Raw genomic sequence first — 576716 nt, 5'->3', positions numbered from 1 at the left:
AGCAAAAATTGGCAAATCTTTAGGAGACATGAACAAAGCTTTTTTTTTTTCTTTTAAAGAAGCAAAAACTTAAAAAATAAACTTTCAGAAAGAATTAAATGCAAGAATGCCTACCAATTAGATATATACTCAGAGAGACATGTGCCAAGATAATAAAATAAATGTTCAAATTCTCAGCTATCCTAATCCAGCAGAGTACTAAAGTTAAATGTCCTTGTTTCACATGGATCTGAATGCAGAATAGAGCCCCAAAATTTTAATTACAACAGAAGCCTACCCAGAGTATATGGAATGTCCTTGGGAGCTTTCAATCACTCCAAAGGACTAACACAAAATTTAAAAATACCGTCACCCCTGCCTTGTCTGCCAGGGATATATCTGAAGACCAACAATTGATACCTGAACCGTCAGACAGGTCCAAACCCTATATATACTATGTTTTTCATATATACATACACACACATATACACACACACACACACACACACATCATACTATATGATAGGACTACATATGACCATATATGATCATATGACTAATGATACATATATGGTATGATATTTACTATGATAAAGTTTAACTTATAAATTAGGCACAGTAAGAGGTTAACAATAATAATCAATAACAAAATAGGACAATTATAACAATATACTGTAATGAAATTTTTATGAAGTGGTCTCTCTCTCAAAATACCACTGAACCGTACTCACCCTTCTTGGATGATGTGAGATGATAAAATGCCTGTCAGATGAGATGAAATGAGGTGAAGGACGCAGGCGTTGTCACGTAATGTTAGGTTACTATTGACTTTCAGACCATATGTCAGGAGGGGGCACACCTGCTTCCAGACCAAAGCTGACCATGGTAACTGAAAGCACGGAAAGTAAAACCCTCGGATAAGGAGGGACTAATGTATAAATCTGCCATAAAATTACCCATTAGAGGCTGACATATTTTAAATAAAATGAATGTGAATTCCACAACTGCACAGCAAGGTCATGGGACTGTAAATTATTCTGCAGTTCTCTGTGTCTTCCATTGGAGCCTTCTGGATTCTCCTAAAACTTTAACTTGACCTACATTAAGTTAACATATGCTAGGGACTCCTACCCCTACAGGAATATTGGTTTATTTAAGAGAAGACTAGATTCAACCCCAGGACGTGCCACTAAGTCCCTGGGAGGTGTTGGGTGAGTCGTTCAACTCCTCCAAGCACCAATTTCCTTTGTCTGCAGTAGAGACTAGACAAAATGATTTCTGAAGTCTCTTTAGCACACCATGAGTCACATTTTGTTCCTTTCTTTTTGGGAGGGGTGACATTTTTTGCTTTTCTTTTCCAAATACATCACTGTCCAAATTGAAAGCTGCAGAGTTTCATAAACCTTTCATAAAAATGTTATTCAGTCCCTCCAAATGTATTTTCTTCTTATCTCCCAGCTGTTCACACACAAAGATGATCAGAGAACCCACTCTCCATTATATTTTTTTTATGTATATACCACCTTAGTCCATAAAGGATTTGAATCTCTCTCATTTCATTAGCGTCTAAAAATTTCAAAATTCTCTTATACAAGGACTGTGCATAATCTTATTTTAAGACTAAATCCTTTTCCCAAAAAAATCATGCTTAAAAATGTTTACTTGGGCTTTTTCTCCATTAAAACAGGAAAGTGACATATGCATAAAGAAGGATGCTAAGTGAATATAGATTTGATACTGATGACTTGCAGCCAACTACCGCCCTTTCTCTCCTGGCTTGATGGCTAATCACCAAAATACATTCCAGAGCTGTTCTCTCTCCTCGTATACTTCATTTGAGAATGAATTAATTTCTGTTTCAAGTTGTCCCATCTGGGAAAACCTAGATCCCATCAACAACAGCTTGAGAATAGAATTGAGAGGAGCAGAAAGGCAAAAAAGAAGACTTAAAAATTAAAATGAGCTTTCTTCAGTCTAAGTCCAGAAAGGAAGCTTTGGCTTTCGATGGGCAGTCAAGCTATGCAAAGAAGATTCTGTTCTCTCTTGGTATTAAGTGAACCAAACACTCAAGTTAATGTTCAACATTAACAAATTAATAAATTAATTATTTAAAATTAATTAATTAATTAATTGATGTTCGACAACATTAATTAGTCTTTAGTGGAAGAGTACAACACCAAAACTCCACAGCAGACCTCTTTCCCCTGGCGCAACAAATCTTAACTGAATTGTTAGGCCCATTCTGTTCTGTCATGTCCCTAGCAGACCTGCCACAATTTAGCTGGAATTTTCTCAAAATAGATGGGAATTCTGTTTTGTAGAATTTTAAAAATGGGAAGACCCCAAGTTTTAATTATATAGGCATCTATATTTACACTGGCATCTATATTCTATATGAAATTTCTTCAGTTTATTCTATAATAACATCTTAAATGATGAAGATTGCAAAGTAAGATCTAGGAAGATGCTATCTGCAAGCCAGTCAGGTCCCAAACCAAAGCAGAACCCAAATGTCAAAATAAGTACCACTAATATGATTCATTCATTTATTCATAAGCAACATCTCTTTTCAACTACTCCAGGCACTGTGGGGGCTCCTACAACATTACAACCCCAGGGCAGAAAAGCGCTACTGGAGAAGTATAAAAAACAGTGCCCTATTGCCCCCACGAACCTCATTACAAAGATTCTGATGGCCTGGAAAATAGAGGTGGGGCCACATCTTCTCCAGCCTCTAACCAGGCTGGGCCAGAGCAGGCTTTATGACAGCTTTGACCCAATGACAGACAGGTGAGAACACTGGTATCCTCCTAGGGAGATGCAACATAGGTATATGGCTGCGTGGGGAGAAGCTGAGCTTACCTCCGGACAGAGAGGAGCTCTGGAGGGGGAGCCTTTTTCAGCTGTTTGACCCTGACCTACCAAGGAATCCAGAATTTGGGAGAAATGAGACACCACAGGGAAGCCGTTAGAAGAATGGAGAAGAACAGAAAGGTGGGAAGAAGTCCTACAAATGAAAGGAATCCTTCCTCATCCTAAATCAGGACAGGAGCTCAGGACTTCATTCCATCCAAGAAGCACAGAGAAGGTGAAACACAAACTCGAACTAAAAGAAAGAGGATTAAAGCTCTCTGAGGGCTAGGAAAAGAGAGAGGAGTATCCAAGTGAGCCCACATCCCAGAAAATTCTGTTTTGAACCACGGGAAGGAAGGCACATAGAAGAGAAAAATAGAACAGCTCAAGTTGCTGATGCGTGACCAAGAAATGAGACAGCCTGAGGAACGGATGACAGGAGCACATTTCCAAGCGTGGCAGTGATATAATGGAGCACACAGGCATACTCATCTCCAAAGACGAGAAAAGACTCAACTCATTGTGAAGCCAAGTTTTTAATTTAGAATTCACAAGTTGCTCTTGTTAAAAAAAAAAAAAAAACAAAAAAAAACCTCTGCCCCAGAGTTTCTTCTCTGGCCAGATCAGACATGTACTTCATAGACTTCCAGCAGAAGACTGGAGTGTCAACAGGTACTGAGGAGGGGCTCAGAAATCCAGTTCCTGGAACCTCCAAGTCTAGGAATCTCACACTCAAGAGAGGAAAATAAAAAGTTGGGAGTGAAACGACTCACCGGTTGGCTGTTTGGGTTGCAAACAGAAAGATGCTGAAGAGTTAGAAGAGCGCAGAGAAACCAGAAGCAGAAGTTGGGCAGAATTGACACTGGCAATGAAAGGCAAGCCTTCAAAATACCCCAAAGTCGTAGACTTAATGTTAGAGGAGCTGGATGCCCCCCAAAATCTGCAGTGCTCTGCTAGAGCCAGCAGACGGATCTATAATCATGTCGTCTAAGGAAGCTTACAACCACGGTCCTCACAGGATGGAATCCTCTCATGGATGCTAGCTTTGACTCAATTCCGTCCTTCCCTCGGTTTCCAGTAAAATCATCTGAAACCCTTGCAAAGTATATATTTTAAAAAGTTAAAAAGGGACTTTCATACAAGTGTCAAATGAACACATATCAAAGATGTCATTCAGTTTGTTAATTAACGAGGGAAACAATGAGATGGTAGAGCTCCTCCAAAGAGCATTTTCAGAATCTAGGTTCTCCTAAGTATTGGGTACTCCGTCAGAACTAGGTCACTGTGTTACATACAAAACAGGCTAACGACCAACAGAGCAACAAGCCAGACCTTTGAGGTTATCATTGCTATTGAACAGAAGTCATTTGCCAAATCTACATGTTAATATGTTACCTCACTAAATTTAGAAAGTGCATTTAATAGTAATAAGTGGTTTGAACAAAGTATATTCTCCTGCCTAAATACTCCTTGGGTATTAAAAGGACATATTACCCAACCTCTTACTTCCAAGTTTTAAATGATTTTTCTTAACTCCTTGATGCTTAATTTTGTAATAGAGCATGAGCAAATCTCATTAATCACAGAAGCTGGAGAACCTCCCCCACCTCACAGTTTTTAAAACTAGACTGTCCAAACAAAAGGTCGACCTTGGCCTTGACTGATTAGCAGAAAGAATGGTGTGTGAAGAAAGAAAAGACATTGAGATGGCAAAGGGAAACAGCTAAGCCCTGCTAACCTTGGCCATCTTCTGGCCTGCCGGACCTCACTGACCATGCCACACTGAAGTCTGGAGGTCAGAAGCGGAAATCACGCTCTCCTGTCTGAGCCAGACAGACTAAGCACAGTTGTCTCGAGATGGAACCTCCAGTGAGAAATCGAATGCACATTCTGCAGAAAGACTAGTCTTCGAGTATCATACAAAAGCCAGCTTCAAGGTTCTCTTGGAGAGAGCAGGTCGTTGAAACAGTTGGTGTTGCCCTCCAGGACACGCCTTTCCAAGAAGATGTGGTTGGTGCAACCAGCTCCACATGGAACCAGGAGTAGTTACCTCACCTAGAACCCACCCCAGAGAGAAGAACCCAGCATCTGACACCCCAAAACCAAAACCCGGCCCTCCTTTACCCTTCCCTTCCATGCCCTCTTTTTGCATAAGATTTTTTTTTTCAATTATTTTCCACCAAGGATGAGCAAAAGATCACAAAAAGCATTTTCACATGAAGGCAGAGCTGTACCCTAGGAACAGGGTAGACACAGGTGTGAAAGTAAGTGGCCAGGTCTAGAAAACCAGAGAATAAAACCAGATTGGTGTTTTGAATGAATTTTATGGACGTATTTGCCTGGTTTCTATCAGCTCTTGTGCTAGGTTGGATGAGTGGGGGTAGGAAAGATACTTTGTGGCCTCCTAAAAGTAAGAGCTGAAACTACAATGAGATACCATTTCACATCCACTATAATTTAAAATAATAATAATAATAACGGGAGCAGGGAATCATAACAAGTGTGAAGGAGGGTGTGGAGAAACTGAACCCTACTGAACCCTTCCCTATTGCTGATGGGAATATAAAATGGTGCAGCCACTGGCTGTTTCTAGAAAAGTTAAACATAGAATTGCTGTAGCCATTCCCCGCCTAGGCATAGACCCAAAAGAGATGAAAACAGGTACTAAAAGAAGTACTTGTACAGATTTGACCACAGCAGCACTATTCACAGTAGCCAAAAGGTGGAAACAAACCAAACACCCACGAACGGGTGAACAGAGTGACAAACGGCTGCACGCGCATGCGAGGGAATGGAGTTTTGTTCAACCGTAGAAAGGAATGGAACGTCGATGCCGGCCACAATGTGGACAAACCTTGGAAACGTTATGCTAAGCAGAAAAGGCCACACACGGAAGGTCACATATTGCCATAATTTCATTTACATGAACTATCGGGGAAAGGTAAATGCATAGCAATAGAAAGCAGACTGGTAGTCATCCGGGGCTGGGGGGAGAGGCTGGGGAATAACTAGTTAGGTGTGGCGGGGGTGGGGGTGGGGGGAGGACTGGGGACGGGGACTTATTTGGAGGCGATGAAAATGTTTTGGAATGAGATAAAGGTGGTGTTTTCACAACATGATAAGTGTACTAAATACTGAATTATACACTTGAAAAGAGCTAATCTTACAGTATTTTGAGTTTCATCTCGGTAAATGAAAAGGAACAGAAAAGAACAAGAGGCGCCTGGGTGGCTCAGTCCTTAAGCATCTATCTTCAGCTCAGGTCATGATCCCAGAGTCCTGGGATCGAGTCTGGGATTGAGCCCTGCATTGGGCTGTCTACTCAGCGGGGCACCTGCTTCTCTCTCTCCCACTCCCCCTGCTTGCGTTCCGTCTCTCTCTCTCTCTGTCAAATAAATAAATAAATAAATTCTTTTAAAAAAAAGAAAGAAAGAAAGAAAGAAAGAAAATAACAACAATGACAATAATAGTATTAAGTGGCAAACAGTAAAATCCAAGTTAATCCAATGGCCTTCAGAATGTGAAAATATGCAGAGTAAACTAGAGTTTGGGCAGAAGAGGGAGCAAGAAACACACAAACATACAGAATTTACGTGATGAGAAAAGATTCAGGAACTACACTGATGACGTCCCTCATCGTGTCACTGGTATTCTACTTGACTGATGATCTCCTCTACATATAGACGAGAATAAAAGAGAATAAAAAAACATAGAAATCCTTCAAACCCAAGAAAAAAATATTGAAGAGGCACGAAATTTGCAGCACAAAGAGCTGACCTGATAGATCATTCAGTCCAAACACCCTAACTTTGCAGATGGGAAGTCAAGACTCAGAGAGACCGACTCCCTTTCCCAAGGCTCATCGCAGAGCTGGGGCCAGCAGCAACTGGGGTGGCCTGGGGACTCTGCTTTCCATGACAGAAGCTCCCACTGAGTTCTCTGTGGTCTTATTTTTTTCTCTTGAATCACAGATCTAAAATGTTTCCAGGCCTGCAGCAAAGCAATGTCAGCCACCCCCTCCTCAGCTTTTCAGCATTCCCATCCCACGAAAATCAGGTTAAAATTAACATCTCTAGAGCAGCCTTCAGTGGAAAAGCCCCAAAGATGCAACCTAGCTTGTGTAAGAAATCAGCCCAGGAAGCGGGCACACTCTGCCTGGTTCCCGGGGATAGGGATGGGAAATGAAGACACTGTCGGCATCTGCAACGTACATGTCAACTAGGGTCACCTCGTCCTCTGAGGGTCAGACCAAAGAGCCTGAACTCCTATCCAGGTGCTGTCTTCTAGATCATTCCTTCCAGCCCTCACCTTCCATTCTAAAAGTCTGATGAGGGTGCCTGGTTGGCTCAGTGGGTTAAAGCCTCTGCTTTCGGCTCAGGTCGTGATCCCAGGGTCCTGGGATCGGGCCCCACATCGGGTTCTCTACTCGGTGGGGAGCCTGCTTCCTCCTCTCTCTCTGCCTAGTCTCTGACTACTTGTGATCTCTATCAAATAAATAAATTTAAAAAAAAAAATCTTTAAAAGGCTGATGAAGCAATTTTCCCAAACAAAGACCATTCTCTCCAAAGGCCAGCTGTCTAAATAACTTTTTTTTTTTTTACCCAACTACATGTATGTTTTGGGATTGGTGTATTCCCTCCCTTCCTTCCTTCCTCCCCGTGCCAGTTACCAATATGGGTTACTTCCTTGTGGGGCCTCCTCCAAGAGGAAGAGTGTGTAGTATACCCCGGATGGATAGTTTAGCACCAAGTTAAATGCAGGTAAGTAGCAGGAGCCGCCGGCAGGAAACCCAGAAGCTTCATACTCCAACAGGCCTACACCAACTGAAGGCAGCACCTAATACATTGCTATTTAATTTTGCTAAAAAGGGATCTTTGTCTTCATTATGTTTTCAAACTTTTGGTCCCTGTAACACAATTTACTTATTAAGTGTAGATTTTTTTTGGTGTTTTCGGAGCACCTAATACAGCACAGCATCATGTCAGAAAGGCTTCTCTCCCATAATTATTTAATTTCAAATAAAATTGGGATTAAGAATGTAGCACAGGGTGCCTGGGTGGCTCAGTTGGTTAAGTGTCTGCTTTCTGCTCAGGTCATGATCTCAGGTCCTGGTATTGAGTCTGCTTCTCCCTCTGCCCCTCCCCCTGCTTGTGCTCTCCCTCTTGCTCTCTCTGTCTTTCAAATTAATAAATAAAATCGTTAAAAAAAAAAAATAACGTAGGGCACCTGGGTGGCTCAGTGGGTTAAAGCCTCCGCCTTCAGCTCGGGTCATGATCTCAGGGTCCTAGGATCCAGCTCTGCATCGGGCTTTCTGCTCGGCGGGGAGCCTGCTTCCCTTCCTCTCTCTCTGCCTGCCTCTCCACCTACTTGTGATCTCTGTCAAATAAATAAATAAAATCTTTTAAAAATAATAAAAATTAAAATATTGTAGGCTCTGGAGTTAGAACAGTCATGTTCAGATTTTGGCTTCGATTATCCCCTGTGTGGTCTTTGGCTCTATGTTTAACCTCCCTTGTCCTCAGTTTGCCCAACTATAAAATGAACATAACAATAAGAACCTCCCTCTTAAAGCCATTATGAGAAAAAAAATGAAATAAAACATTTGAAGTACGTATGAGTTCCTGGCACATTCCAAGAGCTCAGTAAATGTTATCTATTGTTATCCTTCCCCAAAAGGGGCCCATTAATCACACTTAAATCGTGGAGAAGAACCTGTCCCTGCTCCTGTCCTGACCTGTCTGCGCTGAACTTTCGGAGGGTCAAGATGGATTCATGAGTTGTAAGGGTATGATCTACAGCCCTCTCCAGACCTTACTCCCTCTCCCACCTCCCAAAAATCCTCTGCTTGAATATCGCTACCAACAGGACACTCACCTCTTCCCCAGGCTTACCATGTCATTTTTGGATGACCCATGGCTTCCAGACACACCGGTCCTATCTCTCTCCCCCGGGTGACCAGCAAAAAGCCCCTCTTCCTTCTGCATGCTTAGCCTTTCAGACATATAAAGACACTATCGTATTTCCATATAAAGACACTATCGTATTTCCAAGCTGACTATCCCTATGTTCCTGAACTGTGACCTGATTTAAGGTCCCCTGGACAAGAAACTGTGCTTGTTAAAACCTCAGAACCACCCAGTACCTGCAAGGGCATCCATCCAGCTCCAGAAGGCCAGGCAGGAAAGAGGGATATAAAGGGACAAAGGGACCAGGCCTTCCCTTCATTCTTCCACCTGCTGATCCCCAACCCTGTTCCTCTGCACTTTTGAGAATCTTCAGAGACAGGAAATTGGCTTTTTTCAAACATTTCCTGAGTTGGATGAAACTGTCAGTGACCTTTCAATGGTGCCCTAATGAAGTAATTCATGCTTTCCACATCATTTTAGGAAAGGAGGAGAGAGAGGAAACGGTGTCCAGTGAGGGTTGTGTCAAGCTCAGTGCTATTTTCCATACACTGCATCATTTAAACAAACAGCAAGGATAATGGACATTCTAATTATAGTCCCATTTTAGAGATTAGGAAACTGAGACTCAGAAAGGTCTAGCAGCTTTCCCTCAATCACAGAGTGGCTGAGCCCAGATATGAGCTCAGGCCCCCCCCCTTGCGCTTTTCTCTGTGTGGGACGTTTCTTCCACGGTCATGTGCTCAGGGACTCAGCTAGTGCACAGCTACTTGCTCATACTGAGCCTGCAATCCACCAAGCTACCATAGTAATAAAGTACCCCCTGAGAATTAGGGCTCAGCAAAGTATAGTCTATGGGCCAAATCTCCCCACTGACTGCTTTTGTGAATTAAGCTTTATTGGGACATGGCCACTCCCATTGTTTTTCATCTTGTCTATGGCTGTTTACACACTTCAGTGGCCCCGTGGTTAAGGTACAGTGAATTCCTATTCTCTAATAATGTAACTTTACTTCTTTAGGACAAGTGGCTGACTCGTAACAACATATAACATGTAACAACATGGTACCTCTGTATTGGACATCATTAGATTACATCCCCATGGTTTCCTTCTTGAAGACATTTGTCAGTTTGTGACAGAAAAGACACAGGTGAGGTCTTTTAACGCCTCCAATTGACAAGATAGCAAAGCACAGCTTACCACTTTGGATTCCTGACACTCACACCAGTGGGGAGAAGCCCGGGAACCAGAAAGACCCAAGAGATCAATGCAAACGAGCGCAAAGGCTTCCGCAGGTGCACCCACAGCCTCTGGTCTCAACACCAAAATGTCTGCCAGGCAGTGAGAAAGCAATGGGTCTCCAAAGGACAAAGGAAATGGAAACTATTCCTGCATGAAAAGAACTATAAGGTCATTGGGGGTACCTGGGTGACTCAGTAGGTTGAACCTCAGACTCTTGATTTCAGTTCAGGTAATGATCTCAGGGTGGTGGGATCAAGCCCCACAGCAGGCTCCCTGCTTAGCAGAGAGAATCTGTTTGTCCCTCTTCCTCCCTCTCTGCCCCACCCCCTCCCAAGCATTTTCTCTCTCTCTCTCTCTCTAAAATAAATAAGTATTCTTTTAAAATAGGAAATACCATGAAAAATGGATGTCATTAGAGACGTCTAGTTGAATACCATCAATGATGGCGAACTCATTATCTTTCATTTTCAGACAGCACTGTCAGAAACCTACAACTCGAATTTAAATGAAGCCACACAAAACCATGCTGCCCCCTCTTCCCTGAGGTTATCCTTCCCAGCTCTCTCATTCACTGTTGACATATCCCCCTTAAATTTTTTCAGCTCCTAACCTAAAATCCCAAATGCTCCACATCATTTTTCACATGGCATGGATTTGATTTTCACTTCCCTGACCGTAGGAATCAATCAGGTCCTAGCAGGAAAGAGATGACACACTCAAAGTTAGTAATTCGAAAGTATGAAAGTAGTTACTTTCATAAAGGGTGCATTTACAAAAGTATGAAAAGAGCGTGGGGAGGCTACCAGGGACTCTGTAATTCCCCAGGGGCGTTCCCACGTTAGGTTGAAGGAATAAGGAAAGCAGTCAGCAGGGTCTAGAGACAGGGCAAGCTATGTAAAGAAGGTTGGCTGGCAGGAGCTGTGACATTGTTATAGATAGTACCCTCAGGGAAAGGAGCTGATGGAATAAATAACCCTTTCTCACACATCCTCTTAACTCTAATCTCCAGCCAGAGCTTTCCATTGACCAAATGCAATGGGAAGCTTGAGGGAAAGGTTGCTCATCAATGCAGTTTATACAAATTAGACCTCCTGGGGCACAGAACAGGGTGGTGAGTGGATCTGAGGGGCAAATGGAAAATATTCAGCACAGAGGACATGTCATGTCTTGCCTGCCTAGCGTGCATTCGCTTTTATTCCGGTAAGAGTACCTCTAGTTTTTTTCTGAGGAACCACTCCCCTGCCCACCCCACCATGTGATTTAAGGCGGGTTGATTGCACCTCTGACTCCAGGAGCCCTCCGGTGACTCAGGACTCAGGTCTGCCCCAGAGTCACAACCTTCTGATCACAGTGATTGGCTCAAAGATAAACATGTAACCCAGTCAGAGACAGTAAGAGGCAAGCTCTGTACTGCAGAAGAGGCATGTTCTTCTTTTCTAGGATTCCAGGACATTAGCCTGGAGCTTCCGGAAGCCATACTGCCCCCCCCCACCAAGGGAAGAGCCTGAATAAAAGGAAGGTCAATTCAGTGAAGAGCAGAGCCAAGGAATTACTAGACCCTGGGAACTTGTTCGAGTTCCTGGATCCAAAGGTGCCTGAAGTCTAGCCTATTCATGCCAGTCTGAACTGGCACAAAACCCTGCAGTGTAAAGAACAATGGTGGGACATCACCTTCTAGCTGGACAACGTAGGAAAAAGACTTAATTTTATGATCCTCAAGTCCCTTGACTTTAAAACAGAAAACTGTAAGGACACCTGGGTGGCTCAGTGGGTTAAGTGTCTGCCTTCACTCAGGTCATGATCCCAGAGTCCTGGGATTGAGTCTGACACTGGGCTCCTTGCTGAGTAGAGAGTTATATATATAAGTCCAAACAAAACAAAACAAAACAAAACAAAAACAAAAACAACAACAAAAAAAACCCACATAGGAAATTCTAATGCCCTCCCCGGCTTACTGTTAGCACCATATCTAAAGGTCCCTTGTAAGCTGTAAGGCATTGTACAAATGTCACAGATGCTTCTTCAGGTCACCCCCACCTTCAGATGCACCACCCCTCAGGACATCCGTAACACACTGTTCCATAGGCAGGAGCACACAACATTCTAAAATTACTTCCAAAGCTGAGTAATGACATACTGCATAGCAGCTGTCAAGTGCAGTGGCAATCTCAACCTTGCCAGATAGGGAAAAAAAAAAAAGAAAGAAAGAAAGAAAAGAAAAGAAATTGACAAAATTGGCTTCATTTTAGAGACAGACTGGAATCAGCAATGAAGAAACAGAATGAGAAAAATTCTGCTGAATTAAAAACTATGTCTGCAACAACGTCAGGACAGAGGGCGATCAGCTTCGGGCAAAACTACAGAGAGATGGCCCATGCCTCGTGGGGTGCGGTGATCCAAGCAGCAGGGGTCACAGCTGGACGGTAAAGGGGTCAAAACCAAAACCCACGGACCGACAAGATGGAGGGCTTCCCTGAGGACACAGAACTGTTGAAAGGAAAAGTCCTTACATTACAACCATGAAATACTGTGGGGGAAATAGAGGCCAAAAAGGCCAGCAGCAAATAGGGAAGTAAAACCCAGGCCAGAAAAACACAGATAGCAAAATCTGACAGCGGAAGCCGCCCCCGATGCTAAGTGGGGAATCCAAGAGCACTTCGCCGAATGGCTAAACCCCACGTGGAAATTTCAGAACTCGAATGGGAAAAATCCAAAGCACAGCTAGGAAAATGTCTTACCACAGAGGCAGAAGAGAAAAACATATGTGCAAATGCTTCACGGTGCTCGGAAGTACTCCTCGCCTCCCAGACACGAATCCCAGGCTCGCGTGAAGCGCTTGGCTCTCTGCTCGTCCTGTAACCCGACTCTACTGTAGACAAAAATCAAAGAGCAAAGGAAAAACTGACTTGAATCTCTAATCAATATGACACATGCACTATGTAGGTTACCAAGGGGCTAAACACTGAAGGAAGCGTTTGGTAAAGCCTAAAGGAAAACAAAATCTTTCTTGTCCGACTGAAGAAAAAAGTGCTCAGAAGAAATGCATTTCAAAAAAAAGATTTTCAGGATCTGCTATGAGCAAAGGACGGGGCTAAGTGCTATGGAGCACAGGAGATGAAAGCCACACAGTCTTCTCCTCCCCACCCCCGGCCAACTAAGAGTCCAGCTGGGAAGGACAATGGCAGCAGAAGAGAGAATGTAGAATGGGTGACTGCGGGACGCACACACCAGCACACACACTGGGGCCGGACAGCTGGTGTCTGCTCAAAGCAAATCACGGAAGACAACTCACAGGTGATGTCTTGCCCTCTTTCAGTGGAGAGAGGAAGTGACTAAATCAATCAGAAAGGAACTGTTGATGCCTTCTCCACCCTCCACCGCACCTCTCCCCCAAGCACAGCATCGGCACACCCTGCCACTTTCACCTGCAAACTGTACTGTGAGTCCGCCTTCTTCCTCAAACCCCACGGCTACTACCCTCCTTGGGCTGCTGTCACCCCTTGCCGGGACTACCCTGATGACCTGCTGATCCCCGTAATCAGTCCTCCATCCAGCGCCAGGCCAATGATTTCAAATGCAAACTGAATCAAAGCCCTTCCACAGCTGCCAAGACTAAAATGAAATATCAACTCCTCCAAGACCCTGTATCTTTCCGCCGCTGAGTGTGTCTCCGGGTCCATTTCATGCCAGACATTTTCATTCTCCAGCTCACTCAGCCTATTCTAACCTCACCAACCTTCACTCCGATCTGTAGATGCCCCACATTCTTTACTAATCAAAGATTTTCAGCATACCCTGTTCTGTGTCTGCGATGCTGTTCTTCCCAACTCTTCCCATAACTCTTACTTAGCTTTCAAGTCCCAATGTAAAAGTCACTTCCAAAGAAAAGTCTTCCTGAACTTCCAGTATAAATTAGGTCCCAGAGCATCCTATACTTTTCTTTATCCTAGTAGATAATTATACATTTATTCTGTGTTCATTTACTATCTGACCCCCCACAATACTAACAAGTGGGAAACCTTCCTGCTTGCTCCCCACAATACCCCCATCTCCTAGCACAGCTCCTGGCACCGAGCAGGGGATCAGAAAATGCTTGCTGCATGAAGGAATATACGTGGTATACCAAAGCAGAGCTCATGTCCTCTTTCTTCAAAGTGTTTCCAATCTCATAGACACAAAACAATAGGAAGCAGAATAAAATAGATGAAAATCATGTATAGAATAGATTATTTGCTAAGCCCATAAACCGTGCGTGGGCAGGCAGTGTAACTTACAAAATAGAAATACCAAATAAAGAAAAGGTATCCTTTTAGGGCTTTTCTATCTTCGGGGGAATTCCCATGGAGTCATTGGTAACCGCAATTCTCTACAAAGAGAGAACGGAGAATCAGGAAAAACGAAAAGAAACAACAAACCCACCCAACTGGTCCCCCTTGAAGACAAAAAGGGTGGGAAAGCATCACTACCCCACTTACAATAAGAAACAAGCTAGACAAACTGCAAATTAACTTTCACAAATCCTTCAGAAAGCTGAGGTCACAGAGCCAACAACTAACTCAAAATCTGAGGAAAGACAGGCATCCACAGGGAGCAAAGGATCCAGGCCTTTACTCAGCTGGGACAGATTTCTCAGACACCATATAAGGTATTGGGAAGAATTTAGCTAGAAATTTTTAATGAATTTCTAAAGGCTACATGTAATGGCTAAGGGCTGCAGTAATGGGAACTCCTTGTACTGTCTTTGCAACTCTTCTGTAAGTCTAATGCTATTTAAGAGAAAAACCAGTTTGGGACTCATGAGCACTGTTGAATGTGGACAGAGACAGACAAACAAAAACAAAAAAGAACCATCCCATGGGAGACTTCCCATTCCCAGGCATGCATGGGAGTCTCAAAAGAGACAATGCCCAGGGGCCTGGGTGGCTCAGTCAGTTAAGCCTCCAACTCTTAATTTTGGTTCAGGTCATGGTCTCAGGGTCGTGAGATCAAGCCCCACGTCAGACTCCTTTCTGGGCACGAAGGTTGCTTAGGATTCTCTCTCTCCCTGTCCATCTCCCCTCCCTTTCCTCCCCTCCACCCCGCCAAAAAAAGACAATGCCCGTGAACATGAACTTGCTCACAAAAAAAATGCGAAGAAAAAAAATTAAAATTCTAGCGACTAAATCCGTTCACAGATCCAAGTATAAGTTTTCATACCTGAAAAACTAGAAATGTTTATTTTGACCTTCTAGAAATCATAATGAAGTTCACTTCGTATGAATAAAAATAAATCCAGATGGAAGGTAGAAGATGCATAGCGCAGGGGGAACAAAAAGTCACAACAAGCGCTGGTAAATTTAAGTAAGAACTGACTATAAAAATAAGGAGGATGGGGGCAAAAATAAGGGGCATATGGGAACACTCAGAACGTTCTGCTCAATTTTGCTGTGAAAGTAAAACTGCCCTGAAAACCAAAGTTTATTTATTTAGGTAAATAAATAATGACGATAACTTTTTTTTTCCACTGGAAAACAAAATGGAAATAAAATACTAGATAAAAATAGCACGGAAGATGGGAAAGTTGCTCAAAGGCAGACAATGGGAGGAATATTTGAAGGAAGTTAAAGCATTCTAAAAACACTGGTCTTGTTCAAGAGGAAGAGAGACGTACTGATTTGCTCTCAACTTTGCTTAAAAATACATGATTAAGTAGTAACATTTTAAAAATCTGGTTGCAGTTCAAGATGGCAACAGAGGAGGATCCTGAACTCACCTGGTCCCACAGAAACACCAAATCTACAGCTGCATAAAGATGGACTTCCTGGGGCGGGAGGTGGGGGAGCGGTGAGTAACAAAACCAAAACCTAAACCCCGCCTGAGAACTCTTCTGCATCCAAGCCCTGGCAGAGGCTGGGACGGGGCCTGGTTCTGGACCCCATGCCAGGTCCAGAGAACCACAGTGAGGAGGGAACGCCAAACCGAGCTGCTCCTTGAGGAGGCAAGAGTTTAAACCCCATACCAGGGAACCCCCAGTTTTTAAGACCTGCACCTGAGAGAGGAGACCCTAAAACCCACGGGGCTCGTGTCCGCAGGCCCACAAGCCCCCAGAGAACCGGCGCGGCTCTTGGCAGGCCTCGCCCGCGGGGACTCACGCGCCCAGGGCGCAGCGCTGCAGCTGTTGGAGGGCCGCCCAGACGTCGTGCGGGAGAGGCTCCTTGGCTTGCCTCAGGCCTGCGGCCTGAGGACAGGCACCTGATCTGACACACATCTGGGGGTTTGCCAGGGTGCTCACTGGCCCCCGGAGCCTGGTGGGGCAGTCTCTAGGCTGGGGTCCTCTGCTTCAGCAATTGGCTGCCCCTCTTGGAGTTCCAAAGCACCAGAGCCCAGTCCCCCCTTCCCAGCCCAGCGGAATCTTTGCAGGGATCCGGCGCCCTTGTGCCCCTGGTTTCCGTCTGGCGTCCTGGGCTGTGCGGCTGCTGCGCCAAGGAGGCTCCTTGATCCCCTGACTTTGGCTGCGGCTCCCCATTGGCTGATGAAGAAGCCAAAGGGGCCATGGTCTCATTCAGCGATGCTTAGGGGCCGGGAGACTCAGCCACCTACTCCCCAGCGCGGGCTTCCAAACCTAAGTACAGTCTTTCTGTATTTGTTCATGTCAGTGAAAGGCCTGAAAATGGGAATTTTTTTTTTTTAATTTGTAATTCTTATCTTGGAGTTAATCCTAAATTTATTTCAAGGAAATAAACATGGGCATTTTTCAAGATTTTAGCTATAAAATATTCATGACATCTTAGAAGTAGAATTAAATATGAATTTTTCTCTTCTCTTGCTTATCTATGTGTTCTATAAAAACAAAAATTACTTTGAAATTTTTTTTAAGATTTTATTTATTTATTTGATGGAGAAAGAGAGCAAAAGCAGAGGGAGGATGTGGATGTGGGGCTCCTAAGGATGTGGGGCTCCTTCCCAGGACCCTGGGATCATGATCTGAGCAGAAGGCGGATGCTTAACAGACTGAACCAGGTGCCCCTATTTTGGGATTTTAAAAAGAGGTTTTAATATTGTATTATTATTACTTTTAAGTTTTTTTATGTTTTATTTAAATTCAATTAATTAATATATAACATATTGTAAGTTTCAGAGGCAGAGTTTAGTGATTCATCAGCTGCATATGACACCCAGGGCTCATTATATCAAGTGTCCTCCTTAATGCCCATCACCCAGTTACCCCATCTCTCCACCCTCTCCCCTCCAGCAACCTTCAGTTTGTTTCCTATAGTTAAGAGTCTGTCATGGTTTGCTTCCCTCTCTGTTTTCACCTTATTTTGTTTTTTCTTCGCTTACCTTATGTTCACCTGTTTTGTTGTTGTTGTTCTTGTTGTTTTAAAGATTTTATTCATTTATTTGACAGAGAGAGAGCATGAGAGAGGGAACACAAGCAAAGGGAGTGGGAGAGGGAGAAGCAACCTTTCCGCAGAGCAGGGAGCCTGATCTGAGGCTCGATCCCAAGACCCTGGGATCATGACCTGAGCCGGAGGCAGACACTTAATGACTGAGCCACCCACCCTATGTTCATCTGTTTTGTTTCTTAAATTCCACATATGAGTGAAATCATATAATTGTCTTTATCTGAATGAGTTATTTCACTTAGCATAATACTCTCTAGTTCCATCCATTTCATAACAATAGTAAGATTTCAATTTTTGATGGCTGAGTAATATTCCATTGTGTACATATATCACATCTTTATCCATTCATTAGTCTTGGGACAGCTAGGCTCTTTCCATATTTTGACTATTGTGGACATTGCTGTATAAACATTGGGATGCAGGTGACCCTTCTGATCACAGTGTTTGTATCTTTTGTTATATACCTAATAATACAATTGCTGAGTCATAGGGTAGTTCTATTTTTAATTTTTTGAGGAACCGCCATACTGTTTTCCAAAGTGGCTGCACCAGCTTACATTCCCACCAGCAGTGTAAGAGGGTTCCCCTTTCAGAAATTGTCTTAAGTCAAACCATGAGAGACTGTGGACTCTGAGAAACAAACTGAGGGTTTTGGAGAGGAGGGGTGTAGGGGGATGGGTGAGCCTGGTGGTGGGTATTAAGGAGGACACGTATTGCATGGAGCACTGAGTGTGGTACATAAACAATGAATCTTAGAAAACTGAAAAAATTAAATTAAATTTAAAAAAAGAAAGGGTCTTAAGTATTATTAACTATCCTCTCATGTTCTACCATTCTTTGACTCTACAGAAAGCAAATATTAGATTTTAGGTTATATTAAATCTCAAGCTAATACAAGCCTGTTGAAAATATTAGAGATTGACATTTTGAAAGCTATTGGGTGTTATAGTCAGTATTCTCTTACTGTCCTGTGTTGCTTACAATAAAGACAAGTCACTGACAATGTCCATCCTACCCTGACTGCTTTTTGACTCTCATCCCTCAAGTTTCAACCCCTTCAAGAAATGTTTCCTGGTCCAGGAGTCTGGTTTTTATGGCTGCCTTCTGGATCTCCACAGAATCCAATATACACCTGAATCTTTGCCCTTAACCATACTGGATGTGTTATCTTACCTGCTTCCTAATTAGACTAAAAGATCTCTGAGGGTTAGGGGCTAATTCTTTTTTTTTTTTTTTTAATGGTTTTATTTATTTATTTGTCAGAGAGAGAGAGCACAAGCATGGGGAGAGGCAGGCAAAGGGAGAAGCAGGCTCCCTATTGAGCAAGGAGCCTGATGTGGGATTTCCCAGGACCCTGGAATCATGACCTGAGCCGAAGGCAGATACTTAACCAACTGAGCCACCCAGGTGTCCCTAGAGGCTATTTCTTAAGAGACTTTTTATTCTCAGGTCCTAACACAGTATGTTTGTGAATGAAACACTCCTTAAGAATTAGCAGAAGGTAACTATTTCTTAATAAGATTCTACATTCTTCTAGCATATGGTTTTTACCCCCCACACCAAGTGGTTCTTCAAACACCAGCTGAGTGTTCTACAATTCAATTCAGTTCTGACGCCGTCTATGGAGACAGCTCAGATCGTACAGGTTAAGGGCTCAGTGCGGTAAGACCTCCCTCCTCCCCCACCTTCAGGGCCAGTTCAAGTCCAGCTTATCTGAGCTTCTGACAAACTAGCTATAGATTGGAGATTCATGACCCCTTCCTTGGGCTTAAATTGCTAGAGCAGCTCACAGAACTCAGAGAAATTTTTACTTACTAGATTACCAATTTATTATAACTGGATATAATTTAGGAACAGCCAAATGGAAGAGACTCATAGGGCGAGGTGTGGGGAAAGAATGCAGTTTCCATGCTCTCTCCAAGCACGCCACCGTCTACAAATCTATATTCACGAACCCAAAGCTTCCCAGACACCATCCTTTCAGGTTTTTATGAAGGCTTCATTGTGTAGGGCATGATTGATTAAATCATTGGCTATTGGTGATTGAACTCAATCACTTCCAGCCCTACCTTCTGGTCTGGAGGCTTTCAAGGCTAAAAGTTCTGACCTTCTTATCACAGGGTTGGCTTCTCTGGCAGAAGACTCTATCCTTAGAGGCATTCCAAACATCCCCTCATTAACATAGCAAAAGACACCTTTCTTCCTCTCAGCACAGGAAATTCCAAGGGTTTGAGAGGTCTCTGCAGGAACGAGGAAGACCAAATGAATATATTTCACGTTATAATTACCATTACCGTGAACAACATAAATTGAATGTTGTTAAGTCTTCATGGTCAAGTCTTTAAGGATCTTCTGAATTTCACATCATTTCTAAATGAATTTCGCCTAAATTAAGAGAGAGTTTATTGACATTTCCTGAGCACTCTGCCAATTCTAAGAATGTGTGTGTGCGGTCACCATGGTTTTTTACCTGACCCTAATATGGCTTAATATTGTTTGGAAAATTTTATCCATATCTGCCCTAGTTGCATTCATTGTGCTAAGAGAAATACCCTGCATGAATTCTCTGTTTCCAAAGTTAATTTGGCAAACATCTGTTACAAGAAAATGGTCCAGATGGTTTTTGACATGTAGTGATAATAAATAAGTGGTCCTTTTTACATATTGCATGGTGTTTGCTGTAGCTTTCTATTAAAGGGATGTGGTTTTTTTTTAAAGGGGGGGGAGGAATAAACCTCATGGCCACCCAAGGCACATGGAAACACATGTGACTCGTGTGTCTGAATGCCAGACCACTCTTTAGAGATTCAAATGGGGTCACATTGCCAGGAATATCTGACATGTTGCTGACCCATGACTCTTTCTGGTATGTCAATATCTCCTACCCCGTGCTATACTCATATTATCTTAATCTTGTCAACAACCCCACGTGGTCCTATTATCATCTCTATTTCTAAATGAATAGCCCAGGGTTATGAGTAAGGGGTAGAGCATGTGACACCAAGCCCGTGTTCCTAACAGCCACATGCTCTACACATCAGTGGTTTCTGGGCATCCCCTACCAAGCTGCATTCCCTGGGGACATGCTCCAGGGTGAAATTTATTGTCTAGACCTTCTTCATCTTCGAAGGAGACAGAGGCATCTTGCCTTCCTTCTGAAACCAAATGGCAGTCCCCTCCCGTCATGCAGAGGGGCACATTTATGCCCACCGAGCTCTCTGGCACAGGACAGCTGTCCCCTCCCAAGCCAGTGGCCCTCTTTACCATCCAAATGGCAGCTTATCCCACTATCTCACATAGCATCTTCAGAAACCCCATTTCTGCCCGAGATCCCTCTCTGCCAACAAGGGACCAGAAGACTAGATCTAAGATGTATCTTGCCCCTTTCCCCTCCCCGGAGAGGTATTTATCCGCCTTCTGCCAGAACCCACTAGTAACCTGATGACTGCACACCAGGCTGGGGTCAGAGCCAGTCAGGCACCAGGGTATCACCGGAAATGGAACCAGACAGAGAATTCTGTATTTACCGAAACTCTTTCTGAGAAGGGCAGTGTGTGGTTGAAGGAAATACGTTATTATGTGTTGTAGAGATGGTAAGATCCCACGAGGGTGTGTAAAGTGGTTGCTAAGCTGCCTGTTAGGGAAAGGATCTAGGTAGCCTCCGAGTGTGACTTGTGGAAGGTGAGCAAGTTTCAGGCCAGTGTGGACATGCTCTTGTAACGGTGAAGAGGCTGAGGGGGCTGTATCCCTCCCACAGAGGGTTTAACCTTTCCCCAAGTGAAGAGATCTTGAACAAATACTTAAAGACCACGAGTTTGAAAAGGCACCAACTTGAGATACAAGCCTGCCCTGTACAAGCCTGCCCTATAGTTTTTAGCAATATGGCCTGGACTGCTGCCGTAATTCCTACCTTCCATACAGCTCTTTCTAGAAACTGACTCAGCAGGGAGTCTGCTTCTCCCTCCCGCTCTGCCCCTGCCCCCTGCTCATGCTCTCTCTCAAATAAATAAATACAATCTTAAAATTAAAAAAAAAAAAAAAAAGGTGATAAGGGGCCAGGAGGACAAGCCTTGCAGCAGAAATATCTTGCATAAAGTGGAGATGTCAGAATGAAGCCCCACAGTCCAACTTTGGCCGGCAGGACAATCTAGCCCATCACCTGTTTTAATATAGCTGAGTTTTGAAACCTAAGAATGGCCTTTGCCTTTTTTTTTTTTTAAAGATTTTATTTATTTATTTGACAGAAAGAGAGATCACAAGTAGGCAGAGAGGCAGGCAGAGAAGGCGGGAAGGGGGAAGCAGGCTCCCTGCTGAGCAGAGAGCCCAATGCAGGACTCGATCCCAGGACCCTGAGATCATGACCTGAGCCGAAGGCAGAGGCTTAACCCACTGAGCCACCCAGGCGCCCAGCCTTCGCCTTTTTTAATGGTTGAGGTGGAGGGAGAAGATCACAAGGAGAATCCCATTTTGCGTCCAAGAAGTCTTACGAAATTCAAATTTTAGTGTCCAAAACTTTTAGTGTCCAGAAGCTTTATGGCTTATTTATTATTTCCATTCATTTCCACACCATCCGAGGTACAGCGGCAGAGTGGAGTACTGGCAAGACAGTGTGGCCCCCAAAACCTAAGATATTTATGATCTCATCCTTTATAGAAAAAACTGCCGAACCCCTGGGTCAGAGGAGAGGTTCCTCTTAAGCATGACACAGAGAGGAAGTGTTAGCAGCTCACAGGAGAGTATTAAAAAGAAGTATAAAAAAGTAGATTATTTCCTCAAGTTAAACTTACTCAATTTAAAGAAGAGCCCTTTATCCGAAGATGACATTCTTCTTGCTTTTTGCTGGAGCAAAAAGATGTCCTTTCTGTTACCCAATGAGAGTGAGTTCTGTTCCCAGTTTGGTTCTGTTTAATCTCTTCATCAATGCTGGTTGATATGCATGGAAGGAGCAATGTCTTCTCTCTATCTATCTCTCTCTCTCTGCTCAGGTCATGATCCCAGAATCCTGGGATGTAGCCCTGCACCGGGCTCCCTACTGGGTAGGAAGCCTCCTTCTCCCTCTCCCACTCCCCCTCTTTGTGTTCCCTCTCTCACTGTGTCTCTCTTTGTCAAATAAATAAATAAAATCTTTTTAAAAAATGAATTAAATAAATAAATAAAAATAAATCTTTTTTTGAAAAAGAAAAACAGATTTTTTAGTCCATTTTATTATTTTTTTAAAATTCTTTACAGATATTGTCTACACCTGGGGTACACTCTTTCCACTACCCCTTGCACAAGTACACCACTGTTTCACCTACTATTCCTTTTAGAAGACGTGTTTATCTGGTTGTGTGGGGATGTAGATGATGCCTTTTCATTGCTGCACACAATCTCATTGATCTCCTCTACCAATCTCCTCATTCATCTTCCCTCCACCTCCCCTTGCCCCCCCAGGAACCCATGCATGCATGTGTCCCTCCAGAAGCACCAGAAGCACTTTCTGCCCTCGGGCCTCTTGAACTTCTAGGCCTGTGTGTCTGGGCACAGTCCAGCCCCGCAGGCCATCGTCCTGGAGTTAAGGGTTGCTAGCCCTGCAGTACTCATGCCTAGAGAGAAAGGCCGGTTAAGACAGACCCCTTACTGCCTTGTGCTCATGGGATACACAGGGCCTCCAGGAAAGTCATGTCTCCCAGGTGGGCTTCCTGACTCATTTTATTTTGATGTTCAGTGTGACTCTGAACATTTTTATGTGTTCTTTGGTGAACATATGGGTGTATTTCTGCTGGATGAACACCTAAGAGTAGACCTCCTGGGTCATGGGGTATAAGATGGTTAGCTTTGATATGCTGCCAAAGAGCTTGCCAAATGGTTGTACCCATTTACCCTCCCGCCAGCAGAGCGTGAGCACCCCTGCTGTCCCACATCCTTGCCACCACTTGGCAAGAAACACTTGGTATTTCTGTCTTTTCATTTAGGCCATCCTGGAAAGTGTGTTTTATATATCCAAATTATGAAATACCAGGGAATACATAGATTACTGGGGATACCCATTTCTTCAGAAGGGATCCAAAGACAAAGGAAAAATATCAAATTCATACAGATACAAGAAAGCCTAAAAGATCAACTCTGTGTTAAGGGAACGTGGCCATGAGAAACAGGGAGACCTACGGAAATCAGTGATATTGATTTAACAAGTATTTACTGAAGACATGTTGTTACGTACAGAATTGTTCTCCATCTCCCCTCAGCCCCCATATTCCATGTGTTTAACATTCAGGCCCCAATATGGTTACACATCACTTCCTTAGGCATCAACAAGCTTCAGCCACCAAAACAAAACTAATGATAAAAAGGTAACAAAAGGGGGCACCTGAGTGGTTCAGGCGGTTAACGTCAGCCTTTGGCTCAGGGCATGATCCCAGGGTCCTGGGATTGAGCCCCTAGTCAGGCTCCCTGCTCACTGAGGAGTCTGCTTCTTTCCCTCTCCCTTTGCTCCTGATTGTGCTCTTTCACTCTCTCACTCTATTAAATAAATAAAAATAAAATCTTTAAAAAAATAAAGGGTAACAAAAGGGAATTATTCATGGAACTTAATTAAAACTTATAATAAAACTCATTATAATAATAATTAATAGTTGGCTTATAAAATAAGCCTTCCTTTCTGTAAAAGGTAGACCCCTCATCCCATCCTAATAAAAGTAAAAGGAAAGTGGTTTTTTAAAATATTTATTTATTTATTTATTTATTAGAGAGAGAGAGAGAGTGCACCTCCTGTGCACACAGAGGGAGAGGGAAAAACAGACTCCTTGCTGAGAGGGAGTCAAATTCGGGGTTGGTGGGGGGGGGGGGACTCCATCCCAGGACCCTGAGATCATGACTTGAGCTGAAGGCAGATGCTTAACTTAGCCACTCAGGTGCCTCTGGAAAATAGATGTTTTTTTCGGAAATGTTCATATGCCTCAAAATGTACCTACAAACAAAATTTCCGAATCATGAAAAGTAATATCTAATGCTAAGAAAGTTAGCTAAAAATTCTGCATTCCAAATATAAATGGATTTCCAAACAATTAAATTTTTTTAAAGAATCTAACAAAATTTGAAAATAAGTATATTAATTTCAGTGAAGAATGTTTCATCTTTGTAAAGCAAGAATTTGTGAGCAAAAACGATAAGAAAAAAGGTATATGAGAAAGAATGAATTTTAAATCTTTGAAGCAAAAAATAGAGTGACTAAAATTAAAAATACAATAATCAGGAAAACTTTAGCCCAGATACATTAAACAAAAAAAATGAATGAAATGGGAGATAACAGTAAAAAACTTCCCCAAAACACAGACCGACAAATATAAAAACATGAATGATGAAGGGCACCTGGGTGGCTCAGTCTGCTGAGCGTCTGCCTTCAGCTCAGGTCATGATCTCAGGGTCCTGGGATCAAGCACCATGTCAGGCTTCCTGATCAGCAGGGAATCTGCTTCTCCCTCTCTCTCAAACAAATAAATAAATAAAATACATCTCATATTAACAAATGAAATATTGTAAAATCACTAAAAGGAAGAACTAGAAGTTCAAGTAGCCACATAGATCCATCTTAACGTGGACCAATGTAAGCAAGTTGCAGGATGAAATGCATACTAAAATACCATTTCTATAACCTTGAAAAATACCTACAATATATTCTTCATAGATATGGACACATATGATAGCAGGTATTGCTATGGTCCGAATGTTTGTTCATCCTTCCCCCACCCCCGCCCCAGATTCAAATGCTGAAATCCCATCGCTCTATGGGTGGAAGGTAAATAGTTCATGAGGGCAGAGCCTTCATGAATGACATTAAAGCCTTTATACAAGGGGCTCAAGAGAGCTCCTTTGTGCCCTACCACCATGTTTGGATACAATGAGAAGTCTGTGACCCAGAACAGGGCCCTCCCTTGACCACGCTGGCACTCTGATCTCAGATTCTTAGCCTCCAGGAACTGTAAGTAGTAAATTTCTGTTGTTTAGAAGCCGCCCAGTCTGTGGCATTCTGTCAGAGCTGCCCAAATGGACCCGGGAAGGATTAAATACATATGGCATTGAAAACACCCTAGGCAAGGAGAGGAGTGGAATTCAGGACAAGGACACAGAGGATTTCAACTAAATTTGTAAGTTTCTGCATGTTTTTGTTTTTTTGTTTTTTTGGTTTTTTTGGGGTTTTTTTTGCATGTTTTAATCTGAGCAGAATTTAATATGTTAAAAGTGGTTTTCTCATTATCTTTGAAATTCAGCTAAGGCCCTACAGCCAAAAAGACTTCCTAGACACATTTCTAAAGAATTTTATTAAAAAATGATCAAGCTGGTCCTTCAGATCTTGGTCCCTGTTAGTTCTCTCCAGTGATTTTTTTTTATTTTTTTATTTTTTAAGATTTTATTTATTTATTTATTTATTTGACACACAGAGAGAGAGCGAGCACAAGCAAGGGGAATGGGAGAGGGAGAAGCAGACTTCCCGCCAAACAGAGAGCCCAATGTGGGGCTCCATCCAAGGACTCTGGGATCATGACCTAAGCCAAAGGCAGACGCTTAATGGCTGAGCCACCCAGGAGCCCCTTTCTCCATCCATTTTAAAAGAAGGCCATAGGAGCACCTGGGTAGCTCAGTGGGTTAAAACCTCTGCCGTCAGCTCGGGTCATGATCTCAGGGTCCTGGGATCAAGCCCTGCATTGGGCTCTCTGCTCGGCGGGGAGCCTGCTTCTCCCTCTCTCTCTCTGCCTGTCTCTCTGCCTGCTTGTGATCTCTCTCTGTCAAATAAATAAATAAAATCTTTAAAAATAATAATAATTTTTAAAAAATAAAAGAAGGCCATACATTCATTTTAATGGGATTTTGGGGGGTTTTGCCCCCTCCCATAATCAAATGTTTCTCACCTACTGCCAAGCCAAGAGAGAGGCTCCAGGCAAACCAGTCACAGGGACCAAGAGTGCCCAAAAGACAGTAAACTGCCATCTTGCCTCTGCTGGATATTTACAGAGCCCTAAAATTACAGGCCCTGGTACTACTTGGAGACCAAAGAAGAGCAGAAAGAGATCTAGGGAAAGACAAGAAGCATCCACAAGCATTTGTTGGCACCTATACCTGGGCTCTTCGTCCATCTGGAGAATTCCTAAAGCAGAAGACTGGCTGAAGCAGCACATTTACGGGGCAGGGACGGAGGGCCGACTAGATGGGTAGGCATTTGGTAGGAAAAAGCCACATGATGTCTTCCTGTTGACCAAAGGGACCTGTGGGGCGTAACGAGGCACAAGCCATCCTGAAGAGATCCTACCACCCAAGACCACTGCTTCCTGAGGCCAGGGCTCCCCAGCAGGAAGAGGCTGTGTAGGGTGAGGCCCCGAAGACAGAGCAAAGGTTGACAGGATTTTAAGAAGCCAACCAGAGAATGACTTAAAAACTTAAACAGTATGAAGCCCCATTCACAGGTTCTCTAAATAACCAACATCCTCACCTGAAGAACCTGTCTTTGGATGCTCGGGTTAAAGGAGGGAATGAGTATCATCTAAAATTAGCCAAAAGAGGACTATTACACTATCAGCTAAATATAAACCCCTGTTGCTCCACTTTAATCTACATACTGGACCCATTGCTAAAGCAATTAGAAAGCAAGAAAGAAGCAAAAAAAGTCAAGAAATTCTTGGAAGAACCCTGATATCTTTCTTCACAGAGTCAGCAGCAAGAAGAGGTAAAGACATGAGAATGGAACTGAAGTTGAGAGCACGAAGCTTTTTCATCTCTTGGCACAGCCCGGTGTGAGCCACGGGATCTACCAGAGATGTCAGTCACCGGGCGAGGAAGGGAGATTGAGCAGTGGTTGAAAGCCGCTGGGAAGAAGAAGTTCCTTCCCATTTATATCTCTCAGGGCTAAACTCACTTAGGAGGTAGTTACAAAAACGGGCCAAAATGTTTCTATTTACTGAAGCGTGAAGGTGGGTGTTATAGCCAGCCTTCAAGATGGTCCCAAAGACTGCTGCCTCCTGCTTTTCACACCCTGTGTAGTCCCCCACCGCATGGTACCAGACCCAGGCACACCAGTTTGAGTGACCAGTAACATACGGTAGAAGCAAAACATTACTTCTGAAACTAGGTTCTAAAAAAAAGACTATGGCTTCCCCCTCTCCCTCCCCACTTCTCTTTCTTCTTCCCTCCCGCCCCCTCTCTCCTTCAGGCTCCCTTCTCCTCTCTTGCTTTGGGGGAAGCAAGTCCTGTAAAGCCCACATGTCAAGAAACTGAGCCTCTAGCAGATAGCCAGCCAGAAACCAGAACCTGCCACCAAATGTGAGTTAGCTAGGAGGCTGTTCCCTCCACCCCGGTTGGCTTTGAGCCTCCTGAAGCCTGGAGGGAGACACTAGCCCAGAAGCACCCAGGGAAGCCACTCCCTGATTCCCAACCTTCAGACACTGTGAGATAATCCGTGTTTTGCTATTTAGTCTGCCTGCACTGAGGCGGTTAGTTAAATAGCCATGGATAACTAATACAGCGAGTACACCGAAATTTGATCTATTAGCTTGATGTTCTTCTGAACGTCTAAACTATCTCCCAGTGATTTAAATAGAGATCATGAAGATTTTTCCCATGTTCAGCATCTTGAAGCTAAAGTAAAGGGCTCTTTCAGGGGTGAGCGCAGGGTCTCGAACTCGGATGAACATCCTTATGGTCCCCTCAGAGCCTGCTCATGAAAGACACCGTGCTTGGGAAGTGAGAAGTGACATGAAAGGTGTTACTCCAAAATCCAGTTATTAAAATAGTCTACAGAACCTGTGGTCACTGGTAAAGGAATCAAGCCGCAGCACCTGGAAAGGCTAGATAATACAGAAGGAAGCAGAGGAAGAGGGACAAGCAACATTACTGCAGTGTTCCTTACTGACACTAGATGGTGATAAAGTTTTATTGTGCAATTAAATTTCAATTACACAGGTTGGCTAGGGTAGAAGTCCTTTAAAGAGCATCCCTTCAAGAAAGCTAAGCAAAACCTTTACCTCATTATTACTTGGTTAATACTGGTTTTGAATTATAATTTCTGGGTAGAAATCAAAACTGAGTTGCTTGCATTGATCCCTGACCTAAATCCATCTTTGGAAGGAGGAAGTTTAAATAAAGTAAATGTACTTATAAAAATGCACTTTACAAAAATTAATAGCAATTTTAATAACTGTACTATGAGCATGCATTCAGTTATTCCCAAGCAAATCTGAACGTTGGGATAATTTAGGCAGAGCTGAGTCATAGTTTGCTTTTGAAAGATCAATACCTCTAAATCAAACCAGGAAAGCCCTCCAATAATTATAGTAAGTTTTCATTCCTTTCCTTCAAAATATTTCCTGTTACAAGAGGTTGTCTGGCTTAATAATTAAAAGCACAGACCCTGGAACCAGATTGCATAGATTTAAACCCTAGTACCCCTTTGGATTGTATCTTAGTATCATTTTGTAAATGAGTTACAGAAAAAATAGTATATGTGAAACACTAAGAATAATACTTACAATTTTAAAATGCTGTTTAAATATAAACTATTATTATTCCACATGCGTTCCCTGTGTCTGAGGTACAAAGTGCTATGAAGGGCGCCTGTGTGACTCAAGCATCTGCATTCAACCCCATTCATGACCCCACTGTTCTGGGAGGCTCTCTGCTCAGCAGGGAGTCTCCTTCTCCCTCTGCCCCTCCACACACTAGTGCACTCTCTCTTTCTATCTCTCCCTCTCTCTTGCAAAAACAAATAAATAAAATCATTTAAAAGAAAGCGCAATGGAAATGTATAGCAAACACTGAAGTTTGAAATCCAGGTCAATTTCCCAACATTACACAATGAGCGGAGTCCAAGTCCAGGGATAAAAGAGACAAACATCGGGAATTGTACTTTACTATTGACAGAGGAGGTATGCTTCCAAAGAAGAGGCATAAACTAGGACTGGAACACAAAACTTGTAAATCTTGAGCCAATGTACCTTCCACTGCACCACAACAAATAATTCTTATTTATTGCCTGAAGGAACTCCTAAAAGACACGTCTTTGGCAATATTGGCTGCTAGTTCACTGACAGATGAAATTTTGAAATATTAACAAACACTTCCATCCATCTGCATTATTTTAGTTATCACCACCCTCTGCCTCATGGGATGTTCTGCCTTCCTTGGCTCAGAGATGGAGTGATACAGCAGAATCCAGGAAAAGAAAACTTCTTTTTTTCCCTATTTTCTTCTTCTCCTTCTTCTTTTTTAGATTTTTACCTTCACTCCAGCTAGCTCACATACAGTGTTACATTAGTTTCAGGTGTACAATAGAGTGACTTGGCCCATGCCGTGCTCCTCACCACGACAAGCACACTCCTTCAGACCCACCACCTATTCCACCCATCCCCCACCCCTTTCCACTCTGGTAACCAACAGTGAAAACCAAATATTTTTAAACCTTTGGTCCAGGTATTAAGGCAAAAAGATTTAGAAGGAAACCTGACATGTTAGAACAGAACTTCCCATACTGTTAATACTCAGAAAGATTCCTCTGATAAGGGGGACTAGGGAGATTTGAAAGGAAGGCAATGACACCAGTGGGCTCCAAAGAAGGGACTCTAGTCTCATCCCACTGATGTCCTAAGCTGAGCCCTCTGATTGAGGCTGGGGAGCGAAGGATAATGAAATGCCCAGATATATTTGGCGATTCTGGAGCAAAATATTCTGCCCCCTCTCTAGGTAGAATCTGGAAGCCAGAGGACTCGCTATTCCTGGGTCCAGCATATGCACAGAAGTAGATGGAAAATATGTATGCCGGATCCAAGCAGATGGTTCTGTGAGTCCCACAGAGCTCTCAAAGCCACAGACTGGGGTGGTGGCAGCAGAATGATGCCAGAAATGCAAGACAAGTACAGAAGCAGAGTTTCTCATGGTGCAGCTGGTAAGGAAGCATTAGAACATTCTTGACACAGAGAGAGCCACAGCCCTGAGAGCCAACAGCAAGAGGCTTGGCCATCAGAAGCCAGGGGGAGCACAGCAGGAACCACCCCAGAAAGTGGGTGTATCCTTTAAGATATTGACCCAGCTGCTTTCACAGAGACCAGAATAACAGAGCCTTAGCAAGATAGAACACTCATTTCTGTCCTATGCAAGTTCAAGTTAGTAGAGGTCCAGGGAGCTGGTTCTGCTCTGCTCTACCAGGCCAACCAGGAACCACTGCCCCCCCAGCCCCCGACCCGCCCAGGATATTACCCTTGTGCCCTTCAGAAATCAAGCTGGCTCATCATTGCCCTATCTTCATTCCAGACTTAGAGAGAAAGAAAAAGGAACATGGAAAGCTGAGGGTTAGCAGATGCTGCTTGAGGACATGACCCAGAAGTTGACACGTCGTTCCCGGTCACTACCCATGCATCAGCCAGCCCTTAGACACGTGTCCATACCTAGCTTTAGGAGACCCAGGAAATGCAGTCACTAGCTGGGCAGCCATGTACCCAGATTAAAATAAGGTGGTTTTTTACTAAAGAAAGAGAAAATGGGTATCTGTAGATAAGTGGTGATCTTTGCCACTGTTGGTATCTCATAAAAGCCAGGCAGGATATGTAGAGAGGACAATACTGAACACTGTCAAATGCCTCCATTCTGCATAAATCCATAAATACTTTGAATCTTAGATGCAACCCTGGGTAGGTAGGAGAGGCCTGAAAATTAACAAAATTAAGTTTCTTGCACTCCATGGAATGGAAACATAAAATAGAAATTAAATTCAACTATCAAAAAAATGAAAGATACATTTTAGTACACCTTAGTTTGTGGGCTGGCATTTATAAGCTACTCTTAATTCAGACTACTTAAATAGGCTTGAAAAAATAAGGCTGTAGTTCTCTACAAGACCTTGACAGATGCTGATTTTGCAATTATTGTGATATAGTTACAAATTAATAACAACGAAGACCTTGTTAGATATGGTTTTAAATCTTCAGTATTCTAAACAGTTCTGCCAAATTCATTTATTCTGTTTATCTCCAAATTCCTAAGCAGTTTATTCCCAAACTTCTTTCACAGATGGCTATGACAGGTGTGGGCATGTAATCTAGAACAGTCCGTGTGTAGACTGGCCAGTCCGTTTCAGATGGCTTTCAACAAAAGCTCTGCCCAAACTGATTATGATGATAAACAAGACAATAAGACTGTCCCTCTTGGACATCTGATCCAGAGGTAGATTGGAGAGAGTGTGATAGAACTAATTAGAGAAGCAAAGAAGTCACAGAATCAGGCTACCGTCTCAAGGTACCATCAGTTAAATAAACACGTGACGTGAGATAGAAATCACCATCCGTCCTTGAGCTGGAAACTCAAAAGCAACTGATCTGCTTCCCTACGTTTTCTCCTTTTTCTTGCAGGTGGGTTGGAGACATGGATCTAGTTCCCGCCCATGAAAGGTGAGAAGTGTCTTCTATCACTTCTGGGTCCAGGTCCTCAGACCCAGGGGGTGTCCTTCAGTTCTCCCATTCCTTGTGCAGTGACTTTGGAAGCCATGTGTTAATATGGGAACATCACAAGATGGAGGCGCTTGGAATCTGAGTGGAAGAAAACCTCTACTGACACCTCATTTTGTGTGGGCAAGAAATAAATATTTGCTGGGTAAAGCCCCTGAGATTTAGAGCTGGTCCATTATAGTAGCTAGTGGGTAGTTATCCAGACTAACAGTAACCAAATGTCTCAGTGTTGCCCATGCTATAGTTGTTCTAGCGCTAATAATTGCACAGTTGCAACTTACCGTTAAAAAGAACCAGTAAGTCTGGAGTAGTCCTATACAGCTGGGGTCTGTCCTGACCATGGCCGTGTCTATTCTGATTATGCCCTTGCTTTCTCATTTGGTAAACATCATATATCACACTGCTTATGGGGAAACCCTATCTCCTTGTGTCCTTTGATATGTACTGTGAGTACTTAACAATGTAACATGTATTTTTAAGTTATAAGCCAGAAACTGTAAATTAATGGATCAAATCCGAGAGACTTACTCTATACATGAGATAAAAAGAGGAAAAAGCTTAAATACAGGGAAAGAAAATGAGACCAACTTAGAAGAAAGAAGAAATAAAGTATTTATGTCTTGAGTTAGTAAGATCAAGAGGAAACAACTGAAAAGAGAAAATGGTTATATATCCATGGGAGAGGAAATGTATTTACATGTAGGTACCCTTTAGTTATTTTAGTCTGTAAAATCATGACATTCCAAGGAAAGATACCATTTCCTCTTGCTTCTTAGTAATTTACCTGTGCCTCTTTGTTATATGCCCATCACTTGAATACACTTTGAACAATTGTAATGTATTTCATATACATTCCTGAAGTTACAATTTGTGTTTCATACACTGGTAAAATAGGAAAAGAGGTCATCTAACCACTAACATGAATGTTTTAAAAGATTATATCCCATTTTCATTTGATTCTCTCTCAAGATAAAAAGATTGCCTTTAGCATGCAGGGAACAAAACCCTCAAATTGTTCTTGTCCTTTCTGGACTTATTGTTGCAATTATCATACTACCATAGAATACATAGGTATCCAAATAGTGCATATTACCTTAGATAAATCTTTAATATTTAATTATATATTAAAATGATATTTAATTTCATATGCTGAGAACATAAAAAGCTACCATTGTTACAGAATGGAAACTAGAATTCCGAAGTTTAAAAATGTATTCCGTTTATAACCTGCTTTCCCTACAAGACTAACAACATGAAATCAATTTTTTTAGCATTGACTTAGATAATAAAGTTATTTTTAACCAATAAAAGGACAGTTCCGTTAACTCCCAACCCAAGAGCTGATTGAGAACCTGAATGTGAGTAAAGCTATTTTCCTGAAACTCACCCTCCCATTGAATGCTTAACCAACTGAGCCACCCAGGTGCCCCTCCGTGGGCATTTCTGTATTCAAATACCTTTCGGGTCTATTGTACATTGCTGCAGCTTACCACATATTTTTAAATATAGTGATCCTCTGAACAGCTCTGTGAGATAGAGAAGACAAATTCTTATATTCATAAGGTCCATGAGCCTAGCATACTGTCTTCAAGTTGAATTCAGTCCATAGACCTGTATGTCTATTTTATGACATTCATAAACTTTTTTGGAGTTAGTTGCCAATATTTAAAAGTTTCAGACTTTCACACTTTAAAAAAAATTTTTTTTTAATTTAAAAAACTTGGGGCACCTGGCTGGCTCAACTGGTAGAGCAAGTGACTCTTGATCTCCGGGTTATAAATTCCAGCCCCACCTTGGGTGTAGAGATTACTTAAACCTATAATCTTAAAACAGAAACTAAAAGAGTCTTGCTGTCGCAGAGGCCCACATTCCCAAGTGGTAACAAGTGGCTTCAGCTGCAGTGGGTAGAGGCCGCCCCATTTTTGAGGGCTCTTTCTCTCCAATTCACTTCGATCCTCACTGCTATTAACCCCCCCAAGACGGATAACGGAATCGGTTGCCACTATCTTGTTTGGCAGGCCTCCTTCTCGCTAAGTGTCACCCGCCTGGCCTCTGGGGTGTGTGGGAAAAGGATTCAGCCAGGTCACCCCAGTCAGCCCAGGAACGGTGGGGGTATGCCGCTCAGAGCCGAGGTTAGTGGTGCTCGTTGGAAATGCACACAGCTGGATTTGGAGATAACTTACTAGGTTAAATATGGAAAAGAACTTCACACATCATCTCAAACTCCTCACTGTACAGAAGAGGAAACTGAGGTCCCAGGGGGCCCCGTGACTTGTGCCGTATCACACCGCGAATTCACAGAAAAGCCCAGCTCAGAGCCCAGGTCTTTTAACTTCGAACTGAATCCCCTGGAAAAACAGAAACAGGAGAAAAAAAAACAACTGCAGAGAAAGGAAGGAGAGTAGGGACGAGCTCTCCCTTCCCCCTCCCCCAGGCTGTGGCGAGCAGCCAACGGCAGCTCACTGCATATTTAATTTAAACCTTTGTCTGCCCTGGCAAGGACAAAGTACAATCTGTTTTATGTAAAAAGTCTTCCCTGAGGAAAGCCTCGGCCTCCAGCTGCGAAACTGATTGATGTTCCTGAAGCCCCCGGGAACCTCGGCTGGGATCCGAGGTTGTGGTTTCCAAAAAAAGAGTTTGTGAAAAGGGAAGCGCTGAAAACAAATTTTTTTTTCCTTCATTGTGTTTCTCTCAATCTGGGAGAACTACACTGCAACATGGGGGGGGAGGGCATGCAAATAAAGACTATATTTTTTTTTAAAGGAGCTTTCGGAGTTCCACAGGGGAGGGGCTCCGGAGGCAATCTGCTGGGGGAGGAAGACAGGAGATGTGTCTGGAAGCTTTATTTGCATAGCAAGCACTCTGCTTTACTTAGATCGCCCCTTCCAATCAATAAAGATAGCAAAATGTTCTAAAGATGCTTTAGCCACACTTGGCAGAAGACCCAAATACTTGTATTTCAAATACAAAGATGTTTTTATTTAAAATGGGTGTGAAATGTTCTAATAGAGATTAAAATCCATGTTATTTTGAGAGTTTTGTGATATTCCTGATACCCCGTTAAGGAGACCCGGATCTGGGGTGACGCTTCTGGCGACTCCAAGGCCAGTTTTGAAATCCAGTCCTTGAGTTGCCTCAGAGTGCTCCTGGACAAGGCAGGGTCAGGGCATCTCCTGCCAGGCTTCTGTTCCATCCCCAGAGATGTTGACACCAACTTGGGGCCCCACACGCAGACAGCACCGAAGGGCTCAGCCTCAGCGTGAGAAAAATCTACAACAGTTCTGAAGCTAAGATGAACCCAGAGGACCAGCCTTCTCCACTGGCCCTAAGTCTCCCCTGGAGCAGAGTGCGCGGCAGTCTGAGAGGCGAACAAGGGTTAGGATTCAAGGGCCTGCCTTCACCTTGTGGCTCCGTGGGGGGCTGAACTTCAGCTTTGAGCCAGAACAAAGCCACTGCCAGGTCAGGGCTAAGGAGCTGGGGCCGATCTTGGGATGGTGCCAGGACCCAGAAACCACTGCCATGAGCCACCAGCTGGCTCTGGTCCCAGGACCATGTGCAGCTGCCCAGCAGGCCAGACTGGGCCTGCAGACTGGCGCCGAGCCAACGGCCCCATTAGGCCTCCCGGGCTCGGCTCCCGTCAGGCTCACACCCAATGGCCCATGTACTTTGGCATCAGCGTGCCTCTAGGTGTATTCTGAGGTGGCTGAATAGACCTTCAGAAAAGCCGCGTGACCTGCTGGGTTCTTACGGTTCTGGACACGACCCCATTGTTCTAAAAATCCACAGAGGTCAAGATGGGGAGTGGGAACTCTCTGAAGCTTGTTGGCCTAAACAAAAGGAAAGAATCAACTACTTCCCTTAACTCTGCGTGCTCTGCGTACTCTGACAAGAACAACCCAGACACCACTGGCTGTGCAAATAGAAATCCCACCTCTTACTCCCGAGCCAGTGGAGGCAAATCAATGAATGGCCATATACACAGCTGTTTCTAGATGTGCTTCCCAGTGTCTTGAGCATTACGCTTTACCAAGAGCATTAATGGCAATGCAATCATATTGAGAAAAGGCTGAAAGGGGAGAAATTTTGATTAAAAAAAAAATTATAGTATTCCTTGTATATACTAGATCATTTTCTGTATCAGTGGCTATTCTCCAAAGCAACTGGTCCTACTGACCCCCTGGACACTCTGTTCCAAAAGATCAAGCTTCTTCTTCCCCTAATTTTGTTCCCTTCCAAACTCGTTAGGCCCTCTCCAGCTTGGGTCCAAATCCCACCGTCTTAACCAGCTGTATACCTAGTCCATCTTCACATTCTCCTCTCATCCGGGAGAATCCTGTACAATCTTTTGGTAAACTGTGGCCTTAGGCACGCTCTTTAATGAGAATAAAGGTCAGCATCCTACCATGTGGCCAGCAGGATCAGTCCTATGGAGAGTAGCCCAGTAGGGCTTGCTCTATAAAGACAAATAAGAAGAGATCTCTATGCTAGGGAAGCTTATAATCTAGGCGAGGCCATGGATATGCTGCTTAACAAGGTGATAAGTGGAAGCCAGCAGTGTGAACCAAGTGCTAGGGGATCAGAGGCAGCAGTGATTAATTATGCTGGGTGTGGGGATTAAAGATCTGGGACTGCTTCCCAGAGAGAGTAATGGTTGAGCTGAAACTTAAAGGATAAGCAGGCTTTGATCAGGAGGAAATTTAGTGGGCAGAGCGCTCAGCAAGATGCCTTCCGGGAAGAGCCATGGTGCAGAGACTTCCAGACGCTGAGAAGTGATGATGTACGAAATGTCAGGAGCGCGCAAGACCCTCCATCCGCTACAGCTGAAGTTTCTGGTATAATGTCAGCGTGACACAAGAGAGAACCAAGAGTTAGCTTAGGCCAGAGGATGACGACCTTGGAAAACAACTCCGTGGACGTTATCCTGAAGGCAGTGGTGAAGCAAGTGAAGGGTTATAAGCAACTGGCTGGGAAAAGAGTTTAGGTTTGTGTAGTGTGGGTGACAAGCAAAATTTTCTAGAAATGACTCTGGGAGGTCACTTGAGGCAGCCTGGGCAGGCCCACGGGAGCAGGGCCTTCCTCCTCTCCTAAGGGGGATGGACTCCGTCCAACTCAACTCAGCTTCCTCTATAGAACTGGAGCCTTCTTCTCCAACCCCTCAAGTCTCAAATCTCCAAAGCTGAAAAACCGGCTTTCCTGGACATTCTGGAAACATTTAACACTACTTAATGCCTGGTGCCCCCATATGTTTGTATCCCCACTGATGAGTTTTTCTCTCACTTTCCCTATATGGAAAGCAACAAGGAGATAGAACGTAAACCTTCCACATTCAGGTAGATGACTTTCCTTAGATCGATGAGAGGCTAAGATCACAGACTCCTGCTCTTCCTGCAGACACTTGCTTAGTACATTTCATCAATAAAATCTGTTTCTAAATCCATCTCATAGAGTGTTGTAAAATGCTTTCTGACCATGGGGGCTTTCCGACCACAGTGACTCATGAAGGTACGATCTCATTGCACCATAATGTGGTATCCTAGGAATGGAATAAGACATCTCCCACTGTCAGTTAAGACTCTGTTGTAATGGGGGTGCCTGGATGGCTTAGTCTGTTGGGTGATTTCTGCTCTTGATTTCTGCTCAGGTCATGATCTCAGAGTTATGAGATCAAGCCCCAGGTTGGGCTCTGCACTGAGCAGGGAGTCTGCTTGAGATTCTCCCTCCCTCTCCTGCCCACCCCCCCACCCAACACTGCTCATGCACATGCACACACACTCTCTTTCTAAAATAAATAAAATTTTAAAAAATATATTTTAAAAAGACTATGTTGTAACAGAGGATCTGACTGAAACGGCTTTAAAATTGAAGGGGATTCTTCATTCTCGTAACTGTTGGGTGGACATAGTTCATCGAGTATTTCAACAGTATTATCTGTGACCCATTTCTTTCTGCCTCTCTGCTCTGCCTTCTCTAGTGTCAGCCTCTGACTCCCTAACAGTTGTAGGAAGGCTACCTTTCATAATGAAGTCTCAAACATTCATATCCAGTGGCAAAGAGGGCTTCCACACCAGCATTCCAAGCCAGTGTCCTGAAATCCATCCTAATTAGATAAGCTCGTCTCACCTATCTATGCTCACATCAATCCATGTATTTATGTAACAAATATCTATTGATGTCTACTACCTGTTAGTAGTAGTTCTAAATCACTGTTTTAAACCACTGTTCTAAACCACTGTTTTAAAACACTGTTCTAAACCACTGTTCTAAATCCTGGGCCATTGAAATAACATTGAATGATTGTTTGGGTTATGCCAACTGGTACCCCCTGGCAGAACTGAGCATATGTTCACTTTCCTCCAACGTGCATGGACTATATAGGAGTGGAAGTAAAAGCTTGGATAAAGATGTCCGTGCTATTAGGAGAAGGGGAGGACAGGTGACCAAAAAACTCTTTACAGTCTTGCTACTGAAAGTGTGGTCCATGAAATGCCCTTATTGGCATTGCTTGGGAGTTTACTATAAATGCAGAATCTCAGGCAGTACCCCAGTTCTACTGGATCAGAATTTGCATTTTAAGAAGATCCCCAGGTGATCCATCTAAACATAAAACTTTGAGAAGCACTCATTTACAGGATAGATAAAAATGGGATGATTAGGCCAGTAAGGGAAAGAAGTTGGAGAACAAACCAGAGGGTCTATGTAACCAACACAAGTTGGGATGACTACCAGATCATACCAGTTCCCCCAGGGAGCTGACCCTCTGTCAAAGATGATTCATCCAAAGGGAGATATAACTGCCAAGGTGGGCCAATTAATTCTTCTAGGTCTTTGAAACATGAAACAGGAGAGATGGTTATAGAAGGCCATTGGAGAGAGTCGCAGGTTGATAGAACCCTGGCAGGTCCTAAAGTACCTAATCCAGGGACCCTCAAAATGCTCTGAGGCTTGGTTATTGGCAACCACTCTGGTTCATCCATCCCCTAAAATATCCCCTTTTAGCTTCAATTAGCCAAAAGGGTTTTTAGTGGTTGTCAGGGAAACAACCTTAACTTACATTGCTTTGACCTTCTCAGTCTAATCATCTACTGATGATGAGAGTATTTGGTCTGCCTAAGGGGAAGACCACATGTAATCCATTTCCCCACATAGTATCTAAGATGCATACACTGCTTTTTCTCCTCAGCTTCCAAACTTGACCTCCACCATAGGCCATGAACATGGAATTTCATTCACAATTGTCATATGCACAAAAAAAGATTTTTACAGAATTTTTTAAAAAATTCTACATATTCTAGGGGTGCCTGTGTGGTTCAGTTGATTAAGCGTCTGTCTTTGGCTCAGGTCATGATCCCAGGGTCCTGGGATCCAACCCCACATCGGGCTCCCTGCTCAGCAAGAAGTCTGCTCCTCCCTCTCCCTCTCTCCCTGCTTGTGTGCTCTCTCTGTCAAATAAATAAATAAATAAACGGTTTTAAAATTTTTATTTATTTATTTAACACAGAGGTCACAAGTAGGCAGAGAGGCAGGCAGAGAGAGAGGGGGAAGCAGGCTCCCCGACGAGCAGAGAGCCCGATGTGGGGCTCAATCCCTGGACCCTGAGATCATCACCTGAGCCGAAGGCAGAGGCTTTAACCCACTGAGCCACCCAGGCGCCCCTAAATAAATAAAATCTTTAAAAAAAACTTCTACATATTCTGAAATGCTCATGGGTTTCATAACAAATGTTGCATTTGGGGTTTACTTTCTGTGTATAAATTAATGTATCTTTCTAGAAAGATCGATCCATGTGTCTTCTTTAATCTCACCATCTATTGTTGATCTCACCATCTTTTTTTCAGATGCAGCTGCCTTTTATAAATATATCTACCAAATGATTGAATTGTTGTTATACCAATTTTTCCTCTTTTACATGCAAAATGTTTTCAATCAAAGGTTGGCTAATAGCTAGGCTGTTTGGAAATTAACAATCCTAATACATGGGAAAACAATATAGGCATTTAAAGCTTAATTACTCCTTCAGGCTCACTGTGAGAAAATCAAGGCTTTTTTTTTAATTAGTCTGATTCTGTATTCCTTGGAGTATTTCATCTTATGCTACAATATTCTCATTTTCTCCTTCTTCAAAAAAAAGAAAACAACTCTAATACAACAAAACAACGAGGAGGTCACATCTCACAAGGAACAAACATGACATCACATGGGGAAGTGAGTCACCATGCATCAGACTGGGAACTGAGTCAGGACTCAACTGACTCACATCTTTCTGGGCCAAGAACCAATTCTAGTTATATCATGCTGGAAAATGACTCATAGACTACCTTTATTAGGTCCCCTCGACATCAAATCAACTGCAAATTGGAGTAGGTCTTATGAAACTCAGGAGGCTCTGCTTGAGCCATTAGTTCTCTGTCTCTGTCAGTGCGCAGAGGATTTGCGTCTATGAAACTCCCGGGTTGTCTGCCGCAAGAACTCAGAAGCCGACATTCGCCAGTGGTGTGTTGCGCTTATCTGAGCTGACCACATCAAAACAAGAGTATGCATAAACTCTGTAGTCTCTGTGCAATACGCTCATTTGTCCTTAATCTATTGGTTGACTGAAAATCTATTATCTTTCACGTCTTTAAAAAAATATGTTTGCTATAGAAAATAATCTGCAAAGGCAACTAACTGTTCAATACTTTCGTCAATTGAAAGTCAAAGTTCAGCAATAGCTAATAGCACTCTTCTCTGCCTGAGAGTTACCTCTGCCATTAAACAGAGTGAAACAGAAAGATGCACTGATAAAGTATTCCAGTTAAAACCAGAAAGGGAGGGGCACCTGGGTGGCGCAGTTAAGCCACTGACCTTTGGTTTCACTTCCTGTGGTGACCTCATGGTCAGGAGGTCGAACCCCACAGTCGGGCTCAGCATGGAGTCCACTTGAGTGAGATTCTTTCTCTCTCCTTTTCCCTCTGCCCCTCCTGCTCCAGCTCGCTCTCTCTCTAAAAAAAATAAAATAATAATAAATAAATAAATCCTTTTAAAAAATTGGAAAAGGAGACAGGGAAAATTAGAGCTCCAAAATGATAAGATAATTTCCAAAGCATTTTCAATAAATACATTATGAGAAACTATAAATATTACTATCACCTGAAAGTCTAAAATGGATAATTGTTTTTAGCAGAATCCCCTAACTGGCTAATCTAGCCTTAAACATATAGAAATTCCACGTGCATAACCAGAAGTTCGGACGACCCTACTGCTACTCTCTCATGGGACAGTTGGGTAGGAGAGTACGTCAGCTGCTCCCTGAAGAGAGGACATTTAAAGTGCTCTCCAATCATCTACAGGTCCCCCACAGAGCCCACTAGTCCCTTTGGTCACAACCAGATTCATTTCTCATTACTTGCTTGATTCCTGATAAGCATTCGAGTTTGCAACCTCTGATGAGTAGATTACAAAATTTTTCTTACTGCTAGATAATAAAAAGAAATAAAAAAGGAAGGTAAATATTTAAAAACATATTCATATTGCAACTTGGCCAATCTTATTTTCAATTTTTCAATCAAATTTTTCTTTATTAAACATGTACCACGGATCCTGTTCGTGCAAGACAGTGGGCTGGATGCTTGACATTAAAATATACGCTACTGTCCTTGTCCTTGAATTGCTTGTGATGTAATTGGACAGGTCATAAAAGCATGTCCTTTATTCAAAATTCAACCTTAAAAAGCATTAACATGAGGCTCCAAGACTTTATATAATTTAAGCGAAACCACAGACACTAGAGCTTGCCTTTGTCCATTTAGGGGTCTCTACCCTCCAATTAAAAACATTGCAGTACTTAATATTTGAGTAGCCCTATGCTAAGGGATATGAGCTCCTGTAGGGCACAGTCTTTAACCACAAGACATTTATATTATATTAGGATTGCAAAGACATTAACCAAATAATTCAAATATCTGGCAACATGAGATGATACATAGGGCCGAGAAACCACCTTAGCACTCATAGAGATCACTTTCTGTGCGGGTGTGTGGAGAAGGCCCCATCCCACCTCTGAGGCTTGAGCAGCTCTTCTCCAGACATCATCCTTGACTTAATTATTCTAATCTTAAACCAAGGCTGTAAGCCAGCTGAAAAAGAATTGAGGTTTTCCCCAGAAAACCTACATAATTCTGACTAGTAACCACAGGGAAAGTTTAAGCAAGGAAGTAGTGGTGAGAGTGGGAGGAAGGAGAAAGAGAAATAGAAAGTCCCAAAGGGAAGCTCATTTAGGTCCTCCAAGAGCCACAGGCAGGCTCTGGATAACCTTCAGATTCTGTAGTCCCTGCCCACTTGGATTCATCAACTGTCAGTGAAGATTTTACCAGTAATGGAGGTCAAGAGGATTCAGTTAGAGTCAAATGGTGACCTTTGTTGGGGGGGGGGGTTCTGAGCCTATTCTCTCTATGATCCATTCTCCTCTCCCTTCCCCTCACGTCCCTCCTCTGCCATCCCTCTCTGACCTGTATTGTTGGTTAAGGGGAGCTGATTGCCACAGTTTGTTTTCCCTGAGCTTCCAGTGTTGCTGGCTGCCTTCTGCAATGGGCCAGCAAGAGGCACCAACATGAGATTGTGAAGGAGATGGGGGGAGGGGAGAAACACAAGGCCATAAGTCCCTCCATCTTGGGTGGCCTCTCAGATGACTGAATGGTCTCCTTTCTGGCTTTAGCTCCTATGGACAAGGCTGTCATATTTCCAGCCAAAGCTAGGTGACCCTGCCTCCTGTGTCCTTGCCTGTATGTAACTCAGCCCCCCGACCTCCCTCTCTGTTGATGAGCCCATTTCTCTCATCTTGTTCTTCACCTGCATAAACAGTTCCTATGTTGAATTTCTTCTCTTGAAAATACTTAGAGTGCTTTCTGATTTCCTTGCTCTCTCTCTCTTTCTCTCTCTCTATATATATTTATAAAATATTAAAATATATATACATATATGAAGAAACATCTATTTGATACATTAAAATGGTGACTTGCCAAGTAGTCCAGTTACAACATTCAAGAGTGGAGTACAATTGCTAAGTCCTTCCCACCCTCCATTTGCCACCCCCCACTATGTTGGAATTGCACAAATGACTATCCAAAGAGAAGGTCTATCTCCCTGAGCTTCAGGAACAACTGGGCCCCTAGCTGAGTAGGAGAAATTGTAACGTGAATCCATTGTCCTAAAATTGTGTCATAAGCACCCAAGTGCCCACAGTCACCATATCTTTGGCTCATCACCTACAAGAAACGAGCATTGTAATAGGCATGCAGTTCAGCCCACAAACTTGGGTGTGCCAAGAGCTCTTTGCAATTCTTGGGCTTATTTAAATAAAGAAGATTTAAAGAGGTAGTGAGAGGAGATAAAAGCAGAAATGTTTCTACTTTTTTTAAAAAGAGGAAGGCAGAGATGAAAATCAGAAAGAGAAGGGGTGAAAGGAGCTAGCTTGTGGGGTCTTGTGGTCTGAACAGCAGTGCACTCAATCATGGGGACAAGGACAGAGAGGGAATGAAACGTGTTAGGTCACCCTTGCGGCTTCACAATTGAGCCAAAATGCCCGCATTTTGGAAAAATACGTATTTCTCGACAAAAATTCAAAACTGCATTTCATAGTAAACAAAGAATGATATGCACATGGACTTCCTTCTTACAAATCAAAATATAAAGTTTTTCTTCTTTAATATAGAAACACATATATAGGGACATGTAGGTGGCTCAGGCTGTTAAGTGTCTGCCTTCCACTTAGGTCATGATCTCAGGGTCCTGGGACTGAGCCTGCTTCTCCCTCTGCCCCTCCCCCTGCTCATGTTCTCTCTCTCCCTCTCTCTCTCTTTCTCTCTCAAATAAATAAATAAAATCCTTAAAAAAATACAAAATAAACACATGTAATATATAGTAAAGGGTGGCTTACATACTAAATTTCTTTTATCTCTTAGACTACAATTTATGAACAATCATACAAAGGAAACACACGTGCAAAGCATGGGCATATATAAAATGTCGCCACATATTTAAAAATTATACCAGGTGAACAATTGTACAATCTATAAGTCGCTAAACCAAGTCTTTTATGTCCTACCTTCCAAAGCCTGGCTATTTTCTTTCTTTCTTTCTTTCTTTTTTTTTTTTTTAGAATACATACACAACCCCACCCCCATTTCTTGAGATACTTTTAAACAAATTCACTTTATTAATAGAAACCAGGCTCAGGTTTTTTTTTACATTCTACATTCACCTGCATTTTTCCATTAAAAATGTAATAAAAATGCAGGCACATGCTGCAAATACTAAATTAGAAAAACAGCTGTGCTTTTTACATTGTCCTGCCCTAGAAAAAAAACACCCAAGACAATCCCAGCAGCTGGCATCCTCTTCATGGTGTGCTGATTACCACAAGTAAATAAAGTCAGTAAATTACTGGCAGAGCACAGGAGGCCATGATGAGTCTAGGAAATCACCCTTTCATCAAACTCTCTGCACACTGTATATTGCCAAGGCAAAAAGCAAATAATGATGATCAATGGAGGATTAATATTTTAGTCAAAGAGGAATGGAGATGAATGCATACTATAAATTATTAACCAGGACTTGTACTCTATCCCCTTGGCACAGCGTGAACGGGGCTTCTGAAGAAACAGGATACGTATCTTCTACTTACCTAGCAATATTTTCTTCAACCAATGACTAATATTCATGAAGACGCACATTTCTGAGATATCCAAGAGGGAAATTTATACCTGAATTTCTCTACCTTTCTATAACAGAATGTAGGCAAAACATAAATATTTCTTTGTTGGTATTTTATAAATATAGATGTGTATTGTGTTATGTCTATAAATATTACTGTGCTGTGGCAGGAGAGCAGTCACTGGGCTGGGAAGCAAGATAGATCTGGTCTAGCTCTCCCTTGGCTGTGACCGGCCGGGACATGTAAACCCTCTCTTAGTCTCAGTTTTTCTTTTTGTATTTTTTAAATTTTATTTATTCATTTGTCAGAGAGAGAGAATGAGAGAGATGGAGAAGCCCAAGCAGCGGCAAGTAGCAGGCAGAGGGAGAGGGAGAAACAGTCTCCTCACCGAGCAGGGAGCCCGATGTGGGACTCCATTCCAGGACCCTGGGGTCATGACCTGAGTCAAAGGCAGATACTTAACTGACTGAGCCACACACATATCCCTGGGCCTCAGTTTTCTGAGCTGTAAAAGATAGGGTTGCGTGAGAGATGAACTTAGAGGCTCTTTTCAGCTTTAAAGTTCATCTAAGGGCTTCATAATAAGCAAATAGTAGGAAGAACTAGGAGCTGGTTGTAACCAGAGGCATAACATAAAAAGTAAAACAAATATAAAAATTTTTCAGTTATTTAAGCCAACCATATACACACTGGCCCAGGAGAAAATGTGTATGTATGTAGAAAATCGTATGCGCCTGCAATCATATGCACATATAAGTTGCACTTCCCTTGACTGAGAAAAAAAGTAATTGTCAACGACTAACTATACACTGAAATAAGGGAGTTGTATATCTGTGTATCAGTAGCATGCCATGAAGGTTGCACAAGAGATTATGAAATACTTAGCATTTAAAATTTAAGAAATAGCAATACTTGAAACACGGAGCAATCACAGACTTGTAATTTCCTGGATATGCAGTTCTACCAAACAAAGGCAAGGCAGCATTTACTATGTGCTGTAGTGACCCTGAAATGAAATGAGTGACTTGTTTGCTGAGAGCCCACCACAGAAGGGAGGGGAATCACTCTCAATAATATAAATTAGGCTGTGATGAGGACACTCATAGGAAAGTGTTCCGAAGCTAGAGAGAACAGAGCCAGGGCAGAAGGAGACCACAGAGAAAGAGATCCTTCTGATTCCTGTAAGATTTGTTTTTGCAAATTAAGAAGCCTCCACATCACAGCTGTGCACAGAAGTGGACGTCAGAGCTCAGAGATGTTTAGGGACCATTTAGTTTTACCCTCCCATTCTATAGACTGGAAAAGTTAAGGTCAGAAAGAGTATATACTTTGTCCTGTGGTAAGTGTTTGGCAGAGCCAGACTAGAAGCAAATTAAGTCTTCGAACTTCCAGTCAGGCTTGCTTTCCTTCACTGCCTCCCTTCTCTCTGTGTGGGTCCAAAACAAATTCTTCCCTGACTGACTTATGGCAATTGGTCCTCCTGGGATGAATAGAATGTACTGTTACCTCTCCCTCCCTGAGAAGTTCCTCCCAAGCCATAAAGTTTTTCCCAAGCTGACTAATGCTTTGGTTGGTCAGAATTGTTTTTCAGCCATCATTCTAAATATCATCTCCCAGCTGAGTGATCTGGGAACCAAGCTGTTCATCCCCACTGACTTTACCGTGTTAGTCCCAGAGTGGAAGAGCCAGCACGGCCTGTGTGATGTAGGTCAGTGACTCACAGACAAAGTATCACACGAGGGAACAGAAGCTCTCTGAAGGACTCAGGGTTTGATGTTCGATGAGCTATAAATGTCTCTGTGTCTCAGTTCTCTTATCTGTTTGTTACACAGGACAGATACTCATTGACGTTTCCAAGACTATGGAGATAGAAAACAATCCTTCATGTTTTTTAAAAATTCGACTTCAGAAATATAGATGTGACTCTTCAAGTAGGAAGCACAGCTTAAAAATGATCTAGTTCATTTCCTCATTTCACAAGAGAAAAAAAGGATCAGAAAAATTTCTCTTTGATATGAGCCCGCTAGATGGTTCTAGAGCTCAGGCTGTAAACTGGGCCTTTCCACATGCAATGCGGTGCCTTGGGCCTCAGCTGCATTGTTCACCTCTTTAAAGGGCTTCATAAATGTGACGCTTATAGAACATGGAAAACCCTGTATTCATACTGAGTCGTGGTAGACACAAGATGGCAGTCTCCTACACTAGCAAGACAGAGGTTCCCCCCACCCCCAACATACACCAAATTAATTGTGTTTCTCGTAAATTATGTGGTAGGCCTTACCATATAATTTCAGATACAGAGACGGATTGGGAGTCATCTCCTACAACCTAACAATTTGAGGTGATTAAGCTGGGTCATGATGAAGGAGGAAGCCAGAGGAGGAGGGGCTCACCATACTAAAAGAAGGCTTCATAAGACCGCAGTGCCGCAGATCATAGAGGGGACCCATCCCTCCCTCTCCCAGCAACCCCCTCCCTCACCCCGCACCTGCAACATGAGAAGTTGGTTGACCTCTCTCTCATCCACTTGGACACATATCACTCAAGCTCCAGATTACTTTCTGGCAATTTCATTCAGGCTCCTAATCATGGGACAAGGTCTGGATGAAAATGACAGGTATGGAGAGAAAGACCCAAAGCTTCAAGGCTCTAACTCTCCACTGGGACCAGTCATTACTTGGCACTTGCCCTGGGCTGTTGTCATCCAAAGCACTCAATTATATTATTCTTTGGAGGAATGAAGTCTTCTCTACTAGTCAAAATGGCTGAAAACAACACAACTGGAATGGATTCTAGAGGGAAAACACCCAGAGCTCTCGGTTGGGGTGGGAGGGAGAGGTGGGGAGGAGGTTTTAGTACAGGAGGGAGGTAAGGAAAGGGCTAGCTTTTCGGGCGAGTTTCTGTAAAGACGAGACTAGTACGGGATGGAAACACCTTGCAAGAGTTCAACTCTTTGCCCGTGCAAGGTTGGGCGCAGCGGCCAGAAATGCCTCTCAGACCAGTCTTTTCTGGACAAAACAACAGCAACCTTTCAAAATTAGAAAAGAAGGATTCTTCTCAAAGACAGGAATCATTCTACAGACTTGAAATCAGACCACACTGAAGCCCTGTCTACAAAAATAATGGTTTTTCCTGACATTTTAAATAGCACAATTTAACGGCTCAATGTTGCATTTGACATTTAAAAAGTCATCCATCTCCAAGAAGCTTATTGGCAGATCTTCTCAGTTCCCAGAATTAGCAAATGTAGTATGCTTGTGAACTCATTCTACAAGAGCCCAAAAGACTGTTTGAAAAGGAAGCCCGGAACACTGAGAACTGGCTGTTACCCACACTGAGCTCGCTCTGCCCCTTGCCTCTGGCCCTGCCAATCCCCTTCTGTACACCACTTGCCCTTTGTGTTCATCAGTCTCCCCATGACAAGAAGGAAGAAAAATCATAGGCTCAACCTAGTTCACTGTTGCAGTTAAGAAGGTGTCTGTACCAGAGAGGAGGCTGGGTGACTCAGTTGGTTGATCGTCCGACTCTTGGTTTTTGCTCAGGTCGTGATCTCAGGGTTCGTGAGATCGAATACTGCGTGGGGCTCTGCGCTGAGCTGAGCATGGAGCCTGCTTAGGATTCTCTCTTTCCCCCCTCCCTCTGCCCCTCCCCACTCACGTGCTTTCTTTCTCATAAATAAATAAATAAATAAATAAAACTTTAAAAAAGAAGATGGCTGTGGTAGATACACGGAAGAATTAAATTACTCAGGGTACACGGTGGGAAAGTAGGTATTCAAGAGCAAGATTGCCTCAGATGGAATTGGGGCTATTCTGCAGATTATAAGCTGCGTCACCTTGGGCACATTACTTAACCTCTCTGTGACTTGGTTTTCTTATTTCTGAAACAGGGATAGTTCCAGTACCTATCTCATTCAGTTGTTAAGATGGTCAAATGGATTAATATTTGTAAAGTCCTTAGAACTGGCAGAGAGGGGTCATATGATTGTTAGAAAATAATAAATAACATGTATATACTAACTCTTTCAGATAATTTGTGTAAAATTCTCACTGTATGTGACACAAGCCTAAGCCAATCAACATATCACATTTCTCCTGGTCTCTGTGACCTCTGTGGAAATATCACATGTGCTCCCTCAGAGCTAATAGGATGATAGGAGTCTACTTCTGGAGCTCCTGACTCTTTCCTATTGAACCTAAGAGGATAGAATCTGAGAAGATACTGAGTCTGGAGCTGTTGGTACCATCTCTCACATACGGAAGAGGAATCTGTCAGAGAACAATAGAGGAAATGGGTTCTGCTGACATTACTTGAGCTGTCAGATTGTGGGATGCTTGAAGCCAAACTTCCCTCTAAACTCTTTACTTGTAGTAAAGAGCCAGTAATTTTTCTTCTTTTCCTTAAGTTAGTTTAGGCTGGGTTTTTGGTTTTTTGGTTTTTTAAATCACTTGCAACTGAGATAGACCCAGCTGATACAACTCACAATATATCTCACGGCCCATAGTAGGTATCACGGCCAAAAAATTACAGCTTCACCAGCACTTAAAATGTCAAGTTCTGGTTTTGTAAGTTTAGTCAGGTCATTTAACTTTTCCTGGTCTCAGTTTCCTCATCTGAAAAATCCAGAAGTTGAGGTAAATTTTTTTATGGACCCTTCTAACTCAAAAATTTTATGACCATGACTGAAATTAAGGTCTTCTTGGCGGCCTTCAAGATTGCTCTTAAATTCATTCTTTCCATTCACTACAAAGCCAAGAAGAATAATTCCAAAAGAATGGTTTGTTTGTTTTTGGGTTGTTGGCATTTTGAGGTGGAAAGTAGAAGGAAGTGGAGAGTCAATCTAGTGATGACTTACATGAACTTTCAACAGCTTTGTTTTGTTTCATACATCCTAATTAGAATTACGCACCTACACTCATATAGGGAAGATGTGGATTAGGTTTAAAAAAAAAAACCACAAAAAACGTTTAAGAAAACCTCGAGAGTCCAGAAGCTCACAGAGAGTTATGGCCATTCTCTGAGAGAGATTATGTAACCATCACCTTCCATGATAGCCATTCCTTTTCCCGGAGGCCAACACATTCTTTGCTGTACCAGAATGATTGCCAGGATATGGAAGCATTTGTAGAAATGGGGAGGGAAGAGTAAAGAACTGGGATACTCAATGCAGAATATATATTACCAAATAAAAGGTCGTATGATAAAACAGTTAACAATTGCACTCAGTTATTCAGAACATAATAGGTATTTGGAAGAGGAGGAAAAAAAGGCCATTTCTGAGTAAATTAGGTAGCTGTCTCTTCATCCAAGAACTAAAGATCGTATGCATGATTCATAAGAAAGATCTTTAAACTATTCAACTTAATTTAATTTTATTTTTTAAAAGATTTTATTTATTTATTTGACATAGACACAGTGAGAAAGGGAACACAAGCACGGGGAGTGGGAGAGGAAGAAGCAGGCTTCCTGCTGAGCAGGGAGCCCGATGCAAGACTTCGATCCCAAGACCCTGGGTTCATGACATGAGCCAAAGGCAGCCACTTAACAACTGAGCCACCTAGGCACCCCTCAACTTAATTTTAGATGAAAGTCTAGTTAGTTGATGTCTTCATTTTCCAGGCCACCACAAATCAGCAACACTCGCTTAATAAGAGAGTGAGACTAGGTACTAGAAATGGACTCAACTGGCAACCAACAGAAAGAGAGGAGGCAGAAAAACTATAAAATGCCAACATAGGGGCGCCTGGGTAGCTCAGTCAGTTAAGCGTCTGCCTTCAGCTCAGGTCATGATCTCAGAGTCCTGGGATGGAGCCCTGCCTCAGGCCCTGCTCAGCAGGGAATCTGCTTCTGGTTCTCCCACTTCCCCCCTCTCTTCTTCCCCGCTCTCTCTCTTCTCACTCTCTCAAATAAATAAATGCAAACGTAACTTACAATGAGTCCCACAGCAGTCCAAGCTCATTCACTCTCACCTCAGTAGCACTTGCTGAAACACTGATTTTCATGGAACATACACAGAAATAGTGCTGACTATGTGACAAGTATTATTCTAAGTGTCCTGCAAATATTACCTCACTTAAGCTTTTATAATAACCCCATAAAGTATGAAGAAGTTGAATAACTTGCCCAAGGCCATACAGTTCATTATCAGCAGAACCAGGATTCAACCCAGGCAGCCTAGCCCCTGGGCCCCTTCGCTCAACCACCACACCACAGTGTTGCACCTGCCACTGTCAGACAGCAAGCTTCCTAACTACTCTTCACTATTCACGATGACCACTGGCAACAAATCCAGAGAAGATAATGCATACATTCTGAATAAGAAACCCAAGAAGTGAAAAATTCAGTGTAAAATATTTTTCTTCCAAAGTTATGTATGAATATTACTAGTATCATAACATTGTATAATCATATTTGGCCTTTCAAAATAAAAACTTGAGGTATCTGGGATGTTCATTAACCTGAAGGTCCTCATTCCCAATTAATGAGAGATAAGTAAAATAGGAATGTTATATCTCAAATTCCTTCCATTCTAAGCAACTATCATTACCTTGAGCTTCTGCATTGAAATTTACTTACTCTACAAAACCTTTAAACACCAAGGCAAAAACCTGTGGACAAAAAAGAGAAATCATTAAGTTGTGGTCACAGAAAAAGTTGGGGGATGCAAGCTCTATCTGGGAATGGAATTTATGATCATCAAAAGTTTTTTCTTGGGTAAAATATTAAATCTATCATGTATAGTAATATCATTTAAATACTTAGATTTGGGCTGTGGGAATGGAGAATATGATAAAGAATAAGAAATTTTGGTCCCTGATTATCTTTCTTTGTGGAACAAATGGCTTCTTGGAATTCTCTGGAATGTTTTTGTTCATTTTATCATATTTATACCACCTCTTTTATCCTACAATTAAATATCACTCTTAGGTCACTAATTGTAGAGTTGGCTTTATTCAGTGTCTTAGGAGTAGCTCTGTGTGTGCATGTGTGTGTGTGTGCACCAGAGAGAGGGGGGTGGGAAAAAGGAGAGAGTTTACATTGTGTGTGGCCAAAGCAAGAACTATTTACTTCTTTAAAAGAAATATCAATAATGTTCATGCCAAGACAGCAGCCAAAGGAAGAGGAAGCCCAGGACTGGCCATAGAAGCAAGCCAGAGAAAGTAGAGCCAAAAATAATCTGGCTGAAAAAAGGAAAAACGACAGAAACAATGAAGTTGGTGAGTGTCCAATGCTGAGAATATTTAACCTTTCATTATTATCACATATGGATTTCCTGTAAGTCTTTCAAGACCCAAACCTAACCCACATTCACACATGTGAATTGAGGACCTGAGTCTAATGTATAAATTCTGGCTGTTTCTTTAAATTCACCTTTCCTCATTTTATCAGTAATTTTGAAGTTATACGAGACGCTTTTTACTGCCTGTGTTTGCTAATTCAAATTTACGTTTCATACTTTCTCAGTCAGAGAAAGTATGGTGTCGATTCTTACAAGTCCCTAGTCTTTCGTAAGCAAGTGACTATTAACCGAATTGTGTATGTGCCCAGGGTTGAGTTAATCAGGACTTTTCTTTCACAGCACCCTGGAATCACTGGTCCACGCAAGGTTCCTCTTTCTACCATCACACCCCTTCCTTCTTCATCACCATGCCCAATCCCAGCCTGGACTGTGGCACGTGATGTATGTAACATATGTACACACCTATCTTTGTAATATCCAGTTATCCACTTCATTAATATCCACTTATCCACTTCATTAATATCCACTTACCTTTGTAAAACACATACTGTTATTTTGTGTTAAAAATAAATGTTTGTAATTTATGTAACTGGTATTATTCTGTAGAGGTGATTGTTCATATATGAACATATATATATGCATACATATATGTATGCACATATATTTTTTTACTTTATGCTATATTTTGAAGATTGATTTGCATGCAGTAAGTACATCTCGTTTAGTGCTTGTAATAGTTAAGTGATAGCCCATGGTAATCATGTTATCCAAGTTACTTACCTATTCTCCGTGCATGGCTCCCTAGGTAACTTCCAGAACTCTACCACTAAGAATAATGCCGGCATCAACATTTTCATACATCAGTCTTCTGTAAAAGCAACTTTTTAATCATAGACTGTTTCAGAGTTCTGATACTTTTATTTCATCGCCAAGGGTTGCAACTGAATGAGGTACACTGAAAGAGGTTAAGAATTTCGTACCCGAAGGAAAGAACTCCTCACATCGGAGAAAAGTAGTTAAGTAGCAAGAACAGGAGCGAAACTAGCTCTCCCCAACTCTCAGACTGCACCCTCTAACATGCTTATGTACCAGGTGTATAAGATACAACCTTTTAAAATCAAGTATTTTTCATCACCTGAATATTGAAAGTGGGTATTGAAGTGGCTTGTTCAGATAAATTCAGTACGTTATATCCTCGAAGTCATAAGTTCTGAATATGGGACTCTATCCCACTAACTGAAAAAAAAGGATAAAATCATGAGCTTCGAGGAGCTACACTGGTCCGTAACGGGCTACAGTTACGTAATGTCTTTAAAACTAAAACATTGGGAAATAACCCAAACTCTACCTCCGACCAGCTGTGTGGTTTGTTATTTTTGTGAAGGAAGCTTCCAAAGGGTTGTGAATCTGGTATCTTTGGGGGACAGATTCTGTGCTTCTGAGCTCCACTGCCGGGGAATGGCCTCATTTATCATTTTGCATCTTCTGCACTAGGCCCTCGACAGAGCACTTGAACACAGTCATTTTGGAATCGCTGGTGGGAGGCTGGAGGGGTAGAATACAAATAGCTCCATCTCCTCGGACAGCTTGCTCTACTTCCACGAGCTTCTGTTTCCTCATCTAAAAACAAGGGAGAGTCTGGCATGTAACAGACCATGAATAAAAGGTATCATTTTTCCTTACCCTTATTTTTTAAAGCCCATGTGTGCCACGACACTTTAAGACAAATGGGCTTTTGTTCTTTTAGAATGACATAAAAATGAGATATGCATGCCTTTATTCTCTGTATTATACTGTGTCTTACAATTAGTGAAACAGTACGCATGATGTGTGCTGAAGCGGATTTACCACAAAGCTGATGAAGCCACAAACACTGGCTGTTGCTGGGGGTGGCGGAATCTTCTTAGTGGGGAAGGGAAGGTAGACTGTGCTTGGAAACATCACTCTGTGTGTTTCTGTTAAGTCACCTCAAGAGATCTCCAAAGAGGGGCGCCTGGATGGCTCAGGTCATGATCTCGGGGTCCTGGGATCAAGTCCCGCATCAGGCTCTCTGCTCAGCAGGGAGCCTGCTTCCCTCTCTCTGCCTGCCTCTCTATCTACCTGTGATCTCTCTCTGTCGAATAAATAAATAAAATCTTAAAAAAAAAAATCTCCAAAGAAAGGGACTAGAATCACAAAAGCTTCAGTAATTTGTTTGATAGGTTTTCTATTCTAAATAAATATTCCCTTTTATACCTAATTTTATATTTGCAATTTTGTGTCCTTTAAACCCCCTCCCCCAAATTAAATGACTTTAGACTCCACAAAATCTGTATTTGCCCTTGAACGTATGAACAACATTGTAATTAAACAATTTGAGAAAAGCGCGTAGATAAATCTCAATTCACCTAGAAGAGCTTTCTGGAGCAGAACGGGTCCCCTAAGCTGACTCTTTGGACAAGTCCCTCTTTTGTCTGAACCTTACCTTTCTTACCTTAAAACATTTATCTTTGACTGGCTCTGTAAGATCCCTTCCAACTCAGATAATCCTGACTTGATACACGTCTTGCCATACTTCCAGTACTATTTTCTAACAAATCATATTTTGAAGGAAGTCCAAAATGAATTATCATTTTAAAAATTTTAAGGTTGCAGTACCAAGAACAATTACATCCTCCCTCCAACAAGTATTTATTTTGTAAATGTAAACAAATGAATGTAGATCTTAAAGAACACTCATTACAGCATGTCGCTATAGAACAAATTTGCTTTATAAGGGCAGGAATATTTCTTCTGGTGGTTCTAGTTCAAAATAACCAAGATAAAGCCACGCACTGATTTTCATTTATATCATTACTCAAAAATAATCCATTCTGAAAGAGGAAGAGGTATTTTTACAGTCCCAATGAGACCAAGTTGTTTTAGAAAAAATGAAATAGATGAGCCATTTATGAGAAATCGATGGTAGTTGTTCTCTTCTGAGCTTAGATTGACAAGATCCGAGAAGATTTTAAAAGGAAGGGAAAAAAATGATAGTCTAGTTTAGTCTTCAGACACAAGAGCAAAACTCAAGAGCTTGGAGTCATTCTTTCCTGGCGGTGAATACCACCACATATCGCTCTTTATGGGGCACAGGGGATCGGTTCTTGGAAATCTGGAAAGACAGTTCTGATGGAGTCAGAAGGATGGGGAGGAACCTCATGGAGCCAGTAGAATTCACATATTTTTAAGATGGAAAAGCTGAGGCCCAGACAGAAGCTTGACTTGCCTCAAATCAAAGATCCAGATACGGCAATACTGAGGCCACACCCTTGTGACCGCAAGTCTGTCTGGTGCAGTTTCTTCCTCACCAGCCTGGGTTTGCAGAATCATCTGAGCACTTTCGTACTTCAGTGCCCATCAGGGAGCTTATGATACAAAACATGGGGCAGTTTTTGCTCTGCTCAATATTAAATCTAACAGTAAATTTATAGTAATTAAGATAATGGGTATTGGTGGAAAGCTAGGCAGTGAACACTATGTGGAACACAGTGCGGTACCTCAAAATTAGGTTCACACACAAATGGAATCTTGATGCACAAAAGTGGTAGATTTGTAGAGAGTAACAATGGCCAATCAATCAAGATTGCTTGAACAAATGGTTACCCATATGGAAACAAAGCAGAACAAAACAAAACCTAGGTCACTGCTTCAAACTGTACACTCGCTCGCGCTCTCTCTCTGTCTCTCTCTCCCCCACCCCCGCCACACACGTTCCAGGTCTGTGAAATGTAAAAAAAAATAAAACTTTATAAAGTTTAGAAGAAAAATAAGAGAATGTGTTTATGACATTGGGATGGGGAAAGATTTCTTAAATCACAAAACACAAACCATAAAGGAAAATATTCGTTAATTCAACCACATTCTAAAAATGCATCAAAGGGATGCCTGGATAGCTCAGTCCATTATGTGTCTGCCTTTGGTTCAGGTCATGATCCCAGGGTCCTGGGATGGAGTCCTGCATCAGGCTCCTTGCTCAGCAGGGAGTCTGTTCGCCCTCGGTCTGCTGCTCCCTTGCTTGTGCTCCCTCTCTCTCTCTGACAAATAAATAATATTTAAAAAAAAATGCATATATACATAATATATATGTATATATAGTCATATGGTATATTTGTTTGTTAAAATTTATTGAACTATATCTTTAAAGATTTGTGTACTCTACACGTATCTCTTACATTTTAATTTTTTTAAGTTTACCAAAAGCAAGATACTGTAATAAAAGTGAAGAGGTAGGCCACACTCTGGGTAAAGATATTTAGAATACCTGTAATCAACAAAAGATTATTATCCAGAATATAGAAATTACTTCCACAAATCCAAGGGAAAAAGATGAATATTTAAACAGAAAAATGTGCAAAGGATGTGAATAGGCAAGTCATAGAATAGGAATCCAAAACGGCCAATGAACTTGAAAAGATGTTTAACCTCCCTGGTCACACGAAAATGAAAACCATAATGAAAAAACATTTTATACACATTTAATTAGCGAACTTCAATAAATCTGCCAAGACCAAGTATTGGTGAGAATGTAAAGCACCAGAAATTTTATACATTGCTGGTGGGAGCAAAACTTGGTAAAAAATTACTTAGAAAGTTTTGGAAATATATGTTAAGTCACACACAAATGCCACAATCCAGCAAATCTCTAAGCAAATACCAAAGAGAAATCCTTTAACACATTCCCTCAAAGACATGTACAAAAATATTCATACAAGCATTGTTTGTAATAACAAAATAGCAAACGACCTAAAAGTCCAAACGACACTAGAACAGATTAATAAATTATAGTATAGTCAAGCAATAGAATATAGGCTGTGAAAATGAATTAATTAGAGCCATATGTATCAACATGGATAAATTTCATTAAAATGATATATTAAATGGAAAAGAGGAATTTACAGAAGGATGTTTATAGTGTGACTCTGGGTCTTAGTCTGGCTTTATTTCATTGATTTTACCAAAACCCTTTGGGGAGATAGCAGGCTAAGCCAGGAGTGAGTCCTAAGAAACACTGGGCTCACCTAGTTAGGACACTTGGCAGGGCAGAGTATGGGCTAGATACAGGACATCAGGCAGGAATATGGTCTGTATTTGCTGCTTCTGATCTCACCTTGATTAGCATTTAGCTCTCAGGAGCAGGTCCAAGTAGAATGCATACACAGGGGGAACAAGTGTCCTCACATGGCCCATGCAGGAAGAGAAGAAATGGAGTTTTATCTGCACATGACCCAAGAAAGCAAAGTACAGATGAGCATAGAGCCAGACTCACCCAGCCATTTTTAGGTCGAAAAGATGATGACATACAGGCCTCTGAGTCACACTGTGCCAATCTGGACCATGATGTACAGTTGTCACTTGGGGAACTCCCTTCTTCATCATTTTGGGGAGTCCCTTCATCTTTTCCCTGAGTTGTGTATCCTGTTTTTTACATCCTATGTCTTCCTCTTTCTTCATTTGTTCCTTTATATCATCCCACAGCTTTCTTAGAAATTATTTTGGGGAGATAAATGTTTTGAGTCTGAAAATGTCTTGCCTTGATACTCTATTAATAGTTTGGCTGGATATGAAATTCCAGCTTACTCTGCCTTTGGCTCAGGTCATGATCCCAGGGTCCTGGGATCGAGCCCCACATTGGGCTCTCTGCTCCGCAGAGAGCCTGCTTCCTCCTCTCTCTCTGACTATTTGTGATCTCTGTCTGTCATATAGATAAACAAAATCTTTTAAAAAATAATAATAAAATTCTAGCTTAGAAGTCATTTCCTTCAGAATTTTGAAGGCATTCTCCCATGGTCTTCTAGCTTCCAGTGTTGCTGTTTCTTAGTTTGAATCTCTTTCAATCCGCTGTGCTGAGAATGCTTTGGGACCTTTCAGTTTGGAAAGCCCATACCTTTTGATTCTGGGAAGCATTCTTGTTGATGATTCTCTCTTTTCCATTTCCTCTCTGTTATTTATTTATTTATTTTTTAAATTCAGATTTTGGAATCTCTGTCCCTGGTTCTTTACTTGTCTCTTGTTCTCTGCTGGGGTGGCAGTGAGGGGCCTTGGGATCTGAGTGCTTCTTACCAATCAGTCTTCTTCAGGTAATCCCCTGCTTCCCCTCACTCAAACCCCCCTCCCGTCCCTCTCACTCCCCACCCTACCCCTAGCCTGGTGCTACCAATGTTGAGGTTTTTGTTTTTGTTTTTTTTTTTTTTAAAGATTTTATTTATTTATTTGACAGAGAGAAATCACAAGTAGGCAGAGAGGCAGGCAGAGAGAGAGGGGGAAGCAGGCTCCCTGCTGAGCAGAGAGCCTGATGCGGGACTCGATCCCAGGACTCTGAGATCATGACCTGAGCCGAAGGCAGCGGCTTAACCCACTGAGCCACCCAGGCGCCCCCAATGTTGAGGTTTTTCAGGACTGTGTGGTATAAACCTAAAAGATGGTTCTCATCTTTTTCCAATATCAGTTTAGGATTTGGCTTTCCCACTCACACATCTATTTTTAAGCTTCTCAAATGCTGTTGCTATGGATTCCCCTTGGCTGGGAAACAAAATACAAACTAAGCCTGGTCACAAAAAGAAGAGACCAACTAGGAAGTCTCTATTATGCGTGATTTGTAGGTAGGTTCTCACTGTTCAGTTTGCGGAGACAGTCATACTCTCCTTTTTGTTGTAAGTTTATGCCCTCAACTAAAAATTCGTCTCTGTGTAGCTTAAGTGGGAGTTCATCAGGGACTGAAATGATGTGTGTGTATCAAAGCCACCATCTTTACCCAGCAGTTCATATAATGATGTGACTACAATTTAATTCTGTGTATCTTTTATTTATCTTAAGTATCACATCATTGATGAAAGAAAAAGCCGAGATACTACCCTAGAGTCATGAAGTTTAAAGAAAGGTACCTCTTTGTACTTGGATATCTTGAAAATTCCATCTATGTTTGGACAGGGCTTACAGAGTTTAAGACTATCAAGTCCAAATCTCTCCCCCTTATTTTCAAGAGGAGCAAACAATACCATGATTTGATCATGAACATTAGCAGCAGAACTAAAATTATCAGTAAAATCTTCTGCTTAATGTATCCCAAGACCTCAGTCTAGTGTTTTTTCATGGTAAATTAAACTTCTTCCCCAAACATTCAGTTATTTTGTTTAGTGTTTTTCTACTGATAACATTCAAATGACTCAAACTTCTTATAGGTTCTACCCATCACACCATGCTCAACAAAAACTCAACTTATATACATTGTTTGAAGCAGTCAACCAACTGGATATTTTTATGTGAAAAATCTTTTCTTAAATAAGGGATAAAATGGGACAAACTTAATCAGTTTCTCATGGTGGTTAATCTGGACTAGCTCAGGCCTTCTCCTTCACATGATCACTTAACTAATGATATAGATATAGATATCAGTTTGCCCAGCCCTGGGTGTTTCACTTGGTTTGGGACACTAGATGTTAAGTCACACATTTTCATTATTCCTACAGATGTCTTTAATTTTATATTCAGACTTACATTTGCATTCTCATGGGTGATGTGTTGCAACACCCCCTCTGCCTTTCCACATCGCCTTGGGAACACAGCCATCTTGGGGATTCAGGAAGCACACACCCCAAAAAGGATTTAATTGTGAAAGTTCATTCCATTTAAGCAAAGCTAGTTCCCTAGCTTTTCTCCTTTGCAAACTAGTGTGCACGATGGCTTATAAGGTAATTATGCATTCATTTTAAGACTTCAAGAATTGAGGACTCAGATTTTTCAAAGCAAAGAAAATAATCAGATAGTTTTCATATCCCAGAGGGGTTTTTTTGGTTTTTTTTTTTTGGGGGGGTTGTTTGTTTGGTGCAAAAAGGTGGTTTTTGTTAAAGCACGGGGACAGGACCCATAGGCAGAAAAAGCTACAGCCGGGGTGGTGAGGGGTGGCCCACAATATACTTTCAAATTGGAAGGGGGTTAGGATAACATAAGTCTCTAAGGAATTTTGAAAGCAAGGTTTCCAGGACCTTATAATTCCATAAAAATGTCTGATAAACACACACACACACACACACACACACACACACACACTGAGCTACTGGGAAAATATTCTAAATAAATGAATCTTCCAGAATGTTTTCACTATTATCCTTTTTTCCCACAGAAAAAAATTGAAAAACACACTTACTTTCACTTCAAGAATCTGAGCAGAACTTGTAAATGCCTGAACAAAAAGCAGATAAGACAAGCAGAGGAAGACCGCACTCCTCAGACGCATTTTTAAACTTAACATCCGCAAACCTGTCTTCAAATACACCCCATTCTCTATTGATTGTGTTAATGGATCTTAAGTATTGGATAGTTTGAGGTTAAATATAATGCTAGAACCTGATACCAGAATGCCAGATGATTCACAGATCCTTGATTTGTGATTTTAAATGTGAGCATGAGGTAACATTTGGTGGGGCTTTATTTTTACCTGTGCCTAATGTGGTCCCGAATTACCTGCTGTGGTGAGCAGGGTGAATGGCTGGAGAGCAGCTGCCTGCCATTAAATTCATCTGCTTCTCAGAACCATGAGGACAAACAGAATGCTGCAAAACTCAGCCTTGTGCCTTCTGTTAGTTCAGTCTCACCTTTTCAGCCCAATGTCCCTAGTCTCCATCCTTTTCCTGGGAATGAACAATATTCCTTTCATGAGAGTCTTACGTACATTATGAAAGAAAAACAAAAACCAGGGAAAAAACAGATTTGTATCTCCACAGACTGTGTTCTCTCTTCTCTGGATCTCCAAGTTCCTGTGAGGGGTGAAACCAGAAATAATAACTAATAGTTACGAAGCATTTCCTGTATCCTAGACTCTTTACATAAGCTGTCTTATTTAATCTCTGCACACATTACAACATGGAGACCACTGTTATTCCCATTTTATACATAAGAAAAGTGACACTTCAAGAAATTAAGTAACTTTCCCAAGGTGACTCAGCCAGCAGCTGGTGAGCTAGGTTCAAATCCTGATAGGCTGAATCTAGAAACATAACGCTTAACATAACATAACATAACATAACGCATAACATAACGCTTGAAAAAGAATCACCTCATAGCAATTGCTAGAAGAGCGTCCCCAATATCAGCACCCTACTTTTCAGTAAACTATAAAAATGTTCCCTATGTCACTGCTGGGCACCATGTTGAGACCAATTTGGATGCTCTATGAAAGAATTATCTTGTGAGGGTGCCTGGGTGGCTCAGTTGGTTAAGCAATTGCTTTCAGCTCAGGTCATGATCCTGGAGTCCTGGGATGGAGCCCCGCATGGAGACCCGATTGGGGCTCCCTGCTTAGCAGGGAGCCTGCTTCTCCCTTGGACCCCTCCCCCCTCTCATGAGCTCTCTCTCAAATAAATAAATAAAATCTTAAAAAAAAATGGTCTTGTTAAAAATAACTTTAGTGCTAAATCATAATGAAAACATTTTAAATCAACTTGATTGAAGTATAATTTTTATATAATATATACCATTTTCTGTGTATAGGCTGATGGTTTTTGACACAGGTATAACCACATACCCTCACCCTAGTCAAAATATACAATATTTCCATCAACTCAGGAAATTCCCTTGTGCTCTTATGCAGTCAATTTCCTCAAACCCCCCACAGCCAGTCCCAAGAAACCACTGATCTACTTTTTACCATTATAGATTAGTTTTGACTGCACTTGTCTCTTCAGAGAAATGGAATCATATGGTATATACTCTTTTGCATCTAACTTCGTTAGTTTGGTTTTTTTTTCTTAAGATTTTTTATATATTTCAGAGAGAGAGAGAGAGAGATCACAAGTAGGCAGAAGCGTAGGCAGAGGGAGAGAGAGAAGCAGGCACTCTGCTGAGCAGGGAGCCCAAAGCCGGACTTGATCCCAGGACCCTGGGATCACAACCTGAGCGGAAGGCAGCCATTTAACCAACTGAGCTGCTCAGGCGTCTCTACTTTTTAATTTTTAATTTTTTTTTTAGGTAGGCTCCATGACCAGTGTGGAACCCAATTTGAGCCTTGAACTCATGACCCTGAGATCAAGACCTGAGCTGAGGTCAAGAAATGTACCCTTAACTGACTGATCCACCTAGATGCCCCTCGGTCTTTATGATTTCAGCCATTTTAGCATTTGAGAAGTGAGATCTGGTTATTTAAATTTACATTTTTCTGATGGCTAATAAAATAATAATGTTGAGCATCTTTTCTCATGCTAATTAGTCTAACATATGTTTTTTCTTTTTTTCTTTTCAATGTATACTGCAAACATAGCCAACACTAATATTTTCTTTATAAATTAAAGAAAACCAAAGGAACGCTACCCCTATATGTTGCATCTCTCTCTGGGAGAGGTTGCCCGTGATCTCCCCAGTTATAATCTGCTTTATGACACCTGGGATTCACATCTAGGTTTGCGCAGCAGCTGTGGCTTCCCATGTCTGAAGCCCTGGTATTCCAGTGCAAAGTGGACATCCCCCAAATATCTGAATGAAAATGAATCGAACTGATCTATTTTTTAGATGGAGCAGAAGCTGCACTGGGAGGTGGGCAGGATGGGACTCTTTTTTACCAAGGTTTATTTACAAATATCTGTCTGGTCAAAGCACCGTTTTTTGTTATGTATTCTACAGTCTCCCATTTCATTATTAGCTATTTAATGTCCTTACACACCATGATGACAAAAACTAATAGGCTATATTTGCCTCAAAATTAAATGTTACAATCTATTAACTTCTGATAGGTTAAAAGACGTTTTGCGTGAACTCTTCCTGGTAGCTTCTGTTGGTGCCATTTCACAAACCGTTTGACCTGTGAGTACTGCAGGAGGGACCAACGGGGAAAGGATGGTGGTTTACTCCACATCTAGCTTGGCCTTCTACACTCCCAGATACTCCGTGAGCTCACAGTGCTTCTGGCCTCTCAACATAGATCCCCTCTCTATCCAAACTCCTCAAACTAAAAGCCCATGTAGGAGATGAAATTTAAGGTGGCATATTAATACAAAAATCTTAACTATTATTTTTACCCATCATCCTTACCGGATAGTATTTATTTTCATTAGTAGCGCTAGCTCTCTTATCCCAAAGGAGTGAAGACTGAAATCCACAGGCCCTGGGGTAGGACAGAGTGATGAGGAGGGAAGTTTTTGGACCACCTTTTTCCATGCTTCTAGTATAATGTGAATGCCCTAGGACATGCTGTGTTCAAACTTTCCATATAAGCCCTTGATTTTAAAAACAGTCATCAGCCCTCTTGGGAAGCTACATATGAGCTTTGGTTTACTCCATGTGAGTATTTCAATAATCTAAAAAGAAGTGTGAAGGACAAAACCCCAGAGGTATTTGGTATCTCTGCCAAGGGGGGGCCAGTCATCATACCAAACCCCAACACTGCACAGAATTTCACGTCTTCTGCAATTTTCTTTCTTTTTTAAAAATTTTAAAAAAGATTTTGTTTATTTATTTGACAGAGGGAGACATAGCGAGAGAAGGAACACAAGCAGGGGGAGTGGAAGAGAAAGAAGCAGGCTTCCCGCTGAGCAAGGAGCATGATGCCGGGCTTGATCCCAGGACCCTGGGACCATCACCTGAGCCAAAAGCAGATGCTTAATGACTGAGCCACCCAGGTGCCCCACCATCTGCAATTTTTTAAACTAACTTAAAGCCAAAGTCCTTTTGAAACTGTTAAAGAAAATCTACATAAAACTTCTGCATAAAACAAAACATAATCCATAACTAATGTTTCTTTTACAAGTCTATTATTATGTCATAAAAGCATATTCTTACGCTAATGACAACAAAATCTACTACAAAGAATACTAGAGTGAGAATCAAGAAACTCAGAGGCCTTTGTCTTACCTCTGCTCTCACTAACTTTGAAACTCCAGACAAATCACTTATCCTCCATGTATGAAATTAGGATGTAATAAACATTTCTCCCTCCGGAGAATAATAGGAAGATAAATGACTGCAACAGTGCCTTGAGTTGCAACATAAATCTGAGGCATTATTATTTTTAGTACAGAAAGCTTAGAAATAAATACCATATTGTCCTAACATTTTTGTTATTTTAATTGGTCCAAATTATATGTTTTTTTGTGCGATTTTTATTTGGCTCTTTGTGCAAGAGATAGACAAAAAAGAACAAAGTCATGTGAAAACAGAGAAATAAGAAGAGGAAACAAATAAGACAACTTTGATTAACATATTATGCTAAAATTACTGTGAGAAATGAAAGGCGATTCTAAATTAGATAGCTACAAGACATGAAATCCCCTTCCTGAGCTATTTCAAACCAAAGCCCTGTGAGAGAAAATGAAGCTAAACAAAGAACACATGTCATGGTAAAAATGAAGTAACAGAAAGCTCAAAGAGCTAAACGGTCTCCATGATTAGAAATAAAGAAGGCATATTAGCGAGTAAGTAGATCCATCCCATTGTCAGGAAAGCATACAGATTTCCCTAAGGGTCAGGATGTTCTCTCTTGAGTCTTTTTCAGAGTAAGAGGCTAAGCACCAGAGGTTTCAGGTCCTTGATCTACATCTGAAATCTGGGCCTGCAGGTTTTTAGCCAAGGGATAACCCTGAACCTCCACAGCCAGTTTCGTCTTCTCTCCCTTCGGATAACAGCCTCTGAAAGCAAATAACATCTATCTTCAGATTTCTATCTAGTTGGTGAAAACCCATGTAGCACACTTGAGGATCATAAACAGCAGCTATTGCTTATTTTTATTTTTAAACATATAAGAAGATTCTGTATTCTTGGTCTGAAAAAGGTAAATGTTAAAAAGATACAAAAGTTAGTGAATTACATGGATTAAAAAAAAAAAAAAAAAAGACTCCATCCTTAACGTGCCAGGATAAGAGAGCTCTCTTGAAACTTGAGCGGGCACACACTTAGGACAAACAAAAGGAAGTTCTACATAAATGGGGGAATTCACACGCGGAAGGTCTCATCCCGCTTACCACAGAAAGAGTGTAATTTTCAGGTCCCTTGTCTGAACTTTCAGTTCCTTGAAGGCTGGATCTCAGTCACTGTTCTGTCCCTTCCCTCTCAGCACAGTGCCAGGCCCATGGAAGGTGCTTTGTAAATCTTAGTTCTCTCACACAGCCCTCGCTAGGCCCCCTTCCTCTCAGAGAGCGTGTGGTCTGTGACCCAGATGCATGGCAAGACTGTGCAATCACTTCAAGTTCCAAGAGCCATTGAAGAAGGAGAGGAACAAATAAGCAGCACATACTTCAGTTACTTCTGCTTTTTATTTGTTTTCTGTTTCCTTAACAATAATACTTCACCTCTCACTCCCTATGATATAGAAAATCTGGTAAGTAGCATTCCTGAGAGGACAAAAGGTACAATTTGGAGAAGGCACTTCAGACCTTCTTTGCTTAATTTCTGAAGACCATGAAAGTTGGTCTTTAGCTGATGTTGATCTGACGATGCTAACGCTACTCTTACCCCAAATAATTATCTCACATAATTTTCCTTTTTAATATTTTATTTATGTATTTATTTTTGAAAGAGTGCTTACGAGTAGGGGGGATGGACAGAGGGAGAAGCAGGCTCCCCACTGAGGTGGAACTCAATCCCAGGACCCTGGGATCATGGGCAGAGCCAAGGGCAGACTCTTAACCCGCTGAGCCACCCAGACAACCCTCAAATAATGTTCATAGTAGAGATATTATTCATAATTCCAACAGAAGAGCACAACAGAGCAAAGACTTAAATAATTGAGGGGAAATCTGAGTCAGTTAAAAACATAAAAAACAAACCTATACCTGTATAGCTCAGAATAACTCAAATATATATCATGCATGTATACATAGATGATGTGGGAAACAAATGCAGAAGGAAATGTAGCTGAAGTTAAATCTCTTTATAACCTACAGTCCACTGACAAATACTCAAGAGAGTCCGATTATCAACATTCCTCCAGGATCTTGAGTCTCCTTTAACATATGAAAATCCTTTTGGAACTTTCCTTATCTTGACTTCCCTCAACACTAAAGTATATCATCAGTTGCTCCTCACAATCCCAGGGCAGCAGCTCTTTCTGCCCACGGGTCCTGTCCCTGTGCTTTAATAAAGCCACCATTTTGCACCAAAGACATCTCAAGAATTCTTTTTTGGCTGTCAGCTCCAGACCCTACCAAACATCACCAAAATGTTCAAATACTATATCATATACGTGTGTGTGTGCGTGTGTATGTGTGCGCGCACGCACGCGCACATGCACATACACAGACAATCTGTAATCTACACTGAGAGTATAATGCCATGGACAGATAAAACCAACTCTCAGCAGAAGAAATAGAAAATTCTAAGCTAGAGGTTCTCAAAGAAGGGTCTCTGGGCCAGCAGCAGCAGCACCTGAGAACTTGCTAGAAATGCACATTCTCGGGGCGCCTGGGTGGCTGAGTGGGTTAAAGCCTCTGCTTTCGGCTCAGGTCATGATCTCAGGGTCCTGTGATCGAGCCCCGCATCGGGCTCTCTGCTCAGTAGGGAGCCTGCTTCTCCCTCTCTCTCTGCCTGCCTCTCTGCCTACTTGTGATTTCTGTCTGTCAAATAAATAAATAAAATCTTAAAAAAAAAGAAAGAAAGAAAAGAAACGCAGATTCTCAGACCCCATTCCAGACCTACTGATTCATAAACTTTGGCACAGGGACCCAACAATCTGTGCTTTAGCAAGCACTTGAATGATCAAATCTACAAGGGTGCACAATGTTCTATGTGAATGATATCTCATGTCAAACAAAAAGCAAGTCCTCCACGTGATTCTGATGCACCCCACAGCTTGGAAAATACTGCCCTGATCTGTACGTATAACTATCCTTATTTTACCAACGAGGGACCGTGAGCACATACATAACCGAGCTAATGGAGTCTGGGATAGGAGCCAGTCATTGTGACTGAACCCGATGTGCAGTGATGGAAGAAAAGAATCAAGTCAAGAACCAGAAAATTTCTGATTCCTAAGATGGATGCTTTTTTCACTGAGGGAGAAAAAAATTAGTTAAATCTTCTTAGGCTTCAGGGATTTTACTCTGTGATATGGGATAGTAATATTGTACTAACCTCAGAGAGCTTTGGATGAGAGAGATAATCAGATAATGTAGGTGATGATGATTTTTGGCCATAAAGAGTCATGACATTTGGTCATTATCATTTCTACAGTTTTTTGATCTCATGAGAAAACATACTCTCGCTTCCTAGTCCACATTTCTAGCCACAGGATATACATAAACTTTTAAACATGATCTACTTGTAATTTTGGTTTTTGCTATAATGCTTTTCCTCCAAGTTGCAAAATTACATGACTATAACTCTACTCAAATCAAAATTATTTTTTTAAGATTTTATTTATTTATTTGACAAAGAGAGAGATCACAAGTAGGCAGAGAGGCAGGCAGAGAGAGAGAGGGGGAAGCAGACTCCCCACTGAGCAGAGAGCTTGATGCGGGGCTGGATCCCAGGACCCTGAGATCACGACCCGAGCTGAAGGCAGTGGCTTAACCCACTGTGCCACCCAGGCGCCACTCAAATCAAAACTATTATGACATGTATTTTTGTATAAAGAAAAGAGATAGTACCATGTGATATTTTTCTAGAGGAAAAAAATCAAGTGACTTTAATTTCATAAACAATTTCTCAAAGATTAAATTGGTGCATATCTTATGCTTTTTAGCCCACATAAAAATAGCTTTCACAGTAAATTACCATTCTACGTTGATTTTATACAACTGGCATTTTTGCATGCTAAGTGACCTTTATATAATAATCTCATAAACTATGTGTTCACTTTTTTTTAAGTAACTTTAACTTTGTTATGAGGTATAATAATACCATGGTAAGTAGCTGGGAGGAGCACCTGTGTGGTTCAGAGGGTTAAGCGTCCTGCCTTTGGCTCAGGGCTTGATTTCAGGGTCCTGGGATTGAGCCCTAGGTAGGGCCCCCTGCTTGGTGGGGATCCTACTTCTCCTTCTCCTTCTGCCACCCCCCACCCACACCCTGCTTGTTTTGCTCTCTGTATCTCTGTGTCAAATAAGTAAATAAAATCTTTTTAAAAAAATAAGTGAAAAATGACAAAAATATATTCCAAAAATTTTTTTGAATTTGTATTCCTACCAATCAGCAATAGCTGCATTCTGGTTTTCATCTTTCCAGAATTTTTTATATGCATATAACACATTCATACACATTTTAACAAAATAGGAGGATCTGATTTGAACATTATCAGTATATTGTGAAAATATTTCCAGGTAATCATTTCTCCTTTACCAGTTCGAATGGCTCCGTTATATCTGATTGGATGGATGGACTCCCTAACCAATCACTTATTATTGGACATTTGGATTTTTCTACTTATTTCATTTTTATAACTGATGGTTCAATGAATACCACATACTGATTTAATTATCCTCTCAGAATACATTCTTAGAAGCAGAGTTCCTGGATCAAAGAGAAGCTTATTTTTAGGGCCTTTGATTTATATCCCAAATGGCCCTTCTAGAAAGATTGTACTTTTAGCCTCACCAGTAGTATGTATTTTCCAACATTCTTCCTTCTGGAACAAAAAAAAATCTTTTCTACTTGAACATGTCAGAATGATGTCAAAATATGTCAAAAATAATGTTTCATTGTTTTAATTTGCATGTATTGGATTGTTAATGAGCTATCTTTTCATATGAGTAGCAGACACTGCCAGGTCTTCTCATATCCTTCTGTATCCACTTCCATGGCTTCTGGTTGCTTCCTCCAATGCTGAGGGTATTTCTTTGGTTGTCTAGCAGGGGCAAGCTGTACAAGGCACCTAGGAAGGGCCAAGGAATTAATACCTTCAGGAACAACCTGAAGTTGAGAGATAAATACCCCAATTGCACCGCTAGGTGGGATAACTCTAGGGAATGTTTCACTCTCTCCCACAGTAGGGAGGGAGACCCTGGGCTAAGCCCCAGTGGCCCAGAGGAAATGGCTTGATGACTCACTCTGTTTGGGCTTCCTTGCCTTTCTTGTGTCCCTTCTCCACTTCCTAATCAGTGTTTTCTAGGATCATCTCCCAAATAAACTACATGAACTTCAACCTTTATCTCAGGGTCCTCTTCTGGGCTGGAGAACCCAAACCAAGACGATATGAGATTTGTTCCCTCCCTTTTCTTAGTGGATTACCTTATTATTCATGCATTTCCCATTTTCAAAGTGGGAAACTCCTATATCATATAGGAGTTAGAATTATCTATTTTAAGATTAATATCTTAATAGATGGAAGAAATATTTATGAGATATTTATGAAGGGCAACCTTAAGGGAAAACAAATCAGGAGATTAATAAACAATTATAGTCACCACCAAATTGTTTTAGTAAATAAGATTTACTAATTATTATTACTAGTAGTGATAACTATGTTATTAAAAGTTAATTACCTCTTTATGTCAGATGTGCCGTATTGAGCTAAGATTTTCTTGGAGATATAAATTATACTAAAATGTAGGAAAAGGGGGAAAACTAGCAAACTATGGTGAAGAGAAGAGTTTAGCCAAGATGTACTAAGTGTGTTAATTGAGTGCTACCAGAAAAACTACATTCAACCTTGTAAATATGATCAAAATAGATTGCCATCATCTTTAACAGGAGAATTAGGGCTCCATGAGAAGTCTGGTGAGACGGTTTAGACTGGAGAGACATTTTGGGTCAAAAGACATTTGCTAGTATCTAAAATCAACATGTTCTTAATTAAAATACCAATCTCCCAAGATGGCTCTGAAACAGTAAACAATGTTAAACTAAACTGGCTCAGAGCCCAGAAAGTCTGGGGAATTTAGGAGTGCATACAACTAGGCAAACAAAACAAAACAAAACCAAAAACTTTCAAAAGCAGAACTAACCATTTGTAATTGGGGGAAAAGGGCTGAGATGGAGGGGGTGTCAGTGCATAATACAAAAGAAAATTGTCAGTTTGTATCTTGCTCTGGGCTAGAAATCAGACACAACCACTCCAGCAAAACCTGTTTGGAGACCATTCTGCCAGCTGCACGATTTCAACTATGCCTTTGCAAAGGTAAAACAAGGACAGTCTAGTCAACCTAACTTGCCTTGTATGGACAACGAAAGTTTTCAGGGAGGACACATGAATGTAAATCCATAAGAGTCACACTCAAAAACCTCCTAAGGGCTATGACTGCCCTGAACTTTCATGTTAACCTCCAGAGGAGTTAAAAGAAAGAAAGAAAGAGAAAAAAGCGTGACTCTGTCATTTTAACAGATTTTATCAGGACAGTTTGTAATTTTTTTTTGAATTTATAAGATACACTAAGGCTTTGTGTCTATAGAGTAGCAAACGCTCCCAGAAGATATTTATTTATTTATTTATAAAAAAGGATTTCATTTATTTATTTGACAGAGAGAGACACAGGGAGAGAGGGTGTAGCAGGCCGCCCTCTGAGCAGAGAGCCCGATGAGGGCTCAAGCCCAGGACCCTGAGATCATGACCTCGGCAGAAGGCAGACTCTTAATGACTGAGGCACCCAGGTGCCCCCAAGAAGATATTTAGACAGCCAATTCTGTCCAGATTAAGAAAAGTGCAAATGAATGGCTGTTGGATCTCAAATCTGGATGTTTGACTTGTACTAAAAGAGAAAGGCCCAATAATCCATCAGCTCTGTGCTAGACAGATTCAAAGAACTCACAGGGTAATCGGTAAGGAGGAGATTCCCCTGAACATTTCTGCTTCAAACTAAATATTTATTTACTTAAACATGTATTAAGGGTTCTTCGAAACATTATCACTAAATAAAGACAAGGTATTACATTGCCAATGGACTGAATGCTCTGAGACAGCAGCCGTCAACTAAATAAGAAAGAACAGAGGTAGCCTTGGGTAAACGTCATTAAAACACAAGACAGCTTCAGGTTAGTTGGAATAGAATTGGTTTCTGTGACAACAAGCCACCCCCCAAATCTTGGTGGATTAACCCAACACAGGGTTATTTTCTCCTCATACTCCTTGCTCCCTGTGAATCAGCAAAAGCTCTTACACAAAGTCACTAAAGGACTCGGGCAGATTAAGTTTCTACCACCTTACAGCTGCGCCTTTAGTGACACAAGACCCAAAAGAGGTGATGGAAGGAAAGTGAGAGACTCGAGGATCCCACATTTGTCACTTCTGCTCCTTTTTCATTAGCCCGAAGTAATGTCATAGTTCCTCCTAACACAAGGGGGTGGAGAAGCTCTGTGTCAGTAGTGCCTGGAAGAGAACTGGATATTAGAGCAATTTCTACCACACACTCAATGACCTGGAACTTTGGCTGATGTCCTAATGTAGTGTAAGGACAGAAGCAAACGCTGAGAGGCAAAGCTAAGGACACATGACAAAAGGCTGAGTCACGGCTCAGAGGAGATTCGGAGAGCTGTAAGCCAAGAAGGAACGAAGCATCAAAATCCCGAGAATGTCTTTAAATGGCAAAAGCCAACCTGTCATAAAGCTCTTTCCATTGACTTTATTTTGACCCTGAGGAACAATTTTCTCAGGGCATCTTAATGTGTCACTTGATATCTGACATTACTCCATCTGCATTCTGAAAGCGGGTCTCTGCCTCTTCAGGAACAGAAAATGTCTGAGGGGCTTTACGGACACAGAGGTTCGTAGCACCCACCCAAAATCTTATAGATTTAAAGTCTCTGAAGACTGTAGGTCCAGCAATCTGCTTTAGAACAAGTATCTCTTTGGTAATTCTAATGCCTTCTAAACTTTGAGAATCTGTTTTAGATTTCTGCCAAGATCTAGAGCAGGTCTGAGATCTGGGTTGGGTTTGGGCTCTGGGAAAATACCTCCATTTATCCGAAGGATCAAGTCAAGTCTGCTCTGGTACCAGAGGCATTTGGTAAGGTCAAGACTGTTCATTTAGGTAAATGCGGGACTACTCTGGGTGAGGAAAATTTGAAAGCATGGAAAGTAGGTTGATTTTTTAGATTCTGCTGAATTTGCTTTGGGAAAGACTGGTTGAACACAGAGTAGCTTCAAGGATAACAGAATTTGTAGATGGGTTTGCCAATGGATTGACAATGGTGGGGATGCGGAAGAGCCTGGAGTTTCTGCTGAGGTTTTGGAAATGGTCAGGTGGAGGAGATGAATGAGGGCCTTGGGATTTTCCAGGCACGTGTTGCAAGTACTGCTCCTTAAAGAGGCTGTCCTGGGCAGGGAGGGGACAGACACCCAGTGAATCCTATGCTCTCTTTACTAATAATGGGAGGGGAGGAGTGCAAAGTTCTGTCATGGTTATTAGTAACTGAGGTAATAGAAAAAATATACATTGATCTCTGCTCCCAGCTTTTGGCAGAGATTCCTAAATCCCTTGGAATTTCCTGGGTGATAGCAATGTTCTTTGTTCTAAAGAGGTGACTCTTCGTGGGCTCCCAGATGGAGTGAACTAGTCCCCGGAAAGACCAAGTCATAATTAGAAGTTTAGAATTTTCCTCTTCACCTCCCCCTTCTCCCAAGAGGGGAGAGAGACTGAGAAAGGAGTTAATGATCTATCATGCCTACACGATGAAGACTTTGGGAGAGCTTCCAGGTGAACATGTAGATGAGATGGGAGAAGGACATAACCCATGACGGTGTGGAGAGTCTGCATCCACCCCTCTGCCCCTCCACCAAACTTGTCCTAAACCGTCTCTCCAGTCGCGACTGCCCTTTGCATCCCATATCATGTTCTTTTATAATAGGCTGGTAAACAGTAAGCAAACTGTTCCCATGGTTTTTGTGAGCTGCTCTAACATATTAACTGAATCTGAAGAGTGGGTCATGGGAACCTCCAATCTATAGCCAATTGGTCAGAAGCACAGGCAACAACATGGGCTTGCGACTGGCAGTCTAGTGGGACTGAGCCCTTCACTTGTGGGGTCTGATGCTATCTCCAGGTGGACAGTGTCATAACTGAGCTCAAGTGTAGGACACCCAGCTGGTGTTACGGAATTTCTTGCTGTGGGGAAAAACCCTACACATCTCTTGCCAGAAATGTGGTTAAGTATGGTCGTAGCATAAGGGTAAAGGAGAAGCACAGGATGAGGAAAGGGTTTTTTCCGACACAGAAACTTAAAGTTAGGAGAAAAATACATGCCAGGTAATTGTAAAATAGAGCTATTTACAGTTAACAGGAGGGAGTAGTGAAAGCAAAATGGACATACCAGAAAGTTTTAAAGCTTCCACAAACTATGATTAATGGTGAGCCATGGAATAAAATTCCCTGCTGCGAAGTTTGAGAGGAAATTTTGATATTTCCTCTCAAACAGAATACAACTAGGAACCTTGGGTTGACAAATAAGAATATGAAAAAAAGGATTATGATGTCTATGTATATGGAGGAGGGCACCTCCAAAATGTAAACTGTCTTATCTTCAAAAATTGTTTACTATCCCTGAGGGAATTATTTGGCTCAAATAGAAGTATCTGTTACCTGAAGAATGGACAAGCCCTCTGAAACTCTTTGAAGCTATGATCAGGAAATGAGCTCTCTTTGGAAGTACAGCATCATGGCCTGCATGATGTGTGGCCTAGGGTCAACGGAAGAGGTCTTGGAGTGGAGAAGTTCAGACCATTATGTAAGAAGAGACAAGGTACAGAGAGCACAGTGGCTCTTGGCAAATAAAATGAAAGGATGGTATACCAATACCTACAAACAATGTTATAATGTTGTGGTAATTAATATTAGGAGGTATTAATATGCACCCCCAGTGCTGAAGTACTGCTGAAGTACAATAAAGATTTCTCAGTGGCTTACCAAACTTCCTTCTCTCTTTCTTCTTTTTTTCTTTCTCTTTCTTTTTCTTTCTTTCTTCTTTCTCTTTTTTTTTCTGTTTTCCTTCCTCCCTTCCCTCCTTTCTTCCCTCCTTCCTTCCTTCCCTTGTTTCCTTCTGTTTCAGTTTTACTGAGGTATAGTTAACATGATTGTAAGATATTTAAGGTGTACGTCGTGGTGATTTGATGCAGTATGCATTGTGAAAAAATTCCCACCATCTAATTAAAAGATTTTTCTTTCTCACTTTCCTGTCCAATACAGATTGAGCAGCTCTCCTTAGAGGCTGTCCTCCTGACAGTGCCTGAGAGATCTGGGTTACTTCTGAATTATGGCTCTGCGATCCCTTGGGGGCTCCATGGACTCCTCTGCTTGATCATCACTCAGTATCTAGTAAGGAGAGAGCGCAGGGAAGATCTTTCAGGACTATAGAACATAAGACATCCAGGAGTTCTCCTGGATGTACAATATAAAGGGTCTGGGAGCATCTAGACAATCTTCGTCACACAATGCCTACTAATAACAGTCCATAATGTGCCTCTGTTTCAGTTAAAAATCATACAACTTCCTATAGTTGTTTAAGCACGTTTTACAGTGTAGATCCCAAAATATATTATTTTTATTATGTTAGCCACCATACAGTACTTCATTAGTTTTTTTGAAATATATTATTAAAAATTGCAAAAAATATTTGAATGTCATTATTGGAATGGCTGATGCTCACTAAAACTTTTAGAAATGAAGGACTCCCCAGTGGTGTGTGGATTGTTAAAAAAAAAAAAAAGACTATTCAAAGTTCAGAATGCTCCAATTTAGCAATTCCATCCTGGACTTTGGAGGGTAGCTAAGCCCTCATTCTTATAATATGCCTTGTGAGCCCATTTTTGAAAAGGGTATATGATAGAGAACAATGTGCGTTGTAAATTCCAAAACTTATTGATGAATTTCTAACACATCATTTATAAACCAAGATCCATTCTAATACTGTATCTTTCTGTATACTTATGGCAGACCCAGTCGAAAATCTGTTGACTGGTGACAGCTGGTTTTGAGCATTTCTGGGGTATCTCCTCTACATACATACAATTCCTCATTGCACTTTTTTCCATATTCTTACTTTCAACCCAAAATTTACAGCATATATTTTGTTTAAATATTAGCACCTCTTCTCAATATTCTAGAACAAGGAATTTCAACCTGTGGTTCCCCATTAATTTTTGTGAGTTGTGGAAGTTTCAAAACTTTCTGGTGGGTCCATCAGGCATTCAACTCCCTCCCTCCCTGTTTCTCTTCCTCCTAGAGAATATGTCATAGCCTGCTTTATAATTACCCTGCATGTGCCTTTCTCTTTGTTTAAAATTTTTTTCCAATAGCCATGACAACATTTTAAAGCTTACCCTAATGAAGGCTATCTAAATATGAAACAGATGAATAAGTATATATTGGGCAAAATAACTTACAGATATGACAAAGACAATTAGAGTAGGCCTATGTTTGTGGTTCAGAAAGCATCTCTAGCCAAATGCATGGGAGAGGAATTGTATGGATAAAAGAAAAAAATGTCTATACAGAAGGGTATTGTCTAGTTGTTACATAAGCAACTGAGAATTCTGGGATGACACCCAACCTCTTTGGCTGACAACATATCTTCAACTAGATGCCTGAAATTGGAAACAATTTCAGGTGCCAGGTGGGTAAAAAAGAAAGTTGATTGCGTCTACTTTACCATGTCATTTATTTCTGGGACAAGACAAACAAAATATACATGCATCAGCATCAAATGTTCATCGTGTTTCATGTGTTTGCAAAACTGTCTACGGATATTGGCATTAAAAACATCTCAAACTTTAAGCAAAAGCAGGCCTTTATGAAAGAAATTAATGTAAACCATAGATTAAAATCAGTGTGGAAATCATTATTACTATATTTCAAATAACTAACAGTAAGGAAAACTACAAAAAGAAAAAAAGAAGTTATTGAGACCCCCAACTGTGAGATCCAATATTAAAATAAAAAGCAGTTGGGCTATTTTAAGTCAATAGTAGTGTTACTTATAAAATTTTGGTCAGTAACAGCTTTTTGTATAATCTATCTTTTTGTCCTCTATGAAGGTTTTTTTAAATTTTATATTTGTTGGGGTGCCTGGGTGGCTCAGTCATTAGGCATCTGCCTTCAACTTGGGTCACTATCCCGGGATCCTGGGATCAAGCCCTGTGTTTGGCTCCCTGCTCAGCAGGGGAGTCTGCTTCTCTCTCTCCCTCTGCTCCCAGGCTGTGTTCCCTCTCTCACTGTATCTGTCTCTCTCTCTGTCAAATAAATAAATAACATCTTTTTAAAAAAATTTATATTTGTCATGTAATCCACTGTATTAATAGTTATTTAAAAGCTGATTAAAACAGACTCGTTTTATGCACCATCTCTATACAAACGGTGGAGCCCTCCTCAGCTGGAATTGCGGCCGATAAGTCATAGTGTAGACCTTGATCTCTGACCACTTTTGGAGAGTAACCAAATCAAGACAGAAAAATCTAATTTTGCCAAAGACCACATAGGAAGTTCTTGGCAAAGTTAGATGAGAAAACAGAGTTCATGAACTCCAAGGGTGGACATTTTTAACCACTGCTTTTGTTCCTTGTTTTGGGAACCCCTTTCCAAAAAAAAAAAAAAAAAAGGTAGAAAATCCTGGATTTTGCTTGCTTTTTTCCATAATCAGTTTAACAGAGTGGTGCAAAGAGCTCTGCACTAAGAGTCAGAGGCTTAGACTCTTTAAAAACAAAACAAAACAAAACAAAAACAACTTTTATATAATGGAATATTTAAATGAATCCTTTGACCATCACTTAGTTTTTGAGAATCTTAAACTCATAGTCATCTTATTTCACCTAAATCCCATTGAATTCCTTCCGCCCATATAATTTTGAAGCAAACCTAAGACATATCATTTAATCCATAAATAATTAACTATGTATCTCTAAAAGTTGTGTCTTAAAAAAATAACCACAGTATTGTTATCATATCTAAAATATTTGATAATAATAATTTAATACCATCAAACACACAGTATTCAAAATTCTAACTGTCTCAAAATACAATAATTTTTTTTAAAGATTTTATTTATATATTCAACAGAGAGAGAGAGATCACAGGTAGGCAGAGAGGCTGGCAAAGAGAGGGGGAAGCAGAATCCCCGCTGAGCAGAGAGCCCGATGCGGGGCTCGATCCCAGATCATGACCTGAGCTGAAGGCAGAGGCTTAACCCACTGAGCCACCCAGGCACCCCTATAATAATTTTTTTTAAAAGATTTTATTTATTTATTTGACAGACAGAGATCATAAGTAGGCAGAGGCAGGCAGAGAGAGAGGAGGAAGCAGGCTCCCCGCTGAGCAGAGAGCCCGATGTGGGGCCTGATCCCAGGACCCTGAGACCATGACCCGAGCCGAAGTAAAAGATTTTATGTATGTATTTGACAGAGAGAGAGCCAACACAAAGCAGATGCTTAACAACTGAGTCACCTGGGCGCCCCAAATACGTAATTTTTAGCAGTTTATTTGCATCAAGATCCAAATAAAGTCCACTTATTGTGATTTATTACATGTTAATTAAGTCTTTTTAAAAATGTCTAGGCTTTCCCTCCATCTCTTTTGTAACTTATTTGTAACTGATTTGTAACTTATTTGGGGAAGAAAGAAACCAGTTCATTTTTCCAGTAGACAGAGGTTGGATTTTGCTGACTGTAACCTGTGATTTATGTTTAACATGTTCTTTAATTTTCTGTTTTTAAATCAGTGGTTGAATCCAACAGGTTTGAAAAGATTCAGATGTGGTTGGCTTTGGTAAGAGTCTTTAATAAACGGGGTATGTTTCCTTCAGGAGTCACTGACGTCGTGTATCTTTTGTTTTACTATGTTAGCAGACATCGGTGTTCAATTGCATAATGAGGGTATTATAATTCTATTAGTCCTTTATTTTTCTTAGCCAGAATACGAAGAAAATTTCCCTCATTTACGATACAGCTCCCCAGAAGTACAGTTCATAAAGCAAAAGAAGGATCAATTCTTAATTCTTTTTATTATCAGTTTTCAAAATAGTGAATGGGCTACTAGTGTCCTACAATGATGACTAACTGGTTATTATTACTTGTTAGTGTCATTGTGAACTCATAGGAGTTCATAGTCCAGTGGAGGAAACAGATGTACACAGATAATTACAATTACTATAGTATTTTGTACTTAGTAAAAATAAGTAAATGCACCATAGGCATCTAGAGGTGGGAGTATCTAACCACTTTACTGGGTATGACAAAGGCCTCAGAAAAGGAGACAGTGCTTGAGTTGAACACTGAGAGATAAAGGCAAAGAAAATCAAGAATTTGGCCACCTCTGCTGATATTTCCACGCTTTTTGTCTTGTATAACTGAGAGAGTGGTGGAAAATAGATGAATTCACTAACTCAGGATATAAAAGGGATAAGCAGGAGGAGTCATGGGATGGGATGGATATAAGAATGTAATGAGAATTCAGTTTTATATGCTGAGTTTGTGACACCTTTGGGATATCCAGGTAGACATGTTTGGCAGACACCTAGAAATAATGGTCTAAATCTCAGGTAAACCTTACTTGTCTGGACAGGTCAATTTCAGATTCCCCAACACATAATACTAAAGTCCTACAAGTGGCATGGGCTCCCTTAGGAGGGCAGAAAAAGAAGAGAAGGCACAGAAGAATTTACCTCGGTATTTAAGGGATCTGCAGAGGAAGAGAAATCTACAAGGAATACTGAGAAGAAGCAGAGAAGCAGAAAATGGTATGAAAGCCAAAGGAGGGGAGAATTTCAGAATACACTGAGAGGTCTAGGAAAATACCAGCTGAAAGGTAGCCACTCATCAAAGCCTCATCAAAGGCTCATCAAAGACCCCATCAAAAACTGTTTCAGTTGGTTAGTGAGGACGGGAGCTACATTTCAGTGGACACAGACTGAATGAAAGACACTGAAATAGAGATAGAAGCAAAATTAATTTTTTTAAAAGTTGGCATGGTCTGACAGCATGAAAACACATTATTACAGTTTGTGTCCCATATGAAGCATAAAAATCAACCAACCAGTAAATATTAATCATAAGCTTATAACATGTAAGCCCTTGTGCCAAAGTACTACTAGTGTGAAAAAGGTATTCTTGACACAGCCCTTGCTATAAGGGAGACAATCCTGAAGGAGAAAGTATGCAAATGTATAAATGCATGTTTAAAAAGAAAGCTTTTCATGGGCGCCTGGGTGGCTCAGTGGGTTACAACCTCTGCCTTCAGCTCAGGTCATGATCCCAGGGTCCTGGGATTTCAGCCCCACATGGGGCTCTCTGCTCAGCGGGGAATCTGCTTCTCCCTCTCTCTCTGCCTGCTGCTCTGCCTACTTGTGATCTCTATCAAATAAATAAATAAAATCTTTAAAAAAAATAAAATAAAAAGAAATTTTTTCAGAAACCCTAAGAAATCAGATTAAATAGGCATTTTAAAAATATGTTGACCTTGATCAACTCTAAAACTGTACAAAAAGTGCACACATGAGTCTAAAAAAAAAAAAACCCAAGTAAAATGCATGCTGTTTAACAAGGAAATACAGGATAGGGGCACCTGGGTGGCTCAGTGGGGTAAGCCTCTGCCTTCTCCTCAGGTCATGATCTCAAGGTGCTGAGATTGAGCCCCGCATTGGACTCTCTGCTCAGCAGGGAGCCTGCTTCCCTCTCCCCCTCTGCCTGCCTCTCTGCCTACTTGTGATCTCTCTCTATCTCTGTGTCAAATAAATAAATAAAATCTTAAATAAATAAATAAATTTTTAAAAAGAAAATATAAAACAAACCTGATGTATAAAACAAAAACCATTCTATAAATTCGTAATATTTAGGAGTCTTTTGATTAGGAATACAGCACGGGGTTCTTGTGTTTATTCACTGAAAGATCAGGTTCAGTTTTTCTGACTATAGAAGGGATAATCACTTTATCTTACTTGCCACAGGTAGACTATGCATATGGATCCGGTACAGTGTCTACAATAAACACATTCGTTATTAACAGTCCAAGAAAGTCAGCAGTGGTTACTGAAATGCAACATTCTTTGCGGAGGCCCCTCCCCAGTGTTTTCTTCCCTGTCTATTGACTTGCAGTAAAGACTTTCCATATTTAACAAAAGGACCCTCATAGTTGCCTAAGTGGTTCTTCACCACCTTGCTTTCGATCAGCTTTCTGATTACAGCCTACTTCATATTTAAGTGGAGAAGGAAACTAACCATGAAAGTGACTTAGAGTTACAAGAGTGCTCCCTCCCAGCAGCAGAGTCTTGGCTTTTGCAGCACTTGGAAATCTAGGAACCAGGTCTCAACACAGGCAAATTTTTTGGCAACACAGAGACAAAAAATATGTGTCAACATAAAAGGAGTCACAGTTGGAGGGCACCACCTCTTTCCCTAAGAAGGAAATGTTTCCATTGACTTTTCATTCTATCCTCCTCAGTAGGGTTACGGATAAGAGGTCAAGGATGACAAGCTAGTGGAAGGGTCATCTGTAACACTGGGTCCATCTGTCTTTTCCTCTCCTTCCTCAGACTCCGTCCTGGCCTTGAGTTTTGTAGGGGAGACATAATGAACGCTGGGCAGTGCTCCCACTGAAAGGATTCTCCATGTGTTTTGGCAGGTGGTTCGCACCTCGAGGAAGGTTAGGGGAAGCTTTTCCCTGCTCCTTGTTCGCTAGAGAAAAGAGACTGGCTGATCCTGAGATTGGGTCGTACAGTACCGCGGTCTGACCAGACTGGGCCTCTTTGGTCCGCAGAGTGGACCCTGAATAAACCTTTCAAATATCTTAAAGCAAGGAACTCCAGGTTCATCTGCGTATTATATAATGACCTTCTTTCCTCTAGCGCCTGAGACCAGATGGCTAAGTAAATAAATAAATTACAACCAAGTCTGTTTCAATGTTATGACTGGAATTTGAGATAATTCCTTTAATCAGCCATCCAACGAGTTGAGTCTTCTTTGTGTCCTGACCTAGAAGCAGATATCTTTCACCATGACTTTCAGAGTCCTTTGGTGATAAGAGATTTTTCAGTATCAGTGAATATAAATTCAAGTTTTATTACTGAATTTTCTGGGGATGAGTTAAGGAAAACCTCTGGGTCCCATTTTCACTGTAGAAATAGTGCTGACCTTTAAGAACTGTTAAAGAATTGGGGAGCAAAATATAAAATTATATCATTGTTTTAGTCTTAAAACAGATTTCAAAAATAAGCCAACTTATTAGAATTCAAAAGAAAACCTCAAAACTCAAAATCCCAACCCACAACCTCTTTTTCAGACAGCCAGATGCTCATCTTCCTTTCACATTAAGAAATATCAAGTACTTAGACAGGGAGCTATTCTATGCCTATGAGAGTTTCAAAGATGACATAGCCATAAAAAAAACTATAATGGCTGACTTGAAAATGCTGATGGAAAAAAAATCCTATGGGCCCAAATCATACTATTAGAATAAGGAAATATTGTTTTTGTATTAACAATTGATGGTCCATTAAACCCCTGGATTACTGAATTAATTAGCTCTTAAGAACGTGGTTGAACAATAATCAGAAACCTTAGTGCAATACACAGTGATTTACTGTGTATCAGTTCTGTTAAACTCATAAGAGAGGGAGTATTTCAAAAATATCAACTTCGAGGCCCCACTCCAGAGATTCTGATATAATTGGTCTATGAGAGCTCTAAGATTATATTTTTTCAAAACTACTCCCAACCTCCCATCCCTGTCCAGGTGTTTGTAATGTACTATCAGATGAAAAGCTCCTGATCTAGGTTAGTTGTCTAGCTTTTTATGTTACTGAACTTTTTTTTTTTTTTAAGAGTTTATTTATTTGCCATAGAGAGAGAGCACACACAGGGAAAACAGCAGGCAGAGCGAGAAGTAGGCTCCCTGCTGAGCAAGGAGCCTGACTCGGAGCTGGACCCTAAGATCATGACCTGAGCCCAAGGCAGACACTTAACTGACTGAACCACCCAGGCATCTCTATAATACTGAACTTTTGTTTATAATTGATATAAGCAATAAAGAGTGACAGGTATACTTATAAAATATTTCTGTTATGGCTGCCTTGAGCGGCTTAGTCGGTTGCTGTTTAAAAGGAAATATAAAATAAACCTAATGCATAAAACAAAAACCATCCTATGAATCTGTATATTTAGGAGCCTTTTGCTTAGGAATATAGCACGAAGTCCTTGCATTTATTCATTAAAAGATCAGGTTCAGTTGGATATTAGTGTTCCTCATGTCACCTACTCTGTTCCCCAGACATGAGCTACAGGAGCATTTGGAGAATTAGGAGAAATAATATCTGTGAGTTTATTTAACACATCAGTTCCATTTATACTGTATTTTGGGGGGAAGAAGAATTAATTTAAAGAAAAGAAAAAAAACATTTTGATGCCCTTACCCATCAAAGAAACTGACTTTCTGCCAAATGAATGTGATCACAGGCCAAGGGTGAGCTTTCCAATCAGGAAACCAGAAAAGGACAAGATGACACCAGGTCGTTTTACAGACTTCGTATTTGATTTATAGCACTGTAGGAGATTTAAAAAGAAAAGAGACTGTACTAAAATGATGTCACCTACTTACGGAAAAACTAGATTTCAACACGCCTACAGTAACATCAAGGTTACAGCTGACAAAATATATTCCAGCCTTAGAAAAGAAAATTTATCATCTTCATTCTTTAATTACCTTGGTTTTTGCAATCAAAGATTGAAGCTGTTCTATTTCGTGTTTCTGAAAAAATTTCTGCAAATGGTTATAACTACCTATAATTTCATTTGAGGCAAATGAAGCTTTTGAATAAACAAGTGACTTTACTATATTCATTAATTCATTTAACAAACATTTATTGTAAGCTTACTAGGCACTGTGCTATGGAAAATAAGACAGTGTCTCAACTCTTACAGACATCACAAACTGGGAAGAAGAGGGGTGGGGTAGGAGGGACAATAAATAAGTCAAAAACCGAACAAAAGCACAGGTGATTTTTTTTTTAAGATTTTATTTACTTATTTGAGAGAGAGAGAGAGATTGCATGAGCAGGGAGAGGAGAAGAGGGAGAGGATAAGCAGACTCCACACTGAGCACGGAGCTGACACAGCATTCCATCCCACCACCCTGAGATCACGACCTACGCCGAAACCAAGAGCCAGACGTTCAACAGACTGAGCCACCCAGGTGCCCCAAACCACAGAGATTTTTTTTTTTTTTTTTAAGATTTTGTTTATTTATTTGAAAGACAGCACAGGCTGGGGGTAGGGACAGAGGGAGAAGGAGAAGTGCCCGCCCACCCTCTCCCACCCCGCCAGCAGGGAGCCCGGATGCGGAGCCAGGACTTGAGCTGAAGGCAGACACTTAACCAACTGCGCCACCCAGATGCCCCTAAACATAGAGAGTATTAATGAAGTACAATGAAGAAAGTAAACACAGACTATAAAGAAGAATAATGGCGAGGTCTTCTTTACATGGGGGATCAGGGGAGTCCTTGCTGAAAATGTTAACACCTGAGCCAAGACTTAAGTGATGAGAAGATAGTGCCATTGAAAGTCAGGGAAAGAGTCATTCATGCAGAAAGAACTATACAGGAAAAGGTCCTAATGCAGAAAAAAGTCTTTACTAACTGACAGAAGGGCAGTGACTGGCCCTCTTTAGAAGCAAGGGAGACAGTGGCATGTGGCTTGAGGAATCGTAAGGGAGTATCATTTTTAGGGCCTTTGGGCCATGCATGGTAAGGGACTTGAATTTTTATCCTGATGTCAAACATTAGAGGTGTTTAAGCAGAAGCTGGTACATTCTGATGTACGTTCAGTGTGTGTGTGTGTGCATTTGATTTTATCTTGTACTAAGAAAAATTCAAGTTTCCTACGATTAGTGTGAGGTATCAGAGAGATGTCAACATTGGTATGACTCAAATGTAAAAGAGATTTTCTTTTGGGCTTGATTTCATCCCTATTTGTGGAATTCCAAAGTCAGGCAGATGCAACAGTAGCGAAGAACAGAGATGTAACAAAGAGTGCCAATAGAATAATCTCAGAAAAAGACATCTGGACATAAGACTTTTCAGGTCTGGTCTGGACACTCAGGTCTAGACTGAGGTAACATCCTGAAAATTTGGTCCCATATAGCAAACCCACACGAGGGCTCAAAGCCTTTTAAAGTCAGTAACTTTTCAGGACTTTATTGGCATGGAAGAAAGTACAGTTATAGAGACATATCATCTCAAGGGTAGAAAGGAACCTAAAACAGTGTTTTTTCAAACACAAGATCACCCTGGGATCTTGTGAGAATGTTGTGATTACAGTGGGGCATGAAATTCTGCACTACTACAAAGCTCCCTGGGGGAATCCGTGAGCTCTGAGCAGAGAAGCAGCCTATTGCGTTCAGCCCCTTTCTCGGCCCCCAACCTGAGTTCCCTAGACTAAGCTGCGCGATTTCTTGTGGCTCTCACCTCAGGATCCTCCACTGTATCAAATATATATTGAGCATGTAGTTGGTGCTCAAAATATGTTCAATAACTGTCAGTGAGCGGGTGAGTGGATGAACGAACACCTCCAACCAGGATTTACCAGCCTCTGATGAAAACCTCCCAATCTCGGGATTATCAACGAAGGAAGCTTTTTTTTTTGATAGTTCTGGTCATTGGAAATTCCTTATCTGAACTGAGCCACCGTCTGTCTCTCTGTGACTGAGGCCATTGATCCTAGATCTGCCCTTTGAGGAGACACACATGGCCCCGCCTTCATTTTTGACATAAACAGGACTGGGTGTTGCTTCGTGATCAAGAAAAAAAAAATATTATTTAAAGTAAAGGGTCGTGGGGTGCCTGGGTGGCTCAGTGGGTTAAGCCTCTGCCTTAGGCTCAGGTCATGATCCCGGGGTCCTGGGATGGAGCCCCGCATTGGGCTCTCTGCTCAGCAGGGAGCCTGCTTCCCCCCACCTCTCTCTGCTTGACTCTCTGCCTACTTGTGATCTCTCTCTGTCAAATTAATACATAAAAAAATCTTAAAAAAAAAAGTAAAGGGTCGTGTTCTGAAAAGATACAGTAAACATTTTATTTTAACTTAAAATGTATGAATGTACATTCATTCATTCATCTTCTTTGTAGATGCAAGGCTGGGAAAATGGACCTTTTGATGATCTTTATCAGCTTAGGCTGTCTGTCAGCATAAACCACACCTATAATAACACAGCAAGCACACGGGAAACAGTGCTAGAAAGAGAAGTATGTGCATTGAGGCGGAGAAAGAAAAACCTGCCCAGGACCAATCGGCACTGATATAGTTCCTTCCTAGCAAAGGCATTGTGTTGGGTGAGGTAGTCAAAGAGGCCTGGAAACGGTGGCTGTGATCTCTCTTTACTTACACAGCAGCAGGCTGATTTATTATTACCTGCATCAAGAGAAGAAAGCATCTGTGGTGTTTTCAGACAGGTCCTTCCTATATCAGAAATACCAATAAAAATATAAAAATAATTCCCGGGGTGCCTGGGTGGCTCAGTGGGTTAAGCCTCTGCCTTCAGCTCAGGTCATGATCTCAGGGTCCTGAGACTGAGCCCCACAAAGGGCTCTCTGCTCTGCAGGGAGCCTGCTGCCCCACCCCCCTCTTCCTGCCTCTCTGCCTACTTGTGGTCTCTCTCTTTGTTAAATAAATAAATAAAATCTTTAAAAATAATAATAATAATTCCCAAGCTCCCCCAAAGCAGGACAGTATCAAGTATCTGGTTGTCAGTTTTCCTTTCATTTAATAAGACATTTCAAGATTTACCAATTAATGGAATGTTTGGACACTTCTTTGACCTTCATTTTTTTTAAAAGATTTTATTTATTTATTTGACAGAGATCACAAGTAGGCAGAGAGGCAGGCAGAGAGAGAGAGAGAGAGAGAGAGAGAGAGAGAGGAGGAAGCAGGCTCCCTGCTGAGCAGAGAGTCCGATGTGGGGCTCGATCCCAGGACCCTGGGATCATGACCTGAGCCGAAGGCAGAGGCCTAACCCACTTAGCCACCCAGGCGCCCCTTTGACCTTCATTTTGAGAAACAATTTCTATCTCTGTCTGATAAATGGATTTTTCATTTATTGTTACCTTTTCTTTAAAGTTACCTTTTCTAATAAATCAATTGGTTTTATCTTGTCTCTTTTCCTTGAATTTTTGGATCCTGCTTCCTTCTATAATTCTTCAAAGAGGTCATCTATTTGTTAACACTCAATTTAAAATTTAAAGACTGAGAAGAGTATTTGTTCTTAAAACATAATGACATATTTTATTTAATAGATAGCACCTAGCCCAAAATATTCATCCTCACATTAAGAATTGAACAATGTCGTATTTTTTCAGTACAGTGTGGTTTCACATTCATTACCTTGTTTAAGTCTCAAAGCTACCGTGGGAAGTCAGTGGTATCACCTCTGTCTTGAAAAGCAATGTGAAGCTCAGAGGTGGTCAGTGTCTGGTATCCAGGCCACCCAGGGGGAAAGTGTAGAGGGTTGAGAGGATGTAGTCTTTTGATTCTGTGGGCCTTCTTTTAAATCTTATAATTGTACCAACTAAGGCCAAAGAGCAATAAATGGGGCTTCTGCCATTTCACCCCAGGGCTCTGCGACGCTCTAACATATTGGCAGTTTCAAATAATGCTATTAATTTGAGCTAAAGACTTTCTTCCTCCTAAAAGTGTGTTAGGTTTCTGAGATGAAAATGAAATCAAATTATTTGGGAAGTCTTTTGTTTATTAGTTTGTTTTAAAATTCTATAATATATCTGGAAGTAGTTCTAGATAATATCCACAGTGTATTTTTTTTTAAGATTTTATTTATTTATTTGACAGAGAGAGGTCACAAGTAGGCAGAGAAGCAGGCAGAGAGAGAGGAGGAAGCAGGCTCCCTGCTGAGCAGAGAGCCTGATGAGGGACTTGATCCCAGGACCCTGAGATCATGACCTGAGCCGAAGGCAGCGGCTCAACACACTGAGCCACCCAGGTGCCCCCACAGTGTATTTTTTAAAAAGATTTTATTTATTTATTTGACAGAGTGAGAGCACAAGCAGGGAGAGCAGCAGAGGGAGAGGGAGAAGCAAGATCACCACCAAGCTGGGAACCCGATGCTGGGCTCGATCCCAGGACCCTGGGATCATGACCTGAGCCAAAGGCAGAGGCTTATCCCAGAGTCCTACCCAGGCAGCCCGATACTCACATTGTTTTGAAACTAGAGTTGAAAATCTCTATCTGATGTTGATTTAGCTGTGAGGACTGGCATCACTGAAGCATGGCATCATTATTGGTTTATGGTAAATAATCATCTCCTTACTGTGTTATAGCAGAGTACATATTAAAATTTAAAAGATTATTTAAAAAGTAAACTACATTGCACATTTTAACCTAGACCAATGAATAAATACAGATAGACCACAAACGTGGGAAAAAAGTATTTTCAACAGCCCTGAATCATACTCTGATTTGGATCAGTCCTTTGTAACAATTTTAATGACCTTTCTTAACATTCATGCTAGGAAATTCAAAATCCAAAGGGGAAAAATGTAAAAATAATCCTCCTAATCATTTAGTGTAAATTTGGTTTAAATTTATTCTACCCGAGGAGAGTTTCATTATTAATGTGGTCAAAAGAGCTGGTCCTAGCTTCAGACCTTTTCTGTTTATGAAGAACATTTCTCATATATTTATTTAGAAGAAAAATATAATTTCTAATTATATATGTGATACCTGAAGAGATAATTCAGCCATCAATATCTTTTTTTAACTCCAAATAAAGAGAAAAATGAGAAAGGCGTAAGAAGTTCATGTTTTACGAGAAACTTTTAGGTTCCTCTCTCAGTTACTTTACATGTTATTGTTTCCTTCAGGTGGTCTTGAGTTTTTCATGATGCAGATGACTTTCTTCTTGGTTGGGACAACCTTCTGGCTCCTCATGCCCCAAAACAATAAGCAGAAACATATATGCCAAATATTATTTTTTCAAGTGAGACCCATGTTTTAATGAATAATAAAGTGAGAGGAAAATAATCATACATAAGTGTTTAAAAAAGTCAATATTACTCACTTAAAATAGATTGTACCAAGGACAAATGTTCGGTTGAACAATTAACACTTATTGTAAGTGGTGTTGAATACCATAAAAAAGAAAACAGGGACATCAAAAGAAATGGCTATGGCTTTGGATTAAATCCACTGTAAAACGTATAGATTTTGACTTACATAAAAGACATGGTAAGGAACTTTCAGTTTTAGGCATTGATTTAAAAGATAGTTGAGGAGGTCACCTGGGTGCCTGGGTGGCTCAGTGCGTTAAGCCTCTGCCTTTGACTCAGGTCATGATCTCAGGGTCCTGGAATTGAGCTCCACATCGGGCTCTCTGCTCAGCAGGGGGTCCGCTTCCCCCCCCCCCCTGCTGCTCTGCCTACTTATGATCTCTCTATCAAATAAATAAATAAATAAAACCTTTTTAAAAAATAAAAAATAAAAGATAGTTGAGGTCCTATGGTGAAGGTAGTCATAATACTGTATTAGTGAAGAGGAGAGCTTGAAAACCAGAATTTTGGCTGAAAATCCAAACTGAGAGTCATCACTCAATTATACCCACAGTGACATGCCCCTAAATATTTTTTTAAAAAAAGACATAGTTTATGCTCGACTAAAGATTCACATCTATCATCATTTTCTTTTTTTTTTTTTTTTTTTTGGTCATACACACTCAGAACTCATCTTTCTTACTTCCAATGCTATATATTGATTCATACTCTTTCCCCTTACTGCACCAGTGGTTTCATATCACCTGGGAGGTTGAGGATTGACTTGTTTAAAAGGTTGATCTTAAAAATCATATCCATGGGTGTATTTTCATCATACACTGTTAACTGTAGGGTAAAAATAAATTATAATGGTTAGTGTAATGAATAAACTATAATTAAATCTACTTGAATTTTCTAAGATCACAGATTTGCACTACAGTAACCCTAACTAAACAGAATGAGTCTACAATGCCCATTTCCAAGTGTAAATGAGAGTAAATGAAGAAGGATGATGTGAATATTGGTGGCACTTTTTTTAGGGCTCTTTGGCTAAACTGAGAAGGAGGTGGACTCTTCTGGGATGCTCAAGCCTCAGGTGGTTGGTGATGTGGTGCTGTCTCCTGGCTTCCTGGACACCTACCACACTGCTTTTTGGAGGGAAAATGACAAGGGGAGAACTCCAAAAGTGAAAATGAAGCTCCCAGTAAGAAGACACTTGCTTCATTCAAGTAAAGGTGGCTTAGTTTAGGGTTGTGGTGGTTAATGATGGTGACAATGGTGGTAGAGATGGCAAAGAGTGAAAAATTTGGGATAGATTTTGGAGGATTAATAAACTGTACCCATGAATTAGATTTACAGGTTGAGGAAAAGGAGGAATCAAGGCTATTCTCTAGGTATTTACCTCAGCTGCTGGGTGGGTGGTGGGAGTGGATAATACTTGTTAAGATTGAGAGGAACAGTTAGCTTTGAGTATTAAAAAAGTGAAAATTAAGAGTTCTGTTTTAGACATGACCTACTTTAGATACTTATTAGCCATCCAGTTAGAGATGAGAGTTGGCTGGGAAGTCTGATATTTTGAGCATGTAGCCCTCTAAATAACCACTCAGATTCTTTGATATAAGATATTCCCATGGAATGATGATTCTGGGAGAACTGAGATATCAGGTAGGAGAGAAGAGTTTCCTTTTTTTTTTTTTTAATTTATTTTTTAAATTTATTTTTTCTTAGAAGAGTTTCTCACACGTGAGTGCTTAAAGTAGAGTTAACACAACTGATATTTCCCACTGCTGTCTGTGCTTACTTGCCTTTAAATCACACAATGCTTTAACAGTTGGCTTGGAATTTGAGGGTTGATCAACCTGGTTTCAGAGGGTAGAAGGCACCCAGTTGGACGACTCAACCCTCTCTGACTGATGTTCTGAGTTCTGTGTAAATATGCTTGGAGGGTTTGGATTTTCCATATCGAATCTCCTCTAGGTATCATGGCATTTCCCTTGGTCTGGAGGAAGACAAGAAGAGATGTCAGATCTCTTTCACTATACATTTGGTTTATGATTATTTGTTTACTTACTTACTTACTTACTTACTTACATTTTTAGTAGGCTCTGTACCCACACAGGGCTCAAACTCACAACCCCAAGATCAAGACTTGCATGTTCTATACCAACGGAGCCAGCCAAATGCCCTACAATTCATGATGCTCTAAATGACTGGAACTCACACATTAACCAACTCCTCCTCCTCCAAGATGGTCTGCTAAGAGCCTCACCTCCTTGTGTTTATGTCTTTGTGTGATCTCATCCAACATTTAATTAGGGCTGAGGGCTGCTCTGAGCTATCAGTACGTGAAGATGAGTAATTTCTAAGGCTGGGTCATAGAAGCATTGCAGCTTCTACCTTGTTCTCTTGGATTTCTCACTCTAGTGGAAGCCAGTTTTCATCTTCTAAGGACCCTCAGGTGGTCCTGGAGAGTTCACAAGGAAAGGATCTGAAGTTTCTCCCCAACAGGCAGCACCACTTCGCCAGTCACGTGAATGAGTGCCCTTCCCTAGGAGGTGGGTTCTCCAGCCTTGGTCAAACCTTCATAAGGCTGCAGCTGACACCTGACTATAACTCCTTTAAAAAAAAAAAAATTAGGGACGCCTGGGTGGCGCAGTTGGTTGGACGACTGCCTTCAGCTCAGGGCATGATCCTGGAGTCCCGGGATCGAGTCCCACATCAGGCTCCCAGCTCCATGGGGAGTCTGCTTCGCTCTCTGACCTTCTCCTCCCTTGTGCTCTCTCTCACTGTCTCTCTCTCTCAAATAAATTAAAAAAAAAAAAATTAATTAATTAATTAATCTTAAGGGTTTTTTTTTTTTTTTAAGATTTTTATTTATTTATTTGACAGACAGAGATCACAAGTAGGCAGAGAAGCAGGCAGAGAGAGAAGAGGAAGCAGGTTCCCCACTGAGCAGACAGCCTGATGCGGGGCTGGATTTCAAGACCCTAGTATCATGACCTGAGCTGTATTAGTGAAGAGGAGAGCTTGAAAGGCTTTAACCCACTGAGCTGAAGGCTTTAACCCACTGAGCCATCCAGGAGCCCCCTAACTATAACTTCTTGAGGTTATAACCAAGTCAGAGCCACCTGTCCAAGCTGCTCTAGAATTTCTGACCCAGGAAAATGAAAGATAATATTTGTTATTATTATTTTAAATTCTGGGGTGACTCAGTATTCAGTAATAGATAATATCCATCTTGTCCTTAAAAAGATGACATTGTTGTTATGAACAACCTTACGAATAGAACTTTCTATATTATGATGTTTAAAAACATGGAAAATAAATGCACCTGTGCGTTTTCCGAAAGAGAAACAATGACACAAGCAACTACAGACTTTTTAAAAAATTCTAAGCTCCACATGAAGGAACCAATAAAGCAGAAGTTGTGATCATTTGTGGATAAAGAAGCCAAATAATCTAAATTTAAACTGTGGTGTTTTAGGAACTCAGCCTACATGACAAAACACAAAAATATTTTGGATCTTTTGTTTTCATGTCACAAACAGTTCCAAAGTTCAGAGGAAGGAACTCTGGTGTTTCCTTTATACAAAGCAGACTGAGTGGTGCTATTTTATTTATCTGAGAATGGGAAGTTATGTGATTTTTGAATTCTGGGTATCAGTCAGAACTATTCACAGCAAATATCACCTAGGATGTAACTTCTAATCAAAACCCGCCAGAAAGTAAGGTTTTTTCCCCTCTTATTTTTGTTCTTTGGAAACTTGCCCACGTTTAAAAACAATCTGAACTAGTGGAATTTGTTAAATCACAAGTTCATTTTCTGTGCAAGTACCCCCAAAACTTAAAATGTTACCCTCTGGGCGCCTGGGTGGCTCAGTGGGTTAAGCCACTGCCTTCGGCTCAGGTCATGATCTCAGGGTCCTGGGATAGAGTCCCGCATAGGGGGTCTCTGCTCAGCAGGGAACCTGCTTCCTCCTCTTTCTCTCTGCCTACTTGTGATCTCTCTCTCTGTCAAATAAATAAATAAAATCTTAAAAAAAAAAAAAATGTTACCCTCTGCTGTTTTTAAGAGGTGAGAGTCCTTTCCCACCTCCAACGTAGTGTCTAAACAGCTAAATACTGACAATCCTGTACCATTTTCATCAGTTTCAAGTTAATTTGCATCCATAATTGCATTTGAATTTAAAACCACCCTGTAGGTGGGCATCTCATCCCCTTAAACAGATAAGAAAACTGAGGCACAGAAAGATGATTCACCAGCCTCATCTTGAAAATTTCTCAAGTTACTTTATTGCTGAGAAACTGGTGGGTTGGACTGTTTAGAACTGTCTTCCAGTCTTAAATTTCCTTTATTACACTCTATTTGGCCAGATCAAGTCAATGTGTGAGATACAAAAGCACAGCCGTGGAGTTAGGTGGCCTGGATCTTTGTTCGACAGTTTGTTGGCCTTGAACACTGGGAGGAATCATTGAAACTTTCCAAATCTCAGTAGCCTTGTCCATAAAAGGGAGCTAACAAGATTTATCTAATAGAATTATTTTGCAGGCCAAATGAAATGAAACATGTAAGTCACTTATTTGCACTGGAAACTTGATCTAGTTACTCGCCCTGGGTCCCAGGTTCCCAGGTTCCCAGGCATAAAACAGAGATCACAGCCGGAAGCAAGTGCACTTTTGGTAAAATACAGGGGATGCTGCGATGAGCCCTCCCAGTTTCCCTTCAGGACCGCAGCTGCCTGGAGCCTGTCAGCTCACAGTGCTCATCTAAGTCTCCCCAGAGAACTGCTTGCTGCTGAAAGCAGCTGCCTCATCCCCGGTCATGTCCCCTTCCCAGGAAGCATCTCATATCCAATGACTGTCAGTTCAGGACTATAAAGGACAGGGCCCCTTGCCTCAGTTGGGGGGGAAAGATGAAGGACTATCCTAACTCCAGAGCTCCTTGTGAGGTCGGCCAAGCCCCCTGTTAGGACACAGCAGTTCAACCTCTCTCTGGACCCAGTGCTGTTTCCTTCCACGCCCTCACAAAGACTGTTTCTGAGAGCAATCGCCCCCAGAAAATTCTTGCGTGCAAATTTCCATCTTAGAGTCTGTTTTCTGGGAACCCAACCATCGTGTAGTAACATGACGATAGTGAGATAACAGATAAGAAAGTGCTTTGAAAACTGTAAAGTTATCAGCAAAAGTGGATACCACTTACCATTGCAGAAGGATTATCTAGAAAGTACTGAACTGATGTGTTTTTTCATTCTTCCCATCAGTTGTGTTCCTCTGCGGCCATCTGATCACTGTGGCCCCAGAGAAAAGAAAGGACAAATTTCACCTTGTACATGAGTAGGATATGACACTAGGGTAACACCTTTCTGCCAAGAATGGAAAGTCTAGGGCAAGGTTAAGTTTCCAGAGAGGAGAGGAGAGATAAAAGGAAGGGTTAGGGAAAGGAGGTTGGAGGCTGCTATCCACAGTTTACCTCTCTTAAGGTAGGGACCGTGTAGGGAAGTGATAGAAACATCCAGAGAGGTTCAGGTGAGACGGGGGAACTTTCAACTGGTGGCTTTCTCTCCTGAGAAGGTGCACCACAGCAGGGACTCCATCAGCACTTCGAGGCTCGTGCAGTGGTAGAAAGAGCCTTGTTTCCCATGTTCTGCCTGGTGGAAAACAGGCAATGCAGAAACTTAGGCATGTCCTTCCCCTGCCCCGGGCAGGGAGAGGACAGGACATTGAGAATTTTGGCAGGCTGGCAGAAGCCCAGGATTGAGAAGAGAAGTGAACTCGGCAAGACTACCAAATCACGAAGGCCTGCTGAAAATATGACAGGCTGACTTCAGGGAGAAATCTGGATGAGATAAGGCCAGTCTGGAAGGTGGTTTGAAAATTGCACAATAGTCAGGGAGGTTGGGGAAAAAAAAAATCATCTGCCTGTTGCATTACAGAAATAAATGTTTTCCTTTAAAAAGCAATTATTAAAAGCATAAATTTTAAGTAAGAGTAAAGTGACATATGTGTTGGTTTGTGGTCCGCTTATGTTCTATGTTTTAAAGATATTACTTCTCATCCTATTTCTTTTTCTTTTTCTTTAGTTTTTAAAAAAGATTTTATTTATTTGAGAGAGAGAGAGATAGAAAGAGCAAGTGGTGTGGAAGGGTGGAGAGGCAGAGGGAGAAGCAGACTGCCCACTGAGCAGGGAGCCTGGCAGAAGCAGAGATGCCAAGATCATTACTGAGCTGAAGTCAGGCACTTAACTGATTGAGCCCCAGGTGCCCCACATCCTTTCCAGTTTTTAACAGCATTAATGCTTTGGCCTCGTTATGTTCTAGTATCTAATGTATTCTTTATTTGTAGCTTTGATAGCTTTCATTTTCTGGAAACTATCAAAATTTCACTATATGTTGTACCCTGTGGGAAGTTTAGAACCCATCATTACTGATAAAGAAGTTATGACTTATTGCCATTTTCATTGTAAAGCTCTAGTTTTGAATTGTTTATGCATAACTATTTGGGCTTAAAATTGATAGAATTTCAGATAGGCTTCATGAAGGCTGACTTAAATTCATTATGTACATCAGAATCTTGGTTTCTATAAGAGCATGGGGCAAAAATCTGTAATCTGCTTTTGTATTTAAAAACACTTAGTTTCTTTGGTATAAATTAAACTGGTGGCTTATATGAATCAGAGTGTTTTTTGAAAACTTAGCTTTCAGAAATAATTACTTATGTGGTTGAATCATTTAGATATAATTGGAACATTAGCTGAGAATGTGACGCTTTGCTTTCTATGACATATCCTCTAATTGAAAGCCTAAGAAAATAATGTAATGTGTAAAATGAAACATGGCCAATGTACAGATTTTTTCCTAATTTTATTAAGTAAAATAATTTGAGTGCTTATCTAATGAACCATAAGTGATTCTCTAATAAATCAACAGACACGAGATGTCTTTCATTTATAAATGTGTTAACATTTTCCCAAGGAATAAGGACTTCCAGCATAGTTCTCCAGCATCCAGAATTAGAACTATGCCTTTCTATGATCATTTGTGTGTAATAATATGTGTAACCTAAAATTTTTATCTGAAGTAAGTGGTGCTTCAAAATAATTTTGGGGAAAGTCAGGATGGTGTTGATTCTGTTCCTCTAACAAAAACCTTAATGGATGGGGTGCCTGGGTGGCTCGGTGGCTTAAACCTCTGCCTTCGGCTCAGGTCATGATCTCAGGGTCCTGGGATGGAGCCCTGCATGGGGCTCTCTGCTCAGCAGGGTGCCTGCTTCCTCCTCTCTCTCTCTCTCTGTCTGCCTCTCTGCCTACTTGTGATCTCTGTCAAACAAATAAATAAAATCTTTAAAAAAAAAAAACCTTAATGGAAAGGTTTTCATAATAATAATATGGATTTAATCTGATTTCATTGTTTTTTGAATGTTAGACTTTTAAAACTTAAATAATATACATGATCACAGTTTAGTGTCTTTATTGTTTTGTTTAGACATGCTGATGTAGTTTTAATAAGGCTTGATGGTTTTTAAAATTTTTTATGCTTTTTATTAACGTATAATGTATTATTAGCCCCAGGGGTACAGGTCTGTGAATCGCCAGGTTTACACACTTCATAGTACATACCTTCCCCAATGTCCAAAACTCCACCACCCTCTCCCTACTCCCTACCCCTGGCAACCCTCAGTTTGTTTTGTGAGATTAAGAGTTCCTTATGGTTTGTCTCCCTCCTGATCCCATCTTGTTTCATTTATTCTTTTCCTATCCCTCACACCCCCCACGTTAAGGCTTAATGATTTTTAAAGATCAACTTTCTCTGTGATTGTTTTCAAAATCTTGACCATGTGATTTTTTTTTTTTTAAACACACACCAATTTTATCAACTATTGTGCAAAGTTCATACTTGCCAGATTAGGGGGAAACAGTAATTTGTGATGCTAAGATGTCCGTGTATTGATAATAAAAAGTAAAAATATTATACTGGTATTTATAAAATCATAAAATAACTTCTTGCCAAGCCTTTAATGTAGGGCAAATTTGTATTTGGTTTTAGGCCATGATGTGGAAAGCAGCTAATTATAATTGCCTTAAATTATCTCTCCCACTGTAATAGAACAAAAGTTAATAGTTGAATTTATGATTTTTAGATTAAGTTATCTATTAAATTCATTATTAAGCTATTTTATTTAAAACAAAGCAGGGACATACAGTGAGAAGGGGTTATGTCTGCAGAGGGCTTTTTAAATGTGCTGTATTTCTGAAACATAAGCACATGATTTCTTTCTTTTTTTTTTTTTTTAAGATTTTATTTATTTATTTGACAGAGAGAGAACACAAGTAGGCAAGAGAGGCAGGCAGAGAGAGAGAGAGAGAGAGATGAGGAAGCAGGCTCCCCGCTGAGCAGAGAGCCCGATGCAGGGCTCCATCCCAGGACCCTGGAATCACGACCTGAGCTGAAGGCAGAGGCTTTAACCCACTGAGCCACCCAGGCCCCCAAGCACATGTTTTCAATGCACACTTGAATAACAATTAAGGAAATAAATGAAAAATTGTAGTAAAGAGCATGCTATCAAATTGAACCATTTGGGTGGTCTTGACATACTTTTGGTTGAATATAAACTTCTATGCAGTAATTCTTGAAGAATGATTTTTAATATGTGCATCAGAGAATTAGAAGAATGCATATACATGCATAGACTAACTATGGTCAGAAGCTACTCCAAATGTTAATAGGAGTTTTTGCCTCATGGCAATTGATTTTTATTTCCTTTTTAATATTTTTGCATTTTTCATATTTTGTATAGTGAGTGTATTAATATTTGATTCAGAAAAAGAACCAATAACTGCTAACAAAGAGCTTCAGAAGAATGACTATCTGATTCTACCGGTAAAATCTTTGGGGCACCTGGGTGGCTCAGTCAGTTAAGGGTCCGTCTTTGGCTCAATTCATGATCCCAGGTCCTGGGATGGAGCCCTCTCCCTCTGCCTGTCGTCCTGCCTACTTGTGCTCTTTCTCTATCTCTTTGTCTAATAAATAAATAAAATTGTCTAAAAAATTATCTTTAATAAGGAGACTGGAAACAACCACGGGGAGACCATGGAGCCCGACATGCTATGGTGTAAGTCTGGAATCTTAAGTCTGGAAGTTTAGGGAAAGTTAGTGAAGGATTGGCATCTGGCAAAGATCACTCTGGATACAGTGTGAAGAATGGATCAGAAGGAAGTAAATGAGAGGCACAACATCCACAAACCTGTGTCCTTTCTCAGATGCCCTAACTCCCCCCTTCCTCTCCCTCTGTAGGACAGAGCTTCACCTGTGCTCAGCTGCTGCTCTACTGTTGAGATCTGATGAAATAGCACATGTTGGGCATGGGATCTGCCTTCCTGGGAGCCACCAAGTGCCCAGATGATTCGAGCTGGAAGAAGTTCGGGGGCATTCATGGTAAACTTCACCAATGACAAATGGAGCTAGGAGAGAGGTCAGCAGATGCCCTCCTCCTCTCTTGTTGACCAGTCGGAGATGTAGTTTTTCCTGTGACCCTTCCAGAAAAGTCTCATGTCTGCTGAACGATTGTTGTGTCATTGCACAACAGTAACCATTGTGGTAACACAGGGTGCCTCACTGAGGTACGTCTTCCCTTGCCTCATCCCCCTTTCCTCTCCCTCTCACCATTCTGGGCTGATGCTCCTAAACAGAGTACCCCAAACTCTGCTCCCTCTAGTAGCTGGGCTTAGCCCGCCTTCACCAGCACCATGACTGGGAAGTGAGTGGAGCGGAGGACAAAAATACAAGCGATGTTTGAAGGTAGTATTGATACCAGTTTGGTGGCTGACCTCATATGTTGGGATCAAGGGACAAAAGTGTATTTGAGATGACTCCTAAGTTTTCAGCTTGGATAACCAAGTAGCCAGCACTAGGAAAATTCCTAGCACATATTAAACCCTTGGTCAATATTTATTGAAAGAAGCATGTTGAGGCGCCTGGATGGTTCTGTCATTAAGCATCTGCCTTTGGCTTGGGTCATGATACCAGGTCCCAGGGTCCCTGCTCAGTAGGGCGTCTGCTTCTCCCTTTCTGCCCTTCCCCCGGGTTATGTGTTTGCTCTCTCTCACTCTCTCTCTCAAAGAAATAAATAAAATCTGAAGAAGAAGAAGAAAAAGAAGGAGGAGGAGGAGGATGCTACCATAACTAAGGTAAAGACAAGAACAGGTATGTTTATTAATGTATTGTGTGTAGAATAATCTCAAGGAGATTTTACTAGACATTAGGAGAGGGTGTTTCTGATCCTTTTTTAAGAGGCCCTGATACAGATCTTATGAAAGAGTGATTTTGGCCCTGGGCAGAGCGGTGAAATGTTGAGCCCAGGGGAGTACTGACAGACTGTTCACAGTTCCAGGAAACTTTATTCTTGTTGAATCTGATGAGAGCCTGGTCTGTTCCAGAGAATACAGCAGAGTTTAATCCGTCTCCATTGTCCCCGATTCGCAGAGCAAACAGGCACAGTTAATATCATGCTAAGGCCCGAAACTCTGCTAGGAGCAGTTTTCATTTTCATGAAAACCACAGGAAAACAGAGCGAAAGAGATGTCCAGAGATTATTCCCCTGGTTCAGGGATGATTTGGCACTCGGGTTTAGGAAAAGCACTGACACTTACTGTTCCTCAGGACTAACACTCAACTACAAAATAACAATATTATATATAGAAAAGCTGGCCAAGGAGAACTTAAAGAACTGAGGAGTGAGGAAAATCTTTTGTTCAGCTAAAATAGAGAGGATGATCCCCTGAAGGTACAATTTCTTTTTTGGGAAGTTAGGGAAATTTTGGCCCAAATGGAATTTATGGCCAAGCTAAATGTTAGAGTATTGTGCTTGATGTTAAAACTAAAATCAGTAGTCTAAAAACATAATGAAAACTCCAGTGCCAATCACAGTAGAGCAGTATCTTACATTAAAGTCACTGAGAAGAGGAAAATCAAGTGCAGTCCAACATTTTAAATATGTTCTCTTAAGAAATACTCATACAGCGGTGCCTGGGTGACTCAGTCCGTTAAGTGTCTGCCTTTGGCTCAAGTCGTGATGCCAGGATCCTGGGATGGAGGAACATGTCAGGCTCCTTGCTCATCAGGGAGTCTGCTTCTCCCTCTCCTTCGCTCCTCCCTGCCGCTTGTGCTCTCTCTCTCTCAAATAAATAAATAAAATCTTAAAAAAAATGAAAAAATACTCATACATAACTTACTATGTTCCAAGCACTGCTCTAAGAACTTTGCAAATACAATTTATGTAATCATTATAACAATCTTAATACAGAGGCAGCATTATAGGCCCCTTTCCCAGATAAGGAAGCTGAGGCACTGAAAAGGTAAGTTGCCCAAGGTCACACACCAGCATGGGTGCATTGAGGATTCAAACTCACTTCCCACCTGCTTTGCAGGGCCCACGGTGTGCAGACAGTTAGCCTGTCCAAACACCTAGCACGGCACATTGATCTGACTAGGAAGATCACAGAGGAACTTGGAGGAGGTGAGAGGAGAGCCGATTCTCTCTCCCATCTCATGTTTACTTCAGTACCTACACTTACTGAATATAATGGTAAGCTAAGGGGCACCTGGGTGGTTCAGTGGGTTAAAGCCTCTGCCTTTGGCTCGGGTCATGATCCCAGAGTCCTGGGATCAAGCCCCAAATAGGGCTCTCTGCTTAGCAGGGAACCTGCTTCCTCCTCTCTTCCTCTCTGCCTGCCTCCCTGCCTGCTTGTGATCTCTGTCTGTCAAATAAATAAATAAATAAAATCTTAAAAAAAAAAAAAAAGGTAAGCTAATTACCCACACTATTTACATTGTTTTCTTTTTCCCACCCGGATCCAGTGAAGTTTAATTCACATATTTATAGGCATGTAGGATTGAACTCCATTCTTAGAGTCAAGATCCATCTTGGAGCCAGGAGACAGGAACAAGCTCATGAGATCAGGGTCATTCTAGGTGGAGACTTTTTATAGTCATCCATTCAACAATTAGTTTTCAGGGACCTTTTATAAGACAGGCACTGTTTGAGACTGGAGATGCTTTGTTGAACAAGATCAACCGAGTCCCTGCCCTCACAGAGCATACTTTCTAGAGGTGAGACAAAGAGTAATCAAGTAAACAGATCGACATTTAAGAGATTTGATAAAAAAAATATGAAAGGAAAAGAACCAGGGCAGTTGGTGAGGGAGTGACTATGGCTAGGTTGCATCTATACTAAAAATGATGATTCAGGGGTCCTCTCTTAGGTGACACTTGCCCAGAGACCTGAATGGATGAAGGGGAGTGTGAAAATCTGGGGTTGAAAAGAGGGGAAACAGCAAATGCAAAGACCCCTAAGGAGGAGTCTGCTTGACATTTTTTGAGGAACAGTGAGAAGGCTGGTATGACTAGAGAGGAATGAGCAAGGAAGAAAGTGACAGAGGATGAGATGAGAGAATTAGACAAGAGTCGAATCCTAGAGGCTGTCACTGGAAGTGTGGGTTTTATTCCAAATGTGATAGGAGACTGCTAGCGGACTTTGAACGAGAGACTGAGCACGTTTCATTTTTATTTTAAAAGGACTGCTGTGGCTGCCATATAGAGAATGAAATTTAGGGTAAAGGAGTGGTCACAGGGATCACAATTAGGAGGCTACGGCATTAGCCTTGCCAAGAAACAGTGATGCTTGGACTAGTTGGTAGAATAGGAAATTGTAAGAAGGGGCGGGGTTTCCCATGTATCTACATCCACAGTCATAACCACAGGTATAAGTTAGAGCATCTGACAGGAACGGTTGATGATAGATTGGATGTAGAGTGGGAGGGAGAAGAATCTAGGGTGATGGAAAGTGGGGGAGCTGCATTATTATGTGGAAAATATCTCAGGGAAGTTGATGACAGGAAATTGTATGAAACATTCTGAGGTAAAATGAGATTAGAGCTGTGGACATAAAGGTTATTGTTCTCCTTCTTTCTTGGGAGACTTTCTTGTTAACATGACAGGAGGCCCACAAAAGGGCACACTTTTCTCATCCAGTCAGAATCATGAATGCCCTCTGGTCCAGCCCATTCTGCTGGTAAGTCAGAGCAGTCATGGTCAAAGGAAGAAAATTTTACCTTGTTTGCTGCTGGTGGAAAAACTTACTGAAGGATGATCTGTATATATAGAATCTATGCTGTGGATATACTATAAATAGATATATTTGCTGTGGATATACCATAAATACCTATATATGTACCTCGTATATTTGTAATAATACCAGGGGTGCCTGACTGGCTCAGTTGGAAGAACATGCATGTGACTCTTGATCTTGAGGTTGTGAGTTCAAGCCCCATGTTGGGTGTAGAGATGACTTAAAAATAAAATCTTTCTTTTTTTTAAAAAAATTTTATTTATTTATTTGAAAGAGAGCATGAGCTGAAGGGAGGTGGGTGGCAAGCAGACTCCCTGCTGAGCAGGGAACCAGATATGGGGCTCGGTCCTAGGACCCTGGGATCATGACCTGAGCCCAAAGCAGACACCCAACTGACTGGGCCACTCAGGTGCTCCCAAATAAAATCTTTAAACAAATAAATGAGATATACCAGTGCATATGATATAAATATATCCATTGTGTGCATAAAAATGTTTGCAATTACCTGCAAAGTTATAGGTACTTTTCCTTGGTTTACAGTTCAGTACTGATCTGAGTTCCTTCATCGCCCTCCCTCATCACCCAGTAATGATCATTCTCAAGCCCAAAGCCTCTCAAAATCCCTTTCTTTTCCCTGCAGGCCCTGGCATACACAGAAAATACCACCTGGACACAGCAACCTTTAGAAACTAAAGAATGTTAGTGCAGGAAGGAAAAGGAAATCCAACCCCTTTACTTTACAGTGGAGGAAACTGAGCCTGAAGAATTAAGACTTAACTAAATTCCCACGGGATGCCCTGTGTTCATAACAGCCTTGACTTTTTCAGACTTATGCATTATGTGCATCTAAAATATTTCGAAAGATCCATATTTTCATTTGCTATGGAGGCTGCCCTAATCAGATTCTAGATTAGCAAAGGGAGAGGGGCTGTGAGGAAAAGGAAAAGGAGGGAAAAAAAGATGGGTTTTGCACACCCTTTCTTTATCCTGGTGAAATTTTCTCAAAGAAGAGTGGTCTTCTCTGGGAAAGGGTTTAATGTGAAACCCAAAAATCAAACTCATGTTATAAAAAAGTCACATTATAAAGGAAGCTTATGTATCATTATCATTATTTCATCTAATTTCCTCTTGGAGCTGTGACCAGAGGGTTGCAGGTTTTACCAGTTCAGCAGGTATAAAGGCTCATACTCTTTGAAGGAGGCTACCCTTTCCAACTGCCATTGCCATGACTTTTATTTTAGGCATACACAGAGGCTGCTCTCATGGATACTGATAATAACAATACTGAATTCTCCTTATGCACTGGGCTTTGTGTTAAGCATTTGATTGCACTAACCCTCAATCCTTACACCATCCGTGTGGTATAGGTATAGTTACATTTTAGAACGGGGAGACTGAGGCAGCAGGCTCTAAGAGGTAACTTGCCACAGGCCACAGAGGTAAGCAGCGGAAAAGCTATTTGGATACTGTACTCTGAGCACCTAAAAGACTGTATTCTTCTGATTGTTCTCAACGAAGCCTGGCAGTCTTTGGGGAGGTGACTCTAAAGCTTGTCCAGTTTCAGCTGGTGACTAAGGTGGGACCAGAGCCCATCCATGCGCTTTGCCCCTAAAGGGGGGGAGATTCTCCATACATTGAAGGCTGTGAATAGAGTTATTCTGGTGGAGAATAACGCGATGTCTGGGCTGTCAGATGAAACAGGACCAACATCTTTTAACATTTTCTTGTCGGCTGTGATTTTATTTTAGGGTATTTTCTCCCGTTGTGACACCCTTAGGATGAAAATCTAAGGACAAGTTGGATGAAGGAAAATGTTTAAGAACACGGTCTGCCTTCACCTTGGTTAAACAAATCGAACGGAAACAGTCTGTTCAGATCCGAGTCCCTTCAAAACAGCCCTTAATCCTTGAACACTGCTGCTCAGCTAGACGTCAAAACTCCAGCGCGCACACAAACGTTCACCGGGCGCGCCAGCCCGCGCCACGCAACCTTCTCCTGCAAGCTCAGGTTTCTGAGGCAGTCTAGACGCGTGTGTAGCTCCTTCTCTCTTGGTTCGGGACAGGAAGAAGGGAGAGGGGTCCGGGGCGCACGGCTCGCCGGCTCCGCCTTGTCTGGGATGACGCCCTTCGCGGTTCCGGAAGGTGCAGGGCAAGCGGGGGCGAGCTGCTGCTCGGGAGGAAACGCCCGAGTCTTCCAGCTGGAGCAGAGGGCTAGAAGGAGGGGGAACCCGGGCCTCGGTGCCCGCGGGATCAGCGTGCCCTCCCCCCACCCCCCGGAAAGGTGCCTTTCTGCCCCTCCCCCATCACCACCGCCTGGCGTTTTGGGCTGTAATATCCCACGCAGTGGGAGGACTCGGGAGCCCCGCCGGGGCCTTGTCTCAACTCCAGCACCCCAAGCGCCCAGTACCCCAAACCCCGTCCCCCGCACGTCTTCAGCCTACATTCACTATCTCAGCACCCCTGCCCTTATCCCCTGTTGTGGCTCTGGCACGCCCAACGGCCCCCGACCACAGCCCCAGCGCACATCCCCCCCCTCAAAAATCCCAACAGCCGGGCCAGCCGGCCCTTCCCGCGCCCTGGGGGCGTCTCCCGAGTCCCGACCCCTGCTGTTTGGGCCGCAAGGAGGAGCCGCAGCCGAGGAAGCCCGGCCCTTCGAGGTCTTAGACTCCCCGGCCCCTTGAACATCTGGGTGCGGGGGTTAGCGTTCCAGATGTGGCTCCTGGGCGGCCAGATGTGCGCGCTCCTCCGCCCGGGGCCGGGCGGCCGGGGAGTCTGAACCGACGCGTGGGAGGGGCTGGGAGTTTTCCCTCCGACCTGACTTAAAAGCCGCCGGAACCTCTCAGCCCTCCGGGCTTCCCGCCTTGGCCTCCAAGCGTTCTCGACGCACCGCCAAACGGAAAAAGTTTCCAACCCATCCCTGCTGCCCTCGGAGCTTCTCAAACCAGCAGGGAAAAACAGGGCCGCAGAGGATTCCCCAAAGAACAACCCTGTGTTTTGACCCAGCGGGCCTAGCTGTGGCCATGGGACTCCAGGTGCGCAGCCAGCAGCCCGCAGGTGTGGGAGAGAAGTTGCGGTGGGATTGCATCTGGGGCTTGCTCTAAAGGGCTCTTTGACCGGTTATGGATTCCATTTTTGAAGTTGGAGGTCGTCTTCCACCTGATACAAGCAGTTCAGGACGGGAGAAGAGCCAAGTGAACCCTGTGACTCAAACCCCTTGGAATGTGCCTGGAATAATAATGGGGACTTGAAAGGTTTTTACGGCCGGGGGTAGCTGGGGGAGCCGAGGCTCCTGCTCCCGCGGTTGGCGGCCAGCCGAGGGGGACAGCATTGCCTTGTGCAGTATGCTGCATCTGCTAACTGGACAAAAATAGGCAGAGCATCTGGTTTAAATCAACCCAAAAGCATTTCTATCAGCTTAACGCACCGTCTTATGGAACCGACAGAGCAGGACAAGCCAAGTATATTCCCGGTGCTCTTTTAACACTCCAGCGATAGCTGAACGCAATCACGTTTTACCGCTGGTATTTCTAAGTGTCCTAACGCGCAATTGTCGTTATTTTAATGTTGCGAATTAAACTTCCTTTTCTGAGGTTGCGTGTGGGCATGTGCTCAAGTATTTACACTTGCCAGTAACGTTCTGAATGTGTTGCCCTTTTTTTCTTTCTCTCTCAATTTATGTTGTTGATCGGGGAGACCCTCGGATAGTAAAAAGTATCCCAGGCCGACATCTGGGTTGTTTACACTACTAAATATATAGCCGCATTTCCCTCCTTAAACGCCCTACTCAGAATTCCAAAGGCAAGTTGGAACAAAAGGAAAATGTGTCTGAGTGTAAAGTAAGCATTTGTGCCAAGAATTACAGTCACAGGGTAAATAACCTTGTTTTCTCCTTCATCAGTGGCCGCTACCAAATCCCGTTCTTGGAAGGGGGCCAACAGTCTGTCTGGTGGAGGGTGCTGCTAATTAGAGAGAGCCCATAAACCTCCCTGTCAAAGAGGGCATATGACCTTCCCTTCAAGTCTAAACAATAAAGCTGGCCAACTGCAGACCGCGTTGGGCGCTGGCTGCAGCGCGGATTCCCTAAATAGGAACAGGATGAAGGCCAGGCTTGAGAGGTTACCATAGCTCTGCTCTCACACTTTGAGGAATCGGTCACTCTACTTCCCAGTATAACTTGTTTCAATTACTCTCCACAATCTATTTAGAGGAGAGCTGCTTTTGGAGAGAGCTCATTGTCTAATCTAAATGAGGAAGCAATTATTGCTTGCTGCAGTCTAATGGGCTTTGAGACTGTGGGGTCAAATAGCAACCAGATCTCATGTAACTGTACTTTGCGCTTTGGAAGATATATATCCTTTTAATGATACTTATCCTTGCTTTTCTGAGCCCCGTTTTCCCTATTAAGATTACAATATGAAGGGTCCCCCTTTCCCCCCCTTCATGCTCTGGTGTCTTTTCTAATTTGAGAATGTAAGTTATGGTAAGATAAAGATCACAACCTCGACTATACATCGGATAATATTAAATATTTAAAAAATATATTTTTTTTTGCCTTTTTATAGGCATCTTCTTGGAATATAGCAACAGAGAGTACCCCCAAGTCTTCCCTCCTTTGTCTCATTTACCTCCCTGGAAGCCCCCTGGCAAGCTTTCCTTTTATACAACATGTTGTGAACTATAAATAATACAGTCCCACTTCCCTAGAACATATGGAAACTGTCCCTTGCCATATATACGAACTATACTTGCTTTCAATTTAAAAGATTGAATAAAGTTCATCTCCTGTGTAAAAAGGCATTTGGCCTTTTTGTGTGTGTGTTTTATTGGTTAAAACCCAGTATGGAACAATGCATGAGAATTCTTGTGAACAGAGCCCATAAAAGGGTTTATAAGGTGTGGTGTGAAGGGAGGAAGCCACAGAGCAAGTGCTGGTGGGGAAGGAGAGGAAGGAAGGAAGGAAGGAAGGAAAGCACTTCCTGAGAGGATACTCCCATCGTTGAAGCTACATCCTCTCTTCAAATCTCTTCCTGTTTGTCTTAGCCAATAATTGATAGTAAATTATGTCTTTATTTTTCCTCTGCATTTGAAGAGCATCCTTTTCCTCTCCTGACTGAAGCTACTCTGAGTGAAATCTCTTAACATCACATCACTCAAAAACCTCAGTCCATTTAATCTTCTGAGAAATAATCCAAAATTTTTGTATAATACATGCTAAGAATCATTTCTGTGTGAGCTGTTTAAATGGTCTGGGATTGCCAAGACAACTGAGTGTAATGGAATTAACAAGAGTCTTAAGTCACAAATATTGTGGTTGGGTCCTAAGCTGGTCAATATTGAGTCCTGGGGGGCGTTTGTGTGGCTCAGTCAGTTGAGCGTCCAACTCTTTATTTCAGCTCAGGTCATGATCTCAGGCTCATGAGATTGAGCCCTGAATCGGGCTCCCTGCTCAGTGTGGAGTCTGCTTTAGATTCTCTCCTGCTCCCACCCCACTGCTGACATGTGTCCTCTTTCTCCCTCTCCCTAAAATGAATAAATAAAATCTTAAGAAAAAAAAAAAAAAAACAGAGTCCTGGTTTCTGCATCTGCAAAACATGGTGATACCTCTATCCAAAGTGTGAAAACAAACTGATATGCACGTTAGCTATCATGACTGAATGTAAGAGGCGTTAGAAGCCATACAAAGTAGTTTTCCTCTTCCAAACAAACCCCATGCTGCAACATTCCCTTTCTTGATAAGATAAACTCATCAAACCCAAGACTTGCAATTTCGACATTTAATTTTATACTTCAGGGTAAATATTTTCTTTTGGAATTTAGTTAAATTAGGAATACTGTGGTGGTTAATTTTATGTCAACCAAGTAGGCCACAGCATTCAGACATTTGGTCAATGGTTAGTCTAGATGTTACTGTGAAGGTATTTTAAAGATGAGATTAACATTTAGTTACTCAAGTAGATTTTTAAGAAAGTCTATTACCCTTTATAATGTGGGTAACCCTCATCCACTTAGCTGAAGGTCTTAAGAGGGAATTCACCTACAGTATACTTTGGAACAGAAACCTCAGCTCTTCCGTGGGTCTCCAGTAAGCAATCCTGGCCTACAGATTTGAAACTTGACGAAGTCCTCCCCTGCTTATCTTTCTCTACACACATGCACGCATGGAATCCATTGGTTCCATTTCTCTGGAGAACTCTAATACAGATAATACTTTTTTTTTTTTTTTTAAGGATTTTACTTATTTATTTGAAAGAGAGACAGTGAGAGAGAGCATGAGAAGGGAGAAAGTCAGAGGGAGAAGCAGACTCTCCATGGAGCAGGGAGCCTGATGTGGGACTCAATCCCAGGACTCTGGGATCATGACCTGAGCTGAAGGCAGTCACTTAACCAACTGAGCCACCCAGGTGCCCCAGATAATACTCTTGATTCTTGCTACTACCATGATCTGTTGGTAATACTCAAATTTAGAGTAACTGAAATTAGGTGTACCATTCTGAGGGGGGAAAATCTCTACCTTTTCTGATTATCCCCAATTCTTTCTCAGCACTTTGAAACAGCATCATGTCAAAACACATTATAATTCAGCCAGTTACTCTAACCTGCTCCATCGATTATTCTCACTCACCCCACCCACCCCGCCCCCAAATTTAGCATTAAAGAATGCTGGGAAGAGAAATATTTTTCTCCTAAGGCTGATGTGCAAGACCACCTGCCCCTTTTCTTCCCCTCCCTGCTTTCTTCACAATCTTTTTCTATTTCCCAAAGATACCGGTTGAAAAGATAAGACGCTGTGACAGTTCCATGGGATCAAGGTTGAGTCACTTGGAAAATTTGTAAGGTTACAAAAAATGTTGTAAGGTCTCAAGAAATTCTGCCCTAAATAAAGGTTATGCTGAGTATTCCAGGTGAGAGCTGAAGGGGAGGTGAGTTGAATAGTCAGATTCAGGATTTGGGCAAACCTCACTTTATTGTGCTTCACTTTTATTGGGCTTTGCAGATTCTACTTTTTTTTTTTTCTTTGACAAATTAAAGGTTGTGGTAAGTCTGCATTGAGCACTTGTACGGGCACCATTTTCCCAACAGCATTTGCTCAACTTTGTGTTTTTGTGCTACATTTTGGTGATTCTCACAATATTTTGAACCCTTCCAACGATATTTGTTTTGGAGACCTGTGGTCAGTGATGAATGACTAGCATTTTTAAGCAATATTTTTAAATAAAAGTCTGTGCATTTTTTTTTTTTTTTAGGCATAATGCTGGTGCACATTTAATGGACTACAGTAGAAGGTAAATTTATGTCTAACATTCATTTGCTTTGCTTTATTGCGATACTTGTTTCACTGTGGTGGTCTGGAACTAAACTGGTGATTTCCCGGCAGTCTGCCTGTATATTTCAGACAGAGTCAAAAGGGCTTAGGACTGTATTGGATGTAAGAAGTAAGGAAAAGAAGGGAACCAAGGATGAAAAACCAAACAAATAAGCAAACAAAAACCTGCTCTGAGAGAAACCAAATAAATTATTTGATAACCTACAAGAAATCCCAGCATAAATCATCCTCAAATAATTCAAACATTTGGTTTTTATAAAGCGAGAATTATTTCTCTTAAATTGTTATGCTACCCAACTTGGATCCAGGCGTTGTGCAAAAACATGGTAGTGCTGCTCCACACAGCAGGTACTCGAGGAGTATTTCTACATGAAAAAAATGGATGCTACTCTGATTTGCACACAATGCCAAAATACCATGTTTTCCTTTTTTTCCCTCCTCTTTTGCCTTTAATCTGGGATTGCCAGAAAAGCTAAGGCTAAACTTGGCGATTTTCCTGCTTTTGCAGAGCAGTCTTAGTATCCTGCACATATAGCCAATGATCAATCTTGTGCTTTAAAATTTCAGTTCAAAGCTTTATCTTATAAAAAGCAATTTAAAGAATACTACCAAACCCAGACCCCAATGAGTGTTTCAAGGCTAGAATATTGATGGGAGAGGTAAAAGGGGGGGAATGTTTTCCACGAACAATGGATTGGTCTCTGAGACATGATTTTTGTTCCATGAATCTCTTTCTTCAGAACAGTGAACCACTTAAAGGGAGAATAAAATACTGGGGAAAATGCTGCTGTTCATATATCCATTGTGTCTTTTTGAAAAAAAAAATTTTTAAAGATTTTATTTATTTACTTGACAGACAGAGATCACAAGTAGGCAGAGAAGCAGGCAGAGAGAGAGGAGGAAGCAAGCGCCCTGCTAAGCAGAGAGCCCGATGCGGGACTCAATCCCACGACCCTGAGATCATGACCTGAGCCAAAGGCAGTGGCTTAACCCACTGAGCCACCCAGGCGCCCTCTTTTTGAATTTTTATTTAAGTTTCTAACTTCTTTGGATCATCACAAGGATATACCTCCTAATAAAGATAAAAACATAACTCCATTTGGAAATACTTTAACACATTATATAGCATAATGAAGTAACACAAAAAAGAACCTTTTTAAACATAGGATTTCTCTCTAAAGCTTAAATGTGAGGCAGACAGACGTCTGACTTTAAAACAGATGGAACCCCAGAACATTTCCAGGATACATAAATCTGAATTTTGTGTTATATTTTATGTCTGAAACAGCTAACCAATACAAATTGATGGCTAGGGTTTCTGTATTAATTTTTTTTTTTGGTATCTTCCCATTCCAACAACCAAATTTAACAATTCAGTGTTTCTTTTGTAATTCTATGACCATTCCAGAATGTATATGATTTTTTTAATGATTTGCTCTGTGATTTAGAATCTTAAGCATGTGCAGGTTATCTATTATGTAACATGTAATATGTACATAATATTAGATACATAGTCCCTGATAAATAACATAAATTTATGGAACCCAACATAGGTACTCTGACACACAAAAAACCACACAAGTTGTCACTAATAAAATGAGTTTATTTTATATTAAAGTTTTCAAAAAACACATTTGTAAAATTATCCCCATACTAGGCCTGAAGAGAGCCTTTACAAAGAGTTTAAAAAATTACAAAACTGCTTTCTTTTAACTATGAAAGTACACAGATTTAAGAGGTGTTAGGAGAAAATGTTAATTCATGCTCAATTTTTAAAAAGTTAATATACAACAAATCTGTAGGATACTACTAGAAGATTAAATCTTAACCATTTAGAAGAAAAAGTTGTATTTTTCTTTCAGAAAGTTTTACTCTTAAATGATATTTACTAAGAAATATACACTGCATATCATAGAAACAATGATCTCAAAATTGCTTAATTGCTTTGGAAATGAATCAGCCTATAGGAACACGTAGGGAATTGCTTGTCAATACATATTAACTCCTTAATTTTAGTGACAAAAGAAAATCAAAATGAAAATTCAGTTCACTCCAATTAAACATACAAATTACTGATATTTAATAGAAGATAGCATTGGATTATTTTTAACAACACAAAAGTTCAAGTATTACAGAAGCTCAAACTATGTTATTTCAAAAAAGGAAATGAAAGAAGACATATTTATCTAACCAGTGTTTTACAGAAATTTGGAATATTTACATATTTTATAACACTGTAGGAATCTTTGGTGGTGACAGATGGATTCAATTCCCTGAAAACACTTTAATAATTTTGTTTCATCGATCTGTGTAGTCAAGTATTTATAATCAGTAATGCTGGCAGTTACCACTTTCTAGCCAAATCCACATACATATAGTGAATTGTGTGGAGGGAATCTTGTGTGGGACCTACGTGGGTTTACATAATTAATTACTTACCAATGACACGTACTTCTGGCTCGTTTTTTATCCCAGAAAAAAACACGGTAAACGAAAGAACAGATCAACTGTCACTTCCAAACAAACTCGGGATATAGTTAATATTAATGCACAAGTTGAATGAATATATAATAAGATAAAACACCGGGTACAATTTCTGCATAAATTTTAACAGCTACCATAATAGCGCCTTATATAGGCTTGTGCAGCATCTGATGCCCCTTCACCAAACGGTGGTGTTGGGGAAGCAAGGCACTGTGGTCGAGAGAGAAATTTACCTCTTTTAAAAGCAGTGGACTCAAGCAGAGAACCAAAAATGACCTGTTCCACTTTAAAAGAGACAAAGGTTTATAAGCTTCTCATAATAAGTTCCAAGGAAAGGGCATGCTAAAACACACACAAGAGAAAAGCAGCAAAATTTCAGAAATGTAAAAAAAGGAGAGAAAGGAAATGATGGAATAGCAAAGTGACATCCACTGCGTCTAAGGCTATAATAGGAACAGATCAGAGGAGGCACTATGTGGGGAGATGTGATGAAAAAGGACATGCATTACCCCTCTGCGACCTGTAGTGTCTTGTTTGTAGAAGTGTAGAGGGATAAATAATGTCTCTAATTTAGAACAGTACTTATGAATTTAGTTTAATTAAGGAATTGGTTTAATACTCAGTTCTGACTTAGAAAAGATAAAATGGAGCAGAGCAGCCCACACAGGTAATGTTTTCATGTAGAGTCACTTACATGACCTTGTCATGCAACTTGACATGACACTGCCTTTGGGCAGGAAAGACAAACATGGTGTAGCATTTGTATTAAGTCTGATACTAGGCAATATATGTAAAACTCTCTTCCAAGAGTTTATAATCCGAATTCCTAGCAATTTTGAACACGAGAATTTTTCTAGAAACCCAAAGGCTACAAATTAGTCAAGGTAAAGCAGATGAAGATATTCGTAGAATTAAACTTTTGGAGAAAAGAAGTTGAGCAAATTTTTTCTTGATGTTATATATCAAGAATGTGAGATAGTCCAGAAAATGTTTTAAGACTTGTATCAAGAGCAGTGTATTAATTAAACTAAGGTACTCTTAAATAAACATTCTGTTCTCTGCCAACACTCTGAGGAGGTCCTGAATATACACTGCCAGCTGGTTTCATTTCTTAAAAAGGTAGAAAAGTAAAAGATCTCACAAATCTCACTCATTGGTTTTTTCTTTTTGACAAACAGAACAGTCAAGTCAATTACCTGAATTAACTGTATGAATCTGACTACTGATCACTAAAACCACCACCAGAAATAGAGACTTCATAATGCATACTTTATCAATTCCACCTAAAAAAGCCTCTGCGTTCTGTAATTCAAAATCTCATGGATTAAAAAACATTTTTCTAATATCTATTCTAGTAGCTTCTAGTACGTAAGATTAACATCTATATTTTGCATTGGCACCTATCTTCAGGAAATGAACTCAGCCAGGAGATGGGAGATTTAAGTGATGCTAGTCAATATAGATTTATGAATCAGCAGCACATATCAGTGCTAGGCATGTGAGTGGACCAACTGCTGGATAACTTCAGGACCCTGTTTCACAAAAACTATTTTTAAATGCTGAAAATATAACCAGTGTTAACAAGAACATGCTGAGTTCAACTATGATGTATGGAAAACAGGCTGATGTTTAAAACAGTTTCTTACCTACAGAGGATTTACCTACAGAGGATTAGATAGTTAAAAATAGTTCAAGTTAACAATGAGTTGTATTTTCATATTATTAGAATCTAATGAACTTAAATGGAACCCACAGGGAAAGAGATGACAAAATTCAAGGCATAGATGTGACATGTCGGGATGTGACAAATAAAAATAAAGACAGTGTCAATAAAACTTAAAACATACAGTTGCAAATAAGTAAACAATTTTCAAGTGTGCAAATCTAGTCAGGAATAAAAGTGCTATGTGGAAACCTGGCTTTCAAATATCTGTTTCAAAAACTTTCAGTCAATGGTGGAAAAACCAGAAAGTATTAAAAAGTAAAAATTTAAAGAATACATAAAACACGTTGTATCTTACATTATGCCCTTGTCCTATCACTGCTGGATCAGAGGCCTATTTAATTGCTATCCTCATGTGATAGACAGAATATAAACGGAGGTAAACACAAATACAATAGCACAAAGGCTGATGTATCTTAAACCATAAAAGGACTCTTTTCAAGTATTCTGTGGGCTTGTGTTTCATCTTAAGATCCCAGGCACTCAGTGTCGTTGAGGACTTTGAAAACAGATAACACAATTTTCTATTACTTCTGAGATATATATACATACACATAAATAAGCTTTGCATAACTACCTTTAGTAGTCAGGACATGGGAGTAATGGTGAAAGAAATAAAAGCTATTTAAATTGATGAAAATAAACCCTATCACCACCACAATTTAAAGTATTATTTTAATGTGTAAATCCTGAATGAATAACGTTAGCAAAAAAGTCAATGTATTAGTGTAACTTGTCTTGGGATTCTTTAAGTGCAGATGACTAAAAATACACCTGTGGTCTCTTCTTCACTCTGTATTTTAGGGATCCATATCGCACCTGAAGAGAGAAATGTGTCGTGATTACAAATCAGATGATGACTTTCGAACTTCGGGAGAACTGAACATTTCAGGATCATAGTAATAATTGTTTAACTTTTCTAATAGGAAGAATCTGTTATCCTAGAAGTGTGCCTCTATACTCAGAAGACCTTGCTGCTGATGTCCTCAAAAATGGAGGGGACACTACGTTGTGTAGACGCTGTAGGCTATCATCAATGATAAGCAATAAAAACATTAACTGTTGTTAGTTCTGCTTTGCCTGGTCTGCCAATGGTTCACAATGATCGGAGGCCACAGACTGGATTCCTCCTCCACTTTCTGGACACAAAGACAATGTATTATTACGGATAAACTTCTAGCTCATCCCCATGCGCAGCTGGTTCAAAGCAGAAGTAGGTAGCTATTTTTGTTAGCTGCTCTCTTCACCTGTGTGTAGGGCTGGGATGACCACCCAGGACTCGCTCTGTGAGAATACCATTTTCTATTCACAGGGGAAGCAGGGATTGAGCATTTTGTAAATTTCCGGAGATCCTAATGTATACCGATCTGAACAGAGAATTTTCGATGTAACTGCCAATCTCCCCCTCTGTCCTTCCTTTATGGATCCTGAGTGTATCCTGTATGTATCCTGAGTGATAACGCAACAGGGAAAGCCTTTAAAAGGAATCATTAGGAAGACAGCTCTGTACCTGACTAACCTCTTTGCGGCCCTTCACGGTTTTCACGGATTTCATGCTTTGCGATCTTCGCAGCCCTTTGTGCGTTAACATCTCATCATCTGAATACGGCCGCTCCGCTTCTTCATCGGTTTTCTCGTCTCCGTCCTTCAGTGGAATTCCATAACCTAAACGAGTCGTCAAAACCATCATGTTTTGAGAGGACAATGCTCCGTCCGTCCATCCGTCCGAGTGCACGTCTTTGCCTGGTTTTAGTCGCCCCCTCACTCCCCTCCCTCTCTCATCTGGAAAGTATCCTTGCCCCATATCCTCAGTCTCTGCCCTGCGCACTATTCTAGATGAAGCTGATACAAGTTTCCCCCGACCATTCCCATTTTTACTATGCGCTTTTCAGAACAACTAGTTTTGAGTAGGTTAACACCTTGTTCGAAACTCAGAGGGTATAAGCAGGTATATGCTGAGACAGATCTCTTTATGAGCTCTAGACAATCTAAGCAATCTTGTGTTTTACCGAGTTTGTCATTTGTGCCTTTGACTTTCATGAGAAATGAAGGCCTCCTGCCCACCAAGTGTCAAAACTTTCATCGAGATTGTGAATGGGAGGGCAAATGTAAGGAGTCAAATAATACCCCAAGGGGCTGGAACCTGGGGCGAGATGTTCACTGGGGGCAGGTGATGGAGATGTTAAGCCAACACTGTTGCCGCTGCTGAGATACAACCCAGCTGGACAGGCTACAGTAATTGGAAACACCATGGGCTGTGATGACAGATGTTAGTCAAAGCAAACATGCCAAAGCGGGCATGCTAACCGGCTGCTCTGCATCGCTCCAGAAGACTGAACATTGGCCAACCCGCAAATATCCAGGTAGTCAGGCTGGTTATTGTCAGGAAGTCTGACAGCATTCCCGTGCTGGGATTCAGAGATCTGAAGCCTCGGTTCTCAAGCTCAGTAGAGTTTATTAGTATAGACTGATTAGCACACATGCGGAGTCATCTGGAGCACTTGCTAATACAAAGACTGCTGGGAGGAGGATGGGGCTGAGGATCTCTGTCTCCCACAAGCCCCCGGGGTGACGCTGATGCCACTCAGGGCCTGCATTCTTGAGAGCCACCGCCTGGATGGAGCAACACAGGGGCCCAAATCTATAGCAAGCAGAGTGCTAGCAAGATACACATCAGTCAGAAAGACAAGGGGGAGGTTAGGTTACAAGGCCCCATTAAGTTTCAAATTCTCCTTCACTAAGGATAAGGCGCATGAATATCTAAATCCTCAGGTGAAGGAAAAAAGGAGTTTTCCCAGGTTCAGGAGGGGCCAAGGGATGGACTCCTTGCACGTGAAGAGAAGACATAGTAAACGTTTATTTATCAGCTCTCTCAGGCCACGAATAACTTCAGACTCATGAAACAAACCATGAAGAGCTGTGAATAAGCTTCTTAGTCTCATAATAAGATACACACCTTTAATTGTACATTATACAAGTATAATTTTATGCCACCAGACTTCTGGGCTAAAAATTAGGAAGGATTTGCGAGTAGAATCAGTCATAATTTAGGTCACGATCTTTTGTTCTCCTGACTCAGTCCAGGGAATTGTGTTCTAGGTAGAAGGGAGAGCACCTGCTGGGGGCCATGGTGGGGTGTGGGGTGGGGGTCAGCTGTTTGCTGTTAAGGCCAGCATGGCCCTGGGAGGGACCGAGTCAGTGGTCCAGGCAGGAAGCTCATAATACAGTATTACCTGGGGAAAAAATGTACATACAGAAACAGGAAAAACAACAATGAAGCCATTAGAGCTCCTGACAGTGGGCTTTTAGGTGATGTAAAATTTTTTTTTAGTATTATTTTTATAATTGGGGAAAATAAGACAGAAAATTGTTTTTAGGTTGCCATTTCTAGATTCTTCTCTATTGCTATTGCTTCCACAATATTCCTGATCCCAGTAAAACTAAGGTAAAACACAGAATGAGGAATCAAGGAAAGAGAAAGGAAGCAACTGTGACCAGAAAGTTCTCTAAGGTCACAGATGAAGCATAAGACTATAGATCAACAAACATGACCCTTGTTATTTTGCCCCTCACTTTATGAATATGATTAGGAATTGGACCTTCATTCAAAAGAGGATTATATGTACAGCTTATCCTTTCTTTGTTTCCTAATTTCAGGTAACAAATCTCATTAGCTCCCTAATTATGGTTTCAGAGAAATTGATGGATTGATTCGCTGTTCCACAAATATTAAAAAAAAATTCTAGGGCAGTGCGGTAAATTATTGGGAAACGATCAAAAAGACACAACTGTCATTTTTTTTTTTTAAGATTTTATGTATTTATTTGACAGAGAGAAATCACAAGTAGATGGAGAGGCAGGCAGAGAGAGAGAGGGAAGCAGGCTCCCTGCTGAGCAGAGAGCCCGATGTGGGCCCGATCCCAGGACCCTGAGATCATGACCTGAGCCGAAGGCAGCGGCTTAACCCACTGAGCCACCCAGGCGCCCCACAACGGTCATTTTTTACCCAAAGAAACTTATAGTCCAATAGGGGAACCAGACTTGAATGAGCATTATTGCAACAGATGCTGTAAATCCAAGATAAGGATGAGGTACTATGCGAGCCCACAGTGAGATAATCAACTCAGCCTGGGGGCAGGGGCCATTCAGGGAGAGAGAGGACTTCTTGTAGGAGGTGGTAGCTAACCTCTGGAGGCTCATGATTCTGTGTAACTAGCACATGATGGAATGGGAGAACAAGGCAGGGGAGCTGCTGACTTTGGACCTCATCAGAGAGCAAATATGGGGGGCCACTGAAGCATTTCAAACAGAAGGATAACATGATGACATCTGGGGTCTTTCAAAGATTCTTTTTTTTTTTTTTTTTAAAGATTTTATTTATTTATTTGACAGACAGTGATTACAAGTAGGCAGAGAGGCAGTCAGAGAGAGGAGGAAGGAGGCTCCCTGCTAAGCAGAGAGTCCGATGTGGGGCTCCATCCCGGGACCCTGGGATCTGACTGGAGCCGAAGGCAGAGGCTTTAATCCACTGAGCCACCCAGGCGCCCCATCAAAGATTCTTTTTACACTTTGGGGAATGAATCAGAAGTAGATGAAAGCTGGAAGCAGGGAGGTTACTGCAGTATGGCAGGTCAGAAATGACGGGGTCCAAGGAGCAAAGAAAGAGACCGTAGCCAAACTGGGGCTCTATTAGAAGGAATTGACGGGGCGCCTGGGTGGCTCAGTGGGTTAAGCCGCTGCCTTCGGCTCAGGTCATGATCTCGGGGTCCTGGGATCGAGTCCCGCATCGGGCTCTCTGCTCGGCAGGGGCCTGCTTCCCTTCCCCTCTCTCTGCCTGCCTCTCTGCCTACTGTGATCTCTCTCTGTCGAATAAATAAATAAAATCTTAAAAAAAAAAAAAAAAAAGAAGATGGAATTGACAAGTTTAACTTAGCAATTTACTCAACCAAACCGTGCATCAAAAAGAGAGAGGTCAAGTCAAATACCTTCACTAAAATGGGCATCTTCTATTCCACTTAAAAACCTGGAAATGAGTATGAATGAACACTCTGCTGTGAGTGGTGGAAATGTTAATCAAAGTTGTCCACGCATTTAATAGTGTGGGGAGCAGCGGGGAGAGGCGAGACTATGAGGGAAGTCCAGATCTGGGTGCCATCCCACAGCAGGCACTCGGCGGGGCGGCGGAGTGCTTGATGGGACTGACAAGCCGGGGCAAAGTGAGGTTGCTGGTGCATTCAAAGTGTTTTTGATGATCACTAATCTACACTGGACAGGGTCCTCGCATGCAAGAGTAGTGACCAGGGACCCAAGGCTGTATGACCCTAGGCTCTGTCTCCACTTTAGGAAACTAAGCTGGTATTTCCACAGCTCCATCTGAGAGCTGGTATATTTTAAGATTCTTCCCCTTACGGTAATAATAAAAGCCAACATTAATCCAGTACTTAGCAATCCACTGCTTTAAGCGGGTTCTGCATATTAACCTAAGTGCAAAATCACAAAAAGTTTGACCCGGAAGGAGACCTATGTTAGAAGACGGGCGTACTCGACCACCTTTTAGCGGTGAGACCCAGGCCTCTCCAGGCCTTTGCTTTCTTGTACGGTAAGGAGGTGAAACAGATGAGAGCTGATGAATGTCAACTCTGACCCAATTGAGCTATCAGGAGCATTATGTTGAGGGGGCCTGTGAGCCAGAGTGGGAAAGTACCAAAGAAAGTACCCAAGTCCTTCAGCAACGGCTGCCACTGTGGGCACTAGAGCAGGGAGCAGGCAAGATACCTGTTTGCCGTCTTTGACTAAAGCAGTGCTAAGGTTGTTACCTGCTCAAATTACTGAATTCCTAGTTCCAGCCCAACTGTACCACAAAGTGTAGCCCTTTTATAAATGAGAAAGAGAACCTTGGACACCTCATTTCTGTCACTGACTATGTAGTTATTAGCCCCTGACAGGTATTTTAATCTCCTTCTGCTTCAGTTTAAATAACTAAAAAAAGGGGCACCTGGGTGGCTCAGTTGGTTGAGCTTCTGCCTTCTGCTCAGGCCATGATCTTGGGGTCCTGGAATCAAGCCCCATGTAGGGCTTCCTGCTCAGCAGGGAGCTTGCTTCTCCCTCTGCTACTACCCCTGTTTGTGCTCTCTTGCTCATACTCTCTCAAGTAAATGATTAGAATCTTTAAAAAATTATTTAAAAAATAAAGATTAGGGGCATCTGGATGGCTCAGCTGGTTAAGTGTCTATCCGCCTTCAGCTCAGATCATGATCCCAGGCTCCTGGGATAGAGCCCCACATAGGGGGAGTGGGGTTTGTTTGCTCAGTGGGGAGTCTGCTTCTACCTCTGCCCCTGCTGGTGCTCTGTAAAATGAATAAAATCTTTAAAAAAATAAAAATAAAAAAAAAGATGAAATACTTGAACTATGTAGTCATCTTAAGGAGTAAATAAATATGTAAAGCACTTAGAGCAAAACAAAAAATATGTGCTTTACTTCTTAATTTACTGCTAGTGAAATTGAATATTGGGCTGTTTTTAACTGATACGGACGCAGCAGTATCTTTGCAGATAGAATATTCCCACTTATTACAATGTGATCTTCTTTCAGGGAATGTGAACACCATGTTCAAGGTGTCCATTTTCTTACAAAGAAGCATTTGTGCTGTAGTGACAACATGCAAACTTAAATCACCATCAAAGTAGGACTTCTCTTGACCACTTAACCTCAAACCACTCAGAGCTGGCCACTATGAGTTTTCAAATTGGACTCAAATTTCCAGATATTTGAGTTTGCTTGTGGGAACAAGCAGAGCATCTGAGGTAAATGTATTGATCACATGAACCAGTACACAGACTTTGTAATGTAGATGCAATTACACCCTGAAAAAATTACTATTTTTTCTTGAGGAATTCTGTAAGTAAATGAATAAAAAAATAATTCATGACATAAGAAAAAAAAATGAGTATCAGGGCACCTGGGTGGTTCAGTTGGTGAAATGTCTGCTTTCAGCTCAGGTCATGATCCTGGGGTCCTGGGATCGAGCCTCATGTCAGGCTCCCTGCTCACCAAGGAATCTGCTTCTCTCTCTCTCTGCCTTTCCGCCTGCTCATGTGCTGTCTCTTTCTCAAATAAAATAGATAAAAATAGATAAAATCTTTTTAAAAAATAAGTATCTTAAATATTTTTCAAAAGGAAGAGTACTGTTCTTTCTCGTTTTGAAAATAGGTTGATTTAAAAAAAAAATCACTGAAGTCCCATACTCAGAACTGAACACTGTTGATATTTCAGCAATACCCTTCTAGACTCTTTCCTATGCATACACATTTGAAAAGTAATTCCAATATATTAATGCATTTAATCTATGCATTGTATCTCTACAGCACTTTGTTTTATTGTTATTATTTATTTCCCCACGATCTGGATGCTTTCATATCAGCAAGTATGGACTGAATGTATGAATTTTCATGGCTAATAAACCACACTTCTGCTTAACCATTTTTTTTAGGTATTTGGTTTGTTCCAGTATTTTGTTACTATAAACAAGGAGATGAACATTCTTAGACACACAACTTTGAACACTTGTCTGATTGTTTCTTTATGACATAAGTCCTAGAAGTTTCTTGCTGAGTTAAAGGGAATAAATTTTGATAGTTATTGCCAGATTGTCATCAAAAAGGATCATTCCACTTCAGCCTCATAAAAAGTGTTTAAGAGTGTTTGTTTCCCAACATGCTTGCTGTGGTGATTTTAAAACATGACCATAAATTCTGACACTTTTCTCCTCTTCCCTTAGATTTTTTTGGTTATTTTTTTAAGGTTATCTCCACGTCCAACATGGGGCTTGAACTCACGATCCCAAGATCAAGAGTCGAGTCCCACGTTCCTGAGCCAGCCAGATGCCCCTCCTCTTCCCCTGAGATCTCCAGGATGTGTGTATATACTTATCTCATAGAACTGCCCTTAAGCAGAAGTGCTGCTGCCTGATTCCTGCCACTTCTCTTGGGAAGATGGGCTCCGGGAGCTTTTAGCTGCCAGGCAGGAAGTGCCAAAACTCAGAGAGCACGTAAAGAGACGTAGAGAAGGAGAGGTGAGAGAGGCCCCACCTCTTTGAGCCATCCGCTGTGACTCTTCCCAGCTATCACATCAGATGTGTGGGTGACGAAGCCTTTGCCATTATGACTCCAGCGCTAGGTGCTGTTCCCTGTGCCTGCAGTAAGAGCAGGAACTGCCTCCCTGAGCCCAGTCGACCCCAGATTCAGGAGCAAAATAAAATGACTGTGACTTGTTTTTAAGGCCATTGTTTGTAGTTCGTTACACAGAAATAGAGAACTAGAATAGTTACCAACCCAGAACACTGCTTATTAAGAAAATCTTTTTGCCAATCTGGTGAGCAAAAATTACTATTATTACCATTTTAATTTACTGTTTCTTTGACTGTGAGGCTGAGTATCTTTTTCATGTAGTAATTGGTCAGCTGTATTCTTTGGTAGAATTAACAATAATTGGCTTGTAAGAATTCTTTGCATGGTTAAAATCTGAGCCCTTTGCCTGTATCAGATGAGAATATTTCTTCTAGTTTGTTTTTTTATGGCATGGAATATTTTTCCCTTCTATGTTATACATTTTTTTAATATAGAGAACAAACTCTCAAGCTTTTCCTTTTATGTCTTCTGGTATTGATGCCATGCTTAAGAAGTCTGGCACATTAGGACGCCTGGGTGACTCAGTCAGTTACGCATCTGCCTTCAGCTCAGGTCGTGACCCCAGGGTACTGGGATGGAGCCCCGATTTAAGCTCCCCACTCAGTCAGAAGCCTGCTTCTCCCTCTCCCGCTCCTCCCTTCAAGAGCTCTCTGTCAAATAAATACATTAAAAAAAAAAAAAAAGTCTGTCCTATCCTAAGGTATATAAATAGATACTCAGGAATGTCCCACTATATTATAGCTCAGTGGCTTATATTTTAGTCTTAATCTTTTAGGTATTTTGATGAAAGGCTTGAGGTAGAGGTGTAACTTCATTTCCTACTCCATCTCCTAAATCTAGCAATTATTCTGACACCACTTATTTATCTGGCTTTCCCCCACCCACCTGAAAGGCCATCATCCCCATTCGATAAACTTCCACGTATATCTGGATTGTGTTTACACAGACGATCTATAATTATCTTCTCTTCAACTATTCCTGTCCTGGAACCTTACTACGTTTTAAAAATATTTTCGAGAGAGAACGCTTTTGTTAAATTTCTTCCTTAGGGAAGAAAGAGCTCAGAATACATACCACTCTGTAGGAAGTTTGGAAGTTGGGCAAAGTAATGCATATTAAAATTTTAATTTAATAACTGGACAAGTCCCTTTTTTGTACTGCTACTACTTACTTCATCTCTCTCTAATCTTAAGTTATTTTAATTTCATGGCTTAAAATTTAACAGAAAAACTAAATAGGACCTTACTATCTTTTTTTTTTAAAAATTCAATTGATTTATTTATTTTCAGAAAAACAGTATTCATTATTTTTTCACCACACCCAGTGCTGCATGCAATCCGTGCCCTCTATAATACGCACCACCTGGTACCCCCAGCTCCCACCCCCCCGCCACTTCAAACCCTCAGATTGTTTTTCAGAGTCCATAGTCTCTCATGATTCACCTCCCCTTCCAATTTACCCCAACTCCCTTCTCCTCTCTAACACCCCTTGTCCTCCATGATACTTGTTATGCTCCACAAAGGGACCTTACTATCTTAAAATAGTTTTGTCACATCATCTTAAGTTTAATAGATGAATATCATAAAAAGAGCTATGGATTTTTATATTTATTACCTTGTTTTCATTTAAATATTAGAATATCATTCTTAGCCAATTCTAAAGTATAATTATTAACAAACTGCTGGCAAAGGGCTCAGGTAACTGGTCCAAGTGAAGCAAAATATATACAGTAGACCCTAGAATCAAAATCAGTAATTTTTAAATGTATATTAAGAAAATGCCTATATTGGAAACTACTTTTACATTGTTAATTTATTAAGGGTAATGGTTCAAAGTTCTATGGTTCTCATTCTTAAAGGTAAATAAATGGTCAATGCTTAATTACTAGCAGTCACCTACCTTCATCCACTCTAGAGAGAATTCAGAAGTAAGTTCACTATTTTTCTCTATAGGATGGAACTGTTATTGTATTTCTCAAATTGGGTTCAATATAAAGGACGATTTTTAACCTCTCTCAAAATAAAACCACTTAAAAAAACAAAAACAAAAACACAGGATAGCCTTGTACCTTATGGACTTTAACAATATAGAAATAAGAAATGTCATTAAAATCTTAATTTTCAGCTGAGTCTTGAACTACAACTTTATTACATTGTGGTAAAATGACTAAGGAGTGATGTCTTTTTTATTTAAGGGTATATTTCTAAGATAAGAATAATTTTTTTTTTTAGAAGATTTTATTTATTTATTTGACAGAGAAAGATCACAAGTAGGCAGAGAGGCAGGCAGAGAGAGAGAGAGAGGAGGAAGCAGGCTCCCTGCTGAGCAGAGAGCCCGATGCGGGACTCGATCCCGGGACCCCAAGATCATGACCTGAGCCGAAGGCAGCGGCTTAACCCACTGAGCCACCCAGGCGCCCTAAGATAAGAATAATTTGTTGAAGTTTTAGAACATATTGACTCTGCCATGCTCCTAATTTATATCAGAAATACCTACAAGTCAGTTCTTGAACAAGAATATGTCATTTCAATATCTTCCCCACTGCAGTAATCCTATTTACAAACTGAGTCACCCTCTGTCACCCACTTCAAACTTTTTATCTTGTGAGTCAATATCCTTATTTGTTCACGGCATTTACAGTAAAGAGTGTTTAACTATACAACTCCTTAGATGTCGCTACACAGTTTGAATTGAAAGACAGCTGATCACAGGTCTGAACTGGAGCCGGTGGTGGGGAGGTGTGAGCCATCACACAGAGGGCATCTAAAAACTCAGGGAGGCCCAAGAGGCTACTGTTCCTTTCTTAGTTGGATAATCTTTAGAGTCAACAAAAGGCAAGCCCCAACTTCATTCAGAGAAAATTGAAAGAGAACTCCAGTTAAGTGTAAATTCAGACATCGGCGTGAATCGTGTCTATTCAAATTCAGAGAGTTACCATGTATTATTTTCGTACCCACCTGGACTCAAAATTCCAATTGCGAAAGGAAGAATACGTCAAAACAAACAAAACAAAACAAACAAAGCGCACCTGCTGATTCACCAGAGACTGATTTACTTTTCTTTCTTGTTTCTTGTAGAGGTTGGAATGGTCTCTGTCCCACAGGCTCATCACCTTGGATAGCTGTTAGATCATGCATACTAAAACTTCGTAAACGTTCTGTTATTGCTCCTTGGCTCTATTTAACAGAGAAGTGATAGATCCGAGAAAAAACAACAACAACAAACACACACACACTTTAAAATATTTCATAGGCTAACATTTAAGTTTCTCCCAACACTTTATCATGAGGCTGATTTTATTATGAAACTTTCAGAAAAGGTGAAAGAACAGCACAGTGAACAGCCCTAGATTGTTTCTAGTTTGCTGTATTTTCTTCACCACGCATCTACCATCTATCTATCCATCAACCCATTTTTAAAATGCATTTCAAAGTAAGTTCTAGACATTGCATTCCCAAACATTTCAGCTTCATAATGTTTTAAATATTAAAAAAAAAAAAAAAAGTATGATGAGCTTACCCTTCTGAGTAGACAGCAACCATTATTTTGCTCTCTCCTAAAACTGGCCCTAGGGGACTTATGATTTACAAGTTTTTAAAGTAAAAGACATACTGTTTAACCTTTTCTTTTTAGATTTTATTTATTTATTTTATTTGAGAGAGAAAGCGCATTGGGGGGAGGGACAGAAAGAGAGAGAGGGGGAAAGAATCTCAAGCTGACTTCCTGCTGAGGGCAGAGCTGGTTACAAGCCTGAGATCGTGACCTGAGCCAAACCAAGAACTGGTAGGTTAATGGACTGACCCAACCAGGCAACCCAAAGACATACTCTTTTAAAGATAAGCTAAGTCAGGAGTGGTAATGACTCTACTTAGTATAAGGTTAAAAAAAAAAAATTAAAAGCCAAAGAATCTTGGATACAAAAATGATACTTAGTTAATGAATTTACTATCTGGCAAGGCATATCTACTACTATGCAATTTGACTTTAAGTCATTTTACTTATTTCTTCATTTAAAAGATTTTATTTCTTTATTTGAGAGAGAGAGAATAAATGGGGGAAGGGTAGAGGAAAAGGGAGAAGCAGTCCTGGTGAGCGTGGGCCCGGATTTGGCCAATCCTAGGACCTGGAGATCATGACCTGATGGAAGTCAGATGCTTAACTGACTGAGCCACCCAGGTGCCCGTGAGTTTAAGTCATTTGAAGCCTTAACAATATGATAGACACTGAGCGCATGCGGGTATTTAAATTTAAATTAACTAAAATTAAAAATTTAGTTCCGCAAGTACATATTCCAAATGCTCAATAGCTACATAGTGGCTGCTGTACTGGACAGCACAGACAGAGAGAACATCTCCATCACTGCAGAAAATTCAGTAATTTTTATCACTGCCCAAGGGACATTTCTGAACTTCACAGACCTAACTGCATTTCTTTCCAAAATATAAAGGGAAAAAAATAATTTCTAAATTTACCCACTTAAAAAATTTGCATAGCATACAGATGACTCATTTCTTATTTATAGCAGTTTTAAAAATATTCCTCTAAAGGTTTTTTTTACTCTTATTATTTCTTCTCACACGTATGAATTTATGATTGCCTCTACTTAGGACTGTACTGCAGAAACACTCATCCCTAATGGTACCTCTCTCAATTTCTAGATTTCAAAGTCTGAGGCACTAAGAACATTTGGACCTTATAGTATTTTACACTGAAAAAAGATCTTGATTCAGCTAATCTGAGCTAGTGATATCATATTATGTCAAAACCAAATGACATTTCTATACCCACTTAGGCCCTGTATTTGTACATTTTTAGATTGTGAAAATAAATTGTTAAATTAAAGGGTCTATAGTCTCAATAAAAATAATTGGGTTCCACATGTGTTTAAACATTCTTGTAATGGTTTAATCCATTATACTTTCTTCCTCTTTATCAGGTATCATTTTAAAGATATAACGGACAGAAGACATCAGAGATGCATGAGAAGGAAGTGACCAGTGCATGTCTGAAACAGACCTTGTTTTGTCAAAACGGTCAACAGTTCTTTTTTCCCACCTTGGTATTTCTGTGCCCTACTCCCAGCAATTCTTGACTTTTCACCTACTGCCAAATGATGACAACTGGCATACACATCTGTAGGGCCTGCTACCTGACTCAAGAGCCATTTCCAAGGTGGGCTGTGACTGCCAAACCCTCCCACTTATGAAGGAACATCTTAGAATGCAAATAAGTCAAATGGCCACTGAATCAGGCCAGCACTGATTCATCTACAAACTTTGGTTTCTTTAAGGAGTATGATCCACGAATTATTTAGCGCATACCTCACAAATGAACTCACACATTCTTGTCAGTTCTAGTGTTCTGCTGTGCAAATCCTGTCTTCAGAGGAGGAATTTCAGAAACCAAAGGAGAGTGACTAATTTTAGGCTTCTTCCATTCTCCTGGTGGACTGACTGGTATGTCACTGATAGTGTGCATATTATAAGTAAACTAAATGTTCTTCTGCTGTTTCTTCTTTTTTATTGCTCTCGACTGCTCAAGAGTTCTCCGCAGACACTGGACTGCAGAAGCAGAGGTTGGGCAGTGAACTGCAGGTATGGTCCTGGGTTCACATGGGAAGACCACACCATCCACCAGGGGTTTGCTTCAGGCTGATTAAAAGTGAACAGTGACCAACCCTGAGGTATCTGGATTTTAAAAGAGCTCTTGAGTAACCAACCCTATAACCCCAAGTATTACCAATATGCTCAAGGCTTCAAGGAAGGCCAAGTACTGTAAGGAAAAGCAAAAGGGGGCTGTGTACACTCTTCGAGGATTCCCAACATTTTCAACAGCCAGTACCGCCTCAGAAAATCGGGTTTTCCACTGTGTATTTTCTTATGGGCCCAGAATAGAATGAATGTGGGAAGAGAGAATTAATGCAGTATTGTGAACTTCAAAAACATTACATAAATCCTAAGTCTGTAACCACTTTAAAGTGACCAATGTGACCACTTTAAAGAAGTGTAATTATAAAATAATCATGCTTAAAGGCAGACCTATTCCCTCCAATTTTTATATCTTCAGTACAAAAAGCCCATTAACCAAGAAATTATGTTTAAAATAAAATGTTAAGTGGAAACCTTCCCCTTGACCTCAGAATTCTAAATCACATCCACAATACAGCTGCAAGTATGTAGTATGGCTTAAGCAGACAGGGAAAATATGCAAAACTGAAAACAGTAGGATATTGAGGCAGACGGGATGGGTGATTTTATTCTTTTTCTCAATAATTTTTTCAATATTACAAAATTAGAATTATAGATAGATAGTATAGTGAAGTTTTTGTTTGTTTTTTAAGATTTAAATACTGTTTATTATAAACTGGATGGGATCCTGATTTCTTTTCATTTCCTCCAATGCCTGGCTATAAGACAACTCTCCAAATGAACATTTTCTATTTTTACAGTGATGTTTTAACTGTAATGTTAACTGTAAGAATTTCTGATCTATTTCCTGCTCATTTCCCTTCTCTTACTCCCTTACTCCAATGATCAAAAGAAATACTGTTTCTCTATTTTGAGGGCACAAGTGGGGCATTATAGTTATTTGTCAGTAACAATGCTAGAATGTATGGAGGTTTTGTTTAAATTGATACTATTTTATTTATTTTCTTCCTATTTGGTTTAAATAACATTAAGCCAAAAGTATAAAACAGTGCAGAAAGGTTCTAGTTTGAAGAAGAAAAGGCATGTGGAAACGGCACTTTTGGAGGAAGGGAGTTCCCCATCTACAAGGTAAGTCGATATTCCAGATTTTAGATCCCATTCTCCATGGAATTATATGTACGCTGCTTATGCTAAAATTGATCCTAAAAATCGAAGAGAAAGCAACAGAAAGATTATGATGAGACCACAAGAATCAAAGTAATTAAGAACTATTTTGCAGAATATTTTACATTAAGACTGATCCTCACTAGCAGGAGTGTCCTAAAAGCCTTCAGGTGACTCAAAGTTCTCAGGGTTTGAATTTGGATAGGCCCAGAATATCCATTTAAAATGTTCCATTTAAGGGGCACCTGGGTTAAAGCCTCTGTCTTTGGCTCAGGTCATGATCTCAGGGTCTTGGGATGGAGCCCCACATCCAGCTCTCTGCTCAGCAGGGGGCCTGTTTCCTCCTCCCTCTCTGCCTGCCTCTCTGCCTACTTGTGATCTGTCTGTCAAATAGATAAACTAAAAAAAAAAAAAAAGTTCCATTTAAAATGGGGACACTAGGGACACCTGGGTGGCTCAGTCATTAAGTTGCTGCCTTCAGCTCAGGTCATGATCTCAGGGTCCTGGGATTGGGCCTGCACGGGCTCGCTCTCAGCGGGAAGCCTGCTTCTCCCTCTCCTACTCCCCCTGCTTGTGTTCCCTCTCCTGCTGTGTCTCTGTCAAATAAATAAATAAAATCTTAAAAAAAAAATGAAATAAAATGGAAACACTTGTAGGAGCTGACTGGGTCGGCCCTTGGCTTCAGCACATTCATGCTCTAGGAAGGATTCTTCAGCTGAGAAAAGGGGCCTCGTATGTAGGACTAATTCTAACTGTTACTCTCGAAGAATTCTGCCTTTGTTTAAATACTTCATTTCCTGGTGAAACACTATGTTAAAATTATTATATTTTGTGTTAAGTAAGGGGAATTTACCATGCTTATCAGCACCTTAGGACAAAACTTTCAACTGGGGCTCCTGGGTGGCTCTGAAGGTTAAGAGTCTGTCTTCGGTTCTGGTCATGATCTCAGGGTCCTGGGACTGAGCCCCAGGCGGAGCTCCCTGCTCAGGGGCAGTTGCAGTTTGCTTCTCCCTCTCCTCCCTGCTTGTGCTCTCTTGCTATCTTTTGTCTCTGTCTCTCTCTCTCAAATACATAAAATCTTTAAAAACAAAAAACTTCCAACCTATTCTCTTCATATTTTAAATTAAGAATTTAAAAACAGGGGTGCCTAGGTGGCTCAGTCTGTTAAGCCTCCAACTGCTGATTTTTGCTCAGGTCATGATCTCAGGGTTCTGGGATTTGGAGCCCCCAAGTCAGTCTCTGTGCTCAGTGGGGAGTCTACTTGAGAATTCCCCACCTCCATCCCCCTTACATGCTCTCTCTCTCTTAAATAAAAATAAATAAATCTTTAAAAAAGAAAGGAATTTAAAAACATAATCAGTAGTCTTTGTAATGTTACACTCTCCTGCAAAATAATTCTTACTATACTGTTCAATAATAAATAGCTATTAAGCTCTATTTCTTGTTGCTCTTTGACATATTACATTAAAATTTAGATAAGGTTAGTTCCAAGTTTTTAAGGACACCTCCTTTTCCCCTAAGGACATTTGACAATTAATCTGATTAAGTCTAGAATGGAACGGACTGCATTTGTATTAGGTGAATAATATATTTTAATGCCTTTTTTTTTTTTTAAGGATTTTATTTATTTATTTGACAGGGAGAGAGATCACAAGTAGGCAGAGAGGCAGGCTCCCTGCTGAGCAGAGAGCCAATGCGGGGCTCCATCCCAGGACCGTGAGATCATGACCTGAGCTGAAGGCAGAGGCTTAACCCACTGAGCCACCCAGGTGCCCCTATTTTAATGCTTTTAAGATTAAAGCAATATATATTTATCAAAGGACATTTGTAACAGAGGAAGATATGAAGAAGAAAATAAAATCATTTGTAACCCACCACACCAAAACTGTCTATACATATTCATATATCATTTTAAGATTTTTCTGACTAAAACTTTTTTTAAAGATCTTATTTATTCGACAGACAGAGATTACAAGTAGGCAGAGAGGCAGACAGAGAGAAAGGAGGAAGCAGGCTCTCTGCTGAGCAGAGTGTGGGGCTCGATCCCAGTACTCTGGGATCATGACCTGAGCTGAAGGCAGAGGCTATAACCCACTGAGCCACCTAGGTGCCCCTGACTCATACTTTCAGATCAAGCTTTCTCAGTCTCCGCATTATTGCTGTTTTGGGCTGGAAAATTGTTTGTTGTGGATCACAGGATATTTATGCAGCATTCCTGACTTCTACCCTCTAGATACAAATAGCAGCACCCCTCACTGTCAGCTGTGACAACCCAAAATGTCTCCAGACGTTGCCAAATGTTCTTCTGGGGGCAAAATTCCCTCCCACTGAGGACCAACCACTGTTTCAGAGGTCTAAGAGGATTTAGAAGTCAGGTTTCAGCTCTTTGATTTATAGGTGAGAAAATTAATACTTAGATCAGTGCAGACGGTCTGCCCAGAATCTCATGACTAATTAAATTAGGGTAGAATCGGGCTAGACAATGCAGATAACTAGACTATTAGTAAATTAAATATTCATTATAACATTCTGCTTCCCTAGATTGTAGGGAAAATAGTGTGACCTTTCTGTTGTCAGGACAAATGCTATTTTTTTTTTTTTTAAATGGATGATACAAAGCAGCTGAATATGCTAAATCCTCTTACAAACAGAAAGCCTTTAAAGCAGACAGCAAGATGTCAGGAGTATGACCTAATCAGCATCATTTATAGTTTATTAGATTTTAGCAATTTTACCTGTAAGACTCTAATTTCTGTGATAATTGATTTTTTTAAAACAATATCTGCTAAAGAGTTCACCAAGAAAAGGCTGCCAGAGAAAATTCAGAGATGGTTAATATGACTAGCAGTATTTTTCTTCCTCTGTCCTTTATCTGTGTTGCTCATCTGTAAAAAGCCACCTGCATTTCTCATGTGAAAGCTATGGAATGCTGAACGTCCTCAGCAAAGTCCTTGAAGGTCCTTCATATGTGTGTGCTTTGCTCAGCCAAAATAAACTTGTACACTGACCTTGCGAACAGATGCCTGGTAATGAGGTCATAGAACTGAGTAACATTTTCAGAAAATTGCTTTACAGTGTCATAAATGTTCTGATTAGATTCCTATTTTCATCTTTAACATGCTCAGGTGATTCAACCTGGGAATCCTAGGTAGGGCTATTACCCGTCTTTAAAGGTCACACCAAGAGTCCAATCATTTTTAGCCTGAAAGATATTTTTAACAAACTATAGGTTGTAAAAATCTTAAATTAATTCTCAAGGCTTACTATTGGCTTTCTTGAAGTTTCTCCTTAAACTTGACCTATTTCCTATTTCAGTTTCAATTTACTCTTTAGTCTGAAATGTCTGGTTCAGTGATTTCTTCCATCACCATGCCTTTCTTTGACATCTCCAGAGATGAAACTAATTTCACTTACATGAAAATAGGTACAGTCCAACTTGAGGCAAACAGTTTTAACATAATGCTACATTCAGCATATTTAATGATTATTTCTAATGAATAAAAGCCAGGATGGCTGAAGCCAACATTCACACTGGGATGGAGACAGCTACCTCACGCACAGTGATCTTGATAACAAAAGGACCACCACATCACAAACAAGAAGGGAAAGTTCCAAAATGAATTCAAATTATGGGACATGTGTCCGATTTGCAGTGGTAACTCAGATGGTTCTTATGTTCTCTATTTCCTGCCTTTGAAGTGGGGAGGTGGTTTTATGATGCTAAATATCTAGATAAAAACAAACAGTGAATCACAAAGAAGAAATGCTTGTATAGCCTTTCTAAAGGAAAGCATTTCTGTGAGCTAATGCTTATTTTAATAATGGGAGGGCAGGGGGAAAGCTCTTAGCCACTGCAGATGAGATAAAATTGTCAGTCAGTGAAAACAGACCCTCGGCGAGACAGCAGCCTGTGAGAGGAGGGACTGTGTCTGTCTTGCCCACGGCTGCACGCCCGGCACCTGCTGTATAGCAGGCACTGAACAAACCCATGCTGAACAAATACACAGGATGCCAAACACCGATCACAGCAAAGGATAAAATACAAATAAACGAGGAGACAATGAGGAGAAGATAATAAAGTGGGGATTTCTGATTCCCCACATAGAGGCTTTGGAAGTTATAACCATAAGTCCAAGTAAAATAAATATCCCATGAAATGGTCACAGTATGTAGAAAGGTGTCTCACAGAGTTCCGGGACTAGAAATGATACTTAGATGTTAAAGAGAGGAGGAAAAATGGGATTTCTATGCTTTTCTGTTTCCCAGAACAATGTTCTAAAAAGTCCACATTTTCTAAGCAGTGTTTCAAGTTGCAATTTAATTTTTAGTTGCTATGCCATAGAATCATATTAATGATGCTTTTAAATATGTAAAATTCAGAAAGCATCTTCTTGGGGGGCTGGTTTAAGACCTGTACCAGTTGACCCTTGAACAATGTGGTGGGTATGCGCATCAACTCACCGGGCAGTAAAAAAATCTGTGTCTAAGTTTTGACTCCCTTGAGATTTAACTAACAGCCTACGGTGACTCTAAGTCACACTGACAACAGTTGATTAACATGTACTTTGCAGGTTATATGTATTATATACTGTCCTTTTACAATAAAGTAAGCTAGAGAAAAGAAAATGTTACTGAGAAAATCTTATTAAGGAAGAGAAAATACATATACACAGTACTATACTGTATTTACTGAAGAAAACTGGTATATAATTGGATCCAACAAGTTGATAGTCTTGATTGTTCAAGGGTCAATGGCACTTCATTTGTGAAGTCAAATAAAGTTAAATTTTATAACAAAAGCAATAGGCTTTCTTGTTTTCCTGTCCATCTTCTTGCTGGCACCATTTAAAACCCTCTACTTTCCTATCTGGCAGGTGAGGGTTTTCTTTCTCTTCCATCTCCTCTCCTTCCCCCACCTTTCTGATAGAGCAAAATCACAGCTGTTCAACCTACAGTCTATATTCTCATGATTATGACGTGCATGCTGTTTGCTGCTGGGCCGAGTCATACTCCATTATTATATTTCCTTTCCTATATAACTTTCTTTTCCAGAGCTAACAATATCCCATTTTTAAGGATGCATTTTGATCAGTCGTCCTATGTCCTTGGTCTTAACATTGCCTCTAGCGCATTTTTCATGGTGTCTAGTGTGTCTTCTGGTTGACTGGTTGGAGCATGTGCTGACCAGTTTAAGTATCATTCCTGCAGGGGATTAACCTATTAGATACTCTCTCCCCGTACTTTTCCCTGAGACCCCTGTCCTGGCACCCTGAACCCATCACATCCCATCTTGGCCTGCTGTTGTCTGGACTCGCACATTCTGCATGTTCATCCTGGGAAAGAGTCCTGTCACCTTCCTTCTGTGTTGGACTCCCTGTCTCCTAGATCCTGTGGGTTTCCTTTTCCATGGATTAGTCCCTAATTTTGGAAGAGCACAGTACCCTGACAAAGAACACACACGAAGTCAATTTTGTGACTTTGCATGCTTCAAAAACAAAAAAAGAAGATTATTTATTTTCTAGGCTCACACATGACGGAGAGCTTGACTTATAGAATCTAATGGTGAAAATCATTATGATATCATGGATGGTATTACTCTTCAGTCTTCAAACTTTCATTGTAACTATTTAGAAATTTAATTGCCCTTCTGATTCTCGATCATCTGAATGTGACATACTTTTTATCTTTGGAATCCTTAAAATTTTTTTCCTTCTTTCTGGTGTTTTGGAATATTCCAGTGACCTTCCTCCCAGTCGGTCTTTTTTTTTTTTTCCATACATTGTGCTATGTACTCTGTTGGCCTTTTCAATCTAGAGGTTCATGTCCTTCAGTTTTGGGAAGTATCACTGCATTATTTCTTTGATAACCGCATCTGTGATCACTTGTAGAATTCCTAGTTGTTGAAAATTAGATCTCTTGGATGCTCTTTTTCAGTACATGTGGAAATCAAGCATGTATTTCCATTAAGCAAGAAATAAAAAGCAAATGAACTTTTAAAATGGAAAACAGTCCTTCAATGAGATGAAAATTTCACTATTTCAGTATCTGTTTATATCTATACTAATAAAAGAAAAAGCATTTAAAAGCCAAGTAATGGGCAAACTGTAATTTACCACAGTGCTGACAGTTAATAATCGTTAATAATACAGTTGTCTTATATGGCTAGGGCTGCAGAGTTAGTAAGTTTCTATTTAATTCTTAATGCAATACTTCTGGGATTATAATTTGAGTATAAATTTGATTTTTAAATCTGTTGATCATATTAATTGTACTTGAGCTAAAGATCACTCTGAAAAATTAAGGATCATTCTGGAAACCCCACTGAATATTTGACATCCCTTCACCATTGTTATTATATAGAATCACCACTTAATTAGAATATTTATTCCCACAGCATTGGTATTTTGGTTCAAGATACCCGAGTTGAAAAAGCCTAACTCAAAAGCTGGAATATTACTTAATCTCAATTAAACTTAATAGCAACAAACCCAAATTTTCACTGGAAAGAGAGGGACAGACGTTGTTATTAATGTTCAGTGGAGTCCTGCTATATTTTGGCAAGCACTATGCTTTTGTATATGCTCTCACAGATAGGTATGTTATCCCCATTTTATACATGAAGCAACCAGTGAACAAAGAGGTAAGTAAATCACCAACAGTTATTTAGAAAGTCACACTCAGCATTTTCTGGATCTGAAGCCCATTTTCTTTCCACATACTACACACCAAAATCAATTATGCTACGGTATTTAAAATAAATCACATAAAAAACTACATGCAAAGAAATCCAAACGCCATAATGCGAGTTTTCACAGAAGGCACACATTTGATAACTTCACTTGCAAAACATGACACATGACATTAGTAACTAGCTGAGTAAAATCTCAAGTTTTAAGAACAGAATTTTTCATGCCTTATTTTGAGTAATCAGTTACCTCAAATTGAGTGAAGTAGGGGTGCAGGAGTAAGCCAGAAATCCTATCAAGATATTGCCATCGAGGGGGAGGAGAGAGAGATAGACAGAAAGAGGGGGACACCAGACACAGGGAAAGAAAGAATTGTCATCTTTACTAGAGGTGATTTACTCAACCTTACTTTAAGATTATAAAGTAGGAAAATTATGACAAAATGACATCTTTAGGTATGCGTTTCTATATTAACTAGCTCTCATTTTGTGATCAATTAAGACTTCCAAAATACTGAGTAGTTACAAAAAACATGCATTAAAGTGTTTTTTAAATTATCCACTTGTTCTTTCCTGCATTACAAAAATAAGCAGAAAGCAAAATTCTGCCAAAATTTTATAATGATCTGGAATAAAGAGCCACCCGACTTTGTCCATTGGCTTTAATGTGACACTGAATAAAACACGTAAGTGAACAGTTACCTTCACGGCTGCAGTGACAGCAGCAGTGGCTGCGAAAGCCAACCCTTGGCGCCCGAAGTTGACCACTGTCTCATAGCCCCGCTCCTTGGCTTGTACAATATAGTCATCGATCTCCTGGGGAGAAACAAATAGACTCACAGATAGAAAGTTGGTGTGACAATAGTGTCAAGAAGCCAAAAACGAGGACCTTCCCCCGCCCATGAAATGACAGTTTCACTTGTTTTATAGCATAAACCATGCCATGATGTACATTTCTAACAAACGATTCGTAGAAATAATTTATGTATCTTACCCTTTCCTTGGAAGACAGAAGCGGATGAAGGAATTTTCTATATATTAAACTTGCTCCTTTGGTATAGGGAGAGAGCAGCCACACAACAAAGGCAATCTTAAGCTCATAGTACAGGGGGAACCTAACAAGAAAAAATTTGAAAAAAACTGCTGGTGAAACTAAACTACAAGGAGGAAATCACATATGCACACACTCACGAAGGCACACAAGATTTTTTTTTTTTAAAGATTTTATTTATTTATTTGACAGACAGAGATTATAAGTAGGCAGAGAGGCAGTCAGAGAGAGGAGGAAGCAGGCTCCCTGCTGAGCAGAGAGCCGGATGTGGGGCTCGATCCCAGGACCCTGGGATCATGACCTGAGCCGAAGGCAGAGGCTTTAACCCACTGAGCCACCCAGGTGCCCAGCACACAAGATTTTAAGAAAGTTCAATCACTGAGTTAAGTCTTCACATGTAAAAGTGAGCAATTGATGAAAGAACTATATTTGAACTGACTTAATTTCATAAACTATAAATGAGTTCTAACCAAAGAGGGTTAGATTCTCCTGCAGAGAACCAGCAACTTCTAGTACAAGATTCTTCTGTTGAAGAGACCATAGGCAAGATGCTAACGGACTGTAGTGGTCCAGAGGGAACATTAATAGCATCTACCCAGGGCAGTGAGGGGCACACCCAACCCTGCCACAGGCTGGTACCTGACATCTCTCTGCGCACCAGGACTCAGTTTTACATGCTCCAAGGGCACAAAGTTACGCCATGAACACATTTCCTTCTCTTTCTCAGAAGCCCCTGAGAACTTCCCTTCCAATCTCATTTGGCTGGAACTGCAGCGCTGGGCAGACAATCCTTCACTTGTAAGGGGAATGGAATTCCCATGTGGTAGACTGGGAATCAGCGTTATCACACCAACGCATGCCCCTTTCCATGTGACTTTGCAGTGCTCTCTCTCCCTGTAGGCTGAGTGTACTTCCTAGAGCAATGACTGTGGTGTAGGCATGTGACTTGCTTTGGCCAACTTCACATCAGTCTGACATATCACATGCATGCAAAAGCTTCAAATGCCCCTTGACTTCCTCGCCCTGGCATCTCCCAACCTCTTGCTTTGAATTTTTGCTGTCTGCCATGAGAACAGCTGCTTCTTCAGCCTTGGTCCTCAAACAAGAAGACACTTAAAACTGAGCTGAGCCCAGCAACGCTGCAGCCAACCTTCTGCCCTTAAATGGCTTGAGCAAGAAATATGTGTTTGTTCTTCTAACTCACTGTGGTTAAAAGGGTTGTCAACTGCCACAGCAAAAGTGAACTAATATACTGTAGGGGACTAGCATCCTTGGGCCAGGAACTATTAAGATATGTGACATCTGAACAAATCTGGGCTCTCCTGACAAGGCAGAGGGGTACAGGGCAGTAAGGAATGATTGCTGTGTAGTCAACAAAGGGTCTTTGCCTGGTGCAATTACAGAGGAGTTTCCGGACTTCCACTGTTCCTGGTAAACTTTTTCTACATCACTCAATTTTTACTAATGCATACATGCTACCTCTGCAATCAGGAAAAAAATGAGATCTTGAAAAAGAGAACCTCAAAATTTAAGAAGACCTAGCATAGTTTGAAATTGTTCTGCCCCTTAAAACCAAATAAAAACCCTCTCCCAAAACTCTACACCAAACACCGAACAGGTAAATGAATGAACTTTGGGTTAGAGGAAGGACTACTTAGGTTTCAAATCAGAAGAGAAAGATGGGTGCAGACACAGAGAAGTTCATGAATGAGGGCAACTTGTTAAGAACATTTAAGCCCGGTGACTTCTCTATTTTTTTCTAGCAATCCAACGTGACCTAATGTGCTATGAGAGTATGATGAGAAGAGCAAAGCCACAGGAAGACAGTTTAAGGAGAGAACAGCAAATGTTTGAAACAGAGGCAGGAGGGCATGGAGGTAGTGAGTAAAGGGAATGGGGAGGTTCAAACCGATACCTATATGGGCACCTGGCTGACGCTCTGGGGGGCTGCCTTTGGGAGCCCAGGTAAAGACACAAAGTATTAGGTTTAAAGATTTTAAAAGGAGGACCTCTTCAAGTGATGATAAGGTTTAGACAGAAATTCACCAGTGAAACATGGCACAAGGAGATTCAAGTTGTTCCACTTGGTATTACTTCTTGGTAAAATGTTAAATCCTTGAGGATATAAACATGCTTTAATTTTGTCTCAGCTATTTGGAACAGAGCAGCCAAGGAGCTGGTGGTGAGTGGGTGTCCACGTGCATGCTGACGTCATCCAGTCTGAATGTTTGTAGTTGAGAGTTTTAAGGATGGGGAGGGAGTGCTAGAACCAGATGCTGTGGGCTTCAAAGGGGGAGTCATTTAGGAAGTGATAAAGAAAAATAGCCTGAAGTCATCATGTGGAAAAAGGATAATGACAACCAAGTTTTTCTATTCCAAGATACGGGGACCTGTGTGGGATGTGGCAAAGAGCAACCAATGGGGAGAAGAATGAGCTGCCCTTATCATGAGGCGGGGCCTGTAAGTAAAGTAATGTTCTTACATGGAAGCCAGATGAAAATGAAATGCTGGATAATTAGGGAACTTCATCCAATTCACTTGGTTACCAGCAAGAGTAGGTAAGAACTTGGGACACCTGATAAGGAGTCTATAGTCTGGCCCTTTTCAGTGCTAGAACTTACCAAGCAACTGTTTGATCTGCTACTGTTTCAATCACAGTATACAGAGCAAACACAATCCAGTACATCATCCATCGGACCTGGAAATAATAAAAATGCTTATGAAATAACAGACTAAGATTATCTGCAACTCTCAATAATTACATATGTATTTTTAGATATACAGCAGGCTGGATCAGATGAAGAAGGTGATGGTTTAATTCTCAACAGGTTTATGTCTGTGTTCCTCATATCCTTACATCAACAGTCTTGGGACAGAAGATGAGAATCGAAGAATAACAAACCTCTAGTCCTGACACAATATAATGTAGGAATTTGAAAGAATCAGAACAATAGGTTAATTTTTCTTAAGTGGAGCAAAGTTCTTTAAAAGATCTTATTCTTATCTATATGCTTCTTCATGATGATGAGTAGCTATTTATTATATAGTAACAACATAATATATGATCATATTTTAATCTTTATTTGTCTTTTAAAGTTTGCATTCCTTAATTCTCAAAATATAGAAACTGTTGAGGAACCAAAGAACGATCCTGGGTCTGTTAAATTCATAAAGCTAGTGACCCAGTTTGAAAGTCAGTTAGTTATTCTTTTCCCTGAAGCCCCTTGTGCACCTGTAACCTCTCACACATCATTTCCTTCTTCTATCAACACTACAATGGTCATTGCAATAGAGTGAACATTTGCGTCCTTCCCCTCCAATTTGTATGTTGAAATCCTAACCCTAAATGTGTATTAGGAGGTGGGACATTTAAGAGGTGATAGGGCACGAGGGTGGAGCTTATCTCACAAATGGAGTTAGTGTTCTTCTAAAAGGGCCTCCAAAGAGATCTCTCTTCCCTTCCACCAAATACAGAGAAAATGGCCTTCTATGAACCAAGAAGTGGGTCTCACCAGACACCAGACTTGCCTTGATCTTGGACTTCTAGCCTCCAGAACAGTGAGCAATAAATTTCTGTTGTTTATAAGCCACCCAGTCTATGGTACTTTTGTTAGAGTCTGAATGGACGGAGACGGTAGTTCAGGACATTTTTCTACCTCTTGCCTGGAATATAGCATCCTAACCGGTCCCTGAGACTCCAGTGTCTTTCTGCATCAATCTTTTCATAGAATGCTACCAGATTAATTTTTCTTGAACTTACTTCCTCAACTATACTTTTCAAATTACCTGAGCATGGAGACCCTCTTATCACAGGCTGGATTTTCATTAAGGATTACAATCTCTGATCTTTGGCTCAATATTATAATAATGGCTAATACACAAAACCATGCCAACCATGGGCTAGGGGTACTGAGTGTATCACATATTAAATCATCCACTCTCCACAACAATACACAAGGAAGGAAACATAATTATTTCCACTGTAGATAAGGAAACAGTGACAGAGAGGTAAAATGACTTGTTCAAGGTCACTTAGCCAGAATTTGAATCCATTCTGCCTGACCCCGGATTTGGTGCTATTAATTATACTATGTAGAGAAAGAATATGTGAGGATTTGCTAAATGTGAGATCCAAGAATAATTGTTACTTCCTTTGTTTCTTATCCCAATGGGATGATAAAAAAAAAAATTAGGTCTCTATAAATAGCTAGAAAATTGACCTAACTATTTAGTTTTCCTATAGAAGTTTGTTTGGGTATTCCATAGACAATAGAAACTATAATTCAAGTGGCTTTTATGCTTTTCTCTTTACATGGACAATTCAATTAAAAACAGCCATGAATAACTTTTGAAGCAATGTATCATGAAATAGAAATAATACCAATTTGCTATAATTTATAAACTCCTGAAAGCTTAAAAAATTTGCCCAAAGCAAATAATAGAGTATATTATCTATATGAGAAATACAAGGCAACTGATTTACAATGATCATCTCAAATTTAAAAAGAACAGAATAGCCCAAATGTACTCTTTAGTAAGTTTTTTTTTGTACTTTTCATGAGTTCTCATAAATTGCTCACTGCTGCCAATTCCAAAGTTTTGTCCAAATATGGGGATTTTCTTCCAGGACTCACATCCTATGTGTATTTTTTCCCACCCCTCCCTTTTTAAAGGAAAGTGATATTCTTCCACGAGATCATTCACCCAGACTTCCAGCTCCAAACACGAACTCAGCACTTTTCCCTCTCGACTGTATCTAGAGGGTTAGCTTTCAATCTGACTGACTAAAGCCTCTCCCAAGAAAGAAATGAAGAAAAGAGACTGTAAGCAGAATAATGAGCTTTTCCACAGTTTGGAGGGATCTTAGAAGTGACACAACCCTTTACTGAGAAAAACTGAGAGACAGTCACAGAGAGAAGCGCTCCCACTGGGCCTTGCATTCCACCCATGGTGGGACTCTGGAGGAGATGCCAAGAACCCCGAGAGCTCCCTGGGCAGAGCTTGAAAACAAATAATACAGTAGACTCTTACTATCTTTTTTTTTTTTTTTTAAAGATTTTATTTATTTATTTGACAGAGATCACAAGTAGGCAGAGAGGCAGGCAGAAAGAGAGGGGGGAGCAGGCTTCCTGCTGAACAGAGAGCCCGATGTGGGGCTCGATCCCAGGACCCTGAGATCATGACCTGAGCCGAAGGCAGAGGCTTTAACCCACTGAGCCACCCAGGCACCCCAGACTCTTACTACCTTGAGGCCAAAATAAATAAGGTGAACAAGGCCAGTGAGCTAAGAGATGGCTGGAGGAGACTTCCCTGAGGTGAACACAACAGCTTCTCAGTGAAAGGGGGCGGCCTTCAGACCCCTCTTGTCAGTCCCTGTCCCTCTCCTTGTACTCAACACAGGGATTTCAGTGTGACTATCATCTTTGCCAGGAAGGTGGAGGTTTCAATTTGGTTGTCTGTCTCATAGAAAATTCAGGAAACTTTCAGAAAGGTAAAATTATTTAAGTCAGTGCTTGCTACTTTTCATTATTTCACCATTTCCCACCACTGTTACAGTCGTGAATTTGCAAATGGATAACAACGTCACAAGTAGTGTCACTTACTGGTTAGCAGAGTAGAGGAGAGGTAATGGAGACTGTACACAGAGTGACTGGTGATACCCTGAATGACTAGTTTTCCAGGGAATGAGCAGCTACATGTCCAGCAGATTTCAAGGGCTTATTCAGTTTCCGAATGAAGTTATTAAATTAATTTTAAACCTCACAAAATAAAAGTGCTTTAAGGAATGTTATGTTTACCTCTTTATTTATTTATTTTTTAAAGGATTTTATTTGTTTATTTGACACTGACAGAGAAAGAGAGAACACAATCAGGGATGGGGAAAAGGTTGATGCAAACTCCTCACTGAGGAGGGAGCCTAGTGCTGGACTCGATCCCAGGACCCTGGGGCCATGACCAGAGCCAAAGGCAGATGCTTAACCAACTGAGCCACTCAGGTGCCCCATGTTTATCTCTAGGTTGTGAGAGCATTTAGTAATGTCAAAAATTTAAAAAGGAGAAAAAGAAGGTGGCCATGCTATTGCCATTTTATTATTTTATTTTTTTTTAAAGATTTTTATTATTTATTTGAAAGAGAGAGAGCACAAGCCAGGAGAAAGGCAGAGAGAGAAGCAGGCTCCTCGCTGAGCAGGGAGCCTGATGCAGGGCCGATCCCAGGACCCTGAGATCACAACCTGAGCCGAAGGCAGACGCTTAACGACTAAGTCACCCAGGCGTCCCACTGCCATTTTAATTAATACACAACTGACTATCCAACTAGAGGGTATTCCTGGACATCTTCCTGGAGTACTGACAACAATTTTATATAAGCAAAACTCCACTATATAGGAATTTGTCTTTAATGAATAAATTCCTTCATAACTGTTCTTAAATTTAAGGACTTTTCTGGTTGTCTTTACCAGAAAAATGGACCTTAAATTATAACAGGCAGGCAATAATAATTAGATGAATGTAATGAGTATGTATTATTCGTGGGAGCGACCACAAAGAAAGTTAACCTTGAAAAGATATTGCTTTCTTTTTTCTATTAATGGATTTGGTTGGGATTTTATACCAAATGATTACTCAGCAAAGCTTTTATTAAAACTATACCTCAAGGCCACACAGCCAAGTGCTTAAGGTTTTGCTCCAAAGAAATAACAAGAAAGAAGTCAAGGTCAAAAGGGGAAAAAAGGGGCGCCCGGGTAGCTCAGTTGTTGAGCATCTGCCTTCAACTCAGGTCATGATTCCAGGGTCCTGGGATCGAGCCCTGCATTGGTCTCCCTGCTCAGCGGGAAGCCTGCTTTTCCCTCTCCCACTCCCCTGCTAGTGTTCCCTCTCTTGCTGTCAAATAAATAAATAAAATCTAAAAAAAAAAAAAAGGGAGGGGGGAGACCAAGTCACAAAACTATAGAAATATAATTAAAATGTGTGACGATTAAAGATAAAATATTCTTTTTTTTTTTTTAAAGATTTTATTTATTTATTTGACAGAGAGAGATCACAAGCAGGCAGAGAGGCAGGCAGAGAGAGAGAGGAAACCAGGCTCTCCACTCAGCGGAGAGCCCGATGCGGGACTCGATCCCAGGACTCTGGGATCATGACCTGAGCCAAAGGCAGCGGCTTAACCCCCTGAGCCACCCAGGTGCCCAAAGATAAAATATTCTTTAGGTCAAAAGAAAACATCAATAACAAAATGCAAAAAATAAAACCAAAAATTGGTAGGAAAATAATCACACTAATAATCTGTGAATGTATATAACCGAATATAATCACCTTTAAAATGTTACACAAATATAATTTAGTAACTTAACTGGTAACCTTAATAAATTACAACCTCCTTTTACATTGCGGGGATGGGGTACGTGGGGGAGGGGAGAGAGGAGAGGATACTGGCATCAACTTCATTTGTTAAAAAAATTTATGTTCTTGGGTAAAAAAATTGTGTTCTCAGGGAAGTGGAAACAAATAGTATATAGTATCTTTCTAGTTCAGAAACAATTAGCAAAATCAGCAAACCACTGTCTGGATATCGCCACACAAACGAGTAATAAGAAAGCTGTACCTAACTCTTTCTTTTTTTTTTTTTTTTTTAAAGATTTTTATTTATTTATTTGACAGAGAGAGATCACAAGCAGGCACAGAGGCAGGCAGAGAGAGAGAGAGAGAGAGAGAGAGGAGGAAGCAGGCTCCCCGCCGAGCAGAGAGCCTGATGCGGGACCTGAACCCAGGACCCTGAGATCATGACCTGAGCCGAAGGCAGCGGCTCAACCCACTGAGCCACCCAGGTGCCCCCTAACTCTTTCTTAATAAAGTCTCTCTTTGGTCCCAGGGAACTGAACTATCCAACAAGGTGAAGCTTATACCGATAAGCACTAAAATGGGCATACACACCCAACTTTGCTAAATCTTTCTTATCAAACATAATTTAGACAATTCTTAAGGACTCAGGGAGCATCATTACATATAACACTCACTGATACAATGACAGCTCACCCTACTTACTTTATGTTATGAGAATAGAAACATGAACAGGATAGCTTCTGTCCTCAAGGATTTAACATTTTACTGGGGAAAAATGAGTAAAAAACTGTGATTTAAAAAAAAAATGTTCTGCTGTTTTTACTACATTAGGTGTCCTAGCTTCCAGTGTGAGTCAAGAGCATAAGAATCTGAGAAAGCTTACTAAAGGGACTATTTATAAAGTTGTGAGCAAGGTTCAGGAAACCCAATGAAAGGAAATGGGTGCACCCTGGAGTTAGCAACAAAAGGAGCTGGCATTACCCCTAGATGTGAAGGGAGGGGGGAGGGAAGGGAAAAGTTTCCTGGAATCAGAAGAGGGCAGCTGCAGGGGAGAGCTGTAGCCTCAGGCAGACAGTCAGACAGTCAGACAGTCAGAGTCAACCCGTGGTGGCAGGGGAGGAAGGGAGGACGCTGGAGGACAACCCTCTGACCTCATGCTCATCCTGCCTTCTGATCTTCTGCAGAAGCCTCTCATGGGTCAAACCCAAAGGGAAGCCAGAGCTGATGCAGTCCTTATGAATCAGCCTCCCGGGCCATAAGCAAAGTGGAGAAATGTGGAGGGAAAATTCCACTGGAAGGGCCAATGAAAGGTCCGAGCACTACCTCGCCTGCCATCTCTTTGGTCCACCCGGAATGGAAGTCTTTTCTCACCACTTCCACAGATCCCTCCCCAGCCCAGATGACCACGATCTCCTGTCTGCATGATTCCAACAGCTTCCTAACCAATCACTCTGCTTTCCTGGGTCAATTCTGCATACAGCAGTCTGAGGCTCTCCTTAAAACGGAAGCCAAATCACATCATTCCTCTGCTCAAACTCCTCTCAGGGCTCCATCAGAATTCTTACCACGGCCTAGACAACCGTGTGGACCCAGCACCCACCACCTCTCTGGCCTCACCTGCTCCTCCTTGTTGCCCTGTTCTGCTCATCACCTTGACCCTTTTACTGCCCCTTGTGTATGCAGATATACTCCTGCCTCAGGACCTCTGTACAAGCTTTCCTTGTTCATTTATTTACTTTTTTTGGGGTCTGAAATGCTCTTCCCCCCCAAGTCATCCCTACGGATCACTTTCTCACTTGCTTCGGGTCTCTGCTCGAATATCTACCCGAGAGGTTTTTGAAAATATTGATGTCCTCTTAGCTCCCTTATCCTGACTCATTTTTCTCTTTAGAAACATATCACATATCTAGCAAATGTTTAACTTTAAAAAAAAATTTTTTTGGCCTTTCCCTAGTAGAACGTAAACGCCTAGAGGAGAAGACTTTTATTTTGTTCACTGCTGAATTCTCTGTGCCTGGCCTTGACCGTTGAGTTGCTGAATGAATATGGGCTGTGCGCAGCTCAGTGAGCTGCTCTCTTTAAGGACTGCAAAAAGCCAGACACTCGGGAGGAGATGTAGTGGGACGGGGGAGCATCAACCAGCCCTTTAAGAGATCTGGTTTTAAAAGCGGGGGGGGGGGGGGGGGGGAGAGGGAATAAAAAAACAGCATGAAGTAAAAAGAAAGCAGGTTTACACTCTCAAGGGTTGAAAATTCTACCAGCAAGATAAGAAGATCCAAACGAAGAGAAAGCAGGGATACTTAATGGAACAAGATGCCACATGAGAAAGACAAGAATAAGATTATGAAGAAGCGTGGGCTCGAGAAAGCAGGAGAGAGGCATGCTCCTCTGAGATGGAACCGGCTGTGTTGGGACAAGGCCAGAGCCAGGGACCTCGATCTTTACTCCAGAGGAGGAGGGCAGGTCATCCTTTCAGGCTGGGTGTGAGTGGGAAGGAGGGTGGGTTGGAGGACAGGAGTAAAGGTTTAGACAAGCTGTTCATCTGGATAGGAAAAGCAGCATCCCAGGCAGATGTTATATAGATTATGAGACAAAGGATGGCCTCAGCTGCTCGGGAGGTTAGATCCAGGAGGCTGCCCGTGCTCCAGGTTGAGGGCAGTGAAACAAGAGAGAGATGGGAGCTGACAGGCTGCTCTCTGTAAAGCAGCCCAACAGCAGAAGGGTGGCTGTGGAGCCCCCCCTTTGCAGGTGGGTGGGGCCATGCGTCCATTTCTCCCCAGCAGAATGGGAGGTGAGGCTTTTGAGAAGTGGGTATATCTCCCCCACAGGCTCTTCCTCCTTCCTGTGGCCTGGGAAGGCAGGGAGCAGGGCAATGCTGGAAGCCATGTACTGAAGGTGGGTAGAGTCCCAGTTCTTGAAGGATGGCATGAGGAGAATTTGTTGCCAAAATGAACACCTAACCTGGACTGTTAATATATGAGAGAGAAATACTTTTCTATATTGCTTCAGCTGTTGCATTTTTATTAGACACTATAATTACAGTAGCTTTGCCTACCCTAACATGAAAGGTTACGCTAGGGCAAGGCTGTGGTAGCAAAGGTTCCAGAATGAGGGAAGAAGCATCCGTCCCAGTGCCACCGGTTGCCATGCGTGGCACGGCTGGTGTCCTGATTGGTGGTGAAGGTGATACCATCAGAGTGATCTGAAAATGGAGAAGAGGACTACCATGTGAAGAAACTCTGGTTAAGACCCCTTCAGGGGACTCTCAGCAGATTTTGGAAGATAGGAAGCACTGATGTTCTCGTGCAGCAAATTGGGGAACGGCCAGAGAAACGCTATTTTAAACTATTTTTGTGTGATCTCTTGGCAAATGTGGTTCTATCTCTGTGAATGTGTTCATTCTCATCTGCACTGAAAGTCTGTATGGCTTCTTTGGCAATCCCCTTCTATTTTCATGAGGCCAATAAATCAGATAAGTGAGCTAGTTAGAAAGATGCATAAAGTTTTAAAGTGGGTATATTCTGAGTGGGAGGCCAAGATATCCAAAGTATAAAGTACAGAGAAGTCAGTGGGAATACTAATTGAAAAATGTTATTTGATGCTCACTTTGCTTTGTCTTGTTTCCCAAGAATATACCTGATGCCTCCTATGGTACCCGGAACAAAAGACATTCTCAAAGATATTTATTAAAAGAATTAAAGAAAAAAAAAAGAAATAACTAGGCTAACTTATATATAAGACTGTAATTTCCATTCTTCCTAATTATTTAATAATATACCTTTTTTGAAAGTAGTCACAATGAACTGGCAGTTATATTTAAATCTTGGAATGCAGGGCACTTGGGTGGCTCAATTGTTATGCGTCTGCCTTCGGCACAGGTCATTGTCTCAGGTTTCTGGGACTGAGTCCCACTTTGGGCACTCTGCTTGGTGAGCCTGCTTCTCCCTTTCCCTGCTGCTCCCCCTCCTGTGCTTGCTCTCTGTCAAATATATCAATAAAATCTTTAAAAAAGAAAAAATAAGTAAATCTTGGAATGCTTTATGTACTATATTTTTTGTGACTAGAGAAATATGAATATTTTAATTTAAAATACAACATTTATAAGTAAGATTCCTCAAACGGAATCTTAAAATCATTTAAATATCACAATGAATTTATATTCTAAGAAAATATACTTTTATAATTAAGCAAGTTCTTTTGGAGATTATGGACTCATCTGTGATACAAAACCATAGTATCTAGAATTACATTCTAGTTTCTATAGTGCATGGATCAGATTAGCTTATTTAACAAGCCAGCACCTGCTTTATTATTACTCAAAATCCGTAAGGCTTTTACAAAGCCTTAGCATTTCAGAAACCCAGACAGTCATGTGATGGTGTTCTTAGCTTTACTTTCTCAAAGGAATTAGAGGATATTTTAAGCCTGAGTGAATACTGTAAAATGAATATACCCATAGGCTAAATTTACTATCAAAAGACCATGCTCCATTTAATAGGTATGCATTTACCTACCCTTGATTGCAAAAGAAAAGTAGGCCTCATTTCACGATGTTTTAACATTTTTAAGAAAACAAGTTTTTATGATTTATACCCTTAGACAATGAAATTGATTGAAATCCTCAAACAAATAAAGCAAACAAAAAGTGAAGCAACCGTGAAACCATCCTTCTGATTCCATCACAGAAATTGAGAGCAATGCACAGGCCCCAAATATACAGGGGAATATCATGTTCTCATGGAAGGAAGCATGTTGCTATAGATTTATGAGTCATGGTAATAGCAGTAATGCCATATTAATTAAAAAATATTGGGGTGTTTGGGTGGGTCAGTTAAGCCCAGCTCAGGTCTTGATGTCAGGGTCATGAATGAGTTCAAGCCCTGTGTAGGACCCATGCTGGGTGTGGTGCCTATTGAAAGAAAAAATAATTTCTTTCCTTTTTTAAAAGATTTTATTTACCTATTTGACAGAGACACAGAGAGAGAGAGCACAAGCAGGGAGAGTGGAAGAGGGAGAAGCAAGGATCCCTGCTGAGCAGGGAGTGTGATGTAGGATTCAATACCAGGACCCAGAGAACCTAGCCAGTTACTTAACCAACTGAGTCACCCAGGTGCCCCCAGTTTTTTTTTTCTTAAATTGTATCTTTATAATTTATTCTGTGCTAGGACCAGTGTGATATTATAATAACAGTGATATTAACAGTAACATATGTTAAATGATCTCAGTGTATAATTACACTTGCATGATAAAAAGAAAAATTATGTGATATATTAATTTGATAGATATTACTCAGGGCCTTTTAGCAACAAAGCCCTTCTACATGAAATAGGCATAAACCTGATGTCAAGGTATTCCTACCACCAAGAAGCTTTCGTAGGAGGGATTAGTAAAAGAGGACATAAAAGAATAAGGTTTGGTGAAAACCAACAGAGTGTTTGCCCACCATGTAACTACTAATGTTTTATTAAATAGTATGTATTATTTATTCGCCTTGCAGGAATGAAGTTTCTTCACTTCCAAAGGAAAGCCTTCCCTAATTAACTCCCGCCCCTCTAAAGGTCATGTATAATCTCTGTGCACCATCCTTTCTTAGCAATGGTTTATATAACACCTATCCTTGCTGCTTAGTCTATAATAACCAACAGGGACAGAAACCATCCTGTCCACTATCATGTTGCCAGCACACAGCACCGTGGATCAGGTAAAGCAAGAGCAGAGGAAGACTTTTGCTTAATAGTTCCTTAATTTGGGGGGCTCAGTCTGTTAAGGGGCTGCCTTTGGCTCAGGCCATGATCCCAGGGTCCTCGGATCAAGCCCTGCATCAGGCTCCCCCGCTCAGCCAGGAGCCTGCTTCCTGAGCATGCCCCTGCCACCACCCCTGCACACACACTCTTGCTCTGTCTTAAATAAATAAATAAATAAATAAATAAATGATAGAAATTTAGTTTCTTAATTCTAAGGTCTGGATTGATGCAAGACTCAAACACATAACAAACAAGTAACTCCGAACTGCAAACAGCAGTTCATAACCTACAAAACAGTCTATTCTGTCAAAGCTGTTCTCAGACTTATCAGAGAATAAATAATTTTCCAACATTTCATAATTCCAGATTCTTTGAATCATAAAGCAATTAATGCTGGTCTTTAAGAAAAAATGAAAAATTACATATGCCTAGTGATTTCAATTATAACCACACTAAGTAAATCCAGATCAGAAAATGCTAAAATATGCTTCACAGGAAATTTTTTTTTTTTTGCTGAATCTAAAAAGAAATAAACACTGCTGAATTTCAGACCACCCAAAGAGAACTTTATTTTCTGACCATTATTATTCACTCAAGTCAATTCACCCAAAACATTCATTCTACACCACATTTCAGAGACAACAGAGACCTTCTTATATAGAATTCTTTAGCAATAGTATAGAGTTGAAAAGATTTCTCCCGTTTCATTAACATTATGCAATAATTTGGTTACTTCATAATGATTTTTCCCCACTAAAAACAAAAAGGAACAAAATGTGAGAAATCAATAGAAAAACTCCCTCTTTTATCCAACCCAGATGGCTCAGTTATGGGATTTTTCCCACAGCTGTGCCAAGTTAGAAGCATGCTTGAAAATAAGCTAGTTGAAGTTCAATCCAAAGTGAATAGACGCCATGGCTGAAAAGAGTTCTTTTTTAAAGAAAGGGACATGTGTTTGGGGTGAATACATGAGGCTAGAATTGATTTGGGCTTCCTCAACTTTGGGGTACTTCTTCCCCCACTGCCCCATTTAAGAATATCTTAACTTTGTACAGCTCCCCCAAACTCAGATGTCTGGGGATTATATTCTCAGATGGTGAAGCTGCTGCAAGATCCCAGGCATCACTGCCAAAGACCTCATGGATTAATTAGTCTGTAGGTATAATGGACTGTAAGTAGAAATGGAAGCCTCTGTCACCCTACTTCCTTGGTCTTCCCCAGTGACTGTGCATCACAGAAGCCCTGTGTATCTCATCCCTAACCTCAGCAGTCTGAGGAACTCGAGAGAAGGCAAAAGTGCAAACATATTTAAAAACTAGGTGATAATTAATTTAAAAGGGAGTGTTGGAAAGAAGATGTAAAAAGCAGGATCTGCTTATAGGAACTGTTCGCTGAAGCCGAATTCAGGAAGAATGACCTCTTCGTCCAAAATAACTCTCTCCACCTATACTGGCTGAGAATTCACAGTTCACTTTTTTATATTATTTAAGGTACTATTGATTTATTTGGGATAATAAATATTTGTGAGAAAAACAGTTCCCTTATAAAAGAACCACACAGAATTTCCTGGGAGGGGCCCAGGGAGAGTGAGAGAATCTCAAGCAGATACCTTGCTGAGTAAAGAGCCTGATAGGGGCTCAGATTCCACCAGGCTGAGATGGTGACCTAAGCCGAAACCTAGAGTCAGACGCTAAATCCACGGAGCCACCCAGCTACCCCTTAAATGTGCTTTTAACATTAAACTGTCACTCTACTTAAAAACAAATAAATGAATAAAAAATAAATGGGGGGGGCGCCTGGGTGGCTCAGTGGGTTAAAGCCTCTGCCTTCGGCTCAGGTCATGATCTGGGGGTTCTGGGATCGAGCCCCGCATCGGGCTCTCTCCTCAGCAGGGAGCCCGCCCCCCCCCCCCGCCGCCTGCCTCTCTGCCTGCTAGTGATCTCTGTCTGTCAAATAAATAAATAAAATCTTAAAAAAAAAAAAAAAAAAGGTCACTCTACCTTCTTCTTTCCCTAAGTGCTCCCAAAGTCTTGGCCCATCATGTTTCCCACGTAAAGTATTCTAAGGACTGGCATGGAGGTACCATCATTCCATCTACCTTCACACATGCAATCCCATCTTGCTATTTCCACAAATGAACTAACTGAGCTACTCCAGGATATGCTCCTTTGTCCAGGTGACAGACAAGACTGCAAGGGACACAGAACATGAAAAATGTCATTCTTTAGCTAAAATACACTCTTTTATAGGCAACTTGTAGTTTTATATTCTGGGCTCAATAGCATACTTTGAACCTACAATAATCATTCAAACAGTTAAGAACCAGCCTTTAAGCCACATGGGATAACACAGTGTTCTTGAGAAGCAAAGACTGGCAGGAAAAAATTCCAGGAAGAATAAATCTCTGTCGTGACTGAAAATGAACCTGGAATATCAAATTACTTCCCTTCAAAAGCATGTGCAATCAACCTCACCTAGAGAACTGAAGTTCGCATTTGGGTGAGTGGAGAGGGAAGAGTGACAGGTCACAAGACACTCGGGGGTAAGAAAGGGCTGGCTGAGTGCCAGGGTGCAGGACAGCCTGAAGGCCCTGGGTAAACACAGTCTGAGGAACAAAGAGGCAGGAGTAAGGTGCAGAAAGGTGAATGATTCTAGAGGGAAACTTTACTGATGGAGGAAATCCTGTGTATGGCCAGCCTCTCAACACTGGAACTAGGAGAAAGTCTAACTGAATATCTTTATCCCCATAATTGTATCATATGATTAATTGTGTTAAAGCATTATTTTTCTACAAGACGTTCCAAGTTGTTAATTAGTCTATTTACTTATAGATGTTTCTAAAACAAACTATTTGCTATTTGAGGTCCATCTGCATACAAAAACTTATATTTAAAAAGTACAATGTAGCAAAATGATTTACTTTTCACAATAACATAAGATACCTCTTAATTATTTTCACCTTGGCTGCAGATAAAAATTACTTGGGGATTAAAAAAAAAAAACATATTTAGGGGCTCCTGGGTGGCTCAGTCAGTTGAGTGTCCGACTCCTATTCTCTGCTCACGTCTTGATCCCAGGGTCATGAGTTCACACCCTGTATTGGGCTCCACACTGGGCATGGAGCCTACTTAAAATAGTAATAAAAAATATATAACATGATAAAACTAATGTGTTAGATCTTCATTTAAAAGAGGCCTATTGGAAGCCTTCGAAAATTAATATAATATTTAAAAATAAAACTACTCAACTCCATCGACCTTTATGATTTTCAAGATCTTTTGAAGATTTTTTTGCCCCGATTTTACCTACAGAATTTGTAACTGTGGTTTAAAAACAAAGGAATCAGTCTATATTTAATCTGATAGCCAAGACACACCTGTCAGAATGGCTAATATCAACAACACAAGAAACAAGTGTTGGTGAGGACATAGGCAAAGAGAAACCCTCTTGCACTATAGGTGAGAATGCAGACTGGTACAACCACTCTGGATGAGGTTCCTCAGAAAGTTAAAAATAGAACTACCCTGTGATCCAGCAATTGCACTACTAGGTATTTACCCACAGAATACAAAAACACTAAGTCTAGAGGAGACATGCACTTTGATATTTATAGCAACATTATCTACAATAGCTAAATTTTGGAAACAGTCCACGTGTCTATCAATTGATGAATGGATAAAGATCTGGTACATACATATACAATGGAGTATTACTCAGCCATCAAAAAGAATGACACCTTGCCATTTGCAATGACATGGACGGAGCGAGACAGTATTATGCTACGTGAAATCAGTCAGTCAAAGACAAACACCATATACTTTCACTCATAAGTGGAATTCAAGAAATAAAACAAATGAGCAAGGGAAAAAAAAAGAGAGAGAGGCAAACCAAGAAACAGACTTTGAGAGAACAAACTGAGGGTTGCTGGAGGGATTGTGGGTGGTGGGATGGGTGATATTGGTGATGGGGATAAAGGAGGGCACATGCGATGAGCACTGAGTGTTGTATGTAAGATTTGAATCACTACATTGTACACCTGAAACTACTACTACAGTGCATATTAACTGGAATTCAAATAAAAATTTTTTAAAAAATAAAAGATACCTATTGGAAATCTTTTTAAGTTAATACAATACTTTAAAATAAAACAATTCAACTCAATATACTTTTGTGACTTTTCAAGACCTTTTGAAGATTGTTTTCTCATTTGACCTGGAGTTTGGATATGTGGTTTAAAAAAAGAATCAGTATATTCTGATAGCCAAGAGACGGACAAAATTTCATATATTTGTATAATATAATTTTGGGGGTAATTTTTAAAAAGAATTTCATCTTTTTACATTTCTATTATATTTCTGAATATCTGTCATGAGCTTTTTTATTTTTTAAAGATTTATATGTTTATTTGAGAGAGAGAGACAGAGAGTAAGCTGTCTCCCCTCAGTGAGGGTGGTGGCAGTCAAGTGTTTTCGTTGCTGTAGCCTTTCTGATTTTCAGCTGTTCCATCACTGGGGATTGGGGTGGAGTGGCTAGGCCTCCCTCCAATTTACTCCTTAACAACATTTCCTTTAATGGAAACAACTGTTTCTGTCCCTATTTTCAAAAATCTATTTCCATTGGCACCACAATTGGTCAAATTCTTCTTAGATAATAGCAAAAACCCAAGTTAGCCTATTAGGTTTAAATGTTACTATGAGAATTTTTTTTTCTTTGTGTATGTTTTCCAAAGCATTTGCATTGGAAGCTAGAAAAGGACCAGATAGCTGTGCTTGGCCAGCTATATCTTAGTGTGAAAACTGGAGGCATGCTTTTGTTGACTTCATAAAGGTCAAGAAATACTGTAATTCACATTCTAAAATTTTAGAAGGAACTATGCTAGACATTCACTTAACACACCCCCCGATTATATAACCTTACTTAAATTTAACACTTGTTTTCTAAAGTGAGTTCATTGTAATGGCCATGAGATGATTATGAAGAAATTGGTTTTAGAAAATGTAAGGAAGCGTATAAGTCACTTAATTATAATAGCCGATTACTTTAGCAGTGAAAATACATACTGGTATGTAGTTAACATATAATACGTAAACGTGGCATACCAAAAATCAGGTTTATAATTGTAAGTAGATTTATTTCATTAAAGGATAACGAACTGTCCCAAGTGACTTTATTTAACTGTCCTAAGTGAAAATTGTGACTTTTATTATCGGTACTTGATTTACAAATCAAATAACCCAAGACAAGATGGACACGCATGTATTCACTGTATGTCAATTAAAATTAACTTTTAAAATGATTGTCAGAAATCTAAAAAATGATATCTATTACTACTTTTAACCTATCTTCTATGTAGACACATTTTAAAAGCCCATGTTAATGATAAAATAAGTCTTATTTGATATCGCAGTATATTTCAACCAGAAATATGCCATTCACAAAGTCAATTTGGGAATCTGGGTAAAGATGATAAACTGAATATACACATTTAATTGTATCCTTACCACAAATCTCATTAAAATAACAGTAAAAGTGATTTTTTAAAAGATACTGAGTCCAGAAAATATAGAAGAGAAGACAAGGTTGACATTTTTTGGAGCTAGGAAGGAAGCGGATGAGTAGCAACAGACTTAGGGGGCCTGAAAAAACTGAATATTAAGCTGAGAGTGGGAAAATTTGAGAAGCAATCCAACTTGACACTGCAGAGCTCCAGAAAGGCTCAAGAAATGGTGACATAATTCTTGGCTACTAAGGCAAAAGACAGGAAGAATGGCTGTTAAGTCTGCCTAAGGAGCAGGCAGGCCCCCAGATGCCCTCCCACTCTAGTGGTTTGGTGATGTGCCTCCTTCCTCCCAGAAGAACCTTGTGGCTGATTCTCTGGGAAGAGTGAGTCAGAGGAGCTCTGGATTTGCAAATCTCTGACACAGTTGAGAGAGGAATAAAGTTACAGTTTATAAATTAATAATTGAGAGCCCCCAACCATTATACTATCAACAGAATGCTATCAACCAAGTACCTTTCAGAATGATAGAATCTTCTCTGAAGAATCTGACTTGCATGAAAGAAAATACCAAAAGATACAGACAATTTGACAATTTGCCAAGGAAACAGTTTTTATGGTTTGGACTGTGTCTCCCTCAGATATGTTGAAGTCTGTTATGGACTGAACTGTGATTGCCCCAAATTCATATGTTAAAGTCATAAGCCCCAAGGTGACTGTATTTGGAAATGGGGCCTTTATGGAGGTTATTAAGATTAAATGAAGTCATAAGGGGGCCCTAATTTGATAGAACTCATGTCCTTAAAAGAAAGAGACACTCTTGTGTCTGTCACACCTGCACCTAGAAAAGGCCACATGAGGACACAAGGAGAAGGTGGCTGTCTACAAGCCAGGAAGATGTGTCATCAAAAACCAATCCTGATGGCACCTTAATCTTGGACTTTCAGCTTCCATAACTGTGAGAAAATAAATTTGTGTTGTTTAAGGTCCTCGGTGTGTGGTATTTTGTGATGGCAGCCTGATCTAACTAATACAAAGTTGTAACCCCCAGTACCTCAGAATGTGACATCATTTGGAAACAAGGTCACTGCAGATGTTATTAGTTAAGACAAGGTCACACTGGGGTATGGTGGGCGCCGAATCTCATGTGCCTGGTTCCTTGGAAGGAGCAGGGAAGCGACTCTGAGACACAGACACACGGGTAGATGACCATGTGAGGGCAGGTGCAGAGCATGAAGGGCTATAGCTAGAAGGTAAGGAGCACCAAGGATTGGCAACCATCAGACCCTGGAAACAGGCAAGAAAGGATTCTCCTCAACAGGTTTCAGAGGGAGTGTGGTTCTGTCCACATCTTGATTATGTCCTCTGCACCTCCAGAACCATGAGACATAAATTTGTTTGTTTGTTTTTAAAGCCATTCAGTTTGTGGTACTTCCTCTCAGGAGCTCTGGGAACAAATACAATTGCCTCATCAGATCACCCTACACTGAAAAGGACATTCAGGCCTCTTCACGGGCACAGGGTCTCCGGCCAGCTTGTGACTATCATACTCTAACATGAGCAGAGGACCAAGGACTATCCAACATTTGAGAAAAATCAAACATGACGGACAGGGGCTGAAACAAACAAACAGAATTCAAAGGAAAGATTATGCAGGAAGTAGACATCTAAAATACCATCATTCACAGATTCAGACAAAAGGGAAGCTATTTTAAACAACATAAGAATAGGACACTAGAGGAAAAGGAACATTCATTGAATGAAAAGCGCTCTTAGAAATTCAACACACAGGAGCAGGAATTAAAGATTAACTAAAGGGTTAGAAAATGAAATTGAGAAACCCATCATAAAATAGAACAAAAAGAAAAATTGACAGAAGATCAGATCAGAAACAAAAGATCAGAAAACTGCCTCTTAAACAGCCTGCTGGTAAGTAAATATAAGCATATGGCTTGACAAAACTAATTTTCAAAAAATTCCACCTTAATCAGAGGTTAACCTTTGTACTTCCCAAAAGAAAACCCTTGAATCAAATGAGTATTTTTAATCCAAAATATGAAAAGATGGGGCACCTGGGTGGCTCAGTCAGTAAATGATCCCAGGGTCATGATCCTAGGGTCCTGGTATCAAGCCCCACATCAGGATCCCTGCTCAGTGGGGAGTCTGCTTCTCCCTCTCCCTGACCCTCTCCCTGCTCATGCTGTCTCTCTCTCTCTCTCTTAAATAAATAAATAAATAAATAAATAAATAAATAAAATCTTTAAACAAAAATATGAAAAGATGCCTGGGGAATACTTCCTGGCAATATAAAAATGTATACTTCATTGTATTTTTTCCTCTCTATATCACCCTAAAACTAGCAAACAGCTTCACATTTTACCAGTTGAAAATAACTGTTAAGCTGGTATGTGGCATATTTGTTCATTTTCATATCACCCAAGTATCCAAGAAAAATTAGGTCACTTTCAAAACCAAGTCAATAGGGTTTTAGAGGGCTATTTCTAAGCCTTTTAAAAGAGTAGTTTCCCTGAGTTTTCAATGTTCTTTGTTCTTGCTCAGAGTAAATCTCGGGACCAAATGTCTGATTTTGATTTTTTAAGTGCTGTCAGCCAATCTTTTCATTGCCACGTTCTCCAACATTCTTAGAATAAGAACACGGTTTCCTAGAAAAGCTACAGCAATTACACACGACTTGGAAGTAAACACTCTATTTTCAAGTCACGAGATGGTATAAGCCTAAAAAAATTTGCAAAACCATACTAATTCTTCAGTAAGTTTACATTTCAATTACTGCAAGGCTGAAAGACTTTAAGTAGGCCATATCAGCCACACTATACAGGAAATTATATCCTAGGAAAGCTCTGTTTTAAAAATAGGCAAAGGAAGAAAGGAAGGTTGCCAAAATACACAGCACTTTCCATTTGTTTTGATTTGAGTACAGCATCTGTTTTATCAGGTGCAATCTACTATTTGCAGGCTTAAGGGGAATGGTAGTAGTTAGGGTGGAAAGAAGTAAATTAATCTAAAATGTTTGCTTTCTGAAAACAATTTTGAAGTAGATATCTGGAATTTAGGTAAGAACCAAATACCACAAAGAAACTGAGCTTTGGGGTAAGTCAGAATGGACTATATACTCCTTAATCCAGCAAAATCAAAGCTGAGAAACCAGACCACTCCATTTAAGAAATGTATGCTTTTCAACTCTACTTCCTTTCCTTATTCTTTCTTTCTTTCTTTTTTGTATTTTATTTATTCATTTGAGTGAGAGAGAGCATGAGTGGGGGGAGAGACAGAGGCAGAGGGTGAGGTAGACTCCCCACTGAGCCGGAAGCCAACATGGGGCTTGATCCCAAGACCTGGAGATCATGATCTGAGCCAAAGGCAAAAGCTCAGCCATCAGAGCCACCCAGGTGCCTCTTTCCTTTTCTTATTCTGAAAATTTATTCACTCATTCATTCAAAAAATACTGAGTACCTACTATAAATACCATGTCCTGTTTTAGGTAGGGAATGTAGCAGTTAACAAAACAACAAAACTCTGTGGAGCTGTCTCTTGGGGGAGGGGGACAAACACACATGCAAACAAATAATACAATATCAGATAATATGAAAGCCTATTAAAAATATAACAGGGAAATCTGAAGAAGGTTAACTTTGCTAAGAAACTACCATATACAAAACAAAGCAAATGTGGATGGGATCAGTAGACAGGAAAACAATGAGAACAGAGTTTTAGTAAAACTGTTAGATCAGAGTTTAAGTTTAGGCGAGACTCAGCAAGAAAATAATATTCAGACATTTCGTCAAAAGTAAATTTAGACTGGAAATACTTAAAGAACTGCCAATACTTTCAAAACCCAATTTCACCTTTAACCGTTTTGATCACAGTTGATCTAGATGCTTATGAGTTCTGTCCTAGTACTGGCTGGTTAAGCAGCCTCAGTGTCCTTCTTAAAAAAAAATGCCTGTATTTTTGTGGCCCTGGCAGGTCTACTTTGGAAGCAGGTCCACTGGCTGGCTGTGAAAATTGTTCCTACTTTTTCCTGAAGCTAGAATCCTCATTTACTTTTCTAAAGGTAGCATGGTAGCAGAGAAAGAATAAAACATTATGAACAAGATATCCAATCTGATACCATTCCTGCCTTAAAGATCTATGACCCTGGCCAAGTTAATAAAGATCTTGACCCCGGCCAAGTTAATTTACTTCTTTGAAACTGTAATACCGACATATTTCCCCACCTACTTTACTTATTGATTCAGAGTTGTCGTGAGGAACCAGTGAGATATAGTACACAGGATAATGTCTCCTTCCCCCAAAGGCGTCCAAGTCCTAATTTCTAAAACCTATGAATATGTTAGGTTATATGGTAAAAGAGAAGTCGGGTTGTAAATGGAATTCAGGCTGCCAACCAGGTGACCCTAAGATGGAGAGAGGATCTTGGTTTATTCAGGTGGACCCAATGTAATCACAAGCACCCTTATAAGTGGAAGAGGGAGGCAGAAGAGAGAACCAGAGGGATGGAAACATGAGAAGTCTCAGCTCAATGTTTCTGGCTTTGAAGATGATGACTAGAACCCTAAGTCAAGGATGCACATAGGCTGTCGAAGCTAAGAAAGTTAAGGGAACAGATTTTTCCTTAGAGCCTCCAGAAAGAGGACAGCCCTGTAGATTTATTTCGGATTTCTGATCTCTACGACAGTAAGAGAATACATTTGGGTTGGTTTAAGCCAGTAAATACATGGCAATTAGTTACAGTAGCAGTTAGAAACAATAATGTATAAACGTACTTTGAAAGTGGTAGGAAACTAAATAAATGCAAATGTTCTCATGTGACATCTCCGCTTGGCATCTCCGCTTGGTCTCGCTAGCAGCCCTGATGGCAGACAACCTGGTCGCTGGGTCTTCTGAGTTGTATCCGGGTCTTCTGAGTTGTATCGTATTTCCTAGTTAAAGGTAAATGCCCTGCCTTTCCTTTTCTGATGCCTGGCCATTTTTGCTTTTAGCTTTCATTTCGTTTGTGGAGAGGTGATTACCATGTAACTATCAAACCAACTGCCTTTCTACCTGCCTAGTTTCTCTTCAACTACTCCTTATTCTGATGTTCCCAAGAGCACATTAAGAGAACTTTTCGGAGTCACAATATCACAGCAAAATTACGCACAGATAGTTTCTACTCGGTTAATAAGGAGTTATTCTCTGAAAACTACAAGACGATAAGTGAAATATATACCCAACTACACACATGTATGCATACATACGTACATATATCAACATATATCCAGTTTTATAGTTTTTCCATCAGTTTGAGTAAGAATGTTACTGGATTCTCTTCCACAGGCTATCTTTAACTTGTGAGACAGTTAAAACTGCAGGGTTAGACCATTCTTATTAATCCCAAATTTATAGACGAATACAGTAATAAAAATTTGGGTATTAAGGAATTAGAACACACAAACCCATGTTTTTAAGTCTCTAAAAATCAACACTAACGAAATTAAACAGATGCATAGTAAGAAACAGATAAATATTTTATAATGGTTCTTAGGTCAGTTGCTAAATAACACCATTTTTTTTTGCTCTTTTAGCATTAACTTACACATGACAGGCCTATCTCTTTTTTCCCCACATTATTACACTTTCATATTCCTTACCATTATTCCCTTTTAATTTTAGGGCATGGTATTTGTGTGCCCACTGGTAATATCTTCGTATTACTACAGCATCTCATTTAAACTTCATTTTCAATTTGTACTTAATTCTTTTCCAAAAAAATCATCCAGATTTAGGGGGAAGATAGGAGAATACCACAACTACATAGCATACCAGTTTGTATATCCTGGGTTTAAAATGCTTTACAGGTGAAATAGGTGCAAAGTTGAGAAACTTCACCCTGTATTTCAACTGAAGTTAATGAGATTCAGGAAAAAAGACCTTTAATAACAGTATGAGAAACATTTCAAATAAGAAGGAATGCTATCAGCTAGTACAGCTGACCCCTGAACAACACAGGTTTGGACCATGCAGGTCCACTTACTCAAATTCTTTTTCAATAAATCTAGCACAGTCCTATAAATGTATTTTCTCTTCCCTATGATTTTTCTTAACCTCTTTTCTCTAGCTTGCTTTTTTTTTTTTTTTTTTTAAAAGAGCGGACCAGAGAATCCTAAGCAGGCTCCATGACCCTGAGATCACTACCTGAGCTGAAATCAAGAGTCTGAAGCCAAGCCAACCGAATCACCCAGATGCCCCTCTCCAGTTTACTTTTAATAAGTATTTAACATACGTGTGTTAGCTGACTGTCTACCTTATGGGTAAGGCTTCTTCAGTAGGCAATTCTTCAACAGTAGGCAATTAATAGCTAAGTTTTGGGGAGTTAAAAAATTATACTGAGACTTCCCACTGTGGGGGAACCCCTGTGTTGTTCAAGCATCAACTGTAGAGTCTGATTTAAGAAGAAAAAGGACTGCAGTTGTCAGTAGTGATAAGGTATTCGTGTATTTAAATCAATTAAAAAGTGACATAACAGCTATGAAAAAAAGGAAAAAAGTTTGGGGTGAGAAAGAATTATGTTCTCAGTCTACCTATAAATTCACAGGCTAAAAAACAGTCCACCCACCTTCTTAAACTGGAACTTAGACAAAAAGAATAAGAGAGCCCATTAACCACCTGGAATTCCTACACTTACTTAAATGCCAACTGACAGTGAACTTATTTTTGAAAGTCCACTTTAGAATTGTATTCAACATCAGTTTATGAAGTTAATGAAGTTAGTCTTTTAATTTATGTAACATTTTTATCCAAAACATTATCCCAGCTATTTCTAAAATAATGATTTTTCTATCTTGTATATCATAGATTCATTAAGCTAAACTTAATCACTCATAAATCTATACTTACATATTCTTTCACGTTTTTTGTTTTCACAGCTTTGTAGGAATAATATGCAGGATAAAGCATTCCAAACACCAACCTAAAAGTAAAAAGTAGAAGACTAATCAAATATAATAATGCTTTTAACTTCTTATAAAAACTTCACCTAATAATAAGAAAAGTAGAAACTACATGGGAAACATACAATGGTGTAAATTTGTTAAATGCAAATTTGTGCACAAACTAAATCCACTCAGAAAGCAAAAGTAAAAATACTCTTTTTTTTTTTTTTTTAAATGAAGAGGATTTCAATATTCTAGGTATAGTATCATGGGAAAATTTTAGATTTTCAAAATTATCATTAAAAAAAACCTTTCTCATCGTACACCTGAAATTAATAAAACATTATACTTGAATTTAAAAATAAACCCTTTGTCATCACAAAAAAGTCTATGATTCCTTGAACATTTGGAAAATGCAGAAAATCACCAAAAATAAAAATTGTCCCAACCCTACCAGAAAGAACAGTAGGCAACATTTTATTATATGCAAATTCTACTTATTGTCCACATGTAATATTCCCAAAACCTAAATATAACACATGTTATATGCAACATGTTGTGTGTCACACATAACTTGTAATATAAAAGTGGTCCTTCACTCTATTTTAAGAAGTACTGGCTTCTAATTATAATGATGGTACTGTCAATACATGATATATTACAACATGCATTAAAATATTCTCTTTAAACATTTATAAAATGCCTAAATCATTAACAGGATTTAATTTAACTCCATCTGTTAAGATTACTTTGCCAAATCGCAGATCCAACAGATATGTACAATCACACATACAATGAAAGGACAGACCCAAAAATGGAACAACACATACACAAGGCTTACAATTGGCATTTTCAGGTACTACATCATGGAGTTTTTTGCGCTCAAATATTCTACGCATGTATTCTTAATACCTTCATTACATTCCTCATTGAGATTCTCTTAGTTTTATTTAAATAATCCCATAAAATAGGCTTTTGGTTGACTCCAGGTTTTTGCGATTGCACATAACATAAAAACAGTTCTCTGTCCATTATACTCATTTCCTCATTAGGATGTTGCTGCTTCAAAGAGCACTTACATTTTTACCTCACATCAAAATGCCCTCCAGAGAAGCAGTTCCACTTTTACACTCCTATACATTGCTGATCATCGGCATCATTATTTAAAAAAACGAGAAAATGTGCCAGCTAAGTAGGAGAAAAATAATCTCACAGATGTTTTAATAGACATTCCTGAAAACCAGTAAACATGACTTTCTGAAGTGTTTACTGGCTTTTTGATGCATATGGTATATGATATCCTGTTCTATACTCTTCTGATCTATTTAAAATATTCTGGAATAGTTTTAATTTTACAGAGAAGTTGGGAATACACTATAGTTACCATAAGCCCTACATGTTTCCCCTCTTACCTATATCTTGCATTAGTATGGTACACTTGTCACAATTCACAAACCAATATTGCTATGTTATTAACTACTAAAGTCCATATTCTATTCAGATTTCTTTAGTTTTTACCTACCATCCTTTCTCTGACCCCGGATCCCATCCAGGATGGCATATTCTATTTACCTATCCTGTCTCCTTAAGTCCTCCGGTTAAAAAGAAAAAGAAAAGAAAAAAATTCTCAGACTTTCCTTGGGAAATAGTCTGACAGTTTTGAGTACTGGTGGATATTGGAGGAGATCCCTTTACTGGAATTTGTCTGATGTTTTCTCATGATTAAATTGAGGTATCAGTTTTTGGGAGGAGGACCATTTCCTATTGTATCAAGGACATGCTATCAGCATGATTTATTACTGCTGATGTTAACCCTGACAGGCAGGCTGAGGTAGGGTTTATCAGACTTCACTGTAAGGTTACTCCCTACCCCACCCCCAACCATGCTGTGGTTCTTGGGAAGCTGCTATGCACAGGCCATAGTTCAGGAAATTATGTTCAATGTCCTTGAGTGGAACAGTTATACGAATTATCTGAATTTTTCTGCATGGGAGAATTATCTCTTCTCAATTTATTTATTCAGTGATTTATCTATATCAATATGGACTCCCAAGTTTATTTTACACTTCGGGTTTTAACACAGTAGTACTTCATTCTGCTGCTCAAGGCTTTGAGCACCAAGATCTTTCAGTTTGCTCCTGCGTCCCTCAGACAGACCTATAATTGTAAGGTTTATTTGTTTGTTTGTTTTTCTGAACAATATGCTACTTTCTGGCACTGTATGATGCCCCACTGTATGATGCCACTGTATGATGCCCAATGTATATCCTGCCTCATTCCTATAATCAGTCCTTTCTCCAAGGAGTCTTGGTTCCTTTCACTGGAGGGTGGTATTTAAGACAAAGTTCTGGGTGCTACATTCCATCACTGTTACTGGAGTGTTGTAGATTCTAGGTCCTTCTTTGTCTCTTTGCATATTAAGTAATATCTGTCTAGGTTCTTGTTATCTTCTGAGAGTGTTTTAGTATTGTTGTTTGATACTGTTTTGGTATTATTTACATATTGCTAAAAATCTGTGCTGAACTATGTTTGTTGAGCTGTCATTAAATAGATACCACAGAGTAGTGCCTGGGTGGCCCAGGGTCCTGGGATCAGGCCCCGTATCAGGCTCCCTTCTCAGCAGAGAGCTTGCTTCTCCCTCTCTCCATCTGCTGCTCCCCCTGTTTGTGCTCTCTCTCTGTAATGTAAATAAAACCTTAAAAACAAAACAAAACAAAAAACCACAGATAGGATGGCTTAAGCAATAGATACTTATTTTCTCATAGTTCTGCAGGCTAGAAGGCCAAGAGCAAGGTGTTGGTGGGTTTGGTTTCTTTTGAGGCCTTTCTCCTTGGATTTGTAATGGTCACTTTCTCACTGTGTCCTCACATGGTCATTTCTTAGTCTGTGTAACCTCTTTCTTCTAAGAACACTAGTCCCATTGGATTAAGACACCTCAAAGTCCTCATTTTAACTTAATCACTTTCTTTAATCTTTTATCTCCAAATACAGTCACATTCTGAGATACTGGGGATTAGGCCTTCATATGAATTTGGGAGACACAATTCAGCCCATAACACCCATACTTACAAAGTTTTACATTAAATAGGTGTTTGCATTTATAGTAAATAAGTTTGTCTTATCCTGAAAATGAGTATCTACATTCCTATATTTTTAGTTCATTTATAGTTTATTTTTTGGTGGGGGAAGGATAGTAAATCCCTAGTGACTTTGCTATTCCTCATAAACATGAGCCCTGGGTTTGAGGCTGATGTTACTAGCTCAAAGGATGCCAAGTCTTCTGCTGGGGATTTTATCTTCACCAACTGGAAGCCACATCATTAACAATCTCTGCCTTACCTAACACCACCCTGTGAAGCTACTTCAGCAGAAGCCAATCCACAGACACTGGATGCGGCATTTTTTTTAGCCACAGAACCTAGGGATTTACGATGTGGCACAGGGGCTATCCTCTAGAACAGTGAGTTCCGAGAAAGCAACAAACCTTAAGAACTGAGGGGCCAATCAAAACACAACTTCGAGGTCTGCTGTATTCATCCCTACGGCTGATACAAGGTACAGATTCCGCAGCGAGACATCGTAGTTCTATTTACATACTCAAGTTAACTTCATTCTACTTCGTATTTCCCTTTAGAATTTGGAAACAATCAATGAATTATCTTCCATAAGCCTTCCAACCCAGAACGACTGCACTTAAATTCAACGTGAGACTCTTCATCACTGTCACTCTTGACTCCTCCTTCCTTTGCTGTAATATCTAACCCAGTCCTTTTGGCTTTTCCCTGGTGAGAGTCCAAGAATCCATCTTCCTATTTTATTTTCAAACCCATGGCCAATGATACATTTAGGCTCATGCCATCTCCTCTGACTTAACAGTATAATTTCCCAACACATGCCTCTGGCTCCAATGTCAAATCAATCTTCCTAATACACCTGCTGCACTGCCTTTGCTTAAAGACTTTAATAGTTGGCTTCCTTACCACCTTGTTGACCAGCCCCCGTGGCTGCTCATCAGAACATAATTTGAAAACCTCTTCCTTATATAAGCCATCTGTTCCAACATGGTTTCCTCAATATGCCTCTTTCCCAGCCCCCTGCTCAGTTAATGCCTTTTTTCTTCAAGATTTACCACTCCTCCATAGACTTCTAAATTGTTTTTGAATTTTAGAATTTGTCAGGATTAATTATTTCACCTTTAGTATATTCTAGGTTATATATGTATTTTTCAATGTAACTGACTTCCAAAACATAATTTTCTCACATATTGTAAGGATCTGGTACTAGTTGATACTATGCTTATAGGTGGTTTATTTTTTAACCTCTGTATTGAATAGAATCAGTTAAATGAATAAACACAATATCCCCTAATACCTAACTCTTATAAGAGTAGAAAACAATAATACATTTCATTTGGAACATGGGAAAAATTAAATGTCTTAGTAAACAGCGAGACAATTTTTAAGGACCACCATTATAATTTATTGCTGCTCTAATGTGAATATTACTGAGTAATTTATTACTAACATCTGTAATATTTTCTAGGTGTTGTTTTTTTTCTGGTTTATTTTCTTTAATACTGGGTCCTACTCTGGATGTTTGCAACCTGGGAGGTCGGGCATAAAGCCAAACCATGAGCACAGTGTATAAAATCAAGTAGTTTATTTTAAAAGGCCACCTACAAGATAAACTCATGGTTTATAAAGAAAGTGTTTGCTACAAATGAAATTCACCTATAAATTTGAATACTGTTTCAGTTATAGAGGCAGAAAGAAATAGTTACTCATTTCCTCTTAATCTTTTTTCTGCCTAAAGAAGGAAAACTTTGCCAAAATACTCCCGATACCTTTCCCTCCCACTAAGGTAAAGTTTTCTATATTTACACTGGCTATACTGAAAAATTTGTACTACTTTAAAAAAGAAATTTTACGCAAATGTATAGTAGAGATGGCCCTTGTTTTGTATTTCACATATGAAAAATACTTAATGGCTATTCCTAGACAGATGTTCAGACATAAATCTATCCTTCACCAAAACTGTCTTAGAGAAGACAGTATTGTTCAAAGATGAGTCTCAGAAGCAACTAGTAAGAGTGCTCTTAGTGCTAGAAGTAATAAAGTCCTTAATGCATAAAAATTATCAGTATTCCATTAAAAATTGATTAAAGCTTTTCCCTAAGATTCTAAACACCGCTTATGCTAGAATTTTTAGATGACGTTAAAAAAAAGACAAAAATCACTAGTAATTCCATTACTGAATGAACCATCTTTTTTGTCGAATGCTATTCCATACATTTACATATATTATAGTTTTTATTAAATGTTCTCAAATCTGAACTGCCATTCTCCTGAATGATTTAAAAACCTTAAAGCACCAATAAAAATTCAATAACAAAATTGACCGAGGGTTAACTGACCTCTAAAGAAGTTACAAAACACTAATTCTAAGGATTTAAACTTTATTATCATTCTTTTAAAAAATGATTATGAAATATGAAAGTCTACAGTATAGAAACAAGAATATTAATATAATCCCCCTCTACCTATCACCCAGTTTTAAGAATTATTAATATTGATCCTTAACATTTTGGTATGATCTTTTCCAGTTTTTTCTTCAATATCTTTAAAAAATACTATTTTAAAACATAATTAACATATTTAACAGTATTTAGGAATATTATTTTATAAAAGAATTAAAATATAATTAAAACATAATTAACTGACATCTTAGAGCATATAGACTTTTTAAAAAATTATTTATTTATTTATTTGAGAGAGAGACAGCGAGAGAGAGCATGAGGAGAAGGTCAGAGGAGAAGGTCAGAGGAGAAGCAGACTCCTTGTGGAGCTGGGAGCCTGATGCGGGACTGGATCCCGGGACTCCAAAATCTTTACATATCCTTAAAGAATGTCATTTAAAAACTACAGCGAGGGATGCCTGGGTGGCTCAGTGGATTAAGCCACTGCCTTCAGCTCAGGTTATGATCCCAGAGTCCTGGGATTGAGCCCCGCATCAGGTTCCTTGCTTGGCAGGGAACCTGCTTCTCTCTCTGCCTCTGCCTACCTCTCTGCCTGCTTGTGTGCTCTCTCTTTCTCCTCTCTGACAAATAAATAAAATCTTAAAAAATAACCTACAGGGTATAATATTCCCTCATATGGGTGAAAGTCATTCAAATCCTTTCCTGTGTTTACTATTTTGTGAATGCTATGATGAACAATCTTTCTATGGTACTAATGAGAGCAATTTTGACATTTATATGCTGTAGGATATCAAGTACTTTCCAAATATTGCTGCAGTTAATTCTCACAATAATATCCAGAGATAGGTTATGACTTTCATACCTACTTTACAGAAGTGAAGACAGAGGCTGACAGAAGTTAAACTACTGCCACACACCTTGCAAGCTTATTGTCTGGATTCAAAGCATGCACTCTCATTCCAAAATCCACATTTAAAAATCAGTCTTCATTTCCTAATGATATCCTACACATGGAATAATTAGTTCAAAGGGTTTGAAATTTCAAGGGTTTTTAAAATATATTACCAAACTGTTCTTTAGAAGAGTAGCATCAATTCATATTCTTATAGGGAAATACTCATTTAGGGTCTATTTTTAATAGGATTAGAAAAATCAAACAGATAGTGGGCATTTTTTTTTTTTTGACAGAGGAACTGCTTCTGAGATATAGATTAAAACAATCATATTCTCTCCTTAAAAAAAAACAAAACCCAGGGGCGCCTGGGTGGCTCAGTGGGTTAAAGCCTCTGCCTTTGGCTCAGGTCGTGATCCCAGGGTCCTGGGATCAAGCCCCACATCGAGCTCTCTGCTTAGCAGGGAGCCTACTTCCTCCTCTCTCTGCCTGCCTCTCTGCCTACTTGTAATCTGTCTGTCTGTCAAATAAATAAATAAAATCTTAAAAACAACAACAACAACAACAACAACAACAAAAAACAAAACCCAAAACATTATAGCTGATGATATTAACATTTCTGAACTACTTTAATTTCCCTTAAGACTGTCTTTAGATAATAAATTCCCTCTTTAATAATATAAGAGGGGGCGCCTGGGTGGCTCAGTGGGGTAAAGCCTTTGCCTTCGGCTCAGGTCATGAACCCAGGGTCCTGGGATCGAGCCCCACATCAGGCTCTCTCTTCCATGGGGATCCTGCTTCCTCCTCTCTCTCTTTCTGCCTGCCTCTCTGCCTACTTGTGATTTCTGTCTGTCAAATAAATAAATAAAATAAAAAAAAAAGAAAAAAATAATATAAGAGAATTTAAATTGCAGTTTGCTAAAAGTAAATGCAACAAATAGCTTGTTGCCAATAATCTAAACTATATGATACTAATATGATACCAATACATAATAAGACAATGCACCTATAGGAACTACTTGGCAAATTTTCCTTATTCCAGTGCTTTTAGAATCATACTCCCATACAAACAAAAATTAGTAATGATAGTGTTCTAGTAGACTAAAGGATTGAAAACTAAAAACAATGAGACTAGAGATGAACTAAAATGGGATACCAAATATTAAAATAACAAAATAAACTACAGAATCAAAAATCAGAATGATGAAAGACCGATGGACCAGGCTGTTAGGATGAGTCAGTCATAATTAACATAGATACTGAATACACTCTCAAAGACCAATACAAAATACAACACTCCAGGCCCTTATCAAAGACCACAGGGGTGCAGGGCTGGCTCAGTCGGTACAGCGTGGCACTCTTGATCTCAGGGTTCTAAGTTCAAGCTCCACGCTGGATGAAGAGATTACTTAAAAATACAATCTTAGAGGCGCCTGGGTGGCTCAGTGGGTTAAAGCCTCTGCCTTCGGCTCAGGTCATGATCCCAGGGTTCTGGGATCGAGCCCCGCATCGGGCTCTCTGCTCAGCGGGGAGCCTGCTTCCTCCTCTCTCTCTCTGCCTGCCTCTCTGCCTACTTGTGATTTCTGTCAAATAAATGAATAAAATCTTTAAAAAAAAAAATACAATCTTAGGGGGGGCGCCTGGGTGGCTCAGTGGGTTAAGCCGCTGCCTTCGGCTCAGGTCATGATCTCAGGGTCCTGGGATCGAGTCCCGCATCGGGCTCTCTGCTCAGCAGGGAGCCTGTTTCCCTCTCTCTCTCTCTGCCTGCCTCTCCATGTACTTGTGATTTCTCTCTGTCAAATAAATAAATAAAATCTTAAAAAAAAAAATACAATCTTAGGGAAGCCTGGGTGGCTCAGTTGGTTAAGTCACTGCCTTTGGCTCAGGTCATGATCCCAGGGTCTTGGGATCGAGTTCTACATTGGGCTCCTAGCTCGGTGGGGAGCCTGTTTCTCTCATTTTTTGCCTCTGCCTGCCACTCTCCTGCTTGTGTGTACTCTCTCTCTCTGACAAATAAATGAATAAATAAAATCTTAAAAAAAATACAATCTTAAAAAAAAAAAAAGGACTATAAGCTCCACTTGTCTGTAATCTACTTTACACTAGAGACTGTCTGAGACCAGTGAAATTTACATAAGATAGCTTGGTATAAGGATGGCAAAGCTGCAGAAGTTTCTCTGCTGTTCTCCATTCCTCCAAACAGATGGCTAGTCATTCACTGTACTCCCTTCCACTGACCCTGGCCTCAGTATCCTCTTTAGCACAGCACCTTAAACTCACTCACACCATCTAAGGACAGGAGCTGAGTGGTCTTATTTGCCATCATTTATCATCCTTGTTCTAAATCTTTATTCCTTTAGGTGGTGTCATTCTAAATTTGAATCAAGCTTGACCACCTGGTTATATCTGAGGAACAATAGGAGGGTAACAGTTTAGACTGTTATACCTATATCCTTTAGGGGAAAAGTCATTTCAACTGAGATGCTTTTTAATATCACATTCTTATTTTTTCTTGATGTATAGGAAACAGCCGTATGAAACCCACGGCTCTAAATACTAGAGGAATAGTGTTCAGGGCATTGTCTATTAGTATCCCTATGTGTGAATTTTCATGTATGAGGTCTTCTTTGGAACTCTGTACAATGCAATGTTTAGCTTAACAGTCTTTTGTTGCTTATAAATTTAACATAGGTAACTAACTTAAAGAACATACGAATGCAAATGCAAAGTTAAGTCTTTTTCCATTTTGACACACTCTAGTTCCCTAAAGATAAGCATGGAAATAAAATGATGGGTATTCTATGGTAAAATAATTTAAATATATAAAACATTAAAAGCCGACCATTAATATTCAAACTCCTCATTTTCTAGTTATCTTACTACATTTTAAGTGGTCTTGGAAGTTAACTTCATCTACTCTGTGTGGATGATGGAAATGTTCCCTATGGCAGGTCTCTCTTCCCAGCTCCATATTCGGAGACCTCATATTGGTAGCTTGAAATAGGCCATTATTGTAGGCAGAATTTATATCCGGGAGATTTGCAAATGATAGGAATTCGTCCTCTTTCCTCCAGTAGTTAAGCATTAGCAGCACACTAGTACACAGTATCTGTCAGAAAAACCATGAAGCACTGTGTACGGGGAATTCACAGAATTTGCTGGAATAAAAAAAGGCAGGTTATTATGACAACCAAGTTTATAAAGGGCTTCATGTGAGACAGAGAAAAAGGGCAAGGATTTTCTGCCCTTTATCACAGTTCACTTTAATTCTGTTTGAATATTAGGTCTCTAATATTAACAAAGACTCTTGTGAATTTTCAAAATAGGGTCAGACTCTTAAATGATAAGGTATCCTAGAAACTGTCTATAACAATAGCTTCCTGACTTTTTCCAAAGCAGTATTTTTCTTCCAGAGAAAATTCGCCTTAGGAAATTAAAATAAAACAGATCTGAATAAAAGGCAATTATAAGGGGCCCCTGGGTGGCCCAGTTGTTAGGCAGCTGCCTTTGGCTTGGGTCATGATCCCAGGGTTCCGGGATCAAGGCCCACAGTGGAAAGCCTGCTTCTTCCTCTCCACTCCCCCTGCTTGTATTCCTTCTCTTGCTTGCTCTGTCTCTCTGTCAAATAAATAAATAAAATCTTTAAACAGAAAGAAAAGGCAAATATAATTAAGTTGTCCTTAGAGAACTCAATTTCATTGATCCTAGAATCCTCTGAGGAATCCTCAAGTTAAAACTACTTGGTTTTCTCGGAAAGAGTAAGAGATTGAGATTGAGAGAGCATGCATGTGGTAGGGCGGCGGGGAGTGTTGTGCAGAGAGAGAGGAAGGAGAGGCACTTTAAGCAGGCTCCACACTCAGCCTGGAGTCCCATGGGTGCTTGATCCCAGGACACCAAGATCATGACCTAAGCCAAAAACCGAGAGTTGGATGCTTAACCGACTGAGCCACCCAGGCACACTGCCCACCTTCTGAATTACTTGAAAAGCATCCGCTACAAATGATTTAGCTTCCAAATGAATCCATGTATAAGAACCAACTGGGAATGAGAATCTCTGGAAGTGGGGTCCAAGAACTTGAATTTCTGAGATCTGCATCTTCAGCAAACCTAAGGTGTGACAATATTCTTAGTTTGGTTTTGGATTAAAACTGATTATGATTAAGCAATGTGCTATCAGTATCATAAGCTGGTTTTGGTGTAACAGAATTTTTTAAACTAATGTGAAGATAACTATAGGCGATCTTGACTTCTGACAAACTCTGTCCTTATTCAGACACTAAAACAGATTATAAGGGAAAAGAGGAAGAGTTACAATATACTAAAATTTAATATCCAATAAAAAATAAAATTAATATTTAAACTTAATCTTTTGAAAAGAATGAATTTATGCCTATTTAAATCCAAATGACTGCAACTAGTGCAAGGCCCAATTACACACTGTACCTGTATATTCTTCCTACTTGAGTCATTGTGCTACTGTTTAAGCAGCCATTGTGGAGCAGAAGTTTGTGCACGATCACTGCCAAAATGATATGTAACTTCTGTCCTCCATGAATTTCGAGAAGGATCTGTTGCAAAGAATCTCTGCTAGTAGAGAATTCCCATTCCGTAAAACAACAGTGAAGTGGCCATCAGGTAACGACAGTCTTGAAGAAAATTATGAAAATTACATACAGAAAGAAAAAGTCAAACCCATGAGAAAACCCCAAATCCTGAATTCTGTAACCAATGATACACGTTTAAAACTGCCAAGGAGAGCTAAAGACAGTAAAAATTCCTTTGAAAGTCCTTATGCATGTTTTAATTATAGTCATCAAGCACTAGGAAGCTTGGAATTTTCATGTTGTCAGAGCTGAACTTCTAATTTTACTCCAGAGCTTCTCATTTCTACTCTAAAAGGAGAGCTAAAGATAACACTAGGGGAAAGAAATTGGTCCACAGCAAATCAGGCTTGTACTTCATCCTCACACTCTCTCCCCTAACCACCCACACCCCTTCCCACCACTAGGACCTACTAGGTGCTAGACCCAAACCAAAGAAAAATGTTTAAAAAGTATGTTGAACTCCGCAGAGTACATTACAGAACCAGGGGCTGGAAACCCTTGAAGCCCTCAAGTAACCTTGCATCCTGTGGGCAGAGTTCCACAGAATGTGGGGACTGTCATCTGTTATGTGAACCAATCTCCAGCATTCCCCAGTTTGCCAGGTATAACTGTTCTGAGTGTCACCACAAATAAACTCCTAGTTGATAAACATAAGGGTCAGGGACATTGAGGAACTTCTGAATTCAGCATCCAGCAAGCGTCAAAGCCAAAATATAATAAACACAACTTCTAATTTTAAGAGTTGTGCTCTTCTTGCTAGAGCAAAAACACTTTGTACTTCATGTAACGCATAACCCACTGCAGGTGGATGCCCAGTATTAGTTGAAGTCAATATTCAGAGGTTACCTAAGTAATCGTGGCCCGCCAATACACTATTGTCGTATGTAAAAAGATGTCTGAGGGGCACCTGGGTGGCTCAGAGGGCTAAGCCTCTGCCTTCAGCTCAGGTCATGATCTCAGGGTCCTGGGATCGAGCCCCACATCCAGCTCTCTGCTCAGCAGGGAGCCTGCTTCCTCCTCTCTCTCTGCCTGCCTGCTTGTGATCTTTCTCTCTCTGTCAAATAAATAAATAAAATCTTAAAAAAAAAAAGAAGTCTGAGACCCATTTTTTGATTGTGTACAAAGTCTACACAGAGGAATACCACCATCTTTCGTCAGCATTTACACACTCTCCAATTCCTATGAAACTGGTTAGGTGCCTATACCAGATGGGGTTAAGAATTACTCCACCATCTGACCAACCCCAGACTCCTGAGTTAACTCTGAACTCAGAGGAACTGCTTTCTTCATTTAGCCCCTTCAGCACAGGATATATTGAAACACAAACTTAGCATTAGCTCCATGAACATTAAAGATACAAGAGTTCGGTTGTAATCTAAGGTCTAAAAAAAGCTTCTTGTGAAGAAAAAGAACACACAAACCACTACTACTGAAAATGCTGGGAAAGTTTTCTGTTTTAAAATACATGCCTCAACACAAATAAATGAGTAAAGGAAAGCCATAAATCTGGATTCGACTTGTTCTCTGGCAGTCACTGGGTACCACATTGAGTATGAAGTGAACTTCCCTGAATTGAACTCAGTCCTAGAAGTGCTGCCAAGTCCTCCCAATGGACACTTCCGTGTGGCTTGGGTTGCAGAGCAGTCAACTCCAGTCACCTCACAGATGCACGTGTCAACCTTGCCATGCCCCACCCACTCTAACGGGAATTTAGAATTCTGCTTTAAAATAATCTTAATTCCAAAAATAATAAATAAAAAAAAATTTTCTTAGCCACAGGCTCATATGAAGGCAGAAGGTTATGTGCATATTAGCACTCAAACCCTCATAAAGCATCCATGAAATTCTATTGTGTAGCAGTATAACCTGTCATAGTATGTTTTGGTTTTGCAATAATTTTGCAAAAACGGAGTCTTACTGACTCCTAGTTTTAAAAATCATCCCTGTTTCCCCAGTGTTAAAAATAGCCTACATTTGAAGCAAAAGTTATGACACATTTTTAGCCATCAAACCATAGGGGGGGGAGGGTATTAAAAAATCAAAGCTATAAAAAAAATCTTAATTCCTCTCTATTGCACAAGACCAGGTTATCACTGATGGTATACGATATACTACACACTGCGTCTTCTAGCACTAAGGACACATCTGAGAACTCTCCATCGCTTTCTAATCAAAACGAAACTTGCAGTGATTTGGAAACATTCCACTTTTATATTTCTTAAACCACTTCATTTCATTCATTCAAATCTTTCTAGGACCTCCAGTACCTCCAACTCAGAGATTTTTAAATTTCCCCTTCATGCCTCACCTTAGAGCTAGAACAATCTCCCTCGTTCCACCAGCACCGTTCATGGTACGACCTCTCATTAATGAGGCTGAAAGGTTTGACTCCTTATTTTGTATAGCAAACAAATAACAGAAATTTTAATGTTCTGATTATTTTTGTAACCTAAACTTAAAAGGATTATAAACTATTCTTTATGTCCTCCTCTCTTGGGTGGTCAACTGATTAGAGAATGTCTAAGCCCTTTTTTTTTTTGTAAAAGAAAATTACAGGGGGAACTTTATACTGTCTTGGGCAACTCACCAACAGAAAAAGAAAGCAAACATGTGCCACAAGAACTACACCACCACCTAATTTAATCCTGACATTAGCGATTACAGCACAAAACCAGCATGCTGGTTGGTTGGTACTATGAAGCCCTCGGCCTCTTTTGAAACATCAAACATTATTTCACGAAAAGCAGTTTGGATGAACATACTCCCAGTTGTGAGAAATGGTGTAGTCTCCACCAACTGTGACTTTGCTGTGTTTTGCTCCTTAAAAAAACATGTACAAGTGATTAAACAGGGCGCCTGGGTGGCTCAGTTGGTTTAGTGTCTGCCTTCGGCCCAGGTCATGATCCTGGAGTCCTGGATCGAGTCCTGCATTGGGCTCCCTGTTCAGCGGGGAGTCTGCTTCTCCCTCTGACCCTCCCCCTTCTCTTGCTCTCTCTCTCTCTCATTCTCTCTCAAATAAATAAAGTGTCTAAAAAATAAAATAAAATAAACAAGTGATTAAACAAAGGGCAGCTATCTATCCATTTCTAAAGAAAGGGGCGTTAAAATTCCTCCTCATCAGGGGAATGTTGTATGTTAAAGAGACTAAAGAGAAATGACAATTTAATGCAACACGTCATCTCTGATTGGCTTCTGCATTAAGAATGACAGTGCAGCTACATGACGAATTATTAGGGCAATTTGAGCAATTTGAATATGAACTGTACTTTGGGTGTCACTATCTCAATAATGTTATTTTTTAGGTGATAGTCTTGTGGCTATAAATATAGATATAGATTTACAGAAAAACTGACGATAGAACAGATACTTCTCGTCTATCACATATGCAGTTTCTGCTATTAAAAATCTTATATTAGAATGGAACATTTGCACAACTGATGATACCATTAGTATTAATTAAAGTTCATACTTCATTCAGATTTGCTTAGTTTCTACATCTATCTAGTTTAGGATACCATCTGGGATCCCACCCCATTTAGCACATTACATTTATTCATCATAGGTCACCCTAGGCTCCTCAGAAAGTTTCTCAAGCCTTTCTTATTTTTGATGACTTGACAGGAGTGCTGGTCAAGTATTTTTTTAGAATGACCCTGAGTTGGGATTTTTCCTTTATTTTTTGTCAGGATTTGATTGGCGGTAAGGGTTTTTGGTGGGTTTATCACAAACATGATATAACATCTTTATCACATATCAAGAATGTGTCCAATTAACATGACTTCCTCACTTATGATGTTAACCTGGATCACCTGATTGCAGCAGTATTTGTCCGCAAAGTTACTAAACACCCCCCCTGAAACCCTGCCCCACTTCCCATATAATATTTTTTGGAAGAAAATTACTATCTACAGCTTATGCTTATGGAGTGGCAAGTTATGTTCTACCACCTTGAAGGCAGAGTATCTACATACATTATTTAGAATTCTCCTGTATGGGAGATTTTTCTATTTCCCCCATTCATTTATTCACTCGTTATTTATATCAGTATGAACTCATGGATATTTATTGTGCCCTTTGGGTTCTATTACAATAGTGTTTTATTTTGTAGCTCAAATTGTTCCAGATTTGGTCATTGGATCTCTTTCAGTTGGCTCCATGTCCCTTCGACATACACCATCGTTGTTCTTATTTTTATCTTTTTTTGAGCATTTTGTTACTTTCTGGCACTACAAGATGGTCCAGGCTCGTCTTGCATACTTTTTGTCCCATTCCTAAAATCAGCTATTTTTCCAAGGAGCCCTGGTTCCTTTTATTGGAAAATGTATGTGAAACTAAGATCTGGGTATGCTACTACTAGAGTATTTTTTTTTTTTTTTTAAGATTTTATTTATTTGGGAGAGATAGAGAGAGAGAGCATACAAGTGGTGGGGGGGGGGACGGAGAGGCAGGCTCTTCACTGAGCAGAGAGTTCCTCCCCCCACCACCCCACAGAACTCAATCCCAGGACCCTGCCTGCGATCATGACCTGAGTCGAAAGGAGACGCTTAACCAACTGAGCCACTCAGGTGCCTCCTTACTAGAGTATTATTGATTCTAGACCCTCTTTTGTCTATTTTATGTCTTAACCAATATTTTTCTAGTATCTTTTGATTTTGGTTATGAATTTTGCTAACATGAACATGTTTTTTGTGAACCTTTATATTAAGTAAATTTGCATTTGTGTGTGTGTGTGTACCTTTTCTATACTGAGAGCAAGTAAATATCTCTTTATATTTTTAGTTCATTTATACTTTAATTTCTTGTGGTGGGGGAATGGGCAATAAATCCTTGGTGAGTTTGTTATCACTCAAAAAGATGAGCCTTGGGTTTGGGGCGGATGTTACCAGCTCGAAGGAACACCAAGTCTTCTGCTGGAGATTTTATCTTCACCAACTGGAAGCCACATCATTAACAATCTCTGCCTTACCTAACAACACTGCCCTGTGAAGCTACTTCAGCAGAAGCCAATCCACAGACACTGGATGTGGCATTTTTAGCCTAGCCACAGAACCTAGGCTTTACGATGTAAGACGGGCAACCCCTAAAAGGCACAGGGGCTATCCAGCCTAGTGAGTTCTGAGAAAGCAACAAACCTTAATTAAGAACTGAGGTGCCAACCAAAACACAATGTCCAGGTCTGCTGTATTCACCTCCACGGCTGATACAAGGTACAGATCCCGTAGTGAGCCATCGTAGTTCTAGTTTACATATTCAAGCTAATTTCATTCTACTTTGTATTTCCCTTTAGAACTTGGATATAATCAATGAATTATCTTCTATATGCCTTATAACCCAGTACCACTGCATTTAAATTCAACAGGAAATTCTTAAAAACAAAACAAAAAACCTTTACAATCCTTATTTTATTCATAAATGATAATTATGATGATGATGTTCTTTTGTAAAGCTGAAGACCTTAAAAGACATTTTGTATTCCATTGCCATGAAAAAGCCTCTTTATATTTTGTTAGTCTGGAGTGGTGTCAGCTCACTTGTTATAACCCAGTACCACTGCATTTAAATTCAACAGGAAATTCTTAAAAACAAAACAAAAAACCTTTACAATCCTTATTTTATTCATAAATGATAATTATGATGATGATGTTCTTTTGTAAAGCTGAAGACCTTAAAAGACATTTTGTATTCCATTGCCATGAAAAAGCCTCTTTATATTTTGTTAGTCTGGAGTGGTGTCAGCTCACTTGTTCTGTCCGGATTTGGTAGCAAGATAGGATTTTTCTTTTTTTTTTTAATGCTTAATTCTTTCCTTTTTTAAAAAAAATTAAAAATGTAATTTACCTAAAACATAAGTTTCAGATGTGCATCATAACAATTTGATACTTGCATATATAGCAAAACAATCACAGGAAGTCTAACACAATAGTTAGAAAATTTTTTCATGTGATGAAAACTTTTTAGATCTACACTCAACAACTTTCTTTTTTTATTTTTATTTTTTAACAGATTTTATTTGACACAGAGAGAGAGAGAGAGGAGAGAGAGTACAAGTAGGGGGAGCAGCAGGCAGAGGGAGAGGGAGAAGTAGGATCCCTAGCTGAGTAGGGAGCCCGACGTGGGGCTCAATCCCAGGACCCTGGGATCATGACCTGAGCTGAAAGCAGAAGCTTAACCAACTGAGCCACCCAGGTGCCCGTCCCTCACCTTTACCCATTTCAATCAGGGATCTTTGAGTTCTCCTTCCCCTCCATCCAATCTGTAACCCAGTCCTGTTGGTTTTTCCCTGGTTAGAGTCCAAGCATCCATTTTCATCATCAATGTTCAAAACCAGTAGTGGTCAGTGATACCTTTAGGTTCATGGATCTCATCTGACTTACTGAATAATTTCCTAACATAAACCCTTGGCTCCAGTGTCAGATCAATCTTCCTAATACACCTGCTGCACTGCTTTGCTTTAGGACTTCTTACCCCCTTGCCCACCAGCCTCTAATACACCTGCCGCACTGCTTTGCTTTAGGACTTCTTACCCCCTTGCCCACCAGCCCACCAGCCTATGCTCATCAGAACATAATCTGAAAACCACTGCTTTATATAAACCACATGTTCCAACATGGTTTCCTAAATACACCTCTAGTATTTCTGCTTCAGTCTGGGGAGTGTGTGTTTCCAGCCTGCATGCCTCTCTCCTTCATCTTTCCTCTTTTCCACATGGTCTCCCTGTGCTTATTTGTCACCATCCATTCCAACAGGGAGAAACATTTAGTTAATTGTTTAATTCAAGGAAACATGCATAATGGTTTGAAAATTGTTAACCCATATTTTCATATGGGTTCACTGTACCAGAGTACAGTGCCATTTAGAGTTCTTTCTTACCTTAGTCTTATAGCCTCTGATTATTTCGCAAGTTACTTACATCAGCACCTTTTCCCTCCACTCCCTTCAACAAAGTTAATACATTTGTATCGATTATTTTGTCACATTTAGCATCTTATCCCGATTTCTCAGTCTCCTAAAATGTTATTTTTAAAATCTGCGTAATTCAGGTTTCTTTGTGTTCTAAGGTTGTATGAGTTTTGACAAATGAACAATGTCATATATGCACCATTATAGTATCCTATGCAACAGTTTTACTGCCCTATTAAAACCCTTGGGAGTCATCTATTTAACACTCCCCCCAATGCCTGACAACCAGTGCGGTCTAAAATCTTTATAGTTTTGCCTTTTCCAGAATGTCATACAAGTGGAATCATACACTATTTAGCCTTTTCAGACTTGCCTCTTCCACTTAGTGATATTCATTTAAGATTCATCCATGTTTTTGTGTGGCCTGATAAGCTCATTTCTTTTTATCCTTGTAGTGTTCTGTTGTATGGATATACTGGTTTATTCATCCCTTCACCTAGCAAAGGACATCTTGGTTGTTTCCAGCATTTGGTTTACTATGAGCTTTCTTCTATGAACATTCACAGAGAGGTTTTTGTGTGGATCTAAGTTTTCAGTTCAGTAGGATAGACCTGTATGAGCATTATTGCTAGATTCTATGGTAAGATTATGTTCAACTTTTCCATAGCCAAACTGTCTTCCAAAGCAGCTGTACCATTTTGCATTCTCACCAGCAACAGATAGAGGAGTTTTTGTTTTGCAACCTTGCCAGCAATTGGTGCTGTCAACTTCTATGATTTTAGATATTCTAATAGGTGTGTAGTGGTATCTCACTGTTTTAATTTCCATTTCCCTAATGACATATGGGATGTAGAGTGTGTCTTTTCACATGTGCATTTGCCATCTGTATATCTTCTTTTGGTGAGGTGTCTGTTCAGTTCTTTTGCCCATTTTTAATTTGGGTTATTTAATTCCTTGTTAAGTTTTAAGTGTTCCTCGCATACATTTTCTCTCAGTCTGTGGTTTGTCTTTTTATTCTTTTAACAGTGTCCTTAGCAGAGCAGGTTTTTAGCCCAATTTATTTTTTTCTTTCATGGACCATGCTTTTGGTGTTGTATCTAAAAATTCATCAAACCCAAGGGCACCTAGATATTCTCTTATATTCTCTTTTGGAAGTTGTATAAAGGTTTTGCATTTTACTTTCAGGTCTGTGATCCACTTTGAAGTCATTTTTGTGGAAGGCATAAGATCTTTCTTTAGCTTTTTTTTTTTTTTTTTGCACAAGGACATCTAATTGTTACAGCACCAGTTGTTGAAGCAACTTTTAAAGGTGAGGTAAAACCAAGAGTAACAAAAACCTGTTGCTATTGCAGAATTACAGTGAGAGGAGGAGAGGAGGGAAGGGAGGGAAGAGGAGGGAAGAGATAAAGCAACTATGACAAATCATTAACAATCAGTGATACTAGGGGCTGCTGGGTGGATCTGTCTGTTAAGCAGTGGACTCTTGATTTCAGCTCAGGTCAGGATCTTAGGGTCTTGGGATTGAGCCCTGTGGGCTGGCTCCATGCTCAAGGGAGAGTCTGCCTGAGATACTCTCTCTCCCTCTGCCCCTCCCCCTGCTCACCTGCACACTCTCTCTCTTAAATAAATCTTAAAGCAGAAACAAAAAGAAAACAAAACAGTAAGTGATTCTAGGTGAAAGTAAATGGGCATTCCTTAGACTCTCAAATTTTCTGTAGCTTTTAGATTTTTTGTATAAAAACAGTGAAACAATTTTGCAAAGAAGGTAGGGAACAATGAAATGCATTTTAGAAGTATTTTCACTAAGTTATTTCTCAAAGGGTTAAGTTTCAGTTATATAAAAGGCTGAAATTATGTACAAAACTGGGTTACCTGAAACTGAATTAACAAACTCCATATTCCTAAAGAAAAATGTACAAGAGGAACAGTAACAATTAAAGATAGAAATATTTAAAATATTTTATGTTAAAAAGTTCCTACCATAACTGTGGATTTATCTATTCTTGTAGTTTAGTACATTTTTGCCTACATATATTCTCTTGTAAATATTTAATCAGATTCATTATGCTGTCTGAAATCTGTCTTTTAATTAGAATTATTAGTTTATCTGTTTATTATAATTCTGATTTATGCTTAAATCTTATTCTGTACTATTTTTCTACTTGTGTTCTCTTTTTTCTCTGGAATGATTGAGACCTAATTCTCTAGTTCTTGGTTTCTGGCTTTATGGTGTTAGAATGGGTGTTAGTTCTGGTCGCAATATGAACATGAGATTCTTATGGTCCCAAAAAACCACAAGATTCTTATTTTAAGCTCTTTTACCATAAGCATCAAATGATGTTAGGTACTCTCAAGTATAAGCAGTTTAGGTGATTAATTACATAATTCACATCAGATACAAAGAACTCCCCATCTCTCTGCTAGATCTCTTAGCCCCGGAAGTGCTTGATAGAGACTGCTAGAGGCCTTAATGGGCTTTTGGCTTGTGCAGAGTCTGTGCTTCCTAGTCACCTCAGTGGGGTGTGTGTGTATGTGTGTGTGTTTTAAAAGATTTTTAAAAATGGAGAGACAGAACACTTGGGGCGGGGTGGGCAGAGGGAGAGGGAGAAGCTGGAGCCCCACGTAGGGCTCAATCCCAGGACCCTGAGATCATGACCCGAGCCACAGGCAGACATTTAACGCACTGAGCCACCCAGGCACCTCTCAGTGGTATATTTTGTTTTCTTTTAAATAACTCCAAAGGCATTTATTGTGATTGTTAGAGGAGATCACCATCAGACATTTTTAATTTCCAGCCATTATACAAAATTATACTATTTTCTTTAAACAATATAAATAGGTTTTAAAGTTTTTAATTGATCATATTGCTAGCTAGTATTTTCATTTATTTATAAGAATACTCATATGACTTTCACAGCTTTCATCACTGATACATTTAAAAATAGGTCACGAAGTATTTAATCTAGACTTTTTTCATGTTTTCAATAAGAGGGCCCATCATAGCTACATTTTTGTCCACCAGGCTGCTCAAAATGAAACTCTAAACTGCTGTTTAAATTTTCAGAGGCTTTGCTCTGAAAAGATCAGAACACTCCATAAGGAGAAAGGAAATCCTTCTCTATCAAGCACTTCTGGGGCTGGAAGATCTAGCTGAGAGATGGGAGTTCCTTGTATCTGATGTGAATTATGTAAATTAATCACCTAAACTGCTTATACTTGAGTACCTAATATTATTTGATGCTTATGGTAAAAGAGGTTAAAATAGGAATCTCATGTTCAGGGATAGACTTTTTTTTCCTTGAAATGTACAACCATTCAAATTTTAGGCCAAATTTGAACAATCTCAATTTCTATTCAATCCTAAAAATTTAATAGTATAAAAAAAAACACTTGGAAGCTCTAATTCTTTCCCCAAAGATATATAAGGAGGATAGAAATGTGGTTCAGCATTACATAATGTTGCCACCCACTCCAGAAACAGAACTGAGTGCCTAGCAACAGTAAAGGGTCATCTCAGGAGAGTGCTGATTGCTCATTGGAGCATTCGAAACACAGATGCTTTTCTATCCTTATCACTTCCAGTCTCCACTAATCACACACCCGTTACCTTAGATCCCAGGGCCATCTCATGAAAACCTTCCTCCCATGACCATCAATAACTGCTAGTTAGGGGAGCCTCTAATTTTAGGTACATTCAAAATAGATTTTCAAACATTATAAGAAAAGATGCATTTTTGGGTACAGAATAGTCACTGCATTCTTCTTCCCTAGTGATAATTCCTTTAAGAGAGGAAATGTTCATTTTCGTGTTGGTATATTTCTTACCTGGCACCCCATACCCCAGGCCTGAGGGCTCTGAAGAGCAAGGTCAAAGCATCAGTTAATAACAAAGAGTTTAGGCAGATACTGCTGAGGCCCATGGTAGGAGAACTCTTCTTGAAAAAGTAAGCTCATGTTCAAGAGTTGGTTTATATTTTCTTTAAATAGCCATTTAAGCTTTAGTATAATTTGAACAGTCTCAATTCCTATTCAGTCCTAAAGATTTAGTAATACAAATAAAGACCCAGGAAGCTCGATTTTTTTTTCCCCTAAAGATATATGAAGAGGATGGAAATGTGGTTCAGCATTACATAACATGGTCACGACTCCAGAAAAACAAGTGAGGGCACCTTTACTTATGTTTATTGGCTATTTGCATGTATCCTCCTCCTCTTTCATGGTGTGAAGTCCCTTATCCATTTTCTTTCATATAGTCTGAATATTTTCTCCCACTCTGCCCTTTATTTTCACTTTTTTTTCCAATTTATTTATTTTCAGAAAAACAGTATTCATTATTTTTTCACTACTTTCACTCTTAATGGTGCCTTTTGATGAAGTGTTTAATTTTCACCTATTTCAATTTATCATTCTCTGTGTATTACTTTAAGACTAATGCTTTCTGGGGCACCTGGGTGGCTCAGTGGGTTAAAGCCTCTGCCTTCGGCTCAGGTCATGATCTCGGGGTCCTGGGATCGAGCCCCGCATCGGGCTCTCTGTGAGGCAGGGAGCCTGCTTCCTCCTCTCTCTCTGCCTGCCTCTCTGTCTACTTGTGATCTCTCTGTCTCTGTCAAGTAAATAAAAAAAAAAAAAAAAAAAAAAAAGACTAATGCTTTCTGTGCCCCGTTTGATTACTTTTCCTTATTTCCAAGTCACACAGATATTTTCCTATATTATCTTCCAGAAACTTTGTTTTACTTTTTATCTGTAAAGAAACTGAAAATTTTGTGTATGGTCTGGGTTTGGGGCTATGATTATACGAATAGATGATATCCAATTGGCACAGGACCATTACTGTAAATAAAAATCTTTCCTCACTGCTCCACCTCTGTCACAAAATAAGCATCTACCTATGTATGGGACTCTTTCCAGATCCTATGTTTCATTGGCCTATTTGGCTATCTTTGCCACAGTATCACATTGTCTTAATTACCATAGCTTTGGAATCTTGAGATCTGATTAACTCATCCTACTATTAATATCTGATCACGTACGTTGTTCCACAATTTTTGCCCTCTGCTCTTTTAATTCAAGATTGTCTTGTCTACCCTTGGTCCTTTGCATTCCTATGTTTTAGAGATAACTTGTCAATTATCTTCTCTCCTTTTTGAAAAGATTTTATTTATTTATTTGACAGAGCTCACAAGTAGGCAGAGAGGCAGACAGAGAGAGAAAGGGGAAGCAGGCTCCCTGCTGAGTAGAGAATCCCCAGGTTCTTAAGTCCAGGTCTTGATTCCAGGACCCTAAGATCATGACTGAGCCAAAGGCAGAGGCTTAACCCACTGATCCACCCAGGCGCCCATTCTCTTCTCAAGTGAATTTAATTTCATCACTTTGAAAATCTACAGCCAATCTGTCAAGCAATCCTCCGGGCTGTATCTTTAAATCTAGATCTGATGACTGCTATCAACGTGGTCCAAGTAACCACCCATCTCTCACAGGTTTACTAACATAGTCTCCTAATGATCAAACTTCCATCCTTGCCCTTTTACAGTCTACTGACTGTGGTGGAGAAATCTTTTAAAATAAGATCTGGGGGTGCCTGGGTGGCTCAGTGCATTAAGCCGCTGCCTTCAGCTCAGGTCATGATCTCGGGGTCCTGGGATCGAGTCCCGCGTCCGGCTCTCTGCTCGGCAGGGGGCCTGCTTCCCTCTCTCTCTCTCTGCCTGCCTCTCTGCCTACTTGTGATCTCTCTCTGTCAAATAAATAAATAAAATCTTTAAAATAAGATCTGGGAGCACCTGGGTGGCTCAGTTGGCTAAGTGTCTGCCTTCAGCTCAGGTCATGTTCTCAGGGTCCTGGCATCAAGCCCTGCATCAGGCTCCCTGCCCAGTGGGGAGTCTGTCTTTCCCTCTCTCCCTCTTGCCCCGCAACCCCATCCCTGCTCATGTGCTCTCTCACTCTCTCTTTTTTTCTCAAATAAATAAATAAGATCTTTAAAATAAGATCTGATAATGTCACTCCTATGCTTATAACTCCTCAATGGCTTCCTGCCTCCCTCAGAGTAAATGCCAATGTCCTTAACAATGGCCTACATCTCTTGCCCAGTAGTGCTCTGCCTGCCACACTGACCTCCTTTTGCTGAGCACAACTCTAGCTTGGGGCTGGTAGTGAGTCAACTCCCTGAGAAGCTCTTCCCCAGGATCAGAAAGGCTCTTGTCCTCACCTCCTTCAAGTCTTAGCTAAAATAAATGTCAACTACCCACCGAGGCCTTCCCTCACTACCCAATTAAAAATTTCAAGTCACCCTGAGACGAAATGGAAACTATTCCAAATAAGATCCTTTATCTTTTCATAAAAATAGAACATGATAAAGTAGGTCCTTTAATAAACGTAAGCAACTTTAAGAGGAAAGTCTTACTTTTTTTCAGGTAGCCCTTTCAATCTTCCTTGTATTTGTTAAAAATAAGACAGTCATTGGGGCCTGTGGGTGGCAAAGTGGTTTGAGGGTCTTACTCTTGGTTTCTGCTCAGATCTGATCTCAGGGTTCTGGGACTGAGTGTGGAGTCTGATTGGGTTTCTCTCCCTCTATCTCTGCCCCTTTCCCCTCTCAAATAAATAAAATCTTGAAAAAAAGAAAAAAAGAGGTCATGGCGGTTGACCTGACAACGATAAGTACCACAAAGCTGCAGAGGATACAGTCCCTTCTGCTGGCCATCGATCCCATGCTTCTTTAGTCTCTTAGTTTTAAATTTTAATGTGTGGGGAAAGGACTAGGTAAATCAAATGATCTTTGCTTTAGTGGCATATGACTAAACTCTAAAGCATATAAGGAGAATTAGGATGTTTCCTCCAAATCTTAAGGTATTAGAGTATTTTTTTTTTCTAGAGCAGTTTTACCAAATGCTACTTTTTTTTTTTAAGGTTTTATTTATTTATTTGACAGACAGAGATCACAAATAGGCAGAGAGGCAGGCAGAGAGAGAGGAGGAAGCAGGCTCCCCAATGCACAGAGAGACCTATGTGGAGCTCGATCCCAGGACCCTGAGACCATGACCTGAGCCAAAGGCAAAGGCCTTAACCCATTGAGCCACTCAGGCACCCCCCAAATGCTGCTTTTTTTTTTTTTTTTTTAAAGATTTATTTTATTTATTTGACAGACAGAGATCAGAAGATGGCGAGAGGCAGGCAGAGAGAGAGGAGGAAGCAGGCTTCCCACAGAGCAGAGAGCCGATACGGGGCTCGATCCCAGGACCCTGGGATCATGACCCGAGCTGAAGGCAGCGGCTTAATCCACTGAGCCACCCAGGTGCCCCACCAAATGCTGCTTTTAAAGTTTACTACATAATATTTGATCTCTACTAGAGTATATATAATATCTATACAAGTATAAGGTCCAACAATGCATGTGAACCCAACCCCCAAATTAAAATGAGAGCATTGCCAATAACATCCCATCTACCTCTGCACCCCTTCCCAGTCTCAAGTGCTCTGACCACCCTTCCTAATTCAACCCCTTGCAGTTGCTGCTGCTGTTGCTCAAGCTTATTGTCTCTTTCCCTCCCTCAACCTGTCCTTCCTCATGTTTCCCATTTCACAAAATGGTGACACCTCCCACTCAAGTTAATCCAAGCTAGATATCTGAAATTCTTTCCTCATTCTGTCAAATTCCACCCCCCAATGTCTCTTATATCTGTTGCCATGTCCCAAACACCTATCTCAGCCTTAATTCTGACCCATTTTATTTTATTAAAGGTTTCATTTATTTATTTGACAGAGAGAGAGAGAGACAGTGAGAGAGGAAACACAAGCAGGGGAAGAGGGAGAGGCAGAAGCAGACTTCCTGATGAGAGCCCGATATGGGGCTTGATCTCCGGACTCTGGGATCATGACTTGAGCCAAAGGCAGACGCTTAACAACTGAGCCACCCAGGCACCTCCCATTTTATTTTTCACGGGGACTTCCTGTCCTCATTACTTTCTCCAGGCTCCCTGTTAATATTACTTAAAATCTTTCACTGTTTTGCCTTGCTTTTCTCAATGAAGAAACAACTCAACAGCCTATGCAAGGTTAGATTTCTCTAATCTTATCTTGGCAAGTCTGTGCTCCAATGATATTGAAATACCTGCTTGCTGTTCCCCAAGACGGTCATGTCATTTTGTTTCTATGCCTTGGCATACTTATCCCCTCTGATTGGGGCCTCTTCTCAAGGAGCATCACTTCAAAGAGGGAGCTGAAAGACTATTTCCTCCCAGAGGCTGTCCTTGCCTCCTCTAGGGAAGGACCCCACCCCTCCCTGTTTTCACAGCATCTTGTGCATGCTTGATTTGATGCTACTAGCAGTGTGAATTTTGGTAAATTATTCACTTTCCTGTGCTTCTTGGCTTTTTTGTAAGATACAACAGTGACTACCTTAGGAGGACTAACCGATTTGTGCCATGGAACAATGCCAGGCACATGGTACACAGTCCACAAATATCAGTTTTTATTGTTCCACAACAGTATGTTCACGGACTTTCCCTTCTGCTGTCTGTGTGTTCGGCATTCCTTTAGGACAAAAACTGCCATGTTTAGCTCTCTATTCCCAAAGCCTAGAACATTCTGATACATGGTAGGTACTCAAATATTTGCAGAAAGAATAAAAATAAAAAAACTCTTTACTTCACACAAAAAGGCAGAATGGAATCTTTTGTACACACACAGTCTAAAATACAAATATAGCCCAAGCTGAGGCCAGGAAATGAAAAAGTGACAAAAGAAACCGGTACAGTGCTATCCAATCTGATGACTGTATGATTTTCTTTTATGGCCTTTAAAAAAAATGCAATGGCCATTTCAGATGAAAAAATTATTACAGGGGTGCCTGGGTGGCTCAGCTGGTCAAGTGTCTGACTTCAGCTCAAGTCATGATCTCAAGGTCTAGGATCAGAGACCCCCCCCAAAAAAAAGTCTGACTCACTGCTCGGCAGGCAGTCTGCTTTGTCCCTCTCCCTGGCTCACTCTCAAATAAAGTAATGAAATCTTAAAAAGAAAAAAAAAAAAAAAAAGAAAATTATGATAGCAGTAGCATTTTTTTCTGGTGGATTAAGTATAATCATCTCTTAGTTAAACATACTATATTAACAATTTTAATTCTCAATTTGACACACATTATCAAAATTCATTAAGCCATAAAGTGAAAAAAGCAGTGAGAGAAGTCTAATTTCCTTCAGTGGCTTAAGTCTCAATGTCAACATACATATACAAATGGTCATATTTCCCAACAGCAACATATTTACTTGGATAGGTGGTTTTCCTCATTTCTGATTCATTCCTATTTTGTGGAGAACATTTACACTCAGCTTGTTTAAAATGTATTTGTTTCATTAAAAAGAAAACTTTTCACAAAATGTTTTTGTTATTGATTGATGACCAAAGATTTAGTATTTATTTCCCTTATTATTATTATTGTTGTTGTTTTAGTTTCCATAGCAGTGCACTGAATTATACTTTAAATACCATATACCCTTCTTCAAGGAAGGAATATAAAAGAGAAGATGGACAAATTCCAACGATTTTTTTTTTTAGTCTTTCATGATTTCTTTTGAAGATTTTATTTATTTGACAGTGAGAGAGACAGATAGATCACAAGTAGGCAGAGAGGCAGGCAGAGAGAGAGAGGGAAGCAGGCTCCCTGCTCAGCAGAGAGTCAGATGTGGGCTCTATTCCAGGAGCCTGGAATCATGAGCTGAGCTGAGCTGCAGGCAGACACTTTACCCACTGAGCCCCCCAGGTGCCCCTCAACAATTTCTTTTTAAAACATACATACACACACACACACACACACACACACACACACCCCAGCTACAGAGAAACAAGATTCACAAAATGAATACTCCAAGTATTGTTTGTAGAAACAGTATCATAAATTGTGTGCCCATATAGGTCACTTAGAAAAAAAAATCAAATCACTTCTAGAAACATATTCTTTTCCACTCAAATGTTGAAACCTGTTAAATAAGGTTGTTTCATAGGAGATTTCTTCTTTAACAATCAAACACCCTTTTTAGTAAGCGAAAAGTTAGCTACTATACTAGTATGAGTCACAATCACCTAAGAATTGACAAATTACTATTTTCCTCTTCACTTGGATCAGTTCTACTTTCTTATTGGCCAAATAGAGGCAACTTAATCAAATCATCCTAGAATCAGTTTATGAGGAAGAGAAAAAGGATGGCTTGCATACAGGGAAGAAAAACCTGTCAAATACTTAAATATAACACCTGTAAATTTTGTTATCCTACCACTGAATTTAAGAGATTAGGTCTACTAACTAGTGCTAGAAAAAAAACTTGAAAACAGAATCCTTCTAATAAATGAAATAGCTTTATAAGTGCCTGGTTGGCTCAGTGGGTTAAGCCTTTGCCTTCAGCTCAGGTCATGGTCTTGGGGTCCTGGAATCAAGCCCTGCATCAGGCTCTCTACTTAGCAGAGAGCCTGCTGCCCACCCCCCCCACCCCGTCCCCCGCCTGCCTCTCTGCCTATTTGTGAACTCTCTCTCTGTCAAATAAATAAATACAATCTTAAAAAAAAAAAAAAAAGAAAAAAAAAGAAATAGCTTTACAGAATAATTCTAAACACTAGCAACTGCCATGTGATCATAAGATTAGAAAACATTAAAGAAAGACAATTTCCCTTTTCAGGTGGAACAAAATCATGATAGTATTTTTTTCTTAAGCCATTAAAGTTTTGGGTGGTTTTTTTGCAGCAATAGATGACTGAAAGCAGCAAGGAACTTCAGGGGGCCCCAGTGTAGTGAGCACAGACTCCTGAGGGCATGGAAGTCCTGGTCAATCAATACTGCCTGATGAATGGCTGTGGGGCACTGGTGGGCATAATGAAACCGGAGAAAGATGGCATCAGTGGCACAAGGAACAGATACAGAAGACTGGAGAGCTGCAGTAATGACTGATTATATGGATGGCATCCTATCCTCTTGAATGTAGCTGGAGAGACCTGAAGTCTTACCTAATTTAGCTGGGCTAGGGTTAGCAATCTATTAGAGTTAGGGTCAACTGCTAAAGTGACCCGTGCTTAAGGTTCACAGGTTAGTGTTGAGAGAATATTAAAATGTGAAACAAAACTAAACTAAGTCTATTTTTCTTCATCTTTCATTTCCTTGTAACTCTAATGACATTTTTACATAAGGGTTACAACTCTGTAATACTCATTAGTGCCTTGCTGTAATGCAAACGGACTGTTTTAAGGGGCAAGGACAAATAATGTATTGCTGTGTAGGCCCACAACAGTGTTAAGCACATTCATGGAGAAGTGCCTCAAAGCAACCTAAGTTAATCAGGAGCAGAATTATCTCTGTTTTAGGGATGAAGTAAAGGCATACTACTACGGCTGACCCTCGAACAATACAGGTTTGTACTGGGTAGGTCCAATGACATGAGGATTTTGTTTTTGATAAATACAGTTCAGTACTGTAAATGTATTTTCTTATGATTTTCTCAATTTTTTCCCCTCTAGCTTACTTGATTGTAAGAATATAGTATATAACACATAAAACATATAAAATATGTGTTAATTGACTGTTACTGGTGAGGTGTCCAGTCAATAGTAGGCTATTAGTATGTAAATGTAGGGGGAGTCAGATGTTACACACGTGTTTCGGACTGTGTGGTAGTTAATGCCCCTAACCCCTGCATTGTTCAGAGTCAACTGTACTAAGAAGGAGTGATGTCACCCGCTGTGACTCAAAGGGGTAATGATGTGAGATTGCATTTTACAAAACTTTAAAGTCTGTAAATTAGAAATAATGACATGAAAATATTGGTATTTTTACCTTATACACAAAACCTGAAATGTGTCTCCAGAGTCATGATAATTTCACAGTAATTCTAAAGCTGGCTGAAGAAAGGAACTGAAATTGCTTTTCTACTGCTGCCACAGAGCATGCTACTTTAGCTGGCAAAAAGAAGTATCTATCCTTCGTTGAGACCTTGTTATTATGAAATCCTGAAGAACTTACACTTGATGTAAAATGCTACCAGCTGAACTCTAAATAAACCAAGCACACAAACAGTGCTGTCCCCAGGATAACTGGAGTTTCTTAACCTTAAAAAAATATTTTCTCTACAATAAATGTTAGTATAAAGGTCATTAATTTCTGTTAAATTACATAGGTAGGTGGTTGTACTTCTCTAGCTAACACATATTGCTATTTGGATTTGAATGCTACCACTTAAAAGATTTCAGTCTTGGTTAGTATTAAAAGTTGAAATGAAGTAAAGGCATTTATTTTTCTGAAGGAAACTGTATTAAAACTAGTCTTTCATTTAAAGAATAGGTTATAGGGACACTGGGGTGGCTCAGTCAGTTAAGCCTCTGCTTGGGCTCACGTCATAACCCCAGGGTCCTGGGATCGTCCAGCATCAGGCTCCCTGTTCAGCAGGGAGTCTGCTTCTTCCCCTGCCCGCTGCTTCCCCTGCTTGTGCTTGCATGTGAGCACTCTCTCTCTCTCTCTGACAAGAAATAAATAAAATCTTAAAAAAATTAAAAAATAAAGAACAGGTTATATACTTTAGGTTATGTATTTTAAAGAGCAACATGCTTTAAGAATGTTTTTTAAATAGAAATGTTTCCAAAAAAATGATTCATAGTTTTAATAGAAACATCACCAAAAAGAACAAAGAAATCTAAAACTCAGATTTACTCCTCAGAAATGATCAATAATAACATTTGATGATCCAAACATTGTTCATTAAGTGGAAAAAGAAGATTGATTAAAAAAAGTAAATAAGATGGGATCTTAATATACATATCATTTAAAATAACCCAATATTGCTTAATTTACCAGATGATAAAACTGAAGGAATAAATAAAATTTAAGTTAAACAGCAGAAATGTCAGAACCTCAAGTAATCCTCTGAGTTTAAGAAAAGGATTAGAATGCCTGGTGTTTCAACTCTACACATCATCTGTCCTTCTCCTGGGAATGATGAAATTTGCCTTGAGCTTCCTCCCGTCTTCCCCCGGCCTCCAGATTTTTATTACCTGTTATATTTTTAGCCAATTACAACACATTCTGATCTACAATATTAATACTATGGACACTTTTAAAGGCATGGAATGATTTTGATGAATTTAAAAATAAACATAAATCCCCGCATCAACAACTTTTAAAGTGATCTTTTTAAGGCAGTCTAAATTGTGTACTGCTGCGAATGTGCTATTTAGCCAATCTGACAAATGTGGTATTTTGCTGTTGGCTAGACTTTGTCTCACATGCTAGCTGGGAATATGCAATGCGTTTCCAAGGTGAATTTCATGAGGCACTACTATAGAGAATGCTGTAATAAAATCCAGACATTCCATCCACTACATTCCTTTCCTCTAATACTTCTGTAATTCAATCTAAAAAGACCAAGCAAGTGTGTCTGGGAAGATCACTGCTTTAGACACCATTAATGTTCCTTATCACTAAGCTTCAGATGTTTTCTGGGTACTCAAATGTCCCGAAATCACTGAAAACCAAACTAAGGATATTTTGCAAGTTTTTTCTCCTTGTTTTAAATGGTAACAATTCAGCAACTCAGTTCTGTCATGATTTCCTGACACTACTATTTCTTAAAATCCTCAGTATGTTTTCTCTTTCATAACCTCTAGTGCAAAGATTTTCAAACCTGGTTGTACATTCTGATCACCTGGGGAGTTTTTAAAACTAAGAACGTCCAGGCCTTATTCCAGATCAATTAAGTCATAATCTTTGAGGATGGAGTCTGGGAAAGTTGTTTTAAAAAGCTTTTACATACCATACACTGCCTTGTGAGTTCTTATTCTAAATGAAGAATCCAAGGCTTCTCTATGGAAACAGATACTCTTAATTAAACCTATGTTCAGAAAGAGTGAAAATAATTTTACTAAAATTTTTAAAAGGTGAAAGTCATCATTCTATGAACCATATTTATCATAAATAGCTCCATTTTCAACATCTATAAAGCAACAGAACTGCTTTTCTGGTTCCAAAGCTGTAATTTTAAAGTATCCCATCATACAAAACTTCTTTTTTAAAGGGTAAATAAGGTTAGGAAATCTTGTCTGTTTATCAGGAAGTTTTAGGATTAGTTTGAGGGACTAAATGTTAGCAAAACCCAAGACTGACTGACAAAACCTTAAAACAAGAATCTGGCAAAGAGTAAAAGAAATAAATGATCACTGATTTCAAAGCTCATTTACTCGCTAACTTCTTTTTCTTGTTCGCTTTTTAGTTTATTCCAGCTTTCAAATTTTTTATTGTTCATATTAGGAGTTCATTTTATTTCATGAATTTCTAATCATGTTTCATAAGGAATGTTCCATAACAACCCACTTCATTTATCCCTCAGTGTATGGTATATGCTTGGGCTTTCGGCAGTATTCCTGCACTTGTTACAGAAGCTATTGATTCCTTTTCTGATTTCCTCCTTTTTAAACCATTCTCACAAAATCCTCCAGTATTCCTCACTCAAATTGGCCAAAAGTCCTCACATTTAAAAAAAAAAAAAGTGTTATTCAAACTAAGTTGGCCATCCTGTTGGTATTTCTGGGAGACTGCTACAGTAGTATAGAACCATGGAAAACTTATAAAGTTAAAACTAGTAAATTTACTTACTTCGCATTTCCAAACTAGAAATCTCTGCAGACAAATCTGCAAATCTACTAGCTAATTATCTCCCAATCACGTTCCTGAGATGCTACAAGGTTCTGAATGCCCCCCTCCACTAACCAAGAGAGCACATGGAATGACAAGGGAGCAAGGGGACAGCCTAACAGGCCAAATAATTCCTGGCCATCAGTGGGTGACAGATGTCTCAGCCAGATCACCCCCACAGCAATGCTGACCACATGGAAAATACAAAGCTCTCTATGATTTTCCATTTTCCTCCTTTTCTATAAATGAGGCTTACCATGTGTAAGAAATCAGAGCTGCATGTTGGTATAAAATGTTACTATTAGACATTATTTCCCAATGATACGTTCAGACTCATCCCAGATTCTAGGACTAACCTCACTCACCTCCTTTGTAATAGTAGGGAATGGCTCTGAAACACAACCTGAAAGTTAAATTCTTCCTACGGAGCCATTAGGGAGTTTCAAGTAATGTAATATTTCCAATCAACTAAGCTCTCCAAATGGACAAACAACATCGTTAGGAATACAAAACAAACCATAGAGTTAAGATTATTATTCTACGTTTCAACATTAACACTCTCTTAGATCTGTTTTAGTCTGGAAGTAGCTATACTGAAGGCACATGAATTTATACATTTTTTAGACATAGAGTTGCTTTTTATAGCAATATCCCACGTATCAAACGGATAGACAAGAAAATTACCGTCATCTGAAAATAAGTGAGGGGGGAAAGAAAGCTCTTAAGTGTTTATGCACCTACTTCTAGAACCTCAAAAATCCTTTGGATATGTAAGATTGGACGTTCTTCATTGGACTCATACCAGCTTTGAGAAAAAGAAGGGACTAGAGACAGCCTGCCTGGTGATCTCATAGGGGTTCTGGCCTTCTGTTCACAAACTCTTCACGACAGGTGCAGCCCCTTCCCTCCCTCCATCTGGGGCCTGGCTAAGCACTAAAACTGGCCTCTACACCAGCAAGAAGCATATGGGCTGGGACAGGGGCAGCATCTCCTTTCTGATGGTATCTGCTCCCTGTTGTCTAAGCTTGTCCCTTTAAATACTGTATCTTTGTCCTGTCTTACTATGTCAAGCACATCTTCTTCTTCTTCTTCTTTTTTTTTTTTTAAGCTTTATTTATTTATTTTAGAGAGAGTGCAGGTAGAGGGACAGGCCGAGGGAGAGACAGAATCCTCAAGCAGACTCTCCACTAAGCAGAGAGCCCAACCTGGGTCTCCCATCCGAGGATGTAACAGCTGATATGAAGAAAATACGACACACACTTCTAAGCCACGAAGCACAATGAAGTGAACCAATCATCCAAAATCAAGATAGAATACCACTATTACCGTTGCTTCTGAGCTTTTTCCTTTGCTAGGGTATTTCCTTAGAAGTGACCCTGATCCTAAAATTTGCATTTATCATTTTCTTTTCTTTTTGGACGAATAGATTGCTATTAATATATATATCTCATATAGTGTTCAGTCTTACCTTTGTTGGGGTCTTTAAAATGGTAACCTACTATATGTAATCCCATCTGGCTTTTCTTAAAAACAAAACAAAAACCAAAACTCACTATAATTTCCCTAACAGACATGCATGTTGATACTTGTAAGTGGTATCTCATTCAGCTTTACTGCTGTGTAATATTCCATTATGTGAATATACCAACAATCATTTACCCAGTCTCCTCTCCATGTAAACTAGCTTTCTTGGTAGATTCTCGCTTTAAGAACTTTCCTATGAATATCCTTGTAAACTTCTCCTGCTGCAGGTATCAAGGTCTACCAGGTAGTGGAACTGCTGGGTTGCAAGGTATGTGAATGATGAACACTGTTAAGTTTCCAGAGCTATTACATCTTCCTCTCTTGCCATTCCCAAAAAATGTTGTTCTGCCCATCCTTGCCAACACTTGGCATTTTCAGACTTCTTAATTTTTGCAATGTAGAATGTGTGAAATGGAATTTCAATGTGGTCTTAATTTACATTTTCTTGAAAACTAATGAGTTTTGTGATTCTTTTTATATGTCTAGTTGCCATTGGTTTCATCTTCAAGGAGATGCCTTTTACTTTCGTCCCATTTTTTTTTTTTAGATTGTTAATTTTCTTATTGATTTTAAGGAATTCTTTACATCTTCTATTACACTTTGTCATTTATGTTACAAAACTGTCTGCATTCTTCACCCTCACTGGGCCACAATTCTAGTGCTGGCTTCCATTATACCTTCCTGTCCAGCCCCCAACTACTGAGGAATTGAGGAAAACAGCAATATGGGTTTCCAAATAGAGTTTTAAAACACATATCCTAAAAACGGATATTTAAAATAATTGGGTATTTTTTTCTCAGAGATTAGCAAAGATAAAATTGTCAGGGATGGCATAGGTGGTAGAAATACACACTCAGCTACCACTGTTGAGAATGTAAAGTGAATTTTGATCTTGATAAGGGTGGTGAGACATGAGTATACACATTTGACAAAACTCACTGAAATTACTGCATGCAAATCCTGTCACACAGGTTGGTGGTGCGGCATACTGGTTCAGGTCTGGGTCTAGAGCTAGACGCCACTTAGCTCTGTCACTTATCAAGTTATTTCACTTCACTAAAGCCTTGGGCTTCTCAATGGCAAAAAGGGGATAACAGCAGTATCTGTAATATTAGGGTCATTGTGAGATATAAATGAAATTGTGTGCAAATGCTTAGAATAATGCCTGATGCAGGAGCGTCAGATGTATGTTAATCAATCATTTACAGTTTGTTGCAGGGTATGGAAAGTTCTTCTCTACCAAATCATAACTGTAATGACATTCTCCTATATTTTCTTCTAAAAGTTTAAATATTTTAGTTTTTACATATAGGCAGGTAGTCCACTTATAATTTATTTTTGAGTTTGCTGTGAAAAAAGGATGTAATTTCATTCTTTTTTCTGAGAGATAACCAAGTTGTCACAACACTATTAAGTTACCCATCCTTTCCCACCAATTTTGAGTACTACTCTGTCACATTAGATTTCCACACGTGCTGGATTAGTTTCTGGATTCAGTGATTATGTTCCCTTAAGTTTATCATCAATCACTGCACCAATTCTATACTGTCTCAATTCCTACAACATAACAATCAGTCTTGATATATAATAGGACAAGTCTTTCTTCCTTGTTCAACTGTCTTACTGATTACTAGGGTTTTACTCTCTCCTGTGAACCTTAGGTCATTAGGTTCCTTGAAAACAAGAACAATAAAAATCCTGGTGGAATCCCACTGAATTTATAGATTTAGTTGCGAAGACCTGATAATCATTAGTTAATGCTGATTCATCAACATGTGCTATCCATTTAGATGTTCTTTTAACATTCATGTTTTACAACTTTCTTTAGTCCCCAGTGTTCCAGACTCTTTTAACAGGAAAACGCAATCTGTGTACATTTGCTGACATTACTGACATATTTGAACCCATTTTCTGCATCTTTTTTACCCCTGTCCACATGTCCTCCCTCCTCTGTCCCCTTTATTTTGGCCTTTTATATCTCAAATAGCCTCTGTTTCACCCCCCCACCCCGCCCCACTGGTTTGGAAACTATAGATAAATAACCTTTTAAATTGTTGTATCTCTGCACGTGACTAAGTCCTTACCGTTGTCTCCTTGCCTTTCCCCAGAGTGAAAGGAAAAAGAAGAACTAGAAAAAAAGGTGAGAAAAACATAAAGGGGAGGACAAGAGACAGCGAAGACGTACTTTGAACTGGGGAGTGGAACTGAACACTTGAAGGAGCAGGGCTGTGTGCTTTCCTTCCTCCTTCATATTTCTTAGTCATTTGAGGTAACCAAGGTCTGTTTTTATTGTAACTATTACTGTTAAAATGGCTTACCACTTTCGTTTTTCTAATTAGTTTTAGGTGAGCTATTTTAGTTAAAGCACTACAAGAACTTGTCACTAGCAAAAATTTAAGGTGATGCGGTATAGATTTACTGGAAGACGGTACACTTTATTTCTTTTTTTAAAAAAAATATATTTTATTTATTTATTTCACAGACAGAGATCACAAGTAGGCAGAGAGGCAGGCAGAGAGAGGGGGGAGGCAGGCTCCCTGCAGAGCAGGAAGCTGGGATCATGACCAGGCAGAGGCTTTAACCCACTGAGCAAGCCAGGCGCCCCTACATTTTACATTTCTTAAACTTAGGAGACCATTTGAAACAAAGCAGTAGTTGCATCTTTAACCACCTAAAATAATACAAGATTTAGGACTTAAAAATTCCTAAAAAGAATTTAATCGTGACAAGAAAGCATAAACTCTGTGTGTATGGGGGCGGGGGGAGTTTATCTCCAATTTGTATTTCTTTCATTTACTTGGCAAGGAAAAGACCAGATATCCTTTCAGAATATTTTTACAAAAAGCTTTCAGGCCATTTTTCTCATAGAATTTTATTATTTATTATATATATTTTATTATTATAAGGCATTAATGCCTTAATGTTTTCAGGTTAAGATTTATACTCTTCTAAGGCCCTTTTATATGGATCTAGGGTTGTATCTTTAAAGGGTACTTTCCCCTATTCATTAAACACCTTAAAACTACCATCATTTCTATTTGCAAGATTAATTTAGGTATATAAAGTGAAAATTGAAAGGATTTATATTTCTGAAAACCAGAAATAAAAACTAAGGTTGATGAAAATTAATGATTTTAAAAAACCCAAATAAACAAATACTGAACAATTAGGAGGTTTGTTCACCAATACTGAGATTAGTTGGTGTCCCCAAAAGAAACAAAAACCACAGGCACAAAGGAGCAAAGAACTGATCATGGCAATTGTGACCCCCAGTAGACAACTATCACAAGCTCTCTTCTGTTCTCATATCTGCACTTTCTTTAAATCCACACTCAAGAATGCCTACTGCCTAGTGTTTCTGTGGGCCTCTGGAAGTTTTTTTTTTTTTTAAAAGATTTATTTATTTATTTATTTGACACAGAGAGAGAGAGAGAGAGAGAGAGAGAGATCACAAGTAGGCAGAGAGGCAGGCAGAGAGAGAGAGGAGGAAGCAGGCTCCTCGCTGAGCAGAGAGCCCAATGCGGGACTCGATCCCAGGACCCTGAGATCATGACCTGAGCCAAAGGCAGCGGCTTAAACCACTGAGCCACCCAGGCGCCCCGGGCCTCTGGAAGTTTTAAACACAGAAAAGAAGACAGCTTATCCACTCTACTGTTATGGTGAAAGTGTATTTAAAATTTTGTGAATCCTAAAGATCAGTGATTGAAGTTTGATGATGTAAAAGTATCACATTAGCAGAATCTTTAGCATATAATTTATTCAGTGCTGTATACATTCATGCTATTTTTTAATGCCAAAGAATGCCACTTATTAATCATCACAGATACTGATGTAATACAAGGGTAATGTATTCATTTACTTAAATAACCAAGTAGTTTCTTTAACCTTAGATTTTATTTAACTGTCTGAATATAGTTGACACACGATGTTACATTAGTTTCAGGTGTACAAGATGGTGATTCAATTTCTCTGTGCTAAGCTCACCCCAAGTGTCGCCACCATCTGTCACCATGCAACCCTACTACAATACCATTGACTGTATTTTCCAAGCTGGGCCTTTTATTCCTATGACTTACTCACTCCATAACTGGAAGCCTGTCTCCCATTCCCCTTCATAGATTTTGCCCATCCCGCCACCTCCCTTCCTTTGGTCAACCATCAGTTTATTCTTTGTAAATATCTAAGCAGTTTTATTAAATACAAAACAGTTCACAGCTTCTCACAGAAAAGTAATTTATCTATGGCTCTCCATAGGAAACATACAAGTAATATAAACAAGATCTTCATCGAGGGTTCTACTCTCCCTTTCCTGCCCCTAGTGATAGAGAACACACTGCTCTCATGAGACTGTCAGAGTCAATGGTGAACAGCTCTGGGTATTAGAAAGCTTTCTCTTATATACAAAAATAAAACTGTCTTTCCTATAACATCCACCTATTGCCCTAACCTTATATTCACAATAAGGGAAAAATCACTACTGTCTCCACCATGCGACAACTCTTAAATTAAGACAGTTATTTTGTTAGACATTAATTTTTCCCTTTTCTAATCTAATCCTTAAAACCTCCCTGGCATTTTAGCTTTTCTCAGGATATGTAAAAGAGATTGTTATAAACTGAACCATGCGCCTTCAAAAAAGATCTGAAGGAGTCCTAATCCCCACTACCTCAGAATGTAACCTGATTTGATAATCACATTAAAATGAGGTAATTAGCATGGTGGGTCCTCACCCAAAGAGACTTCTGTTCCTTATTAAAAGGAGAAATTTAGGGCGCCTGGGTGGCTCAGTGGGTTGGGCCGCTGCCTTCGGCTCGGGTCATGATCTCAGGGTCCTGGGATCGAGTCCCGCATCGGGCTCTCTGCTCAGCAGGGAGCCTGCTTCCCTCTCTCTCTCTCTGCCCGCCTCTCCGTCTACTTGTGATTTCTCTCTGTCAAATAAATAAATAAAATATTTTTTTTAAAAAAAAAAAAAAAAGGAGAAATTTAGGGTGGCTGCTCTTGGTTGGGGCCGACTCGTACCTAAGGCAGGAAGATGGTCGCCTCAAAGAAGACAAAAAAGTCGCTGGAATCGATCAACTCTAAGCTCCAGCTCATTATGAGAAGTGGAAAGTTCGTGCTGGGGTACAAGCAGACTCTGAAAATGATCAGACATGGCAAAGCGAAGCTGGTCATCCTCGCCAACAACTGCCTGGCCTTGAGGAAATCTGAAATAGAATACTATGCCATGTTGGCCAAAACTGGTGTCCATCACTATGTGGCAATAATATTGAATTGGGCACAGCATGTGGGAAATCCTACAGAGTATGCACGCTGGCTATCATTGAACCAGGTGATTCTGATATCATTAGAAGCATGCCAGGACAGACTGGTGAAAGTAAATCATGCAGAATTTTTCTTTAATAAAACTAGCCACAGCTTGTTTTAAAAATAAATAAATAAATAAATAAAAGGAGAAATTTAGACACAGAGACCTTCACAAAAATGAAGGCAAAGATGGGGTGATGATCTATCAGTCATGGAATGACAAAGACTGCCAGCAAACCACCAGAAGCTGAGAGAGTCTTGGAACAGATTCTCCCTCACTGCCCTCAAAAGGAACCAAGGAACCTACCGATACTCTCGCCTTGACTTTTAGCTTCCAGAACTGTGAGACAATAGGTTTCTGTTGGTCAGGCCGCCCAGTTTCTGGTATTTTGTTATAACAACCCCAGCAACCTAATACATTCCTCAGAAATGGGACATGATAAAAGGTTAAGGACATGTCCCACAGCAGAATGCTTGGTTTTGTTTATGGGTGAGAATAATTCTTTCCTAAAATGGACTTACCATTGCTTGGAAACATAAATGCTCTCAGCAATAATATACTTGAATACTTCCTGAAATTATGTTTTGAACTATTGGTTAGTACAAACCTATTACATTTAGTTTTTTCCCTATGACTTTTGCTTTCATGATTTCCTCAGTACCTCTGCTTTTGCACAACTGATGAAACTGTTAATGGTAGAAGAGCAAATATTCTGGTAACCCTTGGCTCTGGTTTCAAATCCTAATATCTGAGCAACTTACTGGACCAAGAAAACTATAACCTATAAACTACACTTTATTTACAAATTTAGAAAGTAGGGAATATGAGAGTTAATAAGCAGAATATATGATTATATAAATTATTTTCAAAGTACACAGTATCAGCAATTTTCATCAATTTTGCAAACTTCTCTGTAAATACTGAAATAGAAATTAATTTTGAAATACTAAAAAAATTAAGATCAGCAACAATATTTCATATAGAAAATTCCTAAGCAAGAGATATCCTGAGATGCTTATGAATTCCCAAATATCATTTTATAGCCTGTAATTTTTTCCCACAAAGTACACTAGAGCAGCCAACAAAACCATTTTCAAATGGAAATGCTGAGCAGACTGTGCCTTGTAAGGGATCACTTCAGTTGAACTTTCTGTAATGATGGAAATGTTTTACTTTTGTGCTGTCTAACAGGTAGTTACTAAGCTCGAATGCCTATGGAGCACTTAAAATGTAGCTAGACTGAGGAACTTAATGTTTAGCTATCTAAATAGCCACAAGGGTCTAGTGGCACCATACTTTTTTTTGTTTTGAAGATTTTATTTATTTATTTATTTAACAGAGAGATAGCAAGTAGGCAGAGCAACAAGCAGAGAGGGGGAAGCAGGCTCCCTGCTGAGCAGAGAGCCCGATGTGGAGCTCAATCCTAGGACCCTGAGATCATGACCTGAGCTGAAGGCAGAGGCTTAATCCACAAAGCCACCTAGGAGCCCCCGGTACCGCATTTTAAAAAAGATTTTATTCTTATTTTATTCATTTGAGAGAGAAAGAAAGAGAGACAGAGAGGACAAGCATGGGGAGGGGCAAAAGGAGAGGGGACGCCGACTCCCCGCTGAGCAGGGAGCTCCAAGAGGCCTGGGGCTCTATCCCAGGACACTGAGACCAGTGACCTGAGAGAGAGGCTTAACCAACTGAGCCAGCTACCCAGGTGCCTGTCGCACAGCTTCTAGTTCATTCCCTCCCATACATATTCTTCTCTTTTCATTTAGGAGTAATTCTCAGCCAGTGGCATTTCTGCCCACTAAATAACATATGGCAATATCTGGAGACATTTTTGGCTGTCATAACTGGGAGGTACGAAAGGCATCTAGGGAGGGAGAGGCCAGGGATGCTGTTAAACGTCCTACAGTGAACAGGACAGGCATCCCCAAGAAAGGATTATCCAGTCCAAAATGGCAAAAGTGCTAGATTAAGAAACCTAGCCATATTTAAAAGATCTTCAAATGAAATTAAAAATGCTTTGCATATCATTATGAATGGTCATATAATATTCTAACATTAGCTAGTCTGTTTTTAAAATCTTTTGCTAGATTTTTCAATATTTCCATCCCAACTGCTGTTTTCTCTGTTCACAGTCTCTTAGCAAGTACACTATTTCACCTGATTTTCAGTCTTAGTGGCCGCTGTAAATTTCACATGACTGAAGCTGATAACTTTATTTCAGTAATAGGGATAAAAGTATCCATAAACTCTTAACCGTTTTGTAAACATGAAGACATTTGTAACACAATAACTTTTACTTATAACCTTTTACTTAACTTTATAAATACGCAAAAGGGCTAATTTAGTGCAAAGGCATAATTGATGACATAAAAAGTTCATGTTCTGTTTAACAGAGACTCAGCAGTAGTCTTTTTCCACTTGACAAAACAGTGACATATTTAAGACATTTATTCATTTATTTTTAAAAGATTTTATTTATTTATTTTATAGGGAGGGACACAGCAAGAGAGGGAGCACAAGCAGGAGGAGTGGGAGAGGAAGAAGCAGGCTTCCCTCTGAGCAGGGAGCCTGATGCGGGCTCAATCCCCTGATCCTAGGATCATGATCTGAACAGACACTTAACTACTGAGCGACCCTGATGCCCCTATTTAAGATATTTAAATTACCTATTTATGCCATTATTATTATAAGATACTCTTTATGTAAACATTATAATCTATACCAAAAGAGGAGAATATAAAAATCTCCATCCTTAAAGGGTTCAAAAATGCAGTGGAAGAAGAAATAGTTAATATACCCATGGTCACAAAAAATGAACAAAAGCAAATTGTTTCTGAGATGAAGGCTAATAAAGGAATCTTGTTGGAAGTTAAGGCCTCTGCAGTGAAAACAAGACCCAATAGTTTAGGATGTGTTTTCTGTCTTAACGAAGGAACAGAAAAGATGATCTCTTAAAGGGCATTCATGACAAATTATATTTTTAAGCTTTCAATGTGCTAAATTTCCTTGAAAATCTTGCTCCTATTTACCTTATTTCTCATGGCCTAAGTGTAATTTCTGTAAGTATCCTATTCTTAGACACAAATACTAAACACTTCAGTTATTCACATGATAAATCTTATCAAAACTAGAAAATAAAATCTACTTTAACCTAATTAAAAGATGATAAATTTAGCCATCACTGAGATTTTACAACCATTTAAAAAGTATGTAAAGCTCCTATCAAGGGAGAAAAGTATCACTTATAAATTGTGACTGTCCTCAAACTTCCACAAGGATTTAAAAATTACTCAAGATGTTTTTCATTAATCCTACATGATCTCAACACACAAAGGGGAGAAGCAGGATGCTATTACAATAATACTTTTAAGAGATGATGCTGGCTTGGACTAGAGTAACATAAGTGAAGGTGATGAAAACAGGGGGGATCCTGTGTATATTTTGAAGGTAGAGCCAACAAGATTTGCTGTAGGACTCAATGCAGGCAATGAGAGAAAAACCAGTATCAAGGATAATCCCAAGGTTTTTGGACTGACCTACTAGAAGGACTAAGCTGTCATTAACTAAGCTGGTGCAGGCTGGCAGGGAAGCCAGACTGAGAAGGAAATGCAGAAGCTCAGTTTTGGGTGTCTTAAGTTTGAGAGGACTTTCAGATGTTTCCAACTGAAGTAGGCACCTGAAAATACGTATGATCATGAGTTCAGCACAGAGGTCTGGGTTGGAGATGTGAATTATGAGAGTGCTTATAGAAAAGAGAAAAAAAAATCTAGGAAGTGAACTCCTGCACCTGCCAACTTTAAGAAGTCAGGGCATGTGGAGGAATGTGGCAAAGGAGACAGAGTAGGGAGGGCCAGTGAGTTAGGAAGAGTACGAAAGCAAGGTTTCCTGGAAACAAGTAAAGAAAGCACGTCAAGGACACAGTGAGCAACTGTACCAAAAGCTCCTGATAAGTTAGATGAGGACCCAACAACTTGGTCATATGGAGGTCACCTCTTGACCTAGAGAATAGGCAATTCAGTGGAGTGGTTGGTGGTAAAGCTGGGTTTTACCCAGCTTTGGGTTTGAGAGTGACTCAAAGGAGAGGAAGTGGAGAAAGTGTATATTGATGTTTTTTTTGAGGAGTTTTTGCTTTAAAAGGCATGGGAGAGAGAAATGGGATAGTAAGATGAAAAGTCAGCTGAAAGAATTTTTTGTTAAATGGGAGAAATGATAGTATGTTTGCTGACAAAAGATCCAGGAGAGTGAGAAAACATGCTGGAAAGAAGGGAGAAAACTGCTGGAGTATGGTTTTTAAGGTATATAATTTAGACTTTAAAGATACCCATTAAATATAATCGAAGAGGATCAACTTACTTCTGCCAGATAATAAAATTATGTCAAAACCAAATAAAAGTGTTATAAATGTAAAAAGGGAAATACAGACATATGCAATTAAAAAGGTCTCCAAATTAATCTAATTCTATATGAGAAAGTAGTACTTACCAAATGTCTAGAGTAATTAGTATTCTATATTTAGAAGAAAAAGAAATCACAATGTAAAAAATGAAGAAGGTGAACTGGGTTAAGACTATAAATCCTCTTTACAACTAAAAAATAAAATATCTAAAGAAAAGTGTAGATTGAGAAACATTTAAATCAAATGTGATTTAAGGTTAATTAAATAAGGAGCTCAGACAAACAAGTAATTATCAAGTAACCAAGAAATAAATGGGTAAAGTACATACAGAATATTTGTACAACAGGAGATACAAGAAATATCAGGACAAATATTAAAGCTTGCTAACAGTAAAATTCAAAAGAAAACAATTAGATCTGTCATATTTACTAAGAAAATATGAAAAAATTGAAACACCCAAATCTGGCTACACCGTGAGAAAGATAGTAATCAGATACTGTTGGTGGCAATGTAAAATATTTAACATCCTTTTGGACAGCAATTTGGCAATTCATATCAATAGTCATAAAAATATTCATAGCCTTTGACTCAAATATTTCTCTTGGATATTCAGCCTAAGAAAATACTTAAAGAAAAAAGTATACATAAATGATGTTCACTGTACATTATAATTAACTTTAGTTATGATAATGAAATATTAAATATGATCTAAAAGGAAAGTTTAAAAAATGATTATGAAAATCATGAATTTTGGCCTGATTACAGAAGAGATAAAATATGATTTCAGAGAACACAGAAGATGCTTACAATATAGTAAGAATAATATAAAACTTTTTTTTAAACTATACTCTAATTACAACTATGTCACCTACAATGAGACAAAGAAAAATGTAAATTGAAAACAGTTAAACATTCAGTATGTCATGACTATAGGGGAATATGTTCTCCCTTGTTCTGATAACAACTACTAATACTGAATATTTACCATGTGTCCAATGCTGGACTATAAACATTATGTATATGGACACATTTAATCCTATGGGGTAGGTTGTAGTCAATAAATGGCATAGCTGATATCTGAATTCGGCAGTCTTTCATCCTGATTTTAACCATATGATACATACCCAAGTAAGGAAAGTTCTAAAAGTGGGATTTCTCTCATCCTGTAAGAGTCATGTTTCAAAAGGTAAGGTATAGGTAATCACAAATGAACAAAATATCACTTGGTAATCTCATTAGACTACTATCCCTTAATGATTGCTAACTAACTTTTCAATCTTGCCTGCAAAGTTAAAAATGACTTTAAACAGAATGGAAAAACAAAACAAAATAATACTATTTCATACAAATACAGAATGCTAGACCTGTACAAGAAAGTTCAAATTACTAGATCCCTTTACCTCTACAGAGAAAGAAACTGAGGACCCTCATCAGTGAGAGGCTGACTCAAGGTTATTCAGGTGGTTATTATAACTAAAGCTAGTTCTAAATTCCAGGTTTCCTGATGACAATAATATATTATTAACATATTAATAATATATTATAATATAATTTCTTTCTACACTATCTTATTCCCCTCCCCCACAAGAAATATCTGTATCTATTATATTTTTTAAGTGCAGAATAAATGTCAGGCAACACATCTGGTGTTTTACATCACCTTACAATAGTTTTAATACAACAGTTTTAATAGCAGTATAATATTATAACCACTTTAAGAAGAAGGCAGTGAAGCTCGGATGAGTTTAGCACATCTCCCAGCAGAACGCAGCTATTAAGTGGCATCCAGATCTGATTCCAAAGCCAGCGTTCTTCCTCCGATATTTACTACAAGGTCTGGGGAGAAAGTGCTCATGCACACAGGGAGCTCTGGTTATGGAAGTTCGTGTTCCCTGCGCATGCCACCAAAGGTTCACTTTGAGAGAACTGTCTGATCTTTCTTCGGGCTCAGGACTCAGCTGGCTGTACCAGTGGGTTAAAAAGAATGTAAATAAATTCTATCTCCTGGCATGAAAAAAAGTTTCCAAGTGTGTGTCCATCCTGGGATTGGGCTTTTGTGTCCCTATGGTACAATAAAGGGAGTAGAAAGCATTTAGTGCTTAGAGACTGAAAAACCCAGGAGCACAGGGGCAAAAGATAATGATGCTTATTATTCTTGACAATTGTGTTTTCTAGTCCGCTAATGGTTCAATGGCTCATGAAATACAATTCTATAATTTTTTCTCCCTTGTTTCTTTTCTTTTGCCTCACACTTCAAATTCCATAGATTCTAGCACTGTAGGCGTTAATCTCCTCTCTCCAGTTGTCTTCAGTGTTTCCTCATTTACAACCATCTTACTCAGCAAGGGAGAGAATCTTCCAATGCAAAGCCACCACTGCCTAACACAATTTATCACTTTTTCCTTAAATTCCTTGAAAACAGGCCCAATTCTACCTTTCCAGCTCCCTCTCTCTCCAGTCCCTCAAGTTCCCTGTAACTTATCTGGGCTTACCCTCCTCTGTGTTTTGGCTCACAATGATCTCTTTATCTGGAATCCTTTATTCTTTCATCTTTGGCTGTCTAAATTCAGATGGTCCTTATATAATCTCCCCTGTGTGTTTTTTTTTTTTTTTTTTGATTCTCCAACCAGATTTAATCCCCTCTTTATCTAACCCCTATAGCAGTGGGTGTAACTCTTACAGGACTTGACATTGTTATCTGTACTGGTATGAGTATATCTGAACTGTCAGTTTCATTAACATCAACACTGTTACTAACTTTTGTGTTATAGGTAGCACCTAGAAAAGACTTTCATATTCATAGTCAATGATCAAAAACAAAAATTTGAGTTGAGTAATGCAAACTGCATCAAAGTACTTCATGATTTTCTGTTAAAAAAAAGAAAATTGGTCAAAGGAAACCAGAAGTTAAAAATATATATATAGTACAGCTACTTCAATTACTATGTGCAGACACATACTTGATATACAATATCTAGGTGCAGACACACACCTATTATACACCTGCTAGGTTAAGGAAGGTATACCTGTATTATGTAAATGACACTCAAAGGCTTAAAAAGGCTAAAAAAAAGATCTGAAGACATATGTAGGATGTTTTTATTTCCCGATTTTTAGTTCTGTACACATGAACGCAGGAAGCTCTGAAGCTTTAAATTTAGAAACTGTAGGGAGGTAGGACAAACTTCATTAAGGCAATGAAATATAAATTTAGAGGGCTATTGAAAATCAGGTTGAATAGAGCTACTATGTGACTGATTCACTCCCCAAAAACCAAAACTCGCAGAACATTTAGCTCCTTTTTCCCAGTGAAAAACAAAATATGAAAATCTGGTAATGTTATTTTTTCCACATTCTAAAGCTAATCAGAGAAGCCTGCCGCCTCACAAAAGCATTTCACAAAGGTACTGAGGTAATATTACTCCTATAGAGATCATGAATAATGAATCCACGGGCTCCAGGCTGTACCTACGTCATTGTTTACTTTGAGATTTTTTTTTTTGAAGGGGGTTGGTGAGGTGAGGAGGAACAGAGAAAATCAGTTCAAATTGTAGTGAAACAAATACTTTTAGTGGAGTTGCGGTTTTTTTTTTTTTTAATGTACCTGTAGCACTTGTTGATAAGAGCACAGTGAAATTAACCGATAATTTGAATAAAGGCAACAGGCACCTGCAGCCTCTCAATCACTTAAGCAAACATCTCCGACAAGATAGGGCCAAATTCTGCGATCTGGGCGAATAAACGGGCGTCACCATTCCATAGGAGCGTCTTTCTAGGTAAGCTGTAAATCTTGGGGCAACTGGGCTCTCTCCCAGGGATCTGAGCTAGGAGCGGTCTCAGGTTTTTAGACAAATCTCTCCTCCTACCACACGTGACCGAATGGCATTCTGCCGCCTAGAGAGACACCGCACCACACCAACCGCGGGATACAAAGGCTCGACGCCGCCGCAGCCGCCGCATCCTTGGGAGGATCGCCGGGCCTCCCGCGCTCAGCGTCTGCGGAGCTTGCGCAGGGCGCCGCTGCGAGGCGCGCCGCTCCCAGGCCCACAGGGCGGTGCCGCGCAGCGCGGGGAGCGCGCGCCTTCTGCCTAGCGCGCCCGCCCGCCCAGCGCCTCGGGAGCAGGGCCGCCGCGCCGCACGCAGCCGGGTCGCGCCGCAGCCGCCGCCGCCGGGCCTTCGTCCGCCGCAGGGAGCCCCGCAGCGACGTGGACCAGGGTGAGGAGGCCGAGGGCCCCCAGCCCCCGGGCAGGCCCGAGGCCGAGCCAGCCCACCCCTGCCCAGGCCTGGGCCTTCCCCTCTCCTAGCCCCTGCCCCTCCCTACGCCTTCCCCGGGACTGGCGCGGGCGGCGGGGCGCCGTGAGCTGCACTTACACCACGGCTCTGGAGATCATCCAGGACACCATCTTCCCGGGGGCTCGGACCCCAGCTCGGGGACGGGTGGGCGCCGAGCGTGGCGGACCAGGCCGCCAACGGCAGGCCGCGCGCTCGCCGGCTCCTCGCGCTCCCCGGGGCCGCGCTGGCGCCCTCGGGAGCCGGGCCGGGTGTATGCGCGCAGCGGCTGGAGCTGCGCGGCGGTCGGTCCCCCGCCCGTCCCCACCCGTCCCCGCCCGCGGCCGAGCTGCCGCCGAACCCAGCCGGCCCCGCCCCTGCACTCCGCTGATAGGCGGCGGCGGCGGCGGCGGCGCGTCGGCCGAGGCCGGGTCTGGGCGGCAGTGCTCCGGGGGCTGGGCGGTCGGGACCCCGGCCGACGCCGGAAAGCCTCGCGGCCCGGGCCTCTGCGTTCGAACCTCCACCTCCTCTTTACATCTCTGGGACGCCCAGCTGGCGTGGAGGGGAAGAGGGGGTGGCGGGAGGCTGAGACAGGGAACTTGGGGTAGGGATTGTGATGAGGTGTGTGAAAAAATAGCAGGAACTCTGTGTCCGATTGACTCCTGAATCAGGCCCTAGAATCTGGGGAGGCAGGATTTTGAGATGCGTGTAGCCATATCCCGTGTCGCCTCCGTTCACTGAGGCCCAGCATCCTGGGCATCATCAAAGTAGGGCATTTTAAGGGAAACGTCGGGAGGATCCTTGCACAGGCCTCGGTGTATACCAGGAGTCTCGTGGTGCGTGGTGCAGTGCAGGGAGGGGCAGAGCAGGATGGCATTGGATTTCATGTTTGCAGCAGTGGGTGTATCGGTATCACTGCTTTGGGCCTCTCAGAGCATCTTTCCAGTCGCAACATCTGCAAAGCCTGTTTTACAGACACACATCTGAGACTGCCAGATATTCAAAGTCAAAACTGGGCCTAGAATTCCTCACCTGCTCTGCTGTACATTTGTCTTTATGCGGGGAGGTTGGGTTACTGCCTGCTCCTTGCAGTTCTTGCAGATCGCGTGATTTCAGGAGATAGGGTTTAAAAACAGTTTTTTTGGTGGCAGTACCAAATTGAGAAACTGATTTTCAAGTTTAGTCTTGTCTTTTTTTTTTTTTTTTTCTCCTTCTTCCCAGTTCACAGGACAGTAAAAGGTAATTGTAATACTCAGGTGGTACAAAGAATAGAGGATGAAATGTCGGCTTCAAGCCTTTAATTAAAGTCCTAGAAATCAGCTTATTTTGTGACCATGTAATTTATTCTTTTTGTTCCTCAGTTTCTTCATAGTAAAAAGGGACTAATAATACTGTAGCTTACCTCTTGCCTTCCAGAGTGACATGAGGCGCTGCTAATAACATGTTTAGGAAGTTCACCAACTTGCTTGGAAGAAGATGGATGGCATGTATAAGATTATTCTGAGTTCTTTTAAGTTCCCAGGTTCAATAAATTTAGTAATACTATTTTTACTTAAGAATTGAGCCCAGAAGTTGGTTTCTACTTTAGGGTTGGGTTCTTTTTGTTATTTATTCATATTAAGAATATGTATTTTAGTTTCAGGAATCTCGTTAATGAATATTTGTATTTGGAATCTTATTTTTGGCTATTATTCAGCATTGTTTGGGGATCAGGTGTGTCACATTAGTACCATTAGTACTCTTGCCCAATAAAACTTAGACTCATCTGAATAGCACTTAAATCCATCCATGAACAGGTCCTGAAATGTTTCTACAACCTGAGTTTTTACTGCTTTCCTAACGCTTTTGGACCCCTACTTTTTCCCTAGCTCTCTTCTCTGAACCAAGTTGTATTTATATGCCCAGCACTTTCCCCCAGACTTAATTTTTTTCTTTAATGATTTACTCTCCATTCTCTACCTATCACAATCTTTGTTTTTCAGAGTGCTATGCCATGGGATATCCTTGATTTTCCCCAGTGAAAATTATTCATAATTTTTCCTTGGCCCCCATAATTTATTAGTTGAATTTCTATTCAATGCTTATTTCATTCCGCTTTATATTATGGCTATGTTTTACTGGTGTCTAATCTACTGGATGGTAAAATGTTTGAGGACAGACATGGTATGTTCGATATCTTTTGTGTTTCCAAGGCTATAGCATAGGATAATTGCCCAAGGGAAGTTTGAAAAGTTTGTTAGTATTGGAGCTTTGTTTGTTAAGTTTGTTTGTATTGGAGCTTTATGGAATTTCAGCCATGTACTGTGGAAGTATCTTAAAGATATCTTTCTTGTGTTCTTAATTTGGGGGTCATTCATTCTGAATATTATTTCACTGCCTTCACTGTAATATATGCCTTCAGGGGTTGCTGAGATATGTAGGACTGTTGGCTGCTCTCAAATGTCCCTAGGCTGCTCTGTGTTAAATTTCATTTTGTACGCTTATTTTATCTTCAGACTCTTCCATATTCATATCACTTTTTGCTGTTCTCAATCTGGAACAGCCGCCTCCTTTATACATCTCAATATGCCATGTGCTGGAAACCACCTGCCCTGTGCTAAGCACATGTTGTGGAATCAACCTTTACAACCCAAAAGGTGTAGGTAGTGTTTATCCCCATTTGATATACTAGAAACTAAGGTTTAGGGGGCTCACTGCCAATGACCATATAGTTCATAGGTGAAATAACTGAAACTAGTCCATGCTTTCTGCGTTTTCTTGACATTATACTGTGATAGTCAAATTGTGACTAAGGAAGTAGGTCCAGATGGGGAGTGCCCTCTTGGAGGAAGTTGGGAGGCTAGTGTTTTGTTTGGTGGTTGGGGCTAACCACTAGCATTTAATGGGTGGGGACTAGGGATATTATACTTTTTGCAGTGCTTGGGCTACTGTGAGCAAAGATTGTTCCCAGGTCATATATGATTAGGAATATCCTGCCTGACATTTGTGTATTTATAATTATTGGACTCTAGAAACTCCATTTTACATATAAACTAATGGTTTTAACTGAGACTGAACTTTCCAGTCTCTGTTTCCACATGCAGATGTTGTGTGAAAGAAGATTTGTTCTGTTCACAACTTGAACAAGAGTTATTTGCAGTTTTGGAAAATTGCATCACAAACCACTTTGCTGTCATTTTCATGTACTAATTACTTTTATATGTCTTCTAGTTCACTTTTGTTTCAGGGTTAATATTGAAATACTTATAAGTTATTTTCATTTTCCTTTTACATTTATATTTAGGATATATGGTTTTGTTTGAAATTGTTTGTAAGGAAGATTGTTATTAATTTCATTTCAGGGTGATAATGCAGAAGTTGGAAAATATTTTATGGAGGGGAAACACGGAGTCTGATAAGGTTCAGAATTCTTGGGCTAATAAGAGTAAATTCATCTGATAAGGGGTCTCTTATGGAAAGTGCCCAGATTTTAGTAGTAGGTGTTTCTGATCTCTATGTATTGGGCTGAATCTTGGATGGTAGAGATCCTCTAGAGATCCTTTAGTAGGTGGCCATCAAAAAGTGCTTTGTGGTGTGAGGCAAGGCTCTAGAGACTTGGAAGAAAAAGAAATATATTACCTGTAGCCTAGAAGCTTTTTTTTTTTTTTTTTTTTTAAGGTTTTATTTATTTGACAGGGAGAGAGAGGGCACACAAGCAGGCAGAGTGGGAGAGGGAGAAGGAGGCTCCCCATTGAGTAGAGATCCTGATGCGGGGCTCAATCCCTGGACCCTGGGATCATGACCTGAGTCAAAGACAGATGCTTAACGACTGAGCCACCCAGGCACCCTTTTAAAGTTTTGTCTCATTTGACATATTTGAGATTATTTCTTGTATAGAAAATAGAAAATTATTTCTTTAAATACTAAATGGGGTTCCTGGGTGGCTCAGTGGGTTAAGCCGCTGCCTTCCGCTCAGGTCATGATCTCAGGGTCCTGGGATCAGACTCTCTGCTCAGCAGGAAGCCTGCTTCCCTCCCTCTTCTCTCTTTGCCTGCCTCTCTGCCTACTTGTGCGCGTGCTCTCTCTCTCTCTCTCTCTGTCAAATAAATAAATACTAAATGGTTTTTTTCTTCTTTTTAACATACATTACTAGTATTCATTTGTTGTACTGTGGAGTGCTTCCTTCACTGTATTATGCAAAGACACTTTTCTGTGGGTATTGAATTTAACATGGAGGGAAGTAGCATATTTAGGGCAAAGGACCTTTTATCTGTAGACCTATTTCTGCCCTCAGTAATGTGATGTTTGGCAAGTCCTTTTAAATGAGGTTGATAATGTTATGAAATGCAAGGGGTTTTAAAACTTAAGGCTAATTAATTAGACTCTGTTAGAAGAATTGCTTTTTCTCCTACATCTTCACTTAGTGTTCCTAGGAGATATGTAGAATGTGCATCTTCTACGTGTTAAAGGAGTTTATTTATTAGGAACAAAAAAAAGAGTAGGAAAGTACCTAGGAGAGCTGGTAGTGAGAGCAGAATTACATGGTGCAGCGATAGTATCTAATTTGTGTAATTATTAATGAGTATGCCAATGGTACTAAATACTAGGTCATCTTCCCCTTCCCCTTCCCCTTCCCCATTCCTTCCCCTGGAGGAATATTTTCAAGTGCTTGAAAATATTTTTTATTTGGAGGAAGGCTAAAATTACTAAATGGGTCTGCCTTAACAGTTGCTTAGAAAATAGTTTGAGGGAGAGGATCCTAAAGAGAATGACTTAAAGGTGAACTTTTTCCATCTCCTGCCAGATGAATATTTCTTTTATTTTAGCCAATTTGCTTTACAGTATTATGGTGACAACAGAGGTCAATTTGCTATCCGACATTGAAATGAAATTATGAAGAAAAGTAATATTCAAAATACAATAATCAGATTGCAGGAGAATGGAAAGATTAGATTCTGAAGAAGATGAAAGCAAAATATGTCTGTGATGGCTGGATCTAGGAACACATATTGTAAGGAATTGACAGTATCTGAAGTTCTTATGCATTTGAAGTAGTAGCTTTATTTACCATAATTAAGGATTAATTAAGGATTTAAACAGAACTTTTTTCCCCCTTCAAGTCGTGTGTTTTATTCTATTAAATGGCAGAAAAACACGTAGCGCAAGCCGTATTTGGGGCACTTTCGCTATTCATTTAAAATAGAATGGATTAAATCATAGTTCCTGGTTTATTTTTTTTTTAAAGTTTTTATTTATTTATTTATTTGACTACGAGAGATACAGTGAGACAGGGAACACAAGCAGGGGGAGTGGGAGAGGGAGAAGCAGGCTTCCCACCAAGCAGGGAGTCCAAGGCGGGGCTCTATCCCAGGACCCCGGGATCATGACCTGATAATGACTGAGCCACCTAGGCACCCCTCATAGTTCCCAATTTAAAAATCAGGGTAGATCCATGATTTCAAGTATTGTTCAGGTGCATACAGGGGTTATGGTATAATTTGCAGAAAGCTGAAATATTGGATAATTCCACCATGTATATTAACCAGACCTTAAAATTTTTTTAATTGATGTTTTTGAGTGGTAATTCAAAGCACATGGAATAAAATTCACAAGGGTAAACAATGAAGTTAGTCTTTTACAGCCCGTCTCCAGCTATCCAGTTTCCTTTACAGGCTGTCTGTATTGCCAGTGTTTTGTTTTTGTTTTTGTTTTCTGCCAGAGCAAAGTCTAGAAACACACAGTTATTATATATAGGCATTTAGTCTAAGATAAAGGTGGAGTTCACAATGAGATATCACCTCACACCAGTCAGAATGGCTAAAATCAACAAGTCAGGAAATGACAGATGCTGGCGAGGATGCGGAGAAAGGGGAACCCTCCTACACTGTTGGTGGGAATGCAAGCTGGTGCAACCACTCTGGAAAACAGCATGGAGGTTCCTCAAAATGTTGAAAATAGAACTGCCCTATGACCCAGCAATTGCACTACTGGGTATTTACCCTAAAGATACAAACGTAGTAATCCAAAGGGGCACGTGCACCCGAATGTTTATAGCAGCAATGTCCACAATAGCCAAACTATGGAAAGAACCTAGATGTCCATCAACAGATGAATGGATCAAGAAGATGTGGTATATATACACAATGGAATACTATGCAGCCATCAAAAGAAACGAAATCTTGCCATTTGCGACAACATGGATGGAACTAGAGCGTATCATGCTTAGCGAAATAAGTCAAGGGGAGAAAGACAAATATCATATGATCTCCCTGATATGAGGAAGTAGTGATGCAACATGGGGGCTTAAGTGGGTAGGAGAAGAATCCATGAAACAAGATGGGATAGGGAGGGAGACAAACCATAAGTGACTCTTAATCTCACGAAACAAACTGTGGGTTGCTGGGGGGAGGGGGGTTGGGAGAAGGGGGGTAGGGTTATGGACATTGGGGAGGGTATGTGCTTTTGGGTAAATTGGAAGGGGTGGTGAACCATGAGAGACTATGGACTCTGAAAAACAATCTGAGGGGTTTGCAGTGGCGGAGGGGTGGGAGGTTGGGGTACCAGGTGGTGGGTATCATAGAGGGCACGGCTTGCATGGAGCACTGGGTGTGGTGAAAAAATAATGAATACTGTTTTTCTGAAAATAAATAAATTGGAAAAAAAAAAGATAAAGGTGGAGTTTTACATCAGTTGAAACATGATGGATTTAGTTAGTAAGTGATTTTGTGACAGCCAGTCATTTAATAAAACCTGAAGAGAAAATAATTCCTGATGGATAAGAAAGTAAACGTAAAAACTGAAAGTTCCATAAAAATGCAAAAAGAATATATATGTGAAGGTAATGTGATCTTGATAGTGGAAAGGACTCTCAAAGCATGTCATAAAGTCAGAAACCAAAAAGGCAAATTTCATAGACTTAATAACATAAGGTTTTAAAACGTTTGTGCTTCCAAAAATGATAAAAATGGGATTTCAGGATAAATTATAAACTGGGAAAAAATATTTGTAAAATGAGACAAAGGGTTAATAATCTTACTATATAGTACAATACAACAAATAAAAAACATTAATTGAAAATATAATCTCAAAACTTGGAATCTCTGGTTTCCAGTCTAGTATGTAAAGAAGGAGCTTAGGAGTTGCCATTCTATCCTAACAACAAGTAAAAAGCTGAACTAAAAAAAATCAACTCTTTTTAGATTTTTCAGGGAATTGAAGTCACAGGGTAAACTGCTGCCCTGAAAATTGGAGTGAAAGGAAGATACAGGGAATCACAGTTTACTAAAGCAGAAACCTCTGCAGCAACCAGTGCCAGGGTAGGAAAACCTTAAACTATAATGATGAATCTGATGCTAGTGTGAACAACTCTTTGAGAGTTAGAAACTGTAGGAGAACCTAGTCATGGGGGAGGGACACCCACACTCTGGTGAGTTTTACCTCCAGGAGCTCTACCAGGTCCTCACAATTAGTATTGGAGAAAAATACCCTGTGGCTCTAGCGGAAGGCAGGGGGAAGGAATTATTTCAAAACAAACTAGAGTATTCTGCTTTTCTTAACAAGACAGGCTCTCAGGAGAAACTATTTTAATAGAGCCTAACCGAAGTAGGGGAAGGCAAATACCCAACATCAGCCAGCTCTAGTCTCCCACCTGGGGTAAGGGAAAAATCCATTTGAGCCCATCTAGCCATACATGTAGGGAAAGGGAAATATGTAACTCCAGCTATCCTGTCCCATCTCTGGGGAATGGAAAGGTAGGGACTGAGAAGCATTGATGAAGTTCATAGTCCAGAGGTACCAGCTCACTGAGAAACTGACATCTGATCATAGGACTGGAAAATGCTTCCTCCAAACACCACCATACCACTACATTACTAAAGACCTATTTACCACAGCTCTATAATCTAGTGTATCATGTCTTTCAACAAAAAATTACAAGGTGTACTCATAGACATAAAATACAGAGACTGAGCGATTATTAGAACTAGAGTCACTCAAAGACAAAAAATACAGAGACTGAGCAATTATTAGAACTAGAGTCAGATATAGAAGGAATATTGGAGTTACCAGACCAGGATTTTTTTTTTTTTTTAAAGATGACTAATAAGGTAAGGGCTTTTTCCTATAAAATACATGGGTCAGGAGATACTGAAAAGTGTTTTGAATTGAATGAGAATGATATAACATCAACAAAAGTAGTGCTTAGGAGGAAATTTATAGCATTGAATACATATATTAGAATAGAGAAGAATGTTCTAAAGTCTACCATTTAAGCTTTCATCTGGGGAACTAGAAAAGGACAAATTAAATTTGAAGTAAGCAGAAGGAAAAAAAAAAACCCAGTAAGAATTAGAGCAGAAATCAGTTAAATTGAAAGTATGAAATTAGAGAAAATCAATAAACCCAAAAGCTGGTTCTTTGAAAAGATCAATAAAATCAGTAAGTCTTTAGCCAGGCTAACTTAATGAAAAAGGAGGATACAAATTATTGATCAATTGTGAGAGAGAGGACATCACTACAGATCCTGTGGACTTTAAAAGGTTAATCAAGAAATTCTGTGGACAAATTCATGCCCACAAATTTGATAACCTAGATGAAGTAGATCCATTCCTTGAGAGTTATACTCTGCCAAATTTCACACAAGAAGAAATAGTCTGAATAGCTCTGTATCTGTTTTTTTTAAAAAGATTTTATTTATTTATTTGGCAGACAGAGATCACAAGTGGGGGGAAGAGCAGGCTCCCTGCTGAGCAGAGAGCCCTCTGCGGGGCTCCATCCCAGGACCTGGGGATCATGACCTGAGCCGAAGGCAGAGGCTTTAACCCTCTGAGCCACCCAGGCACCCTCCTGTATCTATTTTAAAAATTGAATCCATTAGTAACCTTTCAAAACAAAGCACCAGGCCCAGATGGGTTCATTGTTGAATTTTACCAAGCATTTAAGGAAGGGATTATACCACATCTTTATAGTCTCTCCCAAAAGTTGGAAGGAGAGAGAATAATTAATGTTCTGTGAAGTCAGCATTTACCCTAATATCAAAACCAAAGACATTACAGGAAAACTACAGATCAATTATCTCTCATGAACATAGATGAAAACAACCCTCAAAATATTAGCCAATTGAGGGGCACCTGGATAGCTCAGTGGGTTAAAGCCTCCGCCTTCGGTTCGGGCCCTGATCCCACGGTCCTGGGATCAAGCCCCGAGTCGGGCCCTCTGCTTGGCAGGGAGCCTGCTTCCTCCTCTCTCTCTGCCTGCCTCTCTGCCTACTTGTGACCTCTCTCTCTCTCTGTGAAATAATTAAAAAAAAATGTTAAAAAAAAATTAACCAATTGAATCCAGCAATGTGTGGAAAGAATTATATAGGTACAGCTAAGTGGAATTTATGCCAGGTATGCAAGGCTGGTTCAGCAATTGAAAATTACTTAATATAATCCATTATATCAACAGGCTAAAGAAAAAGAAATCAGATGATTATAACAAAATCTAGCACCCATTTGTGATTTAAAAAAACTCCATAAGGTAGGTTTGGAGGGGGAACTTCCTCAACTTGATAAAGAACATTTATTAAAAAACCTACAGCTATGGGGCGCCTGGGTAGCTCAGTGGGTTAAAGCCTCTGCCTTCGGCTCAGGTCATGATCCCAGGGTCCTGGGCTCTCTGTTCGGCGGGGAGCCTGCTTCCCCCTCTCTCTGACTGCCTCTCTGCCTACTTGTGATCTCTCTCTGTGTGTCAAATAAATAAATAAATAAAATCTTAAAAAAAAAAAAAACCCTACAGCTAATATTATAGTTAATGGAAATAAATTAAAAGTTCTTTAATAAGGTCAGGAATGAGGCAAGGATGTCCCTTCCACCATTGCTTTTCAAACTCATATTGGAAGTCAGAGCTAATGCACTTAAGGCAAGCAAAGGGGGAAAAATGAGACTGATTGGGAGGAAAGGAGGGGGGAAATGAAACTGTTTTTTTTAGTGGTTTTATTTCTACATGGTTGTCTATGTAGAATATCTGAAAGAACTGACAAAAAATTCTTAAATTAGAAATGATTATTGTAGAAGATAACATAGGAGACAACTTAGGTGACCTTGTGTGTGGCGATGGTTTTCTTATATACAAAACCAAAGGCATTATCCATGAAAGAAATAATAAGTGGGAATTCATTAAAATAATACAAAATAAAACTTCTCTGTGAAAGACATTGTCAAGGGAATTAGGAGATACGTCACAGACCGGGAGAAAATATTTGCAAAAGACACATTTGATAAAGGGGCGTTCTTCAAAATATACAAAGAACCCTTAGAACTCAAAAGTAAAACAAAACCTGATTGAAAAATGGGCAAGATTAGTGAACAGACATAGAACCAAATAAGATAAACAGATGGCAAGTAAGCGTATGAAAGGATGTTCAGCATCACATGTCAAGTCATTAAGGGAATTCTAAATTAAAACAAGATGTTACTACACACTTATTAGAATGGCCAAAATCCAAAACATTAATAAGAAATGCTGGCAAAGATGTGGAACAACAGGAGCTTTCATTCATGCTGGTGGGAATGCAGAATGGTTCAGCACTTTGGAAGAAAGTTTAGCAGTTTCCTACAAAACTAAACATACTCTTACCATCTGATCCAGCAGATCCAGCAGTCACTCTCCTTGTTATTTACCCAAAGGAGTTGAAAACTTACATCCACACAAAACCCTGCACATGGATGTTTAGATCAGCTTTATTTGTAGTTGCATAAACTTGGAAACAACCAACATGTTCTTCAGTAGGTGAATGGGTAAATAAAGTTTGGTACACCCAGACAATGGATTATTCATGGTCAGAAAGAAATGAGCATCCAGCCTTGAAAATACATGGAGGAAGCTTGAATGCCTATTACTAAGTGGAAAAAACCAAAGGCTATATACTATATGAGTCCAACTACATGACATCCTGGAAAAACCAAGACCGACAGTAGAAAGACTGATCGTTGCCAGGGATTAGGGGCAAAGGAGGAGATGGTTAGGTAGAGCACAGAGGAATTTTAGGACAGTGAAACTATCCTGTAAGTTAATACACTGGTATAAACATGTCATTAAACATTTATCCAAACCTGTAGGTAATCTAGATTTTGGGTGATAATGATATTTCAATATAGGATTCATCAGTTATAACAAATATACCACTCTGGAGGGGGATGTTAATAGTAGGAAAAATTGGATGTTTGTGAGGAAAGAAGGTATAATGGAACTCCCTGACCTTTTCCCCTCATTTTATGTGAACCTAAAACTGCTCTGAAAAAATGAAGTTTATTAATGAAAAAATAAATCTTGGGTAGAAAAAAATGTATAAAGTTTATCAACAGGCAATTTACAAAAGCAGTACAAATGGCCAGGACATACTGTAACCCTAATTAATCTAGAGAGAGACATGGTCCAAGACTAAAGACTGGGTCCTGTTCAAGGGTGCATAGCTCAACACCAAAAGTTATTAAAAAGGAATTCCATTTGTTTTCAAAGTGCATTATTGGGAATTTAATTCTTAACCAGATTAATAATTTTTATAAGATTTTTTCTCCTTCCCATTTCTTTACTGCCCAGGATCTACTTTTCACAGTTCTGGCTCTAAAGTTTTTTTCTCAAATCCCAGGTAACAAGGCCACTTCCCCCTAACATTTCTTGTTTCCTTAATAATGTTGATCAACTTAGTATCCACAAGTCATTCCTTTTTAGGAAGGGACAAAATAAGTGGAGGGAGGAGGGCTGCTGGCATTCATATGTTAATACATTTTTCCAAGTCACACTAAGGAAGTATTTTTGGTTTCACTGATTAAGGAAATCCAGATAAAAATTTTCTTTCTTATTGCCAAATTAGCAAGTGTTGGAGTGTTGTTGCTTAGTGCTGGTGAGGGTGTATGGTACTTCCAAGTCTCTGTTGAAATTTTTGAGGGAGAAATTGCACACATCTTTACTTTTTTAAAGATGCCAGATCTTTAATATTGGGGTCCACTTCTAAGAACTCATCCTAGGCCTTTTGGTTCCACCTGTGTATGAGGTGGCCCATCAAGTATGTGTTTTAAAAGTTATTTTCATCTTCTCTGTTAGATTCTCAAAAGTGATTTCCATATCATGTATCTCAAAACTGTTTTTACAACCTATATTCAAATCATTTGTGATGCTTCTAAAAATAATAGATTTTCGGTTCTTATTCCAGACCAACTAAATTGGAATGTGTGGGTAGGGCCCAGGAGTCTTTTTAAGCAATCTCACCATAATTAGATATAAAATTAACTAAATGGTTATAATTTCATAGCTAAATGGCTATAAAATTCTGTAGATTTTAGAGTTCTCTCGGACTCTTAAAGTTTGTAAACTGCTGCTCTGATCAAGCTCCAGTCCCATCTAGCTCTAATCCTGGAAGGACTTGACTAGAATGCTTGTCCATCCCTAATTCTTTGAGTTTCTATTCTCCTTACCTTGAAATTCCTTTATATCATTTACCATCCTCCTCTTGGTACTAAGAAAACATGTTACACCTTGAGTGCACGGAGCCCTTGATCCCTTTTTACACCTCTTTCCAGACACTCTGTGCTCACCTTCCTTCTCTCTGTCTCTACCACTTTCCCTCCTTTATTTCATACTCTGTTTTTGAGATTATCCTGTTGTTATTAGGATATTTTGAATGTTTGAATTTTTTTTTTTTTTTTTTTGCTGCAGTTGCTTATGTGAAGGTTTATCTAAGGTATGTGATATAGAAAGCATCATACTTAAAAAATTCTAGACATTTTTATGATTATCATCCTTTTTACCAGGTTTTAAGCTTCTTGAAAGCAGGAATTGGGTCTTACACATCCCATCCAGCATTGCCAAGCTTACATAAAATAGATAGTAAATATTTGTTTCATTGAGCTAAATTTTGTTTTTTACTGTTCATGTAACAACACCCTCTTGAAAACTTAGCTTTCTGCAAGCTTCAAATCTCTCGAAAGAACTGTTGATAAGCTACTTAGGCATGTTATGATACATGAAAATTGCATAAAAATATCTCAGTAACTTGATCAAAATAAATTTGCATTAGCAGGATAAATATGGAGAATTCTTAGCTCTTGTTTGACAATGTCAGTGTTAAATTGGTATATCCTTGAGAAGTCTTCTAAAATATTATTACTTATTTTCTTTTTCTGCAGATGGAAATAACCTCTAGTAAGTTATGTAATATTTAGTGTTTATAAGAAGCTTTCATTTTAGATATCTAGAGTAGTATGAATAATGTAATAAAAATTTTAGCATAGAAAGAAAACAGCTGTATTTTTAAACATTAAGGAGTGTTTGGCTTTATGATATGTTTTTCTTATAGGACTTATGCTATTATAATAATAAAAAAAACCCCTATTGTTAATACAGTCATATTGGTGCTACTGTACTATGCTGAAAAGATTCTTGAGGGAAGTTCTTTCATGCTTTTTATTGACCTGTCCTAGGCCTGGCACAGTGGCTTTAGTTCAGTCCACACCAAGTACTCTGCCAAGGAGCCTGGGGTTTATGGACCAAGCTCTGTCTTGTTAAATAATTAGACCTGGACAAGTCAGTTCATCTGCAAAATAAAGGTAATACCTTAGATTGCTTGTCTTTGTAGGGTTCTAGGATAATACTTTAGGTTGCTTATCTTCACAAGGTTCTTAAGAGAATTGGATAAGGAAATGCAGGAAATCCCTTTATAAAGTGAACGCTGAAATCAGGATAGTAGGTACTATCTTTTGATTAGTAAAAGTCAGCACAAATAGTCAAGATGGCCTTTTGCAGTGGGATAACACTGAATTTGGAAGAAGCATGTCATGTATAAGAGAAAGAATGTATGTATAGATAATGACTATAGCCCAGGGTAATGTGCCAGGCAAAAAACTTGTACTGATTTTGAAGAAATTCATAGGAAAGAGAGAGATTGCTCTCTTTGGGGGGAAGGAGTCAGATACTTTTTGAGAATGTTACTTTCATAGTCTTGTACTGCTAGAAGGGAGAGAAGTCTTGGAAGTGCAGTGCAAGGCTGACATCAAGATGAAGTATTTTATTAGTGAAGCAGATCCTGGAGAGTTTACCCATCACAGCCGAGCTGTCCCGTAAGCTATGAAAAACACTTACAAGGACGTTAAGCTGGTTGAAGGATAGATTTGAGGAAATACTGAAGGCAGGGCGATCAATCCCATGGATATTCTATTAATCTGGGGAGAAAATGATCAGGGGTTTAACCAAGGTCTCTTAACCTGGAGTTTGCAAATTAGGTGATCTTGGATAGAATCCAAGAGCCATGAACTTGGAGAAAAATTACATTTTTTCCCCAACTAACCTTTTTCTGAAATTTAGCTTATCTTTCAGTTACAAGTATAGGAAACAAACCACAGTAATGTTAGAAGTATTTTTAATTTTTGCCAATAGAAATCTCACCTTTTTCTATCACATTAAAGTTGTTGCAAACATCTTGTATTATTGCTTATACCATCTATCATTACTCTGAAATTATAATAGTTATGAGCTCTCCTATGAGGTCTTCATTAATTATTGAATTGCCAAAGAAGCATATAGAGTGTTATTCACATTTTCCCTATTTTGATAAGCATTTCAATACAATTAGTTTATTTTGTAGTTCTATCCTTTAAAACTTATTTTTAAACTAAAACATTATTTTGAGTCCAAGCTTCATCAGACTACAAGAGGAGTCTATGGCACAAAAAGATTAAGAACACTTAGTAAACTGAGGTGGTGTCTCTTCCAGAAGGTACTGGTACTTTGTCATTTTGGCAAGTTTAAGTCACTGTTTTCTTTTCTAAAATAAAGTGGTCAAGTAAATGATCCATGATACCTCTTCCAACTCCAAAATTCTACTTTTAATTTCTTCCTTCAAGCCAACATCTTCCATAGCCTTCCCCAGCTCACTAAATTATACAGTTGGCTTTTCCCTTCATCAAATCCAACATCTTCTCTAGCTTTGTTTTCCCCATCTCACTAAAAGACATCAGAAGTTATCCTTTCTTTTTTCTCACCTATTATACCCAATATACCATCAAGTCTTGTCAGTTATACTTCCTAACTTTCAAAATTTTGTACCATTCTATCTCTACCACCTCTCTCTGCTGCATGACTGCAAGACTTATAATGGAGCCCCCTATTTCTATTCTTGACCTGTAACAGTCTGTTGTCTGCATAGCAACCAGAGTGGTCTTTTTAGTCCACAGACGATAGGAATTTGTTAACTGCCTAGAACCCCCTCCAGCAGCTTTCCTTGCACATGGATTGAAATACCTTTGTGAGCTGACCCCCTGCTCTTCTTCCAGTTTCATCTCATGACACTCTCCTACTGGCCTACTGAGCTTTAGCCATGCAGGCCTTTCTTTTTCTGTCCTGTAAACATGCTATCTTTGTCTTGGGCCCTTTTCATCTGCTGTTCCCTGCTCCAGAATGAGTGACTCTTTCCCCTAGATTGGTTTCTTAATAGTCTTTAGATTCCAGGGTGCCTTCTTCATTTATCTCCCCAATAACCTGGATTGTCATTCCAGTTCTCTGCAGTACCACTCACTATTGCTGTTGTTCTTATTTTCTGTATCTTCCTCTACTTAGAATGTAAAGTCTGTTAAAGCAGAAACATGTCTGTTGTTTTTACTATTTTATTCCTAGTAGCTACAATAAATATTTACTGAAAAATTTTGGACTACATCAAGTCTTTGTGTAGTCCCAATATTCATTCATTAAGTGCTATGAAACTATTCAAACTGGTCAAGATTTCAAAACTCAGAAAGCTAGGGACATTTTGAAGAAGGAGAGAAAGTGCCCAAAGCAAGTAAGATGGGGAGTAAGAAAGAGTTAAGAGTTATTGATGATTTGATGATGTCATCATATAGCAAATAAAAATAACTCCTAAAGATTCCAAGAAAATGAGTCATAAGTTACTTTATTCAGGGAGTTGGGTTTGGGGAGATTGTGACGTTAGCTGTGTAATATCCTTTAGGATTTTGAGTGGGCCATAAAACTAGCCATAAAAGCACAGAAATAATGATTTTATACATTGGGTGTGATAATTATACTTCTTGTCCTTGGGCTGCCCAGCATTTTATGGAGCACACCCCAACTCAAAATTAGCCATAATATAACAATTATTTTATAGTGTCATGGTAGAGTGTGGCTTGTAGCAGCTCAAGTGGAACTAACAAGGAAGCAGAATAATGAAAACAGAGCACTGTGAGACACAAACATGTGCACACTTGTGCAATTAGATACTTCTTAAACTGTCAGAATGATCTAGATCCCAGAGAGGGGATGGAGACTCGGAGATCTGCATACACTTTGAGCAACCACCAGGAAGTTCAGTAGTTAAAGAAGCTGAACTAGGCAGTCGAACAGAAGGTAAGTCAGTTAGCAAGTAGCCAGGAGAATCAGAGTGGGGAATAAAAGAACAAAAAAGGAAGAAACCAGGTAAATGAAAGAACTGCCCAGGATTCACAGTAAAGAATAAATGTTGAGTCAGTGTCAGCTGCCTTTAGTCAGCTCATCCTACTGAGAGCTAATCTCAGAGTTTCCTAGGCCTGCTGGTGATAATAGAAAGCAGCTGGTAGATGATGAGTGTGAGATTTGGAGGGAGGGAGGGATCAGAGTGAGGGTGGAGCAGACATATTTCTGGGGTAGAAGCATTTTTTTGGCAGAGAATCAGATGTTGCTAGATCCATCATAGATCACTGAGGTCATTTGGTCCATTGTCTCCTCAAATTTTCACACACAAAAATTGTTTTTTTGCTGTGACTCTCATATTACAAAAATGTTTTTCCTTAAAAACTTTAACAATTTGCTTCCCTGTTTTTAACCAAGGACTGTAATTAGAACAGCATATGCTACCCATACTGAATTGACATAATTTCAGCTAAAGGCAAAAAGTTCCCTACAATTTGTAGCTAACTTGAGGCGAAATGGTCATTTCATATAGATGAAATGATTAAAAATGATTTGTGGCCTTCGTATTGAGGGCTTTGGAGCTTGGCTATTGAAATCCTTAATTTATTTCTCAGGTCCTTTGATTTCAAATCTTAGTCACTTAAAACAGTGCTTTTTTTTGCATATGTTTCATTGCTCTGAGACTTAGTTTCTCCATCAACAAAATGAGAATAACAATAGTATCTACTTCAGGAAGTTATTTTGAGGATCAATCACTTCAGATAATGCCTTTTTTCACTGGCATATTGCTTGATACATGGTACATACAACCTCTGTAATTATTAGCTTTTATTCTGGTTTTATAATTGTAATTGCTATTTAGGGCTATGCAGCTCAATTTCCTGGAATTGTATTTGTAGGTTTTGAATTAAAAGTTTGATCTTTTTATTCCTAAGAATTGATTGTCTCTCCTTTAACTCTGAGAGAAATGGAGTTGAGCAAAGAATTTATTTTATTGGCAGTAATGGGTGGGTGGAGGGAGAATTGAGGAGCTGGCAGGTTTTTAAAGACTCCATCCTATACAAAAAACCAGCTGTTCTTCCTTCACTGAGCACAGGGTGAGAGGAAACAGGCTTCAACTTCAATAATAAGTGGATTACTGAGGAGATATAAGGAGCTGCTGGTGATATTTTAGAGGTCACCTTATGTCAAAGTAAGAAGATAGAGGGGTAAAATTTGCAAATTGGCAAAACCTGTAAAAAGGTTTTTGACCTTAAGTGTCTTTCATACATCCCTTTTTATTGTAGCACATTTCAAAATTGAAATCACTATGAAGATGACTGTACCTAAATGAATAAAGTATACTTCCTTGGTGCCCATTGGCATGTTATTTTAACATAGGAGGAAAAATATTTCCCTTTGAAGTTATAGTTCAGTTTTATTTACTAATTTTAGAAGAAGATTATTGTATTGAATTTGCTTGGATTTTAAATACTAAAATTTAGTCTTTCCCCTCTCACTGCCCCTTTCTCTCTTTCCTTTTCCTCCCAGTGCCACCACTAGTTTGTTCTTACAGTGATTTTGCTGGAGATTTCATAAAATCACCTGGCAGAAATAGTGATACTATTCTTTATAAAATAATTTTTTACCTCGAAAAGAATCTTAGATTTTGTACCTTTTGAGAGTAAGTATAGGTCCCAGCTAAGCAGAGAGCCCGTTGTGGGACTCAGCCCCAGGACCCTGAGATCATGACCCAAGCTCAAGGCAGATACCCAGCCAACTGAGGCACCCAGGCCCCCCCGGATTTGTTTTTAATGGATTTGATTTTTCCATTTTTTTTCTTAGTGTTTTCTTAGTGTTTGCATGTGTAACCTTGAAAGGATATCTTTCAGTGTTTTCTGTATTGCTTTTTTTCCATAATATATTTGCTATAGAGACTATTCTAAATTCAAGTCTTTTTCAATTAACATGAAGGCCAAAATTGGTATTAGTACATTAGTGTTCAATCAGTCTTGCCTATAGATTTTACACAAGTTTAGAAATCCTTTTGTCTACTGGGGTGCCTGGGTGGTACGGTCATTTGAGCCTGTGACTCTTGGTTTTGGCTCAGATCGTGATCTCACGGTTATGGGATTGCGACCACACTCCCATTCCATGAGTTGTGCAGAATCAGCTTATGACTCTGTCTCCCTCTCCCCTGCCCCTTTCCCCTGCTGTTTCTGCAGTGTATGCTTGTGGCATTTTTATCTTGGAAACCATTTAACTCTTTCTTGTGTCTCTGACTTTCCTCACGGTGTGCTTTCTTTCTCTTTTTTTGATTTTAAAGACTTTATCTATTTATTTGACAGAGATCACAAGTAGGAAGAGAGGCAGACCCCCTGCCGAGCAAGGCTTAACCCACTGAGCCACCCAGGTGCCCCTGTGCTTTCTAATCCCAATATTGATGAAGTACTTTAAAAGTTCATTAAGCATTATAGCTTAATGATTAAGAGTGAGGATTTTAAAGTGAGTGACTCAGTGTGAATTCTACCCTCACCACTTGTCTCTCTGATCTTCAGGCATGTACTTTTTAGTCTGGGGGTGATAAGGCCTCTCTTAGGGTCTTCTCAGAATTAAATTAGCTATTGTTTATAATGTGCTTATCATAAGGCCTGATGCAAAATGGTTGCTATTTTTTTTTTTTTTAAAGATTTTATTTATTTATTTGACAGAGAGAGATCACAAGCAGGCAGAGAGGCAGGCAGAGAGAGAGGAGGAAGCAGGCTCCCTGCTGAGCAGAGAGCCCGATGCGGGCCTCGATCCCAGGACCCTGAGATCATGACCTGAGCTGAAGGCAGCGGCTTAACCCACTGAGCCACCCAGGCGCCCAAATGGTTGCTATTTTTATTAGTGCCAAACTCAGTTAAAACTTTATACCGTTACTTGACTGTCTAGTCTCCTTGACTAGTTTGTAAACTTGTTGAGAAAAAGAAGAAGGTATAATTTCTTTGTGTATGCCACTCTTCCTGTCCTGGTATTTTATATGTAAAGATATCTTTCCTCAGTTGAACTATTTGTTTTAGCTGTTTGAGACCTGAAGGTCCAGGAGGTAGTAATTTTTATGGTGTTGTTTAGACACAAATTAGAATTTTGCGTGCTAGGGAGCCTTGCGTGTAGGAGTGAGTCGCTCATCTAGTAGAGTTGAGAACTTTATACCTAGAGTATGTGGTGACTTTCTGCTGTTTTTTTTCCAGCAAGTACATAGGCAAAATCAGGTGCAGATTTGGGGATTTGCAAATGCCTGGGAGATAACCTTTCTGTACTTTAAAGCCCACTATACTCAGTACATATTTATTGACTGATCTCTCTCTGAGGTGAAGAACAATTTTACTGTACCTTTGTACAGGACTGCTCTGAATGATCAGTTGCTTTGATATTTAACAGAAGTTTGGGGGTTACTTTCTCTTTGTTTTCTGAAACTTTCGTTTTTTGAATCCATATTTGAAGGGTACATTTAGAGTCAGTTTTTTTTTTTTTTAAAGATTTTATTTATTTATTTGACAGAGAGAGATCACAAGTAGACAGAGAGGCAGGCAGAGAGAGAGGGAGAGAGGGAAGCAGGCTCTCTGCTGAGCAGAGAGCCTGACTCGGGACTCGATCCCAGGACCCTGGGATCATGACCCTAGCCGAAGGCAGCAGCTTAACCCACTGAGCCACCCAGGCGCCCCTAGAGTCAGTTTTTAAAAAAAGTTTTTCTCCAGGCTATTATCCTGAACTTTTTATAAGGTGTGCTACTTCCTTACCTTTTTTCTAAGTACTTAGAGCTTTTCAGTAATGTTGCTATTCCAGTGATATTCTCCCAGTTTGCCAAGAAAGCTTGTACAACTTTATAGCAGAAAAATGACTTACTTCATTTATAGTGATTTATCTTTTTTTAAGCCATTTATAAACTTTTAAAAATGAGAACTTTGTTAAGGTATAATTCACATGCCACCTAGTTCGCTCAATTAAAGCATACGATTCTATGGTTTTTGATGTAGTCATAGAGCTATACAGCTGTCATCACAATCAGTTTAAAAACATCCAAAAAAAAAAAAAAATCAAATCATCTGCCAAAGAAACTCCAGACATTTTAGCAGTCTCTTCCTATTCATATAATGGAGTTATAGAATATGTAGGTTTTTTTTAAAACTGGCTTGTTTCACTTACCAAAGTGTTTCTAAAGTTCAACCATTTGTAGTGTGTATCTATACTTTATTCCTTTTCATTGCTTAATAAATTTCTGTTGTATAGATATATGCAGTCTTTTATTTAATTCATTTATCAGTTGATGGACTTTTGAATTGTTCCCACTTTTGGGTCATTATGAATAATGCTGCTATGAACATACATCTAGAGGTTTTTGTGTGAAATGTATTTTTATTTTTCTTGGGAGATAATTACTTTTATAAAGTAAAATGACCAAGTTCTAAAGGAAAAGAAGTTGTGTACTACTTTTAGGAAAATCTTTTGAAGATATTTAAAAATTTTGTATCCCTTTTATTTCCATATATTAGTTTGTGCGAGGTTTGCTGCACTAACAAATAACTTCAAAAATTTCAATAGTTTACAATAGTAAAGGTTTGTTTCTTATGTTACATGTTAGTTGCAGTTGTCTGGGGCTCTGTTCCGCCTGTCTTCATTCCAGAATTCAGGCTTAAGGAACAACCTGTATTTGGGATATGTTATTCTGGTGGGAACATGCATTAAAAGCCTTTGCTCAAAACTAGCACGTGTCACATTTCTGCTCACATTAGTTGGCTTAGACAGGTCTTGTGGCAAACTTAACAATCGGCAAGGGAAATACAGTCTCCCTATAGGTTAGTCACATGGCATTAGGTGAAGCTTCATAGCCTTCTTACATGGAAGGAGGCATAGATGGTCGGGAGCCGAAATTCAGATTGTCACACCTCAGAAGAAAATAATGTAACTTATGGAGGAAAGATGAGAAGGATGGAGGTGAAGCTGCTGAAACACCATATCTTTTGAATTTAAGCATTGAGGTCAGGAGATAGCAAACTTTAAGCAACGGTATCTAAAAGTGAGCCATAGACCCATACAAGAGGATGAGGAGGGGAGTGAGAGATCCTATCATGTGTGTTACATGTGATGCAATTTGTGTAAGAGATGGCTTATCAGAGAATAGAAAATTCTTACTTCGCTTTCTTCTTAAGACTTCTGGGAGCAGTCTTTTGACTAGTCCTATTCCTTTCCTGACAGCATCACACAGAAGTTTATCCTCCACTCCGGGCACTTCTTTGTTACCCTATCACTCAGGAAATTGAACCAGAAAGAAAATTGAACCAAATCTATTTTCATTCTACCTACCCATTTCTTCTGATACCCTTTTCCGGCTATAGGAGGCATCAAAAGGGCTCTTACTGATTGTCTTCTGGGTGTCCTGTACTTCAGACCAAGATTTCCTGACTAGAATATTCTGAGATGGGGCTCACTGGAGTGAGTGAAAGTAGAGAGGGTCTCAAGTCAGGCTCTCCATAAATAACATACTGTGCCTCCTAGCCCAGCTATCTGTTATTGCAGTAGTTCTCAAAATATAGTCCTGGGACCAACAGCAGTTAGCATCATGTGGAAAGTTTCTAGAAATTCTTAGGCTCCATGACTCTGGGCTAGCAGTCTGTGTCCCAGCAAGTCATTTTGATACACACTGAAGCTTGAGAACCACTGTGTTATTTTATGCTGTCTACTACCCACCCACTCCCTTTCTAATCAGTTTGTCCTTTCAAGCCCTTCCCTCTGTGCTACCAAATATACTTCTAAGTCCCAGGCCTTGCAACATTTTTTTTTTTTTTTGAGTTTTCATTATGGAAAATTTGGATATATGGAAATGTAGAGAAAGTAAGGAATCCTCTTGTACTCAGTAAGTAATGTTAGCAATTATGAACACATGTTCAGGACTGATTTATCATTACTTTGACCAGTGCCTATCTTGCCTGAGATGATTTTGAAGTGAATCACACCAGTTATTCTGTGAATATGTCAATAAATCTCTAGAAGGTAGGACCAGACTTCCTTCCTTCCATCTTCCTTCTCTCCGTAACCAACATACCATTACCCTTCTCTTCCAAAGAACCAAAACAAAATCAGAATCTTTTAGTTATCATTAATATCCAGTCTTTATATTTTCCCTATTATCTTACATATTTTTATGTCTTAAAAATGTAGTTTGCTTGAATTGGATCAAATTGAGATCTTTAGTTGTTCTGTCTCTTGAAGTTTTTTAATCTATAAATTTCTCCTCCCCTCCACCCTCATTCCCTTGTACTTTTTGTTGAAGAAATTAGGTTATCTTGTAGTGTTTCCCTCAGTCTTGATTGTGTTGATTGCACACCCACAGTCATTTAATATGTTTCTCTGCCCTTGTGTACTTATAAATTGGCAGTTTGATTTAGAGACTTGATCAAATTCAGGTTTGAGGATTTTTTGGCACAACTATCTCAAAAGTTGTATTGTGTTTTTCCATTAAGAGACATTTAATGTCTGTTAGCAGCCACTGATGGATTTTGTCTTCCCACCAGTGACCTGACCAGGATGAAGTTCAGTTTCCTTTGCTGGAAATTTGACACTTAATCTGCATTCACTTTGTCTCTCTTCAGGTTTTCTGTCAGTAATAATACAGTAATACTGCAAGAAATATCACTGTGTGTATACTCTTGTGCATTTGTCATGTATTTGATAGGACAAGAGTCTTAGAAGGGAAGTTACAGAGTTTAAGTATAGATACATGTTAACATTTCTTATAAATACTGCCAAATCACTATCAGAAAAGGTTATAACAATTTACACCTTTTACCAACAGTACACTAGTGCCTATTTCTTCACACCTGTGATCATGAAATCTTAAAACTTAGTTTTTATCATTTATTGTCAGTTGTTTTGATTCTTTCCCAGAATATCAAAGGAAGTTCATTTTAATGTTTGCCCCTATCCTTTTCTTTTCTTGTTTTTAAAGATTTATTTATTTATTTTAGACAGACAGAGAGAGAGAGAGAGAGAGAGAAAGTGAGCAGGGGTGAGGGATGGAGAGAGGGAAAGAGAAAATCTCCAGAAGACTGCGCTGAGCAAGGAGTCTGTTGTGCGGTTCAGTTCCACAACTCCGAGATCGTGACCTTAGTCAAAACAAGAGTAGGTAGATTGCTTAACCGACTGAGCCACGCAGGCACCCCTGTTTGCATCTTGAAGTACAAAATTAATATAGGATTTTTAATTTAAATATTTTTAATACTTTAGCAGCCTGGAAACTTATTTTATACTGGAGCTTTCCAATACTTTACTATGGATTAATAACTTTTTTCTTGTTTTGTAGGTAACTCAAAGTCAGGATACCCAGAAATCATATACCTTTGTTTCTCACTAGTTGCAAAAAGAGAAGGCCTCCTGATTTCTCTCTCGCTCTCTTTTGGTTTGTTGTTTTGTCTTTTTTGGAATATGATCTGGAGGTCTGGATTGGAAAGAAAACATTCCTTTCTATTTTTTAAAATATTTTTTTTATTTATTTAAGAGAAAGAAAGTGAGTGAGCAAGAGTGAGAATACAAGTGAGAAGAGGGGCAGAGGGAGAAGGAGAAGAAGACTCCCCACTGAGCAGGGAGGCCAACATGGGACTGCATCCCAGGACTCCAGGATCTTGACCTGAGCCCATAGGCAGACACTTAACGGACTGAGCCATCTAGGTGCTCCAGAAAGAAAACATTCTTGGGGTGCCTGGGTGGCTCAGTCCGTTTAGTGTCTGCCTTCAGTTAAGCATCTGTGTTTGACTCAGGTCATGATCCCAGGGTTCTGGGAGAGAGCCCTGTTTCACGCTCCTTGCTCAGCAGGGAGTCTACTTCTCCCTCTCCTTCTGTTGCTTCCCCTGCTTGTGTTCTGTCTCTGTCTGTCAAATAAATAAGTGAAATGTTAAAAAAGAAAGAAAATATTGTTTTTTTAAAGGATATACTTTTTTTGTTTTTAAAGATTTTATTTATTTATTTGATAGAGAAAGACACAGTGAGAGAGGGAACACAAGTAGGGGAAGTGGGAGAGGGAGAAGCAGGCTTCCCACCAAGCAGGGAGCCTGATGCAGGACTCAATTCCAGAACCCTGTGATCATGACCTGAGCAGAAGGCAGACACTTAATGACTGAGCCACCCAGGCGCACCAGGAAGAAAATATTCTTAAAGTAGTTTGAGAACCTTCTAATTTTACCCCCAGCTTCTTTCTACCTTTATATGATTTTTTTGCCTCAGTTTATGGTGGCCATGTGTGTGGTCTGTGGTTTGTTCATATCAGAAGGAACCTTTTTATTAGGCTAACCCATAAATTAATTTACATGTAAAAGCAGAACATTTGTGCTCTTTTTTTAGGTGCTATTGAATTTATTATCTTAATAATCTGTACTTTGATAAATTATATGTTTTGTCTACTTAAAAATGGACTGTGATTCATATATATATATATATATAGATAGATAGATATCTCTATATACATATATATGTATCTAGGTTTTAATAGTACTGTGTTGGGATTTTTCTGCTTTAAATACATAATTTCATCAGGTCTCTGATGAAATTGAAAAAAACCCAGAGAATTTTTTGGAATTATGAATGATATTGAGAAAGAGAAAATCAGAGAAGTAATAAACAAAAAAAAGGGAAAGAAATTGAAGAAATCCAATATAAGATCATTTTTCCCCACTTAAATGGAAAGCTAAAGTTTTTTCATCTGACACTTCTCTTAAAGGTACAGCTGTTATCTAGACTTGTATTTTAGTCTGAACCTCACAGCTAAAATAAAGTGTAAACTTTAATATTGGGGTTATTCAGGCAAAACTGTGGGAGGTTATTTGAATTATTTTCAATTGCCTAGATTCCCCCCACCAACTTCATTTAGGACTTGCCACTTTGAGCTTGATTTGTTTTCTTTCTTACGTTTTTAATGACTTTAAATTATGTTTTTAAAAATGGACTTTTAAGTCTTTTAAAAAAGATTTTATCTATTTATTTGAGAGGGAGAGAGAGTGTGCACAAGCAGTGGAGAGGAAGAAGCTGGCTGTGCATCGAGCAGGGAGCCCAAGGCAGGACTCCATCCCAGGACCCTGAGATATCAGGACCTGAGCCACTTAATTGCCTGAGCCACTCAGGCACCCTGATCTTTTAAGTTTTTGTCATATATTAGAAGTTTGCTTCTCATGACTAATTTTGTTGGACTTGGTTCATATCAGAAGGAACCTTTTTATTTGGAGATTCAGCTTGCCTTTCAAAGAAAAAGTGAGAATTATCCTATGTTATTTAAAAATAATTCTCTATAAGGGCAAGGAATTTCTGCTAGGTTGAATTTTCTTTTTCTTTTTTAGTTTACAGAGAATTATCTTTTGTGGTGACAAATAACTGTTTCTGAGGCTGGCAAGAAAACTCCCTCTTGGGACTCTCATAGAAGTGTTGTGGCAGCTATCTGATCCAACTACTTTGAAAGTGCTCTGAAAGTTGCCTTATTTGTCTGGAAAGAGTCTGGAGCCCAAACTTGGCTTTTTCCCTTGAGGAGGGTTGTATCTCTAAGCCGATATGGGAACAACCATGAAAGATTCTCTGGTGACAGTGTGAAATAGAGTAGTACCAAAACGTAAATTTAAACTCGTACGCCAAAGCAAATTTGCAGACAGGGTAAGGAAGGGGCTCTTTGTAGGTAGCAAGTTTGCATAGTATTTATATTCATATCAACCTTCTTAGGAGACCAAGAGAAAGGAGAGGAAAGAAAAAGGAAGTCTCTCCTTTTCTTATTCTTTCCTATTTATTCTAAGCATTCAACAACCAAGCTGTCTGCTGTAGGAGTGTCACTGTTTAAGAAAAAGGAGGGTCAAGGGTATTGGTGCAGATTCCTTCTTATTAAAAAATAAAATTGTAGATCTTTGTATATTAAAATATTGTATATTAAATTACACCATGAAATTATTTTGAATCAGATTAAGTGGAGCAGAGAAAAGGGTCAATAATTTAAACTAATTGGAGGGTGGAGAGGAAGAGTATTGATGAAAAAGAATTATAATAAGAGAAAGATGAGAAAGACAAGAGGAAAGAAGGAAATAGAACAGTTAAGGAAGAGAAGAATTCCAGTTTTCTCCATTGAACGAGTCAGTTCCTCTCTGCCAACTTTGGAACTGCTCTGTGCAGAGGCCCACATACTAAGTTGTGTGACTATTGGAAAGGTAACTTAACAGCTCAGTGTCTCAGTTTTCTTATTTCTAAGGACAGTACATTAGTACTTTATCTGTAAATTGCTCTGTAGTGTACCTGCAGGTGATAAGTGCTCAGTAAATGTTAGCTATTATTATTACCATCACTATTGTTGTTATCAGTGCCTTCTATCATGTATTCAAAAAAAGTGCTTAGGAAGTTACTGGGCTGGAAATTGGGGATTAAACAAGATGAGGTCTCTGCCCAAATTAAGCTTCCATTCTTGTTTATGAGACAAGACAAATACAAGCTAGTAAATAAGTGATTATAGGTTGTGCTAAGTACTATGAAGGAAATAGAGGGGCGAGAAAGGAATAGTAACTGGTGAGGTCACTTTAGGCAAGGGTAACGAGAAGACCTTCTTAAAGAGGTGGCATTTTAGACTTGAAGTTTGACAACGAGCCCATTAAGTCAAGAGGCTGGGAAGGTGCATTCCAACGAAGAGAATAGCACATGCAAGGCTCAGGGGTTGGAGGCAGCTTGATCCCAGGACCTTGGGATCATGACCTGAGCTGAAGGCTTTATCTAGATGCTTTTAAATATAGGTAAATTTGGGGCACCTGGGTGGCTCAGTTGGTTAAGTGGCTGCCTTTGGCTCAGGTCATGATATTAGGGTCCTGGGATTGAGTCCCACATCGGGCTCCCGGCTCAGTGGGGAGTCTCATTCTCCCTCTTCCTCTGCCTCTCCCCTCTACTCATGCTCGCTCACTCTCACTCTCTCTCAACTAAATAAATGAAAACTTAAAGAAAAAAATGTAGATGATTTTGACTCTTTCATTGCATTTTCTAGCCTAGTTTGTAGCAGAAGGCCATAAAAAAGTGTATTTAAAAGTTTAGCCTGCTTCTAGGGGCGCCTTGGTGGCTCAGTGGGTTAAAGCCTCTACCTCTGGCTCAGATCATGATCCCAGGGTCCTGCGATCGAGCCCTGTATCGGGCTCAGCGAAGCAGGGAGCCGGCTTCCTCCTCACTCTCTGCCTGCCTCTCTGCCTACTCTCTCTATCAAATACATAAAATCTTTTAAAACATTTTTTTAGCCTGCTTCTAGAGGAAAAAAATGTTTATTCTAATTATAAATATTAGTTTATCTTTTCCCAAACCTCCCTTGGTTTATACAGTTAATTTTTGATAAATTCTTTAAGATGTTATTCTTTTGGGTAACACTAATGGCTTTTTGATCATCACCTTGCCTAACTGAAACTTGGCTTTCATTTTTTCTTACCGTACCTTTTTTTTTTAGGTCATGAAGAATAGTGTCAAGTCCTTAATGCCTAGTGCCATTTCCAGAATATTCTTCATCTTAACCTCTTTTGACAGTCCTTTGTTCTTGAGGTTCATGTCTCCCAGAGCCTTTGTCACATTATTCCTAGATAACTATAGTAATCTTAGTAATGCTCTCTTGGTCTCTACTTCCCCTGCCCTAATTCATCTCAAATGCTGGCCCCTCCAGATCTGCCTTCTTGAATTATTACTTCCATATTTGCTATTTACTTTTTTTTAAAAAGTCAGTGGATTTCTTTGCCAGTAGTATAAAGCCGGGCATAGAAGGACTTCATAGATTGGCTCCAGAACTTCTGACCTTATTATCCATCACTACCTTTTCTAGGCTAACCATTTGTCTCCTTGGTGCACTTTAGATTTTCCAGCCTCTGCACTTACCCAATAGGAGTGTTCTCTCACTGGTGATGTTTCAGCTATTCAGGCATTTCAGATACAAAGGCCATTTTGCCCTTCCGGTTGGTGATGCTCTCCAAGGCCTCTCACATACTAAAATTTTTCCTTTTTCCTTCATAATCTGTTACCTTAACCAGTCACCTGTCTTCAGTTCCCTTGTCTTGTTACCTTTTTGATGATATGCCTAGAAAAATCTCCTAATCTGGATTGTTACCCAGGCTTTCACACCTGTTAATGCTTTGGAGCAGATAATTCTTTGTGTAAGAAGGCTATCTTGTGCATTCTAAGATGTTTAACAGCATTCAGTAGAGGCTAGTAGCAAGCCCTATCCTGTATATTATGACAACCCGATTGTCTCTTGACATTGCCACATTCCCCAAGGAGGCAAAATTGCCCATCCCATCCTTTTTTGTTGAAAACCATTATTCGAACTGTATGTCTTAATTTGCCTTTCATCTGTATTCCTGATGAAAAATCACATGGGTCTTTGTCACCGTAAATCCATAGTTTCTGATTGAGAATGAGTCCTTAATTGCGCCTGGGAGTTCTTTAATACTTTTCTGGAATTATTTCAGCCGTTCTTTATTCTCTTCAAATTTCCTATCTTACTGCCTTTCTCTTACTCTTAGTGAATGACTTTGTCTTCTCTTTGAAGAGAAAAGAAAATAGAAGGTTTTAGATTTATCCTCCCTCAACTTTGTGATATCATATGAGCTTATGTGAAATTGAATTCTGTCTCCTACATTTAACTAATTTTGTGGCTTTGGCAAGTTAGCCTTTATGTGTCACTTTCTTTACCCATCTCCTGGCTGTCATGAACTTAGCATAGTGCCTTGCCTGTATTGTCAGATGGTGATGGGGTTTAGGAAATGTCAGAGCTGGGAAAGAGGGTGCTGTTATGTATGTAGACAGAGAGAGCCTCACATTAGAGTAATATTTGAGTAGATACCAGGAGAAGGTGAGGCATGAGCCACAGAGAGTTATTTGGAGAAAGGACTTTTAAGAAATGTGACTATAATATCATTTGAGAGAATAGTAACTGAGGTTGATGAGCACTCAGTTTTAGATGGGGAAGACATGAGGATTTCTAAATGCCCATGGTAAGGTGTCATTAGTGAGGGAAACATTTAAAGTTACAAGAAGAAATAGTACTGCAGCAACTTCTTAATTATTCTTCTCGATCCATTTTCCATGCTGCAGTGGATTAGTCATTTTAAGCGCAAATTTGATTACATTACTTTCCTGCTTAAAGTCTTTAAATGTCTCCACTTGCTAATATTCTAAAACCCAGACTTATAAGGTCATGGCCTCTTTGTTGCTGCTAACATGTCCACCCTCAGCTCTCACTGCTCCATATCTCTTGACCTATACTCCCTCTGTCCCCAAATACCCTCTGCCCCAATAAGGGTTTCAAACTTTAGTCATTTTGTACTGAATTTCTCTCAGATCCTCAAATATGCTGTGTTCTCTCAAGCTCTGTTTTTTTACATTTGACTGAAATTCTTTACTTTAATCCTCCTTTGGCTGACTTTCATTTATTCTTCAGGCTTCATCAGTCCTGTTGCTTCTTTCTGATCATTGCTCCAACTCAGACCCTGGATTAGTTTCCCCTTCTGTGTGCTGCCAGTCACCTATCCATTTAATATCTTCTCTTGGATTTCTGATACCTTAATGCCAAATGGTAAAGGTCTTTTTACTTATTTGTATATCCACAGCTACACTATAAACTCTAAAAGTAGAGAACATGTCTTTCCTGTTCACTTTTTGGATCCCATGCTAGGCAACAGTGCTTGGCAAATGGTAGGCCCTTGACAAATATTGAATAAGTTAATAGATTTAATATTTGGTTAAAATGAGAAAAACTTTAATCCATATATATAATACTTAACGATTACTCTGATAGGCATTGTGTTAAGTGCTATGGGGGATTCAAAGGTCCTCATCATTGCTTTCAAAATGCTCTGGTCCATTTGTGGGAGTAAGAAGTGCATAGTGATGTTTTTCTAAATATGAGGTCTCATAATTTGGAATTTGAGTAAATTTGCATATATTTGTAATACCTTTTTGTCAATTGTGAGAATTTTATTTCTAGAATAAGATGTTGCTCCTCATTATTCTACATTTAACCATCACGGGCTCAGAAAGATAAAGACATTGACCTTTAGAAAGGGAGAGTAAAATAACTTCTCTCTCTCTTTTTTTTTTTCCACTGCTACTGTTTTGTTCTGTTTAAAGATTTGTGAAGTGGAGGGGCGCCTGGGTGGCCCAGTGGGTTAAAGCCTCTGCCTTCAGCTCCAGTCATGATCCCAGGGTCCTGGGATTGAGCCCTGCATCAGGCTCTCTGCTCAGCAGGGAGCCTGCTTCCTCCTCTCTCTCTATGCCTGCCTCTCTGCCTACTTGTGATCTCTGTCAAATAAATAAATAAAATCTCCTGGGTGGCTCAGTGGTTTAAGCCTCTGCCTTCGGCTCGGGTCGTGATCTCGGGGTCCTGGGATCGAGCCCCACATCAGGCTCTCTGCTCAGCAGGGAGCCTGCTTCCCCCTCTCTCTCTGCCTACTTGTGATCTCTGTCTATCAAATAAATAAATAAAAATCTTTAAAAAAAAAAAAAGGAAAAAAATTTGTGAGGTGGGACCCCTTTGTGGCTTAGTCGGTTAAGTGTCTGCTTTCGGCCCAGGTTATGATCCCAGGGTGCTGGGATTGAGTCCCACATGCGGCTCCTTGCTCAGTGGGGAGACTGCTTCTCCCTCTGTCGGCTGTTGCCCCTGCTTGTGCTCTCTGACAAATTAAAACCTTAAAAACAAACAAAAAACTGAACCTAAATTTAAAAAAAAAATTTTTTTAAAGGTTTATGAGGTAAAATAAGGTTTTAAGAAAAACTTGTGGTATTTGAAGGTAACCCAAAACAAGGGGATTTTGAAAGAACAAGTGTGGAAAGGGGAGAGCACAGAAGGTATTTCAGAAGTGCCTTGGGCACTTTCCTCTGTTTTTTTCTTTTTTTTTTTAAAGATTTAATGTATTTATTAGAGAGAGACCATCAGAGAGAGAGCGCAAGCCAGGGGTAGAGGCAGAAGGAGAAATAGACTCCCCACTGAGCAGGGAGACTGACATGGGTCTCCATCCCAGGACCCTGGGATCATGACCTAAATCAAAGGCAGACCCTTAACTGACTGAGCCACACAAGCGCCCCTCCTCTGTGTTTTAAAAGTCTTTATAGTAACATTTCCTTCTAACAACAATAAAAATGACAAATACATAACATTTCCTGAGCATTTACTTTATGACTGGCACTGTGCTAGTTGTTTTACATGAATTATTTCACTTAATCTTCCTGGGACTAGTGTTTTTATTATCCTTTTAGAGGATGTACTTCTGGGATTTTTCTTTTTAATTTCTGCAAAGAAGAGCTCATTCTGAGGTTTTTCTTTTTTCTTTTTTAAACAAACCTATCATGTCAGATCCTGACTCATCCTTTCAAAGAATGAGGGCAGAGGAGAACAGCATGAACCTCAGCTTTGTCCTAGTACAGTGAGGATCCTCAAGGCTTTGTGGTAGTGGGGCCAGAAAAACTGAAGAAACTCATTTCTTTTTTTTTCTATTTTTACCACAAATCTGGAGATTGTCAGGAATTATGTAGTAAATTGTAGGAAATATGTCATTATCATCTCCAATTCAAAGGTCAGTACAAATTAAGTAACCACTGAAATAGTAATAGTAACCACTGAAATCAATTTTAGGTATAAAAGTTGGTATGAATTTTTTATTATTGCCATTATCTATGTGTATCAATATGTTACAAATAAATATAAAAATAAGATTGCCATTGCTTTCATAGTTTTGATCCAGATCTTACATTTTTAAACCCTAATTTCCTATAAAATCTCAAGTTTTTCAACTACAAATTCTTCTGTCACAAAAGTCACTATGAGGTTCAGTTGCTGTGCTTGTTCTGAGGCAAGGGGGATTAAATATTAAGAGGTATTGTTCATTTAGAAAAGTTAGATACACTAAAAGTTGTATATTCAAAATTTTTTCAGTGACGAAAAACATATCTCAAAAGATAAGTTGTCGGGGCACCTGGGTGGCTCAGTGGGTTAAAGCCTCTGCCTTCGGCTCAGGTCATGGTCCCAGGGTCCTGGGATCAAGCCCTGAGTCAGGGTCTCTGCGAAGCAGGGAGCTTGCTTCCCTTCCTCTCTCTCTGCCTGCCTCTCTGCCTACTTGTGATCTCTGTCAAATAAATAAATAAAATCTTAAAAAAAAAAAAAAGATAAGTTGTCCATTGATTGTTTTGAAGTGCTGGGTGGTAGGATCATTCTTTCTGCTATAGAGCATGTGAACAATGGTGATGGTGACTTGCAGTCCAATCCTGATTATGTCAGTTTCCACATTTTTTTAAAAATTGGAGACATTAATACTTCTAAAGAATATTGTTAGGACTAAATGAGGACTTATGTTAAATGTTTATCATGTTAAATGTTTATCACAGGCTTAATAGATCTCACATGTTGATAAGTCTTAGCTGTTCCTTTGCTGAAGTACTGTGCCTGTGATTAGCAATGTAATGTGTCTGGTTTAAAGGGAAGATAAATTAACGTTTTCAATCCTCATGCCTAAGGGGAAAATTTTAAATGAGTCATAGTTTTGAAAAATGTATTAAAGAAGAATTACATCCTTTTGATTTCTGCAGAGAATGCAGTAAGTGTAAAATAGACACAAGCTGCAATCCTATTTGCAAGTATTATCAAGGTAGTAAAATGCATTGTCAGTAGATAATCCATCTTTTTTGTGATGTTATCAAGGAATATTCCCAAAAGGAGGGGAGAGTGATGGGGAATACCTGGTTGTTATTACTGTTTGTTTGTTAAAACTAAAATAACTTTTCTCACAGTCTAGAGCAACTAGAAGCAATTTTGCTCCTCCGGTCCTTTGATAGTGTCTTCAGACAGTGTGACAAGGGGATTGGGGGAGTCAAGGATTGAGAGGGAAAGGTGCTGCTTACATCTAATGGGTCAAGGCTAGGGATGCTGCCAAAACATCCTCTAACATCCAGGACAGTGCCTCCTCCCGAAAGAATTATGTCTCAAAACGTCAATAGTGCCAAGCTGAACCTGGGAGCTAACATTAGGATATGTAATGTGAATACTTTGTAGAAATAACTGGATTGTTTTAATGTTTCATGCTTTATTTGTAATTGAAATAGTGGTTTACCTTCTTTAAATTGTGTTAGTTTTTCATGAAGGAATTAAACTAGCAAGTTTCCTAGGTAATCACTTCATTGTCTTCATGAGGAATAGTAAGAAACAGTCCAGCTGACCCATTTTAAAGATGATTTTCATTGACTTCTAGTTCTTTTACTTTGGATTTTATGGCTTCTATAATTTGAGATAGTTACATAGACTAGAGATGTGAGACTTTACAAAATGATAATAGGTAGATGAGATCAACCATGCATGGTAATTGGGAATTTAATTTTTTTTTTAATTGGAAACATTTCACTAATTTTAAGGAATAAACAAATAACTGACCTTTCTTGGCAATAGCCAGTACTTATTGAATGCTTCCTCTGTACAACTCTGTTCTAAGCATGTAGTGCATATTCACTCATTGGATCTTCACAGCAAGTTCTTTATATGGGGACCATTATCATTTCCATTTACGGATGAGAAATTGGGGTACAGAGAGATCAAGTTATTTGCCCGGGGTCATACAGCCAGTAAATGGTGGAGCAGGGATTAGAATTTAGAGAATTTAGCTCAAATTTGCTCTCTTACCCCCTAGGTTATGTTATCCTGACTTGTCAACCAAGAATGTTAAAATATTTTCTGATTAATTACATCTCTCTAAACTAGATAAGTATACGGTTGACCCTTGAACAATGCAAGGGTTAGGGTTGTCCACTCGTGCATTTGAAAGTCTGCTTTAATTTTTGATTCCCCAAAAACTTAACCACTGTTAACCTTTTCTTGACTGAAGCCTTATTGGTAACATGAACAGTCAATTAACATATATTATATATGTTGTATATATTATATACTGTATTTCTTCACTAAAATAAGCTAGAGAAAAAATAAGGGAAAATACATTTACAATACTGTATTTATTGAAAAAATCCTTGTGTAAGTGGACCTGCACAGTTTAAACCTGCATTGTTCAAGGGTCAGCTGTATAGCCAAAAACCCGTGAAAGGCTTGTAATTTAAAAATGTACTCGTGGCATTGTAAAGTATTATATATCAAGATTAGAATTAGAATCTAGATTAGAATTAGAATTAGAAAGAATGGAAATTTAGAGTTTTTCTTCATTTTCGTGGTCTTTTATCCAAAGAAAACCCATGGTTTTCTCTCTCTGATTTAGGTTTTTTCTTTTCCACAAAGTTCTTTCCAGTTGCAGTTTCTGTTTTTTTTCTCCTCCTCCTCATATATGTTTTACTACTTTGTTTTTGGTTTTGTTTGTCTATTAATTTTTACCTTTGCTCTGTCCCTAAAATGGTTTTAATAAGCTAGAGATTATTATTATTTTTTAAAAAGATTATATTTATTTATTTGACAGAGAGAGACATAGCGAGAGAGGGAACACAAGCATGGGGAGTGGGAGAGGGAGAAGCAGGCTCTCTGCTGAATAGGGAGCCCATGCAGGGATCGATTCCAGGACCATGGGGTCATGACCTGAGCGGAAGCCAGACGCTTAAAGACTGAGCCACCCAGGCACCCTCAGAGTGAGAATCTTAAGCAGACACCACATTCAGTGGGGAGCTAGATGTAGGGGCTCCATTCACAACCCTGAGATCATGACCTGAGCCACAATCAAGAGTCAGATGCTTAACTTATAGAGACACCCAGGTGTCCTTCTCAGTGAATATATTTAATTTAATAAAACATTTGAGAATTCAGTATATAGTGATGTTTAAAATAATTTTGTAATGTGTTAGCATATGAATGGCATTTGTAAAATTTATACATATGAGCCTTTTATTACGAGTTTGTAGTGTGGTTATAGTAAATATAATTTCTCTAACATATAAATATGAATTTTAGGCTGGATGCTGAAAATATTTACTATTTTTCCCTTGAAAATTAATATCCTGTGATACAGAGAATGAAAGTAGGGAAAGGACTCTTTGTAAGACTCCAAAAAAAGAACTTTTAAAAAGTATATAGATATCCTGGTAGCGATGGTGGTCCTGGGCTTTCTTATTTTCCATCCATCCATTTTTTATTGAGTGGTGTACCAGGAATGTAGGGGGAAAAAAACCATTTTGAACCAGAAGGGTTCTCTATTAGAAATGGTGTCTCTTTCTGTAGGCATTCAAACTGTCTATGAGGAATAATTATTACTGTTATGTAATTATACTTTAAAATCATTAATAATATGTACTGAAAGAAGGTTCAATGTATTTATCCCACAATTGTGAACACAAAGTTGTGTTCACAGCTTTCAGTGCTAGTGTGCTAGGCTTTTGAGTTGTCCTGGCTTGTAAAACTACATATTAGGCTGTTTCCAAAGGATTCATTATTGTCTGCGTTGAATATATGCAGTTGGGGTCTGAACTTGCTTCAGAAGATGGGCTCTTTCTTGTACTTCTCAACAAAATTTGACTCCTACCCAGCTGGATCAGAACTTTTATACTGGTCATAGAAAAATGCTGTATGATTAGATAGCCTCTAGAATAAAAGGACTGCTTTTTAAGATCAATTTTTAAATTGTCAAAGAAACATACTAATTTTTTCATAGTACTTTTCCACAGTCTTGTGTTTGGAAGATCCAGAGAAATAGAAAAAAGAACAATAACAATAACAAAATCTGGTAATCCTACCACTAGAATGAAACCATTGATACTATTTAGTCTTCTAAAAAAAATCTTTTGGGGCACCTGGGTTGCCCAGAGGGTTAAAGCCTCTGCCTTCTGCTCAGGTCATGATCTCAGGGTTCTGGGATCAAGCCCTGTATTAGGCTCTCTACTCAGCAGGGAGCCTGCTTCCTCCTCCTCTCTCTCTCTGCCTTCCTCTCTGCCTACTTGCGATGTCTGTCAAATAAATAAATAAATAAATCTTTAAAAAAATCTTTTATCTTTTTGGTTACCGGGATCCTCCTTGTCTTAATATCCCAAAGTAGAAATCTGCAGTTCATTTTTGGTTAGTTACATCGAGTAAATCCCTGCTGCTGTGTCTGCTCTGGATCTTAATTTGTCCAGCCCCCTCACCTCCTGACTCATTTCTTTTCACAGTCATTGTGTCAGATATTAAAATAGTCTTCTCCACTTGGTGGTTCTCTTTCTGTTGTCTTTCCTCTTATTCTTCATATTATTAGTAGGTTTACTTCCCTAAAAACCAAATATGATCCTATCATTTGGCTTAAAAACATACTGTGTCTCTGGGGCGCCTAGGTGGCTCATTGGGTTAAAGCCTCCGCCTTCGGCTCAGGTCATGATCCCAGGATCCTGGGATCAAGCCCCACATCGGGCTCTCTGCTCAGCGGGGAGCCTGCTTCCCCTCTCCTCTCTCTCTGCCTGCTTCTCTGCTTGCTTATACTCTCTCTCTCTGCCAAATAAATAAATAAAATCTTTTTTAAAAAAAAAAATATACTGTGTCTCTAAATGCTTTAAAAACTAAGTGTGGGCAACATACTGTAGCATATATAATGTGCTAGTAGCATTGGAAACTGGCTTCATTTATAGTGGCCTTTGTGTATGTTATATATGTGACGAATACCGTACAACTTGATTATCCCTAGGTGCAACCCATATTTCCAAACACCAGTGTCCTCTTTTGTGATATTTCTTCTGCCTTGAAATCTTTTTTCTTTTTACCTTTCCACAAAAATGCTTCTTAACTTTCAAAACATAACTTGGATGTCATCTTCCCTGGGAAACATTCTTAAACTGTTCAGATACAATTACTTTGGTGGCCCTGGAGAACTAATTATACTCCTTTATAACACTTGCCAAGTTGTGTTATACTTAGTTGTATATTTCATGTACATTTCTGTTTTTCCTAGTCAGTTAAGGGAGGTATAGATACCCTGTGATTTGGAATCACAAGGTGCTTTTGACTCTCAGAATGTAATCTAGGGAAGCAGATTTTGTTTCTCACATATGACTTTCACCTATTGCTTGAGATATTTTACGGTGTTGACTTTACAGTGTTTCTATCTACCATATGCCTGTAGTGTTTTGTTTTGTTTTTAAAGATTTTATTTATTTATTTGACAGAGATCACAAGTAGGCAGAGGCAGGCAGAGAGAGAGGGGGAAGCAGGCTTCCTGCTGAGCAGGTACCCTGATGTGGGACTCCATCCCAAGACCCTGAGATCATGACCTGGGCTGAAGGCAGACACTTAACCATCTGAGCCCCTCAGGCGTCCTGCTTGTAGTGTTCTCATTGCCTTCCTGTATACATCCATGCTTTACGCCAAAGATATCCAAAAGATTTTCAAGAAGTTTTTAGGGCAGTGAGGCGGAGCATTTTGACATTTTGGGGAAAAAAAACAAACTCTAGGACACACCTCCAAATTGCTTTGGTTTTCTTGATGCTGATAATTGTCAGTCTCTGAAAGAGGCCCTGTTTTTGTTAAAATTACTCAGTACATCCTGTCAGTGTTAAAAGTTCATAGTACTTCACATTAGCATTCATGCATCTGTCCAAAGAATTCTGAATATATTATCACTATGTTTATTTCCATAGAATTCTGCAAGATAATACAACTTAAAAGTTAGAAGGACAAAAAGAAATTGATAGTAATAAATAGGTATTATAAAGTTGGAAGGTACTAGATCACCAGTTCATTATTTTGAGAATTTATAAATGGGAAAGAATCAAGAATTTATACAGTTTTTTCCTATGTAAACTGTATTGTAAGACAGCCAAATAGTTAATTAGGAAGTCTTTTTTAGAAGAATTCCAGATAATAAATGCAGATGGAAGGATAGAATTAGAAAATCCAATTTGGGCAACCCCTACGTAAATAATGGAGAATGATCATTGAGTGTTTCAGGCTGGCAACACTTGAATACCGTAACCAACATGAACATCACTTTAAGTAGAACTGCCAGGCATCATGTGTGTCCTAATGTGATGGATTAGGAAAGTACACGTATCAGCCATGTGAGTATTCTTGCCAAAAGGTATGAATCATGTCTCTAGATCTTACTACGGTTTATAGGAAATATGGAGAGTGGAGGAATACGTTAACATCAGGAGGAAATAGCTAAATTTAGGAGGTGATAAATTCTGTAGGGCAAATCACTTGTTAAAGATTAAGGAGACTTGAAAAGGTATATTAATCAGGTACAATGTATGGTTCTTGGCTTTGTTCCTGGTTTAGAAAAGCCAACAGGTAAAATTTCATTTTTGAAATGATTGAAATTTGAACATAAAATACATATTAAATGATTTTGAGGAATTGCTAATTTTGTGATAATGACATTGTAGGGTCAATTTAAAGAAGAGTCTTTAAATGATAATGATACGTTCTTTACTACATGTGGGTGAAATGATACAATGTCTGGGATTTGCTATAAAATACTCCAATCCTCACCCCCCACAGAAGAGAAAAACTGTAGAATGGGAGAACCAAGATATTGAGACATTTCTGAGTTACATGGGCAAATATTTGCTCTACAATTATCTCTTTACTTATGTGAATGTTTGAAAATTTTCAGACCAAGAGTTGAAAAAAATTAAAGCCTAAAAAAATGTATAGCATGAAGGTTCCTAGCAACCTACATAGGAAGAAAGCTGGGTCAATAACATAACATAGTGTCTATATGATAAAAATAGACACCTATTAGGGAAAAGCATGATTCTTCCTATTAACACCATAATGTTTTCCTTTATAATATTCTTGAGGGCACCATATAATATATTGTGAAAAACATTTTAAATTATATCCCTCCTATAAATAGAATCTGTTTTGTTGTTGTTTTTGTTTGTTTGATTTTTGTAGAATTCATGAAAATAGCTAGTGGAATACTATCCATGGTTAACTCCAGTGAAATTAGCTTTATGGCAAACTATTATGATACATTCTATGAACCTTACCCCAGGCTGTGTACGGTTCCCCAGTAAAATTCATTAGAGGTCTTATTCCTCTCTTTTAAAGTTTAGAGAAACAGGGTACCTGGCTGGCTCAGTGGGTGAAGTGAGTGTTGCTTGATCTCATGGTCATGTGTTGAGCCCCATGTTGGGGGTAGAGCTTACTTAAAAAAATAAAAAATAAAATAAAAACTACAGAAATAAAATAAAAGCTTAGAGAAACATAAAAAACTTCCTATCCATTCATCTCTTCTTGCCTCCATCTCTGTTATGACTTCTTTTCCTAGCCCTCTTTTGCAAATTAGTTAATATAATAGATAAATTTCCTTATAGCTATTCCAGTTGGCCAAGAAAATTTCATTGAATTCTGTTTTCTGTGGTTGTCTTAAAAACAAGTCTTTTTAAATGTAAAAGTATATTAAAATAGGCATTTAAAATACTATAGCCATTTACTCCCTCAGAGATACTAATATTAATTCCCTTTCCCCTCCCCAAAGAATCAGTGCTAGAGTAACTGGATGGACTGTATAAAGTATCCTGCAAACAGTTCTCCATAAACATTATTTTATATGGAGCTTTCCTAAGTATTGAACACCAGTGAATTTGAGATTATATTTCCTGGCAACTCTCTAAAATACAGATCATCTATGTTATTGATTAAATTTGAACCATTACTCAGTGAAGCTATGTTAAAGTTTACATTCTTTTCTGAAAACTGAAATGACTAACAAGAACAGAACATTACCTCTAATTTGAGATGAGCCAAGGGAGTACCTGTGGATAAAACCAAGACTCTAAACAATAATCCTAATTACTGGTTTAGTTTTCTATTGCTGTGTAACAAATTGCAGTAACAATAACAATTTAAAACAATACAGATTTGTTATCTCATAATTTCCATGGATCACGAGTCTGGGTTTAAGCTGAGCCCTTTACTTAGGGTCTCACAAGGCTACAAATTTAAGTGTTGGCCAGGGCTGAGGTGTCACTGAGGCTCCGGATCTTTGTCCAAGCTCTCATGGTTATTGGCTGCATTGATTTCCTTCTAGTGGTAAAATTTAGGGCAGCTTGCTTTTTCAAGGCCACAGGAAAGTCTCTGACCTCTAGACCTTCTTTGAAAAGGTTCAGCTTTTCAAATCTCCTCTTTGATTAATTGAATGCCAGTTAGGGACCTTAATTACATCTGCAAAATCTTTCCACCTTTGCCATTTAAAATAATATAATTGTGGGAGTGAAATCTCATTTCCTTTGCCCTATTCCATGGTTAGAAACAAGCTGCAAGCCCCACTTACACTCAAAGAGAGAGGATTATACAAGGGCATGGGCCGTGGGGGTCATTTTAGAATCTCATACCTACCATAATGTATTACCTGTTATAACATTTTAAGTAGCTTATTTTGTTTGTTATTATACAGACAACATTAATGAAACCTGAAGAGAAAAAAAACTGTCATCCTGTAATCCTGGTAGCCAGTGTATCAAATGTTTTCTTTTGGCTGTGTGACCATGTAATTTTATAAAGTATGAGAAAGCAGAGATATAGTTAGTTTTCCATTGCTTTTCACTTATCAAGGGCATTTGTCTTGTTGCTCACATAATATTTGTATGTATCAATTTTAAGGGATGAAATTGCTTCAGGTGAATGAATCTGTATTACTGATTATCTTGTTAATCAAGGTATAACTCACAATCAGTAAAAATCATTGTTCTGTGAGTTTGATAAATACATGTATGTGTATAACTATCATCACAATCAAGGAATAATGTTATCTTGTGCCCCTTTGGTAGACAGACCCTCCCCCGACCCTGCAAGGCCTTGGTAATCACTGATTTCAGTCTCTGTAGTCTTATTCTTTCAACAGTATCATATATATGCAATCATAAACTTTGTAGCCCTTTAGGTTTGGTTGTTTTCACTTAGTATAATGCATTTGAAGTTGTGCAGTAAAGGAATGGCATTCCTGTGACATAATAAGAAATACATGACATGTTGAGTTTTTGTCCCGGGTTCCTGGTACAGAGCTCCTAAAACCCTTGTAATTTCCTGAAAGGAGCATCTTTTGTTATTCATAACAAACCATTTTGAATCATTCCTGAATTTATACAAATGCGGTTACTCTTGCTGGACCCTTCGACAGCCTTAGGATGGTAGGTGGTTGCCAGGATGATAGTTGGTTGCCACCTGGTTGCTAACCATGTGATTAGAGGGTTGGCACTTTCAGCCCCATCCCTTGACCTTTATGGAGGGCACAATGGCTGGAAATTGAGTTCAGTCATCAGTGGCCAGTGATTTAATCAATTGTGCCTAGGTAGCAGACCCTAAATAAAACCATTTAAACAATGGGTTTGGAGATCTTTACAGTTGGTTCACATATCCTCTTGCTGGTAGGGTGGCATAGTCCAACTCAATGGAAACAGAAGTTCCTGTTCTTAGGACCCATATGGACCTTGCCCTGTGTACCTTCTCATCTGGGTGTGTGTTTGTGTCCTTTTTAATAGATTAGTAATAGTAAATAAAATATTCTTTGGAATTTTATGATCTGTTCTAGCAAGTTACTGAACTGAAAGGGAGATGGGGTTTCACCTCCGCCTTGTAGCCAAGTCAAACAGAAGTATGTGTAACCTGGGGACCCAATACTTGTGACTGGCGTCTGAAGTGAGGGCAGTCTTGCGGGACTGACCCAAAAGCCTGAGGAGTCTGATGCAGACTGAACTGTTACTGTCAGAATGGAAGTGAATTGTAGGTTGCCTGGTGGTATCTGGAGAGTTAGAGAATTAGATGGTGTGAGGAAAAAACTGATAAATTTGGTGTCAGAAGTGTCATTTTGAGTAAAATACCTCAGTTGCTCAAAGAATAGGCAACTCAGCTGCCTAAGGTTTGGCCCCTGCTCATCTCCTGGGAGGTAACCTCTAAGCCCTTGGAATATCCTACCTGATAAGAGGGTCTTTGCTTACTTGAGGGCCTTTGGCCACCCCATGTTGTCTGTGTTGACAGTGTGGCTGAAAAGGTAGTGGAGACTTTGTGCAGTGTAGTATCAGCTTGACCTCTGGAGAAGTTGGAGGCTAAGGTCAGCTGTGCAGGTGGCCAGTCCTGCCTACGTGTCAGACCCCTGATAAAAATGCTCAACACTGGGCCTCAGCTGAGTTCCCCTGGTTGCCAGTACTCTATGCATGCTGTTAAACATTCTTGCTGGGAGATGTAAGTGAGATGTAAGTGCTGTCTCTGCAGCTCTGCTGGAAGAGGACAACGGGAAGCTTGGTGTCTCCTGGACCCTGTCCCATATCCCCCTTCCTTTACTGGTTTTAATCTGTGTCTCTTTGCTATAATAAACTGTGACCATGAATAAAACAGCTCTTTTGAGTTTCATCAGTTTCTAGTGAATCATTGAATCTAAGGGTGGCTTTCGGGATCCCTGAACTGCAGAGGTTCATCCCTATTATTGCTAGTATGAATACTCAGTTCTTTTTTATTGTTGAGTAGCATTTTGGAGTTTCTTAATTCTTCTGTTGAGCTGGTTGTAAATAAAACTGCTACAAACATTTGAGAATAGGTTTCTGTGTAAACATGGGTTTTTATTTCACTTGGGTAAATAACTAAGAGTTGGATTGCTGGATTATATGAAAAGTGTCTGTTTAACTTAGTTTTAGAAACTACTAAACTGTTTTGCAAAGTGGCTGTACCATTTCACACTCCTTCCAGCTACCACAGTATGCGAGTTCCAACTGCTCCTTATACTCCTCAATATCTGTATGAGCAGTTTTATTTTTCTTTTAGTTTTAGTCATCCTGATAGATCTGTAATAGTATCTCACACAAAGAGTTGTGCTTCACATTTCCCTAGTAACTAATGATATTGGGTATCTTTTCATGTTGCTTTTTAATGCCATTCATATATCTTTTGATGATGTGTCTGTTCAGATCTTTTGCCTATTAAAAAAATTTTTTTTAATTACTGGATTTTGAGAGATCTCTAAATATTCTGGATACCAGTCTTCTATCAGATATCAGATTTTGCAAATATTTTCTCCCAGTCTGTAACCTTTGGAGAGGAGTTTTTTTTTTTTTTTTAAAGATTTTATTTATTTATTTGACAGAGAGAGATTACAAGTAGGCAGAGAAGCAGGCAGAGAGAGAGAGGAGGAAGCAGGCTCCCTGCTGAGCAGAGAGCCCGATGCAGGACTCGATCCCAGGACCCTGAGATCATGACCTGAGCCGAAGGCAGCGGCTTAACCCACTGAGCCACCCAGGCGCCCCTGGAGAGGAGTTTTTAATGTTAGTGTTCAATTTTTGATTTTATAAACTTTACAGATTTTTAAAAATCTTTGCCTAACCCTGTGTCATGAGTTTTTTATATTTTCTTCTGAAACCTTTTTAGTCTTATATTTTACATCTAGCTCTATCATTTTGAGTTAATTTTAGTATATGGTATGAGATATTTAGGGGAGCATGTGGATGTCTAATTGTTCTAGAACCACTTGTTGATGGGGCCATCCTTTTCTACTGAATTGCATTTTACTTTTGTCAAGACTCAATTGCCTGTATATACATGGGTCTATTTTTGGACTCTTTTTAAATACTCATTTATCTACTCTTTTGCTGATGTCCTGTTGAGTTGATTTATGTATCTTTATAGGATAGTCCTGAGGTAAGATAGTCTGAGTCTTCCAGTTTTTTTTCTTAAAATTGTTTTGGCTGTTTCCGTTCCTTTGCCTTACCTACTTATTTGATTTTAGAACCAAATCCTTGATGTCAAGATAAAAAAATATTATTTATTTGTCAGACAGAGAGAGAGAGTGAGAGCAAGTGCACAAGCAGGCGGAGTGGCGGACAGAGGCACAGAGAGAAGCAGGCTCCCTGCTGAGCAAGGAGCCAGACGTGGGACTCGATCCCAGGACCCTGGGATCATGACCTGAGCCGAAGGCAGCAGCTTAACCTACCGAACCACACAGGTGCCCCCCAAAAGTTTACTTTTCTTTTGATTGAGATTACTTTGAATTTGTGGGTGAATTTGAGGAGCACTGAGTCTACAAACACATGCTCATGGTATATCACTTACTTAGGTCTTCATTTCAGTACTTTGTAGTTTTCAGCATAGAGAGCTTGCATATATTTTATTACATTTATATATAGTTTTATGTTTTTTGGTTCTGTTATAAACAGTGCTGTTTTTAAGTTTGGATTTTCCTTTTTCCTCCCTAGTGTATAGAGATATAATTGATGTTTACATAGTGATCTTATATTTTGCAACCTTGCTAAATTTACTTATTAGCTCTAGGAGCTTTTTCTGAAGATTTTTCATGAATGGATACAGAGAGATGTGCCATCTGCAAATAGAGGCAGGTTTATTTTTTCCTTTTCAACTGTATGCCTTTTCTTTCTTTTTTTTCTTGTCTTATTGCACTTTCTAGATTTTTGAGTATGTTATTGAATAGGAGTGGTGACAGCTGATACCCTTCTTCTGAATCTTTAGGGGGAAACATTGAATCTTTTATTATTAACTCTGATGTTAGCAGTAAATTTTTAGTAAATGCACTTCATCAGGTTGTATAGGTGCCTTTCTATTCCTGATGTGTTGAGAAGTTTATCATAAATAGGGGTTGAATTTTCTTAAATGCTTAGTTTTTGCATTTGTTCATGCCACCGTAGTTTTCGTCTTTAGTTTGTTAACCTGGTGAATTATATTGAATGATCTTTTAATTTTAATGTTGAATCAACTTGTATTCCTGGAATAAATCCCTATTGGGATTTATTGTTGAGAATTTTTGCATCCGTGAAGGATAATTATCTATAGTAATTTTTTTCTCGTGATTTCTTTGTCTGATTTTCTTTTCAGAGTAATGCTGGCATCATAAAAATGATTTGGAAATTGTTCCCTCCTGTTCTGTTTGTGTAGATTTTATTCCCACTCTTTCCTATCTAATTTCAGCTTTGATAATCTCTTCACCAATTTTCAAGTTCATTGATTGTTTCCTCAGCTGTGTCAAGTCTGTTGCTGAACCTGTCAAAGACTTTTTAAAATTTTGTTACTGAATTTCTCAGTCTTTAGCATTTCAGATTGACTCTTTTTTTTTTTTTTTCTAAAGATTTTATTTATTTATTTGACAGACAGAGATCACAAGTAGGCAGAGAGGCAGGCAGAAAGAGAGGAAGAAGCGGCTCTCTGCTCAGCAGAGAGCTCAATGCGGGGCTCGATCCCAGTACCCTCGGATCACGACCCGAACCAAAGGCAGCGGCTTTAATGCACTGAGCCACCCAGGCGCCCCTCAGATTGACTCTTTTAGCTTTTCTGTTCAGCTTTTGTAGTCTCAGTGATATTTGCCATCTGATCATATCTATTGCTTGCCTGTTCCATTTGATCCTTCATTATTAATAAGTATTTTAATTTGGCTGATAGTTCCAACATTTTAGTTATATTTTGGTCTGCTTCTGTTGACTAGTTTGTCTCCTGACTGATTTGTTTGCCCTTGAGATTTTGTGTAGCTTATAATTTAGGAAGGGTGGGGGTGGTTTACCAAATTACTTTATTTGAAGGAATGATGCAAACAAAAGAATTTAAGGAGATATTTTTATACAACTTACAGAAAAGGCAGTGGTAATCTCAATATGCATGTATTGCCTTGGGGACCAGGGAAATCACCCCTATGACCAAATTTATGCTTTTTGATTGAATGTCAGCTCTCATTTGCAGGATAGTAGAGATTGAAGTACATAGTATTTGTGTTAAGAAATGGGTATGACTCTTGTTCTGCTAAGTTGTTTGTGCATGGGTTTGAACCAGTCTTGCCTGGCGTTGATTGGGTTTACATGGGGTTTCCTTGCTTTGGTTATATTCAGTGCATCATCAATTTTAAATACTTCTATCATCATTTTGTGCTTAATGGGTGGAGGTTGATTTGCTGAGAAGTTTTAACTCAATGCTTTTTTTAATTTCACCAAATCCTTAGGCCTTACTTATATATCTGTACTTCAGAGAGGCTGTCTATGAGCACTTTAATTTTTTTTTTATACTGGAAGCTAGTTTGCCTTATAGTGGTGAGCATGGAGCATATCTTTTGTCCTAGACCAACATTAATTGTAGGCAGGTTCTGTTTCCCTCTTTTCCTAGTAATCCTGCTTTTCCCCCACTAACAGTAGACCTCTGTTGTTTGGGGCCAGGGTATTTCCTGTCCCTCCATCAGGAGTAGATATTGTCATCTAATTTTGAAAGAATTATGAAAATTTGGATTATAAAACTACTAGAAGAAAATATAAAAGAATACCTACATATTTTCTTAGCATGATATAAGGTTGAAACATAAAGATACCAACATATTTGTATAAAATTTTAAAAACTTGAGAATATTAAAAGCAAATTGCAAGTAGGGACGTAAACATCCATGTAAATTTAGATTTAAAATCAAATGAAACGATTGTTTTAAAATAATTTTTGCAATTAAAATAGCTGAAAAAAGGACTTTTAGGTGTTATAACCAAAGAACATAAAGGCATGCAAATTAAAGGTTTCAGATATAAAGCTTATTTGTAATGCAGAGAATCTCAAAAATTCCTTCATCTGAAGTTAGTTCTGGTAGATTAATATGATAGCTTTAAAGCAAATTTAGAGAGCAAAGGAAGCAATTCTAGAGTGTTGTTCAAAAATTGTTGTTTAATTGGGAAGTCCTTTGGCCTTTACTATTTGTATGTATGTATTAATGATCAATATATTTGTCTGTGAGACCTTTGAGATAGAACCTTTCTGTCTAAACATATTTGTTTTCCTAAAGCAAGATTACTTTTGTCAATCCTTTAACATTTTTTATCTTTGAAACTACCATGTAACAGGAGAGGATACTTTGCTACTTGATGAATTATTCAGAAGTCATAATTGCAAGCTTTTAGGAACCTTAAAGATTATATTAACCTCTACATGTTATATATTATTGCTAAAGAAGCAAAGTGGTTTGTCCAAAATTAGTGGTAGAAGTAACCTAGACTTGTTTGACTCCTGTTCTTTGATTATACTATATGACTGCTAATTTCTAATTTGCTACATTTGGGATATACATCTTAAAACATCCATTTGTAAAGGGCTGTATGGGATGGGAATTGACCAGTTGTAACCTAAGTGTTTGTGTATTTTCTGAAAAGTGAAGTTGGTTAGCCTTTTGAGTATTTCTCTTGGCCATTTAATGTTCGATAATATAAAAATGTGTCCTGGAGTAGTAGAATGGTTGGGGGATATTGATTTCAACTTTAAGTTTGTAGTTAAGGTTTTTTTTTTGTTTTTTGTTTTGTTTTAGGTCTGGTTTTCATATTTGTCAGCTGTTACTTTAAGGGAAAAATCTAAGGCCTCTCTTCCTGTGAGCTTCTGTGAACACAGGCCTTGGAATTAGAACACTATTTTATACACTATTTAATTGAAAAAATAAATTATTTGTAGTAGTGAAGCATATGTGTAGCTAGAAGACAATGCTTTCCTTTATATGGAGTCATTTATTTTTACTGCATATTTATGTTTTGTAGTAGGTTATAAATCTTATTATATGTAATCATGTGGCTTTTTCTAGAATGTGCCAAAGAAAAGAATGACTAAAGATTCCCTATATTTTTACTGCTAGATCTTGTTTTGTTTTGGTTTCTTTGAAGCCAGATGTCATTAATTTGAGAAATGTGCCTCAGAGCTGTATGTTCTTGATCAAAAAGTTCCTTCATTATGTAGAATCTAGCTGCATCTTTGGGGAAGAACATATTTGAGGAAGAAGTATAGATAGCATGCTGAGGTTTTGTGTCAGTATTTTTAGCTTAGATTTTACTTCGACTTTCCCTTGTTTATAGCTTTAAATGTAAGAATAGAAGTTCTTTCCTTAATTACTTCTCATGGACATGAGCAGAAGTATTCTTTAGAACTTTAAGGTCTGTTACAACTAATATGTGGCTAAGTGAAATCTTATGAGAACAATAGGAACATAACCCTTTAGGAACCTAACCTGTTCATACATGAAAGAGCTAATATAGCAGTTGAAGATGCAAAATGCTGACTGCCATGTAGCATATTTTTATAGTAGTTAATAGTTGAAGCATTTATGAGAGGGATGATGAAAAAAAAAAAAATGGAAACCCCGGGAAGATCTTCCTGCATGCTCAATTGGAGCTCAAGGCAGTTTATTTCATTCTTGCTCATAGCTCCTCATTTCAGGAGATTAGGAAAATTCCAATGTTTTGTGCCTTCTTTCTAAATTAAAAAAATGGACTGTACCACCCAGGTGCCCCTAAAGTTTTATTTTTAATAGAAAATGTCTGGGTGCCTCAGTTGTTAAGCGTCTGTCTGCCTTTGGCTCAGATCATGGTCCCAGGGTCCTGGGATCCAGCCCTGCATCGGGCTCCCTGCTTGACGGAAAACCTGCTTTTCCCTCTTTCACTCCCTACTTGTATTCCCTCTCTCACTCTCTCTCTCTCTGTCAAGTAAATAAATTTTAAAAAAAAAAAAAAGGCAAAAGAAAATATCCATAAGAAGTGGTCGGTTCCTGTGCAGCCAGAATATAAATTGGAAACTGCGTAACAAAAGCAGAGAGCATACAGTTAAAAGGCTAAGTGGAGATTGCTTTTCTCTCTCTTTCCTTTCCTTCTTTCTACTTTCCTTCTTCATTTTCTGTCCTCATTCCACATGTCACCAAGAGGACACTGAGAAAATTATGTTTTCATGGGCTTCATCAAAGAAATTGAGATTGTTCTCTTTACAATACTAAGAGTAGACTGGTGTTTTAGATATATATTCAGGATCATTTTTAGGTTTGCATCAGATTGGTTGGTAATGAAATGAATGTTTTTCTTATGAATTGTAACTCTTTCTTCATGTCTATACTTTAGAAATGATCCCCAGGAACAACTGTGCTTTCTTGGGAAGTCCCGAGTTTTATGAAGGCTTTATGTTGTATCTCCATAATTAAATGAAATAATGTGTAGAAGCCATTATTTTAAAGGCAATGAATAACTCTGTAGGAAGAACAAGAACTCATATTTATGAGTTTTGATTTATGATTTGATTTATGATTTATTATTTGATCTTAATTTGGCTGGATTTATAAAAAGTTACATTGTGTTATATTTGTTCATTGATTTGATGCCATTTATGGAGTATCTACACTGCACAAAGCTTAGTTGATCCTGGGAGTATAGTTGTGGAAAGTACATTGTTCTTGACTTTATTGGAGCATATACTCTACCAACGGAGACAAATACAAAACAGTTATACAATAAATGGTATAAAAACACTTGTGGTAAGCACTAAGACAAATCGGGAATGTTTTGAAAGTCCATAGTAGGGGATTCTAAAGCTTGGAATCAGAGCTGGCTTTCTTTAGGAAGTGACATTTGAGTTATATTATCATTATCATAAATGTTATTGGGGTGCCTGGGTGGCTCAATTGTTGGGCGTCTGCCTTCGGCTCAGGTCATGATCCCAGGGTCACCTGGGATTGAGCCCTGCATTGGGCTTCCTGCTTAGCAGGAAGCCTGCTTCTCTCTTTCCTAGTCCCCCTGCTTGTGTTCCCTCTCTTGCTGTGTCTCTCTCTGTCACATAAATAAATCTTTCTAAATAAATAAATAAATGTGATCAAGGAATTCATTTTAAGTAAGTATTTAAGAATTCAGTTTACTCAGTGTATAAGAATACACTTATTGTGTTTAGGGAAATACTTAAATGGAAGTTACTTAAGGTTTAGTGATAAAGACAGTAACAAACTTATTTTCATTCTATTCTTGGTCTTCCACTTGAATAATTCAGTTGAAATTTTTGACTTCCTTTATTTTTTTATTCTTATTTTTGATTTTTAAAACTCTATTTTTCACGCCCAGAAGTGCTTTATTAAACACATTACTGTGGCTTTCTTCATTGTAATGTTGACTTTAATAAGAGTTGCTAGATGTGCCTGTATATAAAGACCTCATAACCCAATCTAGTCATTACATTGACAATTAATAAAAGCCTCAAGTTATAGTAGATTTGAAAATTGTTAAAATGCACTTATCTTTTATGCCATTCTATTGATGCTTCCTTAAATAAACAAACTGAAATATTTCTATTGTCTGTCTTTCTACTTACACTGTGAGCTACTCAAAGACAGAGGCCCTATCTCTAGAACCTTGCAGGATGTGAGACACATAATAAGTGTTAAATAAACAAATGGGTTATGAATAGCCTGTGTTAATAAGGAGGTGGCAACTTGGTGACTGACCTTCATGTTTCTTTTAAGTGACAATTTAGCATAATGCAGGCTGCTTTGGAATCATAAGGCCATAAAAAAACATTTTATGTTTTTGAATCAAAATTTTATAATTTTGAATCAAAATTTTATAATTTTGAATCCCAGTTCTTCAATGTGTATGCTTAGGTGAGTAACTTCATCTTTTAAAATAAATAAAATAAGATTACAGGTATAAAGTACTTAGTTTAGTGTCTCAGGCGTTGTAATGTCCCATAAATGGTGGCTAATATTATTATAAGATACATGCATTAATCTTTTATCTCTTTGCGTTTTTATATTATTTATAATAGGTACTTATAGTGACATAAAATACCGGTATTTAAGAGAGTAGAAAATTGGCCCTTCCTTTAACTACACCAAATCAAAAAGTGAAAAATTTACAGCTAGTGGGCTGTTTGCTTATTGAAACTAAACTTCATGAACTACTAATTATTGATAGTTAAGTGGGTAATTATGACCCTTAACGTTATAATGAATACAATTCCTTCCTTTGTAGGTCATGTTTTTAAAAATAGTTTTTATGAATACATTTTTGTGGATTTTTAAAAAAACAATAATCTCACAATGTATGTTTTATATAAAGATATTTGATGTATGAGGTTTGTTTGAATTGAAAGGGTTGTATGTATTTAAAGTACCTATTACCTGTGGGGATGGAAAAAGTATAAGATCTAGTCTATGTTTTTAATTTTTCAGCTTCTGTAAGTAAACCTAGTCATTTTAAATACTTTTGTGTCACTCTGCCTATATAGTGAAAAGTTCTGTAACTTTAAAAAAAATTGACTAATGCATTTTCTGAGGGTCTTTATAAAAGTAAAGCATGTAAAAGAACTAATTGAACAAACAAATATTCTAAGGTTTCAAATAGAACTTTTAAATTTATCTTAATTTCATGTTACTTAGAGTTATGATTTGCTGGCAAAACAGTATAAACAGTCCTTGTAAAAAAGCAAAAAATACCAGCAAGCAAACAAAAATCCTTTAAGGCCTTTTTGTTCTACAGTAAAAAAAAAAATATTCTTCAGGTTTCTCCAGAAGCAAAATACCCACAAATTTGTGATTTTCTTTTTCTTGTAATTGGTTGTCATTGGCCAGAGTCAGGAGATTCATAGAATACTATTTGGAATACAGTAGTAAGAATCTAAGACATTTGATTGAAGATGTTATAAAGATATATGACCTTCTGCACTTGAAATATTTTGATTGATTTGGTGGATTTACGTGCTTTTCAGAGTACTTCCGAGGACAGCACTCAGCATATAGTGAGGGCTCTTAGAAGTCCGTTTAGAAATTTACCTATAAAAATTGAAATCAGGTGGCAATTTTATGTAAGGCAACCCGACAGTCAATACTCCAAATATATAATTTAGTGAGTGGGATTTAGGTAATAAGAGTGTTATTTTAAACTCTTAAGCGACTATATTTTCTTACTTGGTCCTAGAATATTACTGAGACTAGGAAGCGGGCAATTTCTGTAACAATTGTGTGGTACTCAAGATGACAAAGCAAATCACTGATAACTTGGTATCAATGCAGATCCTATTTTTTTTCTTCTTCCATATTTTCAGCAAATTATTTTACTGGTTTCTTAATTCAAGTTGAGTTTTTAAGGAATCTTATTCTGTAGATCTCAAGATGATTTAAGTATGCACTGAAAGAGTGGGGCTGGAAATAAAATTGCATAAGTGAAATTAAATTTTTTTCTGAATTTGCCAGTATGCATTTCTGGACATGGTTTTCTATTACAATTTCCTGTTTGCTCTTCAGCAAAATTAGATCATGATGATTAAAATCTGTCCTCCTTGTTATTTTCTTTTATAACCTATTTGCAGTGGTCACATTTTTTCTACTTCAGACAACTCGGCTTGGGTGTTCTAAGAAAGATAAAAACCTCAAGTTTATTTTAAATATTCAGATTACTAGTATAAACTCCTTTAAAAAGGTAATATTTGGGTGGGGGTGCCTGGCAGGCTCTGTCGGTTAAGTGACCACTCTTGATTTTGGCTTAGGTCATGAGATGAGCGTGCAGTTGATTCCACTCTGGACGTGGAGCCTGCCTAAGATTCTCTCTCCCTCCCTACCCGCCACACTCTCAAAATAATAATAATTTTTTAAAAGGTAATTTTTTTGGAATAGAGGTTTAGGAAAATCTCTAAGAAACCAAAATTTATTTATTTATTTTTTTAGAAACCAAAATTTAGAATACGTTTTTATTAGGCTAGAAGGATTTTTGGAGTTGATTGTGGTCATTAGTGGCTCTGAAAAACAAAACAACACGGGACTGGGATTTTTAAAACTACCTTTTAAAAACACTATAATATATGTCTGAAATTGAACTGCTCACAGACATGTAAAAATTAGGTTTGATTTAGAAGAATTCGAAGATTGGATCAAGTAAGGAGTAATCATTCCAAATTTGAGATCTGTAGGTGTAGGGAATACAAAGCCCTGTTGTGATTGGATGGAAAGTAAACATTACTTATTTTACTGAATTGTGATTGGCTAAAAGCCTTTTCTTTCCACGATATTCTCTAATAACTGAATCTGGAGCCTTTAGCCCTGTTTTTATACGACGAGAGAGTTTGAGGTATGTGCTAGTACTGAAAGTACTCAAATTGGCCCAGAAACTAGATTTTAGGGACACTGACAGAAGCCCTCAACAGGACTTTTGACATTTCCTACAACAAAGCAATAGGGAGGTGTAAATCTCTGAAGCAGAGTTGAAACGTGCAATTGGTATCTTTGCAAGCAGGAAGGATGAAAGGATGACAGTGTTTTCCTCATTTTCATTTGGAGTCATGTACTGTTCTGCAGTGACTGTTTTCAGTGGAAAGTCTTGCTCTGCTTTGTTTTTAGTGGAAAGCGTTGCTCTGATTTGCTGCTGGGACTGTTGTTTCAGGTGAAATTTGGACTAATTCGGGTGGCAGGCACTATGTGTTCTGAAAAACATAGCTTTAGAGATGCAGGGTTTAACCTGGAGTTTATTTTGTGACCCAGGGTGGAACCAGGATGCTTCACTTTCGCCTCACCGCCCCCCCCCCCATATATACTTCTGAGGGAGCGGCGAATAGAGAGGTGACCCTCAAATACTCTAAATGGTGTTACCAAGGGAGAGCATTCCTTTATCCCACGCTGCTCCTTATTTCTTAGCCTGGCTGGCCCCACAGCCCCCTTGGCAGCGTCGTCAGGTACTACTTTCCGTCTGTGGTGGTTCCTCCGACCCTTTCCCGCGGCTCCCTGCCCCCGCCCGCGCCGGCGGAAGGAGACGCTCGGCGCTCTAGTCTGCGAGTGGATGGGGAGGCGGAGTAGTACTGTCCACGGTGAGGTAGTGGCAGCAGCCGGGGCTGCCTCAGGGCCTCCGACGGCGACGGGGGCGTGCGGATTTCTGTCAGTTTGTGTGTGTATGTGTACGTGTGTGTCTGTAGCTACAGTCAGAGAGGCTGCTGGTAGGGGAGTCTGGGGGAGTGTTGAGGACTGTGAGTGACCGAGGTCGCTGTGCCCTTCTGGGCAGAGCGTCCGGTGCGCCCCCCAGTCCGCGCTCGCTTGCTCGCGGGGCTGCCGCCGTCCCCCAGTCCGCTCTCCTTAGCATGGGCTGCCAGTAGGAACAGGGTTTCACTGGTTCCCCTGCGGTGGAGGAGGCAGCAGCTGCTTCAGCAGTGATGGCTATGGCGGTGGAGACGCGGCTGGAACTGGTGGGGAAGCGGTTCCTGTGCGTGGCGGTCGGCGAGGAGGCTCGGCCCGAGCGCCGAGAGAGTGGACGCTGCTGGCGGGGCTGGCGAGCGGGGGTCATCCGAGCTGTGTCACACAGGGACAGCCGCAATCCGGACCTGGCGGTAAGAGAGCGAGTGCCCCTCAATCTCCCAGCCCGCACCCGCACTGTTTGTCTCCGGCAGCACCTAGTCTGGTTACCTCTGGCACCTCGCGCAGCCCGGCCAGCTGGCGGTCACGCCCCTCTTTGGAACCGTCCGCTGCTTTGCCCTCATCCCCTGCTGGGATCTTCCACGTCCTCCTGAGTAGTTTCCCCCGTGGAGCCGTTCCACAGCAGGACTCCTGGGCTTCTCCCCGGGCCCCTCCAGGCCCCTTGGCCGCCGTCTGGGAGGGGGTCAGCGCCCCTGTGGTGGCCGTGGAGACCTTGCCGAAAGGCGGGGCTGTGAGCCAGTGCCGCTGGGGCAGGTGGGGGGTGGCGGACAGAACACACACCACTCGTGGCGGTAGGGGGCCATCTTCACCAACATCTCTTTCCTTGAAAAAGTCTCACTATTCCAGGGGTTAGAGGATTAAAACTTAGGCAGTAAGGTTGCTGAACGGGAGGGAGAAAAGCAAAGAGACACCTCTGTGGTGTTTCAGGCAGTCCTGGGATTCGTGTGCATTTTCCAGGCAAAGGCTGTGTGAGTGGTGGCATCTTGATGCAGCCTTTTTTTTTTTTTTTTTTTTTTTTTTTAAACAGATGCTTGTAATTCTAACTGGAAACGATGAAAATGAAATTTTTTTATTTGAAGGGCCATAGAAATTAACCAACCCCTTCCATTCTTCCTCCCATTTGTTTTTCTGTGGGGTTGTGGTTTTTTAGAAAGTGAATAGTATTTTAAAAATCATATACAATTTTAAATGAAACAAGAAATATTATAAATTAAAATGTTATGCCCTGCCGATCCTTAAGGATCTTTTTCTTTGCTTTCTTTTCCTTTCATATGATACTGCCAATATTTTCTTTCAATAATGTGTGCACCATATCAAGAAGGGATATGCTCTTGATAGGGTTCCACGCACATTTTCACTTGGGGATAGGTTGGAAGGGGCAAGAATAGAGGCTAGGCATTGACTAGTCTTCGCCAGGTTGATTTGGGAGTATATAATCCACGAAATTTATTGGTAGTGCCTCGGGGTATTTAATTTTTTACTGAAAACTTCAAACACGGTAATATTTTCTTTCCTTTTGTATATCTGTGAGTTTACATTTTCAAATACACTTTAATATCTATCTATACATGTGCATATCTATTTTAATATTTTTCTTGGTTTCTGACTGCTTTTGTAAACTCCTGTTTCATGACTGTACTCATTGGTATGGTTTCACTGGGTGTGTAGTAATGTTGACTTGACATTGCAAAATGGGCTTGTTTTGCTAATAGGTATTTCTAATAGGAAATAAGCAGAAAAGGGCTAATTTTGAAGATTTTTGCTTGGTTATTTTCACTGGAAAGAAGAAAAAGCAAATCTTTAAAAAAATTTCTTGTCTTAATGATTCTGTAGACTGTGTCAATTTGGTAACCTTTTTGTGTAAAAGGCATGTCCTGAGTTTCTCTCTCTTCCTCTTACTGTGATACAATAATGTCTTGGCTTTTATGTGGAAGCTGGTTGGATTATGGCGTAGCATTTTAAAATTACTTTGGAGCAAACCTGGAATGATATTTTGTTTTCCACACCATTTGATTTTAATAGATTAATGAAAATTGGAAATGTAGTTTTAAATTATGAGTATCACTCACGACACTCAAGTTATCAGTTAAATATATTAACAACTTACTTGCATGGCAATTTAAATGATATAAAGAATGGATTTATGTTTATCACATTTATAAAAGGCAGAATATTAAGCTGGGTATTTAAAAATGAAAAGTATATGTGGATGGTGGTAGGGACTAGAAAGAACAGGAATGAATTTTCTCAGGTGATGGAAGTGTTTTGTATCTTGACAGTTACAAGGGTGTATTTATTAAAACTTGTTGAATTGTGTCCTTAATAGTTGCTTTTTACCATATACAAATTTTATATAAAAATGCATTTTGAACCATAACTATGTGAACCTCCAGCAGTTTCTCCTCTTTTTAAAAAATTAATTGTATTTAGGCACTCTTTACACCCATTGTGGAGCTTGAACTCACACCCCCAGGATCAAGGGGTGCTTGCTCTTGGGACTAAAAAACCAGCCAGGTGCCCCTCCAGCAGTTTTCCTTTGTCTACAAGTCTTTATTTGAAAAAATTTTTATGTGGTGTAACTTGAGTTTTTTCAGCCTAGAACCTACAGTTTTAGAGTTATTCCCAAGCGTTCTTACATTTTCCTTTTTTTCCCTTTTATATTCCCTAAATTAAATGAAATGAAACATGGGTCAGGTTAGCATCAATATACTATAATTCTCCTTGTAGAATTTTTTTTAAGATTTTACTTTTAAGCAGTCTCTACACCCAAGGTGGTGCTTGAACTCATAACCCTGAGATCCGGAGTTGCATGCTTCACTGACTTAGCCAGCAGGGTACCCCTTTTAGACTTTTGTTATTGAAGAATAAACTTTAAAGAGCTTTATGAATTACATGAAAAATGCTGGTATAAACAGGGTATTTTTGTGTTTTTTTAAAAATACAGATCAACTTCCTTTTTAAGATTTTATTTCTTTATTTGATAGAGACAGAGAGAGAGGGGACACAAGCAGGGGGAGTGGGAGAGGGAGAAGCAGGCTTCCCGCTGAGCAGGGAGCATGCTGGACTCCTTCTAAGGACATGGGGGGAAGGCAGACACTTAATGACTGAGCCCCCCCAGGCATCCGTGTTTTTGTTTTTGTTTTTGCCTTTTTTTTTTTTTTTACGTTAAATATATGTAACATAGTGTCTGCAAATGTATTAGAAATCTTAGTTGTATGTTTTTATGGCTCATGATTTGAAAGGATGACTATAAGAAATTGAAAATAGTTTAGGGATGGGCACCTGGGTGGCTCAGTTGTTAGAGGTCTGCCTTCAGCTCAGGTCATGATCCCAGCATCCTGGGATTGAGCCCCATATCTGAGGCTCCTTCCTCAGCGGGGAACTTGGTTTTCTCTCGCCAGCTCCCCTGTACTTGTGTTCGCTCTCTCACTATCTCTCTCTGTTTTAAAATAAAATAAATAAAATGTTAAAAAAATAGTTTTGGGAATACTTTATCTCAAAAGTTAATCAGTTATTTTTGATCTTATATATGAAGAGTTGCTATGTGTATTAATGTTCTTTCACCGCTGTGTTTTAAATAATACAAATTGATTATTTATAGTTCTGGAGATGACAAGTCTAACATGGCACCCAGTGGACTAAAATCGAGAGAATATAAAACTGTGTTCTTTTCTGAAGGTTCTAGATAGCATACATGTCTTTTCCTCTTCTGACTTTAAGAAGTATCCCACATTCCTTGCTCTAGGCACCTTTCACTCTGATTTTCTTGCTTCTCACTTCCACTTTTTAAGTGCCCTCGTGATCATATTAGGTTCACCTCAATAATAAAAAATAATCTTGTCTGCTAATTAACAACCTTGATTCCATCTGAATCTTAATTCTCCTTTGCCATCTAATGTAGTGTTGGCACAGATTTCATGGTGTAGGACATGAGCATCTTTGGAATGGCATTATTCTGCCCACCATACCAACGTAGCAAAAATATTCTTTTACACTGTGAACATAAATAATTTCATACAAATAAATTAAGACTAAAATTAGTTGTATTTTTTCATGCCAGGAGTTTTAGTGATAAGATCGCTATCTGATCTTTTGAATAAATGAATTTAATTGATAGAATTTTTACTGGACTATGCTTGAATAGTTTTACATAATTTTTGGTGGTTTTTAAAAAATGCCTTGTAAACCTTTTTGGTTATCTGTATTGGAATTACATTAACCAACAAAAGACTTTATCTGTTTTTTATTTTCAGTAGGACCAGTTTGTTGAAGTTGAAATACATGAAGTATATTGTGAGTCCTCAGAATATTGATTTTGTTGTTGTTTTTTTTTTTGTTGTTTTGTTTGTTTGTTTGTTTTTGTTTTTACCTCATTATTTAGAAAGTTTCTTGCTGGGACCCCTGGGAGGCTCAGTTGGTTTAGCATCTGCCTTCAGGTCAGGTCGTAATCCCAGGGTCCTGAGATCGAGTCCCACATTGGGCTTCTTGCTCAGCCGAGGAGCCTGCTTCTCCCTCTGCCCTTACCCCTGCTCGGGCTTTCTCTCTTTCTCACAAATAAATAAATAAAATTAAAAAAAAAAAAAAAAAAGAATGTCTTGCTTTGGTATACATTTTGATTGTTATCACTACCCTACTTTTTAAAGAATTTTCTGGAAAACTGATACCATTATAGAAGGGAAGCTATCTGTTGAGAAGTACTGTTGCATAATACTCATCTTCGAATAATATTGTCATACTAATTAAAGAGAAAAAATTGACTTATTGTTTGCTTGTTTTACTCCCAGCCATAACCTATAGCCCTTTGTTTACTTATTTATCCAGCCATCTAGACATCTTTGCACTAACCTTGATGCTTAGGGTGATTACATAATTGTTTCAAGCTAACTCTGTTTAAAGTGTATATATATTTTTTTAATGTCAGATTTTTCATTACCCTAAAGGAACAAAAATTATATTTTGTTTCACACACCAAACACATACTTTGCTTGTTTGTTGGGGGATTTTCTGATGGTCACTTAGTGACAAGATTTTAAACTGTTCTAAACTGTACCTGCAGATAAAAGTTATTTTGCAGATCTTACGAGTCTTAAATATAAAGAAAATTTTCATGTTTAGGAAATTTAAGGTGACCTGTGATTTTGTGTATAAGGAGGGCTTTTCCAGTTTTTTTTTTTTTTTTAAGATTTTATTTATTTATTTGACAGAGAGAAATCACAAGTAGATGGAGAGGCAGGCAGAGAGAGAGAGAGAGAGAGAAGCAGGCTCCCTGCTGAGCAGAGAGCCCGATGCGGGACTCGATCCCAGGACACTGAGATCATGACCTGAGCCGAAGGCAGCGGCTTAACCCACTGAGCCACCCAGGCACCCCGGCTTTTCCAGTTTTAATCCTAGTATGATTTTGTTCAGCTATCTTTTCATTCAAGTTTCATGTTAAATTGGTAACATTTGATACCCTTATAAATTTTGTTAGGGTAAGTCTTAGGTAAGTCTGAAATTTGTAATGGTCTTGCAGTATTGATAGTGCTAATTTCTGGTCTGTTTACAATGAATAAATGAATGATTTTTACTTCATTGCTCATTATGACCTGGATGAATTAACTATCAGGAAAATTGGTTAGCTGGTAGGTAGGAGGACTTTTTAGGTCTGATTTGAGTACATAGACTATTTTTTTCTCCTCTCTTGAATTGTTGTTATTGGTCCCAAAAGACTTTGGTATAGTAAGAGGAGTATGTAAACTGTAGCTGTCAATAGTGGCTATAGTGGTACCTTATAAATTGTCCATTTCAGTTTTAATGACTAGCTTAGCTTGTTTTAAAAGAAGGTAATCACCCCATAAATGGTGTCATTTGTATGTTCTGTGTAAAATTAATTAAATAAAAGAGGTATTTTTTTCCTCCTTTTGACCTATCATACATATATTCTGGTACATAATTTGGTTCCATTAATTTAAATAGAGAATTTTAAAATTTATTTAAAATTTAAATTTTTTAATTTAATTGGACTAAGGACATTTTACCATGAGAGCTCTGTTCTTACCTTCATATAATGATATCATTGCATTTGAAAGTAAAAATGTCCCGATATTTCAATGTAATTGAAAGCATATAGGCTATGTTTATACATTTATTATCTTTTGTCAATTTCAAGTTACGTACAAAGAAGGTCTTCAACTCTCAAACTCATACTCATTTTCTGTCCCCTTATGTGTTTAGTACAGCATCTAGTACTTACTCTTAGGTATTTAATAAATGTTCATGGAATGATAAATGAATGTCATAAGTTCCGTGAATACTTTATACTAACCATCTCAATAATAACCATCACCTACTACTATTTACTATAAATTTTGAGTATCTTTTTTTTTTTCTCTTTTGTGGCATTGTGTATCTTGGTGGTTATTTCCCCAGTATCTATTATGTGTTTGACTAAACTGTGGGCCATGGTATTCCTTAGATAATCAGGTGGTTGAATTCCTTGGCTACAATGATGGGTAAGGATAGGCCCTAACTAATTAGGTACAGTCAGAATGAAGTCAAGTACAGTATTGTGTGTGTGTGATGCTGAAATTGCCACAGCTGTTGCCATTCTTTAAGGTCAGCCAGTTTGAGGACAAAGCTGACAAGGAGATGAAATTGTTTTCTGAAGCCTAAATACACTGTTGGATTTTTTACCTGTGGGATTTTTCATTTTGGAAGAGTAAATTTATTTTATGTCTCTTTGTGTCGTTTTTTCTTCTGTGGAACTAAAAGCATTTTAACTGATGTTTGTGGTGATACTCTGTTCCATTTTTTTGAAAAGCACATGTAAGGGGTATTTTCATGACATTCTTGTCTTTGTTATTTGGTATTTGACATTTAGACCTTTGTCATTAACTTCAGTGTTGATTTTCAGGGAAGATGATATATTCTGCTTTGTGTCTTGATGTATCCCAAACCTTTGAAGAATTGTTTTAATGCATGTAGGACATATAGATACCTAATTTTCTGAATAATTGAAAATTAGAAGTAACATTTGAATTTTTATGTCAGAAAGAATCTATAATCCCCTTGTAGTTAAAAAGAAATTTCAGGGGGTACCTAGGTGGCTCAGTCGGTTGCATGTCTGCCTTCAGCTCCAGTCATTGATCCCAAGAGTCCTAGGATTGAGCCCCGTGTCAGGCTCCTTGCTCAGCAAGGGAGTCTGTTTCTCCCTCTTCCTCTTCTCTGCTTGTGTGTTGTGTGCTCGTGTATTCTCTCTCTCTCTCAAATAAATAAAATCTTTTTCTATTTTTTTTTTTTAAAGATTTTATTTATTAACCTGACAGAGATCACAAGTAGGCAGAGAGGCAGGCAGAGAGAGAGAGAGGAGGAAGCAGTCTCCCCGCCGAGCAGAGAGCCCGATGTGGGACTCGATCCCAGGACCCCGAGATCACGACCTGAGCCGAAGCAGCGGCCTAACCCACTGAGCCACCCAGGCGCCCTTTTTCTATTTTTTAAAAAAGATTTTATTTATTATTTGTCATAGAGACAGAGAGAGCACACAAGCAGGGTGAAAAGCAGGCAGAGGGAGAAGCCGGCTCCCCGCTGAGCAAGGAGCCCAAAGTGGGGCTTGATCCCAGGCGCTGGGGATCATGACCTGAGCCGAAGGCTGACTCTTAACCCACTGAGCCACTCAGGCATGCCAAATAAAGTTTAAAAAAATAGAAAGAAAGAAGGAAGGAAGGAGGGAGGAAGAGAGGGAGGAAGAGAGGGAGGAAAGGAAAGGAAAGGAAAGGAAGAAAGAAGGAAAATTGAAAAAAGAAAAAAAATTTCAGGAAAAAGGAATCTTTAGTAAATTAACAAGAAATGGGGACACCTGGTTGATTCAGTCAGTTAAGCGTCTGCTTTTGGCTCAGGTACTGAGCCTACACATTGGGCTCCTTGCTCAGCAGGGAGCCTGCTTCTCCCTCTGCCTGCTGTTCTCCCTGCTTGTGCTCACACTCTCACTTTCTCTCTCTGACAAATAAATAAATTCTTAAAAAAAAAGAAATAAACAAGAAATTAACTTTTAGTTTTTAGGCTATATACCATAAATGTTGTATGTTTCTATTCTGTGTTATTGTTGGCCAGATGAGTATCTATCAGTATACTCTTCTTTATCCTCAGTTCTGAAACTCAGATTCTTTTGTACTAACAATATTTTTAATGATTCACTAGGAAAACCTGACTAAATGAACTTTTTAAAAAGTAAAATCTAATATGAACTGAATAATCTTGTTTTGTGAGAGAAATATTAATGTGCTTAATTTTAGGATGCTGCTCTAAACTCCCCATACAATGTAGGTACTTTACATACATGTGATATATGCACTGTGTCACGATATTCAATTACTACTATAATATGCCCTATGTAACTTTATAAAATTAAATTTTGAACTCCAAAACCCATCTAGTTGGAAGGGTTTAGGATGAGGTATTGTTATTTAAAAATTAATACTGATCTTTTAAATTCATTTTTATTTATTTTAGAGCAAGTGCATGCGTGGGGGGAGGGGCAGAAGGGGAGAGAGAATCTTTTTTTTTTTTTTTTTAACTTTCAAAGGAGAAGGAATCTTAGGCAGGCTCCACATGCACCATGGAATCCTACATGGGGTTCAGTTTAATTACCCTGAGCTCATGACCTGAGTGGAAATCAAGAGTTAGACAACTTATTGAGCCACCCAGATACCCCTATTCTGATCTTTTTTAATGGTGGTGATTTAATGGTAATAGAAGTTACTAATTTAATTTGTTTCAAAATTTGACAGTGATTATATTTCTACGTGATGTTCAGTTAAACAGTTGTTTTCAATGTAACTTTTTGACAAACTTACTATTTTTTTGATTAAAAGTTCTTAATGTGATAAATCTTTGAGGATTACATAATTTGCCCTTTAAGATTGTTTACTAAAATATAAATTCTCTAATTGGATGGAGTCTTTTCACATAGAATTTTTTATTTTGTAGCTATGTTATAAAATTATTCTAGTAAATCCATAGATGAAAATCTTATGTTTATTTTATAATGTAGGACCTATTGATTTAATTATGGAATAAGTGGTTAATTAGTAGAAAACAGCATGTTATCCTTTTACTGTTTGGTTAGACATAGGGCTTAAAGTTTTGAGATAGAACACAGTCCAGTCCACATTTCTTAATTAGTTGGAACTGGGAGTCTTACAGGATTTTGTTTATATTTGAGCAGGGTAGACAAATGCTTATACCTCTTATTAAAAAGTATGAATACAGTGAAATCTAACTTTTGGGGTTTATTGGCTGGTAGACCTTTTTAGAATTAATAAATGTTTTGGATTACATATTTTTTAATATATTACAAATTTTAGGTACAGTATTTCATCTATATTTATTCAAATCAGCCCAACAAAATGGTCTTAATATAGAATGTCTTTTGAAATTAGTTTGAAAAAATAGGAATTGTGTGTAAGTACATATAAATACATGTTACTGATCACCATAAAAGACCTTAAGTTTCAGTGAGGTATTTCTCAAAAGTACTTTTAACATTTCACTTGATTTATATAGTTTGGGTCTCAGTTTTCTCATTTATCCTAGTCAGTGAATGGAATTAGTCTAGATTCAGAGTTTTTTCTGTTCTCTAACTCTAGAGTTGTGCTGTTAACAATTTCTATACGTAATGTCCTGGGATAAAGTGTTTATTAGGCAGAAATCAATTTCAGATTCCTCCCCAAAGCTCCTAATTCTGAGCTAATGAAATTTTTCATTATGATATACCTTTTGTATTGTATTATAGGGACCACAATTCTGTACTAAAGTAACGTGATTTCTATTTAGTGGGTTTTTTTTTTTTTTAAGATTTTATTTATTTATTTGACAGAGAGAGATCACAAGCAGGCAGAGAGGCAGGCAGAGAGAGAGAGGAGGAAGCAGGCTCCCTGCTGAGCAGAGAGCCCGATGCGGGGCTCGATCCCAGGACCCTGGGATCACGACCTGAGCCGAAGGCAGAGGCTTAACTCACTGAGCCACCCAGGCGCCCCAGTGTTTTTTTTTTTTTAGATGATCAAGATGAGTTCATAAGATTTGAATTTTTGTGATTATAGAAATTTGTGATTGTAGAAATTGTAAATATTCCAAGGCTACAATATTAGGCCTTGAGATGATTGAATATATATTTTCTCATACACTCGACTTTTTGATGAAAATACTCTATGGTTTAAATTGATGAAAAGGTCTGAAATACTACTTCTTTAAGTGATGCCTTCGGCCCAGGTCATGATCCCAGGGTCCTGGGATTGAGTCTTGCATTTGGCTCCTTGCTCAGCTGGAGCCTGCTTCTCTCTCTCCCTCTGCTTGCTACTCCCTCTGCTTGTTCAACATCTCTCTTTCTCTCTTTGTCAAATAAATGAATAAAATCTTAAAAAAAAGATAAGTAATTCACAGATTTTCAAAGTAACAACAACAAAAAACAAAAAACCAGGCCTCTTCTATTGCTGTAATAAATATTCTCCTTGGGGTGCCCAGCTGACTCTGTCCATAGAGCATGTGACACTTGATCTTGGGGTTGTGGGTTCAAGCCCTGTGCTAGGTGTAGAGATTACTTAAAAATAAAATCTTCTAAAAAAAAAATTCTCCCTGAACTTTGCTCTATTATGATTTTTGTTAGCCTCATGATTCAGGTCCCTTGGGGGTTTCTTCCTTTCCTGATGAAAGTTTCTCCCAGCTTCTTAATTTAGTATTAGAGATCCAGTCCTTTGTTTACTGTTTTCTTTTGTCTCTCTCTCTTTTTTTTTACTCTTGTTATTCTCTTTAGAATTTACTGGTACTTGTTGCATCATTAGTCACAAGTCTGCAGCTTAAGCATTGGCCTTCAGTTTGAATCCACCATCTCCACCTCCACCTCCTTTTTAAACAAGATTTTTATTTATTTATTTGAGGGGGAACACTAAAGTAGGGGAAGTGGCAGAGGGAGAGGGAGAAGCAGGCTCCTCATTGAGCAGAGCTCCATCCCAGGACCCCAAGATTATGACCTGAGCTGAAGGCAGATGCTTAACCAACTGAGCCACCCAGGCACCCATCTACCTTCTTTTTTGATGAATTTATATGAATGTCCCACCTTTGAGTATGATATAATGTTCCTAAAGTGTTTATTATCTTCCTGTGAAATTAGTGTTCCTTTTGAGACTTGAAGTGGTCTCATACTGGCTTTAAAACTTTCATTCACTTTGATCTTTCACTTCTCTCTCCCCCTCTGCTTGTCACTCCCTCTGCTTGTTCAGCATCAACAAAGTAGGTATTTATGGTGTTCTGCTAATTTCTTCCTTTAAATTGCAATCTTCCCTACTCCCACTTCTGTGTTTTTTCTCCCCAGTTTGTAGTGCCATAGGCTATACTTTTATTGCCCTACACGCATATTAAGTGGTCTTTTTACTTTTAAGTTTCTTCCTTTTCTAATTCTGTGCAGTGGACAGATTCCTCATACTGAGTCTCCCATTAACTCGCTTTTGCTTTTCCAATAAAGTCCAAACATCATCACCCTAGTGTTTAGACCTCATCAGTCTTGCCCCATCCTTTGAAATTTAAAATTAACTAATCTCTTATGCACACTGTTCTGTGGTGTTAAGTGGAAGTCTTGTTGGAATTTAAAAACTTATTATAAACAACTGTTTATGAAATCATAAAATGCATTTCATATTTACTTCTAAATTCCATTTGCTGATGAAATTTCTGATGTCAAACTGATGAGCACATTATTATTTGTTAAAAATGGTATTACTTTTTTATCTTGAGAGAGCCAGTAGTTCATTTTTGCTTTTGTTTCCCTTGCCTCCAGAGACGTATCTAATAAGAAGTTACTATGGCTGAGGTCAAAGAGGTTGCTGCCTGTGTTTTCCTCTAGGATTTTCGTTGTTTCCTGTCTCACATTTAAGTCTTTCATCCATTTTGAATTTACTTTTGTGAATGATGTGAGAAAGTGGTCCAGTTTCATTCTTCTGCATGTTGCTGTCCAGTTTTTCCAACACTACTTGTTGAAGAGACATTTTTCCATTAGCTGCTATTTCCTTCTTTGTGGAAGATTAGTTGGCCATATGGTTGTGGGTCCTTTTGTGGGTTTTCTGTTCTGTTCCATTGATCTATATTTCTATTTTTGTGCTGGTACCAAACTGCCTTGATGATTACAGCTTTGTAATATACCTTGAGGTCTGTAATAGTGATGCTTCCAGCTTTTCGTTTCTTTTTCAAAATTGCTTTGGCAAAAACTTCTGTACAATGAAGGAAACAGTTAACAAAACTAAAAGGTAATCTACAGAATGGGAGAAAATATTTGCAAATGACATATCTGATAAAAGGTTAGTATTCAAAATCTATAAAGAACTTATCAAACTCAACAGCCCCCAAATAAATAGTCCAGTTAAGAAATGGGTAGAAGAGGGGCACCTGGGTGGCTCAGTGGGTTAAAGCCTCTGCCTTCGGCTCAGGTTGTGATCCCAGGGTCCTGGGATCGAGCCCCGCATCGGGCTCTCTGCTCAGCAGGGAGCCTGCTTCCTCCTCTCTCTCTGCCTACTTGTGATTTCTCTATGTCAAATAAATAAATAAACTATTAAAAAAAAACCCCAAACAAACAAAAAAAGAATTAAAACTCAAGAGTTAGGACATACAAGTAGATATGCCACCACCTGTCAGAACAGTGCTATCCCACTGCATGCAGCCTGTAGAAAACTGCTTATACCCTGATAGAGACAGAGTGAAAAACACAAGGATAAGTATTAAGAGGTGTTTTTTTTTTTGTTTTGTTTTGTTTTTAAGATTTTGTTTTTTTGTCAGAGAGAGAGAGAAATCACAAGCAGGGGGAGTGGCAGGCAGAGAGAGAAGCAGGGTTCTGGCTGAGCAAGGAGCCCGATGTGGGGCTCAATCCCAGACCCTGGGATCATGACCTGAGCTGAAGGCAGCTGCCTAACCAGCTGAGCCACCCAGGCGCCCCGAGGTATTTTAACTTTACTAACCGACCCTTTGAATGGGTTTGGTTACCCTTGAAAACTTTTTAGTGAAGCGACCTGCCATCTAATTTTTTTTTTTTTAAGATTTTTATTTATTTATTTGACTGAGAGACAGATAAGGAGAGAGGGAACAGAGCAGGGAGAGTAGGTGAGGGAGTAGCAGGCTTCCCGCTGATCAGGGAGCCCAATACAGGGCTTGATCCCAGGACCCTGGGATCATGACCTGAGCCGAAGGCAGATACTTAACCAACTGAGCCACCCCGGTGCCCCTAATTATTTCTTTAGTTAGAATTATGTATGGTGATATAATGGCAGGTGCTTAAACTTGTAGTTGAATTTGGCTTCTTCATCATCATTTCAGATATCTTACAGTATTTGCTATGTTACCACATTGTTGTGACCATTATGTATTTTTAACATAGAAGATTTCCCAATCACATGCCAGAGAATGTAAACGGTAGAACATGCAGTAGAAACTAACTCAGTATTCCTAGAATAGATTTCAGAATTTCTCGAAACTAGGAGAAGTCTGTGGGCTAATTCATGAAAGACTATCATTTAGGAGCGGACACATCTGATCCATTTGTCAAAATTATTAGCTTAATGATTCAGAAAACATCTTTAGGTTCAGAGGAATGTCAAAGAAGCAAGTAGCATAGTGATGTATGGATAAAGTTATACATTGCCGTTTAATGTAAAATGGCTTTGTATATATCAGATGTAGGTTTTATTTCTTCCCTAAATTGTCATTGCTAAGATTGAATCTTGTCATCAAGGCAATGTAAATACTCGGTAAGATATTTACCTTTTTTTTTCATAATTTTTTTTATAAACAAATAATGTATTATTAGCCCCAGGGGTACAGGTCTGTGAATTGCCAGGTTTATACACTTCACAGCACTCACCATAGCACATATCCTCCCTAGTGTCCATAACCCCACCACCCAATATTTAACTTTTAAAACAGTGTGTAGTTGGTAAACTGTTCCAGTGTGTTAAATGGCACCATGCTATTATTTTGGTCTGTTTTTTGGAAACTATAGATCATATTTATGGTGTTTTCCTTATTCCCTAGAATATGTAATTGCCTTAACATTCAGAATCTATTATGTATTAATACAAAAATGAATCTTTTAAGGGAAACCATTTTACTTTATATTTTTTGTACCTGAAGAGGGATTAAATAATGAAATAATTAAATATGTTATTCTTTTTTTTTTTTTTCAAGATTTTATTTATTTATTTGACAGACAGATGTCACAAGTAGGCAGAGAGGCAGGCAGAGAGAGAGGGGGAAGCAGGCTCCCTGCTGAGCAGAGAGCCCAATGTGGGGCTCGATCCCAGGACCCTGAGATCATGACCTGAGCTGAAGGCAGAGGCTTAACCCACTGAGCCACCCAGGGGCCCCTAAGTATGTTATTCTTGAAGGGAAACTTTTCCTCACAAAAACTTCTGAAACTACAAGAGAATTAAGTAGCATACAGCTTTTGCTTTTTAAAGATTTTATTTATTTATTTGGGAGAGAAAGCACACAAGAGCACAAGCCAGGAGTTAAGGGCACAGGGAGAGGGAGAAGCAGGCTCCCCACTGAGCAGGGAACCCAACTCAATCCTAGTACTCTGGGTCAAAGACCTGAGCCCAAGGCAGGTGCTTAACTATCTGAGCCATCCAGGCGCCCCTTCAACTTTTGTTAAAGACACTGAATATTGTTACAGCAAATTAAGAACTCTTTTTTAGTCATTAAGGACCAAAGGTATAATTATAAAGTGACACGATGATATTTCTGCAACAGATTATTGTGGTCTAGGTATGTAATATTTTAGTGATCAGTGGACCTGGAGAAGAACCTAATACTTATTCAACTTAGTATAATATTTTAAGGTTTATTTGTGTTTTAGCATAGTGTCATTCATTCTTAAGACTGAATAATATTCTCTTGCATGTATATACTCCTTTTTCTTTATCCATTCATCTGTTGATGGACCCTTGACAACTCAGGTTAAACCTTTTGGCTATTGTGAAAAATGCCACTCTGAACACTGATGTACAAATATTTTTCAAATCCATACTTGTAATTCAATTCAGAAGAGAGTTGCTAGGTCTTGTGATGGTGATTCTCTGCTTAGTGTTGTGAGGAACCACCATACTGTTTTCTTTAGCAGCGACACCACCACTAGCAATGTATGTGGGTTTTAGTTTCTCAGCATCCTCATCAACACTTGTTCTTTTCCGAGCCGTTTTGTGTGTTTGTTTAAATAGTTATCCTAATGGATGTAAAGTGGTTTTGATTGGCATTTCCCTAATGACTAGTGATGTTGAACATCTTTTCAGGTACTTACTCGCCATTTGTATATCCTCTTTGGAGAAATGTTTATTCTAATTTTTTTGCTCATTTTAAAATTAGGTGAATTGTTTTTCTTTGGTAGAATTCTTTATATATTCTGGATATTAATGCTTTATCAGAATGATTTTGCAATTTTCTCATTCTGTGGGTTATTTTTTCATACTCTTGACAGTATCCTTTGGTGCACAAAAGTTTTTAATTTTCATCTAGTCAATTTATCTTTTTTCTTTTGTTGCCTCTGCTTTTGGTATCCTATTCAAGAAGTCCCTGCCAAATCCTGTACCGCGAAGCTTGTGTGTGCTGTTTTTTTTTTTTTTTTATAGTTTTAGTTCTTGTGTTTAGTACTTTGATCCATGATTTTTTAATATAGAGTAAGACAAGGGTCAAGCTTCATTCTTTTGCATGTAGTATGGTTTTCCCAGTACCATTTGTTGAAAAGACTGGTCTTTTTCTTTGAATGGTCTTGGTACCCTTGGCAAAGAATCATTTGACAGGATATGTGAGAATTTATTTCAGGTTCTCTTTTCCATTTCATTGGTCTATGTGTCTGTATTCCACTACCACACTGTTTTGATTGCTTTAGGTTTGTAGTAAGTTTAAAATCAGGATTTTAAAATGTATGTCCTCCCAAGTTTATTCTTCATTTACAAGATTGTTTTGTCTCTTTGGGTCCCTTGAGATTCCATATGAATTTTAGGGTTTTTCTGTTTCTGAAAAAAATGGCTTTTGGAATTTTGATATTGTATCAAATCATATCATAGATCCTTCTGGGTAGTATCACTGTCTTAACAGTATTAAGTTTTCCAGTTCTTTGAACACAAGATGTCTTTCCATTATTGTCTTTAATTTTTTTCAGCAACATTTTGTAGCTTTCAGTGTGTAAGTCTTTTGCCTCTTTAGTTAATTCTTAAGAATTTTATTCTTTTTCATTCTATTGTTAGTGGAATTTTTTTCTTAATTTCCTTTTCCTATTCCTCATTGTTAATGTATAGAAATGCAACTGATCTTTTTTTTTCCCTTTTGGAGAGGGAGTGGGAATAAGGGGCAGAGGGAGAGGGAGAGAAAGAATCTTAAGCAGTCTCCATGCCCCAGCACAGAGCCCAACACGGGGCTTAATCTGACAACCCTGAGATCATGACCTGAGCCAGAATCAAGAATCAGGCACACAACTGACTGAGCCACCCAGGTGCCCGAAAATGCAACTGATTTTTATATGTTGATTTCATATCCTGCAACTTTGTTGAATTAGTTTATTCTAACAGTTTTTTCTCCTTATGTGAAGTATTTAGAGTGTTCTACATATGTGATCATGTCATCTGCAAACAGATAATTTTTCTTTCCAATTTTGTCTTTTTTTCCCTTGTCTAATTTTCTGTCTGTAACTCTAATACCATATTCAGCATGTTCCAAAATTGAGCGTCCTTGTTTTTCATCTTAGTAAAGAAGCTTGCAGTCTTTTACCATTGAGTATGGTATTAATTATAGAATGTTCATATATGGCTTTTATGTTGAGGTAGTTTTCTTCCATTCCTAGTTTGTTGTGTGTTTTTGTCACAAAAGTTTATTGAACCTTGTCAAATGTTTTTTCTACATCAGTTGAGATAATCATGTATGTTGTTTTTCCTTTCATTTTTTTGCTGTAGTGTACATTACATTTATTAATTTCTGTATGTCAAATCATGTTTGTATTCCAGGAGTAAATCCCACTTGGTTCCATGTATGACAGTTTTTATTGTATTTAATTTAAAAATAATTCTGTAATTGTCATTTTCCCTCTTCTCTCACAAATATCCTGTTGTAATTTTGCTTGGAACTGTATACAATTTCATTATAGACAGATTTGGTAAGAATAAACACCTTTCCATTATTGAGTCTGTAATACAAATAAGATGGAATATCCCTCTTCCTATTCAGGTTTTTTTTTTTTTTTTTTTTTAAGTTCTGCAGTCATTTTCTTCAGGTAGCTCTTGTATTTTTGTAGGTTTAATTTTTAGACAATATATATTTTGATTTTTAAATGTATGTGTACGTACTCTAAGTCATTAATACATCACTTTATAAATGACTGATTTGTTTCCCCAAGCACAATTTTTGGACTAATGTCCCCTCTCATTTCCCCTGTGTGTGTGTGTGTCTGTGTGTGTGTGTGTGTGTATGTATGTATGTATATATATATATATTTTTTTTTTTAAAGATTTTATTTATTTATTTGAGAGAGAGGGAGAGAATGAGCAGTGAGAGTGGCAGAGGGAGAGGGAGAAGCAGACTGTCCACTGAGGAGGGAGCCAGATGTGGGACTCCATCCCAGGACCCAGGATCATGACCCTAGCTAAAGGCAGACGCCCAACAGGCTGAGCCACCCAGGCAACCCCCCACCATGTATATTTTTAGCTTACGTAGAGGTTATATGTAAGAAAATATTGTAAAGAGGGGCACCTGGGTGGCTCAGTGGGTTAAGCCTCTGCCTTCGGCTCAGGTCATGATCTCAGGGTCCTGGGATTGAGCCCCGCATCGGCCTCTCTGCTCAGCGAGGAGCCTGCTTCCCCATCTCTCTCTGCCTGCCTCTCTGCCTACTTGTGATCTCTCTGTCAAATAAGTAAATAAAACCTTTAAAAAAAAGAGAAAATATTGTAAAGAAAAAGTAAAATGATAATATTACTAGCATCTTAAACCTTTTCTTACCTAAGGTTTTTAATAAACTGTTGAAGATGTTATTTCCTTAACATTCCTTTCATTTTATAATTGTAATCAGTGGAAAAGGAAAATTTACTTTACAGAGCTTTCCTTTTAGATTAAGTATATAGCAATTCATCTTCAAGTAAAATTGTATCACAAAATTCTGTATTCAAAAATATAGATAGATTACAGATATTTTGGTGGTGGTTATTTACTATAAAAAAAAGTACTCACCAGAATCCTTTAAATTTTAGTTTTTAAAGTGTATTTAAATTATTTCATAAAGATAACCGTTCCTTTTAGACACTACTTTTTCGAAATGCTATATTTATGAAATAATATTACAATCTGTTAAGGATGGTGTATATATAGACATTATACATTTTTTTTAATCTCCTCTGCAATTAGACTCCATTGTCAATTGATTTTTCACATGTTATATTTTAGAAAACTTTTTATTTCTTAAGAAACTTTGTTTATTGAAGGTTTAACCTTCCTTAGAGGATAAGAAACTTACCTATGTATGCTGTAATTTTTTCATAAGTTTTGTTCAGGTTTTAGTATTTTGAATGTTGGTAGAGTTGAGGAAATAGAAAATCAAAATATATCCATTATAAATAAGTGGTTATACTTTCTGGATTCTTGACTGAGATAATTACTTTTGGAATTTTTAAATGTATGAGGAAAATGTTTGTTTTATTAAATTCAGAACATTTAGTTTTACTAAATGCAAAAAGAGTGAAGGGATCATAAGTGCATTAGGTCTAATTTATTGTGTAGTCTTTATTATTATGACTTTTTTTTTAAAGATTTTATTTATTTATTTGACAGAGAGAGAATGCAAGCAGGGGGCAGAGGGAGTGAAAGGCAGAGAGAAAGAGGGAGAAGCAGACTCCCCATTGAGCAAGAAGCCCAATGCAGGCCTCAGTCCTAGGACTCTGGATCCCAGCCTGAGCTGAAGGCAGCTGCTTAACTGACTGAGCCACCCAGACCCTCATTTTGACTTTTTTATGTAGGATGAAATTTTGACTGTTAGCTTTATAAAGAAGTTATTTTGCCAGCAAAAGTCAGTTATTCAGAAGTAGTGGACAGTTGCAATTTGGAACATGCATATTATGGATGGCAAAGCCATAGTCAAGTCCAACAAAAGAGAGTTAAGTTATTTTGTGGAAAAGAAGGAGGAAATTGGGAGGGGTTGTTTTGAACTAAAATTGTTTGGAGAAAAGCTAGAGTTCAGGGTGATGGCAATTTCTCATTGATGACAATTGCAGGTGTAGTTGCTTCTTTGTAGGAGGTGCAATATACATCTTTCCCTGGTTCTTCTGTTGGGGTCTGTAATTGACCTCAAGTGGTATGGCTCCCCTTTCTATCATCATACACCAATTTAATGAGGTTTCACTTTATTAGTTTTCAGATGACAAAACTTTTATTCAGACTTTATTCCTGGGAAATTTTTCTATTGTTCATTTTAAAGCAGTTTGACTTTGTTGAAATTAACAATCAGTAGATCTTTTAAAAACCCTTAACTTTTATCTTAATGTCTTCCAAGTGACCTTTTTTCTATTATGATAATACAAGGATAGGTATTATTCTCTTACACCTTACCCCATACTTGACTATCAGAATTAGATGGACAGTGCATTTATATGCTGACTTTTTTTAGTTGAATATTAATGCCACAGAGACATAGAAAGTAAGTTTCAATCTTTTCAGATTATAATCTATTACCTTTTTTATTTCTGTCCTTTAAAATAATGTAAGATACTATGATTCAGGTTAAAGTTAGATGTACTGAAGTCTAGGAAAATTGGAGAAAAGCAAGAGTTCAGGGTGATGGCAATTTCTTATTGATGACAATTGCAGGTGTAGTTGTTTTCTTGTAGGAGGTGGGTGGGTGAAATTTCACAGGCTGGGTGAAATTTGCTCACTTAGTGCTGTAGAAGGAAATGAAAGAGTTTGGGAGTATATTGACTTTGATTATAGGGAAAAGGTGAGGAGGGTATTAAAATCTATCTAGTATCCTTTAAAATTATGGTGTTTTTGTTTTGTTTTATTTTGTTTTGTTTTGTTTTTCTAACTCTGTTTTAAAGTCTTCCAGATACCATACCATAGTCTCCTTTTGACTCTGGTGAAGAAGAGGAGGTTTTTGAGAAGCTTTGTGTAAATAATGTGGAAATGTGGGGAAGAACTGAGTGGAGGTCAGGAAAGCTGTAAACCTTTGAGTGCTTTTGTGATGTGCTGTGCTCTGTGAGAGACTGTATTAGGTCAAGCTTAAGAAACTTGCTTGTTATGCCTCCATCAGAAAGGATGAATACTCAACTTTTGTATCAATATGGACAGGACTGGAAGAGTTTATGCTGAGTGAAGTAAGTCAAGCAGAGAGAGTCAGTTATCATATGGTTTCGCTTATTTGTGGAGCATGAGAAATAACACGGAGGACGTGGGGAGATGGAGAGGAGAAGGGAGTTGAGGGAAATTGGAGGGGGAGATGACCATGAGAGACTATGGACTCTGAAAAACAATCTGAGGGTTTTGAAGGGGTGGGCAGTGGGAAGTTGGGCGAACCTGGTGGTGGGTATTATGGAGGGCACGTATTGGAGGGCACGTATGCATGGAGCACTGGGTGTGGTACATAAACAATAAATTCTGGTATACTGAATAGAAATTAAAAAAAAAAAAAGAAACTTGCTTGTTATGACCATTAACACTTAGAGTATCCTATTTCTGTTGAGTTTTTGGAAAGAACAGTTTGTTTGTTTTTTTTTTTTAAAGTTGATTATATCTTGTTTCTCTGTTTATAAAATCTTACAAATATTTTGTCCCTAGACTTCTACTAATCCCTTGCAGATAACCTGGAACATAAATGTAATGGTAACAGAAAAACTGTTGCAAAGGAAAGAATTTCCTGGTGTTTGGAAGGAAATTGGAATCCCTACTTTGTAAAGAAAGTGATCTGTACTGTAGCATTGACCCTTTGACTACATAAGGTATATCCAAACAGTTTTCCAAACTGTTCCCTGTGTCTTGGCTCCTGTTATCCCTTAAACTACTCTAGTAAGCTTTTAGCCCCTCCCCCATTACTGAGGGAAACGGCTGTCAGCAAGGTCACAAATGACCTGCTGCTTTCTAAATCAAATGTCATTTTTCAGTCCTCTTCTTACTTGACCATATAATATGGTTAATCGCCCTCTCATCCTTCAAATACTTTGCTTATTTTGCTTCTAGGGCATTATGCTCATGTAATTTTCCCCTGCCTGTCTTGCATCTCTTTACAAGTTTTTCTTTGGTTGTATCCTCATTTCTGTGGCCTATTAAGGGCTTAGTTCTTGAACCTTTTTTCTTTTATATCCACATTCTTGTCCCTGTTTATCACATCTGTTCTTATTACCTTAAATACCATCCGTACCCTGGTGACTCCCACATTTATACTGTATTTTGGACCTTTGCACTTGAACCCCAGACTTCTTTTGGAATAGTTCTTTGATTTTCTCCATTTGTTTGTCTAATGGGCATCTCAAACTCAGCATATACACAACAGAGGTTCTGATATTAACCCCCTAAACCTGCACGGTTCTGAGTTTTCAACATACAGTAAGTGGTAGCTCTATCTTTCCATTTCTAGTCCCTTGAAGTCCTCCTTGACTGCTTTCTCTCACATTCCATATCCAAACTGTCAGCACAGTCTTTTTGGTTCTACTTTCCGAATACACTCAGAGTCACAAACACATTTCACCGATTTCATTACACCCCTGTAGTCCAAGCCATCATGATCTTTTGCCTAGATTTTCCAGTAGCTTTTCACTAGTTCCAGTACCCAGCTAACTAGTTACTAGTAAAAACTAGGTACCTAACTAACCTCCTGATTAGTTCTCCTTACCCATAAAAGTATGTATATCAAGTAGTCCAAACATGTCACTCCTATAATCAAATACTTTCAGAGACAATTAAATTGAGTAAAAGCTGAAGGCCTTATAATGGCTTGAGAGGCTCTACATTATATTCTGCTCCCCGCTTCAGCCTACTTTGACTTCCTCTTTCATTATTTTCTGATTTATGTGTTCTTTTCCAGCCACAGTGGCCTCCTTGCTGTTTCTTGAACATTCCAGGTATTATTCTCCCTTGTGGCCTTTATACTTGTTTCTCTTCCAGGTAGGTCTGTTCAGACGTCAATATGCTTGCTTATTGTGCTCTATACTGTTCACCTTATCTAAAATTGACCCCTTCCCTCTTTCTTTACCATTTTCTATCTTCTCTCCTGCTCTACTCACCTTGTCTCTAATTTCTATCAGACTAAGCCTTTTACTTATTTGTCTGCCCTAGAATTAAGTGTGGTGAAACTGGTTTTTCCGTATTTTTGGTAACTGCTGTTCTCCTGGCCACCAAGAACATTGCTTAGCAGTGCTAGTGTGTGTTCAATAAGTAGATGTTTATTAAAATAAACAGAAATGTCAAAATTTTCTGAAATTTAACTCTAATCTTTTTAGATACATTTCTTTATAATGAAAAACTTAATAAAGTCAATAAAAGAGAATTTTGTAATATGCATATGTAGAATCAGAACACTCTCCAAGTTATGCATTGGCTCTCAGTAAATGTTGAATAAATACCAAGTATCTATCATGTAGTCAGCATTGTTGACTTATCCAAAATTTAAGAGGTAAATCAACTTTCAAGGAATCTGTATTTCTAGTGGAGGGAGATTACTAATAATTCAACTTTTGATTTATACTACAAAGTATATTTGTAGCACAATACAAAGATTAAGTTACTTGCCAGTGACCACAGTCACGCCTATGTAATCCTCCATTAAAAACTCCTACGTAATATGGTTTGGAGAGCTCTTGGATTGGTGGGTGAGTAGTGTACCTAGGGAAGGCATAACTCCATCTCCCCCTCACCTTGCTTGCCTCATGTGTCTCTTGCATTTGAGGTTCTTCAGTTGTAGACTCTATATTAAGCTGGTTATAGCAAGTATTGAATTTTTCTTAGTTCTGTAAGTCATTCTAAGAAATTGATGAAGCTGAGAGGGGTCATGGGAGGCACTGATTTATAGTGAGTCAGAAGTACAAATGCCCCCATACTTTTGACGGGTGAATGAAATGATAAGTCTTATGGGACCAAGACCTTGAACCTGCGGAATCTGTGCTATCTCCTCATAGTTAGTGTCAGAACCAAATTGAATAGTGGGATCCTCACCTGGTATCAGTTTGTTGGAGGAGTGGTTTAGGAAAATACACCATGTACTTATTATCAGCAGGGGAAAAGTCACTCAACAATTGGGGGTTCATTATATGATAATATTAAGTGCTATAGAAATTAGAAGTGGCATAATTGAAAGTATGCCATAATTATATTTTCTATGATAGGAGGGCCTCATAGAGGAGCTGGATTATAAAGGATTGGTAGTATTTGTGTTTGATAGAAAGACTACATGCCGGAGAGGGGAATAATGTGAATATTGCCTTGATGGGGCAAGAATAAGTTTGGTATGGAAACAAAAATACTTAACAAATTTTTATGTCCTCTTTCTTAAAACCTTCTCTTCATTCTGTACTTGATTATGTTTTAAATTACCAGGCATGTATTTTATGCTCACCATATATATAACATTCTAATGGGCCACAAGAAGTTACAGTTTATTCTTTTCTTTTTCTTTTTTAATGAAGAAAAAAATTTTTTAAAGATTTTATTTATTTATTTGACAGACAGATGTCACAAGCAGGCAGAGAGGCAGGCAGAGAGAGAGGAGGATGCAGGCTCCCTGCTGAGCAGAGGGCGCCCCATGTGGGGCTCGATCCCAGGACACTGGGATCATGACCTAAGCCGAAGGCAGAGGCTTTAACCCGCTGAGCCACCCAGGTGGACCACAGTTTATTTTTTTTAGAAATTTTAAATTTTAGTGACTCCTTGAGATCAAATCTAGTAAAAACCCAAAAGAACAAATAGGAGAACACACACACACACACACCCCACACCCAAAACTGTCTTTAAGTTTTTGTATGTGCATGTAATGTAGTTTTAAAGCTATGTTGTAACTTTTCTGTAGTCTAGGTTATTAAGAGTGACTTACATCCATTAGGTAGAGAGAACTAGGAGCAGCTTTCATGGCATGTCAAACACTGCTTTTTTTTCTCTCTCACAATCTAGGACACTCTTGTTTCTGGATGTGTTCATGATGATATTTAACATATAATGAGAAAACCTGACTTTCTAATAGATCAGTCTCCCTGAATCTTGGACAATTTTTTTGGTTGCTTGTCTACATTATTTTACTCAAGTATTTTCTTATTGGTGATCTCACCAGTTACCTTGACCCGTCATCATTGTCTATGTATATCATCCTAGGTCTAATGCCCAAAACAGTGTTTAACAAATAATAGGTGCTAGGCGAATATTCTTGAATATGTAAAATGTGGGTAAATTTATTCACTCACTTCTCCTGTGCTTAAAAGAGAAGAGGAGGAAATGAGAGAAGCAGAATAACACCTATATATTAAAGGTGACTAAATCAATAACATAACTGAGGACAAAGAACAAGAAGAGGTTAAAACAATGGGAATAAAAACAAAGGAAGAGAGTCAGTACAAGTAATAGTACAAAAGGGATAAAAGTCAGGTGTTTTCCTACTGCCACCTTACACTGGAGCTAACTTTCTGAACTGGCAGCTGGCTACTATGTGATTTTATTGAAAATTGGGTGATGCTTGCAAAAGGAAAACTGAAAGAGCGCTTTTAAGTGGAACTTCAGAGATAGGAGAGAATGCAAAATGAGATGATTGAGAGAGAAGGACTTAAAAATCGAAGGCAGGAGGAAGGGAGGAATGGTTGGTTCATAGTGGTGATACTAGTTTCCACTTAACATAGACACCCTTGGTATGTGCCAGGCATTATCTTTGTTTTTTTGTTTGTTTGTTTTGTTTTAAAGATTTTATTTATTTATTTGTCAGAGAGAGAGGGAGAGAGAGCAAGCACAGGCAGGCAGAGGGAGAAGCAGGCTCCCTGCCGAGCAAGGAGCCCGATGTGGGACTTGATCCCAGGACGCTGGGATCATGACCTGAGCCGAAGGCAGCTGCTTAACCAACTGAGCCACCCAGGCGTCCCAGGCATTATCTTAATGTTACATCTGTTGATTTATTTCATTCTTGTATTAACTTTATAAGTTAATTATTATTGTTATTTTCACTTTAGAGATATGGCAGGCATTTTCTAAACATTAAACACTTTACATCTATTAACTTATTTCATCCTCACACTAACTTAATGGGTCAATTACTGCTGTTACGTCCATTTTACAAGTGTGGCAACTGAGGATATAGAAGTTCAGGAAATTGCTCAAAGTCATACGTATTGTAAGTGTGACAGCTGTATTAGAACCCAGGTTCTGGGATTCCAGAGTATACTTTTTCCATGCCACAGAGTGGCAACTATCTAGTGGTTCTATTCTGAGATTTAGTTGGTCACTGGGTTACTGAGTGATAGATCATAGAAACTGTAAAAGTGGTATCTGCTATTTGGTAGACGCTCATAGAATGCATTTTAACTCTAATAAGTAGGAACTTTTGCAGGAAAAGAATGTAATTAGAATCTTAGAAGGTCTTATAAAAGTCTGAATGCTCGCATGATTATTTGTAATTATCTTTATACTTTCTTATTGGTGTGAATACTGCTCCCTTTATTAGCAGTAGATGATCTTTAAGATCTTAATAATTCTGATCCTTTCTCTATAACATGCTCACCTTTCTCTTTGTTTGTACCTTGTGAATTAAGGTTGCTTTTATATATCATTGTCACCTGAGGTAAAGTCATTGCATTTCATTCCCTTCTTTCTTTCTTTCTTTCTTTTTTAAGATTTAATTTATTTATTTGACAGACAGAGATCACAAGTAGGCCGAGAGGCAGGCAGAGAGAGAGAGGCACGGGAAAGCAGGCTTCCTGCAGAGCAGAGCCCAGTGCAGGGCTTAATCCCAGGACCCTGGGATCATGACCTGAGTCAAAGGCAGAGGCTGTAACCCACTGAACCACCCAGGTGCCCCTCCCTTGCTTATTTCTAGTTAATAGGAGTACCATCATCCTTGTAGTTGCTAGAGAAATTAAGTAATGTCAAATTACTTTAAAAAATAGATTATGGACTAGCAGTATAACTATATTGTATTACAGTATTACAATTTTATAATTTATTAATACTGTTATACAGTATTATATATATTATATATATCACTGATAATATATCAGTGAAGTAATTTTCATGACCTATAAATAATTTTTTATAATTTTTTTTGTTTTCATGTATGTGGTAGCATTAGAGGATTACACAGTATATTTGTCAATTACTTACCTGAACAAAAGATTTTGAGATTGCTCTTATTAAAGATAACTATCACTAAGATTTACAAATAGGACATTTAAAAAAATCCATGTAAACGCATATGGGCTCAATATAAATATATTCCAAAACTTAGATATATGAGCTAGAGGTAACTAGGTGTTTAGTTTAACACCGAAAATTTGTTACATGTGTAGAGACAGTGAGAAAGAGTCAGGAATATATTTTAGGCTAGAAATTTTTATTAGCTAATAATGAACAAATTTTGAAAGAATGATTTTCCAGACTCTAAAGAGTTAAAAAATAAAAGTTATTTTCTTTTAAATAGTGTGTAATGCCATAATGAATGGAGTCATTTATAATGATTTTGTCTTTTATGTGGAGGTATTCTTCATATGGCTTTTAAAAAATAATAATTCTCAGTAAAAGCCACAGACAAAACATTACACCATAACTTACTATATTATTTCTTAGAGAAAAAAAAAGTGATTTAGAGATCCAGCTTTATAAAATGATAGTTTTGAATATGTAGTAATAGGGTTGAATAATTTATCTCATAATTGAAGACCATTTTCTGTTCTGTTTTCTTTGAATATCACTTGTCTGCTCATCTCTGACAGGTGTTGGATAGCAGTTCAAAAATTGAAGTACTGGGGTAGATTCTAGAGTTAAAATGCATTAAACAAATACTTATTGCATGCCTTATACATATCAGGGGTTGTATTGTATGCCTTATACATATCATGGGGCAGGGGTTTATAGTAGTTAAAAAGAGAACAAAATGTTGCCCTTATGGAAATTAGTTTACAGTAGGAGAGATACAAACTAAAGATGATTAATAAATATGATAAGCAGTATGTAAGATGGACAAATAATTGAAAGGGGAATAAAGCATGGAAATTGAGGAAGGTGGAGGTGACATTTTAGGTAAGATAGCCAGGGAATGTCTCTATGAGAAGGTGACTTTTGAGTGAAGACTTGAAGGAAATAAGGGACTAGCTATACAGATATCTAGAGTAAGAGTATTTTAGGCATGAAGAAAGCAAGTACGTAGTACCTGAATGGGAAGTGGCCAAACGTATTTGAGGAGCAGTGAAGATAATATGTCTAGAAAGGAGTGAAAGTGAGAAAGTTGGAGGAAGTAAGACCAGAAGGGTAACAGGGTGGTAAGAAGGCACTTTTTGAAGGTTCATATAGGTTTTTGTAAGGATTATAGCCTTTTCTCTGGGTGAGATAGGAAGGCATAAGTGACTTGGTTTCAAAAGGATCACTGCCTGCTTTGTTGAGAGTATACTGAAGTATCTGGCAAGAACAGAGCAGGAGAGCAATTAGGCACTTGAAATGTTCCAGTTGTATGAAATTATGGTAGCTTTGGACAATGGTCATTAGCAGTGATAAGGATAGTGAGAAATACTCAAATTCACATTTATTTTAAACACAGAATTGATAGAATGGGTTGCTAAACTGTTTCTGATGTGAGAGAAAGATAAGAGTTACTTACAGACAAGCTCTAAAGTATTGGGCTCCAGCAATTGGAAAGATGGAGTTGCCATTTCCTCAAATGGCATTGATGGTGGAGCAGCAGATTTCATGGTCGTAGTGGGGATACTAAATTTGATCTTTAGATATGTCAAGTGTACTATGTACTCAAGCAATAAAATCGTTGTCTAACAACAACAAAAAAAGATATGTCAAGTGTGAGGTGTTTATTTATTTTTTTTTTAAGATTTTATTTATTTATTTGACAGACAGAGATCACAAGTAGGCAGAGAGGCAGGCAGAGAGAGAGAGGCAGGGAAACAGGCTCCCTGCTGAGCAGAGAGCCCGACGAGGGGCTCGATCCCAGGACCCTGAGATCATGACCTGAGCTGAAAGCAGAGGCTTAACCCACTGAGCCACTCAGGCGCCCCAAGTGTGAGGTGTTTATTGAACATTCAAATGAAGTGTAGGCAGTTGGTTAAACTGTTGTGTCTGTTAGTTCAAGAGAGGTCTGACTGGAGAATCTATCTGGGAGTATTCATTGTACAGATAGCATTAAAAACTGTGAAAGTGAATGACTTGATGTAGAGAGTGAATGTAAATAGAGACACCTAAAGATTGAGACCTGGAGTAATACTGAAAGGTTATATAGGTAAGAAAGAAGGGCCAAGGAGGTAAGGAAAACCAGGAGAAAGTGATGCTCAGAAAGCCAAATGGAAAAAGAATGTTTGAAAGGAAGGATTTATCTTTTGGGTTAAATGATATTTAATATTTCTTGTAGAGCAAGCCTGCTGATAATGAATTATTTCAGCTTGTGCACATCTGTGAAAGTATTTTTCCACCCTTTAAATAGTTTATTTATTTATAAATAGTTTCTTTTTACTGGATATAGAATTCTAAGCTGATGGTTTTTTAGTTTTATTCTTTCAAAGATGTTCTGTTATCTTCTTATTTTCAGTGTTTCAGAAAACAAATTACATTTCTTTGTATATAATATGTGTTCTCTTTTCTCTAGCTATTTTTAGGATTTTCTTCATCAGGAATTTTAAGCAGTTATATGATTGACCTTGGTGTTGATTCCTTCATGTTTCTTGAGGTTGAGTTTAATTGAGCTTTTTTGATTTGCAGATTCAGTTTCCATCAGATTTGTAAAAACTTTTGTCCTTAGTTTTGAGAATTGCTTTTCTCCCTTAGTTCTTACCTTCACAGAATTTGATTATACATATATTATTCAGCTTTGTGTTGTCCCACAACTCTTTTTTTCCCAGTCTTTTCCTACTCTGTTTAATTTCATATAGTTTATGTTGCTTTTTGTCTCTTCAATTTCACTAATATTTTCTTTTGTAATATCATATGTATTCTTAGTCCCATCCAGTGTATTTTTCATCTTAGACATCATAGTTTTCTTCTCCAGGATTTCTATTTGAGTTTTTTATTTTAAAATCTACCTTGTTAGGACTATACATAAAATGTTTAATCTTTCAACTGTTTCATCCTGTGGAATATAGTTATTAAATATTTAAATCTCATATACTAATTGTCTACTGATTTTATCTTCTGCATAAAAGTATGTAGATGGGGATTTTTTTTTTTTAAATTTTATTTATTTGACAGAGAGAGAGAGAGAGAGAGGAGGAAGCAGGCTCCCTGCTGAGCAGAGAGCCAGATGTGGGACTTGATCCCAGAACTCTGAGATCATGACCTGAGCCACCCAGGTGCCCTGGGTTGTTTTTGATTGAATAATTTTTTTCTCCACATGGGTCATATTTTCTACTTCTTTGGATGCCTGGTAATTTTTTTTGAAGATTTATTTACTTGGAAGAGAGTGTGCACTGGAGTCAGGAGGGGCAGAGGGAGAGAATCTTCAAAGTGCGGAGCCTACCCTGGGGCAGGGATGGGGGCCAATGAAGGGGGCCATATCCTGCTACCCATGAGATCATGACCTGAGCCAAAACCAAGAGTTGGGTGCTTAATCACCTGAGCTACCCAGGCACCCTATGGATGGCTGGTAATTTTTTTTTTTTAAAGATTTTATTTATTTATTTGACAGAGAGAGGGATCACAAGTAGGCAGGGAGGCAGGCAGAGAGAGAGGAGAAAGCAGACTCCCTGCCGAGCAGAGAGCCTGATGCAGAGCTTGATCCCAGGACCTGAGATCATGACCTGAGCCGAAGGCAGAGGCTTTAACCCACTGAGCCACCCAGGCACCCTAATGGCTGGTAATTTTTTTTTTTTTTTAAGATTTTATTTATTTATTTGACAGAGATCACAAGTAGGCAGAGAGGCAGGCAGAGAGAGCGGAGGAAGCAGGCTCCCTGAGGAGCAGAGAGCCCGATGCGGGGCTTGATCCCAGGACCCCGAGATCATGACCTGAGCCGAAGGCAGAGGCTCTAACCCACTGAGCCACCCAGGTGTCCCAATGGCTGGTAATTTTTAATTGAATGCCGGACTTTATAAATATTACCTTGTTGTGTACTGGACTTTTTTGTAGTCCTATAAATATTTTGGAGGTTTTTTCCTGGGATGAAGTTAAGTTACTTAGAAACAGTTTGATCTTTGGGGTCTTGTTTTTAAGGTTTTTTTAGTTATAAACAGAATAGCTTTTAGTCTAGGGCTAATCACTCTTACTTTTGGGAAGAGGAAATATACCAGGCTCATATGAGCTTTGGGAATTCCCCTCTCTAATCCTCTTAGTTTTTTTGTTTTCGTCTACCTTTGTTTAATTTTTTAATTAAACATGGGCTGTCAGACCTTATTTAGCTTAGGGTGCTTCTCTGGTGATCGTTTTCTTGGTGGCTTTTTCCTCCCTGGTGTTGTGTTTTACAGCTCTTATACCTTGGCCTGCCTCAACTTAGAGAAACTCTTAGGCTCCATATGGTTTCCTCCTCCTTTGTATGAAGGTTTGTAACTCTCTCCAGTAGATAAACTGCTGTAACTGGAAAGGTTACCTAACCTGTGTCCCATATTTGAGATTTCATTATCTTTTGTTGCCTTACGTTCACTATCTAGAAAATTATTATCCATTTTTTCCTCTGGATTTTTAGTAGTTTCAGACAGGATGATAAATAAGACCCTGTTAATTCATCTTGGCTCAAAGCAAAAGTTGGTTCATTACATTTTTAGGTTTTTGCCATTAAAGTTTTTATAAAATGTACATAAAAAGTACTTAATATACATTAGCTCCAAGGTTAGAAATTAGTGGTTTGTAGAAGTGTTTTACTGGTTTAAATGTCAAGTTAAATATTGAGGAATTTAACATGAAAACTTGGATCTAGGGGTTCTTTTAATAAATTGTACATTCTAGTAACATTATGTCTGAAATTGTCATTTCAGCAGTTAGCTGAAGCTGCAGAGTTTCCTGCTTTAGTCAAGGCATACCTTCTTTAGATTGTTAGTTCCTTTTCCTTATTTTAGAATTCACTTAATTTATGTTACCTGCCTTGCTTCCAGTAGAGTTTGAGTTTGGGGTTTGTTTCAGTTATCCATCATGATTGTGGATGATACAATTGAATTACTGTGTCTACTGTCACAGTCAAGCTATCATTGTTCTTTTTTGAATTCCACATACATAGCAAAATTAAGCTCTTACTTAAGATCTTTATGTGTAGAAAAATAAATTATTTTTATTGTGTTTGTAGCCTCTGGTTGGTTGATAATCAAATAAGAGCCCAGGTCGGTTACTGAAAGCATCACCTTTTCTTAATCAAGTTTCTTAGTGTAAGAAAAGCATGCAGTTAGTTTTATGATAACCATGAAAATTAACTAATTAATTAATTAACAAGTTTTTATGTTAAATTCTTCAATATTTAATATTTAATCAGTAGAGATGCTGATGGTGTTGTAGAATGCATTTTCTTAGGTACTCAGAGTCTGTGTATTTCTGTTTTGAGGTATAATTGAAAGCTCTACAATTTGTAGATAGCCTTATGGCTTCTATGTTTATTAGAACTTGCTTCTGAGGGCACCTGGGTGGCTCACTCAGTTAGGTGTCTGACTCTTGATTTCTTCTCAGGTCATGATCTCAGGGTGGTGGGAGTTGGGCTCTGTGCTCAATGCAAAGTCTGCTTAGGATTCTCTCTCTCCCTCCCGCTCTGTTCCTCTCCCTGCTCTCTGTCTCTCTCTCTATATCAAATAAAGAAAGTCTTAAGAAAAAAAAAAAAGAAAAAAAAAGAACTTGCATCTGATCTTTTAAAGCTTTCATACCCTTCTCTCTCTCTCTCTCTCTCTCTCTCTCTCTATATATATATATATACACACACATATACCCTTTCATACATACATATATATATATCTATATATATGCCATTTATTATGGTAGGGGGGTTGTATAGATATATCTATTCTTGGAGAGTTTAGAGGTAATTTTAGTTAGAGATTGAGTTTGGGGGCACCTGGGTGGCTCAGTGGGTTAAGCCGCTGCCTTCGGCTCAGGTCATGATCTCAGGGTCCTGGGATCGAGTCCCGCATCGGGCTCTCTGCTCAGCAGGGAGCCTGCTTCCTCCTCTCTCTCTCTGCCTGCCTCTTTGCCTACTTGTGATCTCTCTGCCAAATAAATAAATAAATAAAATATTAAAAAAAAAAAAAAAGAGAGATTGAGTTTGGTTTCACTTAACCGTAATTCCGAGTAACAGTAGTTAAACAAAACAGGTACTTAGTTGTCTCTGTTAAACAAGAAACCTAGAAGTAGACATTCCAGGGTTGATGTGGTCACTTAAGGATGTTGCTTTTGAAGGTAGAGTAGTTCTCTCAATCTTTTCCTCAGGGTCAGTTACAACATAGGTGATGCTATTGCCTTGCCTGGTATAGCTCCAAACAGAAAGGAGGATAAAGTGGAAAAGGGCAAAAAGGTTCATATCATTTGTGTTTGCCCCTAGTTAAAGATCTTTCTAAGAAACCTCAGCTCAACTTACCTCAAATCTTAATACATTAATGTCTTATTATCCTGAATTGTGTCACATGGCTATTTCTAGGAGGCTGAAAAATTTAGAATTGACCTGTATTGCCCCTAACAGAATTTGTGTGCTTCTGGAAAGAAAGCAGGGTGGATGGATATTGGGTATACAACCAGAGCTTGTGGTACTTTGGGAAAAGCCTCTTAGAGCTATAGGCTGGGACATCTTATTTTTCATAGTGGTGCTGCTTCTGAAACAGTAAGTTAATTATGTCATTCTTAGGTGTTTTAGTGCATATTAATCTTACCAATGTATTTTCCTCATTTCTTTTTTTTTTTTTAAATAATTCTCTTAGGGTGCCTGGGTGGCTCAGTGGTTTAAGCCTCTGCCTTCAGCTCAGGTCATGGTCTCAGGGTCCTGGGATCGAGCCCCGCATCGGGCTCTCTGCTCTGCAGGGAGTCTGCTTCCCTCTCTCTCTGCCTGCCTCTCTGCCTACTTGTGATCTCTGTCAAATAAATAAATAAAATATTTAAAAAAAAAATTCTCTTAACCTCTTCAATAATTAATTTGGTCTTTTAGAATGGAATATAATGGTAAACGTTTTTAAATGTTTTGTTGAAGGGTTGAGAAGTGATTTTTGTTTGTAAATCAATACACAGTCCTTAACATGGGTTTGAACTGTGCAAGTGCACATATATGTGGATTTTTTTATAAAGAACAGTATTATAAATGTTTTTTTCTCTTCTTTTGATTTACTTAACATTGTCTTCGTTCTAGCTTACTTTATTGTAGGAGTGCAGAATGTAATACATATAATGTACAAACTGTGTTTTAATCAAGTGTTTATGTTATTGGTAAGACTTCTGATCAATAGTAGACTATCAGTAAAGTTTTGGGGGAATCGAAAGTTATATGTGGATTTTCAACCGTGTGGGGGTTCATACCCTAACTGCTGTGTTGTTCAGGGGTTAAGTGTATAATTTATTTAAACATAATCTTTTATCTGTCTGACTTGTCTACTCTTTTAGGGTTCCCAGACCCACTTCTTGAACATAATCTTCATTTTTTAAAAAAGATTTTATTTACTTATTTATTTGAGAGAGAGAAAGCACAAGCAGGGGCTGGAGCAGAGGGAAAAGACAAGCAGACTCCAGGTTTTGTGTGGAGCCCAACACAGGACTTGATCCCAGACCCTGAGATCATGACCTGTTTTTTAGTATATGTGCTGCCGAAGCGAGCACTGAGATCATGATCTGAACCAAGATCACAAGTTGGATGCTTTCACGACTGAGCCACCCAGGTGCCCCTTGAACATAATCTTCTATGTGTCTGACTTGGCAACTCTTTTAAGGTTCCCAGATCCAATTTCAGTGAGAGGGGCCAGTCCTGCTACACATAACACCAAGCAGTTCTTGAGCACCCATGGGATGACTGAAATTCAATTCAATTCTGCCACTTTCTACTCAAGATAGAATCAGATTCCACAGGTTAAGGGTTCATTCCTCAAGATTACTCCTCCATCCCCCATTTTAGGTGCCAGTTACAAACACCAGGCTGTTACTTGTGCTTCTAACGGGCCAACTACAGATTGGAGGGTCCAACTATCTCCTTCGGTTTAATTTGCTAGAGCAGCTCACAAAATTCAGAGAAACATTTAAACATATACCAGTTTATTAAAGGATATGATAAAGGATACAAATCAACAGCCAGATGAAGAGATATATCAGGTACGATCCTAACAAAGGAGCTTCTGTCCTCGTGGCACTTGGGAGCTGGCTCATTGGTACATGAAAATGTTCTGGTTTCCCAAGTCTAGAATAGACACACACACACACACACACACACACACACAAGAAAGCTGCCTTCTTGGGTTTTTATGTGTGCTTCATAGTGATAATAGACAAAAAGTCATTGGTCATAGGCTGATTCAACTTCCTGCCCCTCTTCCTTCCCTGAAGGTTTAGAGGGTAGAATTGAAAGGTCCAACCCTCTAATCACATGGTTGATCCTCCTGACAACCAGCCCCCCCTTTGGTGGGATCCCAAATCACCTTCCTTATAACAAGATAACCATTTCATCTTTATGGCTTCAAACTGTTTTGGGGAACTATGGATGAAGACCAAATATATATAACCAAATATATATTTCTTACAAATTGCAGCCACAAATTAGAGTTCTCATGACCTTTTCCCTCTTTTAGGTTGATTAATTTGCTAGAGCTGCTCACAGAACTCAGGGATATTTACTTAACTTTATAGCCAGGAGAAGAGATACATAAGCTGAAGTGTAGGAGGGTCCCATCTACAGTAGCTTTCATCCTCATGATGGAGGTTCATTGCCCTCCTGATGTGGATGTATTTACCAACCAAAACCTCTCTGAACACTGTACTGTTGGGATTTTATGGAAGCTTCCTCATATAGGCATGACCAATTATTAACTTCATTTCTAGCTCCTCTCCCATATTTGGAGGAAGATGGGTGGGGCTGAAAATTTCAAGCTTCTACCCTGGCTTGGATTTTCTGTTTGCCAGTCTCCATCTATCTAGGCGCCTACTCAGAGTCACCTTAATAGAACAAAAGATGTTCCTAGTGCACTTATCATTTAGGAATTGAAAAGGGTTTTAGGAGAACTGTGTTAGGGATATAGTCAAAGACAAATACGAGAACGAGAGATGCTCCTTGTTTTTTTTATCACCTAGGAAATGACAAGGTTTTGGTAGTTCTTTGCCAGGGACCAGAGGCAGAGACTAATATTTTCTCTTATCTCATTAGTCATTTAGAAAAATCCGAGCAAGCCACTTTTTTTTTTTTTTTAAGAGAAAGAAAATTTTTCTTTTAAGATTTATTTATTTATTTATTTGACACACACACACACACACACACACACACAGAGAGCACAAGTAGGCAGGGGGCAGGCAGAGGGAGAGGGAGAAACAGGCTCTGCACTGAGCAGGGAGCCCAATGTGGGGCTCGATCACGTGGGGCTCGATCCTAGGACTCTGGGATCATTACCTGAGCCGAAGGCAGCCACCCAACTGACTGAGACACCCACATGCCCCGAGCCACTTTAAATGACACTTACCTTTATAGATAAAGTATTTTATATGAGAAATGTTGTGTTCTTCATTTCAAAAGTATACATGATCATATATCTGATAATGGTTTAGTATCCAGGATACCCAAAGAATTTCTAAAACTCAATAACAGATGGGAAAAAGGGCGACACCTGGGTGGCTCAGTCAGTTAAGTGCCTTAACTGACCTTAAGTGTCCCAGGGTGCAGGGATCAAGTCCCATATCAGACTGCTTGCTCAGTGGGGAGCCTGCTTCTCCCTCCGCTTCTTATTTCTCCTGCTTGTGTGCACACACACACACACACACACACACAGACAAAATCTCTCTCTCTCTGACAAATAAGTGAATAAAAACTAAATCTTTAAATAAAAATAAAATAAACATGGGGAAAGACTTAAATAAGTTTCTCTAAAGAAGATGATACAGTAATAGCAATAAGCATATGAAAAAGTCCTTGATTATCTTCAGTCATTAGAGAAATGTAAATTAAAACCACTGTGTACTGCTACTTCACCCTTATTATGATGGTTATAACTTTTATTTATTTTTTTCTTAATTTTTTTAAAAAATATTTTATTTATTTATTTGACAGAGAGAGATCACAAGTAGGCCGAGAGGCAGGCAGAGAGAGAGGAAGGGAAGCGGCTCCCTGCTGAGCAGAGAGCCCGATGCGGGACTCGATCCCAGGACCCTGAGATCATGACCTGAGCCGAAGGCAGCGGCTTAACCCACTGAGCCACCCAGGCACCCAGTTATAACTTTTAAAAAGCAAGAAAAACCACATATAAGACAAACCAAAAAACCAGAAAATAACATGTGTTGGTGAGGATGTGGAAAAATTGGAACTTTCATACATTGTTGATAGATATGTAAAAAATTGTATAGCCCATATAGAAAACTGTTTGGTGGTTCCTCAAAAAGCTAAACAGAATTACTGCATGACTAAGCAATTCCACTCCTAGGTATATCTCAGAGAATTGAATGCTCGGATCAAACGGATCCTTGTATGCCCCTCTTCATTGCAGTATTATTTACAATAGCTAGAAGGCAGAAACAACCTAAATACCCAACAAAAGGTAGGTGGATAAATAAAATGTGGTAATAAATTCAATAGGATATTACAAAGCCATGAAAAGGGATGATATTCTGATACCTACTACAACATGAATGAACCTTAAAAATATGCTGTGAACTAAGCTATATCCAAAGGGACAAATACTGTATGATCCTACTTATTTGAAATATTTAGAATAAGCAAATTCATAGAAACAGAAGGTATATTAGAGATTACCTGGGGTTGAGGGGAGAGCAGAATGGGGAGTTACTGCTTATAAATAGTTTGTTATGGGGTACCTGGGTGGCTCAGTCTGTTAAAAATCTGCCTTTGGCTCAGATCATGATCCTGAATCCCAGCATTGAGTCCTGCATCAGACTTTTTGCTCAGCAGGGAATCTGCTTTCTCTCTCTGCCCTTCATCCCATTTGTGCTCTCTCTTTCTCTCTCTCTCTCTCTCACTCAAAGAAAGAAAGAAAGAAAGAAAGGAGTTTGTTTGGTAAAGAAGTCTTGAAAAAAGACAATAATGATGGTCGCACAACAGTGTGAAAGTAATGCCAGTGAATTATAAAGTTAAAAATGACTAAAATGACAGCTTTCATGTTGTATCTATCTTATGACCAAAAAAGGACAAGAATACCTTTGCACTAAACTGCCTCATTTTAGTATGCAATAGCAAGACCTTAGATTTTTTGACTATTTTTTAATGACCAATATTTTAATTACCTTCCCAAGTTTCACTGTTTCTTTTCATGATAATCACATTCAGGGGACATATCATTGTCCAGCTGCTCTCCATGTAGTGTAAGAGTTGGGTACAACATTTAATCATATTTGACTAGGTCAACTGGAGGAAAGGGGTTAGACTGAATGAAAAATATTTCAGGTAGAGGAAATGTAAGAAAAGTGTGAAACGGGTAAAATAAATCTATTAGTTGCTATGTTAGGGTGGGCAATTAGCATGTGTTCTTTTAACATTTTTGTTGCAGTTAATATAATTTAATTTTTTAACTTTTTAAAAAGTTTTCAACATTTTATTTATTTGAGAGAGAGAGCACAAGCATGGGGAGCAGCAGACGGAGGAAGGAGAGGAAGAAGTAGGCTCCCTGTTCCGACTCAGACTTGATCTCAGGACTCTGGGATTGTGACCTGAGCTGAAAGCAGATGCTTAACCATCTGAGCCACCCAGGCACCCCTAAAAGAGTTTTATAATAAATGGCTTCTACTTCCTCCATGGTACCCAAAATTTCATTAAATTTTTATTTTGAGACCTGTCACCTTCTATTTTTTTTTACCTTTTAAAATACAGAACATAACTATATTGATCTGCTAGGGCTGCCATAACAAAATACCATAGGGTGGCTTAAACAACAAAGATTTCTTTTCTCATAGTTCTGGAGGTCAAAAAGTCCAAGATCGTGGTGTTGTCAAGATTGGTTTCTGGTGTGGACTCTCTTCCTAGGTTACAGATGTATACCTTCTTGCAGTGTCTTCACATTGCTATACTGATGTACTGATGGTGAGTGTGAAGGGATCTTTAGTCTCTTCCTCTTTTGAGGACATCAACTTGTGGGATTAGGGCCCCACCCATATGACCTCATTTAATTATCTCCTTAAAGGTCCTATCTCTGAATATGATCACATTGGAGGTTAGAGCTTCAACTTCAGGAATTCTGGAGGACATGGTTCAATTCCCAACAATACATGTCATACAGAAAAGTGTTATAAAGTAGAGATTGTATAGCTTAATTATGTAAAGCAAATGCCTGTGTAACTACCCTCCAGATCAAGGAATAGAACATTGCCAGTATTCAAAAGCTCCACCAGTTCCCCTCAAAGTCATCACAGCTCTTTTCTTCTACGTGGAAGTAACTGCCATCCTGATTTTCATGGCAATAGATTTTTCTTACTTTGCTCTATAGTTTTGCCATCAGAGTTTATGTCTAAACAGTACAGGTCTGCCACTTTGATAGCGTCTTTTTGCATTCTATAGTGTCTAACTTTTTCCCCCCATTAATCTCACCAGAGGTGTATCAGTTTCACTAATCTTTTCAAAAATGCACATTTTGGTTTTGTCAATCTTCTTTATAGGGTGTTTGTTTTATACTTCACAATTTTCTACCCTGATCTTTATTTTCCTTCTTTCATAGAATGCCTATTTTGTGATTCTTTCTAATTTCTTATAATGGAGTCTTGTTATTTCTCAGCCGTTCTTCTTTTTTAATATGTGCATTTAAGTCTTTAAATTTTCCTTTTTTAGCGGTTCACTAGCTACATTCTACAAATTTTGATCTGTAGTACATTTGTTGGCATTTGCTTTCACAGGAATACTTTAAATAATTTTTGGTGTTCATTTGATTCTGCTGATTTTTCTTCATGTTGCCTTCTCATGTGCTTGGTTTTGTTTGTGTGCTGGGCTCCTTATTTGAAAAATGAGTTGTAGAAATAACTTAATGTCTAGGATGATACTATCTTTTTCGTAGAGAATTTGTATTTGATTCACCCAGGTACCTGGTGACAGCAGTCTAGTTAAATGTTTTATTCTAAGTGTCATTTGAGATTTTCTGTCTTTATTACTAAAAGATTTTCTGACCGTCTTGTTCTAAGTGTCATTTGAGATTTTCTGACCATCTTTATTACTAAAAGGTAGGCTTCAGACCATGCAAGAAGCGTTTTAATTCTGGGTCACTCTTGCTCCCAGGATGTAGCCTTCAGAGTTCTGATCCAGTTAGGGGAGTTACCATGGTTCTTACCTTTGGTGGACTCTAGATAATGGACTTTGTTAGAGGTGGCCTTAGGGAGACCACCATGTAAGTCTGCAACTTGTTGTATTGCTTGGACTTTGAACTTCAGGGCAAGAGTAGCTGACAGTGCTCTATCTATTTATGGGTTTTTTACCTCTTCAGGTTCTTGGCTCAATCCTCTCTACCTTGTTAGCATTAGCAATCAACTTTAAAAAAACACAAACTTGAAATGTATTTTATCTACCATTTTAATTGCTACAGAGATGGTGATATGAATTACACAGAAAGCAGAAACTTGTACATGGTATTTTGATTATTTGTTTACATATACGTCCTTTAGTTAGAAGTAGCTTATACCGTTTATAACTCCACTCCTGGCAGTGCCTAATATATAAGTACATGAAAAATACTGAGTGATTTTAGCATGGATTTAAAAAATATTTAGACAGGATGCCTTGGTGGCTACGTTGTTTAAGCTACTGCCGTCAGCTCAGGTCATGATCCTGGAGTTCTAGGATTGAGTCCCTCATTGGGCTCCCAGCTCCCTGGGGAGTCTGCTTCTCCCTCTGACCTTCTCCCCTCTCATGCTCTTTTTCTTTCTCTCTCTTTCAAATAAATAAATAACATCTTTTTAAAAAAATGTAGACAGACTTTCCTTTTAGCCATCAAAGAAAAATAAAATGAATAGTTTAATGGCTTTATTTCTTCTAATACCTTCAGTACTAGTCTTAATAAATTTAGATGTTATGCTATTCACAGTGGGAAACCATGAAAGATTGTTGAAAAACTGTTTAGTGCTTTTTAAGTGCTATAAAAGAAGATTAATTTGAAAACTGTGTGTCAGAATAGATATTTTGTCAGGATGCATATTACAGATACCCTCTGGCAATTTTCTAGGTGTGATCCTTAGTGCAGTACCATCAGCATCACTTGGGAACTTATCTTTTTATGATGATAATATTCTTGGAAAATATTTAGCACAAATCCAATATTAGTTTTTCTTAGAATTAAATTATAATCCTATATAAAAGAAAAAAAAGTTTATTAGAGCAAAATTATAACCCAGTTGAGTTCATTGAAAAACAAAAACTTACTGTATTAGGAAGATGATGTAGTTCTTACTTGACCACATCTGTCTTAATCCAGTTGTTTTGCTGGGATTGGATTTGTAAGGGCCCAACTTTGCTTAACAGTAGTCTCATTAAAAGTACTCTCTGAGGCTCCCATGTGGCTCAGTTGGTTAAGCATCAGACTCTTGATTTCAGCTCAGGTAATGATCTCAGGGTTGTGAGATTGAGCCTTGCTTGCAGCTGAGCTGAGAGCCTGCTTGGCATTCTCTCTCTGTCATTCCCTCACATGCTCTCTCTCTCTTTTAAAAAAAAAAAAAAAAATTCTTGGGACGCCTGGGTGGCTCAGTTGGTTAAGCAGCTGCCTTCGGCTCAGGTCATGATCCCAGCGTCCTGGGATCGAGTCCCACATTGGGCTCCTTGCTTGGCAGGGAGCCTGCTTCTCCCTCTGCCTCTGTCTGCCTGTGCTTGTGCTCTCTCTCCCTCTCTCTCTGACAAATAAATAAATAAAATCTTTAAAAAAAAATTCTCTATTTTGCACTGTTTTGTATCTACAATATAGTTCCTTATTAGTATATAGCATAGTCATAAGCAGGGTTTTATGATTCATCTACTTCCTAGTAGCTTTAACATATTTTTAAATGAGAAGAGATTTCTGTTTTACTTAAAACTACTAACGTTAAACTTCTAAAAACAAAAGCTTCACATAGTCACTTAATCATTTATGTTTTGCTCACTAATTTTCTTCGAGTCCTTTGGCAAAATGTTTTAATCTAAGATTGAAAACTTCTTTCGTAATTGGATAGGCTTATATAAAAGGGCACATTCTTATGTTTAAAAATATTTCATCATTTTATAGCTACAATGTAAACTTTGACACCAATTTGAGTGTTTAACATAGAGTAATAATGTGAAAAGAAAAGTACTTTAACTTTTAATTTTAGCTTTAATATATATTTTTAAAGATTTTATTTATTTACTTAGGGGAAAAGAGAGCAAGCACATTAGCAGGGAGGAGTAGCAGAGAGAGAGGGAGAAGCAGACTCCTCCCCGCTGAACAGGAAGCTAGAAGTGGGGCTCGAACCCAGGATCCTGAGATCATGACTTGATCTAAGGGCAGACATTTAACTGACTCAGCCACCCAGGTGCCCCCAAGCTTTAATATTTATGTTCTTAAAAAATAGAAGATCCAATAAAGCAGTACCTCATATAGATCTGTACATTGACAGTGCTTCTTATAATATTATAATTCTTTGGTATCCTGTTGTGTTTCATTACTTGTTTAAACAATTGATCAAGTTTCCATAGTTGTAGAGTATGGAATATGTTCAAAGTGATTTGGATCAAAAATTTTTTTGAAAGTAAGTGACACCAGTCTCTCTGATCATAGAAAAATCTGAATGACAAGTTTTAACAGTATAACTTTTTATAAATTCAGTCATCTTAATGTGAATTAGTTGCAAAATGAATCATTCTTACTGAAATAAGTGGCCTGCTATTATATTTTCATACTTGTATACATAATGTATATACATACATATCATTAAATGTAATGATAAATACTTATCATTACATTTAAATTATCCTTAAAATTTCATTTAGGTAAATAGCACTTTTTGGAGTGTGAAATTAAAAAATTGATTACATAATTTTTTACCAAATGAAGGTATGAGGTTTTATATACATACTTCGTAAACATGATAAACATAATTTTAAAATAAAATGCAAATAAAATATTATAACCAGGTTTTAAATGTATGAATTCTGGGGGGGAGGAGATAGACTTTGCTACAGTTTATTACAAAGCTAGGGTTATATTTTGTTACTTACGTAAAATGGTGTTCTTTGTTGAGCTTCTTTCAGTGCTAGGAGAATTGTGTAGTTCCATTGATTGCTTCCATGCAGTGGAAATCTGACCTTCAGCAGATGTTTGAGAAATTGCCAGCACACCATAATCAGCTGACTAGAGAGTTTCCCCCATTATTTGACAGATATTTAACTGCAGTAACATGCCAAAGAAATTTTAAACTTTTTTTGTAATATCAAATTTTTCTAAAATATTAAAAACACACTAAAATATTGACAAAACAAGATGGATTATTTTCTCTAGCTATTGATTACATTTCAGGTGATTTTTACATGTTGACATAAAAAATACACTAAGAAGATTATTATTGTTGAGTGAATAATATTTTACATTCTTATTGAAAATATTTTTGCCTGTAAAATATCATTAAGGATTGAAGTAAGCAATTTTTTTCTTGGTCCTATTTTTCCTTGTGCAGTTTAAACATTACAAGTTTCTTTTATTTTAGTGTTCTTATCTAGTTCTTATTTAATTGTAAGTATCCTTTAAAAGTATAAGCTCTTTTATAGAGATTAAGTGTATCATGGAGTATTTATCTTCTGTGGAACCCCCGAGCAAGGTGCTGCACAATTGCATGTTAAAAAGCCTGTTCTCAGAAGGGGAGGATTTTTAGAGGATGTACGGGATTCAGCTGTGTAGTTGTGGGAGCTCAGCATGAACACTCTGAGCTCTGTTTTCTTCAGTTTCATCGATTGAGTATACAGGAAGGCAGGGAAAGGAGTGCCGTGATGTTTGAGAATCAAGTAATGAATTGATAGTACCAACAGTTGCTAGACTGGATCTTTTCCTGCAGGTGCTGCTATTTCATAGGACAGTGCAGTTGCTTTTTATTGTGTCAGATGTGCAAAAAAACAGTTTTCATTTTGAGGAGAGTTAAAGTAATATAATCCTCAATAGTTCCATTTTATGGTTTTGTAATAATTAGTTATGCCTTAGGTTTATATACTGACTAGTTCTTCTAAATAAAGGTTTATGATGAAGTTACAATTAAATTAAGTGTCAGTATGTGCTTATGTGTCACCTTGAAAAATATAAATGTTATTTTAAAGTCATACATTCAATAGATTGAGTATCAGAAGTTCCAAGAATATGCTAAGCCAAAACTTAAAAAAATCAAACATCTGTGCTATAGTTTTGTTGAATCAACATGAACCAAACTAATGGCCAGTATCCATTGTACTAAGTGATAACCAGTTTCATGTTTGCATATAAAAGTGTTAAAGAACAATATTGGTCATTATTCCTCCAGTAATGTTATCAACATTACGGTAACCTTTCATACTAATGCTTTCGTGCAAAAATCATGTGTAAGGTTTTATTAGGTGAGTTATATAATTTATAGCAAACTGTGGCTTTAAAATATATAGATAGTATACTAAAGTTTGTTTATTTTTAGGGCACTGAAGTTTATAGGTAAAATTCTAATGAAGTGTATCTGATCTGTCTATAATGCTGTGATATTACATACTAATATTGAAGTTTTAGGTAAGTCATTTTATGTGAGGAAAAATTGTGTTCTTAAGTGAGATTTGGTAAGTAACCATATTCTTATCCATACCCACATTGCTACGTTTACTCAATTTCAAAAGTGCTGGAATGAAGTTGTATTTTAAGAGGGTATTAGATTATAGAGTTGGCAACAGCAGAGAAAAATGCATCTAATCAAATTAACTCTTAAAACCCTTTTGGGGAAGACTAACCTGTTGTTTTATCATTCATCTGACACTGCTGGCTTTTCTTGTTTTAGTAATGGAATAGTTTTGTTTTTGTTTTTTGTAATGTGGGTTTTTTTTGGGGGGGGGTAATATTAGATGAAGTGATTTTCTTACACTTACATCTTTCTTGTATCTCCAGATATTAAAATCACACTCATCTTTTGGGCAGGGTTGTCCCTTTATGAGAGCCATGAGAAAGCTGTGAGGAGAGTTCTAGCTTAGGAAATTAAAGGGTCCTTTAGATCTCTAAATTGAAATTTCTAAACTGGAAAATATAACACGGAGACTAAAGTGTGCTTTTTAAAGAGGAAAAAAAAAGTTTGTAGTGAAGATTTCCTGTTAAATAAAGTTTTCTTAATAATAGTTTTGGAAGGATGTGTAGTATTCAGTTGATTTTAAGAAATAGTTATCTTTGTAAAAGTCTGTGCTTTTCATTCCTTCAGTATCTAGTGATCTTTTACTCTGGTTCTCATTCAGGTGTGGATAGAATCCATCAACTTTTTGTTTCCTTCATTGATGTGGAATGTCATTGTGCTTGTAATTTTGAAATCCTAATTTTCATCACAAAAATTTGTAACTGTCATCTATTCAGCTTTTAATCTGACTTGAGGAAGAAAAGTGTAAATGTTTGCTGAAGTTAAAAAGAAATGCTTTACTTAGATTTCCTAGCATTCTTCTCTGTCTCTCTTACCCATAGCTTACATGGATCCTCTGCCATTATCTCCTGATACCATTTTTTATCTCCTAACAAAGCAGAAAGAGTAGGTTCAGCATAAGGTAGCTGTGAAGGACTTTTCTCCCCCCAGAAGGGAGTTTAGCTAACTATTTTACTAAATGAATCTAAGATTTCCTCCTTCTCAATAGTGGAAACTGTTGACATTAAATGTTCCTACAATATGAGATTGTGTCTCTATTTTGTAAGACTCTGCTGAGGGAACTTGTATTAAAAATCTATACGTATTAAGCTAGAACATGTTCATTTAAAAATATCTTATTTAAGAACATGTCATTTAATAGAGGTTAATTTATTTCATCCTTAACATATTTAAGATGGCAAAACATAAATAACCCCTTTTGGTATTCAGCACCCAAACTGTTTAAGTCCAAACAGTGCTGTCAAATCTAAATAATGAAGAGTACTTGTCTTTGATCTATTTTCCTATTATCTCTTTCAGATAAATACACAAACACATATATTGAAAGATGAGACTAAGTATTTGGAAATTATCTTTCACTGTGCCTGATTACTATGGGTTAAGTCTTAAGATAGCTCTGAACTGGGGGCACCTGGGAGGGTCAGTGGGTTAAAGCCTCTGCCTTTGGCTTGGGTCATGATCCCAGGGTCCTGGGATGGAGCCCCACATCCGGCTCTCTGCTCAGCAACCTCCTCTTTCTGTCTGCCTCTCTGCCTATTTGTGATCTCTGTCCGTCAAATAAATAAATTAAAAAAAAAAAAAAAGATAGCTCTGAACTAGTAAGTCTTCAATCATAATTTATTTAGCAAGTTTTTGTGATTATTATTTTGATAGCATATCCATGTGTTGTGGTCTATTACTTCTTTTTAAAAATTGTATCGTACAGAATATACACTATTTTTTAGCTTAAAGAAATAGATTTTTATCTACTCATGTATCTACCATCCAGATCAAGATATAGAATGTTTCTAAGGTACTATCCTTACCCAATTGCCCCTTCCCAGTCTATACTGATCCTCCTCTATTCCACTAATTCTATCAGTATGGATGAGATTTGCCTATTGTTGAACTTCAGGGGCATTTGAGTGGCTCACACTTCTAACTCTTGATTTCAGGTCAGGTCATGATCTGGGATTGAGCCCCATGTTGAGCTCTGCATTCAGTGTGGAATATGCTTGAGATTCTGTTCTCTCCCTCTGCCCCTCCCCGTGCGTGCGTGCGTGTGTGTGTGTGTGTGTGTGCTGCTTTCTCTCAAAATAAATAAATCTTGAAATAAATGGACTCATGCAGTGGCTTTTTTCTTTTTTTTTAATGCAGAGGCTTTTGAACCCTATGATATCTGTGAAATTCTTGGTCTTAGTTTTCTAAGGCTGCATTAACATATCACTGCAAACTTGGTGGCTTGAAACAGTAGAAATATATTTTCTCAATTCTGGAGGCCAGAAGTATGAAGTCAGGTTGTTGGCAGGGCCACACTCTTTCCTTAGGCTCTAGAGAATTTTTCCTTACCTTTAAAGGGAAGCATGACCCTGAGGACACTTGATTTCATACTTCTGACCTCCAGAACTGTGAGAGGATAAATCTCTGTTTTTCTAAGCCACCAGGTATGTTAATACAGCCTTAAAGAACTAATACATTCATCTGCATTATTAGATTTACAAGAAGTTCATTCTTTTTTTGCCATGTATTATCCCATTGTATGAATATATTACTATTTAGCTGTCCTTTGAATGATGGGCATTTGGGTTGTTCCCACGTTTGGCTTCTGAGTAAAGTTGCATTTACTTGGATATTTTAGCCATTCTCATAGATAGTCCAGAGGAGCTATTGTAATTTTAATTTACATTTCATTGATGAGTAATTTGCTTAGTGACTTTATATGCTTATTGATGAGCATGCATATTCTCTCCCATTTTTTTGAAATGCCTGATCAAGTCTTATACCTATTTAAAAATTTGGATTGTCTTTTTATTTCATAGAATTTTGTATATTCTAGTTATAAGTTACCGGCATCAGGATTTGGGACTAGAGAGAAGCAAATGAGGCACCTACGGTGCAAATTTAAGGAGGCACCCACTCTTAGGTTTGAGTTCCCTATGTTCCCAGATTGCATTTCCCCCAAAGCATTCCTGTGGGTCACTCTCTAAGCCTCTATTAAAAATGTTTCCTCATTAGAAAGTTATTATATCTAAATTAGCGTCCCACTCTTCTGCCGTTCTGTCATCCTAGACACCTCTGTTTACCAGACTTACCACCGAATGACATATACTTATGTGTATGCTTTCTTATTTTTAGTTTAATGCCCTTCAAAAGAAAATAATGCTCTATAAAGTAGGGGTTTTCTTTTTATCCCCTGCTGTTTATGAGTCCCTGTTTACGATTAGTGTGTGGCATGTAAAAAAGCTGTAAAAAATACTTATTAGATATTAATAAAACAATGAACTTGAGACAAGCAAGTATCCAAAAAAAAAAAATCCATTTTAAGCATGCTAAATATACTTTGCAGATAGTATAGTTAGAGGTTGAACTAGGTCAGCAGTTGGCAAATATTTTCTATAAAGGTCCAGAGAGTTAACATTTTATGTTTTGTGGCCCTTACAGGCTGTGTCACAACTGCTCAACTCTGATATCCATGTGAGAAAACATTCATGAACAATGGATAAATTAATGAGAATAGCTATGTTTCAATAAAAGTTTTTTTTTTTTAAGGTTTTTATTTATTTATTTGACAGAGAGAGATCACAGGCAGAGAGGCAGGCAGAGAGAGAGAGGAGGAAGCAGGCTCCCTGCTGAGCAGAGAGCCCGATGCGGGACTCGATCCCAGGACCCTGAGATCATGACCTGAGCTGAAGGCAGCGGCTTAACCCACTGAGCCACCCAGGCGCCCTCAATAAAAGTTTTTGTATAAAAACAGATGGTTGGCTTATAGGCCATATTTTGCTTACTGCTGGACTAGGTAATGGAGAACTATAAACGTGAGACTTAGAAGCTTGATCATCATTCAGAAAGTAGTCATGATATTTTACATTAATAAAGTGAGATGACAAAAGGAATTGTTCCAAGAAAATTAGTCTGGCAGTATTAGGTAAGCTAGAGAAAAAAATGATTGGAGGCAGAGAAAATAGTTATGAAACATAGAGATTACTATACCTAAGGCACTTGTACTGAATCTTTATATTTATTAATTTATTTAATCCTCACAAAACCATGTGAAGTAGATACTGCTGTTAAGTAAGGAAATGCAGCATGGAGAAGTTAAGTAATTTACCCAGGTTCACACAGGTATTAAGTTGTGGAGCAGTAGTTGAAGATTGCTCCTTATCAATGTGCTGTTTTATTACATCTCATAAAGTAGTTGGAGTTAATCTAGAATATTGTCAGTGAAAGGGACAGGACACCCACCTCTCCTCTGATAACCGTCTGTTCTCTATATTAAAAGTCTGTTTTTTGGCTTATCTCTTTTTTTTTCTTTTGTTTGTTTCTTAAATTACACATATGAGTGAAATCATATGGTATTTGTCTTTATCTGGCTTATTTCACTTAGCATTATAGTCTCTAGATCTATTCATGTTGTTGTCAAGATTTAAATCTTTTTTTTAATGTCTGAATAATATTCAGACCATACATACACACACATATATGCGTGCACACGCGCGCATGTGTGTGTATCACATATTCTTTATCTACCGTTCATCATTCAGTGGACATTTGGGCTACTTCCAAAGTTTTGCTGTTGTAAATAATGCCACAACAATGCAGGGTATATAGATATCTTCGAATTAGCATGTTTGTATTCTTTGGCTAAATACTAAGTAGGATCATAGGGTAGCTGTTTTTAATTTTTTGAGGAACCTCCATACAGTCTTCCACAGTAGTTACACCAGTTTTGCTTTCCTACCAGTGGTGCACAAGGGTTCCTTTTTCTCCACATCCTTGCCAACATTTGTTGTTTCTTGTGTTTTTTATTTTAGGCATTCTGACCAGTGTAAGGTGATACTTCATTGTTTTGATTTGCATCCCCCTGATGATAAGGGATGTTGAGCATCTTTTCATGTGTCTCTTGGCCATCTGTATATCTTCTTTGGAGAATGTCTATTCTTTATACCATTTCGTAATTCTACCATTTGGTTTTTTGGTGTTGAGTTGTGTAAGTTCTTTATATTTTGAATACTAACTCTTTATTGAATATGTCATTTGCAAATATTTTTTCCCATTCAATAGGTTGTCTTTTAGTTTTGTTAGTTGTTTACTTTGCTATTCAGAAGATTTTTCTTTTTTTTTTTGTAGTCCCAACAGTTAATTTCTTTAAAGTTTATTTGTTTTTTCCAGTAACTTCTGTACCCAACGTGGGGCCCAAACTGCGAATCATGAGATCAAGAACCGCATACTCTTCCAGCTGAAACAGGCTCTTCTCAGTAGTTTATTTTTGCTTTTGTTTCCCTTGCCTCAGGAGACATATCCAGAAAGATGTTTTTTTTTTTTTTTTAAATTTACACAGTTTTATTTATTTATTTTTTTTATTTGACAGACAGAGATCACAAGTAGGCATAGAGGCAGGCAGAGAGAGAGGAGGAAGCAGGCTCCCCGCTGAGCAGAGAGCCCGATGTGGGGCTTGATCCCAGGATCATGACCGGAGCTGAAGGCAGAAGCTTTAACCCACTGAGCCACCCAGGCGCCCCTAGAAAGATGTTTTTGCCAATGTAAGAAAAATTAGTGCTTGTTCTCTCTTCTTGGACATTTTTGGTTTTGGGTCTCATATTTAAGTCCTTAATTCATTTTGAGTTTATTTTTGTGTATGGTATAAGAAAGCAGTCCAGTTTCATTCTTTTGCATGTAGCTGTCCAGTTTTCCCAACATCATTTGTTGAGACTGTTTTTCCCATCGTGTACTCTTATCTCCTTTGTTGAAGATGAATTGACCATGTATGTAAGTTTCGGTTTATTTCTGGGCTTTCTTTTCTATCCTATTTATCTCTCTGTTTTTGTGCCAATACCATACTATTTTGATTACTACATCTTTGTAATAGAATGTGAAGTCTGGAATTGTGATACTGCAGCTTTTTCTTTTTCAAGATTGCTTTGGCTATTTGGGGTATTTTGTGGTTCCATACAAATTTTAGGATAGTTCTAGTTCTGTGGAAAATGCTGTTGATATTTTGATAGGGATTACATTAAATCCATAGATTGTTTTGGGTAGTATGGACTCTTTTTTTTTTTTTTTTTTTAAAGATCTGTTCCTTTATTTTAGAGACTGAGCATGAGTGGGAGAAGCAGAGGGAGAGTGAGAGAGAATCTCAAGTAGACTCTGTGCAAAGCATGGAGCCCAGTGTGGGGTTTGGTACGAAGGACCAGGACCCTGAGATCATGGTCTGAGCCCAGCGTCATGTGCTTAACCAACTGCGCCACCCAAGTGCCCCTGGGTAGTATGGACATTTTAACAATACTTGTTCTTCCAGTCCATGAGCACAGAATATCTGTTTGTTGTGTGGTCTTCAGTGTCTTTCATCAGTGTTTTATAGTTTTCAGAGTATAGGTCTTTTCACCTCTTTGGTTAAATATATTCCTAGATATTTTATTAAAGGTGCTTCATTATTACTATATAAAAATTTAGTGTATTTCTGTATATTTATTTTGTATCCTCTGATCTTACTGAATTCATTTCTCAGTTCTAGTAGGTTTTTGTTTTTGTTTTTGTTTTTGTTTTTTGGGTGGAGTCTTTAGGGTTTGCTATATATAGTATCATATCACCTGCAAATTGTGAAAGTTTGACTTCTTCCTTACCAGTTCAGATGCCTTTCATTCCTTTTTCTCATCTGATTGCTGTGGCTAGGATTTCTAGTACTGTGTTGAATAAAAGTGGAGAGAATGGACATCTTTTTCTTGTTCCTGATCTTAGGAGAAAAGACCTTATTTTTCCCCCCATTGAGTATTTTTTCCCCCATTGAGCTATTAGCTGTGTATTTTTCATATATGGCCTTTATTATGTTGAGGTATATTCCCTTTAAACCTACTTTGTTGAGGGTTTTATTATGAGTGGATATTATACTTTGTTAAATGCTTTTTTTGCATCTACTGAAATTATCAGTCATATGGTCTTTATCCTTTCTCTTGGTGTGTTGTAGGACATTGATTGACTTGCTCATCTTTTTTTTTTTTTTTTTTAAGATTTTATTTATTTATTTGACAGAGATCACAAGTAGGCAGAGAGGGAAGCAGTGGGGTGGGGAGCATGGTCCCCGCTGAGCAGAGAGTTCAGCTCCCAGAGAGACCCTGGGATTGTGACCTGAGCCAAAGGCAGCAACTTAACCCACTGAGCCACCCAGGTGCCCCTGACTTTCTCATCTTGAACCACTCTTGCATCCCAGGATAAATCCCACTGATTATGGTGAATGATTTTCCTTCCCTCCCTCCCTTCTTTTTTAGATTTTCTATTTTATTTTTAAGTAAATTATATACCCAACATGGGGCTCAAACCCATAACCCCGAGATCAAGAGTCACATGCACTACTGAGTGAACCAGCCAGGTACTCCTCAGAATGATTTTTCTTAATGTATCGTTAGATTTGGTTTGCTGATATTTTGTTGAGGATTTTTGCATCTATGTTCATCAGATATACTGACTGTAGTTCTCTTTTTGTGGTATCTTTATCTGGTTTTTCTATCAGGGTAATGGCTGACTTTGTAGAGTGAAATTAGAAGTTTTCCTTCCTCTTCTAGTTTTTGTAATAGTTTGAGAAGAATAGGTATTAAGTCTTTTTAAATACTTGGTAGCATTTAGGGCACCTAGGTAGTTCAGTCAGTTGAGTGACTGCCTTCAGCTCAGGTCATGTTCCCGGGGGTTCCTTGGATTGAGTCCTGGGTGTTGGACTTCCTGCTCAGCGGGGTGTCTGCTTCTCCTGCTGTTCTTTCCCCTGCTCCTGATCTCTCTCTCTCTCTCTCCCTCTTTCACTCTCTCTCAATAAATAAATAAAATTTAAAAAAAAAGTGTTTTGTAGCATTCACCTGGGAAGACCTTTGGTCCTAGACTTTTGTTCGTTGGAAGTTTTTGATTACTGATTCAATTTTATTGCTGGTAATAAATCTGTTCAAATTTTCTGTTTCTTCCTGATTGAGTTTTGGTAGGTTTTGTTTCTAGGAGTTTATCCACTTCTTTCTTTTTTTTAAAAAAAAAGATTGATTGATTGATTGATTGATTTGATAGTGATCACAAGTAGGCAGAGAGGCAGGCAGAGAGAGAGGAAGGGAAGTAGGCTCCCTGCTGAACAGAGAGCCTGATTTGGGGCTTGATCCCAGGACCCTAGGATCATGATCTGAGCCAAAGGCAGAGAGGCCTCAACCCACTGAGTCACCCAGGCGCCCCGAGTTTATCCATTTCTAATAGGTTTTCTGGTTGGTTGGCATATACAATTTCACAATATTCTATAATTTGTAATTTTGTGGTTTCAGTTGTTATTTCTCCCCTTTCATTTCTGATTTTGTTTCATTGAATCCTGTCTCTTTTTCTCTGATGATTCTGGCTAGAGGTTTATCAGTTTTGTTCATGTTTTAAAGAATCAGCTCCTAGTTTTATTGATTTGTTCTATTATGTTTTTTTAAGTTTCTATATTATTTATTTGTACTCTGATCTTTATTATGTCCTTCCTTCTGCTGGGCTTACATGTAGTTTGTTCTTTTTCTTAGCTCCCTTATCTGTAAAGTTAGGTTGTTTATTGGAGATTTTTCGTGCTTCTTGAGGTAGGCCTGTATTGCTATAAACTTCCCTCTTAGAACTGCTTTTGCCGCATTCCAAAGATTTTGGACTGTTGTGTTTCATTTCATTTCTTTCCATGTAATCTTTTATGACTTTTTTTATTTCTTGGTTGACCCATTCATTGTTATTTAACCTCTAGGTGTTTGTGCTCTTTCCAGGGTTTTTTTTGTTTGTTTTGGTGGTTGACTTTCAGTTTCATAGCATTGTGGTCAGAAAACATGCATGGTATGACTTTGATCTTTTTGAATTTGTCGAATCTTGTGTGGCCTAATGATCTCTTCTGGAGAATGTTCTAGGTACACTTGAAAAGAATGCATATTCTGCTGTTTCAGGATGGAATGTTTTGAATATATCTGTTAAATTCATCTGGTCTAGTGTGTCATTCAAAGCCGTTGTTTACTTGTTGATTTTCTGTTTGGGCAAAGGCTAGCCTGGGAGGAGCCACAAAACATTGGTGGGCGGGGAATGCAGTTTTAACAGGGTATGTGCAGGTCTTCCTTAGGAGGGGTCCTCCACTATGAGACTGAGATCCCGCAAGGGTCAGGAGATGCTGTGTTGGCAAGGTTTGGTTTGAGCTTACAGGTGAGGGATCTGCAGCTCCAGGACTCAGGCAAGTGTGACTGTAAAAGGCGAATCCACCAAATCTGGGGGGCGGGGCTTGGTGTAAGAGTTAAGTAGTTGAATGTTGGTGTTGTGCTGGTTCCTTTGGGTGGCTGTGTGTTTATGCTGGTAGGCAGGGGAGGGAAATGGTGCCTGCCAGCTCCTTTGTTCCTGCAGGAGTCTCCTGGTGATCTCTGCCCCTTTGGGACAAGCTCTCAGATTAGTAAAGCACTCTTCCTCTCATATACTCTGGGCATTTTTCAACCTGCTGCTTCTACACACTCTGTGGTTATTGTGCTGTCTTTTTAAAGGCAGGTACTCACCTTCCTGTTGCCCTTCATGCTTCCTAAGAACTGGGCTGCTTAGTTTTTAAATTCCAGGCTTTAAGTCCCACTGATTTTTAGAACTAAGGAAATTCGGCCCCTTTGCACTTTAAAGCCAGCTGTTACACGGGGGTTTTGCCTTACCGCATGCAGGCTCCTGAGTATGATAGCCTGTTTCTCTCCCTTCTCTGCGCGAGGTGCCTTGAAAGGATCTTTATTTAAGCTGAAACTTGACCCATATCTGATTGGATATAGAATTCTGGATTAAGAGATTGGAAATGATTTTGCCTCAGAATTTTGAAAGCATTGATCTAATGTCTTCCTGATTCTGGTGTTGCTTTTAACAAGTTGTGCAGTTCTGCTCTTTAATCTTCCATATGAAAGAAGCATGTGGGATCTTCTCTTTTGTTTGTGCTTTGGAAGTTCGGGACATTCCTAGATAGGAATCTCTTCATCTGAATGCTTATTGCTTTTTAGGAGTTGCTTTTCAGTCTGGGAACTTTGAGTTTCAGTTCTGGGAAATTTGCTTGAATTATTTCTTTAGTTCCCTCTTGGGGTTTTTTTTTTCTCTTTACCAGAACTTTGTTTTGTGGTATAGGACCACACGGGTCCTCTTTCTACAATATTTTTTTCTCCCATATTTTTTTGTTGTAGTTGGAAAATTTTTACAACTTTATATTCTAAATTTTCTGTCGAGTTTTTTCATTTCTATCATAGTTTAATTTCCTAAAGTGTTTTTGTTTTCTAGCAAAGTTATTTTTTGATAGCTACCTATTTCTGTATTTTGATTGTTAAATTTATCGAGAGTATTAATATTAGGGTTTTGTGGGGGGGTTTTGTTGTTTTTCTTTTTGTTTTTTTGTTTTGTTTTGTTTTGGCTTTCTTCTCCTTTCAGAGTCTTCTTGTCTTTCAGTCACTTTATTTCTCCATGTGTAATTTAGTCTCTGTGTTTTAAATTTGATATTTTCCTCACATGAAATATATGATGATTCTGACTACTCAGATTTAATAGCTTTAACACTTTAAAATATACTGGGAGATCTGAGCAACAGGGGCAGGATTTGTTGACTATACTTTTAACTGTCTGGAGATCAGGCTTTTTTTTTTTTTTAACTTTATTTATTTACTTATTTCTTACATTAGCACATACCTCCCCAATGGATCAGGCTGCTTTTTTAGGGAATACCCAATGTCTGTATTTAGGTGTGTTTAAACTGATCTGGTTTCCCAGAGGTATCTGCCAATCTTTTCCCTCTCAAAGTTTATACCCATTGAAGTAAACGAACAAAACTAGGCATTTTGGGAGAGGTTTGGTTCTCAGCATATTTTATTACATAACTTTCGCTTGATTTTCCTGTTTTAGTAGCAGTCTCTGTCTTCAGTCTGCTTTAGTACACTCCCTTATTCATACACCCTTCAATAACCTTTTCTAGGGGGAGAAAACCTCCGCTTCTACAAAGTGAAAGAGGAGGCAGTTGCTAGGCTAGATCAAGGAAAGATCTGGGTGTCTAGCTGCTCCTTAACCAGACTAGTATAATTCTTCTTATTAGTTCTCAACCAATATTAAACCATTGTGGGCTTCTGGGGCGCCTAGGTGGCTGAGTTGCGTTAGTCATCTGACTCTTGATTTTGGCTCAGGTCGTGATCTCAGGGTGGGCATGGAGCCTCCTTCAGATTCTCTCTCAAGAAAAAAAAAACAAAACCATAAAAAGACATAAAGAACTGTTGTGGGCTTCTGTGTTGTAAATTGGAGTGCTTATCAGCTTTCCTAAATTCTAACTTTAGCTTAACCTTTTATTTCATGAAGTCAGCACTGCTCTTGAAGTTATTTTAATATTAGTTGATTCTGCTTATTTTTCTAGTCTGTTGAAATTTATTGGAATCTTCATTTTATCATCCAACATGTTAATTATTATTAACTTTGCATCCTTTTGAGCCAGCTGAGTATCTTGACTGAAGTATGAAGTTCGAGCCCCATGGATTACTTTTTTTTTTAAATTTTTTATTTTTTATAAACATATAATATATTTTCCCATGGATTACTTTTGAAGACATTCAATCACTTTTCTCTAGTTCTTGGTTAATACTGTAAGTTGTATGTTGTTTTTTTCAGTCCAGCTATGAGTACCAAGTTATCCTATATTATTAACAACCTTATGTAGTTTTTAGTTTATTCCTCAAAGTATGTTCAATATCTTTCCCTACAGTATTAGAATTTTAAAAATCTAGTGTATTAGTTACACTGGCCTCCCTAAAAAGAAGAAATTTATCGATAAAGAAAAAACTTAAGATCATTGTAGTGAAATAAAATTTGCTCTTGGTATAACCTTTTTTCCTTTTTTTAGTGCTTACAGGCCAACTTACCAGTAATAATTTTTGTACTTTGGATATAGATCAACATTAATGGATTGTCAAGAGCCTTTTCAACTCAACGAGTCTTTGTTTGATACACTATTTTCTAAGAAAAAAATGTTTCTCTATTTCCCAAATCAATGCATTTTAGGAATTATTTTCTTATGATGTTTTGCAGATTATACACATTAGAACTGCATGTCTAATTCAGACCTATGATTATTTAGGTTCTGTAGACAAAGACTAATTTAAAAAGTTAGCTAGGTATTCTCTTACTGTCTTCTTTTCTCATTTCAACTTCATTTACTTTTTAACTATGTTTCTTCTACCTTTTCCAGTTTTCTACTCAATTCTCCTTGGTGGAGAAGATGGATGCAAAAGAGGAGGTGTGAGTAGTTCTTTATTCTCTCTGCATCTGTTAACATTACATCATCTTTCCCATGCAGTATTCTTGTTTCTTCTTAGTTCGTCCTCTTACATTTATACAACCAATAGGCCTGTTTGGTTTTTCTTTGTACCACTGATAACATTTATTCTATTCTGACAATATTATAAATAAATACGGTTTTTTATATTAATTCATAAATATTCTTAGTTACATTTCCCTCCTTCCATTATTTATATATGTCCTTTTAAAATCTGACATCAGAAAACTCTATAGTAGCCATATTGTTTCACTCACTCATCAACTTCATTTATTCAGTCCACTGACATTTATTAAGTTCCCAAAGTATATCAGGCCCTGAGAAATAAGAAATTGATATGACTTTTACTAGTAGAGTTCATACTTTCATAGGTAATATCTCCTCCTATTTCTTATTGGAATTACCCATATTTATATAATTAGAATTGTAATTTTTACTTTTTGGTCTCCAGTTCACATTGTTGAATATTCTTTTCTTTCTTGGAGCTATGTGTGATATTACAAAAGTAGACTCAGGTTTGAGTTCTAGCTCTGCCAAATGTTAACTGTGTACTGTTGAATGAATCACTTAATCTTTCTGGGTTTTACATTTCTCAGCTATAAGATATACTTAGTATCTACTTCGGGTGAGTTGAGAGGATTTAGTTGTTAAAAATGAATCAAAAGGAGTGTATATAAGCTTCTTAAATTTAAGAAGTTATACTGTGGTATTCTTATAAGGCTTGCTACTTAGATGTTTATGGCAGTGCTTTTGAAATATGATTGTAGGCCTCTTTGGAAATAAGAACTGTGTCATACTGATATTATCCATTGCAACTAGTAAATAGCAATGACTCATTTTTTTGGATTGAATCTCCTCAGAAATGGACTTAGAACAAGGATTAATATAGTTCCTATTTCTTTTCATATATATGTACTATCTCTTGGTCACAATTCTGACATAACAGTGACAAATACTTGTGTACCTGATAGCATAGCTTCAAAATACCTCAAGTAAAATTTTATAGAATTGTAGAACTTAAATATAGGCAATTTTGCAGTCATAGTTGGAAAATTTTAATACCTTTCCTATAGCAGTTGATAGAATAACTACATAAAAAGCTAGCAAAGACATAAAAGATTTGACATTCTCATTCATCTTGATTTAATTGGTATTTTTGGATCACTACACTTCATGCTGCAATAATACAGTTTCTTTTCAAGTGCACATGGTATATTTATCAAAAGAGACCATATGCTGGATCATGAAATAATTCTAAATAAATTTAAAAGGATGGAAGTAACACAAGAGTGTTGGACTTGGATCATGGTGGAATTAAACTAGAATAATAACAGTATGATGTCATTTGAATGTTTGATATTAGACGATACCCACAATTTGTGGGTCAAAGAAGAAATCACAAGGGAAATTAGATGTCATTTCAAACTGAATGATATAATGCACATAACAGAATGTATAGATGCATCTTCAGGGTTTAGAGAGAAATTTATATCTTTAAGTGCTTATATTAGAAATGATGGAAAATATAACCAATGACCCAGGGATCTACCTTAAGAGAGAAAAATAAGGGCAAATAAAACCCAGCTATGAATATGGCAGGAAAAAAGAGAAGAGTAGATCAGTGTGGGTCTTTTGGGTGTTTCAATTGGTTAATCATCCAGCTCTTGATTGTGGCTTGGGACATGATCTCTGGGTCATGAGATCAAGCCTTGTGTTGGGCTCCACACTGGGGGGTGGCCTTGCCCTTTGCCCCTCCCCCCACAACAAAATGTAGATCAATGAAATAGCCTATAAAAGGGAAAAGGTGAACAAAACGGTACTGAGGTAATAATTTTCACCTGTCCGGTTCTTCCTCACTTCCCCTCTCCTTTCAAATTGCAACATACCCATTTGGTGAGACTGTGGAAGATAGGCACTTTCTCAGACCTTGTCTATTGGAATACAAAGTAGTACAACCTCGTGTATTGGGAAATTTGGCATTATCTAGCTAAATTAAATATTCATCTACTCTTTGATCAGTAGATCTCACTCCTAGAAATTTATCCCAAATATAGGGTGGCATAAATACAAAATGACATATGTACACATCTACATTCACTGTAGCTCTGTTTGTAATAGCAAAAAACTGAAAGGACACAAGTATTCATTAGTAGGGTTTTCACTGCATACAATATTTATTATTATCCAGTGGAGTATTATATAGGTGTAAAAGCAAATTATTGTGCAGTAAAACTAATAAGTATGTTACTGTTTAAATATATTTATATGTATATACATTTCTAATTTTATTTTTTTTAATTTAGGAATTAATTAAAAAAAAAAAACTATTCCACTATAGGGAACAGGAAATAGAAGGAATAGCTAGAGTTCTGCAAATATACCTTGTTTTCTAGGTGTGATGTTGAAACCATGTAAATGTTTTACATAACTCTAAAATAAGTTTTAATTATTTAAAAAACAAGTGAAAGCAAAATGTGAAAGTGAAAGCAAAAATGAAACAAAAAAGTGAAAGCAAAATGAGACAAAGAAGGAAGCCTAAGTGGTATAATTATAGGAAGAAACTATTTTAAGTGACTTTAAAACACAGTAATTTGATTATACATGCTGGGTAGATTATACCCTGAGGACAGAAGAACAATATAAAAACTTTAAATGGTTTTCATTAATCATAGTGTTGTTATTATTCCCAAATTGTTGTATATATATTGTGCCATAAGGCAAATGATTTTAATTATTTGGTGACATTGTGTAACAGGAATCATATACAGGTTGGGAAAAGAGAGAAATAGAAATATAGGATCAAAATTTTAAATAGAATTTTATTTGGATGTATCAGTATAAAATTACACTAACTCTTACCACAATAAAAGATGAAATGAGCACTCCTTAGAACCCAGACTGTTGTCTGTGGAAGCTGTTTCCCATTGAATGAAAAGTACTAAAGTTCCTTGGATATATGGTTAATTTCAGGTCTGGGACAGGAGATGGACAAGATGATCCTCGGATATTTTGTTATATCAGAAGTGGGAAAGCTATTAAAGACTACTAAGCTCGTCTAAAAGACTCAGAAACTAATTGAAGAGGCGCTCACTGGCCAAAGATGGAAAAATTTGACAATAATAGAAATAAACAGGGATGCCTGGGTGGCTCAGTGGGTTAAGCAGCTGCCTTTGGCTCAGGTCATGATCCCAGGGTCCTGGGATCAAGTCCCGAATTGGGCTCCTTGCTCAGTGGGGAGCCTCCTTCTCTCTCTGCCTCTGCCTGCCATTCTACCTGCTTGTGCTCTCTCGCTCTCTGACAAATAAATAAGTAAAATCTTTAAGAAAAAGAATAGAAATGAACAACTACAGTAATTTGAAGCATGCTACATTTACTTAAATCTGAGAGTTTATAATGATCCCTCGCCTAAAAAACACATTACCATTTTTTACCATTCCGGGAGGTTAAAATACTAACCCATTATTTAAAAAACTAATACTGTTGGTGGGAATGTAAGTTGGTACAGCAACTTTGGAGAACAGTGTGGAGATTCCTGAAGAAATTAAAAATAGAGCTTCCCTATGACCCTGCAATTGCACTACTGGGTATTTACTCCAAAGATACAGATGTAGTGAAAGAAGGGCCATCTGTACCCCAATGTTTATAGCAGCAATGGCCACGGTCACCAAACTGTGGAAAGAACCAAAATGCCCTTCAACAGACGAATGTATAAGGAAGATGTGGTCCATATACACTATGGAGTATTATGCCTCCCTCAGAAAGGATGAATACCTACCTTTTGTATCAACATGGATGGGACTGGAAGAGATTATGCTGAGTGAAATAAGTCAAGCAGAGAGAGTCAATTATCATATGGTTTCACTTATTAGTGGAGCATAACAAATAACATGGGCGACATAGGGAGATGGAGAGGAGAAGGGAGTTGAGGAAAATTGGAAGGGGAGGTGAACCATGAGAGACTATGGACTCTGAAAAACAACCTGAGGGTTTTGAAGGGGCGGGGTGTGGAAGGTTATGGGAGCCAGGTGGTGGGTATTATGAAGGTACATATTGCATGGAGCACTGGGTGTGGTGCATAAACAATGAGTTCTGTTACACAGAAAAGAAAAAACTAATAAAAACCAAGTATTTATTCTTCCTTTTCTGTTCAGGGTACTTCTTGGAAACCAAAGATTAATGAGAATTTTCACTTACTAGACATATAATAGATATAGTAAATAATGAAGGCATAATAAAATTAGAATGTCATTCTTTGCTTTCTTTGCATGTCTTCTCTGCATTCTTTGCAGCTCTCAGTGAAATACTGCATTTAGTTGTCACTCATTGGTGGCTGCTATTACCACAGATAGAAGGCGATACGCATATGCCCCTTGCTGAAACCCAGTACTACATATGAGGTTGGCTTCTCTATGAATTCAGAACTTGATTAAAACTCTAAATTCAACAGTTACAGAAAATTAAAACAAGGACAAGAGGAATTAAAAAATGTCTCAGGGGTATAGTCAGCAAAATATAGGTATTTGAAGTCTGCATGGAACAAGTGACTTCATTTCTTTAACAAAGACATTGCAGGAGGAAAAGAGGTAAAACCTTAAAGATAAAAAGATGTAAGTTTCATGTCAATGAGTAGCAATAAATGGAACTTATTTATAATCTTAATTTGAACAAACTGAAAAGGAAAAAAGTCTATGCTGGGAAACTTGAATACTGACTGATAATGGATAATTTTGCAGAAGTAATATTTTTTTTTTTAGTTGAAACAAGATTGACCATCAGATAAAAATTGTTAAAGGTGGGTAATGGGCATGGGAATCCCATTATGTTATTGTCTCTACAAAAAAAATTAGATTTTTCAAAATAGCTTTTCATATACAGGCATACCTCAGAGATACTGTGGAATCAATTCTGGATCATTACAATAGAGTAAATATTGCAATAAAGTGAGCCAAATGAATTTTTTGGCTTTCCAGTGCATATAAAAGTTAATTTACACTATAGTTTATTCAATCTGTAATAGCACTATATCTAAAATAAACAATGTACTTGCCTTATCACTAAAAAAAATGCTAACCATCATCTGAGCTTTCAGCTAGTTATAATCTTTTTGCTAGTAGAGGGTCTTGCCTCATTGGTGATAACTGCTGACTGATCAATAGAATGGTGGTTTCTGAAGGTTGGGTGACTGTGGCAGTTTCTTAAAGTAAGATAGTGAAGTTTGCTAAATCAGTTGACTCTTTCAGGAAGAATTTCTCTAGCATGTAATGTTGTTTGATAACATTTTACTCATAGTAGAACTGCTTTTGGAGTTGGAGTCCGTTCTCTCAAACCCAGCTGCTACTTTATCAACTGAGTTTATTAATATTCAAAATCTTCTGTTGTCATTTCAAGTCTTCACAGCATCTTCATCAGGAGTAGATTCCATTTCAAGAAACCACTTTTTTTTGTTGTTGTTATTCATCTATAAGAAGGAACTCCTCATTCATTCAGTTTTATCATGAGATAGCAACAATTCAGTCCTATCTTCAGGCTCCTTTCCTAGTTCTTTTCTTGTTTCCACCACATCTGCAGTTACTTCTGCTGAAGTCTCGAACTCTTCAAAGTCAAGGGTTGGGATCAACTTCTTTTGAACTCCTGTTAATGTTGATGTTTTGACCTCTTCCCATAAATTACAAATGTTCGTAATGGCATCTAGAATGGTGAATTCTTTTTGGAAGGTTTTCTGTTTACTTTGTCCAGATTTATCAGAGGAATCACCATCTGTGGCAGCTATAGCCTTATGAAATGTATTTCTTAAACAATAAGACTTGAAAGTCAAAATGACTCCTCGATCCATGGGCTGAAGGATGGATGTTATCTTAACAGATATGAAAACAGCATTAATCTTGTTCATCTCCTTTAGAGCTCCTGAATGACCAGGTCCATTGTCACTGAGCCCCAGTATTTTAAAAGGGAAATTTTTTTCTGAGCAGTTGGTCTCACCTGGGGGCTTAAAATAACAGTAAACCATGTGTAAACAGATGTGCTATTATCCAGGCTTTGTTGTTCCATCTATAGAACAAAGACAAAGGAGATTTAACATAATTATTAAGGACCATAGGATTTTCAGAATGGTAAGTGAGCACTGGCTTCAATTGAGTCACTAACTGCATTAGCCCCTAACAAGAAAATCAGCTTGTCTTGAAAGGTTTAAAGCCAGACATTGATTACTTTCTAGCTGTAAAAGTCTTAGATGGCATCTTCACTGTTTTGCCTACATGAAAATCTGTTGTTTAGTGTAGTCATCTTCGTCAGTTATCTTAGCTAGATCTTCTGGGTTTTCAAGGTTTTTTGTCTTACTCTTCTAGATAAGTTCTTGCTGCTTCTTTCACCTTGTACTTTTATGTTACTGCAGATGGCTTTTTTCCTTAAACCTCACGCACCAACCTCTGCTAGCTTCAGACTTACCTTCTGCAGCTTCCTTACCTCTCTCAGCCTTAAATAGAATTGAAGAGAGTTAGGGCTTTGCTCTGGATTAATCTGGCTTTGGCTTCAGGGAATGTTGTAGATGATTTGATCTTCTATTCAGACCAATACAACTTTCTTCATATCAGCAATTAAAGAGGTTTTTCTTTGTTACTATTCATGTGTTCATTGGAGTAGCACTTTTAATTTCCTTCAGGGATTTTTCCTTTGCATTTGCAACTTGGCTAACTGGTATAAGAGGTCTAGCTTTTGGCCTGTGTTGGCTTTTGGCATGCCTTTCTAGCTAAGCTTTATCACTTCAGGTTTTTGATTTAAAGTGAGAGGTGAGGGACATCTTTTCACTTGAACACTTAGAGGCCATTGTAGTGTTATTGATTGGCCTAATTTCAATATTATTGTATCTCAGGGAATTAGGGAGACCTGGGGAGAGGGAGAGAAATAGGAAAATGGCTGGGATGGTAGAGCAGTCAGAACCTACACAACATTTATCAATTATGTTCTTAGTTTTATATGGTGTGGTTTGTAGTACCCCAAAACTATTAACGCTAGTAACATCAAAGGTCACATCACAGATCACCATAACAAATGTAATAAAATGAAAAAATTAGAAATATTCCAAGAATTACCAAAATGTGACAGAGACCTGAAGTGCTGTTGGAAAAATGACATCACTAGACTTGTTCCACTCAGGATTCCACAAACCTTCACTTAGTTTAAAAAAAAAAAAAAAAGGCAATATGTGTGAAGTATATAAAATAATGTATGCCTGTATATAAAATTAGAGGCATTAATGTAGCATACTAAATAATTGAAGAATTATTTATGAACTTACATCGTAACTTTCACTTTATTGTGGTAGAGCCATAGATTAAAAGATGAGATCAGTAAATAATAGTGATTTTCAGTTGAAGTACTTTGTTGTGGTAATTTATTAAATTCAGGAATTATAGCTGACCTAATAAGAATTAAGAAATCAAAGCAATTCTTACTAATAGGTCTGATAGTAGGAAAAATTCATTCCATGAATTTGCTGGAAAGGTGCTTACAGTTAAATCCAGTCTTATAAAATCTTTCTTCTACTAAAAAAAATTTTATGAAATGAAGATACAATATGCATACTAGCTGTTCCTCTCCTACAACCCTCCCAGTTCTAGGGTAGGTCCTGAGGTGTACTAGAAGACATAATACTCTGTGTTCCAGTGCCCCCTTGTGCCTATTATGAAAAGGCACCATTATTAGTTCCTCCTAGAAAAATTGGGATATACGTTCTAAGAGCTCTCTGGAAACCAAACACTGCAAGCTTATGAATAGGGTTCCATATTGTAAACTTTCCGGGCCCAAGATTTATGTCCTTTTGATTTCAGGGTATGCTCTTCTATTAATGCTTTTTCTTTCCACAGATGCTGTTTCATTAACAGTTACATGGCATTTGGGAAGTATGTATAGTACAGGTATATTTAATCTCAGTTTTCAGTGTTTTTACATATTTTTTCAGTGTTTTTATGTATCTTTCCTCTCCCTTACCTCCTTTTTAAAAGCAAAAAAAGGGGAAGTATGGAAATGGATATGTCAGAGGACTCCCTAAGTGAGGTTTTTCTTCTCTCTTAAGGAAAGAGAATCTGGGATCAGCGTGTGCCATAATAATGTACAGTTGTAGACATTTTTGTCCTGCCAGTATATTAGGAGATAGCCTACGTTTGAAGTTGCCTTCTCATTCTTCTATCCTTTACTCCTAAAGGCTTATAAGTCTTTGTAGTATAATCCCAGTAGGTATAATGCTATTATATCAACTGCCTTTAGGAGAAAGGAGTGGCTTGGTTTTTTTAATGATGATCATTTGTCCTTCTTTGTCAGTTCAAGTCTCTACTTACAGCTTGTTGTTTTTTAATTAGAGTAAAATTTACCTTTTCTTTGGTCAGTTCTGAGGACAAATGCATATTAATGTAACTGCTTTTGGTCAGTAGTTCTGAGGACAAATGCACAATAATATAACTTACCACAATGAACAACAGTAGAGCAATTCAATCATTTTGCCACAAAAATTCTTTTTGCTATCAATCCTTTGTGGTCAAATCTTTAAATCCCTTCCACTCTTAACTCTGGACAACTAATAATCAATCCCCAATCATTATTGTTTTGACTTTCACTGAATGTCATATGAATAGAATTATATAATATTTATATGTAGCCTTTTGAGTCAGGTTTCTTTCTGTTATCTAAAAGTGTTTGATATTTATCCATACTGTTGCGTCTATCAATCATTGGTTCCTTTTTATTGCTGAGAAGTATTTCATTACACGGTATACGATAGTGTGTTTATACATTCCCTATTCGTGTTGTTTCTAGCTTTTGTCTTTTAAAAATAAAACTGCTATATACATTCATATTCAGATTTTTGTGTAAATTTAAGTTTTCGTTTCACATGACTGAAATTTTAACCACTCTATTAGGTATGTAGTGGTATCTCATTATGGGTTTTTTGGGCATTTCTCTAATGAATAATAATTTCGAGTGTCTTTTCATGTGCTTATCTGACATCTGTATATCTTCTTTGGTGAAGTATCTGTTCAAATCTTATCCCATGGTTTTTTATTAGTTTTCTTTTTGTTGAATTTTGACAGTATATATTCTGGATATGTCTTTTTTCAAACGTTTTATTATAGTTTGTGTTATATTCTTTCATTTTCTTAAAGTCTTCCACAATTTTTTTTTAAAATTTTGATGACATTTAGTTAATTTTATCACATTTTTTTTCTTTCATGGTCCGTGCTTTTGAAGTCCTTTCTAATAATTTTTTGCCTAACCCAAAGTCAGGAAGAACTTGTTCTTCAAAAACGTTTTATTTTCTGTGTTTAAGTCTGAAACTGGGTCTAATTTTTGAATATAGTATGAAATATGGATTGAATGTACAATTATCTCAGCAGCATTTGTTGAAAAGAATATCTCCTTTGAATTGGATTTGTTCATTTGTCAAAAATCATTTACCAGTTTTTTTATGGCTGTTTCCGGACTTCATTCTTTTGTATTGATTTGTGTGTCTCTGGTTTTTGGCAATACCACACTCTGTTTACTGTATTACTTTAGCTTTATAGTGAGTTTTGAAACCAAACAATATGAGTCCTCCAAATTTTTGTCTTTTCAAAAATTTTTTGTGCCCTTCCCATGTAAATTTTAGAGTCTGAAAAAATTCTACAGGGATTTTGATTGGAATTGCATTGAATCTATAGATCAATTTAGGGAAGAATTTTCTTTTTAATACTGAGTCTTTCAATTAATGAACACAACTGTATCTGTCCTGTACTGGGACCTTCAGTTTCTTTTATCAGCATTTTAACAATTCTCATACACACATGCTAAATGTATTTTGATAAATTTCTCTGTATGTTGTCTATTTTTTATTATCTTAAAATACTGCCAGCTGTTTTGATTAGGACCAAGAGCATGCAGCATTATACATGCTCTTCCCACCCCAAGTCTCCAGGAATCAAAGTACCTCTCTCAGGTTTCTGAATTCTTGTACTTAGTCTCAGCTTCTTCAGTCAGAGGTCATTCTTACCAAATTAGATTACTGGGCCACCCTAATAGAAAGAAAACTTTATATATTTTTCATTTCTTTTAAGGTTATAGGTATATTTAATCAGAATGTGTATACAGCCTCAAAGGTATAGATTATTTGTTTCATTTTGAGATAAGGGATATTCATGTATTTTTCTCATATTTTTAAACTCAAGTTTTTATCTGCAATGAGGTAACTAACCTTTATAGTTGAAAGAATTTATAAAACAATAATGGTAACCAAATTACCATGGCTCAGAAACCATGACTCTAGAAGAGTTATAATAGTGAATTCAGTTCCTCATCACTTGAGACCATGCCGGTTCTGTTCTTCATTCCTAATTTTCTAAATTGGATCAGTACCATTAACTGACATTATTTAGTTGAGAGTATACAAGTAATTTCAATATAGACTACTAAATGCGTTGGTAGACACTTAAGTGCATTGCAAAATGATAAGAGACCAGTCACTGAGTTCAAGTGATAGAAAATTGTTTTTGAGAACCAGACTTCTGAAGTGTTTCTTGAAGCCAGGAAATTTGAGCCCTGATAAGAGACTATGTAAGGTTCAGGTTGAGTTGAAAAAGAGGTGGACTGCAGATACTGAGTGGTATCCTTAATCAGTATTTGCTGAATGAATGGTTGGTAGACATTGAAAATGGAATGCTCAAGGAAAATGTGAAAGTAGGGACAAAAGGAAATAGTAGATTGTTAAAGATTTCAGATGGGGCTCCTGGGTGGCTCAGTTGGTTAAGCACCCAACTCTTTAATTTTGCTCAGTTCATGATCTCAGGGTTGTAAGATCAAGCCCCATATGGGGCTCCACACTGGGCATGAAGCCTGCTTAAGATTCCCCCTCCTTCCCTTAAGATTCTCTCTCCCTCCATCCCTCCCTCTATTAAAAAAAAAAGAAAAGAAAAGAAAAAGATTTCTGATATGGAGTAGTTTTGGAGGATGACAAGGTCTAGGGCGATTAAGTATAAAAGAGGTGAAAAGTCACTATGGTTGAGAAATTTAGAAAACTTGGAGGCTCAGTTATAGTATTGAAACTATTAATACCTTAATAAAGGGAAAATTTTTCTCTTTTTAAAACAGTATTTCATCTTTTTATTTGATCCCTTTTGACTCCTGTTGATTGTAGAAGAATTTCTCAATGAAGAAAGTCTTGAATATAGTCAAATAATTAAATTTGAAACCAAAAATGGAAGTACTCGTTCACATCTCTTTCTGTGGGTCTATTCTATCAATTGTAAGTGTTAGGATATACCTAAGGGGGAGATTCCATAAATAATCTGTCCTATTTTAAAATAATCTTGGCATGAAAGAGCCCCTGAAATGTAAGGCCAACACAAATATGACTCTTTAAAGTAGATTCTAGGCATTATTTTTAAATACTAGTAAGTTGAAAAAAATTTAAAAAGGCTATCAGAATGAAATAGCTTTTTATTCAGTGTCAGAATTCTACCAGTATTTAGTTAAATACTACCAGTATATAGTATTAAAAGGTATTTAGACCTTCTTTATTACTTATATACTTTCAACCAACTATTCAGTACCTCAATATTTATTTGGACCGTTATATATGATTTTTACTACCAACCTCAAGTCTGAAGACAGTGCCAGCATTAAGTGTTATAGAAAGTATTAGGGAACAAAATTTCAGCCACTGGATTCTTGAAACTTCAGTAGCACTTAAACATTTAAGTCAACCGATCATAAAATTAAAACTAACAAATATTTTTTTGTGGTACTAGAACATCTGCTGTCTGAAAAAGGACACGTATACTAAGGACAAGCACCCATTTTGAGGTAGATACTTAGTTTATTCTAGTCTCTTTAGAGAAAGAAAACTCTTAAGATTCCAAACCTTTTTTTGTTTTATTTATTTTTTAAAGATTATTTATTTATTTATTTGACACACAGAGATCACAAGCAGGCAGAGAGGCGGTGGGGGTGGGGTGGGGAGCAGGCTTCCTGCTGAGCAGAGAGCCCCCTGCTAGGGCCTGATCCCAGGACCCTGGGATCATGACCTGAGTGGCAGGCAGAGGCCAAACCCACTGAGCCACCCAGGGCCCCCCCCTTTTTTTGTTTTGATTGAAAACGGGGGCCTGCCATTTTTGTCAAGCATTTTAGACAATTAGAATTACGCTAGCATAGGAGAATGACCTAATTATTTTTCATTCTTATCATATACTTTGCTGATTTTATACTTCATTCTTATCATATACTTTGCTGATTTTATACTTGTTCAAGGATAATAGGTGTGACTACAAAGGGCCATTGCAAAACCAGTGTTAAATGTCTCACCCATATATGCTGTGTACCAAGACACAATTATCACCACAGATCCTTGGTGCTTAGCTAAGAGAGATCATATGGACTTTCTGACATCTCAGTTTCTTTGATCTTCAGTTGAATCTGATACCATTCAGATTTCCTGGGCTGCTACATTGTCTTTCACATATTTTTGGGAATAGAGAACTCTCTCTGTCTCTATCTCTGTGTTATGTAAACATAAAGAGTATAACCTATGGACTATACCTTTGCTTATTTGATCTGGCTTTAGGCCTTCTACCTAATAGGGCTCTAGAAAGTCCATTGTTGGATCGGTTTTAAAATGTGAAGACAATTTGTTGTACTTTTGGAGCTAACTAACTTTTGTCTTCAAAAACAAAGCAATAAATTTATAATTCTACTTCTCTTTCCCCATTAAGGGTACTGTGGCTATGGTTAGGTTTTATTATGACTTAATGATTTGTCTATACCTTGCATCCCTTGGATTCTTTAAGGATATTGTATTAGTTCCTTAATGTATGTAAATGTGCATTATGAAGGGCACTGGACTGCATAGCATCCCTGCTCTGAGGTTATTTTCCATCCTCAGTTCTTTTCTCTTACTATATGTACTAAGTACATACCTTTTTGTGGCACTAAAATCTCATTTTGACACACTTGTTTTTCGATTATTTTGAATGAGTGCATTACATGCAGTATCATAGCTCATTTTTATGAAAAGAAGAAACTTTCTTTTTTAAATTAATAAGCTTTTTTTTCTTTTAAAGAAGCTTTAAGTTTACAGCAGAATTGGGTGGAAAGGACAGAGTTTCTGTATACCTCATCATGCTTCCAGTTTTCCCTTATTATTAACTTCTTACAACTAATGAGGCAGTACTTATGTGTCATTATTAATTGAAGTCCATAGTTTACATTATGGTTTACTCTTTGTGTTGCATAATTCTATGGGTTTTCACAAATGCATAGTGTCATTGGTCAGCCATTATAGTATCATATATAGTTGTTATATTGTCCAGAAAAATCTCCTGTGCTCCAAATATATGCTTTCCCCCACCAGCAAATCACTGACAACCATTGATCTTTTTATTGTCCCTTTAATTTTGCCTTTTTCAGAACTTCATATGGTTGGATTGTATAAAGCCTTTTTAGAGTAACTTCTTTAACTTAGCAGTATGTATTTTTATGCATTCATGTCCTCATGGCTTGATAATCTTGAGAGTCCTTTTTTTTTTTTTTTAAGATTTTATTTATTTGACAGAGAGAGCACAAGCAGGGAGAGTGGCAGGCAGAGGGAGAGGGAGAAGCAGGTTCCCTGCCGACAAGGAGCCCAGTGCTGGGGCTCAATCCCAGGACTCTGGGATCATGACCTGAGCAGATGCTTAATCAATTGAGCCACCTAGGCACCTGAGCATTCTTTTTTTTCTATTGCTGAGTAATGTTTACTGTATAGATGCACTACAACTTGTTTATTCACCTGTTGAAAGACATTTTGCTTGCTTCCGAATTTTGGCAATTCTGAATAAATATTATAGAATATAAGTATTAGCCATTTACATGAAAGTTTTCTAAAACACATTTCTGCATCATTTTAGATGATTATTCTGGATATGAATTTAGACTTTTCTTGTGTCATTCATAGGAGAGACAGACATTAAATATACACAGATGGTACATTTTTGTGTCATTTATGTCACATAGTACAAAGACAAGATGTATGTTGCTATGAAAGTATATAGAGAGAGGGTTTTTATTAACCTTTTGCATGTATTTTCAATTAAAGAAAACCTATTTAATATTGCATTATAACACGATGATACTACCTTAGGACTAATTTTGGGTCCTGGGTAAAAGGGTTTCTGAACTATGAAACTTTGCATGGTTCCTTTCATTTGTATGTTTCTTTAAGGTTTTACTTATTTATTTGCCAGAGATCACAAGTAGGCAGAGGCAGGCAAAGAGGCAGGCAGTGGGGATGGGAAGCAGGCTCCCTGTCGAGCAGAGAACCCAATGCAGGGCTTGATCACTGGACCCTGAGATCATGACTTGAGCCTAAGGCAGAGGCTTAACCCCACTGAGCCCCTCATGGTTCTTAAGAGTACTACAGAAGCATGTCCAAAGAGTCTCTTCTTGTTTTGCTTTTATAATCTGCTTTGCACTAGACTAGAAAGAATGATTTATCGGGGCGCCTGGGTGGCTCAGTGGGTTAAGCCGCTGCCTTGGGCTCAGGTCATGCTCTCAGGGTCCTGGGATCGAGTCCCGCATCGGGCTCCCTGCTCAGCAGGGAGCCTGCTTCCTCCTCTCTCTCTCTGCCTGCCTCTCTGCCTATTTGTGATCTCTCTCTGTCAAATAAATAAATTAATTAAAAAATATTTAATTAATCAAAGAATGATTTATATGTCTACTAATGTCAATGAGTTCTGAGTGAAGATGAGATGATTCCCCTTAGGGTAAAATGCATTTGCCTTTAGTGAATAGAACTTATAACATCTTTCCTGACTCGTTAGTATTACCTACATACTGATATTATATTTAGAACTCAGTACATTTTCCCTCAAATACGTTTGTTTCTGCCCAAAACTACACCCTTTCTGGTATTTAGTTATCTTCATTAATAAAATAGGTAGCATGTTTCTCTATCCCAAATAACTTTTATTAATATATATTTGAGTTATCCCAAATAACTTTTATTAATATATATTTGAGTAGTTAGATCAAGAATTAGAAGCATATTTTAACCTTACTAAATTGTTACTAGTCCCTATTACTGAGTTCCTTGTAAATAATACAAACAAAGGGCATTTACTACTGCTTTTTCAATATTTTAGAAAGTCTTTATTTCTTTGGTAACTTTCTAAGAAACCTATTGCAGAAGGTAAATGGAAGGAATTAAAAATACAAAAACTAGAAAGCAAAAGTAATTTTTAGTAGTGTGAAAATAAGAAACAAATACTTGATTTTTTAAAGTAAAATATCAAAGAAATATGTTTTACCTGTGACCAGCTCTTTGAAAAGTTATGCAACTGGGGGTGCCTGGTGGCTCCATCGGTTGAGTGACCAACTCCTGATTTTGGCTCAGGTCATGATCTCAGGGTGCTGGTATTGAGCATGCTCAGCGGAGAGTCTGCTTGAGGATTGTCTCCACTCCACCCTCGTACATGCCCTCTCTCTCTCAAATAAATCTTTTAAAAATGTTTTTTAAAAAAAGAAAGTTATTTAACTGGAATAGCAAATCTGTAAAGAAGAATGTCAGTGATGGCTTTGTGTTTTAACTGCCTATTACATCATCTTCTGCAGCTCAATTAATGCAAGACCACATGGCTATAGCCAAGAACCGGTATAGTAGTCCCTGTTACATACTGTGGAAGGAAAGTCCCTAGTTCTTTTCCCCAGGCAGAAAAAGTAGCACTTGATATTCTTCAAATATGATGTAATATTTAGAAATCCTCCTAATGCAGAGGAAGGAGGTAGAAATGTTCATCCTTCTTAATTCACCCTCAGCACTGATTTTTATCATATTCCAGTAATTTATAGTATCCTCCAGTGGGTTTTTTTCTATAAAAACAGTATACTTAATATAATCTCTAATTATGCCTCAAAAGATCAAAACCAAAATTTGAGCCTTTTTCTAAATAAATTCTGTTGGAGATATTACAAATGCTAACAAGCATTTGTTAGCATTTGCATTAAATGCAAAGTTCTACATATTACAAATGCTAACAAGCATTTAACTTGGATTTTTCTTGCTTAGATTTTTTAGTTGCTGTCCCTCTCCCTCTCCTTTAAACTCTCTAGTTACATCCTCATATCTTCAGATATGTAAACCACTCTTAGGTATCCCTTTCTTCTTAACCTATAGAAAACCTTTCTTCATTAATTTACTCTCAGAATTTGAGTTCTAAAGGCTTTTTCCTTTTTGTTTGGTCAAGCTGCTCCTCTCTCTCTCTCTCTCTCACATTTTTCAAATGTCTAGAAATTACTCTTCTGTCTGTCAAGCCGCCTTTTACTGAAAAACTGAACTGCTGATAGTTTTCTTCCTCATGAGCCATTCAGCCGTTAGTTTGTTCAGTGGTGCTGTTGAAAAAACAGAGACCTAAACTGGGTGTTTTCATTTGTGTATCATTATTTACATAATTGTCTTAAAGGACTTTGCTATGCTATTCTAAATCTCACAAATTTAATACCACATTTAAAATTTTTTTTTTTTTACAGATTTTATTCATTTATTTTAGAGAGCGAGCGAGTGGGGGAAGGGACAGAGGGAGAAGGAAAAGAGAATCCGGAGCAGACTCTGCTGTGAGCAGAGCCCTATGTGGCTAGGGCAGGACCCTGAGATGACAACCTAAGCCAAAATCAAGAGTCGGACGTTTAACTGACTCAGCCACCTAGGCGATCCCACCCCCGCTTAAAAAATTTTCAGTATTTGGGGAGAGATGACCAGGTTTTGGGCTCCCCACCTCATTGGTTATCACCAAATTATTTATATAGATCTGTAGATGGGTAAATCTTATGGAAAAACTAGTCTGTTTTTCTCCCATAGTGCTATTTTATAGAGCAATATTATGTTAGCTATCTCATAATAGGTTTTATGGACAAATGGGGAAAATTTCATGGTGTAAACCCTCATTAATAATGGACAGTGAACATGGCATTATTAAAAACGTTGAGAAAACTTCTGATAAAATTAGACATTTATAATTAACTAGTTCATGATTCTTTATAACTTACCTGGCCTCCCTAATGCTTATTTATGTACAAAGAAATGATGATTTTATAATGTAGACTATAGTTTGAGGAATGTTAATATAGTTGAGCGCTTTCATTTTTAACACAAAAGATTCTTTAGAGCTAAGTAGTGTTAGCCCATCACCATCCTCACATGACATCATGCAGATCACTCTTACTTTTAGAGTGCCTAAAAAGGTGATACCACGTTGGTGTGATAATATTAGTAGTATTATTGATATCAAGGTAAAAAGAACTAAATTTGGTTTGTTTTTTTTTTTTAAAGATTTTATTTTATTTATTTGAGAGAGAAATAGTGAGAGAGAACATGAGCGAGGAGAAGGTCAGAGGGAGAAGCAGACTTCCCATGGAGCTGGGAGCCCGATGTGGGACTCGATCCCGGGACTCCAGGATCATCAGCCGAAGGCAGTCGTCCAACCAACAGAGCCACCCAGGCGCCCCCCCTAAATTTGTTTTTAATCACTTGATTTCACAGTGGCAAGTTGTGTAATTTTAATTTTCTTTATATATATCAGTGAAAATAGTATATTGTGAGAGAATACAAGCTTTCCTAGTTAATGGTCATTATTTTTATTTCATAGTTCTAGGAAAATAAGTAAGGGATTATCTAAGGATCCTTCAAAAATTTTGTGATAATTATTGATGAATTTTAGCTCGAAAACTGCCTGTCATACTAATCTGAAATATTTTTTCAAACTGGTACATTAGTAGATTTTTATATAGCTAATATTTTTACTGTTCCCACATTACTTTTCCCAATTAACTGTATAACATTTGCAGATAAAGATTGTGGCTGAGAGGTCTTAAAGTGGCAGGGCTGAAATTACAATTTAGATAAAAATAATAATTCTTAGCTTTAATGTGCTATTATTTTGTATATGTAGGTGTCCAAGTGACCAGAATCCTTTAGCCACTTTCAAGCAGTCAAACTATGTAGGAGAAACGAGACATTCTCCATTTCTCTAATAATTGTGTTTGAATGGTTTATTTTTTATTTTTAAGATTTTGTTTTTATTTGAGAGAGAGAGCATGAATGGGGTGGGGACGAGGCAGAGGGAGAAGCAGACTCCCTGTTGAGCATGTAGGGGCCAGATGTAGGGCTTGACATGGGGCTCTATCCTAGGACCCCAAGATCCCGACCTGAGCTGAAGTCAGGTGCTTAACTGATTGAACCACCCAGGCGCCCTGTGTTTGAAGGGCTTAAAGGTTAGGTTAATTTTAAGGGGCCACATAACAGAAACTGAATTGCTTGACTGCTGCTTATACTTCCTTCATCTTTGCTAGTGGTTCCTCTGACAGTTTAACAGCTTTTCTTTCAGTGTCTGCTTTATGCATATATAAAACAGAGAATTTGTGCATGTTGAGCTCTGTTGTAGAAGACAATGTATTAAAAGAAATATGTGACAGTCTTTTAATTACCTAGAGACTAGTTCTTTGAAATCACTTGTTTCGTATCTTGGGCTAAAAAAAGTTACTTACCAAATGTTCACTATGAAAATAATTATTTTTAAGGATTATTTTACTGAGCCTTTTTCTCATATCATTTCACTCTTATGGTAATCACTACAATATCCATAGCTGTTAATTCTTGATGTATATCTCTTATTTCTGAATTCCTATTATTCATAATGTTAGGCTTTCAGTTTGCAGTCAGAAGTGTTTGCTGAGTGAAATCTTCCATTTTTTTCCTACATAATTATGAATGCAGTGATTAATTAGTAAGTGAAGCAACTGTATTCATGTTGTATTTAGGACCTATTTTTCTTTTCTTTCTTCCCTTTTTTTTTTTCCCAAATTAGTCCTTTGTTCATACTCGTTATATGTTTTACACAGTGCTGGGTTGTCACAATATTTGCTGAGTGCTTTAGTTTGTTAGGCACCATGCCAGATACTAGAGATGCAAAAAAGAACCCTAATCTTTACCTTCAGGGATCTTGTATCTTTAGTTAGAAGGAAATAAGCAGGCTGAAGTACCCAATAGAAGTGAATGAAGTGGGAGTCAATATAAAGTAACATAAAATTAAAAAACCAAGTAAGTATATACAGTGTTTTGGTAGGTTTGCAGATTGATAGAAACTATGCCTCACCCCACATACATACCAATACACCATAAAGCTAGAATACTCATTCAGTTAGCCAGGATGCAAAATCTTAGCTGTATTGGTATTGAGAATCCAGCATGGGCACTGAGCATCCCTGCATGTTCTTGCTAGATAATACCAGACATGGGAAACCCTGACCACTCTTTACCTGGGCCATTTCTCAGAGATGTATTGCAGTGAACAATAATGAAAGAGGAAGTAATAACTTCTCCAAATAGTAGGCTTGCTTCTATTTATTATAAAATAGGGACCTCCTCCTCCCCTCTCCCGGCCAAGATCAGTGTTCCTCTTCTGTGACACAATTCTCTGTGTGCATAGGTATTCATGTTTGGGCTCTTGGCATCCTTTCTGTGGATCTTAGGAGGCATGAGGGGTCAACACAAGCAGCCCACTTTGACTTTGCTGTAAGTTATAAGTAGCTTTTGCTGTAAGTAATAAGATCCTAGGAGACTCATGTCTTTTGCCAGAATCCATGAAACAGTAACAGACTAGCTTATTTTAGTGTTTATCTATCTATTGACATTCAAACACTTCACTGTTTTGATAATATGAAGGTAAGTTGGCTATACAGCAAAGGAAAAGAATTTCATTTCCTTTGTACTCAGGGTCCTGGTAGATTCCTAAAACTGTCAGTGACACTGTTCATGCAAGATAAGCCATGAGTTTAGAAAGTTCACTTCATGATGAAAACTTCAATTCTGTTATCAGGGGTTTTGCATCTGGAATATTTTACATTGAGTTAATGCCCTTTATGGTAGGGAAATGTTTAAAATGTTGGCTCTTTAGGTTCTTGACTGAAATATCTTGTCAGTAAGACTGTATTATTGTCCGTGAGGAGAAAACAAAGATAGCACTCAGATTTTCCTGGGCATTGTCTTGGCTTCAGTTTTCTGTAGTTTTCAAAAGCCCACTTTTTTTCTACACCACAACTTAGTGATTACATACTATTAGAAGATTTTAATGGTAGAGAAATTGATATAGTTAGAAACTTTGCATAACATCAGGTAGACCTCAGCTCAACCCCTTAGGGTCCATTTTTAGAAGGCAACAGTTTTGTTGGCTCCTTCCTTGACTTGGGCTCCTGCTCTGACTTGGCAGAGATAACAGTATATTCTTCTTTCCCAATTCTAACAGGTAAGTACATCTAACTAGCTTCCTAATGAGCAGGAGCAGAAAGACTTCAGAACCAAACATAATACCAGTTTGTGTCCATGTTTAAAAGTTAGTGATTTCAAGAGTCAGGAGATATTTAATATTTATTAAATACTTTGCATGTATGCAGCACTGTACTGGATGCTGTAACAGCTTCACCTTCAGTGATTTTTCGGCCATCATATAAAAATATTCTCATTATATTTGAGGAATATAGGGCAGAATCTGATTATATACTAAATAAATTGTATGAAAAATAAATGCTTGTAGGAGTGCAGAGGTAAGTGTCTGTGAAAGGGGGTTTATAACCATTCTGGAAGAACTTGGGTGAAGGCAGAAGAACAAACCAGACTTAAATGAGAGGAAAGTGAAACACTTGAGATGTCAGGGAGCAGAAGATAGGTGGAAGAAGAAAACAAGAATGCCTCCAGTAAAACTTAGAATGTAGTAGGGAAGACACCTCTATGAAGAGATCATCTTAGATATTGAGTGAAAAAGGATGAATGTGGGAGAAGAAGGGGGTTGAATGGGTGTAAGCAAGCCAGTTTCGGTTTTCCAAGTATTAACATCCTTGTTTCTATTTTAGAGGAAAAGCTTTTAGGCTTTCACCACTCGGTATGCTGTTATGGGTTTTTCAGTATTACCATCATTGTTTTGAAGTAGTTTCCTTTTATTCCTAGTTGGAGGATTTTTATCCTGCAACATGTTGAGCATGTCAGATGCTTTTCCTATGTCAAGCAAGATGATCACATAGGATTTTTTCCCCTCTATTCTGTTAATTTGGTATATTGCACTGATTGACTGTTAAATGTCGAACCATTCTTGAATTACCACCTGTCTTTGTAAGGAAAGTTTTATTGGAACCAAGCCAAACCCATATGTTTACATGTTATCTGTGGCTGCTTTTGTACTCTAAAATCAGAGGTAGACAAGTATGACAGAGACTACACGGTTTGCAAAGCCTAAAATATTTAGTATTTCCCAATCTCTGCTTCTAGAATCATCAGCATCCACATAGTCTTTAGTATGTCTGTAGTAGGTATCAACCAGTCTGTACTGACAATATATTGTGTAATTTGTTTTTCTTAATGTATGGTCAGTCTTCTTGACATACAAGTAGGGAGTTCTGATGTGGTTAATGAGAAAGTTAAGTAATGATTTTAAGAGAAATGTTAATTCAAATAATATATTTTGTTAATGTCTTTTCTAATTCAGCTCCATGCCTTTATTTTAAAGTAACTTACTTGAGGGTGGAGGTGGGGGGCGCCTCCTGGGTAGCACAGTTGGTTAAGCATCCAACTCTTGGTTTTGGTTCAAGTCACTATCTCATTGTTATGAGATCAAGCCCTGCATGGGGCTCTGTGCTCCGCTCACAATCTCCTTGAGACCTCTCTCTCCCTCTGCCCCTCCCCCCACAATTCTCTCTCTTTCTAAAATAAATAAATCTTTAAAAAAATGTGTATATGTCACATTCTGCATTGCTTATGGAATTTTATGTTTTCTTTTCTATAGGTGTATGTGGAATTTGATGATCTTGAATGGGATAAACGAGAGTGGGTTAAAGTATATGAAGATTTTTCAACTTTCTTGGTGGAATACCACTTAATCTGGGCCAGAAGGATCGACCCTAGCCAGACTCAGGGATCAAAGAGCAAACAAATTCAGTGGCCTGCATTGGTAAGATCTATTCCTGTTTTATGAAACATTCTCAGTTTTTTTTAAAGGAACAAGAACTGGATGTAAGTTCAGATTTATCTTGGTGATCATACATTATTCCTGAAGAGGCTCTGAAGTATCTGACAGAAATATCAAACTATGGCTTTTATTTATTTATTTATTAAAAAAAATTTTTTTTTAAAAATATTTTATTTATTTATTTTACAGAGAGAGAGATCCCAAGTAGACAGAGAGGCAGGCAGAGAGAGAGAGAGAGAGGGAGAGAGGGAAGCAGGCTTCCCGCTGAGCAGAGAGCCCTATGCGGGACTCCGTCCTAGGACTCTGAGATCATGACCTGAGCCGAAGGCAGCGGCTTAACCCACTGAGCCACCCAGGCACCCTGGCTTTTATTTTGTTAAACAATTTTATGTGTCCTTTTTGTTAGTACTCCTTTAGAATATTTAGCCTAGAAATAGTTTAATCTATCCAGTTAGAAGAAACATATAAATAAATTTGATTAAAGGTTACTAACATAGTTGACTAGTTTGTGTATAATGTGGAAGTTTTTCAAGCTTGAGACTTTGTAAGTAGACAATAAGAGGGTACTTTTTATAAGCATCAATAGCATGTAATTTTCCTTGGTTTATTAAAATTAATAAAAGTTGACTGAATTCATTGTAGATGATAGTAGATATTTAATGTGAAATTGTATGTTCACATAATAGATAAAATTACTTCATATCAGAAAATGTTCTATTTAAGAAATGCAGATTTTAAAAAATACTCAGCTAGTTTAAATTAGAGTTTTGTTCAAGAAACATACTAAGGAAGTCTGGCTGGCTAAATCAGAAGAACATGCAACTTTTAATCTTTGAGTTGTGAGTTGAAGCCCCACAGTAGGTGTGGAGATTACTTAAAAAAAAAAAAAAGGCATACTTAAAAAAAAGAAAACGAGAAACATACTAACCAAGTAAGATAGTTCTATTAGGAAGAAAGCCATATCTGTTTAACCACTGGGCTGTATATGTTTGAATGAAATAATGTTCTTACAGTGATATCTGAGAAATATTTTTAAAGCCATTAAAACATTACTGCAGGTATTTGGTATAAATACCATGAGAATAGGTACTTTCAGATATTTTTTAACATAAATTAACTATACGAATAGTTTTTCTTGTTAATAATTGTATTGTTTATACATTTTCTCTTTTAATGAGTTAGACCTTTAAAAATCTGAGGAGATAAGTGGTTAAAAAGAAAATGCAGGGAGGGAAAAAGAATGAAATGAACTAATTATATTTTTTAAAGAAAATATATATAATTTCAAAAGATGGAAGCTGCTATCTATGAGCTATAGTTTTGGTAAGATACTTTGAATGGTTTAGCAAAAAAATAAGATAATTTTATCCATGATAGATTTTTTTTTTAAAGGTTTTATTTATTTGACAGAGAGAGACATCACAAGTAGGCAGAAAGGCAGGCAGAGAGAGGGGCGGAGGCAGGCTACCTGCTGAACAGAGAGCCCAATGTGGGGCTCAATCCCAGGACCATGAGATCATGACCCGAGTTGAAGACAGAGACCCACTAGATTTTAAGAAATATTTGTTGGATGAATATATTGAATTGTTAATATGGAGATTTTAAAGCCATGACTAACATTTTTTTTAATTTTATAAACTTTAACTCAAAAACTGTCTTGGGGTGCCTGGGTGGCTCAGTGGGTTAAAGCCTCTGCCTTCAGTTCAGATCATGATCTCAGGGTCCTGGGATCGAATCCCACATCAGGTTCTGTGCTCAACAGAGAGCCTGTTTCCCCCTCACCTTCCCCCCACCACCCTCACCGCCTGCCTCTCTGACTAATTGTGATCTCTGTCTGTCAAATAAATAAAATCTTTTAAAAAAAAGTTGGCTAAAACTTGACATTCATGTGAATCTTGTATGAAAAGCCTCAATACGAGGAAGCAATAACAACAGTACCAGGAAGTATACCTCAGTATCATAGTTAAAGAATAAATAGAACTTTAAAAAATCTTTGCCCTGTCTTAGAGATAATTACTAAAATCAAGGTGAATTTCTGTATGTTCATAAATTACTGATTTTAGGGAAAATTTTAATCAGAAAATATTGTTTAAAATAATTTTTGTCATTATTTTAGAAATTTATTTCTGTTGAAAACCTTTTTAACCTCACAAAATATTTAATTATGTAATCTCTTTAAAATTCAGCTCTTTTTCTTTCTTTGTTTTTTAAGGTTTTAATTTATTTATTTGACAGAGAGAGAGGTCACACATAGGTAGAGAGGCAGTCAGGGAGAGAGGGGGAAGCAGGCTCCCTGCTAAGCAGGGAGCCTAACGTGGGGCTTGATCCTAGGATCCCAAGATCATAACCTGAGCCGAAGGCAGAGGCTTAACCCACTGAGCCACCCAGGCGCCTCTCAGCTTTTTTTTTCTTAAACAAAAAAGGTACACATTAAAAAGTTGGAAAATGCTAAGTGGTATAAAATAGAAAATCATAAATCATTCTATTTTCATCACCAAGCATGAAATATTTTGACATATTTTCTTATAAAGTATTTCTCTGCTTTTTTTCACACCATAGAATTAAAGAATTTTTAAAACTATGGTAAAATATGCCTAACATAAAATTTTCCATCTTAATTATTTTTAAGTATAAAGTTCAGTGGCATTGAGTATATTCACATTGTTGTACAATAATCCACCTACAAAACTTACTCCATCTTGCAGAACTGAAACTCTATAACCATTGAATAGCAACTCTCCATTTTTCCTTCTTCCCAACTCCCAGCAACTACCGTTTTATTTTCTGTGGCTAGGATTTTGACTGCCCTGACAATCGCAATAAAGATGGAACCATCCAGTATCTGTCTTTTCATGACTAGCTTATTTCACTTAGCATAATGTCTGTGAGGTTTATTTTTATGTTGTAGCCGGTATGAGAATTTCCTTCCTTTAAAAGGCTGAATAATATTTCATTATGTATGAACCACAATATATTTACTCATTTGTCTGTTGGAGGACCTGTATGTTGCTTCTACCTCTTGGCTCTTTCGAATTATGCTGCAATGCACATGGGTGTACATATATCTCATTGAGAACAATGAGATTTTTCAATTCTTTTGAGAATTGAAGAAGTGGAATTGTTGGATCATGTGGTAGTCGTGTTTTTAAAACTTTGGAGTAACTGCCATACTGTTTTCCCACAGCAGCTGTACTATTTTACGTTCTTGGCAATACTTGGTTGTAGGTTTTGATAATAGCTATTCTAATGGGTGTGAGGTGTGGTTTTGATTTATGTTTCCCTAATGATTAGGGATATTGAGCATCTTTTCTTGTGCTTATATGCTATTAGTTTATCTTCCTTGGAGAAATGTCTGTTCACATTGTGCCCATTTTTTTTTTTTAAGATTTTATTTATTTATTTGACAGAGATCACAAGTAGGCAGAGAGGCAGGCAGAGAGAGAGGAAGAGAGGCAGGCTCACCACTGAGCAGAGAGACCGATATGGGGCTCGATCCCAGGACGTTGAGATCATGACCTGAGCCGAAGGCAGAGGCTTTCACCCACTGAGCCACCCATGTGCCCCATCGTTGTGCCCATTTTTAAATCAGGTTGTTTTTATTTGTTTAGTCCTTTGAGTTCTCTATATATTCTGGATATTAATCCCTTATTAGATAGATTCTGTGAACATTTTTCTTCTATTCTGTGGTTGCCATTTTACTCTTTTGACAGTATCTTTTGATGCACAAAATTTTTTTAATATTCATTAAGTCCAGTTTACTTATTTTTTTGGTTACCCATGCCTTTGGGGTCATATCCAAGAAATCATTGCCAAATCCAATATCATAAAGCTTTTATTGTATGTTTTCTTGTAGGAGTTTTCTTATTTTAGGCTTTATATGTAGGCCTTTGTTCTATTTTGAGCTAATTTTTGCTTATGGTATTAGGTGAGTGTTCAATTTCTTTCATTTGTTTGTTGATATTTAGTTTTCCTATTACCATTTGTTGAATAGACTTCTTTTTTTCTTTTGAATGGTCTTGGCACCTAGTGCAAAAATTATTTAACCATATATGCAGGTGTTTATTTCTGGGTTCTCTTTTCCATCAGTCTATGCCTGTGTTTATGCCTGTACCACACTGTTTTGATTACCATAGCTTTGTAGTGAAATTTTTTAAAGATTTGATTATTTATTTTGCGATGGAGAGAGAGAGTGTATGAGAATGCCCCTCTGGAGGAGGGGCAGAAGGAGAGGGGGAGAGAGAATCACAAGCCAACTCCTCGCTTAGTGCAGAGCCCCTTGCAGGCCTCAGTATCATGGCCTGAGCTGAAATCGTAAGTGGGACGCTCAACTATGACTGAGCCACCAGGGACCCTGTGTAGCTTTGTAGTAAGTTTTGAAATGAGGAAATGTGAGTATTCCAAGTTTGTTCTATTTTAAGACTGTTTTGGCTATTCGGTATCCCTTGGAATTCCATATGAGTTTCAAGATGGATACTTTTACTTCAGCCTGAAACTTTGAGATTTTGTTAGAGCTTTCATTGAATCTGTAGATTACTTTGGGTAGTATTGGCATCTTAACAATAATAAGCCTTTTAGTTCATGACTACAAGATGTCTTTCCATGTATTTATGTTTTCTTTAAGTTTTTTTAGCAGTGTTGTGTAGTTTTCAAGTAATTTACTCTTTTTTTTTTTTTAAAGATTTTATTTATTTATTTGACAGAGAGCGATCACAGGTAGGCAGAGAAGCAGGTAGAGAGAGAAGGGGAAGCAGGCTCCCTGCTGAGCAGAGAGCCTGATGCGGGGCTCGATCCCAGGACCCTGAGATCATGACCTGAGCCAAAGGCAGTGGCTTAACCCACTGAGCCACCCAGGTGCCCTAATTTACTCTTTCTGATGCTATTGTAAATGGAATGAATTTAATAATTTCATTTGCAGATTTTTCATAATTAGAATATAGAAACACAACTGATTTTTATGTGTTGATTTTATATCCTTCTGCTTAGCTAACATCGTACTCAATTGTGAAAGAATGGAAGCTTTTCTCTAAGATTGAGAATAAGACTAAGAGGGTACTTTTCTGGTCACCATAGCATTGGAATTTCTATCCAGAGCAGGTAGACAAGAGAAAGAAAAAAAAAAAAAGCATCTAAATTGGAAAGGAAGAAGTAAAATTATTTCTATTTATAGATGATATGATCTTATATATAGAAGTCCCTAAAGATTTTATGTGCCTTCCCATATCTTAAAACTAATAAATAAACAGCAGGATATAAAATCTCTGCTTTCTAATCATAGTTTTAGCTAAGACTGCATTAAAATTGTAGATCCTGCTTGTTTTACTTGATATTTCAATGTGTTCTTTCCTCCTCACAAGTATTAAGTTTTCAATGGCTACATAATATTTTATTCTATAATGGTCCATTGCCCTAATATTTGGTATTGTTCCTAATTTTTTTGTGATTATAAATAACTGATAAATATTATTGTGATAAAAATGTAAGTCTTTGCATTTCTTATTATTTTAAAAATTTAGATTCATAGTAGTAGAATTAATGGTCAGAGGTTATAAACTTGAAAAAAATACATAAAAGTCTCCTGATATTCTTCACAAATACTTACTGGCCATTGTCCCCATTCAGTGTGTGAGTGCTTTCATCTCACTTAATCCTCCACCTTACTCCCACCTCCACAAACATTGATAACTTATTTTCAGACTATCTTGTTTTAAAAGCCAAACATTTACAATTTGAATACAGAAGTGAATGTTTTAATTTTTATATCTGCTAATTTGGTATTTTAAAATACTATTTTATTGTTTTAATTTGTATTTCTTTAGTGGGATGAATATTCATATTAGCAACTTGCATTTTTGTGATTGTCTTTTTTCGATTACTTATTATTAGGATGTTGTGTTTTTCTAATATTTGTTATAAGCTTTCTTTACATTATTAAAGATGCTTTTTGTATTTGTCTCACAGTTTGTTCAGCTAATTTTATGATAGCAAGACTTTTTGAATTGTATGTTTATATTTAAAGGACATCTATATATTGAGATATCTTCCTTAATCCAGACAGTCAGGATGAGTTTTCCTTTCTTTCTTTGTTTCAGGAGGTTGTAAAAATTAATGGAACAAATAATTGAAATGAAAATGCTTGATATACTCTAGAAAATAACCATTAGGTTTCATAAGACTTCTACCAACTTTCATTTATGTTTAGTACACACAACTGAGATTGTATCATTTCCCTACTGTTCATTAAAATGAAGCTAATTTGATGATACCTATAAGCAGTAGTTATGAAATTCAGAGTTTTAAAATTCATATAACAAAATACTTTATCTACAAATCTGAGAAATTTTAGGGTTACTTATGAGATGAAAATAGAATTAAACACAGTGGGGGGTACTAAACAGCAGAAACTAATATTTTTGTCTTTAATTCTCTACACATTTAATGTTTCTAATTCTGTGTACATGATGCTTGCTTTCATGTTCTTTTGTACTTAAACATACATTTGTATTATCCTCTTTCTAGTTGTTTGACCCCTCGTGTGGTACCTGTTAAATATTACACATTGGTCATATTGTCTGCTTACTCTAAGAAATCAGTCGAAACTGGCAGTGTATCTGCTGGTTCTTGAAATCATGACATAACAAAAGAATCATGTAGTCTCATTAACCTTTTCTAAGGTTTATTTTAAAAATTAAAACTTCAACAAAATATGGGATAATACCCAGTTCTCTGGAATTGTCTCTTCATCTTTTTTTTCCCCAGTGTATCAATAGCAAAACATACATTGGAGCACCAGCTATATAACATGCTGAAGTCATGTCTTTTGTTTGTTTGTTTGTTTGTTTTTGTTTGGTTCTGTATAATCAGGGTACCACCTGAGGCTATTCTGATGATGAAAGCTAAGGTGTCTTACATTTTTATGTAAGTTACTTAATATATTGTTAAATTTCATTTTTTAAGTAAAATAAAATACTCATTAAATCACATTTATCAGCACGAGGGAAAGAAAGTGTTGGCATTCATAATTGAAATCAACGAGTAACCTACCTAACTGGATTAGGGCCCTGGCTCCATCTCCTTTAGGAAAACTTTCTGTGGGGAGTGGGGCTTTGACCCTAACCCAGCTGGGCTGTAACACTGCTGCATTTTCTAAGGGGCAGAGTTTTCTACTACTTTTCTGCTGGCTCAGCTTTCCAGATAACCCCAACCAGAATTAATTTCACCATCCCTTTTTCCTGTAGAACTTTGTTTGTATGTCTGTTTTAACAACCAGCACCTCTGCTTTGTATTATACCTATTTGTTTGCATGTCTGTCTTTCCCTACTAGATTGTAAGTTCCCTGAGAACAGGAGTCATGTCTTAGTCATCTTTAATCATTCCTAGAAGTCTAGCTCAGTGCTTTATCCATCTTAGACAGTGAATGAATGCTTATTTATGATGTGATATGATGAATTTATTCTACCCCAGTTACTGAAAAAGAATTTTATTGGGAAATACAGCAAGTTTCCTGGGTATCACTTTATACTAAAGTCAAATGACAGGAAAGCATAATCAGCCAGCTGTGCTAAAAATATGTAAGTTAACGGGGTGCCTGGGTGGCTCAGCGGGTTAAGGCCTCTGCCTTCGGCTTGGGTCATGATCTCGGGGTCCTGGGTTCGAGCCCCAAGTTGGGCTCTCTGCTTGGTGGGGAGCCTGCTTCCTCCTCTCTCTCTGCCTGCTTCTCTGCCTACTTGTGATCTCTGTCTGTCAAATAAATAAATAAAATCTTTTTTTAAAAAAAAGTAAGTTACCAATTTTAAACATAGTAGTAAAGACAAATAATTAAAATGCTTATAATAGATGCCCTCATTCTAATCAAATGCAAATGTGAGATCTTAAATTGTCATGGAAGAGAGGAGGAGATGTAGAATTACCCAAAATGGGTTATTTTCAAGATGCAGAAGGAAAGAATTTATAATTTTATTGCCAACTAAGTATTCTAATCTGTAATAATTTATCTGATTTTCTGTAGTGAGTTTTAGGAAACTCAGACTTCTCCTTCTTCCCAGTGCAACTTTTCAACTTCATCAGATAGATCATTCTGGTTTGATCAGGAATTGTGATTAGATCATAAACATGTAAATGTTTATCAATATATTGCCTTTAGATTATTTGTCTAGTGAAAGGACTTTTTAGTTGTTCTCTGTTCTGAAAGAAACCCTTTCAAATTAGAATAGACTTCACTGTTCTTTGGAACAAAATACCTTTATATCTGGCTGTTACATTGACAAACTTGGTTTTTAGATTACAACATCAACCAAATTTTATTGAAATGTGAACCTGTGCCACATTCCAACTATGAACTTTGAAACAAATAGTTTTTACATATTGATAATTGAGTTTCCAGAGTTAGAATTAATAGTTTTACAGTTCTTAGTACTTTGGTAAATAATGAAGCAGTAGGAAAGATACTATACTTTCAGGATTATTGTTTCTCTGCAAAGTAAAACACTTTATGAGATCAAATTTTATGTAGTAAGGTATCAAACTTTTTAAATGATAAAAGCTGGGGCGCCTGGGTGGCTCAGTGGGTTAAAGCCTCTGCGTTCGGCTCAGGTCATGATCCCAGGGTCCTGGGATGGAGCCCCGCATCGGGCTCTCCTCTCAGCAGGGAGCCTGCTTCCTCCTCTCTCTCTCTGCCTGCCTCTCTGCCTGCTTGTGATCTCTGTGTGTCAAATAAATAAATAAATACATCTTTTAAAAAAATAAATGAGGAATGCCTGGGTGGCTCAGTTGGTTAAGCGGCTGCCTTTGGCTCAGGTCATGATCCCAGCATCCTGAGATGGAGTCCTACATCGGGTTCCTTGCTCGGCGGGGAGCCTGCTCCTCCCTCTGCCTCTGCTGCCACTCTACCTGCCTGTGCTCGCGCTCTCTCTCTTTCTCTCTCTCTCTCTCTGGCAAATAAATTAATAAAATCAAATTTTTTAAAAAATAAATAAATAAATAAATGCTAGGGGCGCCTGGGTGGCTCAGTGGGTTAAAGCCTCTGCCTTCGGCTCAGGTCATGAACTCAGGGTCCTGGGATCCAGTCTGGCATCGGGATCTCTGCTCAGCAGGGAGCCTACTTCCTCTTCTCTCTCTGCCTGCTTCTCTGCCTACTTGTGATCTCTGTCAAATAAATAAAGACTTATAAAAAAGAAATGATAAAAGCTAATACTGCCAGACTGCAGTGAAGGAGCACATCTATCCTTTTCTTGTGGATCATAAATATTATTTTGGGGGAAAGTATTATGTTCTAAGGACCATAAGGAAGTTAATCCTCTTTGATTCATTAATTCTTCTCTTAGGAAATTATGCTTACAAAACAAGTTTTAAAAAGTGAAAATTAAATTCAGTTCAGCTAATGTTTATCTGACACCTTATGTGAGCAAGTCAGTGTGCTAGGCCTGCAGATACAAATAAGAAAGGCAAAATGTTATATGCAGAAAGATGTTCATTACAGTCCTATCACAATTTGGGAATGTTGTTAAATTAATCAGATATTATGCATGTTTTAAAAAATCATAATTATGAATACTTGAGAGAAGCATGGACAAATAAAATTCAAGTAAAAGTCTTGATTATAGTAGTGTCGAAATTATATACTTAGAAAATATTACCAACTATTTAAAATCATTTTTTTAGAATGATGGGGTTATGCCTGATGTAATTTGTCTTTTCAATAGACACAGCTATTATTTACCAAGAAATTAGAAATTGAATATATTGACTTTATCATGTACTTTTTATTTTGGAAATGATTTTCTTCAAATGAATTCTTTTAGCAGATTTGTTTTGTCTTCTGTTAATATACTTTGATAGCACATTTTAAGTTTTGTTAATACAGCATTTTTAATTAATATCCTTTTTTTTTAAAAAAATTATTTACTTGACAGAGACACAGTGAGAGGGAACACAAGCGGGGGGGGGGGTGCGGTGTAGGAGAGGGAGAAGCATGCTTCCCGCACAGCAGGGAGCCCAATGTAGGGCTTGATCCCAGGACCCTGAGATGGTAACCTGAGCTGAAGGCTGATGCTTAGTGACTGAGCCACCCAGGAACTCCATAATATCCTTAACAGTACAAAGAATTAAAACTTTCTGGGGTGCCTAGGTGGCACAATCAGTTAAGTATCCAACTCTTGCTTTCTGCTCAGGTTTTAATTTCCTGGTCATGAGATTATATCTCAAATTGGGCTCCATGCTGAGTCTGCTTGAGATTCTTTCTCCTTCTCCTTCTGCCCCTCCTGCTTGTGCTCCTACTCAATCACTCACTAAAATAAATAAATCCTAAAATGTTTCTAATAAAAATAACAATTCAAACAACAAAATAAAATATAATGATGCTTTATTTAAGGTGTGTTTTTAAGTCCATCTTAATTACTATTTGCTCATAGATTTACATGGCTTGATATGACCTTAGAAATCTTCTAGTCTTAGATTTAGACAATGTATTTGTTGAAAAAGAGAACCTTAACAGTTATCTAGGAATGTAGTGTAATATATTAAGAACATAAGTCTTGATGTTGGATTTCTTCCTTCAAATGCCTACTGTATCATTTGTGGTTAATAGCAGGATGAACTTGAGTTATTTTTTTCTATGTCTCACTGTCTTCATAATAGTAGTACCTGCTATATAAAGTTATTGTGAAGGGGTTAAGCAGCAAAGTATATAAATAAAATCCTCAGTATAGCGCTGCAATGATTTTGTCAACTGTACAGTTTTAGGGGGAATCCCCAGAAGACCACCCTCTCTTACACCAATTGCAAGTTTGAGGGTTAGCCTAACCCATTCTTAGGTTTGATAAGTCACAAGAAGGACTCCTAGAACTCACTGACAACTGTAATTCTGGTGCCTACAGTTTATTGCAGAGAAAGGATGAAGATTAAAATTGGCCAATGGAAGAGATGCATAGGGTGCAGAATATAGGAAGGGTCCACAACATGGACTATAAGGTCGTGGACATCAATCTGTCTTTCCAGCCACAATGTACAACACTACGCAGAGTTTTAACAACCAGAGATGCTCATCCAAGTCTTTGCCGTCCACAGTTTTTGTTGGATATGTTTACATACGTCTGCATACCTGAACTTTACTATTTCCTCCTGGACATTGGACTAATACCTATAGTTACCACTTCCTCTGGATGTTGTAACTTATGATACTGAAATGCCCAAAGTCCCCATCATAAATGGCATTATTAAACTGTTCAATGGCCAAAGTCCTCAGGCAAACAAAGACTCTTATCAAGCAGGACATTCCAAAGGCCTAGAGATCACCTCTTAGTAACTGACATCTAGGCCAGAACTCTTGGGTTATAATGAAGCTTCTTCACTAGACAGGCCACCCCCTAGCCCTTGGCTTGTGCTCTCCTACAGCATATTTTTCGGGTTATCTGTACTTTGTATAACATTTATGGTCGTAACAATAACAACATTATCAATATGCCCAACATTTGGAGGAGCTAGTGTGGAGTAGGGAAAGATATGAATAAATAGTTATTCTGACTTATAAAGCCACTTCATACATTTGCATATTCTTGTATTAATTTTGTTACTCATTGCTCCCATGATTTACTGCTACTTGTAATTTATGGTAAACTTATCACTTGATAAACTTAGCATAGAAATTAACTGATGGCTAGCTAAATGTAGTTTTTCTTCAGGTCATTCTTTTTCTATCAGCATTGTGTTCTGAGAAGGCTTTAACCTAATCTCCTGATACATTTGATTATCACCAGTATTTTATTTTTAGACTTTTTTATATTGGTTGTGAATCTTCCCAACCATGTCATTGTTACATGTTGGTTACAGTTGCTGTATGTTCATAATACATTTCAGTTTCATTAAAGAACAGATTAGTCAGAATTGCAGAGGAATCTGCCTCCTCAACAGAATTAACTCTTACCCATATACAATTGTATTAGTTACAGTTGGCCCTTATTCTGTTATTTCTGGGTTCCAAGTCAGTTTGGAACAAAGCAATTCTCAGTCCACAAGCTTGTACGAAGACTGGTTCCCATTGTGCTGTATATTGTAGGACCCACCTCTCTCCAAAGGGAGGGCATATGATATATTCAGATTAGTTCCTGCCTCTATTAGGAGGCAGGTATGTTTTATTTCGATTGGTCGTGGGGGTAAGAGCAGTCATACACAGTGCATCAATGTATATACAGCTGCCCCAGAAGAACTTCCATAGGTGTGGAGGTCCATAAAATCCCCTTAGGTGTGCCCCTTGAGCCTTAGTATCTAAGATGGAGGGCCATTGTCCCTGGCTACTATACTCTCTGTCTGTATTAAAACAGTCCGAAAGCCCTTTTAGGTCAGAGTACAGATCTTTCTCAATGTTGGAAATGTTTTTGGAGTTTGCCTGACCCATTATCTTCATAGGCTGATTCTCATACCTTGCTTTTTCCTCCCTCTAATCTGCTTATTCTATTTAGTAGGTCATCTTCTGAATGCCACTACTCATTAAAAGCAAATTCATCTTGTCCTACAATGACTAAACCAGTACCACTATCCTCTAAAGTCCTTTTCTGTTTTGTGTGCCTGTGTTGTTGAATCTACCATGCATTTTATTATCATCGTGTTCTAATAGAGTACAGTTAGGATGCATCTTTTTTACTCTAAAATGTTGGGTCCTTGTACTAAGATAGATGAGTAATTACACCTAGATATAATTTAGATTGTGCCGTAAAGCCTCCCATAGTTCTTCTTCCTTGTCTCAGGATGGACAAAAAACAAAAGTAAGGGTGATAGCAATTTGTGCATAGTATATTGTGGCATGTTGGACATGGCCACTACTATGTTTTCGGTATTATCAATAAAGACCTTTTTAAGCATTTGGTCAATTTATTTAGTGGTCAGTTTGCCAGAAGTTACAGATCACATGGTCCATTAGCCCAATAGGACCCATATCCAGAGATTCTTCCCAAATGGTATCCTTTATAGTAGATATAGCTTAAAAAATAGGAGACAAAGGATACTGGCACTTGAGAGTCCTGTTCACAGGGCTATTGTCCACAGAATTTGTCCAGTTTCTTTTCTATATTATTTGAAATTAACTTGTGTGTGTGGTTTAGAGCGTTCTTGTTGGTTCCCACTTAACCTGTCCAATCACTACTGCCCTTATAATGGCTTTATAAGCCTTTTGTAATAGTATTAAGTAGGAGAAACCTTCCCCAGTCAGATATAAGTAATATTTTCAGGTAAAGGAGATGCAGCTTACTTTACATAAAGTCTGTTCAAACACTCCAGTTGTCATCTAAATGTTTTACTTAATTATATTAACCTTTATATTTCTATATCCCCTTAATCTAACTGTAGCCTCCATTAGGATTTTACCAGTAGATTTATATCCTTAGTACATGGGGCTCCCATAGCAAGGAATCCCAAAAACATCTTTTTCTCTGCCCTTTTTTACCTACTTAATGTGCTTCTGATCTTTGGACCCCAGCTGGGTTTTGGCTAGGGGACTCAGGCATTCTCATCTGTAATCTTGTTTAGATTATGGAAACATTAGCTCAGAAAATTTGAGGTTCCTCATAGTCATCTTCCCTTTTCCTGATTTTTTTTTTTAAGTTTATCTCAAACTGGAGTGAATAAAGCAGATTTATTTAGGGCTCTTTAATGTTGGGGACCCTAGAAGTTCCTCTGGTCAGTTCTCCCAAACTCTAAGAGTGCTGCAGTAAGATCTTTGTTTTGACATCCATCGGTGTCCATTTCAGTTGTCCCATTTCTTAACAACCATTGAAAGACTCTCACTCAGCCAGGATGAGTGTCTTGGCTCTTGCCTTTCTCTTTCCCTATTCTCTTAAAATCTTTATTATCTGTTATTTCAGCATAACTTTTCCCTACAGAAGTAGATCTGTGACTAGCGGCTTTAGCTGGTTCTGGCTAAAACCCAAGCTTGGCTCAGCTTCAGGCTTTGCCCCAACACTCTCCCTTACTTTTTCTCATTAGCTCTTAGAGATAATAGTAATTAAGAGATTGTATAGTTAGCTAGTTTTTTTAAATTTTGCATTTCTTTGTATGTCTAGTGAGCTGACCCCTTAGGACTTAGATCCACCATTTCTAAATTCCATTGGTAAGTTGTCTCTCTAGTAACTGATCACAGTACAGTTATACTTCCATATCATGGATTGGCCTTATGGCCACACAGAAATAAAGCGTTTGTCATCTTCTACCCTCTCATTCTTTTTCTTCCCATACCACACCGTTCAGCAGGTTAGCATCTATTTTGCTGATACCAGCTGCAGTGGGTTTGGCCATCTGTACCTTTTGAGAGAATAGTCTCCATAAGACTGCCCTAGTTTCTGACACCATTTTAAGTTCAGGGGCTTCCCAAAACCACCGTAAGGTAGTCCCAGCATCCCTAAGGTTTGATAATTTGCCAGAAAGACTCAGAGAGCTGTCTGAAAACAGCTATACTCACATCTACAGCTTGTTAAACAGAAAAGATACAAATTTAAATCAGTCAAGGAAAGAGTCATAGGGTACAAAGGCCAATAGGAGTTCAGTCATGAAGCTCTTGTTCATCTTTTCCTATTGAGTCATAAACAGTATTACCTCTTTTCAGCCATAGTGTGTGACACTGTGCAGATTAATGCCAACCAGGAAAGTTCAATCAGTCCTTTTCTGTTCATTGTTTTTATTGGGGCTTGATCACATACTGTTCACATGACTGACCTTTAGTCTTTAGCCCCTCCCAAGAGGTCAGACTCATACCTTTAGTTATCACTTCTGTGGAGGTCTCAGCTGATACTGTGTGGCCCAGAGCTCCCATCATAAATCACATAGTTAGATTGTCCCTTGAATAAAGCCTCTAGGCAAATAGACATGCCAGTTAGGCAGGACATCCCATAGACCAAGAGATCCCCTCCCCAGTATCCCAGGGCTGAGGCCAGACTATCTTTGGATTAGGTTAATTCTTTACTATACAAGCATATATTATATGTAAAATGCTTTATAAAAGCCTTTTGTCATGGTGTTACTATCATTATTCAGTTTAATGTTCTCCCTTTCCCGGGGGGGGGGGAGGAAGATCTAGGGTAACTGTGTTAGCTGATTCGTTTACATTTATTGTCAATTTAGTTAGCACAACTGGAAATGGAACCCCAAACTCCTATCTCCAAGTTAATGATTTTTCTTCTGTAGTGAAACATATATGCCCTACCAGTTATTGCATTTGCTAAGAAAAATAATGGAAATAGCATTTGTATTTTTCCGTCAGCTTTGTTCTAGGGAAAGTCTTAGAAGGAAAACAATACCCATTTCACTTTTTGGGGAAGATTTTATTTATTATAATAGAGCACATGCGAAAAAATGAGGGAGGGGAAGGGCAGAGAGAGAGAGAGAAATCTTTAGCAGATTCTACTCTGAACACAGAGCCCAGCTTGGTGCTCAGTCTTATGACCCTGAGATCATGACCTAAACCGAAATCAAGAGTTGGACACTGAATTGACTGAACCACTTAGGTGCCCCAATAATTCTCATTTCACTTTATCCCTGATCAGATAATTTAAGGCCTTGCGGATATAACCAGGAGGAAACTGAAAAGTTTTGATCAAGAAGTCCAGAGAGTAAGGAGAGAGATACACAGGTAGAAAATGAACCAATCAATGATATAATAAAAGTTTATAAAAATGGGAGAAGTAGGAAAGCTGTACCTCGCTTGGCAAGGGAGAGAAGAAAAAGCTATACAGAGATTTACCCTTGATGTGATTTTAAGTGCTGAATTGACATCTGATTGGAAAAGGGTATAGAAGTCATTTTGTGAGAAAAGAGGTTCTGATTGGGAAATCCCAAGAATTTATGCCAAGCTGGAACGTAATTTGTAGTAATTGTGGTGGAGTGGCAGCAAATGAAGTAAGGAAGAGCAAACACAGAACAGACCATAAATAGTCTTGTGTTACAATAAAGATTTTGAACATTTCCTCCTGTACAGAATAGAAAGTCATTGAATTACAACACGTGGGTTGAACCGTCAGTTTTCTATTTTAGGTAGATTACTATAGCAGTAGAGTAAAGTGGTGGGAAAGAGACTCGGAGTTTGTCATTTATTTTGTTTAAATAATCTAAGTGATACTTGAATAAATGTACCTGGTGGAAAACATGTTTATCTTCATTACTCTAAAACTGCACCAAAATAACAATAAAAGTTAAAAAGGAGAGAGAACAGGAGACAACAGTAATAAGATATTAAGAAGTTTTAGAATATGGGTGAGAAGCAGTGACCCACTTAATGAGATTCAAGAAAACTGAAAGATAAGTATCAGCAGAGAATGCTAGCAGATCCCAGAAAGTTTCAAAAATTGGAGCACCATATGCTTTGCATAGTAGAAGTAATTGATGGGGCTGAGAATGGAGGGGTTAATTGACAGGTGATATGAAGAGAAGTAGCCTCTAAGTATTCCCCATATTCTCCGCCAAGCAGCCAACCCTTCTCACCTTATGGAAAACAGGGGATACAGTCTCTCAAGAATCTGAGCACCAGAGGTTTTGGCTTTAAGGACCCTTGCATCAGTATTTCTGGTTTGACACGAGAGGACTACATGATAATCCTTTCACTAAGTGGTGCAACTTTTTTATTTTCCTTCAGCTCTTTTTCCTTTATTCTGTAATTTGAATGTTACTAGCCAAAACCCTTAGGGAAATGATTAGGGAATTGTCTTCTCAGGGAAAGTGAAGGTCGCCAGAGAAAAGAATAAGAAATACTGTTAAGGATCCTCCAGTCAGAATGGTTAAAATTCCACCCATTCAGTCTGTAGTAAGGCCCACCAGAGATCCTATCAAAATCACAGCAAACCTGTGTGAAACGGACTAAACTAAGGTCACTGAGTCATCTGAGGATCACCAGTCATCTAAGGCCTGATCATAGTTTAAAAATTGTATATAAGTAGTATATACTAACCTAATGAGATTTATGGTTAACTTTTTGCCTGAATGAGGGCAAAAATTGTATATGTAAAATGTATGCAGTATAGACACAGGAACTGATACAGTTATTGAGTAACTATGAATGAATGAATGAATGAATGAATGGCACTTTAATGTGGTTATGAATTGAAAGGAATTTCATGTTTTCAATGTTAAACCTCTTCTTTCAAAATAGTATTTTTAATATATCAATATTTCTAAAATCATATGAGAAAAGAAATGAACTAGTATTCTAAATACCTTAATTTTTTTCCAGGTTTGAATACCTTTGACATGTAGATCTAAATTTTTCCTAATCCATAATTTTGGGTTTTGCTTTCCATGTTTGTTGACTGGTGTCAAATTGAGCAGGATATGCTTCAGAGTCATAAATTTAAGATGTGCCATAAATAAAATTGGGAAGAAACCAACAAAGCAATTATGTATCAAACCCCAGAAGCATTTCTTTTCTCTGTTACTTTGTTACTCCTAACTTCAGTGCGCCAAGTTGTAGGTATACAAGTACCACCATAATGTTGTTCCTTAAGACATTAAAAGAACTCATTTAATATTAAAATCAGAAAAGTTGTGGAAAAAGAAGCAAAAGAATTTATGATTTTAAGGCACCAGCCACAGTTAATGTTGAAAACAGTTTACTTTTAACATTTGAAATCATCAAAAGCAAACTAAAAGTATTTATTTATTTATTTATTTTTTCAAAGATTTTAATTTGACAGAGAGAGATCACAAGTAGGCAGAGAGGGAGGGAGGGAGAGAGAGAGAGAGAGAGAGAGAGAGAGAGAGAGAGAGGAGGAAGCAGACTCCCTGCTGAGCAGAGAGCCCGATGCGGTACTCGATCCCAGGACCCTGAGATCATGACCTGAGCCGAAGGCAGCGGCTTAACCCACTGAGCCACCCAGGCGCCCCAATTTAAAAGTATTTAAAAGAATCTATTTTTTATACAAATGTGGGCTTTTCCATTTTGAAATCTTATTTTTGTTTAGATTTAGTAACGGGGTCACATTATATATTACTGAATGGCACAGTTAATTTTTTTTCTTTTTGCCTTTTTCCTTATTTTCTAACCCTGATCCATGATATATCTTACTTTTTTTGTGTATATTTTGGGTTGTCACATTTCAGTGTTTTAACCAAAAATAGCGTTAGTTGCAATTAACTACAATTTGTTTTTCAGAATAGTTAATTTTTCTCTGTAAGGGTATTCATACTTGGTAGGTCTTTTTGTTTTTGTCCTTTTCTTGAGCCACAGTGAGTTATTATTTTCAGAATATAATTTATGAAAATTCTCTATATACTAAAATTATTTTGGAATCATTTACTTGATTATTTGATCTTTCCATTACAGGTATTTTCCATATCTGTTCATCTTTTTTGTTATGCTTGGAATTGCTACAGATTTCATTCTGTTGCTCTTACAATTTGAAGCAGTCCAAAGCAGCTAGCCATGTAAAATAAAGATGGGAGAGTGTTGATTCTATTTTCTTCCTGTCCAGAAATGTGGTTGCCATGTCTACCATGTGTTCTAATTCTAGAAGGTTTTTTTTTTTTTTTCCCCAGCTTTTGGGGGGAAAATGTCTACCTTGTTTTGAGCAGTCTAAAAATGCTTACTTATTTACAGAAGTAGATTCTCTTTTATTATATATATATTTTTTCTTTTAATTGGTAAATGGTTACAAATAAAATGCAGCAGCATCATGAATGTGTTGCATGACAATTACATTCATTCAGTAAATATTCTTTGCCATTTATTGTGTGCTAATAAGCATTATGCAAGTATTGTGAATCTAATAAGTATGATCCTTGCTATCTGACAGTTATTTAACTGCAGCTGTGAAGAATTCTATGAAAAATAAATATAGATTGGGCTGCCTGGTTGGCTTATTTGGTGGATCACATGATTCTTAATATGCGGGTTGTGAGTTCAAGCCCCACATTGGGCATAAAGCTTACCTAAAAATAAATTAGATAGATATCTCTTCTGATACGTTTTTAAAGTATTTAGACTTGCCTTTTGAAAACATAATTTATATTGTGTTTTTATTATTTCATTGCATGTAATAGATAGTAATAGTAATATAACATTATTTAATTTTTGAAAGCTTACTAAGTTCCAGTTATTTTTTTCAATTTTTGCATCATTCATTTGAGGTTAGATACTTTTATTATCCCTGTTTTGCTGATGAGTAAACTGAGACATATAATTATGTAACACAGGTCCGAAGCAGCTGTGTACTAGAAAGTTTAAATAATTGTGAGTTACATAAGGTTAAAAGTGATAATTTTCTCTCATTTTCTTCTGTGTATTTCCCATTGGTATCTGTCATTAACCAGTTGTTATATGTCCTTTTAGAGTTTCCTATCCTACTTTTCTTCTTCCCTTCTTGGTAAACATATACATTTTTTCCCAAAAATCTTGTTTTAAAGCTAGAGGATTATTATGCATGTGAGTGAAATGTGATTTTGATATTGTAAAGTGATAAAGTTGAAGTGGATATATGAACCGTGAAAGGTACCTATCAAACCATTGTGATATTTGTAAACTGGGCAAATTCAAAGGTGATTGTGCTAACCTTAGAGCTCAACTAGGGATTTCTAGGAATGGAATGATTTGCAAGGTCTTTTCTCTTCTTCAGGGAAGGGTTAGAGGTAAAACATATCAAAGTAATTCATTTTCAGAGTGATAAAATGAGATCTCACCTCTTTTGGTTGAAGAAATAATTACAGATTTAGAATTATTTTTATCATTTGAAATGTCTCTGTCTCCCACTTTGTAATGAGTAAAGCCAGGAAATCTCTGGTATTCTGACATATGTTGTGCTTGCAGATGAATGTTGTCTTCTGTTTTGTAATCTGTGAAGTAGTGGTAAGGAATATGTATGTAGTGGTGGTATATATGATTTGGATAAAATCTTCTGCAGTCCTTTTACTATGATATAGCGCTGCTATGTACTATAATATATAGATTATGTAAATCTGATACTGTTATAATTTTAAATGTGAGATAAATGGTTTTTAAGCTTAGTTTTTCCTCTTCTCATTGAAGTACAAGGAGTCCTCATTTAAATATAGTATATTTGAAGAACATATGAGTAATTTTGGAGTACCAGATGAGTTTTTTTTAGAAAACAGTGATGCGTGTAGCCTGCTATTTCTGCTAAATTACGGTTTTATTGGGCTTTCAATCGGCTAGTTTTGAAACTTCGTCATTGTGTAGTCCAGATAAAACTGGGTCTGCTTGCCTCTTAACGCTATACCCATATCATTGTTTAAAATAAATGCACAAGAGCAAAGAGCATATACTATCTTCTTTGAGTAAGTAACTGGAGAAGTTATGACAGAATGCTGAACAAAACTACAGAATCTTTACCTATCTTTCTTCCGGACCAAGAGCTACTCTCATACAGCTGTTCCTCAAAAAATCTTTTTCACCTGTTCCATACCTTTGTTCTTTTTTTTTTTAAGCTATCCCATAAAGTGCCTGAATCTTTCTTTTCCAGGAGTACTTTTCTGTGTCCTTCATTGTATGCATCAATTTAGGTTCCATTTCAAGGTTTTTTTAAATGGTGTGAGGGCTTTGGATTCTTTTTTTCTTTTTTAAGCTTTTTAAAATTTATTTGACAGAGAGAGATCACAAGTAGGCAGAGAGGCAGGCAAGGGTAAGGGGGAAGCAGGTCCCCTGCTGAGCAGGGAGCCCAATGCGGGGGTTCGATCCCTGGACCCTGAGATCATGACCTGAGCTGAAGGCAGAGGCTTAACCCACTGAGCCACCCAGGTGCCCTGAGAATAGTTGTTTTTTTAAACAACTTTCTAGGTGTATGTATAACCTTTGTGGGACCCAAATTTTTTCTTTCTTTTTGGTTTCTGAGATACCTTTGTTAATTTTATAATTCTGCTTTTATTCTCTTGCTTTTTGTTATTTGTAGTAAAAAAATCCTTTGTGTCATTTATACTATACAAACTCATTCCCATTTTTTAAGTGACTGGCTAGAAGAAACAAACTGTTCTTAAAATATCTATATCAAATAAGGAAGAGGTTATAATACTTTGAAATGAAAGGGAATAATTACAGTCTTTTGAGTTCAAAAGATCAAGAGAGAATTGAATGATTTATGGAATAGTCCAGTTCTTCAACTCAGATCAGAGCTATCTCCTATCAAGGTTATGTTAGGTATGGTACCCAATGCCACTCTTGGCACCTCTGTTTTATTGCAGTTGTCTCAGGGTATGGAAATTATGTTTACTTTTATTTTTCCTATAGCCTCTTAAGAAAATATCATAATTAGATTGCATTTGTTATGTACAGTAAGCTTTTTCCCTAAAACAAAACTCTACTTCTTTAACTTCAGGTTTGCTTTCTGTACCTGGACACTGTTTTGTAAAACTTTTGTCTTTGAAAACAGTACCAAACTAATTCCAAATCCTCCAGGTTCTCTTCTAACCTCTATTTTCATGTATTCTCTTCTTTTCCATTATATTTACTCAGCCCTTTTTCACTCAAAATCTTACTGTCTTTTATGTAAGTGGTCAAGGAAAGACTGAACAGATGAGGTCTGAATTATTAGGAAGGTAGGCTAGATGCCAGAGAACAGTTAGGCATTTAACTTTTTTCCCCCCACATTTCATCATTCTCTGCAAATTGACATTATCATTATTTTATCATGAACCTAGTATGATGGTTGTCATTTGGTTAGGTATTCAGTAAATATTTTTTTGTTGTTTGATTTGGCATTCAGAATATGTCCTTTACTTTTATTCTTTTAGGTGTATAATTTGCATTCAGTAAAATTCACTCCATTTAATTGTATAATCGGATACATTTCGACATGAAATTTTTTCATCACCCCAAAATTTCCCTCATGACCCTCGTAATCAGTCTACCTACCCTTATCCCTGGATCATAGCAGTCACTAATATTTCTGTCTCTATTGTTTTGCCTTTTCCAAAATGTAATGTAAGTAGAATTACATTTTGGAAAAGGCAAAACAATAGGGACAGAAATATATATATGTGAATGAAACCTTTTGTGTCTGGATGCTACCATTTAGCATATGCTTTTGAAATTTGTGTGTGTATATATATGTACACAATATATCAGTATCAGTACTTCATTCCTTTATATTGCTAAAAAGTATTTCAGTGTATGGGTACACCACAGTTTGTTTATCCATTTACCAAATAATGGATATAGTTGGGTTGTTTGCATTTTGGATGTTATAAGTAAAGTTGCTATGAACATTCCAGCGCAAGTCTGTGCATGGATGTATGTTCATTTCTCTTGGATGGATACCTAGGAGTAGCATTGCTGGGTTGTATGAGTGTATGTTTAACTTTGTAACAAGTTGACACACTGCCAGAAACTATAGTTGTTGATGATGAGCATATTTTCATGTGTTTATTTGCTTTTAATGTATCTGTTTTTTTGGTAAAATGTCTGGTTAAATCTTTGCTATTTTTGAAATATACTTTTTATTTCTTAGCAATTTAGAGTTGGAGGAAAGTTGCAAGTTAGAAAAAGAAATTTTACCATATACTCCTCACTCAATTCTCTCATTGTTAACATCTTACATTACCATGATGTATTTGTCAAAATTAAGAAATGGTATTGATACATTACCTTATCTTTCTTTAGATTTCACCATTTTTTACACTGATGTCCTCTTTCTGTTAGGATAAGTACAGAATACTGCATTGCATTTAGTTGCAAGTTTCCCCAGTCTCCTGTGGTTTGCGACAGTTTTTCAGAAAGTGTTACGAACTGAGTGTGTGTGTCCTCCGGAATTCATATTTTGAAATCCTGACCTCCAGAGTGATGGTAGGAGGTAGGATCTTTGGGAGATGATTAGGCTTTTAGGTTAGGCTCCATCCTGTTGACTGGGATTAATGCTTTTTATAAAAACAGACGTGGAAAGCTCCTTTCCCCTGCTACCATGTGAGGACATGGTAAAAAAGACACCATTTATGAACAGAAGTAGGTCTTCAGACACTGAATCTGTCCACGTTTTGATTTTAGGCTCTCTAACCTCCTGAGGAGTGAGAAATACATTTATGTGGCTTATTTATTTAGTCCAATTTATTTAAACTAAAAGCAGAAGCAAAAATAGTTCATCCATTTCTCCCACTTTTCATTCCTGCCTCTGGCAAATACCAGTCTTTTCTTTGTTTCTGTGGTCTCATTGAGTTTTGTTTGTTTGTTTGTTTGTTTTTAATATTCCACATATAAGAGAAAGCATACAGAGTTTGTCATTGTTTTCTTATCTCTCTTACATAATGCCCTTGAAAGCCATCCATGTTGTTGCAAATGGCAGGATTTTTTTCTTCTTTATGGCCGAATAATATTCCATGCATATTCCACAGTTTCTTTGTTCATTCATCCATCCAGTGCAGCATTATTTACAAGATATGGAAACAACCTGTGTCCAGGGATGGATGAATGAACAATTTATTGTTCATTATTTATTTTTAAACATTTTATTTATTTGACAGAGAGAGATCACAAGTAGGGACAGAGGCAGGCAGAGCAGGCAGTGTGGAAAGCAGGCTCCGCACTGAGTAAAGAGCCCGATGCAGGACTCAATTCCAGGATCCTGAGACCATAACCTGAGCTAAAGGCAGAGGCTTAACCCACTGAGCCACCCAGGCGCCCCTTAGATTTTACATTTAAGACTACGTTAGAAGGTTAAGTTTTGTATATGATACAAGGGAAGGGTAGACATTTTTCTGATCTTGGCATATGAATATCCAGTTGTTCCAGCTCCATTAGCTGAAAAGACTTTCCATTTTTCCATTGAATTTCTTTGGCATCTTTATTGAAAATCAGTTGACACATATGTGTTGCTTTATATTTGGATTCTTAATTCTGTTCCATTAATAATAAATTTCTGGATTTGAAGTAATAGCATGAATTTGATACTACTCAATAATCTTACCCTAAGCTAACACATCTCCTTTTTTCTGTTCTATTGTTATTTTACTTGCCTCATTTTTATTTTATAGAGTTTTTCCTCCCATATTAACTGTCTTCTATATAAATGAGAGTTAAGAATACTTAATGTTTGCTTTAAAAAAAATAACATCCAGGAAAACACAGCAAGGCATTTAGTTTCTCCCATAGTAACATGTTGTACAGCTTTAGTTCAGTATCACAGCTAGGAAATTGATACAGTTGCCAACTCTTTCAGATTTCACTAGTTTTCTATGTGTATGTTGCTTATTATTTCATCACTTGTGTAGATTCATGTGACCACCACCACAATCAAGATACAGAGAAGTTCTATTGCAAAGGTCTCACATTCACCTTTTTATAGCCATGACCACCTCTCTCCCTAGCCCCATGCCGTCATGAATCTATTTTCCGTATTTATAATTTTGTCATTTTAAGAATATTATATAAAGGGAGTCATACTGTACCTTTTTGATATTGCCTTTTTCATTCAGCATAATTCCCTTAAGTTTTATTCAAATTGTTATGGCCATCAATAATTTGTTCCTACTTATGGCTGAGCAATATTCCCATGGCATAGATGTTTGTTTGTTCAATCATTCACCTGTTGAAGGATATCTGGATTTTTTTTCCCCAATTTTTTGCTCTTAGGAATAAAGCTGCTGTGTGAACATCCATGTGCAGGTTTTCATGTTAACATAATTTATCTTTTGGGGGGGAATCAATGCCTGAGAGTAAAGTTGGGATAATATGGCAAGCACTTGTTTAGTTTTATAAGAAATTGCCATATTCTTTTCCTGAGTTACCGGTATGCCATTTTTCATTCTTATCAGTAATGTATGAGTAATCTAGTTTTTTGCATCCTTGGCAGTATTTGAAGTCATCAGTATATTTTTATATTAGCTATTCCAGTATGTGTAAAGTAATATGTCACTGTGTTTGAGTTTGTATTTCTCTAATGGCTAATGATGTTGAACATCTTTTGATGTGCTTATTTGCCATCTGTATATCCTCTTTGGTAAAATGTATGTCCATGTCTTTTTACCCATTTTGTAATTGGATTGTGTGTGATTTTTTTTTTACTGCTGTACGCTTATTCATCATTATGTAAGTGACTGCATATCCTATAAGGTACTACTAAAACTTCATTTTGGGTAATCATTATCTCAGTAAGATAAGAGTCCATTCTTTTCCTGCCAGTCTCGATGCCTACTTTTGTCATTTGTTTCCATGTATGTTTAGCTTTGTTTGGAGTTTTTCTCTTTTTTTTTTCTCTGTAATTCCCCCATATTACTAGTCTAGTAACACACAGACTTCATTACTATGGCTTTATTTGTTTGGGTTTGTTTTTTTTCCTTTGCAGTTTTTTGGTTTTATTTTAATTTTTTTCCTTTCGGGTCTTTTTTTTCCTCATGCTGTTTTGCTACTATGGCTTTATAATTCAACTTGGTATCTAGTGGGACATCCCTCCATGTACTTACTCTTTGAGAATACTGTGCTGCTTCTGGTCCTTTTGTTCTCACATATACATTTAGAATCTTGCCCAAAAAAAAGGTAATTTGAATCAACTCTGCTATTGAGAACAATCATAAAAGGTGAACCAAATAAAAATAAGTGATTTTTTTTTTTTTTAAAGAAATCAAACAGGTCTGGGGGAAAAGAAGAACAGTACACTGGCCTTCTTTCAAAGGCCTTCTTTCCCTCTAGTGGTGTACAAATTCCTGAAAAGGCCACTGAGAGGTTGAGAAGCTAAGCAATTGTTTTGTCATACTTACTGGACTAGGGAGACAAAAGTTGGAGTTCAGGATGTCTGAGAGGGAGACCTCTTTGCTAAACCTCTTTGGTTTTATGTTAAAACCTCAAGGGGCTGTGCTCTACTCAAGGTTTCTCCATTTCCCGGCTATTGATAATGATATTAACAGTTTGAATGAGATAATTCTTTGTTGTTAGGAACTGTCCTATGCATTGAAGGATGTTTAGAAGCATCCCTAGCCTGTACTCAATAGATGCCAGTACCAACCCATCATCCCTACTGTGACAATCAGAAATATCTCCATATATTACCATACGTCCATTGGTTAACAAAATGCCACTCATATTTAAGGAAAATTGCCCTGAATAGTATACTTGAATAAACCAGGCTTTACATGGATTGAAGCCCATTTTGGATCTGCTCTATCACTAATTGGATTAAGATACTCTGAGATATACTAGTTTCTTTTGCTTTAAGCTGCCTGTCAACAGGAAATTTTAGTCTACCCTTAAATCTAGGCCTTACTAAAGCCTTAGATTATCTCTTCATATTCTTACAAATAGTAGCTGACAGTCAAAACCAATTAGAAGATCTGTATGTAACCTAAAAGTATACAGGACAACACCTGATGAAAACCAAGTAAAACAATATACAGCAGAAAGAGATGAAGAGAGGGTCCATAAAATGTAATAATTAAAGCTCCAACTGTAAAATAAATATATTTTCAAGGAAATTAGAGGTAAGATTGAACCAAGAGAATATTTTAGAACTCAAAAATACCACATCTTAACACAAAATAACCTGGGCAAATTCCACAGTAATCACTGTTTTTGTTTTTACTGCAGTTACATTAGTTTAGGAAGTAGCAACATCTTTACACTATTCATGTTCCTATTTAGGTTTGTGGTTTTTCTGCATTGACTTAAGTGTTCTTTAATACCTTTTAATAATTTTATGCGTAATAGGCTTACACATCTTTAGCTAGATTTTTTTTCTAAATAGTTTGTAATTAAAAAAAAAAAGTTTTACTTTAAAAACTATTGCAAAAGCTAGAGGAGGGAGGAAAGCGTCCAAACTTATTTTATGAGGCATTACCCTGCATACCAGAGTAATACCCCAGCATTACCCTGATACCAAAACCAGATAAAGACACTACAAAAAAGAGAACTATAGGCCCAAATCTCTCATGGACACAGATGCAAAGATCCTTAACAAAATATTACCAAACTGAATCCAGCAGTACATTAGAAAAATCATTCACCATGATTAAGTAGGATTTATTCCCAGGACACAAGGATGGTTTAGTATTTGCAAGTCAGTGTGATACAGCACATCACCAAAAGAAAGAATAAAATCATATGATCATCTCAATAGGTGTAATAAAAACATTTGATAAAATACAACATCCACTCAGTATAAAAACCCTCAACAAAGTAGGTTTAGGAGGAACATATCTCAACATAATAAAGGCCATATATGAAAAACATACAGCTAACATCATACTCATTAGGGGGAAAATGAGACCATTTCTCCTAAGGTTAGGAACAAGAAAGGGATGTCCACTCTCCCCACTTTTATTTAATACAGTACTGGAAATCCTAGCCATAGCAGCCAGACAAGAAAATGAAACTAAGGGCATCTATACTGGTAAGGAAGAAGTCAAACTTTAATAATTTGCAGGTGATATGATATTATATATAGTAGCAAACCCTAAAATTTCCACCAAAAAAACCTACTAGAACTGAGAAATTAATTCAGTAAGATCACAGGATACAAAGTGAATGTACAGAAATGCACTGAATTTATATATAATAGTAATGAAGCAGCAGAAAGAAATTCAGAAAACAATCCCATTTATAATTGCACCAATAATAAGATACCTAGGAATAATTTTTTTTAAAGATTTTATTTATTTATTTGATAGAGACACAGCAAGAGAGGAACTCAAGCAGGGGCAGGGGGAGAAGCAGGCTTCCTGCTGAGTAGGAAGCCAGATGTGGGGCTTGATCCCAGGACCCTGGGATCACAACCTTAGCTGAAGGCAGATGCTTAGTGACTGAGCCACCCAGGCACCCTCCTAGGAATAAATTTAACCAAAGAGGTAAAAGACCTGTACTCTGAAAAACATACTATACTATGTATATATATACTGTACTATAAAACATTAGTGCAAGAAATTGGAGACCACACAAACATGGAAAGACATTCCATATTCATGGATTGGAAGAAAAAATACTGTTAAAATATCCATACTACCCAAAGCAACCTACAGATTTAATGCAGTGCCTATCAAAACACCAATAGCATTTTTCACAGAAACTAGAACAAACTATCCTAAAATTTATATGGGACTACAGGTACCCCAATTAGCAAAGCAATCTTTAAAGAAAAACAAAGCTGCAGGTACCACAATTCCAGATTTCCTATTTTATTACAAAGCTTGTAGTAATTAAAACAGTATGGTAATTGCACAAAAACAGAGAGATCAATGGGATAGAATAGAAAGCCCAGAAATAAATTCAACCTTAATGTGGTCAATTAACCTTCACCAAGGGAGACAAGAGTATGCAATGGGGAAAAGACAGTCTCTTTAGGGGCACCGGGGTGGCTCAGTGGTTAAAGCCTCTGCCTTCCGCTCCGGTCATGATCCCAAGGTCCTGGGATCGAGCCCCACATCGGGTTCTCTGCTCAGCAGGGAGCCTGCTTCCTCCTCTCTCTCTCTGCCTGCCTCTCAGCCTACTTGTGATCTCTATCTGTCAAATAAATAAATAAAATCTTAAAAAAAAAAGACAGTCTCTTTAACAAACAGATGGTGTTGGGAAAACAGGACAGCTACATGCAAAAGAATGAAACTGGACTACCTTCTTACACCATATACAAAAATAAACTCAAAATGGATTAAGGATCTAAATATGAGGCCATAAAAATCCTAGAGGAGAGCACAGGCGGTAATTTCTCTGACACTGGCCCTAAGAACATTTTTCTGGATATATCTTCTGAGATAAGGGAAACACAAGGAAAAATAAACTATCAGGACTGGATGAAAATAAAAAGCTTCTGCACAGCAAAAAGATACAGCTAACATAAGTAAAAGATAACTTGCTGAGTGGGAGAAAATATTTGCCAATGACATATTCAGTAAGGGTTTGTATCTAAAATACATTAAGAACTTATTCAACTCAACACCCAAAAATCAATTCAATTTCAAAATGGACAGAAGACATAAGCAGACATTTCTCCAAAGAAAACATACAAGATGGCACATGAAAAGATAGATGCTTAGCATCACTTATCCTCAGGGAAATGCAAATCAATGAGTTATCATCTCACACTATTCAGAATGGCTAGAATAAAGAAACAACAAATGTTGGTGAGGATGTGGAGAAAAAGAAACCATCTTGCTCTGTTGGTAGGAATACAAACTATAATAGTCATGTGGAAAACAGTATGGAGGTCCCTCAAAAAATTAAAAATAGACATAACTTATGATTCAGTAATTCAACTACTGGGTATTTACTCAGGGTAAACAAAATACTAATTGGAGAAATATATGCACCCCTATGTTGCAGCATTTTTTTTTTTTACAATAGCCAAATCATGGAAATAGCCTGTGTTGCATTGAGAGATGAATGGATAAAGAATAATAGCACAATAGGTAATAGGGTGGGTTAATGGAATTAAACTGCTGTAAATTGCATTATTTTAAAAATTATTAATTAAACTGCTGATCATAGTAGGTAATACTAATTCAGGAATTTTTGGTAATGTTAGGGTAACCACTAAAGTAGTTATTAAAATTGTGTAACTTGAAAGTGAATAAAGAGGGCACTCTTTACATCATTATATCACTCATGATGTAATGAGCACTGGGTGTTACATACAAATGATGAATCACTGAACTACACCACTGAAACTAATAATATACTGTGTATGTTAATTTTTAAAAAGTGAATAATGTAGGGAAAAGAAATACTAAATCATTTGACTAATCTAAGATGCATTTAAAAATAAGTAAACAGAGCAGATGGGGCAAATAAATAATCAGAGGATTGACCTAAACCCATTTATACTAGTAATTGTATTACATTGAAATGGACTAAGCAATTCAGGTAAAATCCAGGGACAGGCAGACTAAACAGAAAACAAAGCCCAAGGATATGCTGTTTCTCAGCACCATAGTTAAAATATAAAAGAGGTTGAAAGTTATATAGTGGAAAAAGGTAAAATATACAAAGACTTGAAGAAAGTTGGTGTAGCTATGTAAATATTATACAAATACTGAAAGTAAAAGTTATTACTAGAGCTAGAGAAACATTTCATGATACTAAAATGGTCAGTCCTTCAATAAGATATAACAAGTCTAAATTTATATACATTCATTAAGATTAGCTTCAAAGCTGCTAAGGCAGAGACTAAAAAAACTAAAATAAAGTAGATAAGTTAGATAAAAATCCATGATCACTTTAACATATTTGTTCCATAAAGTGATGGTACAAGTGTAGAAAAGAGTAAGAATATTCTCATTGAAGAACATTAATCAACTTGACCTAGTTAACATATATAGGACATTCTTCACCCTAACCCCTCAAATATAGAATATACATTATTGTACTTAGCACTGGTTCATATGCTGGACCATAAAACAAATGTCACAAATTATCTCACAGATTTCAAGGAATTGAATTTATATAGTATAATTTCTGTGGCCACAGTGAGTTATACTAGAAATCAGTAGTAGAGAGATGACTAGAAAATACCCCAAATACTTTGAAAATAAGCAAGTAAGTAAGTAAAGTAAAGTAGTAAAATAGGAGGGCAGCTGATTGGTCAGTTGGTAGAGCATGCAGCTCTTGAGCATGAGGTCATGAGTTCAAGCTCCACACTGGGCAAAGAACCTACTTAAAAAAAATTTTTTTTTAAATTAAAAAAATTAGGAGTAAGTAAAATGGGAAATATGTATAAAAGTAAAAAATAAAATGCCAAAAATTGGTTATTTCTGCAGCTATTACATTTAGTAAAAAGTTACTGGCAAACTATTTTATACCACTTAATGTCAATGTATTTGAAATTTTTAGTGAAATGGGCAAATTTATTAAAAATCAGATGTTAACAAAATATACACAAAATGAAATAGAAAATTTCTCTTTTCTTTTTCTTTTAAGGCTCTGCGTGCAACTTGGGGCTTGAGCTCACAAACCTGAAGTCAAGAGTTGCATGCTTCACTAACAGAGCCAGACAGGAACCCCTGAAATAGAAAATTCCATTTATTTATTATTTATTTATTTATTTATTTTTAAAAAGATTTTATTTATTTATTTGACAGAGATCTCAAGTAGGTGGAGAGGCAGGCAGAGAGAGAGAGAGGATGAAGCAGTCTCCCCCCTGAGCAGAGAGCCTGATGCAGGGCTCCATCCTAGGACCCTGGGATCATGAGCTGAGCGGAAGGCAGAGGCTTTAACCCACTGAGCCACCCAGGCGCCCCAAAAATTCCAGTAATCTTTTATCTAGGAAGAAATGTAGTCCACGTATCTTTCCTGGCCAAATAGGTAAATTTTCCTAAATAAATATTCTAATATTTCCTCTATATACTTAAGAAGAAATATCAGAAACACTTTTAAAGAACAGAAAAACAAGAAAAATCTTGCTCATTTTATGAGCCAGCATAACATCAGTAACAAAACCTAAATAGCATATTGCAGGAAAGGAAAATTGCAGACTAGTATAAAACATGCACATGGAATGCAAGAACCATCAAAAGTACCTTACCTAATAGAATCCAGTGATATATCAAAAAATATGTAATGCAACAGGAACAGATGGGTTTTTTCCAGAAATTCAAAGCCGGTTTAACATTTGAAAAGATAATGTATAATTAATTAAAAGAAAAAAACCATGTAATAGAAGAAGAAAAATGTTTTCAAAAAATTCATTATCTGTTTCTGATTTTTTTTAATTGAGGAACTAAGGGGCGCCTGGGTGGCTCAGTGGGTTAAGTCGCTGCCTTCGGCTCAGGTCATGATCTCAGGATCCTGGGATCGAGTTCCGCATGGGGCTCTCTGCTCATCAGGGAGCCTGCTTCCTCTTCTCTCTCTCTGCCTCCCTCTCTGCCTACTTGTGATCTCTCTCTCTGTCAAATAAATAAATAAAATCTTAAAAAAAAAAAAAAAGAATACATTTATAAAAATAAATAAATAAATAAATAAATTGAGGAACTAAGAATAAAGGGACCTTTATTGTGATAAAGTATATCTACACTGATCCTTCAGCTGTTAACATATTTAATAGTGAAATATTGAATGCTTTTTTACTAACATTTGGGAATGAGACAAGAATATCCAGTATCAAGGGGTGCCTGGGTGGCTCAGTGGGTTAAAGCCTCTGGCTTCAGTTAGGTCATGATCTCGGGGTCCTGGGATTGAGCCCCATATCGGGCTCTCTGCTCGGCGGGGAGCCTGCTTCCCCCCATCTCTCTCTGCGTACTTGTGATCTCTGTCTGCTAATGTGAGTAGCACAGTTAGAGATAAAACAAGAATCTAACTCTCATTGTTCATGTGATTTTTAGGTCAGCTGTTATATAAAGTGGATTGATATTATGTAGTATGGTAGGTACTGCCAAGATTATGAACATTAATAGAAAAACAACTTCTTATAAAATTAAAACTTTATATTTTGTGTTGAATTTATTTGAACTATTTTCAAAGAAGCCATTATCCATGTTCATAAGTAACCTTTGTTTTATCATTATTTCAAAGATTGTAAGCACTTTTAAGTTACAAACTTTAATATAAAATGATTAAGTGTAGAGTTATACAGATTTGTGTTAAAGAGACTAGAAAAAGTTTAAATTCAACTGCCTCTTTAGACAGATGGGGAAACTATCCTCCTGTTGTATTTCCTGTGCACTCCTCTGCATTATTCTTCTCATATGAGAAAAAAGTTATCATAGGTGTAGGGTAATTACTCCTAGGGATTTTGGAATAGGCAGAGAGAGTGCCAAAGTCACAGTAGTTAAATATGGCCAGAGGCACCTTTCTTTTAGAAACATTAGGTGGGTGGTTCTCTTGGTAGTTTCTCTTGTTTATTAATTTTAAGAACTAATTTTTAAAGCTCCTGTACAAATTAGGATATATACATTCTAAATTTATAAGACTTTTTCTTTCTGATTTTCTTTTTTCAGTTAGGGACTGAAATGAGTTTCCACCAAGCTGTCTCCAGAAAGTAGAGAGGTTACCCTTTCCTTACCCTTGGAAATAAACCAGAATAACAGAAGTGATGATACTTTGAATATAAAGAGCCTGAGGGAGAGCTGTAAAATGAGTCACAGAGGAGTTAACAGCTTCACTGCTTGGTGTACTGTTCAGACAGGCTTTAAAGCTTACTGTGAGACTTTTGGCCCAACTTCCAAGAGGAAGAAGTTAAGAATAAAAGGATCAGGATGGTAGCAGAGGATGGATACTTATTAGCTGTCCTTTCCCATCATTCCAGCTGGTTGCAAAAAAGACAAATCTTTCCATTTAATCATTGCGTCTTATAACTAAAACTATTTTTTAGATAAATTGAGACAATGGTATTTTCCTGTGTTAAAGTAGAAAAATATAGTAGAGAAAAGATGTTCATCTCTATGAAATGAGAGAACTAGAAATACAGTAGATAAATATCATAATGTATTTTCTTAAGTGTTTTTTTAAAAAAATTTTTTTATTTTTTAAAGATTTTATTTATTTGATGGGGAGAGAGAGAGGGAGCACAAGCAGGCAGAGAGGTAGGCAGAGGGAGAGGGAGAAGCAGGCTTTCCACTGAACAGAGAGCAACATGGAGCTCAATCCCAGGACCCTGGGGATCATAACCCGAGCTGAAGGCAGACGTTTAACCAACTAAGCCACCAAGGCACCCCTCCTTTAGTGGTTTTAATTAGCAAGCAGAACTTTAGGCATCCAAATTTAATTCTCCCCAGTGTAACTAAATAGGTGCCTCTTCATTATAGATCTTCTTACCATGTTCTTTGTTAAAATAGTGAAACTAACTAAGACAATTTTAAGCAGAAAAAGGACTTGAATAAAGAACTTTAGAACACAGGATCTGAGCAAGATACGAGGACCATGCTTGGAGGCTATGTGGGAGCCAATATAGATTCAAAATCAAATCACAAAAGTGGTTCCATGTTGGACAAAGGCACTATGCCAATGCCGTTGATGCTTATAGTAGCCATATGTCTTGGTTTTTCTTGGTAATAATTAATAATTCATTTCACTCTCAGAAGTGTCCCAGTTTGGACAGTAAATTACATGATCACCATTCTGATGTTGGAACATTACTATCTCTGGAAAGCACATAAAGATACTCCTACTTCCAACATTCTTGCCAGCATGGAGTTTACATGTCCTTTCCTTCTTCCCACAGGCTGGCTGGCTACCTGGCTTTCACTCACTCCCACCCTCCTTTTGTCCTCCCCTCCTTTCGTTCTTTGGTTATTCTTTCATTTTATTTTTTAAATAATCTCTACATCTAACATGGGCTTGAACCTACAACCTTGAGATTAAGAGTTGCATGCTCTGTCAACTGAATCAGCCAAGTGCCCTCAACCCCCCCACCCCCACGCCGCCCCAGCCCCAGACTTTAGATTCAAATTCTGGGGCAGATTTGTCTGAACAAATGCACATAGATACTAAGGAGTCTGGAAATGTATCTGCATTTTCTGGTTTCTATAGGTAAGAGACTGCCTGAAAAGGTAAGGATTTCCCTAACATAAGATAGAGTTTCATAAGCTGGTAGTCAAAGAATGCAGATATTGAGTATATTATGCTTCAGTGATTGTCCCATTTTACTCTTTCCTTTTGGTTGTATTCAGTGCTGTCCTCTTCCTCCTGGGCTGGATAGATCTATTAAGCAATTATTAAGGCGAGTTATGTATCTGCTCAAAGAGAATGCTATTGAAAGTATAAACTAGTTTTTGTTCTTTTTTCCCCTATAAGCAAGGAAACTCCAGTGGGATAAAGGAAATAATATTTGCCATTCTCCCATCTTCATTATGTTAAAAAATAACTTGTCCCACTACAAAAGATAGAGAATTCATCTTAATAAAAAGCTAAAAAGTTGAAAGATTATTCGTTCAAATTTTTAAAGTTTGTGGAGTTCATGTAGCATGTGTACTCAACCCTTAAGCATCTCTAAAACTGTTTCGTTACATTTAGATCTATCTTGGCGATACATACTTAAATTTTATCTGAATAACCTTTAGAAAAAATTCAGATCGCATTTAGATCTTTTCTAAAGAGTTCCAGATAAGGTTTTTGGAAATAGTATTTGTTAATTTCTTTTGGTTTTGAATAATTTTTTGCCTTGATAAACACTTGGTTTTACTTGTTAGACAACATGGATTTTATAAATTTTATGAGTATATCTTTTAATCTCTTTTAGTTTTATTTGTCCTGGTTTCATTGGCAGTTGTTATGATTAAGTAAAATAATGAATGTGCAGTGTTTTCTTAGGTTATCAAATACTTTTTAAATGTGAAGTGTTTCCTTGTAGTAATAATACCTGCCAGAATGTCACTAAGTATACTTCTGTCTGGGAGATCAGGGTAGATGCCCCTGGCCCATCTCTTACTGTTCCTCACATATTTGGAAAGAATGAGGAAATCCAAATAAGGATATCTCAACAAACAAGATTGCCACTATAAGGGGATTCCTCTAAAAAAGCAATGGTAGGAACAGTAAAACAGTATAACTGGATGGCACAGTAGATAGAGTATATGACTCTTGATCTCAGGTTGTAAATTCAAGCTCCACATTGGCTATAGAGTTTACTGAAAAAAGAAAAAAAATGGATTTTCTATGACATTACAAAACATCTTCATAGGATTTGAAAACTGAAGGGTTAGGGTCTAATGCTATGGACACTAATTGGGAATTAGTCTTCTAGATCCTCTTTATTTGTATTCTTCTATTGTGGGGTTCTTCTTGTGTAGGGTTCTCAAGGTCTCCTACACAGGGTTTGTGTAAAACCAAGGAGTCATGGTAGCACCTTGATGACAGCATTGAAACACATTGTGCTGAGAACATTTATGATATTTGTCTTTTGTATTCTAACCATTATCACTGAGATTGAGCTTTTCATTCTTTTTTCTTTATTTGTGCCCTAGATTTTATTAAATATCCCAGGAGGTAGCTCAAGAAATAAAGATATAGAAGTCAATGGAAAATTAACTAATGTATGAATAGGATTGAAAAACGGGTATGTAGTTTTGAAAAGAACACTGCTTTACCTTGTTTTTTCAGCAGATTACACAGTATTTAGTCCTTAACTCTTTTTTTTTTTTTAAGATTTTATTTATTCATTTGAGAGAGAGAGAAAGAGACAGAGAGAGAACAAGCAGAGAGAGAGGGTAAAGCACACTACCCACTGAGCCAGGAGCCTGATGTGGGAATTGATCCCAGGACCAGGAATATCAAGAACGTAATTAACCATCTGAACCACCCAGGTGCTCTCTTTATCTCCTTATTTCATAGGAATATGAAGGGATATAAGGAAAACTTATCAAACCTTGGAGGTTGTTCCAGCCTTCTCAAGACTCATTTCCCAGTTTCAGAGGCACATTCTTCCAAAGTTTACTTTTTTTCAGATTTCTTCCTCACATGTCTTCCACTTCCTTCTCCAAGCAAAACATATTCTTTCCTCTGTGTTTCTTTTCTGAGATGGACACTGATTCAGAACTTCTAAATTCCTAGGTGAGGTTTGAAATGTAAGCAAAGTAAACATTTACTGAGATTAAAAAATTTTAGAGGTATATGTGCAGAACCATATCTTACCTGATATTGAAAATGAAGTTGGGGACACCTGCATGGCTCAGCTGGTTCAGTGTCTGCCTTCAGATTAGGTCGTGGGATTGAGTTCCACATCAGGCTCCCTGCTCAGCTGAGACCCTGCCTCTTCTTCTTCTACCTGCCGCTCCCCCTGCTTGTGCTGTCTCTGTCTCTCTCTCTCTGACAAATAAATAAATAAAATTTAAAAAAAAAATGAAGTTGAAAGGCATTACATAGTAACCTACTAACTTGAAAAGTACATAGTTAACATGAACATATATGCTTAGATTTTATACTATTCTTATATGGTTAATGAAGACATTAAGACAGTATAAGTATTTCTATCCAATAAGGATTTAAAAAAAATTTTTTTTAAGATTTTATTTTTATTTATTTGACAGAGAGAGATCACAAGTAGGCAGAGAGGCAGGTAGAGAGAGAAGGGGAAGCAGGCTCCCTGCTGAGCAGAGAGCCCGATGCGGGGCTTGATCCTAGGATCCTGAGATCATGACCTGAGCCTGAAGGCAGGGGCTTAGCTACCCAGGTGCTCCAATCCAATAAGGATTTTTAAAAACAATTATACTGGTTCAGATTCCACATCACACTGAAAATGCCATGTTTTAAAAGAAATTGTATTTGGAATTAAGTTTCCTTTTAACTGAATAGTAAATGGGATATTTAGCTTTATATAGTATTGCAGAGGCTTTTCTTTCTTGCATTTCATTGCTCCCATTACTAGATAATCATTATTTTTGGACATGCATCCAGTTGGTTGTCTTATAAATTTTATTATCAAGGTTGAAGCCACTTAGAACAGCAGTCTAACAGCAACATTTAGAGGCACTTTGTCAGACTGCTGTGCTAACCTTATCCTCTGTGAGGTAGTGTCTCCCATTTTTCTGGGTCAGTTCGTCTTTGTAAAGGACTAGAACTCCTTAGCTCAGGGAACAGATTTATAAACAAAAGAAACCATGATTTTAAAAAAAGATCTTGGATTATATGCTTAGCATATGTAATTATAGATCATAGTAAGCTGTATTAATTAATATTTTAATGCAAAAAAATTGATTCAATTTGATTTATTAAAGTGAAAGCCAAATTAGATTTTTTCCCCTAAATTTAAAAAGAGTAAAGTCTCGTCTTTTTTAAAGAAACTTATTTGAATACAAATTTATATTCAGAAGGACTAGCAAAGACCATGTTGTATTTCTCCTTTATTAAAACATTTGATGCCAATAAATCAAATTTAATGGTACTGGAAAGGTGGTATAGGCTACAGGATAATGGAATGTATCTGTTACCTCTTTGTGGGTCAGCATCTAATGAATTCTGTGACAGTAGTCTTGTATCAGTATAGCCTCTGAAGGTTATTTAAGAGTGCTATGAATCATTTAGGTTGCTTCCTTTGGTTTTTATCAGTATATTAAATAGTCTCTGATTTTAATACAAGTTTTAAAATACAAGTTTTATTTTTCTAGTTGTCTTGAGAAGTACCTTTTAACTTCATTTCGATATTTGGCTTTAGAAAAATCTATCTTTATAAATTAATTTTGCCAAGAGATGCCTGGCTGGCTCAGTGAGAGCATGCAACTTTTGATCTCGGGGTTGTAAGTTCAAACCCCACATTGGGGGTAGAGATTACTCAAAAAAACAAAAACAAAAATCCCATTTTTTTTGTTTGTTTTTAAAAGATTTTATTTATTTGTTTATTTGACAGAGAGAGAAAGAGTACAAGCAGCAAGAGTGCCAGGGAGAAGCAGGCTTTCTGCAGTGCAGGGAGCCTAATGCGGGCCTGATCCTAGGACCCTGGGATCATGACCTGAGCCCAAGGCAGATGCTTACCTGACTGAGTCACCCAAGTACCCCGATACTTGTGTTCTTAACATTCTTAGCTTTCTGTCTCCTAATTGTCAGTGGATTCTAACTAAGTGGAAAAATTTTGCAGAGCAACGAGCTCACTATAGGATGGTAGTAGCATTTTTTATTCAATGGGATTTATCCTTGGGAGGAATTTCTAATAGCAGTATTTTGCCCTTCTGATATGCAGGAAAGGGAGTACAGATACTGTATTTTAGCTATAAAAACTGTGCTATGTAACTCATTATTTAAAAAAAAATTATGTCCTACCTTTTAAGGTAGGTAGTTTTTAATCACTATGGATAGAAAATATTAAGAATCCTAAACCTCATGAAATGTAATTAAAATATAATGTGCTTCTATATATTGTCTATTTAAACTTAAATGTAACCTGCCTTCAGCTCAGGTCATGATCTCAGGGTCCTGGGATCGAGCCCCGCATTGGGCTGTCTGCTCAGCAGGGAGCCTCCCCCCCAACCCCCCCCCCCCCCGCCTGCCTCTCTGCCTACTTGTGATTTCCCTGTCAAATAAATAAATAAATAAATAAACCTTTTTTTGTTTGTTTGTTTGTTTGTTTTTTAAATTGCCATTTCCTCTCCACACACACACCCATACACAGTAGGATTGCAAGCTCCATAGGTAAGGATTTTGTTAATACATTGCTATATCTCCTTTCACTTTGCCAGTGACTGGCACATACCAGGTTCTCTTGAAACATTCGTTGAATGAATGAATTTAGTTCTTAGTCTCCCATTCCTCTGAACTTCTCTGTTTATAGATTGTATTGTCTATAACACATTAATAATATTAACATATCCAACATTAATTAATAAAATGTTAAATTTTAACATTAATTTTTTAACATTAATGTTAATTTTTGTGGTGTTCGATGTGTATAAATTTGGTTGTCATCACCTTAAGAAACTCCTAGTGCTAAGGGCCCTATTTTATACTATTACCTGTCCTATCCGAGAGTTTTATTATGCTCGATATTTACATTTGGGCTCTTGACTCCTCTAGGATGTGAATGGCTCAGCCATTTACTTGGTTTTGTGAAATGAGTTAAGTTTTCTGACCCTGTGCTAAAAGTGGTAGCATTTTAAGAATGTACTAGGTAGGGGTGCCTGGGTGGCTCAGTCAATTAAGTGTCTGGCTTTGGCTCACGCCCTGATCCCACGGCCCTGAGATCAAGTCCTGCATTGGGCTCTTTGTTTCGGGGTGAGGGGGTTCTTCCTCTGTTCCTCCCCCTGCTCATACTCTCTCTCTCTCCTTCTCTCTAAGATAAATAAAAATCTTAAAAAAAAAAAAATACTGGGGTGCCTGGGCAGCTCAGTCAGTTGACATCTGCCTTTGGTTCAGGTTGTGATCCCAGGGTCCTGGGAACCAGCCCTGGATGGGGCTCCCTGCTCAGCGGGGAGTCTGCTTCTCTCTCTACACGTCACGCTACTTGTTCTTTATCTCTCCCTCCATCTCAAATAAATCTTTAAAAAAATTTTTTTAATGGGTAATTTTTTAAATATACTAAGAATATACTAAATAGTTACTTGAGGACATATAAATAAGATAGTTTATTTGAAAACTGAGAGAATGCATAACATGGTCCATCTTAATGTAGTAAGCTTAATAAAATGTAGCCAGTATTATCTAGATGATGAAAACATTTATTAATTCCTTTAAAAAAAAAGATTTTATATATTTATTTGAGAGACAGTACAAAAAGGGGGATGGTCAGAGGGAGAAGTACACTACCTGTTGAGCAGGAGCCCAAAGCAGGCTTGATCCTGGGACTTGGGATTCTGACCTGCACTGAAGACAGATGTTCAGTCAGTTGAGTCACCTGGGCACCCCTATTCATTCCTTTTGATATGTTTATATTCTTGTTTATAATAATTTTCAAGAAGGAAAAAAAAAAAGTCTCTACATCCATCATCTCATTTTATGTATGCCACAGTATGTAAGAGGTTATACCACGGGTATATGAGAGGTTATTTTTAGTTTTTTGTTCCTAACCTTCCTTGTTGTACTCTTACCAGTGTGATTTCTGTGTTCTGATTGAAAAACATTGTTTTCCAGCTTGTGCTTCAGGGCACACCAGTGTAATCTCTAGGCTTAGTTTGTTGTAGCCAGCAAGCTTCCATGTGTTTTGACTCTGGCACCTGTCCTTCATGACTATTGAGTACAATTTTCTGATTTTCCTCTCGTTACTCTCTCATCCCAGCCCTACTTGGATCTTGGCCAAGTAGCCATTTCTATCCTGTTCTTTATTTAGTATTGTCCAATTTTTGTATACATGTGAATTTTCATACATATATATGTTTTTCAGAACCTTTTTCTCTATTAGGAATTGCATATCATTTTTATGACTGGGTATATAAACATATCATATATTCTGTTCTCAACTGTGCTGTGACAAGCCTAGAAAATTTTGCCAGTTTCCATAAGTGTAAAAGATTAGGAAACACTAATGTATCCTGACTTTAAATTCTTATGGTTTGTACTTTAGAATCTAGCAACTTTAAAATCTTCATACTAAGTGTGGGAGTTTGCTCCCTGTGCTATTTTTATGTCTTTTTCCCAGAATACCACCATGTTTCACCTATATTTCCTAAGTAAGAGATTAGAGGGACGCTCCTTCTTGTAGGAATTCTAATATTTCAGAGAAGAAATACTCTGACACTTAAGAGTCCTTCACTTAAACAGTCAGCAGTTTACCTAATCATTTTTTGGTGAGGCTGACATCCAGTCATTTTCCAGTAAACTTTTTTATTCCTCTTTTATATAAATTAATAGTGAAGGATTGCTCCATATTTGAGAAGACCCTCCCAATATGAGAGAGAAGAAACATAGAAAAAAAAAATCAAGAAATTGCAAGGAGCAGTTATGAAAACTTAAGGGGAAAAAATATCTGATATACTAGTGATCAGAAAATATTTCGTCATTAAAAAGAATGTACTGGTTCACATTCTTGTAGAGATGTTCAAGTAGTGTGACTGTTGACTTCCTCACCCAAGATCAGCTTCAGCAGAATTATAAGGAGAACTAAAGGTTCAGAAGATAAAATGAAAAACCTCTAAGATGGGGTGAAAGAGGGACTGTTTTTAACTGGTATGTGGAATGGGAGCTTTTTTGGGGGATGGAGGCATCTTGCTTTGGCTTTGGAAAGAAAAATAGGAAATGAACTATTGGAGTTCTACTTCTGCTTCTCTCCTTTGAACCCAAACTGGGTAATCCTTCCGTACCTGCAGTGTCTCAGAATTCTTCTCCAGGTATCCTCAGGAAATGAAATCAGAATGGTGCTCTTTGCCTCTTAGGGAGTAAGAAATATGGATTGCTGCCTTCCCAAATCACACTCATCAGATTCTTTGTACTTATAAATTGTAATCTAAAGAGAATCTCCCTTTTATGATGTTTTTTCCAGTGAACAAAGAGTAAAGTTCCTTACCCAAGGAATTGTTTTTTGGAAAAAGGAGAGATTGACTAATTTTCTGTAGCCTGAAAGTCTTTACCAAAGGTGTTTTCCACCTCAACATCCTGTTCTCACTGGGTCTGACAGGGACTTTTGTATGGCATTCTTCCATATGTGTTGCTTGAGTGAGTTTTCTTAGAAGAAAATGAGCACACAAGCCAAAATAATAAGACATTCCAAAGAAGAGAAAAGTAATGTACTGTTATAGATTCTATTCCTAGTAGAAATATAAAAATAGATGAAGAATATAAAATTATCCTAATATGCTAAAAATGGGTGGGGGGTAGGAAGATTAATAATACAAAACAAAATATAATAGAGATACCTGGGTGGCTCAGTTGGTTAAGCGTCTGCCTTCAGTTCAGGTCATGATCCCAGGGTCCTGGGAGCAAGTTCTGCATTGGGCTCTGAGCAGGGAGCCTACTGCTCCCTCTGCTTGTGCTCTCTCCTCTCTTTCTGAAAAATAAATAAAGAAAATCTTTAAAAAAAAAAAACCCACAATATATAAAGAAGAGAAAGTTATTATATATATTTAAAAATAGCTGACATGAATACAGAAAACACGATAAATATCAATAAATTATCAGAAGAACAAAATAGATAATTACAAGATTAGAGAGTGAGATTATCTCACAGGAAAAAGTAAAAGGGAAGTATATGGAAATTGGAAATAGAAAGGAAAAATTGAGAGATACTGAGGACAAAAATGAAAGTATTAACATTTAGATGATAGGAATACTTTAAAAAATGAAAGTATTAACATTAGATATAGGAAGTATTAACATTTAGATGATCGGAATAGAGGAGAAAAATTTATTTATTTATTTTTTAAAAGATTTTATTTTATTTATTTGACAGAGAGAGATCACAAGCAGGCAAAGAGAGAGAGAGGAGGAAGCAGGCTCCCTGCGGAGCAGAGAGCCCGATGCGGGACTCGATCCCAGGACCCTGAGATCATGACCTGAGCCGAAGGCAGCGGCTTAACCCACTGAGCCACCCAGGCGCCCCATAGAGGAGAAAAATTTAAAAGTGATTAGAAAATATTTGAAGGAATAAAGGGTATAGAGTTTCTAGAATTAGAGGTGGGGGGAAGGGATGAATATTTCCACATAAAAAGGGCCTACAAAGAGTTCAGAGAGAGAGATAAGGAAAAACCCACAACACATTACAGTTAAATGTAAAACTTCCAAAGGGAAAGAAAAATCTAAAATTCTCCAGAGATGGGAAAGAGAATTCACAAGGAAATAAAAAATTAGATTTACATCACTTTTTTTCAGACAGCAACTCTGAATTCAAGCAGAAAATGCATTAGTATTTTAAAAAATTTGAAGGGAAGAACTTGGAAATTTTTTATGCCTCCAAAGTATTATTTGGATATAAATGCATAATGATAGGGTACTTGGGTGGCTTCGTTGGTTAAGCAACTGCCTTGAGTTCAGGTCATGATCCTGGAGTCTTGGGATCAAGTCCCACATCAGGCTCCCGCCTCCATTGGAGTCTGCTTCTCCCTCCAACCTTCTCCTCGTTCATTCTCTCTCTCACTGTCTCTCTGTCAAATAAATAAATAAATAAAATTTTTTTAAAAATAAATAAATGCATAATAATCTTATCATGTCTCAGAAGGTCTGCTGTGTAAATTCTTACATTAAAATTGACTTTAGGGGCACCTGGCTGGCTCAGTTGGAAGAGCATGTGACTCTTGATCTTGGGGTCATAAGTTCAAGCCCCAAGTATAGAGATTATGTAAATAAATAAAACTTTAAAAAAAGGGGGGTGTTCTATGAAATAAGCATGTAAAAGTGGTAGTTTTATGATTTTTTTTTCTTAAAAAGCATATGTGCATTTCTATTATATATTTCTTTTTTTTCCAATTTATTTATTTTCAGAAAAACAGTATTCATTATTTTTTCACCACACCCAGTGCTCCATGCAAGCTGTGCCCTCTATAATACCCACCACCTGGTACCCCAACCTCCCACCCCCCAAAGATTTTATTTATTTATTTATTTATTTGACAGACAGATCACAAGTAGGCAGAGAGGCAGGCAGGGAGAGAGGAGGAAGCAGGCTCCCCGCCAAGCAGAGAGCCTGATGTGGGGCTCGATCCCAGGACCCTGGGACCATGATCTGAGCTGAAGGCAGAGGCTTTAACCCACTGAGCCACCCAGGTGCCCCTTGATTTTTTTTTTAAAGATTTTGTTTTTATTTATTTGACAGACAGAGATCACAAGTAGGCAGAGACTCAGGCAGAGAGAGGAGGGGAAGCAGGCTCCCTGCTGAGCAGAGAGCCCAATTCCGGGCTTGATCCCAGGACCCTAGGATCATGACCTGAGCCGAAGACAGAGGCTTTTAACAAAAGTGGTAGTTTAAAAAAAATAGAAGTAGCTTTAGACAAAAGTCCCGAAATGAGCACATGTATTTTTTTAATGCTGAAAAAAATAGATCAAGTAAAGCTTTGTTATCCTCCTTAAAAAAAAAAAAAATGTAGCTAGTACCAAAGAAGAGAGATGTGTTCAAACAAATGTGAATTAAGTCTACTTAGTACTTTTCAAACTATGTTGAAGGAACATTTATAAAATTTTATCAGTTTCACACCTAACTTTTATGTATTATAAAAACTCATATGCATTGAGGTTCCAGCAGTGCCAAATTGGTATGAAAAATTTTTAATGTATATTCTTTGTTCCTGTACTTTATGGACCTATAACAGGTGCTTGAAACAAGTAAACTGTCAGTAGAAACAGATTCAAGTAATGGCAGAAATGAAGTGGTAGACAAAGACATTAAAACTATTATAAATTTAATATATACAAGGATTTAAAGGAAAAACATAGGAGAAATCGAAGATATATTAAAAAATAAATGAACATTTAAGTAAAAAATACAGTCACTAAAATGAAAAATTCATTGGATGGGCTTAATAGCATAATAGACATGGCAAAAGAAAAGATGAGTGACCTTAATATAACAGTAGAAACTATGCAAAATGAAGCATAGAGAATAAATACTGGGGAGAAAAGAAAAAATAAGGTTTAATGACCTGTGGAATATTACCAAACATTCTAACGTATGCTTATTAAGTTTTAACCAAGGATGGGCAGTGAAAATATTCATTGAAATGATATTTAAAAACATCCCACATTTGGAAGAACATTTTAAATAGGCAGATCCAAGAAGCTCAGAGAATCACAAACGTGGTAAACACACCAGAAAAAAAAAAAACGCTAAAAAATGAAATACCAAGTCACATTATAATCAGTTCTCTGGAAATGAGTGATATGGAGAAACTACAAAAAGCAGCAGTAGACCCACTGTCAGAAGAACAAATATAAGAATGACCGCAGACTTCTTACCGGGCAACTTGTAAACCAATAGAATAATAGACAATAGAATAAACTTTTTTTTTTCTTTTTAAGATTTTATTTATTTATTTGACAGAGATCACAAGTAGGCAGAGAGGCAGGCAGAGAAAGAGGAGGGGGGAAGCAGGCTCCCTGCTGAGCAGAGAGCCCCATGTGGGGCTCGATCCAAGGACCCTGAGATCATAACCTGGGTCGAAGGCAGAGGCTTACCTCAGTGAGCCACCCAGGTGCCCCTAGAATAAACTTTTTAAAGTACTTAAAGAAAACTTTGAACCTAGAATTCTTACAGAACCTGGGTGGGTTCATCATTATCAGATACAAACCACAAGAAGTATTAAAGGTCTTTTGACAAGAATAATGATACCAGATGAAAATTTGAATCTACATAAAGGGATGAAACCTGCCATAAATTATTAGTTTTTTAGAAAGCAGAATTTTTATGCTGTTTTTAAAGGGTTTGGGGTTTTTGTTTTTGTTTTTTTTTGTTTTTGTTTTTTTCCTTAAAGGCCATTGACTGTTTAAAGGAAAAATAATCTGTTTATTGATGAGAAAAATCAAGGGATGTACACTACATTAGTACACTGTTGTACAAATCCTGTATACACATGAAGTGGAATATTATTTGAAGGTAGACTGTAATAAGGTAATAATGCTTACTGTAAACCATATTCTAAAAGTAACTATTAACACAGCTTTTGTTTTGTGAATGGGTTGTTATATTAATAATAAAATAACAAGAATTTTAAGAGCCAGGGATAAAGCACATTATCAGAAATTTGATTTTATACATACATGTTTTTAAAATATTTTATTTATTGAGAGAGAGAGAGAGAGAGAGAACACTTGAGCAGGAGGAGGGGGAGAGGGAGAGGGAGAAGCAGACTCCCTGCTGAGCAGGGAGCCTGATGCGGAGCTCTGTTCTAGGACCCTGAAATCATGACCTGAGCCAAAGGAAGATGCTTAGCTGACTGAACTACCCAGGTGCCCCCAGTGCAATCTCTTTTATTGTTTTTTTAGAAGATTTTATTTATTTATTTGAGAGGGAGAGTGAGAGAGAACATAAGAGTGGGGTGAGGGGCAAAGGGAGAAGCAGACTCCCTGTTGAACAGAGTGCCTGATGCGGGACTCAATCCCTTCACTCCAGGATCATGACCTGGTCTGAATGTAGATGTTTAACCAACTAAGCCACCCAGGTGCCCTGCAGTCCCTTTTAAATAACAAGTTTTCTTAATGAATAAGTGTCTTTCTGATCCCTCTAATCTATGCCACTTATATTTATTGCACCTATAGAACACCATCTTCAGTCTTGTTACCTGATGAAACATGTGCTTATATTTTATTGTCTTTAAGTTCTATCATGGTTATTATTGACAGTTTGCAAGTTTAGCCTGATATGTAAAAAGAATTCCTTTAGCCTGATATGTAAAAAAGAATGCCTGATAGCTCAGTGGGTTAAGCGTCTGCTTTTGGCTTGGATCATGATCACAGGATCCTGGGATCAAGCCCCATGTTATAAGCAGGGAGCCCGCTTCTCCTTCTCCCTCTTCTGCTGCCCTGCTTGTGTGCTCTCTTGCTCTTTCTCTCTGTCAAATAAATAAATAAAATAATTTATAAAAAGAAAGGGAGGAAGGGAGGAAGGAAGGGCTCAGTGGGAAGTTTGCTTCTCCCTTTGCCTGCTGCTCCCCCTGCTTGTGCTTACTCTCAATCTCTGACAAATATATAAATAAAATCTTAAAAAATAAAAAAAGAATTCCTTTGAAATTTCTGTATTGGAATTGTTTTAAATGTTATATATATTAATTGAGGGGAAATGTCTGATTCATCATATTGCATCATTTCTTCCATGTATGGTGTATGTGTCTATTTATTTATGGTCTTGTATTATGATTTTAGAGGTTACAGTTTTTTCCATAAAGGTCTTCCTAATCTTTTGATAACGAATTCCTGTGATATTCTAGAAGTTATTGCTATTATGAGTAAAATCTTTTTTTTTTTAAAGATTTTATTTATTTATTTGACATAGATCACTAGTAGGCAGAGAGGCAGGTAGAGAGAGAGGAAGAGAAGCAGGCTCCCCACTGAGCAGAGACCCCCCCACACACACACACGGGGCTCGATCTCAGGACCCTGAGATCATGACCTGAGCCGAAGGCAGAGGCTTTAACCCACTGAGCTACTCAGGCACCCCGAGTAACATCTTTTTATCCTGTACTTTTATAATAGACCTTGATATACAGGAATATGATTAATTATTGCATAGTGATCTTTTGTCTGGGAGACTTTCTGAACTCTTTCAACTGTTCTAATAGTTTGACTAATGAATTCTGTTGGACTTTTTGCCTCATGACCATTTTATTCTTCTTTTCTAGTGCTTATGCTTTTTTCAGAAATTTTCTTGTCTACTGTGTTGACTAAAAACTACGGGTCTGTGGATACAAACAATCATAGCAGGCATCTTTATGCCATTTGTAGTAGGCATCATTGTCTTTCTTGATAGTAGTTTGTCTAGGTACTTGTTCTAGCATAAAAATAAATTTTCTTCATTAATTTGAAGATTCACCATTTCATTTAAAAGCTTCCATGCCAGCTGTTGAGATGCTTGAGGACATTCTGTTTCCTGATCCTTAGTGTGTCATTTTTTTTCTTTGTGGAAGCTCACAGAATCTTGTTTTTTCCCCAAAGGTTCTAAAGTTTTTCTGTGAGGTTGCTTTTTATCAGTTTATTTTCATCCATTGTGTACAGTCCCTTTTAATCTGGTAGCTTACTTTCTCAACCCTGGGAGATTTTTTTTGTTTGGTTTTGTTTGGTTTTGTTTTCCCCCTTTGATTTATAGCTTTCCCTCCTATTTTTCTGTTCTCTCCTAAAATGGATGTTGGCCCTTCATTTTTCTCCTGGTTCTCCATTTATCCTTTATTTTTTATTTCTCTGTTTTTGTTGTACTTTCAATTTCTAATGTCTTAGAAAATAAATTTCTTGGGGTGCTTGGGTGGTTCTGTCAGTAAAGCACCCAGCTCATGATTTCGGCTTAGGTCGTGATCTTGAGGGCTCCATACTCATTAGGGAGTCTGTTTGGGATTATCTCCTTTTCCCTCTGCCCCTCCCCCTGCTCTTTAATAAATCTTTGAAAAAAAGTAAATTTCCTCAACTTTCCTTTTAAGATTCCAACTCATTTTCTCTTATAGCATCTTGTTTTTGTTTCGTGGCTATCTTATTCTGAGACTAAAGATTTTGTTTTTGTTCATGTTTTGGTCTCTGTTCCTAGTCTCTCCTACATGTTATGCTTTTCCTTTCATCGTCTATTTACTTATAGACTCTGACTTTTAAGTTAAAGGCTTTCAGAGATACCACATATCACTGACTGACTGCTCATGATTCAGGAGGAAACCAAAATGCTGATTGGAAGTTTCAAGTGCATGGATAGGGAGTTTATCTGTTTTGAACTTTATTGGATGGTTGTCTGGGAAGACTATTTGTGGGTCAGACTTAGTGGTAGGATTTTCAGTTATTTCTCAGACTGGTTACTTTCCCCAGGGAAGAGTCACTCTCTTGCATATATGGTAAGGATCCCAAGTTGGAGAAGGCTAGATTCTTTGCCTTTAGATATAGATATTTAGATATTTTAGATAGTTGTTTTTCCTACTTTGGTTTGGACAAGAGGATGAAACCCAAAACTGAGTTTGTATTATCTTTGTCCAGAGAGACTCTGTTTTAAACTTTTCAGAGAATAAATTTTCAAGACAACATATCTCCCTGATATATGGAGTCATGGAGGGGATTGAGAGATCTGATTGTTTTTCTTAAATAGCTGTCACTGACATCCTTCTTACTTTATTAGCCCTCAGTTCCAGTGTTACCTGATAACTGCCAACTCAAGCTTTTTGAAAGTTCTATGGGGTAAAAATAGGTTGGTTCTCACCGTTTTTCTCTCTTACCTTGGAATTTAGCTTTCTCTAAATTGATCCCTTTCCTTTCTAACTTTAAAAAGGTCATTGATTTTCCTATCCTTCTAAAATATTTTTCCTCCTAAGGGATTTCCCTGATACAGTGTTTAGTAGAGTTTCAGGAGGAATTGAAATTAAATTTGTGTATATAATTCTCCATCTTAACCCAGAAGCCTAAACCCACATTTTAGTTGTCCTACTTATTTTTACTATGTACAGTATTGATGATGAAGCATTGAAATAGCTGAAAAGGGTAGTACCTAGATGTACCATATATTTAAAAAACAGTCGCCAAACTATGGAAAGAACCAAGATGCCCTTCAACGGATGAATGGATAAGGAAGATGTGGTCCATATACACTATGGAGTATTATGCCTCCATCAGAAAGGACAAATACCCAACTTTTGTAGCAACATGGACGGGACTGGAAGAGATTATGCTGAGTGAAATAAGTCAAACAGAGAGTCAATTATCATATGGTTTCACTTATTTGTGGAGCATAACAAATAGCATGGAGGACAAGGGGCGTTAGAGAGGAGTAGGGAATTTGGGTAAATTGGACGGGGAGGTGAACCATGAGAGACTATGGACTCTGAAAAACAATCTGAGGGGTTTGAAGTGGTGGGGGGGTGGGAGGTTGGGGTACCAGTTGTTGGTTATTATAGAGGGCATGGCTTGCATGGAGCACTGGGTGTGGTGAAAAAATAATGAATACTGTTTTTCTGAAAATAAATAAATTGGAAAAAAAAAAAAAAAAAAGAAAGCCAGCCCTGTGGCCTGTGAAGTTGCCAAGTTAGAACTGGGGTCATGAGTCTATCAGCTCAGTTTTTTTTTTCTTGCCACCCGAAATATTTTTAATTTATTATTTGACTTATTTCAATAGATTAATTAATTAATTAATCACTCACTTATTGAACAATTAATTATTACAAACCTACTGTGAGTGTTACTGCTTTTGGTACAGGGAAAACAACAATAAAAAGTATAGACAAGGTTCTTGTACTTACTGAGCTTGTATTTGAGTAGAGTAGACAGATAATAGACAATAAAGTAAATAACAAGTAATAAAATGTCAGAAAGGGACAAGTGCTCTGAAAAAGCAGAGTAAAGGTTTAGTGGATGGTGATATGGGATTAAAAGTTTACCGTTTTATAAAAAATGGTCGAAGATAACATCTCCAAAAGGCTTTAATGAAGGGATGAGCCATATGAAAATTTGAAGAAAGAGCATTCTTGGCAGGGGGAACAGTGGGTGTGAAGGTCACAAACAAGAATGACGTTAGTGTCATTAGAGGAGCATGGAGTCAGTGTGGCCAATGCAAAGTGAGTCAGGTGAGAAATAGTAGAAAAGGAGATCAGAGAAGTATGTATGGCTCAAATTGTGTACAGTCCTGGAAATCATGAAAACGAATTTGATTTTTGAGAGTTTGGAGCAAAGCAGTGAGACTGTTTTGTATTTAACAAAACAAAACCACTTAAGCTGTTAGAGGACAGAAAGTAGGAGATGGCAAGAAAGGAAGAAGAAATAATCATACTGGGTCATGAACAGGAGTAGGAAGATCCATTAGAAAACTGCTGCAGCTCCTGGGTATTTACCCCAAGGATACAGATGTCGTGAAAAGAAGGGCCATCTGTACCCTAATGTTTATAGCAGCAATGGCCACGGTCGCCAAACTATGGAAAGAACCAAGATGCCCTTCAACGGATGAATGGATAAGGAAGATGTGGTCCATATATACTATGGAGTATTATGCCTCCATCAGAAAGGACGAATACCCAACTTTTGTAGCAACATGGACGGGACTGGAAGAGATTATGCTGAGTGAAATAAGTTAAGCAGAGAGAGTCAATTATCATATGGTTTCACTTATTTGTGGAGCATAACAAATAGCATGGAGAACAAGGGGTGTTAGAGAGGAGAAGGGAGCTGGGGTAAATTGGTAGGGGAGGTGAACCATGAGAGACTATGGACTCTGAAAAACAATCTGAGGGGTTTGAAGTGGCGGGGGGGTGGGAGTTTGGGGTACTAGGTGGTGGGTATTATAGAGGTCACGGATTGCATGGAGCACTGGGTGTGGTGAAAAAATAATGAATACTGTTTTTCTGAAAATAAATAAATTGAAAAAAAATAAAACATTAAGAGTATTAATTATTTTTGTGAGTATCAACTTTCTTCCCCTTTTGGAATAGAAACTAGATATTAAAAAAGGACATAGTAGGACAATTCAAATGATCTGCCAAATTATTCACAGTGAATACCAGTCATTATAAAATATTGAAATAAAGGAATTTTATATTCTTTAAAGATAATGATTACTGAGAAGTAATGTCAGAAAAATTTCTTTTCATTAAATTACTTATGGTGCTGTAAAGTTTGATTATAAGCATAACAGTATGCCTTTGAGAAAGACCTTCTAATCAATTAAATTCAGTTAATTCAGGGATGCCTAAGCCATGAAAAGAAGAGGAAAATGACCAGACTGAATGATGATTCTTATAACATACTGGAAACTAAAACACCTACAAATTTTATCTATTTATGGTGATGCTTACTTGAATATTTGGAACATAGAAAAACGTCTTTCTGTTAGCTTAGTAATGCACCTGGTGTTATTAATTATTGATTAAAAATACATAAATTAGGGGTACCTGGGTGGCTCAGTGGGTTAAAGCCTCTGCCTTCAGCTTGGGTCATGATCCCGGGGTCCTGGGATCGAGGCCCACATTGGGCTCTCTGCTCAGCAGGGAGCCTGCTTCCTCCTCTCTCTCTGCCTGCCTCTCTGCCTATTTTGATCTCTGTCTGTCAAATAAATAAATAAAAATCTTCAAAAAAATACATAAATTAATAAATTATTGATAATTAAGTTTCTTTTACTTCCTCTATAGACTTAATGGTGGGGACACTTAAAAGTCATTGCACTTGAGGGATGCCTAGCTGGCTCAAACAGTAGAGCATACAACTGTTGATCTTGGGGTTGTGAGTTCAAGCCCCATGTTGGGTGTAAAGATTACTTAAAATCTTTAAAAAAAAAAATCATTGCACTTAAATATATATTTTCAAAGTATATTGGACACTTTATAGATTATAAAAACATGGAATAGGTAAGTCAAGATATATATTTTATAAAGGAATAGTCTTATCTCACATACAAGTAGTTCCTACAAAGTTTGGGGATGTAAACTACAGAAAAAGACCAAAAAATTATGTCATAGTCAAGGCAGAACTTAGTCATTTGTGTATCATGTGTACTTTTAAAATTATTTGTTTTACTCCTTACTGTTAAGAGTTACTTAACAGTTTTTATATACCATGATATTCATGTTGTTATCTCTTGAAGAAAATTTAGAACTTATGCAGTATGCATTACCTAAAAACGTGTTGCTCTGCATATCAAAGCTCAAGTACTAAGAGAGCCTTAGGCTACATGAAAAATAAATAAAAGGGAAAAAGAAACAAACTGTTGTGTGACCAAGTCCTTTTTTTCTTTCCACCATATAACATCCTACCCAAAAGCCCTGCTTCACTGGAGGCTAGAATTGTTTAGTGTGAATTTTACTCAGGATATAGTGACTCATTCTGAGACTTTGCTCAGAAGACAAAATTCTGTGTTGATGGCATGTACATTGCTCACTTCTTTCCGTATATGGGTTCCCTGCAGTTTCACTAGAGCTTTATTTGTGAATTATGTTAAATGATAAAACACCTGCTGTATTAGTTTGGTAGGGCTGCCATAACAAAATACCAGAGACTGGGTGGCTTAAACAACAGAAATTTATTTTCTCACAGTTCTTGTGCTTGAAGTCTCAAGGTAGGGTGTCAGTAGAGTTGGTTCCTTCTGAGTGCTCTGAGGAAAGGATCTGTTCAGGTATCTCTCTTTGACATAAATGGCCATCTTCTCCCAGCATCTACATATCATCTCCCCTCTGTACCTGTGTCCGAATTTCCTCTTCTTGTAAGGATACTAGTCTTACTGGACTATCTACAACCCTAATGACCTAATTTTTAAATTAATTACCTCTGTAAAAACCCTTCTTCCAAATATGGTCACATTTGGAGGCCCTGGGAAGTAAGACTTAAACATGTGACTTTTTTAGAGGGGATACAATTCAGCCCATAACACACGCTATTACAAAAATTTATCTTCAAAGTGGAGGGTATATCTGTCTGACAAATGAAATAATTTATTGAAATGTACTTGAATATTATTATAATCATTGAGAACTTCGTTTCCCTTTTATCAGAAGCATGGTTTTGAAAGGGAAGCAATAGTGGAACCTCTGCAGTTGTTCTGGGAAAAGCCAACTCCCTGTTAAGTAGATCCTTCAAGAGGCAGCTTGATAATCACTTTTGTTGTAGGAACTGTAACCAAGAAATAGATTGGTTCAATACTGTCCTAACACTACACACTCTACAAATGCTTAAACAGATGATACTTTGCGTTTAGCTTTACCCAGATACCTTTATCTATAGGATACCCAAGTCTTTCTTTTCTATTTTTTTAAGATTTTATTTTTAAGTAATCTCTACACCCAATGTGGGGCTCAAACCCTCAACCCTGAGATCAAGAGTCATATGCTCCACTGACCAAGTCAGCCAGGCACCCTCAAGTCTTTCTTTAGTTAGGTATGCTAAACAGCTAAGGTTAATTATTAAGAAGTACAGGAAAAGCTATTATATGAGAATTTGAATAGAGATTTCTTACCACATTTGAAACCTAACTGACTGTGGTTTAACTTTTTACATAAAATTGCCCACCCCCATTTAAATGAATAGCTTGATCAATATTAAAGATGTTTTTAGGGGTGCCTGGCTGGCTCAGTTTGTACAGCATGTAAGCTTGATCTTGGGGTCGTGAGTCTGAACCCTACGTTGGGGATAGGGTTTACTTTAAAAAAAAAAAAATGTTTTGGAGCACCTGGGTGGCTCAGTCAGTTAAGCGTCTGCCTTTAGCTCTGAACTCTGGAACCCTGCATCAGACTTCCTGCTCAGCAGGGAGTCTGCTTGTCCCTGTTCCTCTACCACTCCCCCTGCTTGTGCTCTCTTACTCTCGCTCTCTCTCAAATAAATAAAATCTTAAAAAAAAAAAAGATGATTTTAGAAGATACCTATTTGAGAATAAAGTGGAAGTGATTTCTCACTTTATACTAAATATATATATGGAATATGCCTTCCATACATATATACATATATATACATATATAAATATAAATGGACTATACTTTCAAATTCTGTTAAATAACCTTTTCCAATAGAATCTTTTTTTTTTTCTTTAAGATTTCACTTATTTCTTTGAGAGGAAGAAGGAGAGCAAGCACCAGCAGGGGTAGAGGCAGAGGGAGAAGGAGAAACACCCCCCTGAGCAGAGAGCGCGTTTTAGGGCTCAATCCCAGGGACCCTGGGATCATGACCTGAGGCAAAGGCAGACGCTGAACCAACTGAGCCACCCAAGTGCCCCTCCCAGTAGCAACTGCTATCTGCTGTCTGGGAATTTTTCCACCTTAACTCAGGACTCAGTGTTTTTACTAGACAGACTTATCATAGCTGATATTCTTGTTGTGAGTGATGCTACCAATAATAAAAGTTGATTTTTGCATTGTAGATAAAGGAAGCTCACATTCAGAGTTATTCCTGTCAACCTAAAAAACAGTTTGTTAATATGCATCCTCAAAGAAAGTGTGGTACTTTTTTTTATACTTGAGTACTTTTCCATTTTGAAGTTTAACAGGCAGCTGTGGGTTTGTTGTTGTTTGTTTGTTTTTAATTTTTGGCTCTGAATCCTAAATTCTCATTTCCTCAGATGTAGCCAATGATCTGGGTATGCCTGTGTCTGAAAGGTACAGACAACCTTCTGCCTAAACTTCTCTTACCAACTCCTGATATCTAATATGAGTTATTTTTTTATGAGTTATTTTGACTGCATTCCTGATAATGGCAAAGGCAGTAGCTAACTATTATTCTTGTTTAAGATAGTTTCCAAAAGTTTGAAATTTTCATCAGTTTGGCCTTTTCATTCCTTTCAGGGTTATAACAATTAAGAGATTTTATTTAGTACCACCTGTATGAAGAATATTCTAATTAAAAGTTGGAGCCAGAAATTACAAAGATGAGTAAGGCAAGATTCTTGCACAGACAAGTACATTAATTACTATAATTCAAGGTGAAGTAAGATTAGTGCCAATAGAGTGTATCATCCCTAGCATCGGTATATTAGAGACTATGACTTCTCAGTGATATCCTGGCTGTTCTGTTGTTACCAGAAAAACTCTTAGTAAGAAATTAGAATACTTTGTAACATAATCTAATGATAAATTTATATATTTATAATCTATATATTTATAATCTAATGATAAATATATATAATGATAAATATATGATCTACTGGTAAATATATAATCTAATGATAAATATATATATAAATCTTATGTCTAATATATATTAGACAAATATCTAATGATAAATTTATAATGAAAACTATAAATATATATGTAACCTAATAATAAACAGAATTTTTGGCTTAGTAAAGTCAAATAACAGGTTCTTGTTCACTTCTTTTCTGGGCAGAGCACTGTTTTCTACTGTGAGAAGTTTTGAAGAAAGTATCTTGTTGTTTTTCTTAAAGATTTGTTTATATGAGAGAGTGCTGAGTGCAAAGAGGGAGGGGCAGGGATGGGGGAGAGAGAGAATCCCAGGTAGACTCCCTACTGAGCTTGGAGCCCAACTGAGGGCTCAATCTAATCAGGTCATGATCTGAGCCAAAATCAAGAGTCTGATGTTCAACTGTCTGAGCCACCCAAAGAAAATATGCTTTTAAAAGGATCTACTTTCAGACAATTATCATATGCTTTCTCTGATCTGAGGAATTTGAGAGGTAGGGTGGGAGGTCATGGGGGACAGTGAGGGAAAAAATGAAACAAGATGGGGTGAGGAGGGAGACTAACTATAAGAGACTCTTAATCTCAGGAAACAAACTGAGATTTGCCGGGGGGTGTGGGAGGGATAGGGGGCTGGTTTATGGACATTGGGGAGAATATGTGCTATGGTGAGTGCCATGAATTGTGTAAGACTGATGATTCACAGACTTGTACCCCGGAAGCAAATAATACATTATATGTTAATTATAAATAAATGAATGAATGAATGAATGGATGTACTTTCAAATTAATCTTAGGTGCATGAAATATCTTATGAACCCCAAAAGCAATATGACTATGGACAAATAACATGATAGGAAATAAAATATGCAAGTTCTAGCTAATAATTTAGCATTGGTATTGATTAAAAGCATGAACAAAGTACAGTAGTCCCCTCTTTTTTTTTTTTTTTTCAAGATATTATTTATTTATTTGACAGAGAGCACAAGCAGGGGGAGCAGTAGGCAGAGGGAAAGAGAGAAGCAGGCTCCCAGCTGAGCAAGGAGCCCAACTCGGGACTCAATCCCAGGACCCTGGCATCATGACCTGAGCCGAAGGTAGCCGCCTAACCAACTGAGCCACCCAGATGTCCCCAGTAGTCCCCTGTTATCTGCAGGAGATGTTCCGAGACCCCCAGTGGATGTGTGAAACTGCAGATAGTACAGAACCCTTTGTTAGTTACTACTTGTGATAAAGTTTAATTTATATATTGGGCTCAGTAAGAGATTAACAACAACTACTAAAAAGATAGAACAATTGTAACAGTATGCTGTAATAAATTATGTGAATATAGTCTCTCTCACAATATCATTTTGGACTGTACTCAACCTTCTTGTGATGATATGTCTCAAATAAAATGCCCACATGATGAGATGAAGTGTAGTGAATGATGTATATAGTGTTAGGCTACTATTTACCTTCTGAGGGTACATCAGAAGGAGTATCATTGGGGTGGCTGGGTGCCTCAGTAGTCTGAGCATCTATCTGCCTTCGGCTCAGGCCATGATCCTGGGATTGAGCCACACGACGGGATCTCTGCGCAGTGGGCAGTCTGCTTCTCCCTTTCCCTCTGCCTGCCACTCTTCCCTGCTTGTGCTCTCTCTCTCTCTGTTAAATAAACAAACAAAATCATTTTTAAAAAATTAAAAAAAAAAAAAAAGAGAGGAAGAGACAGAGGAGGAGGATCATTTGCTTCCTAACTGTGATTGACCTCAAGTAACTGAAACTGCAGAAAAAGAAACTGGGGGTAAGGAGGGATTGCTATGTAATCATAGAGCCTTTCATGGAAGAAATTTTTAATTATATGTTGGTACAGGTATTAAGCATGAGTTTTACCCTAAAGTATTTTGGAGGGTGTATCTCAAACTGTGCCATATAAAAATCTTAGTGTTCTTAAAAAAAAAAGTCTCCTGTTTAGTAAGCTGGGGGAATACCGCTCTCCCCTAGGTGATTCACAATACAGTGAAATTAATAGATAAGGAGTCTTAGGCCAAGATGTTTTTAAATCATTAGGACAAGAGTTGGTCAGTTAAGGATTGTGATAATTATATTAAAGCATGCATAATAAATGTTACAACTTAAATTTTTTGTCTGTGACTTTGAGTTTTAATAAAGTTTATATGTTTATAAACTTTAGGAAGAATATGGATATTTAACACTTTTATTTTCTAAGGGATAATTATTATTTTTAAAATAAATTTTAAAGATTAGCAATATTTTTAAAGTTTTACCTATTTATTATAGGGAGAGAGTGAGTGTGCACGCTCACACTAGCAAGGGCACGGCAGAGGGAGAGAATCCTCAAGCAGACTCCCTGCTGAGCTCAGACCGTGTTCTTAGTCTCTAATATACTCAGATCCATGAGCATGACCTGAGCCCTAACCAAGAGTCTGACGCTTAACCAGAGCCACCCAGGCACCCCTCTAAGGAGTAATTATTTTTTGAATGTGGCTTAAGTCTACTAATTAAGAAGCCATAATTATGGCTAATTCCAAGTAAGACCGGACCTAACAAATCGCCTTATTACTGAATCTAGCCAGTACTAGTAGTCAGACTGTAACAGTCACAACTTGATAGACATTTAAAGTGGTGAATTAAAGTTTTGATTCTCATATGTGATTCATCATTGAAGTAAAAATACAGTTATTTTTTGTAAAGATTGCTTTTCACTTTTTGTCCAGTCTCAGTAGTCTAAGGAGTTAAACATACTTGGGAGCTCTTGAAAGGGGTTCTCATGCAAGAGAAAGCTATAATAGGATACCATTTTTCAAACACCATGTCAGGAAAGATAGGAAGTTTTGATAACATCTTTTTGGAAAGGATGTGAGGAAACTGCCATTCATTCATTGCTGGTGTAAGTATGTTTAGATATAACCTTTAGGGAGAGCAGTTCTAGTTATAAGTTAATGCAGACATTTTTTTCCCCAAGAATTTATTCTACAGTCTTCATGCATTTATGGGAAATGATTTAAGTAAGGGCTTCCTCTTGTGTGTAACAGCAAAAGAGTAGGGACAGTGTAAATATCTATAATAAACTATGGTATATCCATCCAGAGGAATGGAATGTAGCCAGCCATTAAAAAGAATAAAGTAGTTTTGTATATATTGATAGAGAATGGAATGGTTTCCAGAATATAGTGATTTCTTAATTTTATTTTTACTAATTTTTAAAATTTTAATTCCAGTACAGTCAACATACTGTATATGGGCACCTGGGTGGCTTAGTCGTTAAGCATCTGCCTTCAGTTCAGGTCCTGATCCCAGGGTCCTGGGATTGAGCCCTTCATTGGGCTCCCTGCTCAGCAGGAAGCCGGCTTCTCCCTCTTCCATTCCGCCTGCTCTTGTTCCCTCTCTCACTGTATCTCTCTTTCAATTAAATAAAATCATTTTTTTAAAGATTTTATTTATTTATTTGACAGGCAGAGATCGCCAGCAGGCAGAGAGGCAGTCAGAGAGAGAGGGGGAGGAAGCAGGCTCCCCGCCAAGTAGAGAGCCTGATGTGGGGCTCGATCAGGACGCTGAGATCATGACCTGAGCCGAAGGTAGAGGCCCTAACCCACTGAGCCACCTAGGCGCCCCTAAAATCTTTTTTAAAAAAAGTGTACAGTATAGTGATTCGAGAGTTCTGTACTCACCATTATTAAGTGTACTGATAAGAGCTTTTTTAAAAATGTGCTACAGGGCACCTGGGTCACTCAGTGGGTTAAAGCCTCTGCCTTCAGGTTAGGTCATGATCACAGAGTCCTGGGATTGAGGCTTGCATTGGGCTCCCTGCCCAGTGGGGAGTCTGCTTCTCCTTTTCCCTCTCTCTCTACTCTTTCCCCCACCACTTGTGCTTGTGCATACACTTTCTCTCAAATAATAAGTAAATAAAATCTTTTTTAAAAGTGCAGTACAAAATGTATGGAAATTTTTAAACCATTTGTTTTATGTATGGTCTTTATATTACGTATGCATATTCATTCCTGAATATGCATACAGTATCTCTAGAAGGAGACACAAGAATTTGTTGTAAAATTTGTTGCATCTGGGCTAAAGAAATTGGATATGCTTACCTGGAATGTAACTGGCGTTTCCCTGCATATACTTTATATCCTATGTTTCTGTGAGTTAGTGATTTTCAAGCATTTTCCTTTATTGCCCTTCATGTATTATATGCTTTAGTCACTATTAAGGAAATTTGCTGAGGTTTTTAAATTAAATATGCAGCCTTTGTAAATGGTTCTTTCTTAATGTCATTTTCTTAGGTCTCAGTTTTCACCCTGAAAGCAATGCTATGCTGTTCAAATGATCTGCCTTTAAGATTTAGAAAACAAAATAGTAAAGATTTTGTTCATGTAAGAAGGATGGTTCTAGAAAAGTATTCTTCCTGTAATGGAATATTTTCCTTTTTCCAGAGTCCTCCAGACTATATTATCATTTCCTAAAGTAGTAAATTTGAAAGATGTACAAATTTTTTGTTTTTGTTTTTGTTTAGCCAAAGAAGGATAGCCTCCCATTCCCTGTGATACAGATATTTCATCAGTAATTTTGTTTTGCCTTTGATCACAGTGGTGACTTACTATTCTTTTTTTTTTTTTTTAAGATTTTTAATTTTATTTATTTTGACAGAGATCACAAGTAGAGAGAGAGGCAGGCAGAGAGAGAGGGGGAAGCAGGCTCTCCGCTGAGCAGGGAGCCTGATGGGGGCTCGATCCCAGGACTCTGGGATCATGACCTGAGCCGAAGGCAGAGGCTTTAACCCACTGATCCACCCAGGTAGTTGGTGGTTCTGAAACGAATCATCTATATGAGATAGAGTCTTAACCTTGGCTTTGTTAGTACTATAATTAACATAACTTTCCAACTATATTGAATTAGCATATTACCTTAGATTTTTGGTTGGATGTTATATTCACTGAAGTCTGATAATGGCCTATAGTGGAGTAGACATTTAAGAAGTACATTTGTTTAATATGTACTTCTGTGTTTCTTTAGAAAATGCAGATCTGGGGCACCTGGGTGGCTCAGTGGGTTAAGCTTCTGCCTTTGGCTCAGGTCATGATCTTAGGATCCTGGAATTGAGCCCTGCATCGGACTCTCTGCTCAGTGGGGAGCCTGCTTCCCCCTCTCTCTGCCTGCTTCTCTGCCTATTTGTGATATCTCTCTCTCTCTCTCTCTCTCTCTCTCTCTGGTGTCAAATAAATAAATAAATAAATAAAATCTTTAAAAAAAAAAAAGAAAATGCAGATCATTGGCAGTTCTAACAGTACATACCCATTAACACAGACATTCCACTTCTAGGAATGTATTGTATAGTCTACATATATTTGCTAGAAATAAATAAAGGATCACCATCATTATTTTAAGTGACATAATTCAAAGACTTAATCATCCACAGAAAACAAAACTCAAGAAGACTGTTCTTTGAGAGGCTTCCTGTTTGTTACTTTTGGAGATGATTTTTCTGATGGGCTTGAAATTTGAACATAAGGATAAGAGCATTCATGCAGAGCCTCTTGGAATTCATAGGAATTGACATTGTCTGGTTATCTGCAGATAATTTTATTATTTTATTTTTGCTAAAAGTTATAAACTGATAAAATTTTATTTAAAAATTATGGGCATCAGTAACAGGGTGGATATGTATTTGTAAGGTATTTGAAACGGGGGTGAAGAGTGTGAGCTCTGTTCTGTTGTGAAGTAGGCTTGCCAATATACTATAATAGGGAATCCAGTTTTAGTGTTGAACAATATAGTATAATAATAATATATATATTATATATTATAAGTATTACATATTAATATTATATATTAGTATTATAATATTATATATTATTATATAGTAATTCAAAGATCTTATTAGTTTATTTGTCAGAGAGAGAGGGGGGGAGAGAGAGTATCAACAAGGGGAGCATCAGGAAAAGGAGAAGCAGTCTTCCCGCTGAGCAAGGAGCCCAATGCAGGATTCTATCCCAGGACCCTGGGATCATGACCAGAGCTGAAGGTGATGCTTAACTGACTGAGCCACCCAGGTGTCCAAGTAATTCAAGTATCTTTATCTCTAAACCTTTTCCATATCGCACAATTTCTAGAATGGTTCTTGACATTATAGACTGTCTAGGATACGTATTAGATATGTAAATAATTGATTAATGATTTTAAAAGATCAGAACAAATAAAGCATTCTGTCTTAAGTGGTGCAGAGAGAACACTTCAAATACAGAAATATTTGGAGGGCACCTGGGTGGTTCAGTCGATTTGGCATCGGTCTTCGGCTCAAGTTGTGATTCCAGGGTTCTGGAATCAAAGCCCACATTGGGCTCCCTGCTCAGTGGGGAGCCTGCTTTTTCCTCTTCTCTTTTCCCTCCCCGCTGCTCGTGCTCTCTCTCGCATTCTCTCTCTCTCTCTCTCTCAAATAAATAAATCAAAATCTTAGAAAAAGAAATAATTTGGAAATAATATGGTTTGGGTTAAAATCTGTTCACTAAAAGATATTTTGAAGCCCTCACCCTTGCTTCTTGTGAATGTGCCCTAGTTGAAAACTGGGTCTTTGTAAATATAATCAAGTTAAGATGAAGTTATTAGGGTGGGCCTAATTCCAATACAGCTAACATTCTTTTTTTTTTTTTTTTTAAAGATTTTATTTATTTATTTGACAGAGATCACAAGTAGGCAGAGAGGCAGGCAGAGAGAGAGAGAGAGAGAGAGGGAGAAGCAGGCTCCCTGCCGAGCAGAGAGCCCAATGCGGGGCTCAATCCTAGGACTCTGAGATCATGACCTGAGCCGAAGACAGAGGCTTTAACCCACTGAGCCACCCAGGTGCCCCTACAGCTAACATGCTTATAAGAAGGGAGAAACAGACACAGATACACAGAAATGACGGAAATTGGAGTGATGCAGCTGTAAGGCAAACACAAAAATTGCCAGCAACACAGGAGGAGACAAGGAAGAAAAATTCCTTATAGGTTTCAGGAGGGAGCAGTGACTCGGCAGACACCTTGATTTCAGACTTCTTTACTTCTAGAACTTTGAGACAATAAATTTCTTTTGTTTTAAGCCACCCAAAGTACTTCATTACAGTGGCCATTGGAAATGCAAAAAACAACAACTTTAAAATATTTTGTTTTTATAATTTATGTTATGTATTCTAATTTAATGTCTAATTTTAAATCTTTCCCTTTTTTCTTGTTTTCTCACCTTTTCCTATTTCCTTATTCCTTTGCTTTTTTCTTTCTGTACAGTTGACCCTTAAAAAACATGAGAGTTGGGGCACTGACATCCTCCCGTAAAGACAGTCAGAAAGCTGCATATCACTTTTGACTCGCCCAGAACTTAACTACTAATAGCCTGCTGTTGACCCAGGAGCCTTAATAACATAAACAGTTGATTAACACATATTTTTGTGTTTGTATTATAACTGTATTTTTATGATAAAGTAAACTAGAGAAAAGAAAATACTATTTTAAAAATTACAAGGAAGAGAAAAATACATTTGCAATACTGTGTTGTATTTATTGAAAAAAAGTCCACATATAAGTGGACCCATGCAGTTCAAACCCATCTTGTTCAAGGGTCAACTACAATCTCATTCTCTACTTTACCCAAGGCTGTAATCGAAGTTCTTTCATCCAGGTTTATCTATCAGGGCTATAAACTGAACCCTTTTTTTCTTCAGACTGTGAAGTCTGTAATACACAGGCATGTTGAAACACTGAACCAGTCACCAAAGATAGAGCAGAGCTTGCCTTCATGGTCTCTAATAGACTTTGTGAGAAACTTGGGCTCTATAGTCTTAGAGCAGTATAATGGACTTAAAGTCATCTTGTCCAACGTTTTCATTTTACAAATAAAGTCTGTGAAAATGATGCAGTTAAAAGTTAACATTATAGGGCGCCTGGGTGGCTCAGTGGGTTGGGCCGCTGCCTTCGGCTCAGGTCATGATCTCAGGGTCCTGGAATCGAGGCCCGCATCGGGCTCTCTGCTCAGCAGGGAGCCTGCCTCCTCCTCTCTCTCTGCCTGCCTCTCAGCCTGCTTGTGATCTCTCTCTGTCAAATAAATAAATAAAATCTTTAAAAAAAAAAAAAAAAAAGTTAACATTATATGGGGCTCCTGGGTGGCTCAGTGGGTTAAGCCTCTGCCTTTGGCTCAGGTCATGATCTCGGGGTCCTGGGATCGAGCCCCGCATCAGATTTTTTTTAGTATTTCAGAGACTCTGCTGAGCAGAGAGCCTACTTCCCCCTCCCTGCCTACCTCTCTGCCCACTGTGATCTCTGTCTGTCAAATAAATAAATAAAAATCTTAAAAAAAAAAAAAGTTAACATTATTTGCTTTTGTATAAAACTGTACTTTATGGGGCGCCTGGGTGGCTCAGATGGTTAAGTCTCTGCCTTTGGCTCAGGTCATTATCCCAGGATCCTGGGATTGAGTCCCATATCGGGCTCCCTGCTCGGCAGGGAGCCTGCTGCTTCTCCCTCTGCTGTTTACCCTGCTTGTGAACTCACTCTCTCTCTCTCTCTCTCTCTCTGTGTCAAATAAATAAATAAAACTTTTTTTTAAAAAGTGCACTTTACACATGTGCACAATTTGTTCAAAATTAGTAATATGGCTTTGACTTTTCTGTGAAGATAACTTCGTGCTGTAATTATAGCTGAAATAGTAGCTCTAACCAACAAACTTTTTTTCCCACTGAATTCAGCAATGACTTCAACCTAGTGATAGGTGAATTCTTGTATCAGAAATATATTATTTCAGGGGTGCTTAGGTGGCTGGGTCAGTTAAGCGTCTGCCTTTGGTCAGGTCTTGATCCCAGAGCCCAGGGATCGAGCCCCTCCCTCATCAGGCTCCCTTCTCAACCAGGATCACTGCTTCTCCCTCTCCCCCTGCTGTTCCCCCTATTTGTTCTCTCTTGCTCCCTGTCAAATAAATAAATAAAATCTTAAGGAAGAAAGTACATTATTTATAGGTGAGAAAGTTGGATAAGCTTCATTTAGACATGAGTTATAGTGCTGTTGGTTTCAATGTTAGTGATTCCACAATGTATTAAATAAAGTGCCTTGAAGCAGAAACAAATAAAAGGTTATGTACTGAAAGACTGATTAAAATGTGACTCAGAGGCTTGCAGGAATCTATACTTACATTTCCACTAGGAGTAGTATGGCTTAGTATTTGGTAATTCACTGTTTGTAGCAACTTTATAGACCATAACTACTGCAAATAACAACAATTAGCTGTACTTACCAATTGTACTTATGAACTAAAACATTACAAAAATTGTCCTCAGACACTTGGGAACTAATTTATTCTTGATTAGCAGGCTAACTGGTAAACTTACATGGATTTAGTGCAAGAAAAGAATCTGTGAGGGGCACCTGGTTGGGGCAGTTGGTTAAAGAGTCTGGCTCAGTTTGGCTCAGGTCATGATCTCTCAGGGTCATGAGAGCAAGCCCTACACTAGGCTCCTCACTGAGGACAGAGTTTGCTAAACGTTCTCTTTCCCTCTCCCTCTTCCCCGCCCTGCCTCACATTCTTCTCTCTTTCTCTCTCTCAAATAAATAAATAAATAAATATATATATATATATATATATTTTTTTAAAATGAATTTATGGGGGCGCCTGGGTGGCTCAGTGGGTTAAAGCCTCTGCCTTTGGCTCAAGTCATGATCCCAGGGTCCTGGGATCGGGCCCATATCAGGCTCTCTGCTCAGCAGGGAGCCTGCTTCCCTCTCTCTCTCTCTGCCTGCCTCTCTGCCTACTTGTGATCTCTGTCTCTCAAATAAATAGATAAAATCTTTAAAAAAAATGAATTTATGAAAAAACTCACACGATTGAAACACTTCATTTCTTATTCAGGTTTTCATTTTCTAGTACTTCAGCTGCCCTCAGAATTCTTCTAAATGCTAACGAGATACTAACTAGTGTACTAAGATTTTTTTTAGTATTTCAGAGAGAATTCCATACCTCCAAATTCCCTTTTTAACTTGGTGACCTCAAAATGGTTGTGATACTACCTTACATAGTAGCCTCATATAAAACTGCATGCTGAATATAACAGTTTAGTTCTACCATTTTCGATAGTGCCATTTTAAAATTAATTTCTTAAGGATTTGGAAGGTGTTTTCACTTAAGGACCATCAATTCTAGAAATTGTTTACAAATATTTAATGATAGTCTTTGTTGTGCAAATACTTTGTTTAGATACTATATGGAAAGAACAAAGATGAAACAAAAAAGGGATCTTTGTACTCCTAAAGCTCAAAGTTTTGTGTAAACAGATACAGGCATAAATAAATAATAATAAAATAAATAATAAAATAATAAATAAAAAATAATAAATAAATTTTTACTGTGTCATGGTAAAAGTATAAACAAACACCAGTGGATGTACGGGACAGGTAAAAATTAATTTGACTGTGGGTGATGAACATTGGGGAGGGTATGTGCTATGGTGAGTGCTGTGAATTCTGTAAGACTGATGAATCACAAACCTGTACCCCTGAAATAAATAATACATTATATGTTAATAAAAATGAATTAAAAATATTAATGTTAACTGGTGATATCTGATGAGTTACAGAAAAAGTTGTGTTTCAACTAGATCTTGAAAGAAAATGCTTGATCAAATTTTAATAGATGGATATGGGAAAATATCTTGATCTAATCAGAGGATAAATGAGAAAGAATGGAGGATATTTAAGGATATAAGAATTGCATGATTAGGGAAATGAAGTAGTGGAAAATGAGGCAGAAAAGGGAGTTCATCTGTAAGAGTGAAGAAGATTTGGACACCTTTCTGTATGTAAATACCAAAGTAATTTGAACAAGGGAATGATTTAGTCAAATTTGCTTTAGGGTTAACTTGGAAAAGTAACATCAAAGGTCAGAGGGCCAATTAAGAAATCAAAAGAACTGAATTAATACAGAGGAAGGTCAGAAAAATGGTACCTAGATTTGGCAATTTTCTGCATGTAGATAATACTGAAAACCATGAGGTGCTCAACTGGACTTCAAAGTGATAGACTTAATTTTCAGCCATATCCACATTTAAGGGTTGAAAGCAGTGGAGCTAGCTGGGAAGATGGCAGAGAGTCAAGAAGAAGCATCAGAACGTGTTATTTTCAGTCAGAGAGGAATAAGTTTCTAAGAACATTAATGTAACAGCTTCTGCATACCGAAAAGAGACTGGGATTCGCCAATAAAAGGCCATTCTTTGAGAGAACATTTTGGAGAGAATGCAGAAATAGGCAGATTATATTGGCTTGTAAAACTAGCATAACTTGGGGCACCTGGGTGGCTCAATGGGTTAAGGCCTCGGCCTTCACTCAGGTCATGATCTCTGGGTCCTGGGATCAAGCCCTGCATTGGGCTCTCTGCTCCATGGGGAGCCTGCTTCCTCCTTCTCTCTCTGCCTGCTTTTCTGCCTACTTGTAATCTTTGTCTGTCAGATAAATAAATAAAATCTTTAAAAAATAAAAACTAGCATAACTTGAAGATTTTATCTTGAGGCCCTCTTTTAATGTCAAGGAGTGTGTTACATGTTAACATAAATAAATGTTAAGTATTGCCAGCTATGGTGTAGCACTGAGAGTGATAGTAGTAACATAAGTAGTAACTAAAAGAAACAGGAGAGGTCTTCACTTCAGAATATGGCTAGGAAAGTATTGATTGTTGTTTATCCACCCTTACAAGAGTGAAAGCTCTGTGAAAGCAGTGTATGTTAGTCTGGTTCTATAACAGTGCTTCTCCCCAGATACTGGTTGGTTGATTTGATGGCTAGATGGATAAATACTATAGGGTGGCCAGGTTTTACTTCAGTTGAGGTTTCATGGCAGGGACAGGATTTCAGTAAAAGGTCGAGGGAATCTTTCATTCTGTGGGATTAGTTTTAAAATCACAATAGTGGAGATGATTATTCCTGGTTGGGGGTTAGAGTATATGATTCTGTTGGGAAAGATAACTTGGCCAGGTTGGAGGTAGATTATCTCTTCTGCAGAAGAGATTAATCATGGTTAGTGGTCTTATCATGTTAATAATGAGGGACTATAGGGGCACCTGGATGGCTCTGTGGGTTAAAGCCTCTGCCTTCTGCTCAGGTCATGATCCCAGGGTCCTCATGATCCCAGGGTCCTGGGCTCCAGTGCCACATCAGGCTCTGCTCAGCAGGGAGCCTGCTTCCCCCACTCTTTCTGCCTGCTTCTCTGCCTACTTGTGATCTGTCTGTCAAATAAATAAAATCTTAAAAAAAAATAATGAGGGACTATAAAGTGGATTGGCATTAGAATGTTTCTAGACTGTTAGTATGGCATAATGTTATTTGTCCTGTCTTAATTATTCCCACAGATTTAATTAGATCCTAGGGTCATTCAGCCTGTGGGAATGACTACTAAGATAACTTTTTATTTAAAGATTTTATTTTTAAGTTATCTGTACATGCAGTGTGGTGCTGAAACTCATAATCCCAAGATCATGAGTTCGCACACTCCACTGAGCCAGCCTTAAAACTAGTTATTAGGAGTACAGTTAAAATACAGAAGAGAAATACAAATATTTTATGTCTATACATATTTTCCCTTCTATAAAACTTTCCCCCTCTCCCACCAAAAAAACACAAAGAAATGTTAAATTAAAAGATTGGTCTCTGTTGCTCGCTTCAGCAGCACATATACTAAAAATAAGATTGGTCTCTAAAAGGCTTTAGGGGCACCTGGGTGGGTCAGTCAGTTAAGTGTGTCTGACTGTTGATTTCAGCTCAGGTCTTTTTTTTTTTTTTTTTTCCCCTTTCTTTCTGTTAAAAAAAAAAAAAAATGTTTATTTATTTGACAGGGAGAGTGGGAGAGGGAGAAGCAGGCTCCCTGCACAGAGCCTGATGCAGGGCTCAATCCCAGGACTCTGAGCTTGAACTCACAACCTTGAGATCATGACCTGAGCTGAAGGCAGATGCTTAACAACTAAGTCACCCAGGCACCCACCAGATCAGGTCTTGATCTCAGGATTGTGAGTTCAAACTCTTTGTAGAGCTCCACACTAGGTGTGGGTCCTAATTAAAAAAAAAAAAAGGAGGGGCGCCTTGGTGATTCAGTGGGTTAAAGACTCTGTCTTCGGCTCAGGTCATGATCCCAGGTCCTGGGATCGAGTCCTGCATCGGGCTCTCTGCTCGGCAGGGACCCTGCTTCCCCCTTTCTCTCTGCCTGCCTCTCTGCCTACTTATGATCTCTGTCTGTCAAATAAATAAATAAAATATTTGAAAAAGAGAGAGAGAGAGATGAGAGAGAGGCTTTATTCTGGAGAAAGGGTAACAAAAATGATGCAAGAGTTCTGATTTGGCTTTTTTTTTTTTTTTTAAGGTTTTATTTATTCATTTGACAGAGAAAGTGAGAGAGCACAAGCAAGGGGCAACAGCAGAAGGAGAGGGAGAAGCAGGCCCTGAACAGGGAGCCTGATGCAGGACTCGATCCCAAGACCCTGGGGTCATGCATGACCTGATCCCAAGGCAGATGCTCAACCATCTGAGCCACCCAGGCACCCTGATTTGGTTTTTCTTAATAAAATACTACTAGCATTTGGAAATGATCTTACAGATCATATAACTGATATATTTAATATTCTTTCTTAAAACTGTCTCCCAAAAAAAAGATACTTCATACTTGTTATTCTCCTTGCCAATACTCTTTTCATGATCTTATAACATAAATTTCTACAGGAATTCCTAATTTAATCATTTTGTCTTTTATTGCAAAATGAATTCCAACCCTGAATATAAATGATTTTATATTAATATCAAAATTGCAAGAATTGGGGTGCCTGGGTGGCTCAGTGGGCTAACCTCTGCCTTCAGCTCAGGTCATGATCTCAGGATCCTGGGATGGAGCCCTGCGTCAGGCTTTCTGCTCTGCGGGAGGCTGCTTCCCCCTTTCTCTATGCCTGCCTCTCTTTCAACTTGGGATCTCTCTCTCTGTCAAATAAATAAATAAAATCTTAAAATAAAATAAATAAAATTGCAAGAATTTTGTAACAGTGTGTATGTTAATCTTTTTCACAAATAAATATCTCAGGGGAAAAAATTTTTTTAAAAATATCTCAGAGGATATTAGAGATGGACAAATACAATTAGGTCATTTTGTTTGTATCTTGCCAGTAGGGTAGTCTTTCCCTATAGTATCCCTCAGTAGCTTTTGCTCAAGCAGCGTTATATGTTTCCTGAAATTTCGTAAATTTTCAGATTTTCCCTGCAGTCTGATTTGTGCCTGTGCACCAAGAAAATCCTTTAAGGATATTTTGTTAGTGTTGGCCTAAACTTGCTTTTACTACTTCCTAGAACATTTATATAATTTATGAATTTCAGTATTATCCTGTTTTTCTCTTTTTTTGAAAAAGGGTATATTATACATGTTTGATTTTGTGCATCTACTGTTAATCTCTCCTTTTAGATATTTTTATATGATTTTCATACTGATTCTTAGAATTTTTGTTCTGTAGTCAAGCTTTTGAATAATGAATGACATTTTGAAAACGCCATGGTTTTTTTTTTGTTTGTTTGCTTGTTTGTTTATTTGACAGACAGAGATCACAAGTAGGCAGAGAGGTAGGCAGAGAGGCAGGCAGAGAGAGAGGGGGAATCAGGCTCCCGAGCAGAGAGCCCGATGCGGGGCTCGATCCCAAGACCCTGAGATCGTGACCTGAGCCAAAGGCAGAGGCTTTAAACCCACTGAGCCACCCAGGTGCCCCAAAATGCCATGGTTTTTAAATATTTGTGACATCTATGATTTTACTTTTTTTTTTTTTTTTTTTTTTTTAAGATTTCTTTATTTGAGAGAGGGAGAGCATGAGGGTACATAAGCAGTGGGGGAGGGGCAAAGGGAGAGGGAGAAGCAGGCTCTCTGCTCAGCGGGGAAACTGACACAGGGCTGGATCCCAGGGCCCTGGATCATTACCAGAGCCTAAGGCAGACCCTTCACTGACATCTCTGATTTTATATTACTACACACAGCTTTTAATACAGCAGTATTAAATACTTTTAATACTTTTAATACTGCTATATTAAAAGCTGTGTTTAGTAATCTGTACACCCAGTGTGGGGCTTGAACTCATAATCCTGAGATCAAGAGTTGCATGCTTTTCAGACTGAGCCCCCTAAAAAATTTTTTTCTTAAAAATTCAACCAGTGGCCTACAACTTCAATATCAGCTACAATAATATTTTCTTTAGAATTAAGAAATTTGTATAGTCTCTTGGAACTTAATTATAACAGATGCAATTTATAAATACATTTATTTAAACTATAAATAAATATGCATATACCTCCATCAAAGAGAGTTAGTCACTATTCTTGAAAAGCAAGACACTGCTCATTGTCTTAATTTATAACCCAGAGCATTGCTGCTATTGCTAAATAGAGAAAAGAAATATTTCTAAAGGTCCTTACTGTTCATCAGTAGTTTTTTGTTGTTTTAGTTAACATTTCTAGCCAGGAATTTACATCCGTGGGTTTTGTTTCTTTATTTCAGATCATAAATAATTTTTATCATGTGCCTAGAAAACGAATAATTAGATAGTAAGTTACTTGTCCTCCAGGAGTGAAAATGTTTAGTTATCTCTTATGACATTCTTCTATGAATAAACCAAATGAAAGCCTTTTTATATGACTATTAAAAGAATGAACTGAGAAGATGTACAATGATTTAGACTTCATTAATTCTAAATTTTTGATTGGTGAGCTAAAGTTCACTAGGATTATATAGGAAATTACTCTGATGTAATATACTTTTTAGGTGCACTAACAGATGAAGTCTCTGCAACAAAAGCTCTGCAACAAAAAGTCCCACAGATCATATTAAAATACTGGAATTAAGGGCACCTGGGTGGCTCAGTGGGTTAAAGCCTCTGCCTTCGGCTCAGGTCATGATCCCGGGGTCCTGGGATCGAGTCCCGCATCGGGCTCTCTCCTCCGTGGGGAGCCTGCTTCCTCCTCTCTCTCTCTCTGCCTCTCTGCCTACTTGTGATCTCTCTCTGTCAAATAAATAAATAAATAAATAAATTTTAAAAAATACTGGAATTAAGATTGTTAAATCCGTTTTAAAATATAGAGCAGCAAGTAAGGGGATTAAGAGAATAAGAAGACAGGCCATTATCTGGAAGAAAGTTTTTGCAAAAGTACATATCTGATTAAAGACTATTATCAAAAATACATAAAGAACTCTTAAAACTCAATAGTAAGAAAATAAACAATTGGGACGCCTGGGTGGCTCAGTTGGTTGGACGACTGCCTTCGGCTCAGGGCGTGATCCTGGAGTCCCGGGATCGAGTCCCACATCAGGCTCCCAGCTCCATGGGGAGTCTGCTTCGCTCTCTGACCTTCTCCTCGCTCATGCTCTCTCTCACTGTCTCTCTCTCTCAAATAAAAAAAAAAAAAAAAAGAAAAAGAACATAAACAATTGATTAAAAAATGGTCTTGAACAGACATCTCAGCAAGGAAGATTTATAGATGGCAAACATGCATTTGAAAAGATACTCGACATCAGATGTCATTAGAGAATTGCAAATTTAAATAAGGAAATGCCACTACTATATATACCTACTAGAATGGGAGCAAGAATAACAAAGTGCTAATAACACAAAATGCTGACAAGGAAACTGAGCAAAAGGAATTCTGATTCATTGCCTGTCTGAAAGTATAGTGAGTACAGACTTTGGGAGATATTTTGGCAGTTTCTTACAAAACTTTAACACTCTTACCATATGATGCAGCAGTTGTGCTTCTTGGTATTTACACACGTGAGTTGAAAACTTATGTTCATACAAAAACCTGTCCCTGGATGTTTACAGCAGCTTTATTTATAGTTACCAAAACTTGGAAGCAATCAAGGTGTCCTTCAATAGGTGAATGCATAAAAATGGTACATCCAGACAATGGAATATTACTCAGCACTAAAAAGAAATGAACTATGAAACTAGGTAGAGATGTAGAGGGAACTTAAATGCATGTTACTAAATGAAAGAAGCTGGGGTGCCTCTCTCAGTGTGTTAACCTTCTGCCTTCGGCTCAGTTCAGGATCCCGGAGTCCTGGGATTGAGTCCCATGTCTGTCAAGCTCCCTGCTCAGCAGGGAGTCTGCTTCTCCCTCTCCCTCTGCCCCCAACTCCTGACCCCTACCCCTGTCCCCTCTCTCTCTAATAAAATCTGAAAGATTTTATCTGAAAATCTGAACGCACCTGGGTGGCTTAGTCATTAAGTGTCTGTCTTTGGCTTGGGTCATGATCCCAGGGTCCTGGAATCAAGCCCCACATAGGGATCCCTTCTCGGCTGGAAGCTGGCTTCTCCATCTCCCGACTCCCCCTGCTTGTGTTCCCTCTCTCACTCTCTCTCTCTCTGTCAAATAAATAAATAAAATTTTTTTAAAAAGAGAAAGGAATGAATGAAGGAAGGAAAGAAAGAGAAAGAAAGAAAAATAAAAGAAAAATAAAATCTGTCAACTTTTATTTATTTATTTTTTAAAAGATTTTATTTATTTATTTGACAGGCAGAGTTTACAAGTAGGCTGAGAGGCAGGCAGAGAGAGAGAAGGAGGAAGCAGGCTCCCCGCTGAGCAGAGAGCCTGATGCGGGGCTGGATCCCAGGACCCTGGGATCATGACCGGAGCCGAAGGCAGAGGCTTTAACCCACTGAGCCACCCAGGTGCCCCAAATCTGTCAACTTTTAAAAGAGGCCCCTGGCTCACTCACTTGGTAGAGTGTGTGATTCTTAATCTTGGGGACATGAGTTCAAGCCCCAAACAGGGTGTGAGCTTACTTTTAAAAAAAGATAGGGGCACCTGGGTGGCTCATTCGATTAAGCATCTGCCTTCTGCTCAGGTCATGTTTCCAGGATCCTGGGATTGAGCCCCACAGTGGACTCCATGCTTAGTGGGGAGCCTGCTTCTCCTTCTTCCTCTGCCCTCCCCACCCCCACTGCCCCTAACTCTTCTCTCTCTCAGGCTCTCTGTCTCTCTTTCTCTCTTAAATAAATAAATAAAATATTTTTTAAAAATTAAAAAGATACATACAGGGGCGCCTGGGTGGCTCAGTGGGTTAAAGCCTCTGCCTTAGGCTCAGGTCATGATCCCGGGGTCCTGGGATCGAGCCCCACATCGGGCTGTCTGCTCCGCAGAGAGCCTGCTTCCTCCTCTCTCTCTCTCTGCCTGCCTCTCTGCCTACTTGTGTTCTCTGTCAAATAAATAAATAAAATCTTTAAAAAAAAAAAAAAGATACATACAAAATTTTGAAAAGAAAGAAGGATATAAGGTTGATGAACACATTCAGGATACAATACAGTTGAGATGAAAGGATCATAATTCTGAGATTTACCAAGTTCTTTTGTCCTGTCTATGCCACAATAACCTTCCCTGCTGATAACATAACTATAAGGACCAGAGTTAGATATGAGCCTGGGAACTCAGCCAAGGGAAGGGGCCTAGAATCAATACATGCTTATTTTTGTAGGAGTAAGTAAGCCCGGCCACAAGTAATACTCGCTAAAGACTTGCTGAGCAGCCATGCCTTTCATCTTTTACATTTTTGGCAGAGGATACATGAGGCCATAATGGGAATCACCAATGAATGACCATTAGGGATTACATCTGAGCTTAATGATTAGATTTACATTGTGTTTCTATGTCTTCTCTTCCTGTCTGTTCCCTTTTTGTGTCTACTTTGCCACACTGGGTGCTTGCTGTCTATACGAACCACATCTTATGAGTTTCATGTTTCCCATTTGTTGTTGTTAGCTAGAACAGAATTGGATATTATCCAAAAATACAACATATATTTACAGCTATTTACCATGTCATATACCTCCAGCCCATAAATGAAATGCTTACATAATAATGATTTTAGCCTGTAATACACTTTTGACAAATGTTGAAAGCTCTTATGTTCTTAAATATGATTTAGAATTTCAAAACAAATATTTTTTTCAAATTAAAGCCCTGACATATTTGAAAGTCTACCTACATTACATTATCTTATACCACAGTATCGTATATAAATAAACACTCTCTGTATAAATGCCTTCTGAGATATTGCTCTTTTATAAAGTAGCTAATTCCATTATTAGGCAGCTGAATTTATTACAAAGCTTTTCCTAACATTGGACCAAAATCTGGTTATGTGTAACTTCCATTAGTGGATCTAGTTTAATTTTAGGCACGAGTTAGATCTGTTGGATCAGGGGACGCCTTTGAAAATCTGATCGAAACTATCAATAACCCTTTCTCCAGGAAGAAAAAAAAGTGCTCGTAGTCACAAATTTTTATAAATAATTTTAAGGACTTTCTGGACTCCTCGAAGGCTTTCATTTTTTTTTCTTCCTTTCTCCTTTCCTTCCTTCTTTCTTTCCTTCCTTCCCTCCTTCCCTCCCTCCCTCCTTCCTTCCTCAGGTTAAGATCACTGCTCTAGAACACAGTATGTTAAGTTTGCCCTATATATAAAAGTGTAGTAAAGACCTTAGGCTAAACATTCTCAATTCCTTTAACCAGTATTAATATGACTTGATTATAGACAGAACTTCCACTATCCAGATCACCTGTTTTTGTTTATATTCTAATATGCATGTCTTTCTAAATGGGATGCCTTTAATTTTCATGTGAAGTGATGTCAGTATGTTGAGACTGTTACTTAACATATTTGGAACACTCTATAATAGCATTTTTAGCATTCTCAACACAGTACATTCTTGCCTCATAATGAGTTTCTGTTTAGCCTCATCTTTGCATCATCCAGAATCTCTGGGACAATGCTTAACACATTGTAGATGTTCCAGTGAATATTTGTAGACTGAATAAAACTTCCTAATCCTTTTTTGCATCAAAAGCTGCCAAGCAAGTTTTACCACATATTATACTAATGTCTGTTTGTGAAGGATGGGGTGAGAGTGTGTGTTGCACCATACTTAAGTAGTAGCTTTTTGGAACCTAAAACTAGAGATTTAACATTTACTCTTGTTAAATTTCATTGTGTAAGAGCAGTTTCTTTGTTATATAGATGAGTACCAGGGAAAATATTTCTTTCCTATTTTTAATACCATGCACAGTGGGTAGGTAGCACATTACAGGTGCTTCATGAATCTTCGCTAGCTAATGAACTTTTAGTGATCAAAGTGTGTGCCTGGAAAGCTTGATTCATGAGTAGTAAATGTTTTATGCTTTATATATCAAAATGAGTAACATTTCGAATGTATTTTTTGAAAGATGAGCACATTAATTATAACTTCATGTGTACTTTCTAGATGTCAGGATAGGACACTTAACCTTAGTCTTCACCCCTACCCCACACCCTAAAATAGCTACAATTGATCATATGTGATAGAAACATTTATGGTGTAATTTTGGGCCTTCAGCTCCTTGGGCCACTGTCTTGAGCCAAGTCATTCTGAGTTCATAGTTCATGTGACCTGGGAAATTTTTTTTTGCTTCACAGGCGATTTTAATCAGCTTTGAAATCTTTTGTTGAATGATTAACTACACTTCTGGCTCTTTGTTTCTTCTCTTGAGGCACTTCCTCTTTGTTCCTCCTACTGTGAGTAGAAAGTAGGGAACATCAGTGATTGGAAAACCTCATCTTTTTAAAGCATCAAGTGGAAATTACCTTTGTGGTTATATTGTTTACTATTTGGGCTGTGTTTTCTCTTTCTTTGTAATCTAGGGAAGCAGGATTGCCACTTTCTAAGCCTGCTGCTTTAACTGCTTGATATTTTTAGGAAGGGAAGGCATCTTTAAATAGTTATCTCTGCATAATTTGAAAGAGGTTAGCCTCTGCTAGCCCTAGGTTACTTGAATTTGAAAACCTGGTGAGTGAAATTGATCTTTATGGCTCAAATATCCCCACCTTGAGAAGGAATAGCTTTCCAATGTAAGCTATTTAAAGATCCTGTGCTTCCTGAGAAAGTAGAAGGTTAAGTTAGCAAAGTGACAAGGAGACTGATCTGATCTATCAAGAGAATGTCTGAAACCTGGACTGGGGCATTCTGTCCTGAGATATAGTCACTGTAGGCCAGGTGTTCTCAACCATGATTTGTGGTTCCCAAAGCTGATCGAGTCTCACATTTAACTCAGATAGTATTTTAGAACTAAGGATTTCTGGGCTTGTCCTGTGTTCTTTTATGGGATGTTCAGTCAGATGCAGCCATGAGAGGAGACCATAGGAGAGGCACAGGAAAACAAAGTTTATTATATTCATAGGACCTAGAGAGATAAAGTCACTTTGTGCCAGGAGGAATTAGGTTCAACCAAGCAGGTGTGGAACCAAGGGGAGAATACAAGGACCTGTGGGTTAGTGCCTTTTGTTGATGTGTCAGATTGGAGTACACAAGAAAAGGAGAAAGGGGATTTCACTGGTGTGTTTGAATGTTGTTACTAGGTCATAGGGGAGGGCAGGAAGGAGGGCCAGGGGCCAGGGGCCAACCTTATCAATCTGGAGCACCTGGTCATCTGGGTAGGATAATTAGAGCTGGTTTGTGGGGGATGTTGAGGCAGCAGGGGAAAGATTTAAAAATGAAGCTTAAAAAATATTTTCAAGTATAGTACCCCATCCTTAAAGTTTTTGATTCAGTAGCTAATCAGGGTTAAAACTTAGGAATGTATATTCTTAGATTCTCCTGATGATCTTGGAAACCCCTGAAACTGTGGTGCATAATTTTGTATTTTCACGTTTCTGGGGAAGGTATAGCTTTCATCAGAGAGTTCCTCGACTCCAAAAAGGTTAAGAACACTTGGTTTGGGGCCCTTGGGTGGCTCAGTCAGTTAAGTGTTCGACTCTTGATTTCAGTTCAGGTCATGATTCTCAAGGTCATGAGATTGAGCCCTGCCTCCTTGTCGAGCATGGATCCTGCTTAAGATTCTCTCCTTTTCCCTCTGCTTCTCTTTCTCTCTCTCTAATTTAAAAAACAAAAAACACTTGGTTACATCACTGGGACTCAGATTTTACAGTGCTTCAGAATTACTCAAAGACTTGTTACAACACAGATTTCTAGACCCCACCCCTGGAATTTCTAATTCGGGTAGTGTGGGGTGGAGCCCGATGTGCATTTTTAACTAGTTGCTTGTTATTGCTGATGCTGTTGGACAAGGCGCTACCAATTGAGAACCACTATTCTAGAACTTGGCTAACACCTCTCTGTGCCTTCAGCATCAAGCTCTGGAAGCAAAGAGCACCTTTCAGAATTTCTAACCCATTAATATAGTAATAAACATAATGCACCATCTAGTTTACCATTCTAAGAGAATGGTAAAGAAGACTCTTGGCAAAGATAAAGAAGACTCTTGGCAATGGAAAATACACAGTCATTCTTAGTAGATCCATTCATTGATGAACCGGTTTCATAAATAATTGCTTTTCTATGTAGCATTTTTTCCTATGATAGTAGAAAACTTCATAGTTCCATGACAACTTAAACTGGGTTTGTGTGTGTGTGTGTGTGTTTCTTTAAATAATGTAACTTTTAAAGTATGCTGGAGGTACCTGGTGGCTCATTAGGTTAAGCGTCTGAGTTTGGCTCAGGTCTTGATCCCAGTGTCTTGGGATCAAGCCCTGAATGGGGCTCCCGACTTAGCAGGGAGTCTGCTTATCCCTCAGCCCCTTCCCCCACACATGTGCATGCACATGTTCTCTCTCTCAATTAAATAAATAAAATCTTTTAAAAAAATAAAAATAAAGTATGCTCGTGTTCTCCAAGGTCAAGTAGGATAAAGTTCAAAGTTAAAACATTAAAATATAAATTGACCCAATATGATGGGAAGCAAGAAATATAATCCTAAAGAATGCTAAAATTAGGAAAACTTGTTCTACTATAAAAATCTCCATAGGAAGTGGTCAGGTTATCAATGCAGGGAAGCTTTCAAATCACAACGAAAAAGCAACTGTTTGAAAAGCTATAAAGCACTACTAAATCCACAGGAGTCCCAAAGAAGTTTGTTTACTCAGACTGCTTCCAGTCTGTCTGAAACTTTGAAGGAAGCTAAGATCCTGGAAGGAATCTTGATTATCCATGAAGAGTCTAATTTTGAAACTTTTCATCTCTCTACAGACATAGACTTAAGCAAGGCTTCTGGGCATCATTACTGGACCTCAACATTTTCTTCCCAGTTAGTCTTGGGATTTTTTTGTTGCCTCATCCTTTAGAGGAGAGTCCTCAGTGAAATAGGAGCTGACCTGAATTAAGGAAACTTAGAGCTTTAGAGAGGACGGACTTTGTTTAAAGGAGGTGTATTGAATTAATATTAGTAGTTATTGACATGAGATTACATCTTCTCTGTACTTGTTTGCGATACAACTTTTGTTCCAATTTTAGAGCTGCCAAAGTCAGCACATAATACAACTTCAGTTATACATGTCATAAAAGAAGAAAAGTTCATTTTAAGGAATCATTAATTTGTTGATAATTGAAAGAAAACACTTCAGTATGAAAGTCTTTATGTAAAGTTTTCTCTTTCATTTTAGTTTTTTTGATTTGCATTGCAGTATTTTGATATACCATGACTGTCAAAATGTTGGCATAAATTAATAATAATTAAAGAAGTATGGCTGAAACTTGGATAATTTTGATATTAACCATATTTTGAATCTAAGAATCTAAATGGTACTTAGCATACATGATCATCACTGCCTAAAAAGCGTTAATTTTTTAAATGAGTAAAATAATATTATACTTAATGGAAATTGTGAATCCCCCATTAATTGAAAAATTCAGCTTCCAGATTGTTGCTGACATCCTCAGAGTTTTTGACAAACAAGGAGTTAATGGGAAAATAATTGTAGAGCCTTGTTAACTTCTGCTGCACAAGAAACAGATGTTTGCCAGACGGAAATGAACAAAACCAGTAAAGAAATAGATATTTTCTTCAAGTTTCCAAAAGTACAGTGAAATGATTAAGAAAAATTGGAAAATACACATTTTAAAATTAGCTTTAGAACAAAAATTCAACAAAATCAGTTATATGCAAACATATTAGCGTGTATACCTTAAAAGCTTTCTGAGGATGGTATGCTTGTCAGGCTCAAGACTATAAGGCATATTTTCTTTTAGCTTAACTTTGAATTTCTTCTGTGATTTCATTATCCTTTTAAGACATGCTTTGGATTTATGGTTGGGTTGATATAATTTGTAATATTTCTCATTCCCACAAAATTACATTGCTTTTTTACCATAAAAGATAAAGGATCCATGGACTACAGAAATACCATATCACAGAATTCTCCCATGTAGTTTTAGTTCTACCCAATGGTACAAACCTTGGTTAACTTAATTTATTCTGATATGGGAGAAGTTACTCTTTACTTTTAATTCTGCCACCTTATCTGAATAATACGTGAACATTCAGCAGGATTCATTTTATGCTTTCACATATGCAAAAGTAGAAGCAGTGTTTTTGAAAAGTTTGATTTGATCTTCCTTATCTTAACTTTGGTCATGAACATGAAGTAAATGGCTTAAAGAAGACAGTATTAGAGTCTTAGAATTTGAAAGGATCTTTAATATATTTTTTTAAGATTTTATTTATTTATTTATTTGACAGACAGAGATCACAAGTAGGCAGAGAGGCAGGCAGAGAGAGAGAGGGGGAAGCAGGCTCCCTGCCCAGGAGAGAGCCGAAGTGGGGCTCAATCCCAGGACCCTGGGATCATGACCTGAGCCGAAGGCAGAGGTTTTAACCCACTGAGCCACCCAGGCACCCCAAGAATCTTTAATATTTTATAAATTACTCCTTTCCAAAGCCAGAAATGGGATCCTTCAATGACAGACTTGTCAAATGTTCGTCCAGATTTTTCTGAATTGCTTCTATTTATTGGAAGCTCACACTACATGAGTAAATCAGCCTTGGCATGCTAATGTTTAACTATTATAAATTTTTTAATTCAGGCGCCTGGGTGGCTCAGTCGTTAAGCGGCTGCCTTCAGCTCAGGTCATGATCCCAGGGTCCTGGGATCAAGGCCCACATCGGGCTCCTTGCTCAGGGGGAAGCCTGCTTTTCCCTCTCCCACTCCCCCTGCTTGTGCTCCCTCTCTCTCTGTCTCTGTCAAATAAATAAATAAAATCTTAAAAAAAATTTTTCTTAAAATTTTATTTATTTATTTATTTATTTGATAGAGAGAGATCACAAGTAGGCAGAGAGGCAGGCAGAGAGAGAGGAGGAAGCAGGCTCCCCGCCAAGCAGAGAGCCCGACACGGGGCCCGATCCCAGGACCCTGAGATCAGGACCCGAGCCGAAGGCAGAGGCCCAAACCACTGAGCCACAAAAATTCTTTGTGCTGAGCTAGAATTGGCCTTTGAAATTTTACTTACAAGGTCCTTCCTTTCCAAATTATCCAACACCTTAAATAATTGTAAATAATTATTTATCTTTCTCTTCTTCTCCAGATAAGACATTCTCCATTCCTTTAAATGGTCCTAAGAATGCATGATTTTTTTTTTTTTTAAAGATTTTATTTATTTATTTGACAGAGAGAGACCACAAGCAGGCAGAGAGGCAGGCAGAGAGAGAGAGAGGAGGAAGCAGGCTCCCTGCTGAGCAGAGAGCCCGATGCGGGACTCGATCCCAGGACTCTGAGATCATGACCTGAGCCGAAGGCAGCGGCTTAACCCACTGAGCCACCCAGGCGCCCCAGAATGCATGATTTTTAAATGTCTTTGACACATCTCAGTTTGTAATTATTTCTCATATTATGGTTCCCCAAATTGAACAAGATACTCAGAGATAGTATGACCAGTGCAAGATATCGAGGGACTATTGCCTCTTTCTCTCTCTCTCTCTCTCTTTTTTTTTTTTTTAAAAAGATTTATTTATTTATTAGACAGATCTCAAGTAGGTGGAGAGGCAGGCAGAGAGAGAGAGAGGAGGAACCAGGCTCCCTGCTGAGCAGAGAGCCCGATTCGGGGCTTGATCACAGGATCCTGGGATCATGACCTGAGTGGAAGGCAGAGGCTTTAACCCACTGAGCCACCCAGGCGCCCCTATTGCCTCTCTTTTTGAATTATTCTGTCATTTGTTAATTTTTAAATAAAGATGGCTTTTGTGTGGTAGTGTATAAGACAAAAGATGAAACTTAGAAACAGTACAGGTACAGGTTAAATGTGTAGGTTTATTTGTAGGTTATTCAGCATTTCTTTAACCAGCTTCACATGTATCAAAAACTGTCATCCTGGAGCGCCTGGGTGGCTCAGTGGGTTAAGCCGCTGCCTTCGGCTCGGGTCATGATCTCGGGGTCCTGGGATCGAGTCCCGCATCGGGCTCTCTGCTCTGCAGGGAGCCTGCTTCCTCCTCTCCCTCTCTCTGCCTGCCTCTCTGTCTGCTTGTGATCTCTGTCTGTCAAATAAATAAATAAAATCTTTAAAAAAAAAAAAAAACTGTCATCCAGTGCATATTTCATTGACTTTCCTATTGCAGGTTGTCTTGATAAAGTAACCTTTGACTTTATTAAAAGACAAATTACTCTCTTGGGGCACCTGGGTGGCTCAGTGGGTTAAACCTCTGCCTTCCACTCAAGTCATGATCCCAGGGTCCTGGGATTGAGCCCCGCATAGGGCTCTCTGCTCAGCAGGGAGCCTGCTTCCCCCTCCCTCTGCCTGCCTCTCTGCCCACTTGTGATCTCTCTCTCCCTGTCAAATAAATAAATAAAATCTTAAAAAAAAATAAATGAATAAATAAATACAATCTTAAAAAAAAAGACAAATTACTCTAAATAAGTATATCTGGCTCTTAGTAATCACTGTGTATTAGTTTTTTCATGATTCTAATTATCCATCTTGGAGTTTTGCTGGAGTTCAAGTTTACTAGCATGAAATTTGTTTCTGAATTGCCCCTTTCGTCCTTTATAAATATCAATAGATGCCTATCTGTAACATTTTGATAATTCCTTGATTGGTTTTTTCAGAGACTATCTGTAATGGCTCTGAGTTTATATCTATCAAGTTAATATGCTAACATGTAATTTATTTGAACCCATCTAAACTTGTGTTTTTAGTTAATAAAAGCATGACGATGTTCCTGTTTTTTGTAATAATGGAACAGTGAAAAGTCTAAATATCCAACTCTAAGAAAATGCATAATAAAATTCATTGCACATTTACTTGATTAAGTTTTTATTAGGTAGTTATTTAAAATAATGGCAATATAATAAAATGAGTTTCAAGATACAATTTATAAGCTGCTCAATTTACATTGTGTCTTGAAACTTGGTAACAAATATGCTTGTGAAAAAAGGGGCGCTAAAAGACTAATTGCCTTTTTTTTTTTTTTTAAGATTTTATTTATTTATTTTAGACAGCACAAGCAAGAGGGGGAAGGAGGGCAGAGAAAGAGGGAGAAGCCGACTCTCTGCCAAGCAGGAAGTCTGATGGGAGGCTGGATCCCAGAATGTTGAGGTCATGACCTGAGCCAAAGGGTGAAGGCAGACACTTAACTGACTGAGCCACTCAGTTAGTTCTGAACTGGCTAAGTAAACTGTTAAAACTAGGGGATTCTATGTACCCCTTTCTTTCATTTTCCAAATTATCCCTAATTATGTTATTTATAAGGAAAACTAATTTGATTTCTTAAAAAAGATACTCTACTATCCTTTATGGTTTAGTTTATTTTTAATCTCTAGTTTGCACTTGCCATATTAAAAATAATTTCCTTGACAGAAATAACAATAACGGGCGCCTGGGTGGCTCAGTGGGTTAAAGCCTCTGCCTTTGGCTTGGGTCAGGATCCCGGGGTCCTGGGATGGAGCCCACATTGGGCTCTCTGCTCAGCAGGAAGCCTGCTTCCCCCTGTTTCTCTCTTCCTGCCTCTCTGCCTACTTGTGATCTCTGTCAAATTAAATAATATCTTTAAAAAAAAAGAAATAACAACAAAATAGGAGTTAATTTTTAATTTACTGTTTAGCCATTAATGGTTCATCATCTTCCCAAGTGTTCTTTTTACGAACACAATTTTTTTTTTTTTTTTTATGAAAGAAATCTTTTTTTTTTTTTTTTAAGATTTTATTTATTTATTTGACAGAGAGAGATCACAAGCAGGCAGAGAGGCAGGCAGAGAGAGAGGAGGAAGCAGGCTCCCTGCTGAGCAGAGAGCCCGATGCGGGCCTCGATCCCAGGACCCTGAGATCATGACCTGAGCTGAAGGCAGCGGCTTAACCCACTGAGCCACCCAGGCGCCCTACGAACACAATCTTAAAAACCCTTTCATGTTGAGTTGCTTTTTTTCCTAATCCTGCTTATTTCTTCTTTCTGAAAGGTGACATAAGTGTTATTAAAGCATATTTAAAATACATAAATTATTATGTTTTACCCTTTTTTCATCAGGTATATGATTTTGTAATTTGTTCTAGACTGGTTTCACTTTCCTCCATTTTTATGCTCAAAGTTTAAAGTTTTATTCAGCAGATGGCAAAACACTTTGCTCTTTGCCACTTCATGCCAACAAGCATGAAAGCAATACAGTTCTTTCACACCATCCTAGAATGTAAAAATCATTCAGCTATGAATTTGGAAATCCAGGTTCTAGTCCCAGGGCTTCTATAAACAAGATTTTGGGCAAGAAAATTCAGTCACTTATTCTCTTTGTTGATTTCTTCATCTGCAAAAATTAAATTATTACTCTCTAAAGTTCCATTTCCCTTTTTTTACTCAGTTTTTTCTCATTCTCTTCCCCCCCCCATGATATGAAAATCCACCTTTATCTTACACTAAATGCTCATACTTATGTGATGTTATTTAGGGACTTTCTAAACTATCCACTGATGACTACTGATTCATACTCCAGTTTCACACTGTTGTATTAATTGGAGCATTGAAATGTAGTATCTGTTGGGCTAGTTCCCTATCATTTTTTCCCCTTTTTTCTCTTTTTCTTTTTTTTTTCAGAACTTTCCTTTTTATATTTGCTTATCCATAAAATTATTATTTTTTTAATTAATTCATTTGAGCAAGAGATCACACAGAAGGAGAGAGAAAGGGAGAGGGAGATGCAGGTTCCTGCTGAGCAAGGAGCCTGATGGTGGAGTTTGATCCCAGGATCCTGGGAATGTGTCCTGCACCGAGGGCAGACATTTAACTGACCCAGCCACCCAAGCGCCCCCATAAAATTGGTTTTTCCAGTTCCAAAATCTTAGTGGTATTTTTATTGAGGTCAGATTAAAGTTATGGAATAATTTATAGAATAATCACATTTTCATTATCATTAGTTTTAAAGGAAAATATCAGGTATTCAGAATATTATATGAGCATGGGAAACAAAGTAAATTAATAAACATGATCACTTTATTAATGAATTTTGAGGTATCTATCTAAGTAGTGATAGTACTTACAGTGGTTTTGAAAGAAGTATAAATAACTTAGGAAAAGTTAAGTATTTAATTGTAGTCCTATTTGGCTTTATGTGGTGACGGGATATATGATAATGTCCTAATAATTGTATAAAATACAAGTCTAAAAATATAGTTTGGAATTATTTATTTATAGCAAGTAAAGTTGGTTATCTTAATGGTACGCATCTGCAAAGTTTTCATGACTGAAGAGTAAATGGTACCTCATAATACTGGGAGGAAAGAAGTCTGTTAATCAGGGAGATTCTGAAAAAGAAGACATAGAGATGACAAATTCAGAACTACTCTAGAGTAGAGTACGTGCCTTATTAGTATTCAGAAAGCCTAGAAGGAAAAAATAAAACAAAGGAAACTGAATTCAGCCATATGCTTATTGAAAAATGTAGAGTCTATTTGCATAATGTTTTTATGTTGTTTTAGTATCCTCAGTAGTGATTTTTCTTAGCTCAACTATATATCATTAAAATCTGCAAGTTTTAAAGAGTAGACACAAGCCACACACACTCCCTCTGATGACTGGGTGTGATATCAAAGATACAGTGAAGAAAGGAGGAAAAGGAACACTAATTCTCCAATTACTGAGTTCTTAGCAAGGCGTAGTTTTTCATTTCTCTGGTAATTGTATTATCTGTTTCCTACTGAAAGTGTGGGATGTATGCTAGGGTGGGAATTTGGTTCTCTTTTCCCCATCATTGTATCCCCAAGCAAACCATAGTGTTGGTTGAATGAATGTGGTACAAGCTTGAAGGAGAGAAGAGAATTTTAAAAATCCACAAGAGTAGGCCCATATCATCTGGAAATCCTTGTAGAACTCTTAGTCTTTTGAAAGTAGGAGACAGAGCTACACAATCTTTGCAGTCCCTGGAGGTTCTCTATAGATTCATTTTTGTAAAGAAGTTAAGCCTTTGGACATTACCACAGTACAGTAGTTATGTGTTTGTATATTTTCATAGATTACAGGACAATAGGGCATACTGAAAAAATATTTTCCTGAATCTAGTTAGCCTTCACATACGGCCATATCACATTGAAGTCCTCCGACTACTGTTACTCATCTTCTTTTCTTAACTGTATGTCTATGAAAAATATTTACAGTGCTAGGCCATTGAACTTAGAGTCCTTTGGTTTTGTGTGAAATCTATATACTTGGAGAAATCCACTTGTTTCTTTAGGCTTCTATATCTTTAAAGATAAGGAATTTATTTCTTTCATGGCCCAAGATAAATGAAACCAAAATTCTCATTTATTTTAACCCTTAATTGCAATGCAATGTTCTTACATTATTGGAAGAAACAGATTTCTTTAGCTAGTCATACTGTGTTGCTTTCCTTTTAGCCTCTGTTTACTTTCTCACCTCTGTTGATTTATTCAGCTTGTAACCTAGAAACCAGCTAAAAAGGAAGGAAGTCAGAGATGTGTATTTCTGGGCAGTAACTGGAGTAGTTTCCTCTTCCTCTAGCCTGGTTTAGCTGCCAGAAAAGACTTTTTACTCCCTACCTTCACCCAACCCCCATAAAATTATAGAAAGAAAAAGGGAAAGAAAAGAAAAATTAATAATAACTATTCTACTTACTCCTTAATCCATTTAAGTTATAAGCCATTAAGAACAACCAATCTAGAGTAATAAAATTCTGCTCTCAAAATGGTGCAGAATTTCACCAGGCAGCAAAAATGCTGTCTGAAAGGTGGTATCTACCATCCTTAAGGAGTTGTAAGAAGAGAAAATTAAGGAGACTTGATGTAAAAACTGGGCAACTTATTATGCTTACTACCAAGTTGGTTCTCTATATTGGTTTTTCACTGTTTTTATTTGTATTAGAAATTTACCAGAGTACCAGATAAGACACACTTATATATGTTTAAAGATATTTAAAAATATTTTTAAAGTATTTGTGAAGCGCAATTTATGAAAATAAGATATTTATGGCTTTCAACTGGTTCCATCGTTGTGCTCCCTTCATTTGCATTAAGAATTGACTACATAGTATTTATTTTATTTTATTTTATTTTGAGAGAGAGAGAGAGCGAGAAAGCACAAGGTTGGGGTGGGGGAGAGGGAGAGGGAGTAGCAGAGGGAGAAGGAGGATCCGGCTCCCCACTGTGCAGGAAGTCAGCCATAGGACTTGATCTCAGGACCCTGGGTCATGACCTGAGTTAAAAGGCAGACACTTAACTGACTGAGCCACCTAGGTGCCTCTGTATAGTATTTCTTTATAATGAGAAGAATTTTAATTCAATCATGATGCAGTATGAAATAAAAATGTTTTTCCTTTATTGATATTACTTACTTTGATTTTTTAAAAAATTACTGCATTCTGTGTCACTAGGAATATATAAATACTGTGGCATTCAGATTGTTAACTAAGTGTAGTTCTGTTTGCTGTTAGATTCTATAGGGGACTGATACTACTTGAGGAACAAAGACAGCTGTTTTTAAATGTATATCATATAGTCAAACTCGAACTTATGTGAGCTTGTACGATGAATCCTGTGAAATATTAAACTCATTCTCTAATGGACAATAAATTGTAGAAATGTAGTGTGGAATGTACTAAAAATGTGCTGTTTCATACTTGAATAGCCTGCATCAAGCATTTGATGTTTCTTTGCTATTTGTGGGTAAACTAAAGCTGCCATATTGATCTAGTTGGTTTTTTTTTCTTTTTTGTATATTATATGGCATTGTGAATTCTTTTATTTTCATGTTTTACATTCATGTCTGAAGTAACTATAAATGAATTATTAAAATGGTGTGTATGATGTAATAGTCATTTGAGTTATTATTTTTAAAAATATTTTATTCTAGGGACGCCTGGGTGGCTCAGTTGGTTGGGCCGCTGCCTTCAGCTTGGGTCATGATCCCGGGGTCCTGGGATCGAGTTCTGAATCGGCCTTCTTGCTCAGCAGGGAGCCTTCTTCTCTCACCACCTCTTCCTGCCACTCTGCCTGCTTGTGTGTACTCTCTCTCTCTCTCTGACAAGTAAATAAGAAAAATAAATAAAATAAAATCTTTAAAAAAATTTAAAAATTTTGTTCTAAAGTTATATTTTAGTACCATCAGTGTTCTAAAGCTATACTTACTAACATTCTTAAGAATAATCATTATCCATCTCTTTCATCCTTGAACAAAAAGTTTGAGATTTTTGTAGATATAGTGCATCATATACTAAGTTGAAAATATATTTTCACTGGTTAGCCTGATGTTTTCTGTGAAATGAAACTGATACATCTGGAATAGGAATAGAGAGGGCATGGGCTGGTCTGGATGTTTTTCTCTTAATATGATTTGATGAATTGGTTGTGTGTGTGGTATTTAAAAAACATGAATTTTTAGGTTCATTAAAATTGAGATTTCTACATTGGGTCATGTTTATAATAAAAGACCATGCACAACATTTAAAAATAGGTGAATGTTTTCTTATACTTACAGATATCGAACATTGTTTTTTTCATATTCAGTGCGTATATTATATATACAACATGCATTTAAATGTAGACTAATCTCATTTCAGGTGCCCAGTACCCATGTGTAGCTAACTAGTGGCCACCATATTGCACAGCATAACTCTTGAGGTTAGAAAGAAGTTAAAAGCCTACGTTAGGTAACACATCAAAAAATATATATTTCAAATAATAGATATTCTTATAACTGTGAATTGTCTAGATTAATTTTTTTTAAAGAATAAAATTGTTTCAGGAGTATTTTTTTAAATCTGCCAAAATAAATACCACCAGTTTTTCTTTTGAGTAAAGTGTTGTGGTTATGTCATTTGATTTTATTTGGACTGTTACTCCAAAAATGCTTTTAAGTGTTTATTTACAGAGTTTTTTTTATATTAGTATATTTTTAAGGACAAATGATTAAACTTAAAATAAGGAATTTAAACCACAGAAAATATTTTCAGTAGTTGAAAGTTCTAACTTCATTTTTGCCAACTTGAGAGATATTTACGTATTATTTGTTTTCTGCACTTTCTTACCTTGGGAAATCTGAAAAGCAAAAACTTTGTATTTGCATTTGCTTTATTGAAAGAGACAGTAAACTTGAGGTCTCAGTCTCACCACTAGTCTGTCTTTGTCTGTTGTTAAAATTATGAGCCAGTCTCTATGGCCGCAGCCAAATGAGTAATCACCAGTAATGTGACTCGTGCTGGAAGTGACTCCATCAGCACCTGTGACGGGGGATTAGTTACAGTTTACAGAGCACCGCCTCTTCCCTTCTCTCAGTATGCCCTAAGCCAAGTAGTCTTTCTCATTTGGGTGTCTGCACTGTTGGAAGCTACTGCAGTGTGTTTCCACGCAGACAGAGTACAGTGGGAAAGGCTTTCTCTAGCTGATGGATGGCTGTTCTCTCTATTTGGAGTATCTCACTGGTTATGTAAGCGACCTCGGGAGAAATTATCCTGACCCAGATCGGAGGATGCAGTAGTGCTTCAGCTGCAGGATTTCTTAGTCGTTAACACCACAGTGCTGATGACAAAGAGCGAGTTGTAATCCTCATCACTGCCAGGCTGAGCCAGAGCAGACAGAAAATCGTCATTTGCTCGTCGGAGACTTGTTAGGTTACAGCTCTGCTTCGTTTTGTGGTCTTGGCTTTTCTTCCTATACAATGACGACGCTGCAAGTGAGCTCAGAAATGCTTGGTTTGAGAGCCATTTGCCTGTGATTTTTGAAGACTAAAGAAGTATTTAAGCTAGATAAAAAATACTGCTCAAGAGTGAAATGGAAATGTCAGCTACTTCTTGACCTTTAAAGCTGTGTCGTGGATTTCTGAGATTTAAAGATACTTTAAAATCTAAAGAACAAAGTACGGTTTGTATTTTTCTGCTTCCTTTTTCTTTTGTCTTAATTTACATTTGGTTTTACTTCTCAGCCTTAGGAATTAAGGTCGCTGCCTTTTATTGATCTAGCCTTAGTGTTAATAGTTTTAAGAAATTTTAACTATTTTCATTTGTTCAGAAAGGATAATTGTGTGTGTAGTAATTTCATAACACTGTAAAAAGATTAAAAACTAGAGTTTAATTGTTTAAGGTATTACAGCAGAAATATTTCAGATTAGGGTTTTTAGAACATAGTGTTTTAAGGGAAGTGGGGTATTTGATTTGTGAGGGATTTTTTGTGTGGTGTATTCCAGTGCCCACCCCCAACTTGTTTTCTAACAGTATCGTGTTTTTCAATAGACCTGCTTGGGTGGGAATTTGGACTTTGTTCTTTCAAGTCACTCCAGTCTTTTTTTTTTCCCCATAGACTAAACCTTGACTTCTAAAATGTTGCTTAGTTTTCTGCTTCAGTATTTTCCTTTAGTGAATTTTATATCAGCTTTTTTTAGTTAATGAGCGTTTTTTTTTTTTAACTTGGAAAAGGAATCGTTAAATGTTAAGTGGAGATTGTTAGAAACTCAGACTGCAGACATAAACTCCATGAATTTTCAGTTAAATGTTAAATGTGAGCTTTAACATGGTTTGTTTGAGCAGCTGAGTTATGTTTGAGAGCTGTAGCTGATTTATTTTAAAAATGTTTTTTTGAGGAGGGCTCATCTGTTCTCCTCTTCCTCATGTGAATGGAATGTGGTGCAGCATGGAGCCCCAAACAGGATACAGTTGTTCTAAGCATTCTTCCTATAGCGTGGTGTAGGCCCTACTAGAAATGCAGGCTCTCAACTATTTATTTTGGCTTTATACTATTTTTAAAGTATGGGCAGACAAAGGACCTTAAAGGAACTCTTAATAACATTAATAAAATTGAAAAAGTTTTTTTTTAATTATGAATATTCGATTTTAAATTAATAATTTTATTTGAATTTTCAAAGGCTTTTTTTTCAGCATTGGAATAATAGTCTTTTTGTGATAAGGGCCATATTCTACGTTGACTTTCATCAGATGGTAGCTCATTGCTTCCCCTTAGGCTGTGGAAGTTCCTCATAGAATGATATATCTTTAGAGACTTGAATTACTTAGTTATGCATGAGTTCTAGTTTCTTTACATTCCAGTACACCTAGACCCATAAAATATTTACTACAGATTCATCATAAAAGCTGTAGGATCTGTTCACATTTATTTAAATATTTATGTTTTTATTTTTAAAATGTGTTCGAGTTGGATTCAGATACTAATAATTGTTATACCGTTGATTTGCCACTTTAAAAAATCATTAATGTGTTTTAACTACTTAGCTTCATATGTTGTTTGTCTTTAATTTTCCCATAAAATAGTAACAGTCACATTTTCAGGATTGTTTGTTTAATGCATATTGAAACATTTCTCTAACAAGTACTGTTAAAGTATTTATCAGCACTTTCTGGGAACATATTTGTAGCTTAAATGTAATTGCACATTTAAAAATTTGCACGTTGTGGCCCTATTAACTATTTTAAGAAGGCTGATATACTCGACCTCCATTTGTACATGATTAAAAGTATTATTGTATCCGAAGTAGCCATTTTTTAAACTAATTATTTAACATTTCTGATAGGTAAATTCTCCCGATGGCTTTCAGTTAGTTATCTTAAAATGAGAAAATTTTTTTTATTTTAGCTGAGAAACTAAATTAACTCAGTAATTTAAATTATGATTAGTTGACCTGTTAAAATTTACCCTTAGAATTCTGACCTACCTTAAAAAGCAGAGTTTCTCAGAGGGTTTCTTCACAAGAATGGTTTTCATATTATAAAATGACTGGGTCTCATAGGAAATGCAAACCACCTGTATTATTTGCGTAAGAAAGAGGCACTCAGACAGGAGTTTACTTCTTTTTCAAATCCTACTTAATTTAATTGTACCTTTAGCCACTTAGATAATAGCTTTTGTGGACTTTTTTGTTAACCTTCACGAGTTGACCTGACATGGTACTGTTTGAAAATAAATAGAGCATTTGAATAAATTTCAAGGAATAAATCAAATCTTCTTGAAAACGTACCAGTGTTTTCTAGTTTACTAAAAACTAAACAGATATATAATATGAAAAATATTACTTATATCATGTTGATCACATACCGTTAGACCTTTTAAAGTCTAAAAGATCAATGGATCAATGATCTTGAAAACTTTAGTCACTTGTTAGGTAAAATAATAGGATTTTATGAAATAATTTTGGCATTTAGTCTTGGCAAATGGAAAATTCTAGTTGGCAGTAGTTGCAGGAGATACCTAAGTAATGGGGGAATGTCTGTTTTGAAAATGTAATTTCTCACCCAAATAAGAATACTCCTGATAATTATGTAGTATTTGAAAGGTTAGCCTTAGGACTAGAGAGAGAGGAACTTAACAATGGTTAGATTTTCTAATCATAGATACCGAAAATAGTTGGGGATGTAAGAAGAGTTTTTTTCAGTCATATTAATTTAGGAAATAAGATATGATTTCTAAGTTCATGGTATGGTATAGAAATAAGGCATGTTTAAAATACTTATCTATTCTCATGTGTTTAAGCTTTTTCAAAAACAGTTGTAGACTCCTGGATGAATCGGAAGCTTTAAAAGGAATTTCTTAAATACAGAAATTAACTCCTTAAGAGCCACTCTGAACTAAAGATCTTGAGAAGTTTTTCCCCAGAGTGCATATTAGTTGTGATTAGCAAGATGTTAAGATTTCTTTAAGACATAATATAAGAGAGGGGAAACACATTGCTTTTAATCTTCTCTGAGGATTTTTACTATCTGTGCCAAAAGCTTTAGTTTGTATCCGAATAATCACACAAGTTGGCTTGTAGCAAGAAAAGATTTCTCCGTGTTATACAGGGAATTTATAAACTAAGTTGGTTGTTAATTCCATTTTCCAAACTTAGATACTTTTATTATCCTAAAGCCATTATGTTAAGTTTTTACAAAGTACCAGAAGTGACACTTGATTTTATTCAAGTTGCTTCTGCTTCAAAAGTGTGACAGTAATTAAAAACTGCATACATTGTACCTTTGTTTCCTTCCTTCCTCTTCCCTTCTGCCTCCCTCACTCCCACCCCACCCCAAGATCTGGGTATACTCCTTTTGTAAGAGATGAGTCTTCTTTAAAATAATCAAATGGCCATGGATCCCCACCTCCCAGCCCCCATTTTTGGTTTGTCTCTTCATTTGATTTTTAAAGTAGCAGAGATCTGGACTTGAGAGGTGGTTTTTGTGTAATACTTCTTACCTCCCTCTTTTCCTGTTCCCTTCCCCCATGCTGCTCTTACTGAAGCAGCTGGATTTTTATTTGTGCTTGGGGCAGGGGCAGGGGCGGGGGCGGGGGCGGGTAGTACATGGGGTGGAGTTAAAAGACCAGATGCATCCTGATCATTTAAAATCCTTGATGTGAATGAGCTAGCAGAAAAAAAAATAACTGAACAATACCTGCTGTTTTTATAAAGATTAAGACTTAGTAATTTTTAAAAAATGAGTTGGTAAATATGCTCTCCTACCCAGTTGACTTTTTCAGAAGCAGTTTCTCATTATCTTAGAAATTTTTATACACATGTATATGTGATTTTTTGTTTTTTAAAATAAACAACTTCTAGATTACTTCTTTTTAATATAAAATATTTTATTTTATGAATAAAAGCATTTAGATTATAATATGAAAGTATTGGTACTCTAAAGTCCTTATGATAATGACATTTGTACATTGTATTCAGATATACTCTTCATGTATAAATAACCATTATGAATTTTTTTTTCTCTTACCAGACTTTCAAACCCCTGGTTGAGAAAAGTATACCTAGTTCAATCACTGCGGTAGAATTCCTTGTAGATAAACAACTGGATTTTTTAACTGAAGATAGTGCCTTTCAACCCTACCAGGTAAGAAATTTTAGGTTGCTTTTAAAAGTTAGCTAATCTTTAAACTTCACTGACGTTCAGATATTCTTTTAAATATTCAGTACAAGCTAATATGTAGGTGTTCAAGGAAGCCAGTTCATTGAATAAATTTTGATGATAGGATAAATGGTTAATTTATCCAAGAATAGATTTATGTACTTAGAACTTTCTATGAACTTGGCAGCATTTTGTCACTGGGAATACACAAGTGATCAAAATTAAGTAACTGCCATTATAAATAATGTTCATCATTAGGAAATAACTGGTTAGATATTAGTATAAATTTATCTTTGTCTCTAGCTCTAAAGGTTAAGAATTGGGTCAATTAATATAATTAAATGAGATTAGTGTTTACTGTATGCATACAATAATGGTAATTCTTCTATTCAAGTGGGGAGTTTCCTTTAGATTGTCATTAATTGTTCATTTTCTAAATTTTAGTTCCCAGATGCAATTAAAGTACAAATACATTTACTTGGAAAAACATTTTTAGTAGGCTTTTAGATTTAAATCATGTGAAGAAACTCATCAAAAATAGTAGGCTAAATGAGATTTTAAATTTCTAGTGAAGTGTTCTATCAGTTAATTCTTTAAGGTAGAAGTAAAAATGCACAGAAGTTTGTTTTCTTTGTATATTTGGATTTCAGATTGAATTAAATGTCTTCCATACATTTTTTATTTTAAGTGTTTAAAATAATAGGTAACGACATTGAAAGAAAGGATGAGAAAATAGTTTGACTTATTTTCTGTTGTAATGGAGCTGAAAGTCAGTACTCCTATTTCATTTCAGAATAGTTACTGTTTTCTGAAAATAAATGTAGAGGCATCATTTCCTAAAATGTAGAGGCATCGTTTCCATGGAAAGAACAAGAGCTTGACTTAATGAGCAATGATTTATTTTGTGTGGACTTATAATACTTAGGGAATTCGAGCAGTTATATGCCTCTTCTGTTAGATCTCCTAAAATGAGATGATAGTTCCCTGAGTTAAATGTAATTTTGAAGTCTACATAGATGTGCTTTTGTCCTTTCACATTATTTTTCTTATTTCATTAAATGCCCTAGTTTTTGTACTGTTAGCTTTTGTTCTTTCTTTACAATATTTATAGCTAAAACTCATAGCAAGTCCCAGTTTAATATTGGAGGTGTTAGAGCTTTTCCCTTGGGTTTTGTTTTGTTTTGTTTTTAATTGTGAATGCCATTTAGCTTACTATAGGCCTTCCTTATTATAATTTGTTTAATTTCTAACAGTCTTTTAGTGGGATTAGACTGGGTGAGTCTAGGTGAAATCAAAGGAACCTTCCAACCCTTAATGTTTTAATTTTGTGGTTGGTGATTAGCAGCACTCTGTAAGTTTCAGCTTGGATTTGATTTAGAGAAGTGAAATCATTATGTAGAAATTACTTTTAAAAATAAACTCTTTTGCCAGGTGGCCTAAAACTCCACAACATGTCTATTAAAATTATAATGATTGAAAGAATGTGCTGACATTTTATAGGGTTTTATGTTTTGTTTTGGTTTACATTTTAAGCTTTTGGATTCTGGTAGTTCTCTCATTTTATTTAAAAAATAAAGGCACAAGAATGAAAGTGTTAAACTTGATTTGGTGAATTGTATAATTGTCTTTGTTAGTAAGCCATTTGTGTTGCTCAGTTAGTATGGGCAGGTTGATCTCTGGCTTGAAAAATATTCTGTCTTCTAAAGGTGAAGTGAGTCTCTTGGCATTTTAACCATTGTCTTTAACAAATGTGAGTGCTCAGTTCTAGAAAATCAGAAGGAATTACACTAACAGCACTTGATTTAGGGATCCAGCATACCTTAATTTTAGTGTTTCTTAGGAGTTTTAAATATAATTACCTGGTTTTACAACAGAGCTTTTTAATATGTATTTTAATATATTTAGTTTCTTATTAAGTTAAAAATATATAAGGATATTTTCTCTAATATGTTTAAAGTGATAGACACCTATTTTAACATTTTGAATGAAAATGTACTCCAGAGACCTAAGATGGCTCAGTCTAGTTCTTCAAATTTACTTATTTAAATGAGTTTGTGAAATACAGCTACATTCTTGATAAAGGAAACAGTTTTAGAGTTTATGTAATTAGAGTGGCTTTATCCCAGAATGCTTTTCTCTAACCACTTGTCCAAACAGTACATTAAATTCCTTGGCATCTTAAACATGGCAGCTGTTACTGGCATAGATTTTGTAAATAGTGTCTTGACATATCTCAACTTTAGGGTAACCCTATGTAAGTCAAAGGGAGCTGGGGGAAAATTGAACACATTTTTTAAATGCTCCTGTTTTTCTCACTTTAAATTTCATGAGGCAATTTCTTCTGAATCTAGATGTTAATTATCCTTTGTAGACTTAAGTGTGATGGGGGAAAACCTTCTTTAGAAATAGCCTTTGTGTATAGAGTGATGGGTACACATAACTTTTGTTTTAAAATTTCACACAAATTGCTTTGCTATGATTTTAAGAAAATGTTCTTGTAGTGAGAATTCCCACCTACTATCTTTCTCCCTGGTTCTCAGCTGTTCTGTAGTAGTATACTCCCTTAAATTTCCTTAATAAAGTTGTGCAGCCCTATTTTTTAATATATCCAAATAGTATCATATTGTTAAGGTAATAGGAAACCATTGACTCAGGATTAATACAGATCATTTCACTTTTAGGTCACTAGTTTGAATCCTATACTTCCCTCTGATTTCAATGCATTGCATATCAAATACCATGTATTAAACTTGATCTGGTCACTTTTTTAGTTGGAAAATTGAGGTGCAATCTTCATTTTTACAGTTTTCAGTATTTTGGAAAGAAAGTTGAATGAGGAGAAAAACCAAACTGACATCTTACAGATAATATAATCGATGCATATTAATTAGGTCACTGAAGCAGCATGGTATTGTTAATTCTGTTTTTTCCTTCCTCATGCACACAAATGAGTTTCTGCTTCCTCCTTTTAGATTTCCTGATCATGCCTGGCTGCAGTTAACTTTCTTTGAAGTAGAGGGGGAAGGGAAAAAGAGAGGAAGTAGGAGGGAACTCTGCAAATTATACTGTGTCTTTCAACTGGGAAGAAAGAGGGAAAAAAACCAAGTTACTGATTCTGAAAGATGGCTTTTATAGTTTGGAGTTTTCTTAATATCTATTATTTTTATGGTATTTCTTTTCTTTGGAGGATGATTACAGAAATTTCTAAAAATTGTTTCATTAAAACTTGAAATTTTGATCAAGTTAATATAAAAACAGTTTGAGAATAGAAATATGAACATTGAACTTTTAGCATGATTTTGAAATCATCTTGTTCTGAGTTTTGGCTTCTGGCCATGCACACACCTGCAGTTTTCAGGTCTGTTGCTTCATAGAGGATATAGAAGAGATTATTTCTTACCTGAAAATTGTACATGACTCATATCAACAAATCTGGGTTGGTCTGGCTTGTTAGTCCAGTATTTTCTAGGGATCACAATTCTCTTTGTTTTTAAATGTATTAAGGGATAATATGAAGGGCACTAGTTTAAAAAACCATTAGAGATTTGAAGCAGAATGTGTTTGTTCAAACTTACGCCTTATGCTTATCTTATTATATATTAAAATTCATTGTAGTATTAAGGTATATTCAATACTATAAGGTAGAATCATCCTACATCCTTCATCCTGAAGGAATGATTCTTTTACATTCTGGGTCACAATAAAGTGATTGAAGTTTTAGAGATAAGACTGTTATTTCTACAGTTTCTGTCATCATAGAATATAGACATTGAACTGCTTTAATAAATATTAGATATAGTACTCCTATGCTGTGAATTGCTGGCTGAAGGAAAAGGGAACAGGTGGAGCAAACCTTAGTATTTTCTTAGTACCTGAACTAAAAGTTGCTTAAAGACTTGCACAGAGAAGAGTCTTAAAATATTCAGTGAATGATGTATCTGGACTTAATCAGAATTATATATCTATCATTTCTGTATTTCTCAGTGAGAAGGTTGTTTTCCCTGTTTCAGTCCTTTTTGACCCACAGATTTTACATCATTGATGATAAAAATTTATTGGCTGTGATTTCAGAATATCCCTAAGGTAGTTGTTGCTTAACACATCTGGTTTACTAAAAGTAGCTCAAATGGTTGCCTACTATAAATTACCAGTAGTTTGGGAGTGGAATGTAGCAGAGACCTGTATTTTTTCCTTCTTAATTTTTGTTATTGTCCTATGGACTTTGGAATTGCTTCACAACCTGGACGAGATAATGCGAATGAGGTAAAATTCAGTCCTCTGTCAGCCAAAGTGAACAATTAACTACTAGCTTGGTTGTTACTAGCCAGATGTTTTATTTTGTTGAATTAAATATTTGACATAAATGAGCCACTGACAAATTTTAAAAATCTTGTTGGTAGTCATTCATTTTACGAACAAATTTATTCTAAGCCAGGGTACTATGGTGGCACTACTAGTAGTTTATAGATGGAAGTAAAAAGAACTTCATAATAGTATTGCTTCAGTGGGTAGAGAAAAAAAACTTTATTTTTTAAACTTTTCTTTATTTTCACTTCAGTTGTGTGTAGATCTATCATTTTAAGACTTACATATCTGTAGAGGAAATGTGATTTTGACTTGGTACAGGATTTATTAGTACAACTGTGTAAATGTTTCTGTCCCAGAATTCTTCTCAGATTTGTTCTCTTTCTGGTATCAAATTACTGTTTCCCATCAATTTAATAAACTAACAGAAAAAAAAAAATAAATTGACTTCCAGATAGAACCCAACAAACTGTTGTTGTTTTAAAGAAAGAAATTAGAGTTTTTAAAAAATATTAACTGGACGTTCTATTAAGAGATATCTTTTATAGAAATTTATAAGAAACACTGGAAGCATGCCTTTGAGGATATGGGCGTGGAACACGCCAACATGGCCAACCCCCAAGAATGAGAGTTTTGCCATGTGGTTGAGAGAGGGAGAAACAGGCCCAGAGTAGAAAGAGAGGTTAGAGCTCTTAATTTGTGTTTGACTAACTGTTTACTCACTTGATTCTTCCCCAGAAGGGAGTCTTTAAATGGAAATTTTATGCTTAGACTCTACTTCCCTTTGACTTACGCTTAAAATTTTTAATGTCTGACCTTGGAAACATCCCAACTGACTTCATTCATTTAACGTTATTTAAATGCTGTGGTTTCCCTATGCACAGCATCCTGCTAGGTGCTTAATGGTTTAAAAAATTAATATACTAAGTCTCAGTACTTATTTTTTCCCAAGTACTTTATAATTCAGAACAAGAACTTCTGTTTGAAAATAGACTTGATTTAAGGAGCCAAAAATACATAGTAAAGACTAGGAATACAAAGAAAGGAGAAATTAGTAGAGATTGAAATGGTTTCTCTGTTGAAGAAGGTAGAACTTGAATGGGATTCATTTAAATGGAGATGAAAGTGAAAGAGTAAAGTCAGACATTTGGCAGGAGGGGGACAGCATTATCAGTGAGGAACGGTGGAGGTATATTAGGAAACCGTAGAATATCAGCTAGAGAAGAGGGTTTGACTTTTAATAGGAGACATCATACTCATAAGTAAGTGTTATGGGGTCAGATGAAAGAGGAAGAGGATTGCTAAGCACAATTATTAAGTGAATTTTTTAATTTGTAGGCCAAATGAATCATTGGAGCTTTGAAGCAAGAAAATAAAATTTTCTACTCAACAGTGGCATCTGATTATTATAATACAGGAGAAGCAGCTAATTGATTGGGTCTTCACTAGAGTCTTTTGTTCTAGAGAATCAGTATAGCATAATGGTTAAGAACTTGTGTTTTGAAGTCAATTCATGCAGACATGGTTTCAAATCCATGCTATTTGCCAGCTATGTGACATTGGGAAAGTCTCAAGCATTCGAAATAAATGGTTCTTTTATGTACAAGTAAAGCTGTTGTCTACCTCAGAGTTATTAGGAAGCTTAAATGAAATATATTGAGCTATTAACTACATACAAACTGCTCAGTAGAAGGTACTTATCTAGACAGATTCTGAATTTCTCTTTTTGTAAATGGTATCTTAAACCTTTTTGGTAGATCTTTGAAACTCCTTTCTCTTCCTGTCATACATAACCATTGAATATTTGTCTTCCACCATCTGCACTTAACTTTTAACAATCTTTCTTATTTGTTGTCTCTGGAACTCTTACCATTTCTTTCTACAGCTAATTATAGATCAATTTTTTAGCTGTCTGTACAAGCCTTGGTCAGTGCTCCCTCCTCCCCCCAACCCCTTCAGGGAAGTTTATTTAGATAAAATTCAGTTGGTGACTTGTTAAATTATTTTAAGAAAATGGTATTAGAAAAGATGCAGAACCCTCTCATGTGATATTAACCTCCAAAAGACTCTCTTACCTTTTTTTCCACAGGGAAAGTCAAAGGTTCCATTTACTGCTGATAGTTACTTATATCTTTAAAAGTGTAAGTGTTATTAAGCAAGTTACAGAATTATTTTTCTTTATTTGGCTCTGGTGAAAAGCTGTGCGGATCTAGTACTATGTTTTGGAAGTTCTCTAAGCATGGAATAAGAGTTGGACTATATATGACCTTCGAACTTGCTTCTTAACACTAAAAATTCTGTGAACTTAAGGTGGAAAAACCACCATTCTGACCAACATTAACCTAAACAAGTTAAACCCTAATTATTTTAGTCTCAGAGATAAAAGACATTCCACCTAACTCTAGGTTTATCTCAAAAGGGAAAACTAATGAGTCAGGCAAATCAAAATTATACAGGTTTAGAGTAACAGAATTGTTTGTATTAGTAGTACTTACCGAGAGAGCTTTATTTTTCAGTTTCTGTTACTGAGTTATATTTTGACAGAAGTTGAGCACATTCTCAATTAGTCTCTTGAGTTTTTGTATGCATCTTCTTTTTCCGTTTCATTTTGCATTCATATTAGCATTTGATTGAAATTTAGAGGTGCATTGTTGCCATAAAGTCAGTAAAAATGAGAACTGTGAGATTGTGGGATATACAGTCTGCCAAGAGTGTAAAAAAAATATAGGATCATAGCCATAGCTGTGAACTGACTGTTGGTGGATTATTGGCATGGTAGGATCAGCATCTGTGGGCAGGCATTGGCCTGGGGGTGGTCTAGAAGATGAGGCCAGAGCAGGAAACTGCTATTGTGTAGTACTTGGCTTTATTCCATTTCTAGTCAAAAGTGACAGCTTGCAGTAGTGGAGCCAAGCTGAAGCCTAGAAAGTAGGATGGACTACAAGAAAAGGGGAACCAGTAGTTAAAACAGTTATTGTACTTCCTTATTTAAGTAGGTTTTTCTAAAATTTAAAGTTGGTACATAATATTTTAATATCTAGTAGTTTTATGTTACATTCTGTTTAAGTTCTTTTTTTTAATGTCCCACCTACCTGATTTTTGTATCACTGTAATTTCAAAAAGAGTTATAAAATATGCTTTTATTAACATCCTACAAATCAGGTGTGTTGATTTACCCAAATGAATATCTCCTGATATTAAAAAGGGAGTTCTTCATTTGTAAAAATTGGTTGCAAAACTTGGTGTGTTGAAAATGTATCCATGGAGTCCAGGAACATGTTATTTTGACTGAAATTTGGCCCAAGTGTGAGCTGTTCTGCAATATTCAGATTAAAAACATTTATAAGTCACAGTCTGCAGTAGTTCTCTCTTGGTCCCAAATCTGCTATGATCATATGCTGAAAAATCTGCCAGTCTCTTTGTAATTTTTTGTGACTGCTGTTATGAATTTAAAGTATGTGAAATTATGCTTGTAGACATCAGATTCAAAAGATGTAAGCCATCTTAGTTACCATTGAGAAAGATTGTCTAATTTCTGCCAGTCAAAATAGGTTGATATTATTCTTATTACGCAATTGCAAGTTCTTACTAAAGCATAGCCATATTATTTTAAAATCTCAGGATTAAAATTTTTATTTCTTAGTGTGTTAATATTTCATATTTGTAAAACTCGACAGTTTCCAAAATATTTCCATGTGCATTATTTTAGTAACTCCTTATGGTATCCTTATGAGTAAGACATTGTATTATCTTAATTTTGTGTAATGTTTTCAGGGTATATTAATTTATTTAATTCACACAAGTCTTTGAGAAGTCTTAATTTCCAAATTCATAGGTAGCTAAATAGAAACCTACTTAAACTAGCTTAAGTAAAAAAGGTGTTGGGGGTAATACAAAGATACAGTAGGCAGTGTCAGAGATAGCTATAGCAGAAAGTACAGCTGAACCTTATTCGGAATAGAATTAGGAACTAGAAAGTCAGGAACGCAAGTCACATATTCCTTCTTCCCCTCTTCTTCAGTGTCCTTTCTGCAGACATGTTTCTTCTGCTTACTCATAGGTTTTGCTTCTCATAATAGTAGTTTCCATGTGACTTTTTTGTGTATCATTATCAATTCACCAACCTGCCCCCCCCGTACAAGAACTTTTAGATCTAATATTTGTGTTTGTTTGTAAAAGTAGAGCTAGAGAGTGTAGGAGAATGAAAGTCTGAAAGGGGAAGATGGGACGAAATATGAGGAAGGGAGAGACAGTATCTGACAGCAATTTTTATAGGCAAAGATGGTGAAGTTTAAGGAAGTTGTGACTTCACATCGAGGTTCATACAGCTAGCTAGTGGAAGCCGGCATCATTCTTTATTTGGTGCTTTATTTTCTCAGAGTTGACATCTTTCCTAAATATAAAATTAAATTTTTTTTGTCATTTTATTGCCCACAATTTCCCAAGACTTTTCAAACACTGGCATCTAGCTATACTCCAAATCTGTGCATCATTTTCAGATCCAGTTTGTTCCATAGGCAGAGAATCCAAACGGATTAAGACATTTTGCACTCCTTATTTTCTCAGCTGCCTAATTTTCTTTGCTGTGCTACAGGTATCCTGAATCCTAGATTTACTCGAGGTTAAAAGTGAAAAGTAATGGAGTCCTTGGGGCACCTGGCTGGCTCAGGGAGTAGAGCATGTGACTCTCTAGGGTCATGAGTTCAAGGCCCATGTTAGTGTGGAGATTACCTTAAAAAATAAGTAAATAAATAAAAGTTTTACATGGAGTCCTTTTCAGAATCTTGCCAAAAGGATTCTCTAAAATACAACTCTTCTAAGCTTCAGACTAAACACAAAACAGCACTAGCCCTTAGTCAATAAAAAATAAGGATTGGAGGCCTGTTCATATATTTGAGGGCCTGCTGTGTTGTATTCAGCAATACAAATAATTTGCCTTCATAGAGGTTATAATCTAATGGGGGAAGCACACACAGAAAAATGTAAAAGTAAATACTGGCAAAATGTGGTCAGTAGAAGACCCAGGGAGGTATACAGAATCTACCCTAGTTGTGGGAGAGGTAGAAAGGATGCCCCTGATAGAATAGGTGACCCCTAAACTGTCTCAGGATGAATGTAAATTAGTTAAGTAACTAAGACAGCAAGGCTGGAAGCAGTCTCAGTGTCCTGGGACAGGGTCCTGCATGGAGCTCCTTGTTAAGAGGGGAGACTGCTTTTCACTCTGCTTATACTCTCTCTCTCTCTCTCCCTGACAAATAAATAAAATCTTAAGAAAAATATTTATGACACCATTTTACATGCAGACCAAACAAAATAGAACAGAGGTTACCAGAGGCTGGGGTTACTGAGGAGAGTTTGTTTGGAGGACCCTGTGCTGAAGACAGACACTTAACCGACTGAGCTATCCAGGCATCCCAGTATCATAAAATACTTGTCTTTTTGTAATGTACTTATTCCACTTAATGTTCTTAATGTTCTCAATGTTGAAGCATGTGTCAGAATTTTATCCTTTCTGTGGCCATATAATTCATTGTATGTATATACCACATTCTTTTTTTTTTCATTCATCTGTTGATGGACATTTAGGTCATTTACACCTCTAGGGTATGGTGACTAATGCTGTTCTGAACATTGGTGTACTAATTACTGAGTCCTGCCTTCAATTTTTACGGGTATATACCTAAGGATGGAATCGATGAAGTATTTGGAATTTTATGCTCTACTTTTTGAAGAATAGCCAAACTGTTTTCTGTAGTATCTGCACCATTTTATATTCCTACCAACAGTGGTTTCATATCTGTAAGAGCACTTGTTATTTTCTATTGTTTTAATAGCTATCCCAGTGGGTGTGAAGTTCTTTGCCCATTTTCAAATTAGTTATTTGTTGTTGAATCCAGGGGTTCTTTCAGTCCTTTATCACATATAGATGTTTTCCAAATATTTTATCCCATTCTTTGAGTTTTTCTTTCAGTAGTGTTTTTTGATGTACTAAGTTTTTAATTCTGATGGAAGTCCAATTTACCTATTTTTGTTGTTCTTTTGAACGCCTGTGCTTTCCTATTATATCCAAGAAATGTTTACCAACTCCAACATCATAAAAAATTTACCCTGAGGGTGGCTGGGTGGCTCAGTTGGTTAAGTGTCTGCCTTGGGCTCAGGTCATGATCCCAGGGTCCTGGGATCGAGCCCCAAATCGGGCTCCCTGCTCAGTGGGGAGCCTGCTTCTCCTTTTCCCTCTGCCTGCTGCTCCTCCTGCTTGTGCTGTCAAATAAATAAATAAAATCTTTTTTAAAAATTTCCCCTGAGAATTTTATAATTTTAGTTCTTATATTAAGGTCTTTGACTCACTTTTAATTAAACTTTTTATGGGACATAAGGTTAAGTCCAGCTTAATTCTTTTGCATGTGGATGTCCAAGTTGCCCAGCACCATTTGCTGAAAAGATTGTCCTTTTCCCATTGAATAATCTGGGCACCCTAGTCAAAAATCAATTGACCGTTTATTCTAAAATTTTATTTTGGAGCTGTCTCTTCTATTTCCGTAGTCTATATGCCTGTCCTTATGCTACTACCACACTGTTAATTACTTGGGGTACCACTTTTTTTTTTTTTTTTCCACTTTTCTTCAACTGTGTAATTTGTCCAAATGATTGTTAACCCTAAAGATAAATATTTAAAGTGTACTATTCTGCCTAACTGTTGAAATTTTCTGAAGCACCTGATCAGTCCTTTTGGGGTATAACTTCTGTCATGTAAATTATTAGACATTAGCCTTGTAGAGAAGGTATGTTTTTAAGAGTCGAGGAAAAAAAAATCAGTGATTGATGAACTATATAAGATAAAGTTATTGATTCATTCCTGTGTGCCACTTTGCTAGATATTAGGATTTATTTATTTTAGAGATTTTATTTTTATTTATTTGACAGAGAGAGTGCCATCACAAGTAGGGATAGAAGCAGGCAGAGGGGGGAAGGGGAAGCAGGTCTCCCGCTGAGCAGAGAGCCTGATGTGGGACTAAATCTCAGGACCCTGAGATAATGACCTGAGCGAAGGCAGAGGCTTAACCCTCTGAGCCGCCCAGGCACCCCAGGTACTAGGAATTTAAAGACGGATAAAATACTTGGTTTTTGTTTGTTTGTTTGTTTGTTTGTTTTTTCAGGTCAAGGGGAGGGACATAATTACAGCAATATGCTGAAAGTTCTAAAGTTGAGGGATGTTCATACTGTTCTGTGCTGTGGACTCAAATGATGCAGTAACACCAGATATTTGCCTGTTTCTTTTTCTTAACTTTATTTTTTCCTCAGAAGACAATGATGGGAAAGAGATAAGGAAGGGTAATAGTACTAATAATATTTCTCAATAGGGTACTGTAGTAGGATTTTCTAGCAAAAGAAAACCAAGTGTGTGTGTGCGCGCGCATGTGTGTGCACACATACATGCTCCAAGCTTGTGTAGGAAAAAGGAGGTGGAGGGAGGAGTTTTAAGGAGTTGACTTGTGTAATGGTAGGAACTGGCAAGTCTGATATCCACAGGGCAGGCCAGCAATCTGGAAGTTTTGGCAAGAGTTGATTTTGAGTCTGAAGACAGTCTGGAGGTAGAATCCTTTCCTCTTTGTAGAACATCATTCTTTTTCCTTAAGGCCTTCAACTGATTGGATCAGGCCCAGATATATTATGGAGGGTGGTCTGCTTTACTCAAAGTCCGCTGATTGAAACATTAATCACATCTAAAAAGTACCTTCACAGCAACATCCAGACTGGTGTTTAACCAAACAGCTGGGCACCAGAGCCTAGCCAGGGTAACATAAAGAATTACCAATATTGGGCGTTATTGATATTTGAGTCTTTGCTTGGTAGTTAATTGTAGGATGTTAGGCTTCTCTGGCTTTGGCACAGTTAAGTGTCTTTACTACCTCTTCTCAGTTGTTATGCTAATAGAAGAAAAACATCCTCACACATTTCCTTCCCTCCTCTTTACTTAGAGCTTTTGGGCTGTAGATTAAGATAGCTGGAAAATTTATAAAATGACCTAAATGTGAGAAAGTATCATTCCTTTCTGAATGTTACCATAGTTTTGCTTCTTCTTGAGTCTCTGGTGCTATTACTGGTTCCCTACCAATCTAGTTTCATTCCAGATCACTTGCTTACATCACTCACATTATCCAAGACATAGTTATTTGATTATTAATCATAATGCATAATATTTTCCCATCAGATTTACAGTTGAATAGGTATACCTATATATCTTAAATATATGGGTGATGTAAAACAGTATGGATTAATAGAATCCCGTGTTTCTCTAGATATTCTTTGCCTGGGAGTCAGGTACTCTACATGGGAATAACTTGTTATTGTTCCCAATTAATAATTTTTCACCTCTCTGCCATTTCTGGAAATAGAAAATTCTGTAGAACAGAATAAAAAATCTGTATAGGTAAGGCTTCTTCATGTATGTATAGACTTCAGATCTAGAGCCTTTCAGACATTATCCAATATGCGGACTTCAAAACACAATATCCTCAGAAGGATTTCTTTTTTTAAGATTTTATTTTTGGGGCACCTGGGTGGCTCAGTCAGTTAAGCGTGGACTCTTAATTTCTTTTCTTTTCTTTTCTTTTTTAAATTTTATTTATTTACTTGAGAGAGAGAGAGAGAGAGAATGAACAAGAGAGGGAACATCAGAGGGAGAAGCAGACTCCTCGCTGAGCAGGGAGCCCAATGTGGGACTTGATCCGGGGACCCCAGGATCCTGACCTGAGCGGAAGGCAGTTGCTTAACCAACTGAGCCACCCAGGTTCTTAACTTTATTTCAGTTCAGGTCATGATCTCAGTTCAGGTCATGATCTCAGAGTCCTGAGATGGAGCCCCATGTCAGGCTTAATTTCAGTTCAGGTCATGATCTCAGAGTCCTGAGATGGAGCCCCATGTCAGGCTCCACGCTTGGCACAGAGGCTGCTTGGTTATTCTCCCTTGCTGCCGTCCCCCTTCTGCCCCCCGCTTATGCTCTCCTCTTTCTTATATAAATAAGTGTTTTTTTTTTAAAGATTCTTTTTTAGGGGTGTCTGGGTGGCTCAGTCATTAAGTGTCTGCCTTTGGCTCAGGTCATGATCTCGGGGTCCTGGGATTGAGCCCCGCATCAGTCTCCCTGTTCCATGGGAACCCTGCTTATCCCTCTCCCACTACCTCTGCTGTATTCCCTCTCTTGCTGTCTCTCTGTCAAATAAATAAAACCTTTAAAAAAAAAAAAAGATTATTTGTTAAATAATCTCTGAACTCAGTGTGGGGCTTGAACTCCTAGCCTTGAGATCTTGAACTCAAGATCAAGAGGCACAGGCTCTACTGACTGAGTCAGTCAGGTGCCCCCAGAAGGATGATTTTTTAATTTTTTTTCTCCCATATCCACTTCTGTTTTCAAGGTATTAAGTTCCATCACATACTAAGGATTCCTTCCAGTGCTTTAAAAGCTCATTGTTGAGAATTTTTCTTAATGTTTATTGCACATACATTGTATCAGTCAAACAAATTTGCCTTGGTATCTTCTGACTGGCATGTTGTTTGTGTTGTGGAAGATTATGAGACTCTGCTCTGGCCAAAAGTGTAGTTAATTAATGATGTTCACTACCAGCACTGTAAAGGTGTGGGCAGAACAACTGGTTTGTTTTTATTGGTCTTGATCACTTCCAAGGTATCCCTTTCCCATTTTGTCTTGTTCCACAAATAGGTGTTAAGTATACATATTTGTACTAAAATTTGTATTATTGCAGTTTGGATGATAGCACAACTTGGGTAACTGCCTTTTGCCCCCCAAACTCCATGAACTTTACAGTATCTGATTTAGTGCCAATATTGTTATAATCAGAAATAGTTTACAAATGAATCAAATTTAAAAGTAAAGAAGAACCAAAATCAGCATTCAACAGTTAAATGAGTTACCATAGGTTTTGAAATTCTGTTTTAAGATAAATAATCATTTGCATACATTCACATATATAAAGTATATATATATATATATCACATATATAAAGTATATAGATATATATAAAGTATATCTTATTACAGAATTTTGGCTCTTCTGAGGGGAGGAAAAAGTTTACATCTATTAAAGTATCAGACCTTGGTGGTAGCACAACAAGCCAATTTGGAGTCAGATCCTAACTCTGCTGCTTATTCTGAAATGTTGGGCAAGGCATATAATCACTTAAGAGTTTATTTTTCGTATATAAAATTAGGTATGTAATAGCTGCCTCACGACAGTGTTGCCATTGTCTATGAGATAATAGAAAAACATTATGGCCTATAAAATTCAGATGATAAAAAGAATCTTTAGGTAAGAGTTTAAAAATAAATGTGTCTGGTTGAGTAAATCTTAGTTCATGACATATGTGCTTTCAGGAAGCCCATTAGAGGTAACTTTTTAAATTCCTAAGCAGACAAAATAGATCTCATTTTACCACTTTACCGAGGGGTTGCATGTTAGATGAATTTCCTGTATTCTAGTTTTCTCTTTTTTTTTTTCCGTCCAAGATACTTCTTCTGTTTTATATTATTTCAGCCATTCTTAACCAGCACCTTAACTTCCATTATGCCCATTATGCATTTGTCTTTCTGTCACATCTGTGTTTTAATTTCTTATCCTGGATCACTCCTATTATTTATTTTTTCCATTTTTTAATACCCAAAGATTGCACTGCCCATTAGTGATCCCATGTGGCTATTTAAGAAACAGTAAATTTAAAAGTTCGTCAGATTAGCCATATTTCAAGTACTCAAATAGCCATATGTGGAACAGTGCAAATATATAACATTTCCCTTATTACAGAAAATTCTCTTGGAGAGCCTTGCCCAAATGCTTAAAAGCTTTTTAAGGCTAAAAAGCAGGAGAAAATTGCGCCTAGGTATTTTGGTGTCATTGTATTGTCTCTGATCTCAGCTGATCCTTTCATACCAGTTGGCAGCCTTTTCTGTGCTTGAGTTTTCATTTCCTGAAACAGTTATTTTAAATTATCACTGTTCTACTCAGCTTCCTCCTTTTCTCTGAGAAGAAGACCTTTCTCCTGCAACACAATGGAAATGGAGGTTACAAGCAGGAACCCCCTTAACTTCCTGTCCTTAAACCTGTTTTTGCACCTTTCCTTACCTCCTTTTCTCCTTTCTCAGAGGTGTGTTCCTTTTTTCAGTTTCCTGATTCAGTTTTACAAAAATTATTGGGCACCTGCTATGTCCTAGGCACTATTTCTGACAGTTAAGGTACAACCGTGAACAAAACAAAGCAAAAAATTCCTTGCCTTCATACAGCTTTCCTTGTAGTGAGAAGAGACAGCAAATAATTATTTTAGTGTATTGGAAGACTGTAAATGCTTTGGAGAAAAATAAAACCTGATAGGAAGTATTAGCTAGAACAGAAAAATAGGAAGACCCTAAAATGAAGGCATTCTTAGAATAGCAAGAAGATAACTATATAGAGATTAGTAGGAAATGAAATAAGAAAGGTAGTTAATGACTTTGTTTTTTGTTTTGGTTAAACTGAAGTGGAAGCCTTTGGAGGTTTTTGAACAGAATTGTGATAAAACTTTTTTGCCCAGATAATTCAAAACATACAGATGTAGAATCATAAAATGAATTTCCATGTACCTGTCATCTGGCTTTAACAATTACCAGTTCATGGCCAACATTTTTTCCTCTCACTGCTCCTCATGTATTATTTAATTTTTTTAATCTTTTTTTTTTTTTAAGGTTTTATTTGTCATAGAGCACAAGTAGGGGGGAGTGACAGGCAGAGAAATAATAGGCTCCCTGCTGAGCAAGGAGCCCAGTGTAGGACTTGGATCCCAGAATTCTGGGATCATGACCTGAGCTGAAGGCAGATGCTTAACCAAAGGAGCCACCCATGCATTCCTCCTTATGTATTATTTTGAAGCAAATTCTATATATTGTATTATTCATCCATAAATATTTGTGTGTACATATGTAAATTAAAAAGTATTCATATATATAGTGAATTCTAATTATTCATAATAATGTTCTAAAAACTTGTAAGTTCTCAGCAACATCAGGAATGATAGAATTAGAATATCATGTTATATATAAATATAAATAAATATAAATAAATGGTGGTCCCAGTGGATGTCATTGAGCAGATAAAATCCATGTGCTCTGCCTGTTGTACTAAATTTCAGCACTCAGATCTTGTCATTCTTCCCAATCCTGTATCCTCATTACTGGTTAGACCATATCTACCATGTTTTGTCAGTCAAACAGACACCTGGGAATGTTTTAGGTTCTACATTTGCCATTTTATATTGTCCTCCAAAAATTGCTGATTCTGCCTTGTTAGCATCACTATGTCCATCCTGTCCTCCTCATCTTAATTGTAAGGCTTTGATTCTAACCTCGCTAAACTATTACAGATCTTTCTAAATAGAGTTGTTAAATCTTCCCACTTACCTAATCTCCTGTCCTCACTCAGTCCATACCAGTGTACTTAAACTTTTCCATTTATGTCATATTGTTTCATCTGTCTGTGCCTGTACCTGCATTTCCCTCTGTTTTTTTTTTTTTTTTTTTAAGATTTTATTTATTTATTTGTCAGAGAGAGAGGGGGAGAGAGCGAGCACAGGCAGACAGAGAGGCAGGCAGAGGCAGAAGCAGGCTCCCCGCCGAGCAAGGAGCCCGATGCGGGACTCAATCCCAGGACGCTGGGATCATGACCTGAGCCGAAGGCAGCTGCTTAACCAACTGAGCCACCCAGGCGTCCCGCATTTCCCTCTGTTTTGAAAGTCCTTCTTTTCTGGGTGCTTGGGTAATTCACTCTGTTAAGTCTCTGACTTTTGATTTCAACTCAGGTTATGATATCAGGGTTGTGAGGTTGAGCATGGAGCCTCCTTAAGATTCACTCTCCCTCTCCCTTTGCCCTTTGCCCCTTCCCCCTATTGCCCCCTCCCACCCCACCCTACCTCTGCTGTCACTCTTGCTCTCAGGAAAAATAAATAAATAAATAAATAAATTTATTTTTGAAAATCTTCTTTTCTGATCTCCCATAGCATGGCAAGTGTCCTTGAATTTTTGAAGTTCCAACTCAAAAAAATTTTGAAGTTCTAGATATTTGTGCTTTTCTCAAGTTCCAACTCTTGTGTAATACCTTTCCCCATACATCTAACTAGATTATCTTTCCCCACAATCTTTGTCTCACCTCTCTACCCTATGTAAAACTCTTTTTTAACCTGTATTGCTATGAATTGTGTGTTAATCCCTGTTCCGGCAGGCCATTAAGATCCTCAAGGGTTTAAACTCTTCCATGTATTGCCAGTCTGTAGAAATAGATATCTGGTGTTCAAAATCTTATCAAATGAAATATATTCCCTAATATATTTTACTCATAAGGGGCTTGTTAGTCCCACACTAAGAAACTATTTCAAACATAATTGCATCAAGCTGTCTAAACTGGTTCCCTCTACTACAGCATATGAGAAACCAAAAGGGGAATTTTTAAAAGTCTGGTGATGGTACACTGGGAACTTGATAGCACAAGAGGAGGATACAGAAGAAACTAAAAAGTAGTTACAACTCAAATTTTGTCTTTATGGGCTGGTTTGGTATAGAGGCAACAACATTTTATATCAGTTAATACTTAAAACGGAGTCAGAATAATCATTGATGATGATAACTATGAGTACTGATGAAAAGCATCAGTTGTATTCAGTTTGTTATTTAGTGAACAAACCATAGAAGTACTTTCATTCAGAATTAGTAGTGTTTTGATAAATTTTCTTGTTTCTATCACTTTTTAAAACTTCCTTTTTTGTAGACAAACTATTGAATGTTTAACACACGTCATTCAGTGTATGTTCTCTTCCCTTTTCTAATTAGTTTTTCTAGATGAACTAAACTTAACCTTTTAGGAATAGCATAACAATGATTGGAAATCATTCTGAAGTGTATTGTGCCATACTGTCTTCCTTAACAGTACTAGGTAAATAAGATGTTCTTGTGTTAGGATACTTTGGAATTGTAGTTTTAACTCCTTCCTTTATCTGAATAACTTGACACATTTCTCATGTATTTGTATTTACTTTACTAGACCCTGATGAAGCAAACAGGTAGACTTAAATATGGGTCAGATGATAAAAGACTGAATCTTTCTTGGCAGATCCAAGTCTGTCAAGTTACAAGTTCTGTTGATTGTATCATTTTGCACTGAATTTCTGAGAAGTACAGTATAGCAGTTTTTCAGGTTTATAGTTATTTATCATTTCCATATCTGGAAATAGTAGAAATTGGAAATAGTGAAAGCCAGCTCCAAATAGTGTGTGGTGTGGTATTAATCTTGAAATTATCTTTTGCAGTTTACATTTCTTAAATATTTTATTAAAGTGAATGTTTGCTCTGTATAATCAGTGTAGTCATTGGCACAATTGTATGTATACTCCAGGTTAGTATTAGTTTGTACCTAGGAATTATTTTTAATAGAATACTTATTTAAAAATATTATGCAAGCATACAATTTTATTTCCTGCTTAGGTTGAACTCCCTTTCTTCCCAGGAAGGAGGAATACAAAGTAGAGTGACACTGCCATAGGTGGAGTGCTCATTCAGGGCAAGGAAGTTGGAGGGCTGGTGGTGGGGTGGGGTGTGGGGTGTTTTTTTTAAACATGGGCTGTTCTGAAAGAATATTTTCAGTTGCTACTTTGGAAAACATTAAACAGTTCCTAGGCCTTCCTGAGTTTGTTCAGTTGTAAGTTTGAGGAAGCTGCAGTTAGTAAATTGTGGTTGGCAGATGCTGTAAGCAGGTGACTCAGTAGGTTGAACTCATGATGACTCAACTGCATAAAAATCATGCTGATAAATAGCATGCAAAAAAAAATTGCCTTCCAAACTTTTGAACTGCCATAAAAAGTTCAAGACTATTATTAAAGGTATCACAAAGAATATTAACATGTGGCTTTAGGAGGAAACACATTTTGCTTCAAGAGGTCTTTAGAGTTTTACTTAATTGTTCTGATTTTTGTCCTGTAGTAATTCTGAAAGGACCTTACACCAATTTTACCAATTTGTAGTTAAAAATGCAGAAATGTTGCAGGTCTGACTAAAATTTATGCAAGAGAATACTTCTTTGAAAGGTCAGTTTCAGCTAGGAGATTACCAGAGAAACCCAAATGATAGTTGCTGCTGCTGTTGTTTAATTTCATTTTTGGGTAATCTCTACATCCAGTGTAAGGCTAGATGAACTCATAACCCTGAGATCTAGAATCGTATGTTGCACCAACTGAACCAACCAGGCACCCATTTTAATTAATATAATAAAAATAATTTAGTTAGCTTTTTTATTTAACATTGATATAATTGAACAAATAAAGCAAGATAAGTAGTCATTTTCTTATGTTTTGATGTAATAGGACATTTATATTAATATAGTATACCCCATTCTAAAATGCTTTTGGATGATTTAATCTGATAAATCATATTCTGTTTATGATATCCATTCCAAATCTTAGAAACCATATTCCTGTGAACTGATAATAATTTGGCAAACAATTTTCTGTATTTAAAATAATAATTTGTTTTATTGGCGGTTTCTTTCACTTTTTGCAATAATATTTCTACTCCCCCCCCCAAGATTTTATTTATTTATTTGACAGAGAGAGAGAGAGAGATCACAAGTAGGCAGAGAGTCAGGCGTGGTGGGGGGAGCAGACTCCCCACTCAGCAGAGAGCCCGATGCGGGGCTCGATCCCAGGACCCTGAGATCATGACCTGAGCTGAAGGCAGAGGCTTAACCCACTGAGCCACCCAGGCGCCCCAGTATTTCTACTTTAATAAGTAAACTTTTGGAAACCCAGCAGAGTGTATAAAATTTTGATTCTACAAGTGCATGGATAGGAAAAAGGTTAAGTGGGAAAGGCTTTGACAATAGGCAAATTCATCAATAGGCAAATTGTATTTGCCTTCTAGCCATGTGATTAGGGTAAATTACCGAATCTTTGAGTATTTTTCCTCATCTGTAAAATGAAGAGAATGTCAAACTATCAAAAGGGTTGTTACAATTAAATGAAATCAACATTTCTGGCAGTTCATTTCTGGCAGTTCTTTCAGTTAAAAAATGTTTTTATTTATTCTCACAAGTAAATATGCTTACTCTTAAATTGATATTTTTTAGAGGCTGAAAATAAATTTGTCCCATAAAATCATTTGCAGTTAATTTAAGATACAGTTATATTGAACCTAAGAATACTGCTCACGTAGGATGACTGATGAGTGGTAATGCCAACAGTTCAGAATCTTTAAGTTTGGGTTGTATAATGTTTTGAGATGTAACAGATGTGACTATCATCATGCTATCTTCATTTTGGTTAAATTTGAGTTAAATTGCAAAGCCTAGTATTGAGTTAAGTTGCTTTTTTTGGAAGTGGCCATATAGAGATGAGTTTGTAAGAGTGAAGGGGCGGCTGGACCAAGATACATAAGTAATCTTGATGAATAATTGGTAACTGAGGAAGTTTGGTTTTTGTGTTCATTATATTGGTTTTCTTAAGTTGCTGTGTTGACTCAATACTTTAAAAATAGGCATTTAATTGTCTAGCACAGTATCTGAAATGCCACCTCAAGTTTCTACAATGAATATAAAATACCTTTTTTATTTTACATGGGTGCTTTCTAAATTACCTTTTTTAAAAAGTCATTTATTTGTGTCTATGTTCTTGTTAGTTTTTTTCCCCTGGACATTAGTTATCAAATGCATTATAAAGTGTTTCTTTGTATCACAACCTCTCAGTGAAAAAAAATAGTTCCCCTAGCTCCATGAAATGTAAATTTTATGACCATATTTATCAAAAATATATTATTGAATTAAAGATTTTTATTTTTGTTAATAGTTCCTTTTTTTTTTTAAGATTTTAAAATTTGACAGAGAGACTGTAAGAGAGGGAACACAAGAAGGGGGAGTGGGAGAGGGAGAGGCAGGTTTCCTGCTTGTCAGGGAGTCCGACATGGGCCTTGATCCCAGGACTCTGACTGAGATCATGACCTGAGTCACCCAGGTGCCCCTGTAAATAGTTTTTATGAGACATTCAGATGAAAACCATACTTAGTATAATCAGAAACTTAATAGAATTACATTAAATAGCCTGTTCTTCTTGTAGGCCTTTTTTTCTTTCTTTCTTTTTAAAAGATTTTTATTTATTTGTCAGAGGTAGGGTGGGAGGGAGGGAAGGAGGGGGGAGTAAGCAGGAGTGGCAGGCAGAACTGGCAGACAGGCAGAGGGAAAAGCAGGCTCCCAGGCAAGCAGGAAGCCCCATGTGGGGCCCTGGGATCAGGACCCAAGCCAAAGGCAGATGCTTAACTGACTGAGCCACACAGGCATCCCTTTTTGTAGGCTTTTAACTCTATTTTTTAGAATAAATTTTAAGTAGCTATGTTTTTAAAAGTTTGTTGGTTTGTTTTTTTATTTTGTTTTGTTTTGTTTTTTAGTAATTCTTACAAAATTGTGTAAGGAGTTTGTGTCATAATCAGGGTATTAAGAGACTACAAAGAATGTTTTCGGGTTTATCAAAATCAGCAAAATGTCTGAATTAGCTAAGTTTCTATGGAATATACTCATTGTACTGAACTATCAGATTGTATTGTATTTGTTACTGAAACTAAGTTTCTTCAGCTGAAATGTCAATGTATAACAAAAGAAATTAGTATTAATATGGAAAAAATTGTTGACATCATTCTCTGCATTTTAAAATTTCTTTTTATCATCATATGAGAAATACATATTCATTGCAAAATACTTTCAGAAAGGATATAAAAGTATAGCAAAAAAAGATATGTAATTCAGTTAGCTAAAGAAATTACTGTTAACATCTGGTATAGAATTTCCTTATCTAGATACTATATAAAAATACACACATACAACATACATACATACATACATACGTATATCTTTATAATAGATTTTGATAGTAATGAAACACATCACTCTAATTCTGTAATGTTTTTCTCTTTCTATATCGAGCTTCTTTGCATGTCAATAAGTGTATATCTATAGAATCATATTTACTAGCTTTATTGTGTTATACTTGTATAGGTATCTGATCAACTAGAATATTATTTTTCTGTTTCAAAACACATAGACTCTCCTGCATGTATTGTTATTCATTCATTTGTTTTTTTTAGATTCTTTCAAAGTTAATTGTGTGGAAGAGTCTGTATTTTAAATGTATACATAGGTATGAATGACCTTGTTTTACAAAATCTCACACTACAGTAACAGGGATTTGGGGGGAAATGGTGTTGTTGTAGGTTGTTCAATGCTTATGCAGAATTTGAATGAGGGTGGGGCGCCTGGGTGGCTCAGTGGGTTAAAGCCTCTGCCTTCGGCTCAGGTCATGATCCCAAGGTCCTGGGATCAAGCCCTGCATAGGGCTCTGCTCCACAGGGAGCCTGCTTCCTCCTCTCTCTCTGCCTGCCTCTCTGCCTGCTTGTAATCTCTGCCTGTCAAATAAATAAATAAAATCTTTAAAAAAAAAAAAAAGAATTTGAATGAGGGTAAACATAAGCAATAATCTTCTAATAGTTTATTTCTAATAAAGTTAGGTAAATATAGTACTTTACCTTTAAGGAAAAGAGGAAGGTTGCTTGATATTAAGAATGTGTAAGGAAAAACTGAGATTGTGAGTTAAGGAATCAAAAGCAAAAGAAGATTGGGCAATGTAATCAATATGAACTTCTAAGTCAGCATGTAGTCACATTAAAAACTAAGAGAAGAAAGTGGAATTTGACAAGTATTATGTTTAGTACTATGTTCAGCTTTATTTGCGTATTTAGCATTCAAGCACTCATACTAGACGTACAAAAAAAAAAAATGGCATGTGAACCAGCATTACTTTTGTGCTATACTAACTTTACCTATTTTTTCCAAGTCCCTGAAAACTAATTTGAGTTATAGAAACACCGGTTGTTTTAGAATAAGATGTGTCATCAAGCTACCTTTCAGAAAAGTTTGTCTCCCATGGTTAGTGTTTATATATGTATGCCTTTAATTTTTGCCTTGCCATCCTGGTGTCATAAGTTTCTTAACTTTTCACAATTGATCAACCAAAATATTAGAATACATTTAAATTCCTGAATAATAGTGAAATGGACTTTTTTCTTTTTCAGAGTTTTTCTCATATATTTTTTGTGGAATACTTTTTTGTCATTAGCCCTATGTCTAACTGGGTGGTACACCTTATGATGTGTAACAACTTTTTACATATAAGAGAGCATTTATTTTACTATTATGATAATTATAGTATTTTTCCCAGCTTGGAACTATCAAATTTTATTTTTACCTTTTAAGAAAATACTTTCAAATGATACCTTTATGAAATCAGTTGTTTTGGCCAATAAAATTTTATTAACTTACGGGTTATCTGGTTAATTCTAGGCAGTTGAAATAAAATGATAAATGAGAAACATCTTAAGATGCTTACTAAAGTCAAGGAAAGAGACATAATTTTAAAAAAGATGATGTTAAGGTAGGGGCATCTTCAAAACTATGAAAGAGCACTGAGAATATAGCAAATAGTTGTCCAAAGTTAATCTTTCAGGAAAGAAGGAATTGTCTTTTCTTTCTTGTCCTTTGAATTTTTTCTAATTTCATTCACATATGCTTTTCATTAAAAAAAAAAAGTTAAAAGAGGGATAGTATTTAATCATAACTCTACAACCAAGACACAGCTACCATGTTTTTAATCAATCAATTAATTAATTAATTTTTAATAAATATATAATGTATTTTTATCCCCAGGGGTACAGGTCTGTGAATTGCCAGGTTTACACACTTCACAGCACTCACCATAGCACATACCCTCCCCAGTGTTCATAATACCACCCCCCTCTCCCCACCCCCCTCCCCCCAGCAACCCTCAGTTTGTTTTGTGAGATTAAGAGTCACTTATGGTTTGTCTCTCTCCCAATTCCATCTTGTTTCATTTATTCTTCTCCTACCCCCTTAACTCCCCCATGTTGCATCTCTACTTCCTCATACCAGGGAGATCATATGATAGTTGTCTTTCTCCGCTTGACTTATTTCGCTAAGCATGATACCCTCCAGTTCCATTCACGTCGTTGCAAATGGCAAGACTTCATTTCTTTTGATGGCTGCATAGTATTCCATTGTGTATATATACTGCATCTTCTTTATCCATTCATCTGTTGATGGACATCTAGGTTCTTTCCATAGTTTGGCTATTGTAGACATTGCTGCTATAAACATTCGAGTGCACGTTCCCCTTCGGATCACTACGTTTGTATCTTTAGGGTAAATACCCAGTTGCAATTGCTGGGTCATAGGGTAGTTCTATTTTCAACATTTTGAGGAACCTCCATGCTGTTTTCCAGAGTGGTTGCACCAGCTTGCATTCCTACCAACAGTGTAGGAGGGTTCTCCTTTCTCTGCATCCTTGCCAGCATTTGTCATTTTTTGAGTTGTTAATTTTAGCCATTCTGACTGGTGTAAGGTGATATCTCATTGTGGTTTTGATTTGTATTTCCCTGATGCCAAGTGATGTGGAGCACTTTTTCATGTGTCTGTTGGCATCTGGATGTCTTCTTTGCAGAAATGTCTGTTCATGTCTTCTGCCCATTTCTTGATTGGATTATTTGTTCTTTGGGTGTTGAGTTTGCTAAGTTCTTTATAGATTTTGGACACTACAGCTACCATTTTTTACACATTTCCTTCCAGGCCCAGGCCTTTACATGCCCTCCGGGATTATTTAATTTAGGACTTTTTTTGTTTTGTTTTGTTTTAGAGAGGGAGGCATGGATGGATAGAGGGAGAGAGAGAATTTTAAGCTGACTTGATGCCCAGGGTGGAGCTTGAGGCTGGGTTTGATCTCATGACCCTGAGATTATGACTTCAACCAAAATCTCTCATGACCCTGAGCTCATTCATGACTTGAACCGAAATCAAGAAGCGGATGCTTACTTAGCTTAACTGACTTAGCTACCTGTGTGCTCTATTTAGGACTGTTTAAATCTGGGGTCAGCAAACCATAGTCTATAAGCTAAATCTGAAAAACTTAAGAATGGCTCATTTTTTCAGCTGTTCGGGGACCAAAAAAATCAAAGGGATAATATTTCATGCTGTGTTAGAGTTAATGGGAAATTCATATTCTGATGTTCGTAAATAAAATTTTACCAGAATATATATTCATACTCATGTGTTCATGTTTTATCTGTGGCTTCATTTTGTGCTCAATTGGCAACATTGAGTACCAGAATATTGCTGCAAAGTCCTAAAATACTTAGTTTCCATCCCTTTACATGAAAAGGCTACTGATTGGGCAGCTGGGTGGCCTAGTGGGTTAAAGCCTCTGCCTTTGGCTCAGATCATGATCCCAGAGTTCTGAGATCGAGCCCCGCATCGGGCTCTCTGCTCAGCTGGGAGACTACTTCCCTTCCTCTCTCTCTGCCTGCTTGTGTTCTCTGTCTATCAAATAAACAAATAATACCTTAAAAAAAAAAAGGCTATTGATCTTTCATGTAGATTCTCTTTTATTTTTTAAGTTTAACTTTACCTTGGCTTTTTTGTTAGTTACTAAAAATTATGGTAATGGCAATATAATTCCCATATTTGAAAGTGCCATTTTTTATCCCCAGTGTCTGACATTTAGATGTTTGATTTTTTTTATCCCCCTGTGTAAGTGCTGTGGTAAGTCCTTGTCTGCTTTTTGCATTTTTCTTAGAAGAAAAAGAATTTTAAGTAATCTGTATACACAGTGTGGGACAAGAACTCATAACCCTGATATCAAGAGTAGGTTGCTCCACCAGCTGAGCCAGCCAAGCACCCCAGAATTTTTTAGTAGTAGAATTATTATATCAAAGTGCATTAATACGTAAATTGCCTTAAATCCTAACAAGTTAGATAGACATCCACTATCTAAAGTTATTATAGACTAGACGGAATAGGGATATTCAAAGGCAAGAAGATACGAAAGGAAGATAGTAGAATGTAATTGAAAGTGTGTGCTTTGGGGTCCTGGGTGGCTTAGTGGGTTAAGCCTCTTGGGGTGGGATCGAGCCCTGCGTTGGGCTCTCTGCTTAGTGGGGAGTCTGCTTCCTTTTCTCTCTATGCCTGCCTCCCTGCCTACTTGTGATCTCTGTCAAATAAATAAATAAAATCTTTAAAAAATAAGAAAGTGTGAACTTTAAGTCAAACTTCTGCTGTTCAAATCCATATACCACCCCAGCATTTGCAGCCTGGACAAATCTAATCCACCTCTGCCTTGATTTCTTCTCCCCTCCCCCTTCCCAGAATATTTTTATTTATTTGAGAAAGAAAGAATACATAAGCTGTTGGACGGGGGGCAGAGGGACAAGCAGATTTCCTGCTGAGCTCAGAGCCCAACTTGGGGCTTGATCCCAAGACCCCAGGACCATGACTTGAGCCAAAGCCTGATACCCAACAACTGGGCCACTCAGGCACCTCTCTGACTTGATTTCTCATCTATAAAATGGGGATAACAGTACTTACATCACAAGGTTATTATGAGAATAAAGTTTATCACAGTGATCATTTATAGTAAATACTGATGAACTCTACAAGTAATTGTTAGAATAATTTAGGAAAGTAGTTGTTCCTGACAGGTATTGGGCGCCTTCAGTCAGTTAAGCATCTGCCTTTGGCTCAGTTCATGATCTCAGGGTCCTGGGATTGAGCCCTGCAAGGGGTTCCCTGCTCAGCAGGGAGTCTGATTCTCCCTCTGACTCTCTCTCTCAAGTAAGTAAGAAAAAAAGTTTTATTAATATCTTTCTAGTTAGAAAAATAAGAAAAAGAATGTTTTTTATTATATTTGTGATCTTTTGAGCCAAGATATGATATTTTTTTATTTTTTAAAGATGAACTTACTTATTTTAGAGAGAGAATGTTCATGCACACAGGCAGGCGTGGGAGGACAGAGGGAGAGGAAGAGAGACTCTTAAGCAGACTCCTCACTGAACATGGAGCTGGATGTGAGGCTGAGGCTCAAGATCCTGAGATCACAACCTGAAACCAAGAGTTGGGTGCTCAACCAACTGAGCCACCCAGGCGAAACAAGATACACAGTACTTTTAAAGCCGTATCTATTTACCTAGGTTTCCTTGGAGAGAATATTTTAGTTCCAGTATATACATATAAATTTAGACCAATAATAGTATTATGTTATAATACTTTTATTTTAGTGAATTTTGATTCCCTCCTATGTTTTTTGTGATTTGAGATTTGTCCTTTGATTAGACATGATGTTAAAGCTTGGTTCTATTTTATTTAATGTATTTTTTTTTTTTTAAGATTTTTGTTTATTTGAGGGAGAGAGAAAGTGAGAAAGATCACGGAGAGGGAGAAACCAATTCACCGCTGAGCAGGGAGCCCAATGCGGGGCTTGATCCCAGGACCCTGAGATCATGACTCAAGCTGAAGGTAGACATCCAACCAACTAAGCCATCCAGATGTCCCTTATGTAGTCTGTTTTTCTCAGTACTAATATTATAAGCAGTGTTTTTGTCAGTGAAAATGATTATATTCTCCTACCCAGAGAAATATATTTGATAAATAACGTAAGTTACCATTATGCTGTGAAGAATTTGAAAAACAGTAATGCTAAGGGTGCCTGGCTGGCTCAGTCAGTAAAGCATGTAATTCTTGTTCTTGGGGTCATGAGTTCGAACCCCACATTGGGTGTGGACTTTACTAAAGGAAGATTTTTTTTTTTAAAGGAAAAACAGTAATGTTCAGTATATTTTAATCTATATGGATAAACTGGATGCATTTTTTACTATAATGAATTAACTATAACTATAACGAATCCCAACCTTTTCTGAGTTGGGATTCTATTAAATGTTCAGTTTGGGGTTTTTTCTTTTGATAATTTTTGGTGAAAGCCTTCAGGCCAGAGTCACTTTTGGAAATCAGAATGTGTCAAAATTAGCTAATAAAGAAAATTACTTAAAATCTTCAGTGGAAGTAGAGATCACTGTAGTTAGAACCTTTCTCACTTTAAAGGACATTTACAATAATATTTGAATTCCTCAAAATTATGAATTGCCAGATATTCAAACAGAGGAAAGATTTTTTTTAAGTAAACAGAAAATTAACTTTGAAATTCATTCAGTGATGAAGGTATATATATAATGAAAATAATATTGGAATGTTTCGCATTATCATATTTCAGTTGTTACAAATTTGGGAAATCATTAAGACTAGAGAAACATAAAAAATCTTGAGACTTGAAAAATTTGGAATTTTTCCACTGTTTTTTTTAGTTTCTCGCAGTATATACTACTCTTAAATTAATTCTACCATTTCCTTTTTAGTTACTAATGAAGTAAATAATGGCAAATAGGACCAGACGGAAGTTTTAAGGGGAGATTCCTAAAATATTTGGATTGATCTATAATGACTGTTTGGTTATAGTGGCAAAAAGCTTCAAGGTAGATTTTTGAGGATGATTCTTCTCTCTCCCACAACACCCCCGCCCCCTTTCCGTGGTTAAAACTCTGGGATCAAGCTACATTCAGGGTTTTATAGGTAAAGACAAATTATGTTATCAGTGCAGAGGGCCACATATGGTTGTAATATTATTTTTTTTTTAACATTCACTCAGTAAAATTGCTTTTCTTAAACTAGGAACCATGAGATACGGTAAATATAGGCATGCATAGAAGATCCTGCAGATTCAGTTCCAGACCACTGCAGTAAACTGAATATTACAATAAAGTGAGTTAAATGATTTTTATGGTTTCCCAGTGCATATAAAAGTTATGTTTACACTATACTGCAGTCTATTAAGTATGTAATAGCAGTATGTCTAAAAAAGGTCAATGTACATAGCTTAATTAAAAAATACTTTATTGCTAAAAAAAAATGCTAGCCATTATGTTAGCTTTCACCCATTTGTAATCTTTTTGTGGTGGAAGGCCTTCCTCAATTTTGATGGCTGCTGACTGAGCCCAGTGGTAGTTGTTGAAAGTTGGGCAGCAGTGGCAATTTCTTAAAATAAGACAACAGTGACTTTTGCCATATCGATTGACTCTGTTTCATGACTAATTTCTCTGTAGCATGCAGTGCTGTTGGATACCATTTTACCCACAATAAAACTTTCAAAATTGGAACCTCAGTAAACCCTGCTGCTGCTTTATCAGCTGAGTTCGTGTAATGTTATAAATCTTTGTTGTCAGCATGCTTCAGAGCATCTTCAGCAGGAGTAGATTCCATCTCAGGAAACCACTTTCTTTGTGAGTAAGAAACAACTCCTAGGGGCTCCTGGATAGCTCAGTGTGTTAACCCTCTGCCTTCAGCTTAGGTCATGATCTCAGGGTCCTGGGATTGAACCTCAAATCGGGCTCTCCGCTCAGCCTCTCAGCCTACTTGTGATCTGTCTCCCTCTGTCAAATAAATAAAATCTTTTTTAAAAAAGAAGCAACTCCTCATCCTTTCAAGTTTTATCATGAATTGCAGCAATTCAGTCACTTATTCAGTCTCCACTTCTCTAATTCTAGTTCTCTTGACTCTTCCCACCACATCTGCAGTTATTCCTCTACTGAAATCTTGAATCCCTGAAAGTCATCCATGAGAGTTAGCATCCACTTCTTTTGAATTCTGTGAATGTTGATATTTTGATCTCTTACCATAAACCATGAAGGTTCTTAATGATACCTCGCATGATGAATCCTTTCCAGAAGGTATTCCATTTGCTTTTTGTCCAGATTCATCAGAGGAATCACTATGGCAGCCATAGCCTTACAAGATATATTTCTTAAATAGTTAAGATGTGAAATGCAAAATAACTCCTTGATCTGTGGTTTGGAGAATAGATGTTGGGTTAGCAGGCATGAAAACTACATAAAATGTACATCTCCAAAGCTCTTGGGTAACCAGGTGCATTATCAATGAACAGTAATATTTTGAAAGGAGTCTTTTTTTCTGAGCTATAGATTTCAGCGGTGGCCTTAAAATAACAATAAACCATGCTGTAAACAGATGTGCTGTCATCCAGGCTTTGTTCCATTTATAGAGTACGGAGTAGATTCAGCATAATTCCTAAAGATACAGGATTTTCAGAATGGTAAATGAGCATTGGCTTTAATTTAAAGTCACCAGCTGCATTAGTCTCTAACAAGAGCATTTGCTTGTTCTTGGAACCTTTTTTTTTTAAATAAGATTTTGTTTATTTATTTGACAGAGATCACAAGCAGGCAGAGAGAGGGGGGAAAGCAGGCTCCCTGCTGAGCAGAGAGCCTGATGGGAGAGAGGGGGCGCTTGATCCCAGAACCCTGAGATCATGACCTAGTCAAAGGTAGAGACTTAACCCACTGAGCCACCCTGAACCCTTTGAAGTCAGGCATCAGCTTCTTTCTAGCTATCCAAGTTCTAGATGGTATCTCCAATATAAGGCTGCTTCACCTACATTGAAAATATGTTGTTGATTTAGCCATCTTCATTAATTATCCAAGCTAGATCTTCTAGATAACTTGCCACAGATTCTATATCAGCACTTGTTTCACCTTGGACTTTTATGGTATGGAGATAGCTTTCCTCTTAAACCTTATTAACCAACCTCTGCGCTAGACTTTTCTTAGCTTTTTCAGTTCTCTCTCGGCTTTCGTGGAATTGAAGAGAGTTAGGGCCCTGCCCTTGGTAGGCTTTGGTTTAAGGGAATGCTATGGCGGATTTGAGCTTCTATCCAGACCACTCAGACTTTTTCCATATCAGTAATAAGACCATTTTGCTTTCTTATCATTCATGTGTTCACTGGAGTAGCACTTTTAATTTCTTTAAAGAACTTTTCCTTTGCATCCACATATTGGCTAACTGTTTTGAATAAAACACAGGCTACCTTTCAGCCTGTCTCGGTTTTGGCATGCCTTCCTCACTAAGTTTAATCATTTCTAGTTGGATTTGAAGTGAGAGACAAGTGACATCTTTTCACTTGAACCCTTAGAACCCATGGTAGGGTTATTAATTGGCCTGATATCAGTATTGTTGTGTTTTAGGGAATAGGGAGGCCAAAGAAGGAAAGAGACTGGTAATGGCTGGTTGGTGGAAAAAGTCAGAACACACACATTTATCAGTTGCATTTGCTGTCTTATATGGACGTGGTTCGTGGTGGCATAGAACAGTTACAGTAGTAACCTCAGAGATCACTGGTCACAGATCACCGTAACAAACATAATAATGAAAAATTTAGAAATATTGCAGGAATTACCAAAATATAATACAGAGACATGAAGTGAGCGAATGCTGTTGGAGAAATGGCACTCATATAGATTTAATCTTCAATTTCTAAAGCATACTAAAATGAGGCATGCATGTAAAATGATTTAGAAAGAGGTAGGGACGCCTGGGTGGCTCAGTTGGTTAAGCAGCTGCCTTTGGCTCAGGTCATGATCCCAGGGTCCTGGGATCGAGTCCCACATCGGGCTCCTTGCTCGGCAGGGAGCCTGCTTCTCCCTCTGCCTCTGCCTGCCTCTCTGTCTGCCTGTGCTCGCTCTCTCTCCCTCTCTCTCTGACAAATAAATAAATAAAATCTTTTTTAAAAAAATGATTTAGAAAGATTGGTAGGTTATTTTAAACAGGACAGCATTAGAAAGGGGACATTCTAGATGGGTGATTTATTTTAATATATTATATACTGTAATATATCTACAAGAAGATTAAGACTATGGCAAAAACAAAACAAAACAAAAACCTTCAGAAGAAACAGTGTAAAAGTAAGCCCTAAAAATAGAAGAAAGATTCTGTATTTTGTCTTAGGTGCTTGTAATTCATAAGATAGTACCCACTTCTGGATTCACTGCTGACCTCAGGTTTGCTCACTGATTTCTACAAGCAGTCAGTGCCTTTATTGTGTTTGGCAAGAATTTCTAAGGCCACCGAGCTATTTGCAACAGGTCATTCCTTCTAAAGCTTGCATTTTTAAAAGTTTATTATTATTATTTTTTTATTTGACTGAGATCATAAGTAGACGGAGAGGCAAGCGGAGAGAGAGAAGGGGAAGCCGATTCCCCGCTGAGCAGAGAGCCTGATGCAGGACTTGATCCCAGGACCCTGGGATCCTGACCTTAGCCGAACGCAGAGGCTTTAACCCACTGAGCCACCGAGGCACCCCTTGCATTTTTATTTTTATTTCAAGATTTTATCCATTCATTTATTAAGGGAGAGAGAGCATGAGAAGGAGGCAGGGGCAGAAGCAGGCTCCCCGATGAGCCAGGAGCCTGATGCTGGGCTCAATCCCAGGATCCTGGAATCATGACCTGAGCCTAAGGTAGCCACTTAACTGACTGAGCTATCCAGTGCCTCCAAAAGCTTGCATTTTCAGAAGTGTGGCTTGATTTCCATTGAAGCCCGTTTTTCTCCAAAAAAAAAAAGTCATACAGATTAAGGAGGAAGATTGAGTGAATTGTATAAAGCAGCTTATTTCTGATTAAGGTACGTTAAGGTCTTACATAATGTTTTTGTTTTTTAGTGTGGATATATTAAAGTCTCCAACACTCTTGACTGCAAAATATTGATGTTTTATGTATATACAGGGAATCATGTAGTTCATAAATTATAATAATTTAAGATTCTGTCTAAAGCTTAAAATTTTAGTAATAATAAATATTACAAACTTTAGATTTTATTATATAGTGTGTTGTAAAGAGTTGTCATCAAATTGATTCACAATTATGTTTTAGAAATGTCCTAGACATAAATAGGATTACCTTTATGTAACAACAACAACAAAAAGAACAGGTAAATTTTTTGAAAATTGTTGATCATTTATCCCAGTAGTATATGGAGGCAGTTTTGTGGCAAGATGTGGTAACATTTTCTTCCTTTTCAACCCTAATTGTTACCTTTTTCATAGTGACATATAGTTAGCCCTTGTAGGACAGAGAAAGACAAAGCATTAGTGTGTGTATATCCATCCATCCCTGTTTGGGTCCTTACCTCCCCTGTTTTTTGTTTTTTGTTTTTGTTTTTGTTTCTAATGAGTGTTCCTTTGGAGACCATACAGTGAAGGTTAACTTAATCTCGGGGCACCTTGGTGGTTCAGTGGGTTAAAGCCTTTGCCTTCGGCTCGGGTTATGGTCCCAGGGTCCTGGGATTGAACCCCGGGTGGGGCTCCCTGCTCTGTGGGAGCCTGCTCCCCCACCCCCCCGCCCCCACCTGCCTCTTTGCCTGTTTTTGATCTCTGTCAAATAAATAAATAAAATCTTTAAATTAAAAAAAAAAATATTAACTTAATCTCCCCTTACCGATATAGTTAAATTATCTTCTCATGGGGAAAAAAACTCTGTTTTCAATCTTAACTTCTAACCAGAAATTTTTAAAATGTGTCCCTTGTATGTTTATAATCTCTAAACTACCATTGTGAATATAGCTAAGTATTTCGATTGTATTTACGTTTCTTATTTCATGGAAAGGATAAAACATTTAGTCCTAGAATCCTATACTGTTTGTAGAACCTTCTGGATATTAGATAATTTATTTTGTTACATTCTTAAGATGAGATGATGATGCTGTGAGAATGGATGGTATTGAAAACATGAAAAATGTGGGAAACTGTGGTGGTGTTTTCATTTTATGCATAAACTTTTTTTTTCTTTTTGAGGTTTTATTTATTCGTTTTAGAGAGATGGTGTGTGAGAGAGATCTCAGTGGTGGAGGAGAAGCAGTCTGTCCATCAAGCAAGGAGCCTGATGAGGGCTCAATCCCAGGACCCTGAGATCATGACCAGAGCCAAAATCAGCCATCCAACCAACTGAGCCACCCAGCTGCCCCCAGAAAAGTTATTTTTAGAGAAAAAAACATAAATATATCAAAATAGTTCTTGTGGGTGTTGCCTAAAATTGGTTTGTTTGGATCAATGTGGGATAAAGACCATTCATCACTTTTAAAATTTTTGTTTCTAAGTAAAAATGAAATGAATGCTGAGAATATTGCTTAAGGGGCGCCTGGGTGGCTCAGTGGGTTAAAGCCTCTGCCTTCGGCTCAGGTCATGATTCCGGGGTCCTGGGATCGAGCCCCACATCAGGCTCTCTGCTCAGCAGGGAGCCTGCTTCCTCCTCTCTCTGACTGCCTCTCTGCCTACTTGTAATCTCTGTCTGTCAAATAAATAAATAAAATCTTTTTAAAAAAAGTATATTGCTTAAAAATGATAAAATATTGAAATGTTAGAGTTTGCTATTTTCCCTTTTATAAGAAAATCATTTTTTAACCAATAAAAAATATGCCTAAACATTATTTAAAATTTTGAACATCACTCCCATTTCCAGAACTGGTTACTGATTAATGGTATTAATTGAAAACAGAATTTCATTGTATTGACTATTTATATCATTTCTATTAAGAAATTATTAAAAATGAGGGGCAACCGGGTGGCTCAGTCATTTGGCATCTGCCTTGGGCTCCAGTCATGATCCTGGGGTCCTGGGATCCTGCTCTGGATCGGGCTCCCTGCTCAGCAGGGAGCCTGCTTCTCCCTCTCCCACTCCCCTTGTTTGTGTTCCTTCTTTCTGTGTGTCTCCGTGAAGTGGGTGAATAAAATCTTAAAAAGAAAAAAATTATTAGAAATTAGCCTTTTGCCACATGGTTTCAGAAAGTAAATAATTGAGCCATAAGGAGCATATATCACATTATTTCCTTGATTATACGAATGAGGCAGAATTGTATGGATAATAGAAAACATTAGCCCATTTTCTCTTTCTGCCATTTGAATCTTTATAATTTTGTTTTTTTGAAAGATAGGAATTCTAATTTTGTTTTTGTTTGTTTTTTGGTTTTTTTTTTTTAAAGATTTTATTTATTTATCCAACAGATAGAGATCACAAGTAGCCAGAGAGGCAGGCAGAGAGAGAGGAGGAAGCAGGCTTCCTGCTGAGCGGAGAGCCCAATGCGGGGCTTGATCCCAGAACCCTGGGATCATGACCTGAGCCGAAGGCAGAGGCTTTAACCCACTGAGCCACCCAGGCGCCCTCTAATTTTGTTTTCTGAAAGGAATTCTAATTCTTTTTGTTTGTTTAAATCATAGTCTCAATTCTAGGCTTCTGAATTAACCAAAACCAAGCAGGAATTATGAAAACATGATCTATTGATTTTAATTATGTAAAATTTTTATGTATCAACATTATATATGAAGAAAAACTTAAAAATTAATCTCTGGCGTTCTTAATAAATCAGATATATGAAACATAGGATTTTTTAAAAATTTAAAAAAATATATTTTTAATTCTCATTCCAGTACTTTTTTGGGGAAATACGAACATAAATAAAATGTAAAGAAAATCCATCTCTGTGCTTTACCTGGAAGTACAATTAGAAATCTCCTTAGTATTTTTCTTCTCTACCTTCACATTCCAGAAATTGTATTTTCCATCTGCCACAATTTATTATTTCACAGAAAAATACAAGCCACACAGATCTTTTACTTGGTGTGGACACAAATGGAATTAACATTTACAGCATCAGGGGTTTTTTTCCCTCCTAGTAAATCTTTTGTTTTTCTGTTACCTATAAGACCTATACTTTATTTGTTTGTTTGTTTGACATAGAATGTATTATTTGTTTCAGGGGTATAGGTCTGTGATTCATCAGTCTTACATATAATACCAGTGAAGCATAAGATTAATGTTGGAGGGGCGCCTGGGTGGCTCAGTGGGTTAAGCCGCTGCCTTCGGCTCAGGTCATGATCTCAGGGTCCTGGGATTGAGCCCTCATCAGGCTACTTGCTTGATGGACAGACTGCTTGATGGAGTGCTGCATCGGGCTCTCTGCTCAGCAGGGAGCCTGCTTCCCTCTCTCTCTCACTCTGCCTGCCTCTCCGTCTACTTGTGATTTCTCTCTGTCAAATAAATAAATAAAATCTTTGAAAAAAAAATTAATGTTGGAACACTATATTTAGGAAAATTCTTATTTTTCACGTGTACCTATTTTTACCCTCCTGTGAAGTTCACAGATGTGGTTGGTACCAGTCTTGGTATTTGATGAGTATAATCCTCATTGACCTAAGAGAGTAAACCTTATGTTTCAAAGTGGGTGATTTTTCTACTTCAAAAACAGATACATTATTATATTTGGAAGTTTGAACATAGTACAGGAATATATCAGTATATTTTTTCTTTAATTATTAATGAAAGGGTTGAATCATTGAGTTATTTTCCTGTGCTCATGAATATATATGCATATATATTCATAACAGATATATGTGTGTCTGTAATCATTCCATCACATTCCATATATGTGTACATATGTACATATGTGTTGTATACACATATATAATGCAGCCATTTATGGAAATAGTTTTTTTTTATGAACATATAATATATTTTTATCTCCAAGGGTACAGGTCTGTGAATCGCCAGGTTTACACACTTGACAGCACTCACCATAGTACATACCCTCCCCAATGTCCATAACCCCACCCTCCTTTCCCGACCACCGCCCCCCCCCCGAAATAGAGTTTGTAGTCAATTTGCTATCACATTGCATTGCCTTGATGAGAAGTTTTTAATCTTGCTTTACACCAGTAATTTATTTGTTCTTATTTTAAATTATGGGTAGACAGACTATCACCACAAGCCAAATCCAACCTGCCTCCTGTTTTTATAAAGCCTTTTACTTTTTTTTTTTTTTTAATTTTGCTGGTAAGATATGTAGGTCTTTTGCATTTTTAAACAGGAAAAAAGTCCTAAGAAAAATAATACATCATAACACCTGAACATTCTGTAAAATTCAAGCTTCATAGAATGCCAATGAATAGTTATTAGAATACAGCCATGCCTGTTCATTTATATATTGTTGATGGTATTCTTTGGCAGCTTTTCGTACTACAATTCAGAGTTGAGTACTTAGAGTAGAGATAGTATGTCCTTGAAAGCCTAACTTATTTATTCTCTGGCCCTTTATAGGAAAAGTTGGCAGATTTTTTTGCTAATCCTTGGTTTAAATCATGAAAATACATGGAAGCTGTCATTGGTAGATTTAATTTAACTGCAGATGGTTTAGACAACTGCTATTTGAAGATCTTTTTAGTGGCTCTTAGACTAAGTAGGTTTCCTGTTCCCAGTAAATCCTTACTAACAAAGTGGATTCTTTTAGAAGTTATACAGGAATTGCTAGGATAGTAGTGGGTGTCACTCTTGACCTATATGGACTTAACATTAATGTTTTGAACTGTTAGTTAGCAACCCTAGGGATCTAAGGACAAGCAATCATTTGTAGTTTTGCTAAAGTGTGAATTTAAATCATGACTGTGGGAAAATGGCATGGCAGTGCATGTTTAATCACCTAACCTGATATTCAAGATACAGGTAGTTACTTTTATGATAATTCTTAATAAAATACAGTCAAATGTGATTTTTTATGGGGAAATTTATGTAATATGAAGGGATTTAAGAAGTCATGACAAAGGTCAAAGATTTTATTGCAGGGAAAAAAGTCATTCCATTACTAAGCCGCATATCAGTAAAAGCAGGTATTACATTATTGTTCATTAGAAATTGTCCAAAGTGAGAGAAAGTTGGTTTCAAAATACTTCTTGTATTCTAAAATGAAAGTGCTATTCTAGGGGGCACCTGGGTGGCTCAGTCAGTTAAACATTTGCCTTCTGCATAGGTCATGATCCCAGATTCTGGGATCGAGACCCTAGTCAGGCTCCCTACTCAGTGGGGAATCTGCTTCTTCCCCTGCCCGTCCCCCTTGCTCATGTGCTCTCACTCTTGCTCATGCTCTCTTCTCCCTCTCATAAGTAAATAAAATCTTTTAAAAAAAAAAAAAAGTGCTATCCTAGACATCAGTTAGGACTTCAGAGCAAATCTCTGACAGCTCTTAAGCCATTTAGCTCAGTCACCTAGATAGAAACTAACACCTAGATAGAAATTATTCTCTAATTCAAGCCTCTATTGGCTGTTCTGTCAGTAGTTGCATCCAGAGAATATATGACATAAAGAAAATATTTGTTGAACCAGTAAGGAGCACTTTGTCATAGTAAGACAAATCATTCCCTTATTATCTTAGAAAATTTGTTACTTGAATTATGATCACACTGTCATAATACTCCTATCATTAAACCTAGTCAGGACTGTCTAAATTATCTTAGTGCCATAATCTTACCTTTTTTTCTTTTAAGATTTTATTTATTTATTTGACAGAGATCGCAAGTAGGCAGAGAGGCAGGCAGAGAGAGAGGGGAGAGCAGGCTCCCCACTGAGCAGAGAGCCCGATGTGGGGCTCGATCCCAGGACCTGAGATCATGACCCAAGCCGAAGGCAGAGGCTTCAACCCACAGAGCCACCAAGGCGCCCCCATAATCTTACTTTTTTATACTATTGTAATTGTTATTTCTTTTCCTTTGAACTGGAATGAAGTAGAGAATCACCTAAAAAATAAGGTTAGTACAGTAGTCTTACTATCCAGAGTACAATACATACTACAATAGAAATAGAGGAGCACCTGGGTGGTTGAGTCAGTTAAGTGTTCAACTCTTGATTTCTGCTCAGGTCATGATCTCACAGTGGTGGGATCAAGCTTTGCATTGGTCTCCATATTCAGTGTGGAGCCTGCTTGAGATTGTCTCTCTCCATCTCCCTATGCACCTCCCCCCATTTGCTCACACACTTTCTCCCTCTCAAATAAATAAATAAATAAATATATAAATATTTTTTTAAAAGGAATACCTATTACTTACAGAGCACTATTCATGAAGAAATACTTCAGTAACAATGTGCCTATCATATGCTTGGGTTCTAATTGATTTAGTAACACCATGGATAATTCAGAATTGGATGTATTAAGAAAATTAGTTTCAGTTACTTTTAAAAGTCTTACTAGGAAAACGTATTCATTAAGGTGGAAAGAGGCAGATATAGATACTTTATAGATGAAATTGATATTTAGAAATTTGAACTTCTATAAAGTAATCAGTAAATACATTTAAGTTACATTTAAGTTGTTGTTGTTGTTTTAAGATTTTATTTATTTGAGTGAGGGACAGAGGAGGAGGAGCAGACTCCACAGTGAGCAGGGATCCTGATTCTGGGCTGGATCCCAGGATCCTGGCATTATGACCTGAGCTAAAGGCAGGAGAAGCCTTGACTCTTGATCTCAGGGTTCTGAGAGTTCAAGCCCCTTGTTGGGTATAGGGAGTGCTTACAAATAAAATTTTAAAGAAAAAAAAAGAAAGTGAATGGGTCATTGTTGAGGAAGTATTTGTACGTTTAGTGATCTTGGAAATGTAGCCCATATCTTAACTTTTAAAATAAATAATAAATATATAAATGTTGAACAATTTTTTTATCCCAATAGGTTTTTTTTTTTTAATATATAAACTCTACACCCAATGTGGGACTTGAACTCATGACCCCAAGATCAAGCATCACATGCTCTACCAACTGAGCAGTGAGGCACCCGTAATTCCAGTACTTTTAAATTGTAAAGTATCAATACAGGAGATTGGTTTTATAGAGCATACCTGTACCTGTCTACAAAGTATTGTCTGTGCTGCTTTAATAGCAATTTATTAAACCCTTCCACCCCACTGATACCCACATGATTTTGTGGTTTTCTAGACAAATGCCCATCTTTTTGCCCGTTAAATGTCTAGAATAAGAGAAGAATGGTTGTAATAAAGGTAGATGTTTAGCGAAGACTCATAACAACGGAAACAAAATCAGAATGCAAATGTTTTAAGGAGTATAGGGTAGGAAGGTGATTGGGCTTACGTTTGTTTATCTTAAAGAAGTTAAGCTTGCATCTGTATGTGGAAGTTAAAGTAAGAAAACTTGATGGCTGGTCAGAGCTGTCTGGGAATGGTAATGGTTTTCCTTGGGGAATAGAATGTTTCCTGTGTTCTGTCTATCATAGACACACCTAATGTGCATCAAGAGGTTTAGAGTCTGAACTTTCCCTTGTATTTTCTGTTCCTAAGATGAAGAGGTTACCTTGAGTGGGCAGTACATTCATTATTAAAGAGGTGTGGAGAAAAGAGATTCTAGAAAGTTTCTTTGCCATGGACACTTTTCCCCCCAGATGACAGATTTTACCTACATTTGTATACTTTCCCACTCCAGTATTTCCTTCTATAAAGTAGCATTTCTATATATTTTCCAGGGAATATAGTTGTTAACTTTGAAGTCCTTTATTTCTTCCTCATGGTGTTTGCTAGGTATAAATGATGTAACAGGGTATTCACCACACTATTATTGTAAAAATGCCTATTAGTCCCTTACAGTAGTGATAAGATGAGAAGAAGAAGCTTTATTTAGGATAAAGAGTAGAAGAGTGAAGTATGACCTACATGATTAGGGGTCCTTCTTTGTACTCTTCAGATACTTTTTGACTTTTCCAAATTGCCACATTATTTTAATTCACCAGATAGAATTCCCTTCACTTAGCTCCCTTCTGTTCACTGGTTTCCGTGATCTGCCAGTCCACTTTTATAAGGGCCCCCAATTGACAGTGCTGCTTTGTTGTTCTTCCCAGCTCTACTCTAGGGCTCCTGCCGCTGATCTCAAATGCAGGAGCAGCAGAGGTGCTTTGAGAGAGAGAGAACAGAATGTCAAAGAGTCCAGCGGGGGACCAACAGATTGTGGGAAACCATGTGACTGTGTGATTCACATCTCCAAGGAGAGAGAACCGGTTGTTTCTGTGTCTAGATCCACCCTGTTATGAGGATAATACCATCAATAATGTAATTTTGATTGCCTGGATGCTTTGACACTGGCTTGAAAAAATAAAACTTAGCAGTAAAGCTACTGGTCAGATCAGTTTGAGTAGAACTGAATTCAAAGACGTTTAAATCAAGATAGTAGATAATGACTTTCGTAGTTTAAAACTCAAACATTTTAGGCATTATGGGAAGAGAGAGAATTCATCTATGTGTATATGTATTGTCACTAAAATATTCACCTTGATTCTTTTGCTACCAACCTTAGATGACCTGATGCTATTTGGTTTGTATATTGCTTCTCATCGTGAAACTCTTAAAAATATGACTTATCTAAGGCCACACTTAAAGTTAGAAAACACATTAGTAAATTTCAGATTTTTGTCTTTAGGACATTGTTATCAAGGATCAAATCTTACCACGGGTTAATTTCTTATACTCTGTTATTATGTAATTGCTAATGAACTATATAACTTAATGAATTTGTGTTTTTGCATATATTTAGATAAAGGAATTTTCTTCAATCCTTAGAAAATATAGGAGGGAGTGTTTGTAACATTAATGTTAGGACAGCATAACATGGACCTTTCTTTTAATCTGTAATTCTAGGACGACATAGACAGCTTAAACCCAGTTCTCAGGGACAACCCGCAACTTCAGGAAGAAGTGAAAGTCTGGGTAAAGGAACAAAAGGTTCAGGAGATTTTTATGCAAGGTAACTATTTTGAAGTTATGCATTGAGTTTTTTTTTTGGAACTGGGCAGTTTTTCATGTTTGGTTTTGTTTGTTCAGTTACATGCAATGTTAATAGAAGACCAGTTTAATATTTTGAGTTCTGTCCAGTCCAGGGAGAATAATAGTAAAATCATAATTTCAGTAGAAAGTTGATAAGTTCACCAGTTTATTACCTAACAGGAGCTAACTGACTGGCATGAAATTATAACCACACACAGGTGTTTTGTTGATAGGAAAATTTCCATATTACAGAAAACAGTTAGGTGTGTCCTTCCTGGAGAAGGAAACATTGTTAACAGTAGAGGATTGCCCAAAGCCAAAATTAATTTCCTTTGAAGAATGCTGTTAGTATCTGATAAAAGTACTATTTCAGTTCACCTCACTTTAGCAATGACCATAATACTAGTTATAGTTTTGTTTCCTTTTTTTAGTAAGTTATATATTTGTCTATAACATGTGACTTCCAAACCAATCAGGTTTTATGTAATTCCTAGTGATTTCTTTTTCTGTCAGTAGAGTCATTTATTGTAAGCTTTTTTTTGTAAATCGAATTGAAACTGGGAGTAGTGTGGTTTTTGAAGTACTGATATTTTGTTGAATGTTTTTAAAAAGGAATTTTGTTGTTAAATACTTATAGTCAACTTCCATGTCATTTAATTTCAGCATTAATAATCTCTAAGGTGTGGTGGCAGTGGTTCTTTTGCTCTTTTGCTTTTTTAGTGGGTATTTATAGCAGCAGATCTTCTGCTTATTAAATTCTTCTTAGGCTAAATATTCTTTAAAATTTAATACAGAGAATATGAAAAATGTACAGAAATAAAATATTTCAGTAAACTTCCATGTGCCTATCTTCCAGCCCCAACAACTGTGGTACTGCCCCATCCACACTACTGTTTACATCCATCAAATTTCAGACATCAAATTCCATCTTTTTTTTTTTTAAGATTTTATTTATTTATTTATTTATTTGTTTATTTGACACAGAGAAAGAGAGAGAGAGCGAGCACAAGTAGGCAGAGAGGCAGGCAGAGAGAGAGGGGGGAAGCAGGCTCCCTGATGACCAGAGAGCCCGATGCGGGGCTCAATCCCAGAACCCTGAGACCATGACCTGAGCTGAAGGCAGAGGCTTAACCCACTAAGCCATCCAGATGCCCCTAATTCTATCAATTTTTTTTTAAGATTTTATTTATTTATTTGAGAGAGAGAGAGAGAGAGACAGTGTAAGAGAGCATGAGAGGGGAGAAGGTCAGAGGGAGAAGCAGATTCTCTGTGGAGCTGAGAGCCTGATGTGGGACTCGATCCCAGGACTCCAGGATCACGACCTGGCCTGAAGGCAGTTGCTTAACGAGCTGAGCCACCCAGGTGGCCCAGTTCTATTTTTAAACAAAGCCACCATACCATTATTATGTCCCCCAAATTAATATTTCTTTAATATGAAATACTGGATACTCCGGTTCAAATTTCCATTTATTTCATAAACACCTTGAATGATTTTTAATAAGATTCACTGATTTTTATTATTATTATTCATTTATTTATTTTCAATCCGGGGATCTAAAAGAATGTCCACAGTTTAATTGGTTGATATGTCCCATCACTTTTTTTCCTCCTTTCTTTGAAATTTATTGAAGATACCAGGCTAATATTTTCTTTAGCAACTTTTATTTCCTTATCATATTCTTAGAGGTGAAAAATGGAGGTGGTGTAGTTCCTGTCCATCCTAAACAGAATTATTATATGTGGCTGACTCCAAATTTTGTTTTGTGGTAAGAATAAGACAGAATTGAAAATTGTGCCAGTGGAAATTGAAAATTGGTCATGTTTGGAGTTATTTTGTAAGCTTTTGCTATAATACATTTTTAGAGTCTTTTTTATTCTTCCATAGTTAGAAAAGACTAGAGTTTGTATAATTGATTATCATGGCGCTGAATATATTTAATTTGTAGGTCAAATGGAATATTTTCTACACATTTGTTAATTGACTTATAGTCTGATACTGACAGATTTTTTTTAAACTGGTAAATAAATATTAAACTTTTAATTGGTATGTTAAATGGCTTGTAACTGTCAAGGAAAGCATCAACCTAGGAATCAGAAAAATAGATTCATTCCTAGCTTTTTCACTTAAAATTTAATTTAACCTAGCAACCTCACTTTCTTAATTTTTATAAAAGGAAAAATGCTGTTAATTGAAGGAGATTAAATAATCACTAGCACTTTTTGAGAGCACTTTGTAAATTGTTCATATGTAATACTATCATCAAGGTGATGACAGTATTTTCTACCCCACCCCTCACAGTTCTTGTTAAACTTTCAAGTATCAGCTATCATTCTAGAACTTGAATTGAAGAAATTTTTATCTTCCAATATTCTCTCCCCTGAGTGACTTTTTTAAAATAGGCATATTTGAATATATGCAGGTACATATCTTTTATTATTTAATTCTTCCCTTTAAAAGTGAGTTTAATCTGATAGTACACAATATTTCTTTATTTAAAAAAAAAAAACATTTTAGTGCCATATTTCTAATTCACTTAATAGTGTCTGTATGTTGTAAGACTTTGGCAGCTTTTTCTGGTCTCACAGAAGAATTAATTTATAGTTGTTATGGTAGAGTTTGGGCAACTTGGAAAATTCAGATAGTACCATCCAAATGACCTTTTCTTTTCAGCCAAGTTGTAGTCCTGTATGTACCCCAAACCTATTGAGTAGCTTTGCAACCTTGTGACTTTTTAGACCACGCTAACTTTACATTTTGTACTTAACTCATGATCCCAAAAACGTTCTTTCTGACTTAAAGTACTTTATTGCTACATGTATAGTAGGGTGTGTTCAGTGTTAAATTCACAGTGATCTGGCTCTTAAGTATGTATATATCACTTCTAATACATTTTTTTGAAAACTGATACTTGAATAGGATTATTACTCCTCTATCACAAAGCTCATGTTTCTCCTAAAAGGTAATCCTTCAATGAAAATGTCTCCATTTAAGATACCCCTATTTCTTGTGTGTGTGTGTTTTTTTAAGGTCCTTATTCCTTAAATGGCTACAGAGTGAGAGTATATAGACAAGACTCTGCCACCCAGTGGTTTACTGGCATAATTACTCATCATGATCTCTTCACTCGCACCATGATCGTTATGAATGATCAGGTAAATAGTGCAATTAATATTTTTGGTGAGATACTGATAATTCAGATATGGTTCAGCAGATTAACACTAAATAATTTTCATCTCTAGGTTTTTTTGTAGTCAGACATCCCTAATAAGTTTAATGTTAGAGGTCACTTTAGGTCACAGGGAGATTAATGATGACAAATTTATTTCGACAATGATTAACTAAGTCCAAAATAGAAGCATCAAACTCCAATTCATTAGTCTTTTTTTATTTAATCCTTAGGTCAACTAAAATTTTTTCTTCAAATCTTGTTTTTTCTGTCTCCAGTAATAAAAAAATTTCCCAAGTGATCGCTTTTCACTAATGAAAACTAATGCACACCACTGTAGGTCTTATAAAATCAAGTTTCATAGCTGGTATGCTCCCTTAGGTTTTATGGTGAGTATTAAGGACACAAAAGTCATATGAAGTTTTAAAGAACAATCTGAATGTCTTGATTTTTAAATCTTTCACAGCTGTGGGTTATTTACCAAAAAGGAAAAAAAAAAGAAATTTACACCTTCCAAATTGAATGCCCCATTGAAAACAATCCAAATGCTTTGGGTTAAAATTTTAGCCAAAATGCTGAATAAATTATATTGTTTGGTTGTCTTTAATTTTTTTCCTAAAAGGGTGACAAACTTCTCAGGGAAACTTAGAATTGCCTTTTGTTTTTAAAGGAGTTGCTTCTTTAACCTGTCTTTTTTTTTTTTTTTTTTTTAAAGATTTTGTTTATTTGACAGACAGAGATCACAAGTAAACAGAGAGGCAGGCAGAGCAAGAGAGAGAGAGAGAGAGAGAGAGAGAGAGAGAAGCAGGCTCCCTGCTGAGCAGAGAGCCCGATGCGGGACTCAATCCCAGGACCCTGAGATCATGACCTGAGCCGAAGGCAGCGGCTTAACCCACTGAGCCACCCAGGCGCCCCTAACCTGTCTTTTTAAAATTACTATTATTTGTATTCATTTGCACATTTTTTGTCATTTTCTACTTAAACTCTACTTTCTTAGTTTTATTTTATACCTGGTTTTTGGAAATTACTTCTTATTGTTGAAATACATTTTGTGACTTGGTATTATACTGCTGATTAATTCTTATCCTTGTTTTTATATCTAGTGTTATATTGGCTAGCTGATTGGATTTAATTTTTGTTCTTGTTTTGTGTCATGGATTAGGTACTAGAACCACAGAATGTCGATCCTTCTATGGTTCAAATGACCTTTCTAGATGATGTTGTTCACTCTTTGTTAAAAGGTGAAAATATTGGCATTACATCACGGCGAAGGTCTCGTGCCAGTCAAAATAGCAACACTGTTCACGTATGTATGTTGTTGTGATATATTATTATAAAATATTTTTCCTCAGATTACTTAGGATCAGGTAGTAAATAATCATTGTTAAACTGGTTATTTTTAGGGTCATTATACACGTGCCCAAGCAAATAGTCCCAGACCAGCAATGAACTCCCAAGCTGCTGTACCAAAACAGAATACCCACCAGCAACAGCAACAAAGAAATATTCGTCCAAGTAAGAGGAAGGGCTCAGATAGCAGTATACCAGATGAAGAGAAGATGAAGGAGGAAAAGTATGATTATATAGCACGAGGAGGTAGTATTCATTTTTCTTTTTAAGGGAATGAGAACAAATAAAACAAATACATTTAAGATGTACTAATTTAATATTTTAATTATGAAAAATAAAACTTCCTTTTTTCAAATTTTACAGAAAATCCTAAAGGGAAAAGCAAACAGTTGATGAATAAAAGAAGGAAACCTGAGGAGGATGAAAAAAAACTAAATATGAAAAGATTACGAACCGACAATGTTTCAGATTTTTCTGAGAGCAGTGACTCAGAAAATTCAAATAAGAGAATGATAAATAATTCCTCAGAGCAGAAGCCAGAGAATGAGTTGAAAAATAAAAACACTTCAAAGATAAATGGAGAAGAAGGAAAATCCCAGAATAATGAGAAAGTAGGAGAAGAGACACTAATAATAGATAGCCAGCCTCCCTGGGATCAAATACAGGAAGATAAAAAACATGAAGAACCAGAGAAGCAGAAATCTCTTGACTCTCAGCTTCAAGAAAAAATGATTATTCATTCATCAGAGCAGGCCACACTTTCTGATCATAATCCTAATGATTTACTTCTTCAGGAATGCAGTATGGAAAAAACACATACATTGGAATTATTACCAAAGGAGAAGTTTGTATCCAGACCACCCACACCAAAATGTGTTATTGATATTACAAATGATACTAATTCAGAAAAGGTGGCTCAGGAAATCTCAAGTACCTTTGGCCTTCAGACACTTCAGAAAATGGATCCTAATGTTAACGATTCAAAACATTCTGTCGCAAATGCGAAATACTTGGAAACAGGCAAACAAGATTCTGATCAGAGCTGGGTTAGTGATGTAGTTAAAGTAGATTTAACCCAATCAAATGTTAGAAGTGTTTCCTCAGGAAATGATCACCCGAATATGGAAAAAGAGAAAAATCCGTATGTCTCTTACATGTCTTCTCTAAGTACAGTTTCTGTCACAGAAGATAAGCTACATAAACGAAGCCCACCCCCAGAGACAGTAAAATCTAAGCTTAATACTTCAGCAGATGCTCTCAAGACAAAATCAAATCCCTCACCTGAAGTTATTAAACCCAAAATTACCCATTCTCCTGATTCTATAAAGTCTAAGGCCACTTATGTGAACAACCAAGCTGCTGGTGAGAGAAGACTAGCAAATAAGATAGAACATGAATTATCAAGATGCAATTTTCATTCAGTTCCTACTCGAGGCAGTACATTGGAAGCTACAAAGAGCCCACTTATTATTGATAAAAATGAGCATTTCACAGTTTACAGAGATCCTGCACTTGTTGGGTCAGAAACAGGAGCTAATCACATTTCACCTTTCTTAAACCAGCATCCCTTTCCTCTTCATTCTTCATCCCATAGAACCTGTTTAAATCCGGGTACCCATCACCCTGCCTTAACTCCTGCCCCTCACTTACTTGCTGGATCATCCAGTCAAACTCCATTACCTACCATTAACACACACCCTCTGACTAGTGGTCCACACCATTCTGTTCATCACCCTCATTTACTTCCTGCCGTGTTACCTGGAGTGCCTACTGCCTCCCTACTTGGTGGCCACCCACGACTAGAGACTGCACATGCCAGCAGTTTGAGCCACTTAGCATTAGCACACCAGCAACAGCAACAGTTGTTACAGCACCAGTCACCTCATCTTCTTGGACAAGCCCATCCTTCTGCTTCATATAATCAGCTTGGACTTTATCCAATTATTTGGCAATATCCAAATGGAACACATGCATACTCAGGACTTGGTCTACCTTCTTCAAAGTGGGTTCACCCAGAAAATGCAGTTAATGCTGAATCTTCATTAAGGAGGGTAAGTTACACTGATTTGCCTCATCAGTTTATACTTACTAATCACCATTAATCACATTTTATTATAATGTGTTAGAATTTTTCAAACATTTATTTTTCCAATTATGGTGAAACTTTTGATACTTAGTAACTTTGAAACCACAGAACATGAAATCTCAGGAAAGCCTATTTATTTTATTTTATTTTATTTTACTTTATTTCTTTAAAGATTTTATTTATTTATTTGATAGAGAGAGAGAGTGACAGTGAGAGAGGGAACACAAGCAAGGGAAGTGGGAGAGGTAGGAGCAGGGAATCTGACATGGGGCTCAATCCCAGGACCCTGGGTTCATTATCTGAGCCAAAGGCGGATGCTTAACTGACTGAGCCACCCAGGCACCCCACACCTGTTTATTTTAAAAAGACAATTTAAAATTAAGAAGTAAAACCTCTTAGATTGCTTCTGACATGTCTATTATGAAGAATGAATGTCTTCATAACTAATTATGGTACCTATCTATAATTATTTTGCTCAGCTAAATTCCTAGAAATGACGTTTGTAGAGTAAAATTTATACAAAATTGTGAGACTTTTGTATGTATGATCATCTTACTATTTTTTTAAAGAGGATAGGGAGAGGGAGAGAGAGAATCTTAAGCAGACTCCATGTGAGGCTCAGAGCCCGATTCAGGGCTCGATCTCAAAACCCCAAGATCATGACCTGAGCCGAAATCAAGAATTGGACACTTTGACTGAGCCACCGAGGTACCCCATCATCAAATTATTTTTAAGACAGATTGTTGTTATAGCCTCCAGTTAGATATATTGGGTGGTATGTTACAAGCTATGACTCTCTGAGGCCCTTGTTCTTGTGAGGGTGCTTAGGTTGGAGACTTACGGTATTTGGGAGTAAAGTTGGGTCTGAGATCCTGTCAACATCAAATATAAGCAATGTTGCTGAAGGTGGTGGTATAGAGAGCTCTTACTCCTTCATGAGCTAATGTGGTTTCTCTAGCCAAATTTCTTTTCATACTAAGAAATGATTGTTGAGGAATGCGTAGGTAGCTCAGTCAGTTAAGTATCTGCCTTAGGCTCAGGTCATGATCCCAGGGTCCTGGGATATCGAGTCCCATATCGGGCTCTTTGCTTAGTGCGGAGCCTGCTTCTCCCTCTGCACTTCTCCCTGCTCGTCGTAGTCATTCATTCACTCGAGCTTGCTCGCTCTCTCTCTCTCTCTCTCTCTGACAAATAAATAAATAAATAAAATCTTTAAAAAGAAAAAAAAAAAAGGAAAAGAAAAGAAATGATTGTTGAGGTCCTTACCACCCCCAATATCAAAAATAGTGAGACTTGGTATCTTAAACTCCAGTACACAACTTAGTTGTTGGTGTAGCCTAGGTTGCTCTTCAAGTATCCCCCAGAATCTTTTTTTAAATACTATTTATTTGTATTTGTATTTATTTATATTTGTGGTAAAAGGCAGTTAACATTAAATTTACCATCCTAATCATTTTTAAGTATGCAGTTCAGTAGTGTTAAGTATATTCACATTGTTGTGCAGCAGATCTCTAGAACATTTTCATCTTGCAAAACTGAAACTTTTTATACCCATTAAACAGTAATTTCCTTCCGTTTTCCCGTTTCTTGGCCAACTACCTTTCTACTATATTTCTGTGATTCTGACTGCTGTAGATAATTCATTTGATAAAATCATACAGTATTGTCCTTTTGTTGCTTCTTTTATGTATCATGATGTCTTTAGAGTTCACTGAAGTTCATCCACATTGTGGTGTGTACCATAACTTCCTTTGTAATGTTCTTCTGTGTAACGTTCATATGTGCATATACTACATTTTCTTTATACATTTGTTGATGGAGTTTGGGTTACATCCACCTCTTAACTATTATGGATAGTGCTCCAATGAACCTGTGTATTTTTGACCTTCTTCTCATTTGAGCAAGAAGTACAGTAAATATGTTGGGGGTGATAATTTGAAAGGTACTGCTAGTGAGCTGTTCACTTCCGGGATAAAACTGCTTATGTAGAGCCTTGGTAATAGACGCAGGATGGTGAGCCTCATGCCAAAAGTTTGTCAGAGGAATTGTTATACTCTGGGTAGCAGTGATGACACAGATTAAAGTTGTGAAGTTCGTCAGAGGAATTGTTATATTATGGTAGCAGTGATAGCAATAGATTATAGTCATGAGTCCTTCCTTGATTCCCAAGTTGTGGTTGTTGCCCTTGATAGTAAGGGGCATCAAGTGGTTAGTTGTGCAAGATAGAGTTCTAACAGTTTTGAGTGATACTTGAGTGTATGGTTTAATACTTTGAGTGTATGGTTTAATCCCATAACAACTATCAATTCTTTTGGGCTTCACTCCTATATGAGTTTTGGCCTTCTTTAACATAGTTACCCGTAAACATAATTTATTCTGTACCAGCATGCCCACATTCAATGCTGGCAGGATTTCAATTCTAGAAGAATTGTGTTTGCTTTGATCCGATTCATGAGCTTCTCATGTCCATTCTTGATGTTACTATTGAACTTGTGGTAGGTGGAATCTTGCTGGAATATTATGTAGTAGAAGAGTCACTAATTACTACAATATCCTCCTTGCCATTATTGAAAGCAGGCTTGGTGACCCTAGTGCCTAATACACCCACATTTTCACTCTGACCCTTTGTTCTCATTCCTTGAATGTTAGATGCAGTTGATACTGGACAAAGACAGGCTAGAACAACACATGAGCTGGCAAAAAAGAGTGTTAAGTCTTCTTCTGTAATTTCCCGACCCTGAAAAACCAATCTAAGTAACAGAACTAGCTTGGGTAGGATTTTCTCTAGTATATGTCATTCTAGCCTCCATGTATATAAGGGCATAAAATGTTTTATTAACTGGTCACAAACTTGTTAAACTAAAAACAAGCATATGAAATTTTCATTTGTTACATAAAAATTTAAAGGAGGATATTTAACATTTTGAGCAAAAATGACCTCTTAATATTGTGAGAAGTAAAGAAAATATTAGGAAATACTTATTAATGATATTTTATAGTTAGAAATTAATTGTTTCCATAATTGATTGCAACTTAATACTTCTGGATCATGTAGAACTGAGTCCTTTTAAACATATTTGAATAATCCTCATGCATGTATATCTATATATTTTCCTCTAATGTGAGATTTGTGCTTTGTAATACATAATCTAAGCAGTTTTACAGGAGCATGTTTTTGGTGTGATATATCCGTTGCTTTTGCGTTATCACTTTGAGATGTAAAACTTACTCTCTTTGTTAAAACCAAAGGGGATTATATTTTCTCAATATCGTGATGGTATATAACTCCACAAAATATGTTCTGAAAAAACATCAGTGTGTCATAGTATAGAAACATTCCTTAAGCATGTAATGAGAGTTTTAAATATCAACACGGAGATAAATGTCACCAAATATTGGGCACCTGGGTGGCCCAGTCATTAGACATCTGCCTTCAGCTTGGGTCATGATCCCAGGGTCCTGGGATTGAGTCCGGTGTCAGGCTCCCTGCTTGTAGGGGAGTCTGTTTCTCCCTCTTTACCTTGTCCTACTTGGTTCTCTCTCTCTCTCCCTTTCTCTCTCAAATAAATAAATAAAATCTTAAAAAAAAAAAAAGGTCACCAAATACTCAGAACGAGAAAAACAGCATATTTATTGATATATAAAAAATTAATTTTGTTGCACTTCCATACCTCCCAAGGTTTTTGTTTGTTTGTTTGTTTTTTAAGATTTTTATTTATTTGACAGAGAGAGATCACAAGTAGGCAGAGAGACGCACAGAGAGAGAGGGGGAAGCAGGCTCCCTGCCAAGCAGACAGCCCCATGTGGGACTCGATCCCAGGACCCTGAGATCATGACCTGAGCTGAAGGCAGAGGCTTAACCCACTGAGCCACCCAGGTGCCCCCCATACCTCCCAAGTTTAATGATCCAGCAGTGTTTTATAGCTTAGTGAAACGTAGTACAAGTGGGCTTTGAAAATAAAATCTTCTCTCTATTCAAAGTAAATGGTTATATTGAAAAAGTTTGTTATTTTTGACAAGAAATATTGGCAAATGAACTTGATATTTCTGTTTCTAGTTACTGTACTTTAACATTCTGGTTTTTGTATTAGCAGTATACTTTTAGTGTTAGAATGACTGGAAATCTGATGAACTGGGCTTTCTGTACATTTATAAGTTAAAGGCAGTGATTTCAAGATCTACATTCAGTAATAACAAATCTTTGCAAATGACAAGTTTGATGCTGATTGATTTTCTCCATCATATGGAAAAATCCACATAATTATGTTAGTTATTTGTCTGAATATTTTTCATAAGATGCATTTAGAAAAAGTCATATGCTTCATAAATATACATTATAGTCTTGTGATGATACTGTATTTAGCTTTTTCTAGTAACTGAAGTCTGATGTATTTTGTTATTGTTGTTAAATAGAATTCTCCCAGTCCTTGGTTACATCAACCCACCCCTGTGACTTCAGCAGATGGTATTGGATTACTTAGTCACATTCCTGTCAGACCTTCCAGTGCAGAGCCTCATCGGTCTCTTAAAATTACAGCACATTCCAGTCCACCATTGACAAAAAGTTTAATAGATCACCATAAAGAGTAAGTTCCCTAATGCCTAAAACTTAGAAATACTTTGTCTTGGGGTGCCTGGGTGGCTCAGTTGGGTAGGTGTCTGCCTTTGGCTCAGGTCATGATCCCAGGTGGGATTGAGCCCGGCATCTGGCTTACTGCTCAGTGGGGAGCCTGCTTCTCCCTCTCCTGCCTGCTGCTCCACTTGTGCTCTGAAAACTTTGTCTTTTATAGTTTTTCTTAATTCACGTTCTAAACAGGTTATTTTAAATTAATAAACATCTTAAAAGTAAGCTTTGAATGAGTACTGTTGTTTCCATTTTTATATATTTTCTAATTTACTCAGGAGTATTAAAGTAAATGCAAAGTTGTGTTTTACTTTCATAATATCGCATAGATGCTATCTTCGTATCATTCAAAAAAAATTATAGAAACCTTTATGTGTATTTTCTTTACAGTGAATTAGAGAGGAAAGCTTTTATTGAACCTTTACGTTCTGTTGCATCCACATCAGCGAAAAATGACTTGGATCTAAATAGGTCACAGACTGGAAAAGATGGTTTATTGCACAGACATTTTGTGGATCCAGTACTGAATCAATTACAGAGACAACCCCAGGAGACTGGAGAGAGATTACACAAGTATAAGGAGGAACACCGTCGAATCCTTCAAGAAAGTATTGATGTTGCTCCCTTTACAACTAAAATCAAGGGGCTTGAGGGTGAGAGGGATAATTATTCCAGAGTACCATTGTCATCTTCTAGCCCTAAAAGCCATGTCATCCTCAAACAAGACAAAGATGTAGAGTGTTCAGTATCAGATCTTTATAAAATGAAGCACTCAGTGCCTCAGAGTTTGCCCCAAAGTAACTATTTCACTACATTATCTAATAGTGTGGTCAATGAACCACCAAGGTCATATCCATCCAAAGAGGTTTCAAATATTTACACTGAAAAACAGAGTAATTCTGTTGCAGTAGCAGCTAATCCTCAAACTCTGACTTCATTTATTTCATCTCTTTCAAAGCCTCCACCTTTAATTAAACACCAACCAGAAACTGAAGGTTTAGTAGGCAAGATACCAGAACATCTTCCCCATCAAATTGCTTCTCACTCAGTAACCACTTTCAGAAATGATTGTAGGAGTCCTACCCATTTGACAGTTTCTTCTACAAATGCACTCCGGAGCATGCCTGCTTTACACAGAGCACCAGTATTTCATCCACCAATCCATCACAGCCTGGAAAGAAAGGAAAGCAACTATAGTAGTCTTTCCCCTCCAACTTTAACCCCAGTCATGCCTGTAAATGCTGGTGGGAAAGTTCAAGAATCACAAAAGCCTCCAACTCTAATTCCAGAGCCGAAAGACTCTCAGGCACATTTTAAGAGTTCTTCTGAACAAAGTTTGTCAGAAATGTGGAAATCTAATAATAACCTCAGTAAAGAGAAAGCTGAATGGCATGTAGAGAAAAGCAGTGGAAAGTCACAGGCTGCTATGGCATCTGTCATTGTACGTCCACCATCTCGTACAAAACTTGAGAGTGTGCCAGCAATGCAGTCAGGTTCCAAAGATCGAGTTAGTGAAAGATCTTCAACTGGGGCAAACCAGACAGATTGCCTCAAACCAGCAGAAGCTGGAGAGACTGGAAGAATCATTCTGCCAAGTGTGAATTCAGACAGTGCTCACATAAAATCTGAAAAAAATGTCCAGGCTGTCTCACAGGGCAGTGTTCCCAGTTCAGTCATGTCTGCTGTAAATACAATGTGTAATACCAAAACGGATGTATTCACATCTGCTGCCACTACCACTAGTGTTTCCAGCTGGGGTGGTTCAGAAATAATTTATTCTTTATCAAATACCATTTTGGCCTCTAAATCCTTAGAATGTACCTCTTCAAAAAGTGTCAGTCATTCAGTGGCTCAAATACAAGAATGCAGGGTCAGCACCACAGCTCCAGTTACACCAGCCAGTAGTCAGACAGGAAGTGCTGCTCAGCCCAGTTCTGGGTTCTCAGGCACAACTGATTTTATCCATTTAAAAAAGCACAAGGCAGCATTGGCTGCAGCTCAGTATAAAAGTAGTAATGTCACTGAGACTGAACCTAATGCTGTGAAAAATCAGACATCTACAACCTCCCCTCTCTTGGATAGCACTGTAGTCTGTAGTACAATAAACAAAGCAAACTCTGTAGGAAATGGGCAAGCATCCCAGACAAGTCAACCTAACTACCATACTAAGCTGAAAAAGGCCTGGCTTACTAGACACTCAGAGGAAGATAAAAATACTAATAAAATGGAAAATTCAGGGAATTCTGTATCAGAAATTATTAAGCCATGTTCTGTCAATTTAATAGCCTCTACATCTAATGATATACAAAATAGTGTAGATAGTAAGATCATAATTGATAAATATGTAAAAGATGATAAAGTCAGTAGGAGAAAAGCCAAAAGAACTTACGAATCTGGCTCTGAAAGTGGAGACTCAGATGAAAGTGAAAGCAAGTCAGAGCAAAGGACTAAGAGGCAACCTAAGCCAACTTACAAAAAGAAGCAAAATGATTTGCAGAAGAAAAAAGGTGACATAGAAGAAGATTTAAAACCCAATGGGGTGCTCAGCAGGAGTGCCAAAGAAAAAAGTAAACTGAAATTGCAGAGCAACAGTAATAGTGGTAAGTTGCTTTTTTTTTTTTTTTTTTTTTTTAAATCTTAGGTAAAGTGGGCTGTATGTTCTTGAAATAATGTTATCTAAAGAAATAAGGGTGTCTTTCTCGAAAGATTAGTGAGCTAAAAGGCATCTTTTGACTTTGTTTGCATGTCCTTGTCTATTGTATGTGCTCATTGACCTCATTTCTGCATTTTACAAGTATCTGTAAAAGGAAATGAGAGAAGACCTGTCTCTTCATTTTTAATAGACTTGTAGATATATGTTTTACCTAGCATTCATATTGACAAAAAGCCAATGTGTAATTTAGTAGTTATTCAGAATTTTGACCATTTCTAAGAACTGTTGAAATCACACCAAAAGAGGATTCCTTATAATTAAGAATCCTTTACCATGATGTAGTTATAAAAGAAATCCTATTCACATGTACTTCCTTTAAGTCACATTTTTAGAAGAAAATTGCTTTAGTTAATGTGGATGTGGCTCTATTTCTCTTACCTGGTATCAAAAGTTTATTGAAATTACCTTCTATTTAACTAATATTGCTACTCACTGAGGAAGTTCTTAACAGTGGGCTAAATAAAAGGAAGGGATTGTGGTTTTGTGTGCTCATTTCTGTATTCAAGAAGAATTTTCATAAGTAAACGTTTCAAAACTGATAATATTTACATTTTGTTTGTAGCCTTAGCGGGACAAAAGAAGTTGTGCTTGTCAGTAGTATACACTACAAAGTGTTTCTATGTTTTTACTCTAGAAGTGGTTTTTCTCAGTTTGCTTATTTCTTTTTAGGTATATTACACAATGCAGAAAGCACTTAATAGTTCACTATACCTGTGTATTCATCCACATACAGGATAGGAAATATGTGACAGTGTGGACATTCAAAAAGTACTTTCACAAGCATTTGGATGCTTGAAGCCTCTTATTTGGGCCTTTTCACTGAATGAGGTTTTTTTATATGCCTGTGTAGAAGCCAGAGGCAAAGTGAAGGAGAGAAAAACAGGAGGATGGAATCATAGAAAAGGACAGTCAGAAAGTAAAAAACCAAAGGAAAACAAGCTCAACTAGAGACAGAGAGACTGACAGACTAAATGCAAACATAGTCAGAAGAAAGAAAGGGACATTGACATTGGAGAATACAGGATACATGCCATTTATTTGACTTTTGGATTGTGTACAGTGTTGTTTTTTCTTTCTCATGTGTTCTACTTCCCCAGTGAATTCTTAAGAGACGTAGTGTGGTCAGTAATTGTTTTCTTTTCTGTTTCATGTAACATTTCCTTTGTTTGGTATTGGGTATACAAATACTTGAGTTAAATTTACAGAAAATGGAGATAGGAATCTTCCAGCTTCTAACACTTAGAAAGCTCTTGTGACATTAAATTTATAAAATTAACTCTTAATGAAAATTTATAAAATTAACTCTTAATGAAGTACATGTTATATTTCATTTTGAGACCAAATGTACATGTTCCCAAGAGTTCAAAGACAAAGACTAGAATCAGTACTTTCCCCTCAACTTGTGATGCCTAGTCAAATCTCTTCCTCCTTAGTACCTAAAAATTAATCTCAGAGAGAGTATTCTAAGCCCCATCTATTCCTAAATCCAAAATAATAATAAGTGACTGTTAATTGCCATCTGTTAATTATGGCCAGAGTTGTCTAGCCTTTGTTATGGCTATCTAGAAAAGTTCTCTAAATTGGTAGTTTATGAATCTAACTTCCAAATTTGAGTGAATTACCTATCTCATGGATTAAATACAACCCTATTTCATAGTCAAAAAGAGTAAGTTAAGTCTGTACTTGAGAATATGTGATTATATACACTGTTATACATGTGTTAATCATATACACATAACGCCTATAAAGAAACTTGTGTTTCTTAGTACATTCTAAAGCCAGGCACAATAGATTTTATCTGCTGTTTTGGAATGTATTCATATCTGCTGCGTTTTCATAATGATAATTAAAAGTTGGCTGTTTTTCTGTGACTAAATTCTTATATAATTTTATTTTATAAACTGAAATTGCTAATCAAAGTTAAATATAAATCCTGTGATAAGACCATTGTTTCTATTATAATCAGTTAATTTCTGTATCCTAAGAAAGATTTTTTAAGGTGATGACATCAGAGATTAAAGGTTAGCATGTGTTTGTTTCCTGTTTTCTTCGTCCCTAGTTTTCTGTTGGCTAGAGCAACTGTTTGAGGATTTGCTAATAAATTGAGGACTAAGGTTGAAAATATTCTAATGGTAAAAGGAATACTAGGTATTTTTCGTTGACTAAATATCTTACTCTCAAAGTTTAGATTTTAGATGTTGTCAATAAATTAAGATATATAGAATTGAAAGAGAAAGTTATTTTTACAAATACTGTTGTAATAGTTCTAAAAGGAGTTAATTACCATGATGTGTGGCCTAATTTAGAAGCAAAAGTTATAATATCAAAAACCATCTATATGACCTGGGCCTTCATGTTTTTGTAATTCATGTATTCGTTTAAATTTATTTTTTTTAAACATTAAAAAAAATTTTTTTAAAGATTTTTATTTATTTATTTGCTAGAGATCACAAGCAGTCAGAGAGGCAGGCAGAGAGAGGGGAAGCAGGCTCCCTGCTGAGCAGAGAGCCTGATGTGGGGCTCCATCCCAGGACCCTGGGATCATGACCTGAACCAAAAGCAGAGGCTTAACCCACTGAGTCACCCAGGAGCCCCGCATCCGTTTAAATTTAAAAAGTAGCTCTGAATGAATACTGTTTTTCTGAAAATAAATAAATTGGAAAAAAAAATAAAAATAAAAAAAATTTAAAAAAATTTAAAAAAAAGTAGCTCTGAGTGTCTGTTTTGTGTCACAGAATTGAGATTTGCCTTGAAATGTCTGGTTTTTTATTATAATACTGTTTAAGTGGTTCACAGTGGTATGGTTATCCATACTCTTTGAACTGTTCCGTTACCTGGCATGTAAAAGCATATTGGTGTTAATAGTTGTTTTCTAGTCAAAATATAAATAGATTGAATTTAGCTTATTCTAAGTGTAATAAGTAAACAAGTAAGTAAATGATTGGAGGCAAGTGTGCTAAGTAAAAATTTATGAGTGGTGTACCATTTTTGTCGTTCATTCTGACTTCTAAAAGCTCTGAATTTTTTATATTTTCTATACGGGAAATCTGTCTTATATATAGTGGAAGAGATAATAAACCCTTTATATAAGGTTCTGGAAACATTTTATTCCATAAGTGGTTTGTGTGCATGTAATAGGTCTTTCTTTAGTGAATTAAGCCAGATGGCTTCCCTAAGTTAGAAATAAAACAGGGGGAAACATGTCATTTTAAAGAACCAGGCAACAATCCTAAAAGGTCTTAATAACTGGAAGCAGATTTTAAATGGGTCGTCCCAGAGCTTAAACACAATATAAGATGTGTTACCTTGCTGCCATTGTACCGCTTATACTATGCACAGGTAAGTGATGTGGGAGCTCTTAAAGGTCTGATACTTGTTTCTGCAACAAGTGTATAGTCTCGGGAGAATAGTGATACTGTCTCTGTTCCACAACATCTGAGTAATTAGAAAACACAGGGTAGGAAATATGTTTTAACATGACAGAAATAGCAAATTAGTAAATCTCATAACTGACATACAGATATATTGTAAGTATACTTTTAAGAGTTTGATATTGGCTTGTCCCAATATAGGTTGTTTTTAAATAAACATACTTTTAATTTTTTTTTTTTGAAGATTTTATTTATTTGACAGAGAGAGCTCTTAAGTAGGCAGACAGGTGGGGCGGGGGGAGGGAAGCAGGCTCCCCACTGAGCAGAGAGCCTGATGTGGGGCTCGATCCCAGGACCCTGGGATCATGACCTGAGCCAAAGGCAGAGGCTTTAACCCACTAAGCCACCTAGGCACCCCTGCTTTTAATTTTTTAATCTGCCCTCTAGATGAGTGATAACTTCAGGCAGTATTATTACAACAGCTGAGTTTAAGTTAATAAACATGGGGCAGTGATGTAGAGTATAAATAAATAATTTCTTCAAATATTAGTCATCTGAGGTTTTTTTTTTTTTTTTAGACTTATCTGATGCTTTTCTTTCCACCATCAAAAAGTCAAGTTAATACTGGCTTTTTTATTTTATTCAAACCGTTTTATTTTCTAGAAGGTACTAACAGCCTTGTCAGTATATTGAATCAAATGGAGAGCATCATCATGAGGGAGAGGTACTAAGAGAAATAGCTTACCCCTCTTCTCTCAAATGCTGGTATTCTAAAATTAGCATTTGTCTTAATGAGCCACACTTAACTTGGGAGAATCAGATTAAATATTTCAAAATCATACAGGTATGTTTGAATTAGCCTGCAGTTTCTAAAAGTATTAACTTTTGGTCTTCATGTTCTTCGGGTGGATCTTAAAAGAACTTTCTCCTGCATATACCAAATTCCTGTGTAGAAGGGCTTATATTTTTAGCTATAGATTCACATAGAAAATCAATGATTCCTGTGTTTGCTGTTATACAAATATGAATATTTAATATGTAAAGATTTCAGTCAGCTGGAAGATTTACTCGGCTCTGCCTTTCCAGTATACTGACAATAAGAGTTCATTTGATTAATAGAAAGTGAGTAAATAGAAATGCTGCTGTGGACTTTTCTGTTACTAATGAGGATGTAGAACTATAATGTCTTTGGTTCTTTTTTATAGTCTTAATATATTATGACAGTTGTGTACTTGTCTTGAATTTTATCTCAAGGAGTGTACGTGCTTTTTAAAAAAATTTTAATCCTGTTAATAATTTCCTACTGGTTTTACAGCTGGTATCCCTCGTTCAGTATTAAAAGATTGGCGTAAAGTCAAGAAGCTGAAGCAAACTGGGGAATCCTTTTTACAGGATGACTCCTGCTGTGAGATAGGGCCTAATTTGCAAAAGTGCCGGGAATGTAGACTTATTCGGAGTAAAAAAGGAGAAGAACCAACTCATTCACCAGTGTTTTGTAGATTTTACTACTTTAGACGGTAAGTGAAAATAAGTAATTAGGTTTATTCGCTATTGGAAGTTATACTGTCATTCTTAGGGTCCCATATAAAGGTGGAAATGAGTCCTTTGAGCTTCCCTGTTTCTGAAACATTATAAAAGTATTAAACTTTTTTAATGGTAAATTTAATAGTAGCTAACTATGGGACTAAATTCATAATTCATATTGTTACTTGTGTTAATATGGCCTTTTACTTTGAAAGATTTATTCATCCTTCATGAAAAAATGTTACTATTTTTTCTAGAAAATAATAGGAAACCGAAAGTTTATATACTTTGACCAAAACAGTGTTTTATTTATATATATATCTGTGTATTAGCTAGCAATCAAATAGCCTATAAATGTAGGTAAAAGTCTAGGCATTAAACTAAAGTCATTGCATTACATCGGACTACCCATACTTTTGTTAAATGTGTAGCTATAAAAATATGAGTTAGGAGAAGGATGTCAGTACCAGGTCCTGTCACATTTCACAGGTTTTGTAGTAAGTATAAAAACAACTTGTAGTTGTTACTCTCCCACATCCTACTGTAATATTAGCATTACTAAATAATTCTTCAATATTAAAGTCATATATAGACCTTTTTTAAAACTTCTTAAAAAAAAATATTTATTTATTTGAGGGAGTGAATGAGAGAGTGAGAGCATGAGAAGAGGGAGGGTCAGAGGGAGAAGCAGACTCCCTGCAAGAAGGGAGCCCGACACAGGACTTGCTCCTAGGACTCCGGGATCATGATCTGAGCCGAATGCAGTCACTCAGCCAACTGAGCCGGCCAGGGGCCCATAGACTTTTAAAAGTTCAATAAAAAGAATAGCTGGGTCACCCAGCCAGTGGAGACTAATCGTTAATGTCTCAGGTTGTAGAATCATTCATTCCTGAGTTTTAGCTCTTTCTCTTACTTCCTGTATGACTTTATTTTAGCTAAGGCTGCCTCATACGCATAATACTAGTGATAGTGATACATACTGCAGAGTAATTTCATGATTAAATGAGATAAAGTACATTAAGTCCTTAGTTTAGTACCAAGTGCAATTGAATGATATATTAATGTTAGCTTGTTATTTTCCTTATCATCAGCATCATCTTCCTAAGAGGTTAGGAGACACTTTGTTCTGGCAAATATACCTATGCTGGTAGCCCAGTAGAGACTCTAAGAAATGTATTGGTAGGAAAAGAACAGGTTCTGTTTCTTATTTTTACTTCATGGGCTTTCTAGCCAATAATCCCCAAAGGACAGACAACTTTAAAGAATAGTTGTAAAAGGCCGTACACATGAATTGCAGAAAAGATGAAAAAGAAATCAAAAGGAAAGTTGGTTGGGGCGCCTGGATGGCTTAGTCAGTTAAGTGTCTTACTCTTGATTTCAGCTCAGATCATGATCTCAGGCTGTGAGATAGAGCCCCGTGTCTGCTGCCTGCTAAGTAAGCATGGAGTCTGCTTAAGTCTCTCCCTCTGCTGCTCCCCCCACCCCTCTCTAAGGAGAGAAAAAAAAAAAAAACAGGTTTAAAGGAAAGAGTCAGATAAAAATAATAACACAAAGCTGAAGTGAAATGATGCATTATAACAAAGGGATAAATCTGGTTTTAAAAAAAGGAAGAAAAGCTTAGGCAATAAAAGTATGAGAAATGGTGGTAAAAGGAATGTTCTTGGTGTCCATTGAAAAAAGAGAATAAACTGTAATATGCTGATATCCCCTGATTGTGAGTAAAAAGAGTAAATACTATGATAACAAAAATAACCACCAACAAGGAAAAGAATGGCAGTTTTGTCTTCCATTTACCTTAAGATTTTCTGAATTGAATAATTACATGAATTGGATGTCAGAAGCTGAGAGGAACTTAAACATACATAATTGGGTTCCTAATAAACATTTGAGAGTGTCATCCTTGTTCCTCCTAGTCATAAATAGTCATTTTAATTAATGAAAATAATGTATCTGTACTTGGCATTTTTTTAATCCTCCCAGTGAACATCTTAAGGTAATTTAGGGCATTTTCTTTTTATTTATGTATGTGTATATTTATTTAGAGAGAGGGGATGTACAGAGGAATAGGCAGAGGGAGAGAGAATCTTAAGCAGGCTACTCGACCGCAAGAGGTCAACTCAGGATTTGATCTCAGGACTGTGAGATCATGACCTGAGCCAAAACCAAGTCAGATACTAAACCAACTGAGCCACCCGGGCACCTCAATTTAGGGCATTTTCAACTTCAGACGGTCTTGATTTAGGTTATGTGTAAAATAACAGCATTACTATAAGGAGCATTTGGCCAGGATTTTAACTCTTGTCCTCATCAAACACTTGGATATAATATATATTTGATTGAAAAAATCTTATTTCTTGAATAACCTAAAATTGGTGCAGCTTATCATTGCCATTTGTATAACACTGTGGGAGTCATTTAAATTTGTTACATTTAACTAATAATTATGTGTGTATATGAAGGACTACCCTATTTTCTTATTTTTAGCATAACTATATGTTTATAATATAAAATGTAAATTAATTATAAATTTACAACTTTATAAAACTGGACTTCTGTTTAGGTATCTAATCCTTTTATGTTTTAATATTTCAGGTTGTCATTTAGTAAAAATGGAGTGGTTAGAATAGATGGTTTTTCTTCTCCTGACCAATATGATGATGAAGCTATGAGCTTATGGACACATGAAAATTACGATGATGATGAACTAGATGTAGAAACTTCAAAATACATCTTGGATATCATAGGTGATAAGTTCTGTCAGTTAGTAACATCGGAAAAAACAGCTTTGTCCTGGGTGAAAAAGGATGGTAAGGAAGTTAAATATACAACTGTACACATTTCACTTTTAAAATTTCTCAAGTATACTTAATGGGGTTAAGTCCCTAATTTTCCCTAGTCTCATTGATACTTAATTTTGATGACATTTTTTTTTACATACAAATGCACCTGTATGTACTTAAGGTAACATATTTTCCAACTGAGGCTGTAATGAATGGATTAACAGTTGGTGAAATCACAATCGCATTATGCTGTTTCTGCCATTATTATGTTATAATAGTTATTATATTATTATAGTTAGCATCATAGGGGTGTTTCAGAAGTGAAACGGGGAAATTTCAGCATTTGCCAGAGAAAGACGTAGTCCATACCAATTACTTAAGTTTTGAAGGGGCTGTGGTTCATCGCAGTCTTTTTTTTTTTTCTTTAGGATTTTCTTTATTTGATATAGTGCACAAGTAGGCAGAGCAGCAGGGAGAGGGAGAAACAGGCTCTCTACTGAACAGGGGAGCCTGACACAGGGCTCGATTCCAGAACCTAGGATCATGACGTGGGCTGAAGGCAGCCACTTTACCGACTGAGCCACCCAGGTGCCCCATCAGAGTCTTTAGAGTTAGATGGATTTGTATTTGAATCTCAGCTTTACTCCTTGCTTTTAACTGTATGATTATAAAATGGGAATAACTGTCATAGCTTTGTTTAGAAAGTAGTTAATTATATTTAAATGTGTAAAAATAGGTAAAGCACCTAACATGAATTACTCTGAATGTTAGTGTCTTTTACCCCTTTTCTCTTAAATCAGTGGTTTGTCCCTCAAGGGATATTTAACAGTGAATGACTGGAGACATTTTTGGTTGTGTAACTGAAAGGTTGAGGGTGGGTGATAGAGTACTAGCATCTAATGGGTGGAGGTCACAGATGCCACTAAATATTCAATAATGCACAGCATATAGTCCCTCACAAAGAGAATTATTCAGTCAATCTTAAAAGTGCTAATGTTGATAAACTCCATTAGATGTAAATCTTCTGAAGAGAATGACTAATTCAAGAAATCTGTTGATCTTTAGTTAATATATCCTTTGATGTTCTTGGTTTGCCTTTAAGTTTTTGTTTTTGTGTATTTCGGCAAAAATTGTGTGTGAAAGAGCCATGTTTGCCTTTAAATTTTTATTTCTCTGTATTTCAGCCAAAATTGCCTGGAAAAGAGCAGTGAGAGGAGTCCGGGAAATGTGTGATGCATGTGAAGCAACATTGTTTAACATTCATTGGGTCTGCCAAAAATGTGGATTTGTGGTCTGCTTAGATTGTTACAAGGCAAAGGAAAGGAAGAGTTCTAGAGGTTGGTTTATAACTCTATAAACTGAAATTTTTGTAATGTTCATTTTCTTTAGGATCACTCATCTGGAAAATGATATGTATGTGAGGGGATTTTTCCCCCCTACTTCCCTTTATTTTGAATATATTACATTAAAGAAGCTTTGTGAAGTTTATTAATGGCCGGATTTTTTAGAATAAAAACTGCATCTATATCCTTTTATCCTCATTAGTAAGATCCACTCTCTCATTTCAAGCAGGTAGTTGTGGTATTGTTGTTTTTTAAGATTTATTTATTTATTTTAGAGAGAAAAAGTGGGGTGTGAGTAGGGGCAGTGGGAGAGAGAATCTTCAAGTAGACTCCCTGCTGAGTGTGGACATGAGGGCTGGATCTCATTCTCCTGAGACAAAATTAAGAGTCAGATATTTAACTGACTGAGCCACCCAGGGGCCCCCTCCAGCAGGTAGTTCTTTAATGTAGCCCAATTTAGAATAAGCTTTGCTACTTTCAGATTCCAGTGTATAGGAGCCTGAAGTCCATTCTAGAACCTGTTACACTTACTTGTGTAAACTGATTTTTTAAAATAATTGGTCCACAAAGTTCTTTTTTTTTTTTCTTCAAATTTTTATTTAAAAGTTAACGTAATTAACTGTATAACCAATACTGGTTGCTGGAGTAGAATTCAGTGGTTCATCACTTACATACAATACCCAGTTATCACAAGTGCCCTCCCTAATACCCATCACCCATCTAGTCCATCTCCTATCCACCTCCTATCCACCTCCCTCCATTAACCCTCAGTTTGTTCTCTGTCCTTAAGACCATAAAATTCAAATCAAAATGTTCAAGAATATGCCTCCGTCAGGATCATTTATCCTCTAGTTCTTAGAGAATGAAAAAGTCTTTATTATATATAAAAGTAGTCTCTGAAGCTATTATTTCTAATTTCTAGATAAAATGGCACAAACAGGTGTTCTGCATGTTAGTACAACTAGAGATCATACAAAATTTAAAAAGGAAGTAACTAAATTTTTCAGTAATTTGTTTGGGATAAAGTCATCATGAAATGAGAGGATTCAAATTGTGGAATTATTAGAAGTAAAGTCATGTTTAGTGATAGAAGCTGTTTAACATCTAAAAATGATCTTTTTCAGAATTTTCTATCAGATAGATAAACCATGAGTTAGCCATCAGTATCTTTTCCACTGGTAACGAAAGCCTTTCTAACTTTTTCTTTGACACTGAGCACTTAACCAAAAAGACCCCTGGAGTAGGGACATGTTTCCAAACATCATGGCTGGATGTTTCTGTGATATGCAAAAGATGGAAAATATGAGTAAAATATGAAACTGTAGTAAGGAATGCATTCTAGGGGTACCTGGGTGGTGCAGTCGGTTAGGTGTCTGACTCTTGGTCATGATCTCATGGGTTGAGATTGAGCCCCGCGTTGGCCTCTGTACTCCTCAGAGTCTGCTTGGAACTTTTTCTCCCTCTGCCACTCCAGTATACACGCGTGCTTGCATGTGGTCTCTCTGTCTCTCTCCCGATAAAATAAATAGATTTTTTTTTTTTAAAGGAATGGATTTTAGGCATTCACTATTCTCAAAATTATAAAAATATATTTGGATATTTTCTGATAATAGAATTAGCTGCACCATTAGAAAACTTCATCACACGCATTTTATATTCCTTTTTCCTGACTCTGTATCACTTTTATTTTCCTTTTCCAAATTAAAAAATCTATTATATTTTGCTATATTATATGCATATATATAAGTATGTTGTATTTTTTGAATAAGATAAGGTATGTATAATAAACCTAGTTCTGTTGCTATTAATATTCATAGTACTATTAATTTTAAAAGCATAGTCTGTCAGTCACTGTATTTTTTTTTTTAGTTTAACCTTTATGCCTTAAGTTGTACTCTGTTATCTGTATATCTATTTCACTGTTAAATATTGTAATAAACTCATATTGACTAGATTGTAGCTATATATAGTGGTAATTAGCATGTCTAAAATATAAACAGAAAACATTTATAAGTTACTGTGTAGGCTCTGGAAAGGAAAGTTGGGGTTTTGGTTGGCAGTTGTTTTAAGATTTTATTTATTTGACAGAGAGAGAGCAAGAGAGCACAAGCAGGGGAGAGGGGCAGCGGGAGAGAGAATCAGACTCCCTGTTGAGTGGGGAACCAGGTGTGGAACTGGATCCCAGGACCCCAGGATCATGACCTGAGCCAAAGGCAGACTCTTAACTGACTGAGCTACCCAGGCACCCCTAGTTGGAAAGCTTTTAAAGAAAAGCAGTTTTAGCCATTTTAGACTGGATTTGAATTTTATTTACTCTGAAGCTTTTCATGAAATCATAGTTGTAGATATTTTTTATGCTGAATATAATGAGTTTTCTGATACTTATTGAAGCTGTTACAGTCACAACATTAGTTGTCGTGTGTCACTGAATTTACGGAAAAAGATTTCCTTGAGATCAAGATAATTGAGTATTTTTCCTATGTAGTATTTACCTCATGCTATGCCTTAGTATGTTTACAATTCTAGGTATGGAGCCTTGTTTGAAGGCAGTAATAACAGTTAAATATTTTGTATAAAATAGCAGCTTTCTGACACCTCATGGCAGTTCCTCTACATGTCTTGAAAGCATAAAAGGAAAATAGTTAGCAGTCGTCTCAAATTTGTGTCAGTTTAATGTACTAAGATCAGGCAGCAGCCCTGTTGGGCACAGAAAATAGTGAAGAGATAAAAGGCGATTAGTTACAGAAGCTAAAATCAAATAAGGCAGAGATAACAAATACATTAATGACAATAAATAACGGTAATTTTAGAAAAGGCTAAATAACATAGCAGTTTTGTACCTTGTTTTTATAAAATTCTGAGAATGATGGAGCTGTCTTATTTTTTAAAAAACTGAACATTGAAGCCTACCGTTGACATTTTATATAATTGTTGAGCTCTTGGGACACCTGGGTGGCTCATTTGGTTAAATGTCTGCCTTCAGCTCAGGTCATGGTCTCAGGGTCTTCGGATTGAGTCCCACATCAGGCTCTCTGCTCAGCGGGGGGTGGCAGGGGCTGCTGCTTCCTCTCCCTGCTGCTCCCCCTGCTTGTGCTTGCTCTCCTCTGTCAAATAAATAAAATCTTTTAAAAAAAAAATTGTTAAGCTCTTTATATATAAGCCACCAATTTTACAATTATAAAACCATGACATATATAAAAGTATGTATGTTGTAATCATACAGATAAAGAACTATATGCTTGGATGAAGTGTGTGAAGGGACAGCCTCATGATCACAAACATTTAATGCCAACTCAAATTATACCCGGTTCTGGTAAGTATTAACGCACATTATTTACTTAGTAGTGTAATGGGTCTTGCTTGCTCTAGATTATTTAGGAGTATGTAGGAGTATCATAGACTGGAGAGGTAAGATTTATCTAATCTTGAATTGTTCTTGTTCAGTTCTTAGAATCTTCTGTGTAATAAAGCTACCAAGGCAAGCCCAGCCCCAGAGGATCCATTTAGAGGGGGAGAACTAGACTATAATGAAAATGCTTATTAGATTTAAGATAGTCTCCCTTTTTTGAGCATACTGAGTTTTTAATAGGAGAGGTAAGAGAATAAAGAATAGAGAACATGAATTTGGCTGAATGATCAAACCTGAAATAGATGGAAGAGATGAAGAAAAAATTGGGAAGAAAAGTGAAAGGACACAGAAAAACCAGTACAAGAAAAACAGGAAAATATTTTAGGATCTTAACAACTAGGGGCAGTCCTTTTATTAACCACTATTATTTCTTTGTAGTTTTGACAGATCTTCTAGATGCAATGCACACTCTTAGAGAAAAATACGGTATTAAATCCCATTGTCATTGCACTAACAAACAGAATATACAAGTTGGAAATTTTCCTGCAATGAATGGTGTATCTCAAGTGAGTACAGCTATCTAATTATTCAAATGAAACACGTAGTTAAATTACTCAGCTTTGATATTTGAAATCCAATTTAGGACTTGTGTTTGGTAAACTTGTGTTTTCTATGTTACTGTATAAATATAACTACTACTTTTAACTTTGAATGATTGAAAAGGTAGTATTTTAAAAGTTCAATTGCTCTATCCTTACAGGTTTTACAGAATGTTCTAAATCACAGTAATAAAATTTCTCTGTGCATGCCTGAGTCTCAGCAGCAAAATAACCCTCAGAAGTCTGAGAGTAAAGGCAACAGCAGCCCAGGGAGTGACGAAAGCACAGACAGCAAGTTAACTCCTCCAGAATCCCAGTCACCGCTGCATTGGTTAGCAGATCTTGCAGAGCAAAAGTCCAGAGAGGAAAAAAAAGGTAAATATCATTAAGTATATAATAGAGGACCATAATATAACCAACAATGTACATTAGTGTGTAATATTCACTTATTACAATTTACATTTGTCTTTTGCTTACATTATGAATGGCTTAGATTCAGGAAAACATTGTTTTCTACTGTTAGGAACACACCTTCCTATGATTATATCAGAATTAGTTACAGAATCATTTGTCGATGAGCATATCATTAAAGCCTGGAGGGCAGTAGATTTGTAACTTAAACTATACTTTCTCCCTGTCTTAGCTGTAGCATTTTTCATTTGTGACAGGTGCAAACTCAGCTACATGTGTAAGATATTGAGGAAGGCCTTTTCATATTCAAACTGTTTGACTCCATTTTGAAGGATCTAATCCATCCTCTGGTGTATGTTCAGGTGAATAAATCACTAGTGCTACACTTTTTACCTCTCACTATCAAATGTAGGGTCCCAGTTTTTTCTGTACTTTCACAGCATGCTTATTTTATTTGAATTGTGTAAATGTTGTATTTCAGAAAACAAAGAATTTGCCCTTGAAAAGCAAATTAAAGAAGAGCAAGAACAAGACAGCCCTGATTCTCCAAATAGCAGAACATCACCTCCTGTGTCCCAGAATAATGAGCAAGGCTCAACTTTACGAGATTTGCTGACCACAACCGCTGGCAAGCTACGTGTGGGTTCTACGGATGCTGGGATTGCCTTTGCCCCAGTGTATTCAATGGGAACCCCAGTGAGTAAGATGCCAGATTTTTGGTTTTCATATGGACCTTAGCTGTGAACTACACAAGAAATAGATGCAGATGAAATAAAATACACTTATGCTGAGCATGCTTCCTCCTGCATTATAAATCTCATAGCTTAAAAGCTGGAGATTGGGGTTTTCCCCCCAGGTGAAAAAGGCTGGGGGAGGGGCATTTTATGTGAGAAGAGCCCTAAGAGACTCCTTCAGAATTTGAAAACGACGTATCTAGTAGGGGAAATAAATCACAAGGTTAATGTTTTATTATTCAAAATATTTGGTAATCAGTTTTTGTTCTAATTATGTAGCAGAAGAAAATAAAAAACAATAATTGCATAGGTAGGCACAAATTTTTAGTGATCTTTAGAAGTATATGGGAGATTCTACCCACCTGTCTCCTCTGCACTTGTCCTAAAATATGTAAAAGGCCACACTTAGTATATGTGCTGCCGAAGCGAGCACAAAAGGCCACACTTAGAGTTTCTGCAGATCTGGTAGTTTCTAACATAGAAGACTACCAAACTTCTGGTTCCTATCTGTTAGGAACAGTGTAGGGACTATAGATGTGTATCCACTGACATGATTACATATTCTTGAAGGCACACAAAATGTTCGTGTTGGTTGTTTGCTATATGAGTAGTAAAAGTGAAAGTTTAAAAATGTATACATTTCCTCTCAAAATACAACTTTTCCCCAAATAGAGTGGTAAAAGTGGAAGGACCATGCCAAACATTCTTGATGACATAATTGCTTCAGTTGTTGAAAACAAAATTCCACCAAATAAAGCCTCTAAAATAAATGTAAAACCGGAGCCAAAAGAAGAGCCTAAAGAGAGCAGAAAATCACCCATGGAGGAAAACAAATTATATAGTGATATACCACATTCCTGGATCTGTGAGCAGCATATTCTGTGGCTTAAAGATTATAAAAATATTAATAATTGGAAGCTTTTCAAAGAGTGTTGGAAACATGGACAAGTGAGTATTTTAAGGTGATTAGTGAAACTGCAACTGGTTGGATTGGAAGAAAGGGGAAAGATAGTACTTAACACGTTTGGAAGTAAAATATCAAAAACAAAAAGGTTACCAAAATTACTCTTTCTGAATTCTTATCTTTTGGGCCAGATTTATATGAATTAAAAGGAAAGTACTGATTGGTATTAATTTTTTAGCTATCAGTCTAGAGACTTTTAATAAAGCCATATATTTACAAAATACGCTACTTTTCTTTTTTACATTTGTATTTTAGTCCAGTTAACAGACTCCTATCTATAGAAGCATTTGCCTCAGACTAAAAGCGTAGATGTTTTTGCCTTTCATGTTCGTCTATAGAACATTTATTTATACATTAGTTCATCAAATCTTGAATGACATTTAATTCTGTTCAAATGAAAATTATTTTCTCTTTGACCAGAGTTTTCATAGAATGGGACTAATTTCAGATGGCAGTTTATTACATTAATGCAGAATCTGTGAACAGGGGGCCCTGGGTGGCTCAGTCGGTTAAACCTCTGCCTTCTGCTCAGGTCATGATCTCAGTGTCCTGGGATCAAGCCCCACATTGGGCTCTCTGCTCAGTAGTGAGCCTCCTTTCCCTGCCTCTCTCTCTGCCTGCTTCTCTGCCTACTTGTGATCTATCTCTCTCTGTCAAATTAAATAAATCTTTAAAAAAAGAAATTATGAACAAAATTAACAATTTGCATAATTTAGTATTTATGTTGTCTTTTTCTTTCTGGAAAACATCGTTTCCAATTTTATTTTACTTTCTTCATTCTGCAGGTAGTTATTGAGCTCCTCATAAAATCTGGCCTTTGTGCTGGCCATTAAGGATATAAAAATTAAGTCATATAAAAACAAGTAAGATGAATAAATTATTTTAGTGCAGTGGTTCTTAATCTTTTTAGGTCACTAATTCTTTTCACAGTGTGAAGAAAACTTGGTTCCTTTCTCCCCAGAAAAAATTCATACATATGTTTTGCACATACACAATATTTTGCTTTTTTTTTTTTTTTAAGATTTTATTTATTTGTTTATTTATTTGACACAGAGCGAGAGAGAGAGACACACACACACACAGTGAGAGGGAACACAAGCAGGGAGAGTAGGAGAGGGAGAAGCAGGCATCCCGTTGAGCAGGGAGCCCAATGTGGGGCTCAATCCCAGGACCCTGGGATCATGACCCGAGCCAAAGGCAGATGCCCAGTGTCTGAGCCACCCTGGCACCCCAATATTTAGCTTTTTGTTTCCTTTTTCTTCTTCCTCCTCTTCTTCCTCCTCCTCCTCTTCTCCTTCTTTTTCTTCTTCTTCTTCTTGGTGTTCTGGTTGGCTCCCCTTGAAGCCCTGATGCCATTGGCAGGTCATAATTTAGGCCACTTGATTTGTTATGTGCTTGAGCTGTCACATAAATATTTTAAGAAGTATGTTAAATACTCTAAGAACTTTGTTAAAGTGCTGTAAAAAACCAAAAGAGGCAATGACTAGGCTAGAGTACTAATTCAGAAATGGTAGTCTGAATTGATGCCTCAGGGGTTAAGTGAAATTTTTCTGTATGTGAACAAGAGGTTGGAAATAAACAAGAGCATCAGGTGTTTGGGGAACTGTTAAATAGTTTTGTTTGGAATATAGATAAAAGAGTTATGTGGGAGAATGGTAAGAAATGGTAGTTAGAGTTATGATTATGAGGAGCCTTTGTATATTACACTAAGAGTTTGAATTTTATCCTGTAGATGATAGTAATTGATGAGTCAAATTGACATATTAAAATAATTGATAGCAAAAGCAGATTGGAAGTTGAATTCGAGGTATAGGCAAGGGATCAAAATAGGAAGGTTTCTAGTATTTTGAGAAGATGATGATGTGATGGTAGCCTACGAATTCTGCTTGAGAATATTCTAATACACTAGCTAACTTGCCCCTCATTTTTTTTTTAACAATATGATTTACTGTTAGGAAGAGTGGCATCAGGGCTGTATAGCCACAATAGGGACTGGAAATTAATACCTGAATTGCCAACGATAGTTAATTAATTGCTGAGCCTATTTTTAGTAGTTGGATGTATTATTAGCCTGTTGAAGGGAAGTTTAATGGAGTGGTCCCCCAAGTAAGCCGTTAACCAGATTTAAGGTAATTTTGTTGTTTTTCTTTTCTTTTTGAGATATCGTTTGCGATAAGAACCCTAGCTAGGGTATTCTGCTCTATAGTTCCCGAAATAAAATTACCTTAATGAAGTTTAAGAAGACTTAATAAATGCCGTATTTTACAAGAGAATCTCAAGTCACAACTTTCTCTGTTTTCTATATCCCAGACTTTTGCTTCTAATGGAATTTTTAAAACCCAGAACCTTGGAGATAGTATATCAGATTGTTGTAGAGGTCTTTTTACATTAGCATTGGAGTTTTAGAAGCTTTAAATCTTCAGTTGTTAGTTTTTGGGTTAGAAAGCCTTGAGGGAATTCAAATTCATATGATTTCAAAGGAAAGATTTACTTTCAGGGAGTCAGCCATTAAGCTTGAAATGTAATGTTTTGCCTTATTGTGTAATATTTTTATTTATCATGATCCTTCTGGAGGTAAAGAACGTGTGTATGTGTTTTAAGTAATACAAATTATGTTTTAATATTTAGAGTAGCCCTTTAAGACTTTGTTCCTGAAAATTTACTACATGTTAATTTTAATTTTTTAAAAAATGGCAATGTATTTACATGGCATTCTCTCTTTACCTATTCTCATTGACAGTATATTATGTGTATCTTTTCAGGTCAGGGACTATTTTCAGAAGTCCCTTTTATTTTCACAATTTGTCATTAGTCCTAAAACTTAACATATTTCCTGTTTGTTGTACATGTGTATAAAATCGAATTTTGGAAGTGTTCATATACCTTTTAACTTCTCGATCTATTTATTTATTTATAAGCCTGCAGTGGTTTCTGGTGTGCATAAGAAAATGAACATTAGCTTGTGGAAGGCGGAGTCAATTAGTCTTGATTTTGGAGACCACCAAGCTGATCTCCTGAACTGCAAAGACAGCATTATTTCAAATGCCAATGTTAAGGAATTCTGGGACGGTTTTGAAGAAGTTTCAAGTATGTTGTTTTTTGTTTGTTTTACTGCTTTCTGAAACATAGCCCCCCAAAATTATAAATTGCAAACATGACTTAACAGATTTTTAATCTTTGAAACTTCTATATTACTTTGGCTAATAAAGAAGAGACAAATACTTGGAAACAAGAGACTAGGTCTTATTCCTTGGTTCTACCCCTAATATCCTTTGACCATAAATAAGTTATTTATACCATGTTTACTTATATCATATGGGGAATATTTTTGGCAACCCCATAAACCTTTGATATTAAACCCCATGTGTTATGTAAAACACTTAGAAAATTAAAAGTAAAAATGTAAGACTAGTTTCAATAACACTTGTAAACAGATTTTTAAAGGATATTTTTGCAATATTACAAATACCTAAATGCATAAGGAATAAAAGTCCTAATACTATGTAAGTACATAAGAAATTAAACTCAGTAAGCAAGCATTCATTAGATACATACTGTACAATAATCAAGTCATTCATTCCAAACATTCGTAAAAATTAAAAGGCAGAAATTACCTTTTAATAATAAACTGCATTCTTTATAGAACGACAAAAAACGAAAAATGGAGAAACAGTTGTTTTAAAACTGAAAGATTGCCCTTCAGGAGAAGACTTCAAGACTATGATGCCAGCAAGGTATATATTTTTAAAACTTATTATTTTAACTGTTGAGTTTTTGAAATTGTCTGAGATTATCCCCAGAAGTAGGATAAGGAACTACGTATTTTATTTCAGGCATTTTCCTTGCCAATTAAGAATAAATTAAGAACAAAACCCAATCTCTGTTCTCAGCAGGATAACGTCTTTATGTTAGGTCTGTAAAGGAAAACATGCTAATATCAAAGGATGCGGGGTACTGTTTATGACCTCCCTTCTCTTGATGCTTTTAATTTGCTATGTTTAGAGAAAGAATTGCAGTTTAGAATTCCGTGTCACTTCTGTTCTGTGCTTGTCCTTGTGTTAGGCATTCATTTAAACTAAATGAAGTCAAGGGAAGTGTTAATTGGCAGAATCCTTAAGGAAAAGTTTAAACAACCTGAAAATTTGTATTTGAAAATTTGTATATGAAGGCACCCAAGAAAGTTAATCTGTATTCAGATGAAGTCAATGTTGTTATTCTTCAGATACGAAGATCTTTTAAAAAGCCTACCATTGCCAGAATATTGTAGTCCAGAAGGAAAATTCAACTTGGCCTCTCATTTGCCAGGATTTTTTGTACGCCCTGATCTAGGACCCAGGTTGTGCAGTGCCTATGGTAGGTATATATTTGCATTTCTGTGAACTTGGAATTATATGACATTTTAACTTCTGTCCAAAGATAAATTGACTAGTGATTTTTAGGCTCTATCAAATCCATTTTTTAGTAATCCATTGAAGTCATCAGTATATTAGAAATTAATAGCCAATATAGTTAATAACTGAGTTATTTGAGTTAATAACTCAATATAGTTAAGTACTTGCTAATTCTTGCAAGTACAATTCTTGCAAAATATTTACATTTTCTAGTAATTTGATTTTTATGGAAATTTCTTGGATTGTGGCTCTTGGGGAGCAGGCTTTGGAACAAGGAAACTAAAGCTGAAATTACAATTAACAAATTTTCCTCGTAGAGCTGACTTTAGGGGGAATATCTAGAATATGGTTTCGGTCAAATAAAATTTTATAAAATTTTATACACAGGTGTAGCGGCTGCTAAAGATCATGACATAGGAACAACAAATCTCCACGTTGAAGTTTCTGATGTTGTAAATATTCTAGTCTATGTTGGCATAGCAAAAGGAAATGGCATTCTCTCAAAAGCAGGTAAAGAAACTTGAAGAATAATGGTCTTTGCAAAAAAACCAAATAACCATACACACTAGGATTTATTATCTAGAATGTCAGCCTCTGAGTAAACAGCAAAGATTGCAAAAAGAATTGCAGTGGATATAGGGATATTCTAATCTTTAACAGTGTTTGATTTACCTTTTTTCAATAAAACAAATTTTAATTTTAAAAATGAATATTTTTATTTGCTCCTTTCTTATCTTTAAATGTTCTGTTTGTGGAAATAAACTGTTAAGCTTACTTATAAATACTTTATTGGAGAATAGAAACTGGGTCCTGGGGTTCTGAGGATGATTAAGATTTAGTTTGTGCCTCAGACATCCATGTTTTCCCCTCTACTATCAGAGAGAGAAGGGATCTTTTCTCCAAAGTAGATAGAACCTTTTCTATCCATTGTAGAGGTTTTATATTCCATCCTCTAGTTTTCTTTCCAAAACCTTGTTCCATCTGCTATCCCCTTCTGTGTAAATAGGTCTTTAAACTTTTCCTCTCTGCTGGTTATTTTCTTCAGAATAGAAGTACACTCTAGACTGTTCAGAAGAAAACTTTCAAATCTCGTCTTCCTTGCCACCATCCTGTAGCTCCAGCCTTTGTAACAAATTCTTTGCTGTCTTTTGTCAGCTCTTACTCACATTTCAATTCTATGCACGTTGGCCTTAGACCTGCTGCCCCACTGAAATTACTTACAGCAGCCCTCACTAACAATCACAATTGGATAAGTGGTTTCAGTGGTTTCTTTCTGGTCGTCTGAATGCTTGCCCTTCTGAAATAAATGTACTGTCAATCACTGCCTCTTCTTCAGATACTGCACTTGGCTTCTGTGATATTACTCCCTAGTTCTTAACTAACGTTATAGAATCCCAGGCTTTCCTAGAGTCAGAGAATTTTTTTCCTACCTTTCTAGTTTACATGTACTTTATCTGAAATTCTATACATGACTCAACTACCATGTACATAACCAGCTCTGTATCTGGAGCGAAGGAGGTATCTAAAGCTTAGTGACTAGGTGCTGAGGACATGGGGGTTCCTATAGTATTCACTCTACTTTTCTGTATATTTGACAGCTTCCATAAAACACAACCTGAATTCCCCCAAAACTAGAAACTCATTTTTATACTGTTTCTTAGCTTCCTAAATTAACATTGATTATAATCGATAAACCTTCACTTCCTCCACTCCCAAGGATTTGAGAGTCAGGTACACTTGGGTTGTAGTCCTATCTCTAATACAGAAAGTATGACTTGTGGTTCAGATTATCTTTTCAAAGCTTGTGACTCCACAGAGTTCATTATCTCTTTTGTGCCTCATTGCACTTTTTTCAAATCAACCCCTTTCGCATTTGTTCTATAATACAGAATTTATACCTGCTTTTCTCCTCTACTAATCTTTCATGTCCTCAAATGCTGAGCCTTTGTTATTCATCCTTATTCCTGCTCACCGCCCAACATCATTGTAATCCTATGGCTGTCTTTATCTGAAGCTTTTGCCACTCTATAGATGATCACCAAGAGAGTGTTTTAGGGTAAATGCCTAAAACCTGAAGAAACACCCGCTTATTTAAAGCATATGCTTTTTCCTCCACCTACCTACCTGTCTCCCTGGTAAATTGCCTCAAAGTGTGGCTCAATGTCATCTCCCTCCCCCTAGAGGCCTTCATTTAAAAAAAGCTTTCAGAACACCTGGGTGGCTTAGTGGGTTAAGCCTCTGCTTTTAGCTCAGGTCATGGTCTCCGGGGTCCCCAGGGATTGAGGCCTGCATCAGGGGCTCTGCTCAGTAGGGAGCCTGCTTTCCCCCTCTCTCTCTGTCAAATAAACAAATAAAATCTTCAAAAAAAAATAAAAAATGAAAAATGTTTCCCCTACCCCAATAATCCCCCTCCTCCTTTTTTTTCTTGATTTTGTACATTTATTTTGCGAGAAAGAGACCATGAGCAGGGAGAGGAGCAGAGCAAGAGAAAGAAGCAGACTCCCTGCTGAGCAGGGGGTCTGATGGGGGTCCTGATCTCAGGACCTACTGAATAAAGAAATCCTTGCAATCAACTTTAAACTTAAGAAAGAATTTACTGTTACAAATTAGGAAACATTTCATGTATTCTTTGTAGCAAGCAATAAATTTACTCTGAAAAGAACCTTTCTTTAAAATGTTCGCTGTAGTTGGGGCACCAACTACACTCAGGTCATGATCCGCTCAGGTCATGATCTCAGGGTCATGAGATTGAGCCCCAAGTCAGGCTCCACACTGAGCTGGTGCTTGCCTACTTAGCATTCTCTCTCTTCTTCTCCCTGTCTGGCCCCCCCCCCATCAGCCCCCAAAATAAAATAGAGGTTATGATCCTTGCCTACCTTACTAAGTAGTTAGTAGTAGCCATGAAAGTCTTGTTTAAGTTCAGAAATGGTGTATGAGTACAGATCACTATTACGACCACCTCCTTAGGACAGGAAGAAAGTTGATGAAGTTTGATTTAGAAACCCTTGAGTTTTTAGTCTCTTGTTCCTTGGTTTGCAGAAGACAAATGATCTGGGAAAGTTACCGTTACTCTGTCCCTTGTTATGCATGGTCAGTGTTTTCTGTTCTTTAACAGTTTAACTGGGTTTACTTCCTCTTTAACTAAGAGTCCTGATCTAGTCTGGCACTGTTCTGCTCCCATAGATCTATTCTAGGATACTTGGCTTTCTGGTGGTCTTAAATGACCAATTTGAAAATATTCTCCTATGTTTCAGGAATACTCAAGAAATTTGAGGAGGAAGATTTGGATGACATTTTAAGAAAACGATTGAAGGACTCAAGTGAAATACCTGGTGCTCTGTGGCATATTTATGCAGGGAAAGACATTGACAAGATAAGGGAATTTCTTCAGAAGGTATAAATTTAGGTCGCAAATAGTTTATCTCTTTACCTTGAGCCAAGGACTTAGTAATTTTTAATGTAACTTAATTTGGCATTCAGGAATATAGGATCATTAGGTAATTTTTACTTCAAAAGAGGAGGGAACTTCTTACTATTGTTGTAAGTCAAAAGCTCCTTTCTCTTGCTCCTTTTAAAGCCCTTTTCATGTTGAGGTCTTTGAATGGCAACTTCTTCTCAGTTGCTAGTGCTCCCCTGTCTCATATAACGAACTAATCTGTTGATGAGTCAGAGGTTACCCTTATTGAAAAGTGGTGAAAATTATAGGATATAAAAATATGTCATAGAAACATCTAAAGAAGGTAGGATCTTTTTTTTTTATTAATAGTTTGGCTCTTGACACAGGCAGTAATTCTGCTCCTAACCACATCAATTGCTCTGTTACACTTATTTGAATAGACTGAAATTTTGAGTAATCATATCTTAGTTTAGTTGTTAAACACTGAATGAAACACATTAATTTAGAATGATTAGTTCAATCCTTTGCTCAAATATTTGCTAAATATGCAATTACAGGCATTTCTCTCAAGGGGCCATCATTGCTGCTTTTCTCATTAATACTGCATTTTCTTTGAGAATGGACTTAAGGTTTATCTCTGTTCAGTATGAAGTAAAGAAGCTGTAGCTCTGTACCTCTTGTCTTATCTCACAATACCTACCAGTATTTTAACTTAAAATGTTATAAATTATGCTTTCTAAAGCAGAATGGTTAATTCACTGGTTTAGTAAAAGGATCCCTTGAAATTGATTTGTCAGAGATTAGAGGGTTAGCAATATAAAGATATTTATCTTTGTACTTACATTTTAAAAAAAAAAGCAAGATCAGGAAATGTTCATGTTCATACATACGGATAGTTTGGCTTTTGACAAAAAAAGCTACTAAGCTAAGCTTTTCCTAATCTCTGTGCTATACTGTTGAAACAATTATAAAGAAGAAACCAAATGGATGGAAACTTCATGGTGGATGGAAGAGCTGAGAAGGTGGTAGTATGATTCACTTTATTTTTTTATTCTTTTTTAAGATTTTATTTATTTACTTACTTATTTGACACACAGAGAGACCTCAGAGAGGGAATACAAGCAAGGGGAGTGGGAGTGGGAGAGGGAGAAGCAGGCTTCCTGCTGAGCAGGGAGCTTGATGTGGGGCTTGATCCCAGAACCCTGGGATCAAGACCTGAGCCGAAGGCAGACGCTTAATTGACTGAGCCACCCAGGTGCCCATTATTAACAGCCCATTTATTAACAGGATCTCAGTGTGCAGTATTGTTTTAATATCCCTTGGCTTTTCAGATTGTCGTAGAATATTATTTTCTTTAACTTAAGCACATGTATCGTTCCATGTGATTCTAAGAACAAAAGATGATTATTGCAAAGAAACTGGAATTTATCTGAACAGAATCTACCATTTCCCTTACTTAAAGTTGAAGTGTATATTTTCATTTTAATCCATACTACAGATTTCAAAAGAACAAGGCATTGAAGTTCTCCCAGAACATGATCCGATACGTGACCAAAGTTGGTACGTGAACAAAAAGCTGCGCCAAAGACTTCTTGAGGAGTATGGAGTTAGGACCTGGACTCTCATTCAGTTCCTTGGTGACGCCATTGTTTTACCAGCGGGAGCCCTTCATCAGGTACACAAGAACTTATCCTTCACGCATCTATTACTGAAGGAACCGATTTTGAAAAGGAAGTCCTGATAAGTAAGAGAATGACCTGCACCCAGTTTGCTTTCATTAAGAAACCACAAACAAACAAAAAAAAAGAAACCACAAACATAACTTTCCATTGCTTAAAGAGATCTGACACGATTAAATGCTTTGAGAACTTAAATTGGTTCACATGAGCCAGATTTCCATATTTATATTGTTTCCACTTAGTGGATCGAAATCTTTTTTTTTTTTTTTTTTTTTTAAGGAGGAAAAAGAGACATACTATATATTTAGTTCTCAGTAGAGAGACTTAGCACTTAAGTATTAAGACCTGAGATCACACATTTTCTAGGCACCAAACTGAGCAGAATGAAGTGTTGGCTAGAACGTTCCATAACATAGGCTTTTAGTGTAACTCCTGCCTTGTTTGCTAACATAGCAATATTGTGTCCAAAGAAAGATGATAATGTAATTTTTATAGCTATTGATCCACAAATTTTAAGAAGTAAAATAAACACATTCTCTTTGTTTCTGTGGCTTGACTCTGTGGACCGGGAAAAAAGGCATAGAACAGATAATGGGCATGGAGGATTGGATTAAAAGCATACAGTGGATTTTGATAAATAGACTGGAGCTACCACACACCAGCTTAGCCCTCATAGTAGCAGAGTGTGCAGAGGAAATCCAAGAACCCCGAAAGCTAGTTACCCTCAGAGTTGGTTCCCCACCTCTTCTACCACCTGATAGTTGAGATGTATCAGATGTGTGTCCTTTTTTTTTTAAAACCAAGGAATGTTTTCCACATTTTATATAACTATATATGCAATTATTGCCTGTGCAGCATTGTCACACCATTATGTAATAGCACAAATATTCTTTAAGTGATCATATTTGCTTAGTTTTTAACATGTCAAGCTCAGGGTTAGATTTATCATTCTTAGATATCAAATAGCATTTATGACAGTAAAATACAAACATCATAATAAATATACCTGTTTCATGACAATAACTTCCTAGAGGAAAAAATGTGTTAATTATACTAAGTTTAATGCATTATTTATGTTAAATTGTTTTATTGTCCCATGGTCTTACCTGATCATTTCAGAGATGTATCATTAATGATTCAAGTTCCCACATACCATTTTTTTGCCTTCTAGTCTCTTATCAGAAAAGAGCTTATCAGAAAAGAGGTGTAAAACACCCTCAATGAAGTAGCCTATTTAAGAGAATAGTACATTTTGTACTACTTTGTAAATAGAAAGAATTTTTTGATAATATAAGACAGGTTCCCTTGAAAATCCTTTTATATTTAACTTACCCAATATTTATTTTCTTAAAGTTAAACTGGACAGTGCAGTTTTTAAATTGAGGTATAATTTTAGTGTGCAGTTCTTTAAGTTGAGAACTGTATAGTTAGGTAACACAACAAAATACCGAACACTTAGATTACTCCTAAAAATTCCCTCCTGCCTTTTTTTAGTCATCTCTCATCTGACATTCCTACAACTACTTAGTTTTCCTCCTATAGTTCTGAGATTCATCCATTTTTTTGTGTATACATTACTTGGATCCTTTTTTTTTTTTTTTTTTTTTTTAAATAAAGATTTTATTTATTTAACGGACAGAGAGAGATCACAGGTAGGTAGAGAGGCAGGCAGAGAGAGAGGAGGAAGCAGGTTCCCGGCTGAGCAGAGAGCCCGATGCGGGGCTCCATCCCAGGACCCTGAGATCATGACCTGAGCCAAAGGCAGAGGCTTAACCCACTGAGCCACCCAGGAGCCCCTGGATCCTTTGTATTGCTGGGTAGTTGTTCATTATACAAATGTAACAATTTCTTAACCCATTCACCAACTGAAGAACATTTGGGTGTTTTCCAGCTTGAGACAAATAATAAGTAAAGCCACCAAAAAATTTGCATATAGGTTTTTCTGTGAACATCGATTTTCATTTCATTTTGATAAACAATAAGTGATGGTGGGATGCCTGGGTGGCTCAGTTGGTTGGACGACTGCCTTCGGCTCAGGGCGTGATCCTGGAGTCCCGGGATCGAGTCCCACATCGGGCTCCCAGCTCCATGGGGAGTCTGCTTCGCTCTCTGACCTTCTCCTCGCTCATGCTCTCTCTCACTGTCTCTCTCTCTCAAATAAAATAAATAAATAAAAAATCTTTAAAAAAAAAAAAAAAACAATAAGTGATGGGATTTCCTGATCATAAAATAAATGTATGATTAACTTTATAAGAAACTGTCAGGTGGTTATCCAAAGTGATTGTACCATTTTCTATTCCCCAAAGTAGTATATGTGAGTTCCATTTCCTCTGCTTATTGCCAGTTTTGTTTTTAAACATTTGAATAAGCATGCATTGGTATCACATTGTAGGTTTAAGTTACTTTTTCTTAATAACTAAGTATGTCTAGCATCTTATCATATATTTATTTGCCATCATCCATATATCTATGTTGGTAAATCTGTGTTCAAATATTTTATACATTTTTCCAGTTTCATTTTCTTTTTTTTGAGTTTCGAGTATTAACTACAATACTTTATAAGCCCTTTATCTAATATGTACTTTGCAAATATATTCTCCTAATCTGTGGCTTGTCCTTAAATTTTCTTAATGATATCTTCCAAAGAGAGGTATTTTCATTCTGATGAAGTTCAGGTGATCAGTTTTTTCTTTTATGTATCATACTTTTATTGTTGTATATCCAAAATTGCTGCCTAGTCCAAAATAGTAAACATTTTCTCTTACATTTTCTTTTAAAAGCTTGATTGTGGTTAGTCTTAAATTTAGACCTATAATCCATTTTTAGTTAATTTTTATACATTGTGCAAAGTATGTACCAAGGTTCAATTTTTGGGGGAGTATGGATAGTTTAGTTGTTTTATGCTGTCTCAATTTTTATTTTGAAATGTAAGGGGCCCCTGGGTGCCTCAGTGGGTTAACCCTCTGCCTTCGGCTCAGGGATCATGATCCCAGAGTCCTGGGATCGAGCCCCTCATCAGTCTCTCTGCTCAGCAGGGAGCCTGCTCCCCCTACCCCCCCGCCTGCCTCTCTGCCTGCTTGTGATTTCTGTCAAATAAATAAATAAAATCTTAAAAAAAAAAAGAAAGAAATGTAATAAAGTGACACAATTTTTAAGAATCTAAGTAGTACATATGGACATTGGGGACGGGTATGTGCTATGGTGAGTCCTGTGAAATGTGTAAACCTGATGATTTTAGAGACTTCTACCCCTGGGGCAAATAATACATGACATGTTAATTTTAAAAAAGAATCTAAGCGTTACAATAGGCTTCACAGTAAAAATTCAGTCTCTTCCTCACCTTTGCCTCCAGTTGCCCTCCTGCAGAAGCCGTCTGTGTTTACCAGAGATTCCGTGCCATGTACATGTCTCTTTGCTATTGCTTTTTTGTCGGTAGAGAGCCATGTTTTCTCAAAATAGTAGGCATAGCAATCATGTTAAAAAGTTTCGTTCACATAATTCTGCTCAAAGCTTCACAAGGTCCTGAATGATCTGTATTTTTATCTTGTTCAAGTCTCACTGCCTTTCTTCATTACCTTTCTTCCCAATTTCCCTCCTTCTTACTTCTCTTTGGCCACCCTGCCCTCTCTTTGGTTTTCACATACACCATGCAAGTTTCCTCCCCAGGGCCAATGTGCTTGCTAATCCTTTGGCCTAGAATTCTTTTTTCAGATCTCTATAAGAGATCTCTGATTGCTTCTTCACATTCTTTAAAGGTTTATTTGCTCATATGTCACCTTCCTCAGTGAGGTCTTCCTTAACACCCTAGTTTTAAAGTGCAAATTGTAAATTGTGTCTCCCAGTTCCCTGTCATCTTCCCTGCTTTATTCCCCATTTCAATCATCACCTTCTAATATTATTCATAATTTATTTACCTTGTTTATTGTCTTTTAATCCCCACCTGGAATATAAAGTTCATGAGGACAGAGTTTTATGGGTTTTTCATTGCTCTTTCCCATGTTTAGAATAATGCGCTTAAATATTTGTAAGTCCTGACAGCCTGAAAATATGTTCTCATACACAACATATTTTTGCACAAATACAGATAAAAACAAAGTTACAGCTTTACATAATTTATATGTATTGTGCTCTTTGTACAAACATGTAAATTTTGGCCTCTTCATGTGTCTTCCGGCCCCTTCAAAAAGTTTACTTAGGTTGGAATCTAACTTCCAGTTACGACTGTATACGTAAGTATATAGGAAAACGTGCTTTCTTTTGAGATATATAGAAATATCACTTAGATTCTAGAGAGCAAATTTCATTTCTAGAGTATAAAAGATGTTATACTTAAATACAGCATGTATAACCTAGATTGGCAAATTCTATTCTGAGCTCTGCTACTAACTTGCTGAGTGTTCCAAGACCACTCTGCTGCATATTTTGGCATAGAATTGCCAGCTATAAGCACAAAAATTTCTGTCTTTTCCTTATGTGGTGTGATAATGACAGCATGGTTATTTGTACTCTTTTGAAAGGGTGTTGTCCATGACTCAGAAGTGATGATAATGTGGTTTTGAGAGAGAATTAAAAGGAAGTACGAACTCTATGTTCACAATATTAACTTGCATTTGAGATGTAATTATTTACAACTTACTTAGTCTTTAGAGGTCCTGAAAGCTTTTCATTGATGACTTCACTTCCAATAGACTGTAGGTAGCCCTTAAAATAAACCCAAAGTCTAAGTGTTTCTCGTGTGTTGGCATACATCAGGATTTCCTAGAAGATTTGATAAAACAGATTGCTGGATCCTACCCCCAGAACTTCTGATTCAGTGGGTCTGCGGGAGTGACCTGAAATTTTACATTTCTAACAAGTCCCCAGGTGATGCTTACAATACTCTCTGAGGACCACACTTCAAAAACCATTAGATGGAAAGTCCTTACAAATACAAGGCCCTATCAAAAAATGGTTTTGACCAGATATGATACATTGTATTCTTTGGTTTGTCACCCGTGAGCACTTTGAGAAGCCACACTGAGGGAAAGTATCCTAGCCACAACCCTCCATATATTAAGAACAGTGGCAGGCTAATCTTCTTTTGGCAAACATGAGTGAATCTGTGGAACCCCACTATATCACCAGATGGAGCAGGTGGACCCTGACCTCCAGGATTTACTTTGTCTTAACTCTAGTACCCTGATGTCCTCAGTGGCCTTCATTTTATTTGTTTATTCATTCATTCATTCATTCATTTTAAAGATTTTTATTTATTTGAGAGAGAGCAGGGAGAGGGGCAAAGGGAGAAGCAGACTCTCCACTGAGCAAGGAGCCCGATGTGGGACCTGATCCTAGGACCCTGAGATTATGACCTGAGCCGAAGGCAGATGCTTAACTGCCTGAACCACCCAGGCAGCACCCCAGTGGCCTTCATTTTAAACAGCAGCCTTTTTTTTTTTTTTAAAGCCACAAAATCTTTTTAGGATAAATTTGTCCTTAATTATTTATCTTAATTGATTATGCTTGGTCACCCATAGTTTATAATATTGCTAACTTGTGAATTTTCGGCATTCATAATGCTAAAAGAACTTCCAGCAAAATCTTTCACTCTAATTCTTAAAATTATACACACTGATGTACATGGCAAGAGTCACATTCTCTTAACACTACCTATTTATGATTACAGTTGATCCCACAGGCAAGTATGAATAAAACAGTCTGTCAACGAAGTGAAATGTAAATGAATCAAAGATAGCCAAAAAAAGGAATTAGTGGAATGGGAAGTTCAAATGGGTTCTACTTTTAAGACTGAACCCTGTCTCTTCAAACTGTAAGCCTTTAAGCAAAATATTATCAGGTTGAGGTCATTAGAAAGCACAATACCATTTTTAAGCACTAATAAACGTCACAGTTCTGAAAGTGATTTACTTAAAACAACCATGAACTGGCAAAAACTGACAGAATCAACTTTTTTAGAACTCTGGAATCAAATCCAAATTAACATCAGTTGGGAGACTGTTCCGTGAAGAAAAAGGCAGCTGATTTGGGGCATTTAAGGAAATCTCTGACCACTGAGATAGCAGAACAGACTTCAGTGATCACACCCAACAAGGAACACAGCCTTTGCAAGAATAGTGTGGGAAAGTAACAAGAAATGGATGGCTACAGCCTTGTCCAATAATCAGCAGCAACAGTGAGGTAGAGAGAGAATGTGATTTCCAGTGACCACATTATAATGTTCCTGTGTCCAGTTTTCAGCAAGAAGGGATAATAATCAGCAGAAACTGTCCCTGAGGAAGCACAGACACTGGACTTACTAGACATAGACTTTCTTCCAACTGTCTTAAATGTACTCAGCGAGTTAAAGGAAACTGGTGAAGAAAATCAGGAAGGTAACATATAAACAAAATTAGGATATCGATGAAGAGACAAATTATAAAACAGTAGAACTAGACATGCTCAAAGAAAGGTACATGCCAGAACTTTTGAAGGACTTAATCCCCACAGCATGTTCACAGAAGTGAAAGACATAACAAGACAGGACATTTGGAAACTATGCTGGTGTGACTGAGTTAATATAGGACCATAAAGCATCTGTTAGACAAGATGTTACAGAAGCTGGGCTCCTGTTGGCTTGCCATTTGTTGGCTGATTTTTCTTGGAACAGGCACTGAACTTCTTATCCATAGTTTCCTGCTCTGTGAAGTAGAGCATCTGTTCTAGAGACACATAGTGAAGATCCAGGGAGACTGGATAGCAGCGCTGAAAATGTGAGACATCACTATGTTCATCCTGCAGAGGAACCAACATTGTAATGATTAAAGCAAGAGAATGCGTATATATGCTATCAGGTGATCATTAGAGGGACAGCGCTTGACTTAAACAACGTGCAGACTTGAGCAGCAAGCTGTTCAGGTAGACAGTATGCCCGGAGGAGGAATTTCAGTGCTTTTGGATTCCATCACTCTATTGTTAGATTTTTCTCACTGTTCTCTGTTCCCCACTTAACTATCTTCTTCTCACACCTCCCAACTAAACCTAAAAATTAGGATTAGTGTTGGCATGGCTGTGTGGCTCAGTTGGTTGAAAGTCCAACTCTTGATTTCAGCTCTGGTCCTGATCTCAGGGCCTTGTGTCAGGCTCCATGCTCAGTGTGGAGATTGCTTGTTCTTCTCCCTCTGCTTCTCCCTTTATCTTTCTCCCAAGCAAATAAAATCTTTTTTAAAAATTAGAATTAGTGTAAATGCTTTAGTTTTCAGTTATTTCTCCTTTCCTAGGAATTCTGTGCTATCCATTCATACCACTAGAAGACAACCTAAAATGTCATAAAATCCAGATTGGATCAGCCCGGTCCTTCTGTGTGATTATACTAAGCATTAACAGAAAACAATTCCAAGAAATAGTGAAGTAGTGAGTCAATTTGTACATGGTGTACAAATAACAGATAAGACTGTTTGGGGTTTTTTTAAGATTTTTAAAAATTTATTTGACATAGAGAGATCATAAGTAGGCAGAGAGGCAGGCAGAGTAGAGGGGGAAGCAGGCTCCCTGCTGAGCAGAGAGCCCAATGTGGGGCTTGATCTCAAGACCCTGAGATCATGACCTGATCCAAAGGCAGAAGCTTAGCCCACTGAGCCACCCAGGTGCCCCAACAGATAAGACTGTTGACTGGCTTCTTCCGAAAACCATTTAGGCAGGGGAGGGATAACTATTAAAAACAGTTGTACTGATGCCAGTGGAGCCTGAAGGAATACTTTAGTATTTGAAAGAAAGGCACAAAAAAGGCACAAATATCCTAGGGTAATTCTAAAACTGTTGTGAGCAATAGATAGCTGAAACTAGAGTTTTCACCCCCATTCCTCACAAACTAAATTTCGTTTCTTTTGCTTTCATCTACATTCTGTTGTAAAAGTTAACAGGGAAGGGTGCCTGGATGGCTCATTCAGTTAAGCATCCAACTCTTAATTTTGGCTTAAGTCATGATCTCAGGGTCCTGGGATCAAGCCCCAAGTTGGGTTCCATGCTCAATGGGGAGTCTCCCTAAGATTCTCTTCCTCCCTCTGCCCCTCCCCTCTCTCTCAAATAAATAAATAAATATCTTAAAAGAACAAAAGTTAACAGTGAAATGATCCAAATGCTGAAAGCCAAAGGAGCATCAACAAACATCAGATTGTTTGACTAAATGGTAAAGCAGATACCTTCCAGTTAGCTTTTTTGTTGTTGTTGCTAAAGTAACACCAAAAAATCACCTTGACTAAACTGATAATTTAGGATCTGATTATCAACCTCTCTGAAGGATTCCTGGAAAAGTTCTATTCTTTTCATTATGTAAAAATATTTCATTTATAAAGTCCTGTTCTGCTTTAAAATGCATTTGATGTTTTGGAGAAAATAAGTTCTCTGATAGTGCTGCCTCCTAAAATTGATATTTCACTGTTTTTGTTTTGGGGATAGGTACAGAATTTTCACAGCTGTATTCAGGTAACTGAAGACTTTGTGTCTCCAGAGCATCTTGTACAGTCATTTCACTTAACACAGGAACTGAGACTTTTGAAGGAGGAAATCAATTATGATGATAAACTACAGGTAAGAGATGAACTTTCTAACGAGCTCCTGCTCTGCATGACTTTTCTATTCAGAAATAGGAAACCTGCAGAACTGCTTGGGTAATCACTGCCTAGTTTGTCATATTTGGATAACAACCACAGGTTAACAATATGCATTTAATTATATGATTTTTAGTGGCCCTTATCCTGACTTGCGGTTTAACATTTTTAACTATGACATTTGTTTTTCTTGAATTTGGCTTTGTTTCATTAAGGAAAAAAATTTTTTTAATAGAGCAATTTTCATTTGTTAGTTTTATCTCCAGCTGAAGTGATTAGAAATGCCAACATCTCTTTCAGGTTAAAAATATATTGTATCATGCAGTCAAGGAAATGGTGAGAGCTTTGAAGATACATGAAGATGAAGTAGAGGACATGGAAGAAAATTAGGTGTGGTCCAGTTTGATGTTTTTAGGCCATTGAACTGGAATTACTTACTCTCGAACGACGTTACGTGTGCACATTGACTTAAGCTTCATAAAACCATCAGTGCCAAGAAATTCTCTTTTGTAGTAATTACTTGTTACTGATACCGCAGCAGTATAGCATATGTCACAGCCCCTGTGATTCAATGTTAGTTATGAAAACAAGCTAAATTTAAAAAGCAGCGCTTCCTAGCTGTTTTTGTATTATAGTGTATATGATGTTTGTGAAAATGCCAGATTTAAAATGATGTATTTATTTTTGAAAAAAAAAAAAACAACACAAAATTCTATGCTATATTGTTGATCAAGTGTAAATGTGACCTTGTACAGTTTACTAAAATAACTGATATTTTTCACTACATTGAGACAGTTACTGTGAGAATAGGACACAAACACCAGCTATTGCCTGCATTTGGGAAATTGCTGAATCGCACAGCATTCATGTCATAATCAGAAAATTACTGCCAAATAATTGTAAAATTTGTAAAATATGAAGTATATAAAGTAGATACTAAATAAGGACACTTCAATATTTTGTTGAAGCTATTGACTGTACAATTAAACATTTTCAAAAGGTGTAATTTATTTAAAATTGTCTCATTTTGGTAAAATTTATGTGAACTTTTAAAGCTAAATATTAAACTTAATATGCTATGTAAATATATACATATATACATTTAATGATGTATTTTTTTAAAACATTGGCTTGCTTTTATTTGTTAAAAGTGCAAGTGTTACATATGGCTTTGTACATTAAAGTTGAAAGGGGTTTTACATTTTGCATTAAAAGGACTTTATCAGAAAATGGCTTGTTCCAGAGTTCTTCCTTCTAACCTACTACTGGGTGATGACTGCTTGCATTTTCTTAAGATAACATTCTCTTCTGGAACATTTCTCCTTATAAGTTTCCAGCTTTTCTATAGATTTTATGAGCTATCATAAGTGTCTCAACTTACTTGTGCTGTGGCCCAGCTAAAGAAAGGAATACAGGTAACTCCCATTTGTTATTTATGAACACTTTCTCATTGAAAGAAGAACCCATAAATGAATTAAAAAGCCATGATTATGAGCATATGTGATCTGTTTCAAGTAAGTGTTTTTCATAGCAGAGACAGCTGATAATATAGTTTTGTGGGTGGGAAGAAGTCCGGGAAAGCAGTGGTAGGGAAGAGGCAAACGTCAGCCAGCCTCAGTTGAATATGAGTCCTGCTTGGTAATTTGTTTTAATTTTGAAGTCTTGGTTGGTTTTAATAGCAGTTCCCAGTTGTCCGCTTTGAGGTTCACATTGCCCTATCTGAATGCTCCCGGAAATAATGTAGTTCTCCACTGACACCTGCAGGATATTGAGGGGACAGCCTTTTATCTTCATCTGAAAGAACAGTTTAAAAGAAAAAGTAAGTAGCCCAAGTTGTGACCTTTGCAAGTTGCTTGGTTTTTATCCTGTTGTTTATATCTACCATTTTTAGCTCCATGTGAACTATTTATTATATCACCTTCCACTCAGGCAGGATTCAGCCAGGAATGTGAGCAGTTACATTTCACATTAATGCCCCATGTGGCATAAGAGTTAATGGGAGGGATGGTGACTACTTGGGTAGAAAAACTGGGCTGAGGCACAGTTAAAATGATTATGTGAATCTTCTGTAAGTTTTTGACTTTTTAATGTTTTTCAAAACATGTTTCATTGCATAAATGGCACTTTTTGCTTAACACTTGCAAAAAGTCCTATTTAATTTTGTGGTGAAATTAATTTCAAGCCCAAGATAATAATTCTGGAGTAGACTGCCTGCTTATCCCCTAAAGTCTACCAAGAACCCAGAGGCTTACGCTGATTTTCTTCCAAATGGTTTTGCTTCTTTGGCTCTTGTTTGAGCCACCTTTTTAACCATACTACAAACTCTACAGAATAGCTAAACTAAGGCAGTGTGGCTTCTTTCCCAAAGGAGACTCATCTGATAAGAGTATTTGATTCTATCCGTGGTCTGAACTTCATGCTAGTGACTTAATTCATGGTGAGGCAGGTGGGATGAATGAACTATAATGCTTACTAAAGACATCTGACTTTAGGACGGCTGGCAGTTGTGTTACTTATCATACTGCTGATCAATTGCTCCCTGATGCAGCAATTCCTCTGACCATTTACCTTGTTCCCTCCATCCTTTTGCTTGACTCAGATGCTTCTCATATATGAAACCATCTGAGCATGTCTGTTTCCTCCTGATGGTGATAGAGAGTAAGTAATAAATGTGTAGCATAATCTGAAAAGCTTCAGGGAGACTTAATATAGGGAAACTTGTGCTGAATATTTAGGGCCCTCCCCTTTTAGTGTAATTTTGGACATGAATATGAATTCCTTTTCCTGATCGAGGAATTACAGGAGTCCAAATCCATTTCTCTTTTGCCAACACATTCTGAGACTACAACACCCATAAAATGTCTAGTTTCTTGTTACTTCCCTTTGATAGGTGGAATGTGGGTTTAATGATATCTCTGTAAGATTAGTGAGCTTCAGAAGAAAAATATGCTCTCATACCTTGACTTTGCTTATTCTGTGTGTGAACACATACCAAAGATACAGAAACATAAATTTAGCATGTTCTTTCTCTAGATGCCAGCCTATCAAAGATATTCTGCCAGACTAGACCAGGAATGTTGACCACAGAAGAGGGGGGAAAAAAAAACGATTCAATTACCATTCTACAACTACACTATGCACTATGAACTGGGGTATAGCAGGTGGCCAAGATTCAGGCTCAAGTTACGACATACCTGGTTACACAGTAATCTCAATAGTGACACCTTGAAACTATATGAAAGATATAGGAACTGAGTATTTTGGCTTTCATAGTAATCAACCTGGTTCTTTTAATGAAAGCAAAGTGACGTTCAAACAAAAATGAAATGTAGGCAAGCTCCAGGCCACTGGCTGCATACAAAGAGATTCCCTTTCCTGACTGGGAGGATTTTCACAGCTGACTTAAGCTGTTCACGGCAGTTCTCTGTAAATAAGCCAACCAGCTGCAGTTAAGACTGGAGGATTGCCTGTCTTTTCTGTGTCTTGTCTTTGAAAAAGATCTCAGCCCTGGGGTCAGTAGAGGGGCAAATCAAGAATGGTGTGTTGTATGTGAGGGTGACAGCTGACTCCATTTTGGGAGGAGGTACATTCTGAGGACAAATGAGTCCCAACAATGCTGTCCTGGCCCCTAGTCTTGGACCCTCGATTTGACAGATGCTGAAAAATTTGGAGAGCTGGGTCAGTGAACAAATCAAATGAAGAAGCACAAGTTAAGATGGGCACAGACTCCAAGGGGACAAGTATATGGGCACGGACTCCAAGGGGACAAGTATAGTCCTCTGCTAATCTAGTGAGGATGCTCGCTGCTTCACAGGTCCTATCAAGCTCTATTAATACAGGAATGAGGAAAAAGGACAAGATTAATATGAGCATTCTTGTTCGCAAACTTTTTTCCAGATGTAAATACTAAAGGTCACCCTATAACTAAGTCTCGGGAAAGGAGATTGAACCACTTGAATTCCATTATACTCAGTCCCTAAAAATCTCTGTACTGTGCTGAGTCCAGTAAAAACACCGCAGGACTTAAAAGGGGAGAAAGGGAGGATTTGGGCATAACATTGAAAAACTTTATCAGTAATACATTTGAGACGATAATGTCTTACATATGTTACATGTTTAAGTAGATTAACAATATAAAATAAATATGGCATATTATCTTTAAAGATTTTTATTTATTTGTTTGACAGAGATCACAAGCAGACAAGAGAAGCAGGCAGGGAGAGAGAGGCGAGCAGGCTCCCTGCTGAGCAGAGAGCCCGATTCGGGGCTTGATCCCAGGAGTCTGGGATCATGACCTGAGCCGAAGGCAGAGGCTTTAACCCACTGAGCCACCCAGACGCCCCAATATGGCACGTTATCTTGAAGAAAACCAGAAATTTGCTTTGGAAATGGGCATCAGAATGCTTGCTGCTTGTGACAAACACTGTGAAGTGGCCAAAATAGGGTTCTATGAGATCAGAAGTAAAATGTTAACACCAGATGCGGATGGATGGGTGGGACTCCATGTCATCATGAAGGTTCAGGTGGTACAGTTTTCTGCACTCACCTAAGTTTTTCTTGCAGACAAAATCGCCCCTTAAGCAAACAAAGTGCACATCATGCTCAGATTGTTTCCTATAAATTTATGTTTATAGGGACAAATTTGCATTTTCAAAACAATACTTACCTCTGAACTGACTGTACAACAAAAGATTTTTCAAACCAAAGTTTTGAGCCAATGAAGCCCTAGGGTTTCAGGAACAAATTCTAGTAATTTAAAAATTTGGTATATCTGTTGAATTGTTTAGGCCCATGACTTGATGCATCATCTCATGTTCCCTCCCAGAGGAGAAACATGGCTGTTGAGCCCAGTGACTAATGTTATGTGTTCTAAAAGAAATGTATAAGCTCTAGAAATCATGGGAATTTGCTGTTCATTCCTTGTTGATGGAACTTTTGAGGAAGTACATAGGACATACTGATCTTTCATAGTTGGCTTTCAAGAGTGCTGAGTTAGGAGCCCACATTTGGTTCTAAGTATTCCATTCACATCTTCCCAACCAATAGCAGTTTTCTTGAATTTTTCAAGTCCAACATTGATTCCTCATCTTCCTGGTGTTCAACACATTTTCTGTGGTGCTCAGTGAGCTCTGTGTCAACTGAACAGGGAGAAGGGTTTATTTAAAAGGGAGAAAGGGGCGCCTGGGTGGCTCAGTGGGCTAAGCATCTGCCTTCGGCTCAGGTCACAATCCCAGGGTTATGGGATTGAGCCCCAGGTACTACGGCTCCTGCTTTCCCTCTGCCACTCCCACTGCTTGTGCTTGTTCACTCTCTCTTTAAAAAAGAAAAAAATATGGGGCACCTGGGTGGCTCAGTGGGTTAAGCCTCTGCTCCGGCTCAGGTCATGGTCTTAGGGTCCTGGGATCAAGCCCCACATCAGGCTCTGCTCAGCAACCCTGCTTCCCCCTCTCTGCCTGCTTGTGATCTCTCTCTCTCTCTGTCAAATTAATAAAATCTTTTTTAAAACATTTAAAATAAATAAAAATGTAGCTAGGGATGACCACTAATTGAATGAAGCTCAAACCATTTTTGATTGTTAAAAACCTCAGCAGTCTCGAAAATTACTTATTTTTCCTGGATTTATCAAGATATGTACCAAGTACCATGTACTTCATACCAAGTATGAAGAACTGGGGGTAAATGGGGGTGCTTATAGTTTCCCTATCTAGAGGTGACCACTGTTAGTAGTTTACTTACCACAAATCTTTCCTATGTGTTTTTTTCACTTCACAAAACAGTGATCATGTATTATATAAAAACTGGTATGCTGTTTGTTCCCCCCCCCCAACTACTACTGTGCCATCCTAACTTTTAAACTAAATATTTCTAGTAGCTTTATAAACACATAAATAGATTGGCCACCATGGAAAGACAATGAAAAATACCATTTAAAAATAGCCAAAGATAGTTAAAATTAGCAAGTTAGGAAATGACAGATGTTGGCGAGGATACAGAGAAAGGGGAACCCTCCTACACTGTTGGTGGGAATGCAAGCTGGTGCAGCCACTCTGGAAAACAGTATGGAGGTTCCTCAAAAAGTTGAAAATCGAGCTACCCTACATTGCACTGCTGGGTAGTTACCCTAAAGATACAAATGTAGTCATCCGAAGGGGCACGTGCACCCAATGTTTATAGCAGCAATGTCCACAATAGCCAAACTATGGAAAGAGCCTAGATATCCATCAACAGATAAATGGATAAAGAAGATGTGGTATGTGTGTGTATATCAAACAATGGAATATTATTTGACCATCAAAAAGATAACCATCAAAAGATGAAATCTTGCCATTTGCAACAATGTGGATAAGCGAAATAATCAGAGAAAGACAATTACCATATGATCCAACTGATATGAGGAATTTTAGAAACAAGACAGAGGATCAGGGATGCCCGGATGGCTCAGTTGGTTAAGTGGCTGCCTTCTGCTCAGGTCATGATCCTAGAGTACTGGGATCGAGTTCCGCATCGGGCTCTCTGCTCAGCGGGGAGTCTCCTTCTCCCTCTGACTCTCCCCTTCTCGTGCTCCCTCTCTCTCTCTCAAATAAATAAATAAAATCTTAAAAAAAAAAAAAAAAAAAAAAGACAGAGACTCCTAGGGGAAGGGAGGGAAAAATGAAACAAGATGAAACCAGAGAGGTGAGACAAACCATAAGAGACTCTTTTTTTTTTTTTTAAAGATTTTATTTATTTATTTGACAGAGACAGACCACAAGTAGGCAGAGAGAGAGAGGAGGAAGCAGGCTCCCCGCTGAGCAGAGAGCCCGATGCGGGACTCGATCCCAGGACCCTGAGATCATGACCTGAGCCGAAGGCAGCGGCTTAACCCACTGAGCCACCCAGGCGCCCCATAAGAGACTCTTAATCTCACGAAACAAACAATTGCTGGAGGGGATGGGGTGGCTGGGTGATGGACATTGGGGAGGGTATGTGCTATGGTGAGCACTGTGAATTGTGTAAGACTGATGAATCACAGACCTGTATCCCTGAAACAAATAATACATTATATGTTAATTAAAAAATAATAACTTAAAAACAGAACGAAAAAAATTAAAATAGCCAAAGATAGGGGTGCCTGACTGGCTCAGTCATTAGAGCATACAACTCTCGATCTTGAGGTCATGAGTTTGAGCTCCACATTGGGTGTAGAGATTACTTTTAAGAAATTTTTTAAAATATTATTTATTTATTTGACAGAGAGAGAGAGAGAAAGCACAAGTAGGTAAAAAGGCAGGCAGAGAGAGAGAGAAAAGCAGGCTCCCTGCTGAGCAGAGCGCCCAGTGTGGGGTTCCCAGGACCCTGAGGTCATGACCTGAGCCGAAGACAGAGGCTTAACCCACTGAGCTACCAGGTGCCCCTTAAGAAATGTTCTAAAGTAATTTAAAATAGGGGCACCTGGGTGGCTCAGTGGGTTAAGCCGATGCCTTCGGCTCAGGTCATTATCCCAGGGTCCTGGGATCGAGTCCCGCATCGGGCTCTCTGCTCAGCAAGGAGCCTGCTTCCCTCTCTCTCTCTGCCTGCCTCTCTGTCTACTTGTAATCTCTGTCAAATAAACAAAATCTTAAAAATAAAGTAATTTTAAAACAAAACAAAAATAGCCTAAGTCCAAATCTCGGTCTTGAATTGTGAGCCTATTCATTATGTTGGCAGTTTTCCAATAAATGAGCCTACATTTTAAAAATTCAACAAATACCTCAAGTATCCTATTCAATCAACATTTTTAGTAAGTTTGTAAAATTTTAATTCCTCTATAGTTAACATCTAGTATTCTGTTAGTTTCAGGCATCCCCTAGAGCAATTACACAATTCTGTACTCGGTGCTTATCATGAGAAGGACTCTTCTTCCCCATCACCTATTGCTCACATCCTCCCGCCCACCTACCATCTGGTAACCATCAATTTGTTCTCTACAGTTAAGAGTCTGTTTTTTGGTTTGTCTCTTTTTTCTTTGTTCATTTGTTTTCTTAAATTCCATATTAGTGAAATCATATGGTAATTCTCTTTCTCGGACATATTTTACTTAGCATTATACTTTATAGATCTATCCGTGTTGTTGCAAATGGCAAGATTTCGTTCCTTTTTATGGCCGAATAATATTCCACTATATATTTCTACCACATCTTATCCAATCATCTGTCAATGCAGCTTAGGCTACTTCCATAATTTGGCTATTATAAATAATGCTGCAATAAACATACCCAGTGCATATATCTTTACAAAGTAGTGTTTTTGTACTTTGGGGGTAAATATCTAGTCCTAGAATTACTGGATCATAGGGTAGTCCTATTTATAACTTTTTGAGGAAGCTCCATACTGTTTTCCACATTGGCTATACCAGTTTGCATTCCTACCAACAGTACAAGAAGATTCCTTTTTCTCCACATCTTCATCAACACTTGTTGTTTCTTGTGTTTGTTTTAACCATTCTTTGCAGTATGATGTAAAGTGATATCTATGCTTTTGATTTGCATTCTTCTGATGATAAGTGATGAGCATCTTTTCCTGTGTCAGCCATCTTCTTTCTTCTTTGGAGACACATCTGTTCATGGCTTTTGCTCCCCCCCCCCTTTTTTTAGGATTTTATTTATTTGACAGAGATCACAAGTAGGCAGGGGGTGGGAGGTGGGGAAGCAGGCTCCCTGCTGAGCAGAGAGCCTGATGCCGGGCTTGATCCCAGGACCCTGACATCATGAACTGAGCCGAAGGCAGAGGCTTAGCCCACTGAGCCACCCAGGCACCCTTTTGCCCATTTTTTAATTGGATTACTCGTTTTTCTGGTGTTGAGTTGTATAAGTTCTTTATAGATTTTGGATACTACTCCTTTATCAAGTATGTCATTTGCAAATATCTTCTCCCACTCAGTAGGTTGTCTTTTAGTTTTGCTGGTGTTTCCTTTGCTATGCAGAAGCTTTTTATTTTGTTGGTAGTTGCAATAGTTTATTTTTGCTTTTGTTTCCCTTGCCTCAGGAGACATACCTAGGAAAATGTTATTAGAGCCAGTGAAAGAGAATTTACTGCCTGTGCTGTCTTCTAAGATTTTTATGGTTTCAGGTGTCACATTTACGTCTTTAGTCCATTTGGAGTTTATTTTTGTGTATGGTATAAGCAAGTGGCCCAGTTTCATTCTTCATTGTCAAGGATTAATTGATCATATAATTCTGGGTTTATTTCTGTTACATTAATCTATGCATATGTTTTTGTGCCAGTACAATACTGATTACTACAGCTTTGTAGTATTTCTTGAACTCTGGACTGTGATATCTCCAGCTTTGTTCCTCTTTGTCAAGATTGCTTTGGCTATTCGGGGTCTTTTGTGGTCCCCTGCGCGTTTCAGGATTAATTGCTCTAGTTCTGTGGAAAATGCTGTTGCATTTTAATAGGGATTGCATTGAATCTGTAGATTGCTTTGAGTAGTATGGACATTTTAACAGTAGTTGTTCTTCCAGTCCATGAGCATGGAATATTTTTTTTTAAAGATTTTTTATTTATTTATTTGAGAGAGAGAGACAGTGAGAGAGAGCATGAGCGAGGAGAAGGTCAGAGAGCGAAGCAGACTTCCCATGGAGCTGGGAGCCCGATGTGGGACTCGATCCCGGGACTCCAGGATCACGCCCTGAGCCGAAGGCAGTCGTCCAACCAACTGAGCCACCCAGGCGTCCCGAGCATGGAATATTTTTCCATTTGTTTGAGTCATCATCAGTTTCTTTCATCGGTGTTTTATAGTTTTCAGAGTATAAGTCTTTCACCTTCTTGGCTAAGCATCTTCCTAGGTATTTTATTACTTTTGGTAATATTGTAAATGGGATTATTTTCTTAACTTCTTTTCTGCTACTTCATTAGTAGTGTATGGAAATTTTTGTATATCAGCTTTGTATCTTGAGACTTTATGAACTCATTTATTAGTTCTGATAGCTTTTGGGGGAGTCTTTAGGATTTTCTGTATAGAGTATCATGTCATCTGCAAACAGTGAAAGTGTTACTTCTCCCTTATTGATTTAGATGCTTTTTATTCCTTTTTCTTTTCTGATTGCTGTGGCTAGGACTTCCAGTACTAGGTTGAATAAAAGGGAGTGAACAGGCTTGTTGCCTTGCACCTGACCTTAGGGGAAAAGCTCTCCATTTTTCACCATTAAGTATAATGTTGTTAGCTGTGGGTTTTCATAAATGGCCTTTATTATGTTGAGGAATATTCCCTCTAAACCTACTTTGTTAAGGGTTTTTTTAAACCATGAATGGATGCTGTACTTTATCAGATGCTTTTTCTGCATCTATTGAAATGATCACATGGTTTTGATCTTTTCTCTTGTTGATGAGCTGTGTCACGTTGACTGATGTGTGAATATTGAACCCACCTACGTCCCTGGAAATGAATTCCACTTGATCATGGTGAATGACTTTTTTAAAAAAAGATTTTTTTGAGAGAGAAAGAGTATGTGTGTGCGCACACGCGTGCGTGCATGGCGGGAGGGGCAGAGGAAGAAAATCTTCAAGCACACTTCCCACTGAGCAGGAGTGCTTGGCTGGGCTGGATTTCATGACCCATGAGATCATGACCTGAACTGAAACCAAGAGGCCAACGCTCAACCAACAGCCACCCAGGCACCCTGGTGAATGACTTTTTAAAAATGCATTGTTAGGTTTGGTTTGCTAATATTTTGTTGAGGAATTTTGCATCTGTGTTCATGAAATATTTTGGCCTGTAGTTCTTTTTGTAGTGTCTATCTGGCTTTGGTATAAGAGGAAAGCCAGCCTCATAGGATAAATTTGGAAGCTTCCTTTCCTCTTCTATTTTTTGGAACAGTCTGAGAAGAATAGGCATTCACTTTTCATCAAACGTTTGGTAGAATTCACCTGTAAAGCCATCTGATTCCATTTCATTGCTGGTAATAAGCCTGTTCAAATTTTCAATTTCTTACTGTTTCAGTTTTGGGGGGTTATATATTTCTAGGAATTTATCCATTTATTCTACATTGTCCAATTTGTTGGCATATAATTTTTTATAATAATCCTTTATAATCCTTTGTATTTCTTTGGTTGTATTTCTCCTGTTTTATTTCTGATTTTGAGTCCTCTTTTTGTTGCTTTTTGTTTTTTAGTGAGACTGGTTAAAGGTTTATCAATTTTGTTGATCTTTTGAAACAACCAGTTCCTGATTTTTATTATCTGTACTATTGTTTTTTAGTTTGAATTTCCTTTATTTCTCCTCTCATCTCCTTTCCCTCCTTCTTCTGGTTTTGCATTTTGTTTGTTCTTCTTTTTCTAACTCCTTTAAGTGTAAGGTCAGGTTGTTTTACTTGAGACTTTTCTTGATTCTGTATTGCTATATACTTTCCCCTTAGAACTACTTTTGCTGCATCCAAAGATTTTGAACCACTGTGTTTTCATTTGTCTCCATGTATTTTTTTTTTAAGATTTTATTTATTTGACAGAGATCACAAGTAAGCAGAGAGGTAGACGGGGTGGGGGTTGAGAAGGCTCCTCGCTGAGCAGAGAGCCCAATGCGGGACTCGATCCCAGGACCCTGGGATCATGACCTGAGCTGAAGGCAGAGGCTTTAACCCACTGAGCAACCCAGGTGCTCCCATATATTTTTTAATTTCCTCTTTGATTTCTTGGTTGACCCATTCATTTTTTAGTAGCATGGTATTTAATCCCCATGTATGTGTGTTCTTTCCAGATTTTTTTCTTGAGGTTGATTTCTAGTTTTACAGTGTTGGAGTTGGAAAAGATGCATGGTATAACTTCAGTCTCTTTGAATTTGTTGAGACTTGTTTTGTGGTCTATGATGTGATCGATTCTGGAGAATGTTCCATGTGTACTTGAAAAGAATGTGTATTCTACTGTTTTAGGAAGGGATGTTCTGACTGTATCTGTTGGATCCATCTGGTCCAGTGTGTCATTCAAAGCCACCCTTTCCCTGTTCGTTGATGTAAGTGGGGTGTTAAACTTCCGTACTATTACTGTATTACTATAGATTACTTCCTTTATGTTTATTAGCTGCTTTGTATTTGGCTGCCTCCCATGTTGGGTGCATGTTTACAATTGTCCTGTCATCCTGCCGGGCTGTTACATTTATGGTTATATAATGTCCTTCTTTCTCTCTTGTTCTAGTCTTTTGTTTTGAAGTCTATTTATCCAGTGGCATTGAGTCAGACCAGGCATTTTTGCAGAGATGCAGTAGCATCAAACTGAGGGCCTCTCTTCCTATGTTGTCCCCTGAAAAACCTTCATTAGTGGGTGGGGTCTGCAGTCAGATGAGTGGTTTGCCCCCCAGCCCACTGCTGAGCCACAGTCTGACTAGTGTGTGTGCTTATCTTACCCTGTGCCCAGGGCAGGAGTCACCTTGGAGGGTACTTGTCCCTGTTGGGACTGCTTGCCCCATTCCAGGCTTCTGGCTCCTCTTTGAATAAACTCCTGCCAAAGACATATTGGAGGGGTCAGATCTGCAGAAGGCAGGGGCAGGACGAACAGCAGTAGCACGCTGTGCACAGGTGTGCTTTGGGAGGGGACCTGGAGTGGAGGCCTGCCTGAGGGGGCATGTCCAAAGGGGCATATGGGGGTGGAGCCTGCTGTTAGCAAGTTAGGTAGTGAGTGTTGGCACAGCACTGGCTCCTGCAGGTGTCTGGGCTGGTGGTGGGGGAGGGAAATGGTACCCACTAGGTCCTTGGTTCCAGGAGGAGTCTCTCAGTCCCTGCCACTCCAGCATGCACTCTTGAGATTGGTAAACAAATCCTCCTACGTGCCCCAGTGCCCCAGAGGTTTTCAAATCGCTGCTTCTATGCAGTCTCTGCAGGGCTGTTTGGAGTGCTCTCCAAGTGGGGACTCAGTTTTCTCTTGCCTTCCTGGTTCTTCCAGAGCTGAGCCGACTGATTCTCAAAGTTGCACGTTTAGGCCCTGCAGACTAAGAACTCACAAAATTAGGGCCCTCTGGTTTTCAAAGCCAAACATTTTGGGAATTTGTCTTCCCTGTGTGGGTTCCAATGCCTGAGGGTGCTTGTTGTGAGGGTCTGTTTCTCTCCTCTTTATACCCCGAGTTCCCTCCCTCCCGTGGACAATCGCACAGGTCCCCTTACACTGGACCACATCACGCCACCCTTCCTACCCTCTTCTCTACCTTTAGCTGTGAAGTCCGTTCTGCCGGTCTGTGGGTCATTTTCTGGGCTGTTTACACTGCTGTGTTACCTCATTGTACCTGTGGGACAAAGTGTGCTTAGGGTCCTCCTACTTCACCATCTTCCCCAGAAATCTCAATCAACTTTTAGAGTGCAGAACAAAGGTCCTTCTAGAACTTATAGTATTCGAAGTGTTGGGTATTTTAGGGACACCTGGGTGGCTCAGTCGGTTAAGCAGCTGCTTTCAACTCAGGTCATGATCCCAGGGTCCTGAGCTTGAGACCAGCATCAGGCTCCCTGCTCAGCAGGAAGCCTGCCTCTCTCTCTCTCTGCCTGCTGCTCCTCCTGCTTGTGCTGTCTGAGAGGTAAATAAAATTTTTAAAAAGTGTTGGGTATTTTTTTTAAGATTTTATTTATTTATTTGACAGAGAGCGAGATCACAAGTAGACAGAGAGACAGGCAGAGAGAGAGGGGAAGCAGGCTCCCCGCTGAGCAGAAAGCCCCATGCGGGACTCGATCCCAGGACCCTGAGATCATGACCAGAGCCGAAGGCAGAGACTTAACCTACTGAGCCACCCAGGCATCCCAGTGTTGGGTATTTAAATAAATGAAAACTACCTAAAGATTAAAAATGGATCTGTGACCCTTGTCCCACTTGATTTCTTGCTACCTCCATAATTTCGTTTTAACCCTAAAACTAAAGGGTCGGAGGGCAGAACATCTGAAACAGATACATCTGTTTCAAATAGCCAGGTCCCTCCCCGAACAGCCATTTCCTCATAAAAGAATTATCTAATCCAAAGCCAGTAAAAGATCTACTGGCGGCAAGAGAGGCTCTGGGACTTCATAATACCCTCAGCAGCAAAATTATTCTTTGCAGAATTGACTTCAAAGGAGCATCGGCCTAAACGTTGTCTGGTTCCTCAAACCAAGAACCCCCTTTCCAGATTACAACCTCCTAGAAAGTATCCTTTACCTTTGGAAACCCCTCATGAGGCTTTAGTACCTCAGTCCTACCCTAACCTGTCTTGTATCCTTTATGTATCTTGGGACTGTTTGGTAACCTTAAAGATATTTTCATTTGTATCCTTGATTCCTTCAGTTTTTATCCCTATGTCATAACAAGAATACTCTGTCCTCTTTTTCCAACCGAGCAACAGAGAAGTAGACTAAGGACCACAAAACTGACCCGCTGAGATCCTTTGGGCTACTGAGCAGTTCTAGCCTTGAGAGCATATTCCAAGTATTTTCTACTTCTCAAGATCAGGACTTGATCCCGACCCCCTCACTTTTAGGAAATGAAAGGACAATCTGCATGAGCCTCCACCAGATTTCTACTTGCCTTGCTATGATTCTGACCAAGCTCTTTCCCATTTCTGACTCTGTACTTTCTTGTTCATGCGGTTCTCTACCGAGAAAGCCACTTCCCCATCCTCTGATCACCTTGCTTCTCCCATGAAGGCTGCACTAGCTGCTTTACAGTTTCAGTGGCAGAAGGAAAGCTAAGTATCTGGTGCCTGATGACACTGACTTAAGTTGAGGCTTTTTTTTGGTCTCCACATATCTATAGATGACTCGAATATTTATTTACTAAATAAATATTTACTAAATACTAGAGGAGCATTTAAATATGAGGTATTTACTAGGGACCAATTAAGGATTTTTTTTTTTTTTTTTTTACCTCTGCTGCCTACACTCCCCCTTTGACCTAACAAGACCCAGAAAAGCTTCTCGCCATCCACTAGATGGCACTGCTCACTTGTTCAGCAGTGACCCTTAAAGGATACTTTCGAACTGGACATAATGGACAAATCTTGAAGCTGCTCATCTTTTTTAAACCATGCCACTTGCACCTGCAGAGGTCTCCAGTTAGGCTACACTGGGATTATGACAAATAATATAATAGTGCTCACTTTTGATCTTCACATCTGTAGCCTACTGGTCTAAAATGACCCAGTAATAGCTCTATAATTATTGACTCTTCAAATATGTTATAACCATCTGCCTCGAGCTACTATTCATCTTCACCTTCTAGAACAACAAAACTTTACTCAACTCCCCACAAATGAAAAGGGACCCCACAGAAAGCAGGAGATGAGGCATTTTACAGTTGAGGGCTGGGACAGCCACCTTTCAGCAGGCGGTCCCCGACTTCTCCTAGGGAAGCAGAGTAGCTGAGGCACAGGAATACAGTGTGCGCCTGTGGAGAAATGTGAATGACCAGGTCACTTAGCACAAGTAGGAAACCCGCCAGCTTGGCCGGAGCAGCAGCACGGAACTGGTGGACCACTTTCCTCCTGGCTGTGCTCCCAAGCTAGGATAAAACTTCATGCAAGTCATAACCTTCTGGGCCTCAATTTTGTTTCATTATAAAGTCAGAAGTCTTAAAGGCTTTAAAAATTATGACAAAATATATTTTTAAAAAAAAAACCTACAAAATGTTAAAAGCAGAACATCATAGATTTAGCATTCTGAATTGATTTAGAGACAAAGTGTTTTCATTATTTCAATAAACTTGATAAAACATGAGGGACAGGCAATGGCTCTTAAGTAAAGATCTTGAAAATATCCTTTCTTCCGCCTTCTCTTACGTCCGGTTTCCAGGCAGGCAGGATGATCTGTGGTTACCATGGCAGGAGGGCTGAGACTTACTACACACCACTTACCAGCTGAAAGAAATGTTTTTGTCCTTCTGTGAAGAGCTGAAAGAAAGAACTTTCTGGCCTTTCTAACACGTAGGCAGCCCGTTTTCTGCGTTCAGCAGCGAGACGCCATTACCGAGCAAGTTAGAACAAGAGCCCCCTAAGCATCCGGACAAGCAGAATGCGCGGTCATTCCATGGACACAGCTATTCCTAAATCCCATTCAGTGCCTTAAGCTAAATGAAGACCCAGAACTCGCGACACTAGCAGCTAGTAGAGGGGGCCATGTGCCCAGAAGCTGGGTCTTAAATAAAACAAGTGGTTATTTCATCGTCTGCTCTATAGAAGACACCGCTAGGATGTTGCGAAGGTGCCAGCCATGGTGGTCAAGAGGCACGTACATTCTATTAATAGATTCAAACACGAAACTGAACCAGATAAACCGGAGTACCAACTAGTGTGAGGGCTTCACACCAATGACAGAGCAGAAGTCCATGGAACATGCATTTGCTCTGGAGACACTTAGAACGAGGGGACCTGATAGAACAGAAGTCCAAGTGCAGAAAGGGAGCAGAGGAAGGGAGCCAGGGCACACCAGCCTTGGGCGAGGAAAAGGTTCAGGTCAAAATACAGCAAAGCTCGGTTTCGAGAGAGAAATGGTGAGGTGGCTAAGTTTTATTTTGCTTAAGCAGGCTCAATGCCCAGCCTGGAACCAGACGTGGGGCTTGAACTCAAGACCCTGAGATCATGACCTGAGCTGAGATCACGAGTCCGACGTTTAACCCACAGAGCCACCCAGGCGACCCTGGGGCACAGACTTTTAAATTTCAAGTTTTGTGAAGAACGTTAGGCAAGCACAATATTCTGAATCCGGGATAGTACAACACCGAGGCGGACAAACTGACGTAACTTGAACAAAATAGGAAGAAGTCTTAGTTTTAAGAAGTTAATTTATTTTTGGTTTCACCTGCAGCAGGATGAGACATGATAAAAGCATGGCCTCCGCAAGCTCGACTTCATCTCATCCTACTTCTGCCAGTTTCATTGCCAAACGTGAGAGCCCAGTCCTACCCCTCGGCCCCACTGTCCCTGAGGGCAGTCTCTGAGGCAGTGTGGTCTGTCCATCTGTCTGGCACTCCCACAATTCCACACAGCGTACAAAGTCTAGGCTTTAACACACCCAGGGGGCCCGCAGCCAAGTGTTTCGCTTCCATCCTCTTCCTCCTCCCCTTCCTTCAGGCTCCTGGAATATCGGTGGACGTGGCAGAGGAAGGGCGCATGTACACATTGTGCAGGGCTCCAAGCGGGGCCCAGGAGGACCTGGGGACAGCTGCCTGTGGCCTGAGCACTGTCCGTGTGGCTGGGCAAAAGGAGGGGCACATTTAAACCTCACTAACTCCCTTACTCTCTTTCACCACCCCGTGAGAGAAACGGACGACAAAATCATGAAGCACGTCTTTAACAAACCAAGAAATCGTTTGGCTGAATCTCTTCACATGCGTATTCAGAACTGACAACAGAGGAGCCACACAAAACTTGTCAACTACCGACCACATTCAACAAAGGTATAAAACACAATTACTTTATTGACTTCTTACAATCAAACACTGCCAACTACCATTACTTCCACTCATGCATCAGTAAAGGATACTTCCTTAGTACTTTCAAATGATACATTTAAACAATAAACAAAAAAGTTAGAACTTAAAATGCACCCTGATTAATTATGTAAACTGGTAATTAAAAAAAAAGCATAACTAACAATTTGGTTCCTTTCTTCATACAATGGAAATTTAAATCTCTCCTGATAGTCTTGAGGTTCTCATTATATCATGAGTAGTGCAAAGTGTGGCACACAGAGTTTCATCTAGAAAGGTGTGTCTTACACACCTATTCAACAAAAGAAATGTGCGTAACAAAATGCATACAGTCAATGCATGATAGAAAGCATGTTTCAAATACAAGGTGGCCCTTCAGGCCGCCATATTATTTAGGTTTTGCATCATTTTATGGCATTACAGATTAATTATACATAACATACTTTTATACATTTTAACCCTGAAGAAAAATAACTGCTGCTCGAAAAATTATTCCAGGTAGCCATTTGGTTTGTATCAGGAGAAAGTGAGCCTCCGAGAGTCTAGTGTCTGCCCCGTCTGGAATCCTTAGCGCAAGTGCCCCATCAGACACGTGACGCGTTTCACAGTGAGCGTTTCCCGGCCCCCGCGCTGCCTCTCCCCCAACGGCGCATCTCTGCAGTTACCCTCTGTGTGGTTTTCCCTTTTTTTTTTTCTGGATGAACTGTATTACTCTATTATTTGTCTTGTCTTCTCAGCTTTTTTATGGCCTTCCATTTTCAATTATTCATAAATCCTTTCAGAATATCCTCCGAGAGCTCCATAAGGGGAAGTTCTGGAGACGGAAAATCCAAGGGCGGAAGATTGGGTATGGGAATATCCTTGGCCTTCCCCGTGTTCGAGGCAAACTTCTGCCAGCTCGAAGAGGCCGCAGCAGTCTCAGAATGTGGTGGCAGGCTCCACAGCTCTGACTTTTCTACAAAATCAGCATCAACATCCAGCTCCTTCTCTACTGGGCCTTTGAGAAGTCTGGCCTTTTCAGCCTTTAGCTGTTTGTTTTCTTTCCTTAATCTTTCATTCTCAGCCACAAGGAATTCCACGTGCCTCTTCAAATCAGCGATCTTGGTCGCCTGCTCCTCTATAATTGTCTTATCATCTTTGGGGGCTTTGCTTCCGATGCGCGGCTCGGCCGGCTCACTCTTCTGCTGAAGTAAAAACAGTAGTGTGTCTGGATCCCTGTCAAAGACCCCCTGAATTTCAGGCAGATGCTTCTCGGTGGCAGGGCTGTATTTCTCAGAGAGAAGGGGGCTCTGGCCCTCGGCATCCTCAGAAGAGGGCCTGTGAGATGCCTGCAGCGGGGTGGCCGCCTCCCTGTCTGTGCTCTGCTGGGCTTTCAACCTTTCCTCCCGCTTTGCCCTTTTCCACCTCTCCTGGATGAGGAGGAGTTGTTTCATGTGGCTATCCCTTTGCAATTCCAGTGACAGATGAGCCTATTACACAGAAGGAAAGGTATCATTTAACATTTAAGTCTCTTTAGTAATATCCAATGAATATCACTCCAAGATCCTATCCTCCTTTCTGAATGACTAACACTTAAAATTTACATACCATATTTGCAATTCAACAGAACCTCAAATTTTTTCAAAACAAGTACTAGGCCTCAGCTTGGTCAGAGTCCACTCCCACCCACAGCAGTCATGGCCCCCCCCCCTACACAAAGAGAGGGTCCATGTAGGCCACAAGGGGAATTAGGGATGACTGCACTTCTGAGCCCCACAGGACATCTACATAAGGCCACTCCATCAAGACCAGGAGACAAAGGTGAACTCCCTAACACATAGACAGTCAAAATAAGGAAACAGAACACATTCTAAACGAGAGAACAAGACAGATCCTCAGAAAAACAATTAAATGAAACAAAGATAAGCAATCTACCCCATAAACAGCTGAAAGTAATGGTCATAAAGATGCTCACTGTACTTGGGAGAAGAACGCATGAACGTATATCGTCAACAAAGAGACAGAGAATACCTCCATAATATAAGAAAGTGCCAGGCAGAGCAGAAGAATACAATAAATACAAAATACACTACTGAGAATAAACAGGTAAGATAATACAGAAGAACATATCTGCAATCTGAAAGGGCAGAAATCACCCAAAATCAACATCAAAAGAAAAACTCGTTTTGGATGAGGACAGTTATTTAAGAGCTCTCTGGGACAACAAAGCACAATAAGAAAACTTATACAGAGAATAACAACAATGTCTGCAAAAGCTAAACTATGGAAAGAGCCCAGATGTCCAATGACATATGGATAAAGATGATGGGAAATAGTTCTACACAATGGAATACTATGCAGCCATCAAAAGAACGACATCTTGCCATCTTCAATGATGTGGATGTAACTAGAGGGTTTTATGCTAACTGAGGAAGTCAGAGAAAGACAAATACCATATGATTTCATTCATATGTGGAATTTAAAGAAACAGAACACAGGGGAAGGGAACGAAAAATAAGATGAAAACAGGGAGACAAACCATTAGACACACCAAACTCTAGGAAACAAACTAAGAGGTGTGCAGGGGGGGGGTTGGGGTAACTGGGTGATAGGCATTAAGGAGGGCATGTGTGATCTCATCATAACACTGGGTGTTAAATGCACCCGACAAGTCACTAAATTTTACCCCTGAAATTAAAAAAAAAAAAAAAAAAAGGAATAGAGCGTTTTAAAAATAGTTTTTATTTTACAACAAGATGAAAAAGAAAGAGCTGAGAATTTCCTTAACATAGGGATGAAAACAGACATCAGGTCCAGGAATCAAACAAAAGCCCCAAACAAAATTAACCCAAAGAGATCCATACCAAGACATATTATAATTAAACTATCAAAAATTCAAGTTAATCTTGGGGCACCTGGGTGGCTCAGTGGGTTAAAGCCTCTGCCTTCAGCTCAGGTCATGATCCCAGGGTCCTGGGATCAAGCCCCGCATCAGGCTCTCTGCTCAGCGGGGAGCCTGCTTCCCCCTCTCTCTGCCAGCCTCTCTGACTACCTGTGATCTCTGTCAAATAAATAAATTAAGTCTTTATTTAAAAAAAATTAACCCAAAGAGATCCATACCAAGACTTATTATAATTAAACAGTCAAAACTTCAAGTTAATCTTGGGGCGCCTGGGTGGCTCAGTCAGTTAAGCATCTGACTTCCACTCAGGTCATGATCCCAGGGTCCTGGGATAGAGTCCCACATTAGGCCCCTGCTGAGACAGGAACTCACTTTTTTGGCTGCCATTCCCCCTGCTTATGCCCCGCCCCACCCCGAAAAATTATTAAATAAAATTAAATTTTTTAAAAAATTAAAGTGAATCTTAAAAACAGCAAGAGAAAAAACAACTAGTTACATGTAAGGGAATCCCTGTAAGATTACCAGCTAGGTTTCTGTGGGGATTTTTTTGGTAAATCTCTTTCCTCATCTTTGTAACAACATCTAACGTCTAGAGTGGTTTTACTTTTTATCATTTCTACACAGATGTTTGCACTCTGGTTTAGATGAAAACTGTATACTCTCAATTATAAAATAACATGCTGGGACGTTATTATAGAAATCAATTTTACTGTCACCATCAAAGTGATCACGCTCTACAGCAGTGTGAAGCCTGCTATCCGCCACCACAGGAGCCACTGCAGCAACTGGGCAGAGCAACACGGAAACACAGTTTGGCAATTTCAGAAATGAAAACACAATGTACACTAGTTCTGATGTGAAATGTGCAAATATTAGAACAGCATCCCGTACTACTTAGTAACTGAACACGTCTACTCTTATTTGGTGACCGAGTGAGGTGCAGGACACAGCTGGAAGAGAGTGATCACAGACAAGTTAATTTCTACATGTTTCATTCTCAGGTTTCCAGAGTAGAAGCACAGATTGGACAGTTGTCACTAAACAGGAGGTAGACCAAAAAACCCTAACAGCGTTGACCAAAAATCACATGGTACAAATTTTAGGCAAGTGCAAAACTCCTGTCTGAAATTGTGTTTTTCTGACCACCACCATGAAGACAGCCCAAAAATGTAGTCATCTCTTTTCCCCCCGAAGACCTTATCAGGTCTTCTAACACCACAGCCCTGATTCACAGTAACAATACTAAAATCCTAAAATCAATTATGGTATCTGGAAGGAAATGGAGAACATGTTTTATTTTCCTAGTACTCCGTTTAGGAACAATTAAGGCCCTAAATCCCAAGATGATCTAAACGCCAGAAAGGCTCCGGCCTTTTAAGATAAATGCTTTTGGCTGGTGCTCCTGTCTATGCAAAGCTTTCCTGCAAATTCCCTGGGTTCAGGCTCCTGGTGACCCCCTGCCAAGGTCACAAATGGGGAGGGGAGAAGAGGGAACTCCTCCCAAAGCAAGCAGGGGAGCAGTCAGGATGCATCCTCAGCAGGATGCCAGTGACCTTCCAAGGCCAGCCCTCCTCTGAGCCACCACAGGGAGGTGAGCCCAGGGCAGATGTCACCTGCCCCATTCATGGATCAGAAGACTTGGAATACAGAAAGTGTCGATTTTTCCCAATGTCGCTATACAGGTTAAATGCAACTCCATCGACATCACAGCAAGATGCCAGTTACAAAAGCGGGGAAGGCTAGGCCTCTTTGGTGGTAACGTCAAAGGAGGGGAATCCTCTGCCAAAAGGAGGGGAATCCTCTGCCAAAGAAAAGTCAATGTGTTCAGTTACTGAATCCTGAACCCTAAAAATTCGATGTTGTTACAAAGACGATCCAATCCAGTTAGCAAATCCTCTGCCAAAGAGTGAAATGAAAGTGTTCAGTTATTGAGAAGTATGGGATGCTTGCTCTGTTTTAAATCTACAATTTAAACATTTCCAGAATCAGCTGGATTCTAAGCAAAAGGTCTGCAGGCCACGAGCAGCACAATATATTCAAAGCGCTGAAAGGGAAAAAACAAAAATATCCAGCAAGGCTATCATTCAGAATTGAAGGAAAGATAGAAGAGTGTCCGTGACAGACAAAAGCTAAAGGAGCTCATCACCACTAAACCAGTTTTACAAGAAGCATTAAGGGAAATTCTTTAAATGGGAAAGGAAAGACCAAAACTAGAAATAAGAAAATATATGAAAGGAAAAAAAAAATGTGGCCAGCAAGGGAAAACACAGAAAAGGAAGTGGATCAACCACTGATAAAGCTAGTATGAGGGTGAAAAGACCCAAGTTGACATAATCTACTATAATTAGTTAAGGGACTCAGAAACAAGGTATAAAATAGGGGTGCCTGGGTGGCTCAGATGGTTAGGCACCTCTCTTCCACTCGGTGTCCTGGGATTGACAGAGCCCTACACAGCGCTCCGTGCTCAGCAGCTCCTGCTTCTCCCTCTCCCTCTGCTGCTGCTCCCCCTGCTTGTGCTCACTCTCTCTCTCCCTCTCGCCCCAACCCGGTCAAGTAAGTAAAATCTTAAAAAAAAAAAGTATAAAAAAGATGTCAAAAATATAAAATGTGCATGTGCGGGGGTGAAAAAGTAAATAAAAATGTAGTACTTTTAGAAATCATTCAAATTTAAATGACCACCAACTTAAAACAGACAGCTATACACATGTAATTATATAGGAACCTCACAGTAACCACAAACCCAAAATCTGTAGCGGACACAAAGAGAAAGGAATCCAAACGTAACACTAAAGAAAGTAAATCACAAGGGAAGAGAGCGAACTACAAAACAAGCAAACAATTTAACAGCAATAAATATATACCAATAATTACTTTTAATGTAAACAGACTAAATGCTCCAATCAAAACAGGCAGGGTGGCTGAATGGATTAAAAACAAAAAGACCTACGTAGATGTTCCCTAGGACAGACTTCCAACCTAAAGACACACGCAGACTAAAAACGGAGGAATGGAAATAGATATTCCAAATGATAAAGGGATCAATCCAAAAATGAGAAAATACCTGGAAACATTTACGCAGCCAACAGAGGAGCACCTAAATACATAAAGCAAATATTAACAGACGCAAAGGGAGAAACTGACAGTAGTAGAGTAATAGGGAATTTGAATACTCCACTTACACCAAGAGATAGATCATCCAGACATAAAATTAATAAAGGAACACTGGCCTTGAAAAACACATTAGACCAGATGGACTTAACAAATATGTGTAGAGCAATCCATCCCGAAACAACAAATTACACACTCTTCTCAAACACACAACAGACTTCAGAAGAAGGCTGACATGTTAAGCCACCATGAATTTAAAGACTGAAATCATTTCAAGCATCTTTTCTCAACACCAGAGCATATAACTAGAAATCGACTACAAGAGGAAAACTGGAAAAAACACAAACACATGGAGGCTAAAACATGCTACTAAGCAAGGTCAATTAAAAATTAAAAAAAAAAAAAAAGGAGGACTCCAGAAGAAGGCATGGACCAATGAAACACAACAGTTCAAAGACTGAGAGACAGCAAAAGCAAAAGGGAAGTTAACAGTGATACTGACAACCTCGAAAACAAGAAAAATTTCACCTAAAGAACTAGAAAAGGAAGAACAAAGCCCAAAGTAAATAGAAGGAGATAATAAAGACCAGAGTGAATATAAGTGAAACATTTTAAAAAACAGAAAAGATAAACGAAAAGCTGGTTTTCTGAAAAGATAACAGAACTGATAAAACTTCAGCAACACTCGTCAAGAAAAAAAGAGGATACTTATATATAAAATCAGAAATGAAAAGAGAAGTTATAACTAATACCACAGAAATACAAAAGATTTTAGGAGACTACTACAAAAAATTACGTGTCAACATACTGGACAACCTAGAAGGAATAGATAAATTCCTAGAAACATAACCTCCCAAAACTAAAGCAGGAAGAAATCGAAAAATTTAAACAGACTGGTTACTAGTACCTGAACAAAATCTGTAATCAAAAATTCCCAACAAGTCCAGGACTAGATGACTTCAGAGGTGAATTCTACCAAACATTTTAAGAAGAGTTAGTATCTATCCTTCTAAACCTATTAAAAAAATAGAAGAGCTAGAAAAGCTTCCAAATTCTATGAGGCCAGCATTATCCTAAAACCTGAATCAGACAAAGGGAAAAAAAAGAAAATTACAGGTTGATATTCCTGATGAACACAGATATAAAAATCCTCAACGAAGTATTAGCAAACCAAATCAACAATACATTAAAAGGATCATCCACCACACCACCATCTAGTGGGATTTGTTTCAGGGATCCAAGGATGGTCAATATCTGCAGATGTATCAACCAGATATACCACATTAACAAAATGAAAGATAAATCATACAATCATCTCAAGAGATGCAGAAAATGCACTTGACAAATTTCAACTTCTATTCATAAAGAAGCTCTCAACAAAATGAGTTTAGAGGGAATATAATTCAACCTAATAAAGGTCATATATGAAAAACCCACAGCTAACATCATACTCAACAGTTAGAAGCTAAAAGTTTTCCAAGATCAGGAACAAAATAAGGGTATCAACTCTTGCCACTTACTCAATTTCATACCAAAGTCCTAGCCCCAGCAGTAAGAAAAAGAAATAAAAGGTGTCCAAACTGGTAAAATTATCACTATTTGCAGATGACACAATACTATATACAGGAAACCCATAAAAAGCCACCAGAAAAGTATCAGAATAAAATGATTTCAGTAAGGTTGCAGACAGAAAATATACAGTAATCCATCACGTTTCTATACACTAATATCAAAGTAGCAGAAATTAAGAGAACAGTCATATCTACAGTTATACCAAAAATTAAAAAAACCTAAAAATAAATTTATAACCAGGGTGCCTGGATGGCTCAGGTGGTTAAGCGTCTCCCTTCAGCTCAGGTCATAATCTCCCTGAGTTTGCAGGGGTGGGGTGGGGGGGGCAGCTCAGCAGGGAGTCTCTCTCTCCCTCTCTTTCTGCCCCTTCCCCCCACTCATGCTCTCTCCCTCTTTTTCTTTCTCAAAATAAAGAACATCTTAAAAAAAAAAAAAGGGAACACAGCTGGTGGTACTATACTCCCAGATTTAGCTACACTGCAAAGCGATGTAATCAGAATGGTATGATATGGCACAAAAACAGACCCATAAACCAAACAGAACAGAACAGAGATCACAAAAATAAATGCACATATAGTAAATCTATGACAAAGGAGGCAGGAATATACAATGGGGAAAAGACAGTCTCTAATAAAACTGGTCCACTACAAGCAAAAGCATGAAATTAGACCACTTTCTTATACCACCTACAAAAATAAACTCAAAATGAATTAAAGACCTAAATGTGAGACCTGAAACCACAAAATTCCTGGGAGAAAACCTAAGCAGTAAGTTCTTTAACACTGCTTTCAGGGATTATTTTTTGGATCTGTCTCTTCAAGCAAGTATGACAAAAACAAAAGTAAACGGGACTATCAAAATATTAAAGCTTTTGCACAACAAAAACTATAACAAAATGAAAAGGAAACACCCTACAATGTGGGAGAAGGGATTCACAAATGATGAATCCAATAAGGGGTTAATATCCAAATATATAAAGCATTCATAGAACTCTTTATGAAAAAAACAATCCAATTAAAAAATCGGCAGGGCACCTGTGTGGCTCAGTGGGTTAAAGCCCCTGCCTTCAGCTCAGGTCATGATCCCAAGGTCCTCGGATGGGATCGTAGCCCCACATCAGGCTTCTGCTCAGCAGGGAGCCTGCTTCCCAGCTCTCTGTCCCTGCCTGCCTCTCTGCCTACTTGTGATCTCTGTCAAATAAATAAATAAAATCCTAAAAAAAAAAATAATAATAATAAAATGAAAATCGACAGAAGACATGAATGGGCATTTCTCCAAAAAAGACATCCACATAGCCAACAGACCCATGAAAAAAAAGCTCAAAATCACTACCCTTCAGGGAAATGCAAATGAAAACCACAATAAGGTATCACCTCACCCCTGTCAGAATAGCTAAAATCAACAATACAAGACACAGCAGGTACCGGCCAGGACATAGAGAAAAAGGAACCCTCCTGCGTGGCTGGTGGAGCCACTATGGAACCAGGAAGGCAGTTCCTTAAAAATTAAAAAATAGAACCACCACACAATCCAGTAATTCCACTACTAGGTATTAATCCAAAGAAAAGAAAAACATTTACTAATTGGAAAAGATCTATACACCCCTACGTTCACTACAGCATTATTTACAATAGCCCAGATATGAAACCACCTAAGTGTCTATGGATAGATGAATGGATAAAAAAAGATGTGGTGTATGTAAATAACAAGAGTATTACACAGCCATCAAAAATAATGTGATCTTACCACCTATGACAACACGGATGGGCCTAGAGGGTCTCACATTAAACAAATTAAGACAGAGGTAAGACAAATACTATATGATTTTACTTGTAGGTAGAATCTAAAAAGCAAATGAACAGAAACAGACTCAAATACAGAGAAATGGTGGTGACCACAGGAGAGGGGGATGGGTTAATGAGACAAACAGGTGAAGAGGATTAAGAGGTACAAACTTTCAGTTATAAAATAAGTCATGGAGATGGAAAGTACAGCACAGGGAATCCAATCAATATTAATACTGGAGTAACACTGTATGGTAAGAGACTGGGACTATACTTATGGTCAGCACTGAATACACAGAATTGTCAAATCACTATGTTGTGTACCTGAAACTAATATAACACTATATTATCAACCAAACTTATAAACAAACAAACAAATAAATGAGAGTTGAGGAAGACACTCTCAGGAACATGCTCAAGGTCACATAGCCAAAAGGCAAAGCTGGGGTGTGGACCAACCAGGGCAGTACAGCCCCAGTATGGTGGTTTTAAAACAAGTAAAGACAGGGCGCATGCGTGGCTCAGTCTTTGGCTCTGCCTTCAGCTGGGGTCATGATCCGGGAGTGCTAGGGGTCCTGGGATCCACCTGCCCCACACTGGGCTCCCTGCTGGGGGGGAGGGGCCTGCTTCTCCTCCATCGTGCTTTCTTTCTCTGTCAAATAAATAAATAAAATCTTTAAAAAAAAAAAAAAAAAGTCAAGAAACAGAGTCTAATACCCCTCCCCTCAAACCCGGGTGGGCCTTTGTGGTCAATTCAAGGAACAGAGCAGGAGGGATCATGCTGGGAAACTTCAAATGCCACATGGCCAGATTACAGAGACCAGAGAGAAGAGGAGGGGAGGTAGAGGAAGGTATCACTGCTGTGCTACCGGAGGACCTCTGCCTGTCTCAGACCCTGTTAAGTCTCCCCAGCCCAGCCACCAGAAAGAAGCCACCTTGGAGATAACATCACCAGCTGCCACCGTCTGACTACACGAGAGCTGCCCACCCACTCCCAACCCACAACTGATCAGCTGAGCTCAGACAACCTCATTTGTGAACAAATAAATACTTATTAAAAAAAACAAAACAAGGGGCACCTGGATGTCTCAGTGGGTTAAAGCCTCTGCCTTCGGCTAGGGTCATGATCTCGGGGTCCTGGGCCTGAGCCCCGCGTCGGGCTCTCTGCTTAGTAAGGAGCCTGCTTCCCTTCCTCCCTCTCTGCCTGCTTCTCTGCCTACTTGTGATCTCCTCTGTCAAATAAATAAATAAATAAAAATTTTTTTTTTTAAAAGAAAAAAACAAAACAAAACCAGGGCGCCCGGGTGGCTCAGTCAGTTAAGGGTCTGCCTTTGGCTCAGGTCATGATCCCAGCATCCTGGGATCGAGCCCTACATCAGACTCCCTGGTCACCAGAGAGCCTGCTTCTCTGTCTCCTACTCTCCCTGCTTGTGTTCCCTCTCTAGCTGACTCTTCTGTCAAATAAATAAATAAAATCTTCAAAAACAAAACAAAACACCTTTTATGATGGTAATGCAAAAACCTTATGATCTCCTTCCACTTAATGAAGAGTAGTAACTCATCAGCATGCCATATAGTTAACGAACTTAACCTTTGTGTAAGTAGCTTCATGTGAAAATCTAGTAACTATGCAGGAAGAACTGTATGAACAGTTTGTGTCCTCCTCATCGCGAAGTCCTCACTGTGTCTGACACCGAGTGCAAGACTTGTGTGGAAGCAGTCTTTACGTGGGCATAATGTTTTCTTACCATTTTATGCCTTTGCTTCTAAAAGAGTTACATTACCATTCAGTACACCTCAGAAACCGCATGTTAGCCTACCATCACAGGTTAAGTGGGTTTTCAAAAATGTAACAATGTTTCCAATACCACTGTAATACTATACACCATAAATATTCTATAGTGAATGACTCATACATTAGTGTTCAGGCTAGTCTACCATAAAGCAATCATACTGCCACTTCTTCGTTATCAGTGCATGCATTGTTATACCTGTAAATAAATGAGGTTTTTTTCACATTTTCATTTTTTATGTCTCCTGTCAGTAATACATATTAATATCTACAGTACTGATGTTGGCAGTAACAATTAATCTTGTAGACAACAGGAACAAATACAAGACAGTACTCTTAACATATTTTATCTTCCTTGTGATTTTAGTTTTTTCTTTTTTTCTAGCTTATGTTTGTAATAAGGATACAGTATATAATTACACAACATACACAGTATGTGCAAATAACTGTTTATGTTATCGTTAAGGTTTCTGGTCAACAGCAGACTATTAGTAATTAAGTTTGGCGTGGGGGGTAGGGGGAGCAAAAGCTACAGGCAGATTTTCTACTAGTTAAGGAAGCTGGCACAGCTAAGCCTCAAGTTGTTCAAGACTCAACAGTATGTATTTTCCACATTTTCTATACTGTGTTTTTTTGTCAATGAGTATTTGTGGAAAATCTAACAATTTTCTATTTGTAAAGGTAACATATTCACAGTAGAGTATACCAAAAAAAGCTTTAATATTTTGTTTAAAATACTATCTGGTATTCTGTTAACAGTATTTACTGGGTGCTTTTAAAAAGTTCTAAGTGAGAAAAACAATGGTCTAAAAAATAATGATAATGTGATTCAATGAGAGTTCTATTCTGCTAGGTTTAAAAATTTTTTAAACAAAAAAGCAAAAACAAAATAATTGGGCCTTTCTACCTTAGATAAGTTATTTTTTTAAATTCATAAACAAAACCCCATTCATTCAGAAAGTCAGAAATCCTTTCCAAATCAACACACTGAGTAAGACTTTTTTTGAATGGCCCAACCTCTCTGAAACGCCATTTGTACTTAGCGTAAAATTAGAAAACTTTCCTCTTTAAACATTCATTCTACAACTAGTTAAGATCTTTTCAGAGATTTATTTTATTTATTAGAGAGAGAGAGATTTAGAGAGCGGGGGGGAAGGAGGAGAAGGAGAGAGAGCATCTCTAAGCAGATTTCAGGCTGAGTGCAGAGCCCACAGTGAGGCTCAATCCCAAGACCCTGAGAGCATGACTTGAGCTGAAATCAACAGTCAGGCCTTCAGGGACACCTGGATGGCTTAGTAGGTTAAAGTGTCTGCCTCTGGCTCAGGTCATGATCCTGGGGTCCTGGGATCGAGTCCCAGGTCAGGCTCCTTGCTCAAAAGGGAATCTGCTTCTTCTGCTTGCTGCTCCCCCTTGCTTGTGCTGACAAATAAATAAAATCTTTAAAAAAAAAAAAAAAAAAAAAAAGTCAGACACTTAACTGACTGAGCCACCTAGGCGCCCCAACTAAAATCCCTTTTTATTAATGGGGTTAAGGAGGCTCAGTGTATGTTTATATTACATGGCTAACATGAGCAGTTCTATACATTCGAAGGGAAGAGCATAGAATAGAACATAACTTTTAGGTTCTCTTGGTTCAGTCTGAGAAAGTGATATTTTTTCCCTGCCCACTGATATCCTCTTACAGAAAGGATCTCCTTAATTCAATTCGACAAACACTACTGAGTACCTCCTATGTACCCTGCCACTTTTATGATCAGAAAATCATCTTTGGATAAAGGTATTTTCAAAACCTAGGTAGGCCCTCCCCACACACAGAATTTAAAGCCATTAGTGAAACAAAATTTAAAGGTACCAGAACTGCTTAGGAATTCAGTAAAAGACAAATTCAGATTTAAATTATTTTTGGCATGCAAAGGGGAGGCCAACTGGTTTCCGCTTGACCAGACCTGATTACTCTCCATGAGTCAATACTCAGGAAAGGCCCCAGAAGTCTCTAGGGAACACATTTAGTGACCCGAGATCTAGGAGTAACAAAGAGAAAACAGAAGTTTCTGCATGCCATGTCTGGGACACTGACAGCAGTTCACTGAGTTTTAATTTCTGAAGTACTCTTCTCTTTTCCATCTTAAACGTATTTTGGACAACAGTGTTCTGAGAGGGGCACAGTATTTTATTTTATATACAGTTCAAGTCCCCACAAGAAAATCCTTCTAACCCTTACCACAAAAATATTAAGAAACTATCTCACCTGCTCAGACTGTGTGAGCTTCATGGCTTCAGAAAGGTATGCTGGTTTAAAAAAAAAAAAAAAGGCGTATTAATATGAGTGTCATAATCTTATAATCAATAGGCCAAAGGAAGAGCTTAAGTACTCTTATGACAAAAAGAACTGGTTTTAGAAGCAATTCTGCTAAAGAGTTATCCTGTTCCTAGAAAGAAACAGGGTGGGGATTTGAAGACAGGATTCTTAACTTCTCCAAGAAGTGGTAACCAACTGTAGATACTCTCTACCCATCCTGAGGGGTCTGTTCTTCAAAATCCTTCTAGACTTCATAATTAAGAAAGTACAGATAGCCTAATCAGAAATACAGAATCACGAAGGATTAAAATGAAACAAGAACCTATCAAAACCCTATTACTTATTTTGATCACAAAAATATCAAAAAACTGGTTAATAGTGTCTTTTTACCCACATGAATATCTGGATTATATCATTTTGGCCTCCTACAGAACTTCTTGTATTGAATTACTTCTGAGCTATCCCATCAACCTACCATGAATCAGGTAGTTAAGAGCCGTAAGAACTTGTTGACTTATTTATTGTAAGCAAGTTGCTGAGGATAGTATGTCGTCTTTTATGAAGACCATAAGTGGTCAGTAATTCAATCAACTTCTCTCTGACCTTAGGATCAATTCCTGGGTGACTTAATTGACTTGGATGTAAAAAGTAACTGTAAAAATCCCTAGTTTTCCTCTCTCAGATATCTTCTAGAAAGCTCAAAGCCAAGTTCTCCTTCTATCAAATAAGCAAGAACTCATGGTGCATTTTGCGAACTATGCTTCCAGGCACTCCTTGCTTTATCCTTCTGTGGATTCCTCATCTGCTTTTTTTTTTTTAAAGATTTTATGTATTTATTTGACAGAGAGAAATCACAAGTAGATGGAGAGGCAGGCAGAGAGAGAGAGGGAAGCAGGCTCCCTGCTGAGCAGAGAGCCCGATGCAGGACTCGATCCCAGGACCCCGAGATCATGACCTGAGCCGAAGGCAAAGGTTTAACCCACTGAGCCACCCAGGCACCCTTCATCTGCTTATTTTTAATTACATTTTTTATTTTGCTGTATTCCTCTCAAGGCCTTTTATATACTATCTGGAACAAAACAGTATAAATGACAAGTATTATAATAATAAATCACACACAGTCTCCATTTTGTTTATTTCTTGCTTACTATAAACGAAATTTCCAGTATCTCTCATCCCTACATTAAGTTCCTTTTTGCCTCTTGCAGATACTACAATGCAATGTTTCTTTCGTCTTAATTCAAATATTTTAATGATTTCATTGTCTATCAGGTTCCGCCAGTCTTTATGATAAAGAATTAACTGGATGGTCTCTCCCCAACAGAAAACAGTTGGTTCTGTAGCCTTTGCTATAGCCATACTTAACATTTTTATCCTCAACTTTTCTGCCTTTTATTCCTATAGTAAGTCTGAATAGCTGCATATAGACTGTTTCTTTTTTCTTCATGTTTAAGGGTGTTAAGACATTTCATCTACTAGTCTGATACAGTGTGGATGAACTTCCCTAAACTTACTATTATGTCTGCAAACATTTGAGTCCCTATGCGAACTACAGTTTGCTTTAAATTCACTTTATAAACAAATGGAAGTTTCTAAAAACCAAGCTTAGACCAACTGGACCACCCCTGTAGAACCTTGAAACTGTAACATGACAGCAGAGGATACCCAAAGACACTGAGTTTCCAAAGTGCAAAAGAATCAACAAAAGTCATACTGTCACTTAAAGAATGTCCCATGCTTCAATTTAAAGCTGGGTCTTAGGACACCTGTGTGGTTCAGTCAGTTGAGCAACTGCCTTCAGCTCAGGTCGCATCCCGGGGTCTTGAGAGAGGGTCCCACATCGGGCTCCTTGCTCGGCGGGAGGCCTGCTTTTCCCTCTCCCTGCTTTCCCCCGGCTTGTGCTCACTTGTGCTCTCTCTCTCTCTCACACACAAATAAATAAAATCTTCGAATAAAATTAAAAAATAAAATAAAATTTGGGTTTTAAGGTGTACTTGGCTGGCTCAGTCAGTAGAATTTTTGACTCTTCATCTCAGGATTTTAAGCTACAGTCCCATGTTCGGTGTAGAGTTCACTTAAAAACAAAATATAAATTTATTTATAAATAAAATTTGCCCTTTCCATTATTTATGAAAAAAACAAAACCCACTTAGGGAAGTGGACTGCGTAAGACTACAAGCCAAGAATTCTAACCGACTAAGCCACCCAGGCACCCTTAACCACATCAATTTTCAAATTAGCATTACATTCACAACTCCACTCTAAAACAAGCAAGGCTATTTTTAACCAAGTCTGAACTCCAAATCGAATCAGTTCAGCAGGATTAACTAATCATACTTAAATTCTACCTCCCTAGGGACACCTGGGTGGCTCAGTCGGTTAGGCAGCTGCCTTCGGCTCAGGTCATGATCCCAGCATACTGGGATGGAGTCCCACATAGGAGCCTGCTTCTCCCTCTGACTCTGCCTGCCACTCTCTGCCTGTGCTCGCTCTCACTCGCTCTCTCTGACAAATAAATAAATAAAATCTTTAAAAAAAAAAAATTCTACCTCCCTAATTAGAGCTAATGGGATTCAAAAGGCTGCTTTTATCTTTTCTACTACTCCTTGAGATGTCGCAAGAATGCAGATACTGAGAAAGTAGAGAGAGGCGTGTAAAGCCCAACATCAGTCTTAACTTCTCAGATAAAGACAGGGATGTAGGTTAGGAACGAAGGAGACCTTTCTACCTTTTATATACTCAGAATCTCCTACTGCTCAATGCACAACATATGCTGGTCACTCCACTGTATTGTATTTTATATACATGTAACCACAACCACTGTGGGTTATTTAATCAAAGGTATTTATGTCAGTGGCATTCATCTGCAACATTTTAAAATAATATTTTACTTATTCATTTGACAGAGAGAGAGCACGCACAAGCTGTGGGAGAAGAGAAGAGCACGCTGAGCAGGGAGCCCAATGCAGGGCTCAATCCCACATGGCTTAAGCCGAAGGCAAATACTTAACCAACTGGGCCACCCAGGCATACCACATACAACATTTTTTTTTTTTTTTTTTAAAAACAGTGTAGTACATTGTCTTTTCTGTGAGGTGACTATAAATTTAACAATTTGATTCACAACAAAATATGGTTTATGAAAGATTTAAAGAGTACTAGCTGCCAAGTTTAATTTTGTATAAAAGCTCTCCATAAAACTCACCATAAAAATTCATTAACAAACACTTACAGGGTATGTATTATGCAATCAGCCCTACTGCTGAAGGAATACACTTCAGTGGCAAAACTTATTCTTTAAAAACAAGGCCTGAAATTTTCTCTGAAAATCATAGGTGTGTAGGCAAAAATCAATGACATAAAAGAACTTATTCAAACCAGAGTCCACTGTGTGGTCTAGCACTAAGGCAACACTGGAGGGGTACACTCTGCCAAGAAACAACATGGCTTTAATCAACACAGCAGCCTGAAAGGAAAAAAAAAAGTGTCTTCCTCCACCAGAAAGACTACAGGACTTTCTCTAAGAAAGGTGGCCTATTTTGAATGCAGCATGAGTAGAACACTCCCTCCCCAAAGCTTCTAGGTTTGTTAACCAGCCAAGAGAAACCAGTCTTTACAAAACAGACCCCAAAGATCTTTTTCTGAGTTCAACATATGCTGAACTGTACAACTGACTGGGATAAAATAACTGTTTGATGAAAAGTTATTAATCCTAAATTTCACACTGAAAAGAAAGCAATCAGCAGCAAATACCATAGGCATGAATGTACAGATGAAATACTCAGAAAGAAGCTAAAGAAAGAGTGTCATCAGCATCTTAGAAAACAGAAATTCAGTGAAAACTGATTGGTTAAAATTAATTCAGTTATTTCTTTCATACCCCAAAACAGCTAACTATTTGAAATCCGTTTTCCCTAACAACTAAGATAAACAGGTAGACTCCTTGCAAGCACATTTACCTTTAGGAATCTTTGGATTCAGGGCAACCCTGTCAGGACCCCTCTCACTCTTGAAAGCTTTTTCTGTGTCTTCACTTAATAAATTTTATCACTTGACTCACAAAATAACAAACAAAAGGGAACCTTTGGATTCAGAAACCGGTGTCCAGAGTCATTAACCAATAGTATGGCATATGGAACCCTCATGGTTTAGGAAGACGAGATTAGGAAGAACTGGGAAATCCAACATACTCACTGGAAAAGTAATCCAAACCAATGTTCTCATGGGCCAGTAGTGTCAACCCTGTATATGCAGGGCAACAACACATCTTTACTATTGTGACTTTCGTTCTGAATATACTGTTGAGAGATGCTGGAGAAAAGAAACTGCCCTCCAGTTTTAGACTCAGTATTTCTTTAGAAAAATACTCACCGGAAGCCTTTTTGTGACAAGAAATAGCCTCTTCGTATTTCCCTGCAGCTAATAAACGATCTGCTCGTCTGCTCTGTTGATGAGCCTAGAAGACAAACATTCCGAAATTCCTCTGAATTATAAAAAGACTTGACTTAAAAAAAATTTTTTTGACAAGATAAATGATACCCTTTTTTGCCATATAGCAAACCACTACGGCTATATTGGTGAGAAATCTAGTGGATAGCTCCTTGAGCTGAAAGGACTGGCAACTTTTCTCAACTCTACCCACAAACCATTAAGTTTCACACCAGGCACTTAATTCCTTCAGTGACTCACATTTTTCCACTATTCAGAGATTAATGAAGAGTTCAATCACAGATTGTTATCTAAAATGTGTATTTACTTGATTTTTAACAATCTCCTTTCAAAACAAAAATCATCTTGAAGATCTTTCACTACTTTGTATCATTCAAGCTATAATCAGGAAACTACTTACAGAAAAGTCAAGCTTCTCTTATATCAACTCATTCTTCCCTTCCAACATTACAGTGACTATTTGTTTTTAAGATAAAAACTTGTACACTGTACAGCTGAAGAATTAACTATACAAATATTTAATATTACAGTGATTTCTTTCTCAAGAACCACTGACCAAAACAACAAAGATAAACTCAGAACTCCCGAAAGCAAATGACTAAAGGAAATGTAAAGGAAAATGGATTAGTAAGTAGTCAATGGCCTCTCTGAATCTGTGCTACACTTCAAGAATTCCTACAAATGGGTGCCTGGGTGGTTCAGTTGTTTAAGTGTCCGCCTTCCTTTCAGATAATGATTCCAGAGTCCTGGGATGAGTCCCGCATCTGGCTCCCAGCTCCCTGCTCCCTGGGAGGCCTTCTTCGCCCTCTGCCTCTCTCTCTCATGAATAAATAAATAAAATTAAAAAAAAAAAAAAAATTCCTGCAACTTTGCAAGACTCCCTTTCTGACCCAAGAAGGCCCAGCAGACTCCCAAGGGCCACATATCTTACCTAAGGTTATATATTAGCAGGCAAGAAGACAGACAGAAATATCAATGCAATTCTTCTAACTACTGTAGTTTTTCTCACATTAACAAACAAATGATTTAGCAAAGCTTCTTGGGAAAAAAAAAAAGTGAAAAGCACTCTACACACACATTCACAGCAGCATTAACCAGAATAGTCAAAAGGTGGAATCAACCCAAATGTGCATCAATAGATCAATGAGGAACAAAATGCGACATCCATGCATGTGTGTACACATACATACATACATACACACATACACAGGAATTCGTATTCAGCCTTGCAAAGGAAGTAAATTCTGACACATGATACAACGAGGACATTATGCTAATAATAAAATATAAAATAAACAGTTACAAAAAGACAAATACTGTATGATCCCATTTATGTGAGTATCTAATGCTGTCAAACTCATAAAAACAAAGTGAAATGGTTGCTGAGGGTGGCAGAAGAGAAAATTGAGCAGTTGTTGAAGGTGTAGAGTTTCAGTTTTGCAAGGTGAAAAGTTCTGGAGACCTGCTGCACAACAAGTGAATATACGTGCTACTATACTTTGTACTTATAAGATGATAAAAGAGAGTAAAAAATGATAGAGTAAATTATATGCTATGTGTACTTAACCACAATTTTTAAAAAAAAATTGTTCAACTTCATTTCTTTAGTAATGTCTATACCCAATGTGCGGCTTGAACTCACAACCCGGAGATCAACAATCACATGCTCTTCCAACAGAGCCAGTCAGGTGCCCCTTTCCCTCAATGTTTTAAGAAGACAAAAAGCAAATCTGTTCTGTCAGATGTAAAGTGATTTATCTTGAATGCTTCTCAAAAACTGTGCCACAGGGGCACCTGGGTGGCTCAGTCGTTAAGAAACTGCCTTCGGCTCGGTCACGATGCCGGGGTCCTGGGATCGAGCCCTGAATCGGGCTCCCTGCTCAGCGGCAAGCCTCTCCCACTCCCTCTGCTTGTGCTGCTTCTCTCTCACACACACACACACACACACACACACACTCTCTCTCTCTCTTTCTCTCTCTGTCAAATAAATAAATAAAATCTTTTTAAAAAATAAAATTAAAAAAAAAAACTGTGCCACAGATGCCTCATAAAAATACTTCAGAGAATTCGGTTTTGCAACTGAGATTAGAAATATTCTGGGCATGTTTGCAAGTCATACTCAATGTAAAACAGAGGTGAAAACAAAAGTAGAAAACAGCACTCAGCAATGCTTGCTGTTTACATTTTCCCTTCTATTTTTGTAAGGAAGACCCAGTAACACTCTTTAAAGGCACGATGGTTCATTTCAACTGTTTCAGAGACTTTATTCCTCAAATAATAAAACTTTCCTCCTAACTCTCAATTTATTCCTGAAAATAATAACAGGTAAAAGAAATGGCTAAGCTGAGCAAAAAAAAAATGTGCTCTAAACCAGGAGTATTTTATAGTACCCAGAAGTGGTACAGATCTTTTGGGCAAAGAATCTACATGAAGAAAGCTAAGCTATAATCAACACAATTTCTCTATGTGTTCTGATAATTTAGTTAAAGCAAGTGGCACAAGACTCTAAGTCCAGGCAGTAAATGAAAAACAAAGAAAGGGGTCCATTTGTAAGTGCCTTAACCTTTCTGAGCTTTGCAAGAAGCCATACGTAAGAGACAAACCTGCTCTGAAATTTCAAAGTACCTCCTAACTATGCATGGCAAGTGCAGATCCACCCCTACCATGAACCCAGGGCTCTGGGCTCAAGTCTTGGTTTTACCACTAACTAGTTAAATTACATCATCCTTCAGGCTCTGTGAAGTGATAGACATGGAACAGATTGATGCTTTAAGTTTTAATGGAATACAAATCACCTGGGGATCTGGTTAAAACACAGACTAATTCCACTGGTCTAGAGCAGGTGCAGGTGAAGCACACCTGACTCCTGGACACACTGAGAAGCAGGTATGGGACGCTCTAGGTCACCTCACTCTGACACCATGTCTCTATGATCTTTGTCTCTGATGACATTAACCACTTTCTATGTTGTACTATACTTATGAAACTTCCTAATTCAACTTCAAGCTCCAAAGTAACAGAAAAAATTGCTTCTTGAACACCAAAGAGACAAAAAGTCCTCAAGTGGTGAAAACAGGATCTCTTAACCCCTCCTACATTCACTAAAACCTCCCCATGTAAAGTCCAATCTCTGATCACTCTGCCAATTCAGGAGTTACAGCTCATTTAAAAACACACACCCAGGCACCTGGGTGGCTCAGTGAATTAAGCCTCTGCCTTCAGCTCAGGTCATGATCTCCCGGTCCTGGGATCAAGCCCCACATCAGGCTCTCTGCTCAAAAAGGAAGTCGGCTTCCCTCCGCCCCCCCCACCCCCGCCTCTCTCTGCCTGCCTCTGCCTACTCGTGATCTCTCTGTCAAATAAATAAAATCTTTAAATAAATAAATAAAACACACACCTACTCTAGGTTATCTGACACCACAGCAATCAAATTCCCTATTAACAAAAACAAAAACAAAACAAAAAAAAAAAACAGCTCCTACTAAGTTCTTGTTAGACACCTAGCAAGCCCAGACTCTGTACAGAACTGACTGCCTAGATTCAAATCTCAGCTTGAACAATTACTAGACACATGAAATTCACTTTCTTAACTTTCTGCCTGAGTTTTTCCATCTCTAAAATGAGAGTATTGTTAAAATTAAACTAGTTAAAAGACCACAGAACCCTTCCTTGGTGGTACTTGCCATCAAGTTCACATTGTAGTTGGAGAGACTAAACTTATTTTTTTTTCAAGTGACAGTATTACAGTAAATTTATTTTGGTAATACTTATTTTTATTTATTTATCATTATTATTATTATTGATACTTCCTTTTTTGTTTAAGTAGGATCCATCATGGGGCTTGAACTCATGACCCTGAGATCAACAGTCAGATGCTTAACCAACTAAGCCACCCGGGCACCCCAATACTTCTTACTTTAAAACAATTTTTAGGGACGCCTGGGTGGCTCAGTTGGTTAAGCAGCTGCCTTCAGCTCAGGTCATGATCCCAGCCTCCTGGGATCGAGTCCCACATCGGGCTCCTTGCTCAGCAGGGAGCCTGCTTCTCCCTCTGCCAGCCACTCTATCTGCTTGTGCTCACTCTCTCTGTCAAATAAATAAATAAAACCTTTAAAAATATATTTAAAAAAAAATTTTTAAAGATCCCTTCAATTTAAAATTGATCTCTTTTTTTTTAAAGATTTTATTTATTTATTTGACAGAGATCACAAGTAGGCAGAGAGGCAGGCAGAGAGGGAGGAGGAAAGCAGGCTCCCTGCTAAGCAGACAGCCCACTGCAGGGCTCGATCCCAGGACCCAGGATCCCAGGGACTATGACCTGAGCCGAAGGTAGAGGCTTTAACCCACTGAGCCACCCAGGTGCCCCTAAAATGTATCTCTTTAAATACTCTTCTTGGCAGAATCACAGCCATTAAACATACTAAGTCTATAAATAAAGTTTCTCTGGTAATTCAAAATAAAACAGGAACGAGAAGCAACTGAAATGGAAATATTTGTTGAGAGATTCTAAAAGTAGTCTAGGCAGTGATAGATTTTAATTCTGATAACTTGGGGTTTTTTTGCCAAGTATTTCAAGATGCACTGGTTTACGGAAAAGGCTTTAATTTAACTCATTATTTCATATTCATTAAGAAAGGATAAAAGACACTCCAGGTCTTTATGAGTGGATTCACTAGTAATCCAAAAAATGTTTAAAGTAAGAATGCATCTATTTTGGCTACTGAACAAACAAATTAAACTTAAATTTTATTTATCTTTTTCTCAAAGTATCAATACTGGCCAGGAAACTGTTAGGCAGAAAAGGCAATGTAACACTGTTCAAGACCTTCAACTCCATGGGGCACTTGGGTGGCTCAGTGGGCTGGGCCTCTGCCTTCGGCTAGGGTCATGGTCTCAGGGTCCTGGGATCAAGCCCCACGCCGGGCTCTCTGCTCAGCAGGGAGCCTGCTTCTCCCTTCTCTCTGCCTGCCTCCTCTCTGCCTACTTGAGATTTCTCTCTCTGTCAAATAAATAAATAAAATTTAAAAAAAAAAAAAAAAAAAGACCTTCAGCTCCATTAACCCATTTTCATCTCCCTTGCTGGTAAATGAGCTCAATTTTTTGTCTGTTTTAACCCTCCAGATTTCTTGTAAGTGTATAAATCTTTCATAAAAATCAGTGTTCTCCAAAACAACGAAACAGAAACAAACACAGAGAACTTGGTGGTTGTCAGACGGAAGAGGGGTGGGTTGATGAACCAAATAGGTGTTAAGGGGTTAAGAGATACAAACTTCCACTTACAAAATAATTAACGGATAACAAGACTTGTGAGGATCAACTTGTAATGCTTAAAATATCAAACCAGTATGGTGTATACATGAAACTAATATATTGTGTGTCAATTATACCTCAATAAAAAAGAAGAAATAAATAAATAAATAAATAAGTAACAGAGATGAAAAGTGCAGCACAGGGAATATAATCAATAACACTTAGTAACATATGGTAACTTTGGTGAGCACTGTGTAATATACAGAATTATTAAATCACTACATTGTTCACCTGAAACTAATATATAACACTATGTCAACTATACTTCAAAATAAAAATCAGTGTTTTCTGTCCTAATTATCTTTTTCATTCTAACAGCTAACTAATCATTAGTAGCTGCTTCCCATAGGCTATTTTCTTTTTTAATTCAAGTATAGTTGACATGTAACATTATCCTAGTTTCAGATGTACATGATTTGATATTTGTGTATACTGCAAAATGATCACAGTAAGTCTGTTTAACATCACACACCTTACATTATTACAAAAAAACTTTTTTATTTTTTTTAAGAGGTAGTGAGCTGAGGGAGAGAGAATCTTAAGCAGGCTCAACGTGGGGCTTAATCTCATGACCCTGAGATCATGATCTGAGCCAAAATCAATAGTCACTTAGCCAACTGAGCCATCCAGATGCCCCAAAACCTTTTTCTTCAGATGGAGATTTTTAAGATATACTATCTTTGCAACTTTCAAATACACAAACAGTATTATCAGCAACAGTCACCATGCTATACATTCTATCCTAGGATTTATTTATAAGCACAAGTGTGTATTTCTGACCTCCTCCATCTATTCTGACCACCCCTCACCATCACCTAAGGCAAATACCAATCTGCTTTATGAGCTTGTTTTTTGTTTTATGGGTTTTTTTGCCTTTTAAGTTCCATACGTAAGTAAAATCACACGTCTTTCTCTTACTTCATATCACATAATGTCCTCTATGTCCATTCATTTTGCCATAAATGAGAAGATTTTATCGTGTGTGTGTGTATGTGTCTGAATAATATCCCACTGTATAAATACCACATCTTTATCCATTCATCCAGGAAGGGAAACTTAGGTTGTTTCCATATCTTGGCTATTATAAGTAATGCTTCAAAGAACATAGGGTCCATATAAATTTTCAATTTAGTGTTTTCATTTTCTTCAAACACCCAGAAGTGGAACTGTTGGATCATAAGGTAGGTCCATTCTTACTTTTTTTTGAGGAACTTCCATACTGCTTTCCATAGTGGCTGTTCCAATTTGCATTCCCAGCAATAGTGCACAAGGGTTCTCTTCTCTTTACATCCTAGCCAACAACTGTCATTTCTAGTCTTTTTTATATTAGCCATTCTAATATGGGTGAAATGGTATCTCACTGTGGTTTTGATGTGCATCTATCTCCCTGATATCAGTGATGTTAAGTATTTTATCCTGTACCAATTCTCCATCTGCATGTCTCCTATGGAAAAATGTCTATTTGGAGCATTTTGGTGACTCAGTCGGTTAAGTGTCTGCCTTCAGCTCAGGTCATGATCCTAGGGTCCTGGGATTGAGTCCCAAGTTGGGCTCCCTACTCAGCAGGGTATCCTGCTTTTCCATTTGTTGCCTCCTCCACTCATGCTCTTTCTTTTTCTAATAAATAAATAAAATCTTTTAAAAAAAGGAATAATGCCTATCTATTCAGATCCTCAGCCCATTTTTTAATTGGATGTTTGATTTTCTGCTATTGAGTTATATGAATTCCTTATATATTTTAGGCAGTAACACTTTATCAGATGTATAATTTGCAAATATTTTCTCCCATTCATTTTGTCAATGATTTCCTTTGTTGTACAGCTTATTAGTTTGATATAGTCCCAAAGAATTGTATTTTTTGATATTCTTTGTTGATTCAGAGAGTTAGTTTACAAAAGACTGCCTCTTCCATCTTGGTAGCATTTTCTCTCCCATGCTCACTTTAATGAAGCCAACAGTCCTGTTGTGAACTGCCCTATGGAAAGGCTCACACGGAAAAAAATGAGGGTAGTTTGCCAACAGCCAGCAAGGAACTGTATCCAAAAGCTGATCACAGAGCCTTCAAGGAATTAAATCCTACCATCAACCATGTGAGTGAGCTTGGAAGTAGATCCTGCCCCAGTGGAACCTTCAAATAGAACTGCAACCCCAGATGATACCTTGACATCATTCTTGAAACCCTGTAGCAAAGGACCCACCTAAGCCGTGCCCTTATTCCTGCCTCACAGAAATTGTAAGAAAACAAATGTGTGTTATTTTGAGCTCCTAAATCTTGGAATACTTTGCTGTATAACGCATATACTAATATATGGCATCTTCATCTTTAATTGTAAGCTGCCTCAAACTCTATTAGAAGTTTTTTTTTTTTTTAATGTAAACTCTGCACCCAATGTGGGGCTTCAACTCACAACCCGAGATCAAAAATCACATGCACTACTGATTAAGCTGACCAAGCACGCCTAGAAACCGATGTTTAAATAGGGAAAGCAGTAACTGGCCAATCCTCATGAGGCTGTGATACTGTCATTGAGTACTGGATATTAGACTTCATGATACTACAATCTCATACTAAAGTACTTTCTGGCATTTAGGCTTACAATAAACTGGTGTAATTTTGTTGAGAACCTCTTGAATTCTCACGGAGATTTAGATTTATAACCCAGCTGTAAGGCAGTAGATGGCATTGGCTTACCACCAGCTGTAGACAATTACAAAGCTGGCTACAATATATAAAAACAACAGTTTACAGACACTGAACAAAAAAGTTAACAGAAGGCCACATTTTCAAGAAAAGGATAAGCACACGGTGAGACCTACATTCACCTGGCTTGCTTCCTGAGATCACTTTCCAAAACATAACGTAGAAAAATAAAACCGAAGCAGAAGGCAGTATCTAACTGGGAAGGTAGAATGAGGACTAGAGTCAAAAGACTGGAATTTGAGGAGGGTCCAGGATTGGAGGAAACTGCAGTGAAGAAAACAACCTAAGAACAGGCATTAAAAAAATCCTTCCAGGTCCTTAGCCCATGCCTAAACTGCATATGCACAAGGAATAACTCCAGGAGACCTAGCAGACGCTGCATAGACATTTCAGAAGCCACGCAGTGTTGGGGAGACAGGTTGCTGTTTAGGCTGGACAGACTACAGTAACCTTGGTGAACACCAGGGCTTTCAGTTCTGTTAGCGCTATGGGTTAAGGATCCCACTCTAGGCATTAAGGGTAAAACTAAAATGGGCGCACCCTAACAAAGCCTAAAAACCAAGTTTAGACTAGATCATGGTGATGTGCCAGTATTTTAACTGCCAACCAGCATGAAATACTCTTTAGAGGAAGACTCCTATTTCAGTCTTGACAACACATCATCCACAAAGCATGACATACAATAAACTTACTAAGCATGTGAAGCAGGAAAAAGTGACTGGTAATGAAGAGAGAGACATCGGAAACAGACCCAGAGATAGTCCATATGCTGGAATTAATATTGAGGAACTTAAAGTAACTATGCTTTAGAGATTATAGAAAATACGGAATGAGGATGCAATAGATGAAAAGAAAACTGAAGACACGGGACAAAGGTTGTAACAACTGGGACCTTGTCCTCTTCACTGTTGAATCCTTGAGGTCCAGAACAGTACCTCAGGAAACAGTAATTACTCAGAGTTGTTGGTTAGCTGGATAAGGGAATGAATGCTAAGTTGCACAGAAGGATGGGAGACTGGTAAATGCTGACAGAACATTACTGTATTTCAGAAAAATATCAGAATAAAACTCTGCATCAAAATCTAAAAATAGGGCGCCTGGGTGGCTCAGTGGGTTAAGCTTCTGCCTTCAGCTCTGGTCATGATCTCAGGGTCCTGGGATCGAGTCCCGCATCGGGCTCTCTGCTTGGTAGAGAGCCTGCTTCCCCCTCTCTCTCTGCCTGCCTCTCTGCCTACTTGTGATTTCTGTGTCAAATAAATGAATAAAATCTTCAAAATCTAAAAATAACTATACATATGTATACACATATATACAAAGAAAGAATTGGTCCTTGGTGCACTTCATTCACTATTTCATCCAACAACCAATCTCTCGGGCATTTTAACCAGAAATGTTCCTATTCTGTCTTCAATACAAATGAAAGCCCAATACTACAAATGTTCTAAAACATTTATAAAAAGTAAAAGAGCTCCAGATTTAGTAATGTCTTACTGTGTGTCCTGTACAAATTCCTCCCTTGCTGAATCTTTGTTAGAAACAGCTAATGCTTCACAAATAACTTCACACATAACTCCTTCTGTGAACTGCTCTTCTTCCTAGGTAATCAACAGGACTCTTATGAAGTTCCCATGATCTTATATTACCTTGTCCTCTGGACACATAAAGAATCTCTTCCACTAGATTTTCAAGCTTAGGAACAGAGCATCTGTCAAGAAAGTTTTAAGTGGTTTTAACTAATGTGATATTCAGGAATTAATCAAATAATGTAAGTCTGCGGAGAGAAGTAAAGCAGTCAAGCCTGAAGAGGCAGAGGGAGAATCTGATTAACTTTGAGCCTCAGGTCCCCCAAGTTCTTAGACCCACCTACATTGTAGCCCTGGCCTTCCTGCACCATTCTTGTGATTCCAATACATTATCCTTCTCAATAAATTATCGCTTTTGGCATTCGCTAATCTGAAGTGGCTTTCATCACCTGCAACCAGTGAAAATCCTAACCACAACTAAATTATTTAGTGACTGCCCCCACCAAGAAGTACTTCCTACTTCCACATACTGCTTTAAAAATACAGACTCAGGGGCACCTGGGTGGCTCAGTGGGTTAAGCCTCTGCCTTCGGCTCAGGTCATGATCCCAGGATCCTGGGATCGAGCCCCGCATCAGGCTGTCTGCTCAACGGGGAGCCTGCTTCTCCCTCTCTCTCTGCCTGCCTCTGACTACTTAGGATCACTCTCTCTCTGTCAAATAAATAAATAAAATCTTTAAAAAAATAAAAAGAATAATAAAAATAAAAATACAGACTCAATATTGTCTTTTTTTCCCAAAGGAAAAGAGTTTTACTTTCTATTACTTTTCATGTATTTATTTCTGTGTCCTTGGGGAAAGCTGTACATAAAGATGACATGAAGAGAACACCATAACAAACACAATACCAAAAAGGTAGAGGAAAATGTAATGTCCTTCTGAACCTTGTGGCAGGGTCTTCAATAGAGAGCAAAAGAGAAGCCACATTCACTCTCCTCCCTTCCCCAAGAAATTCACTGTAAGTCTCCCACAGAAAAGTAGTACCTCCTAACAGTAAAGTACTGAACTGACCCATCAAACTAACGTAATGTAACTAAAGATAACTGCTCAAGTGTTAGAGAAGTCCAAGACCTGTTTTTGATTTTAACTGTAATGATCAATTTCTCCCACATGCAGCTCTGCTGCATCTTTTCTGCTACTTCATTGCCAGTGTAGCTTACTTTTCTTCAGAACTGCCACCATCTGTGAAGACACACTATAAGATACAATCCCCCAATAAGTTGTGAAATCAATTTAGTGGGTCAAAACCAGCATTTAAAAAACCTAATATTAGAGTAAATATTTAAGCTCTAATAGGAAGTATTAGAGCTTTAAAAACCTAATATGAAGTATTACACAGTAACAGCAAACGTTAGTTTTTTAAAAATACTGCAATAGTAAATATTAGAGTTTTGTTTTGGGTGAAATTTATGAAAGCCCCTGTATTTCCCACAATTTCAAGAGGCATATGCATAATGTGGCAGCTCTGCAGTAATACAGATATATGTGTATGTGTCCTGGTCATTACATAAAAATCTCACTGCAGATCAGTCAAAACAAATGAGCGGCATGCAGGGCACTCAGTGGGTTAAGCCTCTGCCTTCAGCTCAGTTCATGGTCTGAGGGTCCTGGGATCAAGCCTGGCATTGCATGGGGCTGTCTCTGCTCAGCGGGGAGCCTGCTTTCCCCCCTCTCTCTGCCTGCCTCTCTGCCTACTTGTGATCTCTCTCTCTGTCAAATAAATAAATAAAATCTTAAAAAAATAAAAATAAAAAAAACAAATGGGCAAACACTGATCTAATACTAAGATCACTATTTTAATTAGAATCTTGCTTTCAAATCCTACTATCACCATTTACTCTGCATTTCAGTATCTTCATCTGTAAAATGGCAAAATATACAGCTACTAAGAAGATAAATAATACAGTTGACCCTTGAACAACAGGGGTTCAAACTGCACAGGTCCACTTATAATGGATTTTTTTTCAGTAAATACAGTGTAGTATCGTAAAGTACATTCCTTATGATTTTAATATTTTTTCTCTAGTTTATAATAAGAAAATGGTACATAATATATATACAAAATATGTGCTAATCAACAGGCTAGGAGTAGTTAAGTCTTTAGGGAGTTGGGAAAACTGGACAGCAACATTCAAAAGAATGAAACTGGATCACTTCCTTACACCATACACAAAAATAAATTCAAAATGGATGGAAGACCTAAATGTGACATAAAAAAACTATCAAAATCCTAGAGGAGAACCCCTCTAACATTAGTCATAGCAACTTCTTACTAGATACATCTCCAGAGGCAAGGGAAACAAAAGCAAATATGAACTACTGGGACTTCAAGGAAACAATCAACAAAACTAAAAGGCAACCTTCAGAACGGGAGAAGATATCTGCAAATGATCTGAGGAAGGGTTAGTCCAAAATCTATAAAGAACTTATCAAAATCAACATCCCCAAAACAAATAACCCAGTAAAGAAGTATGCAGAAGATATGAATAGACATTCTTCCAAAGACGACATCCAGATGGCCAGCAGACACATGAAAAGATGCTCAACATAACTCATTATCAGGGAAATACAAATCAAAACTACAATGAGATATCACCTCACACCTGTCAGAATGGTTAAAATAACAAGTCAGGAAACAACAGTTACTGGTGAGGATGAGCAGAAAGGGGAATCCTCTTACACTACTGGTGGGAATGCAAACTGGTGCAGCCACTCTGGAAAACAGTATGGAGGCTCCTCAAAAAGTTAAAAATAAAGACTACCCTATGACCCAGCAATTGCACTACTAGGAATTTTTCCAAAGGATACAAAAACAGTGATTCAAAGGAACACGTGCATCCCAATATTTATAGCAACATTATCACAATAGCCAAATTATGGAGAGAGCCCAAATGTCCATCAACCAGTGAATGGATAGAGAAGATGTGGTACATATTTACAATGGAATATTAGTTATCAAAAAGAATGAAATCTTGCCACTTGCAATGTAGTGGATGGAACTGGAGAGTATCATGCTAAATGAAGTCAAAGACAAATATATGGTTTCACTCATATGTGGAATTTGATTAAAAAAAAAAAAAACAGATGAACATAAGGGAAAGAAAAAAAAGAGAGGGGGACGGAGAGAAGCAAACCATACAAGATTCTTAACTACAGAAATAGAGTTGCTGAAGGGTAGGTGGGGCAGAGGGTTTAAACTAAATGGGTGACAGAGTATTAGTACTTGTGACTGAGCACTGGGTGTTACATGTGACAAATTACTAATTTCTACTCCTGAAACTAGTATTACACTGTATGTTAACTAGAATCTAAATAAAAACTTGAAACATTTATAAATAAGACTATTAGGGTCATGGAAACAAATATTTAAGTTTAGGTAAATACTGGTAAAATAATAGAGGCATTTTTAAATTATGTTCTTATTTATTAATAATATTCTTTATGCGGGGGGAAGGTGCCTGGGTGACTCAGCTGGTTCAACACTGGACTCTTATCTTTTTTTTTTTTATAAAGATTTTTTATTTATTTATTTGACAGAGAGAGATCACAAGTAGGCAGAGAGGCAGGCAGAGAGAGAGAGGAGGAAGCAGGCTCCCCGCTGAGCAGAGAGCCCGATGCGGGACTCGATCCCAGGACCCTGAGATCACGACCTGAGCCGAAGGCAGTGGCTTAACCCACTGAGCCACCCAGGCGCCCCAACACTGGACTCTTGATTTCAGCTATGATCTCAGGGTCGTTGGACTGAGTCCCACATCAGGCTCTGTGTTCAGCAGAGTCTGCTTGAGAGTCTCTCTCCCTCTTCCACTGCCCCTCCCCCACCTCCCCAAATTAAAAAAACCTATTTTTAAAAAAATTTTATTTATTCATCTGACAGAGATCACAAGTAGGCAGCAAGGCAGGGAGAGAGAGAAGGCAGGGGGAAGCAGGCTCCCCACCGAGCAGAGAGCCCCATGGGAGGCTCAATCCCAGGAATCTGGATCATGACCTGAGCCAAAGGCAGAGGCCTTAACCCACTGAGCCACCCAGGCATCCCATAAATAAACATTTTAAAAAATTACTTATGATTATTATTGAATATACGGAAAACGTGGAAAATAATAAAGGAACATACAGAAACTTACGGTTAAGGTAGTACACTCAAATAAAAATTGTCAGTATACATCATAAAAAAAGTCTATGGGGAGTCAGAAGTTATACATGGAGTTTTTGACCACACAGGAGGCCGGCACCCTTAATCCCTACATTGTTCAAGGTCAACTATATATGTAAAGTGCCAGATGCCAACCCTAGCACTTAGTAATTTTGAGGTAAGTCTTCGCGCTCTCCTACCTTTCCCCAGAGTGCTTCCAGTGAGCCCAACATAGCTGTGAGGATGAACCTTGCTTGAAATTTTTTAGGGCAACAAGAAAGTGGTTCAAAACAGGCGGTTTTTTACCTTAAACATTTTACTGTCACCATTAAGTAACATCGGATAATTATAAAGGCTCCTGGTATGTGCAAGGCTGTTCTCTGGACCATGATATCTGATTCCTTGTCTTACAGGAGAAATGACCACTCCAGAGGGAAGCTCAGTTACTCAACAAAACATTCTCAGCACTTAATAGAGCCAAACCCATACAACTGCAGCCACACAGTCACATGGACCCTGTCCTTAAGAGTTTGCAGAGTAGGTAAACAAAGCATGAGCAACAGTCATGTGTAAATTAAGGTCTGACATCACTTCCCAAATAGGCAGTAAACAAATCAAAGAACTACAAATTATCTCACGCAAGTTCTGATGTTTGCTACCAGCACTCACTACGACAAAATTAAACGGAAAGAAATGCCTAAATATACACTAAGTTAACTTTATAAGCTATAATTTTTCTATATTAAAGATTGACAAAAAGAAAAAACTGATGAAACCAAACTTGTTCAGTCCAAAGACTAGTTATTCCTCTGCACCCAACAATGGATATTGGATTTAGTTTTTCTTTTAACCAATTTCAAAAACCAGAGAACTAGAACACAGTATCTGTATTATATATTAAAATGACTATTTTTGGACCAGTCTCCTGTATTTTAAAATATCTACTGCCAGGAAGTAAGCACATAAGGCCCTTACTGCAAACCTGACGTAAGAGAATCCATACTAAAGCAAAAGCACTAGATGACATAGAATCCACAGTCCAATATATATAAAGCTCACAATGAATGAAAATGGTGAGTACTGTACATTAATTCAGAACTACTGTTAGAAAAGGTCATGATTATTAAAGTAACTTGTGACCCACAATCTATGTAATTACTTTATTTCTATCAGTCTAGGCTTATTTTTATGTAAAACTGGGAACCAGTTCTTCCTCAATACCAAGGATACTCTGAGGACAAATAATTATAAATCTAGGTACTGTAATACGTCCTTATACAACAAATCTAGACTATACTATAATGTCATTAGAAAAATCCTTTATAGGGCACCTGGGTGGCTCAGTAGGTTAAGCCTCTGCCTTCGGCTCAGGTCATGATCTCAGGGTCCTCGAATCGAGTCCCACATCGGGCTCCCTGCTCAGCGGGCAGCCTGCTTCCCTCTCTCCCTCTCTACCTGCCTCTCTGCCTACTTGTGATCTCTATCAGATAAATAAATAAAATATTAAAAAAAAAAGAAAAAAGGAAACAGGAAAATCCTATATGAACTACTGGGATTTTCACAGGCACTCATTAAATCACAGCACTGAGAACTATTTCTCAGGTTTAGTCTACTGGATACTAAGTTGGTTAACTGCTGACATAAAAAAAAAAAAAAAGTGGTAATTTAAAAAAAAAAAACCTATCTTTTAAAACTGAGTGACAAATTCAGAGGCCTCTCACTAGCATTTAGCAGTTAAAATGATTCAAGTAAATGTTAATCTCTGTTCATCTGTTATCTTCCAATTCAGATCTTTCAAATCTCAAATGGTCTGATACTTGTCCACATAACATCTTACGGCTGGGTAATGGAATTATGCTAGCCTGCTCGACAAGGTTCTTGCCAAAATTCTCCTCTATTGAAAGATAATACTATTGTCCCCATTTAACTAATTTCTCCTAAACTGGTGATTCTGCTGCTTCATCTTCAACTGTCACCCAGCTCCAGTCTTCTTATAAGCGCCCACACACGAGTGCGGCCGCTGGCTGGAGTTATGCTGCAGCCTGTAGCCAAATAAAGTGAAGCAAACTGGAACTGAACCAATGGTCATTTTGCAAGGACACTTGAACTTTGAAGCACTCTGTAAACTGCTGGTTATTTCTAATAATATTCCCGTGAAGTTTCAGTACTGAGCCATTTATTATATTTCACTTAAACTATTCATCACTAATTTAAATACAGAAAAGTGCAAGATGTATCCCTGGTTTTTAAAAAAAACTCACGAATCTCATCCAATTCCTTTTAAGTGTAAACAACTCTTAACCAATGGGAGCAGGCTCAACTTAAAACTAGGAGGTGCTTCTCAGAGCAGCTAACCTGGTACCAGTCATTTGGGAACATCACCTATAGATCCTAGAATCTTAGGCTTTTCACGCACATCAAGTCCAAGCATTCATTTTACAAATGAGTTTTTACTGAAGTTTTTTTGTTTGTTTGTTTGTTTTTTAATTTGACAGACAGAGATCACAAGTAGGCAGAGAGGCAGGCAAGGCGGCGGGGGCTGGGGGTGGGGGAAGCAAAATTCCTGCTGAGCAGAGTGCCTGATGTGGGGCTTGATCCCAGGACCCCGAGCTCATGACCTGAGCCGAAGGCAGAGGCTTTAACCCACTGAGCCACCCAGGCGCCCCACAAATGAGTTTTTAAATTAAGAGCTTATGGTCTGGTTACTGTAACAGCTAACTCTTACATTGTACTAGGTACAAGGTGCTGTTCTAAGCCGTTTACACCTCTTTACTCCTTTAATCCTCACAACAAACCAGAAACAGGGGAAGGTCAACTAATTTGCCCAAGGTCAGAGAACTATTAAGCAACAGAAGGCAGAACTGAAATCCAAGCAGTCTAGCTTCAGAATCTATACTCAAACCACCAAGCTCGACTGCTTCTCTACAGAATGGTTTAAATGCAGCCTAGAGCTCTTCCACCACACCAGGGTTCAGAGTTCCAACCTCAGAAACTAATTCTCCACACCTCCCTTTCTCCAATGCCACCATCGCCCACCATCGCAAATGAACTGCAAACGTGTGACTCCAAAAGTTCCCCATCTACAACCTTAAGTAATCTGACTTCAGTATCCAAAATAGGTACGCTCTAGGCAACCAAAAGATGCAGTAATCACTCAGAAAAGAACTCGTGTTGCTCGCTGCTGTTTTAATGGAACATCTGAAATGCCTTAAAACATAAATAACTAAATAGCCTATATGTACGCTTTTCCTGAGAAGCACAAACACTGCCGAATTTTCATGATGTCTAAAGTGATGAAACGGAGCTAAAAACAGGGGCGGTCCTGTCCCCCCCCCCCGCCACCCAGCTGTCTCTAACTTACTAGAGAGGGGAGATTCTCAGTTTATGCATCTGAATGTAGGTGAGAAATGCGTGGAGGGGAAATGGGGGAAAAAATAGGGGCTATTGCACCAACTCTCCAAAGTAAGGAGGCTCAGACTTCAGACCCTATGTGTTGGAAGTTAAACCGTGCTACATACCACTGCTGCCCAGCCGGCGTCAGTGCCCCTCCAGGCTGCAGGGAGGTGGTTACGTGGCGCTTGGAGGCACTTCCTCCAGTCTGAAGAGGAGGTGGCTTTCCCCGCTGGTGGAAGCCCCTCGCTCACGGCACTGCGACTGGGAGAGTCCCAGGGAGGCAGGAAGTGGGACCTGATAGCTTCCCGGGATACTGAAGAGGGCAACGTCTGGGACTGCTTGCGCGGAGCCGCTGGGGGACCACGCCTGCTCTCCCCCTTTTCCCCTCAGGACCACCCCCGCCGGCCTGGAGGATCTGCAGCACGCCGGAGACACAACAGCATCCCTGAAGCAAAAGCTCCCGAGCGCGAACACGACCCTCTGTGGGCTACTCACCAGGTTGAGGGGTCCTTCCATTACTTCCATAGACCCCGGGGTAAGCGGCGGCCTGAGGAAGGGGAGCGACGGCGCCGGGGCACATGGAGGGAAAGAGTAGTAGAGGGGGCGACGCAGCGGTGGCGACAGCTGCCCCTCTCCGCGCCCCGGGAGACAGCACTGGGCGCAGAGGGAGCAACAACCGCACCACTTCCTCCTCCGGTGGCGCGCCGCGGGCCCGCCCCCTGCGCCGCGGCCACGCACGCGTCATGGCGTCACACGTGGCTGGTTCAAGGTGGGAGTGGGGAGCGGGAGGAGTGGGTGGGGTTCAGGGGAGGTGGGGCATGGGCGGTCTTTCCTCTCGCGAGAGGCGTATCTTTAGCTTCCTGACGCCTTCTCTGACGTCACGTGGGGGGGTGGACAGCCTTGTTGAAATTTAAATAAGATGGCTGACTTAGCTTTTGGCCTCTCTCATTTTCTTCCGTACGACTTTTCCTCAAATCCCTCTGCTTTGCCACGTCTTCCCTTGTTCTCCTGTTCCCACCTTTATTCTTGCATCTAATTTTTTTCGCTGGAGTAGACTTCCCCCTGGAGGGAGACAAAAGAATCATAAAGGGCTCTGCCCTCTAGATGATAGCATACTAATTAA

The 576716-nt window shown here is 38.1% G+C and overlaps 3 protein-coding genes and 1 pseudogene across 9 annotated transcripts; 2 read left to right on the top strand and 2 right to left on the bottom strand.

Moving 5' to 3' along the window:
- Positions 1 to 109656: 109656 nt before the first annotated feature.
- REEP3 (receptor accessory protein 3) lies at positions 109657 to 208804 on the bottom strand. Of its 2 annotated transcripts, none has more exons than XM_044239617.1 (8): positions 208649 to 208804; positions 160493 to 160565; positions 137635 to 137711; positions 134957 to 135077; positions 134665 to 134778; positions 123494 to 123641; positions 113789 to 113943; positions 109657 to 113097 (listed from the first exon to the last, which is right to left on the bottom strand). In XM_044239617.1, exons 1-8 carry the CDS (start codon positions 208678 to 208680, stop codon positions 113041 to 113043), a joined length of 777 nt encoding a protein of 258 aa, XP_044095552.1. In that variant the 5' UTR covers positions 208681 to 208804; the 3' UTR covers positions 109657 to 113040. The 2 variants fall into 2 exon arrangements, with proteins under 2 accessions (XP_044095552.1, XP_044095553.1); XM_044239618.1 differs by having other exon boundaries at positions 113798 to 113943; positions 208649 to 208803.
- LOC122898530 lies at positions 199562 to 199976 on the top strand (annotated as a pseudogene).
- On the top strand, positions 208463 to 524436 carry JMJD1C (jumonji domain containing 1C). 5 transcript variants are annotated; one of them, XM_044239615.1, is made up of 26 exons: positions 208463 to 208492; positions 340693 to 340857; positions 434324 to 434437; positions 476014 to 476119; positions 479168 to 479292; positions 480469 to 480612; positions 480710 to 480902; positions 481020 to 482707; positions 487156 to 487328; positions 487757 to 489966; positions 494766 to 494967; positions 497567 to 497781; positions 498939 to 499091; positions 502321 to 502410; positions 502885 to 503012; positions 503207 to 503420; positions 503938 to 504152; positions 504863 to 505138; positions 508073 to 508241; positions 508798 to 508888; positions 509377 to 509507; positions 509933 to 510055; positions 512800 to 512939; positions 514441 to 514617; positions 523055 to 523186; positions 523507 to 524436. In XM_044239615.1, the coding sequence occupies exons 4-26, from the start codon at positions 476113 to 476115 to the stop codon at positions 523594 to 523596; spliced, it is 7086 nt and encodes a 2361-aa protein (XP_044095550.1). In that variant the 5' UTR covers positions 208463 to 208492; positions 340693 to 340857; positions 434324 to 434437; positions 476014 to 476112; the 3' UTR covers positions 523597 to 524436. The 5 variants fall into 5 exon arrangements, with proteins under 5 accessions (XP_044095550.1, XP_044095546.1, XP_044095548.1 ...); XM_044239611.1 differs by lacking the exon at positions 208463 to 208492 and adding an exon at positions 262770 to 262937; XM_044239616.1 differs by lacking the exons at positions 208463 to 208492; positions 340693 to 340857 and adding an exon at positions 430460 to 430478.
- A 16126-nt stretch (positions 524437 to 540562) lies between these two features.
- On the bottom strand, positions 540563 to 576325 carry NRBF2 (nuclear receptor binding factor 2). Of its 2 annotated transcripts, XM_044239609.1 has the most exons (4): positions 576089 to 576325; positions 558402 to 558486; positions 553980 to 554020; positions 540563 to 542063 (listed from the first exon to the last, which is right to left on the bottom strand). In XM_044239609.1, the coding sequence occupies exons 1-4, from the start codon at positions 576116 to 576118 to the stop codon at positions 541353 to 541355; spliced, it is 867 nt and encodes a 288-aa protein (XP_044095544.1). In that variant the 5' UTR covers positions 576119 to 576325; the 3' UTR covers positions 540563 to 541352. The 2 variants fall into 2 exon arrangements, with proteins under 2 accessions (XP_044095544.1, XP_044095545.1); XM_044239610.1 differs by lacking the exon at positions 558402 to 558486 and having other exon boundaries at positions 576089 to 576323.
- Between the last annotated feature and the right edge of the window lie 391 nt (positions 576326 to 576716).

This window comes from Neovison vison, chromosome 2 (assembly GCF_020171115.1).
Source record: "Neovison vison isolate M4711 chromosome 2, ASM_NN_V1, whole genome shotgun sequence".
In the NCBI taxonomy this organism is placed as follows: domain Eukaryota; kingdom Metazoa; phylum Chordata; class Mammalia; order Carnivora; family Mustelidae; genus Neogale; species Neogale vison.
This window is presented reverse-complemented; position numbering and strand designations above follow the sequence as displayed.

What these genes read in the sequence shown, in the direction of transcription:
- REEP3 (XM_044239617.1), bottom strand. Translation starts at nt 208,680, where the DNA reads ATGGTGTCCTGGATGATCTCCAGAGCCGTGGT. An exon ending in AGTCTCTGGTGAATCAGCAG is followed by an intron (nt 113,944 to 123,493) that starts GTGCGCTTTGTT and finishes CGACTCGTTTAG; the next exon opens with GTTATGGAATTCCACTGAAG. An exon ending in GCCGCAAAGAGGTTAGTCAG is followed by an intron (nt 113,098 to 113,788) that starts GTACAGAGCTGT and finishes TTCTCTCTTCAG; the next exon opens with GTGCGATATGGATCCCTAAA.
- JMJD1C (XM_044239611.1), top strand. Translation starts at nt 262,770, where the DNA reads ATGGCGGTGGAGACGCGGCTGGAACTGGTGGGGAAGCGGTTCCTGTGC. An exon ending in TTAATAGATCACCATAAAGA is followed by an intron (nt 487,329 to 487,756) that starts GTAAGTTCCCTA and finishes TTTTCTTTACAG; the next exon opens with TGAATTAGAGAGGAAAGCTT. An exon ending in CAGGTTGTGCAGTGCCTATG is followed by an intron (nt 509,508 to 509,932) that starts GTAGGTATATAT and finishes TTTTATACACAG; the next exon opens with GTGTAGCGGCTGCTAAAGAT.
- NRBF2 (XM_044239609.1), bottom strand. Translation starts at nt 576,118, where the DNA reads ATGGAAGTAATGGAAGGACCCCTCAACCTG. An exon ending in TGGAAGGACCCCTCAACCTG is followed by an intron (nt 558,487 to 576,088) that starts GTGAGTAGCCCA and finishes TTTGTCTTCTAG; the next exon opens with GCTCATCAACAGAGCAGACG. An exon ending in AGCTCACACAGTCTGAGCAG is followed by an intron (nt 542,064 to 553,979) that starts GTGAGATAGTTT and finishes TCTGTGTAATAG; the next exon opens with GCTCATCTGTCACTGGAATT.